The 557,243-nt window shown below is 39.5% G+C and overlaps 31 protein-coding genes and 1 long non-coding RNA gene across 89 annotated transcripts; 16 read left to right on the top strand and 16 right to left on the bottom strand.

Annotated features, from left to right (window-relative positions):
- Positions 1-2,566: 2,566 nt before the first annotated feature.
- Tlk (Tousled-like kinase) lies at positions 2,567-83,660 on the bottom strand. 5 transcript variants are annotated; one of them, XM_022080726.2, is made up of 17 exons: positions 83,291-83,660; positions 82,553-82,616; positions 31,870-31,958; positions 31,069-31,242; positions 18,810-18,900; positions 12,345-12,598; positions 11,925-12,056; positions 11,427-11,519; positions 10,168-10,415; positions 9,768-10,026; positions 9,158-9,361; positions 8,099-8,190; positions 7,662-7,809; positions 7,146-7,257; positions 6,297-6,547; positions 5,537-5,644; positions 2,567-4,925 (listed from the first exon to the last, which is right to left on the bottom strand). In XM_022080726.2, the coding sequence occupies exons 2-17, from the start codon at positions 82,581-82,583 to the stop codon at positions 4,686-4,688; spliced, it is 2,526 nt and encodes an 841-aa protein (XP_021936418.1). In that variant the 5' UTR covers positions 82,584-82,616; positions 83,291-83,660; the 3' UTR covers positions 2,567-4,685. The 5 variants fall into 5 exon arrangements, with proteins under 5 accessions (XP_021936418.1, XP_021936417.1, XP_021936416.1 ...); XM_022080725.2 differs by having other exon boundaries at positions 83,607-83,647; XM_022080724.2 differs by lacking the exon at positions 83,291-83,660 and adding an exon at positions 83,005-83,269.
- A 1,536-nt stretch (positions 83,661-85,196) lies between these two features.
- LOC110838000 (late secretory pathway protein AVL9 homolog) lies at positions 85,197-98,416 on the bottom strand. 2 transcript variants are annotated; one of them, XM_087356587.1, is made up of 12 exons: positions 98,134-98,416; positions 97,780-97,977; positions 96,029-96,266; positions 94,980-95,169; positions 94,195-94,522; positions 93,658-93,879; positions 93,123-93,257; positions 92,443-92,662; positions 91,798-91,969; positions 91,607-91,695; positions 90,742-90,927; positions 85,197-89,905 (listed from the first exon to the last, which is right to left on the bottom strand). In XM_087356587.1, exons 1-12 carry the CDS (start codon positions 98,221-98,223, stop codon positions 89,538-89,540), a joined length of 2,436 nt encoding a protein of 811 aa, XP_087212713.1. In that variant the 5' UTR covers positions 98,224-98,416; the 3' UTR covers positions 85,197-89,537. The 2 variants fall into 2 exon arrangements, with proteins under 2 accessions (XP_087212713.1, XP_021936448.2); XM_022080756.2 differs by having other exon boundaries at positions 85,197-89,908; positions 98,134-98,414.
- A 30,805-nt stretch (positions 98,417-129,221) lies between these two features.
- LOC110839873 (uncharacterized) lies at positions 129,222-141,427 on the bottom strand. 2 transcript variants are annotated; one of them, XM_022084443.2, is made up of 6 exons: positions 141,312-141,427; positions 140,623-140,970; positions 140,139-140,297; positions 139,622-139,790; positions 137,148-138,960; positions 129,222-132,093 (listed from the first exon to the last, which is right to left on the bottom strand). In XM_022084443.2, the coding sequence occupies exons 2-5, from the start codon at positions 140,926-140,928 to the stop codon at positions 137,168-137,170; spliced, it is 2,427 nt and encodes an 808-aa protein (XP_021940135.1). In that variant the 5' UTR covers positions 140,929-140,970; positions 141,312-141,427; the 3' UTR covers positions 129,222-132,093; positions 137,148-137,167. The 2 variants fall into 2 exon arrangements, with proteins under 2 accessions (XP_021940135.1, XP_021940134.1); XM_022084442.2 differs by having other exon boundaries at positions 129,222-138,960.
- A 521-nt stretch (positions 141,428-141,948) lies between these two features.
- On the bottom strand, positions 141,949-188,767 carry mew (multiple edematous wings). 3 transcript variants are annotated; one of them, XM_022084390.2, is made up of 19 exons: positions 188,421-188,767; positions 167,370-167,497; positions 164,182-164,208; positions 156,663-156,766; positions 155,224-155,351; positions 154,884-155,092; positions 154,273-154,480; positions 153,202-153,339; positions 152,373-152,514; positions 151,913-152,169; positions 150,904-151,138; positions 150,189-150,420; positions 149,519-149,670; positions 148,798-149,039; positions 148,126-148,355; positions 147,316-147,575; positions 146,837-146,931; positions 146,511-146,637; positions 141,949-146,092 (listed from the first exon to the last, which is right to left on the bottom strand). In XM_022084390.2, exons 1-19 carry the CDS (start codon positions 188,606-188,608, stop codon positions 145,874-145,876), a joined length of 3,321 nt encoding a protein of 1,106 aa, XP_021940082.2. In that variant the 5' UTR covers positions 188,609-188,767; the 3' UTR covers positions 141,949-145,873. The 3 variants fall into 3 exon arrangements, with proteins under 3 accessions (XP_021940082.2, XP_021940083.2, XP_087212711.1); XM_022084391.2 differs by lacking the exon at positions 164,182-164,208; XM_087356585.1 differs by lacking the exons at positions 164,182-164,208; positions 167,370-167,497; positions 188,421-188,767 and adding an exon at positions 164,082-164,106.
- Positions 188,768-189,065: 298 nt separating this feature from the next.
- On the top strand, positions 189,066-240,367 carry Ubr3 (Ubr3 ubiquitin ligase). The gene is made up of 31 exons (XM_022084445.2): positions 189,066-189,700; positions 191,593-191,806; positions 192,505-192,633; positions 192,716-192,987; positions 193,465-193,598; positions 193,977-194,205; positions 194,870-195,049; positions 195,893-196,119; positions 197,067-197,222; positions 224,142-224,323; positions 224,458-224,597; positions 224,779-224,921; positions 225,055-225,221; positions 225,585-225,834; positions 226,514-226,667; positions 226,791-226,994; positions 227,561-227,677; positions 227,769-228,046; positions 228,405-228,628; positions 229,102-229,289; positions 229,875-230,020; positions 230,603-230,752; positions 230,842-230,987; positions 231,534-231,696; positions 231,812-232,106; positions 232,361-232,567; positions 232,980-233,278; positions 233,636-233,980; positions 234,184-234,315; positions 234,673-234,812; positions 235,354-240,367. The coding sequence occupies exons 1-31, from the start codon at positions 189,475-189,477 to the stop codon at positions 235,469-235,471; spliced, it is 5,955 nt and encodes a 1,984-aa protein (XP_021940137.2). The 5' UTR covers positions 189,066-189,474; the 3' UTR covers positions 235,472-240,367.
- Positions 197,780-223,086, bottom strand: orion (chemokine-like protein orion). Of its 8 annotated transcripts, XM_022084447.2 has the most exons (9): positions 222,899-223,086; positions 222,187-222,436; positions 221,510-221,726; positions 202,833-202,974; positions 201,682-202,037; positions 201,184-201,404; positions 198,989-199,227; positions 198,620-198,767; positions 197,780-198,406 (listed from the first exon to the last, which is right to left on the bottom strand). In XM_022084447.2, the coding sequence occupies exons 1-9, from the start codon at positions 223,062-223,064 to the stop codon at positions 198,097-198,099; spliced, it is 2,049 nt and encodes a 682-aa protein (XP_021940139.2). In that variant the 5' UTR covers positions 223,065-223,086; the 3' UTR covers positions 197,780-198,096. The 8 variants fall into 8 exon arrangements, with proteins under 8 accessions (XP_021940139.2, XP_021940140.1, XP_021940144.1 ...); XM_022084448.2 differs by lacking the exons at positions 221,510-221,726; positions 222,187-222,436; positions 222,899-223,086 and adding exons at positions 203,776-204,496; positions 213,593-213,741; XM_022084452.2 differs by lacking the exons at positions 221,510-221,726; positions 222,187-222,436; positions 222,899-223,086 and adding exons at positions 203,776-204,496; positions 213,609-213,732.
- A 1,613-nt stretch (positions 240,368-241,980) lies between the features above and the next one.
- On the bottom strand, positions 241,981-244,106 carry LOC110839879 (small ubiquitin-related modifier). 2 transcript variants are annotated; one of them, XM_087356615.1, is made up of 4 exons: positions 243,959-244,106; positions 243,768-243,836; positions 243,552-243,629; positions 241,981-242,920 (listed from the first exon to the last, which is right to left on the bottom strand). In XM_087356615.1, exons 1-4 carry the CDS (start codon positions 243,971-243,973, stop codon positions 242,789-242,791), a joined length of 294 nt encoding a protein of 97 aa, XP_087212741.1. In that variant the 5' UTR covers positions 243,974-244,106; the 3' UTR covers positions 241,981-242,788. The 2 variants fall into 2 exon arrangements, with proteins under 2 accessions (XP_087212741.1, XP_087212742.1); XM_087356616.1 differs by having other exon boundaries at positions 243,768-243,830; positions 243,959-244,047.
- A 320-nt stretch (positions 244,107-244,426) lies between these two features.
- LOC110839859 (calpain-7) lies at positions 244,427-256,360 on the top strand. 4 transcript variants are annotated; one of them, XM_022084402.2, is made up of 15 exons: positions 244,886-245,046; positions 245,563-245,802; positions 246,466-246,632; positions 247,145-247,352; positions 248,490-248,809; positions 249,416-249,548; positions 250,800-250,990; positions 251,714-251,941; positions 252,351-252,595; positions 252,725-252,933; positions 253,283-253,491; positions 253,601-253,833; positions 254,292-254,513; positions 255,442-255,590; positions 255,795-256,360. In XM_022084402.2, exons 2-13 carry the CDS (start codon positions 245,577-245,579, stop codon positions 254,434-254,436), a joined length of 2,514 nt encoding a protein of 837 aa, XP_021940094.2. In that variant the 5' UTR covers positions 244,886-245,046; positions 245,563-245,576; the 3' UTR covers positions 254,437-254,513; positions 255,442-255,590; positions 255,795-256,360. The 4 variants fall into 4 exon arrangements, with proteins under 4 accessions (XP_087212712.1, XP_021940094.2, XP_021940093.2 ...); XM_087356586.1 differs by lacking the exons at positions 244,886-245,046; positions 255,795-256,360 and adding an exon at positions 244,427-244,448 and having other exon boundaries at positions 255,442-255,669; XM_022084401.2 differs by lacking the exon at positions 255,795-256,360 and having other exon boundaries at positions 255,442-255,669.
- Positions 254,678-258,907, bottom strand: LOC110839861 (histidine protein methyltransferase 1 homolog). 10 transcript variants are annotated; one of them, XM_022084411.2, is made up of 7 exons: positions 258,619-258,907; positions 257,203-257,314; positions 256,366-256,596; positions 255,931-256,103; positions 255,327-255,583; positions 255,029-255,160; positions 254,678-254,939 (listed from the first exon to the last, which is right to left on the bottom strand). In XM_022084411.2, the coding sequence occupies exons 2-7, from the start codon at positions 257,279-257,281 to the stop codon at positions 254,888-254,890; spliced, it is 924 nt and encodes a 307-aa protein (XP_021940103.2). In that variant the 5' UTR covers positions 257,282-257,314; positions 258,619-258,907; the 3' UTR covers positions 254,678-254,887. The 10 variants fall into 10 exon arrangements, with proteins under 10 accessions (XP_021940103.2, XP_021940104.2, XP_021940101.2 ...); XM_022084412.2 differs by lacking the exon at positions 258,619-258,907 and adding an exon at positions 258,417-258,459; XM_022084409.2 differs by lacking the exon at positions 258,619-258,907 and adding an exon at positions 258,060-258,193.
- LOC110839882 (retinol dehydrogenase 14) lies at positions 258,372-264,920 on the top strand. Its single transcript, XM_087356601.1, has 8 exons — positions 258,372-258,506; positions 259,723-259,815; positions 260,273-260,365; positions 260,978-261,214; positions 262,391-262,576; positions 263,070-263,179; positions 263,480-263,569; positions 264,088-264,920. Exons 1-8 carry the CDS (start codon positions 258,455-258,457, stop codon positions 264,190-264,192), a joined length of 966 nt encoding a protein of 321 aa, XP_087212727.1. The 5' UTR covers positions 258,372-258,454; the 3' UTR covers positions 264,193-264,920.
- Positions 264,921-265,856: 936 nt separating this feature from the next.
- On the top strand, positions 265,857-269,919 carry LOC110839849 (uncharacterized). Its single transcript, XM_022084385.2, has 4 exons — positions 265,857-266,410; positions 266,888-267,025; positions 267,590-267,693; positions 268,519-269,919. Exons 1-4 carry the CDS (start codon positions 266,288-266,290, stop codon positions 269,675-269,677), a joined length of 1,524 nt encoding a protein of 507 aa, XP_021940077.2. The 5' UTR covers positions 265,857-266,287; the 3' UTR covers positions 269,678-269,919.
- LOC110839851 (uncharacterized) lies at positions 268,576-273,973 on the top strand. 3 transcript variants are annotated; one of them, XM_087356593.1, is made up of 4 exons: positions 268,576-268,706; positions 271,210-271,341; positions 272,406-272,530; positions 272,874-273,973. In XM_087356593.1, the coding sequence occupies exons 2-4, from the start codon at positions 271,300-271,302 to the stop codon at positions 273,664-273,666; spliced, it is 960 nt and encodes a 319-aa protein (XP_087212719.1). In that variant the 5' UTR covers positions 268,576-268,706; positions 271,210-271,299; the 3' UTR covers positions 273,667-273,973. The 3 variants fall into 3 exon arrangements, with proteins under 3 accessions (XP_087212719.1, XP_021940081.2, XP_087212717.1); XM_022084389.2 differs by lacking the exon at positions 268,576-268,706 and adding an exon at positions 270,260-270,498; XM_087356591.1 differs by lacking the exon at positions 268,576-268,706 and adding an exon at positions 270,539-271,059.
- Positions 273,974-275,421: 1,448 nt separating this feature from the next.
- LOC110839850 (sodium/potassium-transporting ATPase subunit beta-2) lies at positions 275,422-288,734 on the bottom strand. 2 transcript variants are annotated; one of them, XM_087356599.1, is made up of 8 exons: positions 288,716-288,734; positions 287,761-287,925; positions 281,278-281,418; positions 280,408-280,527; positions 279,148-279,305; positions 278,098-278,208; positions 277,265-277,430; positions 275,422-276,445 (listed from the first exon to the last, which is right to left on the bottom strand). In XM_087356599.1, the coding sequence occupies exons 1-8, from the start codon at positions 288,732-288,734 to the stop codon at positions 276,342-276,344; spliced, it is 984 nt and encodes a 327-aa protein (XP_087212725.1). In that variant the 3' UTR covers positions 275,422-276,341. The 2 variants fall into 2 exon arrangements, with proteins under 2 accessions (XP_087212725.1, XP_021940080.1); XM_022084388.2 differs by lacking the exon at positions 288,716-288,734 and having other exon boundaries at positions 277,265-277,433; positions 287,761-287,902.
- LOC110839852 (uncharacterized) lies at positions 287,924-299,047 on the top strand. Of its 2 annotated transcripts, none has more exons than XR_015537288.1 (2): positions 287,924-288,059; positions 296,805-299,047. It is a non-coding gene; the product is annotated as an uncharacterized LOC110839852 (long non-coding RNA). The 2 variants fall into 2 exon arrangements; XR_002546662.2 differs by lacking the exon at positions 287,924-288,059 and adding an exon at positions 290,694-291,530.
- A 4,464-nt stretch (positions 299,048-303,511) lies between these two features.
- JMJD5 (Jumonji domain containing 5) lies at positions 303,512-308,492 on the top strand. The gene is made up of 7 exons (XM_022084444.2): positions 303,512-303,693; positions 304,610-304,736; positions 305,088-305,265; positions 305,716-305,889; positions 306,128-306,354; positions 306,913-307,077; positions 307,853-308,492. Exons 1-7 carry the CDS (start codon positions 303,557-303,559, stop codon positions 308,108-308,110), a joined length of 1,266 nt encoding a protein of 421 aa, XP_021940136.1. The 5' UTR covers positions 303,512-303,556; the 3' UTR covers positions 308,111-308,492.
- A 968-nt stretch (positions 308,493-309,460) lies between these two features.
- On the bottom strand, positions 309,461-311,572 carry LOC110839870 (B-cell receptor-associated protein 31). The gene has a single exon (XM_022084440.2). The coding sequence runs from the start codon at positions 311,392-311,394 to the stop codon at positions 310,699-310,701; it is 696 nt and encodes a 231-aa protein (XP_021940132.2). The 5' UTR covers positions 311,395-311,572; the 3' UTR covers positions 309,461-310,698.
- Positions 311,573-311,865: 293 nt separating this feature from the next.
- On the top strand, positions 311,866-322,705 carry LOC110839872 (D-beta-hydroxybutyrate dehydrogenase, mitochondrial-like). Of its 4 annotated transcripts, none has more exons than XM_087356595.1 (9): positions 311,866-311,995; positions 312,199-312,351; positions 318,728-318,961; positions 319,782-319,865; positions 320,176-320,338; positions 320,642-320,794; positions 320,997-321,164; positions 321,377-321,513; positions 322,264-322,705. In XM_087356595.1, exons 3-9 carry the CDS (start codon positions 318,767-318,769, stop codon positions 322,417-322,419), a joined length of 1,056 nt encoding a protein of 351 aa, XP_087212721.1. In that variant the 5' UTR covers positions 311,866-311,995; positions 312,199-312,351; positions 318,728-318,766; the 3' UTR covers positions 322,420-322,705. The 4 variants fall into 4 exon arrangements, with proteins under 4 accessions (XP_087212721.1, XP_087212720.1, XP_087212722.1 ...); XM_087356594.1 differs by having other exon boundaries at positions 311,871-312,076; XM_087356596.1 differs by lacking the exons at positions 311,866-311,995; positions 312,199-312,351 and adding an exon at positions 314,346-314,455.
- On the bottom strand, positions 312,401-316,044 carry LOC147872490 (uncharacterized). 2 transcript variants are annotated; one of them, XM_087356612.1, is made up of 5 exons: positions 315,965-316,044; positions 315,161-315,239; positions 314,267-314,398; positions 313,459-313,607; positions 312,401-313,068 (listed from the first exon to the last, which is right to left on the bottom strand). In XM_087356612.1, exons 2-5 carry the CDS (start codon positions 315,203-315,205, stop codon positions 312,936-312,938), a joined length of 459 nt encoding a protein of 152 aa, XP_087212738.1. In that variant the 5' UTR covers positions 315,206-315,239; positions 315,965-316,044; the 3' UTR covers positions 312,401-312,935. The 2 variants fall into 2 exon arrangements, with proteins under 2 accessions (XP_087212738.1, XP_087212739.1); XM_087356613.1 differs by having other exon boundaries at positions 312,401-313,065.
- A 3,274-nt stretch (positions 322,706-325,979) lies between the features above and the next one.
- Positions 325,980-330,636, top strand: LOC110839881 (D-beta-hydroxybutyrate dehydrogenase, mitochondrial). The gene is made up of 7 exons (XM_087356598.1): positions 325,980-326,165; positions 326,737-326,820; positions 327,232-327,388; positions 327,999-328,151; positions 328,338-328,505; positions 329,275-329,417; positions 330,033-330,636. Exons 1-7 carry the CDS (start codon positions 325,980-325,982, stop codon positions 330,186-330,188), a joined length of 1,047 nt encoding a protein of 348 aa, XP_087212724.1. The 3' UTR covers positions 330,189-330,636.
- On the bottom strand, positions 330,627-333,311 carry LOC110839867 (uncharacterized). The gene is made up of 4 exons (XM_022084432.2): positions 333,171-333,311; positions 332,785-332,934; positions 332,173-332,285; positions 330,627-331,792 (listed from the first exon to the last, which is right to left on the bottom strand). The coding sequence occupies exons 1-4, from the start codon at positions 333,309-333,311 to the stop codon at positions 330,964-330,966; spliced, it is 1,233 nt and encodes a 410-aa protein (XP_021940124.1). The 3' UTR covers positions 330,627-330,963.
- A 722-nt stretch (positions 333,312-334,033) lies between these two features.
- On the top strand, positions 334,034-337,149 carry LOC110839871 (uncharacterized). The gene is made up of 4 exons (XM_022084441.2): positions 334,034-334,183; positions 334,685-334,786; positions 335,080-335,221; positions 336,083-337,149. Exons 1-4 carry the CDS (start codon positions 334,034-334,036, stop codon positions 336,265-336,267), a joined length of 579 nt encoding a protein of 192 aa, XP_021940133.1. The 3' UTR covers positions 336,268-337,149.
- Positions 337,150-338,222: 1,073 nt separating this feature from the next.
- Positions 338,223-346,197, top strand: CCT6 (chaperonin containing TCP1 subunit 6). Its single transcript, XM_022084425.2, has 11 exons — positions 338,223-338,439; positions 339,275-339,338; positions 340,052-340,186; positions 340,637-340,810; positions 341,338-341,552; positions 342,763-342,922; positions 343,645-343,824; positions 344,011-344,158; positions 344,741-344,881; positions 345,226-345,394; positions 345,576-346,197. The coding sequence occupies exons 1-11, from the start codon at positions 338,303-338,305 to the stop codon at positions 345,646-345,648; spliced, it is 1,596 nt and encodes a 531-aa protein (XP_021940117.1). The 5' UTR covers positions 338,223-338,302; the 3' UTR covers positions 345,649-346,197.
- A 697-nt stretch (positions 346,198-346,894) lies between these two features.
- Positions 346,895-357,511, top strand: LOC110839866 (uncharacterized). Of its 4 annotated transcripts, none has more exons than XM_022084429.2 (9): positions 346,895-347,033; positions 347,295-347,381; positions 348,622-348,950; positions 350,157-350,258; positions 350,543-350,674; positions 351,905-352,032; positions 352,817-353,028; positions 353,551-353,689; positions 354,164-357,511. In XM_022084429.2, exons 1-9 carry the CDS (start codon positions 346,935-346,937, stop codon positions 354,340-354,342), a joined length of 1,407 nt encoding a protein of 468 aa, XP_021940121.2. In that variant the 5' UTR covers positions 346,895-346,934; the 3' UTR covers positions 354,343-357,511. The 4 variants fall into 4 exon arrangements, with proteins under 4 accessions (XP_021940121.2, XP_021940122.2, XP_021940120.2 ...); XM_022084430.2 differs by having other exon boundaries at positions 346,916-347,033; positions 347,289-347,381; positions 348,622-348,866; XM_022084428.2 differs by having other exon boundaries at positions 346,916-347,033; positions 347,289-347,381; positions 350,543-350,668.
- LOC110839868 (retinol dehydrogenase 11-like) lies at positions 355,261-364,936 on the bottom strand. Of its 4 annotated transcripts, none has more exons than XM_022084433.2 (9): positions 364,777-364,936; positions 362,891-362,977; positions 361,787-361,879; positions 360,123-360,215; positions 359,347-359,583; positions 358,324-358,509; positions 357,840-357,949; positions 357,417-357,506; positions 355,261-356,552 (listed from the first exon to the last, which is right to left on the bottom strand). In XM_022084433.2, the coding sequence occupies exons 1-9, from the start codon at positions 364,832-364,834 to the stop codon at positions 356,448-356,450; spliced, it is 1,059 nt and encodes a 352-aa protein (XP_021940125.1). In that variant the 5' UTR covers positions 364,835-364,936; the 3' UTR covers positions 355,261-356,447. The 4 variants fall into 4 exon arrangements, with proteins under 4 accessions (XP_021940125.1, XP_021940126.1, XP_021940128.1 ...); XM_022084434.2 differs by lacking the exon at positions 364,777-364,936 and adding an exon at positions 363,948-363,966; XM_022084436.2 differs by lacking the exon at positions 362,891-362,977.
- Positions 364,937-366,988: 2,052 nt separating this feature from the next.
- On the bottom strand, positions 366,989-375,267 carry LOC110839869 (retinol dehydrogenase 14). Of its 2 annotated transcripts, none has more exons than XM_022084439.2 (8): positions 375,125-375,267; positions 371,727-371,819; positions 370,848-370,940; positions 370,015-370,251; positions 368,979-369,164; positions 368,773-368,882; positions 367,451-367,540; positions 366,989-367,297 (listed from the first exon to the last, which is right to left on the bottom strand). In XM_022084439.2, exons 2-8 carry the CDS (start codon positions 371,764-371,766, stop codon positions 367,193-367,195), a joined length of 861 nt encoding a protein of 286 aa, XP_021940131.2. In that variant the 5' UTR covers positions 371,767-371,819; positions 375,125-375,267; the 3' UTR covers positions 366,989-367,192. The 2 variants fall into 2 exon arrangements, with proteins under 2 accessions (XP_021940131.2, XP_021940130.2); XM_022084438.2 differs by lacking the exon at positions 375,125-375,267 and adding an exon at positions 374,206-374,382.
- A 109-nt stretch (positions 375,268-375,376) lies between these two features.
- On the top strand, positions 375,377-380,308 carry LOC110839880 (retinol dehydrogenase 11). 2 transcript variants are annotated; one of them, XM_087356434.1, is made up of 8 exons: positions 375,377-375,575; positions 376,346-376,438; positions 376,869-376,961; positions 377,084-377,320; positions 377,407-377,592; positions 377,983-378,092; positions 378,874-378,963; positions 379,778-380,308. In XM_087356434.1, exons 1-8 carry the CDS (start codon positions 375,461-375,463, stop codon positions 379,880-379,882), a joined length of 1,029 nt encoding a protein of 342 aa, XP_087212560.1. In that variant the 5' UTR covers positions 375,377-375,460; the 3' UTR covers positions 379,883-380,308. The 2 variants fall into 2 exon arrangements, with proteins under 2 accessions (XP_087212560.1, XP_087212562.1); XM_087356436.1 differs by having other exon boundaries at positions 375,381-375,575; positions 376,308-376,438.
- A 446-nt stretch (positions 380,309-380,754) lies between these two features.
- LOC110839863 (uncharacterized) lies at positions 380,755-388,779 on the top strand. 6 transcript variants are annotated; one of them, XR_002546667.2, is made up of 5 exons: positions 380,755-382,373; positions 382,508-382,657; positions 383,245-383,410; positions 386,071-386,231; positions 387,847-388,779. XR_002546667.2 is itself a non-coding variant. In XM_022084422.2 (4 exons), the coding sequence occupies exons 1-3, from the start codon at positions 381,833-381,835 to the stop codon at positions 383,373-383,375; spliced, it is 822 nt and encodes a 273-aa protein (XP_021940114.1). In that variant the 5' UTR covers positions 380,755-381,832; the 3' UTR covers positions 383,376-383,410; positions 386,071-388,779. The 6 variants fall into 6 exon arrangements, 2 of the variants coding, with proteins under 2 accessions (XP_021940114.1, XP_021940112.1); XR_002546666.2 differs by having other exon boundaries at positions 387,000-388,779; XR_002546665.2 differs by having other exon boundaries at positions 380,756-382,373; positions 386,123-386,231.
- LOC110839862 (uncharacterized) lies at positions 383,843-409,176 on the bottom strand. 3 transcript variants are annotated; one of them, XM_022084419.2, is made up of 22 exons: positions 409,008-409,148; positions 407,985-408,405; positions 405,797-405,957; positions 404,649-404,858; positions 403,236-403,443; positions 401,500-401,660; positions 400,474-400,605; positions 399,542-399,721; positions 399,052-399,261; positions 398,401-398,463; positions 397,688-397,843; positions 396,618-397,013; positions 396,142-396,453; positions 395,357-395,471; positions 389,319-389,393; positions 388,230-388,360; positions 387,657-387,800; positions 386,945-387,149; positions 386,242-386,393; positions 385,215-385,430; positions 384,425-384,526; positions 383,843-384,038 (listed from the first exon to the last, which is right to left on the bottom strand). In XM_022084419.2, the coding sequence occupies exons 2-22, from the start codon at positions 408,148-408,150 to the stop codon at positions 383,955-383,957; spliced, it is 3,579 nt and encodes a 1,192-aa protein (XP_021940111.2). In that variant the 5' UTR covers positions 408,151-408,405; positions 409,008-409,148; the 3' UTR covers positions 383,843-383,954. The 3 variants fall into 3 exon arrangements, with proteins under 3 accessions (XP_021940111.2, XP_087212556.1, XP_087212555.1); XM_087356430.1 differs by lacking the exons at positions 383,843-384,038; positions 384,425-384,526; positions 385,215-385,430; ... (3 more) ...; positions 388,230-388,360; positions 389,319-389,393 and adding an exon at positions 389,414-394,839 and having other exon boundaries at positions 399,058-399,261; positions 409,008-409,176; XM_087356429.1 differs by lacking the exons at positions 383,843-384,038; positions 384,425-384,526; positions 385,215-385,430; ... (3 more) ...; positions 388,230-388,360; positions 389,319-389,393 and adding an exon at positions 389,415-394,839 and having other exon boundaries at positions 409,008-409,174.
- A 3,134-nt stretch (positions 409,177-412,310) lies between these two features.
- Positions 412,311-415,326, bottom strand: LOC110839864 (peptidoglycan-recognition protein SC2). The gene is made up of 3 exons (XM_087356380.1): positions 415,239-415,326; positions 413,815-414,141; positions 412,311-413,101 (listed from the first exon to the last, which is right to left on the bottom strand). The coding sequence occupies exons 1-3, from the start codon at positions 415,297-415,299 to the stop codon at positions 412,878-412,880; spliced, it is 612 nt and encodes a 203-aa protein (XP_087212506.1). The 5' UTR covers positions 415,300-415,326; the 3' UTR covers positions 412,311-412,877.
- A 2,530-nt stretch (positions 415,327-417,856) lies between these two features.
- Positions 417,857-541,944, top strand: LOC110839856 (tRNA wybutosine-synthesizing protein 4). Of its 6 annotated transcripts, none has more exons than XM_087356432.1 (10): positions 417,857-418,010; positions 418,463-418,666; positions 419,063-419,234; positions 419,350-419,518; positions 420,864-421,053; positions 421,390-421,808; positions 422,030-422,414; positions 422,873-423,250; positions 424,296-424,480; positions 541,849-541,944. In XM_087356432.1, the coding sequence occupies exons 1-9, from the start codon at positions 417,990-417,992 to the stop codon at positions 424,455-424,457; spliced, it is 2,100 nt and encodes a 699-aa protein (XP_087212558.1). In that variant the 5' UTR covers positions 417,857-417,989; the 3' UTR covers positions 424,458-424,480; positions 541,849-541,944. The 6 variants fall into 6 exon arrangements, with proteins under 6 accessions (XP_087212558.1, XP_087212559.1, XP_021940087.2 ...); XM_087356433.1 differs by lacking the exon at positions 541,849-541,944 and adding an exon at positions 496,167-496,185; XM_022084395.2 differs by lacking the exon at positions 541,849-541,944 and adding an exon at positions 467,722-467,740.
- LOC110839857 (uncharacterized) lies at positions 425,420-431,728 on the bottom strand. 2 transcript variants are annotated; one of them, XM_022084399.2, is made up of 4 exons: positions 431,248-431,728; positions 431,047-431,138; positions 429,448-429,543; positions 425,420-427,367 (listed from the first exon to the last, which is right to left on the bottom strand). In XM_022084399.2, the coding sequence occupies exons 2-4, from the start codon at positions 431,119-431,121 to the stop codon at positions 425,598-425,600; spliced, it is 1,941 nt and encodes a 646-aa protein (XP_021940091.1). In that variant the 5' UTR covers positions 431,122-431,138; positions 431,248-431,728; the 3' UTR covers positions 425,420-425,597. The 2 variants fall into 2 exon arrangements, with proteins under 2 accessions (XP_021940091.1, XP_021940090.1); XM_022084398.2 differs by having other exon boundaries at positions 431,047-431,728.
- Positions 534,523-546,758, top strand: hry (bHLH transcriptional repressor hairy). The gene is made up of 3 exons (XM_022084400.2): positions 534,523-534,835; positions 541,849-541,944; positions 542,835-546,758. The coding sequence occupies exons 1-3, from the start codon at positions 534,680-534,682 to the stop codon at positions 543,816-543,818; spliced, it is 1,236 nt and encodes a 411-aa protein (XP_021940092.1). The 5' UTR covers positions 534,523-534,679; the 3' UTR covers positions 543,819-546,758.
- Positions 546,759-557,243: the final 10,485 nt, after the last annotated feature.

The following is a 557,243-nucleotide window of genomic DNA, read 5'->3' as shown; positions in this document are numbered from 1 at the left end:
GGCCATTGGTGGAACCTTCAGATTCCATAAGAGGTAGAAATATCTTGACAAGCTATCAGCTTTTCCCAAATACTTTGCTCCAAAGAGCCAGTCTTGATGTAGATGATGCTATTTTCTTCTGAAAGTAAAATGACGAAACAATTAATTTCCTGGCTGGATTGCAATAGTTGAAATCATTATACTGGTAATAAATTATTTGCAATTGGATAATACAGCCAAACTTTCCTACTCTGTACCTCACTTCATAAGACATGTGGTATATCACAGAATGTCAAATATTTAAGATTGAGAAATAAAATATATGTAGCACTGAGCTGCAGGGCATGTAGAAAGAAACATGGACATAGTAAGTTTTGTTGGTTATCCCTGTGCTAATTAAGCCTACTCCTCCAAGACACATCAAGTGGAAATGTAATTCCACACATTAACCTTAGCACTAGACAGAGGTGACTTTCTTTCAAACATAAGGTAATTAACTTTAAACTTCTCAAGGTTTAACCATTCCCTAACCTCACAAACTAACTCACTTAAAATGTAGTAAAATGCCATCTGAATATCAAAGGGTATCAACATAAATCAGATATCTCATAGAGGTTACTCTTTTTGTAAACAATTGGTACTTCAGTGTAATGCTTGACTAGGTTTTCAGTTATCAAAGCCAACTCCAGTTTCTCTTCAATACAGGTAAATTCTATAACATAAATTAAATTAAATGAACAGTGTGAGCAATATTCATATCGCTCTGCTTCCAGAACAAGTTGTCTCAACTCTTGTGATTCAGATACAGCATTTCTTTCTTCTGCTCCTCTTTCAACTTCTATATGCATTCATTTTGGACAGAATAATAAAATACCCTTTTTTCCTTCCACGTTGATATTGTAAGCTTTACTCATTGAAAAATGCACACATTCATGCTGTGAATGTTACGGAAGAATTTCTTCTCAAGTCATCTGCTGATGCTAACAGAATACAAACAGTCTAAAAGTAATAGCACAGAAATCTGGGAAAAAAGAAACAATTCAAAATACAGTAAAAAGTTAATTTTCAAATCTTATATAAAATGAAACAGATGAGTGGAGCTGTTATATACCAGTCAAATGTATCATCAGCACTATAATGTGTCTTAGGAATAAAGCTTTGTAAAAGAAAAAATCTCAAAGCAGTAGGGCATTATTTTAAGAAAGAGACTGATTTAAGATTGTGTGAAACAGGTGACATAGGACAGAGAACTTACAAGGATTACAAACAACCCACAAAAACATAAGAATAACAAAAAAGGTCACACCATGAATGTCTATAGTGAAGTGAAATGGCAAACATCTCCTCACTAAGACATCCAGTGAGCAGAAAGAAGTCTGGTGTTCTTACATTGCTGTGTGATCTTACACTAGTAAATGCTCTTTACAAACTGATAAGCCAACACTAACACAACTCCCAAACACACAGAAGAGCATAAACTCAACACGTGCTTCAAAAGTACAGCATCAAATTATGTAACTGTTATTCAACTCTACCTGCCAGATCTGACTAAGCAAATGAGGCAGGTTCTGCCAAAAGTCCCGACACAAAGCAATCCGACAGACGATTACTCAAATATATATATGTTAACACACTATGATTCATACTTTACATTACTTAATTTTTGTGAAGCAACTGTTATGCAGAATGAAATACTAAGGTTTATTTTCTTCTGTGTAGGTTGCAGTAATATCCATGATGATAAGTTTTCTGCCACATTCATTTCACTGTCATTATTCATGGTCTTACCCAGTTTGATCCTTCTTATTATGTCACTGCGAAGGTGCGAGTCCGTTATGTCTACGCTTAAAACAAATGCCCCAAATTCCCCGATTCCAACACACGCAACCCAAAGACTCTTAGATTGGCAATTCCCAAACTTCGCCAATCCGTAAAATCCGTTGTAAAATCAGAATAAACAAAACATAAAATAAAATGATGAATGTTTTTCTTCCCATGATTTCTTCCTTCCTGGCCAGACCAACAACTGATCATCCAAGTTCCAAGCAATTGTACCTTTATATGGCAACTGACAAATAATTTCCCTTCTAAAACGAAATTAATTATTGTAACTACGTATTTGAAACGTGGGATTTTAGGTTTTCAGAGCAGTGAGAATGGTGATGATGTGGTTCTGGGTCCTGATGCAGCATAGCTCACAGACAAACACTGGTATGTACCTACAAGTCTACATGGCTTCATAAACAAGAATGTCATACTGAACATTTCAAAAATAGAGCAGCACTCTCTCCTCCTTTCTGAATTAGTCTTAAAATAATACTAACACAAACATTTGTATCTAAGCAGTCTCACCCAACAAATACGCCCTCCCAACCAAGCCAACACACGCTTCAATGGATTCACGAAGCACAGTTTGGGAACTACCACTCTGGAGATAAAAATGATGGAATATGCCTCACTGCTGATGATTTATTCTTCTACTTGTCCAGACACTTGTGATCTGGGGAGATGACCAGGTATATGTAGGCTTGGTAGAATTCATCACTTCTCAGTCAGGCAAAATCAATGTCAAACACAAAGACAGATATAATGCTACAAGAACAAAACTTTGTATTTCTGTTTTATTTGGCAATGAGTAACTAGTGCTTTGTACAAAGAGAGCACAAGTAAACTTGCAAGTCTAATATGCCACACATCTGGGTAGAAACCAAAGAACATGTAAGGCTCAACCATTACATTGGCATTAAAGCAATGAGCAAAAGATCACACTTTGTACAATTTGTTCATCATCTCAGTCAGCACCATACAGACAAACAATTAAAAGAGTCCATGCTTGACGCTTTATTCTCACATAAGGATACCTGAATTATATATTTATATATATACAGCTTTTAAATAAAATTCTACCAAGCCTAGGTAAAAGGAGGTATGAAAAACCAGTGCCATGTTACAGTACCAGTCAGACTTGTATATTCTCAACACACTGAAGCTCAGCTGTACACTACACCAGTCTGTCCATCTGCCGCTTGGCGACATGTTGACCATGCACACGCCATACACCCACTCTCATGCACTCACCCACTCTTTCCTAGCAACTGGAACCAGTAAAACAATTCACATGCAAGCCCATGGCTTGTACCTCAATCCTCACCTCCTGCGTTCAGTGACAACAACAGTATATGTTACAAAGCATCCGAGCAAGGTCACTTTTAAAAATAACTTACAATAGCCTTATTATTTTCTATCAAAAAAGAGGAGAAAACAAGACATTAAATTTGAGTTGCCTTTCCCTTTTCTCCCATTTCACTCTTTTGAACTGCTATGATTACCAGATTCTTCTTTGATAATAAAAAGTGATCCTTTAGGACATCAACATAATTACAATGGTACAAAAAACCAGACAAAAAAGTTGACTGTACACATGTGGTCAACGATGGAAGCAGAAAGCATCATCAGCGGGAGAGACAGAGAAAGAGAGAGAGAGAAAGAGAGTAGGGGACAGAAGTGTTGAAATATTCACGGAATACTTCCACACACTAGGGGCCAGTTCGCTCGCTCGTATTTCTTCCTTCCGTGCATGTTCTCTAAAGCTTTCACTACGTATTTATAAGAGTTTCACTTTTATTATTAATTATACCAATGGTCTGCATATTACTTTTCCACACACGGGGGAATAACAAAACAAACACATCCCTACTCCGCGAGCTATGTAGAGAAGACGAAGAAATCCAAAGTCACCGGACAGTAAGTGTTTTCCGTCACCTCTTGTCCGATTCTATATTCAGTGATGTTACGTCAGAAGATGACTCACTGGTCAATACATGTTGATCATCCCGTCATGGAGGCAAGGGGAGAGGAGGTAACATTAATATATGTACACAGAGGAGACCCCCTCACCACCTTTCCAGTATGCCTCTTCCAGAAGTGTCTGTCTCCTATTTATGCCAGCAGCTACACTACCGCTCTTTAACGAGGAACTTCAGCGATGCCGCACAATGGTTAAATGAATTTGTCTCTCAATCCATGGCACAGCAACACAATCTAGGTTCACTTTGGGAATTAAGCACCGATTATGATCACCGCCTTTATATCGAATAGTATAGGGCAATTGTTTTGTAAAATCAAAAGGGCCTTGTTAAATTAATTTGTTCTGCTTTGAAATGAAACACTGATGAAAATAGGAAAGCAACACAGCAATGGTGACTCTTACTACAAAAAATTATTAGTGTATTGTACCCTAGAGTGGCCTGTCAGTAAATGTCAAGAGGTAATACTACCCACTTCAAGATGCATAAATTTTCTGGAGGTAATTTTACGACGTGGGATCTAAAAAAAAAAAACTACGGGCGGGGCACATCTCCACATTCCGGTCAGCAAGCCGCGGAGCCAAGACCAACAAAACGCTCCACTCTGTCACACCGGATAACCTTGACAAGAATCAAAACAATCTGTTTGCAGTATTTCCAACATTCACTTCGCATTTCATTGATTCAGACAAGATGGTTCTACACGGACAAGAATTCCATCGCACACGCTGATCGATCAATCAATCAATCCATCTTTGCTGCCAGATTAACAAACGCTGCCTTTTGCAGGAGATGGGCGTTATACTTGCTGCCAGGTTAGGCTGAGAATGCTCCGCTTGAGGCTGCACGGGGAGCCAGGTTTTTTCTCATGGCCACATCGCTGCGCCGCCTCCTTGGTCACTAGGAGGAGCTGGATGCATTCATGCCGCTGAACATCCCAGTACTGAAAGAGGTCTGCTGTTGCTGCTGTTGTTGTTGTTGAATGTGTTGTTGCTGCTGCGCCTGCTGTTGAATCTGCTGTTGGTTGCTTGCCTGTCGACCGTGCTTCGGCATAGGGGGCTGCAGGTACTCGTGCCTGGCCAGGGAGAACACATCAATCCGGTCTTCCTTTCGATATGCTAAGCAACTTCTGATGAAACTCTGCAAACAAGAATCCATAATAAGCAAGTCTGAACACTGAATAACAGCTCTATGAACAATAAACAAATACAGTGAGAGGAGTTATAGAGAATTAAAACATATTAATGAATTTAATCGCTTACAGCATCAAATATCATATTTAAACAACCACTAAAATCACTCGCTGTTCATGAAGGCATGTTCCGAAGGTATTATACCCACATATTCAAATTATGCCAGAAAGTAGGTCTTCGAGCAAACAACTATCATTCTGTGGGGTCTGTGTTCATACAATTTTATTTTCAAGTTAATTCTGAATGCCTTAACCTTTAAAAGTACCACAAACCATCACCAGGTGCAATTAGAAGAGACATACGGTACACACTTTTGAGGGAGAGGAGGAAATGTATGTCATCCCACAATCTCATAATAGCCAGTCTTGGCATGTAAACTGTTCCTTAAATGCTACCATTTGATGTAGCATTGTGTATCGCATAATTTTCATAAATCCCCCTGGATTTGGCCAACACTTTCGAAAGTCACGCTCCTGCACTGGGATAGAATCATGTCCAAGACAGAGGTCTGAATATGGTCCATAAGGAAGAAGGAAAGTTGGAAGACCTAGTTATTACCTTCGCTTCATTGCTGACCGTAGGCTTGTTCGCAAACTGCACCTCAGTTGCCTTCAGAATTGTGTTCTCCTCCAAGATGGTGGCTTGAGATTGGTTGTGTCCAAAAGGCTACAACATCCAACATTACATTTAGTCAGTTCCACTATCAGTATATTAGTCATGATACTAAGAAGATGCTGAAACAAGATGAATCAGAAAGAATATGTTGAAACGAACATTTCCACTTATAGCGTAATGGAAAAAGAACTCATCTGAATATTCAAGCAGCTAAAATAGCCCTAGAGAGAGTTATAATTTGAAAGGCACGGAGACCAACGTGACCACAGTCCTTAAAGAAATTAATAAACTTTCACCAAATAAACTATGCAGGGCAGTTTCATAAACTATGGGGCTCACAAATCTGTTGAATGGAATGTCTGTGAACTGAGTTCACTGTGGTATCGTAATAGATGTTCCCATCACACACCTCGTGCAGACTGCAGTGTTACCACTAAACAAAATTACACTATCAACTACTACAAACAGAAAATACTGCCAAACATGTACTAATGAATGAGTTCTGCCTTATTTGTCATCCTATATATAGATGCCCCAAAAACGTTATAATTATGCAGCGTGATAACTTATTTTAGTGCATGATGTCCACTATATAATCCCCCTTTACATGAAAGTTCACCATTTATAGCCATAAAACAGAAACTGAAGTTACACAGTGATCCTCGTGACAACTGGAATCTGTATTATCAATTGGTATACACACCTTCTTGCCATAAAGACACTGGTAAAAGATAACCCCCACACTCCAGACATCAACCTTGGATGAGATTTTTGGAGGATTCTTTCCGACCACAAAACATTCTGGGGGCAGGTACCAGTAGGTGCCGGCTCCTTGCGAGGTCAAGTCCATTCCGTGGTCGGGGTTATAGTTTTCCTCATCCATCACTTTGCTCAGTCCGAAGTCCGTGATCTTTATTTCCCCACAAACATTACCTTCTGTTAGAAGTATGTTACCTGAAAAAATAGAATTATTAATTGGGAAACAATATCACTAAAAGCATGAACATTACCTGTAAGCATATATAAGAATTTTGCTGCAACACATTAGATTTTAACAATTAAATAACAGACAGAAACAAAATAAGAAGTAGTGGCAGATGGATAAATAATTTGTGGAAGACTGATACAATAAGCTTCTAAAACTCTAATCTGAAACATTTCTCAATTTGGTGTCTATTTAATGACATAAATTTGAAAGTTTTTTGTCTTCCTAATCACCTGATAAAACAAAACACACATCAAACACATTCACGCAATAACGAATTTATCAAAAGCTAACAAATATTCATTCTGGTGACACGATACGAAACATAAATATTACCATGTGATTCCTTAGGTACATGCGAGGTGAAGTAGGGCATAGCAGAGCAAGCCGTTATGATAGTCTGAATAAAGCGCCACTAACAAACGAATAAGAATTCACATGCCCCTTGAATACCCCACTCTCTGTAAGCAAACTCAATCAAATCCACCGTGTGTTCAGTCTTGAAAATCACGTCTATAAAACACAAAAGTAAATGAACGTGTACTTCGGCAATGGCAAGCCCCATACCTGGCTTAAGGTCATAATGGATGACTGGAGGTTTTATCTCATTGAGATACTTGAGTGCTGATACAACCTGCATTACAATGGACCGTGCTTCTCTCTCTGGAATAGTCTTGTGCTATAAGAAAACCAATGCCAACATCACAAAGTTGCTAACATCAGAAAAGAGAAGAGAAAAAAATATTTTCAATCCTACCCCAATGAAGTTTCTTGCAATTCTTGTTAACGCAAACTTTCATCAATTTTTACTTCCTCACATACAATATGGTAATACTCAAATAACAAAAATAAATGAATTGTTGATGTGGCGTAGAAATCCACTGTTAATAATTAATGACTATTTAAGATGTTACGAAACACAGAATTTGACTTTCGAAGCTTTATGGACCATGCTCACTTTGCTCATCCCTGCAATAGATAGAATACTGGATGGGCCAATGAGCTCTTTTTTGATAAGTTAAAATTATTAAAACAATTCACAAAGTTAATGCTTATAATTAACACAAACTAGCCATTACTCACCTGTTTGAGATAGAAGTCCAAGTCGTGACCATCACAGTATTCCAGTACCGTACAAAATGAGTTAGCATCAATTTCAAACACATCATACAACTTTACCACACGGGGGTGGTCCAGTGCTTTGTGTATGTTGTATTCCCTCAGTGCATGTCTACAAACACATAAATCACAAGTCACATACAATGTTCTCCATTATACACCAGCTTTAATAGAAAATCTACGTAACCACTGCTAGAAGAAAAATGCGGAACAGACGTAAATCTTCAATGTGTTAATAAACTACATTAGTTTAATGCTGTGATTTCAGAAGTATTAGGAAATGCATATACATAATCACTGGCAGGATTGAAAGATGGAATACATAACGAACCTCAGTGTGTACACAAACTGATAAGGTTTAGGATGGTTCATTAAACAATGTCTACACAATGACAACTCACTTGATATAATTAGCTTTTTTGTCCTCTTTCCAGTCTTTATTCAGTTGGTGAACCTTGCAAGCAACATAGCGCTGCTCCTTCAAGTCAAAAGCCTGAAAAGAAAAACAAAAGCAAAAATAATGCCACTTGTGCACAAAGTCAAAATATTCATGAACTTCATAAGTGAATTACAGCCATTCAGTGATAGAACAAAATTTCCTCCTTCCAGATTTAAATAATTAATCAGGAATCAGATATTATGAAGCAGATCTCTCTTGTGACATCAACCGGGTCAATTCTGACATATCGTCATACGTCTTCTCCATAAAATTTATAAAATGTCAAAGACATGACACATTCGTGATGTAAAGGAAGCACTTCTCCTGCTTCTGTGGTTCTCGCAGTAATCGATTACAATATGAACAGTACCACAAAATTTCAATAACTGCATGGGAAAAGCGGACTGTCATTTTCTCGGTGAAAGCTGTCTTGATACAAAGCCGAACATTTTTGCACTGTTTCGCAGAAATTAAGTATACAAAAATTACCTACTGCCTCTTCTTACTGCATTACAAAGGGATCAATATGCTATAATTTTATTTCTTCTTCTTCTTCTTCTCCATGGCCTCCTCAATTCATAGAAGAATTTTATTTACCTGTTTTAAATTTAAAGCAGCTGGACCACATCTTCATTTACGTTGCTTTGGTTCTAACATTAATGCAGTTACGAGGTGAGTAACAGTAATCCAGGTGGACAATGGCATAATAAAACACTAAATTATAATAAAGACGTTTGCTACATCTTTCAAAATGTTAATGTAACATTAAACACACCTATGTAAACATTTTACACTAAACTGGGCCTATAATAATTATAATCCTGAGTTCAAGCCCCTGATTTGAATTGTCTTCGTCCATGTATGTAGCACTCTCCACTCCTTGATTCATATGAAAAATTAATTTAAACATTTTTTTACATGTGTGGCATTTTCAAGGAAAACCTCTACAGCATAAATGGAGAAATGACTGTACAGCTTCTACAAAAACGTCTTTAACTAGAAGGTCTCAACAGAACTGTACCTTGTGAACTTCACTGAAGCCACCCTTGCCCAGAAGCATAAGGAGGAGGTAGCGCTCGTTGAGGACCGGATGGTTGTTGAATCGGGACTGGTCTTCGTTGTGGATCCTCTTGAGCTCACGGATGTGCAGGTTGCGTTCCCGCTCAAGTTTTTCCATTTCTAGCTGCAGATCTGCATCCTCTTTCTTCAGCGCACTCTGCCGCAACTGAAAAACAATTGTGCGCATGTAATTTACATTTATCTCAATGGAAAAGAACATGCAAAGCAAGTTGCATTTTGCTCTTTGCTACTTCCAGCTATGGTCATCAGTATTTCTGGTCACCTGTAACGGAAAGAGAGAAAAGGAAAGGGATGGGATAGGACAGAAGGATGGGGGCTACCCTGACAGGCTGGTAAGCAAAACAGTAAGAGGCAGAGACCCTACTCGATTAATTAATATACTCTGTAGTGATCCATATCTGCACATAAATTTCCACTAGCACATATTCCACAAAATTAAATTTGTCAGATATATCCTCAAAGCACCACACTGTAACTACGACTGCTAGTCCATGTTTTAATGACAAATCACATGACTTTTATTTTCAGTAACTTGAAAACATGCTTCTAACCTTGAGAATTTCATCAGCCTCATAGTACTCTTGCCACGAGAAGCCCGGGATAGCATCCGGTTTCAGGAACGTGGCGTCAGTGCCGTTGTGGAGGATAGCCGAACCCTGTCCTTGTTGTTGTTGCTGCTGCTGCTGTTGCTGCTGCTGCTGCGTGTTACTCCGCTTACGTCCTGTCTCACTATTTGATGGCCGCTTCTTTAGCAGCATTTTCTTCTGTCGGTCAATTTCTTCTCGCTCCGCTGTAATTTCTTCCTGCCGCCTTGTAGGAAACCAGATAATTTTAAATTACCATCACGATAGTGTGAATGGTAGAAACAAAATTAATAGGTAAATGTACACAGGAACACCTGGCTAATTAAGCCTAAATATAGTTATTATGTTGAGAGTTCAACATTCGTACCTTGCCAACTCCTGAAATGCATAACCATCAGTCCAGTTCTCTTGAAAAGTTGCGCCTACCCTCTGCGTAACAAACTGGCCTAGCCGTAACCGATTTTGCATGCACTTCTGCCGCGCCTCCTTCTTCTCGATGTTCGACTTCTCCTTGAGCAGTTTCTTCACCACATCAATGCACTTGTTGATATGTGACTTGTGCTGCTCTATAACCTTCTGCTGCGCCGCCAACTGATGCCTCAGTTCCTCTGTCGTCTGCCATTATCAAAGAGAGGTTACTTTTGCCACTGCTCATCAAACATAAAAGTATATTCAGGATAAGCCCAAACATTTGGATTCAGCATGTCAATGCCAGATACAAACACGACTACCATCCTACTTCCTTAAATGCAAGCCACCATAGATGACAGTGAAGGCTGAAGAACCAGGGTTCAGTTCCCAACAGGGATGGAATTTTTCTTGGTCCTCACACTCAAGGTCAACTGAACCTTACCTAACACGCTATTAAATAGTTACTGGGAGTAACTTCTCCAACAGAAACAACGAGGCCAACAAACCTGATTGCTCACTCCACCTAGTGCAACTCAATCTCTTCTAATTCATCCATCAACTAATTCATCAACCATTGGCAAATGATTATGATTTCACCATGAAAAACACCTATTATTATGCAATTTTAAAGTCTGTCACTATTATTACAAAAGCCCACCATTACACTGAATCTTGAGACAGCTCAATCCCTTCACATCCAATTTCTCTAAGACCCATTTTAATATTAATAGCCCATCTATGTCAGGTATCCCAAGTAGCCTCTTTACCCGAGTCTTCCCAACATTATGTCACACGCATTCAAGTTTTTAAAGCTTTTGCGGCAAACTGAACGCAATGAAGCCTTCATGTGAGATCAGTCTGTTTGAGAATGGAATTAATATTCATTCTCACATGAAGACTTCAGTATCACATACGTTTCTCGTTCCACACGTACGCTGTCTGTACTGCCCACCTCACCCTTTCTGCACGTAATTACGTTAATATGACCCAGAACAGGATGCAGGAAAACTGAAAGTCTAGACAGAGGAACAACTGGAGGCTGACTAACTGAACACAGCTACAGAGTGGTTGGCACTCGTGCTTTGTATTCAATAGGTAATGCATTTAAATCTTGACCATATATGTAAATATTTGCAGAATATGTATATTTTAAACTGGATTACACTTCGCTTACTAACAAGCATTAATTATAAAAAAAAAACCAATGATACTCACTCTATTTAGTTCATCTATTTTGTTATTTCGGAGTTCCAGATCAGAAGATGCTTGTGTTTCAAATTCCTGTATCCTCTGACACGTTAGCTCTGTCTGAGGAAAGAAAGACAGCCACCCTTCTCACATCCACCTTACAGACATTAACCACCACGTATACATAATGCACGCATTAAATTCAAATACAAACTTCAAATATTTCTCTGGGAACAATGCATTTGAGCAATGATGAAAAGCTATCTGACAAAATTTTGAAACCAAATACCAGTGTGGTACAATACAAACTGGGAAAACCTCAGTTACACAAAATGAGATTACATTGTACTTTCATTATCAGATTTAATTTCTCTAACTATGTTACAAAAACCACTCTTTTAACTGAAGGCAAAAGACACAACACAGCATACAGATACAAGGATGGAAGGCAGAGGACTAGTAAGAAGCACAACAGCAGAGAAAATAATAATACTGAAAACATCCAAGAAGAGGGATGTATCTTACCTGTACTTGTTTGCTGATCATGGTTGGTGGAGGCCTGGGCGGATGCATGAGGTTTGAGAACTCTGGAGGTACAGACTGAACGCCTGGTGTCTGAGGCGAAGGTAGCAGTGCCTGCTGGGGGGAGGGAGGGTACTGCAAAGACAGAAACAAAAATCATGATATAATTCAATTACATTCAAAATTCTAGTAGGATTAAATTTTGATATATAAAATCATGCATACAAACAAAACTGTTTACACATTAAACAACACTTTGTGCCAAACGTGTTTCAACCTCAAGAGGTCATCATCAGTAGCAAAGACATTAATTCATTAGTCTGTCTATTAAAATCATATAATTCATGAAACGATGGTTTGTTTATTATTTCAAATGTAAACATAACATAAGGAAAGGCGATAAAATCACAAGTAATTACTAACCATGGGATATGCCTGGGGGGAAGGGCTCTTTGAGCCGCCATGTCGAATGGGACTGGTACCCGCATGTTTGGGGAAGTACTCGTTGATCTTCTTGTTGTCTCCCGTGCGAGCACCCTTTCCTCCAGCACCGCCCACAGGCCCCGCCACCCCCCCTCCCCCATCATCTCCCTTACGTTTGCGCTTCCTTTCCGAGGGCGTGCGGGAGATCTTCTCAGGAGTGTTTTGGTCCACCTCTTTATCACTATGAGACGAACCTGCCAACAGAAACACAGCATCAATCATCATCATTCACACCAACAACAGTCTTCGGTACAAGCCTACAGCACACATTGGTTTATTTACACTTTATCATACTATTATTTTATGTTTGACAACATTTTCACAAGTGCGCACGTTACACAAAGTTAAAAACAAGGATAAGCGCATATATAGAATTGGAAGGGATGTAGAAACAAGTGGACATGGCCTATTTTAAAGAAATTCATACCCACCTTGCCTGAAAGCTGAGAAAAAAATGGTTTCTTGAGCCTAAGATTCTACTGCTACTACACAGTATGAATCATATTACACTGAAATTAAAGAAGCTACAGCAACATTATCAAATTAAGAAGTTTATAATGCACTGGACGCACATAGAATATGAAGAAAGCATATCTTAAACCTTCAGGTTCCACAACAATATCGTTCCTTATTACCTATACGTGAGCAAATGTATATATCAGAAAAGTCATGCTGTCATCTTTGGAGGCAAAGAAGTTGTTGAAATGATGTAGGGTCTTCCTGCAGTACGGGAGATTTGATGTTCTCACAGTGGTAAAGACGCCAATGTTGTCCTACTGTGTTGTGGTGCCATGTACACCTGTAGATAGATACCAAATTTTGGAGAAATATACAGTCTCCATCTTCAGGTCTGAAGAGAATTACATTTGTCCAAAACACTGGTGCCTGCCCACAAGTCTACATGGCATGACAACCCAGACGAACATCAGCATCTTCCTGTGTCAGTTTACAATTTTTAGGATGATCAATAAATTCTTTGCTGTCAGAAATCCTGATGGTCCATCACTCAGCTCAAATGCCTGCAATTGATATCAGTCCTAAGCCAATTCAACTGACGTCTTCACACCTAAATTCCTCAAGACAGACCGTAACTAACGCCACGGCATACAGTCCTTCTTGCAAAGTTCAGCTAGTCAAGAAAATCAAAACCTTTAATGGGAAGTCTATTACTGCGTTCATAAGAACACTACTGCTAACTGAGGTAGTCCACCCTCTCACACCCTGTAACAACCATTTTAATAATAACCTACCTATGCCGAGGCCAACCACACAGTCTCTTTCCTTACGGTCTTCCAACTTGAAAATTTTGTATGCATTTCTTATCGCTCCTGCATTCTCCTTGATTTGATCATTGTAATAGTAAAGAGTTAAAAAGTATTAAATTCCTCATTTTGAAATTTTCATCAGCGTCCTATTATACACATCTTAATAGGAAGTAGCTATTAAAACATCATTTAGCAAACCGAGACACACAACTTCAGATGGACATCTTCATTTAAAATCTGACTGGAAACAGCCATTCTTGTGAGAGTTAAAAGTGACAGATGGCAGAGTGACAAGACAGTTGCTACTAAGACACGGTCTAATTTAAGGCACACCACATCTCCTTTATCACAAGTAATATTACTTATAATCATTCCAGATACTGGCAGACAGCCATATGAACTACACAGACTCACTATGTAGCTCTGCATCAAAATTAATCATACAAACATTTTATAACTGGATGAGGAGTAAATATAGGATATATATATTTTTAAAATGTAGTACAATACTTGGCTGTAATCCAAAGGTTAACAGGCCTAAAATGTCGTGATCAACAACTATTTAACGCCTATACAAATGGCAACTGTTACGTCCGATTTCTTCAATTATGTCTGGATGAAATATACAGAGGCTAGACCAACTAGTGACACGTGACGAAATAATACACTGATTAAATAAATAATTAATAGATGAGTGATGAACTGACATACTGACTGGGTAACTGATTAACACACCACCTTATTAACGCAAAACAAAGGTTTAGCTAGTTGCTTCCTTCATCTTTAAATCCACAGTTCCTATTTTGTTTAAATCACAGGAATAGACTCCGATGGGACCCCTGGTCAAGTTAATCTGATGCCGGTCCAGGGTTTTTATTTGTTCTAGTTAAATTATTCACTATCATGAAAAAAATCTGCCCATCAAATAATACAAATAAAATTCATTAACACGCATTAATCATTCTGTCTACAATGTTCAATAAATAATCAGGTATGAAAATATTACAAGACACTCAGAGGGTGGTGATGTTTTGTTTGTTCTTTGCACGATCACCCCCGCAAAGACAGCAGAGGTTGCAGTAATGAGTAAGATTCTGCCACGCGCTGCCAAGCACGTCTGGGGTCACTGCCACAATGAGCTGGCCAAATTCAGGCAGTGAGAAGGGTCGCTGGCTGCAAACAACGTCTTTGACATGCAGTGAGATCAGGGGACGTGGAGGGCCACGGAACCGAACCTCCTTGGTGCAAAAGCAGTTACTACCAAATGCTGCATTCAAAAAGTCACACACCTCTTTGCACATTGAGGAAGGGGTCCATCCTATTTGAATTCAGCAGTGGCGAGCAACCTCGCATTCTGAATGTATGGCACTGCATAAGTCCCTACATGCCAAGGCAGCGAGAGTCTCCATGCACTTAGTAATGATAATGGCGTCAGAGCAGTGACCTTTGCTACGTCAAAAGATTTAATTGTAAAAAGTACAAAATTTCCACACCGTGATGTTCATAAATACACTTGGACTTCCCCAGATGGCAGAACACACAATCAAATAGATCATGTTTTAGTAGATAAGAGAAGGCAGACAAATGTAATTGATGTGAGATCATTCAGAGGAGCAGATTGCGACACTGATCATTATCTGGTGGTAGCAAAAGTGAGGGAGCGGCTTTCAGTAAGTAGACGAACTAAACAAAATTTTGACACAGAAAGATTTGATTTGAAAAAATTAAGTGAGGGAGAGGCAAAGGAACAATATCAAGTTGAAATTTCGAATAGGTTTCAAATTTTAGAGACAAATGAGGATAATGAAAGTGTGGACATCAACAGGGAGTGGGAAAATGTCAGAAACTGCATCAAAATTTCAGCAAAAGAGAAACTAGGATACTACAGGAGAAAGCAAAATAAACCGTGGTTTGATGAAGAATGTTCAAAATTAATAGATCGAAGGAAGCAAACAAAATTTCAATGGTTGCAGAACCCAAACAAAACAAATGCGGATAATCTATGTAACGTGAGACGTGAGGCTAATAGAACCTTTAGGACTAAGAAAAGGGAATACCTGAAGGGCAAAATTGCTGAACTTGAGACAAATAATAAGGAAAAAAACATCAGAGACCTGTACAGAGGCATTAATAACTTTAAGAAAGGATATCAACCCCAGACCAATTTGGTAAAGGATGATAGTGGCAATTTGCTTGCAGATCCAATAAAAATTGTGAATAGGTGGAAAAACTTCTTTAGCGAGCTCTTAAATGTTCATAATACTGGTGATATTAGACAGATTAAAATGCATACAGCTGAACTGTTGGTGCCAGAACCTAGCTTAGATGAAGTGGAACTAGCCATTGGGAAGTTGAAAAGTTATAAATCTCCAGGAATTGATCAGATTCCGGCCGAATTAATTAAAGCAGGTGGCAAAGGGTTGCATATGAGGATCCATAAGCTTATTCAGTTAATTTGGGATAAGGAAGAGATGCCACATCAATGGAAGGAATCCATAATTATTCCTATTTATAAGAAGGGGGACAAGACTGAGTGTGGTAATTACCGAGGAATATCGCTGCTATCAACCTCATACAAAATTCTATCCAACATTCTTTTGGCAAGATTAACCCCATATGCGAATGAAACTATTGGGGATCATCAGTGTGGGTTCAGACGAAACAGATCAACGATTGATCAGATCTTTTGCATTCGTCAGATACTAGAGAAAAAATGGGAGTTCGGTGGGACTGTACATCAGTTATTTATAGATTTCAAAAAAGCCTATGACTCTGTGAAGAGAGAAGTGCTATATAATATTCTTATTGAATTTGGTATACCAAAGAAGCTAGTGGGTCTAATAAAAATGTGCTTAAATGAAACCTGCAGCAAAATTCGAGTAGGTAAATATGTATCTGAGACATTCCTCATCAAGAACGGTCTAAAACAAGGAGATGCTTTGTCTCCCTTGCTCTTTAACTTTGCGCTAGAATACGCCATCAGGAAGGTCCAAGGTAGGCAGGAGGGTTTGCAATTGAATGGGACACATCAGCTATTGGCATATGCTGATGATGTTAATTTATTGGGGGACGATATAAATACAATAAAGAGGAACGCAGAAGTTTTACTAGAGGCTGGTAGACAAGTGGGGCTGGAAGTAAATTCAGAAAAAACTAAGTACATGTTAGTATCTCGTCATCAGAAGACAGGCGGGCAAAATTATCTTAGGGTGGCTAATAAATCCTTTGAAAGGGTTACAAAGTTCAAATATTTGGGAACAACAATAACAAATCAAAATGATACTTGTGAGGAAGTTAGGAGGAGACTAAATTCCGGAAATGCTTGCTACTTCTCAGTCCAAAATATTTTGTCTTCCCGTCTGATTTCTAAGAACCTGAAAATTAAAGTATACAAAACAATAATATTGCCTGTTGTTTTGTATGGGTGCGAAACATGGTCTCTCACTCAGAGGGAGGAACACAGATTGCAGGTGTTTGAGAATCGGGTGTTGAGGAGGATATTTGGGCCTAAGAGGGAAGACGATGGGGCGTGGAGAAAACTGCACAATGACGAGCTTAAAAATCTGTACTGCTCCCCCAGTATTGTGAGGGTGATTAAGTCGAGAAGAGTGAGATGGGCGGGACATGTAGCGCGCATGGATGGGACAAGAGGTGTGCACCGGGTACTGGTTGGGAAACCTGAAGGGAAGAGACCGCTGGGGAGACCTAGACGTAGATGGGAGGATAATCTCAGGCGGGATCTATGGGAGATAGGAGTTGAAGGAAACTGGATTTTGTTGGCCCAGGACAGGGTCCGGTGGAGGGCTTTGGTTAATTCGGTGATGAACCTTCGGGTTCGGTAAGCCATCTAGTTAGTTAGTTAGTTAGTTATGCCAAAGCATAAACCCAAACTGTATACATAAAATACTGCTATGTTTCAGGTACAAAACCACACACTTCGTCTTCTGCTGAACCACCATCACCACATAATTCTGTGCTGCTGCCAACTGCACTAAACAAAACTCCCTTTTTCACATATGTTTTGTGTTTACCCCAACCCTCTCCCCCCCCAGTGGTTTGTCCACATTAAATTTGCCTTTATGGACGAATAATTATTGGATATTCTGCATATGTTAAACAAGAAATGGATAATCATATAAACATTTCATTTCTGACAGAACAGAAATGTAATTTTTATGGCATACATGACTGTTTTAGTATTCTTATATTATCCCTTTATCAGCAATGAAGAAACAAATGATCTCATATCGAGTATTACACAACAGCAAATTATCTGGTTTGTTCGTGTTACTAATATAATTGTAAAGCACGAGAAAACAGGATGTAATGTTCAGAGATAAGGAAGCATAACACAAATTTCAAGTAGCAGAGGTTCCAATACAGGTACCACTAAGGTTTGGTCTAGTTTAAGGCACTATCCTGGAGGGACTGACAAAAACCATGAAAAACCTAGTCAGCATAACCTGTCTTCAGGCTGAGATGTAGACTCAGGACCTTCTGAATGCGAACAGGAGAGCCCATAATGTTCAGTTCACACTAAGCATCATTCACAATAACACGACAGAGTAAATGATTTAATACGTATCACGCGGGAATAACGGACTTGAATCCTTGCACTACACGCTGCTGGTCGTCTCTTAACTCTCTGGAGGTTTAGCAATAGTGGTATACTACTGCAACACAGTTAGATGGAATTCGTATGACCAATAAATGTAAAAGTGCAACGCTCAGTTATTTATTGTCATAAATTCTAAAGTTGAATCTTACTAAATTACAATTCTAAGAATGTAGAATTCTATATGTCTGTATGGCATGGTGCTTATTACGCAACGGGGATGACTTCACCTTTAAGGGTACTACGCTAAGGACAAACAAAGCCATGAACCTGCAGGTTTCATAGAAATCAGGGATTTTCTTGACAACGGTAAGCTGGAAACTATGAAACTCGTTTCAGATGCCATCACAGCCCTGCCCCCAGCAAATATACATAGTTTTTTTTTTTTTGCCACGTGTTCACAAATACAAATGTGGACACAAAGGACAAGATGCGCACATCTGAAACCTACAACGGCAGAACCCGCTGCTGACAAGCGTGGCGGTACATATGCTTGCTAGATTAAAGAGCAAGCTGTAAACATACCTGTACTCATGTTGGAGTCCTGACTATGAACTGGCTGGCCTGAATTGACAGTTGCCTGTGGTGCCATCTGAATTTGAGACCCAGCTGACATCTGCAATGCAAAAAAAGAAACAAAATCATAACATCATTTACTTCAAAGAATCAGACTACACACACAGTTTCTTCATGTCTGCACTTAACTATGCAATTGGGGGGATTGGTGGGGAGAGTAATAATGCCAGATGGTAAACACCAATTAAAGTGACATAAAAAGATAACCTCTGGATGAATATATGCATAAAACAGCAAACCTCACTTTTGTATCTTAACATAGCATTTATAAACCAGTGTGTAGTAGCAATATTTTTAATTCAAATGTACTTTGACATATTTTAACAAAATGTTACATATTGTACTTGCTTCGAATTATGACAAGACACTTTTTATTTTAATATTTTGTCTGCCAACTCTATTGGTCATTCATAAAACAGTGAAATTTCACCACCATGAACTATAACTGATATTACAACCGATAGAGATGTTAGTGCGGAACAGGGATTACTATTCTTATGCCAGTGTTTATATCCCAAAACAGCATTATTAACCAGTTGATCATTGCAACTGAGATGGGTTGTGTTTTCTTTGAGGTACAAATGAATTTGTAAATAATCAGACGAGCTTGTTTCAAAGCATTAATTCCCATCCTTTGTTGGCAGGTCATTTCAACAGATGATCAGTTTTTCAAATGATACAGAAGCCACGCATTCAAAAAACTTCAATTTCACATGTAACAACTCCTAATACGCGAATTCTATTTCGTAATATTCAACATCCCCTTCTTAATCTATCTTATAAGTGGTTTCCACACCTAAACGATGAAAATGTTTCATAGCACACATTGTAATGGCAATCCAGTGTAATCAAATGAACTGCCAGCTACAGGTCTGTGGATAAAAATCAGTCTCAGACTGAAACAAAAGAAGGTGTGATTGTCCAACACGAAGTGACCTTCATCCATTGCTAACATCAGCAAAATGCGAATCACAGCATGCAATATCTACACTGTGCGGAGGCTAAGTCAAATCTTACCAGCAACTAGCTGGTCTCCCTCCTCACTAATATGGATGGACCTTCACTGTCGCCCAAAATATACTTGTCGAGGGCCCAATCATATTTCAAATCCATGTAACAACACCATAATTAACATAGAAAACACCAACTTTCATCTTAGAAATTATGCTGTATTTTAATTCTTCCAGCTCTGTATTTGTCCAATTTTACATCAGGAGTGAAAATTGTTTTCCAGAATGTGTACACTCCCCAGAACTAGGCACACGGTCCAGATCAACTGAGAAGCTTGGGGGAATGACCAACGAACAAAAAGTTTATTACGATACTGAGTAGGAAATCTGTTCCTGTATGTACAACTAGGAATGACAATTATGACATCTTAAGCCAATGGTTATAACGTCATTAAAAAGTGCTCTGGAACTAAACAGATGGTGCCATCATGCATCTATGACCATTTGCAACCCTGGTAATATAAGAGGATTTAACAACACAAAAATAAAAATTTATCACAAATTTATGCTAGTTCACTTAGCATTTAAGTACGACCCTTGGAAGGCCATGCATAATCAATTATCTTTTCCACAACACAATGATCGTCTCTGGGACACACCCAGACATCCATGTAGAGAGCAATGGACGGTTTCTCTCTGATGAGCAGTTCGACTGCCCGCAACCATCTGGTGCCACGGTTAGGAACATGTGGAACTCCGCATTTATCTCGGTTATACACATTCTAGCCAACTATGCTTAAGTAAAGCGTTAAATTTAAAAATTTACTTTTTACAGGATAATATGCGGAACTGAGAATAAAATGAATGAAAGGAGAGGTCAGAGTAGAAAAAAAAGGCAAGTCTTGGCATGACACATCACTGGAAGCTCACAGCATAAATGTTTCTAGATAACGTAATTTGCGAAGAACACATTACAGATCCTCCTAAAAATGATTCGCCCACTACATACATTCCAACTGGGGTACCTCTCATATGGGTGCACCACTGCTACCACAATGTACCTGATAAAATTTATTTTCAAAAGAAAGATATGGTGACAGGGGACCAACACGTATGTAAAATGCAGCTCTGGTACAGCTCTCAGTCCGCTCAGTCACGAGGATATGGGACGATCAGCAAATGAGTTTAATGACTGGTAGGCATTTGTCTTTTTTTTCACAACATCCAGACCAACTCTGAGGCACACAGAGTTTCCAATTCAGTGGGTATAAAGTGGTTTTTCCCAGGGTGTGGAAGGGGGGGGAGGGGCTGTATAACATTTAATGAGAGTCGTGGATCAAATCCAGACACTTTTCTAAATACAGCTGCCATTAAAGTGAAACAATAAAAATGAGATTACACTTTTACATTTGCCAAAATGAGTGAAAAATTACAAAAATTTCTAGAATACTTCTTAACCTGTCCTAAAACAAATTGGGCACTCCTGTGAAATAAATTTTCTACAAAACCATATAAGACATCGTGGTGAAGTGGTTAGAACTCCTGCTTTGTATTCAGGAGGCCCCTGGTTGGCCCGGTGGCGGACTACCATAGCCCATCCAAATAAATGCCAGCGTAGCACCTTAAATTCGGACATAACAACTTCCTTCCATGTCCTTTTCAATTCATTAAACATGCCAACATTAAGTGCTACATCATTTGAGCTACTGAAAATGTCATTGAACAAAGAAAAATAATAATTTGTTACTCATGAGAACTATGAGTAGATGACTTTGACGGCCAGAGCAGTTATAAATTATGAGTTGGCTCAAATACTGGCATTGCTTAATGCTATTTTTGTCAAATGTACATATTTTATGGAGACAATCCACAAAACATTTTGTCCAGTCCATGGGGGGGGGGCAGTCATATAAGTCGGGTTTCCACATTCATTTTTTTAAATTTTAATTATGTTTATTTTTTCATCACAGTGACAACAGTGCTTAAGTTATTACAGAGATTAAAACGTTTCCACATTTAACACAATTTTTTTGAAAATTATAGTTTTAACCCTGTTTGAAAAAAGAATACTATTAAGCCACAAGCAATTTTTTTTTAAAACCATTCAATTAAAAAAAAAGACTTCACTGGTTACTTCGTTACATATATATTCATACGACATTCGAATTCACGTTTCAAACTGGGAAGTCTTTGGAACATGCAAAAAAAAACATATCAGGCACCCGCGTTATTTGTAGGATTCGAAACTGTGAACAGCCAAAACATTTTACCCTACAAAAAAAAACCCTTACAAAACGCAAAGTCTGATGTGAGATGAAAATGTACAAACATGCCCCGAATTGTGGAATGGATCGTATTTTTATCCAATCCTAGTACACCTGCCCCAACTGCTGGCCATGACAACTGATGCTGTATCAATCTTGACCGCGATAACATTCATGTAATTTAAAAATAAACAACATAAATATTATGAGAACATAAAATATCTATTACTTTAACCTGAACTAGTTTGCTCGGAGTAACACAACTGTCACGATAAATAACGACGGCAGACATCACATTACGTCCCAATTGTTTTATGAAATAAGAAAAGGTAATTACGTGAATAGGTGAAATGTTCTGTTGTTTTGGGAAAGCAACATAATGTGGGCATACGGTGAGCCAACATGGAAAATGTTAATTATGTCACATTCATGACAACTCAGAATGGTAATCGGTCGGGAATCACGACAAAATGGAGGAGGAGAGGGCACCTGGGGGGAAGAGCGAGATGTACATAGTACGACCAGTTCTCCACCACAGTCTCCCTCGATTGTATACGATTAATATCGCTGCTTTCACGCATCGAAATATCACTGTATCCTCCTTATCGAAACCACAACAGATTTCGAAACTACCAAAATAAATCGAAAGATGGCCAGGCGTTTACGGAAGTGAACGCAGGACACACAAAGCACACACCTACAATAATACCAGACGATAACATAAGGCTAAACTCTCGCCCCAGTGTGACGGCCAGAAGTGAGTTACTGGTGGCGGCCATGTTAGAAGTGGCAGTACTTTAAAATTAAAAAGACGCATGTTGGGGCGCCACAGTAACACATCGAAGATGACGAGTCAGATGCAAAGAAGCCAAGATGTCGTCGATACATGCCACTGCTACCACCACATTCACTCACTCACTCACTTTGGGGCTTACAGTAAATACGTAATGTTAGAAGGCAGGCTTTACTCCCTCCGCCCCCCTCCCCACCCTTCTCACACGGCAGTTCCCTAAACCACCAGCCGAGTCGAGACAGAGAAGGAAAACATTCCTACACTGAGTAGTGAGAGCTGTAAAATCAATGTGGCTCCTCAGCGGTACGGCACGGTTCCCTCCCGCACAATTTACACATTATAAATACGCTGCTACGACTAGGTCAACAGGCTATTCGCCCGACCATGAATTGAAATATCGCACAAAACACACAGACGTGATTACCTTCTGAAACTGCCAATAGGAGAGCAGCAACGTTCGAACCATTCCGTCCATTATAACAGAAATGATTTAAATCTTGGTTCCATGAAGACATCACGATACTGCTGCCCTCTCATAACAGATATACTCTAGCCGGTCTCCATGGTGACGTACAAGAAAAATAAATGCAGATTATATCATCAGCCCATCGCCATATTCGACATGTCGAGAAATAATCATGGCGACACGGTGACCGTCACTGGGTTGACATAACAACGCGACAAACATTGTGGAACACTTTTACGAAGACGATCTGGTTCTCAATGTTTTCTCTATGTAGGTTTCCAAACAGGCAAGAGCGCTGATGCCACGTTCCTACTTGCACCGTGCCTCAACCAGCAATGCCATTCACTTAGTCTACAGCAACTCAATTATCTGGCAACACCGCCCCCTCCTTGGCTACCAGCTGGCTGGGAATGCGACGTTGCTACATCGACGCTGCACAAATTCGCACCCAGCAAAATCATCAACACGCATTGCAACGCCCTTTGGTCAATGGAACAAGCCAATGACGATGACGACAAATGATCGGGTTTCTTGTGCGGTCTCTCGTCTTCCAACGGTTCGAAGGGCATAACCTAAACCGCACGAAAACTTAAAACGGTTGAGAAGTTTCACATTTCTATTTTTCGCAGGTCTGCATAAGAGACGAAACAAGTAATAAACACAAGATTTGGGTTGGGAAACCTCAACGGAAGAGACCAAGTGGGTTATGCGCAATAAATTGAACTAGGTCAGTATCGGGTCCAATGGCGATTCTCCAAGAACAGGAAATTTTGTGGCAAGTTTAACTAAGAATTTCTAGATGACAATCCTGCATCATGGTGTTAAAGAAAGTGCTCCTTGAACTCTGATACCATATTAGAAGTTTTCGCCTCGTATACAGCAACACGTTCAAGATGATGATTACAACATTTCTAGGTATATTTCAGGTATTCATCAAGCGCAAAGTTGTGTGGGGATGGGAGGGGTATTGAAGCAATGGCAACCCCCAAACCCTCTGCGACCGGTCCTTACCTGCAGGCTTTGTCAAATGGATGATGCATAACACACCAGTTCCAACGAGCACCATCAAACCCCAGGCAAAGGGAACGAAAAGGAAAAAAAAAATCTTACGTTCCCATGTAAATAATGTCCACTCACTCTCTTCTGAATCCTAACCACCACCGCCACAGATTAAACAAAGCAAAAACAAAAAAGTTTTGAATAACGCACAAAAAAATATCCGATGCATTACGGGAAGACATTTTGTTCTGGGTCAATAAACGCGGGCCAATCGTTTCGAAGCATTTCATAACCTACAAATAATGGAATCGCAAATGTCCTAAAAAAAATTTTCGTGTGCGCGCTATACGAAAAACCTGGCTGAATAGTGCAAATTTTCAATTGGTAGTGTGGATATTTTATAAGCGTTAGATTTTGATGATCATTTACGTATTTAACGCAACTCCAAATATAACGTTGCAACGCGCAAACAGCTTCCTTTCACTGTAGCACTGATAAAAATTTTACATTACCATACGTTAATTAGTCATTCGAAACAGTATTAACTCTCTTCAAACGCTACGAACAATATTACCCCTCAGAAGCAGCAGCCATATTTGTTCTGAATACCTTTGGTGTTTACCGTCATCACTGAAAAATAATACATCTTTGACAATTCGAATTACATGTCCCAGAGGAAGTTACCATGGATATTAAAAAAACAAAAGAAGAATCCTCTGCTACATAATACTAAACACGAGAGACGTAAAGACGTCAGTATTTACTGAAATAACAATAAAACTCGGCATATTCCTATACAAATTTAACAGCAAAACATGTCTTACTGTTGCTGCAATTATAAAGGGAATTCAACCAATTGCATGCTTGTTTCTAAATACTGCTGAACCACTGAGATCGGTATATCAATTGCGCAAGTGTACAGAGGCCCCATATAGAGCATCGTTCCATGTCTTTCTTTGGAGATCAGTAGTTACGCAACAATAAAGTATTCTGGTACAAAAGCAATACAAAACTTTCATCCTATCAATATACACTGTCATCTGACTGCCAACGGAAAAACATCTACTGTTTCAGATAACTTTCACTTCCGTGCTTTTATGAGACGCGACATTTTTATAATCACTGACGAAAACATTGTTCAATAAGTGTTTCAGTTTATTTCAACTTATTATCTGAACGTTGAAAATCAAACGGTTAACTCCCAATAGTTAACACAAGGATTGTTGATGCTCGTAATTACATTCTATTTATAACTCCATTCCCTTGCGGTCGGAGTAAGTACTACGAATAGGTAGGCATGACGAGTGCGCGAACGATCCAAGAGGCCGGCCGACTTTTCCAAGGCCACGCGTGCGCTACACACAGGGGCAAGGAACTGCCGGTTGCATCGCTCGCGTCAGTCGCAGGCGGGACACCATTCACACACGGCCTCCTCCGCTACAGTTCTCACTCGCAACTGTTCGTGCCCCGCCCACCGAGTGATTTTTCAAAGGAAAAGACTCCCGACAGATGACACACGAGACGCGGTTAATATGCAAACCATAGGACAAGTGCTCAACGCGAAACAAGCATCCTAGTCTTGTTCCAATGGAACGCACAACTTACGCCGACGTGTCCGTATACGGGCGTTTAGAATAACCAGCGTTCAATGAGATTGAATCAGGGCTACCACACATACACGTTGTATGAATAACCGCTAGGAAAAAAATAAAAGTGTTATTTTTTCTTACTCCTATTATGTAACGTCGAACTGCAAGATGATTCGGACCTACAGACGAACTGGGAAGGATACGTTCGTAACCTGTTTTGTTCATTTAACGACGCGTTATCTGTTACAAAAAAAAAAAACGAATAATTTTGTGCACATTCGAGAACGACTGATCAATCTAACAATGTAGCCAGTTCACGGGAGAACAGGAATACCAACCACCATTTCTTTTACGTTTGGTATTTAATCTCTTTGCAGTTTCAGCTCCATGGGAAATTTATTTTTGTAAAACACTTTCCGTATTTTTTTAATACTTAAACCAACCGCTTGCTTAGCTTTAATTACAACCTCATTACTCTCAGTTAGTAGTAAGGTTAATCCAGGCTGTTAATGGCGGATTTGTCGTTTTACAAACATTTTAATTCAAAACATGCCACACATTTTAACGCTTACTGTTAGAATAGTTAGGTTTTCTTAACAATGGTTTTTAAAACCTACACAGCATTGGAAATCTAGGCTCGAATGAGGTTATAATATAAGACAGCAAAAATAAAATGTGCATAATTTTGAGAGAGGAGCATTTTGGAATCCGACTATTTCGAAGACCAAATATCATCACCTCGGAGAATTAAAATGAAATAGATATCAGTGAAACAGTTTTCAAAGATATGAACTACATTAGTTTCCTATTGCGTGGTATGTCCGCCATGACAGTCCATGATTAAAAAGTAAAATCAGCTCATTTTTACAATGGGACGACCTTGGCCCATCCGGCAAAATCAATACGTATATACACGCATATAAAAAAAAATCATCATTCATAAATGAGCCCTTGAAAAAAAAATGCTGTTGTCTTGCCCAAAGTCATGGTACTCAAAGTGCGGTCACTTAATGCAACATTTCAATAGTGTATGAAGATTTCTTGATTACCAGGGGTATACACACCCAGGACACCACTTTATACCCTTCGCAAAATTTCCTCTAACACTTCAGAGCCCAAAAGTAATTATATATACCAGCTGCTTCAATAACTGTGCATTTTCTGTTTACGGGTTTCGTATTATTCTCAGTGTAAACAGCGATTATTTCCTTAAACAGCGTCAACCAGTCGATCTTTTTAATGGTGAAGTGTTGTGTTTTCTTCGCGGTACGGACTGAATTCTTAAGTATTTATACAAGCTTCGGCTTTGAAGGGTTAAATATGAGTCAAAATATCGGAGCCCTTACACAAAAGGCAAGTGTTTCTAACATCACTGGCCCATCGAAAATTGTTCCTAACTCCCGAGTACGAATCCCACAGCCTTGACGCTGCCATCCCCCACCCAGATCAGATTTAGAAATGAATTACGTGACAACTGGAACCATCAAGGATACGCAACATTTCATAACAGGGAGAGGCTTGTCGCCAATATGCAGTAGGCCCCGACTTCACTACTGTACCTTCCCTGCATAACAAAGGTTATGAGTACCGAGTAGTTGGTACTCCTGCTTCGCATTCTGGAGGTCCCCGATTCAAATCTCGGCCTGTAGGACGGCTATCCTTAATTAGGTTTTAACTAGTCGAATCTTTGTACGGACTGAATTCTTATAAAAAAAACTTTTATGACGACCTTCAAAGGGATAATGAAGACTATGGGACGTTTTTACAAGTTTCATAAATAATCAATGACGCTTACTTTCTGTAGCTTGTCTTCGCCTGAACACGTAAGACGTAATACCATTATTTAATTTATATTGACGTGTATTTCTAACAACTTCCGGAGTAAGGACGAACTTTCAAGCGTCTTCAAGTTATAGGCAAGCATTTCAAGGCCATTCGCTGAATATTACATTGCGACATTTCGCCTCCTACCGCGGTTTGATGACAGATGCAGTTTCAACACTTCCCACCGTACGAACGGGACACCATCTTTGTATCTATTTCTTTGGTGTGCCGAACTATCAATAAAAAGAAACTTGTACTGCCATCTGTTGCCACTGTGGGATAATCAACTGCAGCATATCGCAATATGAATTCACAAAGGTTGTCGCGGAAATTGAAAAGTAAACATCTTTCTGATTCCGAAGTGACACCGAAGAACTCTTTCGCAAGTTAAACAAGTAAACTAGTCATTAGATTCACGAAGCGTAGAAACGTACTCTATCTTCGAGAACACAGTTTCTAGTATGTCCTTTAAAATTTCACAGCAATCAATTAACTTTTTTTTTTCCAGAAGATGGTAAAGTTGCGTCATATTGTGATATAATAAGTATATATTAAATCTTGTCCGTCTAATCACAATAAATTCTTATTAAATATTAAAATATTACAATAATTAACATTTAAAATATTTAAAAATATTAAATGATGTTCTTTATCGAAATATTCGATTTACATTAGATCATCATTTTTTCATGTTTCACGACATGTTTCAGTTCCTAAAAGAACCATCCTCAGGTGTATATAATTATATAAAGCTTCAAAACGATAAATAATTCAAATACAATTTTCATACATTATGCTAGCGTACATTTTTTATCAGATTTTTACCAGATATCAAACGATGTTCTTTGTCAGATTTTTATACCATTTTTAATAACACACTCGATGTTGTTCTGTATATATATATCATGCTCAATGTGACTTTTAGTGTGGGTAAACGTTTTGTTGTTTTTGTATCAGTCAGAAATGTTGTAGAGGAGTTACATCTGTCTGGAAGTATTTCAATACTTACTAATATACTAATATATGAAAATTGTATTTGAATTATTTATCGTTTTAAAGCTTTATATAATTATATACACCTGAGGATGGTTCTTTTAGGAACTGAAACATGTCGTGAAACATGAAAAATTATGGTCTAATGTAAATTGAATATTTCGATAAAGAACATCATTTAATATTTTTAAATATTTTAAATGTTAATTATTGTAATATTTTAATATTTAATAAGAATTTATTGTGATTAGAGGGACAAGATTTAATATATACTTTTTTTTCAGATGAAGCCCTGCTATTCACAAAATTAAGCACACACAAGTAAGCAATGTTTTATTGAATTCCTTCAACTACATACGAAAAATAAAAACGATTAAACGTGAGTCGTAAAACTTAATGGCGTGTGTGATGAGAAATCCCGTGAAATTATACACGAGCTTTATGTAGCATTAGAAAGTATTGACGGAAAGGATATGGAAAGAAAATTTCCCTCGACAAATTTCTGTTAACTCCTATACCGAATTTGACATAAAACTGATTAGTTCTAAAGATAAACAGTACAGAAGGACATGGCCTTCCAATTACATGAGTCACATTTTACAAACTTCCTGCAAATAGCAAATAAGGAACCACAGAAATAAACACAGTGCCTTCAGGCGATTAGACTGAAAACAACTGAGGCAGAACACGCAAATCATAATAAATATATATATATATAAAAAAAAAACCACACACACACACACACACCAATCACCTTAAGTTATACATATTTTGTTCACTACAAACAAGAACTCCGCCTTCAGCCATAAAGATGTATGGGGTTATGGAGGCAAAGCTCCGCGCATTCTTTATCACGGCAGAAGATGTAAGATGATACATAAACTTACGTTGTAAATAATACTTGCGAATAATCCCTCAGACAGACAGGCTGAGAGTGTCAGAAAACAGGGTGTCAAGGAGACTGGAGAAAATTTCAGAATAAAGAGCTTCATAATTTGCATTCTTCGCCAAAATATTATTAAAATGATCGCATCAGCGCGGACGGAACACGAAACAGATAAGTGTATCACAATTTCGGTACGATATTAAAACGGGTATTGAATAAATACGGATTGATGGATTAAGCTGGCTCAGGATATGGTTCACTGACTGACCTCATGTGAACACGGTAATGGGACCCTCCGGTTACGTTAAAAGGAGACGAATTTCTTGAGCAGTTTTGTAACTACCATATTTCAATAGTTATGTTCAACGACTGCATACTAAATCTTCCCAACACCACTTTTTTAAAGATAAAAGCAAAGTACTTATTTTGTTATTACAGGATATTCTCATGGCAAATCATGATTTCCATCGTCAGAAGGCCACAAACATTAAAATTCCGAAAGACAGCATAAGCTTAATTCCAATGACATCGTTAAACAAATAACACGTTAAAAGCTGAAGACAGTAGAATATCTGAACGTTCTTAACCCTTTGAAGCCGAAGATCGTCTGAATATTATTTATGAATTCAGTCCGTACCGCGAAGAAAACACTACACCTCACCATTACGAAAATCAGCTGGTTAACCCTTTGAAGCCGAAGCTCGTCTTCATAATATTTACGAATCCAGACCGTACCGCGAAGAAAACACTTCACTTAACCATTAGAAGTCGAATCAGGCGGTACCACATAAGATTTAACAAAAGAACATCCCGGTCAAAGCCTTAATATACTCAGATTCCATCAGTACAGACAGGCATTTCGCTGGAGCGTGTACACTGGGACTGACCGGACGTTGTTATGAATGTTTTCCTTTATATTCGGCTTCAAGACAACACAGGCCCACCCCATTCGTTTTATTCTTCTTCAAGAAACACCTACATTACCACTTCATCTGATGTTTATTCAGTTTCACTCCAAAATTAACACATATCGTGCTATAATTCTCTTTGCGCCGTGTAGGTTAGGCAACTTCTCCGGCACGTCAACGAAACAGGTTGTCTAAATACAGTCATTTGGCTGTTAGCTATCAACTTGTGGCTACACTGCCCTGTTATAACGTCAGATGTGTATTTTTAGACTACAAACGAGGACGTAATTTGGACGTGACCAGGGTAGACGACGTTAAGGGCGGTTCACGAGATGCATAATTTTCTTAAAAAATAGAATAAGTCAAGTCAGGAAATCAGCAAAGTGAAATTACGAAGTATTATATGTTTGAGGCTGTTTTATGTCATTAGGGAGGTAATTAGTGGCGTTCATTTTTCCGAAAGGTCTTCGTTACAGCCGACGTTCTACACATGTCGCCTCAACCTAGACGCCACAGACTGACAAGCGCTGGCCTACCTGCTGGTTGCTTTGCTGTCGATCCCTGCTGCTGCCGCCTCCAGTACCGCCTCCGCTGCAGCCCCCGGCGCCCACAGTCGACCAGTCTACACTCGGAGCGGTGGTAGCGGGCACTCCGCAGCGGCTAGGGCACTGTGGACAGCTGCTATTGGTCGTGGAATAGTCGCCTGACCCCTGGAGGCAAAGAAAGGACGATATTTACTGGAGTTAAACTTCGGAGGATAATATTAAAACAGGGTAGTAAGGAACGGGCTAGATTCAAGTGGAAGAGAGTTATCTTTTTATAACCACGATAAAAGATTTCCTAAATTAAAAGGTTGTACCGTGACCGCTTATCTAACCGTTTCAAATAATGAAATCTCGTGAATTTCTATAAACTAGTAGAAAAAAATAGTCCGCTAAAATTGACAGCAGAACCTGAAGGCTCAACTTCCCGGCGTTGTAACCTATCCGCAGCCAGCCTAATCCAATCAGAATTTCCTCTAAGTTGCACTTTAATATTCTCCGTTTAAAAAATTGCGAGGTAAGCTTATCGTGCTGTTTAACTGAGTACCACAGCACACATGCGTACTGAGGAGTGCAGGTAATGCACTGGCACTGGATGGAAGTAAAATTGTTAGTTCGACGCCCCGGCCGATTTACCTCCCGGTGGGCATCAAAGCCGGTCTGGGCGGGGCAAAAAATCCTGCGCTGCCGGGAACTGAACCTCGGACGTCAAGACCGCGGTCCTGTTAACTATCGCGGTTTGAACCGCCGCTTTTAATAAACAGTGGCATTGAAATCAAGATGGCAACGACGTACCCTGGTTCCGAGAAAGCGTGCCTCTAGCAATTCTTGCTTCCTGGGGTCAAGGGCGGGCTGGAAGTGTTCCATTTTCACGCCAGCGCCTCCTGTGAACAAAAATTACAAGATGTAGCTTTATCATATCAACTGATAAAGTTATTCAAATGCTCATAGGGAGTGGCAGGGGAGCGAAGCAGCGACTTGCAGATCAAACAGGCGCAATAACCGTGAAAAGGCCTGGGTCACCATGACGCCGCATCCAGCGTCGTTGCTTGGTAACGCCACCTTTCTCTCATCGTTTCTCGAACCTCTCTCACTCTCCCTCTCTCTGTATCTCGAATTTCTTCCTTCCAAATCCTTAATCTTTTGCTGGCTTTATTCGTCCCCGAAAGTAGCGTCAAGGTGTATCACTCCTCTTCGTGTATGTGAGAGGCCCCCAAGTTCAGCTCTCGGCCCAGGATTCGCAATCCCGACCGAGGTTATTCGCGATTTTTTCTGTCTTCCCTGGAAAATTCATGAACACCTCAAAAACAAGGCTCGATCGCTATCCGTTGAATTCACCATCCACAAATAATTCATCAATTTATCAATCATTCTTCCCTTCGCCATTTCCCTTTCCTGCTACCGATATTTCACGTATCTGCAGGCTGGGAATAAAAAAAAACTTTCTGCATCTCTGTTCGACATGAAGACACAGGCTTGTTCTAGCCTTATGGCCACTACTCGCAGATCATCAACGGAACACTTCAAGGCAGATGCCCTGATACACGGGGAAATTAAAACAAGTGTTGGACTTAAAAAAAGGGACCAGTGGTGTAACACTAAGGACGCAAAATTATTACAAACGGGGAAGAAGAACGTGTTACCAAAACTGGTTATGTTTATAGCTTTGCAGACGTATCTTTGGTATCAAGAGAAAGTTAACTCGTACATGTGATGGCAGGCCACATCCTGGCGAAAACAGGTTATTATTATTATTATTATTTAGTGTTCTGTCTGACGACAGGTCCATATGAACAGGATCCTTCCATCCTTTTCTCGGACTGGGACCTGTTCATATACGTTCTTGGCAGATGATCCAGAAGTGGTTTGCCATTGCCTTCTTCTGTGTGTGAATGGAGTAATTGTTGGGATGCCACGGAGAAACCGGGGAAGCCCCCGGAGGAAAACTCCGTGTTGCCTAGACCATGGCCTTGCCCAACACAAGTTATAAATTCGGGCACCGCCGGGAATCGAACCCGAGACCCCAAGATTACAAGGCCAGCGTTCTAACCGCTAGACCACCTCATCTTAATATCATTTAGTGTTCTGTCTGACGACAGGTCCATATGAACAGGATCCTTCCATCCTTTTCTCGGACTGGGACCTGTTCATATACGTTCTTGGCAGATGATCCAGAAGTGGTTTGCCATTGCCTTCTTCTGTGTGTGAATGGAGTAATTGTTGGGATGCCACGGAGGAAAACTCCGTGTTGCCTAGACCACGGCCTTGCCCAACACAAGTTATAAATTCGGGCACCGCCTGGAATCGAACCCGAGACCCCCAGGATTACTAGGCCAGCGTTCTAACCGCTAGACCACCGTGGCGGTACAAACAATTAACTTAAAACCAGCGAAATTTGAACGAAAAATCACAAAAATGTATAATATATGCATAATAACATTGCCAGCGATAGTAACATGACGTGGAAGTTTATGTCTGAGAGCCTTTTATTAAGTTGAAATTCTGTCCACCTGCGTTTGCATGACCACTGCCGTGAACGCCTTAAATTGTGTCCTATCATCAGACAAGCGAACATTTGGCTTGACGCTTTCAGTTGCTAAGAATGTACAGGTCCACACAGTATCCCGGCAGGTGAGCGGGGGCGACCGAGAAACACCAGGACATACCTTCCAAGACAGTAGGCCTCTGGGCCCAATATTCGATATTAGTGTTATAAACACTAGGCTGAGACATTCCGCGAACGAGATTTTGTGTTGGTGGTGATGGAACATTCGGATTCCGTAAAAAGGATAATAAACTGGCAGGGACCATATCAACTGGCGTTATCGTGTGCGATAGTGTCTTCAACCTAACCTAACCTAACCTAACCTAACCCGTGACGTAAAACGCGTATTCCACAACCATCGCGTTTTGAAACACATAGCTTCGAGATGATAGATTAAACGTGACATTATTACACTGCATTACAAACTCTGCAAATATGCGACAGATACAACCAGGATGATCGAACAAAGAATAATAACATGAGTTGGACAGTGAGAAATGCGTATGGACCTTGGTCTCAAAAAAAATAAAAAAACTCATGAAGAAGAAACATCACCATGACAACATAGGCATAGTTTATCAGTGTGCGGGCTGAAAATGTCTAATAGCAATGTATCCCATAATGGTGCGGAATTGCCTTGACCACCTATATATAAACTTGTAGTTCGTTAACCATTATAACACGCGGTAATTATATGTACCACCTGTTTTTAACATTAAATAACTACATGTAGAATACAGAGTATACTACATATGGGCTTCCTATAATGATCAGAATAAAAATCGAACACTATTTCGTCAAATATCATTAACCAAATGATGTTTGTAATGGTAAAATGTTGTGTTTTCTTTGAGGTAAGAACTGAATCCTTAAATGCTATGCATACGATCTTGGAGCTTCAAAGGGTGAACGTAGATAATACGATGAAATGAGGAGATGCGATACAGCGCGGTGTGTGGACCCCAATGCACGGTGTAACAAAATCAATACGTGCAACCGATAACATCCGATTGACACTTTTGCCAATCTGAAGCAGCTCTTTTTTCCGTCCCGGTGCAATAGCCACTGACCTCAAGTCCCCGCCCTGCAGCATCACCACATAAACTGCCAAACTCAACAGCGCCTACCACACGAAGCCCGATTCCACGTCTCGTATTTTTAGGTGTTCATTTACGCAATACGCAAAAAAAGAGAGATGCGTTGGTCGATTGACTGTCCCGACTTGTTTCCTGTTGGCTGGTTAGGACGAAAGGTTTCACATAACGATGATCTTAATGATTATTACATGGCACCTAGTATCGTAAGGCTAGTGAAATTTAGAGTTGACTGTACCTGTAGCTCGTATCCTTGGAAACGAGAAAAAGAGTACAGAGCTTTCCAGGGAAAACAAGGATCTCACTACGATGTGATATCAGCGTTCTTCTCCTACGCTGTGAAAAAAACGTATCAACTCCACTATCAAGTCACAGTATTGTTTATGGGAATACTCTGGAAATGTACCACCGGAAGGTAGATAAGATGGAAGGATAATATTAAAATGCATATTAGGCATGTAGACTGTGGGGATGGTACTTGGAACAAGGTCAGTACCGTGTCCAATGATGGACCTCGCTATTACCGCTGCGGTAACCTTCGCTTTACAGTTAGTCGAGTTAGTTAATTTGCGATGTTGCATCGTGTGGTACAGGTTATGTTAGGTTACGTGCTTTAACTGTATGTTTCTCTTCAGTGGGATGCGGAAGACCTGCCTGCATAGTTTTCACCTTGAGGAAGTTTTAAATAAACAAAATGACGTTAAAGAAAGATCAATTTGGACGGCGAGCGCCAGAGAGCAGGGCGACCCAACAGTCGCGGCTGTAATGTTGGTTGCCGGTGTCAGGGGGTTGAGTGAGTCACTGTTAACAGAGCTGGAAACTTTCCAGACATTCAGTAAAACACCAAGCGCTGCGCCAACTGTAGACACGCCGCCGAGGTGTTTCGATTTCACCACTAATGTCTCAGCTCCCGCATCACCACACGCTCGCTTACAGACGCCCAATGCCCTATAATTTCACACTTCTGTTAATTTTACCGTTACGAAGTATGTAAGAAACTTGTTCTACATGAGCATACCCTAAACACGGGAAGGTGAGTTGTCATGGTTACAGACAAAATGGACCTCTTAATGACTATATACAGAGTGTTCCAGGTCAGAGCTGTTAGGAAAAGCAGCCACTTGTTTTCCGACGTCCTTTAAATTTTATTGACTTCCTACTGAACGTCGTGCACAAGTGGTTAGCACTCCTTCGTGCTCGGGAGGTCCCAGGTTCAAATCTCGCCCCGGAGACAGACTATTCTAATTTTGTTCGTGGCTATTTCAATGTCTCCAGACACATGTAAGCCACGCCCTTTCCAATTCATTATCCAACAACCATCCCTTAAACCGGACTGTGCATAATCTTAGCAGCTGAAAACGTAATTAATCCTTTAATGACCAGAGGTATTGTTATATGCTAATTACTTTAACATTCAGTAGCTAAGACGTTTACTCATATAATACTTTTGTGGGTATCTGGTAGATACTGACTGACATTTCAGAGGTGCTTACTCCCTCTATCAACAAGGCGATAACGCATTGGCTGGGCCAAATGTCGGGCAGTGTAGCAGTTAGAACAGCACGTGGACATACAAACGACTTTTGCTTCATAATCCACGTAAAATTCATACGCCATTCTCTCGCCCGCATAAACAAATCTCAAGAGACGAGGATTGAGAAAAGAAGTAACAATACATTTTATTGTCTCAAGATGGCACGAGAACTTCTAACGCATTTATGACATATCGTTACCATAAGACTTCTCTGCATCAAAGTAACTTTTATAACCGCACACAACAGAGACACTAAATTTGTCAGATCTGATACAGAAACTTATCTGTAATATCCGGATCGTTTCAGTTGCTAAACAAAACATGGAGCTGGTTGATTTAAGTTACTGACAGTCTTGAAACGAGAAAATTAAGAAGTCACAGAAGGAAACGATGGGCAGGGAACCGGAGGTTTTCTAAAATGGGGGCATGAATTTAACACGAACTGCAACACACATTAATAACACGAGGCAAGAAACGGAAAACGCAAGCTTACAGCGCTAACGCAGATCAAACCCGTCTCATAAAAAACAAGTGAATGTACTGATCCAAGGAATTTCACTCTCAGTTTACTGCAAAACACAATTCCGTTTGTTAGTATATTCCGTCTATGAGTCGGCGTAACTCAGTCGGTATAGAGACTGGGCGACTGGGGTTCGATCCCCGACAGCGTAACCTATGCCACCAAACCGGCTCTGGGGGCCCACCCAGCCTCCTCTACAATGGGTACCGGGGTCCTTTCCCCCGGGGGTAAAGCACGGCCGGGGCGTGATGCTGACCACTCACCCCCATCTAGTGCCGAGGTCAAGGAAGAGAGGAGCTATGCCTCCACTCACCCCAAACGCCTACATGGCGTACAGCGGGACAGCATTACTTTACTTTTTAGTATATTCTGTCTTACGGTAACATTTCCGCCGTTAAAATGTCACCAAGTTAACTATAATTTCTCAGAGATGGCAGGAGATGTCTTTAACTACGCTTGCTGTACAATAAACTCAGATAAATAAATTGTTAACCTGTGACCGATATATCTCGTGCATAGCATCTAAAATGTTAGAAACTGCACGTTACCTTGATTCAGTCGAGATTTGGGTGTTGGGGGGGGGGGGGGGGATTACCAAGTAACCAAACCATCACAAAACCCCACACTTATTTTGATAGCCTATCGCCTTCCTGCCTTTCTCATGGATATAATAAAACGTTTCGACTTTACAAAGGAAACTACGCTATCGACTGGAAACCGATCCATCCTACCACATGCATCTTCAGTGTCGTAAGAACTGGAAACTCTACACTTCCACCCGCAGATATTTCAAGTAAACTACCACTCAATTTACACAGATAAGTCTCTGTAAGTTACCATTAAAACTACAAACGGTATACTGTAAAAAAAAATAATTACTTAGGACGAAAATAAATGGTGTACACAACCGTTGCTGTGCGATTTATATTTCTGAAATATTTCCTGTAAGCCTTTGATGCACGAAGTCCACAGAGACACGCAGGTCTGACACAGTTACTCTACAGTTTCGGTAGATGGCACTAAAACCTCATAAATGCTAATTTTATGAGTGACTGTTCTGAAACACGGTGAGTTTATGAGCTTCAGATAACCAGGTCAGTGTGCTATCTTCCTTTCAACTACTTGTTACTATAGATACGAGGCACAAACAAACAAACAGCTGACTTTCGTATGAGTATTGTTCCAAAGGTTCTCTCCTTCATACGTGATTCGAGAAACAACACGTTGTGTGAAGAGACTGTACACTTGAAACGTGCAGTCTAATCTCCACCACTTCACAGTGACAAGGCGTTCTTTGCATTTTTACATACCTCACTGGCTTTTAATATTAACTTATTACTGATGCTAATCGTGTACCTCTAAAATTAACATATATTTCTACTTAATATCATATAGTGTGTAAACTCAATTACTCAAATTGGCACGATGTCTCTCAGAGACAGACTGAACACTATCAAAAATTTGCGAGCGTAGTTGTCGTACCTGACAACTACGCTCATTAATCCACACTGTGACGTCATATTTCTACAAGATTAATTTCAGTGTTTCCCTTCCGCCTAAAACGGCTAGACTTCCCCTTTTTTGGGGGGTTTTCCGATTAAATTTCTACACGCATTTATCGTGAGCAAACACCAGTCCCTGGTGCCTTTACATGCGATCAGACGACACAGCGAAACGCGATTTCAAACACAGCTCCTGCTGTGTCATCCTTGTCCCCTGATCTCTTCCCAGTGCGTGGCCAAATTCCTTCAACACTGCTCTCACTGCGGCGTTCACATTTTTACATGCCCCCCCTCCCCCCCCCCCAATATCTGCTCCCAATTTGCCATTTTTACACCCTCCTTCAAATTCCTTAACTCTGTCCCTTCAGAAAGCTGTGATAGACAATGTGATTTCATTATCATCCATTCTCCCATTCAACCCAGCATCCTTCCTCACGACGCCTTCTTTTAAATCTTCTTCACAGTTTCGCGATCTCTGGTTTAACCCCCCTTCATAGGTTACCAGTTATTCTGACGAAACTCTTATATTGGATTTTTCCGTAAACCGATCGAAGACACAGCAAGGGCTCTAATTATTATGTTGATGTTTATTTATTTAGTGTTCTGTCTGACGACAGGTCCATATGAACAGGATCCTTCCATCCTTTTCTCGGACTGGGACCTGTTCATATACGTTCTTGGCAGATGATCCAGAAGTGGTTTGCCATTGCCTTCTTCTGTGTGTGAATGGAGTAATTGTTGGGATGCCACGGAGGAAAACTCCGTGTTGCCTAGACCACGGCCTTGCCCAACACAAGTTATAAATTCGGGCACCGCCGGGAATCGAACCCGAGACCCCAGGATTACAAGGCTAGTGTTCTAACCGCTAGACCACCGTGGCGGTTAGAATAATAGATAGAATATTAAAGATCGTGTGACTGTTTTGCATAAACTACTTCCAACAGTTGCCAAGACAACGTTGTTAAGGCATTTTCGATCTTATGGGATGTGCGAAGGTTGTGGTTTGGCTTAAACTATTTTTACCGTTGTCATGGCAATGCTGTTCCTTGGACTTGTGGTATACTGACCATAAAACCAAAATGGCCATGACCCATACTGTCTCTAGTGTGTGAAGTTCTTGGCGGGTTATTCTTCTCGTAAATGGAAATATACTAGTGTTTTCCAAAGCAGAAAAAGTGTAAAAAATACATTCGACGTGAGGACAAAAGCCTCTTTGCTTTAATAACAACGTGTTTCCATAACAAGGCAACAACCGCCTTGTATCTAGATCAGGGGCTGCTTCACGAACAGAACGACGCCACCCCCACCCCTGGAAGGCAGAGCTTGATTTCCGGCCGCTTAAGGGAGGATGTCACCACGGACTCGGAACCGATCCAAGCGGGTGTTTAAAATCCACTCATGTGAAGAGGAAAGGCGTGCTCCAGTTTCTTTTACGTTCTGCATCTCTCAACAATCCTCAAGTTCATTTACTACAGGTTGAAATTCGTTTTAAGCAAAATTTTAAAAATTAAGCTTTTACATCTTAGTATGACAAAAATTTTATATTAAAAGCGCCAATTTCTTTTTGTACGGCGAACCCTTTGGGGGGGGGGGGGAACCACAGACCAAAATTTCGATTACAGGTTAAAGTAAAGTTGGAAAATCACTAAGTAAGTTTCAGAGTGCTCGCGTCTGATTATTATTTTTTTTTAAAAAAAATCACACAATTACTTTACACGAATGCCCACGTGCGTTCCTGCGGGCTCCGAGGTTACTGAGTGGGGAATTGTGGTTACCATGGTTACTAATATTACCTTAACTATAGGTCAAAGTACAAATTCTGGGGAACGAAATTTTTACTCTCTTCAAGGTATCTTTAAAACCAAAATAGGAGTTACAAGGTCATCGCCCCGTCCAAAACCAGGTCTATCAAATGATCTCCGTACTTGAGGTTTTTGAGACCAATTTTTTGTATCTAATTATTACCCCCCCCCCCCCCGTCATTCGTGTTACGTATCCCACACATGCGAAATTTTCTTTCACCGAACCACTCTTAACAATATCAGACAAAATACACGAATTATGACGCTCCACATTTTTCAATTTGCTCTTTTATATCTAAATTTCTTCTCAGCGCCCTTTTCTCAAACGCCATCTTGTGCTCTTCCCTCGAAGCGAGTGACAAAGTTTCATGCCAACACAAGAACAACAGGTCAAATTATCTTTAGTACTTAGACAGAAGACGGTAATAAGAACGATTCTGCCAACATAAAGATAGTAAATATCCCCATCTTTTAATATTAATAACATTTAGATTAACATATCTAAGCAGGCCTACTTGAACTGTGCAATGATCCTGACGAATTTAATAACCATTATTTTGTCTCGTATTCAAATGATGTCCTCTGGGTTGTAGCGCCGTGTAGTCTGGTACAAGTTTACCGACGTTTCAGACGTACTTGCTGCCACCATCTTCAGTGCGATAAATGACGGGTGTCACTGAATGTGGAGGCAGCAAATAACTCTGAAACGTCGGCAAACTTCTACCAGTGTACACTGCGCGACAACCCACAAGACAGCCATCTTCCGATCTCTGTAATGGTGAAGTGTTCTGTTTTCTTTGCGGTACGGACTGACTCTTCCAAAAAAAAAAAAAAATTAGACGATGTTCGGTTTCAAAGGTTCAGCGAAAAGATGGGCAATAAGTGAACAAAAATTCAATTTTGGGGTGAATAAAAATAAGGTCTCAAGATTTAAGAGAAATTCACTCAGCAGTGGCAAGCCGTGAACTGTATCCTGTTACTTGCATCTTGCCCTGTTTGGCTTGACCTTTCAGAGACGTGTGTGTTTGGATCTGGCGACAAGCGAGCATCGATCCACTGCATCAAGAAGACATGTCGGCTCGGCGGCCAAGCTGCCCCCCCCCCCCCCACCACCCTAAACCCCGCTACCTTCACTCTCTTTACATATTGGCGAAAATCAGGTCTCCCTGATGTTTAACGATGAGTTCATCTCAACTGATGCTCACGTGACAGATGAAAGCTTTGGGGCGTAGCCTATACCAGTAAATGACGAGATGCACTCTGGCGGGGAAACACTGAAACTATTTAACACAAGTTTCTTTTATTTAAATTAATTAGAAGCATACGACATTGTATGCAAGACCTGACGATACATCCGAGTACATCTCCCATACCAAAGCTGAATTATTTATTTAACTGAACGTAAACATTTATGTAGTGTCTCAGATTAAGATAATTTTAATCAGTATAGGTCAACAGCCATTTTACTGAGCTAAATCGGCGTCCATGCGTATATAAACACAAATAAATAAATAAGTAGGTAAACAACACACATAATTAGAGGCACGGAGAGAAATAATTCCGAGTTATAAAGAGATGTTGTTCAACGATGAGCTGATGCTCACATATCGCGCAAACCTCCGAGCTGCCAACAACCCTCTCCTGCCCTCAGCCCCACACCGCCTCTTCGGCTATTCTGACCATATATAGACATTGCACGATGTATCTTCTCATCACGACTTAGAACGTGTATATCAGGGAAACACACAATCACGGTAATAAAAATGGATCTTATGTTATTATTTCTGACAATCTGGAGATCGTGTCCGGGGGGGGGGGGAAGATTTTGTTTTGACGGGTGATGACGAATCTTGGATCAGCTGTGTCGCGACCACAATCATAATCAATACTACCACCGGTGCTTAACCCCTTCCATGAAACGCTTGAAATATCTCGCTTAGAAGCAATGGTAAATTTAGTATCTACTTCCTTGGTATTTGAGAAGCGTTACTGAAGTGTCCCGCCATCTCTCAACAGTTAAAGCGAACTATTCGTGATTTTTTTTTTCAACAACACATACCAAGCGTTACCATGGAAATGACACCTCAAGAAACTTTAACACAGCGTTACTAAGCACACAAACGAAGAAATACATTAACGCCTGATCTTAAACGAGTCTAGTGGAAAATAAATTTGGTGAAAAAAAACTCTGGGAGACATAAGACAACGGGGAAAATGCAGAAAATTGCATGACTGGAGTCTCGCCAATTTCCATCGGTCCACTGATGTTTGTGTGACCGATTACGGACACTTTGAAATGAAACCCAGGGCAAACGCTTCATTCCGCCCACTGTTCCTGTTTCAGCAGTTTCCCCGGGCTCAAAGAGACTTAAATGTATCTACAAACGTATATAAGGATCTCTTTATGTCTCTCATCACATCACATTCCCTCCTTGATAACGGAGGCACAGAAAGTCTTCGAAACGTCGGATGTTCACTTCGCGGCTGATGGTCCAAAAAGATTCAGTTGCAGTCGAAAGCTCAGTTGGCTGGGAAAAAAAATTACCAATAATATGTCGTCCTTTCACTCTCAACTAAGATTGTTTCTAAAGTTCGCCATATTGACCACAAACCTTGGGGCACGCTGTCTGCGCGAACGGGAAACTTCTACCTGTGTCTACTTTATGGGACCTCGGGGAAGTGGGGGGGGGGGGGGGGGGGCGATGTCCTCATACTCAGTCGCTGTTAATTAGGTTTAACATGAACCGCCAATTAATAACTTAATTTCTTAATCACAACTGATATTTTAGCTACATAATTTACGATTAATAATTTAAATTTCGTCGAATAATCGGTTGATTCTTAAATTTATTATTAAAACGACTCATTAATCGCCGAATAATCGATAGATTCAGTAACCACCGATTAATCTGTTAATCCGTCGGAACACCAGCTTAAATTGTTAAGTTCAGCAATGGCTGATTAACGCATACAGGAAAATCCCTTTCGACTTCACGGCAATGTTCGCCGAGCCATCTTCATTTATGAATTCGGCCGAGGGGGGAGACACGTGAGACGTCATGCAGTAAAGAACGGACGGCTATTTCAACAAATGGAGATGTCCAGTGGCTTATAATAAGGCGGCCGGCTCCATACGCTCACCCTATCACTCCTGTCTGATCCACCCACAATTCCTGACCAACAGCATCACAGGCAGGACCTCTCCCACGATCGATATCGAATATGCAGTCTGCCTCATAATTCTACGTAACACTTCTAGAAGTCGCTGTGGTCAAAACGCGTCACGTAATAGGAAACTGGCTGATTCCGAAACACCACGAGGCGCCCGCCAACAAACCAGCGAGCTTCAAAGGAACGTACTCTTAAAACCCGAACTATTTTTTTTACTTTTTCCGGAGATAAGGATTAGCTCTATCTAGTGGGCCCAATTGAGTAGGAACCTGAAGACGGAGATAGAGCCCCATCTCCGAAACGTCGCCTCACGATTTATATTTCATTTACTAGACGATGGATAATATCCAAGAAAATTTTTATTCAAATAACTCATCACCATCGTCAAGAACTTTTAGATTTGATATTATCTGAAGGATTCTAAACCCCCCCCCCCCCCCCCCCCGGGCCGCAAACCTCGTAGTTCGGTTTGTGTGACTCATTTCATGATACGCTGGAACTGAGTAACTGAATAAAACCATGACCCCATCCCCTATATGGACGGTATCTGAACCGATATTTGAACCCGGATAATATGTGAGAAGAGAAACTGAATCAACCGATAACACGCCCCGGGACAGAGCAAAAGGTAGCGCGTCCTGGTAATGGTACGAGTGGTGTCCCGAGTTACCACGCGTGCACCTTGCAACACCGTCCTGTAGAGTGTAGAGCAACAGCCTTATTGCTAATTCCACTTAATGGACGCAGATAAACGTGGGGGGGGGGGGGGAATTCCGCCGTACTTCAAGTTCCTGAAGGCTACGTCTGATCGAACGTAATTCAGAACCAGGTGCGAAGATGGCGAATGTTTCCCAGTCCGCGTAGCAAAATTAAATGCTGTATTTATAGACAACAGAAGTAGCGGAGCCCTAACCCAGCCATACCTGCAGTCAAACGATCCTGAAGCGCATCTTATTTGTTCTTAATTACCGATATAAATAACGTCGAATGATAGGATGACCAGTAAGTAATTGATTGGAAATTATATGGAAGGGCCGTCGCTGGTCTAATTAGCATATGAGGACAGCACGTCTGAATATCGTAACCCAGTACACGTGAATATGAGATTATTTTGTACGATTTGAGGTTCTCAAGGCGGTGAGTCTGAAGATAGTTCCGGGCTACAGCACCGTGTAGTCTGATTGAAGTTCACCGACGTTTCAGAGGCCCTTGCTGCCTCCATCATCAGGGAGAAGACTCAGAGGACAGCCGCCTGAAATTACTTTACTGAACAGCCTATGTCGGTCTACAAGCCGATAACCTAATGATATACAAGCAGAGCAGGTAGCAACGAAATCCTCGCCTCCTATTGGCTGACAGCGGGGTGGCTCACCCTAAGAGCGATTCACCCGAGTCTTGGATTACAAAAACGGACGATGCAGAAACTAAACTCGCTGAAATTCGTGTACACCGACCAGCGGTTAGTCGAACATACACGTGCATATTACATCAGAATGTTCAGAAATTTCTTCCGTAAAGAAAAAAATTCCAAATGGACGGGGAGAAGGGGTTGTTCTTAGTAACGCCGAGAGGGATTTAAGGACATTAGCAATGACAACGCAGGCACGTTCGTCCGAAACGTCAGTTATCTACCTTCGAGTCCCCACGGAGTCACAACACAGAATACCAAAGTCTAATAAGGGCGACCAAATGCCCCACCTGCATATGCAACCAGTCGTCTGCATTTGTATGTGTTTCGTATTATTCTCAGTGTAAACAGCGATTATTTCCTTAAACAGCGTTAACCAGTCGATCTTTGTAATGGTGAAGTGTTGTGTTTTCTTCGCGGTACGGTCTAAATTCTTATATAATATTATTTTACACGAGCTTCAGCTTCAAATGGTTACAGATGTAAGAGAAATCGTTCCGCGCTGAGTTTAAACCTGAACGTCATCTTAGTTAATTCCTGCCACGTAAGACCAATTCCTATTACAAAACCAGAACGTTAAAGTTAAAACACGGTTCGTCACCGGAATCACTAGTCTTCATAAACCTCACTGCAATATGAATGAGAGAAGCTGTGAAGTGTAAGCTAATGGCTTCATACTGATGGTTGGGCGTGAGACGTGGGTACGCTTTTGTGGTCATATTACAGCTGTCTGACTTATCGGTAATCGAACCCAAGTCATCCGTGAAGTGACAAGGTTTCGGGATGCCGTGCATTTTGAGCGCTCGTCATATTCTTCACACTGGGGACTGGATACAAAGCGCCACAAAGAATGGTCGACAACGGTGGACCCAAGCAAACAACCAAGAGATTCTCTGTTTACACTGAGAATATTACGAACCATTTGGAACTTTAAAAAACGGAATTACTTATTGTTGATGCAGACATAATATTACCCAATGGGCTTCAAAGTGTTTCAGAAATTATGAGCAATCTCATTATCAATACAAAGACATCCAGACTAAAGCGAGGGTGGTACTGAAGATAGACTTCCACGAAATGAATTCCAGCAAAGTTTCTAAGTACGAAACGACGTCGGATACGAGCGTATGACGAAAGAAGCCGACCAAACGCCAGTCATTAAAGGTTACTGGCGTATCTGCCTTCCTTCTTTCACAGAATTTGTCGGGATGTCAGACGTCGTATAGCAAGAAGCGAATTAGTATAATTTTATTTATTTATTACTTCAATATTACTCCTTTCTATCTTCCAATTTCTCTGTATTAATGTTATTACATTGTAGTGATCTTTATTTTATTCCAACTTCCATATGACAACTGAGATTCTCACTTCAGCACTGAAGATGGAGGCACTACGCTCTTCCGAAACGTAGGTGTATATCTACAAAGCCACACGGCGTTACAATCACGAATTTTCCTGTCGAAATGCGGAATCTTAAATTCAACTGATCTGTCCAACGACGTTTTCAAAAGTGCACGCTTTAGGTACCTGTAGTAGGTTCAATAAAGATCAGGTGCAGGCTTAAATGGTGTAAGTTATTTGTAAACGCACAGTAAATGAAGCTGGAATTTCTGACCCAGAAAGCCGTTCCGTTATGGAAAGGTTGCCAAAAAGCTTGTGCCAGCCACGCACCTGGACATGACTTAGACACGCCAACTTCCTTAACCCTTTGAAGCCGAAGATCGTCTGAATATTATTTATGAATTCAGTCCGTACCGCGAAGAAAACACTACACCTCACCATTACGAAAATCAGCTGGTTAACCCTTTGAAGCCGAAGCTCGTCTTCATAATATTTACGAATCCAGACCGTACCGCGAAGAAAACACTTCACTTAACCATTAGAAGTCGAATTAGGCGGTACCACATAAGATTTAACAAAAGAACATCCCGGTCGAAGCCTTAAGAGACACGACGAGGTTCTGGGCATTGGACGACCGGACATCACAGCTCGTGAAAAAAAATACCCAATACGTTGTGTACTTTCGATTTTCTGACGTGCATTTCACACGTATGGCGACGTTACAGGACTCCACTCGTGCCTTCCGGCGATAGGCTGCTATCAAAGTAGATGATACGAAATTACTTTCTTACTTCTGATATCGCTTCACTGTGGTTACAATCGAACCCGGAACCTTTACAATACCAAGCTACATAGAACGATGATCACCTGAATTAAAAGGGCCGGTGCAGATATGGTTATTGAGGTAGGGATCAGAGTTTATTATAAAAATTTTGCATTCTTTCACCTAGGAAACAGGTGAAATGCCACGCACCACAGAATCATCTGGTGGGGGAGGACTAATCCGGGAGATATTCTGCCGTGATCAACTCTGAACAGAGTAAATACAAATTCGCACACTTTCTAAGAGACTGGTAGCTGATAACCAACCACACAAGCACGTAACAAGTGCGATGTATGGAACCTCGTTTCACCCGGATGTGTTCGTGTTGCGCTTACATAACGCCTAGTCCAAAAAAAAAAAACATTCTCTTAGCGCAGTGACTAATCTCGCCACGGTGGTCTAGCGGTTAGGACGCTGGCCTTATAATCCTGGGGTCCCGGGTTCGATTCCCAGCGGTGCCCGAATTTATAACTTGTGTTGGGCAAGGCCGTGGTCCAGGCAACACGGAGTTTTCCTCCGGGGGCTTCCCCGGTTTCTCCGTGGCATCCCAACAATTACTCCATTCACACACAGAAGAAGGCAATGGCAAACCACTTCTGGATCATCTGCCAAGAACGTATATGAACAGGTCCCAGTCCAAGAAAAAGATGGAAGGATCCTGTTCATATGGACCTGTCCTCAGACAGAACACTACAAAAAGAAAGAAGTGACTAATCTAAGGGCTGGACAACCGGGGTTCAATTACCGGCATAGCAGAATTTTTCTCTTCGTCATGATATTCCGGATCGTCTCCGGGGGCCCACTCACCCAGCATTCTTGTACGCAGTGGGCACATTTCCTTAGGAGCAAAGCAAGGAAGGCGTGAAGTGATCTATACCTCCACTTCCCCACACGCCTGCGTGTTGTGATGCTTAGTTAAGCACCATAGAGAACTTCACCAAGTACGAGTTGAGGTTATCACGTCGTTGAGGACTAAGTTGGGTTGCGTTCTGGACTGGATTCAAGTGCCTCGGGATTGGATTCAGTGGCGGGCTGTTGTGAACGCGGTAATGAACCTTCGTGTTCCATAAGAGGCAGGTAATTTCTTGAGCAGCTGAATACTAAAAGACATTTACAGATACACACAGCATCACTGAGTGGGCGAATGAGTCAGGTAGTTGATCGTAATAACTACATTCAATCAAATAACGCCGAACCAAAACGAATAGAGATTACTCTCGGCTGGTCTACGTTAAGTCAGCAAGTATCATTTGGTCCAGCGTGCAATACAGACGACGGTGGCCTTGAAGACATAGCAGCAGCAGCTCTATCTGCACTTGGTGTTACTTTGCTCCGAACAATCCCAACGCTACGTGACGTCGCTTCTGATACAACCAACACACGATTGAGCTAGATATGATATTATATTAAGACCATTACATCAATGCGTAATTTTATCTTTTCGCTGCATCTGCTAACCCAATTACAGTGTTCGCGAACACAAACCAAACCAAGTACTTCAGCAACACGATTACAGAAAATACACACCCACCAGTCTACTACATGATAAATACCAAAAAAATAATTAAGGTACTGATGATGATGATGATGATTTTAAAAAAAATATATGGAAAATAAATGTTTTCAGCAACGGAAGAAAATTTCAGGCAAAGTGAAACAGTGGTTACCTATTATAACATTCGTGGAATCAGTGGTAGCGAGGTGGAGGTTTAAAATCGGACGTACTATTATATAAAATGAATAAAACGGCTTCTATATCGAACATCTGCGACATCGTACAGAAGTCTTTCATGTAATCAACAGAAAGAAAGCGCGTTTCCTGATTAAATTCCGCGGAGAGGTCAATCCGAGGATGGTGGTCGCTCTGGAACAGTATTGGGTTCGTCATCGTCTTTTCAAACAAGCCAGTCCTAGCGGTCGATACGGGCTTACTTGTAAAACTCTTGCTTTGCAGCTGGTCCAGGGGGGCTCAGGGGTGAAGCAACTGCCCCCCCGACACGTCCCACACCAAGACATCCGTGCCTTTCCTCAGTTCGTCCGGCCAGTCGCTGATATATCGACGTATCAGAAGCCGGTGTGTGTTCAACTGGTTTGTTCGCTACGTGCTGTGTTCGGAACCATAGAGACTACAATTTTTTGTACGAGTCTTTCACGTTAATTTCATACGGCTAAATTAACGAAACTTTTGCTTCACTGTAATACGAGGCGCGTCCTCAAAGTAAGTTTCCCACTCGTCCCACAGCTAGCAAACCTTATATTGCGCGAAGCGACTGTGCGTACGTGATAGAGCAATGACGTAGCATGTCGCATACACTAACGGCACTTCCCGCGTTCTCACAGTAGCATCGTTGCAGCTGTTGAAGATGGAGGTTCTTATTCCAGCTCCCGCCGACTGTGAAGTGCGGTCAGTGATAACGCTAGGCCGCACACGGCTCGACGGACAGCAAGTCTCCTGCAGGAGTTCAGCTGGGAGGTGTTTAATCATTCACCCTACAGCCCGGACCTCGCTCCCAGTGATTTCCATCTTTTCCTACACCTCAAGAAATTCCTGTCCGGTCAGCGTCAGCGTTTTGAGAATGACAGAGAGGCGGAGATGGTTGTCACACAGTGGTTCCAATCCCAGGCGGCAGACTTCTACGACACAGGTATTCAAAAGTTGGTCCCACGGTATGACAAATGTCTCAATTCCGGTGGCGAATATGTTGAAAAATAGCTGGACACTTGCTGTATCTGTTGCAATAAATATTTCCATGAAATTGTGTTTTGTTTCTGTAAACGGCCCCAGGGAAACTTACTTTGAGGACGCGCCTCGTATGTTTAACGACTTACGCTAACTGGTTTCTGAATCGTCTACATGCACTAGCTAATACTTCCTACACAAAGACCAGACTAGATCGGTGGTAAGCACAAGGGGGCAGTAGCAATTAGAAAATAAACATCCTTTAATTATGGATTTATTTACTGTTATCACGTCTGCGATAAACCAGCATCACCGTCAATATAGAACGCGGAATGTCAACTCGAAATCAGAACGCAGCCTTCAACACCTGGTAATTGTTAAATTTGACGGTGCGTACAGCCGCCGCTCTCTTCAAGCATTAAACAAGATAAAAACGTTCAAGATCTTAAGAATGAGACAAAACAGGTAATGATTTCAGTTCGGTCTTGACAGACGCCAAGAGGCACATTCCCAAACTGCCTGCGAGCGAACTACCAACCCTTGCCAGTCCTCTGCATCTTCTCTCCCCGCTACCAATCGGAAGTTTACGGATTCACCCCACTTCAGACGATATTTTTCACAGGTTCCATTACTTATTTACTCTGGACAGGGATGTCCAAGACACGACGATGTCGACGACCCTAGGAATGGAGCCAAGTCAATCTTATTTCGGGCTCACTCACTCACGAGCAACCTGTGGGCAGTGCAAAATACGGCCCGCGACACAGTCCGGCCAACGGCTACTTTTGTATGTTAACAAAATGGACCTTAATGAATGTTTGCTCTCTCATGCGTAGTATGAAGAGTGTTTCAATTGTCTAAATGATAATTAAAAATCTATATTAGACAACATTCACGTTTTTAGGGGTCCCGGTACAAAGTACTTAACTACATCGACAAAAGGGTACGAGAAATTCATGTGAAGCCCACTCCAACCTCAAAAATACACGCAATGTTAAACGAGTATTAAAACGGTATACTAGTTGAGAAATTGTGACTTATTTCATTCTAGGTTGGCCGAAAATGCAACACATCTACTTCAAAGGAATGTTCAGAAAAATATGTGGAAACTTAATCAATTTTTAAACAGTTAATTTTCCGCCACTGTGGTTTATATAATGGAGAATGAATGTCTGCCTCCAAGGCTGTTTAATAATACATATCCGCAGGTAAAACTGGCGCCGTAGAATGTTTTCAAGGCGCGTCCTCAAAAAATCCATGGAAGACGCCGGTCTGTATGAAATAATTGTAAGAAATTCCCGCCTTCTACGCAATCCGAATGTCCAATATCGTGTTCACAAGATCCCACGACCGGTCCCTATCCTAAGCCATAAGAATCCAATTACACCGCTCAAAAGCAAACCTGGAGATCACCCCTTGTCAGTCGTCCTTCAGTTAACCTCCACATCTGGAGAGAATCTCGTCTATCTGTAACCCGAAGACGCGTGACAAGGGATGGACCCACTAAACGGCTAGTAACCTGTCAATATCGGAATCTGCAAGTGGACAGACACAGGCGTAATGGCGAAGTGTTGTGTTTTCTTTGCGGTACGGACCGAATTCTTAAATATTAGTTAAGACGAGCTTCGTGCTTCACATAATACTGCACTCCTTACAAACGTAACAGGGAAAGATATACCGCTCGAGGCACACTGCGGTAAACAGGACGATAATATTAAAACAGATTTTAAACAAGGTTCGCGTGCCTGAATTGTATTCAAATGGCTCTGGACAGTCCCGTGGCTGCCTCTTATGAACCTTCGCGTTTTATAAGAGAAGGCAAATGACCTCACTCGCTCGGCGACCATCAGCTTCTGAAGGAGGACTCTTATCATATTAATTCTTACAACCACGTATTCAGTAGCAAAAGACTTCAAAATGGCAGTCAATAAATATTACAGGGACGAGTAAAATTCAGCAATGCTCAGGCCGCCTGCTCGTGAAATGGAGCCCGTTCTGCCACATCAGACACGATAATGAGCACAGTTGAGGGGATTCCCGGACTTTAATTACGCTACATTTAAAACGTAAGAGGGAGGAATGTGTCACAAGATGGTGTGTGAAGCGGTGGCACTCATGCTGCAGCTTAATCAAGACTCCCCTCCTACATCTAGATATTTCACTACAGGCGGAGTGTGCGTTGGGTTGCATACCCAGAAGGATAGTGAATTTAATTTCCACGGAACGGGACCTAGAAATTTTCAAACATCTTAATTTTCCTCTGGAGGCATTTTTTTTTAATATAGCGAGACTTAATTTCGCCGGAAGGACGGATTTTGAATATGAAAAGACTTCTGACATTCGACCTAAGAGAAGTTTTAAATATCACAGAACGTTCACAAGTTGCTTATGTAAGATTGAAATGTTTCGTATTATCCTCGCTTTACCTGACGTATGATGGAAGTACAATATTAAAACTGAGCTTAAAGATATGGGGTATGAAGGTGATTATTGGATTCATCTGGCTTGGGACAGGGTTCAGTGTCGAGTTCTTGTGAACAAGACAATGAACACTTGGGGTTTACAGAAGATGAGAAATTTTACCAGCTGAGCAAACTATCCGCTTACTGACAAGTACTCTGCTCTGCGCAGTGACTGAGCGATAAGGTATGAAGTTTCTAAGGGGTATTTCGACAGCATTTCAAGTGACTATGAGACTAACGATGCAATTCCGACTACCACTTCCGTGATAATGGAATTTCTACACTTGTTCTTATTACCAATGACGTACCCGTTCGCAGTTAATGCGTCAATGACGTGTTATCAGATTGGTTAAGTCTCGTAGGTACGACCCAGTTATGCGTCATTCCGAGCCGACGAACGTTTCATGTTCACTACCGATGTCGACAACTACTGACAAGCGGAATCAATCGGTACTGTCGCTAATGCGATGCCGTGGGATATGGACTGGAAGACGGGGGGTTCGATTCGCGGAGAGAACAGTACTTGTCATGGCAACAGCGTTTAGGGACTGGTCTATACCTCAGGAAAATTTCTGCGAGGACAACGGCATCTCAGCAGCCACAGACAACAAAATTATGGAGTTTATCCTCCGCTCCACTATACGAATGGTACAAAAATCTCACTTTTTATCACAAATTATCCAGGCAACGGGAAAGTGTCAAAGGAAAAAACCGAAATTCAGTCTACCGACAGATAATGTAACCATGGAAACAGAATTTAAATACGTCAGTCTTGCTAACTGTCGCCGAAAAAACAAGTGTTATTCGACTTTTTTCACTGTCTGAAACAAAAAATACCACAAAAACAGTTTTCTTCTCAAGCTGCCAAAAGCATGGTTCATATAACATGTGCCTTAAATATCGACGCAAATTAACAACACAGCAGTATTATATAAGCTGTTGATCTCCACGATATTTTGGGAATTTTTAGGTCACCCGATCTTTGGGCTAGAGTTCAAAATGGGGGTTACTGAAATGCGAACCAGGTATACTCTTTAACAGTTGTCATTTACGTAGCCGGAACTTCTGTGACAATCGTTTTCAAACGTAAGAACCAATTTCGTATAGGATTTATAAATATACATAATCAAATAGTATCCCAGTAGGTGACTAAGGCGGGAAGAGCTTGAAACAAGGCCTGTAATGAATCAATCAATCCCTCCGTCAACGGAGTGGAGAGGCACACAACTAGCAGATTCTCCACGCTTTAATGAGGAAACTTTTAAACATCACAGATAAAAAATTACAGCACAGGGAAATTGGTATTGAGTTAGGTCAAACACAGAACGACAATACAAAGCAAGAGGATAGGTAAGAAAATGGAGAGACATAAAGAACACACGGAGGAAAAATATAAATACATAAGAAGGAAATAAAGGAGACAAAACGAAAGGAAAAGACACAAGGAAGGGAACACATGAATATAAAAGCAAACGAAGGCAACTACAGTAGTTAATGCCGACAGCAAGTAGGCTGTACGGCGAAATAAACTGTGGCGAAACGGCCTTCTTCAGGGCACTGACCCAGAATTCACGTGGAAGGACTAAATCAACTGATGAAACGCGTAAGAATGTTCAGTGCATCGTAAAAGGCTCAAACCAGGGCAGACGCGTTAAATTTCCAATGCCACTCAGGATACAGTAATCGTGATCAAACCTGAAGAAACAGACAGGTTCTAAGCCACGGACAGAGATGGGCGGACAATATCATAAATGGTCTTCGAGACAGGGGTGTGGAGTCGGTACTAAAATCTCTGACACCGACTCCTTCATAAAAGCTCAATATGTGTTAAAAAGGGTAAACTTACTAAAGTGGTAACTGGCACCTTAAGAGATTTCGTCGTCACCACCACGTGAATCATCAGCCTACTTTTTATACTTATAAAATATATTTAAATATACGTCTAATGTTTATTGCAGAAATCGATTGATTTGTACAGAGTTCTTATTCTTAACCCTTTGAAGCCATAGAGAGAGAGAGAGAAAGAGGAAATTGGTGGGGGAGAAGTGAGAGACACTTCGATATCTGGGGGGGAGAAAGAGCATCTTATAGCTAGAAGGTCCCCAGGCAATGCCCGCTCGTCCTTCTGTTAAGGATAAAGTAAGAGTGAAGGCGTTAGTGTGATGATTGGCATAAAAGACGGAATTGTGAAATTTTGTATTAGAGAAAGCTGAGACTATTAATTTGGAAGTTTAATACAAAATTTAGAAGTTCCTACTGAGGGGAGGGGGTAAATTTTGACGGCGTTAAGGGGTGGTAAATTTTGATTAATTTAAGTCGGGAGGGCTGCATGAGAAGCTTGCAGTGGCAACTTGGAACTTGAGAACCATCTTTGAAGCCGAAGCTCGTCTAAATAGCATTTAAGAATCCAGTCCGTACCGCGAAGAAAACACAACACTTCACTGGTTGACGCTGTTTAAGGAAATAATCGATGCTTATTCTGAGAACAATCCGAAACCCTTACATACAAAACGAAGAGTTATTAACCGTGTGAAGCAGGTGGTACATATAGTTACCACTGGGTCTTAAAGTACCAGAACCAAAGTTACAAAGCTTTATTCCCGAACCACGTGGCTCAACGCGTCGTTGAATCTCCCTAAAAGCGTGAGGCCGCCGGCGACTCAGACGGTATAGAAATTGTTCTTAAGATTTTATATCGAGGTCAGAGTCCGACTCCACAGCCCTGCTTCGAGAAAAATTGGTTACAAACATGAGATCGGCATTTAACTAGCCCACTGTACTTTTGTGAACACGGTGATGAACAGTGAATATTTCCGTATTTTCTTTCACTCCCATCTTTATCTTTTATTTCTTGATTGGTTTCTGTGTTATTTAAAGTCACGTTTTCAACAGCACATGCGAAATCAGCTCAGAAGTAATAAAAATACGACTGTGCTAAAAATATGGTTACGTTATAAGACAGGTGACGAAGTTCACAAAGCTTCGACCCTGTCTTCTTCACGCGTTATCAACAGCTGTCACGATAAGACACACAGTAGCTTACAGTAGCGTCTTTTGTGGCACGGCGAATGAGAAAAAAAACACTCTTACCCAGGTGACAGAAAACCGAGGAAAATTGACATTCACATTCTGAGTGAATGGCAGAACAATGATGGAACGGACATCTCATTTGACAAATAATTTGTTTTGCATGGGTATAAAACTCGGTCTCAGGTTCTAAGGGATGAAAAAACGTGTTAGGGACAACATCCGGAGGACGGTATTTTGCTGTCGGAGAAACAGACGAAGCACAATCTCTAATCTAGACCTAGTGATGTTAGAATGATCAAATCTGTAAGAACCAGATTGGCGAAACATATAGCATGAAATGAAATAAATAATAATAATAATAATTTCTTTGGGCAGTTTGGTCGAAAACCCTCTGATACACTACCAAGGACAGATGAGATATTAAAATGTGTCATAAAACGAAGACGTGAAAAGGGACAATACATAAATGGCTGACAGGCTCTTGTGAACAGGGCAATGAACCTTCATGTTCTATAAATCAAGAAATATCTTCACCAGCTGAGTGAGTGACTCGACTATCCAAGGCAAATCCTGCACAATGGAATTGGTTTAAATTTTTCATGGTAGGTTCTGGCAGCTCAACTTACGTAAGACCGAGCCACGTTAAATGAACTCACACACACACACATACAATATGGCTCTAGCAAAAACACGCATGCGTGAATACCACTTTAATTTGAAACAGCAAGTGGAGAGCCCTGTTGTAATGGAATACGCTACATATGCCTACATTTTTCAAAATGTGGTTTTGCTACGTTTCACACGTAAGTCACCTTCATATTAATTTACTTCTGTTGACGATGTATTTCTACAAATATCACACAGAGCAGAATCATAAATTATTTGTCCTCATATATCATCATCAGTGGCTCTACAACCCGGTGTGGGTCTACGGAGGTTTCTCGGTCTTTTGTGAGAAGTGAGAGACCAGCCCACTGAACATTAACAACGCCAAAAATATTAATAACAATACTTGTATATCTTAACGAGGTCTGTATTCTACGTCATGTACCACTTGTCTGTGCGATCACTCGATTTTAATAAATTTTAAGACCTTCCCGTTTGATCTTCGTGTAACGTTGGGGGGTCATAATTCAATAGTTCAGTTGTCGCGAAGATATCGTGAGATTTTATTTAGGATACAGTGAGATTTAATAAATTGTGTACTTCCATGCGATTCTCAAGGACAATTCTGCAAGAAAAGTGTTACAGTTCAACTACAAAAAAAAAAAAGGGGGGGGTCTGATCCCGTCCGTCATAAGCTGGTTCAACGAGTAGCAAACGCGACTGTGACAATTTTAATAATATCGAAACGCGACGAAAATTAATTTCTATGACAACGTACGTTTTAATTCTAACTATACTTGGAAATAATGCAACTTGCTGTAGTATGAAAGCGTTTCACTTCATTCAAACCTTTTAAAATCAATCGATTGTTTGCTGCCAATATGCACAGAGAAATGAAAAAAAGTAACCATCTCATATTCTCCACGACCCTCAAATATAGTGGGCAGATAGCGAAATGCGTGTGTGCAACTAAGAAGTAGGCATTTGGTCGAATGCACTTTGGCCCCGATCTTGTTTGGGAGGGAGGGGCCGGGATTCTATCCTGAAATCAATACAAAGCACGGGATGCTGGAGGAATAGTAGCGGTACAGCGGCCGGAACAAACGCGAAGACCCCACACAGTAATGATGATGATGATGATGATGAGATGCTGGACCAGAATCCAGACGTCAGTATCTCTCTCTCTCTCTCTCTCCCCCCCCACCCTCCGCTACACTCGCTCACGCCGCCGATCTACCGAATTAACCCCCCCCCCCCTCGCTCTCTGTTCTTGAACATACGGGTGTAACTCCGACGGTGACCACTTTTACTAAAACTCCCGACTACCATCACCAAAAATCGGCATATACGCCCGCCAAAAACACAATTATAACTAATTGTTACATATAATTAAATGATAAATGTCTGATACGTAAAACGCAGATAAATAACCCACCGCGTGCCTAGGGATCAGACCCTGGACACAGATAACCCGAATATATACGTCTTCTTGCTTGTGGCGCCGCGTAGTATGACAAAAGTTTACCAACGTTTCAGAGGTCTCTGCTGCCTCTATCATCAGATCTTCGGAGTCCCCGCCGTTCAAACCTCTAATCCTGCAAATGTTTTGTCTGGCGTGTTCGAATGTCTCCGTTTTAAGGGCAAAACCATGGAAGAGAACCCTTGGGAAAGAGGGAAATGAGAATATCTGGACCCAACACAATTATAGCACGTCGGAGTAATTTACAAAATGAGCTTCACAGTCTGTATTCTTCACCAAATATTATTAGATATAATATATGTGGGTGACAAGTGTAGCATGCGAGAGACAAGAAATGCATACAACAATTTGTTCAGAATACCTGACGGTAAGAAACCACTTTGTGAAACCTTAAAAACTGACTTCACGGTATTGCAAAGACGCAAAATACCCAGACGATCAAGGAACTACATCCCGAGTCAATAGAAACACGATTCACACCCTTACTCCACACTTATACACAAAAAATTAATATTTCCACCCATGCGCTCATAGATCTCCATTGTGGTGTGTTACCTTGGTCTTAATTAAATAAAATTCTTTATAAGTTTATATGCCCGCATTCCACCATTTTTTACATGATCGCCCTAAAATCGTCACACGTATTTATTTAACCCTATGAAACTCGAAGCTCGTCTAAATTATATATAAGAATTCAGCCCCTACCGCTAAGAAAACACGTCACTTCACCATTACAAACATCAACTGGTTAACGCTGTTTAAGGAAATAATCGCTGTCTGCAGTGAGAATCACGCGAAACTCATAGATACAGTGCGAAGGCGTCTAAATAATATTTAAAGATTCAGTCCGTACCGCGAAGAAAACACCACGCTTCACCATTACGAAGATAAACTGGTTAACGCTGTTTAAGGAAATAATCCTCGTTTACAGCGATGGTGATACGAAACACATGAATATAAAATGTAGTTAAAAAGACTGAAAAATTGCTGGCTGCCGAAGTAGGAGGCTGGGTCTGGGACCGCGGTCAGCACTGCACTCCATAAAACATTTTACGGCCTACGTTTAAAATGACGTGCGATTTGCTGGGCCGTCGGTCTGAAGACCATCGGACAGGCATATCTCATGGGACTCAATCCGAAGACCTTCCTGGAGCAAATCACACTACGTGCAAGGTTTTCGCCACCGGTAGTAAAAGGGGGCAATTTCAGAAAACACGAGGTACCACAGAGGTTCACGGGTTAACAACTTAGACCGCGGAGAGTCGACGGTATGCCCGCGAGAATTTTAAAACCCTCATAAAAAGCCTTTCGATTGTTCGCTGATGATCGCTGAGGGCGTGGCGATTTCCGATCTACGATACGGATCTATGTCGTGTCGAGGAGTTGCTAATGTTTAAATTGTGTTCAGGTGTCACATAAATTGAGGGGTTTCGATTTCTGTAAAAGACAGTGTGCCAAAACAAAATTGCTCTGATGTGCAACAAGGTGCAGCATTAGGGAACTTAAATACTTGCACTAGAGTTTTTATTTTTCCCAATGCTCTACTCCGACAGGTTTCCAGTGAGTCTGGCTCTTCAACAGACATCAAGCGATGTCTTAATTATAAAATCAACGCTTAATTCGATGCTTTAAAACCTCTACATCCGATACACAGTCGTTAAAACAACATACAACTCAAGACTACTTAGGACTTGGTGATATTTCAGGTTCTCACCGTACAGAGCATGCATTCTGAGACTACGCTTTGCAGTCTGGTAGAAGTTTACCAACGTTACAGAAGTAGTTCCTGCCTCCATCATCAGGGCTAGACTAAACGACGCCACAACTCAGAAGACAGCCACCTTCGTATTCACTGCCGTGAGAATCTAAAACCCTGTTTCGCATGTGCTTCCTGACTCCATCGTCAGGGCGATGAGACCTTACCTGACGCAGCATGAGCCTCTGAAACGTCAGTCAATTTCTACCAAACTACAGGGGACAGTCACCTACTTTGGACTACTACGTATTCGGAAGACTACGCTGGTTCAGAACAATCTCCAAATGGTGGAATTTTGTTAGGACGGTGACGAACGTTCTGGTTACATCGCTCAAGGAAGATCGTATACCACTGATTGAAGACTTTGAGGACTAGGTCCAGTGGTGGCAGTTCTTTTGTGACCAAGGCGATGAACCCGACGCCTCTATGACGGCCGGGCAGGCGCAATATATGCAGCGTGCAGGTAGCAAGACACTAATTTTTCGCGATACTGCTGCAATATGGACCAGGCACGGGCTATGTGTGCACCTGTGGGATCGATTAGGCGCAGTCACGTGACGCTGCACCCAAACTTGAGGAAGACACGCCACTTCCTGGGTGTCGAGATGTGGGTCGGCCCCTCTGCACAGTGTGTGCGTCTGTGTGTGTGGGGTGGGGGTAACTCTCACTCACTTACGCAGACTTTTATTTATCCACAGTAAATAACATGGCGAAGAACTACTTAATTTGCATTCTTCGCTAAATATTGATAGTGGCCACATCAAGGATGAGATGTGCAGCGCAGAGGGGGGAGGCCCGCAACTGAATTCAAAAGCGAAAAGACCGTATAGGTCTCGGAACACAAGGGAAGATAACATTAATACGGATCATGTACGAACAGGTGGGTTCAACTGGCTCAGGACACGATCCAACCACAGGCGTTTGTGACGCAGGTTTCATAAGCACAAGGAATTTCTTGGACAGTTAGGAACGTTACATGTAAAAAGTCAGCGCGACTAAGTTAATTTAAGTCACGAAAATTCAGCCAAACCAAAGTACATAGAAGGCGATTTCCATGTTGGTTAGACGGCCAGAACGGTCCTGATGACGGAGGCAGTATGACCTCCGAAACGTTGGCTAACATCTACCATACTACACAGCGCAACAACCCAGAAGACAGAAATCTTCATACTCTGATGACGGAGGCAGTATGACCTCTGAAACGTTGGTAAACATCGACCAGACTACACAGCGCAACAACCCAGAAGACAGAAATCTTCATACTCAGATGACGGAGGCAGTATGACCTCTGAAACGTCGGTAAACATCGACCAGACTACACAGCGCAACAACCCAGAAGACAGAAATCTTCATACTCTGATGACGGAGGCAGTATGACCTCTGAAACGTTGGTTAACATCAACCAGACTACACAGCGCAATAGCCCAGAAGACGGAAATCTTCATACTCTGATGACGGAGGCAGTATGACCTCTGAAACGTTGGTAAACATCGACCAGACTACACAGCGCAATAGCCCAGAAGACGGAAATCTTCATACTCTGATGACGGAGGCAGTATGACCTCTGAAACGTTGGTAAACATCGACCAGACTACACAGCGCAACAACCCAGAAGACAGAAATCTTCATACTCTGATGACGGAGGCAGTATGACCTCTGAAACGTCGGTAAACATCGACCAGACTACACAGCGCAACAACCCAGAAGACAGAAATCTTCATACTCAGATGACGGAGGCAGTATGACCTCTGAAACGTCGGTAAACATCGACCAGACTACACAGCGCAACAACCCAGAAGACGGAAATCTTCATACTCAGATGACGGAGGCAGTATGACCTCTGAAACGTCGGTAAACATCGACCAGACTACACAGCGCAACAACCCAGAAGACAGAAATCTTCATACTCTGATGACGGAGGCAGTATGACCTCTGAAACGTTGGTTAACATCAACCAGACTACACAGCGCAATAGCCCAGAAGACGGAAATCTTCATACTCAGATGACGGAGGCAGTATGACCTCTGAAACGTTGGTAAACATCGACCAGACTACACAGCGCAACAACCCAGAAGACAGAAATCTTCATACTCAGATGACGGAGGCAGTATGACCTCTGAAACGTCGGTAAACATCGACCAGACTACACAGCGCAACAACCCAGAAGACGGAAATCTTCATACTCAGATGACGGAGGCAGTATGACCTCTGAAACGTCGGTAAACATCGACCAGACTACACAGCGCAACAACCCAGAAGACAGAAATCTTCATACTCATCGCCCTGATGACGGAGGCAGTATGACCTCTGAAACGTCGGTAAACATCGACCAGACTACACAGCGCAATAACCCAGAAGACAGAAATCTTCATACTCACCGCTGTGAAAACCTCAAATCGTAAAGTTACTCATCGGCTTACATCACCAGAGAGGATAAAAGTTATCATCTTAATTCTTAAATATTACTGAGAACAGTTTTGGCTTCAAAGAGGTTAATGATTCTGTCATCAGACACAAACCATGAGAAGTTTCACCAGAGATCTTTCTTGTACAACTTAAGTCCAGAGCTGAGGGAATAAGAAGACGATATTACCCCTCGCCTGTCCAGAGAACAGAGCAGTTTACGAGATCGATACACCAACAGATTCCGAGTACAATTAGCTCTCTCGTCAATCGGCAGGGACATCACTGCAGCATTACAGACGGTTGAACTGCGACGTTTACTCAGCCGCTCGCAGACCCGGGAAACCTCACACAAAGGACAAAACCGGAATCCACAGTACCAACGGCTAGGACCCTGCTTCGTTATGGCAAGGTACTCCGTTCGAATTCCGACCTCAAGTTCGTATCATTCTGAAGTTTCCCTTTGCTTTCCGGTTATACAAAATGCGCCGATTATTCACCACCTTTTCACCGCCGCTAATTACCAGATTCTACACCCCCCAAAACCTCAAAAGATGGCAAAGCACTGTAAGATAAAAAAAGTCTGTGTCCACTTTTAACCCTTTGAAGCCGAAGATCGTCTGAATATTATTTATGAATTCAGTCCGTACCGCGAAGAAAACACTACACCTCACCATTACGAAAATCAGCTGGTTAACCCTTTGAAGCCGAAGCTCGTCTTCATAATATTTACGAATCCAGACCGTACCGCGAAGAAAACACTTCACTTAACCATTAGAAGTCGAATCAGGCGGTACCACATAAGATTTAACAAAAGAACATCCCGGTCAATGCCTTAAGCTCTTCGCACACGAAAGGACGACGGATGTTTCCAGGTTTTGTAAAAAACTTCCTTATGAAGTTCTTAAGCATCACGCTGTGAGAATGTACATGGGACGTGTAGGTAACAAGCGACACATTACACACTTCGCAAACAGATTGTAAGTGCCCAGAGGAAAGAGATAGATAAACAAACGACTTGTAAAATAAATCTTAGCGAAAAATATGCCTGAGATGCTCTGGATGTTACTGCCTCAGGTGAGTGGAGAAAAAAAGGACGGGATTTTTTAAATCACTAGGTATTTACACCTGCTCAGTGAATAGTCTGTAGTTACAAAGAACTTCAGTTACTTGTTTGCCAGCAATTTTAATGCAAAATTAAACCAAAAACCGTTGCGGAAGAGCGCGCACAGCCCCGGCGATTTCCTTCCTCTTTAGCAAAGGCTTCTTCTTCTTCTTCTTCTTCTTCTTCTACCTGTCATGCGCTAATCCGCTTCGAATCTAGCGGTAACAATTATGGCAACGGAACAAAATGGCCCGTTGTCTTCCTACCGCAGACACCACGATTAAGGCTTTGACTGGGATGTTCTTTTGTTAAATCTTATGTGGTACCGCCTGATTCGACTTCTAATGGTTAAGTGAAGTGTTTTCTTCGCGGTACGGGCTGAATTCGTAAATAATATTCAGACGATCTTCGGCTTCAAAGGGTTAACCGGCTGATTTTCGTAATGGTGAGGTGTAGTGTTTTCTTCGCGGTACGGGCTGAATTCTTAAATAATATTCAGACGATCTTCGGCTTCAAAGGGTTAAGTATTCTGACACTACCTGTGGCGATATCAGCCAGATTCACGAACAGAGTTGCCGACGCATCGCGAATGGACTGATCTCAGCTTTCTAGTGGGACTGAGAAAGGACACATTACCACTACCACTTTCTCTGACGATATATCAACTGAGAAACTGAAGAAAAAAAATTATTACCACGCTGGTACAGCGACGTTTCAGAAGGGTTTGCTGTCCCCATTATCACGACGATTGTGATGGAAGCAGCATGTACCTCTGAAACGTCGGTAGAATTCTACCAGACTACAGGAAGCAACAACCCAGAAGACAGCCACTTTGCATTCGGGAGGACACCCGATTTAAATGTTGGATGAGTTACGGCCCTATATTTTTTTGCTGTTTTCCTCGGTCCTTTAAAATCTTTACCAACTCAACAGTCATCATCACCTTCCCATTTTACTCGACAACATATAAGAACCTGCTTCGCTGAAATAACTTAAGTCAAATAACCAAAGTCTCAATCGTAACTGAGCGATCTACCTGCTTCAGCTACAAACAAGAATTTCGAATTACTTTAAAAACCCGTGTATGTGGCTTCCGATAATTCCTGAGAACAGGACGGTGTAAAAATGTAAATGCCGAATTCCCATCTGCTTTGAACTACATTGTCCCTCGTTCCCCCTCAGAGGCTGCAGCTTTTCAAGCCTTCACTCCCCTAAGTCTGGATTCATCCACAGCCCCAACCTGCAGCTCCCCTCCCCCTCAGATCTCTCTCTCTCTGCCAGCATCCCGCCGAATATCCGGCTCGCGGCTCTCACGAGATGGAGCCGGGGTACGAGATCCGTACAAGTGCACCCGCCAGAGTCTACCCATCAAGTAGGCCCATACATACATATTCCTTTCGGCGCTGCATACCTCAGTGACCTTGAAATTCACTTTACATTCAGGAAGCTATCAACACAACACAAGGAGGAGACAGCTGTCTTCTGGGATGCCCTGATGGTGGAGACAGTAAGCACATCTGAAACGTCGGTCTGTATTCATCAGAGTACGAGGCGCGACGTCCCAAAAGACTCGTCGTCATGAGAACCTGAAGTCTCACCAACACCACACATGTCCCACTACATATTAAGGCATTAATTACCTTTCCTTTTTATTTCGCTAATATCGAAAAACATTTCAGATGAAAGCTGATCTTGATTCCAGCTTCCTCTTACATAATTTTCTTGTACGAGGAGTGGTTCTCACAAAAATGGTACAATTCGAGTTAAAGCTTCATATAAATTAGGGGTGTAGGAATTATAATGGGGCTGATAATCACCGAAACTAATTTCACCCCCACGACCTCTAGTAGGAAATTTCATGGAAATCGGGCAGCAGTTTCGAAGATGATACGCCACTGTGAAATTTAATGAATGCAAGGCGATATAAAATTAAGGTAACAACACAAGGGGAAATTAATCTGTGGTGTTAAGCATACCACTGGCTGGATAAATCAACAGTAGAAATACATTTATTGTATCCAGTCACCGGGTCCCCGAACAATAGATTTTTGTATCTTCAATAAATGCACATCAATACCAATAACAGATTTTTCTTATAATAACAACAAGAAATGAAGTGAAATCCTCGCTCTGTATCCTAGAGCCGTTGCTAAGCAACTAAGGCAATGACTCAGTTACACTAAAGGTTTTTCCCAGGCTGGACAATCAATTCGTTTTTATTATTCCAAGTTACAATAAATAAAGTAGTTTTGTTGTGCTTAGCAGTGTTGCCATATTGCCATGCGTAGTGACACATATCCGAGCATATCGATTAGTTATCAGGACCCACAATTCACTTTCACAAATTCTATTTACTTGTATACACAAATCAAACTTTGCATTCTGCAATACGGCACGTTTTAAATATTCTTCGTTTAGATTTATTACGAGAAGTTCGATTCTTACAGCCTCTTTGGCCTTAATACCAGTCTCTCTCTCATTCACTCGCTTACAAACGAGGATCTGGTAACCGAGTCATGGCGGTACAACATTTTATGTAACACACACACACAAAAAAAAAAAGATTCTATGCTACGACCAAGAATCGTTAGTTTCAAATTTTGAATTGTTTAGATTTGAACTGTGCTATATTTAAACGCACACGGATAAACAACTCGGTTCAACCAACTATAAGTCCAGTGACCCATCCATCAAATCCACAAATTTCACACAATATGGATCTATTCATTCCTTAGGAAATTGATACGAAATGACAACTGAAAGTTGTTTGTAGGTTCAGAGACACGTCAACTTCTGTTATATGCGGCTTATGTACTTTTTAAGTTAGAACATCAGTGCCACAAAACGGGGTAAGATTTCCCGGCATTCCACGGCATACAAAACGGGTGGGGGGGGATGGGGGTGTGTGGCACAACTACAGGTGTCCCACTTAAAGTATAACCCACCACGACAGCACTGAGCAAATTACCAGGAGGCTAAATGCGTTAATCACGACACAGAACGTAACAAGTGGGTTCCAATTTACGTCGGACAATGCAGCGAATATAATAGGTACTACACACAAATCCGGCGGAAATAAAGGATTATTTCGACGAAAGAAAATATCAAATAGTCTGTTGCCGATGCAACAGACTATTTGGTTCAATGCATGAATAAGATAATAAAATATAATCAGCGAAAGAGCAGAGGCAATACGGAGTCAATGCTTAAAAATCTCCCAATACGTCGGGTTTCATTCACTGCCGAAACGGCAAGAATGCTTCATCGCTAATCTTTGCGGTGAAATCTTAATTCTAACAAGTCTTTCAGCACGCAAAATATTCTGAGGACACTGCGAATATCGCACGTACGACGTTATAATAAATCGTTATGTATACAAGACGCAATGCTTGGGGGGGGGGGGGGGGGGGGGGGGGTTTCAAATCAATGGGTAACCCATGGACACAGACAAATAATTACGCTTAAGGCTTTGACCGGGATGTTCTTTTGTTAAATCTTATGTGATCTTATCTAATGGTTAAGTGAAGTGTTTTCTTCGCGGTACGGTCTGGATTCGTAAATATTATGAAGACGAGCTTCGGCTTCAAAGGGTTAACCAGCTGATTTTCGTAATGGTGAGGTGTAGTGTTTTCTTCGCGGTACGGACTGGATTCGTAAATATTATGAAGACGAGCTTCGGCTTCGAAGGGTTAAAGGCCTGTTACACTGTCCATAGGTCATTCGCTGCCACAAGGAAAAGGTGGATTAACATAGAATGGTGCCTGAAATATTTGTCTTCTGTGCCAAATGACACAATGGGACTCAGAGAAGCTAAATGCTATCCCAGCTAGAAATCATCAACGGGCAGAAGACCACTGTAGATTAACGGAACTCATCAACGTCGCAAAAGAAATTCAACTCTAAGCTAAAATACCAGTTATAAAACGAGTATAATTCTGTGTCCTAACGAAGTGCACAAAATTAGCACATGACGAGGGCATCTGTCTGATTCCTAAACACTTAACAGTAACCAATGCATGTGACTAAAACAAATAAGCAATCATTACCGTAGTTCCTGCTCACAACGGAAACCCTAGGGACCATTACATCGTTCCCTTAAAGACAAGATTCCCTTCAACATAAAACACTGTAGCAGTAATCAATGAGCTCTGAGGAGGTTCTTATGGCGGGAAGGATGAACATGGCTGTCCCCGCATCACCGCCCTGATGATGGAGGCAGGAAGCATCTCTGAAACGTCGGTAAACTTCTACAACGCTGCACAGCGCAACAACCCAGACGACAATTATCCACAGTTCTGTGATTCGGCTAGGGCAGTGATTTCAACCTGGGGTACGCGAAGACATCTTAATGGGTACGTGAAATTTAAAAAAATATATATTATTTTATGATAAACCCTGAATAATCAGTAATGTAATTTATTTAATTTATTTTAGATGTATATTATATACTATGTATAACTTGAATTATACACCAACAGCTTTGAGGGGTACAAAGTTGAAGAGAAATTATATCTGGGGGTACGCGAACCAAAAATGTTGAATACCACTGGGCCAGGGGACACAAGACCAGGGTTCGAGTTCTGGCAGGGCTAACCCCTCAACCCCATCTAGTACCGAGAACAGGAACGCATGGGGGTTATACCACCAATCCTGCATAAGTCTGCATTGCGAGATGCTTAGTTAAGTATCAAGGAGAACTTTGTATTATGTAATCGTATTTTTTCCGAACTCACCTTCTCAATAAATGCAAACGAGCTTGGGTGTCTTTCAACGCTGTTTCAACTTTTGAAACAGCTGGCCGATATTTACAAAACTTGGTGGAAAATTGTATGCCAACAAAACGGCGTCCTTCTTAATTTCGTATTATAAGTAACGAGGCTTACAAGCGAACACACGAGGTGGGAGAGACAAACGGATAATGAACTTATCTACGATATGCAAACTTTCGCAAAGGCATTTTTCTCGTAATATGTAAAACAAAAAAAAATGGCGACCATGCGATAATTTCCTTTACCTTACAGTATGACAGCGGTAACTAATGGACTATTAGAGCTAGCGTGCGTACGAAATTTGGTACGCAGTTAGTTTTAAACACGTCCCATAAAATTAAAGTATACTGCATCTGTACTTGAGAAAGCTTTTCCGACACACTGAAAAGAAGCTGATAACACGTTTCAAAATTTTAAGCGGAAATATGACCTACGGCTCGAGTGTGATTCGATGGTATGACCATCTGCCCACGTCCCCAGCGCGCTAAAGGAGCTAAATTGATTTCCACCGATGGATTACAAACTTAAAGTATTTAAATATAAGAATAAAAAGATCACACCTGTAGGTCTAGAAATCTGTGCGACAGGAGAGTGTGTTTCTCGAGAAACACTCTATATTTATTGATCCAATTCGTAAATCATTGATCTATGGTACAACAGGTTACGTAAACTACAACAAGCAGTACACACTTGCAGTTTCATACCCCTTCTTCTTTTTCTGCTTAAATCCTGCCAGTGGTCGGTTCAGTTATTTGTCATTTAAGATAAATTTTCCCTCTCAGATAAATTTCACCAATCACAACATCGTAGCGAAGAAAATTATATGAACAGAATACAATATTCTTTCCCGCTAATTACTTATTCTGTGTTTTCTTTCATGTTTGCGTGTTACGTAACTTCGGTCTGAGGTAATTTTCCGCTGGTTTTCTTTCACTCGATAATCCCTGGACTAGAAACATTTTCCGACACCGTCGGGTTTATTTCTGCCCAGATTCCTTTCACAAACACGTTACAGTGTGAGCCACACAGCTCTAGTCGGAACGAATAGGAAGTGTGAAGAACATTTTGCTGAGAAATGCAAGAAGGCCGACAAAGTCTATTTTAAGACAGTGCTTAAGACGTGAACAAAACAGCTGTCAATACGACCGACCTCGGATTTATAGATTTATATTTACGTAATAAATGCTAAGTTGTCAGTCTATGTGGGTCACATGCTGTGAATATTATCGCCTAAGAAAGAGGTGCGACAGAATGGAGACAATTACATAAAGAGGAACTTTACATTTTGTACTTTTCAACTACTGTTGGTTAAGACACTCAAATCAATGAAAGAATATGTTTAAGGGGAATGTATCACAAAAAATTATATACAATTACGGCTTCATAATTTCATCATTCATTTCATGATTAGGTTTCCAACACCCTAACTTTGTCATGATTACGCATTAGCGATTTTAACACGAATATATCTAAAAAAAAAAAATTAAAAATTGAGAAACGTAGAACTTCGATATTTAAATTACCACCAAAATACAACAAAAATTAATTAGTCGCATGCAGCAATGTCAAAAACGTTATAAATAAACAGACTAGCGCTAAATAACAGGCATATTCAGACACGTTAACCAACACCTGGATAAAGGCATTGGCTTGACAAGCTACAGAACGTGATTTAAACAAATATGAACGTTCGACGTGCAGACACGCATGTGATGATGTCCTAGCAAGGTCGAAACATGCAGTGCGACTACATATATTTTAAATTTAAAAAAAAATAACTTAATAATCCTAAAACAAACTTAAACCAACCTAACCCCCCACCCCGCCGAAAAAATCGATCAAATGCAAGCATGTTCAATCCAAATTAAATTGCGGGTTTAACAAATTCAAACTAAAAGTGCAAAATGCACTTATTACACGAGGAATCGCTTCTGGCTGCTGCCTTAGAAAAGGGTATTTTGCGCCCTTGGACACCATCTTCCCCTCGCACGAAACAGCATTCAGCACTGACAAAACGACGCCGAACGTCAGGACGCCTACGTCTGCCACACCGACACAAGAATCCGAACCATGCGCATACGAAATATGGCACTGGAACCAATAAAACATAAATTAATCTATCCAAAAATAACCTAACCTAACCTGACATGAAACAAATCAAATTTACCCCAACTTAACCTAACCTAACAAGATCTTACCTAACCGAATCCAACCAAACCAAACGCAAGACTTGTTCCGCCATACGATGACAATGGTAACCAAACGCCGACCAATTCTTCCAAATAAAACGAAGACAAACATCGGTATGAAATATTCGACGCTGGAAAAATGATGTCGACACGGACCGAAATCTTAAATACTATTTAGACGAGATTCGGCTTCAAACAGTTAACTGCAGATTATCATAATACGTCCACACTTCGACTTCCAAGGACGACATCACAAATGGGAAAACTTCAACTGACAGAGATTTCAATGCACAAATAGGAAAACATCAAAGCATTGGTCTCTACATCAGACTTCACATTCATTTAAAACATTTTTTTTAAAAAAACTCATCAGATATCTACAATTTTGTTCTTTCTTATTCTCAATTCGTGTTCCAATTCACGGTTTTTTCTGTTTTGTTATCAATTTCTTGTCAACCTCCTCATCTCGTTAGACCTTAAACACCCCAAGTTAACAAACAAACAGGTCTACAAGCCTGTAGAGTGTGTTCTAAAAGCAATGCAATGACGGAGTACGTTAATGCAGCATAATTATTTAACCGATCAATAAATCATCTGATTCAAGAATATCCCGAAGGTTCATCACCGCGTTCACAAGAGAACAAGATTGGTTTCCGGCCCTGATCTATTTTAACCACCTGAGGCCGAAGATAGTCTAAATAATATTTAACAGTTCAGTCCGTACCGCGAAGAAAACACGACATTTTACCAATACAAATATCAACTGGTTAATACAAATCTCATACGGTTCAAACCAGTCCGCGTCTTCACTACTTATTTCTTTAAGATCTATTTTAATATTATCCTACTGTTCACACCTGATTGCTCTACCAAAGCGGTTAGTGTCTCAGCTCTTTTCTGGTTGTGTATTTCTGACCCCCACTTCTTTCGTGCTAAATAAATTACAAATACACCAAGTCTTGAAGAAGGTCGCGTTCTGAAACCTACGCGTAAAACAGTCAGTAGCCACAAGCTAGACGAAGTTTATACCAAATATCGATTTCCGTTGTGCAACACGGCCAATCATGTCCCTCACTACAGTTCCGAAAAAAAAAAAAACTTCACTGTGGAACTACTGCGCCCTGATTCAACTGCAGGTGAACGGCTACTGACTGGGCGACCGGGGTTTGGATTCCGGCAGTCGCAGTAATTCGCATAGGCTGCTGAGGGCTCCTTCTCCTGAGGGCGAAGGGACCGGAGCGTGAACAAGGCCACTCTACGTTGCATCTAGAGACGTCCAGAATGCGTGGAGCCTGCCTCATACGCCTCCTATACGCCTTCATGGTGTAACGTTATACGACTAATGATCCTTCATTACATGAAGCAGTCCAATGTAAAATGACTGACCATGACGAACTGATAAGGATGTGGGATGAAACGAATGAAAAGTGCTTTAAAGCAATGGAGATAGTAATCATGTCCTAAACGTAGGTCAATATCTACGAGACAAAGCGAAAAAATCCGAAACGTCTGCAGTCAATACCAACGTAGCAAAGGTCTTGTGTGTGGAAGATCCTACGGCGTCTGCCCCTACTCAGCCATAGAACACGGAAAGCTTTCGCCGTACGCGTTATGCTTCCATGCAAGTCACGCAGCTGAACATTACACAGTGACAAGAGGCACATGCTATAGGTCACTCTACGTACGAATGGCAGTAGGGAATTGCAGTTCGTACATTATTCTGTAACGAAAATTAAATTTCCCGTTGCGTCCCATCTCATCGTTCAATTTCATTTAGGTCCAAACTCCCTCATCACATAACACACAAAACGACATCGAAAATTAACGAAATATGACGCATAAAAATCAGAGGAGACGGAGGACACCTCAGTAATTTCGGGGCCAGACTTTATATTGTGGATCACAGTTTCAAGGATTATCTGCAGAGAACATCTCTCTTCCCAGTCGGCATCTGTACCAAGCAACGATTGGCCTCCTCCCCCCCCCCCCCAACTCATGGGTGGGGCAAATCCACCGTCTTTTGAGATAAAATCTAAGGTTAATACTTGAACGTATTGACTGGACCAATTTAATCACGTTTAAATATGAATTTAAAACGCAGTTAGAAATGTGATGGGACAGATACGGCTGACATATGTAGGAATAACATCGAACGATGAGCAGAAAAACAACTATCGATTTTGTAACTTGCGATATACTCGAATCTTCCGTTTCGCGAGTCCACACACACCTGACACAACAACCAAGACGACAAACTGGAATTTGGGAACTTGGCCGAATCATCAAAATCCATAATTCACCACCAAAAAATCAACATCTACAAACAGCAATCACTGAACTGCAACGATGACCAATGAACCACTACAGTGATACAAGAAATACAATTAGCAACATCTTCAAACAACCACACCACCAGAACTCTCAAAAAACACTACATCATGACGTAAAATTTTCGGACAGAAGTCGTATATCATAACGAAATTTCTTTATATATTGTTTAAATCTTCTCCGTCTAATCACAATAAATTCTTATTAAATATTAAAATATTACAATAATTAACATTTAAAATATTTAAAAATATTAAATGATGTTCTTTATAGAAATATTCGATTTACATTAGACCATCATTTTTTTCACGACATGTTTCAGTTCCTAAAAGAAATTTCTATAACTTAGTCATGCCCTGATGTCCGTCTTACTCTGCCATTCCGGAAATCGACAAAATTTATACCTGACCTTCATATAAAGTAAGATTATAGTGGACCTTCAATTCTGTGTACACACTTGATCCCAAATTTTTTTTCTAAATCCATCCAGTACTTTCAAGGATAAATCATGCAGGAGGGCGGATTGGACAAGGGTCAGAATATTTACCGTGTGTGTCCATGGCATGACGCGGAAAACCACCGACACATGCAGAGACTGAAAGCTGATGGTTCCACATATCACTAAAACCGGAATAACGACCAAACCGTTGCATGTAGACACAATAAAGCAGGGGCTGAAAATGAGGGAGCGAAGTCCTACCCACAAATTAAATAATTCCAAGCAATACGACTCAGCAAGGACTAGAAATTGAGACCGGGAAAGTGAAAACTTACACAACAGAAGTACAGGAAGATCCAAAAGTCCCCGCGCTTATATTTTCTTCAAGGTAAACCCAATCGCGGTCATCGAAATGCGCACACATTGGCATGACACACTCAAGTCACGTTCGCCACCAAAAGGGTGTGTGCACAGCGACTTTTAGGATCATCCTGTGATTAGTTCACAAATCAGTCTGAATAATTCCCAAGAATAAGCCTGCCCTACATGAAGATAAGATACCGGGGGGGGGGGGGGGGCGATGCCATTTATATTCGCTCCATGTAGTGCTAAAACATGACAGCAACGGACGACAATCTTAAGCAACGTTGGTATCTATGTGCTGGTAATATAACAGCGGATTTCAGTCACGAGTACGTCGTTCCTGCAATAGGGGGGGAAAACAACGAAATTAGGTTCAAATATTTTACGTCGCAACCTAAATTAAATATAAAAATGTATTCAATATTACGCTTACACGAAGCATAATAATTAAGCGACAAACTTTCGTCGCAACCTCACCCAGTCCTACATTTTACTTAAATACGAGCGAACTGTTCTGGACACTCACTCCTACATCTTTGGTCGATATGTACATCTAATAACATTTAAGAAAAAACAACACCTTCGCCCAAAAATGGAAAAACAAACGTAATGAAACATCACCAAAAAAACTACAGAAATCATAATTGAATTTTTAAGTTCTTAGATATATTTTACACCTGATGATGGTTTTATAAAAACCGAAACATGTTGTGTAAATGTTCCGAAATATAAATCGATCAATCGATATGGAACATGAATGATATTTTATTATCTTATTTATAAGAAATTTTAAATATTGTGATCAGACGGATTAAAATAAATAATTGTTATAATATTCACAATATGACGCAAATACACTATTTTATGTTCTGGAGATTAAACATGCGAATAGGACGAGGGGGCATGACTCATCATCGTTAATTAACTAAAATGCGAGGATAATAAATGTGAACTTGATTACAACTTCCGAAATATACTGACTAAAACACAAGACAATTTTAAAATAATAGTTTCTAACAAACCGATGTAGGGGGGGGGGGGTTAATTTAATTTTAAAAAAACAAAATTTAAGTTTCTAAAGACAACGACCTTGTGCTAGCTTTATCTTCAAAATTTAATTAAAAATTGCAACGTAACAACGAGGCCATACGTCGAGCACGAAATGATCGCTGAAGGAAATAACCTCTTAATTTTGAAACGCACAGAACAATCCGAGTTGCAAACATTCACACTTTACCCGCCACTATGAAATCTTCCCGACTGACATCTTACGCATCATTTAAGTATGCAAAACTGGTTTGTATGTCACCTTTTTATGGCCATGGAAGGCCTTGTCACAGTCACATTTACTGCCAGTTGAACCTACAGAGAAACTGGCATTACGTAGGCAACAATATTAAATAAGATATGTACGATTCTATAAATAAATAATATTCGGTTAACCCTTCGAAACTGAATACTGTCTATATTATTTTATTATTTAGTGTTCTGTCTGACGACAGGTCCATATGAACAGGATCCTTCCATCCTTTTCTCGGACTGGGACCTGTTCATATACGTTCTTGGCAGATGATCCAGAAGTGGTTTGCCATTGCCTTCTTCTGTGTGTGAATGGAGTAATTGTTGGGATGCCACGGAGGAAAACTCCGTGTTGCCTAGACCACGGCCTTGCCCAACACAAGTTATAAATTCGGGCACCGCCGGGAATCGAACCCGAGACCCCCATGATTACAAGGCCAGCGTTCTAACCGCTAGACCACCTCATCTTATTATTATTTAGTGTTCTGTCTGACGACAGGTCCATATGAACAGGATCCTTCCATCCTTTTCTCGGACTGGGACCTGTTCATATACGTTCTTGGCAGATGATCCAGAAGTGGTTTGCCATTGCCTTCTTCTGTGTGTGAATGGAGTAATTGTTGGGATGCCACGGAGGAAAACTCCGTGTTGCCTAGACCACGGCCTTGCCCAACACAAGTTATAAATTCGGGCACCGCCGGGAATCGAACCCGAGACCCCAGGATTACAAGGCCAGCGTTCTAACCGCTAGACCACCTCATCTTATTATTATTTAGTGTTCTGTCTGACGACAGGTCCATATGAACAGGATCCTTCCATCCTTTTCTCGGACTGGGACCTGTTCATATACGTTCTTGGCAGATGATCCAGAAGTGGTTTGCCATTGCCTTCTTCTGTGTGTGAATGGAGTAATTGTTGGGATGCCACGGAGGAAAACTCCGTGTTGCCTAGACCACGGCCTTGCCCAACACAAGTTATAAATTCGGGCACCGCCGGGAATCGAACCCGAGACCCCAGGATTACAAGGCCAGCGTTCTAACCGCTAGACCACCTCATCTTATTATTATTTAGTGTTCTGTCTGACGACAGGTCCATATGAACAGGATCCTTCCATCCTTTTCTCGGACTGGGACCTGTTCATATACGTTCTTGGCAGATGATCCAGAAGTGGTTTGCCATTGCCTTCTTCTGTGTGTGAATGGAGTAATTGTTGGGATGCCACGGAGGAAAACTCCGTGTTGCCTAGACCACGGCCTTGCCCAACACAAGTTATAAATTCGGGCACCGCCGGGAATCGAACCCGAGACCCCAGGATTACAAGGCCAGCGTTCTAACCGCTAGACCACCGTGGCGGTCCGTGCTGCAAAGAAAACACCACCCCATTACGAAGATAAAATGGTTATGTTGTTTAAAGGTAAAAAAATTGCTGTTGTCTAAAAAAAGAATCGCAAGAAATACACTCTGGGGGGCAAAATTCTGAGTTATTCATTATTAAATCAGGTGGTATGTATAGTTACCACCGTACATTAAAATGTTAATAATTTTCTTTGTTTGGTAAGTCTTGTTCTTTTTCTGGTCACACGGTTAGTCAAACGAGTGACTTGTTTCGGCTTCCAGGTTCTAGCCATCTAGCATTCTCTTCAATCCTTCAAAGTACAGTGGTAACTATGTGTACCACCCGCTTTAATAGTAAACAACTGCACTGTGCCCACAATATGAGTTTGTGGGTTTTGTATGATTCTCAGAAATTACTTCCTTTAACAGCAGTAACCAGCTGATCTTTGTAAGGGTGAAGTGTTGAGTTTTCTTTGCGGTACGGACTGAATTCTTAAGTACTACTTAGATGAGATTCACCTCCAAAGGATTAACGTTTTCTTATTCTGACAGGTTGGTAGTAAAGACGTTGCTTTCAGTGTCTAATGTTTTTCATCCTTCTAACATGATCCTCGGGGGTACCAGTCCCCATACCCACTGATGTGGGTTCCTGAGGGGCATGAAGTTGTTACATCACGCTAAAATATCTCGCACAGTCACCTATTGTTATTTTCCATTTTCCAGAAAAGTACCTTAACAAATACAATATATTCATCAAAAAATTATTTAATCATCAACTCCATAGCGACTATGATAAAAAAATTCAACATTCCCATGTGTAAATGTTGTACGCTCAACTGGGTAATTTAAAAATGATTACAGAATGTGTCATCCATTAATAAGGTTAATACATGCAAACTTGCAAATCTATCACTTATAAACACACCTAGACAGACATGTTAGGTTCGTCCAAGGGCATTCTACAAACACCACATCTCCTCTACACCAGCATTCAAACGAGAAAACAAACGAAAGCTTCAAACTTTTACTGTGACAGTCCTCATGTCTCCAAGCCCCAGTCGGCAACAGTTAAACAGGCAAGGAAAGCCTACTAAGACCTATCGCTAGACTAAAATGAAAAAGGAAATAAAATAATATTAAATGAGACAAATACAGACGACTTAAAGCTTTCACAGCTGTTCAGTGCAAATGTTGGTCCCATATTTGGGTGCCGCCGGTAGTGTGCAGAAACAGGGTGTACTGCCATCATTTCAAAGACGAGAATGCAGTCTCAGTCTTCGAGATGCAATCTCTGAAACAATGGCAATACAGCCCACTTCTACATGGCGTCACGACTCAAGAACAGGATCAACATCAACTCTTAACAAATAACGTAAATGACCAAGTACAATGAACAGGACAAGGCTCAAACCCCAATGTCCTTCACAAACATTAGCAACAAATGACCAATATGATGCGGTAACCTAGCTACGGTTAGCCCAGATGTCAGTCTCTTCAAGTATGAATGCTTGTCATTTACCACACTGGTGATAAGTGCTGATAATTGGTGCACTGCTACAGTACTTGACTCATGCAACTTCGTAAGCTTTGATTATATAATTAATATGGAATGCTGTACACAGACCTGATTTTAATTCCTCCCTAACCTCTCATCTAGGAAACGTGTAACTGCTACAATAACAAATACAGCAATTACATCGAATTCAATTTGTTTAAAGCCAATTATCTGGTTGCAGAACACAAATGCTCAACACTAATAATACTAAACCCTGCCACTGCACACGGTCCTGAACCAGTTCCCTTACAAAAAAAATTGTCCCTGAACTAAGAACTATGCCCAAAAGTCATGTGGGATGTGTCAAAATAAAGTATGACACACAGAGATGAGCAGTTGTTAGCTTTACAATCCAGCTGATTTAACCTGAGGAGTAAGCTTCCAGTGGGTGGATGCTAGACATCATCTACATGCAATAGCAAAGACAAAAATGTCTGCCTGCCAGTGATTTTTCCCAGTTCTTCCATGTCTCTGACAGAATTTATTTTTACTGGATCCCTATCATTGTTTCATCACTCTGCATGCAGTTACCCACACCAAGAGCCTTATAAAATTTCATCTGAAGTACCTCCAGACTTTCTTTATTCCTAAATCTTAACACCATTCCTAACTGCTGAATCGAAATGAAGTCTTTCACGCTACGTCAATTTTTAACCTAGCTTCCTCATATCAAACTGTGACTACCCACAGTTGATCTCCGGCATGCATATCTCCAACCCACATATTACGCTGTATTAAATCTAGGTAAACATGATATCTGTGTTCATCATTAACACTTAATGAATGCAGCAGTGGAGGTTGACAGGCAGTGTCCAAATGCCATAACTTGTCTCCGAAAGGAAGGTTGAAGTGAAGACAAGAGGAAGGGGGAAGAAACAACTTTACACTGGTCATCAGCACCACAATGTATGTGTGTGTGTCTGTGTGTCCCTGATCAACTTCTCCTAACCTCAGATTCAAGGTCACTAGAGCAGTAGTTTACCATTCAAAAATAGGATCATTTCTTACAAACTTGAAGATCATTTTGAAAACTGACCGACTGCCAACACTACGCGATTTCCAAAAGCTGAATTAATAACACAGATACATTCACAAAGCAGATTATTACCTGAACTTCCCTAATCCTTACAGTGTGACGGCAGATCAGACTGGTAATAAAAATAACTGAATAAAGTGAAAGCTTCAACAAGACTGATCCTCCACATATAAAGTATTTAATTATATCATGTCGAAGAAAAAAAAAAGGACCATCACAAGTAAGATGTGTGTGTTCGTTCTTTAAATTTCAATTTGAAATAATTCAATTCAATGTTAAACAATGTCAATAAAGAATTAATGGCATTGTCTGCACACATCACAACTCTGGAACCTGTACAAATCATATGTTGGAAAAATACAACATTTATGAATAACCTTTTGGGCTTTGTTAAACACCCCAGTTTTATAAACTACTAAATTTTTGAAAACTGCCTCTATTTCCTTCATCAAGTGACAGGACAAGATGTAAAATCTTACTCAGTTGGGCCACTATAAAGCGTTAGTTTCTAGCTGTAAAAACGTTTTAATGAATCACTCTTTAAATTTCCATTTATTCATGAAATTTGCTCATGCATAATACAGTTGGCCCTGTGGGGCGCACTGCAATGACTGACAGTAATATTTAATCAGACAATAAATATCCTGCCCATGTAAAAATAAGCACAAGTCATAGCACCTGAAAACCAAAGTAACAATACTAGTAAAATGTAATCTATACTAGAAGACACAGTTTCCACAAGCAATCTTTGCGGATTTTTAATTCTGAATACTCCTACCTGAAATAAAATAAAACGTATTACACATACTAAATAAACTTTACCATTAAACACTGTCCACATAAGCTTAGCAACAAACTGTAAGCAACGTATAAACAAATGCATATCTCTTCAACAAAAGATTTATTCAACCTGCATTCTAATGTAAACACTTCCCACAGTTCTCACCAAGAAGCACGAACATACATTCTAAACTTTTTCCTTCTTTTCTACTAATTCAGTTGTCTATCAGAAACTAACTGTTGAGTGAACAGCACAAATTCAATATATTTTGAAAGCCTGTTAATCTGAACAATGTTCTTAAAAGCTGACATCAGTTACCTTACTCAGACAACTTTAGCTTCCAACGATATACATCACATGTTCTTAATGTCTTCTTCACATACTGTAAATTAACAGCAATATAATGCAATGCAAGTCAGCTCTGTCAAAGCATATGGGACTCCTAAACGCACGGTCATAGGACCAAAACCTGGTAAACATGCAGCCACTAATGTTGTTATTTTATACTACACAAAGAATTAGTAACACAAAGTTGTGTATCTGTCAAAAAATCTATCACCATACATCATCGCATAACCCTACCATATGCGCCACTAGTATCAATTCCACGGCAAAAGTTCATATATCTCTCAAGGTGGTATTACCAATGGAGGAAATCATAAAATATGATTTTAGGGTAGACCCCCAACTGCATAACATCTGTCAAACAGTTCATGAGTTTAATCACGCAGATAGACACAGTGCCAGACATGGTAAGCTCTGTATGTGTTATGTGTTGACTTCATTCACATCACACAAAAAGAAAACATATGAATTCAACTATTCCTCACACAATGGAACGCGACAAATCAAGTTGGTCCCAGGCATCAGAAAATATGACAAAAATACAAACAAGCAATGAACGATAATGAAGCAAAATCACTACATTGATAAACAGCATGCTGATTGAAAATGGTTATGTCAATAAACCATTGCCAGATCTTGAATTTCACCTTCCAAAAATAGATTCATAGTGGCAGAGATGGCAACAGGAAATACGGCTAACTCAATGAAGTGATGGCCCTCCTTGTGAGACTAAATTGCATGGGAACAAAAGAGTTCATGAAAACTCTGCAGTTTACACAACACTGTTAAATAAACTAAAGAAAACATGGAATGTTTAATGAGGCTCAATCAAGTCATAGCCCTGAGAATCCTAAAAGGAGAGCCTCTTGTAGGGAATTATTTAAGACGTTTAATATTCTTCCACTACCCACTGAATTCTTGCTCCCACTATTATCATTTGTAGTGGATAAAATGGAAAAATTTCAAATAAATTCAAATATCCACAATATAAGAACAAGATACAGATACAAGATACAGACACAACCTTCATGTGCTGAATTCTAACCTCAGAAAATATCAAAAAGGAGCTTACTATACTGGAATTAAAATATTCAATAATCTTCCACCTACTATCAAAACCTTAAATCACGATATAAAAATGTTTACGCCAGCGTCAAAAGAGTATCTCCTATCTCACTGCTTCTAATCAGTAGAAGAATTTATGTCACCTAAAAAGTCTCAACTATTATAAATACATGTAAGTATAAATGGTGATGGTTTCTCATCATAATTATTTTGTTGTAATATTGTAGTTCCAAAAATCTGTGAATAGATGTTATAACTATGTTTTTATATCTGTACTTGAAACAAGTATTGCATTTGTGCTATGGCCTGTTCTACATCCTTGGCTTAGGCCTATGAAGGATCTATGGAATGTAAATAAATTCTATTCTATTCTATTCCTCATCCATATAAACTACAGCTGTCTGGGCAGGCAAAACATTAAGATTCAAGCATAATATGTATGACAGGTAAATATCTTAAACACATTAATTCAATGTATGTCATCATAATTATTTGTCCTGCTCTAGATGTGTGTATATATATATTTATATATTGCAGCCAACCACACCTAGACATTGCAACAGCAGCAAGAATTTCCACCAAGTTGTAACAGTCATGCAATAAAGGACTAATTTTAGCAAGACGTTTAGCAGAAGATGGGTGTCTTCGGGATTGCAGCCTCCATCGTCATCCTGAACATCAGGGCGATGACAGAGGCAGCATGGGCCTCTGAAACGCTGATAGACTTCTACCAGGATACACGGTGCTACAATCCAGAAGATAGCCATCTTTGTACTCACCGCTGTGAAAACCTCAAATACTACTAAGATGTTTAGTACATATTAACAACTTCAGCAAGTCAAACAGTATCCTAATATCAATGCAACAAAACTAAAGGAAATCCAAATGGTGGAATGCTAATAGACTACTCTGAAACAGTGCTTATGATCCAAACAAAACAAGTGATAGCTAATAATGACAGCCATAGCGGTCAGCAAATCATGAAATGTTAGTGTTTCATTTTTAGTAGTACTGAGGTGTGTGAGTTCTTGTGCTTCATTTATACAATGAATTTGTAAAGCACAGGATAAGAAGAAGAACTGCATGGAGCTCAGTCCCTCTTGAGAAGCTAAGAGCCACTCAGCTAGCCAAAAGATTCCATGACTTTCCACGAACCTAGAGGTTCATTACTGTGATCACAAGAGCCTGCATCTGGTCTGTATCCTTAACCAGATGAATCCCGTCCACATCCTTACTCTGCCATTTGTCATTGCTTAGGTCATGCCAAGCAATCTATATAAGAGCACGGCCCTGTGTAATACTTTGTAACAAGTTAGTTTTCACAGTGAGTGGTTGTTAGTTTCCAAACCAACCGCCAAACTTCAGGACCATGCCATGTCGGCTGTCTGAAACTACTTATTCAACATATTCACAGCCAGCCTCAATATCTGAAAGCCTCCACCTATGGCTTGAGGACATGCCCTAATATGCCCACAGACCCATTTAATACCATACTGTCTTGACAGCACACAACATAACTTCCATTAAATTCTTCAGTAATCATGATAAAGAGCATTCCGCTTCCTCTAGAAAGTTCACCACTTTGGTGATGGCTACTCTGAAATTCTGACTCAAAGCATACTCAAGGCACTGTTACTATTACAGAATTTCTTGGATTCTGTCCATCTCATATTCTAAAAATAATATATTTCAGAAACTGGATCTGTGTCGATCCTCAGGTGAAAACGAGGGAAGTCAATACTCAGATGCAACCCTTAGAAATAGCAAGCCTCAAACCTCAATTTTATGTTCAAAACCTGAATAGGAATTCCTAACATTTCATCTGAGAATGAAAGCAGATTCAGTTTCTGAAACACTTGTGTTATTTTCATAATACCAGATGCCAGAAAAAGTCCAAAAATTCAGAAATAGTAACTGCAATACACAAATAAAAGAACCTTTCAAAACTGAACATACCACAAATGTGTATATACACAAAAACCTCACAAACTAATAATAATGGCAATATTTTCCTCCAGTATTTATGAAACTGACATATTGCTCACTGAAATCCAGCCAATGCTATCTAAAACTTTCAATATAATGGTACTACCATCCAGGTTAATTTCAAAGGGTTTTCAGTTTAAAGAAGCATCAAAATACCTTATTAGTCCTAAGCTTTAATATTAAATAAATTAGGATTATATTCTACATCAGACATTAACAGTAAAGAATCATATGGGCAAATGAAAGAAGACAGCTGTCTTCCGAATTGATCTGCCATGTAGCCTGGTAGAAGTTCCTACCACACTACACTGTAGAACAACCCAAATGACAGCCCTGTTCATAACCACTGCCATGAGAATCTGAAATCACAAATAAAAGTTTACCATTGCTTCAAAAGCTGCAATGACTGTGTAACAATTATACAGAACAACACAAACACTCTGCCTTTCAGCACTGACCTCAAACATATTCATAGTGGCAGCACACAGAAATGCTGGCTTAAGTTGGAAACATACTCAGAAAACCCACGCACAAATTATCTACATGTTTTAACTTCAAATCAATTGAAGAGAATAAATTACATGACCAAAGGCCATGTAATGGAAACCTGAAGACAATGTCTACTACCAACAGTGTGTCAACAATATTCTTTCGTAACATTCTAAACAAAACCACAAACCAAGCACGATCCCTTAAAGCAAGTAAAATGTAAAACTTAGAACTCACCACCTCCTGAGGTCCAGCGGTTCTCAGTCATCCCCCCTGTTTTGCGCAATGCTCCATCTGTAATCTATATGAAAATATATTTTAAATAATTTACTGTGGTAATGAAGTTACACTGTGACTAAATCCAGGTCCAACCCAGTATATAAAAGGAAAATAAATGTTACTGCTCACATTAGGTCATTAAATAGAGAGTGATCTCTAAATAACATTAAAAGAACCTGGCAAAATGTCTACCAAACTAGCACAAACTGAATGCTGAGGTTAGGGTTGGCATTCCCTTCTTCACTATATGAAGGTAAATACATTACACTTAATGCAAACATCTTACGTCTCAAAAAGAAAAGGATAAACCACAGGAAAAACTGTCACCGCCAATAAAATTTAAAATGACAAGTAAATAATCCAAGGCATCACCCCAAGCATATAAGACAATCCCCTCTCTGCAAGAATACCTGAAGATGAAGTTTGTTTCGGACATTCATTGCTTCCTTCACTGCGAGATCTTGGTTTCGTCTCACATTTCAACGGTTATCTTCTTTATTAACACAACTAGTGAGATGCTATCCTAAACGATGCACTTCTATCATATTCTACGCTGCTTATATAGGGTATAATAACCCACATAATGCACACAATTTAAATTACAATAAAATATTACGGAGCTTGTCAATGTTCTCCCGAAGTTATGCACTCCTAAAATGTTACGCTGAACGATGTACCCACAGCAGCAAAACATACCTCTTTCTCGGATCCAGGGTATTTTTCAAAGTACAGGGATACTTTTTACGTGAATAAACACTACGTATTCAAGTATAAAAGCACATTATTTTAATAAAATACTTTCCACAAGAAAGGAGAAAAACTCATCTAGAAGATGGCGACCGCCCGTCAGTTGCCGATTTATGATCATTTTCTTGCATGGTCACATTTAAACCGAAAAAAACTGCACAAAACTTCATTTCTATCAATTTAATTCATATTCATAAACATTCGCCCTAATTATCTGTCATTTCGCTTGATTCAAATTACGGATCTTACATTAAAAAATACTTGCCATGCTTCCTACAAATACATCAAACTATACTCCAATTTGTTTCGCAGGTGACAATGACGTCATGTCATTTTACTTTCGGGTATTTTCGGACAATTTCGCGGTCAATTTGAGGAACTTTAAATTTTAGACTTTCAATTTATAACAGGTATACTAAAGAAAAATCTTAAGTACAAACAGGCATATTTACCTCAAAATGTGAAAATTAACTTGTTCCCCTTACAACCCCCAAAAAGTTGACATGAAATTTTATAGTTGAGGTAAAATTCATACAACCAACTCATTAAATTAATAGCAAAGTACTGCAGTAAATGATCTAGGGCAAAATTTAATTGAGAAAAGCATGTATTTCATTCATGATATTCTGACTGATTCACTTGTACAATGTGTACCGTCAGCTTTCGATGATAAACTGTGTTGAATGTTGGCAACTACCCAGCATTTCAACAAATAATGCAGTTGCCATTTCAGGGTGAGTATGCTCACCCTGAAGATGGTAGTCATCCTTCACAGGCTAAAGGAAACTGGGAATCTTCCTTGGCAGGAAGTCCACAAGCTTGATGTTGTACCTGTACAACACTCTGCTAACGTTACTAAAGGCCATACTGACGAAGGGAAAAAGGGTGACCAGGCAAGTATCTCTGGGGCAGGACAGACCATGGAAAAATCTGTCTCTCTTGCAAGATAAAATTGTGCAGGTGACAGAAAATAAAACAATGCTATGGTACAAACAGGTAAGAGGCAGAATATGGCTGAAACAATTGTATCCGATTGAGAGCTCAGTGTCTTCAAGTGAAAACTGATGTACTGTACTTCAAGGAAGACCACAAAGTTAGCTGTGAAGCATTGGGACCTCTGAGCCAAGGGTAGAGGAGCCAAAGCAGAAGGTAGGACCTGTCTAATTTCAAATTTTTGTGAATTATAGAGATGGGCAACAAATTTATTTTCCGTGGCGGTGATGAGGGGACTTTCACAGTCACATGCACATGTCAAACTGTTATACAGAATGTTGGTATTTAAATAATCTATAAAACTGTAAGTGAAGAAATAATTTTATTCCATTACTCAAAGTACGCAATGAAGACAAAGAAATTTCACGAAGACGGAAAGGGCAAGAGACTGGAACAAACTGCATAATGAAGAGCTTCAAAATTTGTACACTTAACAAAATTCTGTTAAGGTTATGAAATCAAGGATGGGTGGGGTATGTAGCATATATGGGAGATGATTTCATACAAATTATTGGTCATAAAGTGTGATGAGAGACCACACAGAAAAAGGAGCATGAAGACAAGAGATCAAATTTTTCTTGAACAAATGAAGTGTGAGATTATGAACTAGATTCATCCGACTCACAACAGGGACCAGTGGTGGATTCCTGTGAACATGGTTAATGAATAATTTCCAGTGTAATGACATAAAAGCAGGGAAATGAACCTGATAATGGCCACAATGGACAGAAACATGTTGTTCTAGTGAATGGGAGATAAAATAACCAAAGAGTGTTCAAACTGTGGCAATCCATTGAATAATGATTCAGTAAGAGATACAACTGATAAGCTGATAATTCTGAGCAACAACAGTAACACACTATTCTCAACCAACACATTTAATTTCTTAAAAAAAATGCGTATATAACAAATCAATAAAGTATAATAAAATGACAGAAACAATTATTATAAACATAGGAAACAAACAATACATCATCTAGATTTGTAAAAACATTCATCCCCTCCTGACATAAAAATTTTGTTTGGGGCAAGGGTTCCATGTCTCCGTTAATAATGAAAAAACGGGAGGGATTTCACAACAAATGGATAAGAATCCCAAATTCCTACAAAATGCCCAAACATATGCAAGGAAACAACACATACCACCTCTGCAGCTTATTTCCTCTTGAAATTTTCAGTTTTATAATCACTATGGCACTACTGGATCTTTATATTCAATGATTATGATGTGCCACCTTCTAATACTGTAATTAAATGGCATCACCAGTAACTCGGCTCATCAAGATATTCCCTACTTTTCACAAAATCCAAAGGTTCATTACTATGTTCACAAAAGCTCACCACAAACCTTATAATCTTCCTAAGCTATTCTATAAATAATTTCATATTTGCTTCTAATAGATACAATTAATGTTTTTAATTTTTTTTTCTCCAAACGTTCCTGAAGAAGGAGGCTGCAAGTACACCTAAAACTTTAATAACTTTTACAAAGCAGTAAAACTGACCATTCTCACAAGACGAAATAAAGTAAACTGGTGTACTGTCACATGTCAAAATATTTTAAATCCGTGGCGTAACAGCTCCAGAGAGCCAAAGATGAATAGCTTGACTGCTGGCCTCACGTTCACATGCCTAAGCAGAGATGAACGATCATCCAACCAGATATAGAGTGACGTGTGGTCAGCACGACGAACCCCCAGACATCGCTAGCTTTCCTGACCGGATTACGCTACTCATTGTATCTCCCCAATTTTCTCACGATGCTGGGTTGGCACCGGTCCCATACACTGGTCGAAAGCTCATGAGAAAATTTCCTCTCCCCCAAGACTCAAACCAGCGCGCATTCCGTATCGCCGGTCTGAAGCATGATGCCTCAGACCGCGCGGCTACGGCGTGGGACATGTCAAAATATACTGACCTTAAACGGTTACTGTTAAACAAATACAGAACTGAAAACATAGAAACTGTGTTTCTGTCCACCATAGGAACTTACATGAAATAAAGTTCAACAAAAACATTTCTTAAAATCTACAAAATGTTAAAAACTTAACTTAAAATCTCATACCACAGCTTTTATACCAAAGGCCACTACAATGATGTTACGTACATGACAGCAAACATAACATTCTTAAATATTAAGGGCAGCATTAGCACGGCTGCTTTTTAACATCATCAAGGTGAAGTTTGTTGTTCAAAAGATATGGAACAAATCCAAAATATCTGGAAAATACACAAATACAACTATTCCCAATACTGAATAAATAAGGGTGATTTCATTATGGGCAATCTTTTGCAAACTTCCTGCAGATTAGAACTTCCATTAACAATGATGCTTACTTTTTCCTTAATTTCATATTATAAAAAACTGGTACATATTTCATCAGAATCTGACACCACACCAATTATTTTTACCACCAAACACAATGCAAACTGCAGGAAATTAACAGTGAATTCTTTGAGCCTTGTGTAAAAGGCAAAGTATGCACGGTAACGTGCTTCATAAACCAGAAAATTTTTTCCTTAGGTTTGTACTTTGTATGCAATAGTAAACTGTTAAGCTGATGTCATTACAATAAATTGGTGAGTTAAGCAACCCATCCACGTACGAGTCTGACCTGCAAGTCTGGCTCGGCGAGCTTGACTCATGAGCTGAGCTCGGATATATTTCACTACACATGCATAGCAGACTCGGCTCGTGACACCCCACCCTCAAACGAGTTTGGCTCAATAGAACTCGAGTCGAGCCGGACTCGCAAGCCAGACTCGTATGTGGATGGGCCACTTTAAATAGATGTAATACTGTAAACATGAGATTAACAACTATAATTCAGTTTTCAAAATTACTTTCAGGTAAATGAAGCTGTATTGTATTTGTTTTATGAAACAAAACACAGAATTAATTTTCAATTTCTTACAAATAAACCCAAATGGAGGACAGGCTACACAAAGTAAGACATTAACACTTGAAACCTTACCTTCAGTTAAAAGAGACTAAAAAAATATGGACACAGTTTTGCATCTTTACATGTTTTTTGCGTATCTCTGACATGTAAGATTAAATAAATCAACCACGAGGAGAATTAAACATGCCATTGTGTGCATTTCAGTTATTATTACTATTATTATATCCACACCACCCCGCAAGCATCTACTTCGATACTACAAAAGTTCTTCAAACGTATTTCTACAAAACTATGGCTCTCCTACTTTTATACCTGAATAGCCCAATATTTTGTAAATATGAATATACAAGATGGCAAATAGCACTTACTAAAGTCCAAAAAATGGGTATACCAAAAATACTTGGATGTGTGATAAAGAATAAACACTTATTACGTTTGGATCTATAGGGAAAGTAGCAGAAAAATAATGCTAGATATCTGATAACTGTGAGAACATTGCATCATATTCCTAGCCATATTATGGAGAAGGCTAACTTATTGATTGCAACGTCAGCTTCCAATAGAACCATACCTACTGACATTTAAGATTAAATAAATCAACCACAAAGGTTTAAATTCTGATACAGAATAAAAATCAGTTTAAATGCACTCAAAATGGCCAGTATTAGAGATACAGAACCAAAACACGTCCCTCCCAATCCTGACAGTGTTAAGAATGTCTCTTGCCAGGACAGAATATGAAGAAGATCAGAGAATGTAAGTACCTGGAGTTATAGATACATAAGAAGGAATCTCCTATAACTGAACGGAAATCTTCATCCAGTTTGTGTGCCTGGAGGCTCTCATTGTAGTAAGTGTTGATTAATTCTCTGAGAGACTTATGTTAACTGCAACTTAAATTCTGAGATTACAGGCTCCCACAGCGGTAAAGATGCCAACTGTTATCATCTGCATTGCGACAATGTTTAATCTTGTGGGAGGTTCCCAACGTTACAAAGAAACATTGGTAACCATGTCCCCACTTAATGGTACCTGCACCTTGTCATGGTGGTGGGGCTCAAGTACCTCAGTGACCCCAAGAGCTACTGGTACGGCCTCCCTAGCCAGATTGGTCGAGGGGGAGAGGTCAGACTAAGACAGATACACTGGTCCTCCAGGTTGGGGGTTGGTCGCAAGACTAACAACCTTTCGCCATAAAGAGGAAGACGTTTCGGAACCTCGATCAAAGCCTTGGACAGACGGACCTAACGGAGGACCGAATGGAAGAGGATAATTGAGGAGGCCATGGACCGAATAAGGACCGGAGAGCCATAGAAGAAGAAGATTGGTAACCACGTACAAGATTACACCACATCGCAACCTAGAAAACCACAGTTGAAACAACTAAGTTCTATTCTACCTTCTACTGCTTGTTTACCATTCAGACTTAACTATCACGTTACTAACAGTATTTTGTCTGCACTTAAGATCACATACTTCTAAGACATATCTTGTTCACTAACTCACTGATGCACTATAAATATATAGTTAAAACCTACAGCAATGAAGAACATCATTCGGAACATACAAGTAAACTGCAACGAGCATTCAGACACAGAAAGAGAAGCAATAATATTAAAGAATTCATCCTCTGACAAAGTAATAAGACTGTACATCAGGAACAAATCTAGACTATAAAAACTACATTTCAATATAATAAGCAAAACTAGTTACTAAACACATAATTTACTTCTGAACGAGAATTGCCACAGCTACATGCACAATAAACATGCTCACCACACTTCTGAGTTCATACTACATAATCCACTATACAGAGTAGTACATAACTAACATTACAGTCCAAATATTAAAAGCATATGAGAGTTTCTACTTTTGCGGCATTAACGAGACAGAGAGAGGACTTGTTAACATCAGACCATTCCCTCTGCTATTGTCGGGAAGTGACTGATCAGCCAATGTGATTACGTAACTTCACTAAAAGAGAAAACGCATGCTAGGATCTTGGAACATTTGAGAGCTAAGGTACATTATAACAGAAAAATTTGTACACAAATCACAAAAAAATTAATCAACAAGCTGTACACTACGTGGCCATCATAGTGAACATACTTTATTAAAAAAAAAATTAAAGCTGTTGTAGACTGTAGTGTTATGTGCGTCTCTGTATCACAGTGTTAAGCTATTAACGTCTACTGTACTTAATATTCCTTATGAGAAATTAATCTAATCTATCCGTTAGATCAACCCTCTACGTTCATCCCAGGAAACGTCAACCTAATAAATAAATAAATCTGGAGGATTTAACCAGCTGGTTCTTGTGGCAGTTTGGGTTCATCATAACCACTGCTTCCAACAGTCAACGTCAGAGGGCTACAGCCATGCTGCATCTTCAACTGCCATACAGCATTAATATTCATCTCATCCGGTATTTTTGACGCTGGATTACAGTCAATTCCCCTGGGGAGTTGTTGTGTTGCAGTACTGCCAACATTTTGTTGCAAAGCATCAAGAAGGTCTTGTGCTGCATTATTGTCGAGTATGTTCTGTGCAGAGGGCTGTATGATGCTGCCATTGGTCGGATGTTTTCTTGAGGGCTCCCTGTTCTGAACCTGGTTACTACAGTTGTCTGTTCTCGCCTGCTGGTTTCTGACATCGGCAGACTTGCAAACTACTGAGAACAAAGAGATGCAGAATTGAAATAGGTAGAACAAAAGTTGTATGAAAATGATAAAGGCTAATATAATAGCTCGAATAAATACACAAGGAAAATACTGAGATTATCATACTGAAGGTGGATTAAAAGTTCAGTTTTCTTAGTTCTCCTCCATCTCCAAGTTGAAGTTTCTAAAATCAAAAAAGTGGCAAATGTTGTGAAAAGAATTACAGTGTATGCACACCTGTATATACATATCCCGGTCAGATATTTTGAAGACAAGAAATTGTACTATTTTGCTCACTGCTAGAACAAAAAATTATTAACTTTGCCTGAGAGACAACACTTTAAATTAAGCAAGGACTGCTTCATATAGGACTGTTAAGCGGCCCATCCACGTACGAGTCTGGCTTGCGAGTCCGGCTCGGCTCGGGTTCCATTGAACCAAACTCGTTTGTGAGTGGGGTGTCACGAGCCGAGTCTGCTATGCATGTGTGGTGAAATATATCCGAACCCGGCTCACGAGGCAAGCTCGCCAAGCCAGACTCGCAAGTCAGACTCATACGTGGATGGGCCACTTTAGAGACACAATCTCAAACTGGGAAATTTAATGAAAGATTAAAGTCAAGTTTGGGCAAAACCTGAAACCAGAATAACATCCACATCTGAAATTATAAATACCGAAATAAACTTTGGTGAAATGAAAATGGCAATGTATGAATGTGTGTTATGAAAGGACAATAACAGAATTAGCTTCAGAGCATCAACAAGATGGTGAATAATTGACCACTGAGGAGACACATGACCCAAAAGAGAATAGGGAGAGCGTGAACACAACCTCACAAACTTACCAGACTCAAGTTCTTCAACTCTCCGTTGCCTTCCATCAGCGCAGTCGTCCTGACTGTTCTCCTCATCCTCGTAAGTATTGACCTCTTCAGCCACGGTGACAGGGGCTGAGCCCTCAGGACTCTGAGCAGTGGTCAATGTGCTCCACCAGCTTGACAATGCTCCACGCGCTTGTGACAGAGCTCCACCTGTAGACACACAGAATCTATGTCATTACAAACACATTTTATATGATTTCAAATATGTCATCTCACTACACAGAAAAAGCTTGGATTAAGGAAATTGAGGTAAAAAAAGATAACGTCCCTCATGTTTGATCAACCACCACACCGTACAGATGTATGGGAGAATGGAGGCATAGCTCCACACATTTCTAACCTTGACTCTAGATGAAGGTAAGTGGTTAGCTTCACTCCTTGGCTACTTTATCTAAGAGGAACAAACTCCAGCAGCCAATGGGTATGAGCCTGGTGGTCACCAGAGCCAGTATAGACATGGTGGCAAGGAGAGAAATTCTATCCTGTAGGGACTTGAACCCCAGTTATCCAGACTACAGCATACTGACTGACCTTATCAATGGTATGTAACAACTTCTGAGGTTATTTTGTATGATTATGTTACAATGAACTGAACAGGACAGCAGAATCAGATGTCACTTTCTATTTCAAAAACTGGCCTGAAAGAACCAAGAAAAACAAAAAATAATGTTTGCTTAATACCTTAATGAAAACTTACCTCACTTTTACACCAAGTGAAGACCTATTTCATTCTTCACTATCACTAGACACACTTAATTTCCTTAAATCAAGTGCACAATTATATTATTTCACTATAAACATGAGCTTCACACACTGCAATGACACTCACCAACAGCTCGGCCTGTGGTAGCAACAGCTCGACCGGTTGAAACCATGGCCTGATTCAACTTGCGACCTCCCTCTGTGTTCTGCATTGTACTAGAATATAAAAGAGCAATCACGATCCTGCAATGTTGGCCTTTTACATGAAATCTGGGAAGGAAGTGATGGAAAATTGTTATAACATATCTTAAAACTTACTGTGCCAATCGAAGCTTCATGTCTGCAACTGACAGCTGACCAGCAAATGGATGTCCTGGGTTCAGATCCCAGATTCCAGTGTGCTCCCCACTAACCCATATCTTATAATTATGAGTTGCCTTCCAAGCTGCCATGAAACTTGAGTTGAAATGTTCTGCCTCTCGACTGCCATCTGCAGAATACGGAATAATGTTTAAGAATATTCCCGCCTCAGATAGCTCACCCATAACTGACCAGTTCTTCTTTTATAAGGTCAAAATTTCAAAACCACCAAAATAAGATAATGATATCATCTGGCACTGAAAAAGAAACTGTCAACATCATTTACATGACTCTGCCAGCTATTCAGCAGAAGGGTTACAACACATCCCCAAAGTTTCATCTAACTTATTGAAACCTCGTCTTCACATTATTACCCAAAACTAAAAAATAAGGCGCCTGTGACTCAGTCACGACACCATAATCAGTAAATCAGGTGTGTATGAAATGTTACTATCTAAATTATGTAATTCCACATAGTTTGTCACAACCACTAAAATTTATATGTGTTAAATTCAACATGTACATCATAAAGGCATAAAGTCCTAATACAAAATGTAACAATGAGGCTCCATACTAACACAACTAAAATTAAAGAACCCGCACCTTGCAAAAGTGATGTGCGAAGGAGACACAGTAGATAAACTCTGAACTGCGAACGAATCCACTCATCTCCGCCCTCCCAACCGACACCATCAAGGAACACATCGTGACGCTCTTCTGCCACATGCCTCACAATGAAATCAGCAAACCTAAGGTCTTCTGTTGTTAGATGCAACTGCCGACGCAGTTCTGGATCCTGAGTTTCTACTCGAGCCCCTTCAACCTGCCAGAAAATTATGAGACATAGAACTTCAATTTTCCCCACTTAATGGTACCTGCACCTTGTTGTGGTGGTGGGGCTTGAGTACCTCAGTGACCCCAACAGCTACTGGTAGGGCCTCCCTAGCCAGATTGGTCGAGGGGGAGAGGTCCGATTAAGACAGGTACCCCAGTCCGCCAGGTTGGGGGTTGGTCGCAAGGCTAACAACCTTGCACCGTAAAAAGGAAGACGTTTCGAAACCTCGATCAAAGCCTTGGACAGACGGACCTAACAGATGACTGAACAGAAGAGGAGAATTGAGGAGGCCGTGGACCGAATACGGACCGGAGAGCCACACAAGAAGAAGAAGAGCATTATGACTGCTAAGTCCCTTTCACATGCACAGAATGTTCCACACAGTTACCACCCTCATAAAGACTGGAAATCGTATGTTAATTGGTTTACAGTAAGTAAACCACCTTACCTCTACAAGAACGTCTACCAGCTGCTTTTTCTGCTTGAAGAGGACATTGGTTGCTCCAACCAAGTACCCTCTCACATTGATGTCACTAAGTAGGTCCAGGTAGGGAAGAGACAAGTATGGATGGCACAGATACCCCTACAAACACAAGTGATATATGTACAGCAAAATATTAATACTCGGATATGGGAACTTGAAGGTTCAACACTGGTTACATCAGTTTCATCCATCTCCCATCATCATAATTTATTTCCTAAAGATCATTGTCAATATTACCATCCCAACTCCTTGGTCTTATAAGTGAATGCTTCCAAAAGATTATACACTCAAAGTCAGTATTTATTTCATGTTTCCCAATCCAAACTATATGTCCAACACCATCTTGATTTCACTACTCTACCAACAGATCACGATTTTCCTTTGATAACATCCAACGTCTGGACAATAAAATATAAACAATCTTCAGGAACACACACCCTCCAAAATGTCACATATTTCTTTTACCTCGGACAACAGTAGTAATGCAATATTAGCCTACCTGTGTGAAAAGCATGAGGGGCAGACCACATTGGTCAATACTGATCTGTGCAATGGCTGCTATATTCGACTGCACATTAGTGTCACCTATTGTCTCAATACTGCTGTCACGAGGTAAATGTACGTGGTCGTGGTTCTCTCGTTCCGCTCCACCGGCACCGACGGTCGAGAGACTGCCAACACTGTCTGAATTGGGCAGCTTTCCATCACAAGTTGCAGATACCTGTAACATGACAAATGCGAATAAACAAACGTCACTTGATTTTAAGTTTCTCAGGGACCCAATAAACTTCACATTTTTTGCAGAACAATGTTTCATTACATCAGAAAAAACTTGATAATTAATCTTTGTAGAATGAGTGGTAGGCACAATAACAAATAACAAGAACAAGGTGGAGATTCAGACAAACCTACAAAGAGATTATCCGGAATATGACGCAAAATAATGGAAACAGCGACACCTCCAGGCCATTAAGTAGGAGAGAATTATATCAGGATTCAACTAATCACCTATGAAAGACTCTATCAAAATACTTACTTCCAACCAGTGTTCTTCCATGGGACTGCCACCAGCTTGAATGGGTTTCTGATTCTGCAGATTTTCAAATGAGTTGCCTGACCCCATTTCAGTAGCCTTACAAACTGGATCAATGTCTTCAGACACCTCATTGTCCAATATTGACCTGGGTGTATCTTCTGAACTGTGAGGCACTGATTCACTACATTTGTCATCGTCAGACCAAACTGTATTTCCGACTGTTCCAGCATCATCTTTCGCAACTTTTGTGTCAGAAATACCATCAGATTTCATGACCTCTGATAATACATCTGTAAATTCTGGAATCGGTGACATCGGTCTTGATGGTCTAAAATTAAGCAAAGATCCGTCATGTGTCGCCATCACCAGACTGAGTGAGCAAGCGTGGTTGTTTTGAAATACTTTAACCACATTCTTATTCGTAAACACATCTCACATGATATACCTTGAACAATATTAACACTCAGAACCAGTGAAGCAAAATTGTGTCTTGATGTACATTTCAGTTCCTCAACCTGTTTCGTTGTCGTCTGACCTCGTAAAAAGCCTTCAACAGCGGCATCTGCAAACTCAGTCTGATATTCAGAAAATTATTCTCTTGCACAACACATTAAGTTTGACTAGTTGGCTGGATGTCTTACATCCAAATATAAAACCTCATAGGGTTAACAACCCTTCTGACAGAGCGTACGTGAAGATTACGGGAAAGATACCGAGACCTAGATCAGATTAAAATGCTTATTTTTCTGCGCAAAGACTCAAGCCTTTAGCTCTACATTACTCACTTTACACATGCTGATTCCTGCAGGCCGCACTCGATCATGGCCGGATGCAAGGACAGGAGTGATAATATGGCAGCACACAGAGGCTGAACAGGTGAACGGTAAAACACTATGCGGCGTTCCAAGAGCAACAGTTTGAACAAAATCAGTGCCTTATGTCGGAACTGCAGGATCAGATCTCGAGCCGAGAGACCTGAAAACAATGTAACTGAAATGTCAGCCAAGTCCTGAACCAATCATAAAAAGAAATTGCAGAACAAGAAAAACAGCATAAGGTGAGGAGTGCCTCCATGTGTCACATTCATAGGGTAGATTCAAGTCATAAAAGACATCTGATAATGACAAGTCCTGACCAAATGCTAAATTTAACTTATCCCTCAAAGGTTAACTAACTGAAGATGAATCAACAATACTGGGAAGAAACAAAGAAAGAATATAAATATTCGCAGTACATCAGACAACATAATAAAAACCAAAACTAAACCTACGATAAACATGACCTACATTTTGTTGCTGGGTTCATTCCTGTACTTCATTAAAATTAAGTACTAGCTGAATCATGAGAAGAAATTTCAAACTCAAGAACAACATTCAGTCACAGTAAATTTAGCAGAGTAAACAACCTGAAAAAAAAAAACCAACATATATAGGACACCTGTGTAATGACATCACAGAAGATTTTATTTCAATGCAGACACAGGACAGGGCAGCTCGAACAACTCAAATATTTTCAGATTCACTCATTCAATATTACAAGTTATGCTACGGCAACTATAAGGGTGACCACATCACTCCATCACATCCAGGCTGTGAAACATTAAGGCATATTTGTGTGAGGTAAACAATCATTTGACTATGCAATGCTTTCACTTCAGCAAGTTCATGATGAATAAAGAATGGGTTATGTGAAATGGCAATTTGTATCACTCATCATGTTCAAAGACACAGATAGAGACATAATCTCCAAATTGTCAAGAATTTTATTCCTTAAGAATGCAGCTAATAACCCAAGAAGATTTTATTACAGAACAGGATTATTAACATTGACTTACCAACGTACAGCTGTGGGGTGGAAGACTGCAACAAGTCTACTTCAGCAAGACACGAATTAAGATGATAGTATGTGTCGTGGAGCAGCTGTACTTTGCTAAAATCTCCCTCATCAAAATAAGCATGTGTGATGAGCGCCATCTTCACCTGGATGTGTCCATAGAGCGGTAGGGTGCTAAGAACACACACAGACTTTTGTACTGTTCCCCGAGTAATGTCTGCTGTGCGGTTCTTTAGTTTCTGCAATGTGACATAAAATAATTTATACACACCTGTAACAGCCACATCTTAAAGTTTTATGTATGTAGTTGAAACTTTTGCATTTTCAGTTGCTCACTTCATTTGTGGGCAATTAATAAATAAATAACACCATAAATAAATCTCGGTACTTGTGGGTTATCGGGACACATTGCTTTAAAAATAGGTTAGATTAGGTTAGGTTAATGCGTGTGGATAAATGACATATACTTGAAAGTTATTATATTTTATTTCAATAAATGACAAATTATTATATTTCCAAGTCCAGATATTCGACTCTCCCGTTTTGTGTCCCGATAACCAACAAGTACCTAAATCTCATTCTGAAGACTTCTTGTGACTGGTAATTAGACAAAATACTCCTCAGAACAATCTTTTCTGGCCGATATTCAAATTGTGTTCCTCATGAAAACAGAGAAAGCCTAGTAATAACATTTCCAAATGTTTCATATAATGGACATGCAGACAGCTAAAAATGATATATATTACAAAGGCATAGTACCACGAATCAGAACACTCTTGTTACTAGAAAAGTGAAAGGATGCAATCAATAATATTTCCAATCAGAAATTAAAATAAGACAATAAAACAGTATCATAGTGCACATCTGAAGAATATGAGGAACATTGCAAGACAAGTTCATGTTGAATGAATCGGCCTCCAAAACAGAAAGCAAGAGTTGAAAGTATCCCACTAAAATTTCTGTAGAGAGCAAAATCAACACACAGAATAACATTCATTCCTACGCTTTGGATCAATGAGCTAACACTTCTTAGTTTGTAAGATCTGAGGTTTTCACAGCGTTGAGTATGAAGATTTCTGTCATATGGGTTGTTGCGCCGTGTAGTCTGGTCGATGCTAACCAACGTTTCAGAGGTCATACTGCCTCCGTTATCAGGGCAATGACGGAGGCAGTATGACCTCTGAAACGTTGGTTAGCATCGACTAGACTACACGGTGCAACAGCCCAGAAGACAGAAATCTTCACTTCTTAGTTTGTTTACATGTATAAAGAAAATCTGGTTGGTAAAATGTTGTGATTACCAGGGTAACAACATACATGCACCAAATGTTTTTGCAAAACTAGGCATTGCCTTAAATAAACATAAGCACATATAATTTATGTAAAATTGTGTGCCCAAACAAGAAAATAGGTGAAAACTTCCAGGTTTCATAAACACTGAATACATTTGAGAAATAACAAGCAGTAAGCAGTAAAAAAAAAGGCCAGAATTGTTGCAATCTGTCATTCTTTTTCTTTATACCAGAACTCTCATGTGTCTAAATGGCCTCACAAACACCAAAAAAGAATCTATCTCATGCATGTATAAGGCACACCATTCTGATTACTAAACTGTGTAATTAATTATATATCACATGTTCCAAAGCATTTACAAAAATTATCTAGTCTTTGAATATGGTGCCTTTCTGGGTTTTGAGTGAAATGTCAGAACCCTCTTCATACTTGTCTTAATTGATATTTTCAGTTTTTTACCTCAACAGGAATCTGTCGGAAACAGGATATTCCATATACAGTCCGTTTAGGATCAGACAAACTTGGTAAATGAAAAAAGACTGTGTCTTCATCAAAGTTGTGTGAACCATCAGGTAATGCCAATGTTGGCAAATATTTCCATCCTGCGGGGCATGCATGTGGATCGCTTTCTAGCAGTGGTGGAAAGGAATATTCCACCTGAAATGATTTTGCAATTAATTAGAGCTATTATTTTAACTCGTTCACAAAACATGATCTTCTCACAACATATTCTATTCTATACTTGACATCTACAATATAACCTCAAATTACTAAAAATAAGTTAATATATAACGAAGCCTTAAAAAAACGTACCTGACATCCCTTTTTATGATGAAAACCTACGACTATAACATGAAGGATGGGTCCGTTACTTTCACTAGTGTTTTTGAGTTCATCTGCCATTTTTGTTAAGCATTAAATAAATTGTGCTCTCTCGTTTGACATACCAAACTTCATCAACGTGACCGTATGACTATTTGGGTACTAAGTAATTCCCATATAAACCCACCAGGTTTCGTTCACGTTCAACTAATGTTTGGGTACGTTCATTAATTTTGCGTGTGATGTAAGTCAGCATGGCAAACACAATGACGAGTGAGGTTATTAGGTACGAATTTCGAAACAAGAGAATGTTTGGAAGGAAATTATTTACATTTCGTATCGATAATGTGCCACGTCAAATTTCATTGCACACGTAGTATTAAATAAAACTCATAACTGCGAAGCATGGAAGGTCAAAGTCGAAAAGGTGGAGATTTGGGGCCGGCGCAAGCCTCGCCCAAAAACCAGAAAATCTATCCTAACTTGAAAATGCAAGACAAATCCTACACGTATATCCGAAATACTGAGTAAAAATCTGTAGTAAGACACTATATTACGTAATGTATAATTTTCATATCGAAAAATAATAGCAGGATAGGTCAAAAACATTTGAAAAATTATAATTTTAAAATCGTAGTTACACCTACCTAACGATTCATTATACAACCCATCACATTAAAGAGAGTGATTTATATGAATAAATATATTTTTCTGAAATTCGAATATTTGCTTGTGATGAGAGGATGAAAAATAATAATTTCGACAATGTTTTACACACGATCAGGTTAACTCAATTTTAACGGAAATATGTTAGTCGTTAATGCAAGAACAACACAAGAAACGTTTCAGTGTGTTCTTAATTATCTCCTTCCTTCCTTTTGTGCCATATAAAATCCACAATATTCTATGCAATTTTACAGCTGTAACATTCTGTTTCAGGGGCATGTAAATTCTTTTCAAAGCCAAGATAATTAATTTCACAGACAAAATTTTATTTGGTAATATCACTGAATTCTATGTCTGTTATTAAAATTTTATTCTGTTTCGTCTATCCGTTAAGACTTCATTTTAGACTCAGTATAAAATAACGCAGAAGAAAATATGTCATTTAAAAAGGATACCAATTACCTTATCATCACTGTAAAAAAAATTCGCTGTTGCATGTAAAAAAATAATTTAAGGTTGCTATGATACTGATTCGTATAAAACTTAATAATTTTTTTTATTTAAATTTGCATTATAAGATCATCCTGTTTGGCCAAAGAACGATGCATTCCTGTGAAGTGGCAACTTAAAATTACTTGGTTCGTCCCAAAAATATGTCATAAGACACCTCTGCTTTAAAAGAAAGCATTATGATAACACTACAAATGCGTAAATCCCCTTCTCAACATTGGAGAAAATAGACAACTAGAACCTTATCAACCTAACAAGAGAATGACACCCCTTGATTTGAGTATTTCGAAAACCACCAGTTACCTTCGGCACATCCGTCTTTAAATAACAAATATCGGACTTGAACTAAGGTTCATACCGAAAAATTATAGCCCCAAAGACACAGTTACAAAAAAAAATCACGATTTATAAATATCCAGACAAATAAAAAGGTTTTAACCATAATTTAGTGTTTTCTCAATAATGCAAATTTGACCTAAATTTCGGGAATGCACCGTTCTTTGTTTCACCCGCTCGCCACGCTGAGGCACAGGATGTGAGCGGGACCTGAAACAATCAAAACAAACGAAACGTCTTCTATAAGAACAGCAACAAACAAACGTGAATTAACAGCTTCAACGCAATCAACTTACCTGTGCCGTTGGCAATCCTAATCTCTCTCTTCTGTTGCAGATACACAAACTGCGTGATTTAATGACGGCGTGGAATATCTGATGATTCGAGTTGCCCACTTTCAGTGGTACAACTCAACCTCTTCTTCTCAGTCACTTGAATCGAATTCATCGCAAAACAAATCTCAACGATGCAACTAAAGTCTCTCGAGTTCGACGGACGAACCGATCACTTATAAAAGAAAATCTCGATAACGAGGCCCTACCAACGATCTGACTCTGACTTGCCTACGTGATTACAGAAAACAAAAATTCTCGTCCTATTAAGAGGTGAAATCGCAGCTTCGATACTAGTAACAATCCAAACTCGATTTGATTTATCGATAAACGTATTATTACGAGATTAAGTTTCAACTCGCGTGAAATTCTAACGCCTACGGCATTTCGGAGATACCAACTTCCACGCAAAACGCGAATGTAACTGACCGATTAATAACCTGGATTTCATTGTCACGTAATAATTATTCGCGCGCACTAAGAGTTTCTTCCAAGTAACAACATTCAATCTTTTTCTCTAAGTTGAATCTCCAGTTCCCAATAAAGCCTGAAAGAGAGCTTTAAACACAAAGAGAAACCTAACACACACGGTACTAAGATGAAGCCATGACCAGCCTGGGGGCGGACTGACATGAAAAGACCGTGTCCCAGCTAATGTCCTGCAAAAGAACGCCCATCCAAAAGAGTTAGAAAAGAAAGTTTTGGTTCTACGTTACAGAGTACGCGCTGCTCCTCTAGAAGATGTCCTTGGATCGATGCCTGAAACTGAAAATCACAACACCACACCACACAGCACAACACAACACCACACAACACCACCACATAGCACAACACAACACCACCACACAGCACAGCACAGCGACGCACATACTTGAGAGAGCCTTGTATTAGATTGAACACTCACTTTTCAGAAGGAGGATGAAGGGGGACACGCCCCTGCTTGAAAATAAGAATCGCTAAATCAAAAAATCCGCCCTTTAACTACAATATTCTTTATACAGCAGTTTTAACCCACTGCGCAGGCGCTAAATTGGCGATTTACTAATAAATAGACACGACGCGTCTCCTCCCGCGAGCACAAGAAATTAAACTCGCGAACCACACACTGAAAACCGGACAAATGAGATAATTTCAATACAAAATCCGTGATTAGTGAACCTAAACTTCTTATCGTGCTTAAAATCCGACCTAAATAAATAATCTTCCTCGCTGTAAACGTCATATAAAATTCAAGAACGTCAGGACCGGCTGGCCACATAGAATGCACGTCGCAAATACGAAAGACGCAGGGGCAGCTTAGGCAATTTCGAAGGCAGACAAATGCAACAGGAAACGTTAAACAGTTGTGACGCACACATAAATAAACAGAAGGAAAACAACATCACAGATCAAATACCGGGCTCCATGCACTGCAGGTTGCATTCCAAAGATACAAAAATCGAACCCAGGCCACTTACCTTCTGTATTTACTGACGCTTTCGTGTTTTTATTCAGATTTCGCCCTCTAGTCCCCCCCACCAATTACCCCGGCACATTATCCCCTGAACTTAACCTCGGCCATCTAGTGTCGTGACCCCATCCTCGCCACAATAGTGACCTGACCTTAATATAATTCCATTGCCGAGACCCTGTCCTTGTAACAATTGTGCTGTGACCACATCCTCGCCACAATAGTGACGTGACCTTAACCTCGGCCATATAGTGCCGTGACCCAATCCTCGCCAAATAGTGACCTTAACCTCGGCCATCTAGTACCGAGACCCTATCCTCGCCACAATAGTGACCTGACCTTAATATCATTCCATTGCCGTGACCCTGTCCTTGTAACAATTGTGCTGTGACCACATCCTCGCCACAATAGTGACCTGATCTTAACATAATTCTATTGCCGAGACCCTATCCTTGTAACAATCGTGCTGTGACCCTATCCTAGCCACAATAGTGACCTGACCATAACATAATTCCATTAACGTGACCCTCTCCTTGTAACAATTGTGCTGTGACCCTATCCTAGCCACAATAGTGACCTGACCTTAACATAATTCTATTGCCGAGACCCTATCCTTGTAACAATTGTGCTGTGACCCTATCCTAGCCACAATAGTGACCTGACCTTAACATAATTCTATTGCCGAGACCCTATCCTTGTAACAATTGTGCTGTGACCCTATCCAAGCCACAATAGTGACCTGACCTTAACATAATTCTATTGCCGAGACCCTATCCTTGTAACAATTGTGCTGTAACCATCTCCTAGCCACAATAGTGACCTGACCTTAACATAATTCCATTGCCGTGACCGTATCCTAGTAACAATTGTGCTGTGACCCTATCCTAGCCACAATAGTGACCTGACCTTAACATAATTCCATTGCCGTGACCGTATCCTTGTAACAATTGTGCTGTGACCCTATCCTAGCCACAATAGTGACCTGACCTTAACATAATTCCATTGCCGTGACCGTATCCTTGTAACAATTGTGCTGTGACCCTATCCTAGCCACAATAGTGACCTGACCTTAACATAATTCCACTGCCGTGACCCTATCCTTGTAACAATTGTGCTGTGACCCTATCCTAGCCACAATAGTGACCTGACCTTAACATAATTCCATTGCCGTGACCGTATCCTTGTTACAATTGTGCTGTGACCCTATCCTAGCCACAATAGTGACCTGAACTTAACATAATTCCATTGCCGTGACCGTATCCTTGTAACAATTGTGCTGTGACCCTATCCTCGCCACAAGAGTGACGTCACCTTAACCTCGGCCATCTAGTGCCGTAACAATATAAACGACACAATAATGTCGTGACATTACCCGCGACACAAAAGTGCCGTAACATTGAGTGCGACACAATATTTCTGTAACAAAAACCTCGACACAAAAGTGCCTTAACAATATAAACGACACAATAATGCCGTGACATTACCCGCGACACAATAGTGCCGTAACATTGAGTGCGACACATTATTTCTGTAACAAAAACCTCGACACAAAAGTGCCTTAACAATATAAACGACACAATAATGCCGTGACATTACCCGCGACACAATAGTGCCGTAACATTGAGTGCGACACAGTATTTCTGTAACAAAAACCTCGACACAAAAGTGCCTTAACAATATAAACGACACAATAATGCCGTGACATTACCCGCGACACAATAGTGCCGTAACATTGAGTGCGACACAGTATTTCTGTAACAAAAACCTCGACACAAAAGTGCCTTAACAATATAAACGACACAATAATGCCGTGACATTACCCGCGACACAATAGTGCCGTAACATTGAGTGCGACACAGTATTTCTGTAACAAAAACCTCGACACAAAAGTGCCTTAACAATATAAACGACACAATAATGCCGTGACATTACCCGCGACACAATAGTGCCGTAACATTGAGTGCGACACAGTATTTCTGTAACAAAAACCTCGACACAAAAGTGCCGTAACAATATAAACGACACAATAATGCCGTGACATTACCCGCGACACAATAGTGCCGTAACATTGAGTGCGACACAGTATTTCTGTAACAAAAACCTCGACACAAAAGTGCCTTAACAATATAAACGACACAATAATGCCGTGACATTACCCGCGACACAATAGTGCCGTAACATTGAGTGCGACACAGTATTTCTGTAACAAAAACCTCGACACAAAAGTGCCTTAACAATATAAACGACACAATAATGCCGTGACATTACCCGCGACACAATAGTGCCGTAACATTGAGTGCGACAAAGTATTTCTGTAACAAAAACCTCGACACAAAGTGCCGTAACAATATAAACGACACAATAATGCCGTGACATTACCCGCGACACAATAGTGCCGTAACATTGAGTGCGACACAATATTTCTGTAACAAAAACCTCGACACAAAAGTGCCGTAACAATATAAACGACACAATAATGCCGTGACATTACCCGCGACACAATAGTGCCGTAACATTGAGTGCGACACAGTATTTCTGTAACAAAAACCTCGGCCATCTAGTACCGTGACCTTAACCTCTTCAAACTAGTGGCGTGGCCCTAAATTTGTCGAACTGGCGTGCTCACCCTATCATTGTCCTTGCGTCCATCGGTCTGTATGTCTGTCACACGAATAAATATTTACCTTTTATTATAATATTTTCATCGATTGAGTATTTAGTTTTTAATTTTAAATACAAGAACTTCATGGGTCTTCTTCGTTAGGATTTCTCACCGCCTCGGAAGAATGGAACATGTATTTCCTCTATCCAAAAAAATTAATTAAAATTAATTTCCGAATTGTCGACGAATATTAGAAAAAGTTTTGATCGAATTTCATTTGTCAGCGATCTGCGTACCACATTGTGCGAATCTCTGTGTAATATAACTCCGTTTATTCGAAATGTTGGTTTAGTATTCAGTTAGAGAATTCTAAAGGAAGGATCAAACGAGTCCTGAATTTAATTGTAAATCGAATTTTGGACACTCATTCAGAGTAATTTCTGGGTCCAAAGAAGCAGACAAGTTTAGTTTACACACACACATGAACGTTCAAATGGTGTTAGTTAAGCTACTGTTTGCCGGCCATGCATACATGCAGAAGTAAACCCACAAGCAAGAGAGAGAAAGAGAGAGAGAGAGAGATTATAAAATTAGTGTTGGGTTTGTTTGTGTGTTAGAAGTTTTAGTAATTTGAACAGATCATGTGTGGTAACTGAAATAAAGAAATTTTTGTATCAGTCTGTGACATCACGTTTTTTGAGTGACGGCATTTTTATTTGTGTTTTTACCTACACGAAGTAGCAGCAAATTAAACGAACTAAATTTAATCTCAGATTCTGAGATCGTAAGCAGTCATTTTAAGAATTAATTATCTTGTCAAATTCGTTGCCGATTATCAACTGCGTAAAATTTGCAGGCGTAAGAAGAGAGAACGATTTTAATAAACTCTTACAGCTATAATATTAAAAAAGACATGTCTCATAATTTTTCGCAAGTTCTTTATTTCTCTGTATCGCACTCTCGTGTCGGTGGGCGCAACCTAAAAACCAATAAGGAATCAAGAATTCCTTCCAGGATTAAGATTTAGAGCCGAGAAACTATGACGTTCGTAAAATCGTGTAATTTTCAATGTCAATCACTTATTAATCAAAACAATTCTTGTGGCTTGTAACCGATGTCAAAATCTACAATTACAAGTCTTTAACGTAAACACGCTCCTCAAAGTCATTGAATACGTATTTCTGCACACACCGTCCGCGATGCGCGCGTCGTTTGTTTATGTTCTGTCGTATCTGTCCGTCCGCTTTGGATGGTCAAGTCAGGTGTTAGGGGGCACTGTCCTTGACAAATTCAGGAAGAACTCTACTTTCAGCGTGGGAATGGAATGAATGCTCTTCAAACGCATTGCGGATTCTCGGCTACTAATTCCGTAGAAGACACGTCAAAACATTCGCTTCTTCCAAAATTAAGAAACGCTCTAACAAGTGGGCAAGTTTAGAGTCTCAAAAATATATTTTCGGTTCTATTCAGTGGAAAGTCATTTGGAAAGGTGAGAAAACATGTCATGAGCACACCAGTGAACACTTCCTGCCATCAGAAGTGCAGTTATATTATCCCGTCATCAGAACTCTTGTATACTTCGCCCCAATCATCAGCACCCCTGTTCTTTCCCCTATCATCAGCACAATATTTCATGTTTCCTATCATCTTCTTCTTCTTCTCCTTCTATGGCTCTACAGTCCATATTCGGTCCATGACCTCCTCAATTCTCCTCTTCCATTCGGTCCTATTGTTATGTCTTTCCTGTCATCAGCACAATAATACATATCTCCTATCATCACCACGATATTGCTTCCTTCCTATCATCAGAATAATACATATCTCCTATCATCAGCACAGTATTGCTTCCTTCTTATCACCAGCACAACAATGCATGTCTCCTATCATCAGCAGAATAATGCAAGTCTCCTATCATCATCAGAATAATACATATCTCCTATCATCACCACGATATTGCTTCCTTCTTATCATCAACACAACAATGCATGTTTTCTATCATCAGCAGAATAATGCAAATCTCCTATCATCATCAGAATAATACATATCTCCTATCATCACCACGATATTGCTTCCTTCCTATCATCAGAATAATACATATCTCCTATCATCAGCACAGTATTGCTTCCTTCTTATCACCAGCACAACAATGCATGTTTTCTATCATCAGCAGAATAATGCAAGTCTCCTATCATCATCAGAATAATACATATCTCCTATCATCACCACGATATTGCTTCCTTCTTATCATCAGCACAACAATGCATGTTTTCTATCATCAGCAGAATAATGCAAATCTCCTATCATCATCAGAATAATACATATCTCCTATCATCACCACGATATTGCTTCCTTCATATAATCAGCACAACAATGAATGTTTTCTATCATCAGCAGAATAATGCAAATCTCCTATCATCATCAGAATAATACATATCTCCTATCATCACCACGATATTGCGTCCTTCTTATCATCAACACAACAATGCATGTTTTCTATGATCAGCACAGTAGCGCTTCCTTCATATCATCAGCACAACAATACATGTTTTCTATCATCAGCAGAATAATGCAAATCTCCTATCATCAGCAGAATAATACATATCTCCTATCATCACCACGATATTGCTTCCTTCATATAATCAGCACAACAATGCATGTTTTCTATCATCAGCAGAATAATGCAAATCTCCTATCATCATCAGAATAATACATATCTCCTATCATCACCACGATATTGCTTCCTTCTTATCATCAGCACAACAATGCATGTTTTCTATCATCAGCAGAATAATGCATGTCTCCTATCATCAGCTAGATAATGCTTCCACCCTAACATCATCACAGTGGTGCTTCATTCCTATCATCAGCAATGTAGGTCACGCCCTATTATAAATATATTTTTCATTACAAGAAGATAATCCACTCTTGCGCTAAAGAAGTAAATACTCTGCCCTGTGTTGTAGTTGTCGATTATAACAGCATTTCGCTACTCCCAGTTTATCTATAATTAAATTCACATTTAATAATCCGTCGGGGGTGGTAAGTGATAGAATTGGCTGTAGTAACTTATATTGTTCTCTGTCTAATTAGCTAGACGTTATAAAGCCTGAAAATAAAGATAACATCGTAATGCAATTCATCTTAATTCACTATCATGATGACCGATGACTAGAGAAACTGAATAAAAACACGATAACATCAGCAGAACCAGACGATCAGCGGTGAGGGTTCGATCAAAACACCTTCCCATTGCAACAAGCTGTGTATAAACCAAGTAAATAAACAGTGTTCATGTTAAACGTCGATTTATAGATGTCGCCAACATACCTGTAATCATATACTATTACATTGCTGTGTCAAGTAGCTAATTAAATTTCATAATATTTGCTTTGCAGTAGCCTCACTTAATTTACATACTAATAATTATTAAATAGTGAAACTTTACCAGAAATCTTCTACAAAATTATTTTGTACGTCAGAAAAGTCTTTAACTGTCGATGTATAATATGATTCGTATCAGCATTAAAATTCATATCTGGTATAAATCTAACACTTCTGAAATTAAAAATGGCTACATCCTCTGCAATGAATTATCGTACTATTTACAACGATCGTGATATGAATTACATCTATATTGTTTAGATAAGTAACATATTTTTACGTATTTAAATTTTTGAAACTATATGGCCATTATTTATATGTTTAAACTTTGTTAATAAAATATTAATTAAATATTTAATATTTCTAACTAGCAAAAAATAGCGCCATTATACCCACAGCAAACACCAATAAAAAGAGGGGCGCAATAATACATATAAACTTCGGAAGTAGTTCATGTTTGATTGCTTATCGCGAAAAATAGTTACAGATTTCCTTAATCTTATTATAAATACCATAGAAATTATAATTAAATATTTTAAAGTAATTTCTGATAAAATATATAATAAACACTTCATTATTAATATTATTATTATTTCAAACCGACGTGAACTTCGAACTTTGTAGGGCACTACTTTATGACGTCATCCAGGAAACTACTGACAAGTTCTTTCTGGAAGTTTCTATCAACAAGCGGGCGCCAAAATAACGTAAAAGTGCGCCTTGTTACCTAAACACTTCGCAAATAGTTCTCCATCCATAAATACACAATTCCTGACCTAACAAATTTATGATTCCATCGAAACTTCAATTTCACAATTTTAATAAATTTTCAATAAAAATTAAAGTAAACACTTTGTTATTATTTCAACTGACGCAACGCACTAGCTTTCGGGGGGGATGGTTTTGGACGTCACCCTGCAAACTACTGTCAACTTATTTCTGCACGTTTCTCACTGCTTTTAATTAATCTGTAATTACACGAACTAATCACCAAAAGCTTGCATGGCGCCTAAATCATTGGGATGGAATGTATTTCACCTAAAAACCCCATTATTTACCTGGATTTCTCTGCAAAAGTAGCAGCCCGGCTCACACACATCCACTCCCTACAAAACTCAATGGCTCTCTGATGTCACTGCGCGCGCACGTAGAGCGATGCAGGGTTCACCTGGCTGCCAGCACGGAAACGCTGCCTTAGCGGCAGATCCAAGGAATAATCTGTGTCAGTAGCCCAGTTATTATGATTTTTTTAACATTATTAAAAAAGCCCATATTTTTAAAGAAACAGTACTCAGGCGCGTATGTCTGTAATTAATTAAACTCTCTCTCTCTCCCTCCGTCTCTCTCTCTCACACACTTCGCGCCTGACGTCACGCGGTTTAATTCGCCCTCTAATCACAGTCGTGCCGGTTCACCTTCTTCCCCATTTGTATCACTCCGCGGCCTCTTGATAAGACGAGGGAATAATCGCGTATTATTATAATTTTTTTAACATTATTAAAAAAGCCCATATTTTTAAAGAAACATTTCTGAGGCGCGTATGTCTGTAATTAATTAAACTCTCTCTCTCCCTCCATCTCTCTCTCTCTCTCTCACTTCGCGCCTGACGTCACGTGGTTTCATTCAGTCCGCTCAGCCCCGTCGTGCCTGTTCACCTTCTTCCCCATTTGTATCACTCCGCGACTTCTTGATAAGACGAGGGAATAATCGCGTATTATTATGATTTTTTTAACATTATTAAAAAAGCCCATATTTTTAAAGAAACATTTCTGAGGCTTTTATGTCTGTAATTAATTAAACTCTCTCTCTCCCTCCATCTCTCTCTCTCACACACTTCGCGCCTGACGTCACGGGGTTTAATTCGCCCTCTAATCACAGTCGTGCCGGTTCACCTTCTTCCCCATTTGTATCACTCCGCGTCCTCTTGATAAGACGAGGGAATAATCGCGTATTATTATGATTTTTTAACCCTCTCAATTAAGCCCATATTTTTAAAAGAAGCATTTCTCAGGCGTGTATGTCTGTAATTAATTAAATTCCAGTCCCAGTGCAGCAAATACAAAAACATTGCACCTTCAGAAAATCCTGCATTCTCAATTCATTCTATGCCTTGAAATCTAAACCACGTCGTTATGCCCCTTAATCTGACCCCACAACGAACTGGGTTCTTAGTAACAAACTAATTAATACCACCCCCTCAGCTTTAGAGATTTCTTCATACGATATTTTGCTCAACCATTCCTTTGCTTTAAGTTTGTAAGCTGCTATATCTCCCAGATGTGATGGGGTTCATAGCCGAGCAAAGGAAATACGACGTTTATAACTCGATTCATGTCCGAGTAATAGAAACATTTTCTACGCTATTCTAATGCGTTCAGACTGCGTGGTGAAGGATTTTAATAAAGGTACAGTTTACATTTAGTGAGTCGTTTCATTTGTTCCTTACTTTTACGAAAGGAGAATCTACATCAGTCAGTTCACTAAACCTTGGCTATGGACTCTGTCTTAAGTAGATGATCCCAACACACAGATACTGAAGTAAGGGTGGAGTAGTTTGTTACAAGTCCACCTGTTCTCGGCTTGCGTTAGGTCAGTTCAGGGTTGAGTGACTGCAGACTGTGAATCAGAAATCTGTAGGGAAAGACGTATGCTTACGTACAGCGTTTTAAAGCTGAAGGCACAGTAGCTCTTTCAATGACCTGCTGAGTGCGTGTCCTGGATGTTTTTCGGGTAAATATCATTTAACATTAGAAAAATACTTTGAACACTAGTGAAATAGGAATATTGGTCATTATGCAATATCACAAAATCAATATACATATGGATTAAAAAGCACGAGGTACTCGTACTAAAAATAGTTCCCCGTCTACTAGTACCCTTTTAATACGAATACATGTACATTAATAAAGTTTACCAGCCAAGCGTTCTTTCATTGAGGCACGTTTAATGTAACCGATTATAAAATTAATAATACTGTGTGAAACGTGAGTATTATGATTTATTGTTCGAATGGACTCATATTTAATGGTCATTAAAAAATATTGAGTGCCCTTGGGAAAAACTCCAGCGTCGAAGTACCAAGTACAGCCAATCCATAAACAGCAGCAAGGAACAAGGAATAGAATCATAATTTTAAAAGTTTTTTTTCGGACGCTACTATATAAAGTGAGGCTGGGACATAGGGTACCATTACGATGGTATGTAAATAAAAATGAGATTCCAATAAAAAGACCAAACCTGATGAGCTTTCGGGTTCTGAAGATGAATCTACTGGGAAATCACTCCGCGTTACAAATACCGAGTTTCAGAGGTTTTTACATCCTCCATTCCGTACTCTGATAACGTAGGCAGTAACTACCTCCGAAACGTCGGTAAATATCTACTGACTACACGGAGCAACATTCCAGAAGACAGGGTTTTTTTAGCAGGAGCAACAAATCTATTACAACGAATAATTGTTGAGAAGCTCATCGTAGTTCAACTGATAAAAATATTTCCTTTAATATATTTGTCAGGATGTCGTATAACTTGGTAATGATAAGATTGCTTTCATCTCGGGTAGAGGGGCTGTTGCTGTCTTGCGCTCTGCCCCATTGGACGACTTCGTGCGCAGGAACATTCAATTCCGGGAGGCAGCAGCCGTGAACAGGCTGGCCAATGGAAAACTCTTCTACTCAATGGCTTCTCTGTTGTGTGGGGAGAAGTAGCAACGCCCCGCACAGGAACCTGTCGTGGGGGGGCTGCAAGCAGGGGCACGGTCAGTGACGTAACATCTTTTTCTGACACATTCGAAGTGGCTTTAAAACTGTGACGACTTCAGACAGATGGATTCATAGGTAAATTTACATGCGTCCCATAAACCCTGGGTGCACCACAAGAAAACAAACGTCTTCTCCACTTTATGGGATAGGCGTAATTGCCTGTTCCGGATTCACAAGTCACTCCATCGTTTTCTGGGTCGACCCAAGTCTCGTCTTCCTGTGGGTTTGTAGTTATAAGCAATTTTTGATAGTCTGGTATTGTCCATTTCCCGCTGTTGCCTGAAATCGATGTAATTCTTCGTTTGTAACTAAGTATTCGAAGTGTACAACTCTTTTCCAAGACGAGGTTCTCAATGACGATTTTTGATCTTATTGAGTCTTTCCCAAAAAAGGTCATGACTTTGGTTTTTCCTGTAATTATTTTGAAATTACATTTCTTACACAGTTCATTTAAATGATAAGTCATTTTCATGGCTTTACATTAAAACCTGATCATCAGCAAACATCAGTGTGTTTACGTATACAATTTTCCCATGGGACACCACCGTTTCTTTGAGGGGGGGGGGGGGGGGATCGGATGTTCCATGGAAACTGGCGTAGGCCCCTGTCAGAGGAGCGAGACAAAGTGTGTCCCACAACTATAGGATAGGCATGGTAAAGACAACCTGCCCAAGGAAGTACACCCTGATAGAAAATCGAAACCCTGCATGTTCGGGAGTTAAACTGAATATTGGGAGCCCTCCAACAGAAAACTTTACTTGTAGGCTTCAAAGAAATCAGCCGGGCGGTCTTACACCACGCCAAAGGTGGATTTCATAGAAGGATCATAAAATGTCGAAATCTCAGCTAAAGAAAAACTACGATACTACAGGAGAAAGCAAAATAAACCATGGTTTGATGAAGAATATTAAAAACACAAGTACGGATAATCTACGTAACGTGAGACGTGAAGCTAGTAGAACCTTTAGGAATAAGATAAGGGAATATTTGAAGGGCAAAATTATTAGAGATTTGAAAACAGGCATAAATTAATTTTAACGAAGAATATCAAACCGACTAATCCGGTAAACGATGATAATGTCAATTTATTTTCAGATACAATGAAAATGTTGAATAAGTGAACAAATCTCTTTAAATAGTTCTTAAATTAACATGGAACTGATTATGTTAGACAGATTAAAATGCATACGGCTGAACTGTTAGTACCAGAACCTAGTTTAGATGAAGTTGAACTAGCAATCGGGAAGTTGAGAAGTTATAAATCTCCGGGCATTGATAAAATTCCGGCAAAATTAATTAAAGCAGGTGACGAAAGGTTGCGTATGGAGATCCATGAGTGTATTCAGTTAATTTCGGATAAGGAAGAGATGCCATAACAATGGAAGGAACCTTGGATAATGCAGTGATGTTATCGACAATAGAACATGACTGCTTCCTTCCAAATCCATAATATACCATTAATAATCATCTGCAAACATCGTTTGATACTATATAATTTCTGTAGTACCAGTAGAGTCGTTAAATAATCCAAGGATCAACGAGTGATCGCTATTCGAACCCGGTATCTGCAGAATGTCTTGACTGGCTAAGCGACTACTGGCTTCTCAGGAAACACTCGGCTCCGTGGAATAAGGGACTAAGAGCCTGTTGACCTGAAGATACTTACCCCGCCATCTAGTTTCCACTCAATGGTAACAGATATTGATCACAAAGAATCGACCGATTCTTTGTATCTCTCGGTTCCAAATCAAAATTATACTCCCACTCATGCCTGGATCTCCTTTGATGCTTCTAATATAAACTTCAATTCCTCAGTTTCAGAATTCGTATTGTCTGTCCCACGAATTCCATCCTTCCTTGTGAATTTTAAAAGTAATTTAACCTTGAAAATCGAGCGCGTCGATATATCGGCACGAGTAGTAACAGGTAAATACTTAGCGATACGATATATCGAGGCTGGCTAATTCTGCTGATGTAATTACAGAAGGCGAACAAGGCTGCGTCAGCTACTTTAAACTTCGGTTTACATTTTCCTCAACAGATAGCTCCTGTAGGCTAATAAAAATGTTTTTTAGAACACTCAGGAAGCCGGTCTACTGACGCTGGCTAAATCTGATGATCTAATTACATATTATGCTACCGAGTGTCACTATAAGCCCGCATAAGGTAGTTCAAACGACGTTTAACTCATATTCTCCTCAACAGATAGCTCCTGTAGGCTAATAAAAATGTTTTTTTAGAACACTCAGAAACACTTATGGTATAATGAATCATACAGCTGTATTTAAAGAAAATGTAAAATTGATAAAGCCTTCAGGGGCCCACGTAGTGGTTACGGGAAATGGCGATCCCGGGCTACCCAGTGTCTCGGGGTATAACCAGAGAACCCTGTCTCCGGGGGATATAAATACAGAGGCCTGGTCCTCCAGGTTGGGGGTTGGACGTGGGGCTAACAACCCCATTCCGTAAAAAAGAAAATCGTTAGGAAACATGAGAGCCAAGCCTCGGATATAGGACGGAGTCAACGAAGAAAACCACGCGTTACCAAAGAACTACGAATTGGAACATGTGATAGTGTATTAAAATAGTACGGCCTGGATACAAGTGCAATTCAATAAGTCGGCTTGATTTGGAAGGGAATACTAAATAGAAAAGATCTTAGTAGGTATGTGCTGTAGCTGCCAGAAAAATAGACATGAATTACGAAGTGGTTTCTTCGTACATAAACGAGTAAAGCTCCTAGTCATAGACTTTGTACCAATGGATCACAGAATATGAACTCTTAGATTAGGAGGGAGATTTCAAAATACGAGCCTGATTACCGTATAGGATATGCGTCGACAGAGGATAAAATTTAGGACGTCAAATACGATTTTTACTATAAATTAGAAATAGTAATATTTATTAAATGTCCAAGAAATTATACGAAAATTATTATCATATTATGATCGAAACAAGGGACAGAAGAAATATCGAGGTGCAAACATAGACTCTGATCATTATTTAGTTATAACAAGAATAATAGCCCGAATAAACAAAACGAAATGCCCTAGGAATGTAGTACCAACCCTGAAATATAAGATACCTAATTTAAGATAGAAATTAAAAAAGGAATAAGAAAAGAGGAGTGGAGTACTTTGTAAAGGTTTAGATGAGGGAAAGACAAAATTCAAATATTTGGGAATAACAAATAACAATAACAAATCCAAATTATATAACTAATTAGATGGCTTACGGAACCCGAAGGTTCATCACCGAATTAACCAAAGCCCTCCACCGGACCCTGTCCTGGGCCAACAAAATCCAGTCTCCTTCAACTCCTATCTCCCATAGATCCCGCCTGAGATTATCCTCCCATCTACGTCTAGGTCTCCCCAGCGGTCTCTTCCCCTCAGGCTTCCCAAATAGTGGACCCAACCAACCAGATGGCTTAGGGAAACCGAAGGTTCATCACCGAATTAACCAAAGCCCTCCACCAGACCCTGTCCTGGGCCAACAAAATCCAGTCTCCTTCAACTCCTATCTCCCATAGATCCCGCCTGAGATTATCCTCCCATCTACGTCTAGGTCTCCCCAGCGGTCTCTTTCCCTCAGGCTTCCCAACCAATACCCGGAGCACACCTCTTGCCGCTAGAATGCGCGCCACATGCCTCGCCCAACTCTTTAATCATCTGTCTAAGGCAGTCTCAATGAAGACGTTTCTTTACGTAGTAAGAAACACAACCAACAGAAGGCAGATAAGCTGCCAATACAAGACGGACTGAAACCTGATCTACGTCGAAGATACAGTCACTAACCCCAACGTATTTAATATTTCACGTGTCTCTGTCCGAGCCGTGCCGATTGTGTATCCCATCCCTTGAATGTCAGCTTCCGTGCCGTGCCCTACTCCCAGGCTGTTCTCACTCACACACACACCCAACCAATGAGCGAGGCAAGGCCTCCCATTGGCCAGGCCATTACATGCTCGGTAAACAGCTGAATAGAGAAGGAGAATGGTCCGCCATGCTTGATCCGATTGAGCACAGCGCCACCGCATAATGAATAACATCTGAATGTAATAAACCGCATTATCTTTGCTTTCATGCGCCCTCACTCTTACTACCAACCCCCAAAAAATGAATAGTACCACCTGATCTAGAATTATCCCTCCTTAAAACATTCACATTATGATGTCCCCAAGAGATAATAATAATTTTGTAATAACCATTATCAGATCTTATCTGCACTAATAATTATCTATTTCGTATTACACATAACATTAATATTATTAAACGTATTGAAATTGAAATAAATCTTGGCCTCAAGATTCCACACTTCTACTTTCAGATATATAATTGATGGATTGCAATAAAATTATGAAATGTGTTCCATTAAACTAAAAGCTAATTTACAGCCAAATTCTCGTATTTTTAAAACAGATTTAATACTGGATTTTCATACTTGAAGCATAAGGACAGCATAAAATAGGCAGGTTCCTGATATTCACCCGAAACACATCCAGAAACACGCACTGAGCAGTTCATTGAAAAAGCTACTGTGCCTTCAGCTTTAAAACGCTGTAAACATACGTCTTTTCCCTACAGATTTCTGATTCACAGTCTGCAGTCACTCAACCCTGAACTGACCTAACACAAGCCGAGAACAGGTGGACTTGTAACATACAACTCCACCCTTACTTCAGTATCTGTGTGTTGGGATCATCTACTTAAGACAGAGTCCATAGCCAAGGTTTAGTGAACTGACTGATGTAGATTCTCCTTTCGTAAAAGTAAGGAACAAATGAAACGACTCAGTAAATGTAAACTGTGCCTTTATTAAAATCCTTCACCACGCAGTCTGAACGCATTAGAATAGCGTAGAAAATGTTTCTATTACTCGGACATGAATCGAGTTATAAACGTCGTATTTCCTTTGCTCGGCTATGAACCCCATCACATCTGGGAGATATAGCAGCCTACAAACTTAAAGCAAAGGAATGGTTGAGCAAAATATCTGAAGCTGAGGGGGTGGTATTAATTGGTTTGTTACTAAGAACCCAGTTCGTTGTGGGGTCAGATTAAGGGGCATAACGACGTGGTTTAGATTTCAAGGCATAGAATGAATTGAGAATGCAGGATTTTCTGAAGGTGCAATGTTTTTGTATTTGCTGCACTGGGCCTGGAATTTAATTAATTACAGACATACACGCCTGAGTAATGTTTCTTTTAAAAATACTGGCTTTCTTGAGAGGGTTAAAAAATCATAATAATACGCGATTATTCCCTCGTCTTATCAAGAGGACGCGGAGTGATACAAATGGGGAAGAAGGTGAACCGGCACGACTGAGATGAGAAGGTCAATGAAACCCCGTGACGTCAGGCGCGAAGTATGTGAGAGAGAGATGGAGGGAGAGTTTAATTAATTACAAACATACGCGCCTCAGAAATGTTTCTTTAAAAATATGGGCTTTTTTAATAATGTTAAAAAAATTATAATAATATGCGATTATTCCTTCGTCTTATCAAGAAGCCGCGGAGTGATACAAATGGGGAAGAAGGTGAACCGGCACGACTGTGATTAGAGGGCGAATTAAACCGCGTGACGTCAGGCGCGAAGTGTGTGAGAGAGAGAGATGGAGGGAGAGAGAGAGTTTAATTAATTATTGACATACGCGCCTGAGTACTGTTTCTTTAAAAATATGGGCTTTTTTAATAATGTTAAAAAAATCATAATAACTGGGCTACTGACACAGATTATTCCTTGGATCTGCCGCTAAGGCAGCGTTTCCGTGCTGGCAGCCAGGTGAACCCTGCATCGCTCTACGTGCGCGCGCAGTGACATCAGAGAGCCATTGAGTTTTGTAGGGAGTGGATGTGTGTGAGCCGGGCTGCTACTTTTGCAGAGAAATCAAGGTAAATAATGGGGTTTTTAGGTGAAATACATTCCATCCCAATGATTTAGGCGCCATGCAAGCTTTTGGTGATTAGTTCTTGTAATTACAGATTAATTAAAAGCAGTGAGAAATGTGCAGAAATAAGTTGACAGTAGTTTGCAGGGTGACGTCCAAAACCATCCCCCCCGAAAGCTAGTGCGTTGCGTCAGTTGAAATAATAACAAAGTGTTTACTTTAATTTTTATTGAAAATTTATTAAAATTGTGAAATTGAAGTTTCGATGGAATCATAAATTTGTTAGGTCAGGAATTGTGTATTCATGGATGGAGAACTATTTGCGAAGTGTTTAGGTAACAAGGCGCACTTTTACGTTATTTTGGCGCCCGCTTGTTGATAGAAACTTCCAGAAAGAACTTGTCAGTAGTTTCCTGGATGACGTCATAAAGTAGTGCCCCACAAAGTTCGAAGTTCACGTCGGTTTGAAATAATAATAATATTAATAATGAAGTGTTTATTATATATTTTATCAGAAATTACTTTAAAATATTTAATTATAATTTCTATGGTATTTATAATAAGATTAAGGAAATCTGTAACTATTTTTCGCGATAAGCAATCAAACATGAACTACTTCCGAAGTTTATATGTATTATTGCGCCCCTCTTTGTATTGGTGTTTGCTGTGGTTATAATGGCGCTATTTTTTGCTAGTTAGAAATATTAAATATTTAATTAAGATTTTATTAACAAAGTTTAAACATATAAATAATGGCCATATAGTTTCAAAAATTTAAATACGTAAAAATATGTTACTTATCTAAACAATATAGATGTAATTCATATCACGATCGTTGTAAATAGTACGATAATTCATTGCAGAGGATGTAGCCATTTTTAATTTCAGAAGTGTTAGATTTATACCAGATATGAATTTTAATGCTGATACGAATCATATTATACATCGACAATTAAAGACTTTTCTGACGTAAAAATAATTTTGTAGAAGATTTCTGGTAAAGTTTCACTATTTAATAATTATTATTATGTAAATTAAGTGAGGCTACTGCAAAGCAAATATTATGAAATTTAATTAGCTACTTGACACAGCAATGTAATAGTATATGATTACAGGTATGTTGGCGACATCTATAAATCGATGTTTAACATGAACACTGTTTATTTACTTGGTTTATACACAGCTTGTTGCAATGGGAAGGTGTTTTGATCGAACCCTCACCGCTGATCGTCTGGTTCTGCTGATGTTATCGTGTTTTTATTCAGTTTCTCTAGTAATCGGTCATCATGATAGTGAATTAAGATGAATTGCATTACGATGTTATCTTTATTTTCAGGCTTTATAACGTCCAGCTAATTGGGCAGAGAACAATATAAGTTACTACAGCCAATTCTATCACTTACCACCCCCGACGGATTATTAAATGTGAATTTAATTATAGATAAACTGGGAGTAGCGAAATGCTGTTATAATCGACAACTACAACACAGGGCAGAGTATTTACTTCTTTAGCGCAAGAGTGGATTATCTTCTTGTAATGAAAAATATATTTATAATAGGGCGTGACCTACATTCCTGATGATAGGAATGAAGCACCACTGTGATGATGTTAGGGTGGAAGCATTATCTAGCTGATGATAGGAGACATGCATTATTCTGCTGATGATAGAAAACATGTATTGTTGTGCTGATTATATGAAGGAAGCAATATCGTGGTGATGATAGAAGATATGTATTATTCTGCTGATGATAGAAAACATGTATTGTTGTGCTGATTATATGAAGGAAGCGCTACTGTGCTGATGATAGAAAACATGCATTGTTGTGCTGATGATAAGAAGGAAGCAATATCGTGGTGATGATAGGAGATATGTATTATTCTGATGATGATAGGAGATTTGCATTATTCTGCTGATGATAGAAAACATGCATTGTTGTGCTGATTATATGAAGGAAGCAATATCGTGGTGATGATAGGAGATATGTATTATTCTGATGATGATAGGAGATTTGCATTATTCTGCTGATGATAGAAAACATGCATTGTTGTGCTGATGATAAGAAGGAAGCAATATCGTGGTGATGATAGGATATATGTATTATTCTGATGATGATAGGAGATTTGCATTATTCTGCTGATGATAGAAAACATGCATTGTTGTGCTGATTATATGAAGGAAGCACCACTGTGATGATGTTAGGGTGGAAGCATTATCTAGCTGATGATAGGAGATTAGCATTATTCTGCTGATGATAGAAAACATGCATTGTTGTGCTGATTATATGAAGGAAGAATGTCGTGATGATGATAGGAGATATGTATTATTCTGATGATGATAGGAGATTTGCATTATTCTGCTGATGATAGGAGATTTGCATTATTCTGCTGATGATAGAAAACATGTATTGTTGTGCTGATGATATGAAGGAAGCGCTACTGTGCTGATCATAGAAAACATGCATTGTTGTGCTGATGATAAGAAGGAAGCAATATCGTGGTGATGATAGGAGATATGTATTATTCTGATGATGATAGGAGATTTGCATTATTCTGCTGATGATAGAAAACATGCATTGTTGTGCTGATTATATGAAGGAAGCAATATCGTGGTGATGATAGGAGATATGTATTATTCTGATGATGATAGGAGATTTGCATTATTCTGCTGATGATAGAAAACATGCATTGTTATGTTGATGATAAGAAGGAAGCAATATCGTGGTGATGATAGGAGATATGTATTATTCTGATGATGATAGGAGACTTGCATTATTCTGCTGATGATAGGAGACATGCATTGTTGTGCTGATGATAAGAAGGAAGCAATACTGTGCTGATGATTGGAGATTTGCATTACTGTGCTGATGATAGGAGATATGTATTATTCTGATGATAGGAAGGAAGCAATATCGTGGTGATGATAGGAGATATGTATTATTGTGCTGATGACAGGAAAGACATAACAATAGGACCGAATGGAAGAGGAGAATTGAGGAGGTCATGGACCGAATATGGACTGTAGAGCCATAGAAGGAGAAGAAGAAGAAGATGATAGGAAACATGAAATATTGTGCTGATGATAGGGGAAAGAACAGGGGTGCTGATGATTGGGGCGAAGTATACAAGAGTTCTGATGACGGGATAATATAACTGCACTTCTGATGGCAGGAAGTGTTCACTGGTGTGCTCATGACATGTTTTCTCACCTTTCCAAATGACTTTCCACTGAATAGAACCGAAAATATATTTTTGAGACTCTAAACTTGCCCACTTGTTAGAGCGTTTCTTAATTTTGGAAGAAGCGAATGTTTTGACGTGTCTTCTACGGAATTAGTAGCCGAGAATCCGCAATGCGTTTGAAGAGCATTCATTCCATTCCCACGCTGAAAGTAGACTCCCCAGCGTAAAGTTTCTTCCTGAATTCGTCAAGGACAGTGCCCCCTAACACCTGACTTGACCATCCAAAGCGGACGGACAGATAGGACAGAACATAAACAAACGACGCGCGCATCGCGAGCGGTGTGTGCAGAAATACGTATTCAATGACTTTGAGGAGCGTGTTTACGTTAAAGACTTGTAATTGTAGATTTTGACATCGGTTACAAGCCACAAGAATTGTTTTGATTAATAAGTGATTGACATTGAAAATTACACGATTTTACGAACGTCATAGTTTCTCGGCTCTAAATCTTAATCCTGGAAGGAATTCTTGATTCCTTATTGGTTTTTAGGTTGCGCTCACCGACACGAGAGTGCGATCGGATACGCATCTACAGAAAAATAAAGAACTTGCGAAATATTATGAGACATGTCTTTTTTAATATTATAGCTGTAAGAGTTTATTAAAATCGTTCTCTCTTCTTACGCCTGCAAATTTTACGCAGTTGATAATCGGCAACGAATTCGACAAGATAATTAATTCTTAAAATGACTGCTTACGATCTCACGATCTGAGATTAAATTTAGTTCGTTTAATTTGCTGCTACTTCGTGTAGGTAAAAACACAAATAAAAATGACGTCACTCAAAAAACGTGATGTCACAGACTGATACAAAAATTTCTTTATTTCAGTTACCACACATGATCTGTTCAAATTACTAAAACTTCTAACACACAAACAAACCCAACACTAATTTTATAATCTCTCTCTCTCTCTCTTTCTCTCTCTTGCTTGTGGGTTTACTTCTGCATGTATGCATGGCCGGCAAACAGTAGCTTAACTAACACCATTTGAACGTTCATGTGTGTGTGTGTAAACTAAACTTGTCTGCTTCTTTGGACCCAGAAATTACTCTGAATGAGTGTCCAAAATTCGATTTACAATTAAATTCAGGACTCGTTTGATCCTTCCTTTAGAATTCTCTAACTGAATACTAAACCAACATTTCGAATAAACGGAGTTATATTACACAGAGATTCGCACAATGTGGTACGCAGATCGTTGACAAATGAAATTCGATCAAAACTTTTTCTAATATTCGTCGACAATTCGGAAATTAATTTTAATTAATTTTTTTGGATAGAGGAAATACATGTTCCATTCTTCCGAGGCGGTGAGAAATCCTATCGAAAAAGGACCAATGAAATTCTTGTATTTAAAATTAAAAACTAAATACTCAATCGATGAAAATATTATAATAGAAGGTAAATATTTATTCGTGTGACAGACATACAGACCGATGGACGCAAGGACAATGATAGGTTGAGCACGCCAGTTCGACAAATTTAGGGCCACGCCACTAGTTTGAAGAGGTTAAGGTCACGGCACTTTTGTGTCGAGGTTTTTGTTACAGAAATATTGTGTCGCACTCAATGTTACGGCACTATTGTGTCGCGGGTAATGTCACGGCATTATTGTGTCGTTTATATTGTTAAGGCACTTTTGTGTCGAGGTTTTTGTTACAGAAATACTTTGTCGCACTCAATGTTACGGCACTATTGTGTCGCGGGTAATGTCACGGCATTATTGTGTCGTTTATATTGTTACGGCACTTTTGTGTCGAGGTTTTTGTTACAGAAATATTGTGTCGCACTCAATGTTACGGCACTATTGTGTCGCGGGTAATGTCACGGCATTATTGTGCCGTTTATATTGTTACGGCACTTTTGTGTCGAGGTTTTTGTTACAGAAATATTGTGTCGCACTCAATGTTACGGCACTATTGTGTCGCGGGTAGTGTCACGGCATTATTGTGTCGTTTATATTGTTACGGCACTTTTGTGTCGAGGTTTTTGTTACAGAAATATTGTGTCGCACTCAATGTTACGGCACTATTGTGTCGCGGGTAATGTCACGGCATTATTGTGCCGTTTATATTGTTACGGCACTTTTGTGTCGAGGTTTTTGTTACAGAAATATTGTGTCGCACTCAATGTTACGGCACTATTGTGTCGCGGGTAGTGTCACGGCATTATTGTGCCGTTTATATTGTTACGGCACTTTTGTGTCGAGGTTTTTGATACAGAAATATTGTGTCGCACTCAATGTTACGGCACTATTGTGTCGCGGGTAATGTCACGGCATTATTGTGCCGTTTATATTGTTACGGCACTTTTGTGTCGAGGTTTTTGTTACAGAAATATTGTGTCGCACTCAATGTTACGGCACTATTGTGTCGCGGGTAATGTCACGGCATTATTGTGCCGTTTATATTGTTACGGCACTTTTGTGTCGAGGTTTTTGTTACAGAAATATTGTGTCGCACTCAATGTTACGGCACTATTGTGTCGCGGGTAATGTCACGGCATTATTGTGCCGTTTATATTGTTACGGCACTTTTGTGTCGAGGTTTTTGTTACAGAAATATTGTGTCGCACTTAATGTTACGGCACTATTGTGTCGCGGGTAATGTCACGGCATTATTGTGCCGTTTATATTGTTACGGCACTTTTGTGTCGAGGTTTTTGTTACAGAAATATTGTGTCGCACTCAATGTTACGGCACTATTGTGTCGCGGGTAATGTCACGGCATTATTGTGCCGTTTATATTGTTACGGCACTTTTGTGTCGAGGTTTTTGTTACAGAAATATTGTGTCGCACTCAATGTTACGGCACTATTGTGTCGCGCGTAATGTCACGGCATTATTGTGCCGTTTATATTGTTATGGCACTTTTGTGTCGAGGTTTTTGTTACAGAAATATTGTGTCGCACTTAATGTTACGGCACTATTGTGTCGCGGGTAATGTCACGGCATTATTGTGCCGTTTATATTGTTACGGCACTTTTGTGTCGAGGTTTTTGTTAGAGAAATATTGTGTCGCACTCAATGTTACGGCACTATTGTGTCGCGGGTAATGTCACGGCATTATTGTGTCGTTTATATTGTTACGGCACTTTTGTGTCGAGGTTTTTGTTACAGAAATATTGTGTCGCACTCAATGTTACGGCACTATTGTGTCGCGGGTAATGTCACGGCATTATTGTGCCGTTTATATTGTTACGGCACTTTTGTGTCGAGGTTTTTGTTACAGAAATATTGTGTCGCACTCAATGTTACGGCACTTTTGTGTCGCGGGTAATGTCACGGCATTATTGTGTCGTTTATATTGTTACGGCACTTTTGTGTCGAGGTTGAGGTGACGTCACTCTTGTGGCGAGGATAAGGTCACAGCACAATTGTTACAAGGATACGGTCACGGCAATGGAATTATGTTAAGGTCAGGTCACTATTGTGGCTAGGATAGGGTCACAGCACAATTGTTACGATGATACGGTTACGGCAATGGAATTATGTTAAGGTCAGGTCACTATTGTGGCTTGGATAGGGTCACAGCACAATTGTTACAAGGATAGGGTCACGACAGTGGAATTATGTTAAGGTCAGGTCACTATTGTGGCTAGGAAAGGGTCACAGCACAATTGTTACAAGGACAGGGTCACGGCAATGGAATTATGTTAAGGTCAGGTCACTATTGTGGCTAGGATAGGGTCACAGCACAATTGTTACGATGATACGGTTACGGCAATGGAATTATGTTAAGGTCAGGTCACTATTGTGGCTTGGATAGGGTCACAGCACAATTGTTACAAGGATAGGGTCACGGCAGTGGAATTATGTTAAGGTCAGGTCACTATTGTGGCTTTATAGGGTCACAGCACAATTGTTACAAGGATAGGGTCACGGCAATGGAATGATGTTAAGGTCAGGTCACTATTGTGGCTTGGATAGGGTCACAGTACAATTGTTACAAGGATAGGGTCACGGCAATGGAATTATGTTAAGGTCAGGTCACTATTGTGGCTAGGATAGGGTCACAGCACAATTGTTACAAGGATAGGGTCTCGGCAATAGAATTATTCTAAGGTCAGGTCACTATTGTGGCTAGGAAAGAGTCACAGCACAATTGTTACAAGGACAGGGTCTCGGCAATAGAATTATGTTAAGGTCAGGTCACTATTGTGGCTTGGATAGGGTCACAGCACAATTGTTACAAGGATAGGGTCACGGCAATGGAATGATGTTAAGGTCAGGTCACTATTGTGGCTTGGATAGGGTCACAGTACAATTGTTACAAGGATAGGGTCACGGCAATGGAATTATGTTAAGGTCAGGTCACTATTGTGGCTAGGATAGGGTCACAGCACAATTGTTACAAGGACAGGGTCTCGGCAATAGAATTATGTTAAGGTCAGGTCACTATTGTGGCTTGGATAGTGTCACAGCACAATTGTTACAAGGATAGGGTCACGGCAATGGAATTATGTTAAGGTCAGGTCACTATTGTGGCTAGGAAAGGGTCACAGCACAATTGTTACAAGGACAGGGTCTCTGCAATAGAATTATGTTAAGGTCAGGTCACTATTGTGGCTAGGAAAGGGTCACAGCACAATTGTTACAAGGACAGGGTCTCGGCAATAGAATTATGTTAAGGTCAGGTCACTATTGTGGCTTGGATAGGGTCACAGCACAATTGTTACAAGGATAGGGTCTCGGCAATAGAATTATGTTAAGGTCAGGTCACTATTGTGGCTAGGAAAGAGTCACAGCACAATTGTTACAAGGACAGGGTCTCGGCAATAGAATTATGTTAAGGTCAGGTCACTATTGTGGCTTGGATAGGGTCACAGCACAATTGTTACAAGGATACGGTCACGGCAATGGAATTATGTTAAGGTCAGGTCACTATTGTGGCTAGGATAGGGTCACAGCACAATTGTTACAAGGATACGGTCACGGCAATGGAATTATGTTAAGGTCAGGTCACTATTGTGGCTAGGATAGGGTCACAGCACAATTGTTACAAGGATACGGTCACGGCAATGGAATTATGTTAAGGTCAGGTCACTATTGTGGCTAGGATAGGGTCACAGCACAATTGTTACAAGGATACGGTCACGGCAATGGAATTATGTTAAGGTCAGGTCACTATTGTGGCTAGGAGAGGGTCACAGTACAATTGTTACAAGGATAGGGTCTCGGCAATAGAATTATGTTAAGGTCAGGTCACTATTGTGGCGAGGATAGGGTCACGGTACTAGATGGCCGAGGTTAAGGTCACTATTGTGGCGAGGATAGGGTCACGGCACTAGATGGCCGAGGTTAAGGTCACTATTGTGGCGAGGATAGGGTCACGGCACTAGATGGCCGAGGTTTAGGTCACGGTTCTAGATGGCCGAGGTTAAGTTCAGGGGATAATGTGCCGGGGTAATTGGTGGGGGGGACTAGAGGGCGAAATCTGAATAAAAACACGAAAGCGTCAGTAAATACAGAAGGTAAGTGGCCTGGGTTCGATTTTTGTATCTTTGGAATGCAACCTGCAGTGCATGGAGCCCGGTATTTGATCTGTGATGTTGTTTTCCTTCTGTTTATTTATGTGTGCGTCACAACTGTTTAACGTTTCCTGTTGCATTTGTCGGCCTTCGAAATTGCCTAAGCTGCCCCTGCGTCTTTCGTATTTGCGACGTGCATTCTATGTGGCCAGCCGGTCCTGACGTTCTTGAATTTTATATGACGTTTACAGCGAGGAAGATTATTTATTTAGGTCGGATTTTAAGCACGATAAGAAGTTTAGGTTCACTAATCACGGATTTTGTATTGAAATTATCTCATTTGTCCGGTTTTCAGTGTGTGGTTCGCGAGTTTAATTTCTTGTGCTCGCGGGAGGAGACGCGTCGTGTCTATTTATTAGTAAATCGCCAATTTAGCGCCTGCGCAGTGGGTTAAAACTGCTGTATAAAGAATATTGTAGTTAAAGGGCGGATTTTTTGATTTAGCGATTCTTATTTTCAAGCAGGGGCGTGTCCCCCTTCATCCTCCTTCTGAAAAGTGAGTGTTCAATCTAATACAAGGCTCTCTCAAGTATGTGCGTCGCTGTGCTGTGCTGTGTGGTGGTGTTGTGTTGTGCTATGTGGTGGTGTTGTGTGGTGTTGTGTTGTGCTGTGTGGTGTGGTGTTGTGATTTTCAGTTTCAGGCATCGATCCAAGGACCTCTTCTAGAGGAGCAGCGCGTACTCTGTAACGTAGAACCAAAACTTTCTTTTCTAACTCTTTTGGATGGGCGTTCTTTTGCAGGACATTAGCTGGGACACGGTCTTTTCATGTCAGTCCGCCCCCAGGCTGGTCATGGCTTCATCTTAGTACCGTGTGTGTTAGGTTTCTCTTTGTGTTTAAAGCTCTCTTTCAGGCTTTATTGGGAACTGGAGATTCAACTTAGAGAAAAAGATTGAATGTTGTTACTTCGAAGAAACTCTTAGTGCGCGCGAATAATTATTACGTGACAATGAAATCCAGGTTATTAATCGGTCAGTTACATTCGCGTTTTGCGTGGAAGTTGGTATCTCCGAAATGCCGTAGGCGTTAGAATTTCACGCGAGTTGAAACTTAATCTCGTAATAATACGTTTATCGATAAATCAAATCGAGTTTGGATTGTTACTAGTATCGAAGCTGCGATTTCACCTCTTAATAGGACGAGAATTTTTGTTTTCTGTGATCACGTAGGCAAGTCAGAGTCAGATCGTTGGTAGGGCCTCGTTATCGAGATTTTCTTTTATAAGTGATCGGTTCGTCCGTCGAACTCGAGAGACTTTAGTTGCATCGTTGAGATTTGTTTTGCGATGAATTCGATTCACGTGACTGAGAAGAAGAGGTTGAGTTGTACCACTGAAAGTGGGCAACTCCAATCATCAGATATTCCACGCCGTCATTAAATCACGCAGTTTGTGTATCTGCAACAGAAGAGAGAGATCAGGATTGCCAACGGCACAGGTAAGTTGATTGCGTTGAAGCTGTTAATTCACGTTTGTTTGTTGCTGTTCTTATAGAAGACGTTTCGTTTGTTTTGATTGTTTCAGGTCCCGCTCACATCCTGTGCCTCAGCGTGGCGAGCGGGTGAAACAAAGAACGGTGCATTCCCGAAATTTAGGTCAACTTTGCATTGACTAAACCAAAATTTTTTATCGTACTGTTTGGATTGTATTTTATTATAATTCGTGATCTACCCATTTTAATAGCCCTTGAATCATGATAATCTTGTTTTTGGCAATGCGTAAACGCCTATTGGTTGATTGTGCTCGTCTGACGGTAATTTTTTTCGATATTTTTTTCCCTTTTGGTTTCGCGGATTTTAAAATATTTGTTTGTCTTATACAGATCTGTGTACGGAGTTTAATGTTAGACCTCACTGGCTTACATAAATTGGCGCTTATATAAATCTTCATATACCTTTTAATAAGTTTTATTTTAGTGGGTCTGAAATATTTGTAGGCTTGGCATGATGAATGTTTTGTTAAATCATCACTGCTGTTTTTGGTTGTAGAGTAGAACATCCTATTAAGGGTTTTCCAGAAGTAAGTTTGAGAATGATTTTAAAAAGTTTCCTTCGACGTTTATCTTTCATTTGAGTACCCAGTAAAATCCATCTTAAAATCTTTTCATTCTCTAATGTTATTTTTGTTGCGATGTGTCACGTATGTGTTTGCGTGGAAATGTGTCAGCCCTTGGGTTCATTGTCCTTCCCCTAGATGAATATAGAACAGAGGTGGAATGATACTGAAAGCGGAGAACCGAAATGGCCTTGAGAAAACCCTTTCCCACTTCCATTTCGCCCTGTTTGGTCTAAGTGTCTGCCGAAGGTCGCGCAGTGAACATTGAGTGGAATGGCACTTGATATGAAAATTCTGCCAGACCGATTTTGATAAATATGAGAAAGTACGGACGAGCATGATGAAACTATTAGGTAGTCTTTGAAACACACGCGAAATAGATATTATTCTAATTTCATTATAATTATCTGCTGTAATAATAGTAATTTGAGATTTACGTTCTAGGAAATGCATCGTTCCTTGGCCAAACAGGATAGATTTTTTTAAATTATATTTTGAAATATTTTTCTGGTAACTCGACCCCTCCTTCAGTGGCCTTCTCTGAGCATTCATTCAGGTGTTCGAGAAGTTTCCTGTTACAAATCATGCAATAGCAATTTGAGCGCTTAACCTAACCTAACATAACCTCAATTCCTTTTTTCGTATTAGAGCTGCCAAGTGTTCATACACACTGCAGGTCCACTTTCACAACATTATCTTTTTGTTGAATTGATTTCCAATTTCAAATTACAACTCTGTAATGTTTCAAAATTATTTTTGTTTGTGACATACCCCAAATTCTATGGAATATGGTGGATTGTAGATAGTCACAAAGAAGGAAGTCAGAGCAAATTAAAAATAATAAAATAAAAGTAATTTTCTGCATTGTACCCGGATTTAATGAAAATTGTTTTCTTCTTAAGATTTATAGGATGTCTGTAATAATGGGCGAGATCTAGACTAGATGTCAATTCACGTCATCAGGGCCCTGATGATGGAGACAGTAAGCACTTCTGAAACATCTGTCACTTCCTACGAGACTACACGTCGCGACATCGCTGATGTTGAAAGTGTCTGTGAATATGATTTTCCAGACAAATCACCTGCAGATAGACATAGAATCGAAGGGCCACGTGCTCATCATTGCATCAAGTAGAATGTATTGTATTTGAACTTATATTTGTTGTTCTCTCTCTTCTGGGTTGGCCTCATTTTTATTTTAATGTGTCAATCCGTTTCTTGCACATTGTTTTGTTGGTATGCCTGGGCAGAGTGTAACAGTTATTCAGTAGTACATTGTAACTACCGAAGGGCAGTTCATACGAAAAAGATAAATAAACACATGATTTTTGTAACAAGAGAGGAATATATTTTACATATTTTCTGGCAAGACACTGTAATTACTTTGGACTACATAAGTTCATAACAACGAGGTTTCCATTGAATGTTACGCGTATGTGCTGAAACGATCAGATCGAGAAACATGTGAACACAAGTGACCTCCCCATCATTCGATGGGACATCCACATAATTCGTAAGAGGATGAAATTTAGAAGACAAATGCCGATAACTTTCAGGTTAAAATGTTTCTTTGGGTGTCCCATAGCAATGAATGGGGGTCAGTACAATTCATGCCTACGAGCACACAGCTTCACGCTTGGTGATGTAGCTACAATGAAAGCGCCCAATATCATAACAAAATCCTGAGTCTACTCGTGCCGCACCCTTCCATCAGCCTGCCAACATAACATCTGACATTACTGGAAAAATGTTAAGACTTTACAGCTATATTTTAGGTTAGAGTTTTACAAAGTTTCCAGAAATAACATTTATAGCTTCCATTCTCAGTTTAATATCAATAAAATATTATCAATCAGTAACTAACAGGGAAAAAAATGCCCTTTTCCTAACCAAGTCTGGTTTGGTTTGCATATCATTCTTTGCTTTCAGGCTATAGTAAACAATTAAAAAGACGCTATCATATGAAGCAACGATACGGACACACACAATGACGGAGGAAAGCAAAGAACACAGAGAATTAGAAAGACATACATTAGTACACAGCTTAAGACGAAGGGAATACAGATCCAGTCGAGAGGAGCATGAGATTACGTTCTTGGTTTTGGCACTGTGTGAATTTGTCGGTAGATACCGACATTTTGGAGAAACATGACGTCTCCATCTTCGGGGCTGAAGTGACAATGTTGAGAATCAGAGGGATTACACAGAGTGACAGGAAGGGACCAAAGAGGTAGACCATGTACACGATGGATAGACCAAGTTAAGAGAGGAATACAAAAATGGACAGACGAGAGGAAGTTGGAAACCCGCAAGGATTTAAGAAAGAAGATATTGAAGTTACCAAAATATTATGACCAGAAAGTCTTGATTTAAAAAATGGTGAACTTTCACATTAAATAAGTGGCAGCCAAGAGTTTTCGGGGGGCAACCATAATAATAGCTACATCCCACTAGCACACAAACCATTCTGTGTATTACAATGAGATAAAAAGGTAGTCACAAAGCCAACAATTTGTTAAAAAAAAAATGAAAAATACAACAAAGCTTAAGAATTAAAATCTAATGCCAACAAGAACACATCTTCTTCTTTTTCTTCTTCTAAACACAAATTGCACATAAGTTCAACTGGCCTTACTTCGAATGAACACACAAAATATAAAAAAAACCAATAAAAAATTATATAAACAGTTACACACTATTACATACAGTCTATTCAAAAGTACAAAAAACAGCTAATTCTCTGATTAATGTATCAGAAATTATAAACTGCACATTTTGAGTAGGCTGTACCACTGTGTTAAAAAAAAACATTGCACAGTTTTAAATAATATATAAAAATGAAATAAATAAGACGAATGCACATTAAGTTGCATAGGCACTTGAGTAAGGTGTCAACATTCACCACAACCGCTTGGTCACAACCACGGCATACCGTCATCGACAGCCTGCACAGTGAAGTGCGGCATCAGAAGCGGGGCTGTAGTCTCTGATATCTGGCACAGTTTCGCTACATTCGTCAACAAATTGTTCTGACGCACTTAAGAAAGGAAGCTGTAATAAAAATCATTCTTTATATATCAAATAAATTATTTCCTATATATCTGTAGGCTTCCATGCTTCACATTAAATCTCTTACAAAAAATTTAAAGAAGCAGCAATGAATTAAGTATAAATTAATATTTGGTCTGTACACATGAGAAAACTTTTTCCTAATGAACAGATTTCACTGACGTTAACACAGGCACCATCACACCAGATAATCTAACGAAATGAGATCAATTTACAAAGAAAGCATGTGAACTGGGCATTGATTAAAAAAAAAGTGTAATAAAAATGTATAATCTCTGTGCAAAGACTAAAGATTTCTGTCTTCTGGGTTGTAGTGCCGTGTAGTCTGGCCGACGTTTCAGAGGTCCTTGTTGCCTCTATCATCACTCTCCATCATCAGGATGATGATACAAGCAGCAAGAACCTCTGAAACGTCGGTAAAATTCTGCCAGACTACACGGCACTACAACCCAGAAGACAGCCATCTTCGGACTCACGTCCTACTTCTGTCATGATACCGCTTTATGTTCATTACAACATATGATTCTCCTCTTTTAAATTGCCAACTGCATCTTATGACTGATCCTTGTTCCAAGCGACCATAAAGAATTTGCCTGGAGAGACAAAGACTTCGAGCGTAACATCCAGACCAAGATTTGAAGACAAGTCCTCCAAAAAATGTCACAGGAGTGCTAACCACCACTCAATATTATCTTTTTTTAAACTTTATTCTCATAATAATGTTTATTATTTAACCCAGAAATTAATTTTTGTGTTTATGGCAAAGTTAAAATCTTAAAGAAATTATGTTTGATTTATAATTACTGGGATTATTAAACACGACAATATGAAGTGCAAAAGCACACAGCACAACTGGCCATCTGACGTACGACTACAACCCTGCTTCAATAAACAATTACAGAATTAATAAATGAAAACCATTCTCTAGCGCAGACTGGCGAACTACAAATACACAGCGACAAGTAATGCAAGGAATATCAAGCATTAACCACACTTGTTCAACTGACTGACTTACTACAGAATACAGCATAGCCTTTTCAACGTCATGTAACAATTCTTGTCCTCGGGTTTTTTTTTGCAGCCGTAGTTCAATGTACAACTTTGGCTGCTGGGGGACACAGCGCATCCCTGAAAGCCAAAGTTGGACACACAAAAATTATTTATACAATAATTTTGAACTATGTTCTGATAGTTTCAAGAGAAGTAGCACAAGACATTGCTTTTGCCAGCATAAAGCTCGGAGAAAGCGCAGAATTTCCATGTACACAGAGAACTTCATCAGCAGAAAAGACTAATGGACTAAAGTTGATTATTATAATTATACAATTATTAATCACATCTCCTAGCCAAAGACATAATACAATCAAAATAATATAATATTATTTGAAATGTTATGCAATTTAATGAACCAGTTCAATTAATGTTCTTTCAACCCCTTTCATCGTCGTGTCTAAAGTCATCATTTCAATAGTTTACATTCTTGAATTCTTCAAAATTTAAAATTTTTGTGTCGCAGAAATAAATGGTTCGCCAATAACACCAAGATGTCATGATGTACTACTGAAGAGCATGAATGGATAATACGTCTTGGACACAAACGATTTAGTGTTTTGTGCTAAAAAGAAGCATGCCACTGATTAAAAAGGTTCATCAAACGCATACATACAAAAGACCACCTGACAAACAAAACAAATACAAAATTAATTCCAGTTTTCTATCTGTGTTACTGGCTCTCTTAACATTCTTAGACCAGGTCATTTTAAAGAACAAAATTTATAAAAATTTTACAAATGTCTACAAATGTAACTTAAATAAAAATAAATGTATCATATGGTACAGAAATATCCCCCTGTTAAAAATAAATAAAGAATGGTAACACTACACAAGGTTCCAAAGTTTTAAATTTTCTGTGGAAAGGCAAATTTAAAATTCTGCACCTATTTTGCAGACATCAAAAGGTTTTGTATCCATCAGAACAAAATATAGCCATAATATTGTTAATTGTGGAACAAGAAAAGCAGTTATGTTATTGGAATCGACAAAGTGCGTTACCAACACTTCCCGACATAAATTTCATCATCACACAGCTCAAACTATACTCATACAGTTAAAGGGTTGTGTAAGCAACCAACACAAATAACGTTCACTCAGAAACAGCCCTAGAAGTGGGATAATATGGCATTCCACCCAAGTCCGCACACAAATGTCACGTCTTCCTCCGAGGAAGTTCTCTTCACATTGCACGGTAAGAAAGGTATCGGTACCTTGCTGATAGCACGTAGACACAACCAGAATCTCTGATTTTAATGCTTTCACTGCATAATTTTTGTTAGAATAAAATGACTCGGCTACATAAACAAATTTTAAGATAGTTCTTAAATTTTATTTTATTTTTTAAACTACTAGCAATCGAGAATCTGCAAATAAGATTTTGCTAATGTCATCTTCTGTCATGTCATGTTTATGTTTATAAGAAGCCGTAGCTACAACTTAAACTCATAAACAAATTTATATCATGCGACATCTTATAAGAACACAAGAACGATCCACCACCTTCATGGCCTGGGTCGTGTCCACTATTGCCAGACCTACATTTTATAAAAATTAGTAATTTCATAAAACACACATGAAGCTTCAAAACCACAGCACAACACAAAGAAAAATTCAGATACAGAAAAGAACATTAAACATTTAAAGTTCCAGGCCATTTCTGTATGCAGGAGGCGAGCCTTTGTATGTCCTCTCTTAGATTTTGTGAAACCTTCAAGTCGTCCACCAATTTACGGGCATTCAGTATTTTGTAACCAAAAAAATAAATTATTATTTAAAACTGTATCAAATAATGCCACTTTTGGGTTTATAAATCTAGCCACTGAATTTCTTTTAGAGCCACTGGGGTAGCAGAAATAACGTGATGTATTTTTAGTAATATAGAGCTGGACAACAGAGACTCAAGAGATATCCGTAAATTTTTTAATTAAAACAATGATTTAAAATTCTAAGTATACACAGTATACGTAAGTTCCCAGATGACAGCAGGTGAATGAATTCTTTTCTGTTAAGCCTATAAGAATAAAAAGAAATATTTTCACTTTTCATAAATGTTAATTAAATTTTTGTGCAAAACAGAAAAAAAACAGATAACATACAGAAAAGTTGCAATACTTGGTTATCCTTCCGTGATCTCGAAGTCATATCATTTAATACCTTAAAAACTTTACTCTTATGCAACACCTCACATATTATAAATAACTGCATCCTTAATTGAATGTCTGAAAATTTTCTAGAATGTTATGTATATAAACCTGCAGACAGGCTTGGCTTAGATTCGAACTCAGGACCTCTTGTACGAAAGCAGGTGTGCTATTTAGTAAGTGTGTCAAGGCAAGGTGCTGTGGGGCACAGACATCTTAATCTTGTTCCATAGTTAGTATACTAACAATCTGTGTCTACGAAAATTCCTTTCATTTATAAATACACGAGTTGCAGATATTCAGAAAAACATACACTAACCAAGAAATATATAGAAAATTGTAATACTTTTGTTTTGCAAGTAATAAAAAAATCAAGTTTACAAAAAGTGCAATACTATTATTTACTGCCCATTATATATAAGCTTACAAGAAAAATAAAAGTTTGTGACCTACAGACATAGGAGAATGCCCCAAAAAAAAAATTGTTCTACCAAATGGAACACATTTACAAAATGTATTTCATTACTATAATAACAATACAAACACTCCGTGCTTGAAAATAAAAATGTCTGAATAAACTTTCATGTACAGAATGCAAAAATGAATGGGTTATTTCCACATAATAATGGCTCTATTTAGAGCCCAAGATAAAATAACGTAACCGTCAGGAGAGACAGCTGAATGCCCAAATATATCTGACACGTTTTCATGTCAGTTCAGTAACTGAAATGCCAACCACGTTAAGAAGGCGAGAACATACTATCACAAAAATACAGTTAACTGGAAGCAACGATGCAATCAAACTGGGTATGGTTAAAAAGTTAAACACATTCTTTGGTCCCTATATAATCAACCCCAAAATGAGGGAGGTTGTCCTATTCATTTTGGTTTAACTGGAGAAAATAACTTATTAGAAAATTCACAACACAGACATACTTGTGATTATAGGTACATAGCATCTGAAGAATAACAACTGCCCCTATGATCATTCTACCACCCGGGGAACAGACACTAGAGTTATATAAAGCCAGACAGGCTTCAGATCCGTGCGACAGAAATTTCTGTCAAAAGTGGTTACAGAAAACAGAGATTATAATGACTAGGCAATTATACTGGTAATTTACTATTTCACAGTTCAACACACCTTGCGCTCATCTTCATAACCTTAGTACCAAAATTATTGAATTAATTTTAACAATATATGTTATAACAGATGGTAATTTATTAGGAAGTTACACGTTATGTGATTATTTCAATCTTTTCACACCGTAAAATGCGACTTAATGAGTTCGTAAGATCGGTAAAAGTAAAGTAAAGTTTGTCCCGCTACGTGCCATAAAGGCGCTTGGGGTGAGTGGAGGTATAGCTTCTCTCTTTGTTGACCTCGGCACTAGATGGGGGTGAGTGGTCAGCATCACGCCCTGGCCGTGCTTTACCCCTCCCGGGAAAGGACCCCGGTACCCATTGTAGAGGAAGCTGGGTGGGCCCCAGAGCCGATCTGGATGCAGAGGCTAGGGGATCGAACCCCGGCCGTCCAGCCCGTAGCTAGTCACTATACTGACTGAGCTATCCCGGCTCATTTGTAAGATCGGTACTTAAATAAAATACGGCCCGCGGATTCCGATATTCTCGCCCGCTACAAAAGGCTTATTACAATAATTCCATGGCCATCGCAAGGTTTAAAGAGGCGCCAGAGGGTCAGTGCCACAAATACAATGTGCCACTGTTGCTTTGATGCGTTTCACATTGTCCATTGTACGCTGAATCATTTTAACTTTTATTTGTTAACAAAACAACAAATGTCATTACTCTGCGGGAGACAAGTTGTTATTAATGAAGTATACTATGCAACCATTACTAATCACACAGTTCGTTTCTATAAATGTTACATTTCAGGTTTGTACAATTCCGCACAAAGCTTAGTTTAAAGTGACGTTTACATATACAGAAGTTACATCTATAGTGTGGCTTGAGCAATATGTCAATGCGTAATGCAATCAAACATTCTATCAAAAGAAAGAACCATATTTCTTCATGATACACTCTTCTGAGTAAACAATCGGTACACAATGTCAAAATGTTTTAGGGGCATTTAAACATAGGATATAAGACCACACAGAACAAATTTTATGATATTTGCTAACTTGTATTACTTACCATATTAGTTCTTGACAAACCTTAACGTATATAATATCACGGACATATGAAGGATTGAACGTGGACACATTACCAGCAATCAATCCTCCAATTCAATGTCAATGAGAGTATAACTAAACAACGATTGTAATAGAAAAAACCCAATCTTGCAACACTAATCTAAATATTCCCAAACCATTCTCAAGATATTAGGAACTCTATATGAGAAAGTTTAGTTCAAACATTAAGAACTCCACCACTTATTAGAAACCTCAAGGAAAATTTAACCTGAAAGTTTTTTTTTTTTTTTGAATTTCTTTCCTCCACTATATTAACAATAACAGTTTTCAAAGTATTAATAAAACATAAAGATGAGGTCTGATACAAACTTTTACAGATCTTAACAAAATATTCCGCTATATAAACCCATATAAATACAACATATGTATACGCCAACAACATTCTGTAGATATAAATAGCATAATGTTAACAAAGGTCAACGAAATATTAATATATCGAGTAAACACAAAAACTGAAAGTAGAGTTTGGTTGACTGAAGAAACACGCTGTTCATAATCTCATTTGGGGAAAACAAATTTAATCTCACACAACGAAAAATCAAGGAATACAACCCCTCCCCCCAAAACCACTGGTAGTCAAAATGTCAATATTTAATCAACAATACAACCATCATTTGCGGTTTAGTATATTAAAATAAAATAGTAAAAAATGTTATTGTGACGATGGTATAATTAATTTTAGTAATCTGATGTTCCTTTGTTAACTTTCAGTCAACAACAAACAATGACAATAATGAAAAACACTGTAATTCTCTACACAGTAATGTCATACCTAACTGTGTGGAGCTGATGTTATAAGAGGCGATCCCAATTGAAATCATCTTCTATTTCATCGTCTGAGTGGCGATCTGCTAACGCAGGCGGGTTCATCACTTCACCACGGCTGTAGTTCGCACGATGAACAAGCAGGCCTTGTGGGCATCCACCACTTGCATACCTATCAGAGTTTACGTGACTGTCGGTGCTGTTTCGTTCTGACATCGGTGGCCCTTCCTCGCCGCGCTCACTCGCCTGAAAATTGTGCTCTGCAGTCGAGCATCCACCACTCCCACAGTCTTTACTTCGAAACACGTGCTCCATAGAGGAAGGGCTACCACTGACTTTACAGTCGTTATTCCGAAAGACAGCGCAGTTTACGGACTGAATCCCATGATGTTTTGATTGCCCAGAAACAAAACTACCACCTTCTTGAAATGTTTGTTCAGACCGGCCGCCGCTGTTAAAACTGTGATTCGGTACCATCTCGATCATGTCGTCTAATGTCGAACCTTCAAACTCACGAGAGGTCACTGGATTCCTACTATTGTATGCACTAGAATAAGCAGCGCCATTTGCACTGGCCGTATTTGAGACGTTAGCGCTGTGATAATGCCCACTGTTAGGACTGTACAGTACATTCATGGAAGAGTCATGATTAAAAGAGTTACTAGAGTCATTCTGACTGCGAGTATGAGATTTGCTATTCGAGAGAGGAATATCGTGAGAGCTGCCAACATAGTTACCATCATGAGTACTGGTCCTGCTGTAGCTGTTACTGTCACCCGAATATGGAACGCTGTTACCTCCACCAAGAACATTAACATAGGAGCTTCCATTAGATTTACTATCCACGGGCAGTCTTGCGTATGGACTTCCACAGGAACCAGGTGCACCTGACTGGATACTGCTGTATGAGGCACCACTTTCAACATCTGAGTACTGCGGATCAGACGCCCCGCCATGATATGGATTATCGGAGCCACTTAGAGCATTCGGATATATTATGTCATGACTTCCTCTGTTCAAGATTTCTTTGGAAATACCTGGATATGAGTCAGAATAAGGATCCTGCCTGCTAGGAAATATTTCATTGTGCGGGAGTTTCATATAAGGCCCACTGGAAGCAAGCTGGAAGTTATAAGGGTCATTTTGTGGTACAGATCTGTTTCCAGGAACAGAAGAGTAATGGCCGTTTGGTGTATTAGCCCCATTGGGCAAAGCTAAGTAAGCTTCATTATTTGCCCCCATCGTGCTTGAACACCGACTGCTATACGGAGAGCCATCTTCCTGGGAGACTGTGTATGGGGAGTCATGAGAGCCGGAGGCTCGTGACAGATCAGAATATGGTGAATTGCTGGCACCTCTTGGCGCCAAGCTGTAAGGAGAGCTGGCTGTACTCACTCGTCTTGGAACAGCAGTATATGGAGAATCATTGGCATTCCCTGATCCTCCTCTCGGAGTGGTTGTGAATGGAGATTCACTGAGACTTGAAGGTCCTCTCTGAACATGGATAAAGGGGTCTAACTGATTAATATTCCTTGGCAAGATACTGCTGTATGGGGACTCTGCATTAGCAGCACTGTGCGACACGTATGAGGAGTCACCAGACAGCATGCCAGATGCACCAGTAGACATCTGTTGCTGCTGCTGCTGATGATGATGATGCTCAGATTCCAGACTCATTCCATACTGAGAGAGAAGTCCATTAAGAACAGCTGAGATCTCATTGGTGTCATTAAGTTCCAGATGTCCCAGATCACTGCCACTTCCTTCATGATCCCTCACCGACGCCCTTGCCGGCTCAAAGTTCGGCTGCACGCCGTCACCTGCAAGTAGCACAAACATTGCATTTCATACTCTGTGCCATGTAGGAATAATGCAAGCAAAATGATAATCTATGAAGAGAAAGGAGAAGAAAATAAAACCTTTAATGTTGATGAGATAGGACAATTTTACAAGCTACGAGCAACCGAGTGACTTCCACTGTGGAATATTTAGCACTTCACTCATAATCTGCAAGTCCAAAGCTTAGTTTTCAGTCCAGAGACCAGCTGTATGGACTGCTATCATCATATATTCCATATGCAACTGAGGAAAAGCCTCTCATACACTCACAGTCACAGTCAAGAAGTGTAAAGAAGGGAGTCATAAGATCCCATTTACACATTCATCATCACAAATTCAGACCACTTTAGTGTTGTGCAGAATGAATTCTTAACATCTGCTGTAAATGTAAAAATTCATTCGACACAGCTCCCATGATTTCTCAGGTGCCTAGGCAGGGAGCATATGGTGGTGCAGTTCAAATCTGACCCAGAATTTAATCCTTTCTCAACGTCTACATTAGCTCTGAAACCATCCTAGAATATTCGGTCCTCCAAAAAAACTGCCAAATATGAAGCAGACAAGATTATTTACTGACACGTGATGATCAAATCTGAATCGCTGTATTATAACGTGATAGGGAAGGATAATTGTGTTCAGTACCTGAAGCAGGACAGCCAGAGTCAGCTTTCACAGAATGCTGCTGCTCATACTTGCTGTTTGGGGCTGATGGCCAGTCAGACGCCTTTGGGCGTGCAGCCCCAGAAGCTGTGAAGGAACACGTGTTATAGTCACTGCTGTTGCTGCTGCACTCTGGACTGTATGGTGATGCCTGAAACAGTAATTCTGCACATTACAGAAACAATGAACAGTGGGGAAAAACTCAAAAACCTCGGCCGAATGTGTCAAGATTCAACCCTCTGAAGCACACAGCTCAGTTTTCACCTCAAAGAACACAGCGTACCTCCATTACATAAACCGACTGGATAATGCTGTTTAGGAAAATAATCGCTCTTTATTCTAAGAATCGCATAAAACCCACACACTTTGCGGGCAAAGTGCAGAATTAATAAATGTTAAAGCAATTCAGGTGCATTATCACTGTACCAATGCACATGGTTGGTCCACAGCAGTTGAAATAGATGTCAAAGAGCATGTACCGACAGTCCCCTAAACTCACCCTGAACAACTGAGAGTTGGATTTCTTCTTCTTCGAGAAGCCGTCGTCCTGACTTGTGTTGTAATCTATACTCCAATAGCTGCCTTTCCCTGGGTCATCCTTACTACGTGCAACCTTTGTGAAGCACTTGTTAAGGGACAGATTATGGCGTATGGAGTTCTGAAACATATTACAAGGAGACTAACGCTACTATAGGTCCATAGCCCAGTTCATTTGTTATTTGGATGTTATATTAAACTAACCTGAAAACCTAAATGAAATCCAACTATTGCAGTACCAACCCAAACTATAATTAGTGGGCTACAAAATCAAATTTCTTTAGAGTATCGTGACCTGTTGCATTGGTTATGTTAGAATAGTTTGCGTTATAAATTCAGTAGCAGGCATGATAGCTTACAATAATTTGTCCATCATCTACTTCCTTACAACAAAGCTTTATTCTTTGATGCTGATAAAAAATAACAGCTATTCTGAACTGTAGTACCTTCCAACCAGTTCCTGCATCCCGATAGTATGGAAACTGTTGAATGATGAACTGGTATATCTCCGAAAGAGTCATCTTTCCTTTAGGTGCATTACTGATCGCTAAACGAATTAGACTTGCATAGCTGTAAGGCGGTTTTCCATCTTTGGCCCGATTAGGCGAACCAACATTTGACTCTCGGATCATGGCATCAACTTCACCATTGTTGCTGCTTTCCACCGAACCATCTGTTGTTTGCAATGTGTTGTGGGCATTGAGGCATGGCAGCCAATCTATTGCTGTGAGGCTGCGGTCGAGGTCCGACATCGCCTCTCCTTACATGGCAACACCCCCACATAACAACTTCTCCTTAAAAATATTATAAAATTCATATCTTTTATACTAATGTGATGCTGGTAACACATAAACTAGAATTAGGCCAACCTGTTACCAAAAGCAACATAACCTATCATAGTTTAAGAAGTATGATAACTTAAATTCCGTACATTTAAAAACGTTTCACTCAGTACTGCTAGTTATAGAACTAAATTCGGTGTCACACTCATTTTTGTTACATAAAAACACTGGTATTATACGACCTTTTAACTCTGGGCTGGGCAAAGCAAACCATTACGAATGTGAATATTTGTACTGTAAATTCTACCCAAAACTTCATAAAGAAAGTTTTTATTATATACATTATACTATACCTTATTCCATTGTAGCTACATATAAGTACTAAAGTTTATCAGTTATTTAATAATTGCCTATCTAGCTACCAATACTTGACAGCTGAACGAATAATCACACATTCTTATAAGAAGCCACGTTTAGAGTATTAGAGACATCTAGTGGCAAACATGACATACTTCATACTAAAATCAAACTGGACAACAGCGGGAATATTGAAATTGTTCAAATTTGTGTATGCATACTTCACTTTGCTGTATAATTGAAAGACAAACTTTTTTAAAGTTAGTAATTGTCTCTACAAACCAGAGTCTCCCTTCAGAAGCTGACTGTTGTTCACATATTCAATAAATTGTCTTGCGTTTATGAACCTCACACTTCATAGAATGGGCTTAATATGAGTCGGACAGTATGGGGTTTCATGTGGGAGAAATACAATAGGAAGAAAGAGTTGGGAAGAGAAATAGAATATGAAAAAGAATAGGGGCTGAGAAGCTGCATGAAAAACAAAATCTTAACTCTGTATAATGACAACTAAACATTTGTAACTTATATATGCAGTATTTTATGGCATATGATACAAAGTATTACTAAAAAGATAAGAATGCTATTTTATGAGAAAAGAAATAAGTGATGTTAAGAAAAAACCTCAGTCTATAAGGGCTGACTTGTACTTTTTTATTTAAAATAAGACATATAAAATAAAATTAACCTGTTATAATCACATGTATAATATTTATCATTTGACAAAATACAATATCATTCAGATCCTGCATAAACTTTGTGCAGATTGTTGGCAGCAAATCTCCTCTGCATACACAGCCACATACACGCACTTACGACTAATTGGCTATCTACAACAGAACTGCATTACAAAACAATGACAACTTGCAGATCAGATGAGAATCAAATATCACATTCTATATTCTTGGCACTCACACAGTTTTGAAAACAATGGGTTCAAATTAATAAAGATATATTTACGTTACATATAATGATGACTTCAGGGGACCTTCCACCAACAACAACACTGTATCTTTGATGGTTCAAAATTAAGAACAAGAAATTCTACCTCCTTACAAATGGTCAAAATTACATTTAATAATAATAAAATATTGAACAGCCTTCACATGAGAATATTTTAGAAATATTTCCAGCTCAGCTAAAATAAAACTGATAAAACCAAGGAGCAGCGAATTGATCAGAATGTATTATGCAATGTGATAACAGATCAATATGGTACTGCTTTCATGTTCATTTAATAGAGCAGGAAAACAAGCTCGTTGACGATTGTCTTTGAATGGTTTGCACAAAAGAAGAATTCTACTTAATGGGTGTCCCACCAACTCTCAGCAGTTAAAATTATTTATGGCTATTAAGAAAACAACAACTACATTTTACACTGGAAGTATACCAACAACAGAATGTTCTCTAAATTAAAATCCAGCGTGGAAAGGGTTAAATAAGGATACGAGTGCTAATATTTTGACACCACTTCAGTAATTGCACAGACGAGACATGGACTCAGTGCCAGTTCTTATCATAAAATATTTGACTTTCACAAAGGTAAAAATATCACAGTATGTAATCATGCCATTATTAAAATGATAAGAATAAAAAGGACCTGGTGGTCTACAAGTAATGTTCTGGTCTCTAGCCTAAGGCGTGAGAACAACAGAGCGTATATTTTTCTAATGTTCCTGTCTCCCTTATAAATACATGGAGCACCAGGCATTAGGGATAAATATGTGACTCACAGGTATACATGTACGGAACAAAAGTGACAGCAAATCATTATATGATTCCATATACTATCCCAGCATTTGTAACGAGGTATAGAAGTTAAACAGGCTTTTTTTTTATTAAGGCAGACATGCTGTGACATCCTCACAAAGTGGACTTCCTTGTTAGGGGTATCTGAGCCAGAAAATACGTGAAAATTACTGAAATGGAAATTTTACTCAGGTAACAAGCTGGAAACCATGGACACTGCTGCTGTCGTCAGAGACTGTCCAATAACTGCAGATATCAATACATATGAGTTATTTGCTTTCATGTACAACATAAAATACGTAACATAACCTCAATAGAAAATCTACATAATAAAATGTACAAGAATCAGCAGTGACTTCATGAATTGAATGCCATTTCCTTTCTCAATCTGCACTTCACTGGGTTCTTCTTCTTTCAACATTTCACAATAAAACGTTGAAATATTTATCATCTTACACTAAACACCAGTATACATATCACTTAATTCTGGCAATTTTCTCTTTCTGTAAGTCTGCAATATGACGGTAATTTTATACACTTTTTCTTCACTCGACTTATTCTGACTTGAAGTCAAAATTCAAAGTAACCTACAGCTGCCAAAAATCACAGCCAGGTCAACTGGAAAGCCATGATAACACATACAATAATAAATGGAAATGAAGGAAGTAGTCAAGCACCCTGATGTCAGCTACGTCAAGAAAATCAAATACAACAGTTTATTATCAACATCCACCCTACATGTAGAATTTGAGGTTTTCATGGTGGTAAGTTTGAAAATGGTTGTCTTTTGGGTTGTTGCAGTGTGTAGTCTGGAAGAAGTTCACCGACGCTTCAGAGGTCCTTGCTGCCTCCATCATCATCACCATGATGATGGTGGCAGCAAGGACCTCTGAAATATCGGTGAACTTCTACCAGACTACACGGCGCAACAACTCAGAAGGCAACCATCTTCATCAAACCTACATAATTTGGCTACTTTTAGTCAAGTAACTCACTAACTGCAGAAATTAATAAGTTTCAACGTGACATTTTAAATCATAAATTGTTTGCAGTAAAACTAACATTTTACAGTTGTATTTGATAACACTGAGGCATTAGAAACATAATATAACAGTAATGGACATCAGTATTAAAATAGCTCTTCGAATCTTGCCACTTCTTCCAACAAACACATAGTAACTGATGTAGAGAAAGATCTGAAAATGGTCATATAATTTACATCTGAGTAAATACAAAAGAATGGAGCCTGTAGCAGTGAAAATCAGACAACACACATGCAAGTACGCATATACACACAATTAGGCAATTTTGTCACGAGCAACATACTAATGATCTCCTTACAAATAACACAAAAATATCGTGTCAGAATACAGCATGTTCACCTCATTCAATTAATTGCATTTTTTATAATAAAACTACAGTTTTAGATATAGAGTCAAAATGTAACTCAGACCATCATCAGTCCACAAAGACATTTTAATATGAGTAAAACAAGTCAATTAAAAGCAGCTGTAATAAGGAAAAGAATTTATAAAAGGCAAGTTTCAAACAACACACTCGGAAAAGTACGTGCTTCAAATTGAACGATGTTCATGGTTTTCTGCATTCAGATGCCATCTATACCAGCCTAAACTATGTGTTCTTGGATATTTTCGTTTAGAAGTAATTATTCTGCTGCATTGAAGAATTCCCAGCTATAATAGGTTTCAGAGTAAGAAGGGTTAAAACTGTCCTAAAATTACAACATGAAACCTGCTGGACTGTTTACAGTTTTGTATGACACATCATCTATCAAACATATGAAATGAGTCTTTCATGATAAATCATTAAATTATTCAAATGATTTCACATTTTACACAACACATACATACATATATAAACAAACACTTCACTGTAATTTAGAATTTCTTTTCAGCACAGCCTCTGCTGTTGACTGTGTTACCTTCTGTACCATTCACACATTATATTCTTTATAGTAACTGACACACTTGTGCACCAGAAACTATTATCAACTTTGGGAGATTAATTTCATCTCAAACTACAGTCTGTCCATCCACTGTCACCGACCTTATAAGAGTTCAGTGCAACAGGAAGCTGACTTTCTGTGAAGACAAGATGGGACTTTATTTGCATTTCACGACCTACAAGTTTGGATCATAGTCTCATCCAACAAAATTAAAATATATAATGTTTTCTGTATTACACTGTGCTAATTATACAGACCACGTTTAATTCAGGAAAATTAAACAGTACTCGCAAATTAAATTCTGGCAAAATTTCACAAATCCCAAAATTGATGATTTTAATAATCTTTAATACAATAGGACATGAATTTAACCATTCCCCTGCCAGTTAAACATGCCAGAATATCAAGCAGGTTCTACAAGACCTATCATGTACAACATGGCAGATGCTCAAAAGCTATCTTTCTGTTGCAAGTGGTTCATTTCTAAGTTAAAGAGTTGGTATTACAATGTAACATGTGTGACTTCCAAAACCTCTTTCTTACTTGGACATGTATCCTGTGACATTATATTTTTATGAAACTGAGTAGAAATTCTTGCACACCTATATTCATAGGCTTGAAGTAAGAAGCTTCATGGTTTGATCCTAAATATTACCACAGTTTAACAGTGGCTCTATCTGCCCAAAGACGACATGGTAATGTCCTTAATGTGGTACCGACCTTCACATTTCAACTTATTATTGAACAAGCTGAGCAGCTTGTACACCCTACTTGTTTAGTTCACTGATATTAGGATGAGGAAACAACAACTATCTGCCCCCACACACAAGAATTCGATAGTCATTATGATGAGTAGTCACCATTTTCATCTCGGTGCTTTTCCAAGTTTCCTGAAAGGGTGGGATCTGGACGCCGCCGCTTAAAGAAGCCAAGTCTCCACAGTACAAGTGTAATAAGGATAAGCAGCAATAGGCCTGCCACTACAGCCACAATTATTATCCATATCGGTACGGGTTCTGGTTCCTGTTGATCCAGAGGATCTCGGTATGCAACCGTCTCCACCTTGTGGCAAAAATAAACAATGCATGAGAAAAACAGTAAAATTAATCACAATGAAAGTGTTATATAGGGCATTCCCACTTTTATGATGAACTGTATTTTTATAAACTCAAGTGTCAATCCTGTCACATAATATCTTCCCCCCCTCCTCACAAAAAAAAACAGTTATATTTATGACCACACCAAGCAACCCCCGCCCCCCAAATAAAAAGAGGAACAAGAAGAAGAAGAAGAAATATCCTGCTTTTGTAGGACCTGAAGGTCCATTACTGAGTTCACAACAGCCCATATATGGGCATATCACAATATGGTACCTTTATATAGGTCAATTTTCTGAGCCAATAATGGGAGAAATGAAACAGCAATTAAAACAGCGCAAGGCAATAGAATCGCTGAATGTAGTTAGATTTTCTGCACTGACCTGAGCCTCATCATCATCAGGGTTCTGAAGAATCATAAGACCAGGGGGCAAATGCATCTTTGCCCGTGACTTAATATTCACGGAGTATACATTTGGGTAATCTTCTACTAAAGTCGAGTTCCATAACCTGCACATACAAACATTTATATGATTACCTTCCTTTGACCAGAGCCAGTCCAGAGAAGTGTGTGTAATAGACCTGGAAATATGACAACATATGCCTGACAGAATGCATGTAATGTTATAACACGAAATGCAGTGTGGCCAGCTGGCATGGCCACCAAGCTGACCAGGTATCAAAACTTAATAACAAACGTCAATCATACCTGGCTCGTATCCTGACGGTAGCCTCATGGTTCCTTCGCAGATTAAATACCACACAATAAAATTTTAAGCATTTTGCCGTTCCCAGAAGACAGTTCTGAAAAGTTACAAAATAAGATCAGCTAACTAAAATAAATAACAAGTGAAGTAATGAGTATCACAAAATAGAGTACACACATTCTTTGTGATTTCACATCCTTCACTGATCATAATGTTCATTTATTACAGACAAAAAACTGTTGCTGACTGAGCATAACAAAAGCACAGGGTCTACACCGTAGCGGCAAGCCGCAGATATCGTATTACTTCATCAGTCTGAACTGAATTTCATTTAATAAGGAAGCTTCTATGTAAATATGCAATTACAGAAGCAATTAGCACTCAGAGGGTTAAAAATAATTCCAATCAGAGAAGTTACGAGGACACACCCTGGACTGAGTTGGTATACAAATAAAAGGATGCTGCCACCAGTCCAACTCACCATATTAACAAGTTCATGTTTGTTCCCATCTTTATCTACATAAGACTCAGCTCTGACAACCATCTCAACATCTCGCCTCCTTCGCCGAGTCTGAGGATGATCTGATTCCCACGTGGGCTCCGGAGGTTCCAAAGTAGCAGCTAAAGGCCTTGAAGGGAGTCTCAGAGACTCCAGAGGGAGCTCTTCCACTCCAGGTCGGCGAGTCAGGTTCAAGGGATTCACATGGCCATGTGCGATGAAGCATTCTCCACCGCCCTGTCCTGTGACACAATGCGATATTTTTTTATATGCACTTATAGTCAACTGGAGCATCTCTTTACTGAGATACATGAGAACTTGCAACTGGTAGACTGATTCTTAGTTTAATAACACTTTCAGTTAGAGACTGCAGCACTGAAAGAAATGAGATGATGATCATGAATGGTCAGCTCATTAATATTTTGGAAAAAGGCACTTGTGATCTAATGCAGTGTTATTAACCTGCCATTTTCCTGGAGAGATTTAGGAAAATCTCAACAAACTTCAGACAGGAAAGTAGTTCGAAGGTCATCGTGTACGTACAAACACAAAAGAGAACATACAGTGTACCAAGTCCAGATGTCAGTCCACCAAAGATATCAATGGCATGAAGCAGTCTCTTGGTTCTTCTTGTAACTTTTCATTCTACTGACAGCGCTACTAATATTTATCTTGTCCTTGTCCTTGCATAACATCTGCGTGTTATGTTAACACAGAACATGCATTAACAATTAACAATACATGGTCTACCGTTAAAAAAATGTTATGTTAACTGACTGAAGTGTAACAAACCTTCTACAGTTGGTCTGTCTTCAAGATACAGAAGCCATTTTCCTTGCGGTTTGTTGTTGGCAACTTGGAAAGGCCATTCTATATGCACTTCAAGGCTACCAACTTTCCAAGGTCCCTGGTTGAAGATGTGGTACGTATGCATCACTCTCTCACCAATGTCATCAAGGTGCTCCATGGCTGATTCTCCGCGCACAACCCCTCCATAATAAACGTGATCCGGATCCACAGAACTGCAATACAGATAGAATTAAGGGAAAACTTATTCTTGTGGCAGAATTTTGTTATAAATACCGACAACATGAAGGACTTTCTTGTTTCTGTGGCTATGGCATCAGTCATTGAGACTGCAGTAAATGGATTTTCATGCCATGCAAGGTATCAAAGATTAGAGTTAATTTATTTCTTCATAGATGTAATAATTTTATAGCTCTCAGAAAACTAACATGTTGGACATTATAGCAAAACCAATTACATCAAATCAACCCTTTCGAGAGACATTCTCTTTATTAATTCACTTTATGGACTTCTGCAGCTGCTTTGAAGTGTCAAGAGATGATATGAGAAGGATCTCAGCATACACGTTCCAGAAGTAATACATGTTAGATTCAAAGTCCAGTTGACAACAGGAGCCAAGGACCGCCTCTTATTCAAATTGAACTGAATTAAACTCACCCTGTGACAGAAATTTCCGCCCTGCGAATGACACTGGTGTGTAGAGTAGAGGGCGCCTGAGGATCTAATTCCTTTGATGTTGAGTTGGCAAACACAACAAATTCCAGCTGGGATTCAGTATCTGCCAGACCCTTCGGATCAAACCGAAGCTGAATGTTGGCAGGAGCGCCTTGCTTGAAAGGATTGCCGATATTGCACTTTATCAGTGTCTTATTGTGCGGGGTGCAGCTCATGTGTTTACTCTGCAAATTCAGTGGAACCATAAGAAATTTGTGTCTAATGCTAGTGCCTGAGAAATTGCAATGTGAACAAAGTAACAAGAAAAATGAAGAAAATTAGTTAATTAGATAGTGAATGGCTTCAAAGTTTCACTCTTCAATTGATATTGTTAGGGTGATTAACTTATTAATGATAAGTTGGAAAGAACATACAAAACATAAGTTCACAGAAAAATACATATAGATACATTTGTCTGAAACTAGTTTCCCAAGGCTTTTTTGTCATATTGTATATTGCTTCTGTCATCACATTGTGTGTTTTTCTGTGTTGTTTTTGTGATGCCATTGGCCAGTCTGTAGAACACTGACCTCAAATAGACTGGCTGTGCAAAGCACCCCAATACTCACCATACCTGGGAAGTTAGTATTTTTATCCAAGCCTGTTCTATATTTCTGACATTAAATTAAATATTAACTAAAGCATTGCTTAACAGTTCACTTACATCAGTCTTGTGAGCAGTGTAGTTAAGGCTCGCAGGGTGAGACACAAACAGCCAGGCATCATATGCAGACTCGCCATTGTTGTGAGCTGTCACGTTCAGCCTGACAGCCTCTTGTTCACCCATGATTAGCTCCCACGTGTTAGGACGTCGCCCTAAAACAGACAATTACTGTAGCTTTCATTGACACCCTCAAAAAGCAATTTGATGTCCCATAAAGTGAAATGTTGAGTGACTGTAATCAGGCAACAGGAAAAAGTCCAATGGCCCCAACCCCTCTACTTTTTCTCTACCTGTTCTAGTGCCATCAGCCCCACAACAGGCAGGACTTCTTTCTGTCACCTGTCACCTCAGTAAAATTAGCAACCACATGGAATAGCTCGCAACGTTCAGGCAACATCTATACATATACAGTATATCGAGATTTAAATACATTAATTTTCATCAAAATAATAAATGTCATAAAACTTTCAGACCAACATTATTCTCAAGACAACTAATATACTACATAGTACATGCTCTTTCTGAAGAAGAGAATGGATGTCAAGCAACTGAGAAAATGTCATATATTTTATGGAACCCACAAGTTCATGCTCACATAACCCCACTTTCCCAACCAGAAGTTGAATGGAGTAATGGACTACACAGCATTAGAACTTGCATCAACCAATACCTGATGGAAGTAGGAGGTATGTTTCAAGGTAGAGCTGACTGATGCAAATTTCATCAGCACAGTCATTCTGAAATGTTGCCTGGAATGTCTTGGCTGCCTCTTGCTGGTTTAGAACTGGGTAATTATCAATATCAGGCAATGGCTGTCCTGGTACGAGCCTTGGGGGTTCCTTTTGTACCAGCTCATACTTCAACTGGAATTTGATTGGGGACTGGATGTCACGCTGATTCTCCTATAAACAAATAACAGGTCTGAAACCTTGTGGTTGCGCTATCATAAATGTATCATTAAACTGCCTCTTAGCACTGACAGTACAGTTTTCAATTTCGTGAATACATATCACAACAGATATTTATTGACATCTTCAAGAAACGATGTAGTGCAGATCAGTCCGTATCAAGTTTATATTTCAGTGACAGTATTCAACGTAAAATTACATGATAATTCTAACACCAGAACCCAAGTGTTATAACTTTTTCACTAAACGCAAACAGACACATTACTTATAAGCATTTTTATGCATTTCTATTTGTAAGAAACACCTAAAATGATGAAGAGCTTCTACATTACTTATAAATTGATCAATTTTAAATTCATACCATAATAATTACATTTCCATCATCTACACCATGGTTGATGAGAACTTTATGCCAATTAGTAAACAAAAATTTAATGGCTATGAGATGGCCAAATATCAAGCCCGAAACAAAATTACCTTGATATAGACCATCTCTGTTTCACATCTTTTAACATCTCCTCTACGCCGTAAAGGATCAAATTTCATTTCAATTCTCTTCCTCACTATGTGGGGCTGCTTTTTGTCACCATCGTGTCCCCCAAACCAGACTCGTGAGAACTTGCGTCCACTCTGGAATGTTTCAGCCTCAATACTGTAGTTGAGCGTCAGATTTGTTGTCAGTTTCATTGTCACACATGCCGCAAACGAGAAGCTACAGCATAAAAAATATCAGAATCACATTACAAATGAGTCAAAAGAATTCGGGGGGGGGGGGGGGGGGGGGGGGAGAGAGAGACATGGAACATACAGCAAGTATTTCGAAGCAACAGAAATTTTGTAATTTACTGCTCTGTAGACATACGCACAATTAGTAATTCTGTTAATACATGATAGTAAAATCATTACAATAGCACTGCAGAAAAAAATTATACGTGAAGTCCATGGAAGGGCCTGGACGGTGACATCAGTGCCACAGGATTGGCAATCAAGCGGTAGAACTCTGTTCTACAAAAACACAGAAAATTCACTCTTTGTTGAGTATATGTGGGTTAAAAGAAAGAATACATTTCATTCAAACTTCCAAATCAAGTTACAGTTCTCGCTTTTGTTGAAACATATAAGGAAACACATTAACTTCAATAAATAAAACAAGTTTTGGTGGCACGTTCTAATTAAATTATCTAGCACAACTGAATCTGAGTACATATAATGAAAATATAACATCTGAGAGGTATTTTATGAAAAAAACTTGAGAAATGAAAGAGAATTAATCTGATTTCATAAAATGCATAAGGGAAAATCAATGGAAGCCAAACAGTTCAATGGTAATTTTAAAATAAATTATGGAGTAAAACGTTCCAAGGCGGTGCAATCACACCATTAATATGAAGTTCCATTTGCATTAATCAACTTCTGTCCATTACACTCTATGGATTAAAAATGGAATAAAAAGATAGAACAAGCTCAGATAAAAATATTAACTTGCCATGTATGGTTAGCATATGGATTCTTTGCACAGCCAATCCGGCTAGGGTCAATGTTTTGTAGATTGGCTGATGGCTCCACACTGGTCACAATGTTGATGATGGGCCGAGCACGCAGCAGGACCACTGCATCAACATCATATGCACCAATCATCAGGTCAGGGTACCCATTCTGATCCAAGTCAAGTCCACCACTCAGGGAGTAACCAAATGTTGTAATTGGTATACCATTTGTTCTAAGATCTTCAGCATACAAGATCTGAAACAGTTAGTGTAAAGGAGTTATTAGTTCGGCAATCCTTAAACTCCAAAACATTGATCTAAACTTTTAATTCAGATCCTCCAGTACCAAATTTCATCAAAATCCATTCTGTATTTTTTTTTTTGTATTAATACAGATGGGCAGATGTGATCTTCCCTGTAAGTTCAATTTACACACTTCACAACAAGCACTGTACAAACCTGGGAGGGTTCAGGAATGAGGCCTTGTGCAGATCCCAAGTAAACATAGACAGCTCCATTTCCTTCATATGGGGCACCAACTGCAATGTCTTCATAGCCATCAGAATTCAGGTCACCGAGATTCGTAATAGCAAAACCAAACCTACACATCATAACACAATTATTTACATTTTCATGTCGTCATTGTAGAGGTCTCTAATACTACATCATGGTTTAAGTTTACACTACGTGCACTATTGACCAACTGTTGAAGTGACACAAGGTATTCTTTAACCAGTGGATAGTTGCACGTCAACATCAGCCAGCTAAATACAGTTCGTAACTCCACACTCTAGTTCTTTAAGGTCCATCTTAATATTAGAAGTAGTGGGATTACAGGCGCATAAGCTACTCTGGATATTAGTACCTGATTTTAATATTATCTTCCTATTTATGCCTACAGATACCAAATGACCTCTCCCTTGAGGTCTTGTTACCAAAACTTTGCATGATTTTTTTTTTTTTTTTACAATATATGTTACATGGTTTTCTTACCTCATTCCTCTTGGTTTAATCACATGAACAATAATAGGAAAAGAGTACAAATTATAAAATTCCTCGTTATATATTTCTCTCTGGTTGTTCATTAATTTGTCTCTTATATGTCAAAACATTTTGCTTTAAACTCTGTTCTGGAACAGCCTCAATCCCCTTTCTCCCCAAAGAGTGACAGACTAAGTTCCAAACCATACAAAACAAGAGATAAAAGTATCTCAATTTACTGGACGAAACTAAAATAGCGAAATACTACGCAGTTTGGCACACTGACTGTAAATTGAAACGTTCAAACCTGGATTCTGGTTTGCCTGTCAGTCTCAAAGGTTTCTTGCAGTCCAAACAGTGGTTTTTGTTGTTGGTGTAAATATACACAGCGCCTCCCTCCTCTCGGCTGAAGAAGAACGGAGCACCCACTATAAGGTCAGGAAAACTGCAACAGAAACAGCCTTATAAGCAAACTCCTGGGGTGATTTATTTTCTGACAGCACATCAGTGTGAGGTGGGATGACTCACTCAGTAAATAACTGGGCAAGAAGAGTTTGATTCTTGCTAACAGCAGGAATTTTTGTTGTTATCACCAAGTGCAAACTCCGCCATGGCCGGTCCCAAGCCCGGATGAGAAAGGAGGATGGTTAGGGAGAGAAGTCTCAACTCTCCCTGTAAAACTCAGCATGAGAAGAAGCTGACCAACTAAGCTTCCTGCTGCATGGGGCATGCTAGAGTGCTCCTGGCCAATCCCCAGCACACTCAAAATATATCTAATTAAAAGTAAACTAAGAGAGCAAGCCAGACTGAGCATGGCGAGCTCTTTGCAAAACCTTGACACCGTAAGGTAGAAGCGGATCGAATTAAGGAAGTAAGTAACCACCAAGTGCTGACTGTATAGTTGTGGGTTCCATCAATTTTCTCTAAAACAGGCACCAGAGAAAGAGGGAATTGGGGGAGGGGGGCATGTATCCGGAGGGGGGGGCTCCTTTCTCCAGCGGTAAAATGGCAAACTGATGAAACTGAAATTTGCATTGTCTGGTCTAGATGTCCCTGGTGCCTATCTAAAGAGAAAGAGATATGAGTAACAATTTGCTGTGCCAAGACATAAAATAAAATGTTGTGATGAACCAAGATTTTCATATTTAAAATGGGACTGGCATGAACTGTAATGATAAACACTGCAATCTGTCACCACCAAGCACATGCCCATTATTCTAAGCCTCACATTTGAAATAGATAAGCACTTCAAGAACAAAATCCGTCACTTGAATTGATCGTATACCGATTCCAAAAACCGAGTAAACCGCCGCTAAAATAAAACCACCACCTGAGTATCAGGCGGTGGTTTACCCTAACAAGAATCCTTTCAACATACCCATCTCCATTGATATCAGCATTTGTCAGTTCATAACCAAAGCTGGAGGCAAACTGCTCCCCACTGAGAATAAGCTGCACGTCCATCGGATTCTCCGTCGGTCGTTTCTTAGTAAAGATCACTACCTGACCAGTGCCATTTGCTCTTGGTGCACCAGCAGCATACGCACTTTTGTTGCCAAAGAACTGTCCAGCAGTTACAGACATTCCTATAAGAAAGTAATTCCCACAAAGTTCTCGTAAACCAGTAACAATCCTTTAACCACCATTCTGGTGTGCAAGAAATTATATTACTTCAATGAAAATAAGCCATAGCGTACCATACGTAACATGTGCAGTACAGGAAATGCTAATATCCTATTCCAGAATAATGACTCATGGTTATATAACTACTTCACATCACGTGGAACAAATGCCACTACCAAAATTTGGATAATTATTTTAGCACTGGATTTATTTCTTAAATGTTCATTGCGACAGTAAGTGCAAGTGAATCAACAGTAACCCATCAATAAACCTGTCTATTAAATCCTGACATTACAGTGAACAGTGCTAAACACACAGCTGGCACGCATTTCTCCATCTTCTTTAACGGAGGATGTGTACTCTTACCCAAGTAGCTGTACTTATCGACAGGTGACTCGTGTTCCAGTAACGGCCCATGGTAGATGGTCTTGTCTCGATTTAAGAAGTTTTCTGACACGCTGATAACAAACACAGTCCCACGCCATGTGTAGGGACCAGGGGTGCCAATCACTGCTGTGTCATCCAACAGCAAACCACTAGTTCCTGCCTGACAGTAGCCATACTGTTCATGAGCTCTGCAGATAAGAATAATGCCCTTCTCTTAAAAGGCAAATATCTCACTAACAAGAAATCAATAGAGTGATATGCCAAGTTTCTTACACACATAAAACCTTCTGTGTTCCGTAGCTGTAAAGTTTTGTATTACCTGTTTGTGGGTCGACCCTTGCATGGTTCCCATGTTTCATCATAGTCCAAAAACTGACTGAGCGTGTAGCAAAGGCCCTGCCCCCATTGATAATCGAAACCCTTCCTCATATAGCGGTGGGCACACACCTGCAGGAAACAATGCAATATATACAGCAATCATGTAATAATAAAGTATGACAATGGCCTAAAAAACAGACATGTACAGGTCAGAAGCCAATGAGTGTAAGCTAGGAATATTGATGTTTACATTTTATGGGATATAATATGTATTTTTTAACAATTTTTATACTTAACTTTGATGTAAATTTCATATAACTAAATTAATAGAACCCTTTGTTTCTTTTGGTATCTGAACCATCCATATATAAGTAAATATATTTAATATTTAAACCCATTATAATGGATAAACACACATCACTGATTTTCCTTCGAGATTCTATAACCAAACCTGTGTGTGCATTTTTTCTTCCTTGAATGCATACTACAAGCCTTGGCCTATCTCACATTTTATTTAATGACTTTACCGATTATTAATGAACTGGAAACAATATGGAAGAAAGTGGTCATGGATTAATTTAAGGTATATTCACCTGGAGGGACTGAGGAAAAGCTAAAAAAAATCTCGGAATAGCCGATCTCTAGCCCAAGACATATCCAAGACCTCGTAAACACAAAACAGAAGTGCTAACCACCCAGCTATATTGTTCATAAAAGAACACTGTTAGATTAAGATAATTCAACAGTGTTTGATACAAGTGCGACAAAACTAAAAATTTATTAATAACAATGTAAAATAAATATGTACATTTATCAAGAATGTAAAGAGAAACTGACCTACAATCAATCACACTGAATGAAAGAAAGCAAAGCCCTTTCTAGTTTAATGTATAATAAATAACCTTCATCCCTGCAAGTGCCCAGTTTCTCTTCATACAATGCCATTGTTGTTGCTTACATATTTCTGAACAGGCAACAAACATATTCACCAATCAGGTGTAATTTAACAAGAAAGCTGAATGATGTAACTATGTAACTGCATATTTCAGACAATTCTTTTCTGTCCTGCTCAAGTATCCAGAACATTAACACTCCTCTTTTCCACCAACTACTTTCACCATTATAAATGGAAATGTAGTCTTTCATCTGGCAACCAAAATTAGAAAGTGAAGCTGGATACAACAGACTTATACTTAACACATGTACATGAAATTATTACTTCTATGATTTATTTAACAATGGTTAATTATCCTTGTAAGAACAATTTACCAAACTAAAAGTGTAAAATAGCTGACTGATTCTATGGTTATAATTTTTCTTGAACAGATTATTATGATGACTGACAAATTTATTGTTGTTACTGAGACTCAGGGATTTGGATGGAACATGCAGAAGTTGGGCTCCTAAAACCAACAAACCAACACTAGGAAGACCACATACCATGACTTTTTTACCAGGTCCCATGCTGCGCACTGTCACACCAAGCCACTGACCGTCCTTTATCTCATCATCTCCAGGAGGCATAAGATTCTTCGAGTCAACCGCTGTAATCAGCACAACCTCACAGATTAAAAACTTGCAATTTTAACCAATGAACTGTGAGATAGATATGCTATGTATCTAGATCTATGCATACAAGACTGAAAAATAAGGCCAAGAATTTAAATGTGACAGGACTACGATATTTAATTTTCAATCAGTACCATATTCTTTGTAAACAAATGTTATAACAGAAACAAATTTCACCACATATATCAACAACTAAACCAAATGCAGAGTCTTCACTGAGCAACAAAACAGATGCAAAAGTTACGTTGATCAACTATTAAAAGGATATTGGGTTCATTTCTATGCACTATGTTAAAAAATTACAGAACAATGAATAATGTAGAAATCATATAGTATGTACACCTTCATCTTCCATACTCAAAATTATTCAGTATATTTCACAGTTCTGTTATCTGTGGTTCAACATTACACCTATTACATGATTCAGAAAATGGCTCTTCAAAAATTTTTTGACTTTTAATTTGAGAATGAAAACTATCATCCTAAACCAATGTTTATACTAGGTCCAGATTTAAAATTACAAATGTATAATCTTCCTCATGACAAGGTATGTTTCTGTTAACAGGTTAATTTTCAGATTTTTCAGCCAAGTAATCAATTAACAGTACATGACTAGCCGATTAATCTGTTGCCATATCAACCCTAGTATTTACCCAATCCAAACATTAAATTTTTTAAACAGGGAAACACTTTATTTAGGTATATATACTTTCTCACAGTTCAGAGGTTACACTTAAAATGTCCTACTGTTAGCTGGACCAGCAGTTACTTTAAAATGTCTGTAATGTTGCACAAGTTTTTATAAACTGACCAGGCAGAACTGTAATACAAAAAAAAAATATTCTCATGTGATCAGCTGCATTAGTACTGAATATTACTCTGATGTTTTGGAGACTGATTTTGTCTCCATCAACAGTAAGAAACCCACCAAGCCAGGCCAATTGCTAGATGGGTAACCACTCGACTCTGCCCACCTCTCCTTTTTGCTTACTCTTGGCCGATGAGCACCGGGCGCCAACAGATCTATATGAACATATATTGGCTAATATGTGTCACTCATTTCAGTCTCTGATAATGGATGAAACGGGAGTCTGTTACACTGGGTTCTATTCTGTACCAACAGCAGATGATCACACAAGAAGACTTCACTGTACTTAGCTGCCATAAAAAACCTCAAATTTCATAGAACTGTGGTATACTTGGGGCACTATGTGTTGTTCAATTAACTAGTAACCACTAAAGTTCCATCAAAATGAAACTTAATGAGATCTTAAACATGGCCAGTCAGTACTTCGCTTGTGCAGTTTCAAAAATATAGTTTCTAGTAAATGACATCTAGTAACCCCATGTCTGATCCTTCTAACAAGGACACGTAACATAAAAGCACAGTATATTATGTATGTGTATATATATATATTTAAAAAATGAAAGTACATAGCAATCATTGTCACTTAGGCCAACCACTTTGCTTCTTACAACTGTGCATCCACAAGTGCATCATGACTGCCACACACACAGAATGTACGATAACGATGATTCAACAAATTGATTTTGTAATGTTTCTGTGTTAATGACAGAAAATAAAACCAATTTTTCAAAGCATGTTTGTATAATTCTTAAAATTATTTGTTTTGTTTTTCTGTACAGATGATGCTATTTTGTTAAACACATCAGCAACAGTAGAAATAACCTGAAATTAACAACTACACAAAACATTTTATTTCTACTTCAATTTCTGTTTTGAACTACCTACAAAATCATAAGTTAAACCCTTATGTTACAAAGACAACTGGATCGTTATTGTTATCTCTATTACGATGGGCAAGCTACTGAGAATACATGATATTATTCAAAGTTAACATATTATTACATCCTTTCGAATGTTCTTTCAAAATAAAACTTCTGTTCAAAGTACACAATCTCCATTTTCAAGATTTCAGCACAATTTTTTTTTTTTTTACAGATTTTCTAACTTTATCAAATACTGTCAGGCCCTCCAATTTGGAGGAATTATTGTAATAATTATGACAGGGACTGATAAAAAATGTACACAATCAGACGTTATCCCACAAAAATGGTATTCACTCAGCCTAAAACTGTGGGAATTACTGCTCCCATAATTTCAGTAAATCTACATATTTTATTAAAAGCATTTGAACATTTGCTATTAAACATAATGAATTTAATCAGACATTGATGCACAAGTGACTGATGCAAAAGAGCATTTAAAACTATTCAAAATTATTTTTATGAAAAATGTATAGATATACGAAATAGCACATAGCATTTTGATGCAAAAATCAAATCATGCACACTGCAAAACAACTGTCTTTATAAAAAGTATGTACAATACAAGTTGGTGTACGAAAAAATGCATCACATATCTCCCACGGCTCAGCAACTCAAAAACTTGCACAAAATCTCCCGAAACACACCATTCACACGCTGGAAGGGTAATGCATTCCTTTCTCATAAAACTGCAGTAGAGACCATACTGTGAGGTCAAAATGGCCTCACAACTTTATCCTTTTAAGTTCTTGAATATTACAGAGAGATGTTACCCACAAATGTCATTCAACTGTTTCTCAAGATATCTAACAATGATGCATGAACAGCAAAACTTATAAGTTGGGAACTTTACCATGAATCGTATCGAGGGATGGATATGAAAGGAGGCAGCAATGGTCTCTCATAACATACTACCCTTACATTTAACTGAAGAGGCTGAGGAAAACCACTAACAATCTGTCAGGATAGCACCTCTACTAAATGAGACCACAGCAGCAAGCATGAATGCAACTGTCGTTGTAACGTCTCTCTATAAATGGAACATTTGTTTAAAACTGAGTTGTATATGATGTCACTTCAGACCTCATTCATCATGCAGTCAACAGTAATGTTTCTGTATGCAGAAAACAACAGTCAAAGAAGGACAGTAGTAGCATCTGTTGCTCAAGATAAAAAATATAATCAGTACCTGAAAACCAGAACAATTTAATCTGTATGTAGTAAGAATGAGATTTCCCCTTCAGAACAGGCAACCAGAGATAAAGTGCGACATAGTTGCAACATTATTCCGAGCGACAAAAACACACTGCAAATGAAGGACTTGCTTGTGCAGTGAAGGAAGTAACGCAATGCGACATTAATTAATTGTAGACAACCAATGGCTTGTTATATTGCAGAAAAGTGACAACCCACCATTTCAAAAAAAAAATTTAGTACAATAGTTAAAGCTGACTGGATTAAATCACACAGTAATTTCCATATTACTGATTCAGATTACATGTACAGCACTTAGAAGAATCTCATGTTTAATGAGACTATTAATTCCTGCAGCTCATAAAAAATATCACTTTGGAAATTACGAACTTTGAATATTTCAACACATGACCCAAAATCTTGAAGCTTATTTGGCAAAACACTGTGTAATTTAATCCATGCTATGCTTAAACCAAGATTCAGAAACTGTTCATAATTCAAGAAGAATTACCCCATATACTTTTATCTACAAAAATCTACAGTTCTGTACAAAAGTCATGTTTCAATTTCAGCCAAAATTAATAACCACATTAAACACAAATAATTTTATATTGCAACTACATTATGTACACAAGGTGAAATTCTAAATATTCTTTTACCGACAGATGTATTCAGAGATGTTTTGGCAAAAGTGGCCAAATTCTAAGACCCCTTTCTTAACAGGATACAATTTTATAACGTGTCTTGTATGAGTGTGAAATGTGACTGCTTCTTACTCAACAGTAAGTTCAAGTGTTTGAAAATAACATGCCAAGGTAAAAAATATTAGGGCCTAACAGGAATAACGGAAGTGGGAATATGACAAAGAAAGGAACTCTGTGATTTATACAGGCTACTATAGAATAAATAGGTTATAATGGGTTGGCCAAGTAGCGTGGACGGTGCTTAGGCATAGGGACATCTCTGTCTTAGCAGCATTTTGCCATGTGCTACTTCTAATTTTAGACCCTTTCAAAACGTTCCAGGCTGAAGAGTATTTATTTTTACTCCACTTAAACTAAGAAAGAGGTATATTTATAATTCCATCATAACAAAACATACAAATTTATATGAATTTACATTCAGTTCAAAAATGAAGTCATTCAAACACTAAACTATATGACATGCAATATTCACTCCATTCTCCATGCTTCAAAAATCCGGAACAGCTGCAGTTCACTCCGTGATGTTGCACAAACTGAACACTTCCTCCTGACAACTCTGTTCTAACAACCAAAATACAAAAGACACTGCAAACCAATCTTCAGGGGAAAAAAATGTGGTCAATTTGGGGAAAATAATGGGTAGGAGGGCAATATTTAGTATGAAAGTATTAGCAGCATGTGCACACAAAACTGGATAATTACTGTATGAGAATCTTGTGAGACAAAATTATTATATTAATCACGAGATTATACGAAGTTATAAAGTGAATTCTTACTGGTTACTTTCAGGGCTGTCATGATTAATAATTCCAAACAACTGACTACTTACTTAATTTTGATTATTTTATTTAGTAAACTAACTTATTAGAATGCAAAGAAAATTGATGCCTCCGATAATTTTAAACTTAGGATGCCACATTTAAAATGCTGCATACATTTTCTGTGTTCATTATACGAACGTTTTACATATTCGTGAACTAAAATTCTTAATTTTAATGTCAGAACTTGTCATGGTAGCAACAAAGCTTGTCTCTTGATCTCTACCTTGAACGCTAAACAGTGAAGCAACCTGATGCGACAGTTTTACAAAAATTTTGTGATAATCTTTATGCACTTATGTTGATATGTCTGACTTAATTTGATACATTTATGTAGATAAAACAAAGAATGTGTAGTGTATTAACTCATCACTTCAGAGATCAACTGCATAATTAATTCATACACCGTTAACCACTGGCATTTGGATGTCACTTATTAAGAAAACTTTGTCTTGCATATATTTTAAAGTTTATTGGCTAACTAACTACAAATTTTAATCATTTGACAGCCCTACTTAGTGTACTTAAAATTTTAGTGGATTAATATTATTAAATCTCTTGTTAAATTAATGTATAGTGAGAGCTTCTACATTAGTGTTAGAATTAATTCAAAAAGCTTGTATTAATTTAGTATCAAATCTGAAAAAAATATAAAAACTGATTTTAAGCAACACACTAAGAATCGTTGAATTATAATAATTCTTCTCTGTATAATAAATAATTAAATTTTCATTAACTCCATGGTGTTAAAAAACTTTAATGAAGAAATGACAGTTATTCATCTAATCAAAATTTCCCGTTATGCAATCCAAAGGTTCATTACCGTAATGACAAACATCTGATACTAGACCCTATCATGAACCAATTAAGAGTTCATTACGAGTATTACATGTGACATAAACAGGGCACAATCTCACAAATTTTTCAGATACATGGGTGAAAATTTGAAAAACTATATCACATAAGTTTTAGTGTCAAGAGTTCTGAACTGAGCACCCCACACAACTGACCCATGAAATGCAATCTCATGATCATTATACGAGGATATATTTTGGTGCAGCGTGATGAATGCATTTATGAAATAATAAGGAATAAGTAGGAAGGGGTCATAATTTGAAACATTCTTTCAACCATTTTTTACGGAAAAACTTACAGAATTCATAACAGAAATCACTCAACAAAACACACTCCTTCTTTCGTTAACCTGAAAGTCGCCTGACTGCCAAGTGGCAAACTACAGTTTCAAATATAAAATTAATAAGCTGCAAATAAATTACATTTTAAGTCAGTACTAATGGACTGATAAGACTGGGGCTTACCAGAAAACTCATACTACCAAAAAATTAGGGAGCTTGAAATACAAAATGTTACTTTGCCACTAGGAAAGAGGTAATACACGGCATTTCATTTAACTTAAAATTGTCAAATATCCCCCAATTATACCCAAAGTTTATGCAAAATGACAATATCAGATACTCTTTAGAAGGATGCAAGGAAAAAGGTATTTGTTTTAATACAGACCTAGAAATTTGCAAATAATCCAGACTATGATGTTCAATTAATAAATTTTGTCAATATTCTTCATTGGTGACCCTCCTTAAATGACTCCCATCGCTGTTTCCCGACTTGAAGCACACACCTACCACAATATATGTAACCTGTCTACACCCTTAATCCTATGCTTTGTGCAGAAATCTATAACTATAATCAATACCCAAAGAAATCAAACCCTGTTCTACTGTTTTACCCCTTGTCTGAATGTAGTTATGTTTCTGGTCCTAACTAGGCAGAGCTGGAACTAACATATTTTAGCTTCTGGTTAAAATTTGTAAAGACACATATAAACACAGCAGCCAGAAAGGGAAAACAATAAGTTATACAAAGTGTAGCATCATAATATCTTACAGAACCTCCTTATTCTGAAACAGAGAATCAATATGTATCTTCCGCATATAAATGAATATTCCATAGCAATCCCAAGATAATTTACAGTAAAATTCTCCAGGCTGTACAGGATTTTTCATGGTTTAAATATGAGGTTGAATGGTAATTCTGTTCAAATCTAAAGTATTCCATGGAGGACGTTGGGGTAACACCATGACACGGTGGTCTGATATGTCTACATTTTGGAGAAATTAACACTTTCCATTACTTTCAGGGTGGAGTAGATGACATCATACCCAATTCTCATTCTGAAATTTGAGGTTATTACGATGGCGAACATGTGAGATAGGGATTAGCTCTATCGATCGGGTCCAACAGAGTATGTTTTACCTGAAGACAGAGATAGACTCCCATCTCCGAAACGACACGGTTTTTATTGATTTTATTTAATCTTGGACGATAGATAATATCCAGAAAACAGTTTACTTCAATAAAATATCATGTTGCCCTGAAAGTGGATACTGTTAATTCCTCTGAAATGTTCGCAGACCAGCCTGTCACAACATGGAGCAAATATCGATTACACCCCTACTATTCTGTCTTTACAATGCTATACATATCAGGATGCATCACAAACATCTACCTTCCAAAAATGTTACAACAAAAAAGTAATAATGAAATGCGGAAGAAACATTAGAATATTCGATAGCACCCTAGTGATGGTGTTACATTCAGTCAGCATCTCTCATACAGTCGCAGGCAAAGAAATATGATTATGTACAATAATGTCGCAAGCTGATGGCAAACGCATTCCATCACAGCAAGAGACGACACATGCAGGGACATGCATATTTCTGCATCACATCTGGAGGAGGAGAAGGAGAGGGAGAAGCCAAACCAACCTCAGCGGCAAACTGACCAGAGCGACCAACAGGTCTGACCTCTGGTTTGCGAGCGAGCGAACACAACTTTAGGAGGGGTAGTCAGTTGACAACCACTTACACGGTTCATACTGCCCATCTTCAGGATCTGCAAATGCCACGGCCAAAACAAAAAAACAAAGAAAACAACAGAGTTTCATTACAACAATAACAGAAACTAAAAACCAAAGGATCTTTAAAATAAAACACTGCAGGAAGATAAAATAAAAACAGACAGCAGACAGTCAGACATTGATTCTTGTGGAAAAATAAAAGAGCAGCGATCGTAATGCAATAGGATATTTCTAAATGGTATACCCAGTAGAATGAAACTTAAATTGTTATATACTGAACACCAAGATGGCTGGCGGAAGTAAAGACCTCCAGTAACGAGGAGCAGACTGTGGTAATACTGCAATAATTAACTGATGATTATTGAAATTGAATCCAAAATTCTTTAAATATACCATTCATCGAGTTGAAAACAGCATCAACACTGCCAATATGGCATACAACCATCAGCATATCAGAGGATTTAATTTCATGCAAGTGACTTGAAAATTAAGTAACAAAGCTAAATTATATTGCACAATTCCACATTTCAGTTCAGCTATTGACATACTTTCAGTCCATCATCACCAAATTTCACTTTGTAAAACATTTATGTAACAACATATTAAGATTAATACAAATTCATTTGCTGTTTCTGTGGCTCAAATTTTCTCCGATTATGCCAAAATGATGTCTGCGGACTGCTTGTGACTAAAGGTGAAGTTTCCGCTTCAATCGCCACAACTATCTAAATCATTATTTAATATTTTGCCTTATGAAATAAAATTCTATCATGATAACTCCTGACATTTTGTGGGTACACATTTGAAGAAAAAGTCCTAAAGATTAAACACCTTAATCCATTTACAACATTTATCCCTCGAGACATCACAGCTGTTCCAATGTTTTTTTAATATGGATTAAAACTGTCATATTTAGTGTTACCTTTCAAGTCTTGAGACGTATCTTCTGTCTCGACTAATGAAGCTTAAGCCTTTCTCAACTTCGTAACCAACTTTTGAATCCTACTGACATCATTTAAGTTTGTAAAGAGAAATAAGTTTTGGAAATGTGTTGTTATCCATTCTTTAAACACAACTTATTAATTTTTAACTCAACAAACATGCTGTTTTTTTTAAATATATTTTCCTTCGTAACTCAATATGGGCAATAATTACAAATTTCACTTGGTTACGCATTTATGCAAACTCGGAAGTGATTTAAGTAGATCATAAGCTGTACTTCGCACATTATAATATCATATGCACAGGTTTGTACAAAGACAACAATAACCATATTTATGGTTTGACTGCAAACTTGACAACAATAATGCCAACTTTACTTTAGCTGAGTCTCAGATAAATGTTTTAAATGGTTCAAAGTCCAGTACTAAGTGCTCTTTATTGGAGTGTAACTATATAAAATATTTTATATTCTACACTAATCAGTCAACTACAAATGCAAACAACTACACGTTCGTACCTAAGATAATAAATAAATTAATTAAAATATTTTAAAATCTCTAATACAGACATAGCTTAGACAAACTACTTTACACTTTACAACTATTGAATACAAGTAAATACAGTTCATAGGATGAATTTACTAGGCATACCAATGACGATTGTAGAGGTTTTTTGAGAACACCTGGAAAACAAGAAAATGAAACAACACACAAAATCGCAAAGAATACTTTAAGGTCTTCCACCCAAAAACCAAATAAGACAACCTTAACAACACAAGCATACCTACGTCAACCTCATAAAATACCTATTATGGAATAAAATACAATTCAACAGAACTTCTGAATGCCTGACGAGGGTAAAAAAATGGGTGGATGATTCATTTGAAAAAACATCTTAGGGTGTCATACATATTTGGAACAACAGATCTAAATTTATATCCTGCAATTGTAACTTATTATTACAAAACCTAAACAAACGTGTACTTCTGATGAGCATTACCATATAAAACTCAATTATGAGCACTGAAAAGGCGAGATAAATTGTCATACTTAACAAGAAATAACCATTATTTATTATTATACCATTCCAAAAATGAATATATTTGCACATAATACGTCTTATGCATAAAGAAGTGCTATTATATTTTTGGAGCTTCGCAGAGGGCTTAAGCCACGTTAACAGACCAGAGGCCGCCACTATTTCAGATCGTATGGAAGTTTCCTTTTCATTGTCGATCCGTTACTCGTCTGAAGATAAAAAACATAATACACGTAATACATTCAAAATGTTAACAAGCTTTATATAATGACTATAAAATTCAAGTAATGAATCTGACATGACGGAAATCTTATAATGTGTCGCTGGTAAATTCTGGCTGCAAATGCCATCAACAGAGATTATATGAAGACATTAAAAGGTAGCATGTCTATACAAAAGAGGCTCGAAATTTATGGGCATTACTTTCAGCGACTGTCTGTAAAATGATGTATACTGTGAGATTATAAAATTAGAATGTTACTTCCTACAGCAAGTCAACACTATTAGACACGATTTGAGAATATTTTAGATTTCCTACACTGTCAATCATGTCTCAGATATGCTACATTTTCAAGCCAATTCCTTTAGGAACAATATTCATAGAATTACATACTCTGATAATTTTCTTGAAATAAACTAAAAATAAATTAAAGATAGATCTTCAATGAAGAAACCTGCACACCACGACTGCGTTCGCTCCCTCGCCACTTAATTTCGTGGCGATATTTCTGTGAGCAGAACACATTAAAGTTTTCTAATGCAAGATCTTCCTTGTATCTAATAGTTTCTGTGCGCGGTTTAACATGAAATTCACACCAATGTGATAACAAGGTTATTTTCTGACCAAGTTTAATTAATACTGGTTTACTGATAAACACTAAACCAAAAATCAGTTATGTATCTGGTAAAGGAAGTGATGCTTATGAATGACAAATACAAATGTCTCGTCTGTCTGGTTGTAATAAATTCTGTTTTGTTTTATGATGCTTCCACATTCAAGTTACTGGCTGTAATATACAGAATCTGTTTAATGATGCCTTCAAGCTGTCCCTATCAAAACACATTTGGCATCTGATGGGCAATACCTGTATTTACACGGCGTTCCTTTATCAAGAACCAATGAATAATTTTGCGCTTAGTTTTGTCATATTCTTGCATTATAATGAGACATCTCATGAAGAAAGGATTTCAGTAGGGCCTGCCGACAGCAACTTACTTCTCTTCCCGTCAGTCACCACCTGTTCACAGTCATTGTAGTTTGTAGTTACTGGACATCGATACAAGGCCCCAGAATGGTTTGTACCAGGTTGTAGGTTCTTACCTAGTGGTGCGCCCACAAGTAACCTGAAGGGAGGAACACAACAAAAAATTTTAGTAAAGAACTTAAAATGCCCAACTTTAAGAAAGTTAAGAGAAATAGTAAAAATAAGAATGGAAAAATATACCAAAAAAAAAAAAAACAGAGCAATTCTCGAATCATAATTTTTCTTTACACTTTCATGACATTTGCCAGGGCGTGGCATGTCTCTGTGACATGTAGGTCAGAAGTCATAGTACAGTTTTAAAGGGAACCTGCGATGTAATTTCATACAGTTCCACCCACCCTCGGTGTACTGTCTGGCCCCTTTTCTACAAGTTCTTTCTTATTTGTAGCTTAAATGCGTCATGTTTGTGTTGAAACCAAATATATATTTATTATCACAGTCAATACACAAACGTATTTAAAATGTTGTTGTTAAAATTTTATATAACACTATAACATCTGTAGTATAAAATATTACAATAAGTTATATTATGTTATATTATGGCGCTTTTATCGTAGTATGATGTTACATTTATTATGGCGCTTATTATTAATTGCACGACATGTTTCGATGTTTTATGACATCATCTTCAGGTTTATATCGTCGTTTTTATCATTTTAAAACTATTATATATTTCGATGTAATGCATTTATTGATTTATAGGTATATTTGTAGATTTTTCTGTCATCATAATGCCTACTATGAACGCATAGCTCATTAATCTACAACAAGTTGGGATTTTTTTCGAGATCAGCATTATACAAAAGGCATAAACGCAATTTCTTTACATTTGCAAGATTTTAGGTTTTAACTGAATGTGTGTCATCTTGGTTGGTGCGTCATGTGGTATTTTGAATGGGTCTCCATCGGCCCTGAAGATGGAAGCACTATGCTCCTCCGAAACTATTGCAAACAACCAAAATGTTACATGATACGACAACCCCAAAGGCCACCACGTAAAAAAACGCCAAGTAACACCAGGGTTGGAGCCGAGACACGGCGGCCCAGGGCTGCAACCTCAGTGTTTTTGAGCGCTGAGGGGTGAGAATAACACGAAACACTTTACAAAAAATTCAGGGTTAGTGACTGTTAAAGCTGGTGGTACATAGAATAACCACTGTAATTTCAAGAGAACTTAGAAACTGATTTCTGATCGACAGAAAATTAGATAAATTGATTTTGATATCTCCACCCTTTCTAGAACCACACCCTTACTTAGAGAGCTTGTCAATAAAGAAAACATTCTATTTCAAGCAGATTACTTGCTCAGACATCATTCATAAAAGTCACGTCAGTTTGTCTTCCGGCGATGTGTAACTAATGCATTATAGAAAGGAACAAACCAAAACAAGCTGCTCACTTACTCAAACCGCGCCATGTTTGCCCTCAAACTGCCTGGCTAATCTCCATAACGTGTCATCAATTATACTTAACACATCACGTGATAAATGAATATGTCCGACAGACTGAAAGGAGGAGTCATTGTTGAAAAGCCTTCGTGTTGTTTGACGTTAAGAAAAACAGAATAATTTATCCAATGGATCGCTACCTAAGTTTAATCACTACACTATTACAAGTTACATTCATCAACGGATGTACTTGTAACAGCATTTCAAATTAATTATTTCCGTTTACGTTTCGTTAATAAAACGCCGAGGAAACTTTCACGTTTCTCAGATGAAGATTCGAGAGTAGAAGCAACAATGACACAGACTGTTTCACGAACAATGTTCAACAGGAGGATTACAGGGTTTCAACGAAAATACTGACATTTCGCAAGCCGTAATTCAGAAATTATACTTCTAATGTATCTGAACATTACAACATTTCTTCGTTCCCCTTGTCTGAACGTTTATCACGCCACATGGACCAAGCATTTCTGTGGCGTATTCTGCAAACACCGCCACGGTGGTCTAGCGGTTAGAACGCTGGCCTTGTAATCCTGGGGTCTCGGGTTCGATTCCCGGCGGTGCCCGAATTTATAACTTGTGTTGGGCAAGGCCGTGGTCTAGGCAACACCGAGTTTTCCTCCGGGGGCTTCCCCGGTTTCTCCGTGGCATCCCATTCACACACAGAAGAAGGCAATGGCAAACCACTTCTGGATCATCTGCCAAGAACGTATATGAACAGGTCCCAGTCCGAGAAAAGGATGGCAGGATCCTGTTCATATGGACCTGTCGTCAGACAGAACACTAAATAAATTAAAATAAATTCTGCAAACCCGTCCCACTGCTCGGGTATATGATGCCAAAAACTCTCAATCACAGCAGCTCATTTAACACTCTGAAGCGTAAATTCATCGTAATTTTATTTAAACATCCAGCCCGTACCTCAAAGAAAACACAACACTTCGATACTACAAATATCAACTGGTTCATATTTTAAAGGAAATTGTAAATGTTCATTCTGAGAATCACGTGAAATACAAAAAAATATATTCTGTGCGAAAAATGTAGAGTTGTCGATATTAAAGAAGGCGGTGGGCCCCCAAAATCGTTAAAACGAGCCCAAACTTTTCTCAGAACGCGCACGGTTTGATTCGCTGAACGTAAATCTGCAACGAAAATGACCGAGTTTCAATAACAGGAAAGACCACTTCCTGGGCTCCAAGCAACAGACAACGTGACTAACTGAACGGTATCAAATGTCAGAATAAATAATCAGCTGTTATAGCTTCATTGTCCCTTTCTGACAACTGTCTGTCTGAGCAAGTGCGCTACAATAATGTGATTACGCGATCTGTCCATATAAAATTAGTCCTGACGTTGGATTTGTGCCTCCTGGCAAGAGACATTTTTCATGTGTCTGATGGGCGAAGTTCTCAAGCGAATTTCATTCTGGTTTACATCGATACAAATAGAATAATAAAATTTTTCTAAATAAATAAATGAATATCAAGACAAACTACGTAAGTAAAGCCAAATGTTGTTAACATTCTTTCGTAAGATGATAATGTTGCGTCATATTGTGATGATTATAATTGTTTAATATTAACCGTCTAATCACAATAAAATGTTTTATTAAATATTAAAATATTATTACTACAATTAATATTTAATATTTAATATATTAAAATATATTAAAATGATGCTCGTTCTATCGAAATGTTCGATTTACAATTAGAGCATCATCTTTTTCACGACATGTTTCGGTTTTCAATGAACCATCTTCAGGTGTATAATCGATATAAATTCAAATGTAATATTCTAACTGCAATCCTTCGTCAGATGTCCATTCTTTCGTAAGAAGACACTGACAACAAGAAAGTTGCTGGGTACCCCAGGTTACGGGGTCTGATACGTACAGTGTTGTCATATTCATAATTATCTTTTACGCTGAGTAATCGGGACCTTGGCGCCATCAGCTACAAGTTGGCTAGTAAGACTGAGTCATTGCGGCCTATGCCAGATGTTAAGGCTGACGGGGACTTTTCTGCCTCTCCCGACACCCCGGCACAGTGTCTTCTTTCAAGTCTCAACAAATTCCTCGCTTTCATTAAACTTGGAACTTCTTCCGACGGCTGCAATCAGCAGTTCACAGTTCACAAAGCGAAGATTCACACATTTCAGTTTGCCGTTTAGTTCCACGTTAAATATCAGAAAACATTTCCGATAAAAGTTGTAGATGTTAATAAGACGTGTACTTAACATCGCGTACGAGCTGTTCTTCAATTGTCCAAAAAAATTCAGTTGAGTTCACGGAAAGAAAACTTTATATTGAAGGTTAAGACGCTGCTTCGGAGATTCGGGCAAAGAACGGAAAAGAATATTAAAAAAGAGTTTTCAATAAAATCGGATGCGATGGTGTAGGATGGTAAACGGGTAATTGATTATCGTGTTACTTGAAGATGTTGGTAACAAAACGGTGTAATCCGCCTACCTGCAAATGAATTACGACCAGATGTTTGTGTGAGGGTGGAGCCAAAACATTCTGTGAGTCACACCCAGACAGCAATTATCTAACTGGAGCGGCCCATAAGGTGCCTCGCCCGACAGGTTATATCACTTACAAGCGTTAAAATTGATAACCAGGGAGGGTCCAGAAACGGGAACTCAGCTTTGTCATTCGCGTAGTTAACACTCCAAAACAGGATTGAGAAATTACAGTCGTAAGAACGAGGCGCGCTCAGCAAGTTTTCATACGAACACTTCCCCGAGGCGGTGTTCATAAAACAGAATTAATTACCTCTACAATCAACACACGACAACAGAATCAGGAAGGTTTGCCACCACTGGTAGCGAAACCTGCTCACATTGGTCAGGATTTGTAATTTTTTTTATTTTATTTAGTGTTCTGTCTGACGACAGGTCCATATGAACAGGATCCTTCCATCCTTTTCTCGGACTGGGACCTGTTCTTATACGTTCTTGGCAGATGATCCAGAAGTGGTTTGCCATTGCCTTCTTCTGTGTGTGAATGGAGTAATTGTTGGGATGCCACGGAGAAACCGGGGAAGCCCCCGGAGGAAAACTCCGTGTTGCCTAGACCACGGCCTTGCCCAACACAAGTTATAAATTCGGGCACCGCCGGGAATCGAACCCGAGATTTGTAATTACGTTATAATATAACCCGTAGAAAAAAATGCCCGTTAAAACTGAAACGGGAAATTATTTCGTTGTATACTCATGTCCGTCAACAACAGATGGATGATGGTTCGATACCAGACAACAGCACAATTTTTTTTTCTTCAAATATCACGATGTAACATTCAAATAAACACAAAAATTTTGAAGCGCGCCTGTGGGTACGATTACATGCAACACTGCGCTGTCGGAGAAGTTGCCGGAGGAGCACGGCGAAATCGAAAAAAACATTTTCTGCGACAGTACATCACGTCGCAAGAAATACGGAGAAATGAGGAAGACCAAGCACTGCTTTGCGTTCCTTAACAGTTATATAAACCAAATTAAACAGGGATCGTTATTTTAAAAACCCGTCAATCTCCGAGAAAGCAGGAAAAAAGAAAGGAACACGGAAAGCAAATATTCTCTTTATAACTAATTCTTCTAACTTCAAAGTGAACAAATTTGACACTGCGAAGGGTTTAGAGTTCTCACGGCTGTCTTCTGGGTAGTAGCGACGTACAGTCTGGTAGCAGTTTGCCGACGTTTCAGAGGTGCTTTCTGCCTCAATAACTGCCCTGATGATGGAAGCAGGAAGAACCTCTGAAACGTTTGTAAACTTCTACCACATTACATGGCGCAGTAACCCAGAAACAGTCAGCTTTTTTGCAAAAACATCGGTCGTAAAACGCAGGTAGGGGAAGAATGATTTTAAAATTATCTCTGAAAATGTAGTCTGAACGTGGAGGCTGGGTTAAACTTCCTTGAGACATGGGCAAATATCAAGTTTGTATGAATATAGTTTAGTACATATTCAATAAAAAAAAATACCCCTTGCACAGATGAGGAAACATCACAAGTTGAAGGAACACCCTGTATAACCACAGACCAGTATCACGCCGAGAGTCTGCCAGCCTGGTCATGTCCGACTGGCACTCTCCAGCAGCAAGACACGTGCCAGATCCTCACACCCACGTGCTCTGGTAATGAAACCGAGGGTGAATCTGGGGATGAAGGCAACCACTTGACACGAGCCATACAGACCGCGCGCCCGCGCTCAGGGGTGTACAAGGTTCGCTTAGCGAAATTTTTGAAAACAATTGAAGGGTATAAACACATTTTATACAACTGTGAGTCTACAAGTAGAAACAAATGAGAAATGAGCGTGGATTTTTGATCCGGAACCGTTCAAAAGTGGCCTTTGCTGTAAGTGGGAGAACAATACTGATACATCTAACAGATATTGGTGGTTGTCAACTTATTCAGTGACGATCAGAAGGGACCCTTTTAAGTACAATGGCAAACCTTCACATTTCATAAAAACGGCGAATTGCTTAGGACAGGCTGGACAAGTGAGATATGTTCAAAGGCCCTGTACCATGCAGATATTTCGCTGGAAAGACGTTAAAATCGATTATCAGTCGTAAATTTAGAAATGCGTTCTCAGATTCACACACTGATCATTTGGCTGGAAGTTTTACTTCTGAAAGTGTGGAGACACCCTGGCGAGACAGTCCACGAAAAGTTCAGTCGTGCAGGGCAGCAGACTGGCTTAGAGGTGATGTATCAGACTTGTTAGGGAGGTGACCAGCATTCGGAACAAGTAAGAGGACACGCGAGGCGACCTAATACCCGACGCAACAATTTTCCAATTCAAAATACGCAATCAAAAAATCAAACACAAGTTGATTTCGCGTTGTGGGATAAGCACTGGGCAGTGGAACTATCCTGAAAGCGATTGCGAGAAATACTTCCGACGCCCCTTCCGAGAACGGAACTGATTATTCAGATCCGACCACGCCAAACGCCGACATTTACGCAACCTCGCACAGGCCCTTGGCCGTCCCTTGCCAATATCAAATATTGTGAGTCAGCGAACGCATGTGTTCGTCGGCTCCTATGCCAGAGATGTAAGGCCTGAGTGGCTATTCAACTCTGTGGGTCTCTTCTGGAGAACGCGATCCAGATGGGAATGTTGGCTTTCCAAACTAAATGCCTGGTATCATTAATCACGTGGGCTTGTGTGTGTGACTCCAGCACAATTGAACAGTTGATGTGCGTCTAGACTCAGTATTTAACTCTGAACTGTGCATTCAGCCCCGATTACACTGTGACCACTTCAAACACTTACAGAAACAGGGTTTTTCACTACACAGTTAACTGTGGTATTATAAAACTCTGTATAAAAAACAATTTTTGGAAGTCTGACATTACCGATTAAGCAATTTTTGCCTTCTTGAAAAGGAAATTAACAACTTGAACATTTTATTTCTCATAATAATAATAATAATAATAATAAAGTTTAGCTTTCTTTCTCGACATCTGCGAAGAGGACACGAATTTTGTACCAGACTGTAAAAACATGGCGAAAAAGCGACCTTCGGGATTATATTCTGGAACGAAACGAAAATGGGTCTATACAGGTCTCATACCAACCAAACTTCCTGTAATAAGGATACCGCCTACTCTAAACACCTGATAACCCAAGGTACACACACTGTGTGTGTGTACTTATGTGAGCTCAAGATGGCAGTCACGAGTGTGGGCGCCATTCAGTTATATCTGAATCCACAACACAGGGTCACCATTGGCAACTACACGTTAGCCTGAATATGTTGAAACTTATATTTAACCTGGTCTCTTAAATTTAACTTCTTACTCTGTGAACTTCCTTTTCTATGCCATGAACATGTGATATATTTTTATTTTCCGTTGTTCTACGCTTTCAAAATGAACAATAAGACAACCGAGACTCGAAATAGGTACCCTTCCGAACACACATTACCACTAAATTAACCATAGTGCAGTGGTAATAGAGTGCATAACGTTCAGAAACTACGTATCCGATTAACGAGTGCATTTACAGAGATCGCAGCTTTGTTTCCGTGTTTACTGACATCTGTAACGTAGAAGCAGAGGATAAGCACCCATACGGTTAGAGTTTCCACCACCCCCACCCAAAAAAAAAAAAACTTCTGCGTTACGTCGCTTCTGCACTACGAGGATGCATAGTTATTAAAATGCTAGGCTACACCACAGAGCGGTCGGTAGTTATTCCCGTCTGTGACATCCTACAGAGATGCCAGAAATGACATCACTGTATGCGGAACGCGATAATTTCTATTATTCAACTATTTCCACAAATATAATCGGTCGTGGCTCACCGGGGACAACAACGTATTTTCCTCGAAGAACATGAAACTTTCGCGCGGTCACTCACAAGACTTGTGAGGGGTTATGACTAATCCAAGGCAACATTAGCTCAGCTGATCAAGAAACGTATAGTATTTCATAGGTCCATTACGGTACTCTCAAGAATCTGTTGCTGGGGGATCATATCGTGAGACAGATGAATCCAATACACACCCTCCCTCCTAATCTTAAGGCATATTTTAATATTATCCCCCCCCCCCCATCCATGCCTAGGGCTTCAAATTGGTCACTTCCTTTGGGCATTTCACATCTCGCCCATGCGAACTGCACTGCCAGCCAAATCCCAAACGCGACTCTTAAATAGAACAACTTTTATCATCTGCACACAATATATCTGTCTTACAAACAAATCTCTACACTTTTGATCTGTAATGTCAAAATTATTTAAATAAATGTGTCCCGCCAGCTATCAGTTTATTTTTAAACAACAGAATTAATGACACGTTACTATGGGAACGTACTGACAGAAGAATGTTCTTTAAATAAAAATGAGCGTGTATCCGGGAGCGAAGTCGATCTCCGTTACTACACGACCGGAAGCCATCACAGAAAGACTTCGGGATTAGTAGCGTACTACAAAAAAATGGTGAGACAAATGCTAGATGATGAATAACCAACTGACAGCAAAAGGGGTCGGGCCCCCAGACCGGCCCAACACCACACATCTCGCGTTTCTGTCCCGCTATGAAAAAAAAAAACTGAAACATCTCACATTAAGAGGGTTTTGGGGAAAATGAACTCGCTGTATTATGCTAACTGCAGGGCGGAGTTAACAGTCTCTCAGTACGACTAGAAATGAACCGCCTTTATGGGCCACGAATATTAATTCCTGGGCTTAAAAGAACTCTCCATTATCCCTTCCAGAGATAAAACAATTAACACTCTATTTATTAAACCCCCCGTTTTAATATCACCCTCCCATCTATGTCTAGGTCTAGCGAATGGTCTCATTCTCTTAAGTTTTCCGAATAAATTGTATTTATTTACTTGTGGTTTATTTAACGACGATAAACAGGAACTCAGAATGTCATTAATGAATAATAAGTTCGAGAGAAGGTGGGGGAAAGCGGTCGTGGTAATATTCCGACATTTGTCTGAGCGGACTGACGAAAACCACGATCGAGAAAACCCACAATTCGAACGCTCATCGCCGTGGAAACCTTAAATCTCATACAACTTATAAAAACTCTTGTATTCTGAGGTACATTCTGTCTAGATAGGACGGCTGGAGATTTGTTTAGGGGGTTTCTGCACTTACGAGAGAGAGAAGAAGATATTACATTTCTTGCATTGCGAGGGCACACACAATAAAATTACAGGTACAGGAAACAACAGATGCTTCTTTCCAATCACGAAACGTATTTGCATACAGGGAGGGAACCTTTCCCACAATAAATGTCCCTTCGAGGAGGCGCGGCGCAATAACGTCGGGGAGGACGGGGCTTTCCGGAAAAAAAAAAATGTAGAAGCAGACAATAGGGACACTACACAGAACGGGATTTATTCATCTGATCAAGAAACGCCCTTCTGTTATGGAAACAAACATACCTGCATCACCAAAAGCTTGGACCCCAGCTAGTCAGTCGAGTCCATGCTCCCACTCTCATGTCTCTACGATAAATTTTAATATTATCCTCCCATCTACACTTAGGTATCACAGGCGGCGTCTTCCCCGTGCGTTTGGCATCTCCCCAATGTGGGTTACATGCCCCCTTCCCCCCCCGCCCCAACCATTTCATCACCTTAATATCAGGTGAAGTGTACAAAGTATGAAGCCATTATAGAAGGCGCATTATGTAATTTTCTAATTCCTGCTGTTTCTAAATTCTTAGGTCTAAATGTTACCCTCAGCAATGTCGTCGCACGCCCCACCCTGGGTTGTAGCGCCGGGTAGTCTGTTGGATGTTTACCGACGTTTCAGAGGCTCTTACTGCCTCCATCAAGAGGGCGATGACTGATCGTAGCTTACACTGTCAGAAACAGCATTCGAACGATTCAACTTCGTGGTTACAGGAGGTCCTTAAACGAACTGAGGTACTGGCATTAACCCCGTGGATTTCGTGTCGCCTGTGTGCCACGGGAACAGGTTTCCTACCGATTCACGTCTCAAAAAGAAAATGCTGGCTCGTCTATAAAACCTGTTTTCAATTAGCAGTCAGCTATCTGAATCTCTACACCCATAGCAGATGCTCTGCTGTAAAGACGAACTGATATAATCAAATGTCCCGACGCCTCAAGATGGCTGTCTTCTGGGTCGTTGCGCTGTGCTGCCTGGTATGACGATCGCCCTGATGGTGGAAGCAGCGTGTACCTCCGCAATTTCAAATTCTGGCCACACTGCACGACGCAGCGTTCCAGAAGACATTTTGAAGTACAATTTCGGCTTTATGGGATAATTCGAGGATAAATTTCAACATTTAAAGCAGCTCATCGCCCAAAGCCGATGTTGTACTTCAAACTCAAGCCGCGAAGAGCTAAGTACAAGAACAGACTAAGGAGCGTCTTACTCTCAGTGGAGAGAAGAAGGCGATGACAGCATCTGAACCGAAACCAGACGATGAAACAAAGGACTGAAGAAACTGAGCTATCGTGATAGCGTTAATATTGTTAGTATGATCGGACCAAGATACAGCATGCTCGCTGTGAAGTCATTTGTGCAAATATCAAGACACACGGACAGACTACTTCTGAACCAAATGCGTCAGTGGCAGAAGGATTAAGAGTTGGCCTTCCAGATATACCTTGCAAGAATGTAATAAACTCTACGTGGCTCCTTTCAGACAACGTTGTATTGATGATTCTCACAGTTTTCCTCAGTACCATAAGCAAATTCCGGAATGATACTTTACACTAGGCCATGACTGCCTCATTCCACATCTTTCAAATTCATTATTCGATACAGAACATTGAGATACTGGAATTGTCTTTAAGGCTTTGACCGGGATGTTCTTTTGTTAAATCTTATGTGGTACCGCCTGATTCGACTTCTAATGGTTAAGTGAAGTGTTTTCTTCGCGGTACGGTCTGGATTCGTAAATAATATTCAGACGAGCTTCGGCTTCAAAGGGTTAACCAGCTGATTTTCGTAATGGTGAGGTGTAGTGTTTTCTTCGCGGTACGGACTGAATTCATAAATAATATTCAGACGATCTTCGGCTTCAAAGGGTTAAATAAACCACGCAGAAGTACGTAGAAAAGGGCAATATTACGATAATTCCAGTGTACAATGGCTTGTAGTCAGTTAGGAAAGATGTGTAAGACTGTCTGTAATCTCTTCGGGTTTACAGACGCCGTAGTGGCGTTCATCCAGTGATTTATTCAGAAGAGACCCTTGAAATTGTCCGGAATTCGCTTCCTTCCACAATAAAGGGCCTCTTTGTCCTCAGCTGCCTGTACAGTATGCTTCTGAAAGTCATTCCCTACAGGTTGTCCCCAAAATATTGTCTCTTCATAAAGGCGAAATATGCCCAGAGCTTAATTAAGCATCGTTATGATGAAGTTGGGGAATAACTACATCCGTTAACCTCAGGACTACATGCAAATGAGTGGTTAGCTTTACCCCCAGGGACACAGCCAACCTGGTACTCATTAACCCTCTAAAGCGTAGTGGTAGTTCTTTTGTACCACCAACATCAACAGTCAATAACTCTTCATTTTGTATTTGTGGGTTCCATATGATTCTCACTGTAAACTTTAATTATTTCTTTAAACAGCATTAACCAGGTGATCTTTGTAAAGGTTAAGTGTTGTTTTCGTTGCGTTACGGACTGAATACTTGAATATTATTTAGACGGGCGTCGGCTTCAGAGGGTTAAGAAATTTCGTAGGCTCCAGAGCCGGTCTAGACATGAAGAAATCACACTCCACTAGCCCTACCCGTATAATAGTGAAGTTAATGTCCGAATAACATGGCTGGAATGTTAAACACTTTATCTGCTTAGTTAGATCCCGCTGCAGCGAGTGGAATTCTGCAGTCTTTAACTACTCTTTAAGAAAATATTCCGCACAGAACTCACCACTGTTAGAGAAAGAATGTTAAAGTCATGCGGAGGGATGTGGAAATACGCGCCAAGTCGACAGTTCCCTACGTCATCATCAGGTAAAGTTACACAAAACTTACAATTTAATCAGGGATTATGTAACAAAATTTGAGGCCCCGAAGCTCGTCTAAATGATATTTAGGAATTCAGTCCGTACCGCAAAGAAAACACTTCACCATACGCTCCGTACACAAAATGCGCAGTTGCTGATTGTTAAAGCAGGCGGTACAAATAGATCCCATTATATTTTAATGGGGTAATTGAACAAATTACACAGCGTCCAAAAGACAGAGGAAGATACGAATTTTGATAAAAACCGATCGTGGCATTCACTATAAGTGACGGTGGGAAATTATTTTACATACAAAGATGAGGCGGTCTCTAAATGCATTATGTTCGCATAAAAGAGTCAACCGTGGTATATTTCAATAAACAATAATTCCAGACAGATTGGGAATATCAGGGAAAAACTCGGGTTGCCGGTTCCCAGACCCAGATTCGAATCGGGTACCTCCCAAATTTTATTATTTATTTAGTGTTCTGTCTGATGACAGGTCCATATGAACAGGATCCTTCCATCCTTTTCTCGGACTGGGACCTGTTCATATACGTTCTTGGCAGATGATCCAGAAGTGGTTTGCCATTGCCTTCTTCTGTGTGTGAATGGAGTAATTGTTGGGATGCCACGGAGGAAAACTCCGTGTTGCCTAGACCACGGCCTTGCCCAACACAAGTTATAAATTCGGGCACCGCCGGGAATCGAACCCGAGACCCCAGGATTACAAGGCCAGCGTTCTAACCGCTAGACCACAAGACAAGTATATAAACATAAAGTGTCACCGCTTGACGATCATCGTAGATGGTGACATGCGAAAGGTTACCTGTACTCACGTATGAATTTGAGACAGACTTAACAGTCCAGTAGCGCATACCTCAGGATGGGTGAAGGTCAGTTCATCGGATAGGACGCGAGGCTCTTCTGATCGTGGAACAAGGACAACGGCCATGCATCCAGTGAGTGGGAGTTCAGTAGGCTATGCAGATAATATCTACTAGAATTATACCACTCACGTGCGTGTGTAGGAGTGGCTAGATATAGCAGTTTCTGACCCACAACTGATTCACGGTGCCACAAAGGTTTGCAGGAAGAACTCATGATTCTGAGGGTATGAGGACGTACGTTTTACAGTCTGCCCTCGCAGAGAACAAGTAAAACCGGAATAATTGTACAAATTCATTCACAGAAAGGTTGATACCAGCAACTTCTTGCATGACACTTTGTGCCGAAATCATAATACAGTCCGTCTGCTGATAAAGTTGAACGAAACTCTCACTTCCAGGCTATCAGCTACAAACGTATGACTCGCCGCCAAGCTCATCAAGGTATTCCCGATACGAGTGATGAAATGCTACACGAAAATGACAAAAACCACTTGCCTTAATTTTATCAGTACCTGCCGGAAGCCGGGAAGTGACATTTGCGTTCAACTTTATCAGCAAACGGGACTGTAGAATTATATGGGATAGCTAACTGTTGGCAGGATGGCCGGGTTTCCAATCCCCGCAGAGGCAAGGATCTTAATTTCCGCAAATGCTCCAGAACCCGTCCTGCCTCACATTCAATGAGTACAAGAGCTCCTTTTCCGGAGACAAATCGGCCGGGACATGACGAAAATCCATCTACAGAAGACGTCAATACAATTATATCAAATCTAAAACTTCTTGACGATGGTGAAGAGTCAATTGAATAAAAATTTTCTTGGATATTATCCATCGTCTAGTAAATATAAAACGTAAAACGACGTTTCGGAGATGGGACTCTATCTCCGTCTTCAGGTTCCTACACAGTTGGGCCCACTAGATAGAGCTAATCCCTATCTCCGGAGAGTCCCATCTCCGAAACGTCGTTTTACGTTTTATATTTACTAGACGATGGATAATATCCAAGAAAATTTTTATTCAATTGTCAATACAATTACCTCCACACCTCTTTCAGTTTCCATAGCATGAAGAATTAATTGCGATTTATAGCAAAGTAGTAAGTATTATACTAGATGTGCCATTTCCGCAGGTATAAGGCCCTCTAAGGGATACAGACAATACGTGACGCCACGCGAGGCATAGTCTCAAGTATGGCCGACGTTGAGACTCCTCCATAGTACCTGGGCCTTTGAAGTGCACAATAGGCCAGGTACTGTACAATGGCACGCGTTGCCAAACAACCAGTGTTAGGTAGGGTGCATTTCAGGTTTTAGAAGCCACGGGTAAAAGATGGTTGTCTTCTCGGATGTTGGGCCTTGTAGTCAGGTAGACAATTACCGACGTTTCAGACACTAGCTGCCTCCGTTATCAGGGTCTAACCTCATACCGATGAGTCTCAACTTCCTGATAATGGAGAGTACCTCCGAAACGTCTGTCATTGTCTGCCAGACTATACAGCAATTTACTGACCAAATGCTTGAGTGTCAGATTCTGAGGGAAGCTGTAGTACCACTGAGACGCAGATCATTGTCAAGTTCCTCGTTGGGCTCGTATAAAATGTCGGTTTCCTAATATCCGATGAATTATTTCATGACCTTTGGAACCGAGATACACCAAAAAGTACATATTTCTGTTATCAATATTTATTCTTTTCCGTGGGTGTGCAGCATAAACACTCTTTCCGTTCGAAAGCTGTCTGGTGTCAGTACAGTGCACGAAACTCTTCGTTATTTGACCTAAGGGAAAATGTCTATGCGTCCAGCGAATTTCCTCCGAAAGGGTGGCGTATTTAAGGCTTTGACCGGGATGTTCTTTTGTTAAATCTTATGTGGTACCGCCTGATTCGACTTGTAATGGTTAAGTGAAGTGTTTTCTTCGCGGTACGGGCTGAATTCATAAATAATATTCAGACGATCTTCGGCTTCAAAGGGTTAACCAGCTGATTTTCGTAATGGTGAGGTGTAGTGTTTTCTTCGCGGTACGGACTGAATTCATAAATAATATTCAGACGATCTTCGGCTTCAAAGGGTTAAACAGCAACGCCGTCCATTGCCGAGGCTAATAATCAGCAGATTTTCACCTGCACCCCTCCTTCGTGGCGTGATAGTATACTGCGTTCCAGCGTTTTTGGCCGCTGAACTTTGTGAATTGGAACCTCGGAGCGAGTCACTTACCAGAAGATTCCTGGAAGGGATGGCAGCAGGCCGCGTACAGTACACTCCAAATAATATATCACCACGTTATGTAACACAGGAAAGTCGACTTCACTACACTACACATCACTAGAAAATTAACACTGCAGAGAGTATTAGATAATTTTATCTTCTTCACAACTCTTCCGTCCTCTTCTAATTCTTCCACTCCTCACAGACCATCGCTTTCTGACATCACTCGGTTAATCACTCCATTATCTTCAATTATAATGCGTTCAATAGGGTCTTTGATTATTCCTTCTTGCTCATAATAAATTTGTTTTGGTTTTTCATTCCTCTTGCCCAATTTCTTCGAATCTCTGGCGACAAAGATGCTCGACGTCCTCAATTTTAAATGCTGTGTTCTTGCTTGCAACCCATTGTTTTACAAGTGTCCAAATATGTTCAATGGGGTTTAAATCGGGATGGTACGGCGGAAGTCTCAGCACAGTACATTCTTTGTCTGCTAAAATGTGATCAGTCACGTAATATTTGTGCTTTGACTTATTTAATTTGATTAAATCGTACAGTTGAGCTTTCAACATGTCACAAAATGGGATGTTTATTTCCAATAGCCAGGCTTTCATTTCGTCCTTCTTTGTTTAAGACGTCGGTGGTTTTTCTGTCTGAGTTTGTGATACGAGGCGTTAATTATGACCAGAAGTGAGATTGCAACAAACATGTGGTATGTTGTTAACACATCGCAGTCACAAGGAAACAATTATGAGGCTTCTACACTGACTGTACTGATCGACGGGAACTCCTTCCTTCCTTCACTGAGTGGTCCGCATACTCGGCACTCCCTACAAGGTCAGCGGCCATAATCGGTGGATCCATTTCTAGATACAGGGAAAACTACGTGTACCCCATGCTAAATCGTTCTAATGGTCTGGAGTTATTTGGAGCAGAACGGAAAACGCACGTTCTGCCGGAAACGATAGCGTCCTATTAAAGGTACTATTGTCCACAATTCGTCTGGCACATCGTAACGATGTTCATGTACAACACACAACCATACCTCGAGCGGGATTAAAACCCGCGGTCACCGTGTTACAGCTTCCCAGACGACCACTGTAACCACCAACCTAACAGCAAAACAGTTTACAGCATTCCAAAGCCGTCGACACACCCAAAAGCCTGTTTACCGAGCACATTATGTTAGATCTCCAAAGTCTTAGACCAGCTGGCACGCCGATGTGCGACGCGGTTACCACCGACTGCCCAACAAAGTTAACTTCACTTCAGCTCAAAGTCAATGACCGGAGGACGCCATCAGCGGCTCAGTCACCGAAATTACATTTAACGACCACGTTCATGATCACCCGGTCTCTAAGCCAACAGCGTACAGACACGTCCTCAGCGAAGTTGCGTGCATAACAGGCCTTGGTGTTAAATGACTGCAAACACACAGCAGTCAGTGCCGATACAGACGATCACACCAGAGAAAGTACTTCCATGGATGTATTTCAGACAAATCTTTGTCTGGATTTGAACACCGGAAATGATATCATAAACCGGGGGGGGGGGGGGGGTCATGGGTTCGCATGGTAGTCAATTTGTGGCAGTAACTGCCCTTAGAGCCACAAGTGCTGTTTCAAAACGTCACTTTCATCCTTGCAAGAGTGAACTGTCGTAGACGATCACTAATTCGTGTTCTCCTTGCCAAGGGGCTTTCTGGAGACAAAATTCATCGGCAAATTTAGGCTGTGTACGGCGCCAATGCCGTGTATTTTCCAGGGCGTCAGGGTCTGGTGAATGACGTTCTTCCCCACTGATTCACATCAGATCTACCAATCGGAACTGTGTACTTAAAAAAGTGCGCAGTTAAATACAAAAAACACATTCGACAGAAATAAAACCTGGTGGGCGTTGTTAAGCGTTGGTACTGTTTCAATCACAAAACTGCTCTTGAACACTTGGTCGATGTGATGTGCACGCCCTCATGCTTATCGGAGAAACAAATACTTGATTCACAGTGGATAGGGAGGCTGTGACGTCAGAATAAACCCCAGAGATCATCGCTCCCAGTAGCAAAGGCTGCCAAAGTCTCGAGAATTGGGCAAAACTATAAATACCTGACGAAATTACCCAGTGGAAGAGCGACCAATCTCACTGTAGACACGTAGACGAAAGAAATTCTTTCTTTCGTCTACGTGAATGGACTCTGAGGACCACAGCATGAAGGCGTGTGGTGGCGCGGAGGAAAAGCTCCGGTCTCTTTCATCCAGTGTTAAGGAAGCCACGTGTCAATTGAAGACAATGCGAAACATATCAATAAGAGATTGACCTTTAGGCTTCAAATACCAGTGTGGGTGATTACTCTTCAGACAATAGCAGGTGGTACACTGAGTATCCGTGGGGCGGTCACCCCCATGCAATCCCACGTGTCTGAATTTATGATGGCAGCAGATGTGCCAGTCCTTCTTTAAGGCCCATCAATGTCTCCCACATCCTCAGAGCGACGGAGAACGAAACAAGAAAAACTTTTTTTTAAACACTTTTCGCAGCCTCTAATGCATTTACAAAGCTTTTGGTTTGTAAATCTGGAGCTTTCGGATATTCTCGCTTTACGTCTCTGTCGAGACTATTCCAAATGAATGAATAACTTAAACTAGGTCACAAACAGGAATCGCCTGATTGTATTAGAACTGGCGGACACAACGTAAACGACCCACAAGAAAAGTGGAACAGCTTCGTTACTAACAAAGTTGCTTAGCTAAGTGTTAATCGGATTCAGAAAACGAATTGGTCTCTGCGGTGCACAGGCTATTCACTGCTGTAGATTCTATGAGTGATTCAAATCATCTTGAATTTCAAATACAGTTCCGTAACCATCGAGAATCGAAATCATTCTCATTTTAATTAGGAATTACGTCAGGAATAAGATCCTGAATAAATGTCACTAAGTCAGTCGACACTCTGTATAGCAATAATGAGAAAATATAAAGTCAGAAGAAGTTTTAGTACGAATATAATGCTAAGGATATCGTTAAACTAGAAATGAAAGGTTTCTGGAGCTGCAGGGTGGAATGAAGAGTTCTGCTCAAGACTGAACAGGTCAGAGAACCTACTTCTTGAAGCAGAAGAACGAAAGGATTATCCCCTGATCTGCATCGGTGAGAAATTTGGTCTCGGACTCGATAGTCCGATGTGCTTTGTATTCATTTTACGTCAACAAAACGTTGCGCCCGAATGCACAAGGACAAAGGCGCTCTACAAGAGAAATAAACCACTTTACCCCGTCAGGGAAATGATGGACGACGCCAAACCACTGAGAGCCTCCAACCATAAAGCATCCAGTAAGAGTTGAAAAATTATACTAGTACCTACAGATGGCTGACAATTGGGATGTTGGGCCTTGTAGTCTGATAGATTATTTTCCTACGTTTCGGGAGAGCTTACTGTTTCCGTCATCAGGGTGAACTATGGTGGGCAGAAAGCACATCTGAAATGTCGGTACATATGCACCAGACTTCACAGCACAACACCACCCGGAGGAACTAAAATCTCATTAAATGGAATTCCTGTAGAGCTCAGTCTGTAAATTGGTAGGCTACAAGCTGGACGTCCAGGGTTAGATTCCTGGTAGAAGCAGGATCATTTATCTCTGTCGCCATGCGCAGACTGGCTCCAACAGAATGGGTACCAATGACCAAGGTAATTACTCACCTCAGTCAAACTCCAATATTAAGAATATGTGGAGCTAACATGCTCAAAAACAAAAAATTCAAGACTAGAATAAAACTTTAAAACATTTTAAAATCAGCTGCTACATCTGAATTCTTTGTATTATTTATATAAATAGTTGGCAGGTGCGTTTAATAATCAGGAACAGGTCCTGCTGTTATGTTCTATAGGCATTCCCTATTGAACCTACATAAACAGATGAATAATTGTCATCAAAGGTAAGTCTGGCAACTACATAAATTATGGAAATTTGACAGATAACAAATTATAACTGGATCAACACCAAAATGTAAACAGCATTAGAAACTCTGGTTAGCTACAAGCCACGGTGGTCTAGCGGTTAGAACGCTGGCCTTGTAATCCTGGGGTCTCGGGTTCGATTCCCGGCGGTGCCCGAATTTATAACTTGTGTTGGGCAAGGCCGTGGTCTAGGCAACACGGAGTTTTCCTCCGTGGCATCCCAACAATTACTCCATTCACACACAGAAGAAGGCAATGGCAAACCACTTCTGGATCATCTGCCAAGAACGTATATGAACAGGTCCCAGTCCGTGAAAAGGATGGAAGGATCCTGTTCATATGGACCTGTCGTCAGACAGAACACTTAATAATAATAATAATAGTTGGGCAAGGCCGTGGTCTAGGCATCCCCGGTTTCTCCGTGGCATCCCAACAATTACTCCATTCACACACAGAAGAAGGCAATGGCAAACCACTTCTGGATCATCTGCCAAGAACGTATATGAACAGGTCCCAGTCCGAGAAAAGGATGGAAGGATCCTGTTCATATGGACTTGTCGTCAGACAGAACACTAAATAATAATAATAATCATAGCTACAGGCCACAAAACTGAAGACAACATGACATTTGAACCATTATTTTACAACATATTAAGAGCAACTTTATGAAAACTCAACAGGACATATAAAATTAGACTGTCATCATGCAAAACACATGGTAGAATTTCCAAACACATGCATCAACTGCATTTCTGATGCCAACATCCCTCAAAACCTCTAAACTACTATCAGCATTTCTGAACATGTAGTAACTCAGAGCAGCTCGAAGTAATTCCACACAACTCCTAAGCGACTTTCAACAGCACTTAATTGAAACCTAACCTAACCATACACAGAACTACTGAAAATGAAAGCCCAGGCAGTCTCTAATACGGAGATGAACACTCAGCCGATTGAGACACCGCTGATCGCTGATGGTATGTAGTACGAAAAGCTCTAATACAGAGTGCGGCTGAGGGAACTCATGTTTTCGAATGACTAGTACTCGGCAAGGGGGGGATTTCCGCCCCTTGCTAGTAGACAGCTTAGATGATGCAGTTTCAATAGCCATGGCACCGTGGACCCGCGAGCATCGGGTGTTTGTCGTTGAAAATTATATCAAAATTTGTGAATCCGTAATTGCCGTTCAGCGCCTTTTCGGTAAACAGTTCAATGTGGAGCGCCGTGGAAACATCCTTGATCGTAACACGATACTCAGGAGGGTTGATGCGTTTAGGACAACAGGGTCTGTGATGAAGAGGAAACCACCTGGCCTTCCCGCGTCTGTGCGTACCCCTGAAAACGTTGAGAGTGAGATTGGCAGTGCTCAATAATTTCCTGCTTCCAGAACTACGCAGACGAAGGGTCAGTAAGTTGCAAATGTGGTTCCAACAGGATAGAGCGAGAGCATCGATGCAGGTGGTCTGTGGCATGTTTCCCCAACACGTCATCTCCCGTTTCGGTGATATCCCTTGGCCGCCTCGCTCCCCTGACCTGTCAGTATTTGACTATTTTTTTGTGGGGTTACCTCAAATCAAAGGCCTGCAGAAACAAACCACGCAACATCCAGGACCCGAAAGATTCCATTCGCCAGGACATCGCTACTGTGGGGTAAAAAATGTTGGGAAGAGCAATGCAGAATTTCGAGGAGAGGCTGCAAGAGTGCGTTCAGAAGGAAAGGCGTCACTTGACGGACGTAATTTTTCTGAAGTAATTCAAAAATGTTCAACAAAAACTGCATTGTAAAACCTTTCTTTCTGTGTAATTAAATTTTTTTTAACTTGAAAATCAACTGAGTTATTGTTATTTGAAAAACATGTGTTTCCTCTGCCGCACTCCATATAACATAAGTGCACTAAAGTCTACCTCTCCCTAGTCCACAAATCGTATATATTCTGACTGTACATTTTAAAGAAAACACGGACATCGCCCCAACTTTGCTAGTAATTATACTGAAGACTGTTAAAAAAAAACGCCAAGCTGACGGATTCTTCTGCGTATTCACTTACCAATTATCATCTATTTCGTTGGTTATTTCATTAACTGTCTGATGCTGGGCAATTGAATATCCAAAATAAGAACCACGGATGTCACCAATCTTGATAACAGGTAGACGCGATTCGAGGTTAAATGTCAACACACAATTAAAATTGAATTGCAGTAAGGACACGAACAACATAACCAAGCACGACTCCATTTTTGTAATATTGAACTATCTTAATAGCTTTCCACTAAAACTCTAGCGTATATAAATCGTGCAATATCAATTATGATGAACAAAACCGAACATTCCTGCAACCAAACTGCAAAATACCACCGCCCCAACAACAACCTACTGCCGACTGACCCAGACTGACCTGTCCTTTACATATGGATAGTTCTGTCAGTAGAACCAACATTATAGGAGTGACGAAATTTCCCATATTGTTGAATATCCCTACATGTGTCACAATGACACAGATATAAAGTTTAACAAAATATTTGATGTATTTGAAATCAACTAGCACGTATCTTATGTATTGCATAATTAGAATATCAGTGAAGTAAAAGATCTAAATTTCAAAACATATTGTATAATTTCTCTACACATAAGCATCTGACCGCGCATATAATCACTAAACTTTCTGAAGGAAGCCAATTTCACTGCCGCATTTCGCTGTTTAATTGTTTTCTTTACAGTGCCATCTTTTCAGGTTTTAGTTCATTAGTCCTTGATCAGTGAGGTTGTCGATTAAAGAATGGTGCAATCTTCGATATTTTTGTAAAATTTAAACAATCATTGAACATGACGTGATATTGAATAAACATGAACTTTTTCGTCATGCTGCGAAGACATTATCTCGTAAATTGTTGTCAAAATTGGTACGGCATTGACGACGTCAGGGGTTAATTTGCAGTTGATGCCATCGACCGTCTGTTGGTTTCATTTAACCTTGTCTACTTCGCAAGACGTAAGTCGGGTTTCTGACCTGTCACATTAGGCGGGATAAGCGTTGAGTTTTCTCATGACTGAAATTACCAAAAATTACACATTTCAAGTGAATAGTCAATCTAACAGGAACCATGGCGTCTAATTCTATTGCTGTCCATGTGTTGATGAAGAAGGGTAAGCGTGGTGCAGCTGCATATGTGCACGCAGGTTGCGCAAATTCAGCATCACCACAACATCTTTGTGAATTATTGGACGTGTTGCTAAATCCAGAGAAAACTATTGATGAGTGGGAAACCATTGATTGGGTCAAATGGTTGATGGCTGGTGGACGAACACCAGATGAATTTTCTAGTATAGGTAAGTTGCTCTTTATGAACTCTTATCATGCCTTAAAAGTATATGAGCACAATGATGCATTTCTGTACTTCAAGCACCAATGCACTTTGATGTTTTAGTTGTGGAGTTAGGTTTATTTATTTGCACAGTGTATTAATTTCCCAGTTGTCATATTCTTAGGATACTATCATTGCAGCTGTTTTGAATATATAGTATAAACCATAATAAATTAAATGCAATGTAGTTATGTATCTTACTATATCTCTTGTCAGGTATTTCTGTAACCACATTAATTTAAACCCATAATATAGCTTAATGTATTGCTCCTAGAATTTGAAGATTTCTGGATTCCCAAACTTGGAGTTTACCTGTATTCTTGATCCACAGCTGCTTATCATCCCATATTGGCTAATTTATCTACTGTTTAATTATACTCTTTTAGCTGTAGTGAATGGAATGAAATTGAGTGCTACCTCAGCTAAGCATTGACTGAAAGGAGAAACAACCTCTGCCTCATTTATCATACTAGCTTGATTGAGGTTCTTATGGTTTTCCTTAGAATGCATTCAAATGTGTGGCCTGTACCTCCCCACATCCTTCTAAACTCACCATTTTTTCCTGAAATTTCTAGTTTGGTGGTACATAGCCTGTACAGTTACATAACATTGTAAAGTAACTGATCATAACAGAAAAGTATCTGGATTTCTGGCTAAAACCAGTTACAAATGAGGCACAGTAGTACTGAACGGTCTATTATGAATTTGTAGTTAAGTCTCTTTCATAGAGAGTTTAAAGGGCAGTACTTTCCAGTTTTCTGTTGTGTGTTAGTTGCGTTTTTCGTGAAATGGATGTTCTGTAGCTTCTGGGAAGTGTGCTGTGGAATATTGACATCACAGTAATGGTTATGCTCAAGATGTTCATTGCGTTCTTGTGGATTGTGATGCCATGTTATCTTGTAGGTGATTGCCAATTTTTTTTAAGCAACGTCTTGCCACCATCTTTAGGTTTGAAGATACCCAAAATGGGTACCTCTATAATACATGTCTTAGCGTATTGCCAGTACACCAACCTGATTGATTGTAGTGTTCATGACCTATTTCAAAATATAAAAAAACTGAGGAAAACCATGAAAACCCCACTCAAGATAGCCAGTCCTTAAATAGGGATGAAACAGAGTACTGAACCTCCCAGATATATGTCAGATGCTGTGCTAATGTGGTTAGTGTAATATTTTGACACAGCAGTCTTTCAAGGAGGGAAATGAAGTGTGGTTGCTTGGCACGGATGAGAAAATGTTATTTGTTTTAATGCATTATGTCATTTATCAGAATTACTAAGTGAAACCAGAAGAAATGCCTGTGACTGAACTGGCCTTGATATTTGATATGTGAATCTGAATTTGTGGTATGCTACATCTGAATCAAGAGGTTCTTAGCTTTATTTATTGTTATGAAACAATCCAATTTAATAATATTTAAAAATATGTTTATATCCAATAAGAACTGTGTTGTTTCATAACAGTTGGGCAATGATCCTATCTGTACACAAGTTAGAATTGGTAATTTAACTCAAAATGTTTATGTAGTTTTAGAAGTATTATTCTTGAAATGTAACGTTGTGGGCTACTGACTGATTGGCCACTGAAGGTGACCCCTTGGGGTCGAAACTCGTTTCGAACAAACAACTTGGACAAATTTCCTGCCCAATACAGTATTTTTGTGTCTAAGTTTTCAAGGTAACTAGAAGATAGCACTCATGAACTGAAAATTTGCAGGCAATAACAGAGGTAATGTGCCTGGATTGTTATGCTTTGTGTACATTTCCTATCTTCTTTGATTAATCTTTTAGTGTGAGCTGTTAATATTCTTAGGAAATGTTTGTTTTAGCTGTTTTTAACATTCCACTACAATTAGTTCGTAGGTATGACAATGCTACAACTTGTGGGCTAGTGTGGACAGCTAATTTTGTGGCATATCGATGTCGTACGTGTGGCATCTCCCCTTGCATGTCTCTCTGTGCTGAGTGTTTCCAGAAAGGGAACCATGATGGGCACGACTTTAATATGTTCCGAAGTCAGGCAGGGGGTGCTTGTGACTGTGGAGACACATCTGTCATGAAAGAGACTGGGTAAGTTTTGTTACATAACATAATATTTTATGTCGGTGTTGGTCACCTGAGTTGTAATACCATATGGACTTGTAGGTAGGTACCAGAATTTTAGAGGAATGTACCATCTCCATCTGCAGGGCAGAGTGTTCCTCCAAAAATGTTGGTTTTTGGTATATACGAAAAACCCATGTCGTATTACAACCCAGAAGACCAACATCAACAGCTTCAGTATCATTACAACTTGAAATCTCATGATGTATTACATTTTTAATTTGTGAAATGTTGGGATAAAATTGCATGCTGTCAGTCTTAGCATATTCATAAATCCAATAGTTTCAGACAGGTTTCATTATGTGTTGAAGCTGAAATAATTCATAACCCATAAGAACACCATTGTCATCTTCATGACCTTGAGAACCTCTTGGACATGGATTTGTAGGGAACACAACTTGATAGTTGTCACCACCTCTTGGTTTGTGTTGTTTCGGTTTGTCTGTTGTCTGAAGTCATTTTTATTTTTTAAGACAGTTTCTTTTATTCATGTATTTTTACTGTGTGCATGGTCATAATTTGGCAAATGTTGCTCTACTTTACGTAGTAGAAGAGTCTCAGGCAGATAAGACAGTACAATTGCATCTTTCTCTCTTTATAAGTGTCGCTGCCGGCGTACAGAGAATAGATCTTAATCTACAGCCATTTTATACTGATGATTTCAGATTTTGTGATCGTCACGGACCTAAATCTCAGGTGAACAAACCATCAGCGCCCAGTGATTTGATGTGTGTGGCTGAGGCAGTGATGCCTCGCATCATACTGCGGCTCATTCAGCACCTCAGAGAGCACAGGTACTGGCATATTCCATCATTTCATGTGATCTGTGATACTGCAATCAGGAATTTTATTTTCTACGTTCTCATATTGTTGCAGTAAACCCGGTGCACCTGATTCATATCTGATAGCCATCCAGGATGCAGACTCATTTCTGACGATGCTTCATGACTTCAGCGCAATGGGTGCTGCCATGAGGCAAGTGATGACTGGTGCACTTACCAACCCTCAAATCTACAAGAATCTCACAGACTGCAGCTTGGAAAGTGCCAGTTCTTCAGAATATCATGCCTATATGGTCGAGAGCAAACATATTTATGGAGAAGCCATCAAATCTCTTCCAAATCCTGAACCACCAGATGAGTACAAATGTTCGTCCTACAGCTTTTTGTTTCATTGTACATGATTCATTGCCATTTGCTGGACCCTATGAAGAGAAATTTTTTTAAAATTTAAATAAACTTCATTAAATTTTAGTTATACACGGAGAGATGTTTGTACCTAAATTGTTCTGGATAAGACATAAGTGCTCCGCCCATTTTTTACTGAACCAAAGTGTGGAGATGGATGTCTTAGCACCGTGTAGTTTCTTAGATATTGGCCAACATGTCAGAAGTTCTTACTGCCTCCACCATCAGGGTGCTGTGTCACAGAAGACATCCATTTTTGTACTCATTGCCATGAGAATCCCAAGTCTTACTGGGCTGAAGCTTATTTATTAATTCAAAAGTAGTTATTGGTGGAGGAATGGAATGTGTTAATGTATGCAATGTTTTCATTCTTGTTGTTCAGTTTTTAAAATATTTGTGAAAGAGGATGAATGGTTACATTACCACATCTTGTTTTAGACTGCCCATCCCTCCAGGAACATCTGGTACATCGAACGTTCCTTGAAGAACTGGTGTTCTGGACTGTAAAATTTGAATTTCCACAGAAAGTTGTTTGTCTGTTGCTCAACATGTTACCAGACCCTGATTATAAGGTTGGCATTTTGCATGTTATTTCTTTGCATTCCGTTGAGGTAAAGACTGTTGTGAAGATTAATAGTTTAACTTTCCAAAATACACTGCATTTTTCATTGTCTCCTGGGAATTAAATCAGCAATTTTACATACAAACCCTCACAGAAGGATAGCAGTAGTGACAAGCGTCGTCGTATGTTTTTCAATGTGTTTGTCATCAGCTGCTTCACTTAATTCACTTTTTTTTGCACTGGCTCTTTAAAGTTGTGAGTAGTAATCAAATAAGAAACAAAGAAGAAGGTTAGTATGTTTTGTACTGGACCACGATAGTCTTTTAGCCAAGTGAAATGTCGTCACGTAGAATAATTTTTTTTTAAATTCGACAAATTCTTATTACAGGAAGCTTTAACACAAGCGTTCGTTCTGCACTACAGTCGAATTTCAATGATGTTGGAACGCTCAACCGATCCCGATACACTTTCCAACAGAGTGGTTCATGTTAGTGTTCAATTGTTCAGCAACGAGAGCCTAGCGTTCAGGATGGCCGAACATTTAAACTTGCTTCATGTTATGGTGATAAGCCTCAAGTACATGATGAGCAAGATTCTTCTCCAGAACACCCTGCATGGTATGTACATTATTTCATTTTGAAATTTATATCACTCTGAGTGTGTTGTTATGAAACAGAAATGCACGGATATTCGTCAGTGTGCAGGTACAGACAGATTAAGTTGGTTTATTGAATCATTGATTTTTAAAATATGCATATTTTTTTTTTTGCCCATAGTCCTTGTGAAAATTAGGGCCCTAGTCATATCATTGCCCTGTTCCGTCAGCTCCAATTTTGCTGCTTTTCCATTCTGTCAGATTCTAAATATGTGGGATCTTGATGCTGCATTGGTGCTGGAAACTGACGATAATTACTCGGGCTTTAAGCAGTTATTTCTAATGTCAACCAAGAGATGGCACAACCTCACTATTACTGAACAATGCAGAACATTTTTATGAAGCATAACAGGCATTTTGAGTCAATTTCCGTGATTTCTGTGTATGGCTCAGATTATGTTAAGGTGTTGCCAAATTTGAAAATAAACAATATAGTTCTGACCGAACCAGAACTGACCAAGTTCATAAATTAACAGGGTCCAATTAGTGACGTTTTACTGCGCTATACAAAGAAAGAAACACCAGAATGAGGCCGAACGACATACTGACAATAGAACGTACAAGATACAGTGGAACTAGTCCTGGTATTTGAGTCTGTTTTGCAGTGTGCTGTTCTGATGTTACAGATCCTGACAAGAATTTCCACTTTGTGGTAGACTGCGCACTTAATGTGATGAGAGAGCACTGTTATTGGCCTCTGGTTTCTGATCTGAACAATGTGCTGTCACACCGTCCAGTTGCGGTCAAGTTCATGAGTGATGACAACTTGCTGGAGATGTGGTTTGCGTTCCTGTCGATGTTTCAAGGTGAGAACGCGTCACACAGTATCTCCTTTGTTTTCATTTGATACAGAAGTACAGAAGCTTGTTACTGTCGAGTATTGTATCCTTTGTCTGTAATATGCTGTATCAGAGTAAAACCTTGTATTTATATTCCTGTCATGTCCATTTTACCATTATTTACACAGTAATTTCTCTGTTCTATTAATTTGTAAGCCATTTCAATGGTTTTAATTTTTGCAAAATGCATGTCACTTAATTTGAATTTATTTTGATTTCTTATCGTTTTGTGTGTATGTCTGATTGGTCAGCATTTCCTTTTGACCGTAGGCTATGCTGATACTTTTGATGTCATCTTGCAATCATTATTTTAGCATCTGATTTTTTAGTTTTTCCAAATTAGCTATCAGCACTGAAATTTTTTAGATGAATTTGCATGTTGAGAATACAAATGGAAAGAGAAACGATATCCTCAGAAGAAACCCTCATCATATCACAGGATATTGACAGACTGTTTGGAAACTCATATCTTGTTGGCGAAACAAGCAGATCAAGGCATAAAATTATTTTTGAAGTCGTAGATACAGTGCTTATTCTGTATGAATCTATTGTAGTGTCTAACAGACAACTTTAACTTGTGAGATTTGATTTTTACATGATACTGCATAATTTTGGTTAATGAGAATTATATACTGTAAAAAAATTTAATACATTGCATAGTAATTCACCTGTGCTATATGCTAGGCATTCCAATTGAGGGTTAAAGTGAAGGTAAGTGCTAACCTTATGATTTTTGCTTTTTCTGCAATTTATGCCATGTTTTATTAGTCCTCAGAAAATATTAAATGAGGGGTTCTGCTGCACTTACAGGTATGAATGTGAACCTCCGAGAAACATCTCAGCACGTCGAATTTGAGCCCAACACTTACTATGCAGCATTCTCAGCTGAACTTGAGGCAAGTGCATACCCCATGTGGGCCTTACTGTCACATCTGTCAGACTCCAGCACAGTGGAACTAACTCGACGGGTTCTCAACAGCTGTCAGATCGCATTGCAGGACTGGCTGGATGCCATCCATTTCACTCACCCACATATGGTAAGAAACTTCATCTCATTTCTGGTGATACAGTCAGTCTAGTGTTTGGTAACATTAATTAAATCTTCTGTGACTTCTTCTTCTCTGGCTCTCCGGTCCGTATTCGGTCCATGGCCTCCTCAATTCTCCTCTTCTATTCGGTCCTCTGTTACGTCCGTCTGTCCAAGGCTTTGATCGAGGTTTCGAAACGTCTTCCTTTTTACGGTGCAAGGTTGTTAGCCTTGCGACCAACCCCCAACCTGGAGGACCAGGGTACCTGTCTTAGTCTGACCTCTCCCCCTCGATCAATATGGCTAGGGAGGCCCTACCAGTAGCTATGCTACCGCCAGCATAGCTCTTGGGGTCACTGAGGTACTCAAGCCCTACCACCACGACACCATTAAGTGGGGTCTTCTGTGACTTCCTGTTCTAAATATTCATACTCTGTTTTGTGTGACAGTGGGCTTATCATCCTTTTTGCCACGATCAATTGCTGTCAGTGCGATATCAACAAAGAACAGTATCGGCAATGCGCAAAAGAGGAATCTGATCGAAGCAGTGATTAGTTGTTTCTTGCTAACACTAATGACCATTCTCATTCTCATTTGATTAACTTGTTTTACAAAAGAATTACTTTAAAAAATATGCAGTCTGCGAGTTCAGCTGTCGGAATAAATTTTAACATTTTGTATATTGTTTATAGTATCTAGTATGTTGGCAAACTCATTCACCTTCTCAGTTGCTGGCACATTTGCAAAAATTAACCTATTAATATGCAGTTCTTGAAATAGACAAAAATAAATAATGTAGTGACTAATTTACTCAAAATAAGGTTATGGATGTTTCATGATAGAAAAGATAATATGAATGCAATAGGACCATTATTTAATATGGATTTGAATAATAGAGCAAGTAGGCTGTGTCATTGAATATTCAGTCTGATGAATGCATTTGTTTCTTGTCCACAGAATGATAGCAATCAAGTGTCCTTTCATCTACCGTTGCATCGATATTTGTCAGTATTCATGTGTCAGGCCATCAAACACCAGGGTCTGTCTCTGAAGGATGTGCTGCCACCAAGGGACGTGTTAATGCTCATCATGATGCACCCCCTTCGTGTTCAGGTAGGACCAACGGCATGTTTGTCCTATATGCCTGTCTAGAATTATACTGTAGCGTCATTGCTGATGAAGTAGGATTCATGAGCCCTTTGTATCTTTGTCAACCCTTAAGCCTTCTGACCTTCCTGACTAATTCTGTGTGTGGCAAATTCGGTGGTGAGCTGACGTATTCCAGGTGTCCATGTCTCGGCTAGGTAAAAGACCATTAGACCATGAAGTTTATGAACACGCTCCTCACCTTTTGAGGATAAAAACATCGGTTAATAAGTAGGACACATGTCTACATGGTTTGCTAAAAAATTTTAATAATCTTTATAGAATCTTGAATATATCTAATTTTAACAAAGAAAATGAGTCGGAAGACGGACAAGTTCTGGATACAATGTGCATTTCAAAATGTTTTATATTGGTGCAGATTGGGAAAAGGTGTAGGAGTTATTTGGAATGTCTTTAAAATTTTAAGAAGCCTTTAGAACTGGAACTTTGCCTGAGCTAGGTTCATAGTTCCGCAAATTTTTGTTAAAGTGTGCGTGGTAAATTAACGTAAGTTTCTTTTAGAGTAAGTTTGTACTTACTAACTTCTTTATTGATTATACAAAGATACAAGGGAACAGTAGTACCAATTTCCTAATCAGTACTGTTTTATTACTAATACCACAGATTTTAATACATCAAGCATTTTATTGAACTAACAAGTTGATTTCCATGTATGTTAAACCTGTAGACTTTTGATTTCAAAGAACAGTATACAGTGTTTGAATTTGTAGCTTTAGTATTGATCAACATTAGTAGTTTTGTGTATAAAGGTTACAAATACTGACACAGATGCAGAACATGTATCCTACTGACTGAAGAAGGAATCCTTCGCGTACGTTAGTCAATTAACTTCATCTTCAGTGATTGGAAATCTAGCTTGTACATGATTACTAAAGTCGTATGTCACAACTTTCAGTCCTATGAAACCTCCATAGCCAAAACGTCCCTTGTGGTAAATTCCAGCTCCGGCAAGTAGAGTAGGTGGATCAGGTGCCACAGGTTGAGCATCCAGAAATGGTACTGTAGTCTGTGCTGCATCTGTGTTAATGTCTGAATGTGTGAAGAGCAGGAATTGGTCAGATCGTGAATCAATGACGGATCCATCATTTGTAGATATTGGTACATCGGGATTTGAGATGCGTAGTCTCTGCCTGTGAAAGACACGCAAACGCAAAATGTTATTTGTAGTAATCGTGCTGTCGAGAGATGTATGATGCTGTTTCGTAACTTTGAATAACATAAGTGAATCCTTTTGCCGATTAATGGTAACATAAGTGTAGTCTTTACCTTGGAGGCAATAATAACATAGGAGACCGAAAAAAAATTTCACGATAAGAGAGAAATGGTTGAGAGGTACTGCTTACCTGGGAGCTTCAAGGGAGGCGTCTGTGTTGTCATTACCATGCCACACACTCTTCTGGTGGGGCTTATCCAATGTACCAACTGTGAAATTAAGTGGGGTCACCATAATTTCCAAGTTCAGATGTGTTCCGACTCGACGGAATCGAACTCCTGAAAACAGGCATGTCTGTTACTGCAACAAAGATGTCTAGCGTTTGTTAGAATCGTGTTGTTTCATTTATGTTTCTCCCAATTTTCTGGTGCCTGATGCATTAAAACATTATAGAATTAAGTTAAAGATGTGTCAGTTTGAACATCGGGTTGATAATTTAAACGTTGATAAATTTCCTTGCTTAGTTATTGCCTTTCTCAGCCTTCAGTTTATTGCTTACCTGTCAGTATAAAACCGTTAGGGGCTGTAAGATCATCCAGATCGATTGCTCTCTGTTCCCAACTCAGAGTATGGTAGTCTTTCCCATTGTACACATCAGAATCAGATATTCTGTAGTCATCAACAGGACGCCATTGAAGTGATGTCATGTTTATTTCTCCACGCGGCAGAAGCCCTGCTTCTTGGATCTGAAGGTGGATCACTCGATTCACCTTCACAAACCGCAGTCCCGTCACTACCCTGTGTTGGATTTAAAAAATCGTGAGGATCTGTACAACTGTGTAAGATTTATTCATGGAAATGAAAATTTTGATTGCAAGGATCTGGATTAAGATGCAATAAGTCTTGTAGGTGGTTATCAACATTTTTGATTAATGTATTTCCTTCATCTTCTGAAAACCAGGTTTATATGTTCCTCTGAAATGTTGGTAACAACTTACTAGACTACACAGCATTGTAACCCAAAATTACAGTAATCTGTAAGCACAACTCTGGTTTGCAATTGATCTTCACAGTTGAGACATGTCTGATAACCACATTGATCACGTGATAGTGTTTGTAAGGAAAGAGGTGGTGAAACTTGAGATTCTATCAACATCTTTAACAGTTGAATAACTATGAACTGCTAGAGGTAGGCTGCGAGACTCTGCAGTTAGTAATGTCATACGCCTGTGCAATGTACATGGATATCGGTCAGGACCTCTCTTACCAATTTAAATTGCTGTATGCTCACTGCCATGAGACCTGAAATCTCGCCAGTTTAATATTTCTGACGTACATAGTTCAGAAAGTATTGCGGTTACAAAGAGATATAAGTCTCTCCATCTAGAAAGCGCATCTATGCATTGGGAAAGCAGGATACTGTTTGATGAAATTCTTTGGTAAATCTCAAAGGTTGTGCCTATTATGATGGGATGAAGAATGATGATAGAGGTTATACACATTTATTTGCCGTAATAGACAAACTTAATTAAGACACACAAACTGAAATGGGGAATGAACAGTGTGCGCAAGAAAAATGTAATATTAAAAGCCATTTTGAATTTCATTAGTGAGAAAGAAGAGATACTGACAGACCTTGTAGGTGTTGGACTTAGGTTAAAAAAAAAAAGACGCGAGAGTCTATTGGAGGGTTTTTTTTTTGAGTATGTTAGTTTATTTTGTAATGTTTCTGGTTTCTTGCACAGTACTGTTAAAAACTATTATTTATGAAATATTTAAGTCTATCAACTGTGTCTGCACAATTTTAACCATTTCCAACTGCGTGTAGTTTCACTCGGTTCTGTGTGTTGTGTGGTTATGAATAACAAATCTACACACCTGTTCAAAACTTTGGAGTGTCGTGATATGTCATAATGAATGTAACGTAACTGGTTTGACATTCCACTATACCGTAATGTTTCAAAAAGACTACTGAACAGGAAATCAGATGCATAACATACTGGCAATTTAGTGCATCGCATACTTCCTTTATACAAGAGATGCAATAATGATAGCCTGTACTTGAGGTCTAACGAGGAAATTGAAGATGATTTTCCACTTAATAGCACTGAAGTACCAACCATGCGTCGCTGTACTGCTGTAGCACAATCATATATGTCACACATACAGAATCTCATTTAATTAGATCGAGTATCTATTAGTCCAGAAAACTTCCAGTATTAGAGTTATAATCGACATTGTTTTTAAAAACGTGTGTCTGAAGAACCAATGTGTGGTGTTGAATTGTCCAGTTAAATTTCTAGTTATGTTATTAATTTATTTTATGACACTATATCAACTGCTAAGGTTATGTAGCATCATAGTAAATAACAAATCATTACAGATGTGGAAGTAAGTGGTCATAGCCTGTTTTAATTCATTACCTGCAGTACTGAGGAATACCACAAAAAAATAAATGTTTCTGGCATAGGGCTGTATGTTTTGCCAGAAGCTGTGTTCTTGAAATTATCAAAATTTCTGTAGATTGCCCTTTACATCCCGATAGTAACTATATGTCCCGCCTCCTTCAACAGTCAGTAACTCTTCGTTTTGTAAGTATGGGTTTCATTAACTAGTTGATCCTTGTAATGGTGAAGTGTTGTATTTTCTATGAGGTATATGGACCGAGTTCTTAAAAATTATTTCCACAAGCTTCAGCTTCAAAGGGTTAAGGATATAAGATATACATATGAATTTGTTTATGAAGTTACTTACTTGTTGTTAGCAATATCTGCCTTGACCTCTCTTAAATTGAAGTATCTATCAGACTTGGGTCCCTGTTCATCGCATAGACAGAAGCAGTATGAGCAGTGCCAAAACAGCCAGCGCCACCAGCTGTCCACCTTTGTTTTTCCTCTCTCACATGAATCTTTCTTCCCAAGGATGCGACCATTCTTATATTCAATCCAGCTGTAACGCCGATCGCTTATGCTGTCCTGCACACAGAATGATAGATTTGTGGCATGCACGATCTCTACACATTATATACACATTGGATAAGAAGGTAGAGAGTGAACCCCAGAGCCATCCTACATATGTCGGACAAAAATAGTCTGTAAATTTATAGAAATATAGGCTAATGTAGTTGGCAGAAGTGATTTCCATGACAGTACACATCCTGCATTGTGATTGGCAGGTAAAGTTTTACAATAACTCGCTAAAATTCCTTTCTGCAAGATGACTAACACGGGTAATGTAACATGTTTAACTCACCGCCTGGCACACCCACATATCAGAGTCAATATACTGGCAGTCGACAAGCTTTCCATTGCAGCGTGGTTGTCTGGCACAGACCTGACTGTGATAGCAACCATGACTCTTGGCATATGAGTAGTATGCACAGTTCTCCCTGCAGGTGGAGTCACCGTTCATATCAACTTCATTCTGAATGTGTCCCTGTAGAAGCTGCGTCAGCTCAACATACGTTTCACCTTCCTTGTGTTCTCTTGGATCGCACCTCCACATGTCTCGTTCTGCACTTTGCATCGCCTCCTTCACGGCAGCAGCTTTTTGCACTGTCGTCTCTTGGTAGCGTTCCCGCATCAACTCAGCCTCAGTCGTGAAGTTCCCTGTCAGAGCATACAAATTATCGTGTTGGTTTTTGTGTCACACCTAGTCTAATGCCTAAATTAATTAGATGTAGAGACAAGGGTTGTTGATTATGTATCAGTAACATTCTAGCCTTGTATCCAGTACGTAGGTGGTTCAAATCGTGACAACAAATAACAAGGTTATTATACCCTAGGCCTTAAGTTAGGGGTTTCATCTCTGACATTAAAATTGCCTGGTCTCAGAGTAAGGAAGTTTTAGTTTTTTTTTAGTACCATGAAATAGGCTGTGACTGCGACTTTGACTTCCAAATCGTTACCTGCTCACCACTTATGATCATCTTCCCCTTTCATGTGACAGTATAAATATCAATTAACTTACGTTACTAGCTGTAAATCTAATATGCGACAATTACAGAGCAGTTTTTTTTGCATACACTGCCTTCATGTCAGTCTTTGCGTAATTTCCACGAGTGTGTCGTTTTCTTTTCTCGCTTATTATGCATAAACAACATTAATTATAAATAATTTGTTTTCCTCTCTCTTTGACTGACATTTCAAGTCAGAGGCCTTTGACTCTGTAAGTGACTGGCATCTTAATGATGTTCTGCATGTCTGAAATCTTATTGGCACTTGTTCTTCCTCTGTGACTTAGTATATTTTTATGGTAAAAACTGATGATTGTATCAACTTTGCCCCCCCCCCCCCCCCCCCCCCATCCTTCCCAATTAAATGTTTAAGATTACACATTCATTTCAGATTATGTTTCACATTTGTGCCTGACAATTCCGTTGAGGTTTTCTGAAACAAACGTACCTTTATTATAGAGTCGTAGCAGCATCCATGAGAACTGCATCATGGCGTAACCTTTCAGTTCTGTGATGGCCACCGAGTTATACAGATTGTACAGAAGTTGTTGTGGAGACTGTTGTAGATTGCACATGTTTGACCTTGATTCCTGAAATAGTAATGCCATGCTTTTGTTTTTAAGTGGATTTCATAACTCTGACATGTTTCATTAAGAATGTGGGTTTGATTGGCCGTGTGGATATGACAGCCATTCACCAAATGCTTTATACTGTATTTACTGAAATGTAATACAGTTTTTTCCTGTAAATATTTGGAGCAAAGAAGTGCACATTATATTTAGCAAAGTACCTTAAAATGAAAAGCAAGGTATTTTAGTACTTCATACTTCTGTTTACAAATTCATATAATGCATCATACCAGGCTTTTTTGGTACTCATGAAACAGTTTCATATTCATCTAAATTTACAGACATGTTCACTACTCTTGAGTCTCCAAATTCACAATATTTCAAACATTAAAGTATGTGAGGTATATCATTTCATACATAACATTTTGGCAGTATCAGAAGATTTGTTTTGCTCTTGTTGAAGCACGCATTTTGTTTCTCTTATGACTTTACAACTAGCTCTCTCTGTTCTAACAGAACCCAAAGGTTAGACAGCATTAATACTTATTTCTCAGCACTGCTCATATTCTAAACCAGTGCAACCTAATTTACAACCTCACATTATTCACAAGATTCATTTTAAAATCATCCTCACTCTCTCTTTCCAGTGTGCCAAGTGGCTACTTTTCTAAAGATTTCCCCGCCAAAATTGTGAGTACCCTTCTCGTCTCTGCCGTCAAAGCAACATGTCTAGTCAATTTCCTCATGTGACTGCTCTGATGATCTCTGCTTCGTTTGTGCTTCAAACAACTTTTGTCAGCGAGTTGTATTTAATTATTTTACCTTCAAAGCCTGCTGGAACAGATTTCCGTCCCCCCCTTTCTTGTTTTCAATGATCTCATTCAGTCTCGATAAAGCTTGTGGTACAGACGACGTTGGGTCCTGCAGTATGGTCTCTGCGAGATCAGTCCACGCTCTCTGGGGAGCCGGAAGTTTTCCCCCACGGGTCTGTTGCTGCTGAAATCTCCTGAATGAGCCATGCAATGCATCAATTCCCTTGAGTTCAGCCTCTGCCCTAGCCCATTGCCACAGTGAAGCCAGTTCAGCCCCTGCCGTGGCCAGGCCTGGTGGTTGTCTGCCTTCCAGAGTGTCTCCTAGTGTCTGGAAAGCGCGGAGCAACTCGACGTCCGCTCCTCCAAGAGTGTCGTTTGCTAGCGCTACCCATCGAGGGTCTGCCACGTCTTTCCACAAGTCGTGAACTAAGTCTAATAATTCCAGTCGTAGCTCGTCCACAATGGACAGTCCAGGTTCTGATTTCCCTCGGTTTCGGCCATCACAATCGGTAACCATGTGGGTGACCACAAACAAAAAAGCTAGTCCGCTTACCAACATTTCTTATTTTCACATTCACAAGTCTCCTGTTCTCATCCAGTCCATTAACTTCACTCACATTCGCTGCACCGAGTTATGTAACTTATTTCCATTTGTGTTACTACTAATCAATCACAGAGAAGCGCTTAGACTTTCATTCATCAGCTAAAGAAATCCTGTTCAGTTGTCAGTACTGTTTTGTAAGAGAACACAGGGCTGTGAGAAATACATGGACATTAAGTAGGAGGCTGTGACATGATAGTAAAGATTACTTAATTAAGACCTTCAACATTTTTTTCTGTTCGTTAGCTACTTGGGAGATTAAATGAACCTTTTAAGAAAGTAACTATTTTCTGGGATATTGCACCATGTAGTCTCAGAAATTTACTGATGTTTCAGATGCACTTATTGCCTCCATTATCAGGGTGTTACTCATCACCAGCAATAAGCTCCTCAGAAACTTTGGTCAGTTTCTACAGGACTACACAACACAGCATCCCAGAAGACGGGTCATCTTCATACTTGTTACCATGAGAACCTGAAATCTCATTAATATTTTAAGGATTAATGCTCATTATATTGACTCAGATATGTCTGATTCTTTATTCCATGGGAAGGAAAATTGATTTCCAGATTCATTTTGCTTCTTATGTCATTATCTTTTGCGTGTGACTCGGTGGTCCTCTTGAAAGAATATTTCCATACAGAAAAGGGGCACAAGAAATTTTGTTTTTGAGGGCTTAAATAGTTAGGATATAAACACACATGGGTGCGAGGTGTAGGTGGGGTGAGTAACGTTAAAGAGGGCCTTGAAGAAATAAGTTGTGAAGACGTGAAGTAGAACAAATTGGCTTAGGACAGAATCCAGTGGTCGGCTTCTGTGAATGAAGGGATGAACCTAAAGGTCCCGTAAATACAGAGTTTCCTAATGGGCCGCATGTATAGCCTTCAACTGTTGATCAATTAGTGGTCGCAAAGTTCAGTTTACTTGCCCAGATATGGAATTCTGATGTTAATTAAAGTCAAAATAAATATGATATTTATAATAGAGTGGTTATGGCATGTACATTCTTATGCGTAACTGGTCAAGGCAACTGTGTTTTGTGCTTATCAGCGAAATCCCTTTGAAGATTATTTTAATTTTGTATTAGCGTTAAGTCCTTGATCCCAAGTTGTTGTTGATTTTAAACTCGCTGAAGCTGTAGGAATTTACTCGGTGCCTTTGTGCGGAGGGTGTGAATGTCTGTTTTTTCCGTCATACACATGGTGACTCGTAAAACCAGCTTATTTTCAGATGTGGGGATGCTTTATTAAAGAGTAATGGGGGTCAAAGCATGAAGTTAATTTCCATATGATTCTGTGGCCTTGGAATGCAAATAGTTTTACCTCAGTGCACTTCCGCGCATTGACGATGGGGATACTGTAAATGACTCGGTGGTACAGGGTCTTTCTTGGTGGCATCGCTGCTGGTGAAGAAGTTAGTTCTTTTGTGATATTGGACTCTGTTCTATTCTAGCCAATTCATATCAGTCAACAACTTGACAGCATTTTTCTCTGATACTCTCTCAGATGTTTTCTAATAAAAATTTTGTGTGTATTTGTCATTTCCTCCTGCACATTTTACATGTCGTTCACATCTGTTTATTCTTCATTCGACCTTTGTAGCAATAACAGGTACAGAGTACAATTTGTGAAACTCATCACCTTAGATGCTGTGTTATCACTAGGGCTAAAACGAGGCTAACGTTGTGGAAAGTTCCTGTGGGGCAGAGGACCCCACTTGGATGACAAAGTCATCATAGATGGGGTGATGATATTAATGTGGATGGGAAGGTGTTGACTGGGTTCATCTGACTCAAGATAGACAACAGTGGAGGGCTCACATGAATGTTGTAATGAACATAGGGGGTTCGTAAAGGCAGGGAATTTCTTGACTCAGGACTGATCCAAGGTGCTGGGGAAGTTCCCCCCCCCCCCGGCTGAAGTGCTGTATAAATGCTGCCTTGAACGTCGCAGTGGCTCTTAAAATGGAACAATTTGTAGGAGGATGTTTATTACGTGCTGACATTGAGAATTCGTAAGAAGTACACTCGACGTCAAAACAACATTGATCGCGTCTAATAGTCACTCATAATCGTCCTAATTACACGAACTTACATTTGGTTTTCGCAACTTGAGCAAATGGTTTAGATACCGGACGTGAAGTGCCCGTGTTCTGGACCCGAAGCATGATTTACACTGAAATTACCGTTTGTGGTTAGGTTAGGTTATGAGGCAATGTTGTCTACTCGATCAGTGATTTTTCTTTTTCGAAGAACGACAAAAGAGAACGTGTCCATAATCTGTTTGGCGCCGAGCTTAATTTTTATTGTTGCCGTGGTAACTCATGATTTCCATTGTTGAAAAGTAGCAGGGATGAGTTTAAATTCTTAAACACTGTGTAGTAAGAAATACCCGCTAACTAGGTTTCTCGTGTTTAACGTTAAAAGACGCCATGTTATGTTATTCTCGTACACATGCCGGAAGTTGACTGTTGACAATGGAAAACAGATACGCTCGATGTGAAAACAATTAGAATTCTCTGCCACAGTTGTTAATGTCGACAGCAAAGGTTATCGTCCAAGGTAGTGGGGGTGATGTACTGTTGGAGGTCAGGGTCTCTCCGTATGCATGTATCATATCACAAGCTGTTTGATAAATTCTTTTTATTAAATTTGGTGTTGGACGGTTACGTTGCATAAAAGTATGGAGTTTTTATGTAAGATTTATTCCTTCGCACGAAGCATTTTTTATTGAGTGACGAAAAAGCAAGTTTTAGGTAGTCTGACCTTTCGGAAGGCGCTGTTCACATATTCGTCTGAGGAGATGGAGTAAAACCAAGATATAACCTTCGTAAGGAGTATAACAGATAAATCTACAGAGGTACGATTGGATATGTTTGTTAGCTATTACGATGTTCATTTTTGACGTGTGACTGTAGATCTGGCAGTGGTATGCGTTCATTAGATTTCGATTACCAAGGCGATAAAGTCGACAGCAGGCATATACAGAACAACATACAATGACGTCAGTCACTGTAGATCCGTGCTCTTACGCAAATAACAATGGAATAACGCAACAACAAATATGCATAAACCGACGATAACAAGCCACGTCGTATATATTACGTTTGTATTTTTTTAAAAATTTATTCCGGGTAAGAAGGAACCATGAATTTATTATCTTTATGGTCTTGATAAGCAACCCGTGCCAGACCCGGTGTTCGGAATTTTAAGAATTCGGATGGTCGCCATGTTAGTAATTTTTTTTACTCCGACTATACCGAGCCGGGGGACCATGAAGATGCCTTACGATGTGCTGATCCCCCGTCTAAGGAACCCTACCGCTTGTTAGGATAGAATTTATAAAACATCACGATCAGCGGAAGCCATCGAAGATCATGCGATTAATATATAAATTTAACCTGTTTATTGGCCCAATTTAGTTCCGTGTCTTTGTTCACTCGTTACTCTCAATCGGCTGCTATTGTTCTGCCAATGTGTGAAAAGTCTATTGAACAAGTGTATTGCCCGTTCTCAGCGTTGTTTTTTTTTCAGGAAGACAGTTGGCTGCATTGTATTGTAAAATTAAACTTCCCATGAAACTCAGAATTTAGAACCCAGAAGTCTGTAGCTACTTACATGGATGATATTAAAGTGTTAATTCGTTTTAATATTATCCTCCCACTTCTACCTGTGAAAGCGTCCGAAATGCGTTGTATAATATTGAATTTGGGGGTCTGTAAACCCTCGTCCCCGCCCACGATATTGTATGAACCAGGTCATGACCTCCTCCATTCAGTTATGAAGGAGTTCCGTTAATCCGAGAGACCGGATTTCTTGTCACGCTGGTTGGAAAGAACTTTCACCAGCGGTTATGCAGTCTTGCACCTCAGAACAAGGCAGCTTATGTGTGCTGTTAGAGCCTTTTTTTCCCCCCTTGGATTACGTATGAAGCGTGTTTAATCTAATGTGGGTTTGCAGTCTTCTCAGATATGTCAAATTATTCATGCATCGGACCTCCAAGGTTCATACGTTGCCAATGCTGAACGCTGGTTCGATGCTCGTTAGAGTTTCCGATTATCTATTCCCTGGTTTTTTACTCGTAAACGCCACTGCTGTCTACTGTTTTACAGACCCACCACGTGGTATACGGTTTACCCCTTGAAGTTATTCTACCTGGCAAAATCAGGTGTGAGAGAGAAATGAAGACGATGACAGTGTATAGTCTGCTAGGTATTGACCGACCATGATGATGGAGGTAGTAAGTTCCTCCGAAACGAAGGTATCTACCGGACTGCACGGTGCAGCATCCCAGACAACGATATTCCGGCAAAAGAAATTCCTGGTTTTATGAAACTCGAGTATTATGAATAAAGCTCCTACCCGCTTCATACCTTCTTTAGTCCGTTTTAATATTATTCTTCCGTATATGAAATCCACGTCATTTAATTTAGCGATGCTGTCCGCATTTGGTTGGGTGTCGTCGAATGAGGAGATGGTGAAATGCACGTAAGGCCTTAGAAGGTTACGTTCGTGGCCTATTACAGGGAAGTAACACCGTCGTTCGTCTGCAGAGACTGTGAGGTCAACCACCAAAGAACTTGCAGTGTTAAATAAAGTGAAAACGTGGCCATGTGTGAGTAATAAAGTTATATTTAACGCCGTAAACAGGTCGTGGTATTGCACCAACGCTCCCACTTTGCTGTGCCTTCGACGTTCTGTCCGTTAATTCACCTTGTGCTAAGGCACGTAGCGTATCTGTTTTACAGCTAGCTAGGAAAATGGCCTTCGGAACTCCCTCTTAGATGTGGTTAGACCAAAACTACGCGTAGTGAAGACCGGAGACTGTGGGGGGTCGCAGACATTACAGGGAGGAAACACGTGAACCTCGCCCCAGAATTCCTTCCTGGTGGCTCTACTAATGTCCTGCCCGTGGTGTAGTCACGCCTTGAGCTGTGTGTTCGTGACACAACAGAGTGCTAAGTGTACTGCAAGGGAAATAGTAATTAAAGTCTGTACTGAGTTGCTGTGGGCGATTCGAGAACAATCTCTGTTCCACTCATTTGGCGGACTGGTCCGCTTATCCGTACGTATGTAACAACTCGAAATGGCTGAACCGAGTAATTTCATATTTGGCGGTTTTTACTGAAATTTGGCAGCGCGTTCCACTTTTTTGGTTAAATTCGGGCAACATTTAACAGCTGCATGTATTTCTGCGCGCATAAGTGGATTTAACCTTCAGGGCTGTCTTGGTTACCGTGGTCGCCTAGGTCAAAGGGCAATTTCTGACGAACGAAAGCGGGTGGGGATTTCCGATGCCCTGAAAATTAAGAATAAAAATCCCGTACTTGAAATGTTTCCTTATGAGAGTCACAAAAGCGATAGTTTCCTGTGGCGGTTTGACAAGCCTAATGTAGATTAATTATCTGTCATGTGTCTCTGCTTTGGACGATTATCCAGAAAGTTCTTTTGTTATCCCTCACGCGTTGTCGCCTGGAAGACAGTAGTCGCTTCAACACACACCTACGTCGATGCTGGGGGGGGGGACAAAGGCTTCGTTCGCGTATTTGTATTGATTCGTCCTGTCTGCAGGAAAGCATGAGACCAGGTTACAAAGCCATTATTTCTAGCGTGGATACCAGCAGAGTTAATGAAAAATCAGTCACAAGAGTATTTGTTCTATTACAGAAGCATCTCCGTGACTGAGGATCTAATTAATAGATTGATAATTATTCATCTCGTCAAGAAATTTAAATATTTATGGAACCCGGCAATTCATTGCTGTTGTTTACAAAGTCTTCCTCCCTCATTTAGCCTAGATAACCCCCCCCCCCCAATCTCGCCTCTTGAGATTTCCAGATCAAAATTGTTAAAACATTTATAGTTTCTACCATGCATTGTCGCCTTTTGTGAAACCCAAAGTTTACAGCCTTCGACCTCTTAAACCTGTCAGATGAATCAAGGTCTATTCCTCCTCACGCTGTTTAAGATCCGTCACTTGTTCTTGTATAGTCATGTCGCCTGAGACGTTAAGGACGGGCCAGATTATGAACCCGCAACCACCGATCTCTAAATACGGCACAGACGGACTTTGTAACGCGGGCACGGGCTAACTGTAAGTAACCTCGGGCCGGATCTACTGTTCTCGTCCCGGCAGCGGGCCTTGATATGACATATCAAGTACGTTATCACCAGTGGCTGAAAAAATTAAGTCTGAAGTCGAGGCAAATGGTTTTGATCGGTTAAAAATATTGATATATCAACATTTAAACCACAAAACACCTTGATATTGCAAACATAAAATAAATTGAATTATGTGTTTAAGAAATGTTAGTGCTTCATGCGGGCCTGATTAAAAAAAAAAAAGGTTACGACTTGCCCAAACAAACAAACTTTTGTGCTTTGGCGTGATAGAAAGTTAGTGCTCTATAAAGGCAGTTCGCAACCTCTCGTGGTTAAAAGCCGATAAACTCGCCACGCGTTCGAATAAAACTGCTTTGCCCTTCAGTCGACTAATTCTGTGTACGTAGCAAATTTCTTTTTCGATATTCAAAATGCCCTGCTCTGATAACACTGTGAATAACATGTGGCAATTTTTTTTTTCTCGATTGAGAAGCTGATAGTCGTTCAGCTGGCCATGAAATAATCCGCTTTATTATAGAACCGCAGTGTTCATTACCGTGTACACAAGAGCGCTCCACCGGACTCTGCCCTGAGCTGGACAAATCCTCACACCCAGCTTCTTTACAGTTCACTTTAATATTGTCATCCCGTCTACACCCAGGGTTTCGGAAGCGGTGTCGTCCATGAAAGATTTCCAACTAAAATTTCATGTGCATTTTTCATTTCCTCAGTGCGCGCTAGAAACATTTTCTGAAAAGTACAATTTTAAAGTCATCGCTAATTATGTAATACTGTGTGTCCTATTATTATGTTACTTCCTTTCTCTCAGGACATCATACGTACATGTTATGTAATAGATCCGTAATTAAGCTGTGTTTTCGTTATGAAACCTTTACAAACAAAATTTTGTGTTTTGTTTCGTTACTGCCAAACATTTCAGAACACACGCAAACCCGTAGATTCCTCGCTAAAATGGCACTATGGTCTGTGTCTAATTTTCTTTGCTACTCTCTTGTTTCACGCTTGCGCAGTGTTTCATTAGATTTTGTTCCTAATCGTCTTCGAACCCTTTTTCGGAAACCCGTAATTTATAACGCCAGGGTTGCAGTTATTTCCTTAAACAGAATTAACCAGTTGATGTTTGAAATGGTGAAGTGAAGTGTTTTCTTCGCGGTACGGACCGAATTCCTAAATATTGTTTAGACGAGCGAAAGCTGAGGCTATTAATTTGGAAGTATTAAACTTCCAAATTAATAGTCTCAGCTTTCGCTAATACAAAATTTCAAAATTCCGTCTTTTATGCCAATCATCACACTTCACTCACTCTTACTTTATCCTTAACAGAAGGACGAGCGGGCATTGCCTGGGGACCTTCTAGCTATAAGATGCTCTTTCTCCCCCCCCCCCCAGATATCGAAGTGTCTCTCACTTCTCCCCCCACCAATTTCCTCTTTCTCTCTCTCTCTCTCTTTGGCCTCAGAGACCAAGGTTTTCCGTGGTTTTCCTCGGTACTAGAGCAAATGCTGAGTTGGTACCCAAATTCCACGTTGCTCTGCAGCCCTCCCAGAGTTAGCATCAAAACTCCGCTCTATAGTAGCCCCCCCCCAAAAAAAAAAATTAACGTAAATCTTTTCCAAACGCCGCCCTTCCAAGGCCAATATCAAAATTCAAAATTAACGCAAAGACCCGAATCAACTTCCCCCCTACTCCATTTCTTACCCCATCCTGTCTCCTAAATCCCTTGTCCTCACTAAACCTATTCATACCAGAAGGACGAGCGGGCACTGCCTGGGAACCTTCGTAGTCCCAAACCAACTTTATACCTCCCCCCCCCACTTTCTCTTCTCTCTCTCTCTTTTTTGGCCTCAGAGGGTTAAACGTCGTACCTAAAGAGTCCCACATGGCAGTCAATATTGATCCCCAAGGACACCTCGCCCCTCGGAAAATCCGCTTACGAAGCTCAAAACCGTTGGAGGATAAAGCAACAAATGTGTGCGCATGGTACAGGCAGCTGCTGGTTGTTAGGCTGTCCATGAACGGAACTTGTTCACTGTGGGCCAGTTTAATCCACGCACATACATCCTGCGTGTAGGATATCGGTTTTAATATTACACTCACATCTATGGGAGTTGGTGAAAATGGAGGACCATTGAGTGATGTTTTTAATCTTATATAAAAGCTTTGCGTTGCGTAACTTGATGGTTATTGCCTTCAGCACACTTCATTAGCATCTTAAAACACGTGTTTTCGGAATCAAAATAACCTCTTCAGGCGTGCCAGTGATAAATCGGATGTTGTAAGATTTTGAACCACATCAAGATTGACACGAGTGGGATATGTAGCACGCATTGGGCGATAAAAATTTTGATTGGGAATCCGAAAGGGAAAAGACCACTCGAGAAGATTTAGGCATAGTTGTGAGGATGGTTTAAAATGGATCTTAGGGAAATATTGTGGGCGGGTGTGTCCTGGATTCATCTGGCTCAGGATATGGACCGGTGGCGGGCTTTTGTGAACACGGTAATGAACCTTCGGGTTCAATGAAGGCGAGAACTATCTTGTTAGATTGGCATCTGTTATCTTCCCCCCCCCAAAAAAAAACTGCCTATGCGGTATGTTGCACAGTTTAGCTCCGGGAATTTTGATTTTGAAAAATTTTGTCCAGAACTTTGAAGCGGGTTCGGGCGCTTGGACAACGCTCGGTTGCCACGTGGACAAGTTTCTGTTCGACCTTTTCGAAAGACGTTTATTAACTTAGAATGAATATACGGCTGATCCAGTTTGTAAGCGGGAAGCGATGCGTATTGGTTTTGTGGCAGAATCGTATGGGATAACGAACTGTTAAAAAAAATATGACTGTGTTGTCGAACACGGAGTTCATCGTCGTCTTCACAAAAGCCTCTCTGTGGACCCTAAGCTGTTCGTTTTCACATGTTCACAGAATTTTATCTAAAATTAATCTTATTATTTTGCTCCCCTGTATCTCCCAGATGGAATCTTCCCTTGAAGTTTGAATTTCTTGTTCAATACTAGTTTAAGTGTAATTTCAAACGAGTTAAGACTTTTGTGGCTCTTAAACGGTACGTGTGTGTATAAAATAAATGCAATACTCCATAAAGACGCACACAATTGTTCACGTACACAGAACACAGTTTCACTGCACAAAGCACTTAACTTGAGAGACTGGTTGCCACTGACTGAAGGATGGAATGAGGCCTTGGGGGGACTTGCGCCGAGCTTCGGCGGGTGTTGGGAGGGGGGGCTGGCTCCGGCAGAGAGGACAGACGGACGGACGGTCTTCGTGAAGTGATGGTATGAGTAACCGTTAACTTCTTGTTCGTATGCTTTTGTTTCTACGCGTTAACGCTGTGTAGTCGAACCAAATATGAATCATATTTAAGAATTCAGTCCGTACCGCTAAGAAAACACAGGACTTGACCATTACGCAGATCAACAGGTTAACGCTGATTAAGAAAATAATCGCCTTTTATTCCGAGAATCGTATGAAACCCTTAAATACAAAAATTAAGAGTTACTGATTGTTGAAGCAAGTTTGCTTTAAAACGTTGAACGTTCGTATTAGCTCGTGTTCAGTGTGTACCTGGTGTAAAGCAGCCGGAGAGTGAAGGTATAACCACTCACCAACCATCCTATGCTCAGATTAAACAGTACAGAATGTTTGAGAGTCATAAGAGCCCGGTCTTGAAAACCTGGAAACTGTTTCTTTCGTGTTTGATATTCAGCCCGATTTACATTTTCCGCAAGTGTCGGTAATTCTGCGTGAAATTCTGGCACGTCTGTGATTTCTTCAGGTCCAAAGATCATAGTTCGCTTGTATCTCAGATCAGCAAATTTCGTCAGTCCCCCCTTCTCTCTCCCTCTCTGTCTGCGTTCCTTGTTTCAAAAGGAAAGTGTAATTAGCAGATCGAGTCCTTTGGAATAACCAGTTAGTTTCCATGAGACTTGGTGTGGACGCCAAGAAGTTGAAGCTGCCTTTCTGGTACCAGAATCCGGAAGTTAATTCCCTTTAATACCAAATCCTACAACCTGTCATCCACCTATCTTAACCAGTTCCATAAATATCTCATCTTCACAGGCTATCTCCCTTAATTGTCTTACTGCTATGCTCCAGTCTCCTTCGTGGTCTTCCAAATGGTCGTTTTCCAAGAGACTTTCCCCCCCACCCCCAACATTACTGCATGCGTTCCTTATTTACGACATCTCGCCACACGCCCAGCTCAGATTTCATGGATCTCGTGATCCTAAGGATAATCCGTCATGTGTGATCCTGAATTACGCAAATTCTATTCAAACGGCGTGAAATTTTTGAATGAGGATGATGGCATGTGGTTTTTGTTTAAATTTTTCCCTTTTCACGTTTCAAAATATTGGCATAAAACACGTGTTCCACGCCAGAAATAATTAAGTTTACAACCGAGTGTGGTTGTCCTGTTCTGTCATTGGTTCTAAGTGTGAGCGCGTGGATATCATTCACGTATTATTATGGCTTTGGGTAGGACCTAGCAAAAGAAATGTTTGTTATGTAGACTCTGTCTGAAACTGGAGTCGAAACGTTTATTTACTCTGTCGGGAGTTACAGTTCTTTGTAGTGCATTCCTTGCGGTTTTAAGTGCCTCGTTGGACTACTGCTGATGCAGAGAACTTTTTTTCGAAACTTACAAACAACAGTGACATTGCAGTGTGATGACAGACAGAGTAGTCCCCCATTTGCTTCGCCAAGTTGTGTACATCTGAAACGTTATCTGTTGTTGTTTTACTGACAAGCCATTTTTGGACGCTTTAGCAACTATAAGCTGTCACGATGTATCTGCCTGCTTAGGAAAGCTGTAAATTTTATATTGTGGAGTCTTGTCAAAATTTGTCGAAACGTCTCAATTTTGGTTTAAGTTCAGACAAGAGTGACAACGGTCACTTTACATGAGGGACCCCCCCCCCCTTTTCGAAAGTGACTACTTAAGGATAAATCTACATGGGGAACACTCGGGGCCATTCACAGAAGTCAAATTCTGTCCCAAAAATTGTTACGTTATGCGTACATTTCCTAGCTTGTTTATTAAATATGAAATATTTCATTTCAGCTTAATGTAAATTAGACTTGTTTCTAAAACGATACCAAAATCGAAATACGAACTTGCAGAGTCTTAACAGAGGATCCCCCGTGCAAAAAAAAAAAAGGTTTACAAAGTTTTGTAGCTGGGGACGAGGGATGGTATCTCCGGGAGGTTGAGGGTTCGGTGCCAAGATCAAGTCGTCCCCCTGGAATACACGCGCGATGAGACCTCGGGGACAAAAATCACGGAAGAGACCAATTACGAGGGTCGAGCTGTGGAAGGGAAGCTGAAGGGGGCGAGCCTCTCGTCATGACTGCATTACGCAAATCGAGATACGTTAACATGTACACTGCCAGAAACGATCACTGCAGCTCAGGGAAGCCACCACGACGACGTTCGCAGACCAAAAAAAAGAGAGTAAATGTTGAAAATGCCCTTGATGAAACACGTCTGTTCTCACAGTCGAAACCCCTCATGTGCGCGTCTATTTAGCAACGATTTTAAGCCCACGGGTTTCACCCTATGGGGTGATCGCCCTTATGATGGAGGCAGTAGCACCTGTTAGACGTCGGTAGACTTCTACCATACTGCACGGCGCTAGATCGCAGAAGACAGCCAGCCATCTTCAAACTCGACGCCGGATCAATCTTAAACCTCAGTCACATCGGACACATTTTATATGCACGGGGGAGCCACAGTGAAATACGTGTCTTCTTCAGGGTCTTCGTTCGTTTTAGTAACTGCGCGGTTTTTTTTTATTGTTTTTTCTTTTTCTTCTTCCAAATAATTTAATTTTCTGGTGACTGTGAAAGTAGACCGATTGTGGCAGTAACACTTTTCCTCAGTCGGGATGCTTACGTCACGACCTGGTATTTGAAGACGTCACCGGAAGTGGAACAAACATGTAAAGTGTCTGATTACAGTAATTCTGCGTTGAGGACAAGACGAAGGAAGTTACAAAAGTGTAATGTCCATGTTATTAGTTGTTTCTTTACATTTGTTATATAAGCTTCCCGAAAAATTTATGGTCTGCGTGTCAGTGGCGTATCGCCAGAGTCCTACATTTTCGCTGTGGGCTGGTAGACCGGGGTACGAACAAGGACCCCTTTTTTCCGCCAGTACCCGTTCTCTCTCTCTCTCTCCGGGTGCAGCATGGTCAGAGCCTGAAACTGACCACTTACGTCCATCTAGCGCCGGAGTTAAGAATGCATGGACCTGTTCCTCCACTTCTATGCGTCTTCATTGCGTGGTGCGTCGTTAAGTAGAGGGATATAATGGGTGAACTGCTTGGCTTCTGCATTACTTGAAGACTTACCATTCTCACTCTCGCCAATGTCGATACAGGAAAACATATGTTGAGCCAAGTGTCATGACGTGGCATTTCCTGTCTAGTCCCTTCTGTTCATCTTCCCGTATCATCAGTATTCTGTGACCTCAGATATCGGCTTGTCCGCACACAAGTATTGGTGACCCCTGATAACTGGTTAATTAGTGAAAGGTTGTTCTCGTGATAATTGGGTTTGTCCAGCTGATGAGAGTCTGCAGATAGTTCTTTCTACAGTGCGCACTTACCATCGGGCGGTCCAACAAGCTCCCTCTACATTAGATCTTCGAAATCACGCAGTGGATTTAAATTTGGTAGCAATCTACGGGAGATTTCGATTCCTGTCACAAAATAATAAGCGTGTTTTACTGGAAGTTTCCAAATAAAACGTCGTCATCCCTCTTTTAATCTGTTTGCGGGTCTCGATCAACAGGTTGATGACTCATTGCCGTGTTCAACACAAAAGCAACTAATTCCCGTCAGCTTCAACGGGTTCATAACTACGCTATTAACGCGTGTAGAACATTTGTTTGTCTGTGGCCAGACTCAGTTTGACCGCCCCTGCGTCAAATCCTTTGTTTCCTGACCTACAATTCGAGATGCTTCTGAAGCCAGGTAACCATAGCAACAAACAGGACGTAATTCAACGGCGATAAGAATTCAAGCAAAGTAGTTGGAAGTACAGAAACAGTCAAAATGTAATACGCCAGTTCGAGAGTAATTTAACAACGGTCTCAGTTTCGGAATGCGTTCAGCGTTGACTGAGATCGGGAGGATAATAGTGGAAATGAACGGATTGAAAATGATGCTTGCCTTTTCATAAGGACCGTCCCGTTATACTGCAATCTTTCAGCAAAGGATTCTGACAGTGCACTGAGGTGAAGAGTGTCGAGTCCCCTTTGCTTAGCCACGAAATAATATTTAAGAATTCAGTCCGTACCGCTAAGAAAACACAGGACTTGACCATTACGCAGATCAAATGGTTAACGGTGATTAAGAAAATAATCGCCTTTTATTCCTAGAATCGTACGAAACCCATAAATACGAAATTCAGGGATTGTGCGTGCGCTTTAAAGGGTCAAATCCTGTAGGATTGGGTGTCGTGAACAGCAGAGTCCCTGTTAGAAATCCAGGAGGAAAGGACGAGGAAGAAACGTAGTAAATGACTTCTGTATTTTTCTCTTCGCGAGATCGCGTCCAGGTCCCCATTTAGCCTCGTATCCAGTGGGTACCAAAAGCTGTTTCTGTGGTTATTGAATGGTGCTTGGGCACAGGGCAACTGCACACACACACACAAGGCTTGGCCTATATCCAGCGATTTCAGTCCTGGAGGGTTGTTGAGTGCTCGCACATTCCCACAGCTGATCGCAAGGTACATCCTGCCTACAACCCTCCCCTCGTAAACCGCACTTACACTCATAGCCAAAACCATTGTTTGCCGCTCTGTGTCAGTGTTGTGGGTTTTAATGCCGAGTGTGATCGTCGTAGCCTTTCTGAGGGGACATACTGCCTCCATCCTAACAGACGAGGTTTTTGGTTCCAGCCGAGAGTCTAGGCAGATACTTCGTGCGGTTAGCAAGTCTTTCAGGTATCTGATGGGACTCAAGAAGACAAAAAACACACAAATTTCGAGCCGAATTTTTTGGGATAAAATAGGAGATGCATCCACCATTTTCCTATTTTCATTAACTTTGAGCAAAGGTTTCGATCCGTCACTCGTATCAAGATTAATGGAGATTAACAAGCCATACCATTCACAGAATCTTCTGTCTCAGGAAGCATAAACGTAGATGGGAGTATAATATTAAAAAGTTATCTTAAAGAGACACGTGGTATGAGGATATATACTGATTTGAACTGACGAGGACAAGGTAGATGCAAAAATATGGGGCTTTCTGAACACGATGGACAGTTTAACGACGTCATATGTTGAACTGTTATTGAATGTACAAGATGGTCGCAGTGCATCCTTTGACATCACTGACCTAAGGAATAAAGCAGTGGTATTCAACCTTTTTTGTTCTCGTACCCCCAGATATAATTTCTCTTCAACTTTGTACCCCCCAAAGTTGTTGGTGTATAATTCAAGTTATACATAGTATATAATCTACATCTAAGATAAATGAAATAAATTACATTACTCATTATTCAGTGTTTATCATAAAATAATATATATTTTTTTTAAAATTTCACGTACCCCCTAAGATGTCTTCGCGTACCCCCGGGGGTGTACGCTTACCCCAGGTTGAATACCACTGGAATAAAGAACAAGACCCCCAGGAATTCGTCGTAGTGTCAGATCGCTGACTATCTCGAAAATACAGTCGTATGTCTCTGTATGTTTATGGTTCCAGAAGATACCGTGCATTGTGTTAGCAGGTCCTATTAAGTCGCTGATGCAGAACACTTGTTGCGAAATTCATAAATTCAGCAGAGTCTCTTTTTTTTTGGGGGGGGGGGGGATATTTATGATAGATTCAACTAATCTAGTCCCTACTCTTTTATGGATAACACAGTTACTGAAGTGTTTTGGGTTTGGACGGGGCTTCGGGACACGTCGGTCTCACTTGCATCTGGACGTAGTAGGAAACTTTTCTGGCATCTTTTGTTTCGTTCAGATGTCCCCCCCCCCCCCCCCCCGAGTCTCATAAATACTTGTTGCTTTTGTGTGGTTGTCAGACTTCTTCTCATCCTGTGGGATGAACGTTTATTGAGGGTGGAAGGAGTTGACTATGAAATGAAATAGGGTGTGATGAGAAATTCATACACCACTCGACCTAGACGTGGATGGGAGGACAATGTTATATGATGGAGTTTGGCTAAGGACACGGTAACGAACCTCCGGGTTCCATAAAAGGCGAGAAATTTCTTGACTAGCTGAGAGCGACTTTTCGAAGGACTCTGCTTTAAAGAGGTTATTTATGTCTTTCGCTTCAGAAAGTTCATTGTGATGACGACTGTAAGCGTCTCTCCCGTTTTATCCGTGCGTCATCTGACACGTGTAAAAGGAAGAATGTGACGGATGAATGTCGTCTTCTTACAAACATTTAGGATTCTATGAGTCATACAACATGTGTTTTCGAGGCATTCAGGGAACGCGATAACCAGGTGAGATTTAGCTTGTGTCGTCGTGAAATGGATGCCGTTCGAGCTTCGTATTTTACCATATTGCTTAGTGAGTTACCTTTCATCATCGTTTTAGCTGATTTGACGCTGTTGAACATCTGTAGTTGAAACAGCATCGTTGAATAACTTTGGTTCGTTGTACGGCTTCATTGCTTAGGCGTGATCGTAGCAGAATTCAGCCTTTTGTTTACACTCCGGTTGCCAGGAGACATCTCGTTGTGTTACTTGTTTTCCTTGAAGTGCATATGTGAAGGTCTTAGTGCACATGAGGATGATTGGACCGTCGTGTGTCTGCGTCAGGACGGGGCCTGAATTGCGTGTAATTTTGTCGCCCTTCAGAGAACAGTGGTAACTTTATGTACCATCTGCTTTGACGTTTAAAAACTCTACAGTTTGTTCCCAGGATGTGTCTGAAGATGTCTTCTGAATTTCGACATAAGCAGCCCTTGAACAGCGTTAACAAATTTATCGCTGTCATGGAAATACACTTTGTGTATTCTTCATCAGGTGATCTTATGTCGTGTCACTCTGTATCACGGACACTGAAACTTTTTGAATCCGAAGTTGAAGGAATTCTGTTAAGAATGTACTTTATATAGGTTATGTCCCAACCAAAATTTAGCCACGCGTTGGACTGATGGTTAATAAATGATCAGCCACCAGTTGGACTGAAACACATCGTGGCTGTTGAAGTTTGGTGGACATCCCTGTTATTGTTGGCACTTTTGACAGTCATTTCTCCTAATTTTATATTTTTTTTTTTTTATTTATCTCGTCCTGATAATAACATCTGTTTGTTGTTGTCCTCGTTGTCAAGGACTTGAACTTTGCATCGATTTCAAGTTGTTATTCTGTCCTGCAATATGGAGGTGGGGCGACCGGATAAATGCATGTCACTGGACGTTTTTCCTCGTCAGCCGTTAAGAATTGTATGACAGCCAATTTGTTTACGACGGGCTTCGCTATCAGACTCCATTTTGAAAACCGGTGGAACATTATGAACTTTGTTATGCAGGGCGAGAAAGTTCAAAATTAGTGGATACCAGCTTTCAGCTGTTTTATCTAATTATTTCCTGACCAAAAAAAAAAATTTAGGGTAAATTTTTGTTGAGTTACAATTTATTTCTAGTCCAATCTATTTAATAAGTTCTGAAGAAAAGTTTCTGTGTCCTTCGTGTGCTCCAGGTATTATAAACGTTCATAACAGCCGTAATGAGCACAAGTGGACTCAGCCCTCTGATTATAAACTGAACCAAAAAATCTAACAACTCGGATTCGTTGCCTGAATGAGCAATTTCCTGAACAATTGATTGGTCGTGGCGATCACCGGACCTCACTTCCCAAGTTACGTGAATCACGTGGTGTATGAAGCTGTGAATCGGGCATGTGTTCCTGTGGCATTTCTGATTGGGTTTGACCACACAAGTCAAAATCCTTTAACACTGATATAAAGTCGTTTGGCATCTTCTGTGTCACTGCCTGTGAGATGTTCGACAGGCAGTACGTTTCTAGTGACTTACATGCATGGCACGCGTGAGCTGTGCGAATATCCCAGGACCCCGCAGTCGTGATCCCTTGCGCTCATTCGGTGCTACGATAGAGTGGATCCTCTCCAGGAGGCCGCGGATCGAGGAGGGACCGTGCGACACCACCGTGGTCACGAAGTCCTCTAGCGTGTGGCGTTCCAATTGCCACTTGGCGTCGTCTGTCTCGTTGTTGTAGCCCCTCTGGATGTACCTGCGAGACCCCAGAACACGTCACTTTCTCTGTGAGACACCTTGAGTGCATTTATAGTTTTCATTTCGTCCCAGAATAACGAGTGAACGTTTTCCTGAATAATGTTAAAATATCTGCCTTCGGTGAAGAGTACGAATTACGAGGCTCCTCATCATCCAGTTTTCTCCAGCTTCCTGTCGCTTCATGCCTCTTAGGGCCAAATATTTCCCTTTTCTCTGACAGCCTCGATCTCTGTCCTTTCTCTTTGGTTCAGAGACCAAGTTTCGTACCCGTACAAACTGCGTTCCGGTAGGCGAAATGTAAAATTATCACGGCGACTAGTATGAAGATGTGTATCTTATGGGATGTTGTGCCGTGTACTCTGGACTCGCCGCCCTGACGATGGAGGCAGTAATCGTCTCCGAAACGCCGGTCAGTCTGTACCAGACGACACGGCACAACATCTGCTGTCTTCCGTTACCTGTTGAGCTGCGTGTCTGATGTGTCGACCCGGTTCATCAGGTCTGTGAGTGTGTCCAGGTTACGGTCCACCTTGATGATGTCGGGTAGAGCTCTCAGGTCGTTCTGCAGGTTAGTGATCATGGCGGAGGTGACGGCGTGTTGCTCCTCCAGGCGCTCCAGGTGGCGCGACACTTGCACGATCATTGCCCTCACATCTTGTTCCTTGTCTTGCAACTCGGGCAGCCGCATTCCAGCCATGTTGGCGGTTTCTGAAACAACGTCCAAGGTTTTTCAACAAAATGGCGGATGAGCATTGCCCTTCGGCTTTCACGACTTGTAATTTGTAAGAATAAAAATGTTTCGGGTAGTGTTTTCGTTTTGGTGACGTCTTAGTGGCGAAGGTTAAGACTTACGCGACGGTAACGTATGGGGGGGGGGGGAGTGGAAGTAAAACTTCACGGATTATTAATCTCAGCAACTAGATGGACTGTCGTTGCCCACTGGATAGACTTGAGACAGTCTGGACGCGGTACCGAAGAAAAATAAAGATGTCTGCATTTGCCGGTAATCGAATCTCAACCTCTGCAGGGAATGATCCCATTGGATATGATTCTGAATGGGCCGGTCTGAACATGGCGGTGGCCAATGGAAGAATCCTTGCCTCTGCCGGGAATCAGACCCGAACCACGCAGTCTTTAAAAGCAACTTGAGCTATCTGGAGGCAGGCTTACCCAGTTCATTCCACATGCTGTAGAATAGTTTTAATATCTCTGACCCCAACTTGAGGGATCCGATTACAGTTGCCACCTCGACCCCGCGCACGTCATTGTGACCCAGGATGACCGCGGCGATTACACACCACCCGAGAACACGGCCGGCACCTGAACGCGCGCACATGTTAATGCACACTGCGAGGACAGGCGTGTAAAAACACCGGAAAGTCCCAACCGCGCCTTCGACGCTCTGGTCACCTGATGCAGTGTCCAGCGAAGCAGGCTCAACGATTGTCCTCACTTCCTCCTAGAATTTACAGTCTCCGATGGTCGTCATCCCCGTTGAAACAACCTCACTGGGGGGGGGGGGGGGGGGGGAAAGAGTTCGACTGTTTTGTATTGAGTCTACTACGTTTCTATCGCAGGAAGTTCATGAAATGTAGAGACCATAAAAAAAAAGACTTGAGGTCAGCGAGTTCTGTCATACATACACAGCTAACCGCTCAAACACTGGAACCCGTACGTTTCCTGCGCGGTTCGTATGTGCCTCGAGGTTAGACAGCTACGTAGACAGAAGAGAAATTAAACAAAAAGTCTGATTATACACGTACACACGTACCAGTCGCCAAGTGGCTCCACTGATTCTGTCGTCCTTCAACAACGGTTTATCTCCGTTACAAATTTTCTCTTGGCGTAGTGCAGTGCATGGGCATTGTGTAGCTGTTTTTTTTTTCGCTTGTTTGGAGGCTGTGTTGGGCGTAATGGACCCCGTACACTCTGCACTATTTCCATTTTCTTCTGCTCATTGTGCGCCCCCCCCCCCCCCAGATCATTTCTGGGACCCACAGACTCCCAGCGCCTGGTTACAGGAGGACTCTATTCCCTTAGGTAAAGCCGTCGGATCTTGTAGCTAACTGTAACCTCCATTTGAGACCGAACATAGCAGCCGAGTGGTTGGCACTCCTACTTCGAATTCTAGAGAACTAGGGTTCTAAAATTTAGGTCCGGAGACTGGATATCCTTTCCCTCAAGGCAAATGACGGAATAATCTCTTGCACAAGGCCACGACAGCTTTTTCCCCCCAGGTTTTTATTCGGAGGACACAAATTATAAATTATGGTCATGTACGTATGATTTATTTTATTAGTGCACTGTTCATGAAAGATGGGGTGTGGAGGGTGAAAATGCATGGTAGTGAATGATGGATCAGGTTTGAATCACTGAGCTCTTTTGTATATACATGGAGTGTTTGTGTGTGCAGGTTGCGTTTTATGAAATCCTGAGGGACATGTGGGTGCGGAACGGCCTGCAAATCAAGGGGCAGGCCATGACATACGTCCAGTGTAATTTCTGCAACTCCATGGTAGATGCAGATTTGTACCTCTTGCAAATCTGTGCTACCCAGATCCCCCCAGAGATTTTCCTCACCACAGTCATCGACAAGTAAGTCACGCTGCCCTCGTTCTTGAGTTCTAACTGGTTTCCTCCCTTGCCCAATGCATAATTATCTGTGTAGAAAGTCAACATTTTGGAAATATTCATTTGTGGTGGTTCATTTTTGTTAATATTGTGCACAGGTTCCATGTTATGGAGTGGATGAGCCTGGCTCCCTGTGTGGTGAATGACGACTCATTCCAGGATGGGGAACATGACATCCCGATGCTGGAGAGCTGCCTTACATTCCTCGCGACGCTCATGAACATACGGACAAATCTAGGCGAGTCACGATGATAATGAAAATTTACTCTGAAATGAAGTAAGATTACCACAGATTCGTAAACTTTATATGGTACTTTTCTAATATTTGTAGTTTCAGGGAATTTGTGCATTCCTGTTCTTTTATCCATGAATTGAGTTAAATTAATTCATTATGTGATTCTGAGTTTGGTGACCTGCAGGTGTGAATGATACATCACTCTCCCAGCTGGAGATGGTGACTTTGCTATGCATGGGGGACAAGACCCACAGTCAACTAATAGAGTTGATGCCAGAGCGATGTGGTGCTGGCCAAAGCAGAGATTTTGAGGCTGTGTTGACTAAGGTTTGTATCTCATCGAACCAAGTATGTCGGACAAGATGCGCACGCGGTACGCGGCAAAGACATACCATGTGAGGAGTAGAGTTGGAGTTTTAAAATGTGTGGCTTTCAAGAAGGCACAGATTGTGTTTTACAGGTTGCAGACTACAAGGCCCCGAACCTTGAAGCCAGTGGCAACATGCAGCAGGGAATGTATGTCCCAAAACCAAACGTGTGGGAGGAGCTGTACGACCCAATACATGTCCTGTTGAGGGCCATCCATAGACGTGACTTCCAGACTTCCATGGACAGATTTACCGAATAGTAAGTAACATTTGTCAGTTACAGTTACCATTTAACCTTTCTGCATAGGATGATTTAAGAATCTCAGACCCTAACTTGTTGCAGTTTCCGCTGGTCACGCATTCACTTAACTTGTTCCGCCATTTACAACTAATAAATATCCATGATTTTTTACTCTGTTAAAAATTTATAGATGCATTAGATACATATGTCATCTAAAAGCATCGACTTCTGTCTCAAAGACTGTGTACTTAGAATTCATTTAGTCTAAAGACTGTTTGCAAAATGGATGGCACTCCACTTTGATGAATTGAAATTGGTTCTTGCCCATTCTTACATATCCTGTATATCGATTTGTGGGATTATTTAAATGTTTTATTTCAGTGTCCAGCAAGTTAGTAAGTTCAAGGGCAGCGGAACACCCTGGCCCCCATTTCGAATACCGGCACCTTGCAATCCAGCGTATGAAGACCCCAGGAAGCTTCTGTGTTCTAGAGTGTTCCATGCCATGGTGTTTCTTGTTCTCTACAAGGCTGTGCATGGACAGAATGTGTCGGAACATGTGATGGCTCTTGTTATATATCTTCTAGAGATGGCAGTTGAGTCAGCAGAACCGTTCGACCAGTGGAGTCAGGTACTTGTTGTGTTTGAGATAAGTATGTGCTGATTCTGAAGAGGGAGATGGATTTGTCAAATATCAAGTCAGTAAGATTACCGAGTAATTATTAAATGACACTTCCAGCAATCCTACGTCACAAATTTATACATACATCATTTTGTTATTGGTTGTAGCAAATTATAAAAAGTACAAGGTTGTAATTGGCTCTGGCAATGTAATATTCATACCAAATTTTGTGAAAGTCAATCAGTTCAGTAGTTGAAAGGGGAAGGGGGAGATACCATGGTGGTCTAATAATCCTACATTTTTGAAAAGAAGGTGGGCTAAAATCTCTGGCCATGCTGTGAATCAAACTCAAATTGTGTGACCTGTAACCATGTACTCCATTTCCTGACCTACCGTGACTCAAAATGTAAATACTGTATTAGAATAACAGTGAGGCAGTACATTTATGTAAAAGAGATGCCCAGAATCAAGACTGCAAACCGTTTCATCCACATAGAGAGAATTGTTTATAAAAATTATTTTCTGCTATAAAGATTTCTGTTATGTTGTCAGTTAAAAGTCATGTTAATTCCTGGTTTTGCTTCTATTTTATTCATGTATCCCTTTTCTGACTTCAGTCTGTGACACTTGTCAGCTGACTCAGTTCAGTTTGTTCATCAAAATTGTGCTTCGTGTGCGTCTCCTCCAGGTCTGTCCAGCTTCTCGACCAGAACCGAAGGAGATAAAGGATAAGGATCTGAATTCGTGGTATAAATCAGACTGGCTTTCCAGTAACCTGCGAACTGTCATCAATATGATTAAAGTGGAACCTGAACCAACAGTTGTGTTTGACAGTTCTGACAGTAAGTGGAAACACAATTTTGCCAAAGTGGAGAATGTAACTCGCATATATTTATAGACAACTTGGTACCACATGGGATACTTAACAGACAGACAAACAAACAAACATATGCATATGTTTGCAGGTGAAATAGAGTGGGAGACGTCAGAATTGGAGGGAGATATTTCAGATTTGCCGGTCAGTGCCGCAGTTGGTGGAACCGGTTCAGTGCTGATGGTGGAAGGGATACCAATACAATCATATGGCATGCACCAGTCATCTGGTGAGAATTATCATCTGGCCCTCACTGTCCCACAAGGGGAAATGGTGGTGGTGTCTTCCCCAGACAGTAAGTACAATGCACGCACCAGTGAGGAAAATATGGCTGGCATAGAATTACAGACAAGAATAAAGAACTTTTTTTAATACAATTTAGTTTTCATGGAGGAACTTTACATCAGAAGGTTTCATTTCTAAAGCTAATGAATTTATTTTACTGAAGTTTGATTTGTGGTTTCTGCACTAATTTTAACTTTAAACATTTTCTTTGATCTCGTGAATATTGAATAAGTGAAAGGAAGAATCACTTGTTACTCCAACTCTGAAATATTTGATTAGAATTTGCAGTCAATCATCATCAAGATTTGTCAGAATCATGCAAAATCTCAACATGTTTCAGAAATATGTGCACTCTGTTGGAGAACAACTTTCCACGAGGTTTCCACATTAAAATTATGTATTTGGTTCTTGTTTCCCTGATCTGATTATATGCCATACTTTTATTTTCCTGTCTTACACACTTCATTTTGAAAACTTGGTCCTCTTCAGTTTTAAATCTCTTGAAACTAATGTGAGAGACCTGTAACTGTAAATTGAGACAATTTTGAAGTTTTTAATATGCTGTGTTCTGTGTAGGTCCACGTCAAGACCAAGCAGCTCTGCCTTCCATACAACACCATCTAGCTGTACTGGCTGGCACTGAGATGGTTCCTGCTGGCTCCACCAGTAGTTCCAGTAGTAGCAGCAGTGCAGGCATGTAATTTGACCCCCTGAAATGTGCAGTTTGTCAGGCACCATTAAGTAAACAAGTAGTGAGCCTGTAATGAATAAATTATACTTTCAGGTACAAGCACTAGTCAGTCTGCTCTTCCCAGCATACCCCAGCATTTGGCACTCCTTGCAGGTACCGAGGTGGTACCAGCGAACAACCCCAGTCTTTCTGGTGCATCAACGACAGACTTGAGTGTTGAGACGAGCTACCACTATATGCCCAGCGCTTCACCTATAACATTGCATGGGGCACATCAACAGATGTCTCTAGCACCACATAACTCCTCTGAGGTCCTAATATCTTCATCTGGGTCTCGGAAAGGATTGCTCAAGAATAGAAGACGAGTAATGGTACTTTGCTTTCTTTGCATTTTAAGCGTAATATGAAGAAAGGTTTGGGTGTGGCGAGAATCAGTATGCATCTGTTGGCTTAAATTGAAACATTGCAAAAGGTTTTAGGTTCTCACAGTGGCAAGAATAAAGATGGCTGTCTTCCAGATTGTAACGCCGTGCGTTCCGGCAGAAATTTACTGATGTTTCAGAGGTACTTGCTGCCTCCATCATTGCCCTGATGATGGAGGCAGCAGACGTTCATAAACTTCTACCATCAAACGTGCCACTACAACCCAGAAGACAGCTATCTTCACTATAGTACTCTATAATCATGCACGTATGTTCCTGTAAAGTACATGGATTTGATTTATTCCAGGCTGGTACATCTGTCTACCCAGATAAAGTAGAAGTGAATGAAAGCATTATCTCTCTCCTTCTGAAGCTCCATTCCCATCTCTCTGGTAACCCAGACAGCTATAATCCTGATGAACCTTCCAGTAGTAGTAATTTTGATCCATCAGTTGATAGCCGGATAGGGGATGGCCCTTATTTTGTTGCAAAACTGCTGCAGCGGATATCATCGTTGGACTCGCTATGCAGGTGTGTGTGTGTGTGTGTCGCTTTTTTCATTACCACTGTATTATTTAGGCAGATTTATGAAGTGATGAATACTGTCATGTAAAATAAATATAAAGTTAATATGTAGCAAGTAAGGTGAACGCAATTGTTTCTTCATATATGCATTTCCAGTTTAAAGCGATTGAAGAATATGTCCTGCTATTTTACGTCAATTCGTGCTAATTTTTACATGATTGTGCAGTTGTTAACAGTTATCATAGTGGATGATGGTGTCGTGTTGCTGCACCTAGCAGTGAGCGATGTTATTTGAATAGCACAGAAGCAGCTGAGAATGCTTTGTCTTGGTCTTATTCCAGCGACTCATCTGCTGCATTGTTCCTCACATCATTTGTTATGGATGTTTTATTCTACAAAGATTATATCCAGTACAGTTAAGGGTTAGGAACGTCTGTCATATGTTTAATAGCTGTCAAGGTGACTGTACTGTCTTTTAGGGAAAACATACAAGAGACACGGCATCGTCTGTGGCCTCAGAAGCAGGAAGAAGGGGAAGAGGAACAGAGGGAAAAGGAAGCAAAGGAAAGAGAAGACAGAAGACGGAGGGCCAAGGAGAGGCAGCAGAAGCTTATGGCGGAGTTTGCCTCAAGACAGAAACTGTTCATGGAGAAAGCTATGGAGACAGGTACCTGGCATAAGCCATTATACTCAGACGAACAGTTATGTTTCGTGGTGAAACGGTAGTCTCAAAGGGTGACCTATATGAGCACAAAGAGACTACCATAAATAGCCATAGCTACTCCACCTAAATGAATTCACACTTTCATGTGTTGCGCTACATGGTTTCTGACATACTTTCTGTTGAAGAAATATCAGATTTAATATCTTTTTTAGTTTTAATTTTGAAAGTAATACACCATTAATCACAGTTTATGCAAAGAAACAGTTGAAGATGCATGTTTTGCTGCTTTAATATCTTAATTATTTGAACACAGTGCATTACAACATTCATTCGCACTAAAATAAAGTGTTTGTAACTTGGATTTAGACGTACACCAAGATGTGATGAGATTTGAAGATGTTGGAGAATTAAAATTAATTGTATTTGGAACAACTAAAATGTAATGCATGAATAATTCTGATATGCCGTGTAAGTTTGTTGGATAATCACTTCTGAAAAACTATTTATTATATCTAGACCTTAATGTTAGAAGTTTTGTAGCTTCCCCACTCGATGGTGGGCTTTTAAGTCTCCAAATGATTGTTGCAGATGAGGAAGGTTTGGCAGGAATGGATTGGAATGAGGAGGAGGGAGCCTCATTACTGGCTGCACGACGAGAATACGACTGTGTGATATGTAGTCAAACAACAACTAGCGCCGAGGATAAGCCAATGGGTCTTGTTGTCCTAGTGCAAGTCAGTATTACTCAGCGCATATATTATTTATTACAGGTTTTCTTGTCTGTTGATAGGTAAATTGTGTACAAAATACAATTTATGTCTTTACTGTCATTATTCTTTCAGGTACTAGGTTCAGAGCCTGTTGAATTTTACAGCAGGTTTTCAAACTTTCAAGACCTTGTGTCATATTCACCCTTGTCGACTCACAGGCCACTGGGTTATAAATGAGAATATTTGATTCAAATTTTATGGCAATTTATTAAGACTGTTACTAACTACAGCAAATGGGTTCACACATTATTCAATAATTTTCTTTGCCAGGATCAGTTACTAGGGAGAAATTCTGACACCGCAATTTGCTTGATCAGTTTTCCAATACCAGTTTAAATTCTGTTGTTGCAGTTTGCATGCGTCCCTCCCAAGTTAAATTTTAGGTTCTCACAGGGCTGAGTGTGAAGATGGCGGCCGTCTGGAATATTGCACAATGTAGTTTTATAGAAGTTGACTGACATTTCAGACATGTGTATGACCCCCATTGTCAACCAAGAAGATTTGGACCAGTCATGCTGCTAATAGAATAAATTATTTTTAAAACAGGCAACAAGTATCTTAGGCCACAAGCGGCGGAATGCAGAACAATCGATTCTACCGACAAGCGAAGAAGAACGTCAGAATCTGCGGAGAGATGACAGTCTGGCAAGTGAGTTTGACCGCCATGTGGAGGAACTCGGTCGCCAGTTTAATCCCGTAAGTCGAAAACAGGACCTCGTTTAGCATGGACCCAGGATTTTTATGACGGAATTACAGGAAATATTGAATCTGTGTTGCTGTTGCAGTTGTCATGGCTGTTAGCAGTGAATCTTGGTTGGGAGGGTGGTGTTCATGTGCAGACCTGTGGTCATCACTTACATTTGGACTGCCTCAAATCATATCTCAAATCCTTGCGCGGCCAACAACGGCAGCAAAGCCTAGCTGTTGACAGGTATGGTTTGGGCCCGTGAACCTGTTCATTCTGCACTCATATTGTGGGGGAAAATGTTACAGTCTTCTATGAAACTCTGCCACTTACAAATCATAGAAGTTATGACATAGATCAGGTTACTGGCCTCATACCACAAGATCCAGGTTCAGTCCCAAGGCAACCCCATGTGGAATTTGTGCTGACAAAATCAGTCATGGTGGTTTGAAAGAGAGGATAAAGACATGCCGTAAATAAGAAGCTTTAATGGCAAATTGTACAGTGTCTTCAGTGTGAAACTGAAATAAAGTGTTATTTAAAAATGAAACATGTTACAAAAGCTGTGGAAAGTGTCAGTGCGCAGCTGTCTTTTACTCTCATATTCTGTCCCATTGTCTGAACTTATTTTTGTCTCAGATACATATTTAGATTCATGTATGAAGTTTTAGCAGAGTGAGTTATTCTATTTGTATGAAAAGTCAATTTATAAGTTTGTTATACAATGATTATGGTTCTCAAAACAAGCGAATTTGAAGGTGATACAAATTATTATTCATCTGTTGTTGACAGGGGGGAGTACTGGTGCCCTCTATGTCGGCAGCTTGCTAATTCAGTGCTGCCATTGTCTCCGCAACTTGGTGAGGGCACAGCCATTGTCAGATCTCGACCAGCCAGTTTGCCTTCCATAGTATTTGAACTCACCAACTTGTTGACAGAAAATCCACCTAATCCAGTAAGTGTTTTTTGAAAACTTTGCTGTCAGCATGCTCAGCATTTATCAGAGTGTCTCTTATAGTAATACCTCGTATTTATGTTCCCGGAATGTACAGAGTATTTCGGTGCTTCAGGTACCCTCATCTTTAGCAGACGCAATGGCAAAGGCAATGGAAGATATGACTAATGGCACTCACCACAAGTTTAAACAGAAAACTTCTTCACCTACACCACAGAGTTTGTTCCTGTTTGTAAGTTCCATTGCAAGGACAAACCTGGAGGTGGAGCTGGTTCAAAGAGGAGGTTCACTTGTTACCTCTGCGAGCAGTTCTGGGCATACGTCTGGCAGCAGTTCTGCCACCGGACTTGCCAGCAGTACCGTCTCTGACAACACTCTGATACCACTCAAACATAAACGCTCATGTATAGGTGAGATCTTAATTTTACTTGAGTTTGATGACTTTATGTACCTCTTCGAATGTTTCAGTATCATAATCTGATAGGACTGATGTCTGTGCTATGTACCAGTTCCATTCACCTCCAATTCTCATAACCTATTGTCCTAATACGAATTATAATATTAGCCTTCCATCTCTCTTAATCTTTGAAATATCTTGTTTTCCATAAAGGTGGGGAATTTCTTGACTATCCAAGTGACTGTAGCTTTTTGAATCTTGTTACAGTGCCCCTCCTGCATGTATTGGCAATGCATGGCCGTCTGCTAGCGCGTTGGCCAGCCTGGCATATGTGGCAACAAGTGGCAGGAATCAGATCTGAATCTAGGGCCGTAGCTCTTACGCCATATGAGAAGGAGGTGCCTCTTCTGCTACGAGATCCTACTGCACTTTTAACACAGTTTATTCTACTGCTCCCACTTCACTTAGATCAAAGTAAGTGAGTTACAAAACTTTGGAAGAGAAATGCTAACATTTCCCTGTGGTTTCATATACTGTTTCTTAAATGGAGAAACAGTCTTTCCATAAGCTACTGGTACTTGGTTAGGTATGAGCTGGGGTAGCTCAGTGAGTAGAGTGTCTGACTATGAACTGGATGACTGGAGTCCCTGGCAGTGTCAAATGATTTTTCCTCTAGCCTCCTCCTTCTTGGTCACTAGAAAACTTCTTACCCTGCAGCAATTGTTTTCAAGAGTCCGAACACTGAATAGATAAATGGAGCTGTGTCCACGCTGCCAGGTGTATGGTTAAGTCCCTTAAATTCACGGTCTTTTCTGTACATCAGCCTGTAGGTGCAAGCTTAGTTGCATGTCTCAGTTTAATGGAGGTTTTGTATATTATTTCACAGCTTACTTCTCGTGTATTGTCAAAGTGTTGTACAACCTGCTGTACTTCCAAGTGGTGGCACAGCTGAGCTGTCACATGACAGAACAGGAAAGAGCCCAGTGGCATCCCTCTGACAGTGAACAGTCAAGCAGTTGTGGAAATATGATGTCACTGGATGAAGTGATGGCTCTCGTTATTGGGCTTCTTGAGGAGACTCACTTATACCAATTGGAGGACTTGAACTGCAGTATTCATGAGGGTGAGATGGGATCCAGCATGGCTGTATCATTTCAGGGCAACAGGGACAGAGTGGAGCTGCAGGTTTGTGTATGCTGTTTCCTTTCATTTTGGTCTTAACACAACATTCATGTTATCATTATCAGCCACTGGCTTTCGTGCATCATGGATCATCTCACGACAGAGCCCGCTCAGTTGATGAAAAATTGGTAGGTACACTTTCAGAACATCCTTAGCTATCTAAAAGTTATCCTCAGACCACGTTTAAGATACACGTTCACAAATTGTGTAATTAAAAATACATTCATTATCATGTTACTGAGCATATTGGTATAGCAGTAAAAATCAAAAGGGCCCAGTTCAGATCTTTGCCAAGTCACTGGTTACCACTGCTTACCTAAGTAAGCTAAGGAACACTCAAAACCTTGTTTCACTCTACAGGTGCAACAGCTGTGTTTACCTTTCCTGCGGATAGCAGCTCTTTTACGCCACCATCTGTACAATCAGGCCCTCCCAGATATCACCACTGAGCAGTCAGAGTTTGTGCGGCTCGTGTACTACTTGGAGTTGGTTACTGAAGGGATGGACTGGCGTCTTTTTAATGCAGCTGTTGCTCTCAACTGGCCCACTGCTGGCAATGAAACGGGTCATGCCTGGTGTGGGGAGCTAGTTGTCTTTGTAAATCGTAGCCAGATTTCAGCACGTAACCTTCTTATTGATCAGCACCTCACGTGGCATCAGCCTCGGCTACTTCGGTTACCTTACCTGTATGATAAGATATTTCAGGTATGTTATCTTCTTGCTGTGTTGCCTGGGCTTAAGCCTCTCAAGAATGAGGTTTTTTATCCTGTTCTTAGGTGCAGAAATTCTTGATATCTTTAAATATGATGACTTCATGTTTGTGTGGTTTCTTTCTGCTCACTGTTCTGTACTGTCACCAGCCTTTCTACAGAAGTGTTGCACATTAATATATGTCTTTTTTTTTTCAGTATTACCATCGCAGGCAGTGCAACCAATGTCATTCAGTACCACGTGAGGCCAGTATTTGTCTGCTGTGTGGAACGTTGGTCTGTCTTAAGGAGGCGTGTTGCAAGCAGTCAAATGTGTGTGAAGCTGTGCAAGTACGTGTTATAGCAGTTGTTTGTATAACTACGCGGAAGGGTGCTTCTTCCTTTGAACCTTAGTTTACTGTCGTGAATTCAGAAACAGGTTACTGTCTTGAAAAATTGTCTGATGCCACTAGCCATTTAATGACATCTAAATTATTTCATCCCTTCATTTATGCACAATTCTGTCCCATTGATCAGTCTGTCAAAATCTGGAAGCTTCACTTGTACTATTATTTATGAAAATGTCCATTATATAAGATGTTACTGTCCATTTGACGTATCTGTATAAGTGAAACATTTTATTAAAAATTCTTGGTTGGCCTTTGGTGATGAAAGATTGCTGTTATAATGTCATGTGTCATATTCTAGCATGCTATCGACTGTGGAGGGGGCACTGGAATGTTCTTAGTGGTGACATCGTCGTACATAATTGTGATCCGAGACAAGCGTGCCTGTCTGTGGGGCTCTGTCTACTTGGACAGCTTTGGGGAAGAGGACCGTGAACTCAAGTAAGATTTTTTATAATTGCAGCGTGTACATGCATACCAAAAAGCTTCATGGAGCAGAGTCCTTAATAAGCTCATAATATGCTCATGTAGTCAAGAAATTCTCTGCCTTTTATGGAACCTGAAGATTTGTTACCGTGTTCACAAGAACCTGCCACAGTCCCTATCCTGAGTCAGATGGATCCAGTTAACACCCTCCAATCCTATTTCTGTAATATCCGTTTTAATAGTGTCTTCCCACCTGTGCCTAGGTCTTCCAAGTGTTCCTTTCCTTTCAGAATTTCCAGCCATATTTTATATATATATCTCATTATCCTTATGCCCCACCCATCTCATCCTCCTTGATTTGGTAATCCTAATATTTTGTGAAGAGTACAAATTATGGATTTTCTCCAGCCTCCTATCACTTCATATCTGTAGTGAGACCGGCTGTGCAGTACTATAAGCCATAGATTTTTTTTTCCAAATCAAACAACATATTCCTAATCAAGTAAGATGCAAAATATAATTTGTTTAAATCGTGTCACTGTCTTCTTTTGTTCAGGCGTGGTAAACCACTCTACCTCAGTGCTAGCCGTTATCGGCTGTTAGAAGAACAGTGGCTTTCCCTTCATTTTGACCACACGAACAAGAAGTGGATATGGCATCGTGACGGACTGTGAGATAGACATAGCTATATTAGCAAATGAAGTAAGTTTGTGGAGTGCTACATCAATCACGTCTCTGACTTCATCAGCCACCAGATTACTGGTCAAAGAACCACCAGTCTCTTTCACACCAAATAAACACAGCCCTATAAGGATACAGAGCCAGCCCGACATGTTTCACACTCGTACAGGTGGGCTGCATGAGTTGTATGCCAGAACAAATTTCAGAACAGGAGGTTTTCAGAGAGTGAATGTTGAATTATTCTTTCTACCAGGGTGTATCTGTGGATTTGTAAATCTGTTTTGACTTTGAAGAGGCAGATTATAGTTGTCTGTATTATCAGTCCACATTTCTTGCTTTGTACTTACAAAATTATGAATGTTTATCCCCACTTACTGCAAAACCTATCTCTACAGGTTATGCAGGAATTGCCAATCTGTAAACATATAAATGTAATGACAGTGAGCTGCATGGCTTGGGGTTCAGTTCCTGGCAGGAGCAGTTTTTATCTTCACCAGCTCATCAAGACTGATCTGTGCATCCTGTCTAGAGGTACCAGGGGACTGTCTCTCTGGAAGTAAAGTGGTTGTGACATGAAGCTGATCACTGGCATTCATTAGTACCTGGATTAAGAATGTGTGAAGCATTACTGCCATTCTCCCATGTATCCTCATGGTGGGATGCTTGAACACGGGAAGAAATCTTTATTTTACAGAGAGAAGTCTGTGCCCATTGTAAGAAGAAGGTGTAAAAATTAACCATGACTAAGCAGCTTATGCCATATTGTCTCATTTGGTTCATTGGTCATTGGTGGAGTTACACTTATAAGTTTGGCAGCTTGATATTACCTGTCATTCACAGTGATGATCACTGATGATGATTGACTGTAGCAATGAGAAAATTCACTTCTGTTCTGATCGCTCTGTGGTCTACACACGCCATGTAAGCAGTTGAGGGTTGAACATTATTTGCGGTGAAGATTATCTGTCATCGCTTTTTATCAGGTCCTGGATAATTAATGGGGAACAAGAATGAACTGTAAAGAAAACTGATGATTCACTAAAGGTAAGATCAGAAACACACTGCTGGTGAATAAATGGAATGAGCTGCATAATATTCATCTAAATTGGATTGATATGACAGTCTTTTATAATCCAAGACAATAACACTATATTGTTGCATTACATTCCTTATTTATGAATTTATATTTTGAGACAGGGAACTGGTCATCTGAGGGCAAAGATCGTCAAAAGTCAAAGGATTCCTTGTTATTTTCACAGTGTGCAGGTATTTTTGCACGGATATCACAGTCTAGACTTGAGGTTATGTCTGCTGTGGTTCACAGTTCACATGAATTTATATGTCCAACCTGCCAGAATTCTCATTCATTCTATTAGTGAAGAACAGTATCTTCCCTGTGGATACTTCCCTCTCATAAATGGATCTCTTCATCTCGCCTGACAGGCAAAGGCCAGCCATACCTGGAGCATTTACTACAACATATATCGAGACACTCGGTTATGTTCATTTTCGTGGTATTTCACAAAGAGAAAAATGTGTGAATTCAGAAACAAGCCATGAATAAAAAAAAATCACTGATATCAGACCTGCCACAAACTATTGCATATATTTATGAGAATGTCATATTTTTCGGGCTGTAAGGTGCATCCAGATTTTTTAAGGAGATTTTAGGGGGAAATAACATGCTATGCCTTCAGTCTTCGACCTGCGTGCAGATTTTAGATACCATTTTCCAGTGGGGGGGGGGGGGTGTATATGACTTATCCTTTGTAAAATATGTTAATTTGTGACCAAGCAATGTGAAGTAATATTTGTGAGTGCAAAGTTGTGAGTTTGTGTTTGATTTCAGTGCTGTAATGTTTGTATTGTGTGTCTACGAATAATCTTGTTATATTTGGATTCAGATCTCTGCATTTGATGACAGCCAGTGATAGGTTATCCCAAGTGCAGAGTTTTATCAGTGCCACATAGTCCCATGAGGAACACATTTCAAAGTCAAAAATTATGTGAAGTTTTTTCTTGGAATGTTCTCTTCTTTTCTCATTTCTCCACTCTTGTTAAGTTTTCATCTGTCATAAAATTCAAACATGGGTCTGCATACAGCATATTTTTCAAAGTTGTGTATATTTGTCACTCTGGGATACTAGTGTTCTTTCTCATTGGCATGAAATCGGCAGGAGCTTTATCTTTCAATATTATTGCCTCCTTGCATATTATACGAACACTAGATTTAGTATCACAAGCTTCTTGACATTTTGAGAAATAAGTGTAATTTGTTGTTCTTAAAATGTGTATTTTGTAAAGAAATTATTTAATAATTGTGTGATTGAATTCAAAGATTTTAAGTCTCTGCTGTCTCAACTCACACAACTTTGCAGTGACAGATTCAGAATCTGTTGTGTATTTTCATATTAAATTATACAGCCCAAACATTTATTACATCTACAGCAAAAGTTGCCACTGGGCCCTAGTGGGATAAAATATTAAAACATCTTGCAGAAACAGAAAATGAGGGTGTAGTCTGGATTCAAGTAGTTCATGATAGGGTGCACTGTAAAATTTTATAAAAGTAGTGATGAATCTTGAGGTTATTTAATCCTTCAGTCATACCTGGTCCATACCACATATAGAGACTGGCACTGAAAGGTTAAACATAGGCAATTTCTTATCGAGGTGAACAGCCGAACCACGTAATTTAGTATTTGAATGTCAGTCCCTACATTTACAATCTGTGTGTGTGTGTTGAGTACCAGTTGAAATAGAAATTGAGTGATTGCCTTTTATGGGTAGTTTCTTATCCCCTTTATGTATGCAAAGGGTTTTTCAGATATTTTTTTATACCAAACATGTGTGACATCATATTGGGTGCCATATCTTGTGGTCTGAGTCAAAAATTAGTTTCCACACTGCATAAAAAAAATCTAAAAATTTCAGGATCATTATCACCATGAGGGCTTTAAAGTTTCAAATTAAATAACTCTTAATACTTCAGAACAAATATGAATTTAAAAACTGCATAGTGTAAAATGACAAACAGGAAAATTAACTTTCAGTAGTAAGTAATGGAAAGTTTGAGATTTAGTGTTTAACCTGAGAGGGAAATTTTTCTTGCCTATTCTCCATTTTTAGTAAAACTTGGGACATATATGTAGTGTGTGTGTGTGTTTGTATATATATTTCTTCATTACATTTAAGTATGTTTTGTCCTAAAAAAATCCAGTTCATGGCAGAAAATTCTGTGCCACCCAGAGAGATGGTTCCATTTACATTTAAATTCTCAAGTATTTGGTAACTTCATAATCGACACTGCCCATAACATTGTGAACTCACGTTGCAGACCAAATAATGATTAAAGTCTATGCAAACAGATCAGTCATGTTTAAATTTGCCTGAATTTAGAGTAGTTTTATTTTACTTATATTCACATTTCCTTTATCTAAATTTAGTCGGAATGTTGTCAGAGTGCTGCATACAAGTAATTATACGGTAATTATATGAGTGCATAGTATTTTGCAAAACAAAAGTACATAAAAATGTATTTCAGTCATAAATGAACATTTATTTTTGCACAAATTTGTGCAGGAATCCACCACAATTAAGAGTGTAAGTTCTTTTGTGTTTGCATATACTTCATATTGAAGTGCAGTGTTGTGATTGCTCGTTATCAATCACGTCCAGTAAAAGTGTTTGATGTGTTTGCTCAGGCTACTTCGATTCATTTACAGTGTTCGTTAAAAAATTGTTATCATTCTTCATTAACTTGTCTTATTTGTACAAAAAATTACTTGGCCAATGTCAGAAATATCATCAGTATAAGAAACTCTGTAATTCAAATATCTTCTGTTGTGGGTGTTAAGTATTGTTAGTGTAAGTTGCAGATCTACTGTTCTGGATTCTTAATAAAGGCCACACGTCGTTATGAAGAGATCCATGTATGGTGGGGAGCGTCATGTTAATCTGTCAAGCAGTTAAATATATTTGTAATCAATTGTTGGGTATTTTGCATTAAGTAACAAATGTAATCCTTTCAGCATTATTTGTTTAAAGAAACGTGTGGAAGATGTGTACTGACAACCACGCAGTGCACACATTTAAATTATGGCTCACTGCTAAATATTAAGCACTTTCCCTGATATAATATAGATGACTTATGTTACTTGTACTGTTGAAATGCACTCGGTTCTGCTTTGCAGGTGATGAAGACAAACCATATTTTATGTAACACCACTGGATAATAAGAATGTTGATTATGATAATAAATATTCATCAACCAAGGTCTATGAAATTCTTGTCCTTAGATTTTCATGCTGGAGTTCAATGTATAGCTTCAGATTCTGGGTGTGAGCTGCATCGATGTGACTGGCACCCAAAAGTCAAGTTATAAAAGTTCTGTGTAGTATTTGTCATGATATATTGAGCCATAGTTTTATTCTGTGATGGCACAACAGACTGATACATTTGCTCGTATGAAACAAATGAAATTCCCTACTTTTACCAATCTCTCCATTACATCAAAAATGCATCTTTGTATATACTGTACCTTATAATGCCAATTATTACTTTCTAACCCAATTAGCAATGTTAATACTTCAGACCTTTAGAAGACTATAACTGATTTGAGATTGCAAATTTATGTTTATAATATGAATAAACTACAGGGGAGCTGAGTTTGTTTATAATACATATTGAAGGAATAATGTAGGAAAACTTTGTGTTTATATGAGACAGGGATTGTTATTTTACTGGTCAGGACTAGATAAATAAATAAAATTCTATGTTACAGATTTTAAAAATATATTTTCACTTTTTGGTGAGAATTGTACAGTCTATTTGGTTAGGAATATCAAGAAATAAAGGACCTTTCAAATAAACAAAAAATTCAAAGTGTACTTCATCATTTGTTGCCAAAATGTTTAGTTTCCTCACATCCTCTTATTGTACCTTTTAGAAGACATTTAATTTATCCAATCCATAGTTGCACTTAATGACACATTCATATAATTGTTACGTGTATATTTTCAGGGGAACATGTTTCCAGAAAGGAAATGTTATGATCAAAGAAAGTAATGTTCATACAATTTTTCCAGTGTTTATCCTTATGCTTATACAAAAGATTCATATTCTTTACGAACAATCTAGTGTTCATTGATAAACTGCAATGCAGCTATCACTTCTAACCCCCTGGCAGAAACTGCATGAATCAGCCACCCAGTGCTTCATGATTTAACCCATTACAAATGTCGCTCAAGAACAATAAAATCAACTTACCTACATTATAAGAAATGCTGAATATGATGTCCCCTGTGACAGTTGCATTGCAGTATATCAGTAAATGCACTGTACTACATAATGTGAAAGAGGATACTTGTATTAACTGTCTTTTGAAGATGGCCAACTACACAGTAAAACAGCCATCGCAATGAGAACTTAAAGCCTTGGAAAGTGTCTTTTGTCTGCAGAGTTGCATTTCAAAGTAGGCCAAGATAAACTACTTGCCATGCTTTCTTACCAAAATTGTTTTCAACTAAAAGTGACAAAGTGATCACTTTCTTTGGTTTTTGATGGATGACTTTTTGGTTTGCATACGTATGGTATGTTCACAAGGAAAATGTATTTATTGCCAAAAAGTGATCATTCCTTCAGTTTTTTAATTCAGTGCTTTCACAATGTGCCACATCTTTAGTACCAGTGTTTACAGATTTTGCTAAAGATAGGTATAAGCCCTTAAAAACTGAAGTAGCTGAAATAAAATCATTAAACTAGCACTGTGATTTAATGACCATTGGCCCAGCCTGGGTATAAAAATGTAGTGGTTGTTGGCTCTTTGTGTGAATGCCAAACTCTGCAGTGCGCAGTCACAAGCTAGTAGTCAAGAGTACACGCAAGCATGTCGATACATGTTGCTTAGTGGCAGGTGATTCACTCACAAGCTGACTAGCAACACACATAGCAAACATGACTGTCATCCAATGCTGTTTTGAGGCAGACAGCACTGAACACTGATCCAAGGAATCATGAGAACAGTTTGGACCATATTTCAAGAATGAATGCTCAATTTCATGTATGGGCCGACTTTTATAATCTGAATTCTGAAGAGCATTCATCCTACTTAATAGTGTGTTCAAAATGTCTTGCATCTTTGTGGACATATATGTTAATTTTAAAGTTGTCACATCTGATATTGCAACGTGAAAAACCAGTATCTATAACATTATTCTGTCATAACATCCCTCCACGCCAGTTCAATCCTATCCACTTTATGAAGTTTTCTTTCCTAAAAGTGCATGTTAGTACTAATCCTCCCACTATTGAGGAAAGACTTCTGAATGTAGCAAATGGTGTATGCAGTGTCTCGAACAAATTATTCTGTATTCTGCCAAACATTTATACCACATAAAATTAATGCACTTATGTCAACAGCATTCCTTCCAGCCATTAAATAGACTTAACATTTTCTGCTCCCAATGAGTTTCCAAGTTGAAAATAATTATTTAAACCCTCATCATCAAAAGTGCTTTAATACAAAATTTCACATTACAAACAATTCCTGTTCTCAGATCTACTTACTTAAGAAAGGTACATTGAGAAAGTTAAACATGCTTTATTAAACACAAAAAATACTAATTCAGAAAATGTTAGAGAATCCAAACCTGTTTAGAGACCCAAATGATTTATCAGTGTTGAACATAAGCCGCCTACATCTGAATGTGTATAAGTAACACTCAAATCTAATGTGCATTGGTTTTGAAAATGAAAACTCTTTCTTTGAAACTCTCAAGACTTTTATCACTAATTAAATGTAATTGTCTATTTGGTAAATTACAGTTATGTTTTCCTCTTCCCCCCCCCACACAACAGATAATTAAAACACTGATTAAGAAATGAAATATAAAAAATCACATACTTTCCACAAATACCACATTTTGTAAAATTAAAAAAGCATGTCTTCAGCAAGCCTGAAGTTTACAATTCTGTTAACCTTTCTACAAAATATAATTCGTATCTGCAAGTAACAAAGTATTGTAACTTAAAGTATATTTTCTACACAAACTAAGAAAATGTGCAGAATATACTTGACAATCCAAACAATACTTCAATGTTGCAATGTTGAAAAAAGAAGAAAAAACACAATTAAATGACAAGGAATGTGAATAACACTTAACTGGCATTAGTTTAAATTGGGGGGGAGGGAGGCAAGTCCACAGTATCTAGCACTCTCTCTCTGATGTTTTAAACCTGTGAAATATAAAATTGGCCACACCATGTTTCAGGCCCAAATATGTTTTCACTTTCATGTCATGTAAGATCATTCAAAAGCCTCCTGTTTGCTCTTGGTACACCTCAATTACATCATCATTCTCCATCTCCAGCTGTTTTGGCGTTTCATCATCATTTATTCGTCGCCCATCAAATAAAAACCTAAGTGACGTGACAGGAACACCCTGTGAACAATAGACTGATTTTGTCATAGTCTGACAGCATGTAACACTTCTTGGTATTATAGTTTCCCAAAAACATGAGTAGAGTATACACATATATGGAATATTAACCTTGTTATCAATTCCATGTGCCGTGTTTACAAGGGGAACCTAGTGTGGCCTACACACAACACCTACACTAGATTCACTAATGTCAATACTAACAAATGTAATTGTTTAGTTTATTGAAATGTTGATAATGTGTATATACAGATATTTTGGCCATTCTTGTGTTGAACACATACTACTGTGCAATATTATTACAAAAACAAACAGTGCTAAATGTAGAATCCTCCCCATGCCTACACACACCATACATAATTGACATATAAAGGGCTGGGGGTAACACTACACATATACATAAACTTCGCATCACAGCTTCACACTCAGGCTGTAACTGGACACAACCCCATCACTCTGGATATACCAGCAAGGAGGAAAATTGTATTAACATTAATAACTATGCTGATGGTCACCAATATTAAACTTCCCGATTATAAAAGAACAAAGATCAGCCGCAAATAACATACAACTCAGATTTACATCAATAAATATGAATAAAAAGTTTCAATTATAGGAAGGTACCATAACTCACCACGCGTTCACTGTATGACTTTTTCAATTTCCCCATCTGGGTAGTCATCTTAACTCTGAAATGTATTTCGTTAGAATCCTGAAAAATGAATTCGTAACACAATAAACCAATACCTCTTTAGTCTTACAAAAGCTAATAATATTGCCAAATAACAAACTCCAATAAGTGGTCCATATATACAAATAGAATAAAACAATATATAACCAATTTACTTACATTTCCAACGACTTTCAACTTGATGTATTCTGAATTTGCGTCCCCTGGACCGGCGTCAGGTTTCTGTTCCTGAAAATTATGTTCTAATTATGCACCTGTTTTCAAAACCATATAGAGTAGCTTTTGTTTTCGAAATTACTACTTTGAACAAATTTACAGAGTACAAAACATACAGTTATGAACATTTTTACCTGATTATCAGACATCTTCACCAGCACGCGCCACTGTTACCTTAAGTACCCAATATGGCGCCAAGCTTTGTCAAAATCACAGCCCTCTAAAAAGGTCTTTCGAAAAAAAATGGCGACGTGCTATCAAGTACATTTAGAAAAGTTAAGCACAATTCATGGTTATAAATTGTGGTATGTAATTGGTCGATTTAAATACTAAAATACACATACAAGAACATTATAAAAAATGAGGAGCATTAATTCAGTCTTGATCTCGGAATTGTCATAAAATGCAATATATGGAGATTACAAAATACTTATTTATATTAGATTAGCACATATGTTATATTTAGGTTTAATCATTTAGATATACATTCATTCACAGAAGTAGTGGTCTGTCGTGTTTAACAAATGACTCCGATTTCAATCCTTCCAATACACAGCCTTCTAAATAATAAGAATACGTAGAAATTCACATTTCCAAACGCCCTAGAATCATATATTTTTAAAGGTATTACTATCTACAGTGAAGGTTAACTTGAGCGTACCATGCGTTCTCAGACAGACAGGGATTGTCTAACAACGTTGTGCAACAAAAATGGCAGTATTTTGGGTTGTTGCGCCGTGTAAATTTGTAGAACTGTACCGACGTTTCGGAGGTACTCTGAACCCGTGAGGGATCTCTGCAACCTTTGTAAACTTTTACCAGACTACACGGCGATACAAACTAGAAGACAGTCAATTTCGGACTCTTTGGCGCGAAAACCTTAAATCTTACATAAACACCGCACACATAAGAAGCTGTAAATAAAGATACGTCATTCATGTTGCAACCAGTATTATAACTACGAAATAAACCAAAAATAATTGTCATAATGGTAATAGTGATTGCAGCGCTAGGTTGCCTAATGTGTGTAGAACTGAAAGCTTCATTATTGCCTATTCTCTTTCATTCCGTTCATGGATTTATCAGGAAGTACAGCTGAGATTGAACTTTTAATTTTTTTGTTTCTTAGAATCTGTGACAAGCTGAATGTAACTTTTTGGAATGGAATGTGCAACGTGTGGGTGTGCGAATGTGTTTTTTAACAGCTGCAGAGTCGTACAAGGTGGATAGCACATGGTATTAAGTGTCATTTGGATGTTCACTTTTCATTCAGTTTCTAATTATTCCCTTAATTTCATGTGTGTGCATGGTTGGTGTTATTTTTGAAGAGGGAGAAACATGGTAGTTGTGTGTTGTGGGTTTTGGAATTCTCATGATTAGTACGCTGTTGCACTTCACGTTTTATTGAGTCAGTTAAATTACGTGATCAGAAGACAGTTGATAAGTTCATACCTGTTTTATTTCGGCTTAGTTGGTATATGCTTCTAAACTAGTTTTTCTCTAATGCACAAAGTTTGTTGACATGTATAACTGCTTCATGCCAGAGAATGTCAGAGGCAGTATTGTTAGGATAAAGGCTATGATCAACAGGACATACAGCTCTGGATGCTTATGATCAGGAATGCATACAGATTTATGATGGAGAAGACTGAGGGGGAAAAAACAATCCATTTTGAAGATTAAGAAGATGGGATAGCAGTGATGTCAGGAAACATAATCTGTTTACTTTTTCATGTAGGGTACTGATGCGAGATGAGTTGGAATGTACAAGGGATTGTGGAGGATGCCTTGGTATCTTCAACACGTGCCATACAATTTGATCGTGATGGACAGTATGAAGTTGCTGCATTCTACTATCGTGAAGCAGCAAGATTCCTTGAGCTGGCAGTCTCAAGCACAGCCGATGATGGAAACAAGGAATCATGGACAAATAAGGCGGCCGAGTATAAAATGCGTGCTCAAGCACTTGATCAGCTCAGTGAGTTTGTAATTCATTCAGAATTTGAAGCTTTGCCACAGAAATAATCTTTGTGGTGTTTGATTTATGTTTTACACATTTGCCCTCGGTGGACTAGTCGTTAGTATGCTTGCCACTGGACCCAAGGTTCAAACCTGGTCAAGGTCAATGGATTTTTAAGGGTGATAAAAATCCATAGCACAACTTCCTTCTGGGGGGAAGTAAAGCCGGCAGTCCCATGTTGTAGATTTATGGCATGTAAAAGAAACCTTACGAGCATGAACGAAATATTTCGTAAGCACAATTTAGCTGCCATTTCTCACCCAAGTCTCTCCTGATTCACTACTAGATGGCTCTAGCAGACAAATCAGGATTGAGTAGAAATTGTGCCGAGGCAATGAGCTTGTCACTCACTATTCATAAATGCACACTTCAAAGACAAAGAAACCTCCCACATGGGAGGAGGCCAAGGCTCGACTTCGGGCTGTTGCGCTATGACAGAACGGAACTTTAATGAAACCATAATATTTCACATAGTATTTTTTGAAGCAGGCAGGTTTATTGGATTTTTATTGAAATCTCTTACAGTGAATTCTAACAAAAATGCATTAACAAAACATAAATGTCATGTACCAAGTTTGATCTTTCAATTCTTATTATGTGTAAGTAAACTTGGTGGTTCAGGGTTAAACCAGCAGGCTGCAGAACAGCCGATGGTGCAGTCAGAGAGTCAAAAACAGCTACAGCAGTGCCACTTCCTCTTCAATCAGGCGCTGGATGCAGATGAGGCTGGCAATAAGGATGAAGCTGTGCAGCTGTACACACAGGCTGTTGAGTTAGGGATCAGTGCAGTAAGTGTCCAGAAAAATTGAAAATTGTCCTCCGAGCCCCATTACTGTGCTGCACATATCTATCCCCTGATACAGTTGCAGACAAAAATAATGTAATTGTCAGTAAATTGATTTTTTTGTGGTTTCTTTGCATAAAAAACATGAAGTGAATGCATGCAGAGGCAATACTTGTGTCCATGTGTTTCATGTCCGAAATGATTCAACAGATTTTGATGAAATTCAGTGTTAGTGTATTGAGACTCAAAGTTGTCTAGTTTTAGCTTGTATTATTCCAATCAGTACATGAGCTCAAATGAAATTTTATAATTTTTCTCAAAAGTTGGTTAGACATTTTATTCATGACATGAAATATCTTATATGGTCTGGTTTTTGGAAGAAAAAAAAACAGATTTTCATTGTAAGGCATGCCATTTTTGACACTCTACTTCTTAAACATTGGACTAATTTTTGTGTAACTTGGTGTGAAAGTAGGTCTGTTGTAGGACACCACACAGCTTTTTCTTTTCCCGCAGATGTCTTCAGCCAGTGACCCTGAGCTGCAGAATAAGCTTAATTTTCTTGCTCGTCGGGCACTGGAGCGGGCTGAGGAACTCAAGGGCATAATGCCACAGTGTGAGGAGAAACCCTCAAGTCACGCGTCTGTTCGGCCAAAACTGTGCCCAGTACCAGAACACACAACTTCCAATGTAACTGTGCGGGCCACAGCAGCAGCTAACAGGGGTAAAGTTACTTTTCTTCAGGTTGTGTACATGATGCATTAGACAGGAATATAATCCCTTAGGACTGTTCTGGATGTGTTGATGGTTGAGAAGTGTTTGGTTCGTAGGTTCTTTGATGATACTGTGTCAGATGCAGAGTTTATATAGCATTAGGTGAAACAGGAAGATGTTTAAACATAGTGAAAGGAGAAAGCAGACCTGTCTGAGAATTTGCCTGGAAGGTACGAGGCAAAGCAGGAAATGTTCCGGCTGAGAGTCAAGGTATTGATTGAATACAGGTCTTATACAAGTATACTGGGTGAACCTGCTTAGTGGATGTGGTGGTGGGGTGATCATTTAGTTCCGTTACCGTAACGTAAATTACTAACTAGCTCACTAAACTACTGTATATTACATGGAACAGTTACTATAGTAAAGACACATTTGTTTTAAATTCAAGGTACCACAAAGTATAAATTTTGAATTGAAGAGTCTTGTTTTTCTTGGTTTCTGTCTCTACAAAATATTCTGTGTTGAGGGAAGTGTTTCGAAAGAAGTGCTGAGCAAAATACCCAGTCTCAAGGTAGGTGAAACTAGTTACAGGTGGAGACTGTTGGATATGAGAGAACGCCGTCAAATATTGTTTGAAGCCGTGAGATAAAGGAGAGTATGAGGGGTTGGACATGTAGTTTGGATGGGGGAGACAAGAAATGCATGTAGCGTGTTGATAAGGGAATTGTATTTAAATGTGACTAAGACTCATAAGGAGACATGAGGCTGATTTTAGAGTGGATGTTTGGGAAATCTGTACTGAAGATGTGAACTGGATTATGTTCGCTGGACCATTTGTCATAGACTTGTTTATGTACGGGATGGGCGACTCGTAGACGGTGGTAAGGTTTTTATTTTTTTTCCTCCATGTGCAGACTGTTTATGTCACCAGTGAACAGGGCACATTTTTTAATATGAGTTACAGCACAGGCATAATAGGTAGTTGATCTCTCTATGTTTTCCAAAAGTATGGTAAATAATGGCTGTGAAAAGATCTGGTTCAATTGAGAAGCGGAAGGATAGTTAATCTATTGTAAGGTTTTAGAAGAGTAATTGTGCGTTTGGATTAATACAGTTTGGCGCTCAGTAATATGACTGATGTGTTCAGGAGCAGTGAAACCTCAGTTGCACAGGGGCAGCAGCGCACACCTGAAAGTCGCTGGAGGGCAAGAGACCTACACGGAGGAAGAGAAACGAGTCTTACTCCAGACATCCCACATAAACCAGAAAGAGTATGTACCATTCATGAGTGTAGACCTTGGCGAACGTTTCCAGTATTCTCTTCCCTTCACGGACAGAGACGGACATCTTGCTCTGTCACCTAAACAGCGGAGGGACTTTGCCCGCTGGGCTCGTCCTGATGAAATCTGCCCTGAACCTAAAATGGTGGTTGGTCAGCATGTTGACTGTTTCAGCATTAAGCAAACGGTAAGGAGGAAAACTCTCAGAGTATAGTATTTTGGCATAATGTAACAAGTAGATTGTGCCATTGCTTTGCACTAGGTCAGAATTTTTTTTTGGCCATTTTTGTTTCTCTGAATTTCTAACCCTATTTCTATCCATCCATTCTAGGTTTATGTATTTTACGTGTAATCTTTGTTTTCATAAGTACAAAACCTGATTTCATCCCTTTATGTTTGGATTTTATCTTTAGAACCATGCAATAAGAAAAGTGTTGATAGTTTCTTGTTTAGTTTATTTTTGGTTGATAAATGAAAGTAATATTGAAATTTGAGGTTCGCACAGTGTAACTCTGCATGTGTTTTTGCCACATGAGAGGACAACTACAATTTTTTTAAAAGTATAGCTCAGAGCTTGTTTCATTCTTACATCTTCATTTATTTTGTTTACAGAAACTTAAAACTGAATGTTTTATTATTTCCAACTCTGAATTACAGAATATTCTGCTATCTTGCTGTTTTGTGAGAGACTTCTCTGATGGTTAAGCTTAAGAAATTGTTTGCCAAGACATGTAAGTTTGTCTTTGAATAGTTTTATTGCAGAATAGTTAAAGCTACAAATGTCACATTATAGGTTGTGTCTGATTGTTCGTTTGTTGCCTCTCTTGCTGTGAGTGCCCTGTATGAACGTCGTTTTGGGCGGCGACTGGTCACATCTATCATCTACCCTCGGAACAGTAAGAAGGAACCCATCTACAACCCATTTGGTAAGAAGAATACATTTCACACATCATTTCAGAATTAGTAGCCTTTCAGTTTAAAGTATAACAAGAAAAACTTGAAGCTTATTTTACCAATATTGCTCATGATTTAATAGGATATAGAATTAATATCTGAATCCTTTGGACTATTATTAAAATGTGGTGTACACTTAAATTTTCTTCTTTATGTGTTACACAATAAATTACAGTAAAAGATACTTTAGACATAGAAACCTCCCACATGGGAGGAGGCCAAGTCTTGACTTCGGGCTGTGCCATAGAAGAAGAAGAATAAGAAAAGATACCTTGTTTATTGCAATTTGTAGTCACAGAAAGCAAGGAGCAACTGATCAATGTAATGTTGGTATTCTGACCTGTGGAAGGAAGTGGCCATGGCCTCATTTAATAGGTAGCCCTCGATTTACGCCCGGGATGCGTTCCTAGACGAACCGGCGTAAATTGAAACTTTTATAATGTAAATCAATGGGAAGTCAATGAACTGAGTTCCCAGCACCCAAATACTGACGAGTAATATAATGGAATTACATTTAAAGCTCTGAAATAACGTAAATAAAATAAAGGGAATTTAAAAAATATATTTTATACACTTGCAATCGGCAATTCGTTGGTCCCCGCGATTGACTGCGATTCTTTCATGTGATTGATGTGTACAGTCATCTCTGCTGTTATGCGATAGTTGCGTTCATGTAAGACGCCGACCCATAGAAAATCGCATAGTAAAAAATAACCCCTGTACCTCTGTAGAGATTAAATTAGTCCTTTGAAAGTTTAAAGTGCCAGGAATGAAATTGCATAAGAGCAAACTCGCATATGCAAAAGTTTGAATTTCACAAACGGCTTTTATCGATTCATCGATCTCATTGGAGCAAATTCGCGTTAACGAAACATACGTAATTGCAGAGATGACTGTATTTATAATTTTTATTCAAAATCAGTGATGTAAGGATTACGATTTGGTATAAGAATCAGTACGAGATACATTGTAAAACGTTATAAATAATAGTAAATTTTTTTCCACTTTTTGACTTGCTGGTTTCAAAATCGGCGTTATTCTGAATCGGCGCAAATCTAGGGCTACCTGTACTAGATTTAAACCCAGGTCATCCTGAATATTAAGTAGTATTGCTAACCACTCAGTTTACTCAACTGTGATGTTTTGTGTTTTCAAGTTTAATAACAGTGATCTTTACATGAGCTGGGCCAGCATTAATCAGTTGGTTTGTGATATCATTACAGGAAAGTACATGGTAAAGCTACATATCAATGGTATACCCCGCAAGGTTATAATAGATGACCATTTGCCTGTTGGAAAGCATGGGGAACTCCTTTGCTCCTACTCGACTAACCGAGGTGAACTGTGGATTTCACTACTTGAGAAGGCCTACATGAAAGTTATGGGAGGTTACGACTTCCCAGGATCCAATAGCGTAAGTTAAGACTACTCGTGTTTGATATCATACGCAGTATTTGTAATAAAGCTTGACAATGTGGAATATATAACATAATTAGATTAACTTTATAGCTGATGCAAAAATTAAAACAAATATTAAATTATGCACTTGAAAAAATTGACAAGGATAACTGAAAAGATTAATAAAGCAGTTTGGAACTGGGTAGGTCAAAAGGCTGAAATTATGATGTTAATGTTGACTGTTACAAATGTGGGGGCTTCGCAGTTACAAGTACAAAAAGAAAAATGTACTGTCTGTAACTCCAAAACTGTTGTGTCCAATAAATTATCTGCTGTTCTGAGTTATTGACCGTAGTTCTTCGATGTCACCCCAGTTAATTGAGACATTGAACCATTAAATTGGGATGTTTTACATGTATATTCTCCTTTTTTTTTTTCACTTCTCAAAAAAATTTCCACCTACAAAATTGTTTGTTTAACAAAAGGCGCTTTCCATATGTTTATTGGCATTTCACATTTGATGGTGCTGGTGTCATTACCATCCAGAGGGGAGGATTAATAAGTGTCAAGTTGTGCTGTTGTGCAGTGACATGCTGTTTCTACCAAATTTAATGAAAAATTGTTTATGCTATCTGCAATGGTAGTGTCTGAAATCATATTAGTTTGTGGACAGACCGATACAACCACGTAGATTGTTGACAGCAGTTGCATGTAATGTGAATGTGAACTGGTTTTGCAGAACATTGACCTACATGCTCTGACAGGCTGGATACCTGAACGCATGGCAATAAGGGCCAGCGAATCTGACTTCAACGCAGACGCTTTGTTTGACAAGCTGCTCAGTCGTCTTCACAAGGGGGACGTGCTGGTCACCGTTGCGACGGGTGAAATGAATGAGGCCGAAGCTGACAGGTCAGGGCTGGTTCCTACACATGCATATGCTGTCCTGGATGTACGCAAGATCAAGGTACCTCTTTGGTTATATTTAAATCTGCTAACAGCCCAAGGCTTAAGTGTATCGATGATAGTTGCCTACTGGTTTACATTTTTATAACTGAGGTTGTAGAATTTCGCAAGGAGGCTTGACGAGATGGCATAAATAATGCGTACATGCAATTTGTTCATGAATATTTTATGTTCATACATTGTTTTGTTACTTGCCTGCATTATTTTCTGAGTATTCCAATTAAGGATGAGGTGGAGATAAATACAGAACTTGTGATTTTTGCATTTCCTGCACTTACGATATTATCGTCACTTCATAGAAAGTGTAAATCGAAGGTCCCACTGCATTTTGGTGTATGGGGTCGGCATTGACAGTAATGCCTCTATTGGGGTCAGAGTTTGTGTGATAAATGATGTCCTTTTGTGGACAGGGTGTGCGGCTTTTGCAGTTAAAAAACCCTTGGTCACATGTCAGGTGGAGAGGTAATTATTCTGAGTTGGACACAAAGCACTGGACTCCAGAGTTACGCCAGACTTTAAACTTCGAACCTGACAGTGCTGCCATGTTTGACAATGGTGTATTCTGGATTGATTATGATTCCATCCTGAGGTTCTATGATGTATTCTATCTGAACTGGAATCCAGGACTCTTCTCGTACACATACTGCATTCACCAGTAAGTTGTGGATTTATGCTTTCTTCGTGTGATTCTTCTGTACATTAACCATAAACGCCCAATTAGGGGCTGTAGTATTGCCATTTTGGGCTACAGTGTGATTAAAGTGCGTCTTTGTGTGCCTTTAAGGTCGTGGAGTGCAGGAACAGGCCCTATTAAAGATGCATACAACATCGGAGAAAACCCACAGTTTCGAATGGAGGTACAGCCTGGTGCAAGTGGGGCCGTTTGGATCCTCCTGACACGACATATCAAGCAGATAGAGGACTTTAAGGAGAACCGCGAGTATATTACTGTTCTGGTATACAAGAACGATGGACGCCGTGTTTATTATCCTTGTAAGTGCATAATAGTAGTGAAAAACATCGTGTATGCTGAGTGGCAGATGGACATTTATGACCTGATGATACAAATTACTGTAGGTTGCAAGGAAATCACTCCAGAGATACTGAATTACATGTGGATAAATTTGGTCTGACTTTGTGAACAGTGCCGTGTCAGTTAGGGAAGGAGTGCATGGAGCCAAAAAAAAGATTTATCGCATTATCCTATCTTTGCAGGTAAAATTTTCCAAATATTAATTCAGAAGTTTTATTTTATCCATACCCTAGCAGATTGCTCTGTAAATTTTTTTTCAAAATGAAGATGGAAAAATCGTGCCATTAAATTCAGATGGTATTGTTGCAGATGACCCAGCGCCTTTTATTGATGGTGTCCGTATCAACAGCCCACACTACTTGTGCAAGCTTGTTCTCAATGAAAACAGTGCACATCACTACACATTGGTTATTTCACAGTATGAGAAGACAAACACCATTTTCTACACCTTGCGTGCATATGCAACTTGCCCCTTCACATTGGCCAAGATAGGTAGCCCCTACAAACACACACAGAAGGTAAGCCCTTTTTCCACATTTTTATCTCATTGGATTTTTGTGGGACATGCGACAGCAGAAATTCTTTGTTATAAGTACTACTTGGCAACTGTTTCAGTTTGTTTCTTAGGTTTCAGATGGTCAGTGGAAGGGTGTGACCGCAGGAGGCTGTGGTAACCATCCTACACACCTCAACAACCCCCGCTACCAGATTAAATTAGAGTCATCACACAATAATAACCAGATTTTGCTGGATCTCAGGGGCCCCAAGTCATACCAAATTGGCCTAGAAGTAATTTGTGTCGTGGCCAGTGACCAGAATGCACCTGGAATTTTTAAGAAGAAACACTCAGGACCATTTAGGTAAACAGCTGTTGCTGACCTCTTCAGCCTGTGCCTGTTAAGTTGATACACCTGAGAACATTATAACCTGTTTCTTTTAGATGCATTTTACTGTTGTCCTATTTGTACATAGGGTAAGTGGGATCTTCCTGTGTGATTTCTGGACCAAAATTCTGTATGCATATCATATTTTCCCTACTTTTACCACCATTATTTGTTCATAGAGTTTTCAAACTTTTTCATGTTCTGGGCCACTTGGCCACTAAACTGTTACTACAGGCAGGACTAAATGTCAAAAAAAATTTAATGCAGGTACAAAATATACAAATATAAGGTATTTCCATATTAAAAGAATTGTATTAATCTTTTTGTTCTCAAATAGTTTTAACTTCCTTTTTCATCTCTCTTTTTTTACCCTATAATGTGAATATTTTTTTACAGGAATTTTGTGTACGTTACAGTGGAATATTTTCTTTTAGGTCAGGCTTTGTAGTGATGGATTTGGAAGACGTGCCTGCTGGAACTTATGATATTATTCCGTCTACCTTCATGCCTAATCAAGAGGGCCCCTTCATTTTGACTGTGAAAGCATCTTGTCAATTCTCACTGGCCCGTCTGCAGTGATGACGGTATTATCAGTGTTCTCCTATAATTGAATGTCTGGCTGATGGACACAGGACAGGACAGTACATACATTGAAGGTAGGAGCAAGGAATGGGGCACACACAGAACTCGTCAGCAGGCCCCATGTGGTCCATGGGCTGTGGCTTTTTAAATCCCCCGAACTAGCAACTATTCATTTTAATTAAATTGGTCTCGTTCTTGTTTGGGTAATCCTTTGAATTCTAATGCCGTAGAATAAAAGTACAATTTCAGATCATTTATTGGCTGCTATATTTGAGTTGTACCAATACAGATGTTTTTCTCTGAGCAATATATATGAATAAATAAATGTGTGAAACTCATGTTAATCAAATGTTGTGAGTATGGTTCTTCATGGTTTCACACTGATTGACACAGTTCACGGACTTACGTATATTACGTTACACTCTCAGTTCTTGGTATGTATTCTTAGTCACAAGGTGATGTATGAGAAAATCTTATTTTTAAGATCTCCCTCTGAATGCCTGAAATAAAAATGATTTAATTAGGTAAGAGTTTTAGAAAATATAATCCCCAAACCATTAATTTCATTACAAGCTGTGGACAGACGTACAGTGCATTTATACAACCTTGAGAACATGTCCAACAAACATTGGTTTGGAATGAGGAATCGTTGGCCAGCAAATTCTGAAACTGTCTGATGCCACCCCCAACTCCAAAGTAATGCACCTTCGCTGCCAGGTATCTGTATCCACGTTAAGGTGATGTCACTGACTTCGTGTCTCTTCTTACCCTGTTTCTGATCCTTGAGATGAAATTAAAATATTCTACCCAAAATAATAGGATTTAAAATTTTAGTTTGTTATGTGGGTTTATGAGCAGGGAGACTTAGCAATAGCTTCAAAGGATACATGACTCCCCCTGGCTTGAGGCACTCTTTGAAGATAGCTAGAAGTTTTCTCTGGTTGTTGGGGTTGTAGATTGTTTCAGAAGTCAGAATGAAGTCATATCTGTTCTTATTTTCAGAAAGTTCTGCGCTCATCAAGTCTGCAAAATCTTTCCAGTCTCCTGCAAAGAACCTGCTAGAAGACACTGTTCCATCCTTCTGCAACTCTGATGTGTTCATTTTCACATTGGGTATTGTAACGGCCCTGATGACCGATCCATTCTGTAAGGTATACGGAACAGTTATATAGAAGGCTGTGTCTGTAGCATAATGCTTGAATTATATAAAATTTATCTCTGTTACAGTTTTGCAAGTGTATATATTTTATTTCAAACTGTTGGTGTAAAGAAATCTGTTTTTGGTTAATAGTGACGTGTCTGTCGGCCTAAGCGGTCCTTCACGTTTTGTATGCCACCCAAGTATATCATTTCAGGAAGCAGGATTGGAAAGAATAATGGCAAAAACTGAGGAGAAGCTGGAGATAGATGGAGACGCTTGATTGTCAGACAGCTCATAAGAAGTGTGAATGTCTCAGGAGAAGGAAGAAGAAGACCAAGACCTATACAGACTTCACTCACGTAATCCTGAAAATGAACAGACTTTGCCCCAAGATACATGGCCAATATTCCCAGCAGTCCAGTTCCACAGCCAAGGTCCAGAATCTGCTTGCCAGTGAAATCGATGCCCTCACGCATCAGGAAGTCTGCTAAGTCTCTGGTACACTCCCAGATCTTCAGACCTCCTGCCAGCACACAATCATATAACAGAATTAAGTGTCATCCCTGAGCAAATGAACAGCTGGTCAAGAATATCTCAGCCTGCAGCTTCGTGTTACATTTCTTCAAGAAATCATATAATAATATCCTCCCTTCACTTGAGATTTTTTGGTTGATAGAGTAAGCACCTCTGAAAGGTCAGTCTGTATCTACCAGACTACAAGGCATAATATATGTATATGTATACAGATTTTTACAAGTATTAAAATATTCTCTGAACCAACGAACCTTCATACTTCCCTGGAAGAAGATCTAAGTGAAGGGCTTCAGCTTCTGCAATGAACTCCTCTCCATTGATGCCAGACAGATGCTTGATGGCTTCCTCAAATGGAACATGCTTAAGTTTGTACTTCCCACATGGATATATACAGACAGACAGTTGCAAATTCTGTTCGGAAGATGGAAGTATTTCATTTGCGGGCAGCCACTGCAGTGTTTCTGTGCAGGAATCCTTACTGTCTGTGAACAGAAACAACAAACACCATTGTTCATGATCCTGAGCCTTTTCTGTCCAGGTCACTCCCTATTTTATTAGGATCAATTTTAATATTATTCCATCTCTTCTTTTTGTTTTGTATAAACATAGATTATTTTACAACATTTCTGCTTGTTTCTCCCAGCCAGTAGTATATCAGGTGGCTGAATGGTATATAATGTCGGCAGAGGATATGCTTTATTCACCATTCAGCCATCTGACATGGCTTGTAGCCCAAGAGTCTTTCGTCAATTAATAATAAATATTAACGATATAGTCTATGGCACCTATATGCTACCTTTGCTGTTATAAAAATGCATACATTTGGGAAGCCTAGGTTAGTGTCATATTTTGACTGTTTGACACTCAGAGAAAGTCTCCATTGGATTGTAGGCTGAGTGGGCAATTGATGATGAAATTAAAAATGCCAGCCCCCTGCTAGGATTGTGACCCTGGCTGTCAACTCATAATTAGTTTCTTTACTAACACATATCACTATTCCTGCAGTAGTGATACATTTTTTCTTAGTCTCTCTTATTACTCTGCAATACATGTAGTTTAAAATCACTGAAATGTAACAGAATTCCAACCATTTGTAGTGACTTCTGAAACATCATTCCCATTTGTTTTTGTTTCTTCATCAGGATTAGAGAAGTTGAACTTGAACATGCTTGAAACTGGTGGTAACACTCTTAATGATACCTGAAATCAAGGAACATTAGTGTTAAGTGTACATTGTAGAACAATTGCTTTACATATTAGTGTGGAATACAAATTATGATGCTTCTAAATTACAGTTTTCTCCAGCACTGTCCTGGAACACCTTCAGTCTTTCTTTTAAATCTAAAGGGTTCTGATGATGAAAACTCTATCCCTCAAGATGTGAAAAGTTAGGGGTGCCTACTCAGTTTTATCTGATAGAAAGAGCTAACCTTAATCATTGTGAGTAGTTAACCTTGGTAGTTAAGTCAGTATAGTGACTGGCTGCAGACCGGGGTTTGATCCTCGACAGGGGCAAAGGATTTTTCTCTCTGTGTCCTGACCTGCTATGAGGCCCACCCAGCCTTCTGTCCATTGGATACTGTGGTACTTTTCCTGGAGTAAAATGTGTCCAGAATTTGATGCTAACCACTCACCTCTATCCAGTGCCAAGGTTAAGAATGAGTAGGAGCTTTATCCCCACTACTCCCCGTGGCGTGTAGTGGTACAGTTTTACTTGGAATGATTAATAGTAGTTTACCATGTTGCCGACTGGGCTATTGGTTACATAATAGGTCAAATTTTGTTTGCATTAGATTTCCACGGGTGGTAGCATAAAATCGGTCATCGGCGTAACAGTGCTTATCAAATATGGGAGAGGTATGTCGTTTATGATAATTTGGCATGTGTGGTCAAAATGTCCCCATCATTCAGTATTGTAGTATGATGTTTCTTCCGTTTTGAATACCTGTGGTTTGAGATACCAATTTTTCCTGCGCGTTCCATTGTGCACATTCCAATGTCCAATGGCGGAAACTGAAGTACATTAAGGCATTAAACGTTCGAAATCGGTTACATTCAGGCCATCAAAAGATTTCTGATGCAAAATATTCATGAAATTTACTTTGCATTTAAAGCAGAGTATTTGCCTTCCACGCCTCCTGAATCCCTATGTTTATTTAGAAATACGATGGCAGCTTATTATTTAAGGGATAGCGTTATCAACCGAAGAGCGCACAGCCACTTAGTGCTGGTGGTAACCCAAGAAAATTAGGTTGCTTTGTCCGTGCATTACGGAATTTTCAGTCACGATTCGGAAACTTACGTTACGTTATTCTGTGGTCCGTTGGTGTTAATACGAAGATGGCATGTGTATTTAATTGTTGGGTACTATGGGTAATGTTGGTACTTACAGGTAGGAATTTTTATAACTAATGCAATTTTTTTATCGTGGGATGGCTTACAACTTGTTGACATACGAAAAGTAATTCACCATTGTAACTTGACAAGTTGCATCAGGTACTTACCTATGCTGATGATGTCAATCTGCTGGGGGATGGGGTGGGTACCATAACCAAGAATTCAGAAACTCTCCTACAGGCTACCAAGGAAGTAGGCTTAGAATTAAATGTAGACATAACTAAATTACATGGGTATAACACGAGATAAACATAAGCAACAACGGCGGAACATAATTTTAAGTAACACATCATTTTAAAATGTTTAAAAATTTAAGTATCTGGGAATAATGACACTAGGCACAAAGACTGTCATAGTTGATTGTAAAACGCACAGATGACCTCAACGTCGTAAAATAATTGATAATTGACATCTGTAAGTATTCATCTATAACTTCTATGTTCACTGTCTTGCCGTCACTAAGCGCCAAAATGCATTAAAGTAGCTGTTTTGGCTTTTTTTAATGAAAATTTAAAGATTTTTATAATTGCTGTACCTCACAGCCCATTCTGATGTTTTGATATTGTTTTCGTAACACAAAACATTTTTACTGTGAAGGGTTGTTAGCCCTGCGCCCAACCACCCTCTCCGGCTAGAGGACTGCCCCTTATCGGCTAAGTTATATTTATTAGGAAACCGGTTCCTCATCACAGTACATTGTTTCTAAACTTCATGGCTGAAGTCGTGCCTATCAGATGAATGGCAGCAATCTAATATATTTAACTAGGTCATAACCACTTAACTATCTCCCCACCTGATTTATTTCTAAGTATCCTCAGCAGCTGATACATTATTGTTAAATACTGCATGTTGAACTAAACAGTGGATTTGGCTCCACTTGTGTCTTCACAAGTCTGCCAAGACTGTTACATATCAGTTTGGTTACTCACATGGCTGTAGGTTAACATATTTTTCATTGTTTCGCACAATAAATAAATATGTCTTCTAAATATGTTAGCTGGGTTCATCTCAGTCTGTACTTTCTGATTCAAGCTGGTAACAGTAAAGTGGGTCATTGCACTTGGGTAGTGTACAGAAGATGGGGTATGGGAAGGTGGGAAGTTGAACCTATTTCTTCAGTTTTGTAATAAACCACAAAGATGCTAGAAAAAGAATTGCTGATAAAAATTAACATGTATTGGATTATTTGCTGTCAAAATTCGGCTCTGCAGGGTTCAAGTTGTATCTGAAGCTTACGACTGGTATCTGCAAGAGCAAGAAACGTCTGGATGGGAAGACTGTTATCATTACGGGTGCCAACACAGGTGAGAATATTACAAACCACTCAACAAGTTAAGAATAACAATAAAACTTTTATTAATTGAATCATGTGTTACTCTGAAAGAAATCTGACAATATGTTGTTCTCTGACTGTTGTAAATGATGCTAATAACTGTTGGTTAGAATGGACAGAATGTAAGTCCTTATTTTGGGTTTTGATATTAACATTATTATTGTTATTAGTATTATCTCCATGTTCATGAACAGAACAGAAATCCTACTTTGAAAACTGGTGCTTAATATTCCTGTTCTGAGATGGAGTTCTCTCATGAGTTTATCAGTCAAAATGAGTGCTAATTGAGTGTATGCTGCTTTTCTGTTGTCTTTTGCCCACAAACACGGTGGCATTTTTTCTCATAAGAATCGGTTTTATCTGTTAATTTAATTTCTTGTTCTTTGCTGCAGGATGTGTTAATGATGCGAATATTCTGTGTGTTTTAGGTATTGGAAAGGAGACAGCACGTGATCTTGCACAGAGAGGAGCTAAAGTTATCCTTGCCTGCCGAGATTTGGAGAAAGGGAAGAATGCTTGTGGTTGGTACTTTGCCCATTAATTAACCAGCTCCATCATAATTATTCAGCTGATTTAGAAATTCCTTATGAGTTTATATTTGATTTTAAAGTTAGAATATGACTTTATAATTTGTTGACTTTTTATAAAATGTTGTAACATAAAGCAATAAATTCAGCACATACTATAATGAATTCTTCTCGGGCTAACAGCCGTGTCAGGTGGTTAACTGGAGAGAACGCCAACGTTTTGAGAGCCATCTTCAGTATCCTGAGAACGAGGATGAAGATGGTTCTCGAAATTTTTGGTGGCTGGCTTTTGTGAACAAAGTTATGAACTTTTAGGTTCCATAAAGAAAATGAGGTATTCTTTGGCAAGCCGAGTTGAGGTTTATTTTTAGTAATTGGCACTTTTTTCATCCTCAGATTTGACCCTGACTACTGCGACTGATCTTGTACATGAAAAAAGTAAACAATAGATCTCAGTATGTTACCAAGCAGTTATGGAGTACACTGAAATAGCATTTAGAGAATATAATTATGGCTGTGATGTCGAAAATCGTTAGAGAATCCTTTTTTTGAGATTATCTCTAAATGTTCTTATCTTTTTCTGTTTTTTTGTTGTTGTTATGACAGATGAAATTATTGCTCAGACTGGGAACACAAATGTTGAAGTACAGCATCTGGACCTGAGTTCTCTAGCATCAGTACGGAAATTTGCCAACAATATTATTAACACCGAGCCACATCTTGACGTACTTATCAACAATGCAGGTGCTACCAGAGTTGGACAGAAACTCACAGAGGATGGACTCTTACTTGGCATGCAAGTGAACCACTTTGGACCCTACCTCCTCACCTGTCTGTTAGTGGGTATGATCATCAACACAGTTCCTAGGGTTAGGCATGTATTGTAAAATTATATTTTCAGAATTTTTGTCTACCTCTTTCTTGACAGCAACTCATGTCAGGCCATATTTTACCTTTGTCTATAGAAGCATCTCTAGAGAACCTGCATCCTACAGTTTCAAAGAAAAGCTGTACTCAGTAATAATATAAATTAATGGATGATGTTTGCTTTATTGAGAGATTATAAACGTACCTATAAATTGCATATGTGTGCGCGCATGTTCTTATGTTATAAAGTACTAACATGACAGTGGTATACGACTTTGAGATTACATTTGCTAGTAGACAGGTGGGGCTAGAAGTAAATTCAGAAAAAAACTAAGTACATGTTAGTATCCCGTCGTCAGCAGATAGGCGGTCAGAATTATCTTAGGGTGGCTAATATATCCTTTGAAAGTATTACAAGGTTCAAATATTTGGGAACAACAATAAGTGGCAAATCAAAATGATGCTCATGAGGAAGTTAGGAGGAGACTAAATTCCGGAAATGCTTGCTACTTCTCAGTTCAAAATATTTTGTCTTCCCGTCTGATTTCTAAGAACCTGAAAATTAAAGTAATACAAAACAATAATCTTGCCTGTTGTTTTGTATGGGTGCGAAACATTCTCACTCTCAGGGAGGAACATAGATTGCAGGTGTTTGAGAATAGGGTGTTGAGGAGGATATTTGGGCCTAGGAGAGAAGACGATGGGGCGTGGAGAAAACTGCATAATGATGAGCTTAAAAATCTGTACTCCTCCCCCAGTATTGTCAGGGTGATTAAGCCGAGAAGAATGAGATGGGTGGGACATGTAGCGCGCATGGATGGGACAAGAGGTGTGCACCGGGCATTGATTGGCAAGCCTGAGGGGGAAGAGGCCACTGGGGAGACCTAGACCTAGACGGGAGGATAATGTCAGGCGGGATCTATGGGAGATAGGAGTGGAAGGAGACTGGTTTTTATTGCCCAGGACAGGGTCCGGTGGAGGGCTTTGGTTAATTCGGTGATGAACCTTCGGGTTCGGTAAGCCATCTAGTTAGTTAGTTAGTTATTTGCTAAATGATGAAAATTGGCTTTTACCACATTACAATGCATGAAGTATTCTTGTTTATTTAAAGTTAAGATTGTTAAACCAAATTAAATATTTCTGATGTTTCAGGCTTGTTGAAGGGATCATCCCCAAGTCGAATTGTGATGGTGGCATCACAGTTGCACCAAGTTGCAAGCTTGAATTTGGACGACTTGAACTTTGAGAAGTCATACTTGGGTGATCGAGTTTATTCCAGCAGCAAATTGGCCAACATTCTGATATCAAATGAACTGGCCAGGAAGCTGAAAGGAACAGGTGTTTTGTTTAATATTTTTTTTTTCAGTAATATTTGGTGGATTTTTGATTTATGACACAGTTGAGAGATTTTTATTAAACCTGATATGAGCATCATTTCGTTGGAAGCTTCCTCACATTACTACTTCGACTTACTGACGCCCATCTTGACGATTGTTTGCGAGCAGCAACATCATCCTACACTCCCAAATTTGAAAAACTGGCCGATGAAATGCAGTGCCAAACATCACACTAACTTCCCACTTGAGTAATAATAATTGTACTTGCAAAACTACGTATTTTTGATTGCATGGTTTCTCGTATCATTAAACAGAGAAAAGAAAATTTGGCTTTGTTAATTGGTTGGTGCCCGCCACGATCTCATAAACTCTCAAATGTGCCTGTAGACACAAAAAGGTTGGTGACCACTGCTGTGGAGTCTGAGATACTTGATTAAATAAAACTTGACCTCAAGTCCTCATTTGAAATGTTGTTGTTGTTGTTGTTGTTGTAGGTGTAACAGTGAATAGCCTTCATCCTGGTCTTGTAGCTAGTGACATCTGGAGAAATTTTGGACCATTTCTCGGTGCTGCCCTAAAGTTTATTCTTCGTTGGTTTTGTAAAGTAAGTTCATGTTATATATAAGACTAGCTCTTCCCATTCTGACATGGGTTTTGTGAACGTGTCACTGAAGTCACAGACTAGGACCTAGGTCCGTGTGCCAGCAACACAAAATAAAATTGCATTCTTTGTATTTGTAGCGTTAAATATTGTTCTTAAGAACATTGTCATTACAGAAACTGGTGTAAGTATATTGATTACGACTTTTCTTTGCATTGATATTGTTCTTTCCCTTTTTTATCGGTAAAACAGACTGATACATAATGTAATCATGTCTCTTCTACTAAGATATTTTAATTCTAGGATCCCCGTGAAGGTGCCCAAACCTCCATCTATCTAGCAGTTTCTGAAGATGTGGAAGGAGTTTCTGGCAAATACTTTCTAGACTGCAAGGTACATTAAAACTTGCATAATATATGAAATATTTACCAAGAATTAGAAAATGGTGGAGGAGGAACAGGAGCTGAAAGCAGAGTGTGAAGTTAGATCTGAACATACGAATACCACAAGATAAGTTGTTGAAAATAAGGATGCAGAGGCAAGGTTTGGAAAATATAAAAACTACAGTAGGGAAACATTAGACAGCGATACAGACGGAGCAGTCACAAGAGGATGGAGAATAATGGATAGAGGCTTATCATAAGATGTAGGCAGATACAGTACTGAATGTTGCAGTTTGTGAATTCCTTTTTTTCTGCCTCTTTTTCTGTCAAGCATTTCAGCCGTCGATATTTCAGTAATCACAAGTAATTAAATTATTTGCTTGTTCCTCTGTTTCATTATTGTTTTATTGGACTATGAAATATTCCGAACAGAGACTTCAGCACAAATAATCGTAACTTTTTTTGCAGATTTTATCCCTCCATTCCCATTCCATGTAAGTTAAAAATAATATTCCTCTTGTTTGCTAGGAGGCGGCTCCATCAAAATTAGCACTGGATGAGGGTCTAGCCAAGAAGCTGTGGGAGAAAAGTGAGACTCTAGTAGGTCTCAAGCCAGATGAAGCAGACTTCTAAAGCATAAATATCTTCAGCTCAGGTTCTGAAGGCTGTTTCTGAATGTTTGATGATGATGTACCACGTTGTAGTAAGCTCTATTTTTGTATAATATTGGTTGTGTTTCTGCAAATTAGCCAACTCCAAATGCAAATGAAGGTTTTTGTGCTGTGTAGTCTGGTAGATGTTAAACAACGTTTCAGAGGTCCTACTGCCTCCGTCATCAGGGCGATGAGTATGAAGATTTCTGTCTTCTGGGTTGTTGCGCCGTGTAGTACAGTAGATGTTTACCAACGCTTCAGAGGTCCTACTGCCTCCATCATCAGGGCATTCATCGCGCTGCTGACGGAGGCATTTTGACCTCAACGTCTACCATACTAAACGGTGCAACAACCCAAAAAGAATAGTGTCTTTTAGCTTTAAAAATATTGAGGTGTTTGAGAAGTGCAGCATACTGTATGAACTGTACATCTCACTTTAATATGTATTATTGATTACCACACCATGTTCTGTAAGGACATATGAATTGTTCAAGAATAGATTTTGTTAATAATGGATTTCATTCTAGCTTTATAGTATTACTTTCAATGTCATGTGAGGTTACTGTGGAAGAAAATCCACAAAAATTATTTATGTATTGTTTTCAGTTTAAAGGAAAAGTAAGATTAATGATCATATTAATTTAATGTTTATGTGACAATTTTGTTTACTTGTTTATAATGTGTTAATAAAGTAAATTATAAATTGTATTTTTCTTAATTCTAACATTTCACACTTTGTAGCTGTCATTTATTAGAAATGTGTTTTGATAAAACATAATGGAAAGGAGGTTCTATTAATGTAACAAATATATGTGCTTGGGAAATCTTCACTTTCCTGTTTTTAGTGTAGTAAATATTAAGATATTGTAGGTGCGTCATATTGTGATTTTATTTAAAAATATTATTAAAATATATTAAAATTGATTCTATAACCAATAACCAACCTCGCTCCGATACGATGTACATCTGATCTCTCCTCTTACAACTTCGATATTACTTCTCTGACCAATATACGCAGCATTAACATCACTCCGACAATACGATTGTATCAATGATATATAATACAACAACAAATGTTGATACAATGTGAAAAATTGAAGAAATGATACGAAAATTAAAAATTAGTAATTGAATTAAGAGTTTATAACATACACCTGATGACGGCTCTATGAAAGCCGAAACATGTCCAGAATGTTCCATATGTAAATCGAGTACTCGATACGGAACAAAGGATAATATTTTAACCATTTAATTATCTTATATTACTTTACTGTGATTGACGGACAATTTTAATATATTTTAGTAGTAATTATTGTTACCATAACCCTCAATTACAGTCCTGCTGTAACTACTACCACCACCACCACTCAAAATTACAATCTTGCGAATCCCTTCTAGAACACTGCCATCTTACAAGCCATGAGAACCTCAAATCCTACCAAATGTCTGCAGTACTTTTGAAGCAAATGCTTGATTAATACTGATGTTGATGGTCAATATTAATCTCAACATTCCTGTCTCCCTCGTTGTTGTATTACTATAATTACAAATTAAAATTATTGGTGTCAACCAACACAAACATTAAATTTCTTTAGTGCTGGTGTGTAACTAGAGAAATGTCATTACAGAAGGGAAATTCATAGATCCAATTGGGAAGTAGTGGAAATTGATTGTCAATTGTTTTCAACATCTTTTTGAGTTCATATTTTATTTGATGTAAATATTAAAATAGAGGAATAATTGGTATAATTATTCGTACCAAGGTTATGTTAGAAGTTAATATCCGCAATTAAACATGATAATTATTTAGGTTACTATTTCTTACACAGCGTCAGTACAATTTGGGTAAAAGTGAGGTTAAGTTTGGAATTGAGTAGGGAGGAAAATTAATATATAGAACTGTAATAAATGACAGAAAGATTTTTTAAAAATTTATATCTTTTTATATATTGTAAACTCATGAATATTGCAGTTTAGTTGGTTTGTCAGATGTTAAAGTTTTCAACATAAGGCAAGGAGAATAGTATGTGTGAAGTATATATAAAAAGAGAGGTTAAAACGTACGAGGTATAACAATGCCTCTCAACTTTAACAAAATATGTCGATTGTGTATGGTAGAAAACACACAATTGTTTCCCCTTTTTATACAAGATGACACTCTTCCTGATAGGTTAATGACGCTTGTTCCCATACTGAAGGTTAGTATTTGAAGTAGCTTTTTATAAATGATAGTTGTTAGGCTTTATTGTTTTTTGTTTGTTTTAGTTTCGTTAGTTCATTGAGTATCAACTGGCATTTTTTCAGAAGCAAACAATTTTATTTGTATTTATTTCAATGTAGAAGTTATGGGAACACATGTAGTATGGAGAGATAGTGTTTTGATGCAAGGAAGGGACTCATTGCTGTATAATATTATCTTTAGTGTGGAGGAGATGCCACTAGTAGTTTTAGTTCTAATTTATTGCAGATTGTGTTTAGATTTGTGTAGTATATTGACAGTTATTGTAGTGTAAATTTGTCAAATCTAATAAGGTAATGTATGAATGTATGTACATTTTTGGTGTGGAAATAAGGCCACTTTTTAAAATGTCGATAAGTTGAGATGGGAGTTTAAGGAATGCCTGAGTGAGAGCTTTAAGCATGTACCTTGTCCCATTATTTGGTTTAATGTACAGTTGAGTGTTAATGATGGTCTACCATCCCAAGTATGTCCTCGGTGTGTGCAACAAGTGAACACAAGCTACAGCTTCAAGTTGCAGTGTGAATCTAGTGATGCAACACTCAGACAACTGATCAGTTTCCAACAGACACAGGTAATTGTGTTTAATTCCTTCTGCCACAGAGCATATGAATCTTCATTTGTCATATCTTCTTTGCATATGTTTGGATTACTTAATTATGGGTTATTAATAACAAAGGTTATATAGTGACAAGTGAAATAAGAGCTCACTTATGTACATTGAAATGTAGATGACTCGTATCAGATGGGTGCCAGGGATAAGGTGGCTGGGTGTAAAGCTAACTCTCACCTCTAGTGATGCAATTAAAAATGCATGGATTTATATCTCCATTCCACTGTAACACTGCCTAGTGTGGTGCTTAGTTAAACATCAGGAACAAGTTTACTTTTATCTTTACCATTTCTTATAAACTCACCATTCTTGATTGTGTTCCTAACCCATTCATTCTGTGTATATTTACTAATGCTGAATGGTGTCAATTTATAATGTAATAAGAATAACCAGAACTTAATTTGAGAGAGATTATGAAGTTTACAAAAATATGGAATGCCTGAAACCACTACAATAATAAATTCAGAATTCTGGGGCAGCCCAAGTGTGGTACTAAGACTGTAAACTGAGTTTTTATCTTTTTAGTTGCAAGATGAGAATTGTGATGTGGCATCCGTGAAGGAGGAATCTGAAGATGAGATTACTATTGAAGACAACAATATAGAATTTTACAATGAATATGAAGATGAGTAAGTATCTACATGTCTCAGTTTTCTCCATTCACTTCTGTTTGAGCACTTAAGTTCTTTTCTCCTCTCCCCACTCATGTCATTTCATACCTTGTCATGTTCCCTCTCTCTCTCTCTCTCTCTCTCTCTCTCTCTCTCTCTCTCTCTCTCTCTCTCTCTTCTTACCTATTTTCTTCTCTGGAATGTACTGTGTTCATCTAGCTTTATATGTTTGCTGCATAGTTTAAAACTCACAGTACCTACCAGAAATAATTTTCAAAGACAGGAGCAAATTGTAACTTCAGAGCAAAAATTGGGATTTTGTTGAGTCTTGGGTTATTTGTGTCAAATACTAAGTTTATGTGGCATCAAATTGTGGATACCAGGATATTATGAAGTGAATCAAGAGGTACATTGCACACTAAAATTCTGTGGTATTCACTGCGGCTCTCATTCTTTTAATGTTTTCTGGCAAACAAGCTGGAAGGCATTTACTTGAGAGGTTGTTTTTTAATTGTTAACCAGTTTCTTAAAAGGTTTGAAACCCAGGTATTTAATGTGTTGCAAGGTGACACAGTTCTGTTTTGATGAATGCTAAAAGATATTCCAAATAGATAAAGAATCAGAGCAGCATATTTGTTATATAGGTCTCAGAGGCAAGGGCATGAAACTGTTGTCTCTTTATGCTAACGCTACTCTAATTTCAACACAAGAGAGCAGACTGAAGTGCTCAATTGAGTTCTGTAACACAATTTTTATAAATTAAATATTGTCTTATTGTATTTCAAAAACATCAGATAATTATGGCATACCTGTACTACTACTATGTGATTTATATATTTCCAGGATACATGATGGCATCAGTAGAAGTAGTGCTAGCAATATTCCACTCCTTAATATTTTCAACAAGGAAGCAGATAATTCTGGCGAAATTAAAGTTCAACAGCTCGATGATGCTGATCCATTGGATGAAACTCTATCAAGGAAAACTCATGTTTCTCCTTTGAGCCACAATAGAAAAGCTTTATGTCATAGTAAGTCATCAAAATGGAAACATACATGTAGGGAGTGTGGAAAACATTTTAGATATAAAACAAATCTAAATCGTCATAATTTAACACACAGAGGAATTAAGCCATTCTCATGTGATATTTGTGGGAAGCAGTGCACATTAAAGCACACGTTACAAATACATCATAAAACACACACGAGGGGGAAACCATATTCCTGCAAAGAATGTGATGAGAGTTTTCCATTAATCACAGAGTTGAAACGACACATGAAATCTCATACAGACCTTTCAGAAACAAATGCTATGAAGTTTGTATGTGATGTCTGTGGACGACTCTTTCACATTAGACGAAATCTTAAACGTCACATGATAGTTCATACAGGTGAGCGTCCACATGCTTGTCCTATATGTGGGAAGAGATTTTCTCATAAAAGCTACATGAAGACCCATTTGTTGCTCCATACAGGAGAAAAACCTTACTCATGTGAAGAATGTGGATCATGTTTTACACAAAGAAGCAATTTAGCAACTCATCTTAAAACTCATGTGGGGGAGCGGCCACACTCTTGTGTGATGTGTGGGAAGAGATTTGTAAGGATGAGACATTTGCAGATGCATTTAGTTTGCCACACAGGTGAGAGGCCCTTCAGCTGTTCAGAATGTGGCAAGGCATTTGGACGTAAGGATGGCCTACAGAAGCATATGTTGACGCACACTGGACACAGACCCCATCTGTGTCCATCATGTGGTAAAGGCTTTGCAAGGAGCTCAGAACTCAAAGTTCACATAACAACACACACAGATAATAAACCTTTTATGTGCACAGAATGTGGTAAGACATTTGCTAGAAAAGATCGTTTGAAAGATCACTTATCATCTCATTCTGGTAAAAGGCCTTTTTCATGTCAGTATTGTGGCAAGGGTTTTGTAAGGAGGGAACATTTGAAATATCATTTGAACAGCACACATGACGAAGAGAAAAGAAAATCATGACTTAATAATCTGCTTCTAATATGATTTATTACAGTATTTAATAAGTCTTCTGTTGAGTCTGTCTAGGACTATGTTTCTTTGATAACGCTTCAGGTACAAATTTTAAATAAAATAAGCCCATATATATATTTTTTGGATTTGTGTAACAGCTTTTTGTATATTGCTTAGAAATTAATGTGAAACTTTTTTTCCTGAACATGCAGTTGTTACCAAGGGGAAATAAACCAATGGCTAAGCAGCTGCATTTGTGTATTGTTGTAAATTTCATGATTTCCTGTTTTGTGTATATTACACTGTGATTCCCAATTTCTTTGATGACTATTCCTGTTCAAATTACTATTAAAGTAAGCTATATATTTTTTTGGATTTATCATAAATTCCCATAAATCATCCATTCAATTTCATGTTTATTTTTAATGCTTCCTTTAGTCAGGATAATATTCTTTTATATTTGAATTTTTGGGGCTTCTCTCTAAAAGTTTACATTGTTTAGGGCCAATTAAACTTGAAATAGGTTAGGGCCTGACATCAAGTCCTGCCCTGCTTGCGGGAAATTAGTTGACTTATAGGGACATTTTGTCTTATTATGACTTCCGGCATTCGTGATTAAATAATGGGTTTGACAAAATGGGTTATGTTGATTGAAAGTAGAAAGTTCTCTCAGTAATTCTTCGTATGTTTTATAATAACACACAAAGATGACAGTCAGTTTTGACAAAATATGTCGTTTTTGTATGAAAAAGGCCGAAAACTTATTGCCTCTATTTCGTCAAGATGAAAAAATCTCGGAAAGAGTGATGTTCTTGTCACCAGGTTTGGAGGTTAGTATTGTCATTAATAAGTAGATTAAAACACTTCATTGTTGTTGAGTTTTCCTTGTCCCTTTTTTAATTTGTTACAAAAGTGGAGGACACTGGAACTAATACAAAGTACGAAACAAGAAGTGAAATATCGAACTTTCACAAAACGGCGACAAGTGTTTTTTACATGTTCTTTCTGGAACGTTAATAAATTATATTTTATTCTAAATGTACAGTGGCTCCCAAAGTAGACTACCTTAAATTAGCCGACCTAAGGCATTGTAACATAAAGCGGATTTTGTTGTTTAATTAGCTTCTAGGTTATGTGCCTCTGCAAGGGAGAACGATTTTCCAATTTCTGTACCTACGAAAATCTACAGTCATTTCGTAATAAGACACGTTCCGTTGAACAGCGTCTGAGAGATGAACTAGTGTGATAAATATACTCTGGAGGGAAAGTTGATGCAAGGGACAGTTTTAGATGTCACCATATTTTGAATGTTAGACAGGATACTATTTTGTTCTCATGAGCAAATCAAACCAAATGAGGAACATGATAGAGGAACTATGGAATGTAGTGAGGTACACACATTATAAGTAATTTCAATATCACATTTAAATGAATTCAGTGTTGTTCAAAGTTACAGTACTCATTTTGCATTCTTCTGCTCATTAATGTATGTCCTGAGATATCATAACTGTTCAGTAGGAAGTTTGTATTGAATTTTACAGTTATGTGTTGGTGATGAACTGCCGGACAAGGTGTGCGCTGAATGTGTGCATCAGGTAAATGTAAGCTACAACTTCAAGTTGCAATGTGAAATGAGTGATGTAAGACTTCGACAGATGCTGTTAAGACCGGGGGTAAGATATTACATGTCTGTATGAAATATGAGGTTAACTATTACTGATTTTAGATTAATTATGCCTAACTATATTTACTTCAGTAGTTATCTTTTGACATATTTAAAAGTGTTCTCATCTTTGGTGAAATTTGGGAATTTTTTATGGTTATGTAGATTAGAGTAATAGCTTTGGATCATAGTAGTCATTTAGTACTGTAAGTTTTACAACTTTATTAATCATATGACAATAAGTTACTTGGAGCCTTTGTCACCATAGCATTGTGCATCCTAAAGTTGTGGATGGAAGACATCCTACAAATATGGAGGGTAATTATGAATATACTGAATAACCACAGACAGCTGATCTTGGGTCTTTGGTAGGGTCCCAGTGGTTAGTGCCATGCCTCAGCTGTGCTTTACCCCCGGGAAAGGACCCCAGTACCTATTGGATAGGAGGCTGGGTGGCCCCCAGAGCCAGTCTGGATGCAAAAGCTAGAGGAAAAATCCTCGGCCCCTGTTGGGGATCGAACCTCATTCATCCAGTCCACAGTCAGTCAGCATACTGGCATCCTAAGGATGATAATAATAATGAAGTTGGTGTTGTAATTTATCCCAGAAGTATCGTGGCACTTCTGTATAACTTGTTCATGTATTTTTATTAATTTTTTTCATAATTTTTTGTAATCCCTAAATGAAGGTCACAGAACACTGGTTGCCCATGGGCTACACTTTGGGAACCTGTGTCATAATCATCAGAAAATGAATTTTAAATAAACATGGTGATGACAGTGTAAGGTTGAAACATCTAGCCATTGTATTAATCTAATTAAATTATAATATAATTTATGAATACTTGGTTTTTAATAATATTGTTGGTGTTAATACTAATTATAATGTACTGTAATTAGTAGGATATCATAATAGGATGAACATTATAGTGGTCTAGAGGCACTTCTAAAACATGGTTATTTGAACCTTTTGGATGTATATATTTTTTAAAGTTTCATAGACATTTCCACGCATCATCATTTACATAAAACTACTGTAAAAATATATTCTTGTATTACTTGTTGTTTGTCACAGGACGATCCTCTGCCTAGCAAAGGAGAAGCATTTGAGATTGACAAAGTGAAGGTGGAAGTTGATGAGGTGGAAATAACTATCAAAGAACATGGCATTACTCCGGACGCCAGTGATGACAGTCAGTGGTTAGTTGGCATTTTTACTCTGATATATCTTTATATTACATTGATGTAGCTACATTTACTGAGTGGGCCTCAAGGAGTAAGCACCCATTCCTTGTACTTTTCCACATATTTGAATGCAGAGTGCTAAGTAAGTTGAAGGTCTTTTTTTCTTTTTTGTAAGTAACGAGGCAGTCGGATGTTACTGGAGATCCTGTTACCTTTGCGGACCTGTTCTATTTATAACTCACACTGTGTTGTTCTGTGTGGTGAATCTGTTCTGTCCACAATACTTGAAAGGTTAAATAGATAGGACAGACATTTTCGTAGATGTGATGCTATAAATGATTTATTAAAATCATTTCAGGCTGGATGCTGAATGTACAGAACAAAATCCTAATGATCATGACAAAATCAAAAACACTGATCATGAAGGAACATCTATACACAGTGTCATAAATGTATCACAGCCACAGAAGAAGTTTGTGTGTGATGTTTGTGGTAAAATGTTTTACTTGAAGAGTGCTCTCAAGCGACACATGGTAACACATAGTCAAGAAAGGCCGTACTCTTGCAATGTGTGTGGGAAGAGTTTTAATCTTAAACAGAGCATGAAAATTCATTGCAAAATACATTCTGCAGAGAAGCCATACTCCTGTGAAGATTGTGGGGCTTGTTTTTCACAGAGCAGTGGTCTTTATAGTCACACGAAAACACACAGTGTGGAGAGACCGTATGCCTGTGTGGATTGTGGCAAGAAATTTGTCAGATTAGCACATCTTCAGGCACATCTGGTGTGCCATACAGGGGAAAAGGCATTTAACTGCACTCTGTGTCCTAAAACATTTGGACGTGCTGACAGTTTAAAAGAACACCTGGCAATTCATGCAGGTGAGAAACCTTTTCTCTGTACAACTTGTGGCAAGAGATTTTCAAAGAATCACAAACTGAAGACTCATATTTATACGCATTCACAGAACAAACCACATGTGTGCACTGAATGTGGTAAAACTTTTGCTAGGAGAGATCGGCTGAAAGATCATCTTACCGTGCACTCTGGAAAGCGTCGATTTGTTTGTCAAGAATGTGGCAAAGGTTTTGTGAGAAAAGAACATCTTAACTATCACTTAAATTTACATGGCAAACATAAATTAAATTAGTGACTTAAGAATCTTCTCCATTAACCTATAGGGCTAGCAGAAGTTTTTTTGATTATACAAATGATGGAGAATTTTCACATTTACAGAAGGCTGTGGTTTAGTTTCTACTGTTTTTTGATTTTCCTTAAATGGTACAGTTTAATGGATTATTATTTATGCAGCAAATATACAAGATTTCAATAGATGGTATGTAATGATGTCTTACCTTCTGATTAGGAGAATTAAAGTCATTCAGTTGTACGTGGACTTTCTGTTGATTACTCTTAAGTGGTTGTAGATAATATTAATAAAACTACAGGGAATTTAATTTCCTCTGTCAAGAAACTGTAAATAAGGAGGTGGGATGCTCAGATCTGTCACAAGAAAACAGATGCAGATCTCAAAAGCTTTTCCAAAGATGTATAAAACCTGCAAAATGGTATTTAGGCCAGTTTCTTATGTGGGTCGTCCCACGCTGTAGCCACGCGGTCTGAGGCATCATGCTTCGGACCGGCGATACGGAATGCGCGCTGGTTCAGGTCTCAGGGGAGAAGAAGTTTTCTCATGAGCTTTCGACCAGTGTATGGGACCGGTGCCAACCCAGCATCGTGAGGAAATTGGGGAGCTACAATGAGTAGCGTAATCCGGTCAGGAAAGCTAGCAATGGCTGGGGGTTCATCGTGCTGACCACATGTCAGCCTGTATCTGGTTGGATGATCGTTCATCTCTGCTTAGGCATGTGAACGTGAGGCCAGCAGTCAAGCTAGTCGGCTTTGGCTCTCTGGAGCTGTTACGCCACTGATTTAATTTTTTAATCTATGACCATTCCTTTGCACATACTTTCAAACTCAGTCATTAATCATCCTATCACTCAGTTTGATGTAGTCTTGAGTACTGATGTCCTTAAATAAAGCAAAATAAGAAACTACATTTTTCTTGTCATATATTTTATTGCATATGGAAAGAAGGAATGAATATTAATCTTTTTTAAAAAAGTCTCAATAGTAGTTTGAACACTACATATTTAATACTCCACATTTGCACGGCGTGGATTAGAGGATTGCAGTACAAGATAGTTTATCGATCTCATACATTTGCTTCTTCAAGTGATTCTGAAATCTACTTTCATTTTCTAGTGCCATAATGGTGACAATCCTCTCTTACCGCGGATAGAAAGAATGGACGTCTGGGTTTTGATTCGTGACAGGGCAGGATTATTTTGTTAGCCGTAACGTCGAGACTGGCTCAGCCTCCTATCTAATGGGTACTGGGGTTATTTTCTTACAATTAAAGAGGGGACGGAAGCCGATCACTCGCCTCTACATAGTGTCAAGGTTAAGAATGTGTGATGCCTAAACTTTTACTCATCCTTACATCTGCATGGCATGGTGCTTAATGAAGCACCAGAGACAGCTTTATCTTTACTTGGCTCGTGTTTTGTCAGATGGTAATTTTATTGACAAATAGTAACTGGAACAATGCCACAGTATTTCACAGTCTTTGTTTCAACGTATGAACAACATTTATGTAAACTTAGGTTAACGTCTACTAGCACGTCTGTAAATTTGCTACTGTGTGGAAGGGTGCTTTGAAAAATATCAGGCTACAAGAACTATATGAAATTTGTCATTTTTACAGCATCGAAAATTTGGATTGTGTTCTTTTGTGTTACAACTCCGTGTAGTCTTCAGGGTAGAAGATTGAGGCAGTACATTCCTGCAAAACATTGATAACCACATACAGCACTACATGGTGTCCAAATCCAGAAGACTACAGTCCAACAAAAACTATTTTATTACACATATTTACAAATGCTTCTAAATAAATGTTGGTCCCTTTATGAAGATATTTCAGTCGTGTAATATTCCGGTTGATCATTCCATACATTTGAATGGGGTGTGGTAAAAGTTTGTCCCGCTACGTGCCGTACAGGCACTTGGGGGGAGTGGAGGTATAGCTCCTTTCTTTCTTGACCTCGGCACTAGATGGGGGGTGAGTGGTCAGCATCACGCCCCGGCCGGCTTTACCCCCGGGAAATGATCCCTGGTACCCATTGTAGAGGAGGCTGGGTGGGCCCCAGAGCCGGTCTGGACGCAGAGGCTAGAGGAAAAATCCTCTGCCCTCGTCGGGGATCGAACCCCGGTCGTCCAGCTCGTAGCTAGTCTCTATACTCACTGAGCTATCCCGGCTCATAAGGGTGTGTGGTGTTGAGCCAATAAACTCGTCTTGGCCTGTATGGTCCTGTTTATTCAGATAGTGGCCTTTGTGTAAAGTAATAATCTTTGTTTATCCGTCTGAACCAAATATAAAATTGACAAAAGAATTTTAGTAAGTGATCTGATTAAAGAAATGTATGTGTTCCAACTGGTGCGGTTATTGCTGTATACATTTGTGGACAGACACAATTAAGTGAAGGAGTATAGTTTGGTCAACATAACTTGACCAGTATGTGATAATCTGTTATATCATTATCTACATTTACTTTCTACAAGTTTCCAGCATTCATATAAATTTATACATCATTAGTTAATATATATCGTAAAACATGCCAAAAAATTATGTATGAAGGTACGAGTTTGACTTAATAGAAAGGGCCCATCATTTAATATCAGTTTATGATGATAATGGTGAAGGTGATTTGCTCTATCACAAAAATACATAGTATTTAACGTTGATCTATCGAGTTCTCCAGTTCGTCATGCTATCTTTATCTTGTAATTAAGCATTCCTAACTGTTCCTTGCGGTCGTGTTCGATGTTTCGCGCCCATGCCCGACATTCCAAGTTGATCACAACGTCGGCTGTGAACAAAATTTGAGACATTAGATTCCATTTGTGCGTAATTAGTGTCAAGCTGTCATGGTGCCTGAACTCAATAAAATCTTCTCGGTGCAACAAGCTGCGTGGGCCACGGCCTTGGGCTTTTTTCCGCGACTGACAGGGTTTGTTACCTAAGAAGATTTTATCGAACGTGTTTCAAACTTATTAAGTTGTCTTCGGGTATAAAGTCGTACATGTGAAATACATTTTTAACTATACATAAGCTACACATTTTTAAATTGTGATCATGTGTCTTATTTTGCACAATCGTAACTGTTATTGTCAGAAAACTACACAAGTCATACCCACATATTTCTTTCACCATAACATATGTGGCACATAAAACCCACACATGGATCTGTAGTATTGGTTCTTCTTCTATGGCTCTCTGGTCCGTATTCGGTCCATGGCCTCCTCAATTCTCCTCTTCCATTCAGTCCTCTGTTAGGTCTGTCTGTCCGAGGCTTTGATTGAGATTTCGAAACATATTCCTTTTTACGGCGTAAGGTTGTTTGCCTTGCGACGAACCCGCAACTTGGAGGACCAGGGCACCTGTCTTAGTCTGACCTCTCCCCCTCGACCAATCTGGCTAGGGAGGCCCTACTAGTAGCTCTTGGGGTCACTGAGGTACTCAAGCCCCACGACCACGACAAGGTGCAGGTACCATTAAGTGGGTCTGTAGTGTTGGTTGACACTTAAAAATGTGTAACTTATGACACTCATTATTTCACATTTAAGACTTCCAAAAATGACCTATGCAATTTTTAAAATTACAATCTGAAATCAGATACATGACTTACTTTTGGGCTCCAAAATGCGCATAGCTACAATAGGGCTCCTGAAACCAATTTGGTTACGAAATGGGTAGAAGTAACCGGGAAATCCCTGCTCTGGAAAATACCTAACAGGTCCCAGATGTTCCTGATCGGCTTCATGTCTCCCCTCACAGCTGAGCCAGACTTTATTCTTCTGAAAATTAGAAGTCGTTTATTATTTCATAACTTTACTCACATCGAATAACAGTTGATATGTCGGAAAATTAAGTACTTTGAAAGTAACGCTAATAAATACACAAGCCCTTAGGGTTTTAAGGGAATAGAATTTGATGGTTACTCATGGTTTCCACAAGGTGGTAGTAGTTCACAACAAGGAAAAGGTCGGACTCTACCAAAATGTGAGTGACACTGTCGTACAAAATTATCAAATGTATAATAATTGAGATTATTTTATATTTTAATTGAATAATTTTTCGTGCATGATGAACGCTGAAATGCCCGGTGGAATGAACAGATGCACGGATGGACAGAGTTGTCAGGGCTAGGAATTGTCTTGAGGTTTGATTTTTCTTTTTTGGGAACTGTAATTAATAAACATTTTCGTCACGAATTCCAGGAGGAGGAGCACCTCGTGTCTAAAGGATTTATTGTTTCATTCATTCATGAGAATTTATTATGAATCTAAACTCGCCAGGGAGTCTAATCTGTGACAGTTATATGATGAATGAGATCTGTATCAGAGATTCCATCCAAATCTTCTTGAATGACCATGTATTTATACTTCATATCTGCATTGTCGCTTGCCTTTCCTCTGCATGGCGACAAGTTAATTGAGTAGCGCACAAATTGACACTTACTTTTTCTGGGTATGATAAAAATGTGTTATTTATTACATTCTTGAGGTCATCAGGCATGTCTTTTGGCAAGGATTCCAGTTCTTTGTAGTAATCTGGCTTCCATTCAAACACCTACAATAAAGAGACATGATTAGGTTATAAACATTATAACTTATTGTATATCCCTTGTATTTAACGTTCCTCCTGTGTCCCCCCTTTTTTGCGAGATGATGATGAAAGTGGAGTAATTGTTGGGATGCCACGGAGAAACCGGGGAAGCCCCCGGAGGAAAACTCCATGATGCCTAGACCACGGCCTTGCCCAACACAAGTTGTAAATCTGAGCACCGCCGGGAATCGAACCCCCAGTATTTCAAACCCAGCGTTCTAACCGCTAGACCACCGTGGCAATATTGTAAAATAACCAACCAAAAACTTCCTGTACATGGCATTATTAATCCATAACAGACCGTGTATAACAAACTTCACATAGCAGAGACCTCAAGTCTCTCAGATACTCAGAAATTTTCCTCCCAAAGGTTCATTACTGTGTTCACAAGAGCCCACCCCTCAACTCCGAGCCAGATAATCCAGTCTACACATTCCAACACTGTTTTCTTAAGATCCATTTTAATATTATCTTCCCGTTTATGCCAGGGTCTTCAGACTGATTTCTACCATTCAGACTTTCCAACCAAAGTTTTGCGTGCCCCTCTCATCTCATCCGTCTTGATTATATAATTATTTAATGATACTATTTTAACTTCGGAGGTCATAGTGATAGTAAATAGGTAAAGAATTGGAAAAGGGGCCATGGAGTGTCTGAGGAAAATTATGAAAAATATTCATCAGGATAGCAAGTACCTGGCTGATATTTGGACTGTGTTCGTACTGGATACAAATCCAGAACAAATGTTAAACAAACATGGAAGTTTTTGGCCCGAAATCCCAAATTATCGCACAAATAATACTATCATTAGTCGAGTCTAAAGATTTAAAAAGGTATTCCGTCTCAGGTTAATCCCTTATTGGCTGTGAATTATAGTTTTTGCGTGTGTCGTCATGTGCTTACCTTGTTGATCTTGAAGTACATGCATATGTTGGAGACGAAGCTGCCATTTGGTTTACAGTCTCCCCAAGAATTTATGTCTACGTCACACACCGAATTATCGTCCTCTTTGCTGTTTCTGTAGCTGCATTTCTGTGTGTTATTGAGTGTGGTCTGATATTCTGAAACACGAGAATGATTCAGACGCGATAGTAGAACATTTTACTCGGGAGATTTATAGTTTGAATCTCAATAGGTGTCCCGATCCATCCAACCAATGTACTGATGGGTCGCGAATCCTGCTAACCACCAGTGCACACCAATGGTGTGTACCGGACACGAAAGAAAAAGTTGTCAGCTTTCCTGACCTGTCTTCCTCAATGATTTTCCGTATAAAGACGCTGATGGTATCGTCCTTCAAGGCCATGATCAGTTTCTGTCCCATTAATCTTTTCCGACTGAACAATCCTGTGATAAATACAAAGATAACTAACTAGATGGCTTACCGAATCCCAAGGTTCATCACCGAATTAACCAAAGTCCTCCACCAGACCCTGTCCTGGGCCAACAAAATCCAGTCTCCTTCAACTCCTATCTCCCATAGATCCCGCCTTAGATTATCCTCCCATCTACGTCTAGGTCTCCCCAGCGGTCTCTTCCCTTCAGGTTTCCCAAATAGTTGACCCAACCAACCAGATGGCTTACGGAAACCGAAGGTTCATCACCGAATCAATCAAAGCCCTCCACCGGACGCTGTCCTGGGCCAACAAAATCCAGTCGCCTTCAACTCCTATCTCCCATAGATCCCGCCTGAGATTATCCTCCCATCTACGTCTAGGTCTCCCCAGAGGTCTCTTCCCCTCAGGCTTCCCAACCAATACCCGGTGCACACCTCTTGCCCCATCCATGCGCGCTACATGCCCAGCCCATCTCATTCTTCTCGACTTAATCACCCTGACAATATTGGGGGAGGAGTACAGATTTTTAAGCTCATCATTACGCAGTTTTCTCCAGGCCCCATCCTCTTCTCTCCTAGGCCCAAATATCCTCCTCAACACCTGCAATCTATGAACCTCCCTCTGAGTGAGAGACCATGTTTCGCACCCATACAAAACAAGAAGCAAGATAAATACAAAGATACTGATAATATATTAACTGCAGAGGCTCTTTGGAGTTGTAATAAGAGGATCGCCGCGTATAGTCAATTAGCAAGGATGAGGTGTCCTGGTATTGGCAGAACTGAAGCAAAGCTTAAAAAACGTAAGAAATGTAACTCGGTAATACCTTCCAGGAGTTTATCCACCGTTGGTATCCAGTTATTGGGTGTAACCCATGACTTATTGACTTTGGCGTAAGTCAATATACTTTCACGTCCTTCAGGGGGCATTGGACGGGATGCGAGACCTACACACATGCGAGATAAAATCTTGTTACTGTACATTTCATATGATTCTCTTAGCAAACAGCGATTACTTCCTTAAACGGCATTATAATGGTAAAGTGTGGTGTTCTCTTTGAGGTACGGACTGGATTCTCAACCATTTAGATGAGTTTTGTTTTGAATGGGTTAAAACTTAAATTATCTCCTTAATTTATCGTGGAACTTCCACATCAAAATGTTGTTATACTTTTTCTGTTTGTGAATTTGATTCTGGCAGATTTTGTTCCATGAATGTGGCAAAGGTAGAAGGTTTACTAAGTAGAATTTGAGGTTCTCATTGGTGCTGTCTTTTCGGTTATAGCGCCGTGTAATCTGGTAGAAATTTAGCAGCATTTCAGAGGTCCCCTTGCTGCCTCCATCATCAGTGTTTATCTTTATGAAAAGTTTAGTTACCTCTGCAGCATATGGGGTGAGTGGTCAACATTACGTTCTGGAAACCCCCCCCCCCAGGCAGTATGATGAGCAGAAGAATCCCTGCCCCAACCAGAAATTTAGCCCCTTTCAGGAATATACTTTTGGATTTTGGATTCCTTTCTGTCACCCAGAAATTTTGGCCTTGTTGGTGATAAACTGATTATAGGTGGTCATTTTATTGTGGGCCGTCCGTGTTTATGGGCAGATCTGATCTGTTAATCATGAACTTATTTTTCATTCCACATCTTCGTTATTCAGTGGCACGTAGAAATGTGTACGCAGGCTTTGTAATACATTACCTGGTGACGTTCCAATTATGGAGCTATCCAGCACATATGTAGGGGTGTCGGTGTCTATGGTCTGCAGTAGCCCCCACATGCAAGCCGCCCAGAAAGCGGCTAGCCATATGTAGAACACGAGATAGAACAGAAACACCCGGACTGCAAGCAGAATAGTACAAATTGTTATGAACTGTTAATTAATATGTACGCATTCTGGTTTTACGAGGATCAGTTTCTGTCGACGAGCGTCGTCTCTAAAGCGTCACGTCTTTTAGGTTAGGTTAGGTTAGGTTAGGTTAGGTTATTGTGAAGCGCATGATACGAATGAATAATAGTGAGGATATAAAAATAATTTATCCGTGTGGATTGTGTCGATTAGTTTTGTAACAAAAGAGTTTATCCGCAACGAACAAACTGAAAGACCATTATTATATTTTATTTAGTGTTCTGTCTGACGACAGGTCCATATGAACAGGATCCTTCCATCCTTTTCTCGGACTGGGACCTGTTCATATACGTTCTTGGCAGATGATCCAGAAGTGGTTTGCCATTGCCTTCTTCTGTGTGTGAGTGGAGTAATTGTTGGGATGCCACGGAGGAAAACTCCGTGTTGCCTAGACCACGGCCTTGCCCAACACAAGTTATAAATTCGGGCACCGCCGGGAATCGAACCCGAGACCCCAGGATTACAAGGCCAGCGTTTTAACCGCTAGACCACCGTGGCTCCTGAAAGACCATTAAAATGTACAAAGTTGCAGAAAAAGATTCGAAACTGTTTATTACGAACTGAGGTACGTCGTTTTACAAGGTAAGAAATATGTAGTAGCCCAGAGGGGGTGGGGGTGGTTTCTTTTACATTTTTAACCTCATCACTCACAGAGAAACAACCCCCAATTTTGTTTCGTATCAGTCTTGATGTCTGAAAATCAACGAAACATTCTTACTTTGGTTCCAGCCAGCATTGTGACGACTCCAGTTGATGAATCCCGTCAACTGCCTTCCGGTGAAACACGGGTATGGAGCGTTCACGGATTGATAACTGGTAGGGATTATACCAGACTTCAGTTTTTGATTTTTACGTCCATGGTCTGATTAACACAATTCAGCGAGATGCCACACGGCACAAAATGTCTTTGAAGAGATACAGTTCACAGTAAATACCAGGGTACAGTGAGCTGATAAAGGTTGATGGGAGGATGATATTAAAATGGATCTTACGGAATTAGGGTCAGAGGGTGGGGAGTTGATTCATCTGGCTTGGGATAGGAGTCAGTGGTGGGCCCTTGTGAACACAATAATGCAAATCCGGGCTCCATAAATGGTGGGGAATTTCTTGAGTAACCGAGTGAAGAACTCTTCTCTGTGGAGTTAGTTATAACCCCTTTATTCATGGAGATGATTTTTTTTTCGAAATCGGCCCAGATGTTGGTATGTATGCGACAATGTATTGCATGCGTATGACTGCCTCGTGGTACGCGTTTTAAATGGTTCAAATATGAAAAAAGTCGTGAAATCCCTTTTTTTATCTGTCTTGCGAGATAGATTCAGTGGAATGATGATGAACACTGTACTTTGTGAGTGAAAATTTTTGTTTTCTCACTCCAGACACACACAGACAAACATTTTACAGGCCCCCTTATCTTATATGGCGTGTAACGTTACAAATCTCCCAGATAAGGTAACTTATCACGTAACTTAAACGAGCAGTCGCTCAAATTGTGGGTAGACAAGCTGTTTTATGTGGGTAATATAGCGGTCAGAACACTAGCCTTGTAAGCCTGGGGTCCCGGGTTCAATTCCCGGTGGTGCTCAAATTTATAACTGGTGTTGGGCAAGGCCGTGGTCTAGGCAACACGGCGTTTTCCTCCGTGGCATCCCAACAATTACTCCATTCACACACAGAAGAAGGCAATGGCAAACCACTTCTGGATCATCTGCCAAGAACGTATATGAACAGGTCCCAGTCCGAGAGAAGGATGGAAGGATCCTGTTCATATGGACCTGTCGTCACACAGAACACTAAATAAATAATAAGATGAGGTGGTCTAGCGGTTAGAACGCTGGCCTTGTAATCCTGGGGTCTCGGGTTCGATTCCCGGCAGTGCCCGAATTTTTAACTTGTGTTGGGCAAGGCCGTGGTCTAGGCAACACGGAGTTTTCCTCCGTGGCATCCCAACAATTACTCCATTCACACACAGAAGAAGGCAATGGCAAACCACTTCTGGATCATCTGCCAAGAACGTATATGAACAGGTCCCAGTCCGAGAGAAGGATGGAAGGATCCTGTTCATATGGACCTGTCGTCAGACAGAACACTAAATAAAAAAAAAATAATATAGGCCTGTGTTTAATGAAGAGTCAGTCACTAATTCGAAGTCTAAGGTCGGTGTTCGTATCCCGAAATATCTATGTGCCTGGCAAATCCGAGATGTTCTCAGCCGGGACTCTTCTCTGGAACAGTATTTCATGAAGGGCACAAATTATGACGTTCCTCATTTAGTGAATTTATCCACTCTGCTATTTCACATCTCGTGGGTCGTGATTGTCTGCTTTTCTACTCGGTCACCCTCGTTCTTCGTTGGTCTGTCAGATTCAGTGATGCAGGAAGTGAGTGGGTTTTTTGAAGCAGCGGCTACAAGTAGAACAAATGTTCTTTAATTACGATCTGTCCTGTTAAGGAAACAAACGAATTTTGGAAGGACAGATTGTAACAAGGAAACAGATTCGTGGGGGCTGAATTGAACCGTCTTTAAATGATGAGATTTCAGGTTCTCACGGCGTCGAAAATTAATATGGCTGTCTTCGGGTTGTTGCGTCGTGTAGTCTGGTAGACGTTTCAGATATACTTACTGCCTCCATCACCAGGGCGATGTATCTGACTACACGGTGCAACAACGCAGAAGACAGCCATCTTCGGATTCCCGTTGATTGTAACGGTGATATTTTTTTTTTGTTACGTAACTTTGCAATTTAGGGTTTGCCCCACTTAAATTGATAGTCACAGAGAAAAGAAATGTAATTTTTTTTTTTGGAAAATGAATAAGAACTTTATGGTAAAAAAAAATGCCCGAAACTTGGTGAGAACCAGGGTCTGCTTTGTGTGGGTATCTTTTTCTGTTGCATCACTGTTTTGTTATCTGGACCAGATCAGTGTCCGAATGGAGCGAATTCACTGAACGGTAGTTAACAAATGTTTCAAACTGGAAAGGTAATATTTAGATTTGATTCTGTCTGGTGATAAACTGGCTGATGTTTTCCGTTTTTCTCTTAGATTTTCGACGTTCTTATATCATTATTCATTATCGCCGTTAAGTAAGCTTCAAGTAAAATAACAATAAAAATTAGTTAATGAGAACTGAATATGTAATTAATGACATGCACGCACAGATAATTAAGAAAATTAAATAAGCAGTGTAAGTAAATATGTGTATAAATAACGATAAAATAAGTTATTGTAATTGCGTCATATTGTGAATATTATAACAAATTATTTATTTTAATCCGTCTTATCACAATATTTTATTTTAAAATTTCTTATAATTAAGATAATAAAATATCATTGATGTTCCATATCGATTCATCGATTTACATTTCGGAACAATGTAAATGTTCCGAAATGTAAATCGATCAATCGATATGGAACATCAATGATATTTTATTATCTTAATTATAAGAAATTTTAAAATAAAATATTGTGATAAGACGGATTAAAATAAATAATTTGTGATAAAATAAGTAATGATAAATGAATAAATAAATCCGTCTTTAGTTCATTGCATAAGTACTGTTTGTTAACTTATCTTAATGAACAGGAGTTATGCAAGGAATTAAATAAATCAAGTAACTGAACTAGCAGCGTTAAATTAATATGTACGTAATGTAGGCTGTCCTCTCCTCTTGACACTGTTGACTGCAGAAACATTGTAGGGTCACCGAATCAGATCTTCAGGGCAGTGTCGTACGTGTGTAGTAACAGTGACAGAATGTTAATAAGGAAGTGACGTAATGAAAGTGGGCAAAACCATTTTTGTAACGACTGACGACTGTCGGACTCGTACAGCGTGTTCTGCGGGATATTCCGATACACACGATAACTAATTTTCCCCGTAAAATGTATACCAACAAACAACTTGGCTTTTTGGTGACGTCACAATTTTACTAGTAATTAGAAATGAATTTGACCGTGGACTCGACTGCTTGAATTGAACTTAGACGAATGTTTTCAGGAAAGCGTAGCCAAGACTTCTGTCTGCTGTGAGCGTTAACGAAGAGACGCTCGTATCGGTCGCTCAGACGCCATGTTATTTGCTGATATCTGTGTCAGATATGAATTTCTTCAATGTTGAAGATAGTAACTTGGACGTAAAGGAAGCAGGATCTTGAAAGAAGGAAATGACGTCTGTTTGTGTCCGACTGTAACATCCACCGAAGAACTGTCTTTTCTGACTGAAGTTTTTTGTTGCTAATTTTACTCCCTAGAGGTAAACTCCGAGAAGAAAAAAAACACTTTAGAAAATTCAAGATCGCTTCCTTCTAAAATACCAGACTTTGCATGTGCATATTGTTATTAAATGCCTTCCGGGGACTACATGGACAATGAGGGATCAGTAAAAGGTTGAATGTAAAGCAGGAGGAAAAGTAGAGACAGAGGAATCCCGGGGGGGAATCACGGAAATTATACAAGAAAGAAGGAAATCGAAAGGATAGATTCCTTGAATAAGTTAATTTCAATGTCTGCCAACATTTCTCTTCGTACATGGTTTGTGCTTTTGGTATATAAAATTTGTTTGAGTTTTATACCCCCCCCCCCTCTCGCAATAATTATGTAACGATGAAAAGTCACCTTTGGTCTCCCCCCCCCCCTTACAGCACGTGTTCTTGGAAGTACAAGCATAGTCAATATCGTGTTGCCTTTTTGTAAACGAGGTTACGGATCGAGGGTATACCAGTCGTCCTCGGCACGTATCGTACCACGTCATTTGCCTGCTTGCTCAGCCAGAACAAGTGCCAAGTTACTTCTTCAGGAGTTTGATTCTCGACGAGGGCAAGGCCAGTGCAATGAAAGCCCTCTTCAGTGGATTATGTGGCAAAGCGGCCGGAGCTTAAGTCTGACCACTCACTGCTATCTCGTGTCCAGATCTAGAAAGCGTGAAGCTCTATTTCCAGGATACCTTTGTGTATTCTTGGCGTGGTACTCCCCAGAATGTACTTCGAACTACTCTGTAGCGTTCTGCAGAATGTACTACTCAGGTTTAGGCACTGGCCTACCACCACGTCTTCTGGCACCCTCCATGATTAAAAATAGACCAGGAATTGAATGCTGGATCAGAGTCGGAAATATAAATGTGAACTGTTATGAAATATCGCCTCTTACCAATCAAAGGAGGGGTATAACCCTTTAAATCAGATTGGTAATTGTATGTACTGCACGATCTGCATTTGGCCCACAGATTGTATTTATCGGTTTTGTGCGATTCTCAGAATTACTTATTTAAACAGAATTTATCGCTTGATAGTTGTCATGGAGAGGAGTTGTTTTCTTTTCGGTACGGACTGAATGTTTTAAAAAAAAAATAGACGGAAGTTCGTATTTAAAAAGGATTAATCGTAAGTAAAATTAAATAAAGTATGAATCTATAAGAGACGAAGGTTACAGCGCCAAGACAACCTCGACGCGTACTTAGGCAGTGAGAAAACAGGTGGTTGGTCAACCCCACACTCCGGTTACTCCGTGGAAGGAGCCGGCAATAACCCGTGGGTCCGATTTTGAATGGGGCTCAGTCCCGATCCGGACTTGTGGGGAAGAAAAATATCCATGAGATCTGTTTCAAAATTCTAACGCGTATTCTGCCTGTACTTGAGTCAAGTTAACAGTCTTTCAAATAAAGCGGTAATTACTAAGAACATACCCGGAAAATACGCGTTCGTATACTTTCCTGTCGGCCATTGAATTCGCTGTCTGGATCAGTCTGTTTACAATTTACTTTTTTTGAATCTCAGTTTCATATTTGGGTAATATTCATTACTGTGATTTGTCCGATCTGTATTCGGATACCGACCGGGTCACCTGTTAACAACAAGAGGGTTTGCAGTTTTCGTCGCAAATAGTTGGATAGAATCTTTGAAAACTCCAGGATCTCTTGAGGGACAACAACCTGATTTAAACAAAAAATGTCATCAAACACGGTTTACGATTAGCCATATGGGGGGGCAGAGTCCTTAATAAACTTGTAGTCAGTCAACTCGGAGCCTTTTATAGAACCCGAAGGTTCATTACAGTATTCACAAGAGCCCACCACTGGTCCTTATCCTGAGCCAGATGACTCCATTCCACATCCTCCTACCTGTTTCCTGAGAACCGGTTTACGCCTAGGTCTTACTTTCAAGGTTTTCCGACCAAAATTTCGCCCGCATTTCTCATTCAGACGGAATGTTTTTTTTTTTAAGTAAGCCGACAAACGCCTTTAGGTATTATTTGTTTTTACACTTCTGTGTACTTACGCCATTGACTTGGAGTTCTGCCGAGGCACGATCCCTCGTCGCTGTCGTAAAAGAAGGATGTCAGGGCCTCTATCTTCGTCTTATGGGGCGGAGGTGTGAACAGCGCCTCCATAGGGTCCACAAACTTGTTTCCCTTCTCCATGTTTGCCTCACACTGAGAGGTATCTGCAAGAAGAGTGCGGTATCAACTTGAGGCCTCCCTCCCGGTTCATTCATTCCGTCGTCGCTTACGAAGTCACGTGACTGTTATCGATGTGGCTTAGCGCGTACAGGCCGTATTAAGGACTGACACTAAAACTGTAAGTAAACTCGGACAAAATTGTCGTCAGGTTTTTGCACGAAAATCGTAAACAGCTGTTAGGGCTTAAATAATAATCTGCACTGACATAAATTTATGCCCGTGGGTTGGAAGCCTTACAAAAAAAAAATTTTTTTGAGAAACATCGTAAATTATTCAATTCAATTCAATTCATTTATTTGAGTGCTTGGCAACAGCCAAAAAGGCCAATAACAGCCAAGCACTAACAATACAAAAAAATAATAAAAGTAAACATAGCCATACAAAAACAAATAATGAACTAAATATATAAATGTACAATATAATAATGATAATAAATCAATTCATTAATTTATTGCAAAATAATGAACAGTAAATGAGCTAAATAATATGCCTAAAAGTGAAACATTAAAATGAAAAACAAACAAACAAATGAACTAATTATATAAATGTACAATATTCAATTCCATTCATTTATTTACGTGTTTGCCAAATTAAATACTTCATAACATATTTAATTAATTTCCTTCCACCGTCACCTGAAGTCTGCATTGACAATAGTATATTAATCGGACATTTTATTAGCAATTCCCTACTGAAATAGGACACGACTTGAATGAATTCAAGGCGTCCGACCGATTATCTTGTCTACTTGACTTAACAACGCAGTCCACTTACTTCGCCAGCAACCAGACATGCGTACACGAAACTTTTCTATGCGACCTCAAGGACGAAACTATCCGTTCTTCCTGTTACTAGGGATGAAGCCAGACCCTAGGATTGGCTTCTCAAGTTTTCGGCCATTACCAATGACTATGCTTTCACTGGATCGACAATGCAGACGTGACCCAAGTGGGACTTAATTCCGAAATTTTAGCGACAGATACGGTAAGGCTATCGTAGTTCCGAATGTTGTTTCCACGTACAATGCAACATAGATGACGTATGTTGACAAATATAATAAAAGCAAATAGCTAAACTATTCAGAGCCACTTTCCTAATTACGTAGTCCTACCGCCTCCATAGTTATGTAAGTCTCGTTAAAAATGTATTTGTATGCATACAACATCCTCGAAACGCGAATATGCTCAATATCTAATGTAAAAATCTTAGAATAACACTTTTGACGTACGTAATAAATACAGACATTTTTCGTAGATATTTACGTGTTATTCTGTCTTGGGGTCCGGATATTTTCCTCAGTAACCTGTTTTGAAGCTCCCTTAATATATTCTCTCATTTGTGTGTGAGAGCCCATATAATTAGTGATCTTAAAAACAGAAACATTACGATTCTAATAACGTATTTCAATTCAATTATTTCATTATCTGTCGTCCTTATGCGTCTCATTGTTCATGTCTCTTAAGGCCTGTTTACATGTTGGAAAAACTTGTTTCAATGGCGAATGAGAGAAAGGACTATCGAGGTCACCTAACAACATCTCCTAAGGTAACTTTTTTACTGTAGCAAAGTATTCTGAGATCAGCTTCTAAGGACGGCGGTTTAATGAACGTGATAGGCCAAGATGAGTTACATAATCGTTGAGAAGCTCCTATATCCTATCCGGAGTAAACATTTCCGATCCCCATTTCTTGGGCGCTTTGAGTGGGTGTGATGAAATAGGTCATTTGTGCAAAGCTTAGTTTCACATAAATGGAATTAATGTTAGCGATTTATTTTTATAGGAGAGTCAGTAGATTCCATCGCCGTGATAGACGACAACTTCACTGTCACTTGGGTGTGGCGTGTAGCCTAAACGAGGTCAGTAGGCGCTCTGATTGTACAGCGTTATGAACATCTCGTGTCACGTAAAGTCCCTCCCTATCTACCCCCTCCACTTGACCTTCTGCGCGAGAGGGGAGGGCGAATCAAGGTCGGTGTCATTAGCGAAAGTATTATTATTGTTAGAATATTATATTTAACGACGTTGTTTCAACTGCAGTATGTACGTAGCGTGATATGAGATGAAGAGTTTTATTAGAGTCATAAGGTCGTGGCCTATGATAATATCCCGAAAATCAGTTGAATAGATTGAACGATGAACACATTCATTGTAGGACAGCCTATGGTCTGGTCGGTATTCGAAGTGGATTACTTCTAAATGCAAAGCTGAAGAGTTGCTTGCCGCCATGCTTATCGAAACGTCGTGATTCTCTGCTTCTTGTGCCGGAGGATCTCATTCTGATCTTGGTTCGCAGAGGTTTTTCTCAGTTCCTCCGCGAAAATTCTGGAATACTAATTAATTATTTCTTTCCATAACCTTAATAATCGTGTCGTTTGCCGCTGTGTAGTCGGAACTACTGACAAGCGTCGTTAAATAAAGTGGAGACGTTCAGATTTCAATCCATGATAAGCAGCGTCCCTTAAAAGGGCCAACGATGAACGAAACTGTCATAATAGTTTTATTGTTGTCTGTGTAAACACGAAAAGTGTCGCTTTCCGCTCTCCGCCTCTAGACGACACAAATTAATTTTAAGCTCTAACAATCGGCTGTAATATGTTCGTGGTTGATTGGATCTCGTGCATGACGCAGTGAAAATTTTGTGACCTTTATTCAAGTTTCGTTTACTTTAACGGCCCGCGTGACGTCTGTGGTAGAACACACGGGAGAGGTACATTCTGTTCGTTAAACTGCGTGTTTGTTTGTTTCTTTGTTTGTTTGTTCCATTTGTATGTTGTTTAACGGCGTTACTTCGCGTGAACCTTTTATTTTCCGTCGGACAGAGAGTACTTTCGCCTACAAATAAGAAGCATAATGCTTGTTCATATTCTTTGTGGAATTATTTATTTCATATGTTAATCCCCCACCATCTTTCTTCATTTCTTTTATACTTTTCGTATCTTTTCCCTTCCTTCTTCCTATCATGTTCGTATCGGTACAATAACGCGATGTATCAGACTTGACTTCGACGTTCTCGTAACAAGTTTCAGAATTGCCTCTAAAAGATTATTAATGATAGCAGCACTTTTATAAAATATAACATTTTACGAAAATGTCCGTCTTCAGACTCACCCCCCCCCCCCGTGAAAATTGGCCACGGCTTCCCACTTTACTTCGATTCTCGTTAAGAATATTAATTTCGTGTCTCGATCTGAGCACCACTAATCAAACCTTGACTAATAAATGCGAGCTAAACGTTTTAGTACACAGTGCGGTATGTCTCCAGATACTAAATGACGGTGCTTTGCTCCGACTGGTTTAAAGTGTTTGCACAGTGCTTGGTGTTTGCTAGATAATTACGTGAACTTGCTTTTCTGAAATCTAGGCACTCGTCAGTGATTGAATTTCATTCTTATTTCGAAAGGGCAAACTCATTCCAACAATATTGTGTTAATTACGAAACCATGGCAACAAACATCAGCCATAACTGCGTTACTAGTTACGAACTCCTACTGACAGACAGTCATAACAGAAAAGAGAGTACATTACATGCAGTCAACGTCAAGGTTGTCCAGCGGCTTATTTTTCAAAAGTAACAGCCGAGTTTCGAGAGTACGTATTCAGAAATGACAAATTACCACAGTATATTCTCAGATATAAATATTATTAAAAATGTATGCGAACTACTATAGAGTTTAGTGTTATTTTAAATTTATTTTTTTGCAAAAACCTTGTGTCTGACACAGTATTTACTTTGAAAATTTATATTTTAAGTTAGACTTTTAGACTTAATAACATTTGTGGCACGTGTACGTAAAGCAGCAGACGAGGCAAGGGGGCACGATGTATTTTTTTTTTCAAATCCTTTGGAATAAGGAAAACAAACAATGAGGCAGGCATAAGCTCTTCTGAAACGTCGGTCATCTACCAGACTAGACAGCACATTTTCCCACAGTGACTCATCTTTATACTTAACTAATGTAAGAACCTGAAATTTCATCCTGTCACGTTTTTACGCAATATTATTGAGAAATGTGACTGGCTGGACGACCTGAGTTCGATTCCTGGTAGGGACATGTTTTATTTGTCTCCCCTTCGTCTGGGAAAGCTCTAAAGGCCCACCCAACCAATTACTTCCTGTGGGTTTTCTCCGGTAGATAATGCAAATTATTGTATTGTTTAACCCCCTGTATAATTTTGTTTCGACTACATGCATTACATGGTTGTCGAAGAAGTTGCCGATACTCGAAGGTGCTGAAGATAGAACTGAAACAATAATAAGATTAGTAGATCGGTTTTGACGCTGTCGACTGGACTTGTAAAGGATTTCGGTGAAAGACGGAGACAGTATGTTTTTCTCCGAAACGTTGATTTCTCCCCGCAAGGTCACAACCCATAAGTTCAACATCGTCAGTTTTCCTGTTGAACCGAAACTTTCGAGAAAAACTTCTTTTTTTTTCCTTAGTGCCCGTTTCGGAATCGTCATGATTTATTTTTATGCCATAGAAACGAAATAAATCGGAACTTTTATCTGTCGTCTGTCATAACAGATACAATAACGCATTTTGTGGTTTTACCTCCACGAACAGAACAGGCGACGTTCACGGCTTTGCAGGAGATTTTTTTTTATTTATTTAGTGTTCTGTCTGACGACAGGTCCATATGAACAGGATCCTTCCATCCTTTTCTCGGGCTGGGACCTGTTCATATACGTTCTTGGCAGATGATCCAGAAGTGGTTTGCCATTGCCTTCTTCTGTGTGTGAATGGAGTAATTGTTGGGATGCCACGGAGAAACCGGGGAAGCCCCCGGAGGAAAACTCCGTGTTGCCTAGACCACGGCCTTGCCCAACACAAGTTATAAATTCGGGCACTGCCGGGAATCGAACCCGAGACACCAGGAGTACAAGGCCAGCGTTCTAACCGCTAGACCACCCAAACTAAAAGCTAAAAGCTACATTAACTTAGACTACATTTACACTAGTTCTGAATTTGTTTCCAAACTGACCTGTATCAGGCAAGAAGTTTCTGTCCAAAACGCTTGCAGGCACACTTTATAAAGTAATGTTATTCCCAGTAGTTGCTTAGTGCACAGATCGTAACCTTACAGTAACAAACTTACTGCTCACTGATAGTACGAAATATTAACACTTTCCGAAGCCAGTTTGAAACGCACTGGAGTTTGTTGACGATTATCTGCGCGCGATATCAGAGCATCTTCTCGCCTCTGATGCTGCTTTGTGACTGGTGTTTTTTCTTTGTTGTAGTGGCTACCATGCCGTTTTACAGTCACGGCTTGTGTTATTTGTTTTGTTTTCAAAACTTACCGTGTCACATTCTCGCTCTTTTACCTTGCCCGTGCCTTGTGTGACTGGTGTGACGAATAATTCATTAAGGTCACCTGACTTCTTAACGTCCTTCGAAACAGAAGATATGTACATGACGGATTTCATCTTGGTTATTGCTAATCGCAGGCCCTATAAAGATATAAACATTTTCGAAAGAGGTGCTGGTGGAGATATTTTAATCTTCTAAAGCCGAAGTTTAAATAATATTTAAGAATCCAGTCCGTACCGCAAAGAAAACACAACTCTTTACCATTACGTAGATCAAATGGTTAACGCTGTTTAAGGAAATAATCGCTGTTTACATGCGAATCACAGCTCTGTAAGAGATTTAAATACAAAATTCACAGTTACTGATTGTTGAAGCAAGTCGTTAATATAAATATAATCACCATGTATGGTGCTTCGGTCCCGTTTTCGGGCCATGACCTCCCCATAAATATAACAGTGCTGTGAAAATTGTACCAGTCACGCCTTAAAAACGTTTAAAATAGAGTATTCTGTATTTTCGATTATGTCGTGAAATGTTCGTTAATCGTCAAACGTTCGAGTCTGGGTGTTACCTAATTTCACGGGCCAATTGACAGGTCGAGGTGAACTACAGCTTCTGATTGTCCGGATCTAATTTGTCACCCAGGTCTTCGTTCGTTTCGCTGGCTGATAATACGTACATTAAGAATTGCCTCAATAATATTAATGTCCTCTTAAATGATCGTCTGTCGTTTCTTGTTCAATCGAGTTCTTCGTAATTAATTTCGGGGATCTGTCTGTATTCTGCCAACGTGGAAAATCCATTTCTTTCTGTCGTAAAAAAAGGTTTATTTTGATTCGGTTTTCGTCTTACCTTAGTCTTTGATCAGCTGATAAGTCATACAGCTGATTAAGAAACCCCGTGGTTCATTATCGTGTTCAAAACAGCCAGCTTAATGCATTGCACATATTTAAGGTCGTCTTTTGGCGCGTTCACAGCGCTTCTGAGCGGTTATTAAAACCGCTTCGACTCTTGAACATAATATTAGACAATTTTATGATTTGTTTTAATTTATTAATTTATTGATTTCTTGCAATTCGAGTACACGCATAGCCCAGTACTAAACATATGCAAAAACTACTTAATAAGTAACACAGAATTTTGTATTTATGTGTTTCCTATGGTTCTCATCATAAACAGCGATTATTTCCTTAAACAGCGTTAACGAATTGATCTTTGTAATGGTGGAGGGCTGTGTTTTCTTCGCGGTACGGACTGAATTCTTAAATATTATTTACACGAGCTTTGGCTTCAAGAGCTATTCTGCATATACGTAAATAGAGACTGCAAATCAACTTTACATCTAAACTTGATGGTAATTACAAACGTCTCATATGTACAAGTCACATCGTCATAAACGTCAACTTCACCACATACCTTTCTACCAAAAAACAATTCTCCCGATGGCTAGTAGTCAGTGCGCACCCGGAAGGTCCTGCGACCGGCCATCTCGACACAGGTTTTCCTTGGTTTTCCTCTGTCTTCAAGCAAATGCTGAGATGGTTCCCAAGTTCCAAGTTGCCACTGCAAGCTTCTCATGCAACCCTACCGATTTAAATTAATCAAAATTTACCCCCCCCCTTAACGCCGTCAAAATTTACCCCCCCCCCCTCCCCTCAGTAGGAACTTCTAAATTATGTATTAAACTTCCAAATTAATAGTCTCAGCTTTCTCTAATACAAAATTTCAAAATTCCGTCTTTTATGCCAATCATCACACTAACGCCTTCACTCTTACTTTATCCTTAACAGAAGGACGAGCGGGCATTGCCTGGGGACCTTCTAGCTATAAGATGCTCTTTCTCCCCCCCAGATATCGAAGTGTCTCTCACTTCTCCCCCACCAATTTCCTCTTTCTCTCTCTCTCTCTTCAACTCTCTCTTCAAAGGGTTAAATAGGTGAAAGGCCCACGTTTAATTTTCTCGTTGCAGGCATAACAGTGAACATCGAAGCCTTAGTATTGATTAGGTATTTATTGTTTCATACAGTGTCTAGTTTGACTTCGCCAATTTTAATAAGTGTAAAATTGCGCATTAATTTAATTTTGTTTAATATAAGAAAGTAGTTAATCACAGTATAATTATTCAGTTTAATCAAGAACGTAATTTCCAGTTTTAGCGAATGTAGTCTGTTTCTGCAATCCGTCTATTATTTAATTTTCCTGTCGCTTCCTTCTAATGTGTACTTTGTGCTCATGTTATGAATGTTATCTTAACTTGTGTTTAACCTTGGATACACCGTGACTTCCGCACCAAACTTCACGTCAGTCCAAAGCCAGACTCTGCCATTTTCCGATTCAGTTCTCCTGACCTCTGTTATTTACTTAGCCACTGTCGTTAAATAACATGTTACTAGCCAATAACTTTTATTAAAGATTTTGGTCGTTCTGCACACAAACGGAACTGAAAATATCCATTGTGAAGGTCATGGCTGTCTGTCTGCATGACGAAATATTTCAGCTCCAGCTGCACAGCAAAAGGTCTTAATGTAAGTCCATTTCTGTCCAGGTAGGTCCCTTAGAATCCCTTGTTACGAGATTACTTCTCTTTAAACATTTGAAAACAAGAGAGGAGAGAAAGTGGGAGGGGAAGTAGCGATAGGCACTACTGTTATAAATAAAGTTGGTTTGGGGCTACGAAGGTTCCCAGGCAGTGCCCGCTCGTCTTTCTGGTATGAATAGGTTTAATAAGGGCAAGGGATTTAGAAGGAGACAGGACCGGTTAAGAAATGGAGTAGGGGGGAAGTTGATCAGGGTCTTTGCGTTAATTTTGAATTTTGATATTGGCCTTGGAAAAAGAACCCTTTGAAGAGAGAGTTGAAGAGAGAGAGAGAGAAAGAGGAAATTGGTGGGGGAGAAGTGAGAGACACTTCGATATCTGGGGGGGAGAAAGAGCATCTTATAATTAGAAGGTCCCCAGGCAATGCCCGCTCGTCCTTCTGTTAAGGATAAAGTAAGAGTGAAGGCGTTAGTGTGATGATTGGCATAAAAGACGGAATTTTGAAATTTTGTATTAGCGAAAGCTGAGACTATTAATTTGGAAGTTTAATACATAATTTAGAAGTTCCTACTGAGGGGAGGGGGGGGTAAATTTTGACGGCGTTAAGGGGTGGGGGTAAATTTTGATTAATTTAAATCGGGAGGGCTGCATGAGAAGCTTGCAGTGGCAATTTGGAACTTGGGAGAGTTGAAGCTCGTCTAAATGATATATAAGAATTCAGCCCGTACCGCGAAGAAAACACGTCACTTCACCATTACAAAGATCAACTGGTTAACGCTGTTTAAGGAAATAATCGCTGATTGCAGTGAGAATAATACAAAACCCATAAATACAAACTACAAGAGATTTTTATTGTCCAAGTAGGTGGGAAACATGGTTACGACTGAGCTTTTAAAAGTGTTAATATTGTTTAAGCATAAGCCAACTGGACACGACATAGATTTTACATACATCATATTTAATACGCATTTGTTTTACGACGATGCTCGTTTTCTTGTTTTGTTTTTTTTCTAGAATAAGGCGTGTGTTAGATGTGACGTCTTCAGGGAGGATGATGGTGCTCTGGGTTCTGCTTTCTATTTGTCGACGCGTCTACATGGCGCCAAAACCAAGAAGATCATAATCATCGTTTTCCTTCGTAATTCTCCCTCTATTATCCCTCTGACTACTTCAGTAACAACGCAAATAATCACTTCACTCAGAGTTGGCCACTAACAGAGTGTTCTTTTGTGAGGACGAAAGGTGGTCGAAGCACTGGCTGGAGGTATTATCCAGCTTCAAGGCCACCAGACTAAAGAGTGTGGAGGAAAATGTAAAGATGCCTCATTCTTAAGGCATTTAGCGACGCCATTTCAGCTGCAAAGCTTATATGTCATCGGTTGAGAGGAGATAATGAATATGACAGCCTTCCGGAATGTAGTCTCATAGAAGTTTACTGACGTTTCGGAGGTGTGTATTGTCTACTTCATCGCCCTGGTGATGGAGGCCGTACGCAAAATATTCCAGAAGGCTATCAACTTCAAACTCATCCTGGTAAAGGTTTGATCGCGGCCTGTACTGAAGTACTGTCCCTGTATTGTACTGGAAAGACTGGAGAAAATCATGAAATTTCTTAGTCAGGGTAGTCATTAACCCTTCCGGAATATTGATAGTTTCTTATTTGTTCTTGCATTTGTACGCTAATTTGAGGCTGTCGTCTGTAATGTAAGCAGAACGCACTATGGTTCTTGAACCCGTTAGGGATACGCAAAATATTTTAGAGATTCGCTCGGAAAAGGAGAGTAAGTTGTGTGTTGATGCGTAAGGAAGCCCCAAAGCCATGTATTTCTGTCGTATTTGCTTTGAAATGTTTTTAAATGTGGGAAACATTTAAATAAATACGAAGAAAGCTAGTTTTGCACTCAGTACAGGTTATCTGCAGTGTGTTAAGTTTCAACGCGTGTGTGTACATTTTGTTAGGACATTCGGATGACTGACATCTGCGGAGATTCGAAAGCCTGAGCAAAAACACGTTACTAAAAGACCTCCAGAGACAAAATAAAACTCAAAAACAGCTTCAGGGCGGAAACATGTGGCTGTTGTATCAGTGGAGATTTCTGTGAAACGTTACAACCCGGTGTATCAAAATCTTGTCTCCGATGTCAGTTTTGTGGGCTTTTAATAATAAATTGAACGTGAAAAATAACTACTACGTTCTTCCGCTTGTCTGTCCATCTGTCAGCTAGTTGAGGAGCGCCTTGCATGAACGCAGAATTATAATAAATTTACACCGAAAATCTTTACTGCATTTCTAGGAATGGATTGCGTATTTGGTTTGATTGATTCTTAGGTTATTTAGGTGCAGTGGCGTTGATTTCGTATTTATTTTGCATATGGCTTATTTAACGACACTGTTAGTAGGTTAGTGAAATTAGTTGTGGATTAATAACGTGCCAGAACCTTTTAGGTTTTAGACTGTCGCTTGATAAAATTCATTTGTCTGGTACCAGCTCCTGCCCTTTTGACGTTTGCATATGCAGTGTAGCCATAATAACTGAAGGTTATTCCTCGCACACATTTTACAAGTGGCGAACAAGGCAGTGTGCCGTATTTCAGCACGCAATGGAAAACGCTTTTGTTATTTTCAGATGTCGTAGATTGTTACCTGGGTTACTTAACAATGCCGCCAACTGTTCCGTTATGAACGGTGACCTTATGTCACGGAACAAAACCTGCTTGAAATTCTTCAGCCTTCGTTAAGAAACAAGCGTAAATTATTAAGTAATAATTATACAACTTATTGGTCTTATGTTTATGATTTTTGCACTAAAAATAATCATATGTATTTGTAAAAGCGTCGATAAGTGAACCAAGAATCATTATTTTTCCCAGATAGCTGAAAATTAAGAAGCTCCACGTAATTGAATCGAGTTCACATCTCACATGTCCGCTATCTTGATGTTATTTGTTGTCTTTCCATCTCATTTAACGCTCTCTCTCTCCACGGCAGAGTCGTTAAATAACAAGATAAATCAATAAATTCAGCAATTTTTATTTATAAAACAAAGATGTCTGTACTACGTTTTCATACTTTTTGACTACCCTATGAAGCCTGAACTTCCTCTAAATATCATTTAAGAAACAAGTCCGTACCGCAAAGAAAACACAAGATTTCACCATTACATGGTTAATGCTGTTTAAGGAAGAGTTCTCGATTTTTAAAACAGATGGCACATAAAATTTTCACTGGGCTCTGAAGGTTTACGATATTGAAAAAGGCAAACAAACGAGCATCTTCGTTTGACTTTCCGTTATTAAATTATTTTTAATAGCATTTTTTTTTACTTTTATGTGGGAAGGCAATCTAGTAAGACTTGGAAATGTTACTGTATTGTTGCGTAGCACAAGAAGGAATGTATTTCCTTTGCAACAGCGCCTTTAAATAATCTAAGACTCAGACTATAAATCAAATAAGTGCTTTGTAAATATATAAGGGGAACCGCTAAACTCAGGGGGCCACAGAATTACAAAGTGTAATCTGATTTAAATTTAAATTTGTCGTTCGCATTAACACATTTTAATTATTTCTTCTTAATATTTGCTCAATGAAAACAGCGACAATACGACGTACTGCAGTTACGTAAAGCCAGTTGGTAAAGCATCGTTAAAACGATACGTGCATAAGTGGCGTTTCGTCTGTTCGGAAAACACGTTGGGGCCCGTGTTTCAATAGTGCGAAGTGCATTCACACGTAACCAGCAGAGGCAGACCCGTGTAGAGCAGATTGCGTTTCGGTCGTTTCACGAAACTAGTTTTGGATCGGGTTAAAACTGGCTGGGACTGCTGGAGCTTTCAGCCCGAGGGCGTCGAAATTCTTTCTCCTTGAGCTCCGCTGTAGACAGACTACGTTATCGCTTTGCTGAAACGATTCAATTGGCTGCCGACATCTTATGTACATTTTAGATGCCATGATGTGGAACGAATAAAAAGGAACTGATTCAGGTGGCAAAGACCTAAAACGCTGGGTGAACAGCCTGTTTAGAACACGTACTAAAGATGTTAGTAAATCCAAGCCTTTTTCCTGGCCATAAGCAACCTACATCACACGGACAAACATCAGTTCACAAAACACGAAGTCTGATGAAATTGTTCAAAGCTTTTGTGTGTGTGTATTATCCCATTGAGCCACGGTGGTCTAGCGGTTAGAACGCTGGCCTTGTAATCCTGGGGGTCTCGGGTTCGATTCCCGGCGGTGCCCGAATTTATAACTTGTGTTGGGCAAGGCCGTGGTCTAGGCAACACGGAGTTTTCCTCCGTGGCATCCCAACAATTACTCCATTCACACACAGAAGAAGGCAATGGCAAACCACTTCTGGATCATCTGCCAAGAACGTATATGAACAGGTCCCAGTCCGAGAAAAGGATGGAAGGATCCTGTTCATATGGACCTGTCGTCAGACAGAACACTAAATAAATAAATAAATTATCCCATTACCATTACCAGAACCTGTCATTCAGCAGAATTACATATGCGATAAACTAACATGAAGATAACAACAATGCAGACTAACAGATAATGTGTCAGATAAACGGAATCTCGCATTTCAATCGTAACCATTGTTGTTATAGTCTTAATACGTAACTGTTTAAAATAACGAAACGAAGTTCTTCTAATGGGCCGTGAGGAGAGATACGTCATATGACTTGGTAAACGCCAGTCGGTTACATGTAGTTGGAAAAGTGTTGTCATGGCTTCCTTGATGGCTTCATTTTGAAGCAGTCGCTATTGTTGGTTAAAAGAAATCGTTAATCCTGCTGCTGTTATCAACAAAGGAGCTGTTCAGATGTGGAATTAAAAATGCATGCAAATGATGATGTTAAAAGTTACAAATTTTTTAACACTAGAGCAGGGCGCTTCTTTCGGAGCTCCTAGGGGGGATTGGTCAAGTTTGTAAAACGCAACAAACCTTGGTTAGTCCCGAAGGGGAGTTAGTTTAGTGTCTCATTCAAGTATTTTAACCCCTGAGTAAGAAACTAAACTAACCCCCGTGTATAAACAAATATAAGGTGATATTGTTGATGACGTCATTTTTTGACGACGATGGCTAATCCTTTCGGAGCGCTTCCTGTAATCTGATATTTTACTTCTTTACGTCGCTGATCAGAGGCCAACAGTTCTTAGTTGGTCAACTTTTTACGTCCAGCCCCACCCCTGCAAATGTTCGTCTTAAAATCGATCATAAAGTCAGTTTTCATAATAGTTTTCGTAATCGTAATATATCGAATGAGTATCAGTTTACCTTGTTGAAGTTGTTGGAGTTGGTACTTCAAATACTTGATAACGTCTTCTTTCACTTTTCTGATGTTTTAGGAAAACTGTCAGTCAATATTTAAGAATGCTAAGTGCTCCTTCTGGAGCAGTGATAATGCGACTGGCTTGATATTTTTTGATTTCTTTGTTGTGAAGCGTTATATTTGTTTACTCGGCATTGTTGTGTTCCACAACAATGCCGTGTAAACAAATATCTGTTGACATTGTTGATGACGTCATTTTTTGACGACAAATTGGTTGACGACAAAGAGGAATCACAAATTTTTATAGTAAGATAGAGTTGAAGGTGCAGTGAGAATATATTCGTATTTTCAAAATTCGTATTCTTCAATGTTTCATCTTTTTTTATTTCTTTCCTCCTGTGACATAATAAGCGCTAAAATTAGTATGTTACATTATTGAGAATGTTAGGTTAGGAAAACATGGCGTTACTTCGCTAATTTTACGTTATATTCACCATATCGAAAATTTCTTGAAACAAACTGATTATTTTAATGAGAACTGTGTGTTGGTAGGCATGCTGCAATGTACATATTGTTTTTTTTACTTTGTAATTTCTTTAGAAAACTGATAAATTACGAGTTATGCTTTATGTACGTCCTTTTTTACACAGATAATGCCACGAATGTAGTTTGTAAGGAAACTTACGTAATAAGTGTTGAACACTCGGTGTCCCCAAACACGGGCAGTAGGAAGTGCCCTCACTGAACTGTGTCCATCTACTTCCGGCTTTGGTGATGACAACACCCCGCCGTCCAATGGGTTGATTGTTTAATATCTACGTGTAACTGTGGCGACTTTTCCTTTGCTGTCAGGCGATAGCTAGTACCTTATTTATATACAACCGTCCATATTGTTACTTTCAAGACTTTAAAAGTAAACTGGCAAAAATCCATAAATCATTTGGCGTTCGCTATGAGCTAGACGAGTAGATCAGATGGTGGTGACAAGATATTCAAATGATTTTAGGGGTAAGGGGGTAGTGTCCTCTTGAAAAACTGATAATGAAATGAGACAATGGCATAAAAATTGGTCTTCTGGAAATATGTTAATATGTGGAAGATGGAGACATAGGATTATGTCTAGTGGTGAATGGTACGGTTACTGGCGAGAAACTGAGAAAGTAAATATGTATTAATATCTTCGAAATTCGAACCCTCAGCCAAGACGCACAAGACATTTAGTGTGAGTTCTTGAAATTTCGATACAGCGTCCTCAAGCAAACGATAAATGAACTATGTGCCCAATAGACCAGCGTTAAATAATCAACTAACTAAAACTCAACTCTGCGAACTGTAAATAATTGGTGCAGTCAGTGACCATGCAATTTTTGATCGTACCTTATACGTGTAGGATCTGTCTATCTAGACACTACTTACCATCTTCAGAAGATACGTTCAAATAAACCATGGCTAATCACTGTTATATTGTTACAAACATAAACAGTAATGGAATGTTTTATAAGACACTTTAATACGGGAAATGTAGAAACCCTGAAAACCAGCCGTGAACATTGACAGTCTCCAAAAACTTATCATCATCAGTCTGAGCTAATTTTAACTGGAGTGTGTAGACGATAAAAAACTGCGTGTGTGGAAACAAGGCGTGAAGAAATGTGTCATGGCATTCTCGTGGATAACTGAGGAGAGACAATGAAAATTTGAGGTTATGTCGGCTTCAACTTTTATCTATTTTCATGTTTCTCTGTTTATTCCGGTTACGCCATTGTTTTATCACTTGAGCTGGTAAAGAATCTTTGCCTGAGCCCTGAACATACTTTCATGGAAGTTCAAATTTCACATCTAAATGTGGTCACTTAAGGAAAATGTTACTTTACGCTTCAAATTAAAGTCACATGCTTAAGAACTCTGGATTATGTTTCCAGTATTCCGATGACTGGCGCTGATAATGTTAGAACGAAGTGCAGGATATATGTAATGCATTAAAAATGTTTCCGGACTTGCCTTAGACACAGCTACCCTTCAAGTCCCTTCCCAGAGTCGTACATCAGATAGTCTCCGGAGTGGTCGTGTCTAGTTCGAGTCCAAGAATTTTCTTGCTGTACTAAGGTAGATGTACGCAGGTCTTGAAATAAATCAAAATTATTTGCCCCTCATTATTTGTGTGAAGTATAAAGCGTTCGTGATACGGCATTTCATATTAAGAGCATTAATTTCGTCAATTTTATTTTCTTAGAAAAATGTGTTTTTAAATTTCGCGGTACAATGAATGCTTTCAATTGTTTACATGACGGCACTACAGAACGGCAGTTGAAGAACGTCATCCGACCGACTGAGCTCTTGGTAATGGCTGCTAGCTTGGTTTAATACAAACTACTGCTGATAGATGGTAGCACAATATACGAGTGACGCCATATATTTTACGCTTTGCCAACTTATGATATTGAGTTGTCAGTTTCCAACCACTCCTCAGTTGGTGTTACTGTATAATTAAAATGGAAGAAAATGTTTTGAATGAAGTAAGGAAGCTCGTACCTCAGAACATCACACACCTTCTTCCAGCAGAAGATTTGGACTCTGCTGTGTTATTTTTACTACAGTATTCTCAAGATAGAATGACGAAAGATGGCAAGTGAGTTCAGACACATTTAAGGTACTAAATTTACGCATATTAGAAACATAACCTTAAATATTCAGGTTGCTAATTTACAACAAAAATTGGTGGCACAGAATTACGAAACGGCAGCCAGTCTTAACGGAATTAAGTTCAAGTCTTGTTTATGTATAACATCGTACATAACCTCCCTGACCTGTTTCAAAATTTGGTTTCTCAGTATAATAGCATAGCGCAACCTGTTTTAAACTCATAAAATGAATCAGGTTACTGATGTGAAGGCTCGGGAAGAGTGATGAGGCAGGGTTGGAACATATTGAATGATTACAAGACAGTAGATCACATTTCTCATAGGTAAGGTAGTAGTCTTATTATAACCACTGTTTGTGTCTTATCATGAAATAAATATATTCTTCTGGTATATACTATTTATTTGATGATTCTAAAATTATTGTATATGGTTAAAACAGTATGACCTTTGCAAAGAAGTAGTTTGTATGCCAACTTTGAAAGTTAGTAGGCATGACCTTTTGGGCAGCTTACATACTGCCTTGCAAAATGAATGTGTTGATGTTATTACCATGTGACAGCAAATAATTATGTTAGCAGAGCTATGTGACTGCACATTGTTGTCTAACCATAACATTGTAGCATGCCATACAAGAATGAGAAGTGACATTTAATGGTAGGGAATCCTTCTGAAAAATGACCACTGGGCAGACCAAGAATGAGGTGGGATGTGAGGATTGAAAATGGATGAAGATGGCTCAGGATCATGGCCAGTGGCGGGATTTAGTGTTGAACCTGCGGGTTCTGCTACCAGGGAGTTAGTTAGTTAGTGACATTTAATGTGGGTTGATTTTTGTTACATGTATATTCATGTCCAGAAGTTTGTACCATCCGATAACACCGATACTATCACTGTTTCTCACAGCTATGCAGAAGCATTGAAAGCTGTGGAGGCAGTACTGGAAATCACTTGGGAAGAACTAAATACTGGGCACTGGAGTAAGGTCCCGCCTGCTCCTCGGCAGCTGTACACAGCTGCTGCCATTATAAAGGTCTGTGCGATTTTCATGGTACCAGAAATAACATCCCATTAATGGGGGTATTGTCATAATTAAATATGCATGTATTTTAGAGCAAAGACTAAAACTTCAAAAAGTAAGCATAAGAAATATATTTTGTCAAGGAGACAAGGAGAAACTTATGCTATGCCATGTGACTCTAATTCTGAATCCAAACTAGAAACAAACATGTGTCATCATAGATAATAATGTAGATTCGTTGTACATAAAAAGGAATACTAAAGAATTCCATACTTCCACAAACTTATTCCACCTCTAAACATAAGATATCACACAGTGATAATTCTTTGTGTTCTGTTGATAATTTTGGTGCTGTGTTTACAGATTGATATTTTACTTAGGAATTATCAACATGAGCATGGAAACAAGGTTGAGTTACTGAAATCAGCAGTAAAGACTGCTGACCTTGGAATTCTGCTGGGAGCTGTCTTGTCTAATGGGGATTGTTCTATGACTCGAATTGCTTCCTTATTATCTCATGCCCTGTCAACCATCTCTTCAGGTGAAAAATTTCAAAATAGCAAGAAATTTTGCTGCAAGTTCAAATTCTGTCTGTTCCATTCGTGTAGTTGAACTTAGGAACTGGTTTTGTGCATTTAATAGTCAACTAGGGATGGTATAATAGGCTGGACGTATAGTTTGGACTGGTATATGGTGTTATCAGTTGTTCTGCATTATATGAACATCAAAGCTAATAAAATGTGCAGATATCTCAAAGTATGTGTACCTCAAATGATGACATTTGTTATTACCTTAAAAAAAACAAATACCTTTACAAAACAAAATAATATTTCAGATTGGTCAGACTCCATCAGAATTGGACTGGAATGACATTTCCTAAATGTCAGGGTGGGTCTGACAGAGGAGCTGAAGGAGATAGATTGAGTTTGAATATTGTCAGATGAATTAACATTAAATTTTTGTGTGGATGATTTAAAGAAATGTTTTTCAGGGTCAGTACCACAACAAGAAGCATCACAGTCATCAAATGACACACAGCACAGTTCACTTACGATAGAGAGTATACCAGGGGTCAAAGGTCATACAATAAAATCATTGGAGAAACCGTCACTGGAACAATTTAGAGCTGCTCATTTTGGTACTCGTATTCCAGTAAAACTCACTGGTAAGAACATTTTGATTGTTTGAGAATCACTGCATGCAGTTGAGTATATAAAAGTGGAAAATATCCTTAAAGATTTTACCGCAATCTGAAATTGTTTAGTGGTGGTGTGGTAAAAGTAAAATATTTAAGAACGTTTTTTGTGCTCACTGTGTTGAACCTAGAGTTAGTTGACCTTAGATATATCTGGTAACAGAACATACCATATAGACATCACAATGACATAATAGGTATATTTTAGGTTGTATGTCTCACTGGCCAGCACTACTTCTCTGGAAAGATTTAAACTATTTGAGGAAAGTAGCTGGAGCCCGCACAGTGCCTATAGAGCTTGGAGCCCATTATGTACACCCTACATGGTCACAGAAATTGATGACAGTCGGGGAGTTCATTGCAGCCCATATTGTGAAACAGATGGGAGAAAACACCCCGATTGGTTACTTGGCACAGCATCCCCTACTTGAACAGGTATATATTCAGGTATCACCGAATAGCTTAAGCTGTATTACCAACATTGTAAAAGTTCAGTCAGCTAGGTGACAGACTGTGTAATGGATGTTCAGGCTTTATATTCCTGGCAACAGCATTGACATTTTTCTTTTCACCACCATGCCCAGCTTATTTCTGAGGCCCATTCAGTTTCCTGCCCTGTTCTCATGTAAATCCCACGTCGTTTCAACTATTCCTCAACTTCCTAAGACATTTCGATTTTAATGTGGGTTTTACAACTGACAACCAACTGTCTCCTGCCATCTTTGTCTTCCCACAGCTTTTCTTCAGCTTCTTCTCATATTCTTTCTTCATTCTCTGTAAGATCTTTTCCTAACCTGTTATTCTGATCTTGGTCTCTTGTCTCCATGTTTGGTGTTTTCCTTTTAGTTCCATGTTCAAGATCTTCTTTGGGATCATCTTCAAATCTACATTTAATCCAGAATCTTTACACACTATACCAACCCGTCAACATTTTTTTACTATGTAAATTGGTTCTTTTATGAAGCTTATAGGTTGTTTCTTATGTGATCACAGGTTCCAGAGCTCATGTCAGATATTTGTGAGCCAGAGTATTGTTGTCTAAGTGACAACTTGGATGAAGGTGTGGCAGTTGATGAAACAGACATCAATGCTTGGTTTGGTCCTAAGGGCACAGTATCACCCCTCCACCATGACCCCAAACATAACCTTCTGGCTCAAGTATGTATTTCAAATGCCTGTGTAACTTTATACGCTGGAAAATAACGGTAACACATAAAATTGAGAAAATAGAAAATCTAACATAATTAGGTATTTATAAATGCATAAAGTAAATTATATTTGTCTCTTAACTGTGATTTACTTTAATATATTCAGATGAGTTAGGAAATACATGTATAGTGTACAGATTCAGATTTTCAGTTTGTGATCCTCTCATAAATAATAACAGATGAGGTGGGTGAACAAGTATCTCCCAGTATAAAATATGGTAAAGATCATTCCAGTGGTTGTGGAATTATTAAATCATGCAGCATAAAACCCCCTTCCCTTTATCTTTAAAGGTAAATGACTTTTAGAAACGTTATTGGGCATTCATTACACCTAAAGGTATAGGGATGTTACACATCATTTCATCCTGTTTAGTTTCCCCTTCCCAGATTTCTCTAGGTGCCCCTCAAAGTCTGCATCCATGTTTGTCTTGTCTTCCATATTTCATGTTCCCTAATTTTATGAAACATTATAGTCATTAGTGCATTGCAAGTATTTGAAACAAAAGTGCTCACAAAATTTTATGGACCTGAGAGGAATTTTTATACTGTCAGGAAACTTCATGCTTTATAGAGGTGAAATCATTCAGCATGTTTGAGACTGAATACTGAATCTGAGGATGGAGTAGAGCCAGCTACCCAAGTATTTTATATTGCAGACATAACCTCAGATAGTATATAATGCTCAATATAAACTTAGTGATGGTTACGTCACTTGTCTTTGTCAGGTTGTTGGTGAGAAGCGCATTCTCTTGTACCATCCAGATGAAACAGGGAAGCTGTATCCACATGAGGGTTCATTGCTTAATAATACAGCTCAAGTTAACCCTGAAGAGCCTGATTATGGTACATTTCCAAACTATGAGAATGCTGTCGCTTGGGAGTGTCATCTGAAACAGGGAGAAATATTGTACATTCCTCCCAAATGGTGGCACCATGTCAGGTCACTTAGCACAAGTTTTTCTGTCAGCTTCTGGTGGACATGAACATGTGTATGTGAAGAATTGTGTACAGAAATTGTATTTTAGGTTGTAATCCTAAGGACTGGAGCAGCAAATATTTGTGTAGTGTCATTAAAATTCACAAGGTATAGTAGTCCTCAACAGTAACAGTGTAACTTTGAAAATGGTAAGAAATACTGTATAACAATATCTCTGTCATGCAGGGTCTCTGAAAAGTTGTACTATATCCTGTTTTTATAAAGATCCATTTTTACTATTATCCTGTCATGTCACATTTGGTCTTTCCCTTCAGATTTTGATTAAAATCATGTGCCTTGCTCATGTGTGCTCCCTGTCCCATTTCATCCTCCTTGATGTAATCATCCTAATATTATTAGGAGAAAAATAAAAATTATGGACATTCTTAGTGTTATTTCTTCTCTCTTATGTTAAAACATTATCCTCATTACTTTGTTTCCTGATATCTTTAGTCTGTGTTCACTGTGCAGTGAGACAGACAAGATGATTGCAAATGTTGCATATATAGAGATAAGTGTATAATCTGAATTACTAATTTTTTTGACTTTGTCCATCATCTGGTATTCTTAAAAAAACAGCATTTTGAAAATTGGATGTCTTCATCCCCAGGTGTAGGGAAAAGGTGCACGGGTTATTTGAGGTTAGCTTTTTAAAATGGACCCAAATCAGGTGCCCTTCTTCTCTATACCTGAAGACAAAAACATCCAGTTTGATTAAGAATATTAACTTTTATAATAGCAGACAATGGATAAAATCTAAAAACTCTGTAATCCAGAGTATAATATGCCACCATCAGAACCCTTTAGAATCAACTTGCAGAAGTACAAGCTTAAGTCATCCTGCCAGATGAAGTGTAATCTGCACATTAGAAGAATGTACATTTCCCATGAGCATTTGTAAGAGACAGCCAGAAAATTATGTGAGAATTCAAGTAAGGGAAGATATCTGGTTTCTAATCCTGCAGAAGTGATGAGTAGGTTCAGCATGAGAAGTCCCTATGTTTTATAGTTTACACAGCTTCCTTCACCAGTTACTGATGATTAACTCATTTAATTCTTGATGTATTGGTTTTACCTCGATGACTTGGACGCCCCCAACATGATCTAGAGAACAGTGCTTCATAAAGTACAGCAGTGATGGTAACAAGGAAATATTCTGTTCTGTTTAAACTCTAGCAACACCGTACCATCTTATCCTAATATAGCAGCCAGTGTTAATAATACTTGACTTTATGAGCACACCTTTTGCACAGTCTGATGGTGGCAAGGATTATAAACGTAGCTATGATGGAGTCTGGAATAGGCAGTCAGTTTTGTGTTACTGCATTTGGCAGGAATCTGTCTTCAGGTGCTGTGATGATGTTTTAACATTTAATTTACTTTATAAAGACATTTTATAAATGCCCTTTTAATGCAGTTTACAAAGATCATGCCATAAATTGTGTTACATTTCAACAAAAAGTTAATTCCAGTCATGTGATGGGTCACAATAAGCTTGTTTTAAAATGTAAAAGGGGAGGGATAAACTAGAGAACTGACTGGATGGTCAGACTCATTTATAATGACTGCATTTTTTATCCACATTAAGCAGCATGTTTATGGTATGTGATTTTAAGTCTATTCACCTTTTTATGGGTCATATGATTTATTGAATATTACTATCAACAAAACTTTACAAAAAAAAGAGCTAAACGTGGTAACAGCTGTTAATACATTAATGACATTTTGATTAATGTTTTACATTCAGGCTTAGCATATAATATACAAACATGTAATTTGTACAAACCATTAGAACAAGTTGAAATACTTTGCAACTTGATGTATTAGTTGATATAATGGATTTAATTCATAACCTCATAATAGACAGTAGATATCAATTATGCAAGTCTTTCATTATCACCATGCCAGTTACATAGGCAAGAATTTCAACAACATATTACTGACCTGTCTAGAAATATGTAACATATCAGAATCCATCTACTTCTACCTTTCAGTTACATAAACAACCCTAGAACCCATTAAAAGAACATCATACAAAACATATAAAAGAAAGTAACATTAATACAACAGAACAATGACCCACGAAGGAAGTAACTTATCAATCAGTCTCATTTTCAGCAAATGTGGCTGCCACATGGTGTAACTGAATGCAACTGAAATAGTACTTGCAATTAATTTGTTGTAAAAAACTATGAAATTTTGAAATCATGACTATGCAGAATTATTACAATACAATTCTGAAGTTACTTCAGTCTACCAAATGAAAGAGGTGCATTCAGATAGAGTTTAAATAAAACTATTTTGAATTCCAAGAATATGTTTTAACAAAGTTCTTAAGAAGCCTAATCCTTGTGACTAAAATAAAGTCATGAATGTTCTAAATAAAAAGTATGGGAATTAATAGTATTTCAAGAATGCAATTACAATAATACACAGACTGCTAAATATAAGTCCCAGTGTTACTGGTAGAGATTCTCCTGTATCAATATTTTTTTCTGAATGCACAACTAGATGATATTAACAACACTGTAAGGCTTTATTACACTGTGAAAATGGTATCACAGCTAATAATTAATATTAATAGTTTTGACATTCTTATGCATCCTTCTTGAGTTCCCCAGCTCCAGCATCAACTTTAGCCTGTAATTTGTGATATTCTTCATTCAAGCGATCATACTCCTTATTTACAGATTCTGCTTGGCTCTTCAGTGCTTCTTTATCCTTCCTTTCCCATTCCAATGTCTTCTCTGCTTCAGCTAGCTTCTCCTTTAATTCTGTTACTTCTTTATCATGAGCTTCATTTGTGTCATTTTGCGCCATGCTGGTCTGATTCTGTGCCAACAAACTTTGTGCAGTAGTAGTTGCAGACTGTGCCTGCCGCATGAAAGCTTCACTCTGAGCCACAAGAGATGCCTGCTGTGATATTAGAGTAACCAATCGACGAATTACCAGAGACAAGAACAGGGCAAAGCCTGCGATATAAAAATTACGCTGGGCCCGAAATAACCTCATATTAACTTGCATTTCTGCATCAAGGTGTGCATGGGTTGCTTCTGTTGTCTCAGCACTGGAATATTTCCTCATCTCACGGATAGCATCCAAGAAAAAAAGGACAAGTATTGCTAAAAGCACAAGGAAATAAATGAACGCCTGATTATTTAGAGCGTGTAGAAACCGCGACTTGAAGAGTTTATTCCACCTTTGAGGTGATGCAACTGGCAACACTAGTAGTAAAACGACGGCTATTTCGACGTACAAAAACGTAGCAATGATTGTCCACTGAAGACTCATGTTGATTTATAGTAAGAAATTTATACAGTTATTACACCGCAGAATCCTCTACGTGTTATGATGATCACACAACCAAGACACTTCAACGCCTACCACTACCTACAAAAACCTTGAATCATTCCTTTGCAGAGCCAATAATAGAGTCAAGATGGCTAAGCCTGTGTATGCTTTCATTTTAGACACTTGAATTATCCGAGTCACATCAATGTGTTACATCTACATGCAGTGCACTCCATGGAATGTTAATTTAAAGAAATCGTTTAATTTTCAAGAATTTAATGAAAAGTAATCCTGATAAATATATTGAAAACGTTTGGATATCAGAATTTTTAAATTTTTCTTTGCAAACTGTGATATGTTTCTATAATATTATTATAATCTGTGTAGATTAAGGTTGAAGTTAACTCCGTTCATGGAAACAAACATTAATAACCATGTGTGGTGGTGATGTCTTATTATCTGTGCTACCTCGACTATTGCCATCTGGTATAATCGTATGAAATCATATGTAGGAGTTGGGAAGTTGATTGCAGATTTACTTTCATTATGAATACAGAAACTGTTATTTTAAATACTGAGATGGAACATAAGGAATTAAATTGTGAGAATATAACTGGATTGAACTGGCATTAAATGAGGTTTTGTGGTGCACTTTCGTGTTCTAGCAGTGCTGAACCTGCAGGTTTTATTACTAGAGATTTTTAGTTATTTAGTAATGAATCAGTGTTGTATCTAAAATGAATTAAACAGTTCTGATAGCTAAGTGATGTTCAACCCCTACTAATAGAAGGTCTTTATGTTCAGTTTGTTGCTGATGCGGTCCGAATTGGAGCACAGGATGAGTGGACCATCAAGGTGCAGAGACCTGGTTCTTTTATGTGGTATATACATCTTATGGCCGGACCTGTATATATGTAGTGGATGGTTCATCAGTTCATTGGAAAAAGAAAAATTAAGGTATTGGTCTTGATACCAGGATAGCTAAAAATGTTGATAAGTTTTGAGATTTTCAGTAAACTTATTTATTCAGTACAATTTATTTCTCTGGATATTTAATCTGTAATGCTTGAGATAATCATATTCTTCACATAAATTTTATTATGGAAGGAAATTTTGTGAATTATACTCTTGTTAGTCATGTTATTAAGTAGTTACATCAAGGAGGTTAATGTGGACTTGAGAATTAGTTTTGATGGGAAGAACAAAAGAAATGTGCATGGAATTTAACAAATATGGAAAAGCAGATAAAGAAAATGGGAGGACAATATAAGAGTGACTTGTAAGTGAATACATTTTGGTAATATGGACTGGATGTAACTTGTTCTATATAAAGTTCAGTGGTGGGATATGTTATCAGGTTGAAGGACCAGAAAATGAGAGTTGTCATCATGTTCATCATTTCTTTCTCTAAACTGTGATGAGGACAAAAGTAATGTCACTGTTGGTCTTCTGGATATTAGCACATTGTAGACTTGCAGGAGGATACTGACATTTTGAAGGAACACGCTACCTCTGTCTTCAGCCTTGCTGTCTGTCTATACCTACCCATTAGTATGATCTGCAGTAGTGACTTCTACATGTTTTGTTATGGTTTCAATAGTGTCCTGTGGAGTTACTTTTCCAGTGGTTTGTGGCCGCTGTGGCATGTTGCGCCGTCTCTCCATTCCAGCACTGCTGATCACATATGAATCATAAATCATTATGTAATGACTTCTGTTTTATACATTATAAAACAGGGAGTCCTATGTAACTTGGAACGCACCTACTAGCATGTGATGGCTATGTTTTACATTGTGACTAACTCATTTCCTGGTAGTTTGCTCGCTGTTGCTGTAGCATGCTGTCATGTTGGGTTCCATGTTAAGTGGGACACACTATAAAAATGTGGATAAATTCCTCAGAATTTTAGGAGCTTGCCACCATTAGCTATTACACACAGCCTTGAATTACATCTCAGGTTCACTTAATTTATTCATAGTCTTGATTGATTATCCTACTATACTGACAGTATACTGTCCCTGTCACATGACACTTTATGTGTAAGTTCTTTGCATTCTACTGTACCTGAACAAGTTGGTCGTGTTGTGATCCTGTATAAGCTGTTGCAGTATCTGACACATCATAACTGGTACGTCATTAGCTGATGCTGCAGTATGACTTCCGAGTTGTTTTCTCAAAGCCATCACAGCAGTTCTGCATTCTGTCTCCCCTAGCTGTGCAAAACACATATCTGTATCATTAGTAACAAATACTTGTATATCAGTCAGGCAAAGTGAGGTTATCAGATATCCTTGTGTATGCTAGAAGCTGATGTCATATAAAGTGGAATTCTTCCATAGGGGCAGTTCCACCATAGATGTAGATTCCTTTGTTCTAGCTAGACAGCTGAAGTTCTCATAAAACTGATAACACTTAGCAGTATACTGCAAGCAGGTCTGTTCTTGCCTGGATGATGAATTAATGACTGGTATTCAATATCACAGAAGCATTGACACAGAAGTATGTTAATGTGAAGCAAGTATTAGTTTATTTTCCCAGGTGGCAGCTAAATGGTGTTAACTGCACACTGACTACACATTATGCGTTGATCTTCTTATCAAAAGTTGAGAACATTACACTTTGTATGGATTGTAAATGATTAAATATGCTGTAATTTGTAATTTGTAATTTTCAACTTTTCTGAAATGCTGCTGAAATGTATTATTTTTCCATGTGTGCTAAACACAAAATTTAACAAAGTCTTTCAGAGAATAATGACTGGATTCTATCACATGCAGTTAGACATTTTAATGCCACCAAGAAATTGTTTCTTGCTCAGTTGAGCAGCCTTCAATTTACTGATACATATTCAGCATTTCATTAAGAATTCCACCTTTGTCGTCAGTTCCTCCAGTTTTTCCTCGTCCACTGGTGATAGTCGCGGCTTCTGATACAGCCAGCTGTAGTTAGGACGTCCACCGTCTTTTTTGTTAGACTTGCTGAGTATAAGCATCTGGTTCTTCACCTGGTTATGGCATGGAAACACAGAATGATCTAAGTAGGATTTGATGTTCTTATGTTGGTGAGTACAATGATGGGTATCTTCTGGGTTGTAGTGCCATGTAGTTTGATAGAACTTTACCAACGTTTCGGAGGCCCTTGCTGCCTCCTCGTCTTCATGATAATGGAGGCAGCAAAGACCTTTGATGCACTGGTAAACTACTAGACTACACAGTATTATAACCCAGAAGACAGCCATCTTCATACAGTAATCTAATTATTAAACTTGCTATAACTGCAATAATCATCCAGAAAGTAAAGAATTCAGTTTATTGGTTACATATGCATTACTTTTTTACATAATATTTTTCTCAGTAACTTTACCCTATCAAGAAATGAGTATGTTGTGCTGGTAGAAATCTTGTCCAACCTCAGCTTATCCGCGTACTTCTGATATTCTCTGTTTTTATGTCCTGACCAAAGGTATTTATGTTCACAGTAACATTTCCATGTACAGCCTGTAGTCTTTGAGAATGTTTTCTGCTGACAGAGCTTCATTACAGCATGTTGCTTTCATGTCTAATTCCTAGGGTGATATCCATTGGAATAGTGTGTGGCCTTGTATCCAGAAGTGGGAACATGAAATGTTATAACTGTGAAAGTAGTATTGTTTTCTTAAAAGCTACTTTGGGACATTTTTTCTAGGTGGGTCTTATGAGTATCCATAACATGCAATGTTTTGCACTTTGTTTTGAAATGTATATTTACCTATGTTGATAATGCTCACCTCGGTCAGGATTTCGTTACGAAGATGTTGTTTGTTCCATGACATTGTCTCTTGAAGACCACCTCAGACACCTGGAACACTTCAAAATCTTATATCAATCAGTTGTTCATTTTATTGAATGTTTTTGGGTGTTTGTAATTTTTTTAATGTTTCGTATACTTTTATGTGGATTTCATAAATATGTGGAGCATGTGTGTGTATATGAATCACATGACCAACATTAACACATACAGAAGTTATGATGCCTAAATATTGTTCTGCCTGAAAAGACTTTTAAGATTGGTGTGAATGTTCAGTTATTTTGTTTTAACACAGCAATTCCCATCATATCATAGATAATTAATTTGTATGAAATTTATGCATGAAATTCAAGAAATGAACATAGGATGGGGGTGGTATGATGTCTCTTAATTTTGCTCGTTTCATCTCCAAAACTGCTGACCATATTTTTAAGTTATGGATTTAGTTTTTAGAGAATTTAATTTTTGATTTTACAGGCCTAATATGTAATTCTCTTTACATGAAGCTTAAATACATTTTTTAGTTCTAAAAAAAGTTTAGTACAAAACATTGGTACATGACAAGACTACGCCTTTTTCTGTTATGATAAATATTTAATAAAATATAATGGAAAATAATCTCTAACTCTTTACAGTTGCTTTGCAACAATATGCATGTATGTACAATAAATGAACATTAAAGCTAGTGAGGTATATAAAATTACAAAAACAAAAACACATTCAAAAATATGTGTGCTCATATAGAGTATAACTATATACTGTCATATTGTGTGTTGCTACTTACCCTGTTCAAAGCAACTGACTGCGCTTTGCCCCCACAGAGTTAACAAAATCTGGAAGAGATGATACGGTCCTTTGAGTATATGTTGTTATATTATCTCACTTGCTTCCATAATTTAATTAAAAAGCTGAATGGTAAAGTGAAGTATATTTTCATTAGTTTACATTGCTTATCAGAAGCTTCAGAATTAATTAATTAATTGCAAACAGTGGTATTATCTGTGTCTAAATTTGACCAATCTTCTGTCATTTCAGAAATACATGTCTGATATGATTTCAACCCAATTTTACAGATGCCCACTCATTTTTCATGCTCAGAGAGAAGTGTACTTCCTGTTTAATCCTCCCTAAATTTTATTCATAGTAAATGTATCCTGTGCCGATGACTTTCCTGAGTTGTAGTTGTTGAGAAATATATTTCTGAATTCAGCTTTGGATCTGTGTTCATATCCGCTTCAGAAGAAGTAATTTAAGTAAGAAAGGCCTTGTACTTTGTGTGGAATATGCTATTTTATTATATACAACTGGGAAATTATCTCCTTATGGAGGAAGCTCAGAATTGTCACAGTATTTTTTTTTTTTTTAGGTTTGTGAATGTTAATTGAAAGTTAGAAATTTATGGTAGTAGAGTGTTTATTTTGGTTTTTATTTACTTGTTATTTTTCTCTCTCTTAATCTATGACCTGTGGTATTTTCCAATTTGCATAAATAATTTTTATGAGACTAATAGAAAATTTCTATGAACTTTATGTGCTATTTTCATGGGGTCTCTTTGCAAAATATTCTATCTGCAAACTTTAACTTTGCATTTGATGGTGCTGAGTCAATGTGTATGTGATTTATGCCAGTTTTTCATTAAGCATTTGGTTTTATTGTGGCAGGTGAATACTTTTTCAAATATGAGTAACTGTTAGTTCTGCCTTATTGTGACTTTATATTAAAGATAAGGGCATCTATGGAAATGCTGTTTATGGCGTTTAATAATTGTTTATCAGAACTGATTCTAATTTTCTAGATTAGATATGAGAAGCCTATGGCATACACTCCAGAAAGTTTATAGTGTTCATTTTGCTTCACCCTTTTGCCATCCCTAAAATGTGTATTCTGTGTTTTAAAAGTGTACCATAAAGATGTTGTATACATTATCAGTTCCAAATTACTTGTTATAAATTAAATGATACTTGTTGAATGTATATAATGTGTATCATTGCACACTTTCCTAATACTTTCATACTGCTAACATTTGTAACAGTGTGTTTTAAATTCTGTATTTTCAAAGGGAGTTTATTTATCAGTTCTTGCAGTAAAGGCTTAAGTGTTACCTTGAAATAGACTGTATTAGATAGACTACAATAAACATTTTCATTTTATGTCTCCAAACTCATTGTTCATAATAAAGTGAGCACTTTTTAACTCCCACAGTTATTAGGGTCATTAAATTAAGAATTGAATGAGATGGGATGGTTCAGCCTTAAATAAACTGGATGCCTGGGGATCAGTTACTGGTGAGAGCAGGGATTTTTTCTTTTCCACCACCTTCAGACTTCCTTCTGCCCAGTGCATGCTGGGAGCTTTCAGTCAGGGTGTAAATCCACTAACCTCCATTTAATGTCTAGGTTAAGAATTTATTGAACTGACCTCCATGCCCCCTATGCATTGTTATGATTTGCAGATATGGGGGCAGAGTTATCTAAGCAAAGCAAATCCAGAATGTAATATTCACTTTTTTGGACAATGTTGTGTAGTTTTTTATGTAATTGGAGGTTTTGGATATTTGCTTTCTTAAAAGTTTAATATTCATCTGCCTTCAGTGTGAAGAAGAACATGCAGAATTAGACCCTCTTACATATGAATAATTGAAATCAGGCTAGCTGCTGTGGAGAATCTCTATTAATAGCCTGTTTGCAAGTTGAAACTGATTATATTATTTATAGCCTGTGTTTAGATTACTGTGTTTTGATGAGTAAGACCAACTGTGTGGGAGAAATATTTCTTCTCCTCTCCTCTCTTGAACATTCAAGTGTACAGACGTAGACTGGATAAAGGTTCATATTACAAAAAACTCTCAAAGAACTGTTTTTTAATTGGACACCAGCAACTGTAAGTTCATATTTGAGTAGAAATAAGGATAATATGCTGTAAATGAGGTTCGCTGTTTTGTATTCATGAGGGATTCAGGGTTGCTTTTCTGAAATGACGGTAATAAATTCAGCTAACTCCAGCACAGCAATGGTTCTGTAAACCACTGAGAACTATTTACTTATTTCTCAGTGGTTTACAGAACTTTTATTGTACTGTAAGTAACAATATGTGTTCAATTTGAATTTTATTTTATTTTAATGGAGTTTTATGTATTAGAATGACTTGTTCATGTTTCATTGAACAACATTGTCAGTATCTCAGAACCTCAAGACTATGTGCTTTCAAGGGAGTAGCACAAAAATGCGTGAAAGGGTGGGTGGGTTATATCTTACATACTTGAAGGTTACTGAAACATTGTCATCGGAGATGCTTAGAATTGGGTATGGGGTCTACCAGTTCTTTTATCCAAAGGAAAGTGAGTGTTATTAAGGAGTAAAGCAACCAGATTGTCAAGCTGGTGGTTCACCTCTGTCTATATATGGAGCTGTACCTCCTTGCCATCATGGGATGATGCTTGCCTGGAAGGTCTACTCCTTTGGAATCTCAAACTGTTTCATTCTAATCGCAGGTTCTATGAATGCAGTTTTTGAATTAACTACCAACTAAAGTGTCTTTTTTGTGTCAGATTCAGGTTCAATAGGCTTAGAACTTGACCTTGTTTAAAATGGATCTCTCTCTGGATGGGCTGTACCGGGCTGTGCTGAGAGGCCTGCAGGTTGGGCTTGGGTCTGCATTAACGCTTGTCATTGTGAAGACTGCAATAACACTCCCCGGTCTGCAGAAAATAAGTCCACTTGCTGTGTTCTTCACTGGCATATTGCTGGGAATTGCATTTGCCTTTTATCGTGACTATCTGAAGGTAAGAACATGTCATAAATATTTGTTTAAGAACAGAGATAAAACAGTAGTATGGGTTCAGTTTGTAGCTTGTAATGCAGGTCACTGTTTAGATATTTAGTGCAAATTTCTTTCTACCATAACCTTTACCACACAGGAATATTTTACTTAAATCCTTAGACTATCGAGCTGCTAGCTGAACCGTAAAGCTTGTATTAGTGGTTCAGCAGTGTGTTGGTGCAACACGCAGCCAGCTGAATCGTGCGTAAGCCATGATGTGTGGACGATATAGGTTAACTGTACCTTACTGCAACTACATCTGTTCTCATTTCTCATGTAATTGCTATCTAAATAACCAGTTTGACCACTTCATTTAAAATTGCGAATGATGGAGCTAAGGCAGAAATGGATATATAGAACATATACTGAGTTTTACTACAAGTGCTTGGTTGTTATTTATTTTAATATATCAAAATCACTTTGTAGAGTGATTTGAACCAATTGTGTATATTATTTCTTTAAATTATTTAAACTGGAAAAGATGTTAAATATTACTTCAAACTAAGCAGTAGGACTGGTAAGTGATTGTGGTATATTTTGATGTATTTGTTTCTGTGACTGATGGAAAACTGCAAAGCAATTTCAATAAGTGTAAGTTGATAGGTGTATGTTCGTGTTTGTGAGAGATTTGTTTTTGAATTCAGCTTGCCAAGAATAGTCGGGTCTATTAAATTAATTTGTTTCATAGATTGTTATGGTACATTTTTATTTGTAGTTCGTCAACATTGGTGCGAATCAGATGACCTTTATTGATTGGTGAAGCAATGATGTCTTTGTTACAGGTGTCTCTAAATGGAAAATCTGTGTTGGTTACTGGTTGTGATTCAGGATTTGGATACGAACTGGCACTTCGGCTAGAAAGAATGGTAGGACGTTTTTATAATTAGAAACAGCCTTTATTAGGGTAATTGTACAGGGATAAATATAAACAAATATAATTTTTCTGGGAAGGGAATTGCTCATTATTTCAATGTATGCATTTTTCCCAGTAATGAAATAGGTCTCTGTTTCCACCTTACTACTATTATTACTGCTTTACCACCATTCTGCTGGTGTTGTGGTATATTTTCATAGGGCATTGTCATGAAATTACTTTCTGAAAACAGAGTTCCAATGTCATGTTCTTGTATAGTCAAATTTATGACGTGGCATAGGAAAGTGGAATTGTGTTTGCAGGGGGCAGTAGTGTTTGCAGGCTGTGTGAAAGCCCAAGAAGGTGGTGCGAAGGAGCTGAAAGATCTTAATCTGAAGAGGCTTCATGTCATACAGTTGGACGTGACATCTGACGAACAGGTTGCAACTGCTACTGATTACGTCAGCAGGCACATTCCACCTCAAGGTGATTTTATTTTGATGTAGCAATTAGTTATTTATATTTACTTGGGGTTTATCTAATGATGCTATCGCTAGCTCAGACTATAGTGTAAAATGATAGGATGTTTACTGAATAATTCATTGTAAAGAGAATGGTAGGATGCAGTCTTGGCATAATTTAAGCTACTGTCTCAGCATTTATTTGGAAGAACTGAGTAAAACCACTAAAACCTGCAGTCATAGATGGATGAGATTCGTACAGACGTCTTTCATTATTATACGCAGCAGAAAATTTGGTCTGTTGATGATTGTGATGATGTGCTTTCAGGACTGTGGGCAGTGGTGAATAATGCTGGACTGAATGCATTTGGTTATGTAGAATGGGTGCCCATCACTACATGCAAGAAGGTCATGGATGTTAATGTATGGGGTGCAGTACGGGTTATTCATTCTTTCCTGCCTCTTCTCCGTGACACCAGAGGTTTGAAGCTTTCATTCAGCAGGGTTATTAAATCATAATTTTTATTACTATACTGAAATTTCACTGGGTTTTGTAGGTTGGTTTTACATTTCGTATGTGGAAAATGGCCTTCATGATAACACTTTGATAAACTGCTTGAAAAGTATGTAATTTTAAATAATTGTTGAAATAACAAAGTTTTTGTGATTGATGTTTGTTACAGGTAGAATAGTGAATTTGTCCAGTGCACTTTCCCGTTTCAGCTTGCCCAACAGATCAACATATGGAATTACTAAGTATGGGATACAGGCTTTGTCAGATTCTCTGAGGTTTGAGATGAAGCGCTGGGGAATTAGTGTTTCAATCATTGAGCCTGGAAGTCTTGTCAGTGGTAAGAGAAAATCTAGAAATTTTTCTGAAATTACATAACACAGTTGCTGATTGTGGCTTTCTATCGTGAGTGATTGTCATTTTCATGTTATAGGCATAATAAAGGTGAACATTTAAAGTAACATTCCTGTAGACAGTACTCTTCATACTTACCACTGTGAGAACCTGAAATGTCACATTTAAGATAATGTTGAATGATGATCTGTGTTACAGGAATCTTCACTGAGGATTCAGTCAAGAAGCAGGCTGCTAACCTGTGGAACCAGATACCTGAAGCAGTGCAGAAAGTGTACACTAAGGAATTCTATGATAATGTTGTTGGGAACATGCTGAAATACAGCACTAAGGGAGTGAGTACATAAAATCACTAAAAAATAAAGGGTCAGAGCAATGGGGCATTGAGGGTGAGTGGGGAGATGACTTCTGAACAAGGATGTGTAATTTGTAGGGGAATGGTTTGTAATTAGGTCAGCGTTGTATGAATAAGGGTCAGTACTGGATCGTGTTCCATCAGTGAAATCCAGGGAATCACAATTTTTGTACTTCGATTTTGAATCCTTTATGTTAAGGCCACAAGTGTGTTTATACTTTATTATAGGAAGAAAGGACATTCTTTGCTGTAAAGAATTTTGTTATGGTGAGATTTTATTTTTCTTTGTGGTACTGTGCCCATACTGGTTCTGGGGTCTACCCAGCCTCCCTCCTACTGAAATCTTGAATGCATTTTGTGTTTGGCTCACACTACCGTGCACCTTCATGGTTTGGTTAATGAGGAGCTCCATAATTTATGCTCTTCACTAAACATTATTAGGATTAAATCAGTAGGATGAGACGAAGTGGTAATGAAAGTTCTGGTTTCATAATAGGTGGAAAATTTCTTGCTAGTTGTGCAGCTGTCACTTTCTCCACGAATCAGCTTCGTGGAAGTACGATGATGGTGATCGAAGTTTTCCTATAGTCCCCTCTTTTCCCCTCCCACATCCTTATTTACACTTGGCTGTCATGTGAAACAATCAACTTAATCACTTTTCAAGCTGTAATCTGCCTCTACTTTATATTGCCTTTAGTACACAGGCACCTTCGATGAAATTGTGTTTCAGGCAATTCCCAAAGCTCCTGTGGTAGATGCATATGTAATGGCATTGGTGCACCGCTACCCTCATCCCCGTTATCAGCCCATGGAACTGAAAATGAAGATAATGGCTTGGGTGAACACTCACCTCCCAGAATGGGTGTTTGAGAGAATTTTTACGTAGATGTACGCCACCAAGCTACATAGTGCTAACAGAAGCCCACCTGGTTATGTCAAGAAGGCGGGACAGAGAGGTTATTAACAAATGATTTTTTTTATTTATAACACTGTGAAAGTTTTGAACTGTGGTTATGATAAATCCATGTTCTTAGCTTAGGACTACAAAAGGGTATTGGTGTTAATAAATATTACGAAAGGTGATGTGACAGTAAAAGGGTACTATTGTCAAACAAGTATGTGTTCCGGGTCTGAAGGGGTTAAAAAGAATTGATATCCGAGTGCTTTTGTTATATCTTCTTTTTCTCAAGCTCTGGGGTCCACTGTGAACTTTGGCTTCCTGCACAATTCCTCTCCAGGCCCAACGATCCTTAGCTACAGAGTGCCAATTTCTAATTCCCATAATTTTCAAATCTCCTTCTATTTCATCTTTCCACCTTTTACGTGGCCTGCCTCTCTTCCTTACTCCTATATTAGTTATCATTATATTTTTTGGCATTCGTTCCTTCTCCATTCTTGCAATGTGTCCGTACCAGCTTTTGTTATATCTGCCTCACAAAAGTTCGTGAGCAGTCTTGAGGTGAGTATTGAAGAGATTTAACTGTGCATGTGCTAGGAGTCTGGAGGCTGGGTCACAGTGGGTGCTTAAGAGGACATCTTATGGCATTAATGCAGATACAGCCATACAGAGAACCCCGTGAAGAAATACAGATCTATCACAGAAATTTCCTTCATATCCGAGGGCTTGGCAAGGGGCACCATGTATTATTGTACGGTAGAGTTTTGTCAGAATAACTTGTGTTCAGCTTCAGAGTGTATAGTTTATGTTATATAGTACAGTAAAGTGGTTGTTATAGTAACTCATCTAATCTTGGAAATATAGTGCAGTAGACTTGTTGGAAATTCAGTTTCCCTCAGCAGGACAAACACATAAAATACAATATTTGTCATGAAAACTTGGCGTAGCTTGGAAAGATACTTTCTGTATGCAGTCTGTATATAAGTAGAATTGTTTCAAGCTCAATAATTTTGCCTTTCAGATATTCTGTTTTCTTATTCCTAGAGATCCTAACATTTCAGGTTCTATAAATCAAAATTAAATTTGCCTTACATCATTGACTGTAGACACCCAATGTGTAGACAATCATGATGATCTTCCCTGTGTGTTATAACACTGTGTGAAGAATACACACAGAGTCTTTATAGTCTGTTTCAACATGGAAGTACAGATGCAATGAGATATTTGAATGTTGACTCACGTTATCATGTCTGCTCGTAAACAAGGGTGTTCAGTTCACACGTGTGGATTGTAATCTTGAGCTTGAAGTTGGTAAACTCAGAACAGAATCCAGTTTGGAAATTTCTTCAAGGTCAAGAAACACAGGTAAGGCCAAGGCTGTGTTTAGATGGAATTACAGATTCATATTCTCCATGAAATGTCTGGAACAACACAGAAAAATAGACTTGTGACAGAATGTAGTTAGAAAAGAAACCTTTGTTAATGAAAAGAACAGTGCACATATGTCAGCATTGTTAAATAATGTAAGGATACATATAGATATTGAATTATGTAGTTGCATTTCTTGCACAGCAGATATAATGACTATCACCATGACTCAAATATAATAACTTCATTTGTGTATAGGTTATAGTTTGTGAAAGTGAGGTTGGTAGGAAGGAAATATTTTATAGTAGGCTTTCTAGTCTAGTGTTGTTAGTTGTTCTGCATTTATAGCATGTTCCCTACTGTGTGTGTACACAAAACATTGGTTTTTGTTATCTTGTTTGGATGAGTCGCCTATGAAGGTATGAGACAAGTATGTATTTGTCCTTTTCTGATACTCTGAGTTTGAGTTCTGAGATATTGTTTTCTCACATAGGTAGTCCAAGGACATATAAATAGAAGCACATGATAAGCTCTTATAACATTTATAAAACATGGTTTCTATCATTCCGTACTTGTATATGTGATGAATGGTATGTTTGTGTAACATTCAGTTTATTATTAAAGAGGATAGGCATCTGTTCCATGTCAGGTAAGTTTTTTTACTTAAAAGGAATGTGAAATTGTAATTATATATTAAAGCAGCCAGAATAACTCTGTCCATGAAGTGATTATATCACTGGGTTCCGTTCCAAGTAGAGGTAGGAATTTTTCTCTTCACCACTGGGTCCTGACTAGCTGTAATGGTTCATTCAGCTTCCTATGAAATGAGTTTTCCCCAACGCATGAAGCTGGCCGCTCACATCCATCAAATGACGAGGTCTAGAATGCACGGAGGTATACCTCCAAATACCGTATACATCTTCATGGTATGGTAATTGGGGACAGGGTTTAAAATAAATATGCCACATTATTAGAAGAGTGTAAATATGTGTTATTTATTTGTTCAGGCATGGGATTTGTTTTCAGGATGCACTCAGTTTGAACTCAACCAGTGATTGCTGTGCTGACATCAGTTTTTCAGGTCTTAAGTTTGTCCAGGTAAACTCCAGTACAGTACCTGAAAACAGAACCCACATTATTACTCACAGTTTATATTCATCTTGCTCTATATCTTTCATTGGTTGATATTTTAAAATAATCCATCATTATCCAAACATATTTTTATTTGGTGAAATTTCTGGTTTTCTTGGTGCAACATCCCAGAAGACAGTCAACATCTAAATTTTTATTTAATTACTTTCTCGTTTACACCGGTTATACAGTATCAAATGAGAGGTTAATGTTTGAAGATTTCTGTCTTCTGGGTTGTTGCGCTGTGTAGTCTGGTTGAAGTTAACCAACGTTTCAGAGGTCATACTGCCTCCGTCATCACCGCTGTGAGAACCTCAAGTCTTACAGGTTAATGTTTAATTGTGAAAAACAGATAATTATATGGTGATGGCCTGTTTCATCACACTGTCTCAGGGCTCACATGAAGGGACTGAAGCAAACAGCAGAAACGTGTGAGGATGTCTAGTTTTGGATTGAGAATTGCATTCATGACCCCCTGAATATGAACAGGGTTTCAGGAGTACCACAGTGTTCAGTCCCGTCATTTCTCTTTACTTTAACACTACGAGTGTACAGGTAGAGCAGTTCAGTCTGTGTCCTGCACATATAATTCTAGAGTCAGTGGTTTAAGGATAAAGGAGACTCTTGTCTGAGACGTTTTGGTGCCAATGTTTTAAATTTCCTGTTTTGTGGTAAGGTCGCAACTTCCTGAATGTAAGGTTCAGATGTCACAGTAATATGTGCGTCTCCTGTCTAAGCCATCATCGTCTTACCACTGGGTGAAAACAAATCGTGCTCTTCTTTTCTTCCATAAAAATGTTATGACAAAATTGTCAGAGACAAGGTTGGTTATAAGTCATACCAAGAAGCATAAGTCATGACAGTGTTTCGGAGATCTAGGTATCCATTTTTAACATCAAAATCATTGTAAATATTTCATGTCAGATACCTTCAGGAATCTCCAAAATCCCAACTGATTTATATTGGTTTTAATTACAGGTAGCAAATAACTAGTAGAACGTGGAAAAGGTTATTAGTTTTGGTGCAGACAGGAGGTGAAACCTTACAGTATGGACTTGTCTCTGGATGCTGTGTACCGTGCTGTGGTTAGAGGCCTGCAGGTTGGACTGGCAGCTGTAATTATATCCTGGATTCTTGACATTACCTTCAGACTTAACATGATAAGCACCTGTACTGCTTTTATGCTTGGAACATTTCTGGGAACTGCATACACTTTCTACCTGGATACCTTAGAGGTACTACTGAAAAATCGGGATTGAGTACATAATATTAAATCTTTAAATGGCATCCACTTTTTAAAGAAGAGTGAGAGGTATACCCTAGTGTAGTACACACAGTTTAAAAAAGTGTTCTTATCTGTTTTGTACACATCATTGGTCTTCATTTCATTTAGGAGTTAATAACATGCCTAAAATGTATGCCATCTGAAATCAGTTTTTTTGGTATTTATTAAATAATCACAACACTGAAAAGGTATTAAAATAAAGATAAGCATTTTGATCAGGTCTGTACTTTGTCATGTACTATTTTTTTTAAATGTACAATGAGCCAATTTTGAATAAAGTATGATGAAGTCAAATTTGAACATCATCTAAAGTAGGAGTTCTGATTGGATACAGTATCAGTCAATTTAAGCCAACTTTGTTATGTGGAGTCACAGATTATGTACATGGAGTAGGATACAACTACTTTGTTACATATTTGTCATATAGTATTTATGCAAGGAAGGCATAATAATAGAACCTTAAAATCGTGCAGCCTGATGCACTCAGTTTTGGGTCTATAGAATGATATTTTCTTTTGCAGATTTCGCTGCTAGGGAAGGGCGTGTTGGTCACTGGCTGTGACACTGGCTTTGGGCATGCCCTTGCTCTTAAACTTGCTAATATGGTATGCAACAGACTGGATGAGTTCCTATTGCTTATTGATGTTTATTGAACCACCTTCACAATTAATTCCTAGAAGCACAGTGGTAACTGTATGTACCACCTACTTTTAACATTAATTAACTCTGTACTGAGGCATTTCATTGTTCCCCTTAGTATTAAATGAAAATATTAAAAGTTATTCCTTATAAGTGCAGGACAAAAGCATGAAACTGGTCATTTGTTGTCCTTTAATGTAACATTTTCAGAATGGAATGGAACTTTCATGCTATGGTATGTAATTTTGATACAGTTCTTAAGCAAATATGTACCTCTGTCTGTTATTACCTTTAAGTTTTGTATTATCTTTTCAGCAGAATTTGAACCCACACATTGTTGTCAAGATGTCTTTAATGTATTATGTGGTTGTTTCCAGGGTGCAGTGGTTTTTGCAGGTTGTTTGTGGTCACAGGAGGGTGGTGCAAAACAGTTGAAAGAACACAAGAATATTCATGTGGTGCAAATGGACATAACTTCAGACGAGGAAATGACAGCAGCTCTTGATTATGTTACTAGGAACCTTCCTCTGCAAGGTGAAAACAGAGTAACCACGTGTTCAACTTTTCGCTGCGTAGGACAGTCCATTCATTCACTAACAAATACCATAACTAAACATCACTATGTCGTAGTTTCTTCATTGTATTCAGAAGATCTCTGATTTGGAAACCTCAAATCCTTAACCTGTCCTGTTTCAATTCTCTCTGCGTAGTCAACAGAATTTCAGCATGACTGTGAGCTAGTCCTATTCGCTCGGTCTGATTCCTTGACATGTATATGAATACTGTTCTTTTGTCTTCTCAATCAAACAAGCAGGTTAGTGTAGTGGCACCATACTGGACTTGTACTTAGGAATTCCCTAGTTTGAATCTTGACCAGGAACCAGTTATTCCATTTGAGGACTTTGTGATCTTTCTTAGTGCTATCCATCATAGGCCATAGTTTCTTCTGATTCAAGATTATCTTATGAGATATATCATTTTAGTAGTTTTATGCAGTGTCAAAAATAGCCAGATAAACAATTTTACATAGGCATGCTGATCAGTGAATCAGACTTCTTTTATCTGCAGGTCAGTCTGAGATGAAGTACAAATACAGACCATTATAAAGCTTCTGACAATAACATCTGTTTGTTATCTTTACCAGGTTTGTGGAGTATAGTAAATAATGCTGGATGGAGCACATTTGGTCACGTAGAATGGGTGCCAATCCATATCTGTCGCAAGAGCTTGGAAGTCAATGTCTGGGGTATGATGAGAGTCATTCGAGCCTTTCTGCCATTAATTAGGCAGACAAAGGGTATGTATCGTATCACTGCTATAATCCATAAATCAAATCACCAAAGATGGTAAGTTCCTCCAAAATGTTGGTAACTGCCTACAACACTAAATTACATCATTACTCAGAATGAAACAAAAATAATTAGCCAAACATACCGAGGAAACTTTAATACAGTTTACTGTTTACATTCTGTAATGCTTGCAGGGAGGGTTGTGAACATGTCCAGCGGCATGGGGCGTCGCTGTGCTGCAAGCAGGGCGAGCTACTGTATCACCAAGTATGGAGTGGAAGCACTGTCAGACTGCTTGCGTTTTGAGATGAGGCAGTGGGGTGTCAGCGTTGTCATCGTTGAGCCTGGAAACTTCGTAAATGGTATGGAAATTCTGACCTCATATTAAATAACTAGCGTTGTGGTTTGGTATTAGGGTTAATGTTAAGAAGATCATTATTTTTAAATAGTGTAGTTTCTTAATTGAATTGAAACAGAGTAGCAGCAACAGTGCACAAGTAGTGACAGTGGTAGCATAAGTAGGTTGTTCTTGCAGAAGTAGATCTAGCTGGTAAGTACTTTTGTAGATTCTCATTTTTTTTTCAGTGGTTATACAAAATATAATTTTACCCAAAAATACTCTGCTAAATCCATCATCCTCTTTTTAATTAGTGACCAATATAACATCAAATTCTTTTAAATTTACAGCTAATTCATCTTTGAAAATAATATTTTTAAACATAAAACTTGTATATCTGTATCTCTGAAGCTAATAAATTTAAAAGTCTGGTTGGTAGCTCTGGTGCATCTTACCATTAACTTAGCTTTTCTTAATGGCTAGAATATTAAGACCTTATGCAGGAGAAGGGACATGTAATTTTGTTGTGGAAATCTCTTTTTGAAAGTTGACTGAGAAGCAAATGGGAGAATGATGTCATATGAAATTACATCTTAAAGAAATTTGTTGTCAGTGTGAGAGGTGGATATAATCATCTCAGGATTATGTCCTTTAGTGTTACAGTTTTCTTACCAGAGAGTTATTGAAACAGACAACATCTGCATAGACAAGTTTAACTGTGTTGATCAGTGTGTGTTTCCTGTTTAAGTAACGATTTGATTATCTGTGTGGTAAACCCTGCCATTCTGTAACAGCCACAGGTGTGTTCACACCCAGCTCAATCCGCAGGGATGCCACAGCCCTGTGGAAGCAGATACCTGAACCAGTTCAGGCAGCCTATACAAAGGAATACTTTGATGACTTTGTTAACAACATGATTACATACTCAACACGTGGGGTGAGTTTGGACCATAAACTTTTAATGACAGATCAGTCAGTAAGCATCACCACACTAAGTTTGGATATTAATAGTCATATTTGCCTGTGGTATATGTGGTTCAATCAGCATAAAGTTCCTTTTGTAGCAGGCATGGAGGAAGTGGAATCATGCAAATTTCTGATTGGAATGTCTTGAAACAAAATGCCACATGGGAAATTCAGAATTAGAGGGATATTACAGAAGAAGGATGTTTGTGTATTATTAAGACATTGAGATCTGGGTGGCTACAATTGGCTTGGATGTGCAGGCTGTAAGGAGTGTTTATGGAAATATGGTGGGAAACAGTTCCTTGGAAGACCGAGGAGGTGGAATGACAAGTGATATCAAGGTTTTTGCTTTAACAGGATGCCAGAGGATTAATATTGTATGTTTTTGAAGATTGTTATCATATGGGTTATAGTGCCGTGTATTCTGGAAGAGTTTACCAACATTTCAGAGATCCTTGCTGCCTCCTTCATCGGGGCAATGAGACTCATCGCTTGGTGCTACAACCCAGACAACAGCATCTTCATACTACTGCCATGAGAACCTCAGATCTTACTTGTATGTTTTTGTTGCTGAACCATGTTGCAGACAACAGATAAGGAGCCTGTGTTGGATGCCTTGATCAAGGCAATTGTGCACAAGTACCCTCATCCCCGATACCAGCCCATGGAGCTGTACTTCAAACTCTCTGTCTGGGTTAACACACACCTGCCAGAGTGGGTATTTGAAGCTCTGTTCACTTAAGCATCTGCACATGGATTACTCGTAACATTCCTGTGGTGGAATCTCAATTAAAACTTCCTTGTAGTTCATTTAGCATTTAAAATAGGCTAGTGTCTTATGGTTGCACAGTACACACTTTTTTCCTCTCTCGTATGCATCTTGATAATAAACAAAGTTGAATCATCATGGCAACACTTTACTTTGCGTGAAAATTCAACTTTGGTTTTTAAATTATACCTAAACAGTATGCAATGTTAGAACTTAGTGCCATTTGTTGTAGTTTAGTCTTTGCAGCGATAGCGTACTTTTCACACATAATGAGAGTATCAAAGTTTAAAATGAAAATAAATGCCTCTGTTGCCTCTTTCCTGATTTCTTGATTGGAATTTGATTACATTTTATATGGAATATTTGTACTAAGATGTAAGTGTAAAAATGAATGTGGAATAAGACAGACACTTCATTTGAATATGTAAATATTTTTTATTTATCTCATTACATTTAAAATAAATTTAAAAATGTTCCAGTTAACACAACAGATCTTGATATGATATTTTATTTCATATATATATATATATATATATATATATATATATATTTACAGAAATAAAGGTACAATGCTGCTGTATCAAATGAGATGTGATAATGGTTATAATTGTAAATTATTTGGAATAGGGGAAAAGTAGCCAGAGTGATGGAATGAATTATGAAGGATTTTGGAAGAACCATAAGAAACCAGCTTCACAGCTGCTTTCTTCATCACAAATATCAATAATAAGGAGCTGAACTGTGGAGGTCATGAACTTGTTCGCTCCTTTCCATGTACAGCATTCAAGTGATATTTAAGGTGCTCTCTCCTCACAAAACCCTTGGCACAATGCTGACATGAAAATGGTCTTTTACCAGAATGAACAGTTAAGTGATCTTTTAAGCGAGCATTGTTGGCAAAAGTTTTACCACATTCTAAACAAATGAATGGTTTATTTTCTGAATGAGTTGCAATGTGAACTTTAAGGTTCTGACTCTGTGCAAAACGTTTACCGCATATTGTACATAAGTAGGGTTTGTGGCCTGTATGAACCCGCATGTGTTTCTTTAGAGAGTCTCTTCGTCCAAATTCTCGGCTACACTGACTACAAGAAAAAGCCTTTTCACCTGTATGACGCACCATGTGAGCCTGTAGGTGAGAGGGACGCACAAATTTCAGCCCACAGTCAATGCATGAGTAAGGTCTGTGACCAGTGTGAGTATTTTTGTGAGTAAGAAGGCCACTTTTCTGAGTGAAACATACACCACAGTCTGCGCAGCAGTACGGTTTCTCGCCAGTGTGTATTCTGGAGTGAATCTTGAGACATTCTTTCAACGCAAATGCTTTTAGACAAACATCACAAGAAAAAGGTTTTTCGCCTGTATGTGATAGCATGTGATTTAGGAGATGTTTTCTCACTTTCAGAATCTTCCCACAAACATCACACACAAAATTCTGTTTGGCTTTCGTCTTCTTTCTTGTCATGGATTTAATGTCATGGCGTTGATGAACAGTACTTCTTCTGGTATCCACCTCATTTATGCCAGTCAGCAGCGGATCAGGCAACAAGTCTGAGCCACTGAATTCATCACACAACCTGGAGACAAAAATTGATTATATAAAATTTGTTTGTATTAAACAGACAGGGCGATGCTAAAGTTTCAATTTGAAGATGTCAAAGTTCACCTGGGAGGCATTGGCACAGATATGAATATAATATTAAAATGAATTTAAATAAATAACATATTGTAATTGTGAAACATTGACCTGACTCATGATGGTATAGAAACTTTTGATCTTTTTGCATTAGTGAAGATATCAAATTCATCTCACAGGCCAGATCTATGGGTCACTAAACCACATCTATATCCTTTGTGGGATTTGAATGGCTTAATAATAAAACCATCTGATTTTACTATGGTCACCTGAACATCTCTCAAATACTGAGCAGTTTGAAAGCTAAAGAAATTATCTAACCCTAGGGCTGCATGATTTACAACAAGCAAGTCATCTTCAAAGGTGATCTCTGGCTTTATATTCTCTTCTTTTACTGTTGTCAACAAACAGGATCCATCATTCATGTTTTCTTCCTGTAACAGAAAACATATAGTGATATCCAAAATGATCTGCTAATAAGACAAAATGCATCTGATAGGAAGAGGGGGAGATACAAGACATGCTACTTGGTCTCTGAACCATATGGACTATCCAGAAAATGTCAGTGAGTGAGATTCCTGAGACAGCTCTTGGTATTTCACTACTCCTAGAAATCAGGCTCATCATCAGTGCTCAAGTAATATCTAACACATGAATATAAATCTGAAACAGGGAATCAGCTATCCCAACAAAGTTTCTATGACTTTCCACAGTTTTTCTAGGAAAATGCTGTGAATATGTTTAATGAGGTCACAAGAGCTTCCTTAAACTTGTTTTCATACTTTTTATGATTATCTTCATATTCATCTCAAAGTATATAATCCTGCAGTTGAAATATACTTCTGATAAATTGAATTTTTCATAATTCTTATTGATTTTAAAATAACTAATTACTGGGCCAAAATTTCTCCCTTCACTTGTTGGTATATATACCTGTACAGTTATTTGTGATTGATGGCAACCAACCAGCTGCTTGAGTGTGGCATCGGCAGTTTCACACTGTATCTTAAAGTTAAAGCTTGCGTTCACCTGTAGAACACACTGAGAACACACCTGGGTTGGTAGACCATCGTCAATACACAGCTGTAGAATTAAACATTAACATATTAACTGGTAGACAGTAACAAATTACAATTTTAGAAATGCATGCTGCTGTTCATTCCCATTCAAATCATTGTGCTTTCTCATTGCCTTTCTAAAATACAAGCAAATTGTTAACTATGATTTGTACTTGAGTATCTCAGGTTTGTTGCACATGGAAACTATAATTATATGAATACTATTTATGGCCACATTATTTATACGTATAATACATTAACCTTTATGACTGGTATCAAAGTCATAACTTTGCCAGGGAGGTTGTCCTCTTGGTGAAAGAGTGGTAACAGTCTTTCACTTGGTTGCATCAGACACAGACGACATATTTTATTGAAATCTAGCGTCATTGTTGCTTTAAACATAAAAGGTGCGTGCACACTTGTTTTATTTCATTTAAGTGTAATTTAGGAGCCACTTATACATTCAATGCTCATACATAACCTCTTCGGAGTTTATTTTCCCTAGGTAGATAGGAAATAAAATGACATGCTCAAAATACCCCTCACAATCATACAGAATTTTACTTATTACGAACAAAATTATGTGCATAAGGTGATTTCTGCACATGAGAATAGCTTATAGCCCTCATTATACAGCACTTTTCCTTTCTTGATGTCTATACCAAAAACTTTAAGTGCGTGTAGTTGGTATCAGTGGACACTACCCACTGAATTGTGAAACGATAATTTGGAATGCGGTTCTTCAACACAAACAAACATTTTATCGGCGTCATAGTTCTAATTTAATTAAAAAGACAATGTTTCGGAAATACTTTTTCTGGGTTTACAGATCGAGACTAGCTGCATTGATTGGGCACAACTGAATAAGTTTTGACTGGGGTCGGAGTCAGATTGAAATTTCCTAAACATAGTTTTTTTGTTAATTAGGATGGTGCATAATGTCCAAAAGGTTTGTTTCTTTTAATGTAAAAAAATATTTAAAGGTGGCCATGTTGACAACAGCTGTTGCTGCAATGCGAATTCAATATGGCAGCTGTTGTGAAGTAAGAGTTTGTTGTGTTCATGACATTTGAACTGACTTTTATTATAAGCAGGCAATATTACTCCTGTTGTAAATTATAAAGATGTCAGACGGTAATTATGAGTATGAACTAATGAGGTCCGAACTATTGGGACTACCGCCACCGGAGAAAAAGCCACTCCCACCTGCATCACAAAATGAAGAAGATATGCTTTCAAGCGACGTTGATGATGACAGTGTAGAAAGGAATGAGGTATGTACGTGCTGAATAAACGAGTTAACTTCCAGATAGGTTTCTTTTGATGATATTCTCACACTGCACCATATATGTTTTGTTTTTGTCAAGCATTGATTGAAGCAGAGAATATGTCTCCACCATGCCACAGTTTCTGATCCCACTGTGTTACTTGTTTAAGTTTGACTTGGTTTCATTAGGTCAGTACTTAAACATTTTATTGTATGTTGATTGTTGTATATTACATTGGGTAAATTTAATGTAGACTCTGTGGACTAGGAGGAATCTACAAACAAATGAATAATTACTATAATTGTACAGTTATTGATTTGTTGTTCTTTGTAGTCTCACTGTATAAATTAAAGTATTTAAGGGTAAATATTTGATATATGTTACTTCTAGAATTTCTTATTTTTTGTTTTATTTTGAACAAGGTATGGCAGAACATAAGTAATGTTTCTTTTAATTTCTTACAGCTAGTGATTAGGTTCCATAAACAACATTTGTTTCATATTCCAGGATATTCATCTGGAGGGTGAACAGATGGGAAGGGTTTCAGGAGGCTTAGATGAACTAAATAGTATTCTCAGCATGACGCAAAAGAAGATTAACAGATTTAAGGTAAGTTGGTTTATTTCATTGTTGTTAGCCATAAAGATCTTTATGTTTTCAAGCTTTCCATTCAGGTCCCATTAATGGTTGAAACTTCTTGATAATTTGAATGCCCTCAACTGCATAAGGAAGAACATATACCAGAGTGTTAGTATATTAATGTTGTTTTCATATGCTACATATGCTAATGAATGCAATAAAATGTTAAATCTTGACAGTGATGTTAAGATTTTGTACATATGCACAGTCTGAGGTAGAGTTCAAATCGTTGATCTAAAGCTGGAGTTTCTCTGTTGATTCAGTCAGTTTGCGGAAGCTTCACAAATCTCCTGAAGTTGAGGGTGAGTAGTAAACAAGATGGGACAACAAGCGATAGTAGCAGTCGGACATCCGAAGCAGACTGTGCTCTGCCAACTGGGGAAGTTCATGAGAATTCTGATTCAGGTTTGTATTACTCCCATTTTAGAACAGTGTTCTTCTCTTCTTGTCTTCACAGATTAATTAACTTAAAGCCTGTAGCATATGGCCAGGCTGGGTAAATTATTTAGCGAGTTACTTGTAATTAATATAACCTTATAATGTTCAGTGTTCACTGCTATCACTTTGCCTTCTACTTAACATCCTTTTTAGTTCTGCTTATACATGTGAATCTGCTTTCTCAGCTGTCCATATCAGCAGGTCAAAATATCACTACCTCACAAACAACTTGAACTCCTGTCTAAGCAGATAAAATATACATACTGAAATTCACTAAATTATTTGACTTTTTGCTGTGCATGTTGTCTTCATCTTATCAATTTAACATGTATTTCTACTCGTTTCATAGAATTTTATATTAGTACATAATTATTTTTAGATGGTATGTTTATATTTTTACATTTTCATCTTAGTGTAATTATATGTTGTGAAACGTGTGTGACTATTTTCATGGGTAAATTAAGAAGAATGAAGTGAGTGGAACATCGGAAGAACAGAAAATACAATAAACATTTTAATAGATGGACCTGAAAAAAAGAGAACAATTATAAGGTCTTATGTTTATGTAGGTAGGTTGTGTTAAAATGGATCTTAGAGAGACTGTGAGGTTGTGTACTAGTTCGAACTGGCACAAGGTATCCATTGGTGGGATTTTGTGATTATAGTGTACTGTCAGGTTCCTCACAAGAGAACATGTGTTTATAATCTGAATAACTATCAAATGCCAAGGAATGCCTTATACTTTGAATTAGTTAGGAGACTGTTTTGTAACAGGGCTGCATTGTAGCACCTGTGATTGCTACTTATTTTACAGATTTATTTTTGCAGGTACAGATTCTACTGAGAGCAAGGCAACTTTGGCAGCCAAGAAGACAACACAACAGAATCTAGATCTTGAAGGGAATTTGGGCTCACAAATTGACAAGCTCGACACAATGCTGATGAAGGCAGAACAGGCCGAACTGAGCATGTCGAAACAGAACAAGGAAATGAGGATCTTTCTCAAAAAGTAGGCAGCCTGTGTGTAACCCACATGTATAGATTCTTGCGTCTTTATTCCCTTTGCCTCTGTATAACAGGCTTGTTACAGAGGCTTTTCTAAGGACACAAGGCCACAGCCACTGTTTGTCTTGTTAGCACATCTTTAGTTTTTCATGATAGAGCCATATTATAGTTGTGTATATGTTGGTTATTTTCAAAGTGACCTTATTGATGGCCTAGGTCACTGTACTCAGTTCAGATGTCTTACCAGAAATTAAAATATAATTTGAACTCTGTTGTGTTCTGACATGTTGAAGTAAAAGGTGAAATTGTTTAAATCTGTTTTTGCTGCCCATGCACCGTGCACAATATTATGAACCTGTGCTAAGTGTAATTGTGTAAGCTTAATTGCTGTTTTAAACACCATTAAATTCAGTTGAAATGTGTTTTAGCCAATAAACTAATTATGTATCTGTCAGCACTTATTGAAGTGGAAATTCCTATAGACTGATGTATCAAAGTAAATTCCTTAATTAATTTAAGGGGGCAGGTCACAAACCTTTCTTCCACATAAGCTGTTCAAAGAACAAACTCTACTTTCATTAGTGTTCACAATTAGTTATTGTTGTTGTACATATTTTAATGTATATGTAGAATATTATGTAGAAACTGATACAAATGTATATTGTTAAATCAAACCAAAGATTTTTTAGAATTTCTATATATGAGTTAATTGTTGTGTTGGAGACTGCTGTTGTGATGTTATTTTCTAAGTAAAACAGTATTAATTTTAAATAATTGTTTTTAAAATATGTTTTTTTTATTTTTTGGAGTCTTAATGGATATTAACACCAAACTAATGTTTGATAAAATGATTGTATTTAAGTTAAATAAATGTTGCTCTTGATAAACAACATTATATGTAATTTATTTGTACAGCAGATTCCTGATTTATGACCTTCAGTTATCCAACATTCTGTTTTATCATACGTGCCATGTTCGAATGATACATTGTATCAACACTCAGCTCAGCATGTAGCAGAATGAATCACACTCCCCCACCTTGCACCTCCAGCATTTTATTTATTCAGTTGCTATTACCTCTGTTTAGTAATATGAACGAGAGGCCAGCAGTCAAGTTAGTTGGCTTAGGCTGTCTGGAGCTGTTATGCCACAGATTTAATTTTAATTTAGTTGCTACACATGTAGTGCTTTTCTGGCACTGGCATGACCTTGCAACTAAGAAAATTAGCGTGAGCATGAACTATTGTAAAGAAAAATGAATTGCTGTGCCATATAGTGGCACGGGTATGGAGCAAGTAGAGTCCCTTCATGATTCTAAAGGAGCTAATAAGTGATGTCTGTGTCAGACTGCCACAGTCTTCCATTTTATAAAATGATAGTTACATACTATATCAACTAAGTTGTTCACACTTATAATTGTGTAAGATTTGAGGTTTCCACAGTGTGAGTATGAAGATTTCTGTCTTCTGGGTTGTTGCCCTGCATAGTCTTGTCGATGTTTAACATGTAAACATCAACCAGACTACACAGCGCAACAACCCGGAAGACAGAAATCTTTTTATAATTGTGTATTATTTTTGCAGGGATGATCGCTAAGATATTCTTTCTCTTTGACTGTGGCCCATATGAAAGGGAAATACATGAGAAACCTCACGTATGGACTAGTGTGTAGGTTGTATTACCTCCAAGGGCTGTGCTGGTAGGAATGAATGTAATTTGTGGTTGGTAGCACCATAAATGCCTGACAGATCAATAAGTAGTGGCCAGTCTTTTGTCTTCCAGGCTGGGAGTTAACAGCAACTGTAAAAATCTTTATATTTGCAGAAAAAGGGAAAAAAGGGATAATTTACTGCATAGTGGCGCTTGGTAATGGCAAGGCTATGAACATAGAAGTTACAGATGAATACTTACAGATGTCAGAGTGATCAACTATGTTATGATGCTGAGGTTATCTGTGCGCTTTACAATCAACTAAGAAAATCGTACCCAGTGGCTTTAGTTTGCATTGTGTGGTATAGAAGTCTGCGGAAAGAAATCAGAAAAATGTCAGCTATCAGTTTGTTGAATCCAAAAGCAGAATTTGCGAGGGCTGCTCAGGCTCTTGCAATAAATATTACCGCAGCGAAAGGTATTCAAGATGTGATGAGAACAAATTTGGGTCCTAAGGGAACAATGAAAATGTAAGTAGGAGCATTCGGTTGGCCATGTGGTAACCGTTATATATAGCCTGATTGAGAAATAAAATTAATAATTTCTGTTTTATTTGCACGGTGTACCTGGTTAAAGTTAGATGTCAAGGAATAACGTTCTGTAAGTGACATAATGTGAACAGTATTTGTGCCAACGTTTGCACGTTACCATATATGGACATTTCGTATTTCATTGTGATTCTTGGGGATGGGTCAAATACCTGAAGTAATGAATATTGCTGAAGGTTGACATATTGTCAGACGCCTTTAAATAAAATAATCGTACCAGTATTGGAATGGTTGGATGTCACTAAAATCAGTTGGTCACTTGCCATAAGTTCTTTTTAAATGTTGATAAACATTTTGGGTCTATTCCTCTCAGAAATTTTGTTGTATCATTTTTTTTACTAATCAGGTATGTGGTTCTGTTGGAATTTCAGTATTTATGGTGGTGTGTACTAAGATGGCTGTTTTCTGGATTGTAGTGCCATGTAGTGTGGTATAAGTGACATCCTGTTGACAGAGGCAGCAAGGACCTCTGAAACGTTGGTAAACTTCTACCAGACTACATGGAACTACAAGCTAGAAGAGATACATCTATGTGGATCTAGATTTCTTTGCCAGTCATGTAGGCTACACATAATATTACAAGAGTGACAAACTATTAGTGTCCATTTCAAGTATTATAATAGAAATAAACAGTTAAAGTCAGCACATCTAATTACATATTCCTTATTCTCATATTTGTTGCTGCTGTGTCAAGACAACAACCGTGCCACTAAATTCAAACAGTTGGCTTATTATTATTATTATTGTTTTTAATCAGGTTGGTGTCTGGATCTGGAGACATTAAAATTACAAAGGATGGCAATGTTCTGCTTCACGAAATGGTAATGTATTCATGTGTAGTGGCATGTATGTAATTGTGTATTCTTCAATATTGACACTAGGTTATGGTGCAAGATGGCCATGACACTTATGCCATATACTTTCAGTTGTAAAAATATAGAAGCAGTCTGTTGATTCTTTACCACATAATACTATAAGTATTTATTCATTTATTTGTGATTTTGCAGTAATATCTTGAGTGATTTTCTGACTGTGTGTTTGTCTAGTATGCTATGGTTGAGTGTTTTTATTACATTTGGGATTTAGATTCCTTCCTGGAATTTATCAGTCAGATTTATCCAAATTGTAAAACTTTGGGCCAGTATTTTCATTTAATAACTCTGTTATGGATGAATTAATTTTGCATTAAAAACTTACAAAGATGTATTGATCAGGTTTCTGTTTTGATAAAATTGAACTGAAAAACATGAAGTTTAAAGAGCCCAAATACATTTTTAGATATATTTCAATAAATATTGAGTATATATAAAGTCTCACGTGAAATTAGTATCTACTAATTGCGTGAATATTTTGTCACGTGTATTCTTATTTTATATAACATATTTCTTTGGAGACATTGACCATCAAATATTAATTTGTTTTTATGGTATACAGATATGAAGTGTATAATTTGCTTTGGCTGTTTTCTAAAGTGTAGACAGTCTTGACATTTTGATAGTGAGGATTTAATGTGCTTGCTTTTTTTTGTTGATAGCAAATCCAGCATCCAACTGCTTCGCTTATTGCACGTGCATCGACTGCACAGGATGACATGACTGGAGATGGGACAACATCAACTGTTCTTGTCATTGGTGAACTCTTGAAGCAAGCTGACCTCTATATATCAGAAGTGAGCACAGTTTAATGGCCATTCCATAACTTCACTTCATGCTTCAACCATTTAATAGAATTGTCTAGCTAGAACTTACAAAGCACAAACTTCGAAGACAATTGTATAGCACATTAACCTTTATCGAATAAATATAAAAAATAATAATGCCAACATTGATAGGTGAACACTGCTTTACCTGATATGTTTACCATTCAGGATTGCTGCGTGCATGATTTGAGATTCTGTGTTATGAAATTGGCTTTTATTAGCTTATTTTTCAAGGCTGTGCTGCTGAATCCTAGGTACATAATGATTTGCAAGCATTTTTTGCTTGCTATTGCATGACTTGGAATGAAAAACTAATGGTCTGTGAAACTTCTTATTTGAGATTTCTGTAAGTAAATGTTAGATTAGGAGCCTAGTGTGTGGCTCTTTGTGTATCATAAGTTATTTTGGACATGTTTTCAGGGTCTTCACCCACGCATCATTACAGAAGGTTTTGACAAGGCTCGAGCAAAGACTCTGGAAGTTCTGGAAAAGCTTAAGATTAAGATCGAGCCAACACGTGAAAATCTGTTGGATGTGGCACGTACATCATTGCGTACAAAAATCCATCCACAGCTTGCAGATGTTCTGACTGATGTAAGTTTTGTGACAGGATAGGCATTAACATTAATTTTAAACAAGAAACCTCGGGCTTTTGTGGTTTGTGATCTCAAGATAGGCATTAGGCTGCCATTTCGTTGGTGCTGATGAATATATTTGGAGTTGGCGTGGGAAGCAGTGTTTAGATAACAAATGCATTTGGGATTGGCATTGAAAGAATTAGTGGGTAATTATGTAAGTGCAAGAAATTAATGTTGCTAATGCCTCAGACTGTAATCTGTTTACCTTCTTTGCCTCTGCCTGCCTTGGCACTGATGAAAGAGGCAGTTTATGAAGTGAGAGCACAATCAGGTAAACTTTTACCATGGCATATGTAACCTACTGGCTGTTGCTTTTGTTACATTCATTCTTCTTTTCCGTAGGACTGGGAAGGGGAAGACACGCAGAAAATTCCACAGTGGATCAACCTCAGACCTTTGGCCCAGAGGTCCCGTACCTTGCCCCTAAGCTATTCAGGTCCCTGTTAAAATATCTGTTTGTTGAGGGTTATTGTCATGTTTCAGATTTGTGTGGATGCTGTACTGGCTGTGCGTCAGGGTGACAAGCAAATTGATCTGCACATGGTGGAGATCATAGAAATGCAGCACAAGACATCCACGGAGACTAGTCTGGTGCGAGGTCTGGTACTAGATCATGGCTCTCGTCATCCAGACATGCCTAAGAGAGTGGAGAATGCCTATATTCTCACATGTAATGTGAGCATGGAGTATGAGAAGAGGTGAGACCGCACATCAACAAGCCGACATCGCTCCCTTATAAATTTTTTCCTTCAAGACACTCGGCCAAACATTCACTTTCACGTTTTTAAACATATATAGCAGCACAGTCTTTAGTTCATTTTTATGTCATGACATTTCATCTTGTCATACTGCTTTTCGTGAAATGATTTGACGTATGAAAAAATAATGCTGGCGCAGTCAGCTGATGACTTCATGTTTCTGAATCTAACCCGGTGTCCTACGTGAGCGATTAAATGCGAGCAGTGCGAGTTGCATGGGTGAAGCGGGAATATCAAACAGGCTGTTTGTGTGGCGCTGTCCTAGGTTCCAGCGAAGCGGTCAGGAGAGGGAAGCGGCCAAAGTCTGAGATAAAATATTTTGATATTTTCGCGCGAGTCGCTGCGCTGGCCAGTAAGGCGTATGCTCAAGAAGTCTCTGAACATGCAGTACACGGAAGGTGCATGCGCAGGAAGGCCATGTGCTTCTATTGCAGTCTCTCACGTAGGACACAAGCGATTCCCCGCTTCATATGACACCCCATGCTGCTTATGCAGCTTGCTTGTTATTGCTTACGTAAGAGTCTCATGGCACTACAACCTGGAGGACTCACTGCTCTAAGAACCTTAAATCCTACTGGAACATACTAAATTATTTTCAAACTTTATCGTTGTTAAATGACCCACACTGTTAAAATTGTTTTGTTCAAGTAAAAATGTTTTCTAGGTATTTAGAACCCTTTGAAAGACTGATTGAGTAGTGTGGAAACAATATTGGAAGGAGTTTTGGAAAACTATTTTCAATTTGTTTTTATGTTAGACAGTGTATGTAAGGTCACAAAAATGGGTACTTGTATGGTTGCAACTCATTAAGTTTCCTGGTGGTATATTTCTTTTTGAAGACTCAGATTAGCTATTTAATTGTGAGATCTTTTAATGTGAACTAATATCTTAGTACATATGTTTCGGTTGTAACATTTATAGTAACTGAAAGTTTGATTTGTTAAATCGCTGTAACTCTGAAAAATAGCTTGGCTTTGAGGTTAAACATGTCTCTTTCAGAAAAGATAATTTTCATCTTATGTTATTTTCAGTGATTAATTTATGGAGAGATAACAATTTCTGTTTTCTCAGAACCCTAAAATGTCTTATGGTCACTGTAAGTGCTTATGATAATTGTACTAGTTACTTCATTTTTTTAAACTCTGTGTAGTGAGGTGACCGCGGGTTTCTTCTACAAGTCTGCAGAGGAGAGAGAGAAGCTGGTATCAAGTGAAAGAGATTTTATTGAGAAGCGAGTACAGAAAGTGATTGACCTAAAGAATAAATTATGTAACAATACGGACAAGAGATTTGTTGTTATAAACCAGAAGGTGAGTTGTAGCGTAGCATCTCACAGTGTTGAAGTCTTCTATTTGACTCTGAAATAACTTTTCATACAGTTCTTCTGACTTCAGTGTGAAGACAACTATAGTTCAATGATGGCATTAAGAGCTAATTACTGCATTTACATAAATGTAAGGTACACTTATTTTCCAAATCTGCATCCCAAATACTTCTTCTTCTTCTTCTATGGCTCTCCGGTCCTTATTCGGTCCATGGCCTTCTCAATTCTCCTCTTCCATTCAGTCCTCTGTTAGGTCCGTCTGTTCGAGGCTTTGATTGAGGTTTCGAAACGTCTTCCTTTTTACGGTGCAAGGTTGTTAGCCTTGCGACCAACCCCCAACCTGGAGGACCAGGGTATCTGTCTTAGTCTGACCTCTCCCACTAGGGAGGCCCTACCAGTAGCGATGCTACCACCAGCATAGCTCTTGGGATCACTGAGGTACTCAAGCCCCACCACAACAACAAGGTGCAGGTACCATTAAGTGGGGATCCCAAAGACTGTGGTGTGGCTAATTTTCATATTTTTTATGGCAAGATAATCAGTCTTTGTCACTGTTGATTAGGAAATGTTACATTATGGTTTCCTGATATGGAGAATCATTGCAGGTATTTCAATAACATTAAATATATAAATGTTGTTTCAGCATGCTGTATTGACTGCTAAAACAGATTGATACATACACATTGTACTGTTCTGTTTTGCCTGCAGGGTATTGATCCCATGTCACTTGATATGCTGGCAAAGGAAGGCATCTTGGCTGTGCGGAGAGCCAAGCGACGTAACATGGAGCGTCTGGCACTGGCTTGTGGTGGTACTGCTATGAACTGCGTTGATGATCTCACTGAGGAGCATCTTGGTTTTGCAGGCCTGGTGTATGAACATGTACTGGTATGAAGCAGCCACCTTCATGTAATGAATGTAGCGCGTAAATCATTATGTTCTAAGTAGCTTATGACGTCAGTAATGTATAGAAGTAGAAGTCTGAAGAAACTTGTAATACCACTGAAGAAAATCTGTAGTTGGAGACTGAACTTCATCGAGTGTTCTGCACTAATGCATTTGGCTGTTTTGCAGGGTGAGAGCAAATACACGTTCGTGGAGGAATGCAAGTTTCCTCAGAGTGTCACCATCTTGATCAAAGGCCCAAACCAACATACGCTAACTCAGATTAAGGATGCTATTCGTGATGGGCTGAGAACCGTAAAGAATGCGATTGATGATGGTGAGTTTAGTAACATTTTGAAACTATGTAGCACTTATGTGTGCCGGAGTAGCTCTGTAACATCACTGGTTGTTGAGTGGACAGCTTGTATTCATTTCCTGGCAGTAATGGGAATTTTTCTCTTTTGTTATGGCCGGAGTAGCTCAGACTCATATTAAAAAATATAACTCACTGTCCTGTGGTGATAGTTTTGAAGAAAAGAATGTGTTACACTAATTTATGTATTATGTGGTTGCAAGAATATGGAAAGTTAATACAATTGTAGTTGTCTAAACAAAGCAAGCCAAATAAAATCTAGTGCATTTTGCATTTTGTAGTGTGGTACAAATTGCATATGTTTCAGAAGTGCTTACTGTCTCCATCATTGCTCTGATTATGGAGGCAGTAAACATCTCTGAAATGTCAATTTTCGCCAGGCTACTTAGCACAAAATCGCGGAAGACAGCCATTATCAAGATTCAAGAAGTGCTGTTGCCACTCTTGAGAGAAGAAAATTATTTTTCTCAGTAGCTATGGTACTGGTGATTTACAGTCCAGTATTTTAACTCGCTAGTTTTTCTGATGAAAGGTTGTGTTGTACAGGTTGTCTTGTTCCTGGTGCTGGAGCATTTGAAGTAGCAGTAAATCAGGAGTTGCTCCAATACAAAAACGAGGTGAGGGGCAAAGCTCGTCTTGGCATCCAGGCCTATGCTGAAGCATTTCTTGTCATTCCCAAGACACTTGGTGAGTAGCTTAGCCGGTTACATTGTCTTGATGCTGTTTTGTAACAAATTTTCACTGCATAATACCTGCAGTGCCATATAAACTGCGAATCTCATAATTTATTTGCCATGAATGCATTTAAGTTTTCTTCTTTGGGTGGCTTTTTTGGGTTGTAAGTGTTGTAAATAGAATATTACTTATTTATAAAGTGTTCCCATAACATCAAATTTGAGTTCTTTATTTTTAACATACTAAATGATTTTGTTGTAGAAGATGTGAAAACATACTGATTTAAACCCAGAATGAGACGGTACAGATTTACAGACTATAGAAATAGAGAATTAACTATTTTGTTGTTTTTGTAGCTGCAAACAGTGGTTTTGATGCTCAGGATACCATTGTGAAGCTGCAGGAAGAAGCACAGCTACTTGGTGAGCCAGTTGGCTTGGATGTTAATTCTGGAGAGGCCATAAGACCAGCTGATGTAGGGATATATGACAATTACATTGTTAAGAAGCAGATTATCAATTCATGGTGAGTCAAGGAATTTAGTGATCCCGTTAGTATCGCACCGTCATCAGTACCATTTAAAATTGACTTGTTCTGTATCTTTGTTCTGCTTTTGTTTGCTTCAAATGAACATGCTGTTTGTTTTGTCTCATATTTTATTACAACAGTATGGTGTTCATATACCACATTGTTTTTTCTGTTTCAGTTCTGTGATAGCAAGTAATCTGCTGTTGGTGGATGAGATTATGCGAGCTGGCATGTCGTCACTGAAAGGTTGAGACCGTCGTGAGGTGATTCACAGATACCAGCATTCCTATTGAATTTCATTCTCATAATTTCTTCTAAAAATCAACAACTTTCTTTAATAAAATTTAATAAATCAAATAAATTACCACTTTCCTAACAGAGGTTCTCTTACTACATTCTTAAAATTAATGAAATTTCATACCTAACACCAAAGTGTATGTTACATTTTAAATGCATTTGATGGCGGTACTTCAAGCGAAGACACGATTTTATATGTATTTATTATTAGTTAAAAAATCTGTATGTTTCAATTTGGCATATACCTGTATGATTAAACTCATAAGTAACATTATTTTCTTTTGGCCTAGCTCGTTATATTGCTTCTGGTTTTCTAATGCTGAAACTATACCGTGATGTATTTTATCATTTCTGTGTGTAAGAAAGTATAGTGTTACTTAAAAAAACTTGTTAGAATTGAAAATAATCTGTAATAAAGTCCCTTTTGATTATTATCCAGAAACAGTCTGAATGATGGTTCCGATTTCAGAATGTTTTTCGGTTTAATAAATTTGGAAAGAGCAGTTGCTTTATACTTTTTTTCCTACCCTATGAATTTGGTTCAAATTGTGGCATTGCCCATATTTGTATCACATTGTTCCAGTTATAGGAAGGGCCAGCTATGTACATCACAGTCCTTGTCTCAATTTGGAAATATAATTTCCATGGAAAAATTGCAAGAAAATGTTTATTCATGTCTTCCATAAATTTAAATCAATGGAATCATTTGTGACTTGGATAAATCATATTTTGTTTGAATGTTTAAGTCAATTTTATTAACTTTCATTTAGACAAAAGTATAGTAAATGGAAGAGGCTGGGCCACATAGACAATTTATGTAATTTAAGAACAGCTAGGAAGCTTAATATAAAATAATTTAGGTATATTTCGATAAGAAAGGGTGAATGTGGGACCAGATCTCGAAGAAGTTTAAAATTACTTTTCCAAATATACAGAAAGCGATATGCAATGTGGATTTGTACTTAACCTGATGGGAGGTAATTATAACCTTCATAACAACATTGATTTTAGCAATAGCGATGTACGACACCAGAGTGTGTTGGGCATCTGGGGCGTATGAAACTAATCAGGATGACCAATGGAAGTAATTGTCAATAACATATTCAACAGCATTTTCCCAATTAATATAATCTTGTTTCTGATAATTTTATAAATGCATCATAAAGTCATTTATGGTAGACCATGATTTAGTAGTTTAAACGTTCCACATACATAGTTTCGTCAAGTTATTACTATAGCAATGGTTGGTCACAACGTTAATAATCTAGACGCCATTATGGAATCGTTGGTAGGCTATGGAAGCGACGACGAAAGTGGTGAAAATTATCAATTTAATAAGGTAAGTGTTACAAAAAGATGAATATTTTATGTCTCATATACATAGAATTGTTTAAGGAAGTGAACTAAGTTTCAAGCTTGTATTAGATATAGTGATTGATGTCGTCAATCGTATTTGTGCGTTCGCACCGTTGGTTCTTGGTTGATTCCAAATAAAGTGCGTAATGGATGCCATATTTCTGTTGTATAATTTTTATATCATTAACCCTAAGGTTCTGTTCGTAATTAGAATGTAGTTTTTATGTTTCTTTTCGAGCTTCAGAAAGAAGATATAGAGAGAGGTATGGACAGGTTTCGGCAAGGCGAACAAGATGTGAACTATGACAATGTGCAGATGGATATGAGTGAGGTATGAAAATATTTTGTTTGTATCAGTTTTGGGTGGGAGAGACTGAAAGATTTCAAACAGTGTAATGGGCCTTATTGTTTGTTAAGGATAAGCATTATCCCAGTTCGTTAATTCAGTTTTATTGCAAAATGATTTATTTCATTACTAGATTTAAGATATTTTTGCAAATGTAGACATATACTAGATATTAATAGTTCCCTGATAGCAACCCCGTAATAACACAAACTTTTAAAGGGAGAAATGAAAACTTTAAAGTGCTTCAGCCAGATACCTTGTAAAATGCAATATGCCATCGGAAATGTTTATAAAGATCAAAAAATATTAACACGCTCTGTTAAATATACTACCATGTGCATGGACAGTGGTGCCAATGCCATCGCAAGGCGAGATGTGTAAAGTTGCAACGCTCTGATCTTCAAATCAACATTCAACAATCACACGATGTGATGGGGTGAGTACCAGCAGGCCAGGTATACTGTGAATATCTTACCAAGTAAGTGTCATACATCCTAGTATGTAGGAATAGCACACCGAGGGCAACAGCAGCTTGTACCAATACAGTTATTGGGTAAATGTAGATATGTACGTGCTTGAATGTGGTCAAGAGAATTATGGTCCTTTTGGAATGAGGGCTATATCAAGGCCTATTTTTGAAGTAACAGTAACAATTGTACATATTCATAGAGCTGCTCATCTGTCTTTCCTTTTAAGATGGCAGGTTTAACTCATTTTACCCAGAAATGACAATGTGTTAAGACCATGGTTAGCATATTGTTATGTGCATTTGAGTGTTGACTGTTATACTCGTAATACATCTGCATGCTGAGTTGGTCTTTCTATGGAAAATGTCATATAAGGTTACACTTTTCATAACATAATTTTAATCAGCTACGTAACTTACTTTTCATTTTGTTACTAATTTTATATTTACATGATTTAGTATTAATATTTTATTTAATGTAGGATCAGTAGCATAACATTACTATTCAATCATCAAGTGATTTATTATATTAGTTTGTAATGCATACATAGGTTTCCTCAAAGAAATCATAATTTTATTTGAAATTGGTTAACAAGACTGTTAATTGAAGTAGAGGAATGTTCTGATTATGATTCATTGTTCAGTGAAGCGCATGGTTCCAAGAGTTGGAAACAATGGCTTTGACAGCAGTTGGCATGATAACAGTGGGGCAGGCACATATCTGAGGTTTGATTAATGCATAATTTCTCTTCTTATCAGGAGTCAAACAACAACCATACTGGTAGTAGCAACGAGGATGATAAGTCTTCTACAAAATCATCATCGTCCCATTCATCACGGTGTTCGGACAACTCTGTGGCCAGCAGTAGGGGTGCTGAACGAGGTATGAGGCGAGAGGACGCTGTGAAGGATGGAAAACCTGGAAATGGGATTACCCCATCAGAAACATGCAACAAATGGGAACAGGGCAGTAGACACAAGATAGAAGAGACACACAGAGAAAGGTACTCTAAAGGAAAATCTGACAGAGAAAAGAAGGACCAAAATGTACGTCATACCAGCAGGGAGCAGGGGCACCGTGAATACAGGTTAGCCAACTGTTCATAGCATCAGATATGCGCAGATTGCATATAAAACACTATATAATCATTTAAATTTTTTTTGTACACAGTTTGAGTAATCCTTTTACACTTTACATTTTTCAATTGGAAAATCTAGAGGCAGTAACAGAGTGAACTTGCCAGAATTATGCGATGCACATATTTTTTTAACTTGTGGGTGTGGTTTATCTTGTCATGTGGTACTTTAAGCTAACAGTGACATAGAATGCGACAGATGTGGACTCGGCGTAAAAGATAAATGTTTCAAAAGTTTATGAAAGACTCTCGGGCCGCAAGCCACGTCAGGTGGCCGAATGGCGAATAGACCACGTCCTCTTTCGATGTTTCGAGAGCCATCTCTGCTCTCATCCTCGGAGGACCAGTTTTGTTATGCAGCTGCCCTGAGGATGAGAGCAGAGATGGCTCTCGAAACGTCGTCAGAGGATGTGGTTTATTTGCCATTCAGCTGCTTGACACGGCTTGCAGCCCGAGAGTCTTTCATCAACTTCGGTTGCCACGAAAGCTTCACATTTCAAAAGTTATTTAAAGTACAGAATTATTGCAGTAATCACTGTAAATATCCAATGTAGATTGTATTGGGTTCAAATGTCTTTCAGGAAGTAGAAGTTTAAATATGTTAAGAAATTAAAGAAATACTTTGCACTCATACATTTGAGTGCATGGTCCACAGTGATAATGTTTCGCTACTTTTTACGCAACAGTTTGATGTTTATGTACTGGTTATTAGCTTAGTTAAAATTTTGATACAATTATCATTAGCAGAGACATAGTGTGCTGGTATGATTGGTAAATGGTCAAAGGGGAAAGATGTGGATTCAAATAAGTTATCTCCTTCTATGGCTCTACAGTCCATATTCAGTCCATGGCCTCCTCAATTCTCCCCTTCCATTCGGTCCCCTGTTAGGTCCGTCTGTCCGAGGCTTTGATCGAGGTTTCGAAACATCTTCCTTTTTACGGTGCAAGATTCTTAGCCTTGCGACCAACTCTCAAACTGGAGGACCAGGGTACCTGTCTTAGTCTGACCTCTCCCCCTCGACCAATCTGGCTAGGGAGGCCCTACCAGTAGCTCTTGGGGTCACTGAGGTACTCAATCCCCACAACCATGACAAGGTGCAGGTACCATTAAGTGGGGAAAATAAGTTATAATGATATATTATTTAAATTTGTATGCAGAGAAAGTGAACATTCAGGACACGTTAAAGGCCGGGAACAAGACCGTATGAAGAGAGATGTTAGGAGAAGCAGGTCTCGCAGCAGGGAGCGAGACCGGGAGAGGTAGGATTTTTATGGTACTTTGTGATCGTTATGCATTTTAATCTTTGTGAGCTTAATAACCTTAACACTTGAAATAAAAATAATTGAATTGTGCATGTGAATGTCAGTATACTGAATTTAAAACCCTTCCGTATAGACGTATTTATGTCAAAAAATTTCACGTTAATGAAGTTTTATCAGATGGTTGCTGGATGACTTACATCGGAAAATTTTCTCTTAATGGCATGTAGCTCTAATGTGTGTATATGTTATAAAATTGTTTGAGATTTGTTCGTCATGTTCAGGCAGAGGTCACGGAGCCGTGACCAAAGTAGCAGAAAGCATTCACGTAGCCCTGTAAACAGACAAGGTTCATCTCGACATCGGGATGAAGCATCGTCTCATTATAAGCGCTCACGTAGCCGTGACAGGTACAGGTACAGTTAAATAAATATTTGTTTTCTGCTTTCATATGTCATACTCGGTAGTGTTTCACGAGTCAGAGATTATTATAATAAATAAGGAAACTAGTTGAACAGGAAATTTAAGTGTCAGTGGAAAATTAAATTTCACTTCTGTTGTTTTCATGGTGTGACAATTGAAAAAAAATTTACTGTAATAGAAATCACATTTGCTTATTTGGAGAAATAGTAGTTATATGGGCTAGTATTTGTTCACAGTTTTGCCCACTGCATTTTGAATGTGATATTTCTTTCTATTTTGATATGTTGAAACGCCTAGTTTCTTCATGTGAATCTTCTTTACACCTAGTTATAGTTGCTTCCTTATACTACCAAGGTAATTATGTTTTTCTTTGCAATTGGCCCTACTGCTGAATGTGTACAGCAGGGGTGGCCAACCCGCGGGCCGCATGTGGCCCGCCTTGAACATTTTTCCGGCCCGCGAGATTCATCACACTTTTACAAAATATATTTATATTTAATTTTTAGTGCTATATATTTCTTTACAATGTACGCTTAGTATCATTATTATTATATTATCTATGTTTACATGTAAGAATAATAGTAAACACAATAATAATAACTCATTATGTTTCAATTTTTCACTCCAAAAAAATGTCTATAGTGTATCTAAATCTAATATGGGGATATATAATTTTATATGTGGCCCGCGGAGTTATGATGCATTTCCAAAGTGGCTTGAAAGATCATTTGGGTTGGCCCAACCTGGTGTACAGAGTCACAAACACTGAATTTTAATTCTGTTGTAGTAGCATATTTGACCCTGACTGTTCAGTTGTCTTACATCGTGACAGATGCTGAAACTCATCACGTGATGTGCCACAGGAAACTGTATACAAATGGATTTAAGTGCCCCAAAATTGCATAACAAGTCTCACTGACACAGAACAATTAGCGTGTTTCACATCAATAGCTGAAAGTAGCATTGAATAAATATGTGTGATTTATTTATTTATTTATTTCGTATCGAAATACACACCATTCAAAGTAGAAATCATTAAATGATCTGCTTAAGAAGTTATCTTCGACAGGAAGTGCATATGTAGTTTTGCACCGAGGCAAAATAATTTTTCTCAGAGAGCGTAACATTTGTGCAACAGTAGACCAGATGTGCTCAAAATATGAGACTGCGTTATAAAGTGAAGTAGTAGGTGTGCCTAAGATATGTACTTGAATTTGTTACAGGAACAGGCGATCTTCGCCAGGCAGCAAGCGCCACAGGTCACATAGCCGTGACCGTGGGAAATCTAGCAGTAGCAGTAGTGGCAGCAGCAGGCGAGGCAGCTATGAGAAGAAGCCAAGCAAGCTTACAAGTTAGTCATGAGACAGATGCTTTATAATTACAAAGTTTTTTGATCTTGCATGTTTTATCTCAGGCACGATTCTTGGGATTTTGGTTTCACCATCACCTATCTGGAGTGTGCCCCCCCGCCCCCTTGCAGGTTCTTTTTCATAAATGAAAGTGGCAGGAGTGTGACCCGAAGTATTTACCGTTGCGGAGATGATTGTCTTTTGGGTTATTTTGTACGGATGATGGAGGCAGCAAGCACGTCTACCAGACTACATGGTGCGACATCCAACTAAGACGGTCATCTTTGTACATGCCACCTTGAGAACCTGAAATCTCGCCTGTTTACCATCATCTTGTATTGCATGCAGAATGGGAGGAGCTGCGCCTCTCTGCCTTGATAAATGTTGATATATTTACAGGGACAGTGTTTACTAAAGAATTTTTATTTTTTCCTGTATTATTTTCTGCAAATATAATCTTAATCTCAGTTTGTGAGCTGCCAAAAACTCTTGCGGCATTCAGACTGCTAAACGTTCACGGATGTATGATGTCTCAATGCTCGAAGGCCACATTTGCTCTGTGCGTCATGGCTAGACTGCAGGATATGTTTCTTCTATTTATCACATGGATGATAAAAGTGGGGTAGTTCCTTAGAAAAATGATAACGATATGAAACCGTGAGAGTGATGTTTCTGCCCACTAATACAGTGACCGCTTGTTGCTGTTTTTTTTTGTGGAAAACATTCAGTATTGTTACCATGAATGATGAATCTTATTATTGTATTTTATTTTTATGCTTGTGTCAGTCCTGGAGAGATTGGGCATTGAACTGAGACCACCCGAGGCTGTACCAGCAGTGACGCCGCAGCAGTTGCTGCAGAAGTCGATAGAGCAGCAGGTACAACAAGTGAAGACCAGTACTGGTATTGAGCTGCCGAAGTATTACAATCCTGCGGCCATGAACCCCGCGCGTTATGCAGAGCAGATGCAGAAACGAAAGCTGCTGTGGGGAAACAAGGTGAGTGTGCGTGTTGTTGCTTCTTGTGACGGAAATAGCCACAGATTTTTGGGCATAATAATGTTACAGAAATGTGTTCATCATCTTCGGCATGCCTCTTTGTCCGCATGTGGCAATGCATGAACTGCAAAACTGATCTTTATGAAATTTGATGGTTAGGAAAATGTATTCACTCATTTCTACCAGTTTTGGTTAAAATCAGATAACAGTAATGGACATCGTGAAGAACCGTGTATATTTCTCACATTTTTTGAAGGACGTTCAAGGGAAAATTAAAATACTCTTCTAGTGTAAGTTTTATGGTTTTGAGATAATTGAAAGGCGTTTCAATTCTTTGTTGTCTTATAATTTGTCAACCATGTTCTTTATCAATAATACTATGATTCTAATATAAATTTTATTGTGATACTGAGTACTTATTAGTGTCATTACATTTCTGCCCTAAATACCTCGTCATTGTGGTGTTACTTTTATCTTATCTGGGGATATGTTGTGGATTCTTTAAACTTGTGACAAACACAGGCCCAAGATGGGAAAACTGAGGAAGTAAAGCCTGCTTCAGTTTCAAATAACAAGTGGGAAGGAACGACGTTCGCCCAGGACCAAGATGGCAGGATGACCGCAAAGTTCAAGCGGCTGATGGGCATGAAGGATGCTGGAGGTATGCAACTTCTCATTCTTTTCTCGTTACTGAACATATTAGTTATTGTTTACTGCTCATAAAGGTGGATATTATTTATATAAGATTTTGTATATTATCATGGTGGTTTTACCGTTGTGAATGATGTGATTGGATCAGAACGCTAGAAAGTGTTAACTTGAGATCTGTTATTTTTCTGCAGATGAATCACTCTCAGATCTGTAGTCTTACATCCCAGCTAATAATGGCAGAAGACAGCCATCTTCGGACTCTTCGCCATGAAAACTTCAAATCCTACTTATTGGAAATTAAATATGAATGAATATGAATGAGTTGTTCGGTTTTACGAGCAGAATTAATGTAATTTGTACATTTACCTTTTTGCTTCTCCCAGCATAGATGAATTCTATTTTTCCAGCATTATATGTGGTTTATACTTCCTGAGGCATCTGAAAATTTAAAATATGCTTGACTTTATCTCTGTATTTTCTCCAGGATCAGGTGTTGGTTGTGCCTCCAGTGGCCCATCCTCCAATCCTGAGGGCAGCGAAATCTTGAAGAAACAAGAGGAATTGTTCAACTCGATGGAGATGCAATATGAAGTTGCCCGCGTTGCCACCCATACACATCGGGGAGTAGGGCTTGGTTTTGGGACTTTTCAGTATCCTCGATAGCGTCGTCATGTTTGTTGAGTGATTAAAAGTTCAGGGTACCTCAGTTTCCAGGGAATAATGTTTGAAAAACAAGTCTTGTAAGCGAGAGATCTGTATAGTACAAACATAGTTGGTGGAAGATGTTAAAGCTGAGGTAGTACTTAAGTGGTCATCTTCAGAAACAGCGAATTAAGGATTTAGTGTTTCCGTAAAGTACTAGTGACAGAGCGCATTTTCCTACTCCTTGAACCACTGTATGTACATTGTGTATGTACACTGCAGCACGTATAATCTGCACTTGGAGCCTCTTTATTTTGGCTTAGTCATAATTCTGTGTTCACGGCGGTTTTCATAGCATTTGCTGTTAATGATAGAAACTATGGAAACTTGGTGATTGTGATAGTGATTGCTTTTGAATATAAGTGTCAATGAGTCTGGAAGATAAATACATTGATAATAAATGTCATGTGTTTAAATTTGGTGTGTAAAATTTAGTCATCATTTCTTATTTATATTAATCATATGAGAGTCAGAATTGTTCATATTAAATATGTGCATATTCTAGGGAGCTTAATGAGGGGTGTGAATTATAAAATACACATTGACAGTAGTATGGGACGAGGCGTGCACCGGGTATTGGCTGGGAAGCCTGAGGGGAAGAGACCCGCTGGGGAGACCTAGACATAGATGGGAGGATAATGTCAGGCGGGATCTATGGGAGATAGGAGTTGAAGGAGTCTGGATTTCGTTGGCCCAGGACAGGGTCTGATGGAGGGCTTTGGTTAATTCGGTGATGAATCTTCGAGTTCCGTAAGCCATCTAGTTAGTTATATGGACAGTAGTAATCAAAATGAGTGTTACCTGGTATATTGGACAAAATAAATGTAGGCAGCTGGGTATATTCTTCTGAAGTAAGTTCTGAGAATGAAAATGCCGTAACATTGTTTATTATTATTTATTTTAAATCCATCATCTAGTGATGTTTCTGTCTGGTTTTGTCATCTCATAATAAAGCCTTTTCAGAAATGTTCTTGAATGTGTCCACTCTTCCCATGATTTTAATTGGTTGGTTTCTGCGTACAACTGTATTAGTAATGTAAACAATACTATAATGCCGTTACTTTCAGATCTTTCCTTCTTTTTCGTTACTTGATACTCTGTAGAACTTTGTCTCTGCTGCTTATAATCTTGAATCTCTCTTCGTCCTTGGCCACATTCTACTTCATAGGTCAAATTTAAGTAACATAACCTCTTCAGAGATTTCCAGTTTCAAATGATATGCCCAGGATTCCATGTTCTAGTCATTTAAGGATTTTATTTTCTTGTATTCCTTTATTCCCCCATACCAGGACATCATCTGTGATCATTGTGGATAAACTTGATCCTTTGTGTGGTTCAAGATTCACACCACCCTGATGAAAGAGGAAGTAAGCACCTCTGAGATGTCAGTCGGCTTCTACCATGCTACACGGCGCAACATCTCAATATTCATGCATGATAAATAATTTTTAAGTTTTCTGATCAATGTGCGTGTTTTACAAACACTAGAAAAGCACTTTTGATTTTTACATATGAAGTTCTACAGTTTGTTGACGATTTAAATACTAGTAACAGGTTTTTATTTGTTTAACAAGTATTTGCTGGTTATAACCTGATACAGGAGAATTTATTTGAATCGTATGAATATAGCTCTTTTTTTATTGGAAAGCGTGTTTTTAATTAACAGACTAAAATTCAGTTTAACATGTGTCACTAGATTTTTGTATGTGACGACCTTTGTACAGGCATGTGAACAAAGTTTTGTCTGGGCATCTTGTCTGTTGTGTTGCAGTAGGCACCAACATGAGAAGGGTGCTCAGAAACAGTCTGTGCCATGTCACCAGTATAGTGCATGTAAGTAGGATTTTTTGGTTTTCACAGCGGCGAGTATGAAGATGGCTGTCTCCTGGGCTCTTGCGCCATGTTTTCTGGTAGAAGTTTACAGACGTTTCGGAGGTCCTTGCCGACTCTTATGACTCAAACCGTTCAGTTACTGTTCTGCTATATAAAATAAAAGGTTTTTTGTAATGGTCCTTTGCAAATGTCGAACTGAGGGTGGGAAACCACTACTGTGAGATATCCTTGCACTAGAAATCTTTCTCTGCAGGCTTAAGGCCAACTAGGGCTTCAGTCTTCTCCCAAACCTTCTTGGCAAGTCCCTCATTCAATGCTTTATGTGAAGGTGTCACAACCTATTGGAGAAACAGAATGTTCATTAACTTCACTCCTTGGTACTGAGTAATTGTGAATTAAGTAAAAACTTATTATCTGCATCCCAGTGGTAAGGATCTATTTAAATGCAGGGGTGAATGGTTGATGTTAACCATGTTTGCCCAGCTAACACAGTTAACATGAATGCTCTGCCCTTGGTAAAATATTATATTCATTATTTGTATAGTTGTGAAATAGTCTCTTACTTTGATGGAAGAATACAAATACTTAGTGTCTGAGAAGAAAGTGCATGGGCTAAAGTGGGATTATGTAAATATTTAATTCAGGATACGTGATCAGGAACTCTTGGTTTTGTGCATAGTATAATGAGAGAAATGCAGTCTAGGAGGCTATGGTGAACAGGAGAAGTGCATGCAGAATTTGGGTAAGGAAGTCTTTGGTAGTTGGAACTTCAAAGACCAAGTAGAATATGGGAGGATGATATTAAAATGGATCTTAAGTAAGAACGAGTTGTGAGTTTGGGAGGTGGAATGAACTGGGTCAGCATTGTGTTTGATGGTAGGCTTTGTTATCAGTAGTGTCAGACCTTCAGATTCTACTGTGCTATGTGTCAAGACCCTTTAGACGCAGTGCTGATTTGACTGGCAAGATATTTAATAATCTATAGAATGGGACATTTGTTATAAATAAGAAAGATGCTGAGTGAGTTAGGGTAAAAGTAAATTATAGCCTAACACTGGATACAATGAATAATTCCCCTATAATGTGGTTAATAGGATCACATAAAATTTGAAGTAATAGTTAAAAGTTCAACTACACATAGAAAAACCTATTAACAATTTTAATGAACTTCGGTAGCTTTCTTTGTAGTTAATGCATCTTACCTGACAGTCACAGAAAAACTGGCCAGTCACGTCATCTAAATCTTTATCAACTGCCAAAAAGATGGATGTCTGAGCAGCTTCTCGTTCACTCTGGATGTAAAACAAGAATGCAAGGTCAAATTTTGGAGTTCATGAAACTGCATAGTACCATCTTGGCCCAAACATAATGCTTTCCTCTAAATATTGTCCTTTGCGGACTGGCTTTATGCATCTGTTATTAAATTTTTTTGGAGATCCATGGATCTACATAACAAAACTATGTACATATAATTGACAGTCAGTTTCTAATATGGTACAGTAGGCCTTCATTATACCACACCCCAGAATCAGACGTTCCACATGATTGTGTGCCCAGAGACAAATTAGATAAATTTTGTTTTCACATGCAAACAACACATTTAGGAAACATTTGTACCCACATACCTTGAAAAACATTTTCAGTATAAATTTGAAGATGGGTTGAAGTAGACCAGGTAGATAATTCCATGTCCTTGTGTAAACCAGACCAGGATGAACACAATTAACTGTCACTCCTGCAGACATACAGATTGAAGAGAATGGGGCCCTGCTCTTGTTGTACATGAACAGGGATTAATGCCCTTATAACTGATAACCATGTTAACCCTTTAAGCCCTGTGAAAACTATATGCTTTAAGTCACTAACTCTGCATTCTGCCCATACCGTGTTTATGTTTAGTGTAAACAGCAGTTATTTCCTTAAACATCATTCATCAACTGATCTTTGTAATGGTGAAGTGTTATATTTCCTTTCTTTCACATAATTGTTACACCAACTTCAACTTGTCAATAAAATTCTTGCCAATTTGCCATCATAATAATTGTACGCCATTACAGTGCTTTGAAGCTCAGATCTTATCTAAAATATCCTGAGAGGCATAGAACCTACCTGTTCCTTTTAGCTTCTTGGCTAATTCATTGGCAATCATCATGTTTGCCAACTTGCTGCAGAAATAAACTTGACTTTCATTGAATTTCTTTTCACAGTTCAGATTATCAATATCAAATTTGGCACAATGATGTAGCAATGAAGAGACCATTATAATTCGGCTGGGAGCACTCTTTTTCATTTTTCCTGTAATTAAAGCAAATAAAGATTTCAGGAAAGCATTACAATGCTATTATTATCGGGCTTACAAGTACACGGCATTTTACATCATTCAGTAACCATCAATTAACCCAGAAAGTTGAGATAATTTTTCATAGTTACTAAAGCAACTGTGGGATTCACAAAGCATCACAAATCAATATTTAAGGTCCGTTTAAGGACTGAGCTATCAGTTAGATGAAGTAAAGACTTAAGAAAGAAAATCAACAAAAAATAGTTTAATATTATGTACTGGGTATTTCACAACTTTTTGTAAGCATTTATTTTTTCTTATATTTTTATCTTTCATCTAAAGGACAGTTTTTATTGAAATAAAATTATATATACAGTGTTTAATAAATACAAGCTCTTCTAGAAATCCAAAAGGAATTCTCAAATATATATACTAAAAGTAGGACATAAATCATTCTTGCAATGTACAGGTTCAGAATTGTTAAACTAAGATTCAATAAAGGATTTACATATTCCTTACTTCCTGTAATATTGGAAAATAATTGGTAATGTTTACAGGTTAAAATATAAATTCCTGTTTGCTGACAGTAGTATAATTACTTTTTATGCTGCTCTCACAATTTTGTTAGGTTATGTTACACTTGTTGAAAGGAATATTATTTTAATCTTTGCTTGCGGTGGGCTGAGCAGTGTTGCTAAATACTTAAGAGACAATGTGATTTTATCTTTAGCAGGAGTACAAACTATCATGATCACAAGACAATGTTATTAAGAAAGATTAACAAGATTCTTTGGTCCCTGGCCCCATAGTTGACTATGTATGGATGCCCTCGCTTATGAAAGTAAACTTACCCACTAAGAGGCATGTGAGCAGAAAAGGTCCAAAATGGTTCACTTGCATGCCAATTTGAAGATTGTCTTCTGTCTTCTTATTTCCCAGACCAGTAGCGCCTGCATTATTGATGAGAATGTCTACACGTGGCTCTGTGTTAATAATGTTGTTGGCAAACTTGCGAATTGATGCTGGAGAACTCAGGTCCAGATGTTGTACCTCCACTTTTGTGTTTTCAGTTCGTTTAATAATCTCATCTGTTATTAAAAGGAGCCAATTGAACATGTATTAGAAACTCTCACTGGAAGCTCCATGCAAGTAATGTGTTTGTGTTATGCCCGTTTAAAATGTCACTAAGGACATGGTGATATTCCTCTAATATTTCTCTATCTAGTCAAGGAAGTTCATGTCAGTCATGGTCTTCCACGTGATGCCATGTGGTCTTGTAAGTGGTCCTGAAAATTGAGCGCGTTACTCTGAGACGTAACGACCTACAAGAACACGTTGCATCACAACTGATAACACCATGATTCACATCTTCTGTGCTGTGAGAACTTAAAATCTAAGAAAATGTATGTTATTATAAAAGTCAAAGGTTCATTATGTTCATCACAAAAGTGTGCCCTTAGATCCCATCCTGAACCACTCAACATAGTTTTATTAAAAATCATACGAACTTCTTACCACAAACAGGTTAACATTACTTAATTTTCTTTAAGATGTCTGTTGATTTCTTTTTCACTTCTTCAGAAAATGATGATAACTGGTTTCTTTGATATAGTTGCAGGACACTTACCACAAACTATCTGCCCCTTCTCCACATCTCTGCAAGCAAGTATCACCTTACCACCTCTGAAAGCCAAGGCAACTGCTGTCTCCTTCCCAATTCCTGAAACACAACGAATACACCCTTTCTTTACATCATGGAAAATATAATATTAGTGCAGTTAATTAAAGAAAATTCCCTGCCTCTTATGAAAATCATTGGTTTGTTTTTACAGGTCTTCCACCATCCCCTGTCCTGAACTATCTTATTTCTTCAAGGGTGATTTTAATATTATCCTCCCATCTGCATCTAAGTCTTACAGCTGTTATCTTTTCTTGCTCAATGTTGCCAGTACCATTTTGTACGCATTTCTTCTAGCTGACATGTGATGCGTACCCCACTAATCTCATACTTTTTGATTTGATCACCCAAGTAATACCTGGTGAAGAACACACATTTTAAAGCTCCTCGTTGCTTAGTTCTGTTGATCCTCTTGTCACATTCCTTCTTAGGCCCCAGGCTTATGCAACTTTGGCAGGATGCTTAAATTTTTTATCTAAGCTTCACAACTAATAAAAATTATCTTGAAGCAGGAATATTAACTGGAGGGTTCATGCTAATTTATTCACATATTTTGCTACATTAAATCAACTGCTGACGTTATATATTGTATTAGACTAGCATTTGAAAATGTGACAGACAAAAAATTTGCTATCTCTCTTTTAGTGGAATCTGAAGGTTCAACACTACTAACATAAATCATTAAAAAATTATTGTCTGTGTCTGTTATAACCCATCGCCCTCTCAGTCTTCCAGAGGGTTTCTTGCCAAAATTCTATACTTATTTCTTGTCTCCTAACCCCAGCTACATGCCTATCCCATTGCAGCCTCCAAAAATTCACTGTCTTAACAATACCAAGTGACCTGAATAAGTTGTTTAGTTCCTCATTATGCAAGTTTCTATCATACTTCTTAGGTACAAATATATTTGTGGTCGTATTATTTTCAAACAATTATTCCCTAACAGTGAGAGCCTGTTTAAAACAAGAAAGTAGAATTTTCATAGCTCTTGAAATCGTGCCGAATATTGCTAGGCGTTTTAAGTTGTACATGAATAGCCATTGGCCAAAGTTTTAAAAACTACACGAACATTTGTTCATACGTAACTTAAATTTACATACAAGAGCCAGTTCTGACGCAGGTCTAGATATCTGCATCAGAATCCGGTCACAAGTCTGTTTTGAATAGCTTAAAATATTCCATGTTATTAAATCATTTGGTTTATGTTCAAAACTACTGAATATTCAGTATATGTTGAAGGTAGGAAGTATTCATATTTAGATTTCCACTTCTTTGACCTCCTGGCCCAATGTCCTCTATTGTTAACAATGACGCCCTTACAACCACTTTATTATTTAATTACAACTAGTTAACAATAGAAGTACGAATAAACTATGTACAACATAATATTAATCTCGTTAATGACAAAATTTTCTGTCCACTTGAATGTGTGTTTAAATATATTTAAATTGTAGTTTGAGTGATTGTTCACTTTCTCCAACTTGAACCAAAATTCAACTCCGTATATTTTAAAAATTATTCTAAATGGGAGAATTTATTCCAAAAAAACTATTATATACGGCTGATTGGAAAGTCAACTGAAAATAACGCATTTTTAATTAATTAATACTCGCCTGAGTTTGCACCAGTAATGATGACTGTTTTTCCAATGATTCGTTTCATGCTCTTGCAAGTTCCTGTGGTCCATTTCAAGTATGCCTTCAGCCCTTTACATTAAAACAATCATGAATAACCATGTTAAAGGTTCGGGGTTCAAATCCAACTTTAAAAATAGCTTAATTTAACCCTTTGAAGCACGAATTTCATCTAAATAATATTTAAGTAATAAATACTTTTAAAAATTCACAAATAGTATCCGCTGCAAAGATCAGGTGTTTATAAAATGATCATTGTGCATTGTTAACAATATGAAGTCTATAGGTGCACTCTGCGGACAAGCACATATTTATTGAATGTTAAAGCAGATGGCACATTTATTTAATCACCGTGATTTAGTGGATTAAAAATTGTTGGGAATCTCGATTCTATTCTATATGAAACTTTCTAGAACTTGAAAGAACTCACCAGTTTTGAATATGAAATTGGAGACGTCTGTTTTTCAATGTCGTTCTTTTCAATTGTTGACATTTTTAAATATTTTTATATACATTTAGCATGATGACGTGAATACTTAGAGCCATTTGAACTATTTATTTATGTTTCTACTACAATATCTCGCATACAAACAGTAAAACCTGAAGCAGTTTTTCCGACATGTAATTGATACGTAACGTTTTAATAACTTCTTATTTTGAAAATATTCTAGTACGAATTACTTATAACTATAGGCTGCATAAACTCCAGTGTACTTGTTACATCTTAATGTCTTGACAACAATGTTCGAGGTATTCAGTTTAGCTTACGGGCCTCTATTGTTGAGTTTCATTACGCATTCAACCAGCACGTTAAATATTAAGAATTTAGAGTACCATCATAAATGTTCTATAAATTAAATCAACACTTTTTAGGATTTGAAAATGTTAAGAAGAAACCGTTTCAGTTATGTGAACGAATGTATCATGACTCCAGTAAGCCTATACATTGGGACATGTAACAAAGCAAACAGGCTATCAACATTCGGGACTATCAGTTTACAAAATACTATTAATATCACTGAATTGAATGTCGTTTTAGATTATACTATCGCAACATTTAAATATACTACTTGAAATTCGTACCTATTAATCCAAACACCATAATCCAGAAAAGATAATCGGAAATGGTTGGACCCAATATGACACGGAGCACAGGCTTCAGTAATCCTCCTGCCAAGAACATGATGATATTTAAAAGTTGATAAAGACGAAGCCTGTTGATCATTGTAGGATTTGAGGTTTTCACGGCGATGAGTCTGAAGATGGCTGTCTTTTGGGTTGTTGCCCCATCTAGTCTGGTAGAAGTTTACCGACATTTCAGAGGCTGTTGCTCATCGCCCTGATGATGGAAGCAGCAAGGAGCTCTGAAACGTCGGTAAATTTCTACCAGACTACACGGCGCAACACCCCAGAGGACAGCCATCTGCTGTTAATCATTCATCCTCACATAGTGAAAATAAGTTTTCAAAGTCAATTGAATAAAAATTTTTTTGGATATTATCCATCGTCTAGTAAATATAAAACGTAAAACGACGTTTCGGAGATGGGACTCTATCTCCGTCTTCAGGTTCCTACTCAGTTGGGCCCACTAGATAGAGCTAATCCCTATCTCCGGACAAAGTAAAAAAGTGAAAGTCCCGGAATAAAAAGGCATAACCACACCATCCATCCGTGGGACGTAAAAGAATGGATGGTGTGATAATGCCTTTTTATTCTGGGACTTTCACTTGTTTACTTTGTCCGGAGATAGGGATTAGCTCTATCTAGTGGGCCCAACTGAGTAGGAACCTGAAGACGGAGATAGAGTCCCATCTCCGAAACGTCGTTTTACGTTTTATATTTACTAGACGATGGATAATATCCAAAAAAAAATGTTATTCAATTGACTCTTCACCATCGTCAAGAAGTTTTAGATTTGATAAGTTTTCAAAGTGTTTGTCGCAGTTTGTTTCAAACACCTGTAAAGTCCAATTTGGTATTTGATAAGAGTTATCACTAAAAGAATAAACACGTTGTAAGGAGGAAAGAAACATATTTATCTGATTTATTTAGAGACCACATATTCAGCTTAAATTTTTGTCTATTTAATATTTAATTTATATGAACAAGCCTGTGTTTGGAATAAATTATGTTTACGCACCCATATAAAGTATTTATGGAGTGTAAAGACCGCATTTTGTCGACATTCATTTATCAAGAGCGTAGTTACCTTGCAGACGGACGTGCAGAGTACACTGGAAGTTTAAGCATAAGAAAGTCTTGTACCAGTGAAACACACTCCATCTCATTTTTGCAATTAGACATTTTTCTAGTAAGTTTTTAAATGGACATGCAACTACTACATATATTTGAAGTTCAAATCTGAAAAAATAAATTGGCTTCTCGTCTGATTTTCTTTTGTTTGTCACATTATCTTCACCAGCTAATAGGTCAAATTTTAGACGAAGAGAGATACATATACACTTGATATTTTCAACTGTAATACAACCAAACCTCATACATCGATCAACAATAAGCTTTTGATGTTTTCTGCATAAACAATGCAAATAAAAAAAATTATTTTTCACAACATACACAGTTTTTTATAGTAAAATATATTTAAAAAGGAAAAATTCAACAATGGAAAGATCATTATATTAATAATATGGCTAATTGTTAACCTGTGTAAGATTTTCACTGACTCTTAAAGCAGGCGCTGAAATGAAATCATACATATTATAATCAAGAATCTTTTAAAATATAGTATAATTAATAATAGAATTTATAAGTCAGTGGGCCAACTATGTCAATTAATGTTCCTTTCTGTGATCGTTGAATGCACAGACGTGGCTTATATTAATATAATGAAATGAATTCTCTAGTACCTTAAACATATGGTGGTTTGTAATTTTACAAACCCTTTTGGGCTAGAAATTACGAAAACATACAGATAAATACTGGAAACTGTATTATGAGTATGCAGCTCGTACCTAATATTGTAAGCATTATCACCCACAATGGGTAGAAAGTGTAGAGTATGTCGGTCATGTTGTTCACTTGCCCAAAACCACGATCAGCACTGAATGAGAACTAGTTGACAAATGGTGTACCCAACCATACGTAGAACCTCACACAACCAACAGACTGAATCTATTAACACCGACCAACCTTGATACATTCGTAATATTTGCTGTACGCACTACCGCTGTATGAATTTCACGAGTGTAGGGTTAAATACAGTAACAAACGCGTTTTCCCAACAATGCTGAGCGCAAATTAAAATCGTCAACATGTCGACAGCGAATAAACCGATTTTGATTAAATTTGATACTGAATATATTTACGAAAATCTGTCGAGCCATTTTTCAGACAACTTCGATTACCTTCTTACATGATAGCATAAATACTTTTGAGCTTATTTCGTTAGTATAAAAATATATTCGTCATACCATTCCATTGTTGTATGTTGTAGCCTAAGGAATTCAATATTCCTCGCTTTTTGTCTGAATTGTTGGACTAAGTCATTTAGATTTTGTTGCAACAAATGAAAACAGATTACAGCTCCTCTCCTTTGCACCCCGTTCATCCGCGAGTCTCTGCCTTACAACTCTTTCAACAATGTTAATTCTGTGAAGATAGATTTATTTCTCGAAAACCTTTAATTTCATCTGGGGAGGGGGTAATAAAACTTTGTAACTGCTGGTAAAAGCTCTGGGTTAAAGGTCACTGACTCCAGCCAGCACCAATTAAAAAGTCGAAGGTCATATTGTGGAGAAAGCTGTTTGTATATCTCCTAAACTGTTAGCGACGCTGTACTTCAATTGCCTTGGCATCCATTTTTCTCTTTTGTTGCATTTATAATCACATTGCAGTCAGGAAACATTATTCTTCGTGTTTTCTTAAATATTCTCCATATTGAAAAAATATTTCATGGAAAAGTTATTGGTACAGATCTTAATTAGGTCTATATTCAGTGCCATTCAACAATGTTTACACGAAATGACACTTTTGAGAGAAATTAATAAATTGAATTATTTCTTCATTGTAAAACAGGGATTATAACATATCACACCCATTCATAGCCACTTGACAGTGAGAAGTAAAGATTATTAGGATAGCAAATCAAGGAAGATGAGATAAGTATGGCATGTAGAGGAGATAAGAAATTCATATCAAATTTTAGCTGGAAAGCCTGAAGGGAAGATATCACTTGCTAGATCCAAGGATAAATGGAACTATAATACTAAAGTTGATGTAAATAAATAAGGTGCAGGTTTGATTCATCTGGCTTGAACACTGCAATGCATCTCTGCGTTCCATAAAGGGCAGAGAATTTCTTGAGCAGCAAAATAATTATTAGCTTCTCAAAATGGATTTTGCTTCATGGGGTTAGCTAGTTCTTTTTGTGTGTATAACTTAGGCATGCAACATAAAAAAATGGCTATTATAAATTAGTTTTAAAATTTCAAGTGAGGAATAGGTTATTTTACGTAAACCCGAGTTTGAAATTACGCTCTTTTGATAAGTGTCCAGTGGAGCCTGAATGGTCCAGTTATACATTTTTGTATAACACTCATGATAGTTTGTTGTCATACAGAAATGCCAGCATAATGAAACCAAAAAGAAAGAAATTGACCTTTTTCTGAGTGTCGCGGTCCGCATGTTAACGTGACGGTGACCTTATTCTGACAAGTCACAGACTTTGTTTCAGTCACAATTGGAACAGCAAGTCATGCCTTTATCTATATTCATTAACCTGTTTCTCACAGTGGGGAAAAAAAGTCACAATTTTAAAATAGTTTAATTTGAAAGGTAACTGGATAACCCAGTCTGCATCTAGGCATGACACAGCATTGTATGCTCATTTGTTTTTTATGCGGTCACTGAATAAGGTTGCATTTAATTTTTTGCTTGTTGTTCCATTCACCAGTCTAAATGTTTGATACCCAAAGCTATTAATGTATTCCAATTGAATTTGATATTGGATGTTTGCACCAAAAGATGCCAGCTAAATTTAAATTCAGTTCACGTTAATCAAAAGCAAAATGTGGTAGTTCCCCCCCCCCCTTCTGAGGCCTTCTATTTTCCCCTGTTAGTATCATTCCAATACTGCTCCATATTCACTCATGTATCACCTGGGGGATAGGCAGTGGGCCCACTAGTGGCCAAGTTTTGCAGAGACATAGTTTTGCCACATCACAGTATTAGAAAAATATATATATTATTTATTTCATGATTGTAGATACATGTTGATTAATACCTGGTTACTGATTCACATATCAGCTCCTCATTAAATCCTGTACCATATATTAAAAACCTCAAGAATCAACAACTAAGTAATATATAATTCTTCTAAACACCAATTTTAAAACTGCATTCTCAGAATAGATGTCAGACTTTCTTGCTCTAAAAGTGCATTTCTTCTGGTTTGAGACCAACCATAGCTTCACTCTTCTCCCATAATGCCTTGGCAAGAAATTCGTCTTTTGCTGCTTTTGACGTACTTGCTTCCTGAAAGAATTATTTAATTCATCACAATTTCTTTTGCCATGAATCTTTTATTTTGGAAGAACTAATTCATCTTCAGGGCTGAAGACCACCATGAATATTATGAGACATATTTTATATATAATTTCCTTTAATTTTAATCACAATTAATTTTACCTGACAATCCACAAAATATTTCCCAGACACTCCCTCAACTTCTTCAGAAACTGCCAAGTAGATGGAAGTCTGTGCACCTTCAACAGCATTCTGAAATTTATATTATTGAAGAAGAATTTCAGATTGGGAAACTGCCTTAGCCGTAATTAATTTAATGAAGATAGACTAATTAATAATTTAATTCAAGGATAAGCTCTCTCTTTCCTTTTCAATTATACTGTGGTGTAATTTGGGGAATGAACAATAGCTCAGTCTATATAGTAAACAGTTATGGGCCATATACACTCATACACAATTTGGAGTGCACAATAATTCCAAAAGTGGTTTTTTGCCATATCATATAGGTCACTGTTGTGCAACAGTGTTATCCAACAATGATCTTGGGTAACGTGTACTACTAATCTGATCTGAGGTCATTTTTGTGCAATAATGTGTTCCAAAAATTACCTTTATCCCCTCTGTTGCATAACAATGTGTTGAAAAACGAGATCTGTTCCCACTGTTGTACGACAATGACCCCAAATCATGTAGGTTGCCTACCTCTGAGGAACCACATACAGACGGGCATGTCTGGGCCTACAAGGTTTTCTTTGCTTGGTCTAGAGCATGAAGAATGCTTAAAAATGTAACTAATTTAATGAATTAAACACAATAACAGTCAGGATGGACACACACCAGTTAGTCAAGACAAGATATGGTTAGACAATATAGCGTCAGAACGGACAAGATAAGACATGTTCAGTCTATAGCCAGCAATGCACGCCAGTCATTTGATTGGTCATTCGCAAACAAGATGTCTAAGGATGAGGTTAATGTTATGGCTGCCATTATGACTTGGGAATTGTAGTGCAAGCAAGGCACTACTAGGAGAAGGTATTAGGGTCATCCATTTATTCAAACAGGATCAATAAAATAACTCACAGAATATAAATCTTATACTGAGCTGTGACCAAGAGTTTTAGTTTCACTGGTTGAGATTTCTTGGAACACATTTGGGATCTAATAATGAAAAAGACTACTAATTACACATTAAAAGAAGTTTGTCTGTTGCAGCATGATCACAAAAATGCAATAATCTATAAAAGCAAAATATTATTCATTAATTCTTTAGCGTTTGGTAAGACGGGCTTCAGTCAGATGTAATCCGTATTGCCTAAGCCCTGGTACGAGCAGACAAAAAGAAAGAGACGCATTTAGACGTGTCTAAACAGTGTACATTTTCCCGAAAATGGAAAATTAACTTTTCATGAAAGAATATGCCTAAGGCTGCCTTGTCTTGACCAACCAGTGCATGCAGCCTTAACCTGTCCTGGGTCACAAACCTTGAAAAACAGCTTTAACGTGAAAATAAGTAAGAATTGCAGTACTTGGGGTATATTTCGCCAAACATCTGTAAGCACTACTCCAGGATGAGCACTGTTTGCAGTAACTCCTGTAATCAATCACATGATCAGATACTGCATTAATGTTGAATTTTAAAACAATGTGATGTGAAATTGGAATTGATAGACACTCTCAATGCTCTTACCTGTCCCTTTCAGCTTTCTGGTTAATTCATTAGCTGTCAAAATATTGGCTAGTTTACTGCAACAGTACACCTGAAACATACTAAACCACTTGTCAGAATTGAGATTCTCGACATCAAATATGGCAAACTTATGCAAGATTGATGACAGCATCACTATTCGGCTGGGAGCTGATTTTTTTAAGAGATCTGTAACACAAGAAAGTGAATTGTTTATACTGATCAATTTCAGATATAATCATAAATCTTTCTATTAAGAATAGTTTGATATCCGGAAAACACATACAAATATAATTCAGACACTAAAATATTATGATTTAATGAAGACTACATTATGCCGTGACCTGCAAAATTTTGTAGTAAGGGTCTCCTTCTGAATTTAGAAAATAATTTTACAGTTTATGAAAATAAAATAAGTTTTTCATTGACAATATGTAGTAGTACCACTTGGACTACAGGTTGCAGATTTGTAATAACATGCCAAATTTTCTGTTACTATGATTTGTCATCAATACCACACCAAATATTCCATGCAGTAAATATATAATTTTCAAAACTGCTAACAAATTACCTAATACAATTTAAAAACATACTATTCAAATATTAATACCACAAAAAAAATTCAAGGACCCTATACTAATTGGCATGTTTTGCTTGCCTCACAAGATTAATCAGGAATGTAGTTTGACCTCTCCCAAATACATTTTTATAACAATGCTTAACTCTGTTCATTAGACTCTCTGCTTATTTAATTATGTTTTCTCAAGTGAAGAGATTAATTATCCATGAAATGGAGGATGGCTCTAAGTGAACAAATGGGACGTATGTGCAAGGAAATGGTCATAGCCTACTTAAAGACAGGAAATTAGCATTTGTCTGGAAGGACACAGGAACACCATGAAAATTCTCAATAAGAATGACCAGCCTCAGGCCAGTAATCAAACCAGGGATCTTTAAAATGTTGATCACTTGACACTACCATTTAGGTTGGAGGTAGGCATGGGGATACATGTATTCTACGAACAAGAAACTCTCTTACCAACAAGGAGACAGGTAAGCAAGAAGCCCCCAAAGTGGTTCACTTGCATGCCAAGTTGAAGATTATCAGCTGTAAACTTCTCTACAATTCCTCCAGCACCTGCATTGTTGATAAGCACATCCAGACGTGGCTCTGTGTTTATGATGTTATTAGCAAACTTGCGGACTGAGGCTAGGGAACTCAGGTCCAGGTGCTGAACTTCCACCAGAGAGTTCCCAGTGCTTGCAACAATATCAGCTGTCAGTAAACAATTCATATATCAGCAGATATGAAGTCAGCTCAACTCAACTAATTATTTGCAACTGTTGTAATATTAAACAAAACAAACAATAGCTTAAAAGCTAATTTTCAAACTACTAGAACCCAAGTTTTCGGAGCAATATGCCCTCCACACAAAATTCAATGATTATTGGTCACCAAAAACCTGTCCATAAAAGAGAGGTTAATATTAAATTAGAAGAGGCTTTGAGATAAACATCTTACCTCTTACATGCCTCAACAAATCAGAACAGTCAGTGACTCTCAGGCAGCTGTTTGTTATAACTGTTATGGCCACACTCAATTAATATTTTAGTGCAGATGTTCAAAAATATATGGTGCTTCAGTCAGTGGTTGTGTAAAACAAGATTATTCCAAGTATCTATAAAAGATTCTCAAAACTGAAATAAAACTTACTAACTTAATCCAATGAATCAGTGTTTGGCCACGTACAATCAAATCCAGTGTTGGTCTGAACCTGAAACAGGCTTTGAAGCCCATCCTTAGAGTGCAGAGAAAGAAGAAATTGCAAATTTTTACAGAGAAGTGCTTCACATATAACACATTCATCGTACCACAGGCTTTTTTCGCCTTCTCCAAATCTCTGCAGGCAAGAATCACTTTAGCTCCTCTTCGAGCCAGGTCATGTGCCGTCTCCTTCCCAATCCCTGTGAAAAATTAATCCTTTTGTACATGACCATTTTTAGCCATGTTTGCAAATAATGTTGTAAAAATACACATATTAGTTCCACCATGTCTGTCTGTAATTATCACGCTAAAGATGGAGGCAGTACAGTCCTCTGAAACATTGGTCAATATCTACCAGACTGCATATTGCAACATTCCAGAATTTGGCCATCTCCTAATGAACATAACTAAAATTAAAGTCCCTGCTGCTCTTAGCATACTACAATGCAACGTATAAAGGTTATGCCTAATGGTGTGATAGCACCAATCAGAATGAATTTGGATGGCACGATAAAAGGTAATGATAAACTTCTCAGTTTTCAAACTTAAGATAAAGCATGAACAATCCTACTTCACTCAGCACAAAATTTAAAATTCTCCTACACATTTGCACTGAAGTGTCTACAAATTTGATGATTCTGAAAGGCACCTTATGCAAACCACAGTTTTATTAAATGTGGTGTGACAGTTTTGCCTGTTAACTCTTGTTTGAAACTAAGATGTCAGTATAATGAAATTATATTTAAGATTTATGTAGAGAAAAATATGGTACATTGGTCATTACACTGTCTCGATATAAAGTGTACGCCAAGGACAGACTTACTGGGCTGATTTACTTTACCATATATATTATTTATAGTAACCTGGGGATGTATCTCTACCCCATTACCAAATTTTATCTGTATAGTTAGGTGAATAGCACAGCCAAAGAAATAGTTTTAATCAAAGTGTACTGCAATTGTAGCAGACTGATAATTAGTCCTCACCTGTATTAGCTCCTGTAACTATAACTGTCTTCCCATCCATTCGTTTCTTGCTCTTGCATGTTCCTGTTCTCAACTTCAGGCAAATCTTCAAAACTGAGGGCCAGAATATTTAGTATAAAGACAACAGACAACCTGTGACCAAGACAGCCATACTAATTGTGTAAACAGATAATCCTGTTCGTTTCAGAAAACAGACAAACAGGTAAATAACTTTGAATATAAAGAATAGATAAGGGAATCACATGACTCAGTTGTCACTGTTAGAAAGTGTTAATACAGTTAAAAAATGTATTTGTGTGTGTGTGTGCATGTGTAAGCCCATCCAATATATATCCCCCCAAATATCTCTGCAGTACAAAGCACCTGGATTTCAAGCAAGAATATCTACATTAATAGAAATCTGACTGGAATGTGTAATTCAAGGAAATCCACACAGAAACATAAAGTCTACTTTCATTTGACTAAAAGTGATATATTTCTCACTTTTCTGAACCTCTTGACTCGAGCCAAAGGCATTATGAGATGTCAGACTGTTCAAAGTGGTAAACCAGTAAGTAATCAAGACACAGTTAACTTTTAAAGAAATATGACAGTCCATTACTATTGCAGACCTATCCAACACACACATTAACACTCTATTTCTTTAGTATTTATTTTAATATTATCCCCCTATTTGTGCCTAAGTCTTTTATACGGCCTTTTCCATTCAGCTGTTTTGACTAAAAGTGTATATGTATTTCTCTTCTACCACATGCATGCTACATGCCTTGTGCATCACATCCACTTTGATTACACTGCCCTAATAATATTTGGTGAAAGTACAAATAATGAAGCTCCTAATCATGTAACTTTCTCCATTCTGTTAATTCCTCTGTCTGAAGTCCAAATATTCTCCTCAACATGTGGTTTTCAGACACATTAAATGTGTTTACTTAAGATGAGAGAATAAGTTTCATGCCCATGTAAGAAAATAGGCATAAGGTATTTTACTTTTTGTGTTTACAGATTGGAGACAGAAAATTATGAACTCAACACTTGTAACTGTTCCAGAATACATGAGACTGAAATAAAAAGCCAGAGGAATCAAATGCTTAGAAAGTTGGAAATGATATATTTTGTAGTACTTCTGACAGTCCAACTGTTATTAATATTGGGATGGATGATCATAATTTTACAATGGTCAACATTCTATGTCATAGCATAACTCTTTGAAAAATACTGAAAAGTCATGATTATGAAGGTCATATTTTAAGTGTCCACTGAAGATGTTTGTACTTAATGTAGGAATGCAGGTGGCACTACAAACATACATTATGCAAATTCACCAAGACAAAGCATGTTGTTTAACAGTAAGCAGCTAGTGTAAATAAAGTAAGTATACATTGTATTCATCATGGAGACCTTGTGCTAAAGGACACTTGTTTCTTTAATAGTTATTTATTCTACTGGAAGACTATTTGCTCTTGTCTACTATGAATAATTTAATAAAATTAATTTCAAATATCGAATGTCATCAGGTGACATTTTACAACTGTCACAGTAGCCGACTTCACTTGGACAAACAGATATGCTGAACCATCAAAATATATCAGTATCAACTATAGATCTTGTTTAGTATAAAGTGAGGGACTAGCTATGTGTGATGGACTGGGAGGAAGTGGTCATGGCCAACTTTATTTCAGAAATTTCTAGGGGGGGCTGAAGTGAGGCACAAAGAAGCCTCACATTAGATAATTGCTCTTCAGCACGTAATTACACCAGATATTTCCAAAATGTGACAGATGCATTACTGCTCTGCTATCTCACTGTCTTGGTTCATGTGATATTTTCTTATGATGTATCAACTGCTGAAGTTATTCAGTGTCACATTGTGATTTCTGAATGTAAGGAATGTAAAGAAAATTAGGAGGAGACTAAATTTCAGAAATGCTTGCTACTTTTCAGTTCAAAATATTTTGTCTTCCAATCTGATTTCTAAGAACCTAAAGATTAAAATATACAAAACAATAATTTTGCCTGTTGTTTTGTATGGGTGTGAAACATGGTCTCTCACTCTCAGGGAGACTGCAGGTGTTTGAGAACAGGGTGTTGAGGAGGATATTTGGGCCTAGGAGAGAAGACGATGGGGTCTGGAGAAAACTGCATAACGATGAACTTAAAAATTTGTACTCCTCCCCCAGTATTGTCAGGGTGATTAAGTCGAGAAGAATGAGATGGGCAGGGCATGTGGCGTGCAGGATGTATGGGAAATTGGAGTTGAAGGAGACTGGATTTTGTTGGCCCAGGACAGGGACCAGTGGAGGGTGTTGGTTAATTCAGTGATGAACCTTCAGGTTCCCTAAGCCATCTAGTTAGTTAATTAAGGGATGCAGAGGAAGTACTTGCATCCTGTTTTAAGGGTGAAATGAGGAAATGTAAGCAGAACCACAATTAGAATAGCCAGTTCCAAATATGACATTAGTTCCATTATGATACTTACCCACAAGTAAAATCACCACAACCCAGAAAGCATAACTGTTTAACACAGAACCCAACATTATCTCCTGTAGGCTGACACCAAACTAATTTGAAAGACAGGCATCTGCATTGGAATCGTATTTGGCAATCATGTGATTACTTAAGACGTTCTTGGAAAATGTTATGTCATGACTCCCAATCATAATACTCTGCTCATGTCTCACAAGAGTGGGTTTTGCAGTCACACTGTTTGTCAAACATAAACAAGTTATATATGACACTGAAATTGTTTTTAGGAATACAGATACACATGTATGTATGTAAGTTCACTTGTATATCAAGAAGGGATACACCAATTTATTGTAGTCTTAGCATGCTTATGTCTACATACAGGAAAAGTATTTTTGAAGGTTAAAAATGTCAAAAAAGGTGTTATGGACTCCATTTCCAGTGAAAATAGTTTTTATCAAGTCAGAAACCAAGCGTGATACAGAATGAAACACCAAGATGAAAATTGTTTTTTTTTAAGAGATTACAGGGCCAGAGGTCAAAACCCAAACTGTCAGGTCTCAAGTCCAATTGAAGATGTTTTCTGTATCTTAGAAACTCATGACAGAAGATAATCAACATTATTCACCCACCTCCTTTCATGTGGTTTCTTGCTAAGAGGGTTCTTCAACAAAATTCTACCTTTATATTTAGTCTTCCTAGTAATGTAAGAATAATACAGAATTAATACCAAGACTGACAAATAATATTCTTTATATTTACAGGAAAAACAAACCAAAGTAACTGATGAGGGTCCTACCAAGATATTACAAAAGGCAATGACTGAAAATACATATATACATCATACACACAATTGTTTTTATGTATTAAAATATTTGTTTATTACTACCACTGCTACTACTACTATATTACCACTGATCTTTTATTCTTACCGTTCTAAATTTCTTAAATTTACAATTGTACTTGGCATTTCTTTCAACTTCTGTTTCTGTTGACATGTATGTCTTTGGCACTGATACAAGAACTTTGTTGTCTGGCTTACAGATGTGTTATCTGTTGATAGCAAGAATTGATGTGATGAAAGCCTTCAGTGGTGTCTTATACTGGCATTAAAACATTGACCTCACAATTCATACAGTGTACCTATATCATTAAGTACAAATAGATGTAATCTATCATAGCTTATGTAATGTCCATGAGGGTCATGACACTGCATTTATCCTCAAGAGATGCTTTTGATACCATAAGTGATCATGTGATTACTGATAATGATTATTCTGTGGGTTCTACCTGTCAGGTACTGTAGTATCAGCCTACAAGAGATAATGTTCGGTTCTGTGTTAAACAGTTGTGCTTTCTGGGTTGTGGTAGTCTTACTTGTGAGTAAGTATCATAATGGAACTAATTTTATATTTGGAACTGGCATGTGACACTGAATAACTTCAGCAGTTGATACACCATAAGCAAATATCAAATGAACCAAGACAGTGAGATAGCAGAGCAGTAATGCATCTGTCACATTTTGGAAATATCTGGTTTAATTACGTGCTGAAGAGCAATTATCTAATGTGAGGCTTCTTTGTGCCTCACTTCAGCCCCCCCTAGAAATTTCTGAAATAAAGTTGGCCATGACCACTTCCTCCCAGTCCATCACACATAGCTAGTCCCTCACTTTATACTAAACAAGATCTATAGTTGATACTGATATATTTTGATGGTTCAGCATATCTGTTTGTCCAAGTGAAGCTGGCTACTGTGACAGTCGTAAAATGTCACCTGATGACATTCGATATTTGAAATTAATTTTCTTAAATTATTTAGAGTAGACAAAGTCACATAGTTTTCTAGTAGATTAAATGAAGAAACAAATCAACCTCCAGAGAAGTTCCCAATGATAATAATAATAATAATTTAATTCTATCATGTACAGCCAAACCCTGTTACAGAGCTACAGAATGGGGAAAAAATTATATTACAGGACATGACAAATCACTATTTAAGATCTAATACCCAATACATATAAATTTGTATCTCTTGTTTGCTTTGATTGTACTGGTGAATTCAATCTGTAAAGTGAGCTGTGTACATATTTCAAATAACAATTGTATTAAGTAGGATTTGAGGTTTTCTTTCTTCTGAATACTAACATGAAGCACTCAAGTTGTACATCAAGTTGATGACTGGGATATGCCGAAGCCAGAAACAGCTGAATGGGAAGACTGCCATTGTTACTGGAGCAAACACTGGTGAGGATATGATTGAGTCTTACACTACTTTATGACAAAAATGTTATTATAGCATCAAATGAGATGGGAGACAGAGCATGAAGCAAAAGCCAATCACCATCACATTACTTGCAAAACTTTCTCAGGGCATGATTAAGTACAGCTACATCTAATCTAAGTAATACTTTGTAATGTGTCATTGTATAAACAAAGGATCAAAAAGAAGATAGCACTATATTATATTTAAGAATTATCAGTACACAAGATAAGTCAACAGGCTCCTTCCTTCAAATGAAAACTGTTGGTTGTAAAAGAATTTCATAATCTTACATAAGGTACTTATAAGTATGAATTTACAATAAATTCTGTGTTTTAAGCCTGGGATGGGAAGTCCTTTGCTTTCTCTATATGCCACAAAAAACAATGCCTATGAAGTACTAATTTATTTCAGGTATTGGAAAGGAGACGGCCCTTGATTTGGCGTGTAGAGGAGCTAAGGTGATCCTTGCCTGCAGAGACTTGAAACGTGGGAGAAAAGCTTGTAGTATGTATTTGACACTTCACTGTACCACTTAAATTCAGTGAATCCAGTGTACATTGATGTTATCAGAAAAGTTTATTCAAATGCCCTAGAAGTATTCTAACTTTCTCTCCTTGATAAAACAGGTGAGATTATTGCGCAAAGTCACAACTCAAGAGTTGAGGTCCGTCAGCTGGACCTGAGTTCTCTAACTTCAGTCCGCCAGTTTGCACATGACATTATCAGAACAGAGTCACATCTAGAAATTCTTATCAATAATGCGGGTGCAGGGGGACTTGGACCAAATCGAACAGCTGATAATCTACAAATTGGGATGCAAGTAAATCATCTGGGACCATTCCTGCTTACGTGCCTTCTAGTGGGTAAGACTAACAATGAGAGCTGTGTGATTTGTGGATAGGAAGTCAAATGTAAGAGTGTCAGTAATTGTTAAATGTTTATGTTTCAGGACTGTTGAAGAAGTCAGCTCCTAGCAGAATTGTGATGGTTTCATCTATGGTACATAAATATGCAAAATTTGACTTGGACAATCTCAACTCTGAAAAGTGGTTTAATGATTTCCAAGTGTACAACTGCAGTAAGCTAGCCAATATTTTTGTAGCCAATGAATTATCCAGGAAGTTGAACGGCACAGGTACACTGACTTCAACTTCAGCCTTTAATACTGGGCTGTTGAACTTTTTCTCCATTTATTAAAACTTAACATGCTGAGCTCTTCAAGACAAAAGTAAATGACTAATTTTGTTCTGATGTTTACACAGTAATTAACTAATCCTTCAGTCTAGAAACCATAAGTCTACAGTACAGAATCCTAAAAAAATGTCAGGAAAAGATTAATTTCATACCAATATTTTGTTAGATTTTTTCAAAATGATTCACTACATCTATAAAATGTGCATAATATAAAATATTTTTCTCGTTAAATTAAGTATAAATGCTCATGTAGGTAGTGAATAACTGATATGTTATCTTTCTTATGCCCTGCATGTAGATGACCTTATGTATCAACTCTCTGTGTTTATAGGCGTGACTGTCAACAGTTTGCATCCTGGAGTAGTGGTAACAGACATCATGCGGCAGTTGCCACAGCCCATTTACTACATTACTAAGTTCATCATGTCATTTTTCTTCAAGGCATGTGGCAATTATATTACTTTAGTTTTAGTATTCAGAATGTTGATTCTGTATTTCTGAAATGCTTATGTCAGTAATTTGCTTAAACTTTATTAAATATTTACTGAAGTTTTAATGACTATTATCTGCAAAGAACAGAGCACATTAGTATGATGGTACAGTTCTAGACTTGTACTTAGGAGTGCCCTAGTTTGATACTTATTTTTGAAAAGCTTTCGTAACTGACGCTTGTATACTTTTACTCATTACCTCTAGGTGACTTCCAAGATAACACATTCAAATATGCTACAGCAATCTCTGATCTCCATAAAATTACAAACTCAAAAGCCATTATCTCCTCTTCTCAATAGACAACATGTAAATCTCTGCAGATGATTTTGTTTATATGCATGAATTATATTGAAACAGCATTGTTAAATAACCAAAAAATTCAGCAATGTATCCACCTCAAAATGTTATTTGAAACTGAAAGTGGCCAAGGTAAATATTTTGTTCATAAATATGGTAACAACACATTTCTGCTTAAGAACTGCTATCTAAGATCTGTCCCATGGTATGTGAGATTTGAGGTTCTCACAGCAGAGAGAATGTTAATGTTGGTGTGCTGGGTTGTTACATACTGTATCCATCTTCAGGGCTGAAGATGGCGGGAATATGATTCCCTGAAATTTTGGTATCTACCTAAAAGTCCACATACTGTTACAACCTAGAAAACCAAAATCAACATTACCCTTTGTAGGCTGTGAATATCATTTCTATTCACATTATAATTTAATTTTAGGATACTAAAGAAGGTGCACAAACTTCCATCTACTTGGCAGTTTCTGAAGAAGTAGAAGAAGTGTCTGGCAAATATTTTTCAGATTGCAAGGTCAGTTATCTGTTGATTTATTTTACTTGAGTACACAGCAATTTCTGTACTTTACATTCATGCATGTCATACTTTTGTTGCAAATGTTCAGCTGAAAAATACACAAGTCAGCATATTTTAATTTGCTAAACACCACAAATGTGTTATATAAGTCCTTTTACACAGCATTTCACTAGGCCTGTGTCATGTTTGATCAGACAGTTGCATTAAGGCCACAAACAGTGCCAAAGGAACATGGTAGACATGTTAAATAGTTTAAAGAAAATATGAAAAATATTTTTAAAAATTTCAAGATGGGCTGGTCCTTAACACATACAGTTTGTACATTAGAAACAAATTCAATTTATTCATTGGAAAACACTTTTGTGATATTTTGTTCCTATATAATAAATTCTGCAGGGAATTATGTTTAAGCAGCCAAATATATCATAATATATACAGGCTAATTTCAAACACAGAAACAGAAGACATATTTAGGTGAACTAAATTGTTTTAGCATGGAACATATTGAACAGTACTAAACTTCTATGCAAACCACTAAACCAAACAAATTAATACACAAAGAGTACCAGACTCAATCCTGACTGCTGCCATTAATACAAAAAATATATCCTGCAGATGGAAGTACAGCAAACTACTAAAATATTATGTATATTACATATACCTCACACAATGCATCATATTCACATAACTGTGATGTAAATCAATAATTTACTAACTTTTGTAATGAACATATGCAGGACAGGCTCATAATTTGTGTTTAATACATAAATGTTTGAATATATTGTGAAATAAATAAAATTTTTGTCTACAGGAAGCAAATATGTCAAAGGAAGCAAGGGACGAGGGTCTAGCCAAGAAACTATGGGAGAAGAGTGAGGTTCTGGTTAGACTTAAGCCAGAAGAAATAGATTTATAATGACAAATTTATAAGAATTTAACTCTTTCTGTCCACTCTCCAAAGTTCCTACAGGTAGTCTGATATACATTATCAGGAGTAATATTAGACAGAGTGACATTTAATGAAACATTACAAATAGCAGATCACTCAATCGTTGGCTGCATTTGTCACTCAAAATTATGTTATACAGACAGAAATTATGTGAAAATTTACCTACCTTTTTTCACTTGTTAGTTAACAAAGTTGTAGTGAAATAAAACAAATCAGAATAATTTAAAAAGGATAATTCAAGAAATTTTACAGATTCCAATGTGTGTTTTGAAGCTGAGAGATATATAACAGCTGTATTAAAGTGGGGTCTGCAGTCGCCGCGCGGTCTGAGGCGTGGGCCTTGTGCCGCTTGGTCGCTGGGACCGTGGGTTCGAATCCCACTCAAGCCATGTTTGTCTGCGTCTTTCTGTGTTGTGCTGTCCTGTGTGCAGGTAGAGGCCTTGCGACGGGCCGATCCCTCATCCAAAGAGTCCTACCTAATGTCTATAGATCAAGCCAACGAAAAGTTGGGACCCGCAGTGCTCAGGCACTTGAAGAACAGGTCGTTCCCATTATCCCAGTATCCAGTATTAAAGTGAGAAGAAACAAACTGACACTTGTCATCAATACAATAACTATATGCCACTACTTTGAAAAATTAATTTACATCATTAGTTACAGCAGGTTCAGAGGGGAAGTTTGAGCAAAAGACATGGTAGTTAACGTTGTTATCGACTAAACTCTTGGCATTGGCTGCTACCATCGTTAAAATCAATAGTTTCTATAGTAGTTACACAGAAAATGCGGACAGATGGCAGCACCATTTGTTCGTGACGTCATAAGCCACTTGCGTTGCCAACTGTTAACATTGTGTTTGTCGCAAGTTGGTATTTCGTGTTGTTTCTGGAGATTTTATATGGACAATAGTTGCTTAACATATGATAAAGTTTTCAGTTTGAAAAGGGCTAGTGTAACTTCTAAAATCAATTTATGTGAAGAGTCACTAGATGAGGTTCTGAAACTGGTAATGTTGATGATCATGACCATATGTTGTGGTTAGGTACCTTACTTTCCAACTTAGTATTCTTTTCATTAAAGATTTTACTTTAAAGCTAACACAAAATATATTTATAATACTCTTCATAGATTATACTAATATTATTATCATCTTGATAGTATCAGCCAACCCAGGGATGCTGAGAAGACAACTGTTCCATAGAGAGACCTTATCTGGTATAGACCAGAAGGAAGCTTAAAACTAGGAAGAGGCAGAGTAGTACTGATGGCTTATGGCACTACCTAAGCCTAGGAAGGCCCAAACTAGGGTGCTTAAAGGCCCAGGTCAGAGAGCAGTATCCTTTATAAGGGGTTAATCCTCTTCAAAGACCCAGGGGCTGTACAAGACCTGGGATCTATAGGGAGGTCTTGACTGTGGCCACCAGATTTATGATTCTGCCATTTGGGTCGGCATTTCCTGGAGCCGGGCGATTGCCATGAGACTGTACTGAGTAAGATATGCGTTGAGTAGGTACTACTGGTGGATCAGAGATACACAAAAGATTAGTTACTGGTTTTAGTGCAAGAGTCATGTTGATGTTTACCTGTTTATATAAATACATCATCCTGATAGCTACCACTTTCAAAACTCCTTTAATGATGTCTTTGTTAGCCTAAACAATGAAGTATGAAGGATCTGAAGAAAAATATTAATTCTATTTATTTTATGCAAGACCCAGATTTCTTACCTTTGCTTACAACAAAACAATGATGCTGTCTTGCTTGTAAAAGTGTGAAACTGATTTATAAGAGTGTACAGTGCCATTATTTAGTATTAGCATTATTGAACCTGCAGAGTCTGCTACCAGTGTTTATTTGGTCTTTCTTTATGTAAAAACGTCATGACTGTTCCGTTTAATGATATTTTTTTCCTGAGAAATAATGATGGATGATTACACTAATGTCAAATCTTCTGTATCTGGGATAACAAGGACACATACCACAAAACTTGTAGATGCCAGCTATTCAGGAAGTTTTCCTGAAAAGCATATCTGCAGAAAGATCATAAGTGCAGTACCTGGGAAAGGTGATCTACATTGTTTGCACTTGGAAGATAAATGTCTTTTGACTGAAAACAAGGACAGTTTAATTTCAAATAAGGATAGTGCATGGCGTCAATGGTATATGTCAAAATTAGAGCAAAAAAGAGAAGCTAAAAAGAATGAAGAAATTAAAAAAATGGCAGAGGAGGAGAGGCAGAAAGAACAGAGGCTAAGAAAGCAAGAACTTGAAGACAGATATATTCGTATTTGGAAGGAGAAAAAGGGTAAGGAAGATGCAGCAAGGCGAAGGGAGGATAAGGCAAAGCAAATGGATGTTAAAAAAATTCTTAAGAATGAGAAGCAGAAAAAAGAACAAGACCAGGAAATGGCTGAAAGATCTCATGCAGAGTGGGTGAAAAGAAAGAATAAAGAACAGAAAGGTATGGATAATTTAGTACTCGAATAGAAACATGACAGAGTAGTATTATGCTGCCTTGTATCATTCAGGAAGATTTAAACATGGAGCCAGCAAGGTTCATTATTATTAATTAACCTTTGTTGTTGTTGTAACCAGAACAAAAGTTAAGGGAGGTGAGGCTGCAACAAGAAAGGGAAGAAGAAAAGAGATTACGAGCTGAAAGAAGCATAACTGCCTTTGAACAGTGGAAAGAGACGGCAAAGACTAGACCTAAACCAATGTCAGTTGCAATAAGAGATCATAAAGGTTGGTCTGTGTACTGTAGTTTTAAGTTTACAAAGTATTTAGTATATACACACAAAAATCTGCAATCAGAATGTTGCTGTTTCGTATTCAGGAGGTGCCAGATTCAAATCTTAGGACCAGGGTGCAGTTATGTGGCTGAGGCCCCCCCCCCCCCCAAAGGCTATTGCTGGAATAGAATCTTAAATTAGGCCATGACCACTTCATTCCAATTCCTTCCAAATTCAATATTCACTGATTATTCTGTTATTTGATGCTGTATGATCTTAGCAGTTGAATAGATTGTCATATGAACCAAAAAAATAAAAGTTCGTTGTTCTGAAACTTATTACTGTGTTCCATTATGCATACATTAATATTTAACTAGCATTTTACTGCAGCATGGTTTTTGTAAGGATGTTAATTTGGCAAGTTGTTGGTTGGCTGGTTGTATGTCATGTAATGTAGAAACACGTTTGGTGGAGGCACTAAATGTGGCCTGACCGAAGGTATGTAATGGTTCAGGAGTTTTACTGCCCTGGTTATAACTTTATTTTTCACATGACATTAACAGCTTTATGTGATGGTGTGGCCTGTGTATTGCTTTTCAGGTCAGTCTGATCCGTCACTTGCTAGGCTTAACTGGAATCCTATTCCCTGGCAAAATATAATCGAGGAGCCTAAAACATATGTCGTTGAAGATCCAGGGAGGAAGAAACTGGTTAAACCTTGCTGCATGTGATACTTGAGTTTGAATTAACAACAAGAAAATGAATGGTACTGTGTTACATTTATCATGTTGAACATGCTGAATATACTATATATTCCATTTTTATTTGTTTGGTACTATTAACTGATTTGCATAGTAATCAAGCTTTTTTTTCTCAGTATAAGTTTCTTCTTAGGAATTATCTTAATTTCCCCCCCCCCCCCTAGTTTTTCAAGTTTTGGTGGGGGGGAAAATCATAGTCCTTGGTTTGTTGCTCATTTTAATTAGAATACATTTCTAGTGTGGAATAGGGATCAGTTTTATATGTCAATATTTTTGTATTCTCTAAGGACAAAGAAACATTGCATCCTGATATTCCTTCCTTCCCCCCCCCCCCCATGCAAGTTACATCTTTTTTAGTACCGAGTGAGCCGAGTCATTGCTGAGTGAATCTGCCAAAAGCAGGTTAAAGAATATATTTCTATAAAACAATGTATTGCTACATAGCAAGGGTTAATATATTTTTATTATATATATTTATTGTACACAGAAACTGCAGTGCATTCAAAGTGAAACTACGTTTAAATCAATAGAAACAAATAATTTATGTTGTTACATATTCATAGCCTCTTCATCATCTTTTAGTCGGAGAATATCAGATTTGTTCATGAAGTAATAACTCGGCTGTCTGCCTTTCTGTAACATTGAAAAAGAAAAATCAGAATTGCCAAAATTGTTTAATCTATGAATAAATAAAATACAATTTTCTACTATTCAATTGAGATTATGCATTTTGCTTTTACATTTATATTGCTATTTCTTGATGAACCTAGGCTGAAATCTATTATGACCATTGGAATTTATTTGAGTAACTATGTAGTCTGTTATTATTCACGCTAACAGAGGATGGGTGTAGGATTTATAATATTAAATGATTGTCCAAAATTAATTAATTTAGCCTTTGAATATGTTTTGTTGGGTTCGCTGATATTTAGCCTTTAGTGGAGAATACATATTTTTATCATTAAGTCTCTCCAAATTGTTGGAGTTTGAAGTGGAAATAGATGTGCAGAATTACTCACCAGATCTTTGAGAACTCGTTTGGCACCTGCCTTTATCAGTATGGCACTGAGTGATTCGACTTTCTCCAGACCCATGGCATAATGCAGAGGTGTTCTCTCCAACTGCAGGGTTTTAAGCAAAGAAACCATTTAGGAGATATGATCACTGTTTAAGCTCTTGACCTCTTCCAGTAACATCTTTTATAACTTTCCTTCCCCTCTCTCTCTCTCTCTTTGTCATTTTCTGTCCTTTGGTTTATATTGATAGAGAAACTTTTATTTCCAAATGTTCTAACCCTTTCTTTTGAAATGTTTTTTGTTATTATATTGATAACTGTTATTTCAACTTCTTTTTGAATATCATTGTATTTATGATCTATCATCTTTATCGTGGGGTTGCTCTGAAGAAACATGTTTATGGTGGCCTCATTTTTCCCATTTGTTCTTTTATTAACTTCCATCATTTTAATCAATATAAAAAAACATCTGTATGGCAGTTACTTCCTAGAATTTAAGTAAGTTCTTTTAAATGCAGCTATTTTACTTGTGCATAGATGAAGGATAATATCAGGATAGACAGAAGCAGGTTGTTAATATGTGAATTCGATTGAACTGACTAAGTATAAGATACAGTTGCAGGCTAATTTGATGATGGTGATGAACATTTGGGTTTCATAACAGAGTTTTTTTGATCAGCTGAATAACTATAAATGTTTCCAACAAGACCTTTAAAAAATGTACTCTTTGTGTGGAGGTATATACTGAAATTTGGGTATCTTGAGTGTCACGTGTTCAATACTGATGTACTTACATTGTCTCCAACACGAAGCGTCTCTCGGAAATTAGTTGCAATGAATTCGGTCATCTCCTCATCTTGACTTAGGACTGCTATATGTAGAGAACATCGGCCATAGGCATTCTTTGCTACCGCGAGCAATTTACCCTTGCCAGCCTCTGGAGTTAATATGCTTTTCAATTCCTCCATGTTACCACGCCGAATCGTACTATGCAGCTGTTCACGTCTTTCCTGCAATGAAGCCTTGCATGGTGGAGCTATCTCTTAAGATATACTGATTTTAAATGAATAAGAAAGGGACATCTTAAGTATTAGCCAGATTCAATACTGGCAGGCTCTCCATTGGCTAAATTGATTCACAGTTTCCAGGGGTCAGATCATTGGAATCCTTTAAAATTTTGTTAAAAATTATCAAGCTGTAGTATGGTGTCCTAACAATATTTTTAAGGTCTTGTTATGTAACTAACAAATGGATGGTGCAGCCTGCTAAAAGAGCTGCCCTTATAATTCTAAAGTACAGTAGTAATTATGTTTACCACCTATTTTTAAAATTCAGTAACTCTGCATTCTTCCCACAGAATGTATTTATGTGCTTTATAATATTCTCAGAATATATGATGACAGTCAATTTCGTAAATAGTAATAATCAATTTTCTTTGTAATGGAGATGTGTTGTGTTTTCTTTGAAGTGTGGACAGAATTTTTTAAATATTACTTGAATCAGCTTCATACTTTGAAGGGTTGAGATGAACAGTGTTTAATTAATTTACTTATTCCGTCTTGTCATTCTTGTGTGGTCCAATTAAGAAATTGTCTGCACGTGCTGTCTCTGAAACTACTAACCGAACTTTGATGAAATTTCATATTGTAGTCTTATAAGTGGTTACCTGACATGTGAGGGAATGTGTCACCTCTGTCTTCAGAGTGAAGGTCGTCCTGGTAACAGTCTACAAAACCACATGGCCTCAAAACCCAGAAGACAACAATTAGCATATTCACTACTATGAGAACTTCAAAATCTCAGGAGAACAAGTAAGTTTACCTCAAAAGATGGTATTGATTGCAGGAAGGCCATGGTCTCCTGTTCATTTTGTCTTTGCACTACATCAAAAATGTGGTTCTCCTCCTCATCTTCTACGTCTAAAATATGATCGTATCCTTCCAGTAGAAGCTGCATTAACTTCTCAGTCTCGCCTGTGAACATATATCACATAGCGTGGTAACTGTACAGCTGCCTTTCTCACAGCCGTGATTATTACAACAGTAGTCGGTTAAGCATCTATAAAAAATTTTACAAGATGTAATGAGAAACTGTGAAATGTAAAACATTCTGCCCGATTAACTCGCAGAACAACCATTATACTTTAATGACTACTTCACAAAGTATTCCTTGTAAAATTTATTGTTACTTGGTTCTAGAAATTCCCTGATTTTATTGAACCTCAAGGTTCATCACTATGTTCACATATCTCTAAGATCCATTAATATTAAACTGTTATCTATGCCTATGTCTTCCAAATAATCTTTTCTTCCCTTCAGGGTTTTTTTTTTTTTCGAAATGTGCTACACATCCCAACCATCGCATTCATTATCTTTGATTTACTCTCCCAAAAACACTTTATAGAAAGTATAAATTATGAAGTTCCTCAGTTCCTGTGTTAATTTCGTAGAGTGTGATGCCAAGTTTTACACTTGTACAAGAAACGTCAATTTAGATTACACCTTCCACCTTTGTCCTTTTTTACCTCTTGCAGCCATGTAAAGGACCCACTTGTCAATATCTTGTATGTTCTCGGGTAGGTTAGCCTGAATTGCAACATCGCGGGCTGTGCGGTAAAGTTCATCTCGATAGCCGACATTTATGTCTACTTCTTGCAGCAGTTGGAATAGGGCATTTCGCCCATGGGAGCGTGCCGCTGCAAAATGCAACATACTCTGTCCGTGCTCATCCTGAAACATTTGCAGTGGAATATTCATGTATTAACAGGTATCTGCTTCCGTGGCCTTGGTATGACTACATGCCAAGATAGAAGATTTATTTTGCGAATACTACTGACATCTGTAGGACAGTATTTTAACTGTAAGAACAAGTAAATTAGAAGATGTGTTATTTATTGCTTCATTTTTTGTACAAAATATGGAGCTTTAGTGTAAATTTAATTGTACTGTTTATAGAGACAACTTGGAAGAACTGGTCTTAGGTTGGGATTTGAATCACGTTCCTTATGATTCAAGTTTGGTATGTAGCAACATTTGAAATAATTCCTTGTTAACAAACTCATCTTAGCCTAACCTTTTCTTCATATACATTCTTTATTTTTCTCCTCTTTTTTATGTATATTTTAGTGGTACTGCCCTTTTACAATATAGTAATTAAAAATGTGTATTTTGTTGTGTATATGCATACTCTTTTAAGATTTTAGTGCATGACTGATCAAGCTCTAGATATCAGCGTACCCTGTTTGCACTGGTAACTGCAGTTTCTGGAGAGTCAGAGGCCGGTTGAATTGTGTCAGGATCTTCAACCAGAGAGGAAGGCAGTGCTGCAGCAAAGTTACCAACTGCTTCAGGAGGACCTGTTGTTATCATCATGGCTGATTGCTGTAGATATTATTATTATTATTATTAGTGTTCTGTCTGACGACAGGTCCATATGAACATGATCCTTCCATCCTTTTCTCGGACTGGGACCTGTTCATATACGTTCTTGGCAGATGATCCAGAAGTGGTTTGCCATTGCCTTCTTCTGTGTGTGTGAATGGAGTAATTGTTGGGATGCCACGGAGAAACCGGGGAGCCCCCGGAGGAAAACTCCGTGATACCTAGACCACGGTCTTGCCCAACACAAGTTATAAATCTGAGCACCACCGGGAATTGAACCCGGGACCCCAGGATTACAAGGCTAGTGTTCTGACCACTAGACCACCGTGGCGGTTGCTGTAGATGTTATATAGATGTTATTATAGCAGGAGCATGTGTAAATCATAAAGAGAAGTTGAAGACAGAATGTTTCTGTATCATCTCACTGACCTGAGTGTTATTTCTTATATCTCGTGATGTATTAGCATAATTATACAAATATGTAGCAAGGTGTGCAATTGGGTCACTCGGCCTTGCGTTTGCGACTTCTGCGAGACCCTTGACTAGTGGATCTCCAAGAGCTGAAACAGAAAAATTTATTCTTCGACCTGAGGTTCTCGTGGCTGTGAAGATGTCAATTGTAGTCTTCTTAAATCTTATGCTGTGTGGTCTTGCAGTTATAAATGGTTTGGCAGGACATATCACTTCCATCATTTACCACGAGGATGGTGGTTATATGTTTCTTACAAAATTTTAGTAACCACCAATAAATCTGCGTGGTGTCAAAACACGAAAGACAAAAAATTGACATTTATTTCTTAAGATGTACAGCTTTCATTTTAATAATATTTTTATGTAATTTTCTACAAAATACCAGGACAGAAGATTTCTGCTTCTGTGCAACCTTTAGTGTGATTATTTTCACAACATTAGATTTGTATCTGCAATAAATGAGCATCACTGTCATGCAGTATGTAAAATAACAAGACACTTTTGGAAATATGTGTGTGTTTCTTCAAATTTGAGTTTTTCCTTCTTACTTGTTATAGCAAGTGTTTTACAGCCTTTTATCCATTCCTCACATCCTAGTCATCTTGGATTTTTTCCCCTTCCTCAGAGTAGCAGTTGGCAACAAGCCTGCTGCCTCCATAAAATTTCTACTCAATCCTGATTTGTCTGCTAGAGCCATCTAGTAGCAGATCAGAAGAGACATGGGTGACAAACATCTCTTTGATCCTCATAAGGTTCTTTAACATGCCGTAAATCTACGGCTTTACTTCCTCTCTGACGGAGGAAGTTGTGCTACGGATTTTTATCACCCTTAAAAATCCATCGACCTCGGCTGAGTTTGAACCTGCGAACCTTGAGTCCAGTGGCAAGCATGCTACATTTTGATCACATTAAACTTAGTTTTTAGTATTCACACAAAATATTTTTTCTGTTAAGTAATTTTGTATGTTTAAGGAGTGATGGACTAATTCTGAATTATCACAATTTCAAAAACATTGTGTAAATAATTATCAGGTGTAGTTTGCTTACCATTTGTCAGATATTGTCCTTCCTCTGTCCAGAAAACAGGTCTTCCATCTGGGATATTTCTTTGGGGCAAGTTACCTGCAATTTATGCAAATTGAAATTAATGGTACAATCATCAAATATTGAATATAAAATACAGTGTTAATGAACACTAATATTAAAATAATATACCATATATTTTAAGGAGATGGTGTGTTAGAAATCTTAATTCATTCATTTATAAATGGTTTAATATGACATTTCATTGACTGGCTGTTTCTCTGACCAAGTCCTTGCTTTTGATACATTTGGATTGTTAAGATGATCAAAATATACAAAATTAACTGAAGGAACAGTTATATCACATGGGGCCATCAGAAAAGGTATTTCTAAAACTAATTCTGTTCATATGGTGAAAGAGATTAACTTGATCTTTGAACAATGGCTTTATGAACAAATAAAGCATCAGTTCACTATCTCCCTGTAACTACCATCTCCAACTTTTATATTAAGGACATAATATTAATTAAACCATGCTTTCTTTCATAGTAAGGACCATAGAACCACACTACAGTACATAAGCTAAGTGAACAACACACTCAAATAATATCAGGCCAGAAACATGGCATATTATATCATACTGTTTTATGTAATCAAGCCTAGTTAAGTTCTCATTTCATTGAGTGTTGGTTTGATGTGCAAAACATTGATCAAACTTATTATAGAGTTCAGAACATGCAAAGGAAATGCATATAGGCCTACCGATCAACGTGCATCTGTGAACTGGTATTCAAAGTAAATAATAAAATTCTGTCTAGATTTTAAAGCAAACATCTGTAGCTTGAATGAAGAGAGATACATGATTCCGAAGGAAATAAAAATGTTGAGACATGCCAAATAAAGCACAGAAGTCAAAATGATTACCAAATTCTGATAACTTTACATGTATTAATATTCTCACAATTTAAAAATTCATCATACTGGTAGTCGTTCGGTTATATTATATTTTACAATATTGTGTCAGTTAATAATTGCAAGTTTTTATAGAAAATATTTTAAGAAAAACATATGAATTTAGTTGAAATGAAATATATGGGGAATTGGGAATATTACATAACAAGGAACTCTGAGAGTAATGCATCTCACATGGTAATGTTAAAATAGTCAAATGAAGGAAGTTATGATGGGTGGATCAAAGAGACGAGAAGTGCAAGCCACAACTGCTTATTCACTAATCATATCATTTAACTCTGTCCACAGTATTAATTATTGACAGTGTCATTACTTAAACCAAGAATAAATAAGTTCAACTCCACTGTGCAGTTGTGAAAGGATCAAAAAGTAAAAAAATTCTTATAAAATAAAGTCATGTGGATTTAACCATTGCATCTTGTGTGGTGGAAATACTCTTCACTACATGGAGCAGGGTCCTTGAGAATGTGATAATTGGTTAATTAGTCAAGAAATTCCTCGTCTTTTATGGAACCTGAAAGTTCACAAGAGCCACTGGTCCCATCATGAGCCAGTAGTCCACTCCACACTCCAACAATAATTCTGAGTCGAAGCTACGTAGCACATTGCTTCCATATAATTGTTTCCACAGTATGATTTGTCTGGCTGGCTAGTTGTTTACAAATTTGATAGTTATTCATAATTGTGGTTATCATTTTGACATCAATAAGGAAGCAAAGTTCAGAAAGGAATTGGTACTGTACTGACCTAAAGTTCATTCCAAATGAGACCAGAAGTTTGTGTCGAATTGTAGAATCACGCTGCTCTGAAGGAAGGGTTTAGTTCCCATCTCCCACGAAATTGTTGTTCAGTTATTAGTAAAAACGATGGATATTAAATTGTCATTTTAATAAATAGCAGTACTCGAGGGATTAGATCTCTGAATGTTAAAATAGGTTCATAAGCCACTCCACATACTTTGAATCTCTATACTATTAATTTGTGTGACTGAAATGTTGTGGTACTAACAGAATACTTTACAATTGGACATCTTTTTTATAAAACACACTGTAGAACAGATTAATTTGTTGTTCTCTCCAGATCTTTCTGGAATTGCTATCTTGAGACTCAAGACTGGTGACTGCTAACTAGTTTAAAATTCCTTGGAATCATTAAAACATTAGAAAGATTATGTATAATAATATGTAAAAATAAGTAAATCTTCATCATTATAAAAATATAAGGATTAATTTTTCCAGATATCTCAAAATGTCTCACTGCACCAGAGTGGGAATTTCTCATTTTAGTAAATAAACGATTGATATGATCAATCAGACATTAATTTAAATAGGGTTATTTGCTTGGTTGATTTGTTCATAGGCTAATAATATATCATCTATAGAAATTATATAGTATGACACAAAATTATCAGATTATTACAGGAGCTGGAAAATAGAAAATTATCCATTTTTCTGTTATTTATTTGGTGGGTAAGAAAAAAATTTAAATAAATCAAAATCGGGACAGTAAACCAGCTAAGACTTCACCTGCTTCATAATTTAACTACGGTTTAAAGATGTGTATCTGTGTTCAAGGGAAAATTATTACAAATGTAAAGACGAGAAGAGTCAGTTGTTACAATGAGCAGTGACTTATGAACTTCATGTATCTTTATATCTAGTTTTGGAACATCTGAGAATGGGATTGAATGGCTACAGTTAACGTGTATATAAGTTTCATTTCCCTCCATTTTGATAAAGTGAAAGAGTAGAAGTCTTACAACAGATATTTTATGTAAAGAGATATATAAAAATAAGTATTCATGCATCACTGTGCACATTGCCCCAACACACTCAAAATGGAACAGATTTAATATAAATTAATCAAATTCTGTCTACAGTATGAAGGGGGTCAGGTAAACTTTGGTTTGTGAAGTCTTCAATTAAATGCTGGGGCTCATATTGCAGCAGGCTATTAGTATAAACATTTTAAATTGTGTTTACATTTAAACTATTTGCCAGGCATTATCACAGAAATTTGAAATACTGACAGTGAAGCTTCATCTGATGGTTCTTATAGAACCAAACTCTGCTGAGACAGGACATATTTTCTAAAATGGTTTCATTTTTAATATAATTTTGTGAAGCCAAGAATTGTTTTTGAACTGGTAGACATTTCCAAGTTTATATATTGTAATATAATTATGTAATGTTTGAATTGACACGGTTTTAAATTGTAACTGGATACTAGTAAAACGAGAACTCCCAAACAGCAGACAGGGTTACTGTTCATCATGAGTTTATATTTACGATGAAAGGCAAAATTTACTAGAATCAAATGTGATTGTAATGTTCTTACTCATATTGTTTAATTGTTTATGGTGTGAAGGATAATAGTCATTCTACTTTAAAGCTCTTTTACTATAATTCACATACAAAGAGTTTTTTGGTCAACAGAAGTTTTAATTATTGTTGCAGTACACACATACAAAGTTATGGATTGTTTCACTTCAAATACAGTTCTATCCCTGTTAGATCTAAAAATGGAAAAGCTCATAAAAAACAATGTATTCATGTGGGAATTTATTTGGTCCCGACTGGCTGTTTACTACAGGATGAACTAATCGCGAGTGACTTTAATGTGTGACCCTTTACATTTGACAGCACAGAGAACACTGAAACACATTACACTAACATACATGGATTTTGATGCACTGTTCGCCTTATCTTGTATATAGGTATGTACACAGGTCCTAGCATTATTACAGTCATAACCGTATTTAATCTGGAAATGGCAGAATTAATGCAGTTTTCTTTCTCCCCCCCAACTGCTATAGTGATGTCACAAGTGGCCTTCCTCTTCAGTACTCTGCATATGTGTTTACGCAAGAGAGACTGTTGCATCAGGATTTGGTACCATTCAGTTGATCAAGTTACAAATTGTCTGGTATCCATTTTGGTACATGCCCACTCTGATAAAGCCACAGCCAAAAGTCCAGTGGTAACAGGATTTGACCACCTTGTGGATGATATGCCTGTTATTCTATAGTTCTTGATTTTTTTAGATGTAATACATTGAACTGTGAAGTTCTTTACAAATACTTGAAGAGAAGAAATGTATAGTATGACACCTCAGCCTCACACAACTTGTAGCTGCCAGAAGTACATAATATCCCACTTACTGGAAGTGTAGCTCTGATGATTTTGGCAAGAGCTTATTCACTTTCCAATATAATCAAACGTTTGCTACTTTATTAATAACATATTTCCAGGATACAAGCTGCTTGCAGTTTACGTTAAAGGTGAAATGGCAGTTTATTTCTTTGATTTCTTGGAGTGATTACTTTCCAGTTGCACAATATTGGAAGCTGCTATTGAGAAGTCCTTCAGTGTCTGATGTTCTGTTATGCTCAGACTTTGCTGGTTCCATATGTTAAACATGTCCTCTTCTTTAGACTTCTTCTTTATGTTCAGTCCTCGGACAGAGCACAAATGCTTTAGTTTGTCTTTTTCCTGTCCCAACTTTGGCAGGTGTGCAGTCAAATAGATGTGTAGAGTATTCCCCAAGACAGATGGACAAGCAGTCAAGTTTCCAAGTAGAAGATCTGTCTTGAATTCAAACATTGTCTCCAGATCCATAATCAAGTGTGCAAGGCGATCATATGCCTCACCCAAGCTGCTTGGGTTATCTTTTGGAGTGGATGACACAATTCGCAGATGTTCTTGTACGTTGATCCAGATAGCCATGTTTCCATCCTTTGTAATGAACACTCCTCTCCCATGAGGCCAGTGCTGACCATGTAACAGATTTTCTTCATTTTCATGCTCGTCAGTGAGCAGCACCAATAAATTTGATGCTTCAAGTTTGTCTTTAACTTCAGAATTGTCCTCCAATACTTCAGCTATGGAGTAGTATGACTTCTCTTCGTCATCATCATCATTATCGCCAGTCTGTCCTTGATCACAGTCCTTAAGAGCACTCACCAAATCTCTCTCTAAAGCCTCAAGTTGTGCAAAACTCAAGCCTGAAGGTATCTGGTATTCAGCCACATTTCTGCAGCACTCGATTCTTCCAGATTTGACTTGTTTACCGGAAGGGTCAGTGATGATTTCACCGATACTTCCCTTTTTCTTTCTGATTTCATCTTCATCTTCGTCCTCACCTTCTTCTGCCAAGAAGAACATTGACTTTGGTTGTGGGTTAAGATCATAACTTACAAGAAGACCATGTAGATCTTTAATTAGTGGCATGAGAAGTTCAGCAAACACAGTGTAAGACTCATAATCTGGAATAAGAACTCCTCCATTTCTTTGAATTACTTCTTCTAGTTCCTCATCTAAGTCATCATCATTATCTTCAGGGACCTCTTTCGCTCCTGGCCAGATGACATCCAATAGGTTGTGGTCCATTCGTGTCAGACGCATCTTTAGCTTCTCAAACACAGGTCGTTTCAGATAACGCTGTAATAACGTTCCAGACATCAACTGCCCATTGGTTGAGGTTTCTTCACGTACAAGTTCATAGCAGCGTTCCAGTGCTTCAAGTATTTCTGGATCATCAATGTCACGTCTTGCAGAGACGGTGTCATTTGGAACTGCATTCAGATATCGTAAATAATGGCAAGCATTTAGGATTTTATCTCGTCAAATTTTTTATCCACAACAATATAGTGTAATAAAGCATAATTTTCATAACGCTATTTTGAACAGGTGGATTCATTTGAGGAACACACATCGCAGTGATACTTATACCATTTTTAGGCTTTTATTACTGTTGACAAAATTACATTAATTGAAAACTACAGAAGCATGAAATTTTGATAAAACTATCATGTGGCTTCAAATCTTACCTCACCTGTGCAAAATAGGTTGTAGCACATCATGAAAAATTGAAATGAAATTTTATTTAATATTGAAGTCAATGTATGTCTGATTCCATATTTAAATATATTTGTATGTTTTAAATCAAAATAAACTTAATCTCTAATATATATGGATTTTGTAGCGTCGTCAGTTCAGTCACACAGTTACGTTGGTTTGGTAGCAGACCATTTGTAATGTACAAGCCAGGTAACAGCCAACAGGAGAGTGGATAGTCTAGAAGTAGCTTACCTTTGTCTTCAAGCATATTATTAGCATCCTCTCCTGATGCCCCATACTGCTCCAGAAGGTCTTGATGAGTAAGAATACCAGTGTTTTTCAAGTAGTACTCCGCTGTATTATCTTGCTGCAAGGAGAATTGAAATTTAATTTGAAAATAAATACTTATTAACATGCGTAAAGTTATAGAATTCTACTCCTGGGAGAGGTTAGCCCAGAAAATTATTGAAATATTCCTAAAATATATTTGGACTTCCATATGTTACTTCCAAAAGTTTCAGTTCTATACCAATAAGGAGGGAAGCCATGGTCCAGTGGTTAAGGCAGATACTGAGATAATGCCTTAAAATAGGCCATGAACTCTCCCACATCCATTCCAATTCATCATTAATACAATTTACATCTTTCAATCTGAGTTTTGCATTAAGAAGCAGATATGAAATGTATGTTCCTGTCTCTTAAAGACAAGTAAAATTGTCTAGTACTTAAAGTATGTTCTACATTAGTGTTTTTATTTATAATGTTTTTAAGTTTAAAAGTATTATTTCTAAAATACATAATTTGTTTGAGAACTGTCATCCTTAGTTGGACATCTGTGATTAGACAAAAATTAATTACTGACATAGTGAATGTTTCAGAAACTTATGTTCATAATGAATTTGAAGAGATTGTACATGTAATGCAGATAGATTTATAAAACTACAGAGTGAGGAATAAGTGGAAAATGGTAAATAGGATTTTGAGGCATTAAATTACCTAACCTATGAAGACAAGAAGAATTTATTGTTACAACTTACATTGTCTTTGAGAGCTGGATCAGCTCCAAGATTAAGCAGTAAGTTGTAGAAGTGTCCATTATCCGCCATGGTGGCTGCATAGTGCAAAGGCGTACGATCATTGCCATCTCGAGCATGTAGAGTCTCTGGAAATCGACTGCCTAGGTATCGGATTATAGCCGTGTGTCCAAACAAAGTGGCAACATGCAGAGGTGTGGTGCCCATTGAATTTGAACCATCACGAGCGATCGCAAATTTGCGTCTGTCAAGGGCCGCCTGTAAATCTCTCAGGTTACCTTCTTGAGCTGCTTCATGCACTGCGCGAATCTTTGCCTGTGAAAAATACGTTCTTAAATTATTTATGATTTTGTGTTGTGACCTACTTTGTATTCACACGTTTCTTAATGGAAGTGAAACTTGGGTTAATATGATTTATGGATTTCTGGGTTTGTAGTCGTGACAAAGAGGTAAACTTAAGAAGATTAATCAGGCTTAACCATGTATGCTGGTACGTTGTTAAGGAACCCCTGCAGCTCAGGATCATCAGACGTTTGTCCTATAAGGCGATGTCCTTCTCCATTCAGCACTAGGTTTGCCAGCTGCTCCATGTTGCCCTCCTCCACAAGTTGCTTCACTTCCTCATCTTCCTCTGCTGGTTCTACGTCAACATCTTTATGTGTTACTTCTGTTACTTCCTCACTTTCTGGTCTTGCTTCCTCCTCCTCCTCTTCCTCACCCATCCCTGCATCTTCTTCTCCAGCAGCCTCCATTTCATCATCTTGTCGCTCCCATCTGTCGATTGCTTCCCCTGTTCCATCTCCGTAATCTTCTCCTTCACCTTCATTGTCAGTCTGTTGATCTTCATGGTCTGTTTTTGCAGCTTCTTTCTCCTCCTAAACTTCACAAAATGCTTTTGTATTGTCAGGAATTCATTTAAATAACAATCAATAAACTTTTTCATAAACTGGTGAACTTACATTAAGTCAATCCTATCAGTTTTCATGAAATTCTACTAATTTATGCAGACCTGATACTTCAGTCTGTTAAATAAAAATTAAACATCTTAAGTTTCCAAGAAATTAACTAAATGACACATATTGAAAAAAACCACGTTGGCCATGGAATAGTAACAGTAATTATTAGCAGGGGTGGCCACCCATCACTTTTTTTAATATTATTTTAAACTCAGAATTAAGCAGTTTTAAGATCTTAATAAATGTTGTTCCAAATTTTGTTCTTGAGTAGGGAGGATCTGCTTTACATACCAAGTGAATGAAGCTCCTGTATTTTGGAACATTCACATCAAAATGTTATTTAAAACTGTGTGTGGCCCAAGTAATTATTTTTCTTTCATAAATGTGACTAACAAATTTTTTGTTTGAGTTTGGACACCATTTTCAGCTCTTGTGAGCTAACAGTTCTGCCACTCCAATATTATGTTGAACACTGTCCAACCAGTGTTATGCAGCGTCTTGCATGTATTTAAATTAGATAATTTGTGGATCTGTAGATGTAAGACCTGTATTTTATGTTGCTCATTCCTCAATTTAGAACAATGCATGTATACCTCTTCCATTTGTCCCCTGTAATCCTCATCATGGTCGCTCTCCTCTCCTACACCCTCATCCTCATCGCCCAGTGGCTCTGCCCCCTTATGCCCTTCAGTTGGCATTACTATCCCGTTGCTGAGTTGTGAAACATCTGTAGCCACTTCTGGTATTTCCTGTAATCGAGCATCATAAAAGTTTGTGAGAAAATAATGCAGACATGCGCTATTCATATATTTAGTTGTGTGTAGAATAACACTAGCGCATGTCAACATATGATTGGTTATTATGGGATACTCCCCCTTTCGTACGACCAGTTCTGCATTACACATAGTAGTTGAGAGTTAAAGGTTGCCTCTGTATGCCCCCTTAACCTTATATCCCTGCTTATGTCAGTCTATTCTTGAGACCTGGTGATGTATAAACACATCCTTGAGTTTATTTACAGGAAATCTCAGATGTCATCATCTCTGAACAACAATAAAAATAGTGGGTCTTGCTATGTAACACATCAGTCTGTGCTGAGTCCTCTTGAAACACAAAACTAAACAGCCCAGATTTTGGGTTCCACATCAGTCCATGTAGCACAAAAAGTCTGAACTAGACCAGAACACACAGCACAGATTCATTGTATAAACTTTATTACATGACTGTTCTGATACACAGAGCAAAGATTTCCGACACAGACCAAGAACATGCTAATTACAAAGACTCCGCCTCCATCGTAACTTACAGCACGTATTTCAGTTGCTGCTGCGACCGCTGCTCCAGCCATGTTTGATACGCTCTTTTGTTTCTGAATGAAACAGAAAAATTGTATCCAATTAGCTTTATGTAATCTTCAGCAGTATTCTTACGCAGAAATTCCTTGTTGCTATGAAATCCAAATGTTCATTCCCATGACAAAGCCTGCCACTTACTCCTGCCCTAAGTCAATTCAGTCAAATTCCTCTCTTTGTACCTGTTTATTTAAGATCAATTTTAATATTATCCTACAGATATGCTAGGCCTTCCAGTTGGTTTAATCCCTTTAGGTTTTCAGACCAAAATTTTGTACGCATTTCTCTTCATTGTGAACCTTTTTTCTTCGGCCTCCTGTTACTTCCGGTCTCTTGGATACAAATGTTCCCCTCAAGTGCACCGTTATCAAAAGCTTCAATATGTCTGCAATTAACACGAAAGACAAATTTTCATGCACACATAATTAATTGTCTGTACTTCGTATTAAGATTAAATATTCCTCCAGTGGAGGTATAATTTTCTTATTTTGTGATGAATGGTTTTTTGAGAACCAGAATTCAGCCCCCCACACCACCATCCACTTAGCCCCAAAGAATATAATATTAAAAAAGTCTAGAATATAATTAAGTATTCATACTACAACCTTCACCCTTTCAGGAGGTTTGTCTTCATTGTATTTCATGTCACTGTCGACTGGTACTGGGCCAAAGTCATAGGTCATGTTGTTGAGTAGCCTCCAATCCCAGGCAGGTGGGAAGATGGTGGCTGTTCTTGGGGCATCTGGGATCACCTGCAGATTTTTGAGGTCCAGTTCGCCGGGCTTGGTCCGATAGTAACTCGGGGGCTTCCCCCTCTAGGGGACAAAAAAGACCACATTATATGATCATAAGCAAAAAAAAAACAGCATAGCGCAGCACATTTCTAGCCAGACAGGCGCATTCCCTCTGGTTTGAATCTCCGCTGAAGTGTTGGCTATCATAATTTTCCTCAGTCACTCTAAAACTACACTACCTTCGCTTTCAGACCAGCCAAGTGTCAGTCAGAGATGAGGCCCCTAACCGAGGATACGACAATGTACTGCTTGGTCATGGTTGTCGCGTTCCTTGCGATGCGGTGATAGATGAGGTACTCACATTATCTAGAGCATTCTCATTTGCTCCAGCTTCAACCAACAAATTGTAGATGTGTCCTCCATCTTTGACTGCAGCTGCATAATGGAGAGGCAGTCTTCCTTCGTTGTCTGTAGCAAGTGCAGCGCTGGGACTGCGCTGTAGGATGCCCTCCACCATCTCTTCACGACCCAGCCCCGCTGCCTGTTTGGGGGCGAATATGCGGTTCTGTTAGCTGGACCAGTCACTGTCTCAAACTCCAAGGAACAGACTTTATCTTAAGAGCCTGATAGTTAGGTCGTCAAGGAATGTCCCAACTTTTACAGACTTAAGAGCTATTTCACTGTGCCCATAAGAACCCGACATGGGATCTTCTCCTGAATCAGTCCACACACCCAATTTCTTTAACATACATTTTAATATTATCCTCTGATACATGCTTGTATCTGCTCTTTTCCGTTTAAGATTTTCCAACTAAAATTTTGTGTGCGTATCTCGCGTTTCCCACGTGTGCTACAGACTTTGCCAGTTTCATCACCGTTGATTTTATCACCCTAATAATTTCCAAACTGTTTTAGACCCATCGGTCAGTTTACTGTATAGGGTACTATTAATAAATGATCAAATGACATGGCAACTAGTATGAAGATCGCTGTCTTCTGGTATGTTGTACCGTGTAGTCTGGTGTAGAAAAGGTACACTTGAAAGATCAAGATGAAAATGGAAAAAAAAAAAACCATGAATATTAGAGAAGTTGAATCTATGGGTTGTGCAACCAGTAACTGACTTGGAAGTTATTTTCAGCTTCTCATGGCGGAAGTTTGTGTTCATTCACAGGACAATTGATTCCCTAAACAAAAAAATTCTTGTTGTTGGTTACTTGTGTTCGTATGGGGTAACAGAACTTTTTAAAGGTTTCTGAGCAGACCTGAGTGATCATCTTCTGGTGCTCTTACCTTGTGAAGAGGATTCAGACCATTCTGATCCTTACTGATGAATATCTGGTTTGGTACGGGATCTGCAGTTCTCTTCTGGAAAGTTTCTTTGTCGTCATTGACAACAGCTGCGTGCACATCCTTGATTGTTCCCTGAAATTCCAGATTGAATCTAAGAATGTTAGACAAAGATATTTCTCTGTGGGCCTCATCCAGCCTCCTATCCAATGGGCACCGGTGTCTTTTTCTTCGGGGATAAAACAACCGGAGCATGAAGCTAATCACTCACCTCCATTTAGAGCTACAACTGTGTTAATAAAAGCCACGGATAAATTGGACTGGTAAGACTGAGACAATTCGCGAGAAATCTCAGTTACATAACGCGATTGGACAGAACTTATCTTGACGTAGGCGGAAGCTCGTATTGACTGGAATTCCAGCTGGAGTCATTGCTATCAACTCCCAGAGTTCTATGACGTAATTTGTTAATAATTGACGTTGCTGTGTCTTGTGGGTCAGTATCGGCTGGAGGCGGCCGTGTGCTCTTTGGCGACAACGCAGATGTTTTTCCACATAAGAATATTCTATCATATTGAGTATATAAATGGCTCATCGTCTGATTGACCCAGAAAACAGATAATTCTCGTCAATAAATTACAACCACGAGAAATTTTTATCTGTCGCAACTTAGAATAAATAACAGGTCTTATACCAGGTGACTCAAACAATCACGTCTTTAATAAGTAATGGTCTACACATGTAAGTTATGCAAGAACACACTTGGGTGTTCCTTAAAAACTGACAGTTACCCAGCCGGTCAAGATAATACCCTCCCTTTATGCAATTCGAAAGTTCAGCTCCGTGTTTGCATAAGCCCATTAGACCCTGCGCTGAGCCGGATTCAATCCACGATTTATTTCCCTAAATTCCATCTTAATATTATCCTCCCATCTACTCCTAGGTCTTCCAAGTGTTGTTTTCCCTCGTACATGCGTGCGTTCTTCTGAAAAGGTGTTGGGAGTTTAATGCCATGATCATGTCACTTGCCATGATGTAGGGCACAGCGTCCAGAAACCGCTTCACCCGCGGGCTGTTGCTCGTCTCCACCCTCAGTTTACCGCCGTGACCCTCCCACAACATCTGCTGTAGGCGTCCCAGGTCACGATCATGTATCCAGATCCTGATGTTCGCCCTCGTCACCACCAGGCCTGCCAACACACAATTTACATCAGTGGTATTCAACCTTTTTTGTTCGCGTACCCCCAGATATAATTTCTCTTCAACTTTGTACCCCGAAAGTTGTTGGTGTATAATTCAAGTTATACATAGTATATAATCTACATCTAAAATAAATTACATTACTGATTATTCAGTGTTTATCATAAAATAATATTATTCTTTTTAAATTTCACGTACCCCCTAAGATGTCTTCGCGTACCCCCGGGGGTACGCGTACACCAGGTTGAATACCACTGATTTACATGACATGGCGAAATAAGATAAATAATAGAATTTCCCCTTTTAGTAAGCACAGTGTCAGGAAGGCTTGGTTAATGATAGAGCTCCACTCATTCATTCATTCCTTCGGCAGTACCTGAGAGTACTTAGCTTCACGTTCCGGTCGCCTTGTTCTAGACGTAATCTTTTGATGGGAGCCGAGACATAGCATCTCAGACAATAATCTTTCATTTGTTCGGAATCGATCCGCGATAGTCGATCTTGTACTCAGTCGCCTTTGATTTTCACAGATATAAATTGTTACTCCGATGGTTGAGATTGTTTCAGTAGCTGTTCCGATAATATTCTTTTAAGTTGGTATCATTTGATTACCCTTTCATATTTCGTTAGTTAAACAATAAGAATGCAATTGGGAGAAGTGGTTTGTATTTTTAGTCTCCAACTGGTTGTGTTGTATTGTTGATCGCAGAAACAAAATGGCCGTTCGTCTGTCCTAAATGCCATTAATGGTATTTAGAATAACGACACTATGATCCATATCGTCTATCAACAATTACCTAAATAAACGTCCTGTTCTTTGTGGAATATAGATTATCTGTAACTGTTTCAAATAGAAGTATTGATTGTTGTGTCCTTGACAAACACCGATGTGGAACCACCATAACTCGTTTTCCCATGAATTGCTAATGCATGCACCAAGGGAACTGCTGTAAAATTCATGACCTAACCACAACGTGGTCTACTTTGAAGAATTCCAAATTATTGCGCTGGGAGTTTGTCATAATGTTCTACAAAATTTAAAACAAAAGAATTGTTCATTCAAAATTTCTCTGGTGCCGTATTCTGTGACGTCACATTTAAGTAGAAAGAAAGTGAAAAATTCTAGTAGCTTATTTCCGTGTTGTGCGTACAGTATCAAAAACATCAGTCTGTTTCATGAATGCTTTGAATTCTGTAACGAAACTGATTTCATTTTTGTACTGTTAGGACTATACATCTGCAGGAGCATTATCGGGCACGAGAAGTTTGTTTATGAACTTTTGATGGTTGCGAAGTGTAGACAGACATTTTAATTCGTGTTTTCTGCGGCACATCGGTTGAGAGATGGAGATAGCTGCTTTCTGGGTTGTTGCTCCGTGTAATCTGGTAGAACTTTACCGACGTTTCAGAGGTCGTTGCTGCCTCCATCATCAGTGCGATAGTTGTATAACAGCTATGATTATTTCTGTGTTTTATTTTAACCAAACTATTCCATTTTAATTCAAGTTAAAAACGAACCCAGTTCAAACCCTTCGTCAGCCTCTTGGCTTCAGTCAGGTACGCACCGTTCTTGCCGGAAGTAAAGCGCCGGAAAGAGCCGCTGAGGTCCCGAGTGTCGGGCATGTCTATCTCGTTCGGGTGTTCTATGTAATAGGCTGCAATGCGCGCCTGGGAGTCTGTGGCGCTGGGATCGGCTCCCGCTGTCTCCAGAAGCTCCCACGTCGCTTTGGGATCTTTTAGCACGCAACAGTAGAACAGAGCTGTCCTTCCGTCCTGCGAACAAACACCATTAACTGCCGCACTGAAGCCCGAAGCTTGTCTAAATAACATTTAAGAATACAGCCCGTACCGCGAAGAAAACACAACGCATTACCATTACAGAGCTCAACATGTTGTATTTAGTATTTCGTACGATTCTCAGAATAAACCGCGATTACTTCCTTAAACAGCGTTAACGAATTGATCTTTGTAATGGTGAAGTGACGTGTTTTCTTCGCGGTACGGACTGAATTCTTAAATGTTATTTAGACGAGCTTCGGCTTCAAAGGGTTGATTATTAAGTTAATTATTACTTATTTTCTCCTCAGATTTCTGTACCTTCCTCCCTCCTTGTTCGAACCTGAAATAGATGTAAAGAATAATCGAGCTGTCGCGTTAGGAAAACACCAATAATGAATACAATCACGGCGACCGTCTCCTTCCTTCGCCCTCTGCCCAACAGCAAACTATAATACATTACATTGTATTGTGTTGTAGCAAGGACACTGTGTGAGCTACTTAGTGTCACACGTTGGAGTGATTGATGATCCTGCCCAATCAATTGCAGCTGGGAAGTGTTTTCTTAACACGGGACAAAGACTTCCCGCTGAACTTGTTTTACGCTCTTCTATCTAACCTACTCACTCACCCTTCTCAAGGCCTCTCTAAACACGAGAAAACGTGCGACAACTAATTAAATTTTTCTCATTCACTTTTACTAGTGTAAATGCCCTTGAAATTCGATGGTGAATGATTTCTTCATCCCTTACTCCTTTCCCACATACTTTCGCATCTACATCTGTTTTATAAGTACTTCAAACAGCTGCCTAATGGTAGCAGCACATGTAATATAGAAAATTTTAACACTTAACATCGTTATTGAGAAAATGTTCAGCCATGAAAAATGTCCTTTTACTTTTCTTTCCGTTTTGTCGTTTTAAATCAGAACATATCTGCCGCAACAATCCTCAAGTGTGGGTCAGTAGCGGGTAACCGTGGATCGCGGGCCACCACAGTCTTTCCGATTATGGGCCGAGAGCTAATTTCACGAAAAACATCTAACTTTAAAGGCTAGTGACAAAGAAGTAGTGCCTAACACCTCGTTAACATTTTTAAACCCGAATGCGTCTAAAGATAAAGACAAATAAATAATACAGGAAAGTCTGATATAATATTAAAAACTAAAAACGTCTGGAGATCTCCTTAAGAATCGCACTCACCTTGTCCTTCGTGCTCACTGTGAGGGGGTAGTTCTCCACCAGCCACCTGACCATGTCCTGGTGATCGTAGTACACCGCCTTGTGCAGGAGTGGAACCCCCGCCGAATCCTTGCACAGGGCCATTCTCTTGCTCTTCTCCTCCTGGAGCATCGTCTCCATGTCCCCCAGCTGGTCCTTCGTCGCAGCCTCGTGTAGCATCTCGATCTTTGCCTGCAACGTGGGGTTAACACTTTGAAGCCGAAGCTCCTCTAAGTATTTAAGAGTTCAGTTCGTACCGCGAAGAAAACACAACACTTCACCATTACAAATATTAATATTTCTACGCTGCTTAAGGAAGTGATTGCTTATTTTGAGAATCGTGAGAAATGCGTAAATATAATATTTATTGCAAAATATAGAGTTATGGTGGTATTTATAGTTACCACTGCTTTTTAAACGGTTAAGTATGAGCATTTACATACGAGGTTTAGCAATGTAATTAACTAGGCCGACTCTGTTGACTGATTACAGACTGGCGTGAGACCGAATTCGTTTTGATTCTACCATTTTGTAAGACGATGATTCGTAGCCTTTCTTTTCCCTTACGTTTTCTTACACATTTTGTTTATAATTAGCATCCTCTTCATTCCTCAAACAGTTTAATTTCATTTACAGATGTGTGTGATTTTATGACAAACCGTACTTCACCGTCTGTTAGTAACGCCTGCAGAACTTATTCATTCTCACCCGCAACGCAGTAGTGTCGGAGAAGTTGCCGCGCTATCACGGCGTTAGTCAGTTATTCCGTTCATATGAGAGTCATCAGAAGTTGATTTGTACCAAAGGTGGAGGAACAATGGAAGAGTGTATGAACTCACTTAAATACGATTTTTACAGTTCACAAGCTTAGATTAATATTTCTCTAAGTCCCAGGATAAATCCATTTCCAACAAATGCTTATCGCTAACAAACATCGCCCACTTTTATTCCATGTTGGGTTCGGGACTCTGCCAATAAAATTAAGGTTTGTTTATCGTCCTGATAGAACGTTCCTTGCCGATATTCAACATCCATTTGCACTATTAACATTTTCCCGAGTAGCAAATACGCAGTTATAAAAGAGGTCTGAGAACGCGTGGAGCCTTTTCTCCAATCCTTTTGATACTAACCATGAGGGTGGGCACTGTCTTGATGTACGCCCTTACTTTGGGGTCCGGGGAATACTCCCCTACTAACTTGTGACCTTGTCCCTCCAGTACCACGGACTCCAACTTCTCCAGGTCCCCACTTCGTAGCCATTGACGGATTATGCTAGGGTTCACCTGGAGCACTGAAAGACAGGACACAGTCTGCACGTTATACAAAGCTCAGTGGGATCTACAAGTAAGATTGTTAAAGAAACTATTCTTATACATAAGTCAGGCTTCCGTATGAATTGTAAATACAATTTCTGACGTTATTAAAATTAGCATTTGAGAAATAACTAAATATTATTTAACGGGAATTAGTGGTAGAGATGCGAAATTATCTACAATTTTGAATCGTGGGGAAAACCAAACGTTTGATTTTCGGCAGTAAACATTAATTCTGCTACAAGAATTTAAAGACGAAACACTAAATATTTTTTTGTAGTTTTAATATTTGATTTCTGATTTTAATTTAAAGTAATTTTCATGGCACGCAATACCTGTATTTCACTTGGAGCCTCAGGACACAAAGTTGTACTGTAACACAATTTCTACCTTCTGTATTTCTAAGTTTTTTGATTTTGTCCATTGTCTGGTACTCTAAAAAAGCACGACGTTTCGAAGACTGGGTCCGTCTTCGTCTTCAGGTGAATGAGGTTAGCTTTTTATGACGGAACCCAATAGATTTTTTAAAGTACCAGACAATGGACGAAGTTCAAAAACTCAGAAATCCAGTTTGTAAAATATTATCGTCAGAATCGATTTAACTCCTACCTTAATGGTCAGCCATGATACAGGAAATTCCAAGTACTCATTTAACTGGACTGACAAAAGTTAAGCGTGAATAGTTTCAGGTTAATATACAGAGTCTTGCTGATGTGAAAATTCATGCAGGTATCGACAATTCGCAGTTTCTCCTCCCTTCCAAAATTCCGGTTTTCTACTCATTGAGTGCTTGTGGTACTTCGCATAAGGAAAAATAAAATACAACAGGAATCTATGAGGTCTGTACTTAGCATCGTCACATCGCGTAATGTACATTACATATGTACCGAAGTAATCTAATGTAGGAAATACGAGAAAAAAATATAAATCAAAGTGTGTATGGAGTCAGTGAACTAATCAAACAGCCGTCTAAGATCTGGTAAGTGTCATTGGCACAGTGGTATCAGGGGTCAGGACCTCCCAACTTTTCACGACAAAGCAATGGAATATTGATTGACCTCGGTACGTGTGACTTTCCGGTATCTGAGGGAAGTGACTTATCACGTACTCCCACTTCAGGTCACAGGAAACGTACACGAAACTCCGTGTGGATGGGCCCGGCTACCACCACCTACCGTGTCGAAAAGCACTGCGAATTTTTGACTGGATCGCCACTTTTCTGTGAAACAGTACTTTCAAAAATGCCACCTCAACTCCTGTCGTCGGAGAAACGAGAAATACGTAAAATATTTTGCGCGGAAAATTTGACGGGAAACTTAAGAGGATAATATTAAAGTGGATGTCTGAAAAGTCGGTTATAGTTTCCGTACGGTTTTAATCAGCAATATCACTGGTATCTTGTTTTCTAACCCCATTCAAGGCTTGGATGTATGTCCGCTGTCCTGTTTTCCTTGTGTATATATACAGGTCTTTGGACGGGCTGATCTCCCACCGAAGGGGTCGTACCAAATGATTCGTAGCTTCTTAATTGGAACAGGCCGGAAGGTGCAATCGATAAGGGTTTAGGAAGAAGAATAAGTTACATAAATTATTAGTGTCTAGTAGTTGTGAACTATGCTTTTTGCCATCAAATCACGTTGTCACGGAAGGAGAGATTTCTGGTGACTAACGCCGTCACGAGACAGGCGATGAGCGGTGATATAATCACGCGACGACCACTCCTGTTATCTGCGCTAGCTGGATTGATGTTTCCCCTGGGTGCAATGCAAACCACACGGCTTTTAGCCCTGTCTCTGGCACGAAGCACCAAGGGACGTGCCACTGAACAACTTACCGACAGGAGTATGTACCTTTACCCCCACGACCAGACCCCTGTCTGACGAGTTCCTGTTTGTAAAGCTGATAACTCACCTCAGGTCGATATTTAAAAAAAGTGGAGCCACACCTCCACGTGTCCCATAAACGTTCTCGGCATAACTTTACAGTGAGAGTGACCTGCACTGACCTCTGGGTGGGCTGGAGTGTACGTAGAGCCCATTGGACTGCAAGTTCTTCAGCTGTTGGCTGCTGGGCGGGGTTGTCCTTTTCCTCTTGATGGACATCTTGTTCCGCTGTCGTCTGAGGGCCGTTTTGTCTAGTCGCGAAGGAGCAGCCTCCACTTGTACCGACATGGACTCTCTGTCAATGTTCGTTTCAGTAAGGACTAACCTAACCTGTCTCTCATTCCGTTTCCAGTTTCACCACATCGTTATTCCTCCAGTGTCACTTGAAATTGTTTTACGAATCACTGGCGCACTTATTCGTAGGCGCAGAATTGCCACGTCCCGTTTGATGGGTCTTCAACTTCCATATCTGAAGATGCTATTTCTTTATCTCATTACACATCATTTACAAGCGACAGGTTCGTATTAATGTGTCACACAGTTCTGAAAGACAGAAACAATGAGCTTCATGATTTACGTTTTTCATTAAATATTATTACGGTGTTAAAGTGAGGGACGATATGATGGGTGAGACATGTAGCACGTATTAGGAGAGGCTTGAAAAAATAATACAAAATTTTAATTGGACAGCCTTGAGGTAAGATACCAATTGAGATAAGCAGTTTTAAATAAGAGGATAATACAAAATGTATTTAAATAAATGAGCTGGTTAAACTGAAAGAGGACAAGGTTCATCCTGTGACGTCAGGACCAAGTGACAAAGCTTTGGGAAACAAACAGGCCTAAGTATGTAAATAAATGAGCGGTTAGGTGACTGTTTAAGGAACGTCGTATACCGTCAAATTGAGAAGGTGTTTAATTATTTAGTTAATAAATTAGAAAATTAATTATTTTGTCAGTTGGACGATCTGTCAACTGATCAATTTTAATGATTAATACATAATCTGAAAGAAAAATGGCATAGGTCACGACACACGATGATCAGCACCGATTAATATCGAAAATGATATTGCCACTTCCTGTAACCTCGAACCTATTCTTAGTTCGATATTTTCGTTTTCATAAGCCCGACATTTATACCTCACCTGAAACCAGCCCACGTCCCACAGTTTTAAAACCGCCACAGAATACTCAGCACGTCAGTGAGAGACGCTTGATTCCGGCGTACTGACACCATCGACGCTTCCCCTCACCTGCAGTACTTGCTGTCCAAACGGAAGACGTTTCTGCGCACCTCTGAGTCGAGTAGGTACTCACCCACCCGGCAAATCCTCGTTCCTGCAGACTTAAACTGCTGTAAGAAACTAAAGAAATTTTGAAATAAAAGACATTGGAGGATTATAGGTGTCAGGAAAAGGCGAACTCATAAATTATGAATGACTAGAACCTCCAGATACGAATGGTCATTACATTAATTTCACTGTTCCATCAGATGGTCTCTGTTTTCGTTATGATAATTCACTTAATCATAAGCCTGCTTAGCAAGCAAGGTGTTTATGCGATATTCAGGTTTTTCAAACTAACCAACCACGTTGCTCAGGAAATCAAGAAATTCTCCGATATTTATGGAACTCGAGGTCTCGTGTCCTCGCACACAAACGCCTGTAACTGGCGAGGTAAATCTACTGCCCTTTATCCCATCTTATTTCCCCCTACCTAAGACTATCTTTTGGAACTGATCTCTTCACTTCAGGTTTTCCGACCAAGACTTTACGAATCTGCCATCCATCTCGCCCTTGATCTCGTCACCACAACAACAGCTGATGAACAGTGCGACGTATGATTCTGATTGTTTTGTTCCCTTCCAAAGTCAAGGACTTCCCTTTCTGTCATCACTCTACCCAGGCCGACTCTGGGGGTCTACTTCTCCAATGGGCATCTGGGACTATTTCTTTGGCGGTAAAGCTATCGTATCTTTGATGCTGGGTACTCACTTCCACCTAATGGTGAGAGTAATGCGTTGTGGAGCTATACGTCCATCTCCCTATACATCTCATAGCATCGTGCTTGTAAATTACCTGGAGGAGAGAGACGTCTTGTTTGAGACAGTGGTACTATCCCAACATCCTGTCTCGCATCGAATTCCTCCACTCCGTCCGTAATGACTTTCTGATTGTTTTTTTTTCTGTTATCGTTCACATTGGACATGTTACGATTTGTTACGTTGCTTCATTAAGAAACAGTGAGAACCTTGATCTAATTATTCATTAATTCCCCCCTCCCCCCCCACACACACTCGTTTTATCAGTTGCGTGCTGCCATCTGTGATGGCAGTGGTCACGTAGGAACGGTAGTGTTGTTAGCAACGGATTTCAATTGATCGGATTCTTCAAGGATAGCCAGTGAAAGGCATAGATGATTGTGAGGCTCGTTGGAACAGGAAATAGTTGGCCATCGTAAAAAGATTAGGCCCTGATCCCTCATTATTTCGTCTATTATCCTATGACGTCAAGTGCCTCTTCAGCGGCCTAGCTGGTTAACTATCTCGCACTCTGTCCTTAACCTTGAAGCCTTACACTTACGAATTTGTCTTAACAGCTACGGATTCTCCATCTAATGATTCCAATTTCCCAACCCAAGATCACATGATCTGTATCTAAGTACTTTACACACCATGTATGTAGCACTCATATTTCGTAATCGGGAGGTTGCGAGTTCAAATCTCGACCCCGAGTCGTGGGTTTCCTCAGTCCCTCCAGGCAAATTCCCTAATTGGGCCACGACAGCCTCCTTCCATGTCCTTTCCATTTCATTATTCATCATCGTCGCTTTGTGGTCGGAGATGCTGACAGCGTCATTAAATAAACCACAGAAAAGCCTACATAATTAAATATGTCGTCTGATTAAAATTTTACTGCAATAAATTAATTAAGAAGCAATGAACGCCATTTTAAAAAAAAAAATTCTCGGTGATCAGTCTCCTGCCCGAGTTCTCGAACCCGGGACCTCACTGTTATGAAACGGGAGTGCTAACCACTGTTTTTTTCCGAGAGGTTCTGTACCCTGCTTACAATTCAGAGTGGTCCCATTTGCATCCCGGACTAAAAATAATTGTTCATCTCTGGCATAAAATTATAGTAACACTATATTTATCCAAGCCAAATGACTCCCTTTATGGGGGATAAGACTATGTCAGTGCTTCCCAAAGTGCAATCTTTCACCGGAGGAGGCAGTCGAAAACAAAAATGCTGAATGAATTTTAATCACACGTAAACAACAAGTCGATAACAAATCATTTCTTGTTGTCATTTTGTAATAAGAATTGGACTCATATCCAGAGAGTCTATTTCTAAGCGCCTACATATGCATTAATAAGGAAGGCCACGTTGAATTTCAATGATTAAATTTAATAGAAAAATAACTTCCCAGATATCATAAACGGTAATCAATAATTAGCACTTCTCGAAATTGATAAATAATATTTAAAGTCCTTTTATAGGTTGGAGCGACTTAAAAAAAATTATTCATTTCACGGGATCCTCAGACTGACCCAGTGGTCTGTGTTTATCACAACGACCTCGGTCAGTAAAATTGCAGGCAACTCATGAGGTTAAGAATGCGTGGAGCTATACCTCCACTTCTGGCCACATCCACGGCGTGCTTAACCATAACATCGGGCAAACAGCGGACACGTCAGGTGTGGTCTTTTTATTCGTGTTTCCTTAATCCAGGGATGATACTTCAGTTAATCCCGGGTACTGACTGATTACTACCGCCACGGTGGTCTAGCGGTTAGAACGCTGGCCTTGTAATCCTGGGGGTCTCGGGTTCTATTCCCGGCGGTGCCCGAATTTATAACTTGTGTTGGGCAAGGCCGTGGTCTAGGCAACACGGAGTTTTCCTCCGTGGCATCCCAACAATTACTCCATTCACACACAGAAGAAAGCAATGGCAAACCACTTCTGGATCATCTGCCAAGAACCTATATGAACAGGTCCCAGTCCGAGAAAAGGATGGAAGGATCCTGTTCATATGGACATGTCGTCAGACAGAACACTAAACAAATAAATAAATACTGACTGATTAAGCCCCAAATTCCACAGACAAGCGATAAATCTTCATCCGTTTCCTGCAATCTTACGTCACTCGCCTTATGACACGTTGCCACGTACAGAATACGTTATGAACGCAAATCAATAGCCGATACAAAACACGGAGAAATCATTAAACAGTATGAGAGCTTTCTCATTCCACCGAGGCCAGCACTTTGTGAGAGCGAAAAGTGGTCTGGGAGGGTTTCCACACGCTTCAGGGTGAGGTTGGTCACCCTTCCACTCTGTATCTTTAAGATACATTTAATTTTATCCTCCCTTATTCGTCTTGGTTAAGAAACTCAGACTAGATACAGTTATCGTCTTAAGAGTTATGTTAGGAATATTAAAAATACATTTCTTTTCTTTTCTTTTAATGTCTGTCTAAATTTAAATTATACACAAACACCTTTTGATAAAAAAAATCAAGAATTTCTAGAAATTATCTTAAAAAATCCAAAAATTGTTACATAACAGGTTACACAAAAGCTGCTCTGTGTACCAAACAGAAGTTGAAAAGATGGATATTTTAACAACACAAAATCTTTACGTGGTTCCTTTTTCGTATTGTTTTCTGTCATTCGTATTATAAAGAATATTACATCGTTGGTTAATCATTATAAACACAAAGCTGTATTATTAGTGTTAACCAACGAATTGTCTCATTGTTTAAAAGATATTTCTATTGCGTTTAAATTCATCTTTTAATCTGGAAGGAAAATTATACAGAAACACACACCCATGTTCTAACAATATAAAGCTTAAAACCAATATTTAGGTCATTTTTTCCATATTCCTGTTAACAACTAAATCATTTGTTTCAGTATTACTTTTAATGTAGTTGCTAAACAGATGGTAAGATCTGCACGCAAGAATGTACAGTAACCGTCATAACAGACTAACTTCAGTATGAACTGACTGAGATTAATCCCAATTTGTCTGGAAACCTTTGACGTTCTTGGGGTCTGGGGTCCACTGTGGCCAGGTCATTATCTCCTCAAACAGCTTGGTACCGGGACATACCGTGGAGCTGGCTGTATTCTGACGATGACCAATCAGCTGGTATTGCCTTTGTATCTTGTTCTGCTCGACTCCACACTCAATGAGGCTCTGGACTGCTTTAAGGGCTGCCTCGTTCGGTAGACGATCTGTAGACACAGTGACAAGAATGAGTGGTTTTAAACTGCGGTCTCGAACAGACCTATTGCACCATCCTCTGATGACAGAGAATGATATTAGGTAGGGTACGGTGGTCTAGCGGTTAGAACGCTGGCCTTGTAATCCTGGGGTCTCGGGTTCGATTCCCGGAGGTGCCCGAATTTATAACTTGTGTTGGGCAAGGCCGTGGTCTAGGCAACACGGAGTTTTCCTCCGTGGCATCCCAACAATTACTCCATTCACACACAGAAGATGGCAATGGCAAACCACTTCTGGATCATCTGCCAAGAACGTATATGAACAGGTCCCAGTCCGAGAAAAGGATGGAAGGATCCTGTTCATATGGACCTGTCGTCAGACAGAACACTAATTAATAATAATTCCGAAGTACTTACGTACATAGACGAGCGGGGAGACGGCGACATTGCAAAGGGAGAACGCGAAATAAGGAGGAGGGGACAGAGAAAAAATTGAAGATGGGGGATAAAGGAGGACGGAAGAAAAGGAACGAGAACCAGGTTTTAAAAAAATGAACAGGGTGGAAGTGGTGGAACTTAGCAACTGGAAAGTGTGTGGAGGTGGAGGATAAACGCCTCAGGTCGAAAGTGACAATGAGAGGTATGAGAGTAAATACAAAACAACAACAACAACAACAACAACAACAACAACAAACATACGATTTCGTAAATGGGAGTGTTGGTACCTGTGAAATCTCCTATGATGCAAATTCCGATGCTTTTCGTGTTGTACGTGGGGGCGTGGGCCCCTACGGCCTCCCAGCCGCGTCCCTCGAACACATTGCCGTCTTCGCCGACCACGAAATTGTAGCCGATGTCGTTCCAGCCGTTCGAGTCCATGTGTGATGTCTGGTACGAGCGCACAATCGCCGCGCACCGTTCCTCAGTGGTGCAGTAATCCTTCGAACCCCCGTGGTGCACCACCGTGAACGGCACTGGCACATTCATTTTCTCGGTGGGCCCCTTCGGGGGTCTTCCGCCCCATTCGTCTTTGCTGACAATCCTAGGGCATGCTGTAGGATAAGACAAACGCTTCGTATCAGGTAATGGACAGCTACAGATGGACTGGACAGGGTTCTGAACCAAGGTTGCCCATATCGTAATGTGAAACGGGGGGGGGGTCTTTCCCCAGGTAAGAATCTGCAGGGGTAAAGCTGAAACCATCAAAAACGCATTGATGTTCCTCCCTGCACCTGTATATCTAGATGTTTAGTCACATGATTAAAATAGGCAACAACCGCCTCCTTCCAAATCCTTACACTTTGGCTGTTAAAATTTTTGTTTCCCGCATCATGCTGTACAACTTCCACAGTCTAAAACCTAAGAATCGATCGATGTAAAACGTAGTGTTATAATAGAAGTGTACTTTAACATATTTAATTTGCGTTCTGAGTGAAACAGCTGTGAGATGTTTCTAGCGATGACGTCAGTACATATAAATCAGTTCCACAATTACAGATAAAAATATTTACGTGATCTCTGTTAATTGAGCCAGCGTTCTAGAGAATTTTGGTAAAACAGTTGTCTTCCAGCAGTGAATGAGGATAGCAAATCGATTGTCAGTAGTCGATTGTTTCATTGTTTGCGTTTTGTTGTATTATAATATGAAATTCAGATAGCCTACAAGACAGACACGACTTCAGCCACGAATTAAGTTCTATATTTCCTAAGATAGTGTAATTGCGTCATACTGTGAATATTATAACAATTATTTATTTGTTGTGTAAATGTTCCGAAATGTAAATCGATCAATCGATATGGAACATCAATGATATTTTATTATCTTAATTATAAGAAATTTTAAATATTTTAAATATTGTGATAAGACGGATTAAAATAAATAATTGTTTATATTTCCTTTTATACGCGTAACTGCTTCAAGTTCTCTGAATCAATTATTTCCCAAAGACTGATTTCATTATCACACCGCTACTTTAGTCATGCGGGTGTGATTTCGTCAGGTTTTCCAAGCATAATTATGAATCGTTTAATATCTAACTTTTTATGTTGGATCCCTTCACACAATGAACACAGAACACAGAGCAGTGGGTGACGTGTTCATGACTTAACAAAAGTTACTATTCCCTCCTTATTCCACTGTTACACTCACCTGCATATCCAAAGGCAAAAAAGTTTCCAATTAAGAAAAGAGATGCCCAACTAGACTGCATAGCGAAACCTATTTTCCGCTTGCCTGATTTGGTTAAAATTCGCCTGTCAAAATTAATCTTCCGTTTATATAGAGTAATCGGGAAACAAAATCTAATCTAAATCAAGATATCAATTCATATGAATCTGCTACATAATCTGTAATTCTGTTTGAAAATATACTTAATTGTTATTGTCACATTATAAAGAACCTTGCGGTTAGGTTACACATCCTGAATTCTGTCCACGTCTTCCATATAGTTTGTATTTTTCAAGTTCCATCGCTAGAATTTAGTGTTAAATTACCATTCCCCATTTTAAAACACTCTACAATACAAACCAGTACTTCAATAAAACGTGGTTTTATACACGTTACTCCTTTTATATTCGCTTTTTATGTACAATGCATAAAATTAACGAAAAAATACGGGTTTGAATCTGTCCTTCCGTATTATCTCAAACTACTCTATGGATTTCTATTAACTCTAGTATTTGGAATTTTAAAGTATCAAAGAATGTTAGAAAGAAAGGCGTGTGGATACACAATTTTATCTCACCAGCTGAAACTCTTGGGCTAAGATACGACAGAAGAACTGATCTTACGTACAGTATAATAAGGATAAGAATTAGTGTTCTGTCTGACGACAGGTCCATATGAACAGGATCCTTCCATCCTTTTCTCGGACTGGGACCTGTTCATATACGTTCTTGGCAGATGATCCAGAAGTGGTTTGCCATTGCCTTCTTCTGTGTGTGAATGGAGTAATTGTTGGGATGCCACGGAGGAAAACTCCGTGTTGCCTAGACCACGGCCTTGCCTAACACAAGTTATAAATTCGGGGACCGCCGGGAATCGAACCCGAGACCCCAGGATTACAAGGCCAGCGTTCTAACCGCTAGACCACCGTGGTACAGTATACGCGTATATAAATCCAATTACTGAGGTAATGTATTATCGAATGATATGTGGTAGGATGTTTCTGAATGATGAACCAGGATAGATGTCGTGGTCTATTTGAAGGTACATATGGAAAATTGCCTGACATAAATGAGGCATTTTTAAAATACTATGGCAGTCAATTTTGGGTACAAATACAGATATCGAAATATCTGGTTGCGGGTTGTCAGCCGATCGTTTATCGTGAGCAGTGTCCACGTTACGAGATAAAATACGAGGTGCGATCGGAAAGTTTCAAGACTGCGCGTATAAAAACCCGTACACTTATCTCAGGTATTAAATTCATCCATCACCCTCGAAGTAGTTGCCCTGGGAGTGAACACAACGATCCTAGCGCCGCTGCCAAGCCTGGAAGCATCCCTGGAAATCTTTCTTTGTCAGCCTGTCAAGCACCATCTGCTATTCTGCCTGAATCTCTTCTATCGTCTCAAATCTCCTTCCCTTTAGCTGAATTTTCATCTTTGGGAAGAGGAAGAAGTCACACGGAGCTAAGGAGGTTGCGGGATGACGGCCATGGTGTTTGAGGCCAAAAACTGCCCAACTTTGAGGGCGGTGTGCGCTGGCGCGTTGTCATGATGCGTCGCATGTGGAGTTCTTCCTTTAGAATCAGCTGACAGGTCCCATAGCCTATCCCAACAATGTCGCACAAGTCCTTGATGGTACGACGTCGATCTTCGTGAATGGCCTGCCGAATCTTCGTAACATTTTCGGGCGTTGTGCTCGAAGATGGTCGTCCAGAACGCTCGTCATCATCGACAGAGGTTCGGCCATTTTTAAAACGTGAATGCCACATAAAAGTTTGTGCACGACCCATTGCGGACTCCCCAAATGCTTGCTTTAGCATTTCATAGGTTTCCGTAGCCGTTTTGGCGAGTCTTTGGCAAGAGATTCAGGCAGAATCGCAGATGATGCTTGACAGGCTGACAAAGAAAGATTTCCAGGGATGCTTCCAGGCTTGGCAGCGGCGCTGGGATCGTTGTGTTCACTCCCAGGGGAACTACTTCGAGGGTGATGGATGAATTTAATACCTGAGATAAGTGTACGGGTTTTTATACGCGCAGTCTGGAAACCTTCCGATCGCACCTCGTGTGCATTTAACCTTTGAATGAGATCTTTTATTGCCTTCTCTCTGTGCTGCTTTCTTGTACTCTGCTTTTGCGAGACATCGACGTGTATTTCTTCATAGATCACTTAAATAGCTTTTAGTCACCTTGTGAGTTTCCTGCTTAATAGGCGAAACGTAACATTTGCGGTCCTTATCTTTAGTAGCTTATTTATTTCAGTTGTTAATTTAATACAGCAGATGGTTAAAATTGACGTGAATTTAATTAATTTTGAATGTTCTTTACTTTCTGTGTGAGGATATTTAGAGCTCGTTTCGATTGATTACACATGTGTGTTCTTGATAACGGGGCAAATGATCTCTCGGGTTGTTGCGCCCAAAAACAACAATAAAAGAATAATGTTGTGACATCTTCTCCTGTTTAAATTGCGCGGGCAATCTTATTGTCCAAAATTCCTGTTTCCCGCACGACATGGAGATGCCAACACATTATACATGTTGCCTAAGTTGGTGAACCTGCTTCAATTTATGTTCCGGTTCCTATTACGTCACCGGAAGGAACCGGAAGTAAAAAAGTATGAACAGTCATAGATGCTTGATTGGCCATTGCTATTGGCTAATATTAATCACGGCGGAAGTTTAGGCCTTACCGTGAACATTTATCTTTAGTTTCTGTTCTGTTATAATCAAACATGAAAAAATCAAAAGCACGGGTAAGAACTGTTACAAAATTCCCACAGTCATATCCTAACGTGATGCTGCTTGAAGTACGGTTATGTTGTGTTAGGTATGTTTCATATGTGAATAGTTTTCAATACTCATAACTAAAATTTGTAAATAATATGTATCAGGGCTGTTCCATAATTATATCTGTCCTTACCCTGATGCAGCAATACGAAGGAAATCAGCTCAAAATGTTAGACCAAAAAGAATTAGACATGCTCTAAGCAGTTCGCTGATTAATATAATTCTAGTATATGTTTACCTATATCATATAAATGAAAAGAGATAATCCAACTTTGTGGAGTACTTTTATACATCATATCCTTGGTCCTTATTGCCCATGCTTTATGGGGATATTAATATTTTTATCAGATTAGCTCCAGTGACCATACAGTGCAATATGTAACTTACTGAATCTAATATTCATAATGTTTAATTTCAGGTACAGGGAACAAATGACTTTAACACAGTCTCAAAATGCTCTATGGTAAAGAATGGGTATTTCAGAGATGATTACATACATCACTTTGTAATTAAATGCAGTCGACGGACTCCACTGATTCATCTTGGTTACTACATGAGAGTCTTAACAGTTGATTTCGCTCTGCGGTCCTTTCTTGATGCAACATCAGGACAACCAACTCAAGTAAATATTTCGTCATCCATAATGTTCATCTTTATATGAGCAAAGGATGTGTTTTATAGCTTCAGACAATGGAACCTGATGGTGTATCGGTGACATATTGAGCTCTTACGGCAGATAGTTTTGGTTTGAAACTGGCTGAATTGAGAGTTAGTTTGTTTTGTTTTTTTCCCACATTCCTACTCCTTTTTCTTGCCTATAATAAGTCAAAATTTTGTGAAAGTGGATTGTGGCTGCTTCCTCACTTATCCTTTCTACTTCACCATGCACAGTCATTGTTTCATCTTATTCACTGCTACATAACCACTGTAGCTTACACAGTTGATAAGTAATCTTGATGGATTTAGAAGCAGTCACAAACTACATTTGTATGACCTTGTGTGTCCTCTGTTTTGACAGATCATTTCCTGTGGTGCTGGATTTGACACAAGTTTCTTCCGTTTATCTTTCATTGGTTCTATTCACCAAGATGTCTGTTTTTATGAAGTGGACTTCACAGAAGTGGTAGATAGGAAGGTGGAATGTATTCTGGGTTCGGAGTCACTTCAAGAATGTATCGGACCTTTTGAAGGTTAGGATATGGAGTTCTACTGAGGAAAATCTTAAAAATGTCTTTGAACCAAGATTCATGTCCAGTATCTTCCAAGCCCTTGGTGTGTTAATGATGAGTTTTGTTTTTGATGCAGTGAACGAGAATGGTGTAAGAGGCCTGTTTGGTTCTCAGTATCGTCTTATCGCAAGTGACTTGCAAGCTCTTGACGAGTTGGAGTCGAACCTGATGCAAGCTGGGGCAGCCTTCTCCTTGCCAACTCTTCTGCTAGCCGAATGTGCCATCTGTTATATGGATGAGGCCAGGTAAAGTGAGTGCAGTAAACACGAATACTTGGCAATTATCTTTTATTTGTTTATAATTTTAAGATTTTTTCTTTTCAGATTTGTGTGAACTTTATTATTCCGCATGTTGAGGTTTGATCAGAGAGATATTTAAAGATGGATGTCTTTTGGGATATTGCTCCTCATAGTCTTATTAGATTCTGACTGACATTTCAGTGTGCTTACTGCCTCCATTATCAGGGTAATGAAACCACCCTGTATGGTGCTGTTTCTACTTGCATATCTTTTCTGGTGTCCTTCTTTAAGAATTTATTTCATTTTATTCTTGTATGTGGCAGTCCCTCAGATGATGTCATTGATATATTCTGTTTTTGTTTTTTTATTTAATCTCCAGAACTTATCATAAATATTATCTTAACCGTGAATCGTGCTGTTTATCTTCAGTGAGTCATAATCTATGATACCATCTCCACTGAACTCGATTTGTTTTGACAGGACACTTGTTTCGTCAGTCATGAACACATGTCAGTAACTCAAATCTGTTGCCCTTTGTTGTCCATTGTGAATGATGTCATTGTTATTTGCTGTGGTACATGGAAGTCATGTTCCCTGAAAGTATTTATCTGTACCTGAAAAACACTTCTAAATAACATTTGATATGTCTGCTCAGTAAATTAATAAAGTAGTCTTTTCTGAGTAAAAGACTGGTTTATATTAATTATATAGTGTAATGCTCGTTGAGGAGACCTGAAGTGATATAGATATTAATTTATATTAATTTGGGTTGTAGTATTCTGGGTTGCGACACTGAGTAATCTTACAGGTGGTTACCATTGTTTCAGAGGAACATACATTAACCACCTACAAGACTCTATGGCATTAAAAAAAATTATCTTGTTGACAGTTGTGAATAAATAATATACTTGAAGCTTCTTTAAACCTGAGAACATAAGAGGACGACTGTCTTTTGGAATGTTAAGAAGGTCATGTCAAGGTTACGTCTTGGATCCGGTCCCTGCCGAAATATAGCTTTGTCCTCGGAGGTGTGTGTGAGCTGACGTACAAGCCGAGAGCAGAGGACGGTCATGGCTGGGTGACATTGTGTATACTGGTAGACATTTACAGACGTTTCAGAAGTGCTTGCCGTCTTCATTATCAGGGCAATGAATCATTGGTGAACTTCAGCCACACTTTATGGTGCAATATTCCAGAAGACAGCCATCTTCATATGCATTACCATGAGAACCTGAAATCTCACATAAGTTTGCCTCTTTATTACCACAATTATGACATCTAAAAAAATATACCATTCAAACTTTCTTATTGTTTCCAAAATTTAAAGAATGTTTTTAAACTTGTATTTTAGTTCATCATCTCTTATACAGTGGGCAGCTTCCAGCTTTGAAGATGCCACATTTGTTACATATGAACAAATACATCCTGATGATGGCTTTGGAATTGTGATGCAGAAACACTTTGAGAGCATGAATAGCCCACTGCTTTCACTTACAAAGTTTCCTGATCTGGATTCGCAGGAACATCGTTACGTATCACGGGTACGTGTGGTATGACATGGTGCTAATTCCATCCAAGATATTATTTTCAAAAATTGGATTGTATAAAAATACTTTGAAGCCGCTATCTCAGAATTGACCTGGAAGTGGTGCTCAAACACTGGGATCTGTGATTAAAAATTTGGTTATGTTGAGAACGTTTCCATTTTATTCTGTTTGTATGTGATAATCGATTACTTTCTGTGTTTTGATTCTTCGTCAGAGGAATTAATAAAGATTTGTGAAACTTCTACAGTACAAGAAGTCCTGGTTGAAATATGGCTTTACTGCCAACAAATGTATAAATTATAATTATAGTTTGTTTGTTTTTTTTTCCAGGGGTGGAGTTCTTGCAGCGTATGGACAGCGTTCGAAATGTTCCGGCAAGTTGCAAGCCCCGACGAAAGATTAAAAGTTGTAAACTTGGAACCTTTCGATGAAATGGAGGAATGGCATCTTGAGGGATGCCATTTTGCACTTATGGTAGCATCCAAGGGGTGTCTTACTGATTGGTTGCGGAAGTTTGCGGATGTACCTCCACGTCTGACCGATTCTGTTGTGTCCGACTCTATAAATAAACCTCAAGTTCAGTGGGAACTTCTAGAACCAGAAAGTGGGCGTGCTGTGTGTAGATTCGCACATGGGACTGCGATGTTTGGAGACAAGAATGGTTTTGAAATTCTTATCGTTGGTGGATTTGGTCCATCTGAAAATTCCCTGCATGGGCGGCGCCATGAGGTTCTGTATATTCAAAACAGGTATAAAATTGTTTTCTTTTATCGTTCATTTATACGTGACAATTAAATTCATTTAAAATATCTAGTCTTGATATGAGTAGTGGATTTTATTTATTTGTGGTTTATTTAATGATGCATAGGGTTAAATAACTTGATAGCCATGAGGGAACTTTTACTTAGCCCAATTATATAAAACCTACATGGTTATTTCTATCTTCCATGACTGATCTCTGTTCCAATAGGAATCAAGATGCAGGTGGTCCATTGACGTGTAGGAGAATCGTTGATGTTGAAGGTGTTCTGCTGGAGAATGTTAAGTTGGGCGTGTTACACCACACCTGCACACGTCTGTCTTTGCGCGGTCCCGATGGCTTGACCAGGGTGATGGTGTACGGCGGACGTCACTCTCCCCGCAGAGCTGTGAATGCGTGGCCCATTATACTCTCTGTGTTTCGAGGGGAAACGGGACCCAGGATGACGGTAGCAAGTAGCGATACTGCGGCTACATGCTGGAATAATGCTCCTGTGCCCCGCTGGAGACACAGTTCAGTGTGTCTTAAGTATCCGACACCTGCCCCTATTCAAGATTATGTTGTCGTGTTCGGAGGGCGAACATTGGATTTTAAGGTATGTTTAACAATAATATTCTGTTAAATGGTTGAATCTTTTACGTGTGATTTTGAATGGCTGGGAAACTTGGTCATACACATTAAGGTACAAACTCTGATTGAGAATGTTTTTGAATAGGAGGCAGGAGAAAATTACGTAATGAGGAGCTTCACAATTGGTGCTCTTCATCAAATATTAGGATGATGAAAGAAGGGACGATGAGCTAGGCAAGACATATAGCACACATGGGAGATAAATAAATGTGTGCAAAATTTTGGTGAGGAAACCTGAGGACAATAGATCACTTGGAAGACGTAGGCTTAGGTGGGAGGATAATCTCATCGATAAATAAGATGCAGGAATGTGAACAGGATTCATCTGGCTCTTGTGAGCACAGTACACCTTATTGTCATACTGGTACATCTTGTTTAATAATGTAATGAAATCCAGAGTCAAGTAACCTTAATTTCGTACAGGTATTAGGGGACCTGCTTGTATGGACAATACGAGCATCAGACGCGAGCATTAGCTGCAGAGAAGTGCCGCATCAGAGAGACGGGCCGTCTGCGAGGTTTTCGCACAGCGCAGCCGTGTGGGACGAGAAAACTATGGTTGTGACAGGAGGACTCGGTGAAGATATGTTGCCTCATAGAGACATCTGGTGTTTCAGTCTGGAAGAAGAGACGTGGCATGAACTTGATATTGCTGGAATGTTACCTCGGTACTGCCATACATCGGCAGTCTGCGGGGACCATTTGTTTCTCATTGGAGGAGTTAACACTTTACCTGGGAATCAGCCTGGAGTTTGTGTCGTGGATCTGAGTGCACCATCTTGCATTGAATACGCTCTACCTGTAAGTGTGAGATAACAAAAAGAGCATGAATCTGTCAAACAAGTATCCCACTTGTCAGTGTTCATCAGTGTAAGCAAAATTTCTAATTCTCTGAAGAGATTTCATGAAATTTTACCAACTCGAAGGAGCGGGGTCCTTCCCGAGACACTGATAGTCACTCAGCTGGTCAAAAAATTTCATTTTAGGGTACCTGATGGTTGACGGTTCGAACTGCCACTGTACATGAAATTCACAGTTAATATTCTGAGAGACTTGGTATCTTTTAGATATATTTATTTATTTATTTTCAAAGACTTATTAAAAACATTCAAGGCCAGGATTATACTTTTTAACTTGTGTTTTTTATTTCAGAATGAAAGTAGCTTTTATCATGTAACATCTAGGCATATGTCTGCACGTAGAGTAACATGTTAACCACTTGATGTATTCATGCAACTTGAAACCTTTGTCTCACAGTGGTGTGTTAGCTTTACTATGTTTTGTTCGGACATTATCTGTCGTCTGGTATTTAAAATTAACTGAGCACTGCGGGTCCCAACTTTTCGTTGGCTCGATCTATAGACGTTCGGTAGGACTCCTTGGACGAGGGATCGGCCCGTCACGAGGCCTCTACCTGTACGCAGGACAGCACAACGCAGAAAGACGCGGACAAACATCCATGGCTTGAGTGGGATTCTAACCCGCAGTCCCAGAGATCGAGCGGCACAAGGCCCACGCCTCAGATCGTGCAGCGGCTGCGGACATTTAAAATTAAACAGAACTAAAATTTCTAAAATTTACTGCGTTCCCAAGACTGGTTCTGCATGTCTTCAGGTAAAGACGGCATCTACTCTCTGTAGCCCATCGTATAAAGCAGTGATGAAGACTGGTTTTGTCTAGCAATCACGCCAGAGTAGGTACGTTTTCCATCGACCTGGAGACACAGTTAACCTAAAAAATGGATTTGTTCTGTTAATCCAGACATCAGTCAAAGAAAATTCGCTCATAACGATACTACAGCGTTGTTAAGAGACTCGTAGAAGTGCAGTACATTCTGTGCTTGCAGGACCAGAACCCAGCCTGCCCCATAATGCTGCATAATCATACAAGTGAGGTAGTCGACGATGAGACAGCAATTCTCGTCGTCGGTGGCGGAGGCAACTGCTTCTCATTCGGCACGGCGTTCAACAGTCGCGTGATTCGGATTGATTTACGACAGTTCAGATGACAGGCCGTGGTTCACGTGACGAGGTATGTACAGGCACATTGCCGTTTAAGATACGTAGTTTGCGACCGTAGTTAGCGTACTGCCAATATTTTGTGAGTTGTTACATGTGCTGTTGTTGAACTTGGCTCTAGCGTTTCTTTGAAGTGTCCACGTGTCCTTGTGTTTTATTTTTGAAACTGCTAGGTGCATTTTAGTGAAATTTGATTTGGGGATGTATACTAAATGGTGAGCTATTTCATCGTGCTGTTGGCGGAGGTTTTATGCACTTCAAGCATCAATAGATTTCTACCAGACTACATGGTGCAGCATCCCAGAAGTTAATCGTCTTCCTCTACATGAAGTTCAGATGAAACTTTGTCACACACCTTCTGGGTTGGTTATAGAAGGGAATGGAGCAGTGGTGGAATGATGATTAGCAGAGGAAAGCTGCAGCATCTGCCACTTACTATTCTGCAGTAGAATATTTCTACAAGGAATAATCTCAGAACTGGTAGTTCAGAGTTTACGAACAGATGGCAACAGAGTCCAGAAGACTGTCATGCTTAGGTGTTGAAGTAGAAGTGTATTTGTTATGTGGCACATAGATGGCAGCACTGACAAAATAAAATTGATCCACATGTGAAGTAGATTTATAGATGCCTTTTCCAATATCCTGAATATAATGGTGTTTCAGCACTAATGCTTGCATTCAGAAGATGGCTGGTTCAAATCCTAGTCAGGGACCAGCTCTCAGAGAAAGGGTTTTTCACACTTTACTATTTCCTTTATGCTGAAACAAGGAAGGGCTGACTTCCTTACAGACCCTTACCTTATCTCCCGTTCGTCATCGTATCACCAGCTTGTATGTTGCTACACCTTTTGTGTTTGGTAATAAGGGCTGAAGTCTGTACACAGTACAAAAGATACGACCTCTGCAATTGAAATACCATTATTACATAACCTAAAAATGAAACCATAAAGAGTACATGTTTATATACTTTTTAATTCATTAAGATTAATGTGTCTTTGGAATGTACATTTCTACGAACTGCATCACAGATTTGTGTGGGCGTGTATTTATATTACAGTGTTATTATGACTGAAAGACAACTTGGGTGTTGGAATTCGAAAACACGAGCGTCTCTCAAGTACTGAAAATTATCACCAGGGACGCCACATGTCCTTATTACCCGTTTGTGCTGTTGACGTAGTCACGGCAGTTGTAGATGTGGACGGTTTGTTAGACAAGTCTTCGACAATTACTGACAGATGGCTCTTGGATTCTGAGCATTTCAGTAAGCCTTCAGTCTCTGCGTTTGACTTCTGGAGCATTTCGTTTTGCATACTGAATGACAACCTCATCATTTTACTTGGCGATGGGAATGACTGTGAAACAAAATCACCGGGAAAGTTATTTGCAGTGAAACTTGTCGATAGCTGCCTCTTGCTGCAAGATGGTGTCTGTGTGGCTGTACTTTGTAAATCGTCTTTCTTAACGGAAAAGTCTAAGGGAGGGGCCTTCGTCCCCACAGTATGATGTCTTTCTACAAAAGGTGCACTTCCAGGGGCTGTAGTCACTACCGACAAGCACTGATTCACTGGCGTAGACAGTGTCACGGAAAGGTCGTGATGAAAGGAAGGATTTGAGGAAGATACAGTCGGAAGTGCTTCGATGGTTCGGATAGCGGGTGACGACTTTTCTGACGTCACCGGTACCGTTTTGAAAGCCAGCTTAACTTCGGTCACTGTCCGTAAGATACCGGTTGATGGTGAGTCTGCAGTCTGCATTGGAAGCCTGAGTTTCCCAGGGGCATCCGAAGCGGGGGATGATGTCGAAGTCACCAGAGACTGTTGCTGTGGTGATACCGGTTGTTTCTGAGTTTCCATCACGGGAAAATGATAGACGTTGTAACCTGTAGATGGACTTGTAAGAGGAATTTTGAACTGGTTTACGTTTATAGGATAAGACTGCGTCTGGTTTTGAAGTTGCTGGTTACTCGGATGAGGATTGACGAGAGATAGTTGCGTTGGTGGCGGAGGTGTGTTCGGACCAGGATATGTGTCCATTGTATCACAGCTTGAGATGGACGAAGTGGGACTAAGTAAGGGTGGACTTCCGGATTGTAATCTTGTCGAACAGGCGTCCAGCGGCAAACTTAGTGGACTGTTAGGTCGATTCTGGTTAGGCGTTGGACTCTGAGACCTTGCGACGGCCGTGAATGCACTTGGATGGGACCTGTCGATGGTGCCACTGGTAACTGTGGAGCTCAGACGTACATTTTCTGCGTTGGTCAGGGTTGATGTGGCGGTTGAAGTTGTTGGGGTTGTCGTAGATGTTCCCTGTGTCGCCGATGGGGGTGGGAAAAATGGTAAAACGTTTCCAGGGAGTTGACCACTGTTAGGGAGAAGCAAGGCAAGTTCTCCTGTGGGGAGACGACTTGGAATCAGCTGTAAGCCACTTGTCATCTGCAGCCTGGTTCCTGTGTTGTGGTGGTGATTATTGTTGACATCTCCAGATGGGATATGAGGCAGGATTGTTGGCAGGCCTGTAGTGCTGGATGGTGTATTTGGTCCTTGCTGTAGAGGAAGATGAAGTGCAGTTGACAATCCCATTGTAGGGAACATGCTCCCGATGGTACTGCTAATCGCACTGCAACCCCCAAAAGTGAAGGGTGACAACTGTTGGAGCCCTGACACGCAGTTGGCGAGGTGAGCCACTAGGCGCTGTTTCACTGCCGGTTCGACGCCTTCTATGCGGCCGATGTATCGGCTGACTTCGCTGGCACATTCGTTGAAACCGGTCTTGAATTTGTGCAGCACGGTCGGGTCTGTCGCCACGGCAATGGCTAGCTGTTGGCGCTGTATTGTTTGGAGGTGTTTCACCGTCATCTCAAGAATATCGGCCTTCTCCAATTTCGAATGGCGTGCTGGCTGCGAAGTCAATGGAAAACTGTGTTATTGAAAGATTTTGTTTGATGCAGAAAATATATTGTGCTAGATCTAAATTAGATGGATAAGAATTGTGTAGCGTATGCATTAGATACGAATAATAAAAAAATGTAATTTCTTCAGTATGATATCCTTGCACGTGGGGGGTGGTTTTGGGATAGAATGAATTTTGCTTTTATGGTTTTACTGTGTTCTGGGTTATGGGATACCACTAAACCGCGGATGTGAGAATTTTTATTTTTAGTTTTTCTTGGTGTTAACCAGGCTAACACGGTTAACCTGAACACTTTGCTTGTGTTTCTAAGCTGTGGTTTTGCAACTTTATGTTGTAGGGTTGGTTTCTTTCTTTCTTTCTTTCTTTCTTTCTTTTTTTTTTTTTTTTTTTTCAAAAATTTATAATTGTCCTTAAAATCGGTCAGCATTAAAACTGTACATGTATTTCAGCATTTCGGTGGGGGGGGGGCTGTATAATTCTGGTTGGGAAGACACAGTGTCAATTCCAGGATTTAATTAACACGTAGCCTGCAAATGAATTATTACCATTTTGAATTTTGCGTTCATCAATCAAAGATCTCGTTTTGAAAATCAAACATTTCTGGCCCGAATATGAAACAAATGTTAACCGCTTGTCTGCGGCATTTGGTCATATATTTTTTTTTTTTGGGGGGGGGGGGACTGCATGAAGTTCCTACGTGTTTGCCTTTTAATATAATGACAGCAGCTCGCAATAAAACATTTCTGCAGTCATGGTAACTTAATTTACACGGCAACAGATGATCAATAAGAGTCAGAGACCGTATGTCAGCTCCATTATTCCGGTGACATCCCTCCCCATAATTATCAAACTGGATCTCAGGGCCCAAACATGCTCCGAGCCATAAGCCCACCTTTTATTCTCCCCTTATGCTCTGCTGTTAGCTGGAAGACTGGGCAGGCGACTGGAGGCATTCGCTGGAGGAAGACCGTGGGAATTTTTCTGTCCAGGCTACCACAACCTCACATGGGAACCAAACACCATATGGCGGCAGGAAACACAGAAACACAAACACTCTCATCCGTCACCGAAACTATTCAGACCTGTTTTTATTTACACTATTTCAAAATGTCGCCCTTCCCACAGAACAAGTCGACCGCCGCCGGAGTTCGCCTCATTATTCCACGAATTTTAAACTACGAAACCGTGATTTGGGGGAGTTTTTTTTTTAAAGTTGGCGATATTGAAAATGTGGCCCGCGAACCCTCTGGTTGTATGCGAAATGTTTCAGAAAGCGAAAACATTTGTGATGGTTCGTCTTTTCATGCTCAAAATTTTTATGTAATTTAACTGGAATAACTCTGTATGGGCGGAGCCTCGGTATTTCTTTAATTACCCTTTCGACAAAGTGTAAATAATATTTACGAGGCAGGTTCCCACCGACAAAAACACGAAACAGACTTTGGCATTTCGGCTGCGTTCGTCAAGAAACTGTGATTTCCAGATGGTCCAATTCTCAAACTCATCCGTGGTACAGGGGGTCACATTTCAGATGCGAGAATTAATAATTTATTAAGTATATGAATGATAAGGGATGAGGGTCGAACCCTGGTGTTTCCAAGAACACAGCAATCAGAAACGTTCTGTGGCCCACATACAGAAATGGCAAAGTTGCCTGTAGGTTTCAGAATTCGCGGGTTAGTGGTGTTTTATTGGCAGAATTTGGAATTTATGAACGCGAAATAATTTTTTTCTACTTTGCTGTAATATTTTCTAAATTACCATTGTCCTGCTGGTAGAATTTTCGGATTTATGGTCAATTTAGACGTAGAACTTTTACGTTACATGTCTTTGCGTTTCTGTAGATGACTTTGGTGCTTATTCCTGGAATTTTTAAAGGAATAACTGGGTATACAGACAGGACTTAGCAGCTGTACCAGTGCTGTGAGCAAGGTTTGCCTGAAGGGAGGATTTGTTATCTGGGGACCTGAAGCCAACAGGGAAGATGTGGGAAACAGGGTTCTGGGTTCGCAAAAAAAGATGTGAAAATCATTCATCTACGTAGGAAGCTGCAGGGCTGAGACTTACGTCCTTTTTCATCGCGTCCAGGATGAGGGCTTTTAGTTCGTTGAGGCAGTGGTTGATACGAGCTCTGCGTCGCTTCTCCATGATTGGTTTGTTGCTCTGCACAAATAAACACGCATTTGTAACACAAAACCTGAAACTCTCTCATCGTTGTAGTGACGGAAACACCCGTCAGAGTACACCAATTGTCACTTGATCTCTTATATCAGTTTGGTGCTAACAATTCGCTCAGACTTGAGTGCGTAATTTCATTCTTAACCTTAGTAGTCTGAGAACATTCAGACTTAAGGAGCTGTCAGTCTTGGTACACTTCTCCAAAAGTACGAATAGTCAAATTAAAGTACATGTAGAACGCATGGGGAGATCAGACTTTCAGGTAGGATCTGTGATAGTTAAACAGCCGGTCCGGAAGTTCAAACTGAAAAACTTCCCCTCCAATCCCCTACCCTCCCCCGGCCACTGTCCTGTTCGAAAATTGAAACTTCCTTTGATATAATGAAATAGGATAAATATCTGCTTGGAGTTTCAAACTTTTTGCATTGCGTGCCTTCAGTCGAACACGTAAAACCACACAATGAATAACACGTATTATGGTAATTAAATCTGGACGATTACGTTGCTTGGGAGACAGAATTTTGCTGGGGAAATTCCTTAGAAAGCAAAAATTTATATGGTCAGTTCAGCCCCACTTAATTTGTACTGAAAACCCTACAGATTGCTGTCTTGCCGACTAGGCCACTGCTCAATTCCAGAAAGAAGTCGTGTTTTAATTTGTGGCGTGAAGATGGAGCCGAGGTACCAAATCAGTGAAATAGCACCAGACAAAATTGTTCTCTTCACGTAAAGATGCTGTTAATATCTCAAAATACCGGTATTTATGCGTTATTTAACAACGGTGGTCCAACTGCGGAGGTTACATGGGGGGCTGAATGACACGAGAAAATGATAATGAATAATGGGATTTGTTTTTAGATTATTTAACGACTCTGTTTCAATTGTGTAGTGTCGAACGGAGTTATTATTACGAGTCATGGATTGGACACGACGTGGAATGAAATTGTCGTGATCGAACGCCGGGCACTAACCGAATTTATTAATACAATCCACGAAAACCTTTCCAAGTTAGCGGCGACTTGAACCCTAGGTCACTATAATGTAAAACGGATAGCTTAACCACTACATCGGATGTCAAGATTATCTGTCAATCATTCAAATTCATTTGCCATAAACGTATTTCTATAGTTTTCGTGGTATCTTACCATTAATTTACGTTTCAAGCAGAGTTTCTCTGAGACATTTATGTTCTTAGAGCCCCAGAACCGAATCCAGTGACCGTTTGGCGGGAATTTAGGAAAATATGTTTATTTATTTTAACATCCAGATACAGTTACAACTCAGACATTCAGTTTTGTAAACTTGTTCACAAATTTATCTGCGAATTAACCCCGGGAAACAAGTTTTTAATTATTAAACTTGTGACGTCTGTGTAAAATGGATTCGTGTTCCGTAAAATACGGGGGGGGGGGGAGGAATTATTGACTAGCTGAGCGACTGACAGTTTCTCCATTAAAGCAGTATTAATGAATAACAAATTATCCTTACCCTTCTCTGCTCCGCCTTGGACATCCCATGATGCTGGGATTTGTTATGCTCGAATTCATCCTCGCTGATTGGCATGATGAACGTAACAAACACTGCACATTAAAATAAACTTCAGTCACATGTCACAGAAGAAACATCTTTCAATCTCTGATGTCTTGAATGCAGTTTATACAAATTTATAAAAGTAACAAACGTTCTTACCGATTCGAAAGCAGACCAACAGCTTTCGTCGTTAAAAATTTATCGTTGAGAGATAATAAAACACGTTCGTTGTTTTTTAAAATATTTACAAAAAAAACCACTTTTAATAATATTCTTCTACGTAGGTCTTCTTAAATCGTTTCGTCTTGTAAATATAACAGCGAATAAGAGACAGACTTTAACTTATTTCGCGTTAAGACACATCGCACATCCAGCAAACACAACAATTTCAGTCTACCTTGGAGGAAAGTTCTTCAGGAACTGATCGACCGCTCTCAACAATTGAGGAATACCCCCTTCTCACTACACTCTGACAGTTCCTGTAACAAGTTAGCAGCTGGACGTAACAGTGGTGGGGGAAATTTGTGCGTTACTACACACTCCACGCACAACACGCGTGTATGCGTGTGCAGGATTTGGGGGGAGGTGAGGAGATTCTGTTAGAACCATGGGAATTCGTATTGTACGAAGCTTGTGTCTATCGGAATGAAGATGGGGCCAGAGGGGCAACTGAGGGGACTCCATTGTTTTGAAGCAGGTTAAGGGGGAGTTGGGAAGGAGTGGGTGAAGAAGGGGAGAAAACGCCTTCCCGTTCTGCTCCCTTCTACGACAAAAGCAGAAGACAGAAAGAAAAAAAAAGTTGGATGCTGAGAACCACCTGGGAAAGTTTTAAAACGTGGGAAAAAATATTTTCGAAGTTCCGAAATTCTTGTGGAACCCAGCGCATGGTTGACGTGTGTGCGTCATTGTTCATTTTGGAAGTCGGAATAGGAGAATGACAAAGTATTTAAATGCGCCACTTTAGACTGTTGTAAGAAAGCACGCTGTTTTACCGCTCCGTTCAATCTTAGTTTTTTTTTTAAAAAATAAAATTATTTCATAAGTAAAATCTCTTGTTAGTACCAATTAATACTGGTAATTTTTTTTATATCTTGTTACGAATCTCACATTTTATAGTGTAATTACCTGAGAATTATTTAAATAGGGGTGTCAACCTTTTTCCATTCATGAGGTCACATTCGCCCTTATCGACTCTCGGGCCGTAAGGTTACAAATGAGTTCAGTTTATCTAAACGCGATGGCGGGATGTTAGAACTGCTAAGTTACTCATACTGCTGAAAACAGATTCACGTATTTCTCAAGAATTTTCGATAGAAATATCAGCCATTAGTGATATATTTGACACTAATTTTGCTGTAGAATTCCATTAATTTGACGTTATTAAATAAGCTCACAGCGACAGTTACTGCCAAATGCTGGCGGAATTAACGAGACTTTTTCCTGATACCAAAATAAATATTTATCCTCACGCAGAATGATACAATATTACAATAATGCACGCGGGCAGCCCTGAACATGTCGCGCGGGCCGCTGGTCGAAAACCCCTGATTTAAAAACCAGTCTCGTGTCGTGACAGGTTTTTAAATGCAGCCAGCATTGGATTGAATTTTATCTTTGGTGTGTTGCGGTCGACCTTCGAGTATCTCTTTGAAGTGTCTGTTTGTTTGTTTGTTAACAAGTTCTGACAATAGTTTCACTTACTACGATTTGCACAAATTGTTGTCCATATTTTTGTCTTTTTTTATGAACAATCGTGATTTTTATTCTATTTACAATACAAATGTCTAGTTTATTAACAGAATTTGTTTTGAAATTGTTGTCGTCACTATGAATGGTTACGTTAACTGAACACAGATGACGTTCACGAGCTCTAGAAAGTAACTCGGTGGGAGATAGTGGCTCCCGATTGTTCGCACTTTTTGTTCCAAACGCGGGTTAGCGCAGGGTTATTACACAACACTTTCACATTATATAAAAATAAACACTGAGTCAGCGTAGTTTATGTCTGCCCTCATTTCTACTTTATTTCTCCGATGGAAAAAAATCAGAATATTTGATCTGAGGACATCGTCCTGATGATGGAGGAGGCAAACACGTCTGAAACATCCCAGAAGACATGTACCTTACTCGCCGCTGTGTTAACCTGAAATCTCACATGATCTAATTCGTTTTTCCTTAGTTACTTTACGTTTTGAAACATCTTAACAGATCGGCTTTGGGGTCCATAAAGCTTCCTGTGTTATGGGTACCGGGGTCGAGATTTAGAATGTGTGGAGCTATGCGTTCACTACCCCATACGTCTTCATGGAGTTATGTTTGAGAACCAGAAGGATGAGTTCACTTTACTCTGCTTAAACAGATATTGAATATCAGACTGAATGCAATTTGAGAAATGATTTGTTATCTTGTAATTCGAACCAAAGTACAAGATGATGATGAAACTTGACGTAACATTTCTAGATATACGATACTAGTGCGAATTATTGTTGCTGAGTGAATTTTCGTGGTCAGTGGTTATAAGACGCGTGTCCAGTCAACGAGACCTCTCGGTTTCGATAAAAGATCTGATACAAACCACTGGAGGGAGGAACAAACTACTTTGCTGGCCTCAACTTTGTTTAGAATGCCATTACATAGATAACAGAACGTACTTTATATCGTAATTGGTCCATGAATAAAGAAAACATAACCCCGTTTGTGTTCCTACGGGATTCTGTGCGTCATTTTCGATTCGTAAAATTCAACTTCATTTCCGATTGAGTCAGATCTTTATTAAATCTTATACGAGGCACTGAGATTATTAAAACTTCGTGATGCAGAGACCTGTATTGAAAAGTTATAGTTCAATATTCCGTTCTGTAATGGAACCTAAAGACCTAGGAAATTCCGCCACTTGAAACTCGTCGATCACACCCTCTAAGATCCGTTTTAATATTATCCTACAGTCTTTTTCTAGGTCTTCCCAGCTGCCTTTTTTCTTCAGGTTTCCTGATTAAAGTTCTGCACGTGTCTCTTTCGCCTTATTTGTTTCATATAATCAATTTAATCACATCTGGTGTAGTTGAAATTATGAAGCTTTGTTCTGTTTAAAACACGTTTATTTCTGCGTTGTGTCCGCGAATTGCCCATTCAAAATTGCCGTTTCATAAGACGACCTGAGTTTTCTCTTTACACGATCTGGAGAGTGTCTTGAATACAGAGAGATTTTTTTTTTTTTAATTTTGTAGACAGAAGGGCTTTCGACCTCTCCGCCATATTCAAAAGACTAAAAGGGAACAAATTCTTTTTCCTTCTTTACTGCCTTCTTCAGTGACAATTCCTACTCCTATATATATATTTCAGGGACCTTCTTCAAAGCTGATAGTCGGGCCATCTGTCAAAGAAATTTCCGCAAATTTATGAAAGTCTCACAAAAGCCTGCCATTGGGACTGTATCGCGGGCCGCATCAATTTAGCCCTAAGATTAATTTTAATAGTATCTTTTTCCATCTACGCTTAGATTTCCCAAGTTGTGGTCTTCCTTCCACGTTCTTTCTTTGACCAAAATTCTTTGTGCGTTTCTCATCTCAATACGCGGACAGACGCTGAGGAGGAGATTCCAAAATTGAGCGGAGATTCATTTGATGGAGGACCGGTTAAAATGATCCCGTTGACATAGATTGTTGTGGGGTGGGGGGGGGGGTAGGGGGGCTGGGTGGTATAGTGGGTGTGGTGGTGGGGAGTAGGGGTAGGCAGCCCGTCGCATTGTGTGTGAGAACGGTGTGGGCTCTGGGTTCCCACAGTGCACCAAGTGTTGGTGGGGGCAGGCAGTGAAGGCATGCCCGCTGCCATTCCTATACTGCTGACACAGATCAGTGGCGGATCACACACAGGTGCCGACAGATTACCGCTTCAAAGCGTGCCAGTCGGTAACTCTGAATTTTGTTATTTAAGCGTTTAGTATGATTCTCAGGCCGGTTTCATTTTCCTATGCAGCGTTAACCAGTTGATCTTCGTAATGGTTACGTGTGGTGTTTTCTTCGCGGTACGGACTGGATTCTTATATATAATTTAGACGAGCCTCGGCTTCGAAGGGTTAATTAATTATCGGAATAAATATCTATTATTTCCTTAAACAGCGTTAACCATTTGATCTTTGTAATGGTTACGTGTTGTGTTTTATTTGCGGTACGGACTGAATTCTAAAATACTATTCGGAAGAGCTTCGGGTTCAGAGGTCATTATCGGACCACCGACACTGGGTTGAGGCTCCTCGCCGCTCTGTAATGCCGAAATCAATATTACACTTAGTTTTACTTTCATAACAGGATGGGAACGTTTATGATACTGTGTAGTCAAGAGGTTGTTTATCAACATTCGGTGAAGACTGTTGCCTCTATCTTCAAGGTATGTGTTGCTTCGAAGCTTTCAAAACCGCGCATTTTGTGTCGTTGAAAATGACCAGGGGAAAATCGATTGTAAGGAAGATGTTTTCAGAATTTTGTTGGTATCGGAAGACGTCAAATTAATGCATTTGTTACGTTTATTGAACAGCTGATAATTTTGTTTATTCTTAAGTATTTACCTTTCGCCTGTCATCTGTTAATATTTACGAGGTGTTGTTATTGTTATCATCCTCAGAATAGAAAATTTAACTTCTTTCAACTCGTAAGTTATTCTGTAACTATTTTAACTTTGTAATCTCTATGTTGTCGATAGTGATGGCCAAGATTTTTCGTGGTTAATTATATACATTTTTTTCGTATTATGTCATTGAGACGTGTTAATAATCCGTCTTTTATCGATTCATATTTAATAACTTCATCGCGTTAAAGTACGTTTATGTAGTTAACCACTGGGAGTGATTATTATTATTATTATTATTAAGTGTTCTGTCTTACGACAGGTCCATTGCTCTGCCCAAAAAGAGCGCTCCAGTTGTCCCTATTCTCTCGGCTTCTCGCTTTAATTCCTGGGAGTGATATTGCTCATTAAATCCAGTGAGAAACAATTTTCCGACTCTCTGTGTTCTGGTAAGAGTAATCTGATGAGCTTTGGACTGATAAGTCAATTCGTCTCTCGTCCGACACTTGGTTCGTCTTCGAGTTGAGGTACTTTTGCTTAATGGACGTTAAAATTATGTATGAAAATCACGATGGACCCTTTCGGATGCTGCGTGTACTCCATGGAACACAGCATTCTGTTCTGGCTTTTTGTTGAAGGGCTCAGGAAACAAGGGAGAAGATATTTTCATATGCTCGCATACAATAACTTTTTTGAGCTCTTTAAAATTTTCAAATAAAATTCCTGCAGGGGTAAAAACGAACAAAGGGGTGACTCTGACAGGACACACGTAAGAACCGTTAGGGGTGATCGCGAAGGGTGTGCACCCCACCGTCTTTTCTGTTTTGTCGTTCCGCGATTTTGGGTGGATACATGCATATTCTGCTAAATGAATGGACGCCATGAATATTCGAGTTGTATTGTTAAATTCAAAGTGGGCCTTGACGAGAGGTTACGAGACGAAAATCATTTTGAAAAGACGCGTTGCACAACATTATTTTGATTTGATATTTGCGGCTTCCTAAACGATGAAAAAATGCCAGGGCCGCCTTGAAGATGGAGGCAGTATGTTCGACCGAAACTTTGGTATCTAACTACAAATTCACACGTTACAACCCAGAAGACCAATACAGTGTGTTCTGTTGTGAACGTCTGGGTTGTGACGCCATGTGTCTTGTAGATGGTTACCAATATTTCGGAGGAACGTATTATCTCCATCCTCAGGGTTGACCCCGAACCATCTGTAAAACTACATGGCGTCACGACCCAGAAGATCTCAATTTCTAATGTTAGATGTACCAGTATCGATTATCCTCATTCAGTAGCCCATAGCGTCTCAGGGGAATCCACTGTCATCACCGCGGTGTGACGTATCATCACGAGAAGGGCGTTTTAGAACAGGATGCTGAGAGGAATGTATGGGCCTAAGAGGGATGAAATGTCAGGTGAATGGAGAAAAATACAATAACGAGGAGATTGATATGTTGTACTCTTGACGAAATGGTGTCGGCACTTGGAATCCGGTTAAATGAGAAAATGTATTGGCCAGATGAGTGACTGTTAGCTTCTGAAGCAGGGCTCTATGACACGCTGCCATTTCAGTAACCCACAACTTCGTTTTGCTTTGATTTCGACTCATAAAAGTGCTGCCAACGTGGATTCTCGTTGCACTTTGTACAGCTGCAGTGTTTAACAAATAATGTCCCTAATTTTTCCATGTTAATTCAGATTACCCTCGGTGTCGCAATCACGAAATGCAAGTCAGAATTGACCAATGGATAGAACATACAAACAAGTTATGTAATTTTATTCAGACTTCCGAGAATACTCGTTCCTAGACGGATAAGGTGTGAAATCCGCCACTGACTATAGAGGATGTCGGCGAGAAGGGGGGTGCGGCAGAGGGGGGAACGAGGAGTGTGGCAGACCGCCACCAATTTGGGCCCGGGAGGGGGGGTGTTCATGGGAAAGTTGGATCCCTTCCTTACCCCACTTTGTTACTCAGCATTAGAATTGATTAGTCCTTTTCATCATCAGTTGACAGATGGGTTATTTAACGGCACTGTATCAACTGTTTAATATACTAAATATTTTGATAAATGTATAGAAATATGTGGAGAACAAAAATTATACATATTAGTGTTCTTTTGAAGAAAGTATATAACAACGTGAACCATTAAAATAAGTCATGGAATAAAGAAACTTCGCTTTTTTTAAAAAAACAAAAAAAAAACAAAGGACTTAAGACAGCCAGAACCAAAATCATGTCACGTTTTGGACTCATAAAGTGGGGTACCGAAATGATGTCTAGTGATTTCACGTGGCACCTTTGGGGTTCAAAATTCTGAGTAAAATAATTAGTAAATTGTTAATGTATCGAGTGGTTCCTCAGCGGGGGTCTTAAGTCGTTTCTGTTTGTACGCGCTGAAGATAATTACGCAACGTATAACATTTCCTAACTTGTTATCTTGAATCGTCTTTATCTTCCGTTCTTTCGCACTGTCCAGCCCATACTGTTTATTTTTAATTAATTAATCTTGTCCGTATAATCACAATTTAAAATTTAAAATTAAGATAATTAAAATACCATGTGATGCTCCTTATCGAAACATTCGATTTACATTTGGAACATTACTTTCTCACTACATGTTTCGGTTCTTAGATGAACCATCTTCAGGTGTGTAAAAATTAAAATTATATAAACTTAAAATTTAATCATAATTTCTTATATGCAACTTCTTTGTAGTTGTTTATCAGTTATTAGTGATGTTCACTTCCAGATTCCATTTTAATATATTTGAAGTTGTTCTATATATGTGCGTCGTGTTCAAATAAACTTTTAGGTTGGTGAATGTTTTTGTTGATGTTTTTTATATATATATGTTTATTTTCGTTACCAATTAAGAGGTTCGTTTCTCCTCCTCGCCCTCGTTTGTCTTTTCCTTTTTGTTCTATCGATTTCTTTGTCTCCTTCGCCCCATAGCACAATTAAACTAATGGTTCCTAAACCATTAACGAGGCAAATTGGAAGAATTCGCTTGTACGTCAGACGATCAAAGCGTCTCACAGGTCACAGACAAACGCAGACATCCATGCCAGGCGCTGGAATCGAACTTCGGAATGAATCCATTGTCGCTTGCGATGAGGTGCGCGTTGATCAGGCAGGTAGCAACTTTACCTACGTCTGCAGCCAGAGGGCAGCAGTGGCAATCAGCTCAAAACCGAAACGTAACCTGAGGGTCAAATTCCCCTATTTTTCATCAAGGTCAGATGCAACGTCTCGTCTGCGGTGAACAAAGACGTAAGACGATTGGGTTTTGTGAGAGAAACACTTGTAATTCACCCATCATGGACACGGTGGCTGAGTATCTGAATAATTGAAAGGAACGAATTTCCCTGAGAAACATTTTCCTGTTCCCAAAGTTATGAGCAAGGCCTCTTCTGTCTGATCACGTGACTCCCCGCCCTTTCCCGACATATTTCCTACCATTAGATTCTTTGTTTCCCGTTTTTAAAGTGTAGATTGAGGTCAGCACGTAGAGCCCATTTGATGGGGTTGGGTGGGCCCCAGAACCAATCTTGAAATGGTGATAAGAAATCGAATCTACCCCAAACTCAGCAGTACTATAGGATGGGCTGTACGTGCAGCATTTCATTTGTGGGGGGGAAGCGGTGGAGTCGATACATGCAAACAGAATTTTGATAGGGAAACCTCGGTGGATGTTAAATAAGCTATCCTACGGCTGGAGTCCGTCATTTGGAGGCTCGCGGTGAGATGACAGTGTGGGGAAATCTCAGGCTACCTTGGTCATCGCGAATACCCAGCCACCTAAGTTACTCTGACCACAGGGGTCAAAGGTGAGATTCTGGCGATCTAACCTATTCTTAACATATCTCTCCTTAAAAAAAAAGAAATTACGTTTAAAATCCATAAGACATTCGGGAGATGAAAATTGCAGAAGGAGACGCGAACACACACACACACACAAGACCTCGCCAAACGTACAGGGCGATTACCTAAGGAAATAAGAAAAGTATCAGAGTGTACCTGCCTGTTTGTGTCTGGCAGCGAGGCCCACCGCCACATGCGCTAATGAATGTAGAATGTTTCCCATGCATTTGCATGATGGTCTCACATAGTGGAATGCGGGTATCCACTTGTTCGCAATAAAACATCATGATTGGGTGTTCAAACGCCAACGACGTCCCCTCACGTGTGTAGTCTGGACAGGATAAAAGGTTTGAGAGCAAGAGGGGACCATGGCACTTCTCCATTGGCTCTCGTGCCGCAAATAACACAATAAATTGAGACTTTTAAGCTCGTAACGGAATCTGGCGTCAGATTATTTCGTAAGACAGGTGGTCCTAGTTACTGAAGCGTATTTATAGTCTGAAATGGTGCTCGGTACAAGTTAGGCCGATATTTTTCGTCTGGGCTTTCAACACCATGTTGACTTGCAGGGAAATTCCAACGTTTCGGCGTATTTTCTCCATCTTCAGGGCAGTATGTTGTTCCCAAAAATTTGGTGTCTTCCTACAAGTGACCATGGCGTTAAGACCACCATCGCAAATCTTTACCACCGTGAGGGTCAAACCTCACAGAGTTGTCTGTTGCGTGGAATAGTATAATTTTCTGTAACACCTGTTTCAAATTATGCTTTAGACAGACAAGGTTCAGGGTATTAAAAAAATACGACACAGGCAGATAAACCGAGGGACGGGGGTAACAAAATGTTAGTTACGTCGTTGTTGCACTGCACACTTGCAACGCGGGCAGGGTTAAGCAAACTCGTTCGGAAGTCGGGAGTCAAGTGTTCACATCGCGGGCCGTTTCCGGGGTGGGGAACATATGTCGTGCCGGAAGGACGACCCGGCTTCTGACCTCCGGCACCTGTGACCACGTGTGTAACTGTTTCAACGGTGGCGGGGGGTGGGGGTGGGGGGTCTCGGAACCAGGCCGACATCCTTGATTAGAGGAATATTTTATTCACTTATTTTGCATTGTACAGTGCGTTCACTGATAAAGTTGAACGTCGCTGTCACTTCCCGGCTCCTGGCAACAGCTGATGTTCATATGGTTCATCTTCACGGCCGTGAGAACCTCAGATCTCAACTTCCGTTAGGTCGTAAAAGCCATTAGTGAGCTCAGATTCGTGCTTCCTTTCATTTCACATGATTTGGTTGTCTTTCTTCTCTCTTTCCTTGCTTCATTCTTACTCTTAATACAAACTGGCTGAAGCGTGAAGTTCCTCGCTTTCTCTCATTCATTCATAAATTCCAGAATAAGACACCATTACACTGCGGTGCTTATACTTAACAAATGGCAAATATGATTAGTTTAAGTCTCTTACCAGGTAATGAACACCATACAGAGAAGCTAATAGTCGCTCAGCTAATCGTGAAATTTCCTGACTTCATGAAAACCAAAGGTTCATTCGTGTGTTTACGATGATCCCCCATTGGTCCCTATCACGAGCCAGATGAATCCAGTCCACAACTTCCTTCTGGACCATTTTAATATCATCCTACCATCTACGTCTTGCTTTTCTAAATTATGTCTTCCGACCAAATTTTGTATATATTTCTCGTATTCCGCGTAGGTGTCGCCCAAATCATCTTCTTTAATCTGATCACATTAACATTTGTTGGAGACTGCAACTTAATATGCTATTTATTATGAACTTTTCTCCGGTCTCCTGTCACGTTATCCGTTCTTTATTTCGAAATATCCTCCTCTGCGTCGTGTTTTCAAATGTCCTCAATCCGTGCTACTCTCTTCCTGTGACAGCCAAGAACTTTTAAAACCGTCCAAAGCAACAGGAATTAGACTGAGATATTTTAACTTACAGAATATACCAAGTGCCAAGTGTCCACTTTGAGATTCGCGTAGCTGAAATTGCGTTAAAACGGCAAACGCGCATTCCCGATATTTTGGGATAAGGACCGCAGAAATATCTCGTGTCTATCTCCGAGGCCATTAGAGATGTGTCAGCTCTGCTCTTTTCTCTTTGTGCGCTAAGAGATCGTGAGTTATCTGTCTCTCCATCATTTCCACCAATTGCAGTTTCTGATTCGTCATCTTCATGGCAACACTTAAGAGTGTCAGTCCAGTCAAAGACAGTCGAGTGTGGAGCATTTCTGTGGTTCTTAAGGAGTTCTCCAGGCGACGAGAACAGAATGGACAAAGTGCATCGTTGATTGTGTCGTTAAGAGGATCCCCCACTCCCCAAGTATGACGCCCCATGCTTCATGTACAAATTATAAAGGTCCTGAAAAGAAATTATTTCATCCACGTGTTATATCCTCTTTTCCATCGGTGCTAGCATTTTTTTTAAAATTTCCCCTCAACAAATTCTCCTATTGAAGCTCCTGATCTGCGTCATTTGTACATTAACATTTATTTAAATGTGAACATGGCTTCTCGTATTGCTCATGAATTTGGCTGCGATGAATATATTTATTCCCATGGCGAAGTCACAGGAAGTGTTCGCTTGAGAACCTCGGGTCCAGGAAGGTTACATGAGACCACGGGAATTCGGTGCTGTACGCCACTGTTGCCCGCTGGGCGAGCGTCGCTACGTTCTTGAGCGGACTCCCACGCCGCCGCGCGCATTGCCACGGAGTCCGGGTTCACCTTGGTTCCCACAAGGGAGCCCCCTTTGCGAGTGTGCCTGCGTGCGACCGCTACCAGCCCATTGGCTCGTACCGGCGGGCGGCCGGAACACGACCTCTGGCAGGGGCGGAAACGGCTTCACCGCAACGAGTGCCGGTATTGAAGTAGCTAATATAATGCGTTCTGGACTGGCATTCTGCGAAATGGATGTGGGTTCGAAGCCTTTCCGTGGTTCCTCAGGCGAAAACCTGGATATTGTAACTTTAAATAGGCTATCCTGCAAAACGGTGTTACACACAATTTATAATCGTCTTTCCACCCGTCACGCTTCGCAATATTTGTGGTTCCAATAGCTTAAATTAGCAATTTTTTTCCGCGTTTTTGAACCGGAGCTCATAATTTACTTCTATCTAGTACTCACTTCATGATTTAGTGTTCCTTGTATTATTTAATGTGTGTTGAAACATGAAGTGTGACTTTTGATTCAATTTCATTAAAGAACGTTTCGACTGCGTTCCTCGTCTTTGGAGAACCGCATGTGATATGACGGGCTACTGACTGGATGGCTGGAGTTCCATTTCTCATATGGTCATGGAAATATTCTCTTTACCGCCATATCCAGACCGACTCGGACCACCCATCCTTCTATTCCGTGATAAAAGACATCTCATTGCTGACGTAAAGTCTGCCGGAGTGACGTTAAGACTAAGTGGAGCCTATCTCCATGCCCCCCATCTTCACTTTAAAAGCGTGGAACAAGTCGCAAGGACAGCGTTCCTTCTTATCTTGCTCGTGTCCTTAGTGACATAAGATTTCGTCCATTTGTGACGTGCTAAAAGAAAGTACCTGTTAACTTGTACGCTGAGGCTGAGTGCTTCCACTTCCCCCGCTGATTAGCCACCTGCTGCCAGTGGCTCGAGCCTGCACGTGCTAGGAGCGTGCAACCAGAGAGTGTGGGAAAACTCCGCCTTTGTTTTCCAGGCTCATCAACTACTGACGTAGAGGGCCAACTAGTGGCATTCAACTTTGCGCCGTGTATAAGTGGAGTGCAGTGTCAGTGCAGCAGAACTTAAATGGACGCACGACGTTTCGGCGGAGGGGATGGTGGTTCTACGTCGGTATTTACGAGATTATTTTTATTTTGCTAACAAAAAGACGAAGGTAAATTGAACCTGAACATGGCTGCCTACTGGAATGTTGCTCCGTCTTGTCTCGTAGCAGTTTACCGACGTTTCAGAGATGCTTGCTGCCTCCATCATCAGGGCGATCTTCCTGATGACGAACCTGAAATCTCACCCTGTTAAGCACGACGCCGCAGGACGTAAAATGGACGTTTCGGTGAAGGCGATAAAACATTTATTTTTACCGGGACATTGTGTAGGGAAGAAATACCAACATTCTGTTTTCGTTATGTGGGGGGGGGGGAGAAATGTTTGTACTTCAGGGACACGAAGTAAGTGAGCAAATTTAGGCTAGTACGTAACAGAAATAATGGAGTTGGATTGGATTGGCTGGGTATGTAGCAAAGTTGTGACAGATCTTTCAGAATTTAATTGGAGAGTACTGGGAAACTGCTCAGTTGGTAGACCAAGGTGGCGATGGAAGAATAGCATTAAGATGGTTGTTGCGGAGAAAGTGTCTGAGAGTCTGAGGCTGATGGAAATGGCTCGGTATTGTGTATTAATTTTGCGTTTTAGCAAAGGCGTCGTTAATGCCGAATGGCGAATAATTTATCCCTGTAACTTGTCATGTGAAATTTTAATGGCGGTGTGACAAAGTCGTTATTTGTAATATCACTGTGTTCATTCGCCGGGCGTTATGTGACCTTCGATTTGGATTCGCCGTAATTAAATCGATAAACATCACAGCCATGAATTTAATCAGAATTGTTAAGGGGGGGCGTATCCGCTTGGCGTGCCATATCTTGTTGAACCTTACGTCATAGTCTCGCCCATGAAATAGTTTACTTTCCGTCTGGGACCTGAATGTGTGTGTTGAGTAGCCTTGTTGGGACAATCGCGTTTCTACTGCTGACTGCATAACTCGCCAGGGGCACTCCCTCAAGACGTTCTGCTACCATAAAGTGCTACCCACTACTGTGCGTAATGAGAGACAGTGCTCGTTAAGCGAGGCATTTGCTGCTCGAAGGCACTTTCACGGACTTTGAATGATAGAAAAACAGAATTCGTCCTGTTATATCAGAGCGTTGCCATGCCTGAAGACGAGACTAACCAACAGCATCGACCACACGCCTTCTTGAGAGGATACCAGTCACTCAGGAAATTCACCACGTTCTATGAAACATCGTTGTCACAACAGCCAGACACTGGCCCATATCCTGAGCTAGATTAATCCAATCGACACCTTCCCTCAACATTTTGATGTATTCTTGAGGTGAACAGTTGTTAGTTTCTAGCCCAGCGCTGGAACTGGAAGGACCACCTTCCTTCAGCTGTCCGCTACTGCTCATTTTCCACGTCCTTCGACTGTAGTGCAGTTGAAACAGCGTCGTTACATGAACAAGTGTGTGAAGTTAAACCGTTGTTTTAGAATTACTGGGAAATGTAACATTTTCCGTGCTGAAAACGCGTGTCTTGAATAAATTTTGTTGACAGTGTCATCTTGAAAATATGTTTCTGTTTTGAGTTTTTAATTTGATGTATCATCGGCGTAATTTTTCTTTCGTTTGGGGTTTTCAGACCGACAATTTTCGTGGTTTTTCCCCATACGTAGACCTACTCCACGTCTCTCCAGACGGTCTTATACCAATTCTGTCCCTCTTGGTGTGTCTTAAAATACAGACATATGGAGCAAACATTAAGAATGTCGAGACAGGATGTGGCAACACTGGGATATCTGTGAGAGTACGATATGAGATTTGGGATGGTTGAGGAACAAAAAAAGATGAGTAGTTGGGGGCGGACCGAAGAAGCCGTGAGAAATAAATTCACCTGCTACCAGCCCCCATAGGGGTGTCCAGCATGTCCTGGGACATTTGCGTCTATTTAAAACGTTCTGTTACGAATTCCCTTGGAGAATATTTGGACGAAAGGAAACGGAAGCGATTTGAGGATCAGAAAACGTACATAGCGACGACTAACTTAAGCTGACGGTCGCTCAGCCAGTCACAAAAAAATTCTCAACCGTTTCAGGAAAGATTTGTAAATTTGCATTTTCGTGTTCCCCACTGTGTAGAGTTTTAAATCGATTTTGAATCTGGGATCTGTCGGACTATGTCATTGTCTTCTTGACAGCCCTGGCATTGGGGTAGAACATCTTTGACTCGGGATCATGGGTCACTTGGGGAAAGAAAGAGGGTATGAAAGGACACCCTCCAAAAATAAATCATAAAAACCAAGACGTCAGGTCATTTATGGTCTGCAAAGAATAAGGGTGTATTCGTCATGGAGTGGGTGGCCAAGAGAATTAACCTCGCATGTCACAATTTGTGTCTCTTCATAGCAAAAACAAATAAATATTACAACGTAAGTGGACGAATACTCAAGTAAATCCATTTACGTATCTTTTTTATTATTATTATTGAATCAATGAACATCTATAATGAGTGGATTAATTTAATAATTACTGAAATAAACTCCTACCAGACTACAGCGCCACAACCCAGAAGACGGCCATGTTTGTATTCATGTTTCAAAAGTGTGACGAAATTTCGGATTGTGTAATGATGTGAATTCTTTGGTACAGATCAGTAGCAAAAAGTTTCCGAAACGTTCTTAACGCGTTTGTTAAGGGGTGGCAGCAACGTGCGATTTCACCTCAGAAGTTCGTTCCCCAGGCATGTTCGTATTGCCGATGGTAAGAAATTGAAGAAAAAGTATTTGATGGTGCTCCAAATGAAATAACATCCGTACCAAGTTTCACTGAATTCCGTCCAGAAGTACTCGAGTTGAATCATACGGACAGACGTGGACAGCCCTACACGCTTTCGTTTCGTTCATATCGTGCAAAGAACGCATTTATTTTTTTTTATTTGTAGTGTTCTGTCTGAGGACAGGTCCATATGAACAAGATCCTTCCATCCTTTTCTCGGACTGGGACCTGTTCATATACGTTCTTGGCAGATGATCCAGAAGTGGTTTGCCATTGCCTTCTTCTGTGTGTGAATGGAGTAATTGTTGGGATGCCACGGAGGAAAACTCCGTGTTGCCTAGACCACGGCCTTGCCCAACACAAGTTATAAATTCGGGCAACGCCGGGAATCGAAGCCGAGACCCCAGGATTACAAGGCCAGCCTTCTAACCGCTAGACCACCTCATCTTATTATTATTTAGTGTTCTGTGTGACGACAGGTCCATATGAACAGGATCCTTCCATCCTTTTCTCTTCTCGGACTGGGACCTGTTCATATACGTTCTTGGCAGATGATCCAGAAGTGGTTTGCCATTGCCTTCTTCTGTGTGTGAATGGAGTAATTGTTGGGATGCCACGGAGGAAAACTCCGTGTTGCCTAGACCACGGCCTTGCCCAACACAAGTTATAAATTCGGGCAACGCCGGGAATCGAAGCCGAGACCCCAGGATTACAAGGCCAGCCTTCTAACCGCTAGACCACCGTGGCACAAGAACGCATAAGAACGCTTAAAGTCAGGTGATCCGAACAGGCCAGAAAATCATAGGTGTTCGTTACAACTCTACACACGTAATTGCTTGTTAACATCCGGGTTATTTTGTATGCAGCGTGCTTAGAGGAAGGACGTGAACGGAGATAAACGAGTATAAATAATTCGGAAAAGCCTTAACAGCGCGAGGGACGTATATAGTCGCGTCATCAGCTGATAACCGTGCCCCCTGTTGACCGGACCACCAACATAGAGGCCTTTCTGCGTCAGCTGTTATCTACTGTCTGTAGGTATCCATATTCCATGTTTGTCCAAAATCGGGCTCACCAGCTGGCTGTCCGGGCAGTCCCAAACCTCGTCAATTAAGCCACTTTACAACAAGAAGGCGTGATTCTACCCGGGACGTATCCCATTCGAATCCCGAACTAGGTCCGATCTGTCCTGGCTGAGATTTTTTCGCGATTTTCCTCAGTATTTCCAGGCAAGTGCTATCTCTGCTTCGTTGCAAATGTAGAGATTTCAACTCTTCACGGCGAGGACGAATTGGATGTCTTCTGGGGTGTTGCCCCGTCTAATTTATTTTATTTAGTGTTCTGTCTGACGACAGGTCCATATGAACAGGATCCTTCCATCCTTTTCTCGGACTGGGACCTGTTCATATACGTTCTTGGCAGATGATCCAGAAGTGGTTTGCCATTGCCTTCTTCTGTGTGTGAATGGAGTAATTGTTGGGATGCCACGGAGGAAAACTCCGTGTTGCCTAGACCACGGCCTTGCCCAACACAAGTTATAAATTCGGGCACCGCCGGGAATCGAACCCGAGACCCCAGGATTACAAGGTCAGCGTTCTGACAGAATAAACCGACGTTTCAGAGGCGCTTACTGCGTCCGTCATCAGAGTATCATCGCCGTGATGATGGAAGCAATAAGCGCCTGTGAAACTCCCGTAAACTTCTACTAGGTCCTACGTCGCCATCGTCATTATCTATTTATTGTTAATAATATTCCCCACTTTATTTGAATTCGCTTGAGAGTTTTCAGAACACAAATGTGGTACCTCATTTATACACTCAACATGAGACCTCCCATGACCTGTGCATTTATAAAAATAAAAAAATTAAGTCTGTGCAGTGGGAGGAGGTACAGGTGTTGGGCCGACTTGAATTATGGGTCTCCGGGGTCAGAGGTCACATAAGCTGCGACAGCCAGCAAGCGGTCCGCGTGTGTGCGAAGCATCCATTGCATCGGGTAAAGAACTCATACTGCCCGCAGTGACGGGCTCGGTAGCACACTGGCAGCGTTTCTGAACCTTTGTTTCAAGGCTTCAAAATGCAAGGTGACGTCACTATACGTTCTCGTATCTTAACTTTGTCTTACGTCAGTGACGTACATACCCCTAAACACTTACGGGGGATAGTTAACCCTTTGAAGCCGAAGATCGTCTGAATATTATTTATGAATTCAGTCCGTACCGCGAAGAAAACACTACACCTCACCATTACGAAAATCAGCTGGTTAACCCTTTGAAGCCGAAGCTCGTCTTCATAATATTTACGAATCCAGACCGTACCGCGAAGAAAACACTTCACTTAACCATTAGAAGTCGAATCAGGCGGTACCACATAAGATTTAACATCCCGGTCAAAGCCTTAAGTAACATTATGGAGCACAGTCCTGTTTATAACGCTGATAGTCGCTCAGTTAATCAATAAATTCTGTTAGCAGAGCCCTCTCGACTCGCGTTCCCACGATGCATTACCTCACCTGCTTTTATTGGTATTGGTTCCTGTCTGTCAAGTCGGTGTGGGATCTGGTTTTTTACTCGCTTGCCGAACTCATTCTTTGTTTGGCTGACCAGACATTTTCAGTCGCTCAAGTTATTTAGCGTCGAATGGTTAGGTTAGGTTTAAAAGTGAAAAGGCTGCCGATGGGGGGGTTACTCGATACGGATGTAGAATTTTTTACACTGAAACTTCTTGGTTCATCTGAAATATCGAAAAAGGAAATGTTAAGAAAATATTTAGATTCGTTCTTAGGAATGTATCGTAAATGACTGGTCGTTTAGAAACGACGACCAGCCTTAAGACAAGTCTTTCCTAATTAACTTACCGAGATATTTTGATTCAACTGCGTATCCAGCAGAGTCTGGAAATAATAGCACGCACAGAGATTTTTTTTTTTTTTTTTTTTTTTACATTTACTACAGAAATAATTAAGGATCGCTATCAAAAGTTAAATTTTCAAAATTGTAAAGTTCTTCATCCCCAATCAAAAGGGACGAATACATTTTTAATTCTTTTCTGTTATACTCGTGTGTGCAAGAAGAATGTTTTGTGTCTGCGAACATATAAACGTCTAGATATTGCAGTAGCGAGTATTCTGTACTATTTATGATGCGAGGAAGAGACACGCCCAGGTTTAAGAGCTGCGAGAATTTATATCTTGCAGTTTTGGACCCGTCGGGGCGGGGGGGGGGGGGTCATAACTACCACCAGTTTTGTGCGGTAGGTGAAATGGTCCATATCTCATTTCCTACCTACTCTTTACCTGTGAATCTCGAATACTACGAGGGTTAGTGTGTCGAATTTCGGATTAGGCAATTCTATTACAGCCCAATTTGGGAAAAGAGAAACGTAAAATTTGACTTTGCACATTTGGTGTTACTGGAAGTAACCTGTAGCCTGTTATTAACGACGGATCAACGGCATGAACAGCTAAGCACATGTAAGCGTTGTCTTACATTATAGAATGTTATATAACAGTTGCTAGGCAACGGTTTCTAAGCAGGCCACGTGTTAAGAGTTGACTCTAGTGTCTGTTTCCCCGGGTGTAAAGTGGTCGGAGCTTGAAGCTAACCACAAACGTCAGTTTAGTTCCGAGGTCTAGAATATATTCAGAGGTTCACGACATTTGAAGCTTCAGTAGTGAATAATGTTAAAATAACTACCTCACGCGATGAAATATGGCGCGTTTAAAGTGTTAGTTTTAAAGGACGTGTGTGAGAGTGTGAGGTGTTTTGCCTGAAGGATCTCACCACGCCCTTTCTAGGAACTTTTAAAAGTGCGTAGTAATGATACGTAAGACGGTTGCCCCAAATGGGGATCAGAACGTCTCAACAGAGTGAACATAAAAAAGCAACCTTTTATCGTCTTGTTTATTTCCTTATATCTTTTAGATCAGATCCGTGATGAACGTAAATATCTTCTGGGATGCAGCACCGTGTAGTCTTAAAGACGTTTACCGAAGTTTCAGATATGCCTACCGCCTCCAGTCATCATATTAGCTTTTTCTCCCTGATGATGGAGGCAGTAAACACATCTGAAAGGTCGGTAAGCTTCTATCAGACTACACGTTGTAGAATCCCAGAAGACAAATCATCTTCAGAGTCTCCGACATTGATTAATTTCAAGGCTATCTAATGATTTTTCGATATATTTACATGGATTGGAGTCCTCCTTGAGAAATCGATAATCTCTTAAGTAATGAAAAAAATCCTCGTCTTTTATGGATCCCGAAGGTTCGGTACTGTGACCTAAAGAACCTAATCCTCTTTGTTCCTCTGTCTCTCGAGACAGTGGTAGATTATAAAACCTACCTTGAAATAACCCATGACCGTTTCCTTCGAAATAAATTTATCATTCAAACACGGCACGGAAAATATTCATTTGAAAACGCGTCGTTAAACAGCCATTAAATCAATCAGACTTGAAGAGAGTCAGAAATTTGGAACATCCATTTGTCCCCGAACCGAGTCCTGCGTTAAACTCGAAATACATGTAATGATTAGACAATGACATGCCATAATTAGCATTGGGACTTATCTGGCGAACTGATTCGACGTTAAGTGGTGGTTACACCGAGAGGTTTACTTTAGCTGATAAGTATCTCGTCATAACGCGGCCCCAGTAGCTGTTATTGGCTGTAATTTCCCGGGCTACGCCGTTTACGTCATAACAGTACAAGATGACCTAAAGCTAGCCAGAAATTACATCCTTAGTCCTTGGCTTCACGAAGTCTGGGTTGAAATTACTTTGCCTTATCTTCGTAATGTGCGACAAACCGTACATTTAATTTAATTGTATAAACAATAAAGTGGTCATTACATTTCTGACCGAGTTTCTCATCTTCCGCAAAGACATTTACGACATGGCGCTGTTCGGCAGAGGTTGGCAAAGTGTGGCCCGTGATCTTCGTTCAGGTGGTCCGCGAAACAACTGGGATTACAAAAAAAGCAGACAGAAAACCCACGAAGATAGTCCATAATTTTTTCAGGACGTCGGAAAAGAGTTTGGCAATCACTGCAGTGCAGTGTAAGAGCTCGGAACATTGGATTAAGATCACTGACCTCTAATGTGAGATTTGAGGTTCTCACGTCGTCGCGTATAAAAATAGCTTTCTTCTGGGTTGAAACGCCGTGTAGTCTGGTATAATTTTACCAACATAGCCCTGATGATGGAGGCAACAAGGACCTCTGAAACACCGGTAAAAATCTACCAGACTACAAAGTACAACAACCCAGAAAACATTTATCATGAGTACGGACGCTTTATCGAGTTATTAACTAATAACTTATTATATATTTATTTATTTGTAATTTATTTAACGACTCTGTCAGTATCCCGGGATATATAGGTTTGGATGATAGGATGATTAATGAATGATTAGTTGGAAAGGAACTGAGGAAAGCCACGAACAATTTCGAACACAAAGCGCTAATTTCTAATAACTCTGATGATTACACATAGTAGCGATAGGAAAACTGACAGTGAATTCTAACCTTTAATACAACCAAAAGAAAGATGTGATAATTATCGAGAAGCGATGGACATATTGAAGTTTTATGATGTGAATGTCAGGATTTTTGAATTGTAAAAAAAAAAATCTGCTTATCTTTCTATCCGCGACTATGAATCTGTTTCTCTATTATCTGTATGTTTACGAGTCCAACAAGTTATGTATCATCTTGCTAGCTAATCAGTTATTATTCAGCGAAACAGCTACCAGCTACTCATGGAGTTAAGATTCCTCGAGACTCTGCCATGGACTGTCGTAGCCCTTACTTGGTTCTCGACCCGTGGTTGTGAACAATTTCTACCGTCTTTGATAGCTAAGCTTAAAATGTGAACTGCTGCTCAAATTTCATATTGTGTATTTATAAAAAAAAAATTCCATTCCTGACCTGTTCTTTTCTGTGTGACAGAAATATTCTCGTAACATCTGCGGGCTGACCACTAGCTACTGTCATATCACTCCGCCCATGACTGGTCATTTTGACACCTGACAGGTGATGGTATCTATTGAGTGACAGAAATTCAGGTAGAATTCCGCATTTTTATTCATACACTTCAAATGTTGCGTCTCTGGTTGCTCTTTTAACATTGTGGAGCAAATGAATAATCTGTTATTTCCATGACAACCAAGTGTCAAAATACGAAAATAATATTTGTCGTATACCATGCGGAAAGATACACAGATTCTCGGGTTATCAAAGGGGAGACTGTGTTTTGTAATTACTGAATAACGACATTAACATGGCGCCTTGCGCACCCAGGAAATTTGCTATCACGCATCAACAACAACAACATCATTAATCTAGAGGTAACGTAAGATCTCTTCTGTTTCTGAACGCAGATGAGACGTGTTCCATGTCACAGCGAAATGTCGTGTTTAGGTTTTGCCTTCGGCTGTCTTGAACACCGGAGAACGCCCAGGTCCCAATCCGACATGGCGCTGGGTTCGAACCACAGTCAGTCCGTCATTATTAGGGCCTAATAGTTTCGTCCATCAGTGCTATTCATGTCGTCAGACTAAAAATCACTCCACGGAACCCAAAGGTTTATTACCATGCCCTCAAGAGACAAGATACCTTATCTCGATCCAGCTGAATCCAATTCGTAGTCAAAGATCAGTCCATCAACGCGAAGGTCTCTCGGCCGTGTGGTCCACCCAGCCTCCTAAACAGTGGGTTGTTTACCCGGAGGGGGGGGGGGGGTGAAACTGGACGAATGTGGCTCCAAGTCTGGTGAAGTTTGAGAACCCCTGAAATAATGGGGGTCAGACGAGCCCATCCGTAGGCAGATAACGTAGTGGTCCATTTTTGTTCTTTCGTCAGCAATGATTGCGTTGTGCGCGAGGAACGCTGGGACAAACACAGATCACGCCACGCGGAGGGCACGTTAAACAAATATGGCGTGAAAACGAGATTTTAGACACTTTTGTTGTTGTTGTTGTTGTGCAAAGATTTCTTCCTCTTCAAGACTTGTGATTCAAGGGTGTACAAACTACACTCTCAAAACGCTGTCGTTTTAAAAGCTGATATTGTCAAAAGGGCCTCTATGTTTTATCTGGTTTTTACCTCGGTCTTAATGTCCATATACTTCGTGATCTTACCCAGTCTCTCTCCGCGAATGTTGGGATAATGTATTTAAATAGGCCTCCTTACAAGTTCTCATCATTCACTCGATCCTGTGTTACTTAATTGGTTCTGTAACAGCTAATCGTTAAAAGTTGGGTTTGTTGACCTCTTACGTATCTTCGAGGGTCAAAGCCATGAACAGACCTCTCATTCAACCGTGGTTTGAGAGAAATGCTGGTTCTGAAATTAAGATTAGATTACATTTAACATTTCACGGACAGAAATTCTAGCTGTCCTTATCGGCACAAACATTTTATTTCGAAGATTTATTGTTTTTAGTTGTTGTTTTTTTAACGACGCTGTCAGAAGAAGCTCGTATTATCACTCGATTCACTCATTTCTGGATATTTTAGTCTGACGTTTAGCTCGTTACTGCTCAAATATCATGAATAAATATATGGACCAATCTTTGACAGCCAGTTTCTTGTTTGGACATCCCTGCGACGTGCGTCAGCTGCGGTTCGTGGCCCACAGTGACTGCGCGGATAATATGTCACGACTGTGGGAGGCAGCGCTGGACAACGAGGAATGATTGATTGTCATCGTGTTTGTTCGTGTTTCAGATGTTTTTATGTTGAATTCTTGGGCCAGAAATAATAGAAACTCACGAAGACATTTCTTTCTTTTTTATGGCTACTGTACGTTTACGGTACAGCATCTCGTGTTTCTATGTCTTGAAGTCCGTGCCGAAAGTTTTAAAGCATGAAATATGGTACCACTGTAATGGATATACCATTACCAGCTTACCAGCGACACCTTTCCGTTTAAATTCAAATTTATTTTCTTTTCTTTTTTTTGGTCGTGTTGTATATGCAGTTGACTATGCTATTTTTTAGTTTATATCAGCGTTGGCATCACTAATCAAAATTTACTGGAGGTCCCCTATTCGAATCTTGATCAGTGTACCGGATATCCTAAATTTTTATTGTTCGACTGGCGAATAGAAAGGAAGGAAGATATTTTTTTTTCGCCTTAAAAATAAATAGTTATGTAAATGCTGTCGATTATTTAAACGTCAGGAACTACTTTAGTTTCGTGAGATTTGAGGTTCTCAAGGCGGTGAGTATGAAGATGACCGTCTTCTGGGTTGTAGGGCCGCGTAGTCTTTTACAAGTTTACCGATGTTTCAGAGGTCCTTGCTGCCTCCTTCATCAGGGCGATGATGATGAACGCAACAAGCATTTATGAAACATCGGTGAACTTCTAGAAGACTACACGGAGCTACAACCCAGAAGACGGTCATCTTCAGCTATACCTTTACCTTATTTCTGTAGTAAGAAAATATTTAAACCATGTAATGTACCAAAGTAACAATTGTCACTTTTCATATGTTCCTTACAAGTAGACGTATTTACAATGTTCTGTCCCTTCTTGTAATTATGTATCTTTGGTATTTGCTCTTGAAAATCGAAGTGGGCCATTCGTGTCAGAATGAAGACTGAGAAACTTCGTCTCAATTACAAAGTGCAAGGTATTAATTTTTGAGTGGGGATGAAGATGTCGCGACTTCTCAGCAGGTGGCTCTGCTGCTCGGTCACGCCGTCTTTTGTGGCCGGGCCGTAATTATGGGGCAAAACTCGCTTAATTAACTTCCATCACGCGTACGTACCAAGACGTAATTAATTTTGGTGATGCAGGAAGATTACGGGGTCCAGCCATCTTAACGCTAACACGGAATTAATGGTTTTTTATTTTATTTTTTAAATAAGGAAGCGTCGTTCTGACTTCAGGGTGGTCCATGTGGTCTAATGCAGGATGAAGGCATGTAGCATGACATTAAATTTGACTTTGCACCCTCGACAACAAAGATCTCCCCCCGCCCTTCCCAGACAGAAGATGTAGGGTTTTACGTTGAAAATTGAGCTGTGAATCAACTACTGATTTTTGATGTAGGTTCCTTCCGCGGCGTCTAGTAATTATCATGGTCCACCCTAAAATAACGCGATTTAGGCGCGGTGGATGAAGATCAGAAGTTATTTTTTTTCCCACTTGTGCGTTTTTAATCCTGTTTGAAAATGATACGCCACTCTTTTATTTATGTTCTTTCAGCAAAAATGAACATGGCGAAACATGCTTCTCCTTTGAGAGAGCCAGTGTCTTTTTAAAAATGTTAATGTAACATTAATAGTTTCATCTATACGTTATACACGAATAAATGTCTGTAATTATCACTTTGAAATTGATCCGCTTATGTAAAAATAGCTCTTCGTTTACACAGTTTTTTTCCCCTGAATGCATCTGCCACTTCAATGAAGAAATTACTACATTTTTATCTTTAATATAAATTACATAAATTCCAATTACAGCCATTTTTATGTGAAATTTACTAGTCTTATATATTCACACAGGGTCATTTAGTTACATTCCCCGCTTATGACGCCATGTAGGTTGTAGATGGTTACCGACGTTTCGGAGGAACTTTTCGCCTCCATGTTCAGGATAGACGTGGAAGCAAGTAGGTGCCGCCATAAAGTCGGTAACCACCTACAATACCACACGTCGCTACAAACCAGAAGGCCACAGTCGACATCTTTACAGCATTAATAACAATATAATAATATACTATAATAATATATGAGTTACCTAACTCTGTTATTGGCTACGAATTCTGCCTGACGTTTATACCAGGAATGAGTCCGAGGACCTTAAGGTCTGAAGCAGGGCTGTGGAGTCAGTACTAAAATCTCCGACTCCGACTCCTTCATTAAAGCTGAATATGTATTAATAAGGGTAAACTTACTAAAGTGGTAACTGGCACCTTAAGAGATTTCGTCACCACCACGTGAATCATCAGCCTACTTTTTATACTTACAAAATATATTTAAATATACGTCTAATGTTTATTGCAGAAATCGATTGATTTGTACAGAGTTCTTATTCTTAACCCTTTGAAGCCGAAGCTCGTCTAAATATTATTTAATAAATCAGTCCGTACCGAAAAGAAAACACAACACTTCACTGGTTGACGCTGTTTAAGGAAATAATCGATGCTTATTCTGAGAACAATCCGAAACCCATACATACAAAACGAAGAGTTATTAACTGTTTGAAGCAGGTGGTACATATAGTTACCACTGGGTCTTAAAGTACCAGAACCAAAGTTACAAAGCTTTATTCCCGAACCACGTGGCTCAACGCGTCGTTGAATCTCCCTAAAAGCGTGAGGCCGCCGGCGACTCAGACGGTATAGAAATTGTTCCTAAGATTTTACATCGAGGTCGGAGTCCGACTCCACAGCCCTGGTCTGAAGGGACCCCCCTTACTCACAATCCTCTGAACTTGATCTATGGCTCTTCACCACTAGAAATAAATTAAATATTGATTCGAGCCGTGCGCTGGTCTGTTTTCCCCACAACGCGTGCTTTTGCACAGTAATTGCCGATTACTTGCTTTTTTTTTTTGGGCAACAGAACTCTACGTTATCCTTAGTGACACAGATCTGTTGAAAATATTTATGTGTTCAAAGTCAATAATTCCCCGTGTGAGATCTTGCGCCTCCGTGGATTAAGGGCATAAATCACCCACTAAACGTATCTATACGTAGCGCGCAGTTGAGGCGTATGGGGGGGGGGGGGGGAAGGAAGTATAACTCCTTGCATTCATAACTCCGACGTTATTAGTTGAAGTGAGTGGACAGTTTGACGCTCCGAGTGTTTTATCCAACTTAAAAAGGCCCTGATTGGCCGTCGGTCTTTCGAATGAGATGTATCGGCTGAGAAATCCGCAAGTTGGTAAAGAAGTTGGAACAGAGTGACGTAAATCAACTACTGATGTTTCTTTCTGATGCTCGGCTCATAGGAGAATGAGCAGCGTACGTGATAGAGGGAGAATAGGGGTGGAATGGTGGCTGTTTTAACTACAGAGGTTATAAACGTCGAATCAAAGTGGGGACGTGGTAATGAATAAACTATACCAAAATTATTTAAGGATGTGGAATGAATCGATTGCCGTCCGTTTAAAGGTGATGTACGAGTAGTCTCGTAGTCGTCAAACTTGGCTGGTGACCCGATTGAGATTCGGAGGCTGTCTCTGCTTCCATCGTCAGGATATTGTTTATGTTTAGTGGAATCTATCTGAGGAAAAACTTTTGTGTCATAATACGGAATAATTAAGCTTAATTACCAAAGCAATAAGTAGGCTTTCTGGAAGGAAGGAAGGAGGTAATGCGCTGATAACACATCACTAATGGTGTAATATCGTCTACACTCGTTATGAATTGTTCATTTGGGACTGGGATCATAATTGCGTCGTCAAATTAGCATGGAGTTGCGGGTACAGATTTTCCGGTATTGTTTCATACGCCGATTTTCCGCTGGACCTCAAACCAGATCCACCCCCCCCCCTCCCCCGGTCGGTTCAGTTTCGGTTTTTCTAAAGCGAGAAAATCGCATGGAAGGAAAATATTTTCGTTCAGACAGATTTGCTTTGCACAATGCGACCACACAGAACACGGGGTATATGGGAAACACGTGACCGGCAATACGCTACACGGATCGCTAGACGTGCGACGTCTGATAACACCCACACATCCAAGGGCAAGAACGGCTTATATTAATTTCTGTAGGAAAGTCAAGTTTCTAAGTTGTATATACACGTTTTCCCTCTTAGTAGTATGATTGCCACCTCTAGCGCACTGGGAATTGGGGGATCTGATAAAATTAATTTAAAATACACTCAAAATTTAAAAAAAAAAACATCCTGGGGTCCCGGGTTCGATTCCCGGCGGTGCCCGAATTTATAACTTGTGTTGGGCAAGGCCGTGGTCTAGGCAACACTGAGTTTTCCTCCGTGGCATCCCAACAATTACTCCATTCACACACAGAAGAAGGCAATGGCAAACCACTTCTGGATCATCTGCCAAGAACGTATATGAACAGGTCCCAGTCCGAGAAAAGGATGGAAGGATCCTGTTCATATGGACCTGTCGTCAGACAGAACACTAAATAATAATAAGATGAGGTGGTCTAGCGGTTAGAACGCTGGCCTTGTAATTCTGGGGTCTCGGGTTCGATTCCCGGCGGTGCCCGAATTTATAACTTGTGTTGGGCAAGGCCGTGGTCTAGGCAACACGGAGTTTTCCTCCGTGGCATCCCAACAATTACTCCATTCACACACAGAAGAAGGCAATGGCAAACCACTTCTGGATCATCTGCCAAGAACGTATATGAACAGGTCCCAGTCCGAGAAGAGAAAATAATGGAAGGATCCTGTTCATATGGACCTGTCCTCAGACAGAACACTAAATAATAAAGCTGAGTCAGTATAGTGACTGCTACGGACTGGGCGAACGGGGTTCGATCCCCGACAGCGTAACCTATGCCACCAGACCGGCTCTGGGGGCCCACTCAGTCTCCTGTCCAATGTGTACTGGGGTCGTTTCCCTGGGGATAAAGCACGGCCGGGGCGTGATGCTGACCACTCACCCCCATCGAGTGACGAGGTTAAGAATGAGTAGGAGCTATATCGCCTCTCCCCTAAAGCGCCTACAGCTAGAATTCGCGGGTCGTGTCAGAGATAGGGTGGAAATTGAGAACGTAACTGTGAGGTCGTATGTTTTAACCCTCTCATCATCCCCTTCATGTCTCCGAGCTCACGATCCAAGTGCCAGGACAGCAAATCTACAAAGAAAACATGGACAGACCTTCATTAACACCACTTTTCAAATAATTTGAAGGGGTTAAATGGAAGCAACTTCTTTTTTTGTGGGCCCAGGGGGGCGGAGGTGTTTGGATTCTTTTCTTGTGATGTGTTTTAAGTCGGTGTTTGTTAACACTTGGTTCATATTCATCTCGCGATCTTAGTGCTAAAATTTCGGAGAGAGGAAAAAAAAACATCGGAAATTTTGTAGTTTTATTTCGTGTTCCGCGTAACCACTGCAGTAGTTGGACGTGTCGTGTTTTTTTCTGCAGTATCGCCTTTATACACTGTAAGGCCTGCATTAATACTGATTCTTCAGTTGTCCCCCTTATTTGAATGTTTTTGCTCTTTTTTGACTCTACCATGGCTCATATGTCCTCCCGTAAATGTCGCGTTTTTAACAACTGCCATCTTCAGGGAGATGCAACTGCGATGTTTACAGAAACGGATGATTTTTCAACTTTCGACGCGGCTCGTAATCGAAAGACGAGGTAGCACGGATTGTTTGGACCTGGCAACGAGAATACAACAACAGCAGGAAGGAGCTACAGCTCACGAGTTATGGCATCGTAAAGAACCGTCCGTGTTTTCTGCCAGGAGAAAATTACTGGTTCGATTCCTGTAACCTGCGGTCGTTGTCGAAGGGAGGAAACAATTTTGGGGCCGAAACTGAGAAGGGAAAACACGGTTAACAGTAATAAACTCCAACGCTGAAGTCATAAAATAGCCCCTACAGCTGATACGACAGCGGGTAATTTTGTTCTTAATGTATTTTGAAGACACTTCGCAGAATGCCTTGAGTTATTCGCAATAATTTTTAAACTCTCATTTAAGTCTGCGTACTTGTAATAATATGTTTTAAAAATCGTGTGTTACATCCACCATCTGCTTCGGGGGGGGGGGGGCTTCCATTTGTTGCTATGGAAACAAAACACGGCTGTTTTCTATGGGGGTGGGGAGCATTTTAAATTAATAAGTTGGAAATTGTTGTTACAGAAAGACTCCAAGATTACTTTCGATGTTGATGTAATTACTCCGACAATATTTAGTGAAGAGTGGCCTACAAGCTATGAAGGTTCTCCCTATGTAATTTTATCAATTACTTTGATATTCTTCTATCTTACGTCCAGATATATTGCTTACTATAATATTTACTAACTCCCTAGAACAGAATCCTTTTCTAAAAGCTGATAGTTTCTCAGCTAGTCGAGAAATTCTCTGCCTGTATGGAACCCGAAGGTGATCACATGATTTTATATATGTTAGCCATCATTTGATCATCCTAATAATATCTGGCGTTCAGTACAAGTTACTGAGCTCCTCATTTTGGATTTTTTTTTCTCAATTTTTTGACACTTAAGCTCTCGTAATCGTGTTTAGAAGCAAAATCTCTATGTGTAATCTTCAATTTATGTGAGAGACGAAGGTTAACGCCCATACATAATAGACACAACGACTTAAACCCCGAAATATGCAAAATATAATATAAAATGATACCGGAATCCGCATTTCATTCAGAAAATTTCGATCTGTTGCTTCTGGTTCAGATGGTTGCTGACTGCCTGGCCGGCCACTTTCGCCGTGAAACGTAAGGATCTGAACCGAGAAGCCAGTCGTGTAACCGCAGGTACTGTGGTCTCGAAGTAAAAACCTCGGCGTGTAATGCAGTTGTCGCTAAGAACCGCGAACACTTCTTGCCTTGGTCCGGACGCAAGCCAATGCTCATCAGTGGCGTTACTGAGTTACAAATACCATTCAGCTCAGTCACTCTCCGCGGACTGGACGACCGGGGTTCGATCCTCCGAGGGGCACGGGATTTTTCAGACCGACTTCAGGGTCCACCCAGCCTCCTGTTCCAATTATTACCTCACATTTATGATATTTATTTTAATATCATTGGCTGTAGTTTGGATTTAACTGTGTACCATTTGAATGCTTCACTCTTACACTTGTTACTAAATGAAAAAAAATAAATTATATCAGTACGAAGGAGCATGGTACTGCGCAGTAGAGCGCGGTGAAGAAGGATGCACGCCACTGACTGACCCGCCGCACGAGCGCTCGTGTCTCTCGGCCGGAACAGCGCGGGCCACGAGATCTGTTCCCGTGAGAACCAAGGTTGTCTCAGCGCTGGGACACGTAGCATCTTACGACTCACAAGCCAAGGCTATAAGAAACTATAAATTAATAATTACAACTAATCCTGTAGAGCGCTATCCTTCTTGAAGATGGTTGTCTTTCGACTAAAGATTATTGCAACTGCTACAATTCTCGTCTCCTCATGGGTTTTATATGTTTTATCTATCTCATCCTCGATTTAATTATGATATGAACAATATTCGGTGAAGGGTGCAAATTCTAAAGCTCCTGTCATGTACATTTCTTCATCTTCCAGTTCCTTGTTTGTGTCCGGATATTATCCCTGGAATGTTTTTCTCAGACACCCTCAATTTGTGTCCTTCCATCAGGGTGAGAAACGGCGAGTATCGAAAAAGACGTAAGTCCTTGGTTCAGATCAATATGTATTTTACAATCGATGGGAGATAAGAGATTTTAATGCGTGTGTAAGACACGATGTCTGGAGCTCCGGTCGCTTTAATTCCTTATAAAGGATCCCGGACACTGTCCGGGCTTGGGGTAATTATAGTAGCGAAGTTAAAAATAATCTCGCTGTCGGGATTCGAATGCTGTTGGTCCAGCCACTGCGCACAGCCGTCCAGACTCCAGGGAGTAGAATTATTTTTGTGAAGCTGAGTTGTTTAGCTACTGAATAAGTTTCTTGCAATTTATTTAACTACGAGGTTCATTACCGTGTTTACAAAACCCTACCATTGAAGCGTCTCCTGAGTCAGATGAATTTAGTTCACATCTCCACATCATATTTGTTTGAGGACCATTTGATATCATCACTCGTGTTCCCCAGATGTGAAAGACGTGTCTTGTTTATAAGGATATAACTGATGGTCTCTTGCTGAAGTCCAGTGCCTCGGGCTACACAGCTGCTGTGACTGTAGCATGTTTCAATAGAAATCTCTGTTACTACACAGGAACTTTCTTCCTCACTTAACCGGGACAGTAAAAAGAACAGTTAATTTATTTGTTCCAAAGTCTTATGTATCTTTTGTCTCGTATTTCAAAATAAAAACGCAGTACGTATGCCACCTGGCGTCTGTACCCAGAAGTATTTCCTAATTCCACGTCAACGTGTCTCCTGTTGGAATATCAAAGACGAATATTTCAGATCCATCGGTGTCACTGCATAATTCCATTTTGTGTGTTCTTTAAGGTATGATTTTTAATGTCTTTAAAAATATTTGTGTTTGTAGTTTTTGCTGAACGTCGAAGAGAAATGCAAAAATTAATTCACGTAAAATGTTATCGAAGTTTTCGTAATGGAAAAAAAAATGCATTAGAGAATAAAATACTTGAATTCTTAACACAAAACAGAACACAACTGTCACTTCCCGGTTTCCGGCAGGAGCTACGAGGTTTTCTCGACGTGAGTCAAGTATCTTTCCATAAATACAATGAAATCAACTTGCCCTCTTTTTTGTAAGAGCTGCTGAAAAATGATATCCTTATGAAAGTTTGGGTCCAGGTCTGTACTATGTAAAATCACGTATTTCGAGTAAAAAGACTTAGTGAAACTACTTTTAGTGCCGAGTAGCAAGCTTATGGTATCGGGTCTGATTGCCAGTCACGCTTGGTGTTTTGAAGATTTGTTGCGGCAGATCTCAAAGGCGGTCAGCACCATTGGAAGTGCCGAGAGCCCATAAAGATCTACATTTGTTCTGCCCTTCTCGTGAGATGTTCCCACTGTAATTACACTAACAGTGCCTGAGGAACCAAATGGCGTTTTAATAGGGCGGGGTGCTGTTAGAGAACTTGAAACAGAAAATTGTCTGAAGAACCTTCGTGTAGTTTATTATTGAAAATTTGTAATTAGTCGTAGCTTCTGTTAACCCAGCGACATACTTTGACGACTGCTGATCGTCACTGCTTCTGTTTACGTGCAATACCACCTGCTGAAAGTCAAAACGGTCGCCGTTAGGATTACAGATGTGGTATAATATTACACCATTAACGGTAGTCTTGAAATATTTCTATGTTTAAATCTGTTTTATTATTATTATTTAGTGTTCTGTCTGACGACAGGTCCATATGAACAGGATCTTTCCATCCTTTTCTCGGACTGGGACCTGTTCATATACGTTCTTGGCAGATGATCCAGAAGTGGTTTGCCATTGCCTTCTTCTGTGTGTGAATGGAGTAATTGTTGGGATGCCACGGAGGAAAACTCCGTGTTGCCTAGACCACGGCCTTGCCCAACACAAGTTATGAATTCGGGCACCGCCGGGAATCGAACCCGAGACCCCCAGGATTACAAGGCCAGCGTTCTAACCGCTAGATTACCTGATTATATTATATCTGTTTATTGAGTGTACACGATCAAATAGTATCAAGAAGTTGGCAGCCCTGTGCGCGGCACAAAATTTCCCAGCATCTGTCTTTAAATAATTAAAAACTAAATCTCCTCTTTGTGCTAATACACACTTCTCAGTCGCTAAAACTACACAGCCACGTGTCGAACCTTATATTAACGAGTAAAAAGTCAGCCATCTTCAGGGTCATAATTCCATGTGTAAAAATGCCTTATAGCCCTATTTGTCCATCAGTCATAGGCTCTTTTAGCATCATGCCGCGTCAAAGAAATTCATACGCCTCGGTTGTTGTTAAGTTCTTATTTGTGATGAACCCTGCTCATTGGTGAACCCCGCGAGGCTCTTTCTCACGCGGTGACCTTGAAAGGGGTTATCTAGTGCCCCGCGGCACGGGCTCGTGACCCGCGAGATGTAATTTGCAGCTCGTCGCGTTCTGAAGAAGAACTTGTAAAGTGCATTGCACCTTGCCGCGGCGTGAGTACAGTTCCCTCCAAAGTAGATGCATCACGGTTGGTATATGTTCCGGGACACTCACTTCTCAGCCTCTTGTCCGAAAGCTGCGAATTTATTTATCTTTTTTCGATATTCGGGATATTCAGGTTTAGAATGTTGGTAGGGGACCTGCTAGACCTATCGCGTTTGTTACTTCTCGTCTTTTTTTTATTAATACCGTAGACTAGTGATAGTCAACCTGGGGTACGCGAAGACATCTTTGGGTGTACGTGAAATTTAAAAAAATATATATTATTTTATGATAAACACTGAATAATCGGTAATGTAATTTATTTCATTTATTTTAGATGTAGATTATATACTACGTATAACTTGAATTATACACCAACAACTTTGGGGGTAAAAAGTTGAAGAGAAATTATATCTGGGGGTATTATTATTTAGTGTTCTGTCTGACGACAGGTCCATATGAACAGGATCCTTCCATCCTTTTCTCGGACTGGGACCTGTTCATATACGTTCTTGGCAGATGATCCAGAAGTGGTTTGCCATTGCCTTCTTCTGTGTGTGAATGGAGTAATCGTTGGGATGCCACGGAGGAAAACTCCGTGTTGCCTAGACCACGGCCTTGCCCAACACAAGTTATAAATTCGGGCACCGCCGGGAATCGAACCCGAGACCCCAAGGCCAGCGTTCTAACCGCTAGACCTGCCGTAGACGACCGCCTCATAAATAACTGTAGGTCTATAAAGTATGAAGCATTTCTATCGCACCGCGTGAAAAGATCATAACATTTAACAGTAGTTAATGTAAACTTGATATTTTAATTCTATATATATATATGAGTTTCTATAACGTGTTCAGTATAGAAACTCTATATCACGGATGGCGAAACTGTTTGCTGCGTCACGTGACTTCTTTCTGCGCTGTCAACACGGCTGTGACGCAACACAAGTACAACTTCCGAAGTCCGGTGAACTCGCAGGCCCCATATGCGTACAGTACAAGATTCAGTAACTAACTCTTCCGCTGTGGATAAGAAACGTGATCTTGTGAACCTAGCCGCGATGGTCTGCTGCCTAATGTAATTTCGATTCAGTGCAAAACAGAGATTGAGTACTTTTGGTATTCGTTTCTAAGTGCAGATGTCATTGTGGTGGAAGTAAGTTGGTTCACCTGATTTACTGAGAGGATGGAAGAGAAAGGAGGCGAAACACGTGAACATGAAAGGCAATGGAGTTTCATCTCCGAATTCTATTTTTATTTGCTGACTTGCGTGGTTTTTCCACTCAATTTCGTATTCGCTCTCGCCTTTGTGTTGTCTGCAACGGGAAGTGTTAAGGATAGCGACTCGGTAGGAAATTCTATACTGGATTTAAGGAAATAAGGATTTATTTCTTCTCACTCGTTCCACCGTGGTCATCTTCTTTGCCCAGGGTTTTAGATTTCACGCCGCGTCTCTTGTGAACCAACCGGACAGGTGTTAGTACGGTTCACACGGGATAAATTCACCGATGTCTGCAGCTGTAATAAGATTTTTCGCTGATACAGCGGTGGAGTGAGGGCGGTAGACCTTACAGGATGCACCGCGATGCATTCAGGCTGGCTTTCCGTGACAGGAGAAAGCCTTTGTAATTGCAAACTTTATTCCAGAAATGACACGTGACGGTTCTGTCCGAAACTAATAGTCCGAAGTAGATTCAAAAATAAATTACTTGGGTTAGCAGAGAATTTCTTGAAAAACGTGATAGTCGCTTAGCTAGTCAATAATTCTCCGCCTTTTATAAAACCCGAAATTCGATTCGGCTGAATTTCCGACCATCATCATCACTACGAAATTCGTCGTTATCCTGAACCTGTATTTAAGTATCTGTACGAAAGTCTTTCGCCCTGACGATGGAAGCAGCAAACACCTCTGAAACAGACTACCCGGCACAACATCACAAAAGACACCCATATTTATTGTCACATCCATTAGAACCTGAAATCTCACCAAGTATCCGTGTTTTCCTTAGTTCAATTCCGGACAGGACTTTATTTATCTCTTAATCAAAACGTGAACACTGGTCCTGGGGCACAATTTTTTTTTTTTCTGTCTGACGACAGGTCCATATGAACAGGATCCTTCCATCCTTTTCTCGGACTGGGACCTGTTCATATACGTTCTTGGCAGATGATCCAGAAGTGGTTTGCCATTGTCTTCTTCTGTGTGTGAATGGAGTGATTGTTGGGATGCCACGGAGGAAAACTCCGTGTTGCCTAGACCACGGCCTTGCCCAACACAAGTTATAAATTCGGGCACCGCCGGGAATCGAACCCGGGACCCCAGGATAACAAGGCCAGCGTTCTAACCGCTAGACCACCGTCGCGGCGATACAGCCTTATCTAGTTTATATCGGCGTTCTTTCCTCGGAGGCAATGCGGCCGGAGGGTGAAGCTAATCACGTACCTCCACCTAGTGTCGAGGTTAAGTATGCGTGGAGCTATACCTCCAGAAACCAGGGACAACTTCGGAATTTTACCTCGAAGTCACAACCGCCTGCTCCCACCTACCATCGAAGACCTTAGGCAGGCGTTTGTTATAACCTGTGGACCAGTCACTCAAGCGTTCTCGTGAACAAGAACTACTGTCATTTGCCTCACTTTTTGCATCCTCTAGTCTGCAGCTAATTCGGCGTGATGAACCGGATTAGAAGGTGGATACATACATGCGACGTGACGTGTCTTTAAGCAGAGCCATTAGCTTCATCGCAACCCAGCCATGTCCTCCCCCATCTTTCCAGCTTTCTGGAGAAAACCCAGGGCATCTTTCGACTCCTTTGAATAAAGGCGCTTAGTATCAAAACCGTCTAAATCCCTGCCTTGATTCACCTTGTCTTCAGTTTATCCAGCATGTTTCTGCGTTCAGTGGCTACCAGGGTTCATTCCTCGATGGTGAAGGTAACCACTTATCCCCGACTAATTCCCAGGTTAAGAAAGTGTGGAGCTCTGTGTGTGTGTGGGCATGTAGCACGCACATGAGGGTAATGATAAGAGCATACTAAATTTTAGTTGCAAAGTCTCAAAGGCTCGGGTTCCATAAAAGTCAGGTGTTTATTGAGCAGCTGAGCGACTACTAGCTTCTCAAGAGGATCTCTTCCCTGCGCAATTTATGGACTTACATCGAGTTCCTTTTAGCTGAAACGTACGCGTGCAGACAAGCTATGAAATGCGTTTTCGTTTCGTTTTATATCAAAGCGAAATTCGCTTTAACAACGCGTAATATCATGTCTAAGCCACGGTGGTCTAGCGGTTAGAACGCTGGCCTTGTAATCCTGGGGGTCTCGGGTTCGATTCCCGGCGGTGCCCGAATTTATAACTTGTGTTGGGCAAGGCCGTGGTCTAGGCAACACGGAGTTTTCCTCCGTGGCATCCCAACAATTACTCCATTCACACACAGAAGAAGGCAATGGCAAACCACTTCTGGATCATCTGCCAAGAACGTATATGAACAGGTCCCAGTCCGAGAAAAGGATGGAAGGATCCTGTTCATATGGACCTGTCGTCAGACAGAACACTAAATAATAATAAGATGAGGTGGTCTAGCGGTTAGAACGCTGGCCTTGTAATCCTGGGGTCTCGGGTTCGATTCCCGGCGGTGCCCGAATTTATAACTTGTGTTGGGCAAGGCCGTGGTCTAGGCAACACGGAGTTTTCCTCCGTGGCATCCCAACAATTACTCCATTCACACACAGAAGAAGGCAATGGCAAACCACTTCTGGATCATCTGCCAAGAACGTATATGAACAGGTCCCAGTCCGAGAAAAGGATGGAAGGATCCTGTTCATATGGACCTGTCGTCAGACAGAACACTAAATAAATAAATAAATAAATAAATAAAATATCATGTCTATTTGGTGTCATGAAATATAGTCACCAGGTAGCACTGGTGTGATGTATGTCCTTGTTGCAGCGATGCGTTCAGATGCCCCAGACTGTGAGACACGTACAGGATTGAGAGAACATCTCTGAGTAAGGAATTCAGGAAAGCGCACGTGAGTTATAATGATACAGGACGATTATATCCCCCCATCGGATATTACCAACCATAGCATGACCGGCTGGCTTAACCTTTTCAAACTACCCTGCCTTTGTCAGCCATGCTCTCTTTCACAAAGATGATCGATTATGACAGAAAAGGGATAAATTAATCCGATGCATCTTGCATGTAAACCATCATGTACATTTGTAATCTTCTCGCCGTTTTGTTTGATGAAATTAGTTTTTTTTTTTTTTTGCAAGGGGGGAGGGTCTAAGTGCGCATTGTTTCTCGCCCCCCCCCCCCCCCCCAGTGACTGCGCTGGACATGAAAGAAGGTGTCAAGAACGGAAAATGAACCTCATTCTGCCTTTGTTTTATCGCATTCCTGCTCTTTCGTTTGTTTGTTCGTTTGTTATTGCTAAGCCTACGCTCGAAATTTGTTTGTAGACATTCAAAATTTATGATTTTCGATTCATATTTTAATAAGAATCAAGGACGATGTGGTATGTGAGTCAAGGAGAATGCATGTTTGAGATAAGAAATTTTTTACTGATAACTGGCTTACCTTTACTCCAATGTTTCTTGACCGGGGATCCCCAAGTTGTGCCTAGGGGGATCCACGAGTTCTACACTTTTATTTCTCATTGCTGTATTTATGTAAGTTCTGAGCTTTTTATTGCATTTTTTTTTACTTAATTTGAGAGTAGAAAACTGTGAAGATTTACCTTAGATGGAAGGATATTAAAATGGGTATTAATGAATCGGGATTAAATATTACACTGGATTAAACTGGCTCAGAATAGGATGAAATGGCGGTGACCTTGTGAATCTTAAGAGTTACAGTTTAATTCCTTGACCACATAAGCAACTGTCATCTCCTCAGTGGAGTTATTAATCTCGTGGCGATTGGCTGTTAATATTTTACGTTCTTTGGCACGCAGGTCAGAGGGCGTCGGATGTGTTTTAGACCATCGTCTGCTCAAAAAATTGTCGCAAAAAGCAAGTTAAAAGGAATGGCACAGAAATGTGAATGGATTTGGGGACAAGGAAATTGGATGATGGGAGGAATGGATCCATGACAGCTTTTCTTTGTGGCGAGGATAAAAATAAAATAGAAAACATAAAAATCTGGTCACGACCGGACAGGATTCAGAACCTTTTAAAAGGAAGGGAAAAAAGAATTGCTGTCAGCAACAAAGATCTTTTGTACGCAGTTTCCATTTTTCTGATAAAAAAAGAACGGAAGCCGAGTATTATCCGTTTTGTTGATGAACCGTGCTAGTGGCTTAATGTGCGTGCCTGAGCAGAACAGCGTAGCTCAGTCAGTAAGGTGACTCAACGACCAGGGTTCAGTTCTCACTGCCAGAAGTTACAGTTTGTTCACCCAGACCCCTTCTGGGGCCCTTTCTTCTGGGATAAGCCAGTCGGAGCTCGAACTAAGTCCTCATCTCCAACTTATAAACGATCCAAAAGATCCGGAAGTCGTCTGTAGTTATTTTCCTAAGTTCCTTCCCATAATTGATGGGATAATACGCTCAAAAAGATGACAAACCACTTGGAAGACCTAGAAACAGATAGAAAGAAAATACAGTATTTAATGTGTGTTAAATGTGTAACTAGTGCGAGGGTGTGGATTTGACTCAACTGATTAAAAATACAAGGAAAAATGTGAGATGTGAGATACATTCATTAAGGTACCTAAACTGTCGTAACCATAATGTAGCCTGTAACCTAGGAATAAATTCCTATTATTCGTGAGTAAATCCCGCTTCTGATTCAAGACTACTGGGGTTTGATTCTCGGCTCGGTAACCGGCTGTCGCTTAGCTACAGTAGCGAGACCAAGGCCACTTCCTTTTAAATCCTCTCCAATTCACTTAACCTACCCTATGAAGCCTGCTTTTGACATATGGTCAGGTTAACCCTTCAAAGCCGAAGCTTGTATAAATACTTAAGAATTCAGTCCGTACCGCGAAGAAAACACGAAACTTCACCATTACAAACATTAATTGGTTAATGCAGTTTAAGGAAATAATCGCTGTTTACAGTGAGAATCATACGAAAGCACCCTCTGCTGTCAAAATGCGGAGTTAATGAATATTACAGCATATGGTACTTATATTTACCGCTGTGATTTCAGGGGTTAACATTTCGATTTTGATGTTGTTTCGTGATTGGATGTAACTTGTTTAAATTCGACTTTTTTTTATATATATAATTTAGTCTTACCGGGGTTGCTCGTACTTTCCACCCACAATAAAATCTCTGCGCGGGGGTGTGAGGCAAACATCGACACGTGGACATTTTTTTCAATGAGGTGATAGATGGCACTGTCTCCATTATTCATTGTAATAGAAAACTACGGATGTAAGAGATAGGGAAAACGATTCTATTTTTGTTCATTTCCGTCTTACAATCCGTGTTTTTCGTGAAGAAACGTATAATTCACGTTTCTCCATTCCCTGAATCATTGTTCGGTAATTTCTTTATTCTCAATTTTAGGGAATCCAGGTTTATGTGGAAAAAAAATACACTGCATGCAGAAATGGCCTAAATCTAAGCAGATATTTTTTTTTGGGAACATTTAAGCGAATACATTGATCGTAGACAACGGGCCGGGGGTGGCACACTAGATTCTTTATTAATTAGGGGTCTAATTACGCTTCAAAGAAAAGATGGCGGTGATATGTAATGTTAGAGAGGGCCAAGTAGCTACTCTGATACTGGTGAAGCCTGAAGAAAGGAGATGGCAGAACAGCAGAAAACTGAGTAATGAGGAACTTCGAAATTTGTTCTGTTTGTTAACTTTTGTTATAAATCTGAAGATGAGATGGTGAAACAGGATGAAGGCATGTGTACAAGGACTGTATTCGGTAAACGGGAAAGGATAAAAACACTTTGTATATCTTTGTCTTAATGGAAGGATAATATTAAAAAGAAATCTCGAGACAGAAGAGTTTAAATTGTTTTTATCTGACAAAGGGTAGGTTTTAGGGACGAGCTCTTGTGATCACTGTAATAACACACACACACCCCGCTCCCACAAAGGTCGTGGGGGGGGGGATTTTTGACCAATTGATCGATTATCAGCTTCCTGTTTCGGATTCTGCGATCATGGAATGTGTTCGGTTACGACATTTAAAATTATTTTCCGATAGTATTATATGTTATTTAGTGTCTGTTCAGTTACATAATAAACAGAATGTGATTGCAGAATAAGTTTAGAGACACTCGTTGTATTTTTAGTGGAAGGACAACACATAAAAAATGTTTCTCCTCTTGTTGAGAGGGGTATAATAGTGCAACCTAGGGTTGGGAAATTTCTGTGGAGGCTCAGCGTAAAGAACGTGGTGACATATGCCCCTCATGCATTGACAGAAGTGCGCCGACGTTTATCATAAAAAAAGCGTAACGCCGAGGAGTTGTAGGTCATTGCCCTTTTTTCTTGGAAAAATATTTTTTGAATCCAATTTAATCTGGTCTTGTCTGTTCGCTCAGCTATCTGACAAATGAGACGTAACACAGGTAGACTCGCTGGTATGGCACCATTGTGTGCTCGTCCACACTCGCAGACAGTGGCTTCTACTTTGTGTGGAATATTGATCGCTCCTCAGTAATCTGAGTCATGATTGGCTATGGAAAGAGATTATTGTACTCCGATTGGTGAAGGGAAAACTTTCCCTTTCTTGTATATGAACACGATCGAATTTCCCTGTCATATTAACAAGGCAGTTTGGAGATCAACTTTCGCTTTCAAAATAAAATGAAAACGAGCAGGTTATCTTATTCTCGAGTTACAGTTCTGTATAGTCCCGAGCAAGAAACTTGCAACACTTTTGCTCCAGTTCACACGATTAAGGAATGTGCGGTTGCTATATACACGTGGTTTTCCTCAGAAGCATCCATTATGAGCGCCCGGAAACTGTTTAATTTCAAAAAGATATTTTAGATTCTTCAAGCGTAGAAGAATTGTGCATTTTTCGTCGTAAAGCAGAGAAATCCTACACTGGTTACTCTGTTTGACGTCCTGAAACCCAAAATTGTTAAATTTGAATAAGATTAATATTTAGATCTTAATACATTTTCGCCATTTTACTCCTTTCGATATTAAACCTCATTTAGCTGCTTTTAGAGAACTTAAATTTCCCTTAATAATTTTTCAAACTCAGTTCAGAATGTGTTTTGTAACATTTTTTTATCTAAAAACGTAAGACCAAAATCCCGTAAATTTACCTATTGTTTTGTATGGGTGTGAAATCTGGTATCTTACGTTAAGGGAGGGACGTATATTGAGGGTGTCTGATGAGAGGATGCTGAGGAGGATGTTTGGACCTCAGATGGAGGATGTGACAGGAGACTCGGAGAAAAAAATACATCTTGAAGAACTCTGTAATATGCACTCTTTACCAGATATTGTTGGTACGATCGAACAGAGGAGAATGAGATTGGCGGGACACGTAGTACGCATTGGGGAAACGTGAAATGCGTACAAATTTTTGATCTGAAACCTGAAGGGAAGAGATTTCTTGGCTGATCGAGGCTTAGGCGGGGTAATGCTACAACCGTTGCCATGGTAATGCTGTTAACGGATGCCTAGTACGTCATTATTGACGGGAAATTTTCCAGTTTAAAAATAATGAATAATTTACCCTCCAACGGCTGTTGTGATGATGATAATGAATCGTGGTTAAAAAAAAAAGGAGAAGCCGTGCCTTGAACAAGATTGGAACTCGCGACCTCTGTCTGTCAGGTCCGACACGCTTTAACGATCCAGCTGCCGAGACGTGCTGCTGCAAATTGTACCCGAAGACCAGGACTGGGTCCTACAGGGTGTTTAGAAACGTATTCACTGTGTAAACGACTAAGCAGTCAACTGATATCGTATACAGTAGTATCCCGATTATCCGACCTAACGGGACAGAAGGATAATCGGATAATCGAAAATGTTGGATAAAACGTAAGAGCATTCGGAAAGACGAAATTATATATTAACTTAACTTCTTTTCAGTTTACGATATTATCGAGTTACTTAGAAAGTAAAATATGACGTCAAATAAAAAAATGTCACATATAAAAACAGTACTAAAATAATTTGAATTTATAAATTGAAAATATATTTTTAACAAATTAGTAATGGGTACGTGGAACGAAACGGAATGTTGGATAATCGGGACTCTGCCGTGTTACGAACATCTTATAGTACGTAAACGTTCATTACCGTCAACCAAAAAGCGTGTTTCCCTCCTCCCTTCCCAGTAGGACAGTGCCCTGAAGTATGCCGGTCCAACTTCCCAGTTCAGTTTATTATTCTCCTCCTTTATCTTTAAGTTTCCAGGGTTTCTTCAGTCACAGCAAAGTGTTCCACGTTCTCAAATCTTGTCACTTTTATTCAAAACAGGTTCTTGGGGCTGAGGGGGTCCATTTTGTCTGCCACATGAAGAGATTGTTTGTAAGCTGTACGTGATTTTTAATCAGATGAGTGTTAAATTTTGAGTCATCCTGTCGGGGAGGAGGTAGCTGCTGAGTGTAATATCCGTGACGGACGAATCTCACGGAGCTCTGATGCACGGAACGTGATCGATATTTGACACTGACACCAAGATTGATATGTGTACGTGATTTGGTCGACAACTGGCTCGTGCAGCACTGGGAAACGTGCTTCAAATTCAATTACGGATGGCTTCTCCTATGTAATTTGGCGGTTTAGTTCATGTAAGAACGCTGGCTACACGTTACTGCAGGGACATGGAATCATTACAGATTTTACAAAAAAGAAGTCATCGGACCCCCTTTACTTGGCGAGCTGAAATAATTCCATCCCTTGATACTTTATTTATCTGAGATATAATTTAATATTATCCTCCTGTCTATGTCTAGAACTCTCAAGTGGTCTCTTTCTTTCAGGTTTTTGCCGAACAAAATTTCGAATTCATTTCTCATGCCTCTCCGTCTTATGCTTCAGTGTTTTATCATCCTAACAATATTTGGTGAAAAGTATACATTTTAAAGTTATTCATTATGTAATTTTCTCCGGTCTTTTGACACATATTATATATCGTTTCCATGTATTCTACTCAGCACCCTGTTTTTATACACCCTCAATCTACAGCGTGTTCTCTAATCTACAGGGTGTTCTCTCAGTGTTAGGGACTGCAGAAGATTTGTTTAAAGTGAACGGTCTACTCCCGTGACGTATAAGGGTCGTTGTCTGCGATTTTGCATACATTTGTCACTACGTTCATTCATTGCGGATACATTTTTACCGCTGGAAACTGAACCTTCCCCTGTATATACAGACACACCATTGAGTGGTCATTTAACATCTGTCCTTGTTTTCGGTGTGATGAACCGTCTTGTCGAACAAGTTATAAAGTTGGAAGAAAGTTACGTGTAAATTAGTGGTCGTACTGGATCCGTACAGATCATAATTAAATTGCTTGACAGGTCGATGTGGAGATGCACAATACAAAATTTTATAAAATTCCGTCGGGTAATTTAAGAAATAAATTACACGTACACACGACCTTCTCATTATGCGTTTATTATTTGTGTTTTTGTACTCGTACAAAGAACACGTAAAAAGTGTTAGCAGGTACAATATGGAAAAAAAAACTTTTATTGGCGTGTTTCCATGGTAACTAGTAGCCAATTTTCAACGATGAAAAGGAACAGATTATTGCCTTGAATTGTCGTGAGATGGCAGAAGAGTTTATTTTCCCTTTGTTCAAACGAGAAGCGATCTGTGTTTGTTAACGAAAGACGTCGTTCATATAATTCGCCAGTCCCAGGGTAAAGGGACATAAGTCCTAAAAATTTTTGGAGACATAGTGAGGAATTTTCGGAACGTTCTCAGAGATCACGTTTATTGATATTTTTTCTTCAAAAAATTAAAATAAATGTGTTTATGAACTTGAGGATGAAATGACGTATTTGCTGAGTTATATTATAGGCTGTAACGTAGGAGCCAGTATACTTCGGCTGTCAACATTTAGACCTTAAACGTTTCCCCCTGACAACGGCGAATTAGGCAAAAAGCGATGTCCGATAATACTTTGGAGCGTTTCTTTCAGCAGTCGAATACAGTCGTCTGGGCTGTATTTCTGGAGGCATCCGTCACATTGCGCGTGTGGTGGGGATATGAATACTTGGTAATTTATCGTTGAAAGGAACGCGTTAGTCAAATTAAGGCGCTGTTGTCCGCGAGACCTTGGACCCTAACCTACTCTAACAGCTGCCAGACGAGACTCTCTCGCGTCATTTGTCAACCCTTCAGGGTAGTCAATACGGTGACTTCTTCCTAATGACTTCCTCGTGTTTACGCTGCAACCTGTGGGCCGCGGATAAATGATATACATAACTGTTTAATCTGAGAGTCATGCTTTTTTGCATTGATGCTGAATTAGGTTTTGGATCTATATTTTTTTAAAATGGAAGACTGCGTTTTGGATTGGCGTTAGTAATGAAATCAGCCATTAGAGAAATCGACATTTCGCGGTGGTTACGCGAACAGACTATGTCCCCAGCGCCATTTGGATTCGTTGCTCTTCCCAAAACAAGCCCTCATTCCAATGGAACGAAACTCATCAACGTTAGCCGAGTCAGACTTTGCACATCTTGTCAATAACAACAAATCTCCTTGACTAATTTCCCAGTAGGGGGGGGGGGGGGGCACCGCATTATTATAGCCTATCAATCCTTCTTCTGCGGCTTCAAAGGATTGGACTAGAAACGATTTTGACATGAATAAAATTAGATACGCCGAAGAGTGACTTGAAGTTAGGTCTAATTACCTACGAGGGAATAATAGGGGGTGATAGAGGGTGAATCTGTTGCCTGGAGGGGTGGAAATGGTGCTGTATCGTTAGTGGGTTGTACTGCAGACGGGTTGCGGTACAGCACTGTGCAAAAGCGTCTACGTGTCTTGCAGAATCCGAACTAATGCATTTCCGACCATACATATTCTGCGGATCAAGAATGCATTACTGTAATAAGGCACAGCTAGGTATTTGTCTAGGTTATAAGTCTCACAGTTGGTATCACTGTTTACCACAAGGCGAAGGGGAATAAGAAGAGATGGACGAAACAGACGGAAGTGAAGAACTTGGTGACGGGGGAGAAGAATGAATGAGAGAAATATAAAAAAAAAAATTAAATACGACGGTCATATTTTGTTGACATGTCCAAGTTTTATTGCTTTCCAAACCAGGAAGATCTAAGAATATGTCTGTCTTCTGCTCCGTCTAGTGTCGTAGAAAATGACCCACATTTCAGATTTTCTTACTGACTCCATCGCTGATGAAGGAGGCTGTAAGAAAATCTGAGATTTCAGTCATTATCTACCAGACCAGACGGTGGCAGTAATCCACAGAAGGCCGTTAGAACCTGAAATCTCACCAAGATGACCGAAGTTCGCTTGGCCATTTTGAGACCATAGCTGACAACTCGTTGCGTGAATTATAATTTTATACTGTCCGTTAGAATATTTTTAGGGACAGAAACATTTGAAGGAAATTTAAGATTCAAAAAAAAAAGGTGTCTTTGAATTTATGTTTCTGTAAAATATCTCTAGCCGCCACTGAAAACTGTACGCGCTAGGTCCCTGTGACATATGAGGCTATTTTAATAAATAAGAGCCTATTCTGTGCTCTGTGGGGCAACGAAATTTTTTTTTTAAGGGGCGAAGGCAAAGTTTTCCAAGCTGTTACAAGTGTCCACAGCCACTTGTGTGGATGTCAGTCATTCTTGATGCAGATTCGTTTCGGTCTGGGGATGATTCTACCCCTTTAACTGCTGTACCAACCCTCAACCCTGCTTTGTTTCCGTGAATGGGGCGGAAGTCAGTAACATAGCATCTGTCACACATAACAAGAGTCAGACTGTCACAAGAAATACGTGAAGAGAGGAAGGGACGAAGGACAAGGTACACAACAAAAAAGCCATCAGCTCCATAGTACAGAATCTTCCTCCAAAACTTGATACTTACAGAAAATAAAATAAAAATAATTTCGATTTACTGAAATCTTCCTATATTCCTTGCGCGTAAGATTTTCCTAAAAAAAAATTGTTTGAATTTTTTCGTAAGTACACGCCGACCGGGATTGACACCCCCAGCATGAAGAGATATTTCTCCCCTCGCCTTCGAGTTTTACTTCTTGAAGGTCAATCACATTATTAGTCCACACATTGAGACAAGACCCCTAAAAGCCTCCACATACGGACGCTTTACTCCGGCTGCTAATGACTTGATGACTCATTTCTTTCCACATAACCCCTCTTCAATATATTTCCTTTTTATCCTCCGTGGACCCGCATCTCCATCCCTTAATATCGTGCTCTGGATTGCTTTTTCAACCTTATGGCGACCTTCAGTCTTGAAGACGATTGTGTAATTTTTGTCCTGCGTCGCGCTCAGGGCTTAAAGTAATTCGGAAGAAATACGAGCTGGGGGTATCTGGGATCATTAACAGATTTCTTCAGGAACTTAGTCACCATAACTCAGGATCATTCCGTACTCCAACACTTCTTGGTGTTAAAGCCCCGTCAGGGCAACGAGCAGTACAGCTTAGCGCTGCTACAGGTGGCTCAACCCGCCACTCGAATCTCGACTCGACGCCATGCGTCTATATTCTTCTTACTTCACTATTCATAACTTTCCTCCCACCTTATTCTAAGCGAGATATATAAAGTCCCTTTCTGTACCAAGAACCATCAAAATAAATTACGCTTTGGCCTCGTATACGTTGCAAAATAGTATTTGTTTTTGCGTCGTGTAGTCTGGTAGAAGTTTATCAGAGTTTCAGAGGTTCTTGCTGCCTCCATCATCAGGGCGATTATTTATCGTCCTGATGATGGAGGCACTTCTGAAACGTCCTTTAACTTCTACTAGACTACACAGCGTAACAACCCAGATGACAGCAATCTTTCTTCTCAGAGTCTGCGGTTTATGAAACATGAAGGTTAAATATCGTGCTCACATAAGCCAGTCCCTTGGACTTCTTCTGAGTCAGATTAATCTATTTCACACTTTAAAATTCTTCCCATCTATGTCTAGGTCAACAGCCACGGTGGTCTAGCGGTTAGAACGCTGGCCTTGTAATCCTGGGGGTCTCGGGTTCGATTCCCGGCGGTGCCCGAATTTATAACTTGTGTTGGGCAAGGCCGTGGTCTAGGCAACACGGAGTTTTCCTCCGTGGCATCCCAACAATTACTCCATTCACACACAGAAGAAGGCAATGGCAAACCACTTCTGGATCATCTGCCAAGAACGTATATGAACAGGTCCCAGTCCGAGAAAAGGATGGAAGGATTCTGTTCATATGGACCTGTCGTCAGACAGAAAACTAAATAAATAAATAAATAATGTCTAGGTCTTCCATGTGCTTTCTTTCCTCCTGGTTCTTAAATTAAAATTTTGTATGCTTTCTCGTTGTCCCAATGCTTGCTACATATGTGTTCAGTAATTCGTAAATGTCATTGGTGTTGGTTCGATCTTGTTGAGCATGCGCGTTTCTGAGGCTAGTTCAAAGTGACTCGTCGCTGCAGTGAAACCAAATCTCAACGGCGTCTGTACGTGTCGAAATTTCACACGGTTTGTTTTCCCTCTGTTTCCCCACTATTTCGTCAAAATATACGAATCTTGTAAGCACAATTCTCTCACAAGTGCATTGTTACCATGGTAACTGAAACTGGTCACAAATCTTTTTGGTAACATTTCTATTGCTGAGAACATGGCCCTCTCACTCTGTTGTAGAAACCTTCTCAGCAGGGGGCTTGGAAATGCATTACTGTGTGTGGTAAAAAAAAACTAGGGGCTAGTCCATGTTTAGCGGGAAGAAATAAGTTCTTTGTGAGTGCAAAAATGACATAAAGATCTTTTTTTCTTCTTATTTTGTTTGCTTGTTTCAAGGCTGAACTTTTAAGGGGGCTATAACAATTTTACGATTCCTTAGCACTGAAATGTCTGGGACATAAATATATTATTCAAAATTCCTTCTTTGCAATTTTGGATTGGTCCTGATGTGTAGTTATAGGAGACACGTGAGTGATTTGATGAATTTACGGTGACTAACACTAATGAAATCTACTTGGGCTAGCATCCTATTCACGTCCGTTTTTAACCAAATGACACGGCTTGTTATCCGAGAAAATGCTATTAATTGCAGATAAAACCTTCTGTTAGACTCTGGGGCCCACCCGGCCTTCTGTCCAATGGGTACCGGGTTCCTTTTCCCTGGGGTAAATAGAGGCCGGGTCGTGACGCTGACCTCTCACCCCCATCTAGTGACGAGGTTAAGAATGAGTGAGAGCAATACATTTTCTCTGGCTGGATGGATTATATCACGCATGTTTCGACATCTGCTTTGTCATCTTCAGGCCATCTTAATGCACTGACCTGTTCATAACTTCATTTTAGAATAAATCGTATTAAAATTGTTTCAGATAGAGATGTTATTGTAAGGTTTACAGGTTTTAGTGCAAATGTCATCGACTTTTGGGATAATTCGCCGTGGAGGATAGAGGCAGTACGCACATGCGAAATGTCGATCAACTTCCACGCGATTACACGGCAAAACATCCCAGAAGGCTGGCATCTTCTTGTCAGCCGCCTTAACACACTGAAAAGTCACATGTCCCGTGTTTTGTCATCAATTATCATCATGTCTTCAGGCTTTCGAAGCAAAAGTTTGTTCGTATTTCTCATCTCCCAATGCCTGCTGCATCCCCTGACAATCTCATCTTAGTCTATCTGATCGCTGATACTTTGTGGTGAGCCAATGCCTTGCGTGGTTTTCCGTAAGGTCCCTTGGCCCGCTTTTGCCGGCACGGGCGAGGCTGACAGACCAGGTGGTGTGTCTTCTCTGTGACCGAAGCTCTTTCTTACAAAATGCCTCAATCTTTGTTGTCACCTCGAGAATCGAATTCACGTCACTCAGTGGCCACGAATGGCGCACCGCAGAAACTGTTTGTTTTCTGTTTTCTTCTGCTGACAGAACCATACTTAAGCACCACGCCAAGGTCGCGTATAGGGGGCGTGAATGCAAACCTCCACGTATTCCGATGGAGGGTGGGTGGGTGGTCAGCGTCACACTTCTCCCGCTTTGCCCTCAGAAGAGCCCTGTTCTGACTCACCATTAACAGATCCACGAATCGGATCATCTTTAAGGCTTTGACCGGGATGTTCTTTTGTTAAATCTTATGTGGTACCGCCTGATTCGACTTCTAATGGTTAAGTGAAGTGTTTTCTTCGCGGTACGGTCTGGATTCGTAAATACTATGAAGACGAGCTTCGGCTTCAAAGGGTTAACCAGCTGATTTTCGTAATGGTGAGGTGTAGTGTTTTCTTCGCGGTACGGACTGAATTCATAAATAATATTCAGACGATCTTCGGCTTCAAAGGGTTAAGATTATGAGTTCATGACCAGCGTGGCTAAGTTTGACTAACTTAGCGACTATTAGCTTCTGAGGGGCTCTGCTCTGTGGGGTTAGTTCTATGACACGAGGCTGTGTGGGTCCCAGGGGTTGGTCTGGACCCGATAAGAAGAGAAATTCCTTGTTCAACTCGTAGCCAGTTATTTTAAAAAGTAAAATATCTGTGGGCTCTTATCTTCGTAAAGGATATGAAGTAGCTACATCGCTCAACTTCTAAAGCAACATTGAATACAAGGCGTAACTCAGAGATTGACCGTGCCTAATGGACAAAACTGACCCTCTATTACAGGAAATGCGGGGTGGGGGGGGTGTCACGGAAAATGGGAATCCAAGTACAGAGGCCATGTGAAACAGTTCAGCCCCCAGCGCCGTTCAAAAACACTCTTTGTGCACAGCGGTAGAACGAGGAACCATTCCTCCGTGTGTACAGAGTATACTTTACTTTGTATAATGAAGTAGAATGGTGGTTCCAGACCATTGACATATTCGGGAATTTCAAGTTTGGAACGAGAGACGTATTTCTCACACCTCTTACACTGAATATATTTAAAAATAATAACAAATATACTATTAACAAACGCGGGAAGTGTACGCCATTTGAAATAAACGTGATTTACAAGAAATTGGTTCTGTATTTTCTGGTTTATCTCATTGGTCTTCATATATATATTTTTATTACACACAAAAATTTTATATTTGCAACTCTTAAAACGTCGCGCAGCGTGAGATATTATTTTCCTTTGTACTTCGTTAAATAAGCGTATAAATCATGTCGACAGATAGTTCACACAATCCGAGTGGCTTAAATATTTTTTTCGTTCTGTAGAGCGAGCCTTTCTCGATCAGAATTAAATTAAATCGACAGCATTTTTTTGGAAAAAAAATCTCAGTAGGCCTGTATAACTTCGTGGAGCAATTTCCTTCTTGAGAATCTGCTAGTCGTTCATCTGGTCCTTTTGTGTAAAATCGAAGATTCAATACACTTATAAACTGCGTTTAGTCAGTGCGAATAATTAATAACTTAATTTTTTGTAAATATAGAAATTTTTTCGTAGTATTCCTTTACAGCTGAACGAAAGAATTTCCCTCCTTCGGATTCATTCAACGGCAGGGTTACTGAAACTCGCGAGATATTTAGTTAATCTATGGTTCGCGAACCACAAGTTATAAGTCTGATTCGCTATAATCTCATAAATAAGTACAGTGGAATAGAATCAGGGTTCACATTGTAGCGTAACAGAGGTTTTATGTACAGCATTAGCCCATGTGTTTGTTATGTTGGGAGGCCTGCATTGTGGCCTTTCCACTTTGTTAAAACGTATCCTTCCTCCCAGACCTGCGTCTCTTTTGTCATCTGTCCTCACACGACGTGTGACAAGTTCAGATTCAATAAGGCTCAGTATTCTGTTTTTAGTACTAAGTTTTTGAACCTAAACGGCAGTGGATATGTTACATTTTTGCTGTTTTCTGTAGCCAGTTTTGTTAGTCGACACGAAATCCTTGTCAAGCGACAGGGTATGAGGGTGGAGGAATGGTCACACGACCCTGTTTACAGCCATTGAATCTCACCCCACACCTCAGGCTTTTATTTCTCAAATTTCACATGACAGATTGTATATTTCAGATTATTTTCAAAAAAAGAAAACATTTTGGACACTTGCAATTAATATTTATCAACGTCCTGACGCCAAGTTACCTTCAGGGTGGTTACAAACGTTTTAGAATAACTTATTTTCCATTTCACCCTGAAGATGGAGGTTTTACGTTCTTCCGAAACGTTGGTAACCACGTAGCGTACCAACTCAGAAGTAACCAAGAAATATCCTTTTTGAATGTCATAATTTCCCCTCAGGGGCCCACGAAGTGAGTACCCGAGCTACCCAGTGTCTGGTGGTATAACCAGACAACCCTGTCTCCGGGGGATATAAATACAGAGGCCTGGTCCTCCAGGTTGGGGGTTGGGCGTGGGACTAACAACCCCATCCCGTAAAATATAAAAAACGTTGGGAAACCTGAGAGCCAAGCCTCGGATATAAAAATGGAGGAGGGTTCTCCAGGAGGCCAGAGTTCATAAAGGGCTGTAGAGTCATATTTTAATGTTCGTCGACGCTACCACAAAATACCACCGTACACGTAACTGGTGTTATCCTAACGAATCTACTACGGCTCTAAGACGCAGGCTTAGGCCCAAATTTCTCCAAGTGACACCTCTCCTTAAGGATTACTTACGAAAATATTGTGTGCGTTTGACGTGTTCTTTATGTGTTCTGCGTTCCGATCCGTCTTAATTTTGTGTTTGTGTATAATGCTAGCTGAAAGGGGTAATACATCGGAACCCACGTGTCATAACGTGACTGTCGCAGAGTAACTTCCACCCCGCAAAGTATCTGATTTTTGGAATAGCGGCGCCACTAAGTAAAATCGCGAAAGCCGAGGTCGGTGTTTGTGAGAGAGAATCAGCAACATGTCTGTGTGATCCGATGAAACATTGTTATCCGTGGCCTATTGATGGCTCCAGAAGTGGCTGGCTCTTCCAAAAGGTTCCGATCTGCTTTTAAGTTTAAGAAAAACCCGTTTTTCAGTTTTGGGTGGGTGGGTGGGGGGGGGTGCAAGGCGATACAGAATTGCGAGAAGGAGGAACACATGAATCCACGCAGCGGGCGGTCCACAATACCGCAGTATGTGGAGCTTTACGTATACTCGAAGATTGTCAACCTGAACTGCCCAATCATTCTTTCGTCTTTTGAATATACAGAGTAGTTCAAGAATATCGAAAATCAGTAACAGTTCTAAATAATTTAATATGAAAATGCATGCTGATATTATGTAATTTTCTACTGTGTAGTTCACCATCCAGGAACCTGATTATTAAATTATACAGTGTGTTTTAAATGCCCCTGATTGCACGTTATTCGTGTATTTGTCATGTGGCTTTAACCACTGTATTTCTTGAACCAGCTGTGCTGTGGTACAACCACAAGGTCATTATAATAAATACATTTGCGATCTTAAGTAAGAACATGGACTTTTGAATCATTCTGTATAACATTCTGATTTCGATTGTGCATTTGTATGAATGTACGATATATAGAGTGAAGTTACGATCGTGAATTGTGCGGGATTTATCTTTGCTTTCTTGCACTAACATTTTAATTAATTAAGGGGAACAACAAAGACATTTATAATTAATTAGAGACTCTTTATACTTTTTTAAAATCTTGGAACGCCTAGGTGTTGATGAGAAGGTAATACTGAAATTGCGCTTTGAGAAATATGATGTGATGATTGTGTGGGCTGGATTCAACTGGTCCACTGGGAAACTTTTGTGAATACCGCAGTGAACATTCTGTATTTCAAATAATACAGTGAATTTCGTAACCAGCTGAGCGACTGTCAGTTTGTCGAGGGTGAATCTGTTCCATAGACTTGTTTATTTATAATCTGGTCTTTATTTGTAAGTTTTCCAAGCGAGTTGGTGTTTTTGGAAATTGCCTGGTAACCTAACTAAAACCCGTGTCCGACGGGAGATACAATTTTAATTAAGAGTTTGTGATTAGGCAGTCAGATTAATCTTTCCTCCGCAGGAGATGCTGGATATAAGCGAGTTGACAGAGGTTTAACCTGAAAGGGAAATTGGTTAAACCCTAATCCTGTTTTGCAATGCCTCACTGAATCCTCTTTTCAGATCACGGAACGACCTTTTTTTCTCCTCCCTTCGCCCTGCAGCGCTAAATATTATTGTCGATAACCTAACCTTCTGCTCGGTGGACGGGGATGAATAGTTTAAGAGTTTCGGAAGGATGTTTTAACTTACTTTATGATGGCCAGTCGAATGCTCAGCATCGCTGGCTCTGAATGTATGGTTACAATGGGGGCCTCCAGTGAAATGGAGTGCAATGGGCCCCTGAGAATGGTAGCAGGGGGGGGTTGGGAGAGGTCTCCCTCTCTGCCTTGGAGCAAGTTTAAACTAATACTAATGGATTATGAGAAATTTTTAGCAATCCGTTTGCAGACGAAGATAATGCAAAGCTTTGTTATTATTAACGTATTCAATAGCGATCATGAATTTTTTATTGTAATCACTTGATTGATTGATTGATTGTGTTATTCAGCAGAACTTTTTCAACCGCATAGGTTATGCAGAAAATCGATTGATATGGGAAAATGTTTCAGACTGTTTTGTATTTTTTACTGGTAGAACCAGACCCCAGTGGCGAGCCAAGAGTAACAAGCTTTTTTGAATTTGTTCTAGCAATTTTAAAATTGCCGTCGTATTTTTCTGACGTTGTTCCGTGGTTTGTGATTGTTTAAACAATATAAAACACTTATTACCTACCACAGTACCGCCACGGTGGTCTAGCGGTCAGAACACTAGCCTTGTAAGCCTGGGGTCCCGGGTTCAATTCCCTGTGGTGCCCGAATTTATAACTTGTGTTGGGCAAGGCCGTGGTCTAGGCATCACGGAGTTTTCCTCCGGGGGCTTCCCCGGTTTCTCCGTGGCATCCCAACAATTACTCCATTCACACACAGAAGAAGGCAATGGCAAACCACTTCTGGATCATCTGCCAAGAACGTATATGAACAGGTCCCAGTCAGAGAAAAGGATGGAAGGATCCTGTTCATATGGACCTGTCGTCAGACAGAACACTAAATAAATAAAAAAAATAATAAAACCTACCACAGTATAAAGTTTTCCAAGTTGTTAGGATAATGAAATCTTGGATATTAAGATGGCTGCAGGTTCTTGCTATAATAGACGTATATGTTTGTGAGGTAACCTGTTGGAAAGAGACTAACAGAAGCTAGGAGGATAATATTAAAATAGATGTACGTTGTGAGGCGGGTGAAATTAGGTTATCATAATCATGTCCTTGGAAGGGTTTTGGTATTAGCTGTATTTAACATAAGTATTTTACTAACAGAACATTTAAGACGTCAAGCCATGTTGGAAAGCGGATTGTTAATCTTTCTCTCTAACGTGGACTCGCTCCATCAGCATCAAATACAAAATCAATATCAACGATATGAAACTTTAACAACTGATGTAGTGTATTTTAACAATACGTGTCAGTCTTGGTCCTTAGAAAATGATAGCTTTCTGAACACATGTTTATTGATATTATCTGTTCTCATCGTCGATAACAAAAGACTGGGCTAATTATCTTCGTGACTGGGCGAAATCTCCATGGTAACACCTGTCGCCCTCCACTACAAAAAGTGAAGTATTATTGTAAACCTGTGTGTAATGCGTTGTTATAGGTACAAGTTCTCAGTCGCTGGAGGAAAAGAGCTAAGTCTAATATTTATAAAAGGTTTAAATTTAATAAGTATAATCTACGATGCGAAGGAAACCACAATAAACAAAAAATTCGATAGTCGATTTCAGGACTTAATGAAGTTTCTTGTCGGTACCCGTCCGTGTTTTAGTAATGTGAAAATGCATGACACTTTAGGTGTGAGATGTAGCAAGTATAAGGGGAAAAAAATATCCCTTCAGAACTTCTGTATAGACCCTATCGCTACAAGAAGGAACTCACTCACATATGCATTCACCTTGGGAGTTTTTATTATTATTTATTTGACTGCAAATGGGTTTTTACCCGGTGGCAGTGGTCCTACAATAAGACACAAAACAATAAGACACAACAAAACATAAGACAACAAAAACAATAAGAAACAACAGAACAATGAGACAGAACAAAACAATAAGACACAAAAAAACATAAGACAACAAAAACAATAAGAAACAACAGAACAATGAGACAGAACAAAACAATAAGACACAAAAAAACATAAGACAACAAAAACAATAAGAAACAACAGAACAATGAGACAGAACAAAACAGTAAGACACAAAAAAACATAAGACAACAAAAACAATAAGAAACAACAGAACAATGAGACAGAACAAAACAGTAAGACACAAAAAAACATAAGACAACAAAAACAATAAGAAACAACAGAACAATGAGACACAACAAAACAATAAGACACAAAAAAACATAAGACAACAAAAACAATAAGAAACAACAGAACAATGAGACAGAACAAAACAGTAAGACACAAAAAAACATAAGACAACAAAAACAATAAGAAACAACAGAACAATGAGACAGAACAAAACAGTAAGACACAAAAAAACATAAGACAACAAAAACAATAAGAAACAACAGAACAATGAGACAGAACAAAACAGTAAGACACAAAAAAACATAAGACAACAAAAACAATAAGAAACAACAGAACAATGAGACAGAACAAAACAATAAGACACAAAAAAACATAAGACAACAAAAACAATAAGAAACAACAGAACAATGAGACAGAACAAAACAGTAAGACACAAAAAAACATAAGACAACAAAAACAATAAGAAACAACAGAACAATGAGACACAACAAAACAATAAGACACAAAAAAACATAAGACAACAAAAACAATAAGAAACAACAGAACAATGAGACACAAAGAGTTCGTGTGTCATATCTGAAAAACGAAAGATTAAATTATAATCTGACCTAGAAAAAATGTCATAATAACGAGCTTCATAGTTTGTACCCTTTACCAAATATTTTTGTGGTGATCAGACCTTAAGAAATCGTTCTCTGAGGGCTGAAAATAGAGGAATTTTTTTTTTCTTAAACGTTGGTATCTGCCTACATAACCCTCGCGACGTTAACCTCAGTAGAACCAACATCAAATTTTCCGTGAGAATCTTAAATCTCAAATATTGAAGTCCCTGTTGATATTTTGATATTTTCCTGTGTCTGCAGATAAATTCTCTTGTGTCAGCTGTCACTTAATCTTACTGTCCGAGAGACGAACCATGTAACAGGCATGGCCCCATTCTATTGGACCAAGTTGTTTCGAGATACGTAGGTACAGTGAGGAGGCTGTTTGATTTGGAAAGGTGCATAGGATACAGTACTCTGTAACTACCCCATCTTCACACGACCAGCGATAAGCGAAAGGCTAGAGAGAGAAAAACAAAACACAGTCTGCGTGTTTGTAGTGCTAAGTGGCTGCCGAAATGAAGGGGTGATGATGTTTGCTTTGATTTTAGGGCGAGCGTCAGGAAGAATTATATCAGGCGGTGAGGGCAAAAACGGTTTATCTCTTTTGTTCCTCTGAAACTTAATTCAGACATCTTCCGCACATAAACAGTTAGTTGTTTTTTGAAATGCCACTAAAGTTACTTATTCGTATAAGTTCAGAAATGCGAAAAAAAACAATTTTATTACGAAAACGTGATTTTAACCCTCTGAAGCCGACGATCGTCTAAATAATGCTTTAGTATTCGGCCCGTACCGCGAAGAAAACACAACACTTCACCATTACAAAGATCAACTGGTTAACGCTGTTTAAGGAAATAATCGCTGTTTAAAATGAGATTCATACGAAATACATAAATACAAAATGAAGAGTTAAAGCAGGTGGTACATATAGTTACCACAGGACTTTAAAGGGTTGGTGACAATTATAATTTTAAATTTTATCAGAACATAGAATAGAGGAATAAATTAAATTAATAACTATATTTAATTTCTAAGTAACTGTAGTACTATTAATGTAGAATACATTAAAATTTATTTCAAGTTTCTTCATTACAAATATATTTTTCATTGCAGTCTCATTATGGGAAATATAATTAGGCTTAATTAATGAGTTTTTGTTTGATCGTTGGTAGGCATCGCGTTTAATTTTTGGATCAAGAGTCATATACCTCGCTCTTGCACTGAAATATAGATACGTTTTGAAGCTATATAGTCTACATCTTCTTCTTCTTATTCTTCTTGTAGGGAGACAGCAAAAAGTAAAACATATAATAAGAGGCAAAGCTATCAATCCACGCCTTTTCCGATGCCTGATTGCCGGTTGTGAAAACTCATTGGTGATACAGATGAGTAATGTTGGTTTATACCTGTCTTAACAACGTATTATATCCACAAGTACGTCTACCTGTTTGATTTTCCGTGATGCAGTGAGGAGAGAGAAATCCATTAATAAATTTACATGGAAGTAATCCTGGGGATTCACTTTGAGACTTACGCGCCTATGTAAAGAGAAAAAGAACTTCTTCGTGATGATAGATTGATGATTTCGTACTTTATTAAGTCAGTTTTAAAAACCTAATGTTTATGTTCTGTAGGGACTGCTTGTATGTTTATTTTACGATATTTGTATCAACTACCGAGGCCGCGTAGTATCGACTGATGATGGATGATGGTTGTCTCTTTGCCTGTTACAGAAATTAGGCCAAGAGATTCTACTTCTTTTTATAGAGCACGATGGTTTATTACCATGTTCGCAAAAGTCCGGTATTGGATCTTGTCGTGGACCAGCTGAATCCAGTCCAGACCCTATTCGTTTTAAATCAGGTTATGTTATAATTGTACTTCTAGGTTAGGATGTTTTGTATTTGATGAGACGTCGTCAAAATACCTGATATTTATGTTTTAATAGTGAAAATACTGTGTGAAGCAAAGATCATGGTTGTCTGAAAATGATAACGCGTGTTTTTTTTATTTTTTAAAATTATCCTCTTGTTTTAACATTTATGAATATAATTTATCCGTCTCGTCTCGTGAAAATTATTGGGCTTACACCTTACGTAGACGTTTAATTAAAAAAGATACATGCGTCTGTCTGGGGTGGACTGTGTAATAAGGTAACGTTTACGCGTTAGAAGAAGGGGTTTGTGTTAATGCAAGGGTGTGGATAGTTACATACTCTAGTAACTGACGTGGAATCTCGTTATCTGAAGCCCTCATCTCGCAGAGACTACTCATTACCACTTTGCCCCAAAACAGAACGAAGAATTATCTGCTTCTTAAACGCAGCGGGAAATCTTTGATACGTTACAGGATGTAGACGTCAGTTTACTAAGAGAAACACAAGCTGAGAATGGACACACGTAATTGGAGGTCGTGTCTCTGTCCGTCTGGAATTAACCAACGGATTTCGGTTAAATTTGGTATTGCGTTCAGTATCAAACTTTCTAATAAAAGGTCTATTCGCACATTAAACTGATAATTGCAAAATATAATTTACATCTACAACTTTTATTTGACAGAGCCATCAGTGTAGGGAAAATTAATTAATTAAACAAGAAATTAAATACCAAATACGACTAATATTTTTTTTTTCTTGTACTCATCTGTCTTCGTATCTGCTTTTCTGTGTCTGTCTGTGAGTCTGTGTCTCCACTTACCTCAACTCCCACTTGTTTATCAGAGTCATGCCCATTTCATCATAATAATTAGTTTAAACTTTCAAGTCTTGTGGAAGTTAATTGCACCTCAGTGTTTGGTGACTATTATTACTCGGAGGATTACAACGGCTCGGCGTTAGTTCACACGAAATGGAGCAACGTGAATGATTTTATCTCATTTCGTTTTTTCCAAATTTAAGGACTTGAGGTCAGCAAGGGTCACGTGATCGGGGGTGTCGTTACAAGATAGACAGTCATATAAAAGTGCCCAACTAGTTTCCTGACCAGTTCTAGGGGCGTAGGATGTGCAATTATCGAGTAACCATGCTATTGTTCTACCCATATTTGCATAAAACGGGCATATGTGTATTCTACTAGAAGGATGATAAGACAAGATTCCGAATTGTGGACCGAGAAAATACCATTTCCAGTATGTACGTTTCTCCTTTCTATGCTACGAACGAGATATCTCGTTGATGAACACCATTTACTTGTGCTGTGTCTGCGTTAAGTTGACAATCTTGAATCAAGAATGTTGATTAAAGGAATTCTTATTTTGTCATTTAATTCTGTTTGAATCATTTACGACAATTCAGTCGAAGTTGTCTCGGCTCCTACAAAAACAAAAATCGAATTCTGATGAATGAAATTTTAACATGGAATGGGTTAAGTTAATTTTAGTTAAGTTTTTATTAGTCCCCCCCCCCCCCCCCCCCAAAATTCGTGCCCTGCCCATCTTGATTTCTTCTGTTGCTCTACAAAAAAAAAACACAAACTGAAGTACCAATGTAACGAAGTTCTTCCTCACGTAATTTCCTCCATTCCTTAATTAGTTATTCCTGAACGATCCGCTTAATTCTCCCTTTCACTTCGTTGTCATGTAATCTGCTTACGAAACGTATTCTAAAGCTTGGAGCACACAGCTTCTTCCTGAATCTACGCCATATGCCATTATTGCTTGTAACCACAGAGATTCTGTCCATTCGATTTTGTCAGCTGGACACATGGACATGCCAGTATCATTTATTACCATGGAGATGGCGGTCAGTATATTTTGTCGCCCTCGAGATGTCTCAACACAGAGACTCCCAGGTAGTGCTGCTGCACGGAGGAACCCATTTCTTACCAGGTTCTCCACCCGTTTAATTGCACTCGGCGCGTCACGTGTTAGTAATGGCCACCCATTGTGTTTACTCAGTCACTGTTCTATAGTAATTAGAGCTAATCCATCATCCTTGCCTGTCTTCGCTTCCAACGTCTTGTTTCAGTTTTAGAGTCTTCGGACACAGAGACAAGACAAAAAAAAGGTTTAGGAGATCGGTTTTGGAACTTGAATCATCTGTCTTGGAATTCCGAGCGATGTTTATGGGGAAAGTCACAGATCTGTGAAAGGAAATTTCATTTCACGAAAAATATGTGCTTGTCTCTGAGGAAGTAATCAGATTTTTGTGGCTTCAAGTTTGAACCCATGAATATTTTAGAACATGTAAAAATAATTGTTTGTGGATTTTTTTTTTATTCTTTAGTTTGGGTTTTATGGATGGGAGAATTCTTTATTTTTTCGAAGCAGAAGCTATCTACCTCATTTGCCTGCGGGTTTCCTACGTAACTCGGGTTTCCACCGCCCGATTTATGACACCCAGAAGCTGGAAGCCATGAACATCTCTCCCGATGGAAGTAACATTTTATGTTGGATAGCAAATAAAACGGTTTATTCCATACGGTATATCTCGGAGCCATGACGTAGTAAGGTAGCCAACCCTGCGCATCTGAACAACAGACGAAACTAATTCTTGTAGGTTGCATTCCTGAATGTATAGCCGCGTTTCTGTAAAAGTGGCATATAGCACTACAGCTTAAGATATTGATTGATTGACGTCATCCCATATCCTTTTAATTTTATTGTGCATTTGAAAATTCAACGACAAATTGATTATTAACTAGTGGGCGGAAGAATGAATTTCTGGTTGGACGTGCCATTGCTTCGCTCTTATATTATTTAACGACGGCATTTCAACTGATTTGGTTAATGATAGCATGTAGGAACATGATTGTGAATAGGTAGGGGTTAGGAAGGGAACGTTCGTTCGTGATGTAACAGAACGCTGTGTCCCATTATTCTGACGAGATACGAACAGATTACTTCCGTTTGCAAGTCTGCAGTGTTACCAACACGCCAAACTGCCCCGTCTACGAGTTTGTAATGTGTTTCCGTCACACAGGAAGTAAAATGTTTTCGTTGATTCTGCAATGTGGCGTTATTTTGCGAAAGAAAATTTTTGTCTTCTCAGAGAGCGTGAGAAAGATTATCTTTAAAAAATGAAAATACTTCAGTTTCTTCTGAGCTGATAATGGGACATGACACACGGATATGAGCGTCATTACCTTCATAAAAGAAGGAACAAGGAAGATAAAATTGCTCACTCCAACGTCACTAACTTCTTGAGGGCAGGTCACAGTACCAATTGACCATCGATTCTTTGCACCGGAAGGAGGGGTGTGGTATGTCAGGGGTTTGTTACGACCCCACTATAGTCACTGGTAATGTTGTGTGTGCCTGGAGGTTGGGGGAGGGGGGGGAGAGTTTAAGGGCAGGAAAGAAGACACGGATCAAGAATCGATTTTTGAGGGGTGGAAGTGTTATGTAGGGCGTAAAAGTTGTTTGATTAGGGATGGATGAAGTTGGGTCCAGCCCATTAACAGATTCGTCTCTCAGCCTGGACCATTTTTCCCGCGATCAACGTCATTGTCCCTGTGTGCAATGATTGCTGGGACTTAAGTGCCCAGGCTGGATGGTCGGGGTTCGATTCCCAGGAGGGTAGAGTTCTTCCCTTCACGGTGATATCCTGGTGTGCTCTTGGGCCAATGACCAAGGGGATTATTTCTTCGGGGGTAAAGCGACCGGCGTGAAGCTATCCACTCACCTCTCTCTAATTCTGAAGTTATGAATGCGTGGATATATACCTCCATTTTCCATACGTCTGCACGGAGCGGTGCTTAATTGTAACCCAGGGGCAACTTACATTATGAAGACAATAAGACGTCTTCCTTCGTAAGCGACCAAAAACCGAGCTCAGAAAGGGAGTGACGACACGGACGAATTAGCTACCTGCATGGAACATCCCATATTGAGGAGGTGTTCTGTAAATTGCCCGTCTTATATGAATCCCGAAAGTTCATTTTCGTAAGAGTCCGTCAGTGGACCCCGTTCTGATGCAGATTCATCCACACCCTATTTCATTAAGATACATTTTAATATTATCCTCTTATTTACGCCTTAGTTTCTGAAGTGATATCGTCCGTTTTAATACCAACTTTTTTTTTTAAATATACGTATCTCGAGATCATTAAATGTGTGCCCTGTCCGTGTATATTATCCTGATTTAATATTCCTAATATTTAGTTTCAAAATTATAAATTGCGAATCTACTGATTATGGGCATTTCTTCAGTCTCCTGTAATTACACTTCTCTTTTTCAAAATTGACACTGTGACCAGTAGTTCAATTACAATCGGGTCTGGCGGGTCCCAAACCCAGAAATTCCAATCATTTCTTCCCGTGAAAAATTCCATGTACGTGGTATCTGTCTTCCGTTATTTTCATATGCACGTGTTTGCAGATAAGAGATATTCCGTGCGCTGTAGGCCTGTTTCTATCAGTCTGTAAATTTACACAGAGCCAGGTATAGTGATCGGGCAATACAAATCGGACATATGAAAGGAAAACACTGGTGAACAGAGCTGGACAATTGTCGGTCACCCCCCCTCTTTCCCAACGCCAACCAAAACCCACTTGTTTACACGAGCCGTGAGGAGTATCCATGTTTGTAACCCCTCGGAACACTTATGACTACAGAATCCAGGGCTGTCAATATAAGCCAATGACAGTGCCCTGGAAAATCAGACCCTTTCATTTCTCACCTTTCTACCTTTGTGACTAAGGACTGGACGACCAGGGTTCGATACCTGACAAGGGCAGAGGATTTTTCCTCTAGCCTCCGTGTCCAGACCGGCTCTGGGTCCCACCCACGGAGATGGCTGTCTTCTGGGTTGTAGCGTGGTAGAACTTTACCAACGTTTCGGAAGTCTTTGCTGCCTCCATCTTCAGGGCAGCGATGATTCATAGCTACAGCCCAGAAGACAACCGTATTCTTGTGTTTATTGCTATCGAATTACATTCTTTTGTGTTTCTTTCAACTTAAGTAAGCTCAGCTGAATGCACAGCTTAATTAACACGCTCTGTCTTATTATTCAGACCGCAGTCTTTATGCTGGACTGTCGTTCGAGCCCTGTGTTGGGGGAACAGCCTGTTCTGTATTCACCAGGAAATACGTAATATGGCTCTGTGGATATCTGATCTTAGATGATAATCGAACTCTGTAACTCCAGATCTTCGTTCATGGTGACATCTGACCACTCTTTCTTACTTGGACATCCCTAGACTAATGGTTTCCTTGTACAACTAACAGACATACATACAGACGGACGGACGGACGGACATAGATCTCTGAAAGGTGGACCACATGTGCCTTGTATTTTGTATTGTGTACTTAGGGCCGATGTTAGCCCCTCGATCTGAAAGCTTTTCTAAGGGCGGGAACGTCCGAGAGGTGCACCCACGCGTGTACGCGGCAGAACTCCCTCAAGGGGTGCGTTTGCTTTATTGGATAAGGAGAAAAGGGGGTGGCTGTGTTCATGAGAGTTTTGTAGCCACTACTTGCCTTTTGCCCCCGAGTCTTCGAAGTACAACAAAGAAATCCTGGAAGAAGCCTCCTAGAGGAAATTGTTTGAAATTCCACGGAATAGAAATTTGCTTTGTTGTGTTTGTTAACCTTTGTGACTGTCGACCTTTTCATCGGAAGAAAGTTGAGTAAAGGCTCTTTCTGAATCGGAAGTCGCAAGACGTTTTAAATGTTCAAGGCTGCATCAGCTACTTGCAGGCCGGTGTGTGTATCGCCTTTGGTCTCTGGGAAGGGCACGGATTGCAAACAACATCTGGACCCGAGAGAGAGACATAGCAACAGATTATTATTTTTTTATTATTATTAGTGTTCTGTCTGACGACAGGTCCATATGAACGGGATCCTTCCATCCTTTTCTCGGACTGGGACCTGTTCATATACGTTCTTGGCAGATGATCCAGAAGTGGTTTGCCATTGCCTTCTTCTGTGTGTGAATGGAGTAATTGTTGGGATGCCACGGAGGAAAACTCCGTGTTGCCTAGACCACGGCCTTGCCCAACACAAGTTATAAATCCGAGCACCACCGGGAATTGAACCCGGGACCCCAGGAGAAAATTACTCATTGAGAACAATCATGACTTGTGCTCTTCTAATATTAAAGCCATTAATTGGATATCCTTGGTGTGAACAAAGCCGCTTGCTTGGAGGACAGGGCCTGAGATAGGATAATAGAGGGACCTGTTGTGACGGCGTTAGTTGGATGAAACTGGCTCAGGAGGGGCTTTTGTGAATACGGCAACGAACCTTTCAAGGTTTAGGAGGAAGAATTTGCGAGTTTTGGGGAGTGCAAATCCATTTTCGGGATGACATTACCGGCCAACGATACGAAAGAGGTGTTTTAGTGACACATTTCGAAAATTAAGACGTTTCCGTAGTCCTGCTGGAACTGATTCTTTTTTTTTTAATGGTTTGTCGTCGTGTTTCTGCGAGAGATACTCAAGATACTGAACCATCAATTTTCTCGTCGCGCCCACTTGAATGAGTGCCGGGCACCTTAAGTAGCAAAGTTCTGGTGTAAACAAGTAGCACACCATCTGGATGGAGGCTCTGTCAATATTTGTACCGCTCACTGAAGTTTTGCCCCCCCCCCCCCCCCCCCCCCCCCCCACTACTCCTTCTCGTAATCGGATTGCGACGTGTGTAAGTTTGAAGAATGAAAAAGTTCTCTCAAATGGCTCTCTGGCTCCCCAAGCGCAGGCTATATTTAGACTGTAACAGGTTACTTATGTATCTTTTGATGTCTCTTCTTATACAAATTCTATTTTATTTTCCTCTCCACATTCTTATATTTATCAGTCTACTGGTACCTTCAACCATATCTTCTTATCAGAACTTTCATTCCTTCTCGGCAAGATGTCCTTCTTGACTTCTATGCATGCAACTTCGACTGTCTTTCGAGTTGTTGCGCGTGCATAGTCTGGTAGAAATTCGCCGATATTTCAGAGGTACTTACTGCCTCCATATCATTGTCCTGATGATGGAAGAAGCAGGTGCCTCTGAAACGTCGGCAAACTTCTACCAGACTGCACATTACAACACCCCCAGAAGACAATTAACCGCTCAGGCAAAAAAAACAACTTGGAATTACAAGCCGAGGGTAAACTTGGCAATTGGAAGAGATTAAAACATGACGAGAGCAAAATTAATTATGTCAGAACGAATCAAAAATGGACCCAGGTTTCGAAGTCAAAGTCAGACATCCCACATAATAACTTTGTGTAACTGACTGCCGTATTAAAATTACACGATTAGTCTGGAAACAGAATATTTTCTGAGATGGTAAAGTTGCGTCATATTGTGATATAATAAATATATATTATTTAAATCTTGTCCGTCTAATCACAATGGTCTAATGTAAATCGAATATTTCGATAAAGAACATCATTTAATATTTTAAATTTTAATTATTGTAATATTTTAATATTTAATAAGAATTTATTGTGATTAGACGGACAAGATTTAAATAATATATAGAATATTTTCTTTGTTCTTTCAGCTAAAAGAGCAGAGAACATCGTCTGTGGGGGGGGGGGGGGCTGTTTCGTCGTGTCGGCAGAATTTCTGTGAAAGAGACGCCAAGACGCCTTCTGTTTCGAACAGCTTCTTTCCAACTTGTTTGTTCCCTTTGCGCAGGGCTGGTCGTGACCCTGCCAAGGGCTACTGACAGACGCAAAGCAGAAATCAACCAGCCTTGCCATCAGTCAACACTGCCACATGTGGTACACACCCCCCGCTCCAGAACAAATCTCCTTACCCCTAAATGAGCTCCCTTTTCATGTTCGTGAGTCCATACTGAAGATATACGATGACTCTAACCCTGTCAGTGCTGCGCACGAGATATCTCGCCACCTACAACTTATCACATAACGTTAGGGGAGATTCTGAACTAAATCTGATTTATACTTCGCGAATATTATACTGTTGAGGTATTTTTGTCGTTCCAAAATATTTTTAACTTCAAAACATTATACGATGGATTTTTATTTTACATTTTAGTTTAACCTGAATTCTGGTCATGACACTTTAAAATTTTGGTATTTTCTCCTGAGATTTAATGTTTTAAACCCTTGACTGCACCATACAAACTGTCAATGTTTTCAGCACCAGCAAGAAAAGAGATTAATTCGAATACATATGAATACGTGGGAGGATAATATTAAAATTAGTCTTAAATTATTAGGATTGGGTGCTTGGACTGGGATTGATTTTTTGAATAACTTAATTTTCGGGTTGCATAAAAGACGAAGAATTTCTTGACTTGTTGACTGAAGGAGGGCTTGGAGTTATACACTTGTTGATCGTGCATGGTCAGCCTCTGAAACTACTTGAGTATCCAGTAACAAACGTCTCTGTGGGACGGTCATTTGGACTCCCCATTTGTTTCGAATCAGCACGACATGGAGTGGGCAGATCCGGGGTGAGATTTATGGGGTTGAGAGAAACCAACCCCATCCGCCCTCATTCGCTTCCAAGAATTACGTCGGCACAGTGTTCAGAGGGTGAAAATCTAATTATGGCTGTAACGCCACCTCCCCCCAGTCCACCAATTGACGGGTGCCGCGGGGTTGGAGAGGACTTTTTCCCCGGGGGTTTCAAACTAACCAAAATTAAGAATACGTGGAGCTATACTCCGACCCTCCATGCGTCTTAATGGCATATGCTTAATGATGATTAATTAATTAGACACAAGTACAATGAGGATAGCACCGAGAGCAGAACCATTGAACATTGTAATTGGAAACCAACAGATGGAGAATGTGGAGCATTTCAAGTACTTGGGAAGCATAGTCACGACGGACGCCCTATGCACCAAGGAAGTAAAAGCAAGGTTAGCCATGGCCAAGGCAGCTTTCGTCAAGAAGAGGATACTTCTCACTAGCAAGTTGGGCTTGGAGATGAAGATGAAACTAGTCAAGTGTTACGTATGGAGTGTCGCGCTGTATGGAGCAGAGACTTGGACACTCAGGAAGAAGGAACAGAAATACCTGGAGAGTTTCGAAATGTGGTGTTGGAGAAGATTAGAGAAGATCAGGTGGACGGATCGAGTGACCAACGAAGAAGTATTGAGGAGAGTCAATGAGCAAAGAAGCATTCTGCAGGCGATTACACGAAGAAAAGCTAACTGGCTGGGACATATTATGAGAAGGAATGGATTACTGAGTGATATCACCGAAGGCCAGGTTGAAGGAAAGAGAGGACTAGGAAGAAGATTGATACAGCTAACCGACGACCTTAAACAAGGAAAGAAGATGATGTTCCAGGAATTAAAGCGAGAAGCCGAGAATAGGGACAACTGGAGAGCTCTTTTTAGGCAGAGCAATGGACCTGTCGTAAGACAGAACACTTAATAAATACAACTTTGCCTTTTTCCAGGTCTCTCAAGTGGCCTACTTATTACCTTCAAGTTGCCCGTGAGACTATGTCTCTGTGAAACTGGGCCTGCAACGAACGCCTATGTCTATCCCCCAGGTGTTGAGTGAGAGAATGTGGAGCAGCGGTGGGATTACGTTGACAGGGCAAAACCAAATAACTCGGAGAAAAATCTGTCGCGGTGGTATATGAACTGCCCTGGTCACGAAACCGGTTAGGGACCGGCGTCTAACCGCCTGAGCTAAGGGCACGGCCCAAATTGTCCGATTGCGATGCGAGTTGTCCACATTTCTCATCTCCCCGTCACATTCGCAGAGTCGATGACCATTTCCATCCCAGACGCTTCTCAGCAAAAAAAAAAAAAAAAACGTGGGAAGGAAACAAAGTGGCATCAGAGTGTCGCTGCGGGCCCGCAGAACCCAAGAACTATCGTCCAATTAACTGCACTGTTCAACCCAGAGGAGAAGCCATCATTAAACCTACATGGTGGTAGCTTCTGCTACTTTTTACCCCTCCAGCCAAGCCTCCTGTGTAAATAGCTGCTCGGTACAACAGTGGCACAAGTGAATGACCCTAGTTATGCTTCTCTCTGGTCCAACACTTCGAAGCCGGATGCCCGTACCCCACGCGTCTCCATGACGACGATCAGATGGTTAATGCTGCAGAGGTGCTTACTACCTTACTCGACGCCCTGATGATGTTGCAGGCAGTACGTACCTCTGAAACGTCGGTCAATATATAAGGTTCTAGATGATGTCCCAGAAGACAAGTCTTCTTCATGATCACCGAAGTGAGAACGTACGATATTTACGGAGATGATATTTGAAGGTCGTGGTGAGAAGTGGTCGAGGATTATTTTAGGGTATTATTCCGGTATTTGTATGGAGATACCGAGGGAGATCTCGGCAAACCTCAGTCAGGATAGTTGATGTACATTTTTTTTTTTTTTTTAGTTTGTTTCATATAACCTTTGCTCGTGACCCAGAGTTGTGACCTGTGCAGCGATGTTCCGCTGTCAGCATTTGTCTGCGGAGGGAAGACATCCGGTTGCTCGATTCATCTCTCACGAGCTCATTCGTTCCTGATGAGCTGACGTGTACAAACGCTCCACTAATAACGCATCTTTTTATATCTCTCTCGCTCTCTCTCTCTCTCTCTCTCGTAGATGCAAGCAGTTCTATAGCCACCCAACTGCCTCGTAATCCCGGGACATCGCTTTTTGTGCGTACATTTTTTTCCCACGGCCAAAAACGATTAAGGGTGGTAATCTTTTAGCACTTTGTTCAAATTATAAAATTTAAAATGCAAAACGTTTCGTCACACTTACAGTGTTATTTTTTTTTGTGTGTGTGTTTCCTGCTGATTGCAAACTCATTGAAGTTAACCGGCGGAAAAGGCCCTCGGTTGGATGGATCAGATAGTGACACATGGGAAACGAGAAGTGCGTACAAAATTTTTTTGGCGATGTACTGACAAACATGTACAGTAGAGAGTGCTTCGTATTTGGCATGTACTTTGTTCAAGTCTCGACCCGCGAGACCGTCTATCATTACTGAGATTTTTCGTGTTTTTCCTCAGTCTCACTATACAGATGTCGGCATGGTACCTTAAATTAAATGACGTCCGTTTCCTTCCACATCCTTTCAAGTTCATTTTTCCTCAGTCGCCAATTAATAGTACGACAATGTATAATCTGAATTATTGATAGCGTCTTTCAATAAACCATAAATAAACAAGCAAATAAAAATAATAATTAATACAGTAACAAGTGCAAAATAATTAATGAACGTCAGAGAACAATCACACGTTCCCATGTACTAAAGCGTAATTCTTGGCAGACGTTCCATTTTTAAAAATCTGACTCTCTTTCGTAAGTCCGTCCTTGAACTCAGGGCATTTTCTCTCCGGGAATTCTTTACGCGTCTCTAAATTTGACGACCGTCAGTCAACACGTATTAAAACTTCTTCTTCTTCTTCTTCTAAGCTTCCAGGAACCCGAATCGCATTTGTCAGACCGCTCTAAGTAGGTCGGACTGACAGTTGCCTGAGTTTATATGTTTCCACAACAATTAACCAGTTTTTGCGTTGCCATGGTAATACCTGTTCCCAAACGTTAGCCCATTTCGTATGCAATATCAGATACAGACCATGAATAAAGATTATTCTACGTGCAATCTATCCCACTCGGCACCTTTTCATTTAAATTTTTTTGCTATCTGACACAACGCGACGCCCTGAAGAAGCAGCCGTTTTCTTTGACACAACTCAGGAGCTTGACTGACAACAGGACAGTCTTCTTTATACAGTGGCGGTGCTAAAGTGGTCTAAGTAACTCCATCGTGTAATGTCCTCGTTAAAAAGTCTACACCGTAGTTGTTCACTTTTGTTACGAAATTGCTTGATAATTAAAATCTGATTATTTTTACCTTGTTCTCTAAGCCAGCGGTATTCAACCAGATGTAATTTCTCTTAAACTTTGTACCCCCAAAGTTGTTGGTGTATAATTCAAGTTATACATAGTATATAATCTACATCTAAAATAAATTAAATAAATTACATTACTGATTATTCAGTGTTTATCATAAAATAATATGTATATTTTTAAATTTCACGTACCCCCTAAGATGTCTTCGCGTACCCCCAACTATAATTTCTCTTCAACTTTGTACCCCTCAAAGTTGTTGGTGTATAATTCAAGTTATACATAGTATATAATCTACATCTAAAATAAATGAAATAAATTACATTACTGATTATTCAGTGTTTATCATAAAATAATATGTATATTTTTAAATTTCACGTACCCCCTAAGATGTCTTCGCGTACCCCCGGTTGTACGCGTACCCCAGGTTGAATATCACTGCTCTAAGCCACGTTATTGGACCCTATCCTGAGCCAGATAATACCAATCCGGACAAAATAAAATCACGAGAAACCTTTCACAGTAATAGCGTGAACTCCTGTGGAGGGCCGAGCTGGATGTAATTTTACTTAAAATATTTAGACTTATATTACTATATATTTTCGTGACTTCCAGTGAACGAATTTATTTCTCATATTCTAAGCGTCTCACCACAAGCGATGCTCTAACTTTTGTCTTTTTCTCAGAGCTACGTTTACTTTGCTTACGGTAGCAAAAAGAATTCTGTTTGTGTATGCAAACAAGTAGTATCGTCACATCCTTACGACGGAAGGGTGAGACGGGTTACAAAGCCAACAGGTAGCTTGCTGCACGTTGCTTCCCAGTGTTCCCACCTTGAGAAGATTAAAAAGCCCCCACACTAATTACTGTTCAGAGGGAATAAGTGGCATATGTAGAAACTAAGTTCTCTGGAACTTAATGAAGTGCCCTGACGAAGGAAATTGTCTGGAAGCTATAACCTCAACTTAACCTGTTTTGTAGTATTTAAAAAATGCATTTAATTGTAAATTTTTACATAGGTTCATGAAATGAGTTCTCTTTATTTAATCACGAAACCTTCCAAGGCTTAACACGTCTGTCTCGCTGCGTCGTATAGAAGTTCATGTACGTAATAGGACAAGGATGAGTGTGAGGTCTTTTGTTTCCATAAAGCAACATATTTAATTAAAATTAAATAATATACAAGAAATTAATATTATGACTTACCTTGGATTAATTAGGGAATATAATATGATATTATGTACCGCAAATATGGTGTTATATGAAGTTAATAATAACTGTACATATTAGGCCTTCCTTAACAGCGTTACCATGGCAACTGCTTTAATATTATCCCACGAAACCCAGAATACCTTAAAAATAAACGACCATTGCAACGCTATGAAACACACGTACTTATTAAATATTATCACATAAGGCCTAGTGATGGCCACGGTGGTCTAGCGGTTAGAACGCTGGCCTTGTAATCCTGGGGTCTCGGGTTCGATTCCCGGCGGTGCCCGAATTTATAACTTGTGTTGGGCAAGGCCGTGGTCTAGGCAACACGGAGTTTTCCTCCGTGGCATCCCAACAATTACTCCATTCACACACAGAAGAAGGCAATGGCAAACCACTTCTGGATCATCTGCCAAGAACGTATATGAACAGGTCCCAGTCCGAGAAAAGGATGGAAGGATCCTGTTCATATGGACCTATCGTCAGACAGAACACTAAATAATAATAATAATAAGGCCCAGTGTCCGTTAACACCGTCAAATGATGACCAACCAACTAACCAGCATTTCTCATTATATCGACAAGGGAGTATGAATTTATTAACACTGCGATATGTAGCCTATATACCATTTTTACATTCGAACCTAACCTTCGAGTTCCTAATATAGGTGAGTAGAATAACAGTCACACCATGGTGATCAATTAACTCGAAATCAACCTCTAAAAATCTTTTTTTGTGTTCGTTTATTTAAGCAGGAGTTGTCCTTTGTAATGTCTAACCCTTTTCTATTCACAAAAAAACAAACAAGAGAAGAAAAATTAGGCTCAGACGCAAGGTTATTTATGTGATTTTGTTCTACCACTGTACTGATGTGCCATCTGTGTACAGGTGCCGAAGTAATTACACCCCGCTGAGGTGCGCGATTACATATAGGCTTACTAATCCTACGATACTCGAGCCACCTGCGTTTCTTTAATTACGAGCCGGTGATAGAGCGAAACTTCACGGACCTTAACCCTTTCCGTGCTACAAACGAGATATATCGTCAAGAAATTCTCCTCCTTGCCCTGTTCACAACGTCTCGCCAAAGTCCCAATCCTGAGCCAAATCCAGTAACTTTAATATTGTAAATCTGGGTATTTCTGTCAGTAAAAAGATTGGTTGCGTGCTCGCTAAACGACCTGGGTTTGGTTCCCGAAAGTGACAGATGATTTTCGTTTCGCTAAACGTCCTCCTTTGCACTGGGTTCTGTACGCACTTTTCCTCTGGGGATAAGGCGGTCGGGACGTGTAGCTGACCACTCACATCTGTACTGTATAGGTTAATAATGCGCGAGGCACTGTCTTGATTCTTAAGTACACTGGCAACTTTGTCATGCATTTTTTTTTTCCATTAATAACCATTAAGTAACTACGAAATGAGCTCCACAGTTTTACAAACAACCCAGAAGAGCAACATAATCTTTACCGTCGTGGAAACCTCAAATTTAATATAAAATTCTTCGTAATGGAATTATTTTAAGAGGGTAAATGATTTAATTATGACATTTGCTCCTTCCCTCAAAGTAAGACACCTGCTTTAAGAACCATAAAAAAATCACGGGTAATTTAAATTATAACTAATCGGTTCCCATCGCACGTCTGGCTGTCAGGTGTGGGAACTGAGCTCCTCCAAATTTGCATGTTCATGTCTACACAAGAGCAAAACTGGTTTATCTGATCTGAGGTCCAACTGGGATCGTAATTAATTAATGTTAGAATCCCTTATCGCATTTCGTTCACGGCTGGAATAAACATTCGAAGGTGAACTTGCGCTCTTTCGTATTTTGATGTCATGGAAGCGTATACTGCTGTGGTGGAGGCTTGTAAAAAAGACCTCTGAAACGTCGGTAAACTCCTACAACACTTCACGGCGCAGCACCCCAGAATACAGTCATCTTTGGATGAAGCTACTACACACTCTCGCACTAAATTTATTTATAGTACATTTTAATATTAAACTGCTCTATGTCTAGGTCTTCTCCTTTAGAGTAAAACTTTGTATTCATTTTTTATCTTGATGCAACAAAATTTCTAGTTTCTTACGGCAGTTCGAAATGTTGTAACCTTTTTCTGTAAGTTCCATAACCGGATCGTGTGGTCAGTCAGGAGTATTCAGCACACACCCCTCCACCATATTTGAGATTCACTTTAATATTATTTTCCGTTACACATGGATTTTAAACGATTAGTAATAAAACATTTTTTTAAAAAAAAAAATACTTAACTCTGATTAAAATTAACTGCAAGTTGTGCAATTATTTATTGTGATGTTCATACACACTGTAATGAAGAAGGTTTTTTTTTTAGGAGAATATGCTTGATTTACGATGCACCAAAAGAAACACGCTGCCGGGTAACTCAGTCTCATTCCCCCATAAATTTGAAACAAGTTACTATCGGCTTTTGGTAGCTAACTTGTTACCAGTTACAACCTTCTGAAACCTATTGCATGTAAAAGAAAGGCTGTAGGAATCGATTTATAGCACCAATTACAAACAAGCAGACTTTTAAGCTTGCTTAGCGTTTAGTACGGGTTTAAGCTATTGTAAAATTCATTACGTTAGTCAGCCCTCGAAATGACCACATTCTTCAGCTACTTCGTACGTTTGAAATATCGTGGGCAAGTCAGACATTTAGCTAAGTATCGGAATTATTTGCATAGGTTAGCCATGATTGTTAATGCTTCATACAATTTAAACCAGAACGTAATAAAGTATCATAACCTACAGCCCTGTTTTTTTTAGACTTGTCCGGCGTCGGCTCAGTGCGCAGTCAGAGTGGTGAAGTCTACATACAGGCGTTACGGATAAAAATGTCACATGTGTTACCCATTCAGGAGAGATGTCATCTTAAAGAACATTTTTTCCGACGTCGAAAGAAGAAGTTGGGAAGGATATTGGGTGAATCTGAGTAGTATGATTGACCTGAATAAAATGCTGCAAAACTCACTCTATTAAGAGGCGAGGTCCGGAATCAGTGGAGCTATATCTTCACGCCCTCAAACTCGTGATGGTTAATAAGCACTATGGACAACCATGATTTTTCTAAAGTACCATTAGACGATGCTTACGTGATTGTCCCGTGAATAGAGACTACTTTAAAACGCTGTTTTCTGTGAGAAATGCGTTCTCCGTCAGGTTTACCTGACGTACAAAGTAGATTTTAGACTCGATCACGTACTACCTAGCTACTCTACCCAGATTATGTTCTCAGCTTGGCTTCGGATTGTGATTTAGCTTGTAGTTTGACTCACCGGAACCACGGGTCACATTGCGTGAAGCGTCTATTTGGTGGCGCTGGTATCGGTCAGATTATTTACCAGTCCAATGCCATCAGGAGTAGTGACGGGAACGATGTTTCCACAGGATGACGACAGTGTGAACACGGGCTTTTCCAAGTCCGTCGGAAATTCGTATCGCGTGAAGATATAACAGATTCATAAGATAGTGTAATTGCGTCATATTGTGAATATTCTAACAATTATTTATTTTAATCCGTCTTATCACAATATTTAAAATTTCTTATAATTAGATTTACTTTTATTTCATATTATTTTTATTTATATTTTACTGCTACTTTCTAACTATAATTTATATATTTTGCATTTTATTCTCTAAAATTCTTTTATAAATTCTTTCAAATTCTTTAGTGTTTCTTTCAATCTTCTACTTACAGACCGATATGTACATCTGATAAAATTTAAGAAAAGACAACACCTCGCCCAAAATTGAAAAACAAATGGCATGAACATCACCAAATGGAATTATATTTGAGTTTTAAGTTCGTAAATAATTTACACCTGATGATGGTTTTATAAAAATTGAAACATGTTGTGTAAAAGATGTTACAAAATGTAAATCGATCAATCGATATGGAACATCAATGATATTTTATTATCTTAATTATAAGAAATTTTAAATATTGTGATAAGACGGATTAAAATAAATAATTGATACAACAGATTCTAAAAAGACAGATTGCAGCTTGGAAATAGGAAAAAGCGATATGATATGATGAATTCTCACAAACCATTAAGTGCGGACAGCGTGGCTAAGCTGTTTTCTTTGTTCATGGTGACGTATAACCACTTCCTCATCCGGTGTAACTGGGAGGTCTTCCCCCCTGCGGTTGGTGAGGCGGCATTCCTGTGGGTTTTTGGCTGGACATGTCTGGTTTCCAGACATGCACCCCCAACTCCCAAACCCTTCTGCTGGCGTCCACCTGTAGGTCAGAATTAAATATACCAGTTGGGAAATTTTTGTTGTATGTGGGTCAACGGACGAAAAGTTCCCAGTGTCTTCCGTCTTCTCGTGGTACTGTCTAGGACGTGACTGAGCCCAGTGGGAAACTACAAGACGAAAGAATTATCCGCCATGGTTGGAAAGATGAGTTATTTAGCTAGACAGGCAATTTTATTATGCCTATTCTTCTTTGTTTATTTCTTACTTCATTTTTCTTTTATAGTTTTTATCTATTTCTGTCTTTGCTCTTCTCTTTCTTAATTATTTCCTCCTTCCTTTACTTCTCTTTATCTGTTTCCCTTTTGCTTTTTCTATCTTTCGTTTCCTGCCCGTTCATTTCTCCCCCCCCCCATTCTGTCTCTTTTTTTAAATGTCTGTTTTGTTTATTTATATCCATCGTCATTCTCCTTCTTCCACTCTTCGTTACATCTTCCTTCCTCTCCCTTAATTCATTCAACCCTTATGTCCAGTTGTAGTCGTCTTAGCTGTGGAGCTACGCGGACCTTTTTCGATGTAAGTAATGAGGCTGGATGTCCCTTACAATCTCAGGACGTCTTGATTGATTAGATTCTATTTTGCTGCTTGTTAGAACAGCAATTTACAATAATGACACCAAACAAAGTAGCCACAGAGACACAGTGCTTAAAAAGTTTTTAAGTCGGCACACCTGCAGGACCCATACAGTAGTTTCGTGGTAATGGAACGCTTTGTCAGGTCTTCACAGTTGATTTGTATTTCTACATTAATATCACCGAGATGTCGTATCTGGTGACCGCAGTGTCTGTGCGCGTAAGAGCGGGCTATGTGAGCTTGTGATCCAAAGTAAAGGAAGTTTCACGATCGGAAAGTTTCGAGTTGTCCGCCATCTTTGTGTTGGTTTTGTTCTCATATTTTCCCAAGGAGTGTTATGAGCTTCATATGATTCTTTATTTCCTTAAGTAGCATTAACTTAACTTAAACGCGTTGGTGTTTTCTTTTCGGTACGGACTGAATCCTTAAACACGTATTATTATAAATCTTCAGCTTCAAAGGGTTATGTGACTTCCTTATCGGAGAAACGTCGACTCCGCGTGCAGATACACAAATGCAGATTACTATCTGCATAACCATTCCTGTTTCGACCAACACTTTACCGTCAGATGGTAACCAAACTAATTATCTGGCTGACCGACTGAACAACTAACTTGCCCGTAAACTGACAGATAACATTAACGACATAGTTAATTAAATGATACGTCATGATTAAACCCGAACACTCATTACCTGTAACGAAAATTCCCACCACTGGACCCAATTCCGATATATCAAATCTAAAACTTCTTGACGATGGTGAAGAGTCAATTGAATAAAAATTTACTTGGATATTATCTATCGTCTAGTAATAAAACGTAAAAAACTTAAAACGACGTTTCGGAGATGGGACTCTATCTCCGTCTTCAGGTTCCTACACAGTTGGGCCCACTAGATAGAGCTAATCCCTATCTATCTAGTGGGCCCAACTGTGTAGGAACCTGAAGACGGAGATAGAGCCCCATCTCCGAAACGTCGTTTTACGTTTTTTACGTTTTATTACTAGACGATGGATAATATCCAAGTAAATTTTTAAAAGGTCCGGAGATAGGGATTAGCTCTATCTAGTGGGCCCAACTGAGTAGGAACCTGAAGACGGAGATAGAGCCCCATCTCCGAAACGTCGTTTTACGTTTTTTACGTTTTATTACTAGACGATGGATAATATCCAAGTAAATTTTTAAAAGGTCCGGAGATAGGGATTAGCTCTATCTAGTGGGCCCAACTGAGTAGGAACCTGAAGACGGAGATAGAGCCCCATCTCCGAAACGTCGTTTTACGTTTTTTACGTTTTATTACTAGACGATGGATAATATCCAAGTAATTTTTTATTCAATTCACAATTCCGATAGTTTCACACCATTAACATGTTGCTGTGTGTTGTCTATTCTGTTTATTACTTACTTGTGTCTGGATTAAATGATAATCAAAGCCGTTACAACATGTAAAATCACAAAGAACGCCCTTTGAAGAACGTCTTACAAAACTTCGTAGCTATAAGCTTGACGTTGGTTGGCCTCTAACACTTAGCACATGTACTCGATGAACTAGCGGCTATCTGTACCTTGTTAGAATAAATGAACATCGCAATGCGTGCCAGGTATGCAGTGTTGCCGACATTGAGAAGGTCGCCACTATGACATTAGTTCGTTGACTCCTGCACCTGACTGTTTCTTGGATACCAGTCGCTCCTTTGTTTGGAGCGTTCTAGGCAAGACTGAGAGTAGGGAAGGAGTAGACTGTAGAAACTCTTCAAATCCCCCCCCCCCCCGCCTCAGCCACTTATTCGTTTCATGTGTTTATATTCTTCCAAGCAAGTGCTCCAGATTCTACTCCTTTGCTAACAACAAACAGGTCGTGGCTTTCAAAGTTCTTCTGTTACACTTCAAAAATCATTGATTGTACTATAATAATCGGCGAAAGTTATGAAACAGTCAGTTTGTCTTGAAGTTGGAAAAAAAGTAACGACTCCCGAAACGTCGGAAATGTACCTGCATTTTCATTGTGTCGTCACCATTATCAGAAACATGTACCATCGTGAAATACGAAAATTCTAAAGGTACTTTAGTTTCCTCAGTGTAAATAATATTAATATTACGTCGTTAATAATCATGCTATGACATGCTCTGACCTTATTACAGTTTTCCGTGGATGTACACCCCATTCGTTATTGTTCATTTTCGTTTTAAACTTAATCGCCGTGTACATGCGGCAACTTCTCAGACACAGCTGTATGACATTCTGCCTAATTAACCTTCGGCAGGCGTACGTTTAGGAAAAAAAACGTTCTCATTTCTTGATAACGAAATGCTGTGTAATGGTGAGGCGTCGTGTTTTCTTTGCGGTACGGGCCGAATATTCAAATAATATTTAGACGAGATGTGTCCTTGCAGAAGCGCCGGTTTTGAACGCAAGGGAGCCACGAGACATGTAAGATATTACACGGACATTTCACTGGATGAACCGAGGATACATAAAGGTACTCTGTAAGCAGGATGTTTCAAGCCTGTTAACTCTCTAATAGGAAGCAGACACATTGCCCTCTGCCAAACATATTAAATATCACAGTCGTATATTATAATTTAAGAACCCGTGTGTTGTGATTGGGCAGTGTGGGTGTTGTCACGTCATGCTGACCTTTCGACCCATAAGGTCGGTATGACCCGCCACCTGCGAGTTCAGTTTCGTTTCTTTTTGTGGACGATTGGTTACTTGTCGGGACAGGTACGAACAGTCGGTGGCTGGCAAGTCACGAACTACAGGTTTTACAGTGACACCGTCTCCTCATTTGTTCTGTAGGCCTTGCCAACCACTATCTGCGTTTCTGTCTCGCGGTTGTTGAGTACTTTCCTTCGATACCGCTAGAGCTCCCCCCCGTGCCGCAATTTGCATATTCCGACAAGTGTCAATGGTTATCCACCCCATGAGGGCTCTGAAATCTCTTAGCAAACAAAGTATTGTGGTCGCATAGCAACGCGTCCTGTTGAATCGATTGTTCCGTTTATTCCGGACGAAAGAAATCGCCTTTGTTGGGATATAAATTTCAGTTCTCTAATAATATTCCGTTTGCGACAGTGACAAGATTTTTGCTCCTCGCCACTGTATTCTGGGTCCCCTCCCCTACAAAGAAGCTGGAAATTATCTGTAACAGCTCGTTCATGTATGTGTTTGAATAAGAAATCAGTTGAATCGAGAATAGTTTCACAACGCGCATAATTTATAAGTCCGTGACGCTCAGTGGCCATAGATTGAAAACGAGATAAAAAGATCAAGACTCCCTGGCAGCTGCAGGCCGCTAAGAGAACCCCGAAGGTCATGGCGCTTCAGGGATTCCGCTAAAGAGTTCCCATTTCGTTCCATGAGTTTAATAATTGGCCACATTGAATATCAGCGTATTGTTTGTGTTCTTCAACCCTTGAATTACTTATGTGTGTTACTGTTTTATTATTGTTGATTGCTTGGGTTGGTACAACTGCAAATAACTCATTGTTACGCAGGAATGAAATTGTGTTCGGTTGGCCGGACTGGTTGTTCTAAAATATTTCGGGGGCTGATCCTACATGAAACGTTTAAATAAACTATTTGAAAGTAAATCCAGTGTAAGTGGTGATATTCCTCATATCATCTGGTGATATAGCATCAGATGGCGATCACTGATTATTATTATTATTATTTAGTGTTCTGTGTGACGACAGGTCCATATGAACAGGATCCTTCCATCCTTTTCTCGGACTGGGACCTGTTCATATACGTTCTTGGCAGATGATCCAGAAGTGGTTTGCCATTGCCTTCTTCTGTGTGTGAATGGAGTAATTGTTGGGATGCCACGGAGGAAAACTCCGTGTTGCCTAGACCACGGCCTTGCCCAACACAAGTTATAAATTCGGGCACCGCCGGGAATCGAACCCGAGACCCCAGGATTACAACTAATCACTGATTAGTTAACTAAAATATACTCTCACAAAATGCGATTTACTAACTCGTTTTTACTCCGGGGTTACAAATAGGCCACTTACGGTTTATCACTCAGAAATTCTATGAGCGTGTTTTATTTTTATTGTTTTACGCGTTTTCTGTACACACGGATATTTGCGGAAACGCAGCCCCCCCCCCCCCCCCCCCGCGTATAACTAGAGTCATCTGTACAAAGGATGAAATCGTGTTAACTGGGTCCACTCGGTGGAGTTTCCACGACATCTTTATCTCATTTCGTCACACCGCTGTGAAAAACACGATCGACTGATGACAGGGACCGGGTTATCTCCGCGGGCTAGAAGTCCGCTCCATAGCAGATTTTCGGTGTCGGAATTGCCGTGGGGGTTTCATCTTGTAAGTAGCACGAAGGCATCAAAGTGTCTGACCCCTGACGCCTGGGCGGGGGGCTCCTGTCCCACTCTTAAACCAAGGTTTACAGCGGCGAGGCTGCAGGCAGTCCGGACAAGACGACGGGCTGTAATTATTTCCGCTGAAGTTTCATCTTGCTGAAGAATCAGTAACACGCGTTTCTCTACTGCTGGATAAAAACTGCAGCAATAGAATTTAAGGGATCAGTATGTTCATCACCGTGTTCACAAGATCCTGACATTGGTCCCTGTTCAAATTCGAATTAATCCAAAACACACTCTTCCACCACATTCTCTTAAATAAATTTTAATATTATACTTTCAATTAGCCTGTTCTTCAAAGCAGTCTCTTCCCTTCGTATTTCCCGAGCGAAGTTTTCCATGCGCCACATTTGAACATGGTTGTCTTATCGGCCGTAGTGCCACGTGGTCTGGTAGAAGTTCATCGACGTTTCGGAAGTTATTTTTACAATCCAGCCATCTTCATACTCGCCTCCATCATCAAGGCGATGAGTGGCTCACTCATCGCCCTGATGATGGAGGCAGCAAGGACCTGTGAAACATCGGTAAACGTCTACCAGATTACAAGGAACAACAACCCAGAACATTGACCGTAGCTTCTCCTTCGAGGATTGAGAATTGAAGGGTGTTCAGCAGAAGGGATTCTGCAGTGGAGTTGTCCCCGTTGTGAAGGCCTGAGACATTCAGGAACTGTGAACGATTAGTGTGAACCCTTGAAGCAGGCAAGTAAGTGCCTGCAGGAGAAAGGGAATCGGCGTTTGCACTTTTATTGGAGGACTGGGCTGGCTGCAGTAGCTTTAGGATTCAGTTACACCCCCATCATCCCTTCCTTATACAATCGGGGATGTATTTTATTTTTTCGAGTTTCGGCACTGCCCACAAGACTTGCTAGACCTCAGTTCCACAGGGGCTTATGTCTGTATTGATATTTTAAGAATCTGTGTCACATTTTCACCTCTGGCATGCAGTGACTATAAAGGCATGTGATTCCTCTTTGATTCCCTTGTAGTAGCTTATATACTTAAAAAAATTTACTTTTAAGGAACACAAGGTTCAGTCAAGTGCCCACAAGAGCCCGCGACTGGACCATAATCACAGTCAGATAAATCCAAACTAGTTCTATATTATTTATTTTAATATTATCTTCTTACTTAGAAATATATCTTTCATATGATCTTCTACATATTATGATGGCTGTGTTCTGGGTTGTACTCTGGCGCTACAGCCCAGAAGACAGCCATCTTCTGACTCAAATCCTGCTTTTACATTATAGTTTTTTCGAGTATGCTTTTGTGTACGCAGTTGAAATGCGTGCTACATGACCAGTGTACTTCATCTAGACTTCATGGCTAGGAGGAATGAGCTTTTAACCCTTGAAGAGCGAATGATAATATCAGAAATTCCGTCACCATTTCAAATAAAACACCGCGTCGCCATGACAACGATCAATTGATTGATACTGTTCAGTGACGTAATGGCTAAAGTGCGAACGTGTGGATTGGAATCATCTGGTTCTGGGTTGGTTCCAGTCACACTGAGGGATTTCATGGCCGGTTAAGCGACTGTCAGGTTCTCAAGTAGGCCCCAATCTGCTCCATTGAGTTGATTTATTATTTTATTTATTTAGTGTTCTGTCTGTCGACAGGTCCATATGAACAGGATCCTTCCATCCTTTTCTCGGACTGGGACCTGTTCATGTACGTTCTTGGCAGATGATTTAGAAGTGGTTTGCCATTGCCTTCTTCTGTGTGTTGGGATGCCACGGAGAAACCGGGGAAGCCCCCGGAGGAAACCTCCGTGTTGCCTAGACCACGGCCTTGCCCAACACAAGTTATAAATCTCTGAGCACCACCGAGGAATCGAACCCGAGACCCCAGGATTACAAGGCCAGCGTTCTAACCGCTAGACCACCTCATCTTATTATTATTTAGTGTTCTGTCTGACGACAGGTCCATATGAACAGGATCCTTCCATCCTTTTCTCGGACTGGGACCTGTTCATATACGTTCTTGGCAGATGATCCAGAAGTGGTTTGCCATTGCCTTCTTCTGTGTGTGAATGGAGTAATTGTTGGGATGCCACGGAGGAAAACTCGGTGTTGCCTAGACCACGGCCTTGCCCAACACAAGTTATAAATTCGGGCACCGTCGGGATTAAGAATTAAAAACTCTGCGATTACTAATATTTCGTCTTTGTTTCTTTCTTTTTTTCGTTCCTTATTTTTATTTCCGTGGTTTATTTGTTTTTCGTTTCTGTTTATTTTTCCTTTGTATTTTTGTCGTGATTTTTATCAGCGTCTCTTTTGTTCTTTCATTCATTTATTCTCCCTTTACCTCTTTGTTTATTTGTCTGCCTTTCTCCCTATCTTGTAGGTCTACACACTAACGAAGGTTGGTCCTCAGTTAAATGCTTCGACCGTCCTTAACCCCTCCATACGAACCCCTGGGACCCATTGATTGGTACGAAAATATTCCCGGTTTGTACTCGTGTTCAATTATGCTGCGTCTTCTACATTAAAACACTCTTGCACTCAGCCTCCAGTAGAGAGCCCTCGGGCCGCTAATAGGCCCCTAGCATTATTACAGAGCGCTCACAGCAAACGTAATGGTATATGAATGATTAGAAACTTTTATAACCGAAGGCTGAATTGTGTGAGTATGTTTGGCAGACGAATGACGTGGCCAAAGAATTTCAAGTCGGCAAGTGTTTTATTTGATGGCCTTCTGGAAGCCTTGCTGACCCTGTGGAGGCACTCAGAAGGCCTCGGTCTCTTCAGGCAGGGCTCGCCATGTTCAATGATTTAAGACCCAGAGGTACTGAAATGTATAACCAGCTTTTTAACAACAAAACTACATTTTGCCCACAGAGTGTATTTGTGGGTGATGTATTCTTATCAGAATAAACGATTATTTCCTTGTGAGACATTTTTGTTTTCGCGACGTTTCGGGAGAGTGTTGTCTTCCTATCTGCAGGTGATCGATTGTGCTAATACGGATTTCTTATTATTATTTTTTTAATTCCAAAGTTAGTGGCGACGGTTATTATGGAACCCTGAACCTTTTGAAGATTGGTTACTCCGCCAACCCCGAAACCGCTGGGTTGACGAGAATGTCTGGCGTTTTTCGTGTCTCTTCGTAGAGAAAGCCATATCTAGGCTTCTTTAGTTTACGAGCTGTCCCAACAAAACTTAAATTTTTCCTCACGTTTAATTACCACGACATGAAAGCGTACGGTGGAGTTGAGGTTTAGCTCCACGCTTTCTTAACCTGAAGACTAGTTTTTGGTGTGAGCGGGTCATCTTCACGCTTTGACCGCCTTGTCTCCAAGGAGACAGCGTCCGGTTCCTACTGGGTGAGCCTGAAGTTCGTGGCGAAAAGATAAGTCCTTACCGCTGCCGAGAATCGAACCCAGTAATAAGTCACTGTACGGACTGAGCTAAAACGGCATGTGTTTCAACATAGTACGTATGATTGCTACACTGGTGTTATCTTGTAATCATTTTAAAACTCTATTTATTGGACCGGTAGTTCGTCTTTAAAAATAAAGGTTATGTTCCATTATGTGAATTCGTGGAACGAGAAATGACGCTTCTGAAATACGTTGCAGAGCCCAAATACCAGAATAGCGGATGAGTTTTGTTCTTTTATGGATGCGCGACCGTGAAATGGGAGGCTAGACGGAATGCGGCTCTCCAAGAGCGTGGACCTTCTGGAAGCACTTGCAAATTGAAGCGGCGTTGCATTAAATGGATTGCAGACCAGTGACGTAATGAAATCGGCTACCAAGCCTGGTTCACAGCAATGCGAGGACGGGATTTTATCCTGAATGTTCTGTGTTTTCCTGTCCTCCTTATTATTATTTTAGTGTTCTGTCTGACGACAGGTCCATATGAACAGGATCCTTCCATCCTTTTCTCGGACTGGGACCTGTTCATATACGTTCTTGGCAGATGATCCAGAAGTGGTTTGCCATTGCCTTCTTCTGTGTGTGAATGGAGTAATTGTTGGGATGCCACGGAGGAAAACTCCGTGTTGCCTAGACCACGGCCTTGCCCAACACAAGTTATAAATTCGGGCACCGCCGGGAATCGAACCCGAGACCCCAGGATTACAAGGCCAGCGTTCTAACCGCTAGACCACCTCATCTTATTATTATTTAGTGTTCTGTCTGACGACAGGTCCATATGAACAGGATCCTTCCATCCTTTTCTCGGACTGGGACCTGTTCATATACGTTCTTGGCAGATGATCCAGAAGTGGTTTGCCATTGCCTTCTTCTGTGTGTGAATGGAGTAATTGTTGGGATGCCACGGAGGAAAACTCCGTGTTGCCTAGACCACGGCCTTGCCCAACACAAGTTATAAATTCGGACATCGCCGGGAATCGAACCCAAGACCCCAGGATTACAAGGCCAGCGTTATAACCGCTGGACCACCTTGGCTCACTCTGTCCTCCTATGTAAAGATTTCTGTTACGTGTCTGAAAATATTAATTATTTTAGATACATAATGGAGAATAACATTTAAATTAATCAGAAGACAGATTCTGTCTTGTTTCTCTGCTGTTTCTGTTCGTTATTCATCCCCAATCACCAAAACGATAATCCTTGATACGCATAACTTTTTCTGCACCAACATTTTAGCCTAAGAAAATCAGCGTCCAGTTCTGAATTTCCGAGAGGATAACTGATCTTTCTTTACGCCATCATCTGAGAAGCCGATCGATCTTATCAATCGATACTGTGACCATTTTAATTTGTGCTTCATTGCTATGAAATTGTCCTGGGAATCTGATGATCTCAGCCTAAGACATCTCGTGTTCTACTAAGTAGGCTTACTGTACTAAAAATAATTTTTGTATACATTTAAATGGAATGGACACTGTGCGAATTGTACGCTGGTCCATAAGGAAATCAAAATCATGATTGTTTTGTGAACTCTTATGAAATTATTATGAATAGAAAGTTCACTTTGCGAAAAATATAGAATGTCCCAAAAATATACAAGCACAATTCTGACGTATGTAATGGTTGTGTGTGTATATGTGTGTACACATTTTTGGGACAACCTGTATATTTAAAGTTTCCAGCAGTAACTCAGTACTTGATCAGTTTAGCCTTCGGCTTCATAAAATAGAATATAAATTGGTTATCGTAATTTCTTACATATTATTTTATTTTAAATTTATTTACGACCGAGTCTATCCCCACAGAACGACGTCGTATTTCCACTTTATAAACGAAGCACTGATTGGTTACATTAATATCGCGGTTTAATTACGTTCTGTCCTTGTATCTGAGGTTACAAAGTGTCTGAATATTCTGAGAAACTCGTCTGAAGAATATTAACAAACGCGAATCTTGTTGGCTATTTCACACATGTAATAGCTGTAAGTCCCTGCTGATACAACATTGAATGGACGGCATTTGAAGTACTGAAGGAAATTCAATTACTTTTCAAGCCGTGAAATTTATTCGTTTTCATTAACAGGTGTTGCTCCCTGCCAAAAACGAGGTAGTCCTTCATGGATGCCACTATCACGGCTATAGTTAGTACCAACCTAGTAGCAATTAAAAAAATAATGACAACAACAAACACAAGAACTATGACTCGCGCATTAAGCTACAGGGTGTTTCACGAAAAGTTTATAGTTGCTGAGCGGGTAAAAATATTCCAGGATTTTATAAAAGAAAATTGTCTGCGATGTATTTCGTAGTCGGCTCTTTATTTCAATGGGTTCTGACATGTTCCTCGCGAGCAGTGGCTTCCTGTTGTGTGTTGATGGTGCCATCCGCTTCCGCCCAAACACAAAATGGTCGCCGCTTGTCATTTCCACGTGTGGACCGTAGTTTGTAACGGAAACTGATGTAACTACAGCTTTTGGGGATTAGTGATTTTTTTTTTACAGTGATCTGCTAGCTATATGTAACGAACATAGACGTTTCAGTATGTTAGTAAAGAATGTTTGTGTAAAATGGTTAGCACTCCTGCTCTGTACTGAAAGGTCTCGTGTTCTGTTATCTGTTCCTGATATCGACTGTCCTGACTGACGTTTTTCGTGGAGGTCCTCATGTCATTAAAGGCTAATTTTGGGACAGTGTCTTAAAAATATGCCACGATCTGAAATCAGCAGACCTAAAAATGTAACCCAAATGCAACTCACTGTAATATTACCCTAACCCAACATAACGTGGCCTAAGTGAATCCCACGGAACCTTCTTTTTACCTACACGGCGCTGTCAGAGGTGTGTGTTTTTATCTCGTTTCAATCTAAAGGGCATGTCTGAGTGTTAATCTAGCAATCAATCAAATTCAGAGTGGATCTGTGAGTGGCCGCAAACATGGCAATCTGCAAGGACGATAATTGGGTACGAGATATAGGATCCATCCACCTGCACTCACGGCCACGTGCAAGAGACACGTAACGCAAAGATTCTGCCGTTTGTAAGCGTGCGTCAGTTCCACGGTTTTCAAGTTCGGCGCGCGATCTCGGTCTGGCCTTTTGCAGGTGTTCAAACGAAAATGTCTGAACCGCGTTTTAAGCTGTCGTGACTCTAGGATGATCAGACAAATGTGAGTGAGATGGGCGGGGCATGGAGGAGATTAGAAATGCTTACGAAATTTTGGTTCGAAATCCTGAAGGGAGGAGACACCTGTAAGACCTAGACGCAAGATGAGATAATAATTAATTTGAAAACTGGTGTCTGAAGGTGCGGATTGGATTTACCTGGCTCAGAATAGCGGCCCGTAGCAGGTTCTCGTGAACGCGGTAATGAATCTTTGTGTTCCATAAAGAACTGTGAATTTCTTGACTAGCTGTCAGTTTCTCACGAAGGAATATTCTGTATGGAGTTAGTTCGTCGGATAGTTAATTAGTTAGACTCCAGAACCTTGTTTCTCGACCCAGTTTCTACGTTATCACAGATGAACTGTGTGTGTGCTCGTCCTACATGACGTAAGATTAATAATGACTGACCTCGTCATTGGACACGATCTTGAGACAGTTCTAACACCGATCCTCACAATATTTCCCTAACGTTTCAGTGTCATCCTCCTTTTCGCGACTCCTCTTTAGAATATAATTTCTCGGCCTACGTTTTGTGAATGTGTTTCTCCCTCTCTTCCTTTCTCTACACGTTCAGTCTCTCTCGTAGTCCCCATGGCGTCGTCCTCCTAACTATCTAGTTGACCCGTATAAGCCAAGAAGTTATAATAACCCGAACATGATTCTTCCACTGCTCTGTCCAGCTTATCTTACTCCAAAGCGTATGGTGTTCTGTATCCTGTAGACAGGTGAAGATGTGACCTACTGTCAGCGTTCTTATTGGCCGTCTGGTGTGATTGATAGATATCACAAGTCACGTTTCTTTATGTAACAACGGAATGTTAAGGCCGCCGCAGACCAACGTAAGAGATAATACGTAGTGTCACTCTGTCCGTAACTGTCCTCCCACTACGGAGGAAAGAAACTGGTTTTGTGTGGTTCTGAAATGTGGTCTCTTACATCGAAACAATAACATACATTGAAAAAAAGATACGTGGAATTAGAGAAACGTGGACTTCATAATTTGTGCTGTTAACGTAAAATATTTCTCTAGCAACTAGGTCAGGTAGGATAGCATCGGCGAGATATGTGACGCTTTCAAGAAAATTATAAGGCGATTCAGAATGTTTTGTCGGAAATCTTATCTAGGATAATATTTAAGTTGATATTAAAGGAATATGACGTAAAAATGTGGAATTGTTTGAACTGAACACTGTAACGGAATTCGCAGTTCATAAAAACCGCTGTGTTTCTTGCATAATAAATAATTAACAGAGTGCATGATTCTCAGTGCAAAGAGCGGTTATTTCCTTAAACGCCATTAACCAGATGATCTTCGTAATGGAGACATGTCCTATTTTCTCTGCGATAGGAGCAGAATCTTTAAAATGAACTTCGTTCTTCAGGGAGACTGGAAGATGACGTCATCTGGTGTGATACGCTATTTGCAAACCGCGAAGACGGTCAGTCGACAAACAGAAGAGTAGTGTACTCAAATCTGATCATATAACTGTATCTCTGGTGATATTTCCACTTTACCGTCCTTAGATAAACATGATCTGGTGATGGTGATGTGGCAGCCTTCGAATAAGGCGCATGACGTCCAAGTGCTTTCTGATGGCTTGGCATCTCTTATCGGAGTATCAAGCAAACACTGTAACTGTTGTGTTAACCGCACTGTTCTGGAACACTACGCCATGGAATTCCATTCCAGCGAGTAAGCTTCGTGGAATGGCGTCTCCAGACTCACGTCAAATTAGTCTCATAGAAAGTTTGCTTAAACTTGTTTTAACCCTTTGAATATCGACAAAAATAATATTTAAGAATTCAGCCCGTACCGCAAAGAAAACACGACACTTCACCGTTGCACAAAAAAAACCCAGCATACTCCATGTGCCCGTCTTGCACCCATGCCAGCTGTTCATGGCGGACAGTGGATTATGGATTTTAATTTCGAATGGAAGACACTCCACACCTGCGCCGTGACCCGCGAGAGGTTACGGACGAACTTGCTTTAGGTGGACCAGGATCGCAGGTACGCGGGGATCCTGCTTCGCTGTGTGTAATTAAGATTTCCTTTTAGTTTTGTTAGCTTATAATGCCACAGCAAGGAACGTTTCCATAGTTACGAAGTCTGTGCCTGTTACGCCGCTCAGGTGTTCTGCCAGAGGTCAAGGTCACAGTCCTCCCACCGCCATTACTGAAACTACCGTAGCCCGTCAACATTTGTCTGTCCCACTTAACTCAGCGCCACTCCGCTCAACTGGGTATTTCAGTCAGTAGGCTGTGGGTTAGACCAGTGGTATTCAACCTTTTTTGTTCGCGTACCCCCAGATATAATTTCTCTTCAACTTTGTACCCCCAAAGTTGTTGGTTTATAATTCAAGTTATACATAGTATATAATCTACATATAAAATAAATTAAATAAATTACATTATTGATTATTCAGTGTTTATCATAAAATAATATATATATTTTTTTAAATTTCACGTACCCTCTAAGATGTCTTCGCGTACCCCCAGATATAATTTCTCTTCAATTTTGTACCCCCAAAGTTGTTGGTGTATAATTCAAGTTATACATAGTATATAATCTACATATAAAATAAATTAAATAAATTACATTATTGATTATTCAGTGTTTATCATAAAATAATATATATATTTTTTTAAATTTCACGTACCCTCTAAGATGTCTTCGCGTACCCCCAGATATAATTTTTCTTCAATTTTGTACCCCCAAAGTTGTTGGTGTATAATTCAAGTTATACATAGTATATAATCTACATCTAAAATAAATTAAATAAATTACATTATTGATTATTCAGTGTTTATCATAAAATAATATATATATTTTTTTAAATTTCACGTACCCTCTAAGATGTCTTCGCGTACCCCCAGATATAATTTCTCTTCAACTTTGTACCCCCAAAGTTGTTAGTGTATAATTCAAGTTATACATAGTATATAATCTACATCTAAAATAAATTAAATAAATTACATTATTGATTATTCAGTGTTTATCATAAAATAATATATATATTTTTTAAATTTCACGTACACCCTAAGATGTCTTCCCGTACCCCCAGATATAATTTCTCTTCAACTTTGTACCCCCAAAGCTGTTGGTGTATAATTCAAGTTATGCATAGTATATAATCTACATATAAAATAAATTAAATAAATTACATTACTGATTATTCAGTGTTTATCATAAAATAATATATATATTTTTTAAATTTCACGTATCCCCTAAGATGTCTTCGCGTACCACTGGGTTAGACGACCATGGTTCGATTCCTAGCACGGAAAATACAATTTTGTCTTTGCTACAACAAATTCCAGACCGCCCGAGATGCGAACTAGTACCGAGGTTTTGAATTCGTGGAGTTATACCTTCAATTCGCCATATATATATTTATAGCTTGATGCTTACCAAGTACTGCAGACAACTATTCACTCAAGATGGCTGTCTTCTGGGTCGTAGTGCCTTGAAAACCTCCAACCCCACTCAAGACTGTACCTGAACTTACGCGTAACAATTTATTTAATGCAGAATTTCAAGCCCTGAATATCAAAGCAGAATGCTTCTTCGAAACGATTTTATTTACCCACGAGACCGTCTAAAACGTCGTTTCCGGAGACGTTGCGGTGGCAGGGGACACTCCAGCTGCTCGCGGCTTGAGAACCCCAGGTTTATAACCCTTGCTGCTGCCTGTGGACTGGGGGATTTATGTTGTTTTTATTATCACTGGGAGTGGGGGGGGGGGGGCATTCACTTCTTTAAGTGCTTTTCCTTGTTACACAGGTTTGCAATAAATATTAGTATATTCATTGGCGACGACTGAGCAAGGCAGGAGGGTTGTAATAACGGTTATCAGGCTTTTTACAAATTTATCTTTCGTTTGTCTTCTGCGTTCTCCTCTGTACATTCTTCTCCTCTCTTCATCTCTCGCACTTGGTTTACTTAAAATTCTCTTATATTTGCGATACGACTTAGAACATGTCCAGCCATGGAAATGAAAGTGGATTGATAAAACGAAGCTGTCTTCTCGGTTATAACTCAGTGTACTCTGGTAGAAATCTACCGTTTCGAAGGTCCGTGCTGCCTCCATCATCAGGGCGATTATTCGTCGCTAAAACACAGAAACAGCCATCTTCGTGCTAAACCGCAGTGAGAATCTCAAATCTTGCATTTAATTGTCAAAACGGAATATAGGGTTGATAACAATTTGATGTGTCAGTAACGTACCGATTAAACGACAAGTGTTTTGTTAACTCCGAAGTATTTATCCTGCAGCTTTGAATTCTAAGTAATCTTCAGCCATTCTGTCCACACGGAATTTCCATCTATTCTTGTACACCTACGTAGTAATCTCTTGAGCTGTTTCGTCATCCTTCAGCTACGTTCTTCTGTTTTATCTAACTGCGTGTGCCCAATTGAGCGCAAGAAAATAAATCTATGGAGCAGAGTCCGTCTCGAGAAGCTAAAATAATCACTCGGTTGGCCAAGAAATTGACAAGAGTCTGCCACTGGACCTCTCCCGAGCCAGATCAGTCCATTTCACAGCTTCACATCCCATTTTACAGTAATCCGTAAATTTCTGTCAGTAGTTTGAGAACAGGGTGTTGAGGAGGATATTTGGGCCTAGGAGAGAAGACGATGGGGTCTGGAGAAAACTGCATAATGACGAGCTTAAAAATCTGTACTCCTCCCCCAATATTGTCAGGGTGATTAAGTCGAGAAGAATGAGATGGACGGAGCATGTAGCACGCATGGATGGGACAAGAGGTGTGCCCCGGGTATTGGTTGGGAAGCCTGAGGGGAAGATACCGCTGGGGAGACCTAGACGTAGATGGGAGGATAATCTCAGGCGGGATCTATGGGAGATAGGAGTAGAAGGAGACTGGATTTTGTTGGCCCAGGACAGGGTCCAGTGGAGGGCTTTGGTTAATTCGGTGATGAACCTTCGGTTTCCCTAAGCCATCTGGTTGGTTGGGTCCACTATTTGGGAAGCCTGAGGGGAAGAGACCGCTGAGGAGACCTAGACGTAGATGGGAGGGTAATCTCAGGCGGGATCTATGGGAGATAGGAGTAGATGGAGACTGGATTTTGTTGGCCCAGGACAGGGTCCGGTGGAGGGCTTTGGTTAATTCGGTGATGAACCTTGGGATTCGGTAAGCCATCTAGTTAGTTAGTTGGTTAGTTAGTTAGTTAGTCCTGCCTGTCGAGGTCAAATCTTTGGGAAATACTGATTTAACATTTGTATGTATTGTGTTCTTACCCGTTCTACGCCTCGCTCTTTTACTGCAATTATGTTAATATTTCGTCAGAAATTGGGCACTGTCTCACAAAATTACAGTCCATGCAGTGAGTCATTGCATGTTTAATGGTAGAACCTTCTTCGAAACTTGAAAATGCCTTCGCGAGTGGGTCAGACATCAGAACTTGTACCAAAGACCTTATGAGTTTTTAAAACCATAGATAGCAGCAGGTTCAAGACACCTGACAGCCAAGTGGAGTCGACCCATTAACACAACTACCTTCCGCTTGGTGTCCGGGTGCCACTTTGCAGTTTCGCAGGTGTCTCGCACCTGTGAATGATTGTCTTTTCTTGTTCTGCGCTTTTATTACTCGCTGGCACGGCAAGAAATGACGTTTGGGGGCGGAAAGGGCGACCGCCCCGGGCGAATACACCTTCATTATATATAATAGTACACACGTGATAAAAAAATATTGTTTCTGATGGGATCTCTCTATGGGAAAAGTGTACACTCAGGGTGAAAAAGTAAACGTTAGTGTGGAAAATGATTTCATGATGGTTCCAGTGACGACTCGGACGAGAGATAGTGTAACGTTAAACTGGACTGAATTATTGATCTGTCATTCAATTACTCTTTCCTTTCTCATTCCTTCTCCTCTTTCTTTTATTTTCATTCGTTCTCTGTATTTGTTCTTTGTTTAATTTGTTTTCCTTTATCTCATTCTGTCATGATTTGTGCCTTTCCCTTTTCAAAACTTCATCTTTTTTTTAAAAAAAATCTTTTCCTACATCATTTCTCTTCACTTCGTTCTTTATCTTAATTTCTCTCTCATTCTCTGTTTCCCTCTTTCCGTATTTCAGTGAAAAGCTGCCGCATATCTTGTGGACAGAAGCCTTTCTGTGGTACTTGTTCCTGTAAGACGTCGTTAATACGTAACCTTCTTGATGTATAAGTAGAACCCCGAAGCAAGGAGGCCCTTCCCCAAGATACCATCAACAGTCTGACCAGTGACTGGGTTCAGGTTTTCGGCTGGGTAGTGGCACAACTGGTTCTCGCATTAGAACAGTTGAAGCTTACACAGCGCTAATAATTATTCTGTAACATTGCTGAAGACTTTTATTTAAATCACTCAGCTGTTAGGGGCCCCATTTGAGCGGCAAAGGGGACAGAACACGTGTTCCATTGCACGGATGCCCGCAAGACAGATTCAGAGTTGCAGAACTTCGCGATTCTCTCCAGTCATCCGACACGTTAACCTGACTTTACAGCGCATCAACTTGTTCGGACTAAACTTCTGTTGTTTTTCTGAGTCATGTCACTTAATGCGTTATCCGACTTTTGTACTGTCATAGTACTATCGTATTACTTTGATAGTAATTGAATATTAAGAATGAAAACTTTATTCGGCCTATTTAAACGATTAAGCGTTCTGAGATGTCAAATCTAAAACTTCTTGACGATGGTGAAGAGTCAATTGAATAAAAATTTACTTGGATATTATCCATCGTCTAGTAATAAACGTAAAAAACGTAAAACGACGTTTCGGAGATGGGGCTCTATCTCCGTCTTCAGGTTCCTACTCAGTTGGGCTCACTAGATAGAGCTAATCCCCATCTCCGAAACGTCGTTTTACGTTTTTTACGTTTATTACTAGACGATGGATAATATCCAAGTAAATTTTTATTCAATTGAGTTCTGAGATGTGTCTACCGATCACTGTCATTATATTCACAAAGTAGAAGTAATGGTACAGGTCAGCACACTCTCCCCTGAGGTCGAAACGGGAATGGACGCTGCTGTTTGAAGCCGAAAGCTTGCCGTGTCCAGCCGAGAAGAAACAGAAACATAAAACCCCGAAAATAAAATAAACCACAAAGGCACGCAATCAAATAAACTGAGAATTAAAACCAACGAACAGGAAACAAACTTTTTGAGGTTTAAATCGCTGGAAGAGAATAACTTGTTCTGTCCGATTCCAGTTGAAAATTTCACCTCAGCGTTTTAAACACATGGCTTAACCCGTAGATGGACAATTACTTTTATTTAATACGTGCTTGCTGGTAACCGGTTCTGCTTTGTACGAATTAAAATATTACGTCGTTTTGCGGTCTGTGCCATGGGCCATAGCCCCCCCCCCCCCCAGCCACGCGATTCCCGACGTTAACAAAGCCTCGTCTGTTCTTCACGAGCTGGAAATTGAATTAGACACAACGCATTAGGGACAAACACACTACAGTTGCTATGGAAACTGCTTCAACATCACGACTCAAAGGACTGTCGTTACGTTCCAAAGCGATGAATAGAAAATACGGTACTGGTCAGGTGTAAGGAGTGAAGGGAACGGGCAGGTTAACATAGCGGTAACAATTTAGAATCGTATTCAGAAATTACCGCCACCGTGGTCTAGCGATTAGAACGCTGGCCTTGTAATCCTGGGGTCTCGGGTTCCATTCCCGGCGGTGCCCGAATTTATAACTTGTGTTGGGCAAGGCCGTGGTCTAGGCAACACGGAGTTTTCCTCCGTGGCATCCCAACAATTACTCCATTCACACACAGAAGAAGGCAATGGCAAACCACTTCTGGATCATCTGCCAAGAACGTATATGAACAGGTCCCTGTCCGAGAAAAGGATGGAAGGATCCTGTTCATATGGACCTGTCCTCAGACAGAACACTAAATAATAATAATAATTCAGAAATTAACGGGTTCGATTCTCGTCCCATCTGAATTCTGGGATAGTACCTTCAAGGGGGCCACCATGGCTACGTTCCAGATCATTCATTCCCTTCTGATACCTTATGACAATCTAATCATTTCTTTAGATCTTAGGCTCTTTGTAACCTCTGCAGTACAAATGACATTGATAAATACCTTGGGAATAAATTAATTTTTAAGATAAGACACACAGACCTCGTGCCATGGAATGACGAGGCGTTATTTGCTGGATAAAAAAGACACACCAGTATCGCGTGTGCTGTTAAAATACTATAATTACGGAAGGGCGAGATGGGTTGGACATGTAGCTCGAATGACAGAGAAACTGAAGATTTGCAAAAAATTTATGTTGGAAAATCTGTTATAAACTGCCCGCTTCTATGAGCGAGGAGAAAAGAATTTTTCTAGTTGAATGCAAGGGCTAAGATACTCCTTGTGACACTTTTTTTTTAAAATCTAATAGAAAGTTTTAGTAATCTTTAACAATATGCCTACTAGTTCAGAAATGGCAAATTTCTAAAGCATATTCTCAAATATAAATTTTGTTTAAATGTGCACAAAGTAATGTAGAGTTACATATTATTTTAAATTTTCTTCTGCAGTGTCTTGTATCTGATAGATTTTCCACCTGTAAAACTTACATTTTACGGTAGAATTTTAAAGTCAGTATTATGTGTGGCACTTGTACGTGACGCAGCAAAAATTAACAATAAATAAATAAATAAATAAATGAATTTGTAGTAACCAGTTTCAAGTTGACAATTTTATGGGCCTGGTTACAAGTGGTCTCGGGCCGAATGTGGCCCGCGTGTCGCCTTGTGGACCACGCTGCTAAAAAAAAATCCCCTTTGGCTTGTCTGACTGAAGTACAAGTTGAAAATTACGTAAGTCCGTAATCTCAAAAGCGTCGATTGCAGATAACAAAGCGCTCAGGCCAGAGATAAGTAAGGAACGCGTCGTGTGAAGATCATGGCACAGAGAATGCAAAAAGTGCAAATCAAAGATAAGAGGTTCTTAGAAATACTTGCACAGTAGCAAGGAACGCGTTCACCGTCCGAAGCTCGTCTAAATAATATTTAGGGGCAAGTCCGTATGGTTTTCTTTGCGGTACGGACTGAATCTTTACCTGTTACGCAAGCTTCGGGCTTCGGAGACGTGTTGGTGCGTACGAAGTAACCCCGGATCGTGGGGAGTAATGTTAATATTGGCTGAGGATTGCGTCAGATTTATCGATATGACCTAAGACGGAATCAGTAATTAATCATTAACTGTCGACTGTCCTGTTATGACAGGACATGATCCGTTACATTAGTGCATCTCTCGTTCCCTCTTTGATTTTCTCTTTACATGCACATCATCTGCTGTTTCCTTTTCAATTCTTTCTACATTTATTTGTTTTATTATTCTTATTTCGTTATCTCTCGGCGTTTTGTCAGTCCCTCACATAGAGCCAGCAAGTTGCAGGTACTCCATTCGGCCAGATTATGAATAAACATTGTGACGCTGTATGAATTCACGTCTACAAGAGGAAAGAACATTATAAAAAGTAATGTGTAAAGTAAAGTAAAGTTTGTCCCACTATACGCCATGTAGGCGTTTGGGGGGAGTGGAGGTATAGCTCCTCTCTTCCTTGACCCCGGCACTAGATGGGGGTGAGTGGTCAGCATCACGCACCGGCCGGCTTTACCCCCGGGAAAGGACCCCGGTACCCATTGTAGAGGAGGCTGGGTGGGCCCCAGAGCCGGTCTGGACGCAGAGGCTAGAGGAAAAATCCTCTGCCCCCGTCGGGGATCGAACCCCGGTCGTCCAGCCCGTAGCTAGTCACTATACTGACTGAGCTATCCCGGCTCTAAAAAGTAATGTGTGGAGAGGGGAAAGTGAGAATGAGGCAATTGGCAATCGAAAAATGAAAATCGTAGCCAATCCTTCCTGGAACTCTAAATCGTTCCGCAAAGAATATGACGCGGTAGTCGGGGAACACAACTCAAGAAATCACGAAGAAGGAAAAATATTAAAAGCATGTTACAAGCGAGTATTGACAGGGTCACTCAATTGCCGAAAAGTGGGGTCGTCCTTCTCTTAAGCAGGTATAAGGAAAGAACCCCCTGCCCCATAACCACCCCATTGATTGGGATCCACTCAATGTTTCCCTGCTGTTATGAATTATGGCGGCAGTTTTAGGGTGTTCGACCAGTCCCAGGGTCGTTGTCCCTTCGTAGAATTCCAAGTTGCAGAAACAACAAGGTCGCTGACCCTACGGGGCCTCACGATCGCTAAAGAAGTGAGTTTTTCAGATTCTGATAGCGGTTTTTTGGGATACTGGGCTGTGCAGTCTTGAGAAAGTTGACCGACGTTTCAGAGTCTCGAAACTACGAGACTACACGGCGCAGTATTCCAGAAGGCTGTCATGTAGATGCTAACGAAATAGTCCATTTTTCGAGTCACAGGTTATTTAAGAATCTGTGTACAGCAGAGTGATTCTTGATGTGCCGTGTCGTCCAGGTTTTCGAACTAAGGTTTTGTATGCCAGCACATTTAATGTCAAATTATGTGCCAGTACGGGTTTTACAGATAAGAATATGGAAGTCTGCGGTCATGATCTGTTACGAGGTACTGTCTCGGTTTAGAGACGCTGAGGAAAAACCTCTCTAGATATCCGGTAACCTGACCGAATTTTGAACGTGGTATCTGTTGGTAGGAAGCAAAGATCATTTTCCCTACAAGGAGTGTTCAGTTTTGTAATGGAAGAACGTCTGATCGCTAGGAAATATTAATATTTTTAACTTTTAATTTGTCAAATTTCCTCATGGGCCACATTTGGGGAGAGTCAGATTGCTCTAAACGAATTCTTACTATTTTTTCATCCTCAAAATAAAAAAGGAGATACAACTTCAGATTCGGTAACAATGTCATAGGGTCCTCCTTTTCTAATGTGCCCTCAGGGATTAGTTTAAAACCATAAATTTTTTACTACACTGAAAAGGGGGCCTGGATTTTTCATTAATCACTAAGAGGGGATGATGTATAGTTTTAAGGGTTGTTAACCTCTAACTGTATCCACTTCTTCTCAGTAGGGGTCGCGGGGTCTTGGGAAGGCCTCAGAGCTGTCAGACGACCAATGAAACGTGAGCTGATAGAAGTTCTGGCCACCAAAATTGTGGCGCTTTGAGCAGCGTGTAGTGAGTCCACCTCTAATGTGTTCTGATAATATTCTAGATTAAATCACTGTGCCACTGAGAGGTAATCTTAAAGCTGTACCCATTAGAACACGTGAAAGTATGTCGTCTGTTGTTCGTTCAGTGGTTGTGGAACGAATGTTTTTAGGATGGATCGTCACTCACCGCGAAATCTTGCGCATGCGCGTATATCGAATTCCTAGCAGGGCTTTTCTCCTGGTCTGTGGACTGTACCTGATGATGAAGGAAGCAAGGACCTCTGAAACGTCGGTAAATTTCTACCATACTACACGGAACTATAACCCAGAAGACTATCTTCGAACGTGGGGCTTGCTTGCTTGTGTACGCTATTAAGGATTTTATCTTTTATTTATCTCTGTTTTTTTGCAAATATTGGCACTGAATGACAACGCACGTGGTAGCTGGGTCTAGTTGTCGCGTAGGAAATCAACCAATGGTGCACGGCACGTGTTGGAGGCAGCTTGAACACGAATTCCATCGCGCAACCCGCGCAATGGAATTCGCTAAACGAACGTCGCGGAACTCGTCCAGGTCGTCGTCTGAGGCACCGCGACATTTTGAGAGGCGACTTCACCGCATTCTGGCGCACAGACGAGGAAGCTACGATGTCGCGTGAAGAATTTGGGTGCAAATGCGGGTGACATAAGAATCTAATGAATTAATACGAGAATCAATAACATCGACAAAGGAATGACCTCACCCATCTCTTCTTCTCCGTCGGATTGCAGTAAGTAGTGAGCAGCCAGCCAGTCGGTCGGCGATTCTATTTTGTTTTGTAATTCCTGTAAGAGCGTCACGATGTGCTTGCACGACCCACAGATGTGTGTATGTAGGCAATGAATGCATGTTCCAACAGGTGATCCCGGCTCAGAATCCATGTTACACGGTGCTCAGCATGAAGGTTAAACCACGCTTTGATCTACAGACCCGTGGAACTTAAGATAAAAATAAATCCTACTTCGTTTCTCACAACTGTCCAGCCTCAAGTTGAAGTTCATGTGGCAGGTGTCCCTCGGGACTTCACGGATTCAAAACCGAACAATTTCGCAAACTCTTCACCGTTCAGCTTCAGGCCTTATATTGTGTATTGGCAAAATATTTGTGAATTATTTGGATATTCCGGCCGGAGCTTCCGCTCATGGTAGGGTCACCCAAGCCGGACAGGTCTAAGGCGATGCGCTAGAATAAGAGTGATACCCTGGTCCTCCAGGTTGGGGGTTGGGCGTAAGGTTAACAACCTTTCACCTTTAAAAAAATTATTGTTAAGAAAAAATTAACTAAGCCTCGGACGATGGCATTTGTTGGCCCAGGACAGGGTCTGGTGGAGGGCTTTGGTTAATTCGGTGATGAACCTTCGGTTTCCCTAAGCCATCTGGTTGGTTGGGTCCACTATTTGGGAAGCCTGAGGGGAAGAGACCTCTGGGGAGACCTAGACGTAGATGGGAGGATAATCTCAGGCGGGATCTATGGGAGATAGGAGTAGAAGGAGACTGGATTTTGTTGGCCCAGGACAGGGTCTGGTGGAGGACTTTGGTTAATTCGGTGATGAACCTTCGGGTTCGGTAAGCCATCTGGTTGGTTGGGTCCACTATTTGGGAAGCCTGAGGGGGAAACGACCGCTGGGGAGACCTAGACGTAGATGGGAGGATAATCTCAGGCGGGATCTATGGGAGATGAGTTGAAGGAGACTGGATTTTGTTGGCCCAGGACAGGGTCCGGTGGAGGGCTTTGGTTAATTCGGTGATGAACCTTCGGGTTCGGTAAGCCATCTGGTTGGTTGGGTCCACTATTTGGGAAGCCTGAGGGGGAAACGACCGCTGGGGAGACCTAGACGTAGATGGGAGGATAATCTCAGGCGGGATCTATGGGAGATGAGTTGAAGGAGACTGGATTTTGTTGGCCCAGGACAGGGTCCGGTGGAGGGCTTTGGTTAATTCGGTGATGAACCTTCGGGTTCGGTAAGCCATCTGGTTGGTTGGGTCCACTATTTGGGAAGCCTGAGGGGGAAACGACCGCTGGGGAGACCTAGACGTAGATGGGAGGATAATCTCAGGCGGGATCTATGGGAGATGAGTTGAAGGAGACTGGATTTTGTTGGCCCAGGACAGGGTCTGGTGGAGGGCTTTGGTTAATTCGGTGATGAACCTTCGGGTTCGGTAAGCCATCTGGTTGGTTGGGTCCACTATTTGGGAAGCCTGAGGGGAAGAGACCGCTGGGGAGACCTAGACGTAGATGGGAGGATAATCTCAGGCGGGATCTATGGGAGATAGGAGTAGAAGGAGACTGGATTTTGTTGGCCCAGGACAGGGTCTGGTGGAGGACTTTGGTTAATTCGGTGATGAACCTTCGGGTTCGGTAAGCCATCTGGTTGGTTGGGTCCACTATTTGGGAAGCCTGAGGGGGAAACGACCGCTGGGGAGACCTAGACGTAGATGGGAGGATAATCTCAGGCGGGATCTATGGGAGATGAGTTGAAGGAGACTGGATTTTGTTGGCCCAGGACAGGGTCTGGTGGAGGGCTTTGGTTAATTCGGTGATGAACCTTCGGGTTCGGTAAGCCATCTGGTTGGTTGGGTCCACTATTTGGGAAGCCTGAGGGGAAGAGACCGCTGAGGAGACCTAGACGTAGATGGGAGGATAATCTCAGGCGCGATCTATGGGAGATGAGTTGAAGGAGACTGGATTTTGTTGGCCCAGGACAGGGTCTGGTGGAGGGCTTTGGTTAATTCGGTGATGAACCTTCGGGTTCGGTAAGCCATCTAGTTAGTTAGTTAGTTGGCTCTTCTGCACACAACTCACCCGGATAACACAGAACAGACGTGAATTTGTGTGAAACTGGGTTTTCTTTTTGGTAACTTCCTCATTTGTTTTGAGAGGGCTGGATAAACCTACGACTTTGTTCTGTTTTGTCGTAATTTCAAAATTTTGAAACCTGTGAGAGGAATTGAAGGACTTTTGTTTTTGTGCGAATTCCTTTTTTTAAAAAAAGAAAAAAAGCTTGCTGAGACATCGGCGACTTGGAACCTCCCACCCTGAGGACCACTTTCTGTGCAAGGACCTCTGTCCTCCACAGAGCGAAGGAGGAGTTTTCCCACACTCGGACTGTTGCGACAAGGACGCCTCCACGCGGCGGGAGAGTGAACGAGCTGGCACGTGCACGATCAGGCTTGTCACGAGTTAACTCGCTCTCTCTCTCCCTTCGACTCTATCCTTGTCTCTGTTCTCCTCTTTCCTTCGCCGCGGGCCAAAAGAAGTTGATGGAACGTGGCGGCAGAGAACAGAGATTCCAGTAGTTAGACGGGCGGGGGGATAGCGGGGAAGGACGACGTCTTTGGAATATGAGCGAGGAACCGCGGAAGAAGTGGAGTGGACATCACACGGACTCCTGGAACAAGAACTGGGACAATGAGGTTCGTGACTTGCATTATTCACATCAAGGATTGGATGGACGGGACACGTAGCACGCATGGAGGAGATAGGGAGAAAAGCGAAAGAAAATGCATAATAGGCAACGGCGTTTTTTACAAATGCCATTGTTTCTGGGGATATTTCTCTTAACGTTTAACGCAAAAAAGATTTTATTGCAACATCCGAAGTCTTTTTGATCGCCGGGTTACATAAAGACACGGAATTAGTAACATGATCGCTTGAAACATGAGGCCTGATGCATTTTGAGTGATTATAAATATTTACGACGAATTACGGATTCTGACTCAAATGCTAGATCACCATTCATCGTAATCATCAACGCCTACGGATTTCGATCTTACCGCTGAAATTATGAACCAGTTTCGACATTTGGCACGACTTATTGTGTGTGTAGGATCAGCACTGTATTTTATTACGTTTGAATCCCACTCAAGCCATGGATGTTTTTCTGTGTTGTTCTGTCCTGCGACGGTCCGATCCCTCATCCAAGGAGTCCTACCGAATGTCTATAGATCAAGCCAACGAAAAAGTTGGGACCCTCAGATGCTCAAGGCACTTGAAGAACGGGTCGTTCGCAGTACCCAAAACGAAAAACCGCTTGAGAAAATGAACTATTAATATAAAACTTACGTCATTTAACCTGCACGAGGACTAGATAATTTTTTAAAGTTTTCTGAGGGTCAGAATTTTAACTGATTTGTCTAACTTATCCTGAGATTTTGTGGATGTAATTTTGCGAATCCTGTCCTTTTGTATTTTGTCTATGTATTACTTCAAGTGTAGTTGCTATTTATTTAGTCGTTAACCTTGTTTGTTACTTTTAAATTCGGAAGAACCTGCTACCTCTGTCTTCAGGGATCACCTATGAATCTACACACTGTCATCACAATATAGACAGTGTTTGCGACTTTCATCATGTTTATAGTTCATCGTTGTGTAATCTGACCGCAAGGATTCTCCGTGTACCGATTTAAAAACATCTCAAGTGTTCAATTCTGTTATTGCCTTGACATTCGTTCTGGTAACCGATGTAGAAATGTGAAGTCACAAAATTATTCCGTGGTCTGGCCACTCCACAACCTCCATGGCTGTGTAGCCGAAGATTGCCTCGCTCCTTGTTGAAACGTCCGTACAAACGGGTGTACCAGAGTGAGCGAGCGAGAGAAGTAGCCAATAGGAAGCAAGGTGGCGCATGCCGTGACAGAACGTGTCCTGATTGGCTAAAAAAGAATTCTTCAAGAGTGGAGGACCCCTTTTGGCATGGGAATGTTCTTCGTTCACATTTTCTCACGATTCGAGCCGACGTTGGGTCTCTGCTCCAGGAATTTAGGGAACTTAAAAATTGAGACCGCTCCCCTGTCTGAAAATAAGTCCAAAAAAAAGAGGGGGTCACTGCTTTGTGGTTTCTTTTCTGTGTATTCTGTGCCATATGTGAGGTTCCTGGCTGGAATTTTGACTCAGGCTGTACCAATGACTGGCGTGCTTTCGTTAAAGACATATATTTAAATGGACGCCAAAATTACCAATAATAATAATAAGAATTCATGGAGGGAAAACTATTTTCTTCAAACGTTGAAGAGTACAACAAATTTAAATAACCGTTGACAATAAATATGCAAAATTAATTGAAACAAATAATACCATAAATCTTAAAACCTTGTATTGGAATTATAAAATATTCATACAAACAAAACTGTTTACACTAACGCAACTAAAAATCTTTTGATTTATATTATATTATTTAACTTGTTATTTTTTTTGCCACTGATGATGACCTCTCGAGGTCGAAACGCGTTTGGCATTAGTGTCCTTTCATAGTGTAAACAGTTTTGTTTGTACGCATATTTCATAATTCCATAAATGATCTCATGTCATTAGAGCAGTTTTAATACATAACTAAATGTCATCTCCCCGTTTACATTAGCTGATGTTGTCTTTTGTTTCTGTATGTTCATAACCGTGTTAATAAAATTTACCCTAGCTCAGAATCACAGTTCAATATTCGTGTCTACTTTGGGCCGAATGCAAGAATAAAAACGTTTGGGATGAATTTACGCAGTTCAGGTCCCGCTTTTGTGTCAACGGCACTGAACGTTCGGTCTGTACCACAAGGGACTAGCGGCAGGAACGTATATAATCGGTGACATCAGTAATTTGGAGTGGCGATCAGCTGATGGTCCTTACCTCATGGAGGAAATTATTTTACGATGATTTCATACGGAAATTTTTGCGTCGAAAGGCACCCATGTCATTTGTGAATAAAAGTTAAAGGAAATAGAAGTTAACACAGTTATTTTTTAGTAGGAAGATCTTTGTTTGTGCTCCTGCGAGATTTGGGGTACATGTTCCAACCAGTTCTGTGTTTTCCTCAGTGCGTCATACCATGCGCATTGATCCCATCTTGCCGGAAAGGAGCGGCGCGGGGAGAGGGGAGAATCACGTGGTGGGGAGTGAGCTGGCACGTCTGGTGGGTCGCATTGCCACATTTCTCCGGCAGTGGGACCAGTCGCTTCCTGTCCGCGATCGAGGCACGTTCTGTGTTGAGTTGGGAGTTCACTTTACCGAGCTTGTGAGTGTCCAGTGCCCCCAGTGCTGTTGTGTGTTGTGAACAAGACGTGTTCTTGTTGTGTTGTGAACATGGTTACGGGTGGTGGTACAGTATCACCCGCGGGGGTGGCAGGTCCCGGCGTTATTGCTGGCAGTGTTACCGGCTGCATGTCCACGTCCACTCCGACACCCGGGGCAGACACCGCCGGCCTTCCTCCGCAGAGACGCACTAGCGAGAACAGAAGGGTGAGTTTATTTACCCGAGGTATTTCTGTGAGAATGTGGCACGGGTCATGTTTTCAACACATTCGTCGAGAACATTTTATATATATCGCGTTTATTTGCAAGTATTTCAATAATAAATGTGAAGGGGACACGTGAATTGGAACTTGTTTTCCCCTGTGCTCTATCAGCAACAATGTGTAAGATTAATTTTTCCCAGTTATGGACTAATCCATTTTCCTTCTTTCATTTCAGTGTAAATTCTGTTGAAAATCACGACCTGCGCTAACAATTGAAGTATATACAGCGTTGTATGTTTATTTCATTGGTCCAAAACACGGAAAAACAAAACACGATCTACGGCCGAAAGGCATTAGAGCGATATTTTTAGTGTTCGTGTGTGTTGGATAAGGTTAAAGGCTTTCGGAGCGTGGCCCTCAGAGATCACTGCCTCGCGCCTTGACATGGTTCTTATGCACGATAAGTCTGGTGCGGACCTTTGTTTTGAGGTCTTCCAAGCCACGGACAGCGACACACGTGACCTTTCCAGTCGGAACTTGAACTGTTAAAAATGACATGACCTTGCTTTTAAAACAACACAGCCCTAGTATGACGGGGTTCATCAATGAAGTAGGATCTCAGGTTCTCAAGGCGATGAGTTCGAACATGGCTGTCTTCCGGTTCGTAGCGCCATGTAGTCTGATAGAAGTTTACCGACGTTTCAGAGGCCCTTTATGCCTCTATCATCAGGGCGGTGATCGCCATGATGATGGCAGAAGCGACGATGTTCTTACATAAGTATTTCTTCGGGCGTGAAATTTACAATATTCGATTTTCCCAATGGGACCCGCGGTTAAGGTCCTTTTTATTTTAAAATAACAATGTACGCAGGTTTACGTGTTCACTTATAAATTAACCGATTTCCACGTGTGGCATTAGGAACCGCAAAGAACTTTGAGTCCGGGAGGGGGGGGGTGTTCTGTGGGCCGTGACAATTGTTGGCCTCACGTAGGAGGCAGTGGTTTTGCGGGGTCATTCGTGCGAAGCAGTGTTTCTCAACCGGCGATCCGCGACAAATTTTTTTACAGGTGTGTGAGAAACTTTTACTACCAAATATCTTTACTTTTTTCAATTTTTTTTTTTTGGAGAAAGTTTATTCCATTGATAAATTATAATAATTTAAAAAGAACTCACAGTGTCTAAGACTATCCTATTATTGTGCATAAAATGCTGTCTACTTACTTAATCTTAATATGCGTTAAAGCTAGAAGTGTTTTTCAGAGCGCGCTGTGTATCGGCTAAAAGGTTTGTGGCGCCGGAAAAATCAGATAAAAAATCCTACGAAGCAGGCGAATGCCCGGCTTCCGACCGGCCTCTCGATCGGCTTGCAGCGCAGGCGCAGAGACTGCCACGGGCCGAGCAGGCGGACGTGTTGTGAGTCCGTGGCACGGGCTGGCGACCTGAGGCAGACCGCGCGTCACGTACGCGCACCGAGTATCCGGCTGACTTATCGCGCGGAAAACCACCGCTGCGCTCCTTGCCCTGGTTTCAGTATCCGGGTCTCGCTGTGCTTTTTTCTTTTATGCTGATCGTCGTTTGTCGTCTTTTCCTACTATATTACTTGTTCGGAGGTTGTATTTCCAATTCACACGTTGGACTGAATAGTGACGTGTCTCTTTCCTCGTATGGACTGCATTTAAATGCAGTGTATGGGGGGGGGGGTCTTTACGGACCAAAGCAGGGTCACAAACCCTTTTGGGCGAGGGCAACTAGGAAGATTACGTATCGCACTAAGATAACATTGATGTATTACGTGAATATTCCAAAAAATTTTAATCCTTCCTAAAATGTAAGTAAGTATTAAGCATTGGTCGGAGTACCTCTGAGCTACCCTACGTAGAAGTTCTCGAGGGCACACCGTTGCCCCCCCCCCTTCACGTTTTCGAACTAAAATTTTACAATTTCTTGATATTTATTTATTCTTCAACAACACTTTAAGTTTTTAGATTACATGACGATGAATGAACAGGTTGATTTATGTGTATTGAATTGTGAAGGATGTGGAATGAAGCCGTTGTAGCCTTATTCAAGGAAAAAAAACCTTAGTATCCCTGCGTCTTCCTGGCGGGACTGAGGAAAACAGCGAAACCCTTTTGCCATTCTCCAGGCCGAGACTGGATCGCGGGGCAATTCGAATGCGAGGCAGGTACGCTAACCATCCGACCGCAGCTTTTGGCCCAGGTATCAATCAGATCACGTTTCATAGCCACATAAAACGGCCATGACCCACAAATTTACCCCCCCCCCCCCCCCCCACCTCCCCAAAGACTAGCTTTCGTATTCCAAAGTTCGCGCGGTGTAATAGTATTCGTCAACACACAGTGAACTAAAATACGTGTTCCTGGATTCATTCGGTGTTCGGGCTGCCGATGCGGAAATGGAATGGGTTCTTCCATTTCGTGGATTTCCTCTCGGTGCAGTGGAATCCTGCCGAGAGACGTTTCCGCCAGGGTCCGCGGTCGGGCGATCGGATACGAATGAAGACGTGTAAGTGGGTTATTCCATAAGGAACAAGTGCGCATTCAGGCTTGGACCCAACTGTCGCGTTGTAGCATTTAATTTTTTTTTGGGGGGGGTGCTTATTTCAAGACGTTTCGTGAAATGATCAGACAGGATTTCGATATCTGTGGTCCATCTTTGAGTCTGATTTAAATTTTTATAGAATATTATGATTATTAAAATTGTTTGAAGTGAGGTTACGTAAGAATAAGATACCGATGAAAACATTTGTACCCAAGAGGAATTAAACGACGGGACATTGATGAGAATTTCTTCATAGTTCGTACTCTTCACCAGATATCATTAGGATGATCAGATCAAGGAGGATGGGATGGGCGAGGCGTGTAGCACGTAGTCACAAGCGCATTTTGAGGTAACCCTGAAAGGAAGAGAACTCGGAAGTGTGAAGTGCAGATTGGAGGATGATATTAAATTGGATCTGTCGGTCGTGGTTTGATTTGTGGCGGCGCCACCGACATCTGGGTCCACCCAGCCTCCTATCCCATGGGAAGGAAGAGGGAGAGTTCTTTTGTGAGCGTCAATCAAACCACGACGTCCATCTAGTGTCGAGGTCGGAACGTGCGGATGATGGAAGTTTTAATTAATTAATTAAACTCTGTGTTCAAAGTTTAGTGTTTAATTAAGCACAGAGATTTTCAGGTGTGCGTGTTTTGGGATTTTGTCAAGGTGGTATCGATCAGAATTTCTTGACCGTCTGAGCAAGTTTAAAAGTTTCAATGAAGATTGGAGATATCACACGCATTTCTGCCGCGTTAGGAGGATGCTAAAAGTCGCTTTCCCACTTTTTCTGTGGGATTAAATTCCTGCGTAATGTAGTTCTCCCATGACCCAGAGCAAGTGGTGCCGTTCTCAGACAATTAGCCGGATCCGTCGACCGGAACTCCCAACACAATTGCCCCTCTCCCTCTCACATATTTCCTCATGCACTCCCTATTTTAAACAGGTAGTTTAAAGGAAAGGTATTAGACAGATTCTCATTCTTCTATCCTGGGTCTTTAACTCCATTTTCTGTACTTTATTTTGAAGCAAATCACTGTTTACAATTTGTATCTTTGTACCCGGTGACGAATTGAAATTTTGTCGAAACTTTGAGCTCTCAAGTTTGATGGAACAAACCTTAAAATTCGAAATGTGAGCGTTCATGTAAAGGGGAATTCAGTATCCGAGAGAAATTCATCATCGGCAAAGATGGTGGGACTGGATTCATCTGGCTCAGGATAATGGCCGGTGGTAATGAACATTCCGGATACATAAGGGTGGATTTCTTGACTGACTAAGCGACTGTCACGTTTTCACGAAAGCCGCCGTGGCACGGAGCCAGCAAGTAGAAAGCTGAAGTTGAATCAGGCGATGATGGATTCTGTCCTTGATTGTGCCAATGCACTGCCACGCCATCTGTTCCCCCCCTCCTGGCACGTGCCCGACCCAACAAGTGTTCAGTCCAAACAAACAAGAATGTTGCCCCACCTGGTGGTGCCTGTAAGTACGAGCCAAGCTCTGAGCTCACAGATTGAAGTCAACGAAAGTGGTTGGCACGTCTTCCCATTCGGGAAGTTCCGGGTTCGAACATCGGTCACGTACACCGGCTGTCTTACCCGTAGACTTCTTAATCGTTTCCCCTCAGTCCATCCTGGAAATTATGCATCTTAAACTAGGCCACGTCCACTTCGTTCCACGATATTTCCTAAGCTATTTAGTCGCCCTGATACCAGACTAAAATATAATCCAGTGTATTTGCGAACAAGCAGTTTAATTCGGACCTGGAATTATGGAACCTGGTTTTGAACTCGGTACCTTTGTCATTCGACTCGTTAGGACGATATTAACGTTTTCTCCCGCGACATTTATCGTTTCATACTCTATTGAACCGACTTCTTCCTGAGAAGCCAACAGTCGGTCTCCCATTCAAGATGTCCCCAACATTTTAAATTCAATTAAGAGCCTTCACTAATCCCTATCCTTAGCCTGATGAATCCAATCCATACCACCGCATCCCATTTCTCTAATATCCATTTTAATATCATCCTCCCACCTGCGTCTAGGTTTTCCTAGTGGTCTTTTTCCTTCTGGTTTATACCCACCAAAATTCTGTACGCACTCCTCTTGTCATGCAGGCTACATGCCTTGTCCATCCCCCCCCCCCCCTCCGTTGATTTTATTATTGTAATTATAAATCTGTCGAGGAGTACAACTTACGAAAAAAAAAATTCTCTCAGCGTCTTAAAACCGGTACCCTTTTGGGCTATTTTTGGGTTTGCCGGAAATCCCAGGGATAACACGAAATTTTTGCAGATGAGTTAATACCGCAGTTTAGAATTACATTTGGTCGTTCGTATTTTTTTTTTTTTTTTTTTTTTTTGCGATTATGAATGTAACGTTCGTCTTCTTACGTCATTAATTGTAGTGACCCACATTCGCAAACAGATAAGTAGTCTTATCTTTGAGACGGAATTTATTAATGAATGTTTAATTAAACACGTTCATACGTAGGAGGTCGCTTTTTATTTTGACTGACTGGGTGCATTTTTGGCATGGCCTTCGGAAAAATTTCTTTGAAGCCAGTGAGCGGTAGCTCTCGGCCTACCATCGTGTTAACACGCGGCAAGGTTAGGATTAAATACGCAACTTGAATGTCTGTCTGTCTGTTTCTGCTTCAGTTTATACTTATGGAAACTGAATTACGTTACAATTGAAAATGTATAGTTCTTATACGTGGAAAGTGTGAAGAAATTTCGACAGCGAACGGGAAATGTTCTGTTGCTTAAATAACTTTGGGATTATCGTGTCTGAAACAAGGTTGTTAAAAAATTTCCGCGTAAAAATATGAGCGTTTTGAAACGATAATGCGCTGAGACGTTCTTGAAATGTTGGACGATGCATCGGCGTCTGTCGACTTTGTCACGTGAATGGAAAAAAAAATCTCGTTCAAATATTTGTACAGCCATTGCAGATAAACTGTTTCGCAGGTTTGTGTGGCAGTAGTGGTTTTTTTTTAGACTTGTATGCATAAGGTACCTGGTTCGAATTTTAGTCATGTCACCTTCTTCACCTCAAATCGCCCATTCGACTCCTGATCCATATTTGGGACGTACCGGATTTCAAATCCCGACCCGGAAACCTGTCATCCTATTTTGAGATATCGTGGTTTTTCTCAGCCCTTCCAGACAGATCCCGGTAAAGTACGTTAAATTATGCCGTGACCAATTTCTGTTCCTTTAGACGTTCTACCATTCCAAGTCTTTAATCGATTTTTTTTAAATCGTGTGAATAGATTAACCTCAAACTCAGGTAAATGCCAAAATAGTATTCGCATGTGTCATGAACGCTTATATCCACGTTTCAATTCAACGTTTACAAATTGTACTACCATTCTACGTTGGTAACACTGACAGTCGCGGCTTCATATCAAATCTGCTAGCACTGTTGGTAATACTGTAGGTTGCTTGAGGTCAGAAACCAGTTTTGCACATTTTGAGTCTGACGTGGTGAAAATTGAACGTAGTTTAAAAGAAAAATCACTGGACAACAATTTTGTGGCCCAACGTGCCCCTCCCTTCCAGCTGTCTCAGTGCTGTTTATATGTAGAATTTATTTCAAACGCCTTCAAGTTAATGTCACCTCATTCTTTTTCTGTGTCTCGTTTTGTGCCTGAGTTATCACAGATCTGTAAAAGAACTAATCCATGTTTGTATACGAAAGTGATCTATGTACGAGGCAAATCTTAAAAAACGAAATCTTTGAGAATGTTCAGGCTTTGACCGCGATGTTCTTTTGTTAAATCTTATGTGGTACCGCCTGATTCGACTTCTAATGGTTAAGTGAAGTGTTTTCTTCGCGGTACGGTCTGGATTCGTAAATATTATGAAGACGAGCTTCGGCTTCAAAGGGTTAACCAGCTGATTTTTGTAATGGTGAGGTGTAGTGTTTTCTTCGCGGTACGGACTGAATTCATAAATAATATTCAGACGATCTTCGGCTTCGAAGGGTTAATGAGATATTTTATGGAACGTTAATTTTTTATTTTTTTGAGCTGATCCTTAATCCATTGAACCGATTAAAGTTATGTTGAGCTCCCTGTACTTCAGAGATGATATTATGCAACAAACACAAATCAGAATCGAAGGTATTCCACGTTTTTCCATGTCAGAATCACCAACACGAACACCAGATTTATACGAAGTGTCTGACATGAAACCGAGCGTTCATGTCGGCTGACACTTCGAAGACAATTCTAGCGTCTTCTGGGTTAGTGCGCCTTGTAATTTGGTAGTAATTTTATCGACGTTTCGGAGGTGCTGTCTCCGTCATCGGGACGACGAGTGGAATTTCACCGGTCGACAGAACAACCCCAGAAGACTGCAGTCTTCAGACTCGTCGACTTGAGAATCTCAGATCTCACTCCGGATCAGAATGTTCCAGAACTACTCGTGCGACTTTATTTTTCTCTCTTGTTTCAGAGTAACAAACCCATCATGGAGAAACGACGCCGTGCTCGTATCAATAATTGTCTCAACGAGCTGAAGACGCTGATACTAGACGCCATGAAGAAAGACGTAAGATGCATTGAATTTCTTTTGAGTCAAGGGGGGGACTGATTTTATTTTTGAGTCCAGAGAACCGGCCCGGGGGGGGGGGATACGATATAGTAATAAGAATCCTTATGTGGTTAACAGAATTGGATGCTAAGACATCATGAAAAACATTTCCCACTTCCAGATCACCAGGTGGCAAAGAAATCAGAATTTTGCCTTCCAGATAGTGCCCAGAACTGAAATTTAATATTTATTATTCAAGCGTGAGTCCTGTTATGCCACCCGGATCACTACTTGCATGTTACGTTCTGTTTTTGCAATACGCTGGCCATAAAACATTCCAGCCCTAGTCAAGGCTTGCTAACACGTGGTATATTACACAGCTGCTGTGTGTGTGTGTGTGTCCTGGTGCTTTATTTTTAATGGCTGATTAAACTTCCCACTAAGCACGATTTCATCCCATGACTCCATCTCTGGTTATAAAGATGTGACCTGTGGATCCCTAGTGTTCAGTAGGGAGTTTCAGAATTGAAGAATCTTGCAAGTTATGGGGTCCAACAATCGTTAGAAGTTGGGTTAATTCATTAAACTGTTTTGTTACGGGTTGGGAGACAGGAGTTTGATCCCAGGCAGAGACAAATCTTTCATCATAACGTGTGTTTAAAGCATGAGTGAGGTATAAATCAGATGTGTTACTAGTCTGTGGATGCAGACAGGGAATTTTATTTTTGAAATGCACTAAATTTTCTTTCTATCTGAGGGTAGATTTGAACGTATAAATTCCCTGATATTTTCTGTGCGTATTTTGGGCATATACAGCCACTTCGAATGTATCAAATGTGATATCTTTATGTAGAATTCTCAAGGTTTAGTACGCGTGACATTTATTGTCGTGTTTGTGTTTGTCCCAGCCGGCAAGACACTCCAAATTAGAGAAGGCAGACATCTTAGAGATGACGGTCAAGCACCTGGAAAATCTCCAGCGTCAGCAAGTAGCAATGTCAGCCGCTACAGACCCCAGTGTGCTGAACAAGTTCCGGGCGGGGTTCAGCGAGTGTGCCGGAGAGGTAGGTCGATTTCCCGGACTCGAGTCTCCTGTCCGAAGGCGACTCCTTCAGCATCTGGCTAACTGCCTCAATGGCACCAACAACACTACAAGCACCACCTCGTCTGGCACCGCCACCCCACAACCCAGTCCCCAGGACTCCGCCCCAGCGCCATCGCAACATCAGACCGCCGTGCAGGTCCACATCCTCCCACCGGCGACTTCCACCCCAACAGCCGACGGCCACCAGGCACCGACTCCCATTTCCTCATCTTCAAATGGAATTTTCTTCACGACTGGTGCTAATGGTGCCGGACTTCAGTTGGTCCCAACTCGTCTTCCTAATGGCGATATTGCTCTTGTGTTGCCATCTTCTGGTTCAAGTACAGCGCAGATTTTTCGACAAACCGCTACAATCACCACTGGTTCACCATCTTCATCGCCAGCTCCCTCGTCATCATCGTCTTCCCCTCTTCCTATGCTTATCCCAATTCCTACCCGCACGTCCTCAACTGCATCTGCGTCGTCTTCGTCTTCATCCACGTCTTCGTGTGTTTCTACTTCTCCGATAGCATTTGATAGGCTGGCGGTGAGCAGTCCTCCGCAGATGAGCGCTGTTGTGGTGACTCCCCCAGTGTGCAGAGACATGGCAACATCCCCCACAGCTTACCACTTGCCCGTCAGTCCCTCAGGGGGTCGTCATCATAATAATGGTGGTTACGATGTGGCTGAACAGAAGCCACGTCTCAGGCCATACAGTCCGCTGCAGAAGCCACTGGCGTTGGTTGTAAAGAAGGAGAGTGTACCGGAAGTACCCAGTGTGGAGGAGAAGCCGTGGCGACCCTGGTGATGTACGCGGGTCTCAGGAGTTCTTCCTGCACCCGCAGTGGGTTGCGTGAGGTGGAAAGGACATTGATAATAGTGAGAGTAACTTTCTTGTTCCTTGAGACCTGATGACTTGGTCAGGATTTGACCTCAAATGTGAAATCTCTGTTATTCGGTTCAGCTGATATTGAAAAGTTTCGTTGTATTTTTGTATCGTCTGGTAATGGAGTACGTTTTTTCAGTCGCGTGTACTTCAAGAACAGTTGAATGCCCGCCATTTTTAAATCTTATTCGTGACAGTTTGATTATTTTTTTTTACAATTCGTTTGTTTTTGTCTTGCAGAATTATCATAATAGAGCTTACGTACTGAAATTGCTTTCGTAACAAATGTTTGGAAAAAAATTTTTTCGTAAAATTACTAATGCTGTTTTTTGTTGTTGTTGAATATAATACACTCTCTGCTTTTGGAAATGTTACAGGAGAAACCATTTTTTCCTCGGTCAGTTTCAAAGATTAAATTCACAGTTTATAAACTCAATATTCTAAAAATGTGTTTAAATTTCCCCGATCGAAATTGCATTTTTTAAATTCCTGTTGCAAATTAAATTAGTTTTAATAAAGAACGACGTTTTCAGTGGTAATAAAATATGCAGCAGGTTTTAATTCGCCTCCTTCTGACCCTCACGGTGCAGCTCTGTCTCGTATTTCTTGCCGTCTTCCGAAAAAGGGGCACACACAGCATGGCTGAAAATGGGCGGTGCCCAAACAAATAAGGTTGTCTAGTTGTATTTGCATGTGATGCTGTGTTTACCCCGACACGTAATCGGAAGTATCTTTGCTTAAGGATGATCGCGGTGTCACACAAAGAATCGCTGAGTCGTCGTCGTGACGCACTAAGCAGATCACGTGACCTGAGCCGAGCCTCCAAATCTCTATAAAAAAAATTATGAGAATAATTTTGGCTTGTGACTGCCGATAATCAACGTTCTTTATTCCCTGCGAATAATTAATGGTTGAGGACCTCCCAAAAGTCCAAACCTCGCCTTCTCCAGGCTAATGTCTGTCTCTAACACATCTGGAAGCAATTCTGAAAAATAAAACATTGAAAAGAGCTTTCCTGCCCCCTCCCCCTTAAATGGTTTGTGACTTCCTCTTTCAGGAGACCACTTCTAAAGGACCCCCTCCCCATTTCCAGCAAAAAAAGAGATAAATTTGGAGTTTTCTCCCCCAGCATCTCAGAATCACAGTTGCTTCAAACTTGACTGACGAGGCTTGGTCGATCGATTATGATATAATACACAGTCTTTTATTCAGAGAATTAGAACTGTGCATGGTTACTGTCTTGTGGGAGGTTGCGTTGCGGTATCGCCCTGATGATGGAGGCGGGAAGCACCTCCGAAACGTTGGGTAAATTTCTATCAAGACTACACGGCGCAACATACCGCGAGAACCTGAAACCTCACCAAGTCGAGTATTGTTTTGTCTATAAATTTGGATTATACCCAATATTTTTTCCTGCATTCTCAGACAGACATCAAAGAATTAGAAGTCTGTAAATATGCAACTGTTCTTGATTTGTCATTGTTGAGGCGTCGCAGAAAAAAATGTTGGTCCCTTTAAATTGAATAAATTACAGAAACACTCGACAATCCATGTGACTTTGTGTCGAGTTTAAAGGGAATTTTTCTTCTTCAAGTAAAAGTGGTTGGTTGCATTGTTGTTGATGCCCAGTCACTGCGCGTAATTATCCTTAGCATTCCATTCTCAGAACCTTCAAAGCGTTGATGGAGTCCTTTGTTACCATAGTAACATTGTCATTATTGTGGTCATTAAGCCCTGAATTGCCTCCAGGTTGGACTCTTTTTGATCAATTGCAGTCTCCCAGTTGATCAGTGGTTCATTGTACGTCATTTCTCTTCGAAGTTGGCGTGTTTTGTTGTACCAAAAATAAATTGTATGCAGAGGAATACAAAACCCTTCACACGTAAAAAGAAGTTTTAAGAATGTATTCTAACTTCAAGAAAGGCTTTTATTTAATTTTTTCGAGATGTAGTCGTGTGCAAGACTTCAATTTTCATCGGATTTAAAGATTTAATAAAGTAGACGAGTCTTAATTATTGAACTGAACAACAATGGTAAGAATTTAAAAAAATACAAAAAAAAATCGTAAAAATTCCTTCACGATCTGTAAATGACAACAATTACCACAAATTCTACTTTGTTTGTCGATGGACATTACAGAACTTACATTCATGAATTTTCGAAAATGATATATTTATTACGTTACTAGATATAAAATAAAATTGGTAATGAACATTTTATAATGTTTGTTTAATACTGCGACTAAAATGGCGGTAGACAGACCCAACATTCACCTGTTCAGAAAAAGTAGAGGCTACTAGTGACCTGTGTCGTCAGGTCAGGAATTGAACCGAGTAACACTTAAACATCTGTTTGAATCTGTATTGGGTAACAACTCGCAGAGAAATTTCTGTTCCAATAATTTGTCTCGCTGTACCCATAAGTTCAGTCATTCCATTGACTCTACTGATATGTAAGATTCAATACAGGGTGATCTTTTTCTGTTTGTTTTTCGTGTGAATAAATAAAATAATAATAATACGAGACAATATAAATTGTAAATATATATTCCTTAAGTACTAAGCAATATTTTGTAATTTTCGGGAAGAAATCTGACTGATTTATTATTATATAATATTTCTTCCGAGTTAATTTTGTTGTTGTGAATATTAATTTCATGCACTTAAATTATAAGAATGATACTTTAAAATTCTTGATTAGATCGTTTACACATTTGTAAATAGTGTTAGCGTAATTGAAGGTCTACCAATCTTTGTGTGCCTTATGCAACAAAATCACGTTTGTCTTCCGATAATGTTTTTGAGGCATTCACACTTGTTATGACTGTAAGAAAATAAAACGAAGATATTTATGAGTTACAAAGTTTTTTATTTCTGCCCCCAAGTGTTTCCCTGTCGCTTTTATGACCAACAGAAAGATAAACCAAGCAAAACTGCACAGTATAAGAGGCGGAGTGTTAACCATCTTAGCATGGCTAACACTGACTAACAAGAGTGTTTTGTCTTATATTTCTGGTTCTGTTGTGCTCCGTGCATCGCCTCTGAATCATTTAATATCTCACACGACGTTCATAACGTTGTCAGTTGGCACAGCGTTATGAAATGAACTTGTTTTTATCAGCCCTGTACGTGGTACTTCGGTTTCTATACGGACGGGACTGTACGCAGTTGTTCTGCGCATCATTTTATGTATCACTACCCCAGAGCGTCTGTGGTAATAAGGTCGTTTTTATTCGCGAATTGCCGTTCAAAAAAGTCTTTATTGACAGCGTGTGCCTGCGCACGGCGTCATGTAGTTCTTTCGCTTGGAAGTTCAGTGACACAGGTGTGAGTTGTGAGCAAGGAAGTTGTGTAGTGTCGTAATAAATTGATCGTTACAGTGCAATGGAGTCGATAAGCAAGAACGGGTAATTCCTGGTTGAAGACGTCACAGGTAACGTGCATTATTCAAAATATGCTTAATATAATTAACAGACCAACGTGACGTTTAGATACACGTTCAATATTAACCTGTTACGCCATGTTGACTTTTCTCCCGGTACTATTATACAAGGCTATTACATTACTTTTAAGAACCGAGACTATCACCAGTATGGTGGTATGATCCTTGTGTAATTTGAATACTGCCAGTTCGAATCTCTGCTCAGACAGGTTCCGACGTTTCGGATGTGTGGTTTATTTCCACATGGAATGGTGCTTAGGTTAGGAGACAACGTAACGTTTAGTAGAATTTAAGTTTCTCATGGCGGCGAGCATGAAGATGGCCCGTCTTCAACGTAATCATTAATCTGATGGAATGGTTTAAAATAGGCCACAACCACTTTGCTTTTGGTCCTTCCCAATTCAGGATTAAAAATCTCACTGACATTCGATGCTGTTTCTAGACTTGTTGTTTTCGATATATAAACTCATGCATATAAACAAACCTGTTTGCATATTATATAACACTTTGTGCGAAACGCGTTTCGACCTCAAGAAGTCGTCATCAGTGACAAAAACATTATAATTCATCAGTCCGTCTATTAAAATCGTGAAACGATGGTTTGTTATTTTCCGTCCAATTGTTGCAGTGTTTGGTCTTGGCTGTGTTGAACGTTATATACTTTATGCATTTCTAAACATGGTACCGTTTAAATCACGTGACCTAACAGGAAATGACCTTCGTATTTAGAGAAAAAATAACTTGTAAGAAACCTGTCGACCGAAATGAGCAAAAAAAATATTTTTTTTTTTCCAGTGACAAATAATACTTTACGGGAGACACTGGGTGTGTCGAAAATATATTAACGTAAGGCGAATATTTTAATGTTAGGTTTCGCGGAATAAATTTTGATGCGTGAGGCTGTACTTAAGAATAAGTTAAACTATTCCATGTCGGTTTTTGGCCTGGGATTGAGGCTTGTAATCCCTGGTACAGTAACTTCCAACAAAAAAATCTCTATTTGTTCGCTACTACAAAATATGTGATCTTCATCTTGTCTTGATGCTTGTGGGGAATAAGAACTACTAAATTATGCCTACTGTTGCAAACAGGTTCTACTTTCATGAGATTTCATGATATTTTTGCTTGAATAATTTTTTAATCTCAGGTTTAATTTCTGTCGTAAGATTCGACTTCGTCCTTCCACAGCGTTCGTCAGGAATACGCGTCCTACGTCGTGATATGACTTGCCTCGTCGAGATAACTAGTTTTCAACGTACAGGGTGACACAGTTTTACAAAAAAAAAAATGTCTGCTGTCTTCACAAAACACCTCGACGGGCCGAGGGTTGGGAAATCCTGGTTCAGAGTTTAACGAAGTGAGAAATCTTCAGTGCGTGAACACGATCTGACTACATGACGTAAACTCCCGATTTCTTCTGAATACAATTCTGGTCGCCGTGAAACCAGAGCCTTCTGCCAGTAATCAAATTACACACTTAGAAATTAATGGCTTGGAATTTCGTACGGTAATTAGATGATTACACAGTCCACTGGGCGCTGTACCCAACTCTTGAAACTACCGGTGAGTATCAAGTCTTCACCAAGCCAAATTCCATTCCATCATTAAATTAACGTTCTTCATAATTTTTGTCATAACCTTATCTCCCTTTGTCCCTTACTTTTTCGTCTATCATCACCGACGTCTTTTTGTGTTTTGTTATTGAACTGAAATTTCATTATTTTTTATAACGGGTTGCCTTGTCGATTTTATTAATACTAATAACAATAGGATTACAGAAAAAATAACTCAGGAAGACAAAGAAATATAATTTAATTAATTAATTCTTGTCCGTCTAATCACAATTTAAAATTAAGATAATTAAAATATCATGTGATGTTCCTTATCGAAACATTCGATTTACATTTAGAACATTTTTTTTTACGATTAAGTTTTAAGTTTATATAATTTTAATTTTTATACACCTGAAGATGGTTCATTTAAGAACCGAAACATGTCGTAAGAAAAAAGATGTAAAAAAACGTTAAAATTATCAAAGAAATATAAATTTACATGTTTATATTCGTAGACCTACATTTCTAGTGCTCGCTTTGCTGTGTTGAATATACTGAAATGATTAAATAAACTATTTTTGAAACTTTCGGGTGTCGTGAACTCTTACGTGCTGAAACCTCAAATACGTAGGATTACCCCATTTTGTTAAAAGAATAAGTAAACGTACTTTAAATGAATTCTTAAATTCCGTTGATAAGATTTGAATCTTCAACTTGGAAAGTTTCTTCAAGACAATACAAAAGAATACGTAACGTCATTCAGATATGCAGTGTGTGTGTGGACCGGGGTTCCCTATTTGGCTGACATGGTAGGTTATCTGGTCGTTAATGGCTACCCGTTGCTGGAATTCGCTTACAATTGAATATCGCATCAACTCCAAAACAGGAGCGCTTCTGTTGTAGAAGCGGACAAATGACGTACCAAACAATGGACTTCAAACCAAATACAAAGGAAACAAAAAAAGCATCTATACATTTCTTTGTTTTATGTTGAGACGTGACTACAGACATTTTTAAAATGGCTTGTTTTCTGGGTCTGGTAAAAATTTTGCCGACGTTTCAGAAACCCCCAGGCCCCCACGGAGAACTTAAGTTTTATCATCACGTGACAGTCCCGTCAAAGTACGCCAGACATCACGTCGTCGTATCCAAAGAGATTAATTAACTGGAACAAGATTGGTACCACTGCAGCAGAATCAAACAACAAAAAAACTGGTCCTTCGAGTCTGGAGGCAAATCGCGTTATAATTATATGATGTAACTCGAAACTGTATCTTTCGATAAGTCACTCTTATTTATTTCAAAGTTTTCTTTTTTTAACATCCTGTTGTGGTCTGCGGACTGCTGTGAAACCACAGTTTACTTACCGATACATCCTCTTGTCGTGCTCGCTGATATAAGCTACTTTTTTTGTCATGAAACCAATTGAAAAAAGTTGTCAGTGGAACGACGGTTTCGGAGAATTTGACGTAAATACGTCTATACGGAAAGGAAGTTTATATATTGGCTTTATTCTAAATATTTCCTTTATACATGCTTTAAAATTGAGTAAAGTTTGATTAAGACATTGCTTATTTAACTTGAATTAGTTACGCTTAAGATGGGTCTGTGGTAGCTGAATGTAATGTAAAGTAATGTAATGTTTTATAGGTAACAACAATGCCGAGTAAACAGATGAGGTTTCCTAGGTAACATAACAATGAAGTTACACTTTTTCGTAACATATTTTTGCCGAATTACCCTTCCTTATAGACGTATTTACGTCAAAAGAAATCTGTACGATTATTTTGTTGTCAACGAAAATGTGTTTAAGTTAATTGTAAATGATAATAATCTACGTTTGAAATACATGTCTGTGATGAAGTTTGGTGGAGTTTCTTCAAAATATTGCGTATTTTCGACGAACGTTTGGCGTTTTATTGCGTGTTTTTCAAAGTGCACGACAGTAAAACTACGCAGCTGCTAATATCGTCTACGCTTGGAAATATAATTTTTAATTAAACGTATTAATTACTTCGCTTTCATTAATATCTATGGGCAACATAACAATTTTACTTTCTGTAGAATGTGCCAACCCCAGAATATTCCAATTGTAACAAATGCCGTCTGTCTCAAAGAGTGCGTCATAATTCCTTAGCAACAACTGGTAGTTTAACTCAGCGTGTACGATCGTTATGCTAATGAATGTCAGCTCGCAACACCTAAATCCAAACACACTGGAGTGTTCGCCCACGTGAGGGTGTACAATGGGCGCCGCCCTGTAATTTTGGGCAGCCTCAGCTTACCATACAAGGCTCTTCCATCTGCTACTGTGACCCCCACAACCACGCATGGACTGTAGAATGTTTTTTGTAGCGCTCCTGGGCACAGCGAAACCCGGATACACAAACGGAAGATTTTCCATCAGAAGATTGTATATTACATTCCATTATCATCTTGTCTCCATCTACACGTCTGTCTGTGAGATATAAACGTCTCGGTGTAATGATCAGCATTTCTGCTTCGTTCTCGGGAGGTCCCCGGTTCGAATCTGGTTCCGGAGACCTGTTTTCATGATTATGCTCGGCTAGTCAATGAATTCCCCAACTTTTATGGAAACTCAGGGTGACCTGTCTATCGCCGTCCTGAGTCACACGATTCGAACCTAAACCCTACAACACTGTCTTCTCAAAATCCGTTTTAATATTATCCTCCCATCTACCCCTTGGTCTTCCGAGTGATCTTTTTACCTTCAGGCTTACGAACCAAAATCTTGTTAGCTTTTCTAAAGTCCCTCATGCGCTCTGAATGCCCCACCCATCTCACCCCCCCTTGACCCATACCATATTCAGTCATGTCGTCGTACATCGCAAGAATCGATCAATCGTTTCTATAGGTTCGGACGGACGGACAGACAGACTGTACCTACCCACAGTCCTTTAATTTTATATGCTTCATACGTTGCTATGGAAACGGCTCGTTGGTGTGACCTTAACTTGGTGGAGACAAAGCAGTGTTACGCTGTCCGATGTGTCTTTCTTTGTAACTTGTTTCTTATGGGTGTTCGTGGCCGGCCAGCTGCTTAGAACCGGCTTCGTTGTCCATCCCCAAATTTGGACAACAGGCCACAGCAGTCTGAGTATTTCACGGCCATTCGTAGAGCGATTAGAGTCATTCTGAGTAGCTCAGTCGATTAAACGTCTGGGGTTTGATTCCCGGTAGAAACATCCGTAAGGTTAGGTTAGATCGAATCTGTGGTCCGTAGGGTAATTCCTCAGGAACACGTAACTGGTGACAGGACATAAAATGGCGATCCAAGTTCTTTGCCAGCGAGTAGTTGGTCTGGAAACAGCAGAGGAATTTGTGCAAAACACAAAGGGACAAGAAATTCTTTAAAAAAGGGGGGAAAAATGTTGATACGAAATTCTCATGGAATGATTTTACATGGTAGAACGAGAAACAGAATAAGAATAATGGAACTAGCCGTAGGGAAATAAGTTTTGGTGAACTAAGCTTCATTAAATCGGCTTAGCATCATCGCCCCAAAGGCGGTGATGAACTTCTCGATTTCATAACATCAGGGAAACTGTTATGGCCTACTATAAGTTTTTCTCCGACTGTTCTCATGGAAGGCTTGAGTAAAACCAAGAAACGTAATACATCTTCTGACCTGGATTAGAACCCATAACCATCCAAACACGAAACAGGACCACAATATTCGGTCACTTATTTATTTATTTTATTTATTTAGTGTTCTGTCTGACGACAGGTCCATATGAACAGGATCCTTCCATCCTTTTCTCGGACTGGGACCTGTTCATATACGTTCTTGGCAGATGATCCAGAAGTGGTTTGCCATTGCCTTCTTCTGTGTGTGAATGGGATGCCACGGAGAAACCGGGGAAGCCCCCGGAGGAAAACTCGGTGTTGCCTAGACCACGGCCTTGCCCAACACAAGTTATAAATTCGGACACCGCCGGGAATCGAACCCGAGACCCCAGGATTACAAGGCCTAGACCACCGTGACGGTTCGTTCACTTATATTAGGGAAATTCCTTTACGTAGGGTTGGTGAAATGATAGAATAAATTTTCAGTAGAGTCCAGTGTTTGACCAGAAATTTAAAAACTGATGGCTAATACAGTTAATCACAAGCTTCTAGCCAAATTTATAGACATAAGATTAATAGATGCATTTCATAAATTTGAATTAGAAACACAAGAATTATATGTGGTGTAGCCTGCAACATATTATTCACATTAAATTTAATTGGCGTTCATTACGGTTAATTTCCTTTACAGTTAGCGCTCCTGGTGGCCTCGTAAAGAAACGTGTGATATAATAAAAGTTAAACATCAAGTGAGGAACCGGGACTAAAGAAGGCTGTGATGATAGTGGTCCATATTGTGGCTACGTGTGTGGGCCCCAATCTGAAGAAATGGATCGGGCGAGGTGTCCAAAATAATACACGTTCGTAAGAAAATGAGAGACCAAAATCCGTCTGCGGTTGTTTCTAGTACAAAGCGACATTCAGGGCCTTGTATCAAAGCCGATATTATTATTATTATTATTATTTAGTGTTCTGTCTGCCGACAGGTCCATATGAACAGGATCCTTCCATCCTTTTCTCGGACTGGGACCTGTTCATATACGTTCTTGGCAGATGATCCAGAAGTGGTTTGCCATTGCCTTCTTCTGTGTGTGAATGGAGTAATTGTTGGGATGCCACGGAGGAAAACTCCGTGTTGCCTAGACCACGGCCTTGCCCAACACAAGTTATAAATTCGGGCACCGCCTGGAATCGAACCCGACACCCCAGGATACAGTGGCTTAATTAAACAAAGACGCAAAATATTTAACTAATAACAGGAAGTATAATTGTTATCGTCCGAGAAGAATATATTTTCAGAAATGTTATTAACATTTCCTTAAGCGTATTAATTTTCCCATATTATAAAAAACAAATAACGCATAGGAAGACAGGAATTTTAAGTTCTCTTGCAACTTTGTATTTTAGTTATGGACATAGCAGTCTTTTGATTCAGTTAATTATTCGTACAAAGCAGAATATAAAAATAAAACACTTGTCTCCATCTTCAGGGCGGTTTTGGAGACGGCGTGTTTCTCTGCCGACAAATCACGGCGTCTCAGCCCATAAGAGCAAAGCCATAAAACGAGTTTATTCTATTTTAATTGGATTCAAATGAAGGCACAGAGTGGAGGGTGTTCAATTTCTCGTACTGGAGGCCTATTACGGAAGTGATGTACAGAGACCGAGGGCTGTCAGGCCCTCCCAAGTCGTCTCAGAGCAAACAAAAGATTGAAAAAGGTCCCGGGTCCTGATCCCTGCCCGGTGGTCCAACATAACATCAAACGTCTCTCGGAAGAGATGCCGCCTCTGGCATGACGGTTGGCCGGAGTGGTCAGGGCCGCGTGCCTAGTGAAGTCGACTGCCGGCCACGCGCCTCCGTGTGTCCCCACGCGACACCTGGCCCAGCGTGGCGTTACGTCAGCTGGTGACGTCATACCACGAGCTGCGCGTTTTAGATCGGGGTGAGAACAAAACGCTCCTCTGTCTTCACATGATTCGCCTCTTTACACGCCGGTAAACAGGAAGGGGAATTTAGCAGAACTCACCTACGTTCATTGCCGAGGTTAAGAATGCGTGGAGCTACACCTCCGTTTCCCCATATCACCACTTGCTTAATTAAGCATAAGGTAAAACTTTATCTTTATACGAGGCTCGTCCACAAAGTAAGTTTCCCTGGGGCCGTTTACAGAAACAAAACACAATTTCATGGAAATATTTATTGCAACAGATACAGCAAGTGTCCAGCTATTTTTCAACATATTCGCCACCGGAATTGAGACATTGGTCATACCGTGGGACCAACTTTTGAATACCTGTGTCGTAGAAGTCTGCCGCCTGGGATTGGAACCACTGTGTGACAACCATCTCCGCCTCTCTGTCATTCTCAAAACGCTGACGCTGACCGGACAGGAATTTCTTGAGGTGTAGGAAAAGATGGAAATCACTGGGAGCGAGGTCCGGGCTGTAGGGTGAATGATTAAACACCTCCCAGCTGAACTCCTGCAGGAGACTTGCTGTCCGTCGAGCCGTGTGCGGCCTAGCGTTATCACTGACCGCACTTCACAGTCGGCGGGAGCTGGAATAAGAACCTCCATCTTCAACAGCTGCAACGATGCTCCTGTGAGAACGCGGGAAGTGCCGTTAGTGCATGCGCCATGCTACGTCATTGCTCTATCACGTACGCACAGTCGCTTCGCGCAATATAAGGTTTGCTACCTGTGGGACGAGTGGGAAACTTACTTTGTGGACGCGCCTCGTATTTACCTTTCTTTGCAAGATAGAAGTCCCTGTTGCTCGATGTAGATTACATAGCTTCATGCTCTGGCTGTCTTTCATCTGAAGTAAAGACTGTTCCGTTGGTCTGCCAATTGGATATCACGCTGGTTGGTCGAAGATCCGGTATAGAAATGGTGACGAAGAGAAAGTGTTACCTCCGCCGGGAATCGAACTCGGTTGTTCGTCCGGTAGCCTAGCCACTTTGTCTTCTGAGTGTTGGCGCCGAGTAGTAAGGGCGATGGAGGCACTGAGCTACTGTGAATCATCCAAATACACGTCGTCATGAGAACGTAAAATTGCGGGTGATCTCGTTGACAAATTACGCGATGTGCGAGGTTAAAAATTATGAGACCACCCAATGGCTCGGTTCTCTCAAACCAGGGAGGTACGCGCGTGCCACTCCGTGATCCTCCGAGAACGCTGCACCTGGACAGGCCGCGTAAAACGGATCCTCCGTTCGTCCGACACACCTTCGTGTGTGCGTGTGTGGTCGAGCTGGTTACCCTTAAAAGATACTTATTAAAATATGAAATTAGACTCACCCTTATTGTGCCCTAAGGAAAAAGGGCCCAAAATATGAAATCTTCTTAGAAACATGGTGGTCAGTATACCTTATATTAACCCTTAGGGGTATAGAAGGGCTTGGGATTGTCCCCCGGAGTCCACATGTGTTATGAAAATTAAGTGTACTAGTGAAAATCATGTTGCTTGGCGGTTCGTCAAACTTTAGAATCCAAGGTACACTTGTACGTTTCCATTTCTCTCGCTTCCATCTTTACAGTAACCGGAACAAAACTGTGCGTTTACTAGACGGTGTAATCCAAAGACATCCCTGACGTAGAACTGAGACAGCGAGCTACAAAGGAAAACCACTGGGAAATAATTCTTATCGCATGGAAAGTGGAAACTTCCTTATCTGCTATCCCTCTGATTATCCTTGTCTTTTACTTCTGAAGGACGTCGAACGCACAGTTTCGCCCCGACTACTGTACCTCTCTATAGGATGATTGCCACTGTAAACAGTGATTATTTCCATAAAGTTCATTAACCAGTTGATCTTTGTAATGGTGAAGTGCTGTGTTTTCTTCGCGGTACGGACTGAAATCTTAAATGTTATTAAGACGAACTTCGGTTTCAAAGGGTTAACCAACTGGCCTTTGTAATGGTGAAGTGCTGTGTTTTCTTCGCGGTACGGACTGAATTCTTAAATGTTATTAAGACGAGCTTCGGTTTCAAAGGGTTAACCAATTGGCCTTTGTAATGGTGAAGTGCTGTGTTTTCTTCGCGGTACGGACTGAAATCTTAAATGTTATTAAGACGAACTTCGGTTTCAAAGGGTTAACCAATTGGCCTTTGTAATGGTGAAGTGCTGTGTTTTCTTCGCGGTACGGACTGAATTCTTAAATGTTATTAAGACGAGCTTCGGCTTCAAAGGGTTAACCAACTGGCCTTTGTAATGGTGAAGTGCTGTGTTTTCTTCGCGGTACGGACTGAATTCTTAAATGTTATTAAGACGAGCTTCGGTTTCAAAGGGTTAACCAACTGGCCTTTGTAATGGTGAAGTGCTGTGTTTTCTTCGCGGTACGGACTGAATTCTTAAATGTTATTAAGACGAACTTTGGTTTCAAGGGGTTCAGAATTTGTTCTACGTTTCGAGTCTGCCAGAGGCCAGAAGGTCGACTGTACACGTGAAGACACAAAGTAGGACAGGAAGGCCAGACTTTTGTGACTGCGACGCTGAATCCTTAATGTACACGGACAGATTTAATGTCAAGACAAGCCAGTTTTAACTTGACAGCCTTCATAACGGTTCGTAGCGACGGTATGAATTTTACATGAGTCACAAGCGACTGAAAATTCCAGAGATGATAACACTGTGATTATATTGATTCCCAATTCATGGCCGAGGGCGAGATGGAACAGGCTTGTTGAACAATAGACAATTTCAGAAAGGTTGTGTATAACCTTGAAGATGGTTTCTATTGAACGGAAGGGCGAGAACACGGGG

The sequence above is a fragment of the Zootermopsis nevadensis genome, unplaced genomic scaffold (assembly GCF_977971745.1).
Source record: "Zootermopsis nevadensis isolate Lab colony 2312 unplaced genomic scaffold, Znev_1.0 Znev_ptg000027l, whole genome shotgun sequence".
NCBI lineage: Eukaryota > Metazoa > Arthropoda > Insecta > Blattodea > Termopsidae > Zootermopsis > Zootermopsis nevadensis.
The sequence above is the reverse complement of the archived record's forward strand: the minus strand, read 5'-3'. Positions and strand labels throughout refer to the sequence as shown.

What these genes read in the sequence shown, in the direction of transcription:
- Tlk (XM_022080724.2), bottom strand. Translation starts at nt 83,034, where the DNA reads ATGAATGTCCGAAACAAACTTCATCTTCAG. An exon ending in CCGCTGGACCTCAGGAGGTG is followed by an intron (nt 31,959 to 82,552) that starts GTGAGTTCTAAG and finishes TTTTGTTCACAG; the next exon opens with GAGGCGCTGGCGTGAAAATG. An exon ending in TGGACTTCTATCTCAAACAG is followed by an intron (nt 7,258 to 7,661) that starts GTGAGTAATGGC and finishes GTTTTCTTATAG; the next exon opens with CACAAGACTATTCCAGAGAG.
- LOC110838000 (XM_022080756.2), bottom strand. Translation starts at nt 98,223, where the DNA reads ATGGCAGATGAACTCAAAAACACTAGTGAAAGTAACGGACCCATCCTT. An exon ending in CAGGAATCAGCATGTGTAAA is followed by an intron (nt 94,523 to 94,979) that starts GTGAGTAATGTA and finishes GCTTAATTTTAG; the next exon opens with ACCATCAAGACCGATGTCAC. An exon ending in AGTTGAAGAACTTGAGTCTG is followed by an intron (nt 89,909 to 90,741) that starts GTAAGTTTGTGA and finishes CTTTGTTCTCAG; the next exon opens with TAGTTTGCAAGTCTGCCGAT.
- LOC110839873 (XM_022084442.2), bottom strand. Translation starts at nt 140,928, where the DNA reads ATGTCGGACCTCGACCGCAGCCTCACAGCAATAGATTGGCTGCCATGC. An exon ending in ATGCAGGAACTGGTTGGAAG is followed by an intron (nt 140,298 to 140,622) that starts GTACTACAGTTC and finishes AATATGTTTCAG; the next exon opens with AACTCCATACGCCATAATCT. An exon ending in CCAACTCTCAGTTGTTCAGG is followed by an intron (nt 139,791 to 140,138) that starts GTGAGTTTAGGG and finishes TTACTGTTTCAG; the next exon opens with GCATCACCATACAGTCCAGA.
- mew (XM_022084390.2), bottom strand. Translation starts at nt 188,608, where the DNA reads ATGGAGTCGTGCTTGGTTATGTTGTTCGTGTCCTTACTGCAATTCAAT. An exon ending in GACCTGGTAAAAAAGTCATG is followed by an intron (nt 155,352 to 156,662) that starts GTATGTGGTCTT and finishes TGTTTCCTGCAG; the next exon opens with GTGTGTGCCCACCGCTATAT. An exon ending in CGATAAGTACAGCTACTTGG is followed by an intron (nt 154,481 to 154,883) that starts GTAAGAGTACAC and finishes ACTTTCTTATAG; the next exon opens with GAATGTCTGTAACTGCTGGA.
- Ubr3 (XM_022084445.2), top strand. Translation starts at nt 189,475, where the DNA reads ATGGCGTCTAATTCTATTGCTGTCCATGTGTTGATGAAGAAGGGTAAG. An exon ending in ATGGACAGATTTACCGAATA is followed by an intron (nt 225,222 to 225,584) that starts GTAAGTAACATT and finishes GTTTTATTTCAG; the next exon opens with TGTCCAGCAAGTTAGTAAGT. An exon ending in CAGAAAATCCACCTAATCCA is followed by an intron (nt 231,697 to 231,811) that starts GTAAGTGTTTTT and finishes TCGGTGCTTCAG; the next exon opens with GTACCCTCATCTTTAGCAGA.
- orion (XM_022084447.2), bottom strand. Translation starts at nt 223,064, where the DNA reads ATGTGCGCGCGTTCAGGTGCCGGCCGTGTTCTCGGGTGGTGTGTAATC. An exon ending in CAGCATGTGGAATGAACTGG is followed by an intron (nt 222,437 to 222,898) that starts GTAAGCCTGCCT and finishes ACGTTGTTTCAG; the next exon opens with AAACCGCCAACATGGCTGGA. An exon ending in GCTACGACTCTATAATAAAG is followed by an intron (nt 202,038 to 202,832) that starts GTACGTTTGTTT and finishes ATGCTCTGACAG; the next exon opens with GGAACTTCACGACTGAGGCT.
- LOC110839879 (XM_087356615.1), bottom strand. An exon ending in AGTTGAAAGTCGTTGGAAAT is followed by an intron (nt 243,630 to 243,767) that starts GTAAGTAAATTG and finishes TTCATTTTTCAG; the next exon opens with GATTCTAACGAAATACATTT. An exon ending in AGTCATACAGTGAACGCGTG is followed by an intron (nt 242,921 to 243,551) that starts GTGAGTTATGGT and finishes TATTGTTCACAG; the next exon opens with GGTGTTCCTGTCACGTCACT.
- LOC110839859 (XM_022084402.2), top strand. Translation starts at nt 245,577, where the DNA reads ATGAGTTGGAATGTACAAGGGATTGTGGAGGATGCCTTGGTATCTTCA. An exon ending in ACCCATCTACAACCCATTTG is followed by an intron (nt 249,549 to 250,799) that starts GTAAGAAGAATA and finishes ATATCATTACAG; the next exon opens with GAAAGTACATGGTAAAGCTA. An exon ending in ACGCCGTGTTTATTATCCTT is followed by an intron (nt 252,934 to 253,282) that starts GTAAGTGCATAA and finishes GTATTGTTGCAG; the next exon opens with ATGACCCAGCGCCTTTTATT.
- LOC110839861 (XM_022084405.2), bottom strand. An exon ending in CTCAAGCCAGGGGGAGTCAT is followed by an intron (nt 255,161 to 255,326) that starts GTATCCTTTGAA and finishes ACGTGGATACAG; the next exon opens with ATACCTGGCAGCGAAGGTGC. An exon ending in CAAGGTTGTATAAATGCACT is followed by an intron (nt 254,940 to 255,028) that starts GTACGTCTGTCC and finishes TTTTTATTTCAG; the next exon opens with GCATTCAGAGGGAGATCTTA.
- LOC110839882 (XM_087356601.1), top strand. Translation starts at nt 258,455, where the DNA reads ATGGCATGTGTATTTAATTGTTGGGTACTATGGGTAATGTTGGTACTT. An exon ending in GGTAATGTTGGTACTTACAG is followed by an intron (nt 258,507 to 259,722) that starts GTAGGAATTTTT and finishes TCGGCTCTGCAG; the next exon opens with GGTTCAAGTTGTATCTGAAG. An exon ending in CATTACGGGTGCCAACACAG is followed by an intron (nt 259,816 to 260,272) that starts GTGAGAATATTA and finishes TGTGTGTTTTAG; the next exon opens with GTATTGGAAAGGAGACAGCA.
- LOC110839849 (XM_022084385.2), top strand. Translation starts at nt 266,288, where the DNA reads ATGCCTCTCAACTTTAACAAAATATGTCGATTGTGTATGGTAGAAAAC. An exon ending in CGCTTGTTCCCATACTGAAG is followed by an intron (nt 266,411 to 266,887) that starts GTTAGTATTTGA and finishes TTTAATGTACAG; the next exon opens with TTGAGTGTTAATGATGGTCT. An exon ending in TCAGTTTCCAACAGACACAG is followed by an intron (nt 267,026 to 267,589) that starts GTAATTGTGTTT and finishes TTATCTTTTTAG; the next exon opens with TTGCAAGATGAGAATTGTGA.
- LOC110839851 (XM_022084389.2), top strand. Translation starts at nt 270,376, where the DNA reads ATGACAGTCAGTTTTGACAAAATATGTCGTTTTTGTATGAAAAAGGCC. An exon ending in TCTTGTCACCAGGTTTGGAG is followed by an intron (nt 270,499 to 271,209) that starts GTTAGTATTGTC and finishes TGAATTTTACAG; the next exon opens with TTATGTGTTGGTGATGAACT. An exon ending in GCCAGTGATGACAGTCAGTG is followed by an intron (nt 272,531 to 272,873) that starts GTTAGTTGGCAT and finishes AAATCATTTCAG; the next exon opens with GCTGGATGCTGAATGTACAG.
- LOC110839850 (XM_087356599.1), bottom strand. An exon ending in GGTGGATAAACTCCTGGAAG is followed by an intron (nt 279,306 to 280,407) that starts GTATTACCGAGT and finishes CTCGTGTTTCAG; the next exon opens with AATATCAGACCACACTCAAT. An exon ending in TGTACTTCAAGATCAACAAG is followed by an intron (nt 278,209 to 279,147) that starts GTAAGCACATGA and finishes TCTTTATTGTAG; the next exon opens with GTGTTTGAATGGAAGCCAGA.
- JMJD5 (XM_022084444.2), top strand. Translation starts at nt 303,557, where the DNA reads ATGGAAGAAAATGTTTTGAATGAAGTAAGGAAGCTCGTACCTCAGAAC. An exon ending in CAGCTGCTGCCATTATAAAG is followed by an intron (nt 304,737 to 305,087) that starts GTCTGTGCGATT and finishes CTGTGTTTACAG; the next exon opens with ATTGATATTTTACTTAGGAA. An exon ending in CCTGTCAACCATCTCTTCAG is followed by an intron (nt 305,266 to 305,715) that starts GTGAAAAATTTC and finishes AATGTTTTTCAG; the next exon opens with GGTCAGTACCACAACAAGAA.
- LOC110839870 (XM_022084440.2), bottom strand. Translation starts at nt 311,394, where the DNA reads ATGAGTCTTCAGTGGACAATCATTGCTACGTTTTTGTACGTCGAAATA.
- LOC147872490 (XM_087356612.1), bottom strand. Translation starts at nt 315,205, where the DNA reads ATGTCATGGAACAAACAACATCTTCGTAACGAAATCCTGACCGAG. An exon ending in GTAACGAAATCCTGACCGAG is followed by an intron (nt 314,399 to 315,160) that starts GTGAGCATTATC and finishes TGCCATAACCAG; the next exon opens with GTGAAGAACCAGATGCTTAT. An exon ending in AACACGACCAACTTGTTCAG is followed by an intron (nt 313,069 to 313,458) that starts GTACAGTAGAAT and finishes ATATGTGATCAG; the next exon opens with CAGTGCTGGAATGGAGAGAC.
- LOC110839872 (XM_087356595.1), top strand. Translation starts at nt 318,767, where the DNA reads ATGGATCTCTCTCTGGATGGGCTGTACCGGGCTGTGCTGAGAGGCCTG. An exon ending in TTTATCGTGACTATCTGAAG is followed by an intron (nt 318,962 to 319,781) that starts GTAAGAACATGT and finishes TCTTTGTTACAG; the next exon opens with GTGTCTCTAAATGGAAAATC. An exon ending in CAGGCACATTCCACCTCAAG is followed by an intron (nt 320,339 to 320,641) that starts GTGATTTTATTT and finishes ATGTGCTTTCAG; the next exon opens with GACTGTGGGCAGTGGTGAAT.
- LOC110839881 (XM_087356598.1), top strand. Translation starts at nt 325,980, where the DNA reads ATGGACTTGTCTCTGGATGCTGTGTACCGTGCTGTGGTTAGAGGCCTG. An exon ending in TAGGAACCTTCCTCTGCAAG is followed by an intron (nt 327,389 to 327,998) that starts GTGAAAACAGAG and finishes TATCTTTACCAG; the next exon opens with GTTTGTGGAGTATAGTAAAT. An exon ending in GCCTGGAAACTTCGTAAATG is followed by an intron (nt 328,506 to 329,274) that starts GTATGGAAATTC and finishes ATTCTGTAACAG; the next exon opens with CCACAGGTGTGTTCACACCC.
- LOC110839867 (XM_022084432.2), bottom strand. Translation starts at nt 333,311, where the DNA reads ATGTTTAAAGCAACAATGACGCTAGATTTCAATAAAATATGTCGTCTG. An exon ending in CTTTGATACCAGTCATAAAG is followed by an intron (nt 332,935 to 333,170) that starts GTTAATGTATTA and finishes TTAATTCTACAG; the next exon opens with CTGTGTATTGACGATGGTCT. An exon ending in GTAAATCATGCAGCCCTAGG is followed by an intron (nt 331,793 to 332,172) that starts GTTAGATAATTT and finishes TTTTGTCTCCAG; the next exon opens with GTTGTGTGATGAATTCAGTG.
- LOC110839871 (XM_022084441.2), top strand. Translation starts at nt 334,034, where the DNA reads ATGTCAGACGGTAATTATGAGTATGAACTAATGAGGTCCGAACTATTG. An exon ending in ACAGTGTAGAAAGGAATGAG is followed by an intron (nt 334,184 to 334,684) that starts GTATGTACGTGC and finishes TTCATATTCCAG; the next exon opens with GATATTCATCTGGAGGGTGA. An exon ending in TCATGAGAATTCTGATTCAG is followed by an intron (nt 335,222 to 336,082) that starts GTTTGTATTACT and finishes TTATTTTTGCAG; the next exon opens with GTACAGATTCTACTGAGAGC.
- CCT6 (XM_022084425.2), top strand. Translation starts at nt 338,303, where the DNA reads ATGTCAGCTATCAGTTTGTTGAATCCAAAAGCAGAATTTGCGAGGGCT. An exon ending in AGCATGGAGTATGAGAAGAG is followed by an intron (nt 341,553 to 342,762) that starts GTGAGACCGCAC and finishes AACTCTGTGTAG; the next exon opens with TGAGGTGACCGCGGGTTTCT. An exon ending in TGGTGTATGAACATGTACTG is followed by an intron (nt 343,825 to 344,010) that starts GTATGAAGCAGC and finishes GCTGTTTTGCAG; the next exon opens with GGTGAGAGCAAATACACGTT.
- LOC110839866 (XM_022084427.2), top strand. Translation starts at nt 346,935, where the DNA reads ATGGTTGGTCACAACGTTAATAATCTAGACGCCATTATGGAATCGTTG. An exon ending in CAGGGGCACCGTGAATACAG is followed by an intron (nt 348,951 to 350,156) that starts GTTAGCCAACTG and finishes ATTTGTATGCAG; the next exon opens with AGAAAGTGAACATTCAGGAC. An exon ending in CGTAGCCGTGACAGGTACAG is followed by an intron (nt 350,675 to 351,904) that starts GTACAGTTAAAT and finishes AATTTGTTACAG; the next exon opens with GAACAGGCGATCTTCGCCAG.
- LOC110839868 (XM_022084433.2), bottom strand. Translation starts at nt 364,834, where the DNA reads ATGACCGACATACTCTACACTTTCTACCCATTGTGGGTGATAATGCTT. An exon ending in GCTCACATGCCTCTTAGTGG is followed by an intron (nt 358,510 to 359,346) that starts GTAAGTTTACTT and finishes CTTTAATTACAG; the next exon opens with GAAAAATGAAAAAGAGTGCT. An exon ending in AGTTTTTCTGTGACTGTCAG is followed by an intron (nt 356,553 to 357,416) that starts GTAAGATGCATT and finishes TTTCTCCAATAG; the next exon opens with GTTGTGACACCTTCACATAA.
- LOC110839869 (XM_022084438.2), bottom strand. Translation starts at nt 374,263, where the DNA reads ATGTTGGGTTCTGTGTTAAACAGTTATGCTTTCTGGGTTGTGGTGATT. An exon ending in GAAGGCGAAAAAAGCCTGTG is followed by an intron (nt 370,252 to 370,847) that starts GTACGATGAATG and finishes GTTTACTGACAG; the next exon opens with CTGATATTGTTGCAAGCACT. An exon ending in CGTTAAAGCTGTTTTTCAAG is followed by an intron (nt 367,541 to 368,772) that starts GTTTGTGACCCA and finishes TATAAATTTCAG; the next exon opens with AATGCTGTTGAAGGTGCACA.
- LOC110839880 (XM_087356434.1), top strand. Translation starts at nt 375,461, where the DNA reads ATGATTATTCTGTGGGTTCTACCTGTCAGGTACTGTAGTATCAGCCTA. An exon ending in TGTTACTGGAGCAAACACTG is followed by an intron (nt 376,439 to 376,868) that starts GTGAGGATATGA and finishes AATTTATTTCAG; the next exon opens with GTATTGGAAAGGAGACGGCC. An exon ending in AATATTTTTCAGATTGCAAG is followed by an intron (nt 378,964 to 379,777) that starts GTCAGTTATCTG and finishes TTTTGTCTACAG; the next exon opens with GAAGCAAATATGTCAAAGGA.
- LOC110839863 (XM_022084422.2), top strand. Translation starts at nt 381,833, where the DNA reads ATGATGGATGATTACACTAATGTCAAATCTTCTGTATCTGGGATAACA. An exon ending in AAAGAATAAAGAACAGAAAG is followed by an intron (nt 382,374 to 382,507) that starts GTATGGATAATT and finishes TGTTGTAACCAG; the next exon opens with AACAAAAGTTAAGGGAGGTG. An exon ending in TGCAATAAGAGATCATAAAG is followed by an intron (nt 382,658 to 383,244) that starts GTTGGTCTGTGT and finishes ATTGCTTTTCAG; the next exon opens with GTCAGTCTGATCCGTCACTT.
- LOC110839862 (XM_087356429.1), bottom strand. Translation starts at nt 408,150, where the DNA reads ATGTCGGTACAAGTGGAGGCTGCTCCTTCGCGACTAGACAAAACGGCC. An exon ending in CAGTGAGCACGAAGGACAAG is followed by an intron (nt 403,444 to 404,648) that starts GTGAGTGCGATT and finishes GTTTGTTCGCAG; the next exon opens with GACGGAAGGACAGCTCTGTT. An exon ending in CAGCAACTGAAATACGTGCT is followed by an intron (nt 397,844 to 398,400) that starts GTAAGTTACGAT and finishes GCTCGATTACAG; the next exon opens with GAAATACCAGAAGTGGCTAC.
- LOC110839864 (XM_087356380.1), bottom strand. Translation starts at nt 415,299, where the DNA reads ATGCAGTCTAGTTGGGCATCTCTTTTCTTAATTGGAAACTTTTTTGCC. An exon ending in TTTTGCCTTTGGATATGCAG is followed by an intron (nt 414,142 to 415,238) that starts GTGAGTGTAACA and finishes CTTATCCTACAG; the next exon opens with CATGCCCTAGGATTGTCAGC. An exon ending in CATCATAGGAGATTTCACAG is followed by an intron (nt 413,102 to 413,814) that starts GTACCAACACTC and finishes CTGTGTCTACAG; the next exon opens with ATCGTCTACCGAACGAGGCA.
- LOC110839856 (XM_087356432.1), top strand. Translation starts at nt 417,990, where the DNA reads ATGAAAAAATCAAAAGCACGG. An exon ending in ATGTATCGGACCTTTTGAAG is followed by an intron (nt 419,235 to 419,349) that starts GTTAGGATATGG and finishes TTTTTGATGCAG; the next exon opens with TGAACGAGAATGGTGTAAGA. An exon ending in AACATCGTTACGTATCACGG is followed by an intron (nt 421,054 to 421,389) that starts GTACGTGTGGTA and finishes TTTTTTTTCCAG; the next exon opens with GGGTGGAGTTCTTGCAGCGT.
- LOC110839857 (XM_022084398.2), bottom strand. Translation starts at nt 431,121, where the DNA reads ATGCCAATCAGCGAGGATGAATTCGAGCATAACAAATCCCAGCATCAT. An exon ending in CCAAGGCGGAGCAGAGAAGG is followed by an intron (nt 429,544 to 431,046) that starts GTAAGGATAATT and finishes TTATTTGTGCAG; the next exon opens with AGCAACAAACCAATCATGGA. An exon ending in TGGACGCGATGAAAAAGGAC is followed by an intron (nt 427,368 to 429,447) that starts GTAAGTCTCAGC and finishes TTGACTTCGCAG; the next exon opens with CCAGCACGCCATTCGAAATT.
- hry (XM_022084400.2), top strand. Translation starts at nt 534,680, where the DNA reads ATGGTTACGGGTGGTGGTACAGTATCACCCGCGGGGGTGGCAGGTCCC. An exon ending in GCACTAGCGAGAACAGAAGG is followed by an intron (nt 534,836 to 541,848) that starts GTGAGTTTATTT and finishes CTCTTGTTTCAG; the next exon opens with AGTAACAAACCCATCATGGA. An exon ending in TAGACGCCATGAAGAAAGAC is followed by an intron (nt 541,945 to 542,834) that starts GTAAGATGCATT and finishes TGTTTGTCCCAG; the next exon opens with CCGGCAAGACACTCCAAATT.